General features: G+C 41.5%; 4 protein-coding genes across 23 annotated transcripts in view; 2 read left to right on the forward strand and 2 right to left on the reverse strand.

Moving 5' to 3' along the window:
- Positions 1-1,763, reverse strand: part of LOC124232921 (ubiquitin carboxyl-terminal hydrolase isozyme L1) — an 11,320-nt gene extending 9,557 nt beyond the window's left edge. Inside the window, exons 1-3 of the mRNA XM_046649831.1 lie at positions 1,672-1,763; positions 1,544-1,555; positions 944-1,072 (exon numbers count right to left, since the gene is read on the reverse strand). Coding sequence (XP_046505787.1) covers positions 944-1,072; positions 1,544-1,555; positions 1,672-1,704 — 174 coding nt within the window. The 5' untranslated portion in view covers positions 1,705-1,763. The remainder of the gene's footprint in view (positions 1-943; positions 1,073-1,543; positions 1,556-1,671) is intronic.
- Positions 1,764-44,522: 42,759 nt separating this feature from the next.
- LOC124232924 (amyloid beta precursor protein binding family B member 2) lies at positions 44,523-408,699 on the forward strand. Of its 8 annotated transcripts, none has more exons than XM_046649842.1 (18): positions 44,523-44,695; positions 112,743-112,897; positions 146,193-146,298; positions 174,285-174,399; positions 208,543-208,611; positions 222,793-223,608; positions 286,775-286,983; positions 296,153-296,215; positions 296,612-296,697; positions 296,792-296,852; positions 331,318-331,464; positions 335,634-335,761; positions 388,005-388,119; positions 391,088-391,175; positions 391,853-391,936; positions 393,602-393,717; positions 395,393-395,572; positions 395,723-395,980. In XM_046649842.1, the coding sequence occupies exons 5-18, from the start codon at positions 208,593-208,595 to the stop codon at positions 395,732-395,734; spliced, it is 2,124 nt and encodes a 707-aa protein (XP_046505798.1). In that variant the 5' UTR covers positions 44,523-44,695; positions 112,743-112,897; positions 146,193-146,298; positions 174,285-174,399; positions 208,543-208,592; the 3' UTR covers positions 395,735-395,980. The 8 variants fall into 8 exon arrangements, with proteins under 8 accessions (XP_046505798.1, XP_046505795.1, XP_046505796.1 ...); XM_046649839.1 differs by lacking the exon at positions 395,723-395,980 and adding an exon at positions 404,808-408,699 and having other exon boundaries at positions 44,525-44,695; positions 286,778-286,983; XM_046649835.1 differs by lacking the exon at positions 395,723-395,980 and adding an exon at positions 404,808-408,699 and having other exon boundaries at positions 44,526-44,695.
- A 2,000-nt stretch (positions 408,700-410,699) lies between these two features.
- LOC124232926 (putative methyltransferase NSUN7) lies at positions 410,700-448,245 on the reverse strand. 9 transcript variants are annotated; one of them, XR_006886940.1, is made up of 13 exons: positions 448,105-448,245; positions 447,413-447,801; positions 440,058-440,116; positions 439,546-439,676; positions 431,141-431,293; positions 430,609-430,792; positions 429,260-429,470; positions 426,780-426,923; positions 423,216-423,317; positions 421,517-421,634; positions 420,486-420,497; positions 419,721-419,800; positions 412,805-412,928 (listed from the first exon to the last, which is right to left on the reverse strand). XR_006886940.1 is itself a non-coding variant. In XM_046649844.1 (13 exons), exons 2-12 carry the CDS (start codon positions 447,720-447,722, stop codon positions 419,748-419,750), a joined length of 1,509 nt encoding a protein of 502 aa, XP_046505800.1. In that variant the 5' UTR covers positions 447,723-447,801; positions 448,105-448,245; the 3' UTR covers positions 412,805-412,928; positions 419,721-419,747. The 9 variants fall into 9 exon arrangements, 7 of the variants coding, with proteins under 7 accessions (XP_046505806.1, XP_046505800.1, XP_046505801.1 ...); XM_046649844.1 differs by having other exon boundaries at positions 419,721-419,832; XM_046649845.1 differs by lacking the exon at positions 412,805-412,928 and adding an exon at positions 414,030-414,517 and having other exon boundaries at positions 419,721-419,832.
- Positions 448,246-529,595: 81,350 nt separating this feature from the next.
- The window catches only part of LOC124232966 (RNA-binding protein 47), a 147,514-nt gene continuing 100,393 nt past the window's right edge, over positions 529,596-576,716 (forward strand). For 2 of the 5 annotated variants that reach the window (XM_046649934.1, XM_046649941.1), the window contains exon 1: positions 530,644-531,145. The gene's annotated coding sequence lies outside the window, so the exon portion shown is untranslated. Of the gene's footprint in view, positions 529,723-529,768; positions 530,028-530,283; positions 530,532-530,643; positions 531,146-576,716 lie in introns of those variants that run through there. The other 3 variants (XM_046649936.1, XM_046649935.1, XM_046649938.1) reach the window with 3 other exon arrangements.

The raw sequence follows: 576,716 nt of genomic DNA on the forward strand, positions 1-576,716 counted from the left end.
AGCTCACTCTACATTCGGATTGATGCCCCAAATGTAAACATCCGAAGTTTTGCTAAAGCAAATTTCAAACACTCCCAATCAGGGGTCAAGTGACAGCAATAGGAGATAGACAATGCCATGCTAATTAGTGGGATTCCATACGTCGCAAGGCAACAATTATCGCAGCTACCTTTTTATATCTGATGCTCAGTCTTTGAGGTACGTATATCCATGCATACTTGTAGGAAGAAGACCATCTAAAGGGAAATGAAAAGGTGTTTCCAAGACTGCTCTATCTAATGCCCACCTATTTCATGTAGCTACAAGGTCAGAGAGGAAAGAGGGTAAGAGGTGGAAGGAGGTTCCCACACAAGAACCAAACACAGATGATTAAGCTTTTTAAAACGGCACACTGGAGAGGCTAAAACCAAGTGTGCTTGTTACAGGGAGTGGAAGGGTAGGAAGAATCCCGAGTCCACGGGAGACCCAAGCAGTGGAGGTGGAGAATTAAAGAACCTATTGTTTTCCTGTGGTTTAGGCGAGCCCGTCCCCCTCCGTTTTACAGCAAGGTGGGAGCCTGAGAACCAAACAATAAACAGACAGGTCACAACACTTAAAGGGAAACAACCAGCCATTCCTCGGGATAGAAGGCTCAGAAAAGCCTAGGTTCAAGCGAATTCATGAGTAGGATGAATTATTTCCCTGGACTTGGGATGACGGAACTGAGATGCCTCTTCTCTTTCAAATTTAAGGCAATGCTGGATGGATGAGCGAAGAGGCAATAAGCGCTATTACAAGAGGAGCCCCAGTGAGTAGGTACCACTAAGATGTGGGCTCCTCCCTCCATCCCCCAGACTTTTGCCAGATCTGGGCGCCAGGCCAGGAAGGAAGGGGAGCTGGGAGCCTACACTATCCTCAATGCCTCTCTCCGGTTTAGGGGCAGCGCGCACCCCGAGCCCCCTACCTGGGCCGTGAGGGGAAACAGCAGCAGCAAGGCGCAGGCAGGCGCTGGCACCGAGCCCAGAGTCTCCTCCTCCAGCCCCAGCACGTCCACGAAGCGCCACTGGCCGGCGACCCCCAGCCTGGTCAGCACCTGCGGAAGAGACAAGTAAGCCAGGCGCGCGGAGACAGGCAAGTCGGGGCACCTGCCGGGGGGCGGGGTCGGCTCGGCCCCCTCCGTGCCCTCACCCCAGCCCGGGAGGAGTCCCCGCCCCGCCCCCACCCCTGCCGGCGCAATGACACAGCACAAAGCGCGGCCCACACGTGGCTCCCGCGAAGCCCGGGCACCGGAGTCCGCGCGGCCCGCGCCACGCCCTCCGGAGCTCGGCCCTGCGCTCGCATCTGGGCGCGGCCTCCTCCACCCCACCCCCGACAGGTTTCGCAGAGTCACCCGCGGACCCCGAGGCAGGGGCAGAGGGAGGGCGCCGCGATCGCGCCCCGGCCGGGCGGCCTCTGGAGCGCGCAGGGCGCCGCGCGGTCCTTGCGAAGCAACCAGAGCCGGTGGGCGCCTCCGCCTCGGCGCTCCCGGGGGAGGGGGACAGAGGCAGCGCGAGACGCCACTCACTTTGTTCAGCATCTGAAAGGCAAATAAAAGAAAAAATGCAAAAATAAAACCAGTCAGCGACACGGCAACCTGGCGAGGGCTGTCCCTCAGCCCTGCGCTCCCCGGGCAACGGTGCACCTGACGCTCACCTCGGGGTTAATCTCCATCGGTTTGAGCTGCATCTTCGCGAAGAGCGAGAGGAAGGAGAAGCCAGGGAGTAGGAAAAACAGCAAGCGGAGCCGCCCAGGCTGCCGCTATAAAGCTCCGGCCTGACGCACTGTGGGTGCCTGCGCAGGGGGAGCAGGGGCACAACCAAGCGAGGGGGAAACGGTCAGTCGCAGGCAAATGGGCACGAATCCCCCCGTGCGCCGCGCGGAGTGGTACGGTCAGGCCCCCGAACCTTGCAGTCTCACTTGAGGGTGAGATAATCTCGTGGTTGTGGAGATGGGTTTTATTGGTGGGTGTTGCTTGAGTGTATGGAGCTGTCCTTTTTGATGGAGTCTAATTTTTTGCGAAGTTTCTGGAAACCCACCCTTTCTACCATCCCAGTTATCCGAAACCTCAGGGTTTCTGAAACGTTGAGAAAAAGCTTCCACTCAACAGGTATATATTTAATATGAATATAAATATGTCTCCCAAATCTCGCAGCAGTTTGCGTTTGACCTTAGACAATTCATCCTCCATGTTAAATCAAACCGGTACTGAGGTTCGTTTTGAACTGCCTAGAATAAAACGTAGTCTGGAATATAGCAGCTACTGCGTTAGGAATGCTGATGTAATGTGAGTCCCCGGAAAGAACTGGTTGGTCATGGGGAAGCTGTAGAAACCTGGGGGAGGTGACCGTAACACAACATACAGAGAAGGCAGGCGGTGGAGACTTTAGGACACAGATCCGGGGAAAAGACAGGCACCATTTCGAGATGAGAGGAAGTAAAAGGAAAAGGGTTTCTAAAAGAACGGGAGGTTTTGAAAAATAAAATTCTGTGTTCACAATAGAACACCAGTGAAGAAAGGAAGGGCAACTGAAGAAACCATTTCTAAAAAAATCATCTCTAATGATCTCAGGTGGGGTTTCTTTTTCCCACTGGCATATTCCAAAGATGGAGAGAAAAAGCATATGCCGAAGAATGAATAAAATGTCTAAGAATAGTGCCAGGGAAGCTAAATCTTACAATGAAGTGGGACTTGCAGAAATACAAGGGAAGCAAGAAAGCTGGGTATTTTAAAACCTACGTTCAGAACAAAATAATGATGGTGGTGAAAGACTAGACCTACTGTTTACGGAGTCCAAGGTTCGCAGGTGACAGAGAGACGGGAGGGAATCTACATTGTTTGAGCTATTACCTCTACAGTGGATCAGTGGAACAGATCCTTTGCATGTCCTCTCATTTAATCCTTAGAGTATGCAATGAAGAAACTCCTATCAGTGCAGTTGTACAGATCAGAATCCAAGGCTTAGAGAGGTTAACTCACTTATGATCACAATAGCAAAGTAAAACAGATGTAAACTCTGGCAAATTGGGCTCTAGAAGCCATTCTGTATCCAAGTTTTCACTCAATTCTACTTCTGTTTTCTTCCCACTTTTACCATCAGAAAAATCACCTTCACATAGAAAATGAGAGAGGAAAAACATTAATAAGAATAATTTAATGGATGAATTTTTTATGTAAATTATGTCTCAATAAAACATTATGCCTTTAAAAACAGATAACAACTTGAGAGTAAAGGCAGGTGGATAGCTAGGACAAAAACACCCGGCTGTGTTGAGTAAGTTCTTGCCTTTAGCCAGAGACAAAGTACATCCCAATTTACTTCATGTATTCAGCAAAGACTGATGAAGTACTGATGAAGTATGTGCTGGGTGCTGAGCTTGGAATCGAGGGGTACAAAGGTGAACACAATTAGTGTGGAAACTTCCCTCATGAAGCTGTATCAGTAATAAGAGTGGTGTGAAAGGGAGCAGAGCTCAGAAGCACCTGACCTAGCGTAGGGATCAGGAATGCTTCCGCAAGGAAGTGACATTTGAGATAAGGGCTGGTGGACAGGGAGAAGCTAGCACGTGACAGTTATTACCAAAATAAACAGTAAAAGTGGTCATGAAAACACTATGAGAAATCTTTGTTAAAGGTGTTCGTTCATGCACTCAACAGATATAGGTACTGAGGGCCTGCTGTGTGCCAGGAAGCATCAGACCAACGAATAAAACAACTCCCTGCTTACAAGGAGATGCCAGAGACTGGACATGAACAAACCTTATCCTGATCTTTAAAAAACAGGCAGGGGGTATGTATTGCTGAAACTGCAAGCGAGGAGATTTGATGTCAGTCATTAGCCAGATTCTAGGACTCCTAATTTGTGAATTCAGAAAAAATAGAATGGTTGCATTTAGAACAAGTTATGCCAGCCAGCACTTATCTTCTTTTCTTTTGGAGTTACCAGCTATCCAGTGGTATCCAGTGGTAACACTTCTCATTGCATTCTTCATGCTGCCTGGGTTGGCATCCATTGATATTATAGTTGAGGTGGTTTTATAGCTTAAGTTATTCCATCTTTTAAAAAAAGGGCTGCTGAATGGAGTAATCTCAACCTGCAGCCACCTGGCAATGGTTTTAACCCCATCTTGTGCAGTTTTCTTAGAGCAGATAGACAGACAGCACATGCATGCAAGCAAGAATAAGCCATCCAAATGGGCAGAATTATGAGACTTAGAAAAATGAGTTAAAAATAAAGTGATGACATTTAATAGAGATTTTGGTGATGACTGTACAATTCTGTGAATGTACCAAAAAACTTTAAATGGGTTAATGTATCTCAATAAAGCTGTTAAAAATTTAATAGGGATCTGTGGGAAGCTCTGCACATCAATTATCATAGTACAGTTGATCTTTATATTCACTTTACTCTTTTTTTTTTTTTGAGGAAGATTAGCCCTGAGCTAACTACTGCAAGTCCTCCCCTTTTTGCTGAGGAAGACTGGCACTGAGCTAACATCCATGCCCATCTTCCTCTACTTTATATGTGGGACGCCTACCACAGCATGGCTTTTGCCAAGCGGTGCCATGTCCACACCCGGGATCCGAACCGGTGAACCCTGGGCTGCTGAGAAGTGGAACATGTGAGCTTAACCGCTGTGCCACCAGGCTGGCCCCTCACTTTACTCTTGATTCTATGGTTACAAAAGTATGTAATAATATGCAAAAATATCAAGCAAAAAATGTCACAACATTTTGAGTATAACCATTTAAAAATGAATACACAAACAAAAATCAGAAGGAAAAGCATTTTTAAAAATCAATTAAACAGGCAAGATAAACATGGAATAGACTTGTTATAGGTGGAGAAACTAAATGAATGAATGAATAAGTTGTCTTTCATAAATAAAGATGCTATTTCCGATTCACCAGCAGTAGGCTTTTTTTCTTTTTTTATCATAAGTGTTATTTGTCTAGCAATAATGAAGATTTGGGATGGACCCTTTAAGAATTCCCTTCTTATGAGGTTGATAACTGATAAGACAGAGATTCAAATGTCTTTGGCAGATCCATTCTACCGTGTTATGGAATCAACCCTGAAGGCTCAGCCCCACGTTTAGTCCTCCAGCACTCCCAGTGGTTTTGTAAGAGCCTAATTCCCTGTACTAAATCCCTTTCTACTTAAAGTACCTTGAGTGGTTTGGGACTCCTGTGTTGGTACACTGCATGCATATCAATAGTGGTACATGTGATGATTTTAGGTGAATCACAAACATGTAATAGTTATTTGTTTTAATGTACATCATAAAAGCTGTAAGTTCTTGTACATGTATATAATTAGAACATCAAGACTGTGATTTCACAGATGTTAGATCTTTGGGCAAGTCTAACATATACTAAGTAAACAGTATTATTAGTCTATCAGGAGATTGCAAAAATTGTAGGCGTTATTCACAAATCTTGAAGATAAGAAAACTCTGCTGTAATGACAAAAGACTCTTACTAGTTGAAGGGGTATACAGTGTACTTATGAAGTGAGGGTACTGAAACACTGAAGCAATGCTCCCCAAATATTTTGAGCAGTGGGTATTTCTGCCTGAAGTCAGAAGATACCCAAGGGAGGAGATGAGGAAGAAAAGAACTCCAGCTTTTTTTTCCTCCTAGGTAATTTTATTGGGATTATAATGGTTTATAACATTATATAATTTCAGGTGTACATTATTGTTTATCAATTCCTGAATACACTTCATTGTGTTCACCCACAGTAGTCTAATTTTTATCTGTCACCATACATATGTGCCCCTTTGTCCCTTTTGCCCACCCCCTAGCCCCCTTCCCCTCTGGTAACCACTAATCTGCTCTCTTTATCCATGTACTTGTTATCTTCCACATATGAGTGAAATCACACAGTATTTGTCTTTCTCAGTCTGGCTTATTTCGCTTAACATCACACCCTCCAGGTCCATCCATGTTGTTGCAAATGGGACCATTTTGTCTTTTTTTATGGCTGAGTAGTGTTCCATTGTATATATATATATATATACCACATCTTTTTTATCCATTCATCTGTAGAAGAGCACTTGGGTTGTTTCCACATCCTGGCTATTGTGAATGGTGCTGCAATGAACATAGGGGTGCATAAATCTCTTTGGATTATTGATTTCAAGTTCTGTGGATAAATACCCAGTAGTGGGATGGCTGGGTCATATGGTATTTCTGTTTTTAGTTTTTTGAGAAATCTCCATACTGTTTTCCATAGTGGCTGCACCAGTTTGCACTCCCACCACTAGCTTTTTTGTTATACAAAGGACATTGTATCCATTGTCCCCATTGAATCCTCATACTAATCCTCTGATAGCTGTGTTTCTACCTCAGTTTTGCAGATAAGTAAACTGAGGCCTCAGAGAGGCTGTTTAACTTGCTAAAGGTCACACAGCTACAAAGTCCAAGTTTGGATTTCAACCCAACTTCATTTGATTTCAAAACTTGTGCATGTTCAACACTCCTGCCTGCTTCCATCTAAGGCCCAGCCCTGCAGCCTTAGTCATTACCACTAGAAATAAGTGTTAAGCTCAGCCACTGAGAGGAAAGAGCTTAAATGATTTCCACAATGTCCAGGGCCAGAGCAGGTTGCCCAACTCTCTGATAGGCATGGCTCATTTTGAAGTCTAAGAGTCTAGTCTGAATTTATAATTAGTGCATTAATTATTGACACAGTGCTTCCTCAACATTTTTGAACTTACTTGGCAATTCTTTTGTCAATAATGTTTCCTCAGAGATAATTCTGACACTCAGATATTTTAAAATTAAAAATAACACAATAATGGGGGCCGGCCCCGTGGCTGAGTGGTTGAGATCACATGCTCTGCTTCAGTGGCCTCGGGTTTTGCTGGTTTGGATCCTGGGCGCGGACATGGCACCGCTCATCAGGCCATGTTGAGGCAGCGTCCCACATACCACAACTAGAAGGACCGACAACTAAAATATACAACTATGTACTGGGGGGATTTGGGGAGAAAAAGCAATAAAAAAAACAGTTCATTAGCTGGTTAGTCAGAAGTATCTCTGAAGGAAGGAAGATAACTGTGAAGGAGGAGAATGCATGTTTTCACTGAATTATGCCTTACTTCATATAGTCATATGTTTACATCAAAGCAATTATTTTTTGAGTACCTACTATGTGCCAGACACTATACTAGGCTTACCTGGGTTTGGGATGGAGTTAGCAGATGACAGACTTAAGGCATAGACCATGTTTCCCAGCTTTTTAAATGTCATCAATTTTTAAGATAAATCATCAGTTTAAGAGCTACTTTTGCAGGGGTGGGGGGAAGTACGTCAAATGTATTGTCAAGTGTAAAGCAGTTCTCTTTTCACAAATGTTTAAGCATGAAAAACGTGCATCTTAGAAACAAGGGAACACTAGCTTTTTTTTGTCAAGCTCTTCACCATCAATTTGTGTTCAGGATCGCTAGCAGCATGCGCTGTCCACAGGGAACGATAAACGTTGGACGTTCCTAAGTTGGAGAGAAAGGGCTGAGCAAGTAGGCGAAACAGGACACACCTGGTAGTAGATCATGAGAGGGGCCCTCAGTGCAAGAGAAACAGAGACCCCACCCTGTGGTCCCTCAGTTACTAATCTGGTGGAGTTGTAAAACTGGAAATCAGAGGATAGCGTGGGGGCCTAGCTCAGCCACCAATGCTGTGAATCTAGGCGGATCATTAACCTCTTTGCATCCCAGCTTCCTCCACAAAATGAGGGTTACGTGAACCCTAAGATTTCTCTCAACACTAGCATACCAAGGACCTTGAGCAGCACAAAAGAAAAGACATATAGACCAAATCATATAAAAGTTTGGATTAAGTCTACTTTCATCTCTAATACCTTAATCTTAGCCATTAGGCCTTTTTAATGTCACTAGGATATAATAAACAAGATTTATCAGTTAAAATTGGTTTCTGAAATGTGCTTAAGAGCTATTTGTTACATATTTCCTTTTAACAAGAGATTAGCATATGGGAAATATAATAAGCAGAAAAAAATTTAAATCTATAAATATACCAGAAAGAAATGTTTTAGTGATGGGCTGGCCCCCTGGCTGAGTGGTTAAGTTCGTATGCTCTGTTTTGGCGACCCAGGGTTTCACCGGTTCAGATGCTGGGCGTGGACATGGCACCGCTCATCAAGCCACACTGAGGTGTCATCCCACATGCCACAACTAGAAGGACCCACAACTAAAAATACACAACTATGTACCCAGGGGGCTTTGGGGAGAAAAAGGAAAAAAAATAAAATCTTAAAAAAAAAAAAAAGATATGTTTTAGTTAGAACACTGCTGAATTCTAAGACCTAACTAAGCATTTTTTCAGAATCCTTAGAGTGAATAAATTAATATATGGCTCTCTAGTGTGTTGGTCTTACCTAGACATTTAGGTTCAATGGCCTAAGAATATGAAGCAATAATAATTTTTTAAAAAGAATGTTTGAACAAGTTAAATTGGGGGGGAGGGGGACAATCTCTCAACCTGTAAATCCACCACCCCAAGAAATTTACAACCTCATTTCCCTACATATTCCTTTCAGTACTTGGCCATTTGTATAGCAAACTCTCAAACCAAAATTTTGGTTCCCAATCAAAATTTGTTCCTTCCTTCCTAACCTGGCTGCCCACTGCTGTAGCAACAATTACATACTGCTTTCTCAGACTCCAGATCAAATCTGTTTTCATTTTTGTGGAGAAGGGTGGGAGAGGAGGAAGGGGGGTTGTCCTTGGAGATCTCCTTTGCCTCTTGTGAGACCAGCAGAATTTCAAATAGTGAGTCCTGTGCAGTGTATTAGCAGACCTTCAGTGAAAGAGCTCCTCAGAGCACTAGGTCAGCCATGATGCCAGAAGCAGATATTCTGTTTGTTTCCTTTTCCCAGTGACCAAACTTTCACCAGCAGCCCTTGCTCCTTGAAAACTGCCCATGTGAAAAGCGACCAGAACTGAGCCTCATGCCTATCTCAGTAAGGGGACTCTGACCACTTAAGGAGAGTAGGAAGCAAATTGTATCTCAAGAAGGAAAATAGAAAGAAATTCACATTGTATCTCAAAAAGGACAAATTAAAGAAACACACTGTATTGCTAAAAGGAAAAATAAAAAGAAGTCTGTGCTTAGATATAAGCAGTGAAACTGCAAAACACCAAGAACAAAGACAGATTTTAGAATCAGCCATAAAGAAAGCATGAAGGAGGGGCCGGCCCCATGGCCGAGTGCTTAGGTTCACGTGCTCTGATTTGGCAGCCCGGGGGTTTTGCCTGTTGGCATCCCGGGCGTGAACGCGGCACTGCTCATAAAGCCATGCTGAGGTGGCGTCCCACATAGCACAACCAGAAGGATCTATGACTAGAATATACCTAGAATATACAATTATGTATGGGGGGGGTGCAGGGTGCTTTGAGGAGAAGAAAAACAAAAAAGAGAGAAGATTGGCAACAGATGTTAGCTCAGGTGCCAGTCTTTAAAAAAAAAAAAAAAGAAAACACATAAATGAAAATGATGTCAGTCTTAATAGCAACCAAGGAAGTCAGAAGACAGTGGAATAATACCTCCAAAGTGTTGAGAGAAAATAACCATCATCCTTGAATTTCATATTCAGCAAAACTATCTTTTAAAAACAAAGGTGAAAAAAATTTACATATAAACAGAAGCTGAGTTTACTACCTGGAGACTTGTACAAAAGAAACTTCCAAAGGGTGTAACTAAAGAAGGAAGAAAATGATCCAGCAGATGGTCTGAGAAAAAGGATTAAAATAATATTCAGTGGAAGCGTGTATGTAAATCCAAATAAATAGTATTTGTGTATAATAATAATATCTAATTTATGGTGTTAATAAAAAAAGTAGTACTGAAATACTGTTCTGCATAATAATATGTATGATGAGAGGAAGTACAATGAGAGTGAAAATATTCAAAGATTCTTTTATTGTTCTGGCAGAGGTTAAGAAATTATTTAACTGTAGACTTTGTTAGCTTAAATAGTCATGCTAACATCTCAAAGGAAATTAATAAAGAAAAGTATATAAATCCAAACAAGTAGAGATAAATAAAACAAGGAAAAAAACATGATCAAGCCCCCAAAAAGACAAAATAAGAGAAAAAAAAAGCATAGAAAATCTAGGACAAATAGGAATAACAAGATAAGACAAAAAAAGTAGAAAAAAGTCCAAACAAAAAATCATACTAAATGTAAATGGACTAAACTTAGATGTTTTATCAAATTAGACTTTTAAAATCTAGGTATGTGCTATTTTTAAGAGACATGCCTAAAGCAGAAGGACATGGCCAGATGGAAAGTAAAAGGAAGGGAAAAGGCTTTCTAGGAAAAATATTAACCAACCTAGTATAACTATATTAATGTCAGCATGATAGATTGTCAAGCAAAAGCATTATTAGAGATAGAGGACATTGTTATGATTATTTAACTCAGCAGGCAGATACAACAATTCTAAAATTTTATGCTCCTAATTAAGTCACCTCAAATGCGTAAAATACAAATTGATAGGACCACAGGAAGATAGATAAATCCTCCATCACCATGAACCTACCTTTCTCAATTATTTATAAGTCAAACCGACAACATAGTGAGGAGTATGGCTCCTGGTTAAAAGCTTTGTGTGATTTTTCACACCTGACTACAGGCAATTACCTGGCAGGCCTCGTGGGGACAGGTGCCCCCCCACACCCGGCTTGGGACTCACCAAGGCATTGCAGCCTCTGGGGGGAGTTGCAGGCAAGGACTCAGGCCTCTCTGGCCAGTCATTCATTCTCTTTCACGTATTTGCATTCCTAGTCCCAGAGCCTTTATTTCCAGGTCTCTTTCTCTGATCCTTGGGCAGAGGTCTTCTTCAGGTCCTTCTGCTGGGGCCTCCTATGGGGAGCAGAGGGGAAAACCTTGAAGGCCATTTACCCAGGCTGACTCAGTACTTTTCCACTCTTAGCCCCTCCCCCCTGCCCTTACCCTGACAGCAGGGTCCATAAAACTGTTGGAGTCTTTTGTTCTGGGGCTCCCTCAGCAGTATGACGATCCTCTCTCTGCACTCATCCGTCTGACCTCAACCAGTGGGGTGTTCCATGGGGGGAACAGGAGTCTGCACTCAGCTTGGTACTGTAATCAGCCATTCTGACACCTGGCAGTTCAGTTCGCTGCCCCCACCCCCACCCCCGCAGCTCAGCTGGCTGAGCTCCCGACATTAAAAAAAAAATTGGACACCAAATTTAACAATCTTAATCTAGTGGACATATAAAAAACTCTGTACCCAACAATTTAAAAATGTGCATTCTTCTCAAGCATTCATGGGGCATTTACAAACATTACTAAGTGCCTAGTCATAAAGCATGACTCAGCAAATTTTGCAAAATCAGTATTGTGCAGTCCAGGTTTTCTAACTGCAATGCAACTAATCCAAATACCAACAATAAAATGACAAATGAGACATATAAAATTAACTTTGGAAATGAAAATGCGCACTATTTAGTAAATCATGGGTCAGAGTAGAAGTCATAATTGAAATTTGAAAATATTTAGAACTAAACAGTAATAAAAGTTTATCAAAGTTTATGAGATGCAATGACAGTAATATTTGAGGGAAATTCATAACAGTAAATGCTTATATTAGAAAAAAAAATGTGGAAAATTAGTGAGCTAAGCATGCAGCTTAAGAATTTAGAAATCGAACAGCAAATATACTCAAGGCAAGTCAAAGAAAGTAGATAATAATTAGCAGAAATAGATGATATAATAAAATACAATAGAGATGATCAACAAAAGAAAGTTGGTTTGTAAAAAAGATATAGACAATCATTCTGGTAGGATTTATGGGGAAAAAAGAGATTATACACAAATAAACAATATTAAGGATGTAAAATGGGAACATAACCACCTACACATTATAGATTTAAAAGACACTAAGAGAATACTATGAACAGTTGTATGTCAATAAATTTGAAAACTTAGAGAAAAATGTCAAATACCTGGAAAAAATAGAAAGCCTGCATGTGAAAGAAAACATAGCAAGTAATTAAAAACCTTTCCATAAAGAAATACCCAGACTTCGATGCTCTTTTATGGTGAAACATTCAAGGAACAGATCATTCTGGTCTCACATAAACAATTCCCAGGAAGATAAAAGAGGGAATGCTGGACATCAGGGGAAACGGCAGTGTAAGGACCTCCAAAAAACGGCAATGTAAGGACCTCCAAAAACGTACCCCTTTATTAAAGCATTTCTCCGCGTCCTCACCAGCACTTGTTGTTTTCCTTTTGGTTGTAGCCCTCCTCCTGGGTGTGAGGTGGTATCTCATTGTTATTTTGATTTGTCTTTCTCTGGTGGCTAATAATGTTTAGCGTCTTTTCATGTGCTTATTGGCCATTTGCGTGACTTCTTTGGACAAATTTCTTTTGAATCCGATCCAATAACAGTTTTGCTCACAGCATTCCACCAAAATCTTCCTAAATGTAGCCACTCCTTACTTCAAGAGTATTTTGTCCTCCTCTTCCTTGAATGATCAGCAGCATTTTCTCCTAACAACACTTTCTTCTCTTGGCTTCCAGGACAGCCAGGTCTCCTGGGATTTCCTCCCTCCTCACTGACATGCCTTTTCTGTCGTCTTTGCTGATTCTTCCTCAACTCCAGGATCTCTAGTCATGAGATGGCCCCCAGGACTCAGTGGTTAAACCTCTTCATTTCTCCATTTATGCTTATGCCCTTGAGGACCTCATCCAGCCGATGGCTTTAAATCCCATCTTTATGCGAGAGACTCCCAAATTTATCTCTCTAGCCAGATCTCCCCTCTGCTCTCATGTCCAGCTGCCTATTCCACATCTCCACTTCAATGTCTAATACCTCACTTGTCCAAACTTGAACTCCTCGTCGCCCCCTCCAAGTCTGCCCTTCCCACACTCTTCCCCATCTCAGAAAATCTTCACTTCATTGAACTGCCAACTGCTCAGGCCCAAAACCTCAGGGTGATCCGTGAGTCCTCTTTCTCCCATGCCCCAAATTCAGTCTGTCAGCAAATCCGGGCAGCTCTATCTTCAAAATATATCCAGATTTCTTACCACTGAGAAAATTACAGGGCAGTCATTAAAAATAACATGCAAGCATTTGAGGATAAAACATGGAATGCAAAAGTGATGTGCAAGTCCTATGTACAATGTGATCCCAACAATGTAAAATATGCTTCTAATGAAAGTTTGAAAGAAAGCCACAGAAATAATATTCTTAAAAAGCCACAGAGATATTTTCCTGTTGTCCCATATTTTTCTTAGAAAATGTTTATCAAGCTACAAAACTGCTGGGAAGATTTCGGTGTTTATAATACTGATGAATGTTTATGGAGCACAGTATCATTTTAAAAAGCCTTGAGGTAAGTAGGGAAGGGAACTCATATTTCTGGAGGTCTAATTGTACTGTACGCTGTGCTAATTGTTTTCACATACCATCTCGTTTAATTCTCTGACCCTTTTTTAAAAACAACTTTATTGAGATATAATTGACAAACAATAAATATTTAAAATATTTAATGTATAATTTGGTAAGTTTTTTTTTTAAAGATTTTAGTTTTCCTTTTTCTCCCCAAAGCCCCCTGGTACATAGTTGTGTATTTTTAGTTGTGGGTCCTTCTAGGTTTGGCATGTGGGACACCACCGCCCCAGCGTGGCTTGAAGAGCAGAGCCATGTCCGCGCCCAAGATTCAAACCAGTCAAACCCTGGGCTGCTGCAGCGGAGCGCATGAACCTAACCACTCAGCCACAGGGCTGGCCCCTAATTTGATAAGTTTTGACATACGTGTATACCTGTAAAATCATCACCAAGTCAAGATCATGGCCATATCCACCACCTCCAAAGTGTCCTTCTGCCCCTCTGTAATCCTCTCCTCCTGCCCCTCCCTGCTTCTTGGCTCCCCAAGCAACACTGATTTACTTTCTGTCACTAGAGATTACTTTGCATTTTCCAGAGTTTTATATAAATAGAATCATACATTATGTACCCTTTTTTGTCTGGCTTCTTCCAAGCAACGTTTTTGTGTCTTATTCACATCTTGTGGTTGAAGAAATGAATTCATAGAAGTTATATAACTTTCCTAAAATCATACAGCAATAAGAGATGCCCTGGAATTCCAACCCTGTTCTGCCTGTCACCTTAATGCGTTAAAAGCGAAGCTCCAAATGGTTAAAGGAATTGTCAAAAGTTATAATACCAGTGAATGGCCAAAGTAGGAGAAAAACCCACTATGCCACATGCCTCTTGGTTATTTATGTGGCTATTGGAAAGAACATTGTGACTCCTCTTAGATTTCACTAAGACCGCATTTTCAGAAGTCCCAGCCATTAACTCAACCTTGATAATGGCCTTGGACAGAAGATTCAGTGTGGTGTGTTTTGGCAAAAGCTTCCTGGAACACAGTTTCTTTCAACTTGTCAGAATAGAGAATCGACTTTTTTAGAAACCATCTTTGATGCTCCTCGGACTATTGTCCTCTTTAGAAAGATACCTGGACTGAGGTTGAAGGCAACCACTCCCAGTTTGGGTTCCTTCCCCCGCTCCTTTATCTGCTCCTTCCCCCGTCTCCTTCTCTCCCTTCCTTCCTTTCTTTTTTCCCCCTCCAATTTTCTATTTTAAAGTATTCACTTGCAGTGAATTCTCATTGTCACTTTTGTTACCACTGCTTTATACTCTGGGGGGTCTAGACTGGCGGAGTAAGGCACGGGATTGGAGCAAAAATGCTTGGTTTGTGATTTCTAAAACTGCCACATTGTTACAGCTTGATTTCCAATTAATATGTTTATTGGATGATGCTTGTATGATGCCTTTATATCTAAGAGATCATGCAAGTTTTACCTTGAACACCTTTTTAGTATCTGCAAAGTTTGATGAGTGGGTTAGGAGTTGTTTACATGTCAAAAACAATTTTAAAAAGATAGAAAACAGTTTGTATAATAAATAATAAGATGATACCCTGAAAAAGGTACTGAAATTATTGAATCCTTGTCAGAAAGGCAGGGAAAAGACTTTCACAATGTTTTAAATCATCTGTTTAAAAAATGATTTTAATTGTGTGCAACTATTGTACTCTATGCATGTAAAGTTAAATGTGAGAAGCCATATGTTTCGACAAATTTTCTGAGGATCTTGGCTAACTAACCTATGAAAAATATGTTCTATATCCACTGGGGCAAAGTATTTAAGGAGATGTAAGAAACTGTGACAGCAGCTCCCACATCACAAATGCAAGCTAGGATACTCTGGGGAAATATGTCAATATGAACATTAATTGATACATGAGACTGACTTATAAAACTGCAAGCCGGAAAGGAATAGAAATCGTCTTTGTAGTCTGGCTATATCTGCCTCATATTCTTGGATTTATGCCCAGCAACTCAGCAGAGGAGGAAGAAAGCACTAAACACTTTTTGAAACGATGATATTGATGAGGGAGAGACAAGTCAGCCTCTATTCTTTCTCTTGAAAAATTCCAGGTTATGGATTTGAGCTTGTATTTATGAGACCCTGAAACAGCACTTAAGTCTATTTTTTAGAGACAGATGAACTGTACACATGGAACCTGGCAAATTTCTAATAAGGAAATAAACAAAATGTAACCTTTACAAAGAGATTCTTTATGACTTCTATACCTATGAAACCTGCTTGTTCTTGTCTCTGGTATTTTCAAACATTTATTTTATGTAGCATACCAAGCCTAGAAGGTTATACACAGGGCAAAATTTATGTAGGTGATAAGAGAGAAATAAATTTAGCGTGGTGAAAAAAAGAAGTCAAAGTTTTCAGTTTAAAATATCCAACTGAAAAATATGAAATCAAGAGAACAAAAGTATAAAATGAACATTAGGGTGAAAGGTGGGAAATGAAATGTTCTAATTCAGGCTGGGTTTCAAATCTTCTGACCTCAGTGACATTTTATTCTAGAGGTACTAAGTTCCTGGATCTCTCTATTTTTATATGTCCTACATTCTATGAGCACAAAGAGTAGAGAAGACACAGAATGTGCAGAGAGATGAGGATACCCACATATCTGCCAATTACCTTGGCGAAGTTATTTTGCCTCTTTGAGCTTCACTTTTCCCATGTTTAAAATGAGGCTGTCACAGTGCCCACCTCACAGAGTGCTGCTGGGATTAAGTGAGTTCATGCATGTAAAGTGCTTAGCAGATAGGAAGCACTCAAACATGATAGTTATTACAAGGTGAAGGACTAAAAACATTGTAAGTTGGTGTTAAGGAACTCCAGCGTCTCTCCTTTTATTGCCTTGGTCTGCGGGATGGAGCCTGTTTCCCTCTCTTGTTCAAAGCAGCCATCACCAACTCTGTCTATCCATGCTCATCAGACTTTCCCACTTAAGTACCTCTTACAGGAGAAGACCCTTGAACTCTGAGGGCACTCGGTTGCCTGCCTCAGGAGAGATGTGCTATTTGAGATTATGTGTTTCATCCAAATTTTTTTGCCCATTTTGTGCTCTACTTCGTAATAGATGTGCATTTATTCTAACATGAAATATTCCCCCCAAATGTTCTAGCACATTTGTCACTCCAGGAGGATGTGGGCTGATCCTATGATTTCCAATAACTCCTGGAATGTGGTTCCATGTTCCCAGAGTATTAAAAACCCCACTTTGAGAAACAGAGACTGACTTCCAACCCTTGGATCTGGTTAGTCAGGAAGAACCAATGAAATCCTGCTTTGTTTCAAGCAGGATTTCGGCCTCTCTGTGGACCTCGGCCAGCATGGTTTTCACTTTTCAGGATGCTGCCTCTCTCTGGGGCATTTCCTTATTGTTGGTGGTCATAGGTCAGGTTCTAAAGAAACAGAGGCAAAGAGAGGAATTCAGTGCACCATGATTTATTAGTGGAAAAGTCTTTATCCAGGAAAAGCCTTTAAGGGACAGGAAAAGGCAAAATAAAGAAGGGGAAAGAGCCAGGCAAGGATGTGGTGTCGCATAAAGTCTGACCTCGGCCTGATCCACAGGGGAGAAGCTCTGGAGCATGAACCACCCTGCAGAACTGTCCTTCCTTTGAGACAAGGTTGCAGCCTCCGTACCCTAGAGTCAGTTGGTTGTTGGCTGTGCTGTCTTGGTGGGCTGTTTCAATGTTCCAGCAGGCTGGCAGCTTCCAGGCAGTATGGTTGGGAACACAATCAGTGGATCCTTCTGTCTTGAGTTCACTCCCACATCTCCTTTGCTGTAAAGTGGGTGTCCCAGCCTGCTGTGACGTTTGTGTGCTCCCATGCCAGGAGGAGTCAAACAATCCATAAGTCTTCAGATAGTGGTACTGGAAGAAGCCCTGCAGGCAGGAAAGGCAAACCCATGCCAGTAACACATGTCTCTTTCTATGAAGATGAACTGCTGGCACTCTTAGGATGGAAGGGGTCTGATGTAGTCAACATGCCACCATGTGACTGGTTGGTCTTCTTGCAGAATGGTGCCATATCAAGGGCTCACTAAGGCCTTCAATGTTCCAGCCACCTCACAGTCATCTGGCCTGTTCAATATAATATTGTCACTGTCATGGAGGAGTGTGATGTTCTGTGGGATATCCAGAAGGTCCAGATCACTTCACACAACATTATGATGGAAGGTGAGACAGGAGGCACAGCCCTGGAGCAAAATCATAAATGTATATTGTTGCCAATTGCATGTGAATGCAAACTGTTTCTGCCCTTCTTTTTGGGTTGGAATAGAAAAGTACACGTTAATCAAATCCATGACTATGTACCATGCAACTGAGGCCATCTTCATCTGCTCTCACAGAGATACCACATCTGACAGGTAGATATGGTAAAGCTACTACTGGTGGTCTACAGTCATCTTCCAGGATCCATCTAGTTTCTGCAGGGGCCGGACCAATGAATTGGAGATATGATGAAGACCACTGCTTCTGCATTCTTTGGATTCTTAAGGATGGTCCTAACCTCCACTATCCCCTGATCCCAGGATATGATATTGTTTCTCACTTACTATCTTGGTCAGGGAGTTACAGTTTCAGAGCTCTTAGCCCACAGGCCAATGAGCCAATGAGGGAGTTGCACCAACACCCAAATATGTAAAATTCCCATTTCATGTTTGAGGATCAGAGAAATGATTGTTGGGTAGGTCTACAAACCTCATGGACCCACTATAAGCCAGGCCTTGACCAGATCTCCTTTTATTACTCTAACGGGGGCTGTGATGTAGCAAATTCAATTCAGACCTTGTGTCCAATAGTCCTTGAAATGTCTGGGTATTACTTTTTCCTCAGTGTACATTTACTTAAGTAAATGTCCATAGATCCCTTTTGAGAGGAATTCAGGATATAATTACAGTGCATACTCGCCATGATGTTGCAGGATCCTTACTCCTGGGGACTCAGTCAATGGGTCTGAGTCTGAAAACTGAATCTGGTCCTGAAACCAGGCAAGGAATTATAACTTCTTATTGGAGTACCCTCTCTTAGCCTTGTGGTCTCCCATCTTTGATTTCTTCTACCAGTAAGTGGTATCCTTGTCAATTGCCCATTTATTTTGCCCCTAGGGATACCATGTTCTGCTATCTCCATAAATCTCTGCAAGTCAGGCTGCCTCTTGACTGCCAATCTGACCTTGCTGGTTATTATAATTGCACCCTCTGGCTACATACCTAGGAGTAGAATTGGTGAGTTAAATGGTAATTTTATGTTTAACTTTTTGATGAACTGCCAGACTGTTTTCTGAAGCGGCTGCACCATTTTACATTCCCACCAGCAGTGTATGAGGTTCCAATTTCTCCACATCCTTGTCAACACTTATTGTTTTCCTTTTGATTCTAGTCGTCCTAGTGGGTGTGAAGTGGTAGCTAATTGTGGTTTTGATTTACATTTCCCTGATGGCTAATGATTTTGAGCATCTTTTCATGTGTCATTTGGCCATTTGTAAACTTTCTGTTTACAAATGTAAACTGTAGGGGCTGGCCCAGAGGCACAGTGGTTAAGTGCACACATTCCACTTCAGTGGCCTGGGGTTTGCCTATTCGGATCCGAGTGCGGACGTGGCACCACTTGGCACACCATGCTGTAGTGGGCATCCCACATATAAAGTAGAGGAAGATGGGTGTGGATGTTAGCTCAGGGCCAGTCTTCCTCAGCAAAAAGAGGAGGATTGGCAGTAGTTAGCTCAGGGCTAATCTTCCTCAAAAAAAAAAAAAACCTTCTGTGAAGATATGTCTATTTGGATCCTGTGCCCATTTTTAAAAGTGGGTTTTTTGTCTGTTTATTATTGAGTTGTAAGAGTTCTTTACATATTCTAGATACAAATTCCTTATCAGATATACGGTGTTCAAATATTTTTCCCATTTTAGGGGGTATCTTTCCCCTAGGTCATCTAGCAAGGTCCTCACTTCAAAATCTATTACAGAGTACTTGAGAAATGACTGAGACCATACTAGAGGTTGGGAATTTTCAGATCAATAAGACATGTTCTCTGCCTGCAAGAAAGGTGGAGTAACACAGAATTGGGACACTTGGGTCAGCTCCTGAGTTTCCTCAGTCCTCTGGCCACTCCTCTTGTCACCAATCTTTCCAATTGCCCCAGAGTTCAGTCCTTGAACCCTTCTCTTTTCCAACTCCACTCATTCCCTTAATGATCTTACCCATCTGTAAACATGATTCCAAAATTTGTATCTCCATCCCAGATGTCTCCCCTGATGCCAGACTTGTTTCTACAAATGCTTACTTGACATATTTCCCCACATATTTAATAGACGTTGCAAAGTTAGACGACTGAATCTGAACTTTTTTTTTTTAGGAAGATTAGCCCTGAGCTAACATCTGCCACCTATCCTCCTCTTTTTTTTGCTGAGGAAGACTGACCCTGAGTTAAGATCTGTGCCCATCTTCCTCTACGTTACACGTGGGACACCTGCCACAGCATGGCTTGACAAGCTGTGTAGAGGTCCACATCTGGGATCCAAACCGGCGAACCCGGGCCACCAAAGTGGAACACGCGAACTTAACCGGGGTACCACTGGGCCAGCCGCTGAACTTCTGATATTACTCTCAAATTCTGTTCTACCCCTAGCTTTCTCTGTTTCATTAAATGGAAATCCCATTCTTCAAACCTCAAGACAAAAATCTTGGAGTCATCTTTGACTCCTCTTTTTTCTCTCACACCCAACATTCCATTCCACAGCAAATCCTAATATCTCTGTATTCAAAATATATCCGGATTCTAACAAATTTATATCCAGATTCTAACAACTTGTCGCCACCTCACGGTAACAGCTGGGTTAGTGTCAGCAACATTTCTTATCTGGATTGCTACATCAGCTTTTTAATTCATCTTCCTGCCTCTGCCCCCTGCAGTCAATTCTCAACATAGCAGCAAAAGTGAGCTCATTAAAATTAAGTCAGATAGTATTACTCTGCTGTAACCCTCCCATGGCTTCCCATCTCAAGCAGAGAAAAAGCCAAATCTCCTCCAGTTATCAACAAGGCCCTGCATGACTTTGCCTCTCTCCCTCCTTACCTCTCTGATCTCATCTCCTTCTGCTTTCCTCCTCACTAACTCCACGTAGCCACACTGGCTTCCTTGGTCATGTTTATGCCTCAGGGCCTTTGCCCTTACTGTTCCCTTTGCCTGGAATGTTCCTCCCAAGATAGCCTCATGACCACTCCCTTCTTTTAGTAAGGCCTTGGCTCAAATATCCTCATATCTGTAAGGATTCAGTCAGGGAAGCAGAGCCACTGTGAGGGTTGTGGGACAGGGATTTATCATAGGAATTAGGTCTTACACAGCTGTGGGACCCACTGAAGAAGTAAAAGCCTGGAATGGTGGATTTGGAGGATCGGATAGTCACTAACCAGTTCTCCTGAAACACTGGTGTGAGACAGAGCTTGCGGGGAAATCTGAGAAGCCAAGCTCATTCAGCCGCTGAAGTGGACCATGAAGGGGGAGTTTGTAGAGAGATCTACGGGGATCTGTTTCTTCTGTGTAATTACAGCCTCTGTGAGTTTGCAGCCAAGTGTCTAGTGGTGGGCCTGGGGCCACTCTTGACTGCTCTTTTAAGCATATTTAACGTTCAAATAAAGACAAGAGCAGAAACGTGCTTCCACTGAACATGATGCAGTTATTTCTCAAATAACTGAAAACACAAAATTCCACTTTATCCATATTAGAGTTATTTACATTCATTCTTCTTTTAGCTCACTTAAGCTCCTCTTTGATATTCTGTAAATTCAATCCTGAGATTTAAGGTTAACTAGTATTAACACATTATGGTAGTAGGGAAACAGGACAGGAAAAAAGAAAATATATACATAAAAATATGCCTATCAAAGTAAGTAAGAAATAACTATTATAGTTCCTGCAACTGGTCATGTGATCATCATTTGTATTTATGACTTCCTTCTTCTATTCCCACAAGCTATAAGCATGGATTGAGAGAGCAGAGGCATTCTAGCAAGAGTAGAAGCTGTGGGACTCTGAGTCACTTGCTCACACGACTTACTTGTGCCTTCGGGACCTGCTAGAGGCCAGTTGGGCATCCCACTTCAACTTGATGATGGAGTGCTGCTGTGCACATCCGACTCTATGGCTTGATGGATCAGCCAGTACCCAGAGCTGATGGGCACCTCAGTTTGAATAGTTCAGTCTTTGCTAGGGCCCAGTAGCAAACCAGAAGGTGTTTCTCAAAAGTGAGAATAGTTATCTGCATAACTTGGGCAGCATAGCTTTCACAGCACCCTGGGCCTCTGGAGAATCATCTGTTTCTCTGTATTCCACTCAAAATGGGAAAGCATTTTGGATTGCTGGATAAATAGGTCAAAGTAGCAATCCTAAATAGATATATTGCCTCCAAAACACTCTAACAACACTAGGCCTTCTTCTTTTTCTTATTGATAAGGGGGCCATATGCAGCAACTTTTTCTTGCCATTGGAAGGGATATCTTGACATTGTCCACACCTCTGGACTCCTTGATAGTTCACTGAGTAGTGGGCTCCCGAATTTTTGTGTTTCGTATGCTACCCTCTGGCCCCATGTGTCTTTCCAGGGCGTCTAGGATGGTTGCTGCGTCCCTGCTTGCCTGCAGGTGCAATCCGTGTGAAATCATTCTCACGCTCTCCCACTGTGGATTAGCAAAACCCAAGCTTCCTTGACCTTCTACACTCTCCTCCCTCAAACCCCGTGTTCCAGGACACCAAACTTTCTGCCAGTCTCCAAAGATGCAACGCCTGCGCAGGTCTCTGGATGTTGATTGATCTTTCTATACTAGGTGACTGTTCCCCGTCGCCTTCTAGTAAATTTCGACTCTTCCTTAAAGATAGAGATAAAATGGCTCCTCTGTGAAACTTGTCCTTCGTTTCTCTCCACTGTACTCCCCCAAAACCCTCTTTTATTCCTTGATTGTGCGTTTATCAGACTGTGCGAGAACTACCTGCTTACACGTGAGGTCTCAGTAGCAGAGTTGGCCTTACGTCTCTTCGTGTCCACTGATCTTGGCAGGCTTCAGTGCATTAGTTGCAGCTCAATATATATGCATGGAATTAATTAAGCTTTCTTCTTAGCCAGTTGTCTTCAAAATGGCTGTGATCAGACAGGGCAATGTGAGTGATCTTAACTAGACCTTATTTTAAATAATTAATATGCTCATTTTCTTCTTCTCATATGTTAATTTTCTAATTGCATTTATTACCTGTTTCATAGATGATACATGAGAATGAGATCCCCACCATCCCTATTTGCACAAAGATTTGGAAATAAAATTTTGCCTGATAATTAAACAAGAAAAAGCCACATATAGTGGATGTAATTCATCTTATGTTAAAAGAAGGCCAAGATATTGACTATCAATGTGTGCCTGAGGAATGGCTTTGCCCAAAGCTTCAGTTTAGGTGGCCAGCAGGTCAAATGAAGGAGACACGATTGGAATTTGATTATGATTAATGTGATCCTAATATTCTAATATAATGGATCTGAGAAACCATGGCCTGGCTTAGACAAGGAGGCCCCAAGAGCCAGAAGCTGGCAGGTCCCTCCCAGCCTGCCTGTGAGTATAGCCTGACCCTTAAAACGGAGTCCTCCAAGTGCCCTTGGGGCCCCCCCTCCTCTCTCCGGCGCCATCTGGTAGGTGCAGCAGGTTGTCTGGAACCCCAGGTAGTCATGCTCTTGCATCACACCATTCTCATCCCTTATTCTGAGTCCACTGGACCAGCAAATGTAAGCTGGCTTCTATCACATCATCCTGGATGTGACAGTTGCTGTTATTACTATAAATTAATAAGTAATCTGCAAGTGTGATGAATACGAAGTATTAACTATGAAGTATTCCTACCAAATCAAGTCTCTGAGACTGCAAGCTGAGACTGCCCCAGTTGTGGCAGCCAGCCGGCCTGGGTTACCCACTCCTGTACCTTTTCTCAAACCACCGCCTGTATGACCACCTCCTAAGCATTTGTATCTGCTTGTCTGAAGGCTCCCTTGGGACTCAAACATTCGCTGATTAGGTTACTTTATTTCTAAAGTATCCATCTTGTCTCTTCAAACAGGGATCTTCAAACATTTTTGGGTAGCGTGGACCATGAACAATGTATTCCACTCACACATTTTTAAATTGACATCTAAAACTTTTTATCATAAGTTTAAATCAATGCAAAGAATATACTTTCTGGTGTATTAGGCATATTGATAAAGTGTTACTCTTTTAGATGTATCCAAAGGAAATAAATACCATAGCAATTTGACACTCACTATCATGTATTTTTGAAATACTTAAGCCAGCTGTTCATTAACAGTCGAAAATTTTACATTGTTCCTTCTTTCTCTTTATCTCCTGTTTCCATTCCATTTCTCCAGAAAATTTTATCCTAATATAATGTATTTTTATGCCCCAAAGTCTTTTATTTATCATGCTAGCATAATTTTCTGCAATATAGAAATTAAACTTTATTTGTATTTCCTCTGACTTAAGTCTCTAAATATTTAAAAATGTCTTTTAGTTTTCGTTACTATTTTTAGGAGCATATTATTAATCAAAATGTCATAAATATGTTACAAATTTTATTGATAATTATTAAATATAAAAAATAATAATTTTTGGAAGTGCATCTCTTAATAAGATGAATGGGGCTGCATTTTTTTTCTTTGCTGAGGAAGATTGTCCCTGAGCTAACATCTGTGCAAATCTTCCTCTATTTTGTATGCGGGACACCACCACAGCATGGCTTGATGAGCGGTGTGCAGGTTCGTGCCTGGGATCCGAACCTGTGCACCCCGACCCACCAAAGCAGAGAATGAGAACTTAGCCACTATGCCACTTGGCTGCCCTGAGACAGCATTTTTAAACATTAGTGTATGTATTTGTGGATGAGTAAAGGTACTACTATTGCTAGAAGGTTTAATATTATAGTAAATCTTCTACTATTGAGATGAGACTTAAGATTGATTCCATTCCTGTTTTTCAGTGTTATAGATACAGCTCTGAGAAAAGAAACCTTGTTCAAATTAAAAAAAAAAAAGATGGGAATGGAAGGAATTTTATGGTAGCAATGTCACTATATTTTTTGCAGTCCAAGTTATATGCCAAAAATCATATAAAAATTGTGTTCAGTCATCTAGTTGCTGACAACTTCCTTCCTTCTGATGCGGGGTCGGTGAGCCAAGGAGTCGAAAGAAAGATTTCTTAGACTCTCAAGATCTGGCAGTAGTGCTCTTTTTATTTAGAGAATAGTGTGGAATAGCATAGGGACAGGACCCACGGGCAGGCAGAGCTCCTGCTGCTGCTGCATGGGGACAGGACCCATGGGCAGTCAGAGCTCCTGCTGCTGCCCTGAGTTGAGGGTTAGGGCTAATTTTCTAAGGCATGAGTACGTGACTTATTTTTACTGGAAAAAGAAAAGATGATGTAAAAAGTCATTAAATGATTTCAGTGCAGATGGGGTCTGGTTATTGTGCGGTCATATAACTTTTAGATACGAATCTGGTCATATAGATTGGCATGTAGGTGAGGATGCCCTGGGCTTCTCTCCCTGGGGCAGCCCTAATTCATACCCTAAAAATCCACCGGGTCATATAGTTCGGCGTGTAGGCCAGGTCACCTTGGGCTTCTCTACCTGGGGCAGCCTTAATCCACATCACTTCCACCTTCACTTTTGTTAATAGCAAAGAGCTGGAATCATTGGACTTGTAAAACAATCCGGTCTTTAGAGTCTTCAGCCACCTCAATACTGTTGGCGGTATGTTGAATTGTATCTTTGCTTAGTTTTACACCCGAGGCAATGCACCCAAGTTAGAATCAGGTTGGGACAGAGATGTGCCTTTCTTCTGTGAAGAGAATGAAGAGTGAATGTGAAAGGGAAGCTGGGGAAGGAGGAGCAGCCTGACACAAGCAAGTTCCCAGGCAGACGTTTAGGAAAGAGATTACCCTAATGAAGTGGTTGTGAGGACTGGGGAATGGAAGCTTCTGTGCTCATCAGAGTTCCTTAGTTACTTTGATGTATGGACCCTGGTTAAAAGAACTTACCCACTTTGATTTTTTTCTTTTTTTTACCTTTTGGGTTAATTTCTCCTAATTTCTTTCTGTGTTTTCTCCAGTCTAAGAGAATTGGACATATCTGTAGATAATTATAACCAGCTAGTGAGACGTTCAGTAGCTTGAGGGTATAGAGGCTGTTTTCTACATGTCTAACAAATGCCATTATCCTATATTACTTTTAGAATGACATTTGCTTGGTTCATGTAGTGGACATCTGTTGTTTTTACCTACTCAGCATTAATTCCCCTTTTATTGACAACACATCATTTTTTTGGGAGAGAGGCGGACACCTTCACCAGTTCCCAGCCATTTGCTGGACCCCTCTCACTCCCCTGAGGGTTCTGGCTTCGGGATGGGCAGGAGACTCATGCCAGGCTCTCAGTTCCGAGACTTTGGCCAGAGCTGATGGGATTACTGGCCAGGAGAATGCAGGTCTGGAGCTGCTGGGGGCCGCCATGGGGAGAAGCCCTACCGGAGGGCAATTCAGCCTAGATAGAAGCAGAGGAGCAGGATATAGAGCTGGAGAAAGACCCAGTTCTGATGATAGATAGCCTCCAAGTCCACTGGTCCCAGTCATCACCAACCTACACCCAGACCTGCTAGTTACGTGTGCCAACGCATTCTCCTTTTAGCTCCAGTCTCCTCTGGTCCTATAACTCAAAGTGCCCTGACTAATAATGGTGCGTCATCTTTAATAAGACTCTTTCTACTCTCCAACACCAATGAAAAAGTGAGAATTATTTTGTAAATATAGATGACTATATGAAGTATATAACTCTATTTTCAAATGCAGTGAAAAGCATCATTTATTTACTTATTTTCGGTTTGGTTTACGTTTTAAAATTTTTGTTTTTTTTAAATTGTGGTAAAATACACATAACATGAGAATTTGCCATCTTAACCATTTTTGTATATCATTCAGTGGCATTAAGTACATTCACATTGCTGTGAAACCATCACCACCATCCATCTCCAGGATTCATTTCATTTCGCAAAAATAAAACTCTGGAAAAATAACTCCCTCTTTCCCCCTCCCCTAAGCCTCTGGCAGCAGCATTAATTATATCGTAAATATAGAAGACTGTGTGAGGCCAATACCTGAGGGAAATTGTACTCCAAAACTTGAGATGTTTATTGTGCCTCTTGTTACTGCAAATCACATTTCAGGGATCCATTTGTCAGATTTGCTGTTCGTTCTACATCTTGTTACAAAATCGATACTGAAGGAAAATGGAAGTAAAGCAACTGAATCTAGGGAGTTTTTTTTTAGTGTGTCATCAATGTGTTATCACAGAAAAGGATGATAACATTTTGCAAGACGTGTTTAGGCTTTATTTTGTCTTTGATACCTTTGACAATCTCTAAAGTCTAGAAATATTAGTTTATATTAATAAAAAGTTTGCTGTACACTGTTCATCTGTGTATAAAGGTATTTATTTGGAGTGGATGGGTGTATTGGTTTCCTAGGGCTGTGGTAACTAAATGTCACAAACTGTGTGGCTCAAAACAACAGAAGTTTATTCCCTCACAGTTCTGAAGGCTAGGAGTCCAAAACCAGGGTGTCAGCAGCGTTGGTTCCTTCTGCGGGAGAATGTGTTCTATACCCCTCTCCTAGCTTCTCCTGACAGACAGCAATTCTTGGTGTTCTTGGCTTGGAGATGCATCTCTCTAATCTTTGCCTCCATCTTCACGTGGCATTCTCTCTGTGTCACTTGTTTTCACACGACTGTCTTCTTATAAAGACTTCAGCCATAACGATGTCTAAGTAGGTCCACCCTACTCCAGTATGACCTCCTCTTAACTAATTGCATCCATAATGACCCTATTTCCAAATAAGGTCACATTCTGAGGTACTGGATTAGGACTTCAGCTGATCTTTTTTGGGAGGACTCAATTCAACCCATAACAGTGGACAAAGATGACCCTGATAATGGCTTACGTCTTTTATAATACTCGGATAAACTTTTTTGGAATGGCCAGTCAAATAGCACAATGACCAACTCATTGTCTAGTACTTAGTAGATACTCACATATGTTTGTTAAATGAATGTTGCCACCACGGAGCTCAGGACTAAAAGACAAGAATCTTGACCATTGGCTCGGTGGATGAGTCAGATTGTGGCTGCTTGCCACATGGGAATTGGGCTTTAGGCTGTTCCTACGAGAGGGAAACCCCTCCTGCTCCCCCATCATTGAGACAAGTACGCCTTTTGGGAGATCCGGGATCATTTGGGCAATAACTATTTCCATTTTACAGCAAAATCTCAAAAAGAAAATGTTTTTCCTTAAAGTTTCATTTCAACTGAAATTATGTCTTACACTTTTGCATTGCCTTTAGCTTTTAGGAAATTGAGAGGAAAACAACTTTGTTTATATATATGTATAAAATCAGGTTTTACTATGTCCCAAAATCAATGAATTCCCATGAATAAATCATTTGCATTGCATCTTACTTCATATGTGTTTGCTTTTGAAAGAATACTTTTATTCTCTGAATCTCCTTCTGTTGAGGCTCTTTTTTTTTTCTTTATTGTTCCATATATTTCTCACTTTTCCTGTTCCTTTATTGCTTATTTCCTATACCACTTCTTCAACTTGCATGTATATTATAATTCAAACACGTGCAAAATGTGTAATATTCTTACCCACTCTCCTTTAAATCTCTGTAATGAATGCTAAACAAGCCATGGACAAAAGAATTGTCGCTTAGTAATGAAGCGATTAGTATTAAAGGTGATCCTTATGAACTTCTCTTTGTATCTCATTGCATATGCCTATGCCATCCATTCACTTTTTTCGTGTGTTGTTGTTTTCCATTTTGTTGGTTTTTTAATGGTGAAAACAGGAGCCACTGTGTTTGTTTTCTGATGGCCATATACCAACAGGAACCTTACCATTCTAACATATTTAATGGTTAGTGTTGGTTTTCTTTACTGTAAGATCTGCCAACTTTTGGCGTTTTATGTTTCAGATCAAATGACACAGTGAGACAGAGTCTTAAAAGCTAATGAGCTCTCCTTCAGGAGTTAGGATGGCTTCAGGTCCAGGGATGCTACAAGCCAATGAATAAACTGCTAAGTGCTAGCTGTAGATATCTTTGAAACTAGTAAAAGAGTTCAACAAAATGTTTTCTGGACTAAGGCTTCTAAGATCTCACCATTTTTCTTAAAAAGAAAAGGTTTTAAAATCGTGTATAGGCACCCCAGAGTAGATGGGTTATCCTGGGGTAACAAACAACCTCAAAATCTCAGTGGCTTCAAACAGCAATGGTTTACTAGCTGCTCACACTACATATCCAAAGAAGGTCAGGCGGAGACTCTGCTCACTGGGATCCCCCAAGGATCCAGGATGAAGGAGATATCACCTGGACATGAGCAAAAGGCATAATGGTTTTAAAGTTTCCACTGGGGACTGACACACATGATTTCCACTCACATTTCATTGGACAAAACAAGCCATATAACCATGCTTGAATTAAAGGGGTGTGGGAAATGCAGTTCTACCATGTTCCCAGAAAGAGGAGAACTGGAATATTTGTTGGTAGATCAAATGTCTACCATACCCTGAGTGGCAGATGGTTATCTAAAAGCAAAAGCAATTCTGGTTGTTGGAAATATTCCAACTTAGTACCATAGAAAAGGGACCCAGTGTCAGTCGGTCAGACTTTGGAGATGTGTAGTAGGTTCTCAAAGGATTTTCTTCTGCTTTATTATATTCTTGCCAGATTTTCTGCTTCCTGATATTTTATATTCACTTTTCCTGTAAGAGCTATATGGTGATTTGTACAGCCAGGTGCTCTAAAATTTCTTCTATTTCAATATTCTTTTTTTTTTTTTTGCAGGGAAAGATTCGCCCTAACCTAACATCTGCTGTCAATCTTCCTCTTTTTTTTTTTTCCTCCCCAAAGCCCTACTGCATGGTTGTCTAACCTAGTTGTAAGTCCTTCTAGTTCTTCTATGTGAGTCGCCACCACAGCATGGCAACTGACAGACGGGTGGTGTGGTTCTGTGACCAGGAAACAATCCCAGGCCACCCAAGCAGTGAGAGCGCCAAACTTTAACCACTAGGCCATCAGGGCTGACTCTCAATATTCTTTTAAAATTACTTCTGAAAAATTACAGTTGCTAATGGGCTCTCTATTCTAAATTCCACCTTCACTTTTGATCTCTCTCCATCCACATCGAGGACCTTTTTTTAAAGTCACCTCTGGCCAGAGAATTGCATAGAATTCAGTTCTGCTACTCAGTTGTGTACATTTAGGTAAATTACTTAACCTACATCTCCAAGGCTCAGTTGCCTTACCTATCAAGTCCAATAATAATTGTTCTTACCTCCTAGGGTATTTTGAGTAGTAAATGAGGTGATGTTTGTAAATACTGTCTAATGCAGATATTAGCTGAATCTTACCCGTACAGTGCTTATTAGATGCCAGCCCTGGTCTAAGTGATCCACTCGACATGACCCATTTAATTCTCACAACATATCCCCCATTTTATAGATGAGAAAACTGAAGCACAGAGAAGTTAAATAACTTGCCCAGAGGTACACAACCAATAAGTGGTGGAACAGAAAGGCAACACTAGGCAGCCTGAGCCAAAGACCATGCTCTTAACCTCTGTGTTCAGTGGGGTGCCTGGGACACAGTAAACGCTTAAAATGTTTTACTTATTTTTATTTTATTAATAGTATTATTACCACTTGTCTAAAATGAAGCCCTATAGTTTTCCCATGAAAAAAGTTAAAACCTCTTCTTTCATGCAAAATGTCATATTTGATAAAAATGCATGAATTATTTTAATATTATTTACAAAGAAATGAAAAATAAACCCTAAAAGGCATCATGGCTTCCGTCTTGGTCTCTCTTTCCCTCTCTCCTTTCTTTTTGATCACTTGCTCAAGGGGATCCAACTGCCATGTCATGAAGATACTCAGGCTGCTCATGTGGGGAAGAACTGAGGTCTCTGACCAACAGCCAGCCAGAAACTGAGGAATGCCAAAAATCACATGAGCAAGTGTGGAAGCAGATCCTCCTTGAGTCCAGCCTTCAGATGGCTGTGGTCCCAGCTAACCGCTTGACTGCACTCTCATGAGAGACCCTGAGAGGCCCAGCTACGATGCTCCCAGATTCCTGCCCCACAGAAATGGGGAAACAATAAGTATTTGTGGTTTTCAGCCACAAGGGGTAATTTGCTACACAGCGATACATAACCAAAACAGATCTTGGTATCTGGAAGTGGGGTGCTGCTATAACGAAAACCTAAAATGTGAAAGTGGCTTGTTTTGAGCCCTTCGCCTTTCTATGTAAATTTTAAAATTAGCCTGTCAATTTCCTTACACAAGTATGTGAGGAGCTTGGCTGGGATTGCATTGAATCTGTGGAATAACCACGGCCATCTCACCAATATTGATCCTTCCAATCTGCAAACATGGTATATCTCTTCATTTAATCAGGGGTTTTTTTCTTTAGCTTTTCTTGGCAATATTTTGTAGTTTTAGGCTTATGGGTCTTACACATCTTTCATTATTTTTATTCCTGATATTTTTATGCTACCATAAATGTTTTTAAAATTTTTTGGTGTTCATCACTGCTAAATAGAAATACAATTGGTTTTTTGATGCTATCATAATTTCTCTTTTTTAAATTTTCAGTTGTTCATTGCTTGTAAATAGAAATAGAAATTCAATGACGGGTTTTTGTTGTTGTTGTTAGCTTTGTATCCTGTGACCTTTTAAAATTTGCCTTTTTTTTTTTTTGGAGGAAGATTAGCTCTGAGCTAACTACTGCCAATCCTCCTCTTTTTGCTGAGGAAGACTGGCCCTGAGCTAACATGCATGCCCATCTTCCTCTACTCTATACGTGGGACACCTACCACAGCATGGATTTTTGTCAAGTAATGCCACGTCCACACCGGGATCCGAACCGGCGAACCCCGGGCCGCGGAGAAGAGGAACGTGAGAACTTAACTGCTGCGCCACTGGGCCGGCCCCTAAATCTGCCTTTTGGTTCTAGTAGCTTTATTATAGATTCCATTGGATTGTCTATACACACCATCAGGTCATTTGTAAATGAAGACAGTTTTACATGTTCTTTTCTAATCTGAATTCCTTTAATGTGTTTAATACACACACACACATGCACACACACACGCATATAGAAGAACAAGTGTATGTATAGTTGGATGCAATTTGCTAAAATTTTGTTAAGGGATTTTGCAACTACATTCTCTGTAGTTCTCTTTTTTGGTCTGTGTTTATCTGATTTGATGTCAGAGTGATTCTGGCCTCACAAAATGAGTTAAGTTTTTCTTCCTTTTCTATTTTATGAAAGAGTTTATGTAGAAGTATTGTTATCTCTTTCTTTAAAGTTTCATAAAATTCAACAGTGGTTTGAAGTTTTCAATTTCTTTAATATATATAGGACTTTTCAAGTTTTCTTTTTTCTCTTGGGTCAGTTTTGGCAATTTTTGTATCTTGAGGAATTTTTCCATTTCACCCAAGATATCAAATTTATTAGCATGAAGTTGTTAATGACGTTCTTTTTATTAATCTGATAATGATAATTTGTAAATTTTATCTTTCCTTGATCAGTCTAACTAGAGGCTTACCAGTTTTATTGATTTGTTTCAGGGAACCAATATTTATTTTCATTTATCTATTATCTTTTTCAATTTCTGTCTCATTAATACTCTTTTGTCTTTCTTTTCTTCTACTTACTTTGGGTTTAATTGCTCTTTTTTTTTTTAGCATAAAAGCTTAGATTACTAATTTGAGTCCTTTGCTTTTTATAAAAGTATTTAACGCTATAAGTATTCCTCTAAATACTTAGCTACATCCCACAAATTTTGATATTTTGTATTTTCATTTTTATTCCATCCAAACTATTTTCTAGCTTTCCCTGAGACTTCTCCTTCAACTCATGGATTATTTAGGAGTGCATTGTTTAATTTTCAAATATTTGGGGATCTTCCAGATATCATTCGATTATCAACTTCTAGTTTAATTCTGTTATGATCAGAGAAAAAAGTTAGGATGATTTCAGTTTTTCCATGTGTACTTGAAAAGATTGTGTATTCTGCTGTTGTTGGCCAGAATGTTCTGCAAATGTCAATGAGGTCAAGTTGGTTGATAGGGTATTCAGATCTTCTATAGCCTTCCTGATTTTTTGTCTACTTGTTCTATTCATTACTGAGTGAGGGGCGTTGAAATCTTTATGTATAATTGTGGCTTTCTCTGTTTCTCTTTTCACTTCTATCAGTTTTTGCTTTGTATATTTTTTGACCTCTAATTTTTAGGTGCATACACATTAAGATTGTTGTGTATTATTGATGAATCAACCCATTTCTCATTATATAATGTCTATCTGTAACCCTGGTAATGTTTCCTGTTCTGAAGTATACTTTATCTGATATAAATATAGCCAGATCAGCTTTCTTTTGTTGCTATGGACTGAACTGTGTTCCTACTTGCCAAATTTGTATGTCAAAGCCCTAATCCCCAGCACCTCAAATTGTGCCTGTATTTGGAGATAGGGCCTTTAAAGAGGTAATTAAGGTTAAATGCGGTCATGTGACTGGGACCTAATCTAATAAGATTGGTGTTCTTATAAGAAGAGGAAGAGACACCAGAGAGTACTCACACAGAGAAGAGGTCATGTGAGGACACAGAGAGAAGGAAGTGATCTGCAAGCCAGAGAGAGAGGCCTCAGGAGAAACCAACCCTGCTGGCACCTTGTCTTGGACTTCTAGTCTTCAGAACTGGGAGAAAATAAACTTCTATTTTTCAAGCCACCTAGTCTGTGGTATTTTGTTATGGCAGCCCTAGCAAAATAATAGCATTTGAACAGTGTTTTCATCACATTTATTTTTCCATCCTTTTATTTTAGTTTATCTGCATAAATATATTTAAACTGGCTTTCTTGTAGATAGAGTACAATTGGGTCTTCTATTTTTATAGCCAATCTGAGAAACTCTGTCTTTTAATTAGAGTGTTTAGAAAACTTACATTTAATGTAATTATTTAATATGGTTGGATTTAGGTCCACAATTTTATTATTTTTCTGTTTGTTTCCTATGATTTTGTTCTTCTCTTCTCCCTTTCCTATATTCTTTTGGATTAACAATACTTTCAGTAGTCTATTTTACTTTATGTATTGTATTTTAAGGTATTTTTCTATCCTTTTTAGTGGGTGGTCTAGGGATTATTAAATGTAAGTAGTCAGAGCACACCAGTTAAAAGAAAGAAATCTATTTATGTTTTCTTTGTGACGTCTCTTGCAAATCTGCGGAAATTAATTTAAGTGAGGCATTGTCATCTTAAACCTCATTGGAATTGAGGCTGATACTCCAAATCGCACTGGATTTATAGAAACACCAGTCACTTTGACAAAGGCAGTGTGCTCAACTGACTTCCATCATCTCACTGACTTTTTCTAAGATCAAATCCAGTAAAAATAAAGTGAGAACAATAGACTTCTGTCCAGAAGTTTTGTCTCAGCTAAAGTAGCAGCAGATTTTGGGCAATATAAAAAGTCAAGTCCTCTTACTAATACCACTCTCACACTTGAAAAGTTATATGGATTTTCATGGGCTTAGAGTTTAGTAGATATAGAGATCATTTGTTAAAATAAAGAAATCTTAAATAAATGGAAAAACATAATATATTTATGTATGAGATTATTCAGTAGAGTAAAAATGTCAGTTATCCTCAAATTAATTTATAAGTGTAATACCAAACAAAATTTTAAATATATTTCATCAAAAGTGATATATTTATTGTAAGTTTTATAATAAATAGATATTGTGAAATAGGAGCTAAAGCAGTCTTGATAAAGCAGGAGAAAGAAGAGAGACCTACCCTACCAGATATCAAGATACATTACAAAAGTAATGAAATTAAAATAGTGCAGTATTAGAACAGTAATAGAAATATCGATCAGTGAAAGGGAATAGAAAGCCTAGGAACAGATCAATGAGAACTTGGTATATGAATGAAGTGGCATTATAGACGTGAAGGACTGTTTGATACATTGCACTGGAACAGTTGGCTTTCTACTTGCAAAATTATATCTGTATCTCATACCATATTAGAAAACAAATCAAAGATTTGAATATAAAAACAAAATACATACACAAAACTTGAAGCCTATCAGAGTGTAATGGGAAAAACTATCTTCATGAAACCTATCAGAATATAATTTTCCCCTATAGGGGAAAATATCTTTCTGACCTAGAGATAAAAAAGTCTTTCTTAATGAAGAATATTTTTTTCCCATCGTATTTTCATTCGTGGAAAAACAATATTTATCAAAGTGTGTAGAACTGCTTTGAAAATCACAATATATGCAAAGAGAAACAGATATACCTCCTGTTTTACTTAGTGTTTCCTCTTCTTTTCCTAAGAAAAGTGTTCTCTAAAAAAACTCAAAGACAGGGCTGGCCCCGTGGCCGAGTGGTTAAGTTCGCGCACTCCACTGCAGGAGGCCCAGTGTTTCGTTGGTTTGAATCCTGGGTGCGGACATGGCACTGCTCATCGAACCACGATGAGGCAGCGTCCCACATGCCACAACTAGAAGGACCCACAATGAAGAATATACAACTATGTACTGGGGGGCTTTGAGGGGAAAAAAAAAAAACTCAAAGACACCAGGCAAAGTTTTTTCTAGTACATTTCTAATTTAGCTCTTTTCTTAGAATAAATAACATGTGTATGATGATATTGTTCCTTATCTCCTCAATACTGTTATCTGATTCAACAATACAAAATTCGACATAATTTCAATAGAACTAAATGTTTTTCTCTCAGTGATAACTTTCTAGACAGGATTTGAACCCAGAACAAAAAGGTAAAAACTGGTAGAATATTTGCCTGCTCCGCGTTTCCTGTTTTTGGACTGTCCTATTCCTTCAGTTCTCGAGAATTCTTTTTGCAAGACCACTGCTAGTGCATGGTGGAAGAAAATAATTTATCATGTTTACTAATGCTGTAACTTTGATTTTTAACTTTTATAATCTCAGTGACACAATTATTACTTGCAAATTCATTGGCTTGGAAACTATTTTCATGAGAAATCATATCTCATTTCATTAAAATAAAGACAGAAAATTCATTCTCAAAGAAAACTCGTTTGTCTTCTAAGAACAGCATTTCAGAGATTCAAAGAAATTAGAGGAGGAAAAATCGATTAGAACTAATCTACCAGCTTGTCAGAAAGGATTGCTTTCTACAAAATATATTCCAGTTCTTTGTCCAGGTTAATTTTAAATATCTCGAGGGATGGAGCACTTCTTATACCCTTTCAAAGTCTTTCCTTTTGTGTAATTCTTACCAAGAATCTTTTTTTCCTAATATCTAACCTCCATGTTTGGTATTAATTCTGCGCTATTACTTTTTTTTTTTCGGTGAGGGAGATTCGCCCTGAGCTAACATCTGTGCCAATCTTTCCTCTACTTCATGGCTGATGAGTGGAGTAGTCTGCACCTGAGATCCAAACCCACAGACCCGGGCTGCAGAAGCGGAGTGTGCAGAACTGTAACCACTAGGCCATAGGGCGGGCCCCATGTGTGCTATTATTTTGAATTACACTTCTTTTTTCTATACTAATGCCCCTTCCCCTCCCAAATTCAGTTTTTATACTCTCAGATATTTGGAAGAAGCTAGACTTCATTTAGCCTAATGACAGATGCTTACTTATAATAATCATCTCTTAAATTAAAGCTATCTTTAGGTCTTTTTTTCCATTTTCCCCTCTCTGTCTGTCTCTCTCTGCCTCTCTCTTCCTTTCCTGCCTGCCTTCGTTCCTTCCTTCCTTTCTTCCTTCCCGCCCTCCCTCCTTTTTTCCTTCCTTCCTTTCTTTTTGCAGACCTTGTAATGAGACATTTAAAAGCCAAAGATACTTGGCAGAAGCAAGTAGAGAAGGAGATTATAAATTCTTTGCTTGATCGAGGAGACTATCAATTCCTTTGCAAATTAGCAATATATTTCTTGCCTATCTCTGGGAGGAGTGAAGCATTTTTCTCTTGTAAATGATTTCCAGTTCTTTTATAACCTCTTCTGTCTTTCAGCATTCTTCGTTTCAGATTCCCCCTTTCTATTTAATTTTGTTTATATGAATTTAAAATTGAGTCTTTTTCAGGTTGGATGGTATTATTTATGTTGTACCCGTCGAACATGAAGGTGATAGTTTCTTCCATTCACAAGATTTAAATTCTTGCCCTTATCTGTGCAGACGATTAATTGTGAGACACCATGCACACTGGTACTCTGGACTCAAATTTCTACTGGCTGAAGATAAGCAAAACAAGGATTTGGGGAGGGGTGAGGGGATATTATATAGCCAGGGAAGGAGATTGCCCTTGGCCTAAGAACATAAATGCTGGTGCCAGAGCCAGTTCAATAAAATGCCAGTGTCTGCAGTAACAACACTTGCTAACCTGGGATGAGGGCAGAGACACAGAGCGTGATGAACTTTATTGTGTGCTTTTGTGCTCATAAATTGAGTTCCCCTGAATTCCTGTATAGAGCTCATCCATTATCATTGTTCAAGAACCATGGAATAAGTGTTCATAAAATTTACTAAATATATTTTTAATAGTAAAAATTTACAGAGAAATTTAATTAGCTTTCTCCTCTTACCAGGAAGCTGTCAGGGCTTAAAAAAAAAACTAACTTGTGGTGGAACTCCCCAGAAAAAGGACCATGTACTGCCTTTCACGGAGTCATTACATCTCATTAGATAAGAGATTAAGCTCTGGAATGAGACTGCCTTGCTCACATTCTGCCTCTGCTTTTAATAGCTGTGTGACCCTGGGTAAGTAACTTCACTTCTCTGTACCTCAGTTTCCTCTGTTATAAAATGGTGATGCACCCTATCTGAGGAAAAATTGAGTTATAAATTGAGTTAATATTGTAAAGTGCTCGGTACAGTACCTTAATGAAAGCTAATTTCCCTTTTTTCTTTCCGTCATTCATTAAGCAGATATTTATCAAGTGTCTTCTACGTGATAAAGCTGGAAATGGGAGTTCACAGTGTAGCAGCAAAGAAGGATACAACATCTAACTGTATGTATGAGGTGCTACTAAGACGTAAGACAAACCCTGGAACCAAGGAGCGAGCAATTAACCTGTGCAGTAAATTCAAGGAAGACTCTTGGCCTTTGAAGAATGAGTATGATTTTGGATAGGGGACAAGGTGAAGGAAGCAGGAGTGGGTCAATGTGTAAAGCAGGGAGTACATTCCAGGCAAAGGAGCAGCATAAGGAAAGGCAGGGAAAGCACGGAAGCACATGATGTTTGCCCACTAGTGATCAAGTATGGGTGAAGCTTCATAGGGTGGGGGAGGGGAGGAGGGGGTGAAACCCTCTTCCTATTTTTGGTGAGTCCCCTACTGTATGAGTCTGGGTTGTAGGAGGGCCCCACCTTCCAGGAGGAAATCTGAAGGGAAGAAATATTCCCTCTCTCTGGCTTCTGGCTGCTAAGGTATGGACACGTGACCTTGGATATTTCTTTTTGTTTTGTTTTGTTTTTTTGGTTTTTTTTTTTCGGAGGAAGATTAGCCCTCAGCTAACTACTGCCAGTCCTCCTCTTTTTGCTGAGGAAGCCTGGCTCTGAGCTAACATCCGTGCCCATCTTCCTCTAGTTTATACGTGGGACGCCTACCACAGCATGGCTGCCAAGCAGTGCCATGTCCGCACCCGGGATCCGAACCAGCGAACCCCGGGCCGCTGAGAAGCGGAACGTGCGAACTTAACCGCTGCGCCACCGGGCCGGCCCCGACCTTGGATATTTCTGCCCGTGACTTTGAATAGGAAGAAGGTGACCCTGAATGGCAAAGGTTCAGGAATAGTGGCCACAGGAAGTGGCCAGTGGGGTGGTGCCATGGGTGACATACTGTGTCGTCCTCTAGTCTGTGTCATTTGCCACCAGCCTTCCATAGATCCTGACCCTTTTCTGAACCAATTCTCCATCTTCGCGTTGATGCAGTGGGCTATCTGACAACCCTCCTGTAGTTTTTTTTCTGGATAAGTTAACTAGAGAGGGTTCCTTTTGCTTGCAACCAAGTGTCTCAAACAATAGAGAATTTAATCTTTCTAGTCTGTTATCACTGTTTCTTAAATTTTCCTCGATGAATATCAAGTACTTCTGTAACAAAACACTTTTTATTTAAGGTAAAATTAAACGTAAATGGGAAATACAAAAACTTTTTGAAAGTAAAAAATTTATTTAAAAATTAAAAAAAAAGACCCACAAAGAGAGAGAAGGATAAAATGGTTTATTAATCATAATAGTCATAACTTTCAGATAATATATATTGAATGCTTATCAATCAGCCAAGCACATTATGATGAACTTTATGTGCCTTCTTTCATTATATACTTTCGATAACGCTAAGTTGTACATTCTATGATTATCAATATTTTCAGATGAGGAAACTGAGGTTGGGAGAGGGTAAGTCACTTTCCCAAAACCACCAGTGGGATTGTGGCACAGCCAGGATTTAAACCTGGCTAGCCGGAATACAGCATCTACGTTCTTAAATCTGTAGCATCAGAGAGGAGCTGGTCACCACCTTTCCCTGGGGGAGTTGACTAAGCTTTTATAGAAGAGGTAATATCCGAACTGGGCCTTAAAGAATAAGTAGGATTTTCCCAGGTAAAAAAAGATGTGAAGGGGTCAGTTTGGCCTGAGAAGGGTGTGTGCAAGGGTAAAGACATGAAAAGCCATTACCTGTTCCAGCAATGCCTCATGGAGCATTGGTTGCTGGTGCCGGGGGTGTAGTCGGGGTGGGGAGGGGTGGCATAGGGAGAGTTCTGAGCTGGGGGAAGGGAGGCTGGTAGTAGAGGAGTCCAAATGCAGGTTTGAAATGGAATGGGGGGTTGCTCATTGAGTCCTTAGGTTTAGTGGTTTCTATCCTTAAGCAACTGAAGTCATCAGTGGTTTCAAAGGAGGGGAGTGACATCATCAGCATCTTTTTTAAGACAGATCACTCTGGCAGCAGCATGGAGGAAGGGCTTGGAGTGGGAGCAATGAGAATCACCAAGGTCAGTTAGCAGGAAGCTGAAATAGTGTATGAGAAGCCAATGAGGACAGTGGAAGTGGGGACAGAGAGGAAGGCCCCATTTTGAGAGGCATCCCTGAGGTGGGAGCAACAGCTTGATGACTAATTTAATGTGGGTGGTTGAGGAGGAAGGAAGACTTGAAGATGACTGAGATTTCTAGTTTGGAAACCTTAGTAATTAGTGATGTCATTACCTGAAATAGGAATGGAAGGAAGGAAATCTATGTGAGGCCTCCCAGAAGTTTTACATGTGTTATTTCATTTAATCCTAAACAAACTCATGATGAAAAGATTAAGATGCCCATTTTACAGATAAGAAAATTGAGGTTCAGCGAGGTTAAATAACTTTCCCAAGGTCACACAGTTGGTAAATAAAAGAACTGGGATGTGAAATAAGGTCTTCCTCCAAAGCCCGTGTCTTTCCACGATAGTATTCTACCCTCTGATAATAATTTTAGTTTGGAAAAAAGGACTGAAGCTGAGGGGAAAGGCAGAGCTAGAAACACGGCCCTCTCAGAGGAGGAGTGGCGCAGAGTAAAGAGATTAAAGCTTTACACTATGGGGATAAAGGACTGGAGCTGTGCTGTCCAGTAAGATTTTCTGCAGTGATGGCAATGTTTTATCCTTGCCCTGTTCTATACTGCAGCCATTAACCCATGTGGCTATTGAGCACTTTAAATGTGGCTAATATGACTGAAGAACTGAAATTTTAATTAATTAATTTAAAATTAAATAACCATATGTGGCTATAATGACTACCATACTAGATAGTTTAGGACTAGAGGAACCAGCCAGACACAGAGAGTGTCCATCAGAGGGAAGGCCTTGCTGGTAGCCCCCAAAATCTCTGGGTATTTGACCATCTGCCTCATATCTGTGGGTAAGATTGCTTGTCAGTTTGAGAACCACAATTCATTAGTTAGGAAGAGGTTCTTTCCTAGTGTGGACAACAAAGTTACTATACCAAGTTTTATCTTTGGAAGGAGAGTAAATGCAATACTCCACTTCTTTTCCTGGATGAGACATAAATCACAATCACTTTCTCTGTATTTCCATTTTTCTGTATTGAATACTTATATTCCTTATTACTATATTAATTTTACTTACTGCCAACAACCTCTCTCAGCTATTATAGAGTGTTATTTAAAGCTCAAGCTCCAGGCAAGGTGCCTGGGTTCAAATTCCTGTTCTGCCTCTGAATGTGTTGTACCTTGAGTTAGTTTCTTCACACTCTGAAACTTCTCTTTCACTACCTGTAAAATAGGCGTCACAACAGCACCTCACCCGTAGGGTAGTTGTGAGGATTAAGTAACCTATGTAAGATGCTTAGCCAGTATCTGGCACACACTAACCACTCAGGAAAGGTTAACTATTCTGTAACTAGTACCTTGTGATAAGTTTGTATTTTGCACCTCTGTGTTTTGACATTTACTCAGCTCGAGTTTTGCATAAGTAGAAGGTATTCTCCAGATCTCTAAATGTCAGAATATTTCAAAAAGAAATACACATTCATCGAGATAAAAGGTAGACACGGTTCCGAAAAATGATCTTATTTCAGGCATGAGTTTTGTAGTTATTTTTGTATTTTCACTTTGATTTCCATTTTGTTAAAGTAATTTAAGTCAGTACAGAGGAATTATAACCTTGATATTTTGTTGCGATCAGTAAAATTCCCCTGGTTTAACCTCAAACAGTTCATACACCATATGATCAAGCAAGAATACTAGAGACTCTAAACGTTGATGCTAAAGATTTCTTGATGTCTCTAACTTCTGAAGAATTTCATACCACTTTAACTGAAATATTTAATGGCTAATCTCTGGTTACCTTAGCAGTGGTTGGATAGGTTGCATGGTAGTTGGGTAGATCAAGGACTATTTAAAGACTAATGGACCTCAGAAGTAGGAACAAGTAATAGGATCCCTTTTGTTGCCACCGATTTTGTGCTTTGTAACCTTTGGATTGAAAAAACAGCATTCTAATCTATAGTATGGCATTCTGTATAATGTTTGTGCAAAACACAAAATTTTTTTTCATTAGATTGGGGTGTCAAGAAATCTGTGTTCAAGTGCTAGCGCTGCCATCGATTTATCTGTTAAGTAAGGAAAAGTCATTTACCTCCCGGCCACAAAGAAGTAAATGTCTTCTATACATAAGAGTTGATCCAGACTTGATTCTAGAACGATCTCCTAAGTATCCTTCTAACTAAAATTCCCTAAATCTGCCTTTTCTTTTTCCCTTTGGCCTTAAAGGATTTACAGGGTTCATTTTACGTCTATGCTTTTATAAATATGCTCTTGGAATATTTTCCTTCCTTGGGAAACAATTCATGGGTGAGTCAGCATGAAGAAAAAAACGCACTCACAATAGATATCAAAATTGCATGAGGTGGTGAAACGAGAAATGATTTTCCTTGTAAACGGAAATGATGAGGTATGGAGAAACCAATTACTTATTTATAAAACGAGCGTGCGGTGGCAGGCTTTATGTACCAGAGTAACGTGCTGTTACATATTTAGCGAGACGGACAGGGTATGAGAGAGTCCTCTCCATTCGCCCTTAAAACTGCAATTACTATAGACGTTCCTTTCAGGGAGGGAGGAAGAAACTGTGTGGCGAGGTGGACAAGGAAGGAAGGAAGCAAGCAAAGGACAGTTAAAAGTGTCTCGCCCACCCCCTCCACTCCCCCCAACCCGCTGCCGTCCTCTCTGGAAATACACAATTAAGGGAATTTCCTCCCGCAGCCACGGAACACTCGGAGGCCCCTTCCACGTCACTATTAGGGCAGCCAGGGATTTTGCTTTCCCAGGACTGACTTCCCGACTCCTCCTGCGGGTCCCTTGTGGGACGCCAAACGTAGCCGTCCGCCCCAGGCGAAGTCAGGCGGCGCGGCGGCCGGACCCGTTTCCGGAAGGCTGATTGCATCAGGTGTGGAGCAGGGCGCCTCCTCGGCCCAACCTGGCCGCCACTGCGCCTGCGCGCGTCGCCCCGCCCCGCCGCCGAGGACTCCACTGCGGGTTTTCCTCCCGGTCGGGAGGAGACCCAGCCGGGAGTGGCGGATGCCTTTTACCGACCCGGGACCCCCGAGAGAGAGGGCGGCAGGGAGGGACTCCAGAGGAGCAGCGGGGAGCTGTATTCCCTCTTTCCTAGGGACTAGAGTCCTGCGGAAAGAAGACGTGCTTGGAAGGCTGGAGGCCGGTCCCGCGTCTGCCACTGACGGGCGGGGTGGTCTTGGGTTAATTTCCTCGGCTCTCGGGGCCTGGGAGACGTGGACTAGAACTAGAAGGCCTTCCAGTTCAGGGTCTGCATTTTCCCAAAGTGGGTTAAACAGCCTCCGACCGTCCATCGTCCATGGGCTCGATAAGCGGATCTTGGGGGACAGAGACTCAGCCCCAAGGGTGAGCACTTTCATAGATTTATAGGGATTTCTCAGTGGCAGTATTGTTTATCTGTTGCAGGAAGGAGCGGCATGATTGTTGGCCTCCAGTTGGGTCTGAGGGAAATTGTTCATGGGAGAGGTTTTAGGGGTATAAACGCCAGAAGCCCCTCTTCCACGAGGCAGCTTCCCCCCACCACTCATTCCTTCCGATCCCACTCGGTGTCTGCGTCAGGGTCCCGTTATACGCTCTTTTATTCACACCTAGTAGATTTTCCTCCCAGCACTCTCCATGCTGGAAATGATATCGAGTGATTAATTTGATGGATGTCTGTCCACCTTGCTGTGCTGTCAGCTCTATGAAGGCCGGGGTCTTTTTATTCACTGCTGTCCCCAGGCCGACTGTGAGACCTTTTGTATCCTCAGTAAATTCATGTTTGAAGGAATAAAGTAACGGCCTCTCCAAACGCATGGAGTCCTCACATGAAGAATAAGGACTAGCCGGGCGTGAGTTTCTTATCTGAGGAAAGAGTGCATTCTGCAGGTTTGAGGAAGAGGATGAGTGAGGCGGAGCCAGTACTTGGTGGTTACTGTTAATTTACTTTTAGCATAATCAAGGTTGGTATGTGTAGAGTGGTGGATCTCAAAGTGTGGTCCTCAGACTAGCAGCACCAGCATCCCCTGGGAACTTGTTAGATAGACAGATGCCTGGCCCCCTCCACAGACCTACCCATTCAGAGACTCTGGGATTGGGACCCAGCAATCTGCGTTTCCGTAAATCCTCCAGGAGATTCTGATGCAGGTTCAAGTCTGACGACCACTGCGCTGGTGAAGAGCAACCCTGGGGATGTCATTCACAGTGTCTGGGGCAGAGCACTGATAACCACTTACTGAGTATCCATTCTTACCAGGACCTTGCTTGTCTGCTTACAATTTGAGTTACAGGTAATATTCTTGGGGGTGAAAAGGAAATTTCCCCTCCTGCAGGTATGTTTCTCCCCTGAAGTGATCTTGCTGTGATTGCACATCAAGGAGTGGCGTGTGTGTGTGTGTGTGTGTGTGTGCACACCATATGCTTGGGGTTCTGCATAAGGAGACAGAAGGAAAGAGAAGGACTCGCCTACGAGTTGCAGCTGGGTGGGTGTGGGCAGCTCTCATCTGGGGACATTTTCCCATGATAAGGGAATGCAGACACGTGGGAGAAAAGACCAGCCAGGGATAAGGTTACCCAACTGCCTTTTGGTGCAGAGAGACGCCAGGCCACACGGAGGGGATACCGGGCTGCACCGCGACTCTCGGCCGTTGGGTCTCGACACACTGGCCCCCATTGCCTCCCTGCCATCTTCCCAGACGATAGGGGGGCCCGTGCGTCCAAGAGGCCCCACAGCCTCTGCCTGCAGGTGTCGCACTAGGAGCGCTGCCCGCCCCCTCCTCGCCGGCCCCCGCCCCCGGCCCCGCCTTTCCCGCGTTCGGCCCCCGCCCGGCCGGGCCCCTCCAGCCTCTCCTTGCGCAGCCGCCGCCAAAGCCTGGAGAAGTGGAATCTCGCCGGCGCCGTTCCCTAGCGGGACTCGCGGAGCGGCACTGGGCATGCTCAGTCGCCGGATCCCGTCCTGAGCTCAAGTAGGAAGCTCGTGCGCTGCACCCGCAGCTGATCCGGGCGCTCCGGGGAGGGCGAGACTGGAGCAGAGCTGCCGGGCGCCGGAGCCGAGGCGAGCGCCGCGCGCACCGCCGGTGAGCCTCAATTTCTTCCTTGCTTTTACCCTGGACCGCGGGGCGGCCCGGGAGTGCTGGCGAGAGATCCGGGCAGCGGCAGGGGCAGCGGCGTGCGGCGGGTGGCTGCGCGTAGCCCCGGCGGCTGCCCTTCTCCTCCTGGCCCCGAGGGCTGCGCGGCCACTGCCGCCCGCCCAGCCGCAGCCACAGCTGCAGCAGCTGCCGCCGCATCTGCAGCAGGCGTCCGCTGCGGAGTCCCGTGCGCCCTGCGCCCGCGCCGCAGGGCCGGGTGGCACGGCGACTGCGGGCTCACTCCTTGACTTCCATCCCTCCTGCTTCCCGGCGCGCTCTTTCCCTCGGCAGCCCGGGCTTGGCAGGGCCTGGGGCGGGGGAGACAGGGTTGGAGGGGGTGCACCTGGGTAGGGGCTGCGGAGGGGAAAAGTGAGGGTGGGCGCCGGCGAGGAAGAGCGCACACCCCCTTTCCCTGGCACCGGCCTCGGCTGTGCGGCTGGGCTTTCCCTCCCCGGGCGGCGGCGCGCTCCTGCCGCGGAGTTGGAGACCCGGCTGGCTTCTCCGCGGTTCCGAGACTAGCCGCTTCGAGATCAAAGGGGGAAAAGTTCATTTTCCCCCTCGGAGGCAGAGAGAGCGTTTTAACTAGAAAATGGCTGTGCGAAGGGGACCTAATCACGGAAGCTGGCCACTGGGTTCTGAAAGCCCCTCTACTCCCCGCCGGGCAGAAGAGAGGGTTGAACGCTAGAAATGACATTTGTGCGATGAAAACATTGCTGGACCGAGGGAGGGTGCCGAGTCCCATAGAAACAATGAAAAGATGGTTTCGACGTTGGTGAAGAGATCTAGAACCCAGAGGTCAGAGGCCCAGGGCCCAGGGAACGTAGAACTTGAAGTAGAAAAAAAATAAATTGTCTGGAGAAATCAGATTTAGAGTTGTGGCCGTTTGGTAGTCAAGTTCTGCGCAGTTTAGAGCTACGACTGTCTCAAACGTTTTTGGGTGGATCGAGTGGTTGGGGAGGGTCAAAATTGAGAGGAGATAGGGTCAGTGTCGGAGGCTCCGACAGGACCGGGCTCTCAGAGGGCACAGTCTTATCTAAAAAGTGCCTCAGTCACTGACTTTCCGCGCATGATGACTTAGGTGAGATACCTAAAGGATTATCATAAAATGATGCCAGCAGTGGTGTTTGAATTTCAAGAACCGAGGAAACTTTGTGAGGTTGGCATTGGTTTGTCATTTAATATTCCACCAATTTAAAAAACAGTGGCATCCTGATCTGTCGCTTTGGATTTGTGTCTCTTAAATCTTTTGTTTTCTTGTCGTAGGTTGATATTCCAAATCTTGTCCTCCCAATGGCCATGATAATTAAAGAAAATCTGAATTTGTGTTGCTGGCCTTTCAGGAACAGACAGAATCCTTGAAGGGGGATTTCTTTATGAATTAGGTAGCAGCTTTGTTGTGTTTTCAGTTTTTAGCTTGAAGGCAATATTTGTTCAACAATTGTCTATTGGAACTTGCAGAGTCCTAGAAATGGCACTGTTTTGGAAGGAAGACATTTGTCAGGAGGATGAGGAGCCTCCAGGTTGGGGAAAATGCTGGGAGAACACAGGTGGCAGCAGAGTACAGTGGGCTGGTAGATCAGAGAGGGAAGAACAGATGCAAGATTTCTATTGCTGTCCTTTTGTCATCAGCTTACTAGATGACCTCGAAAAATCGCTCAGAGCCTTCATAAACTGGGGTTGGTCTAGATGTTTTTTCAGAGCCTTTGGGAAAAGACTCTAAAGTTGAGACCGTTTTCCAGGGAAGGTGTCTATGTCTTATACTTTGATTCTCTTTTAAAGATACTTTTAATTAAATAATTTACCTCCACGGAGCCAGCAGGATTCTGCTTTCTGAAACTTTTTTAAAGTGGTGGTGGAAAAACTTGACGATCCTAAGTGTAAAAGACTGGGAATTTACATTTAACTGGAGTACTATGAACACTGACTACAGAATTTTTTAGGAAAAGACTGAACATCGAAAGAATCCATGTGTACAAAGACAAAATATTTTAAAACTGTTACTCTTTTTATGTCATGTTTCAACTTTTTGATGATTGTTTTCTTTTCCTGCCACCAGAGAAACAACAACAAACACTGAATTTTCTTTCTGTTACAGCAGGAATTAATACCTAAAGCCTTGCCATAATATTAGAATAGTGTTATGTTGATTACCCTGATTTCTGGATATCTAAATTTATCTTTCAAGAAAAATGGAATGTTGTCTATCTATACCTTTTTCAGTTACGCGTTTAAAATAGGCAATACCTTGATGATGTAACACCTTGAGTTTTCCAGGGGTGGTGTTAGTGCCATGGAGTCATTTCCACCTCATAGCAAGCCTGTGTCCAGCAGAGCGGAACCCTGCCTGGTCTTCTTGCATTGTTTTCTCATCTTCTGGCACTATATCAGACAATGCTCCGCTATAATTCATAGGGTTTTCATGGCCAATTCTTTTTGGAAGTGGGTGGCCAGGTCCTTCTTCCTGGTCTGTCTTAGTCTGGAAGCTTCACTGAAACCTGTCCACCGTGGGTGACCCTGCTGGTATTTGAAATGCCAGTGGCGTAGCTTTCAGCATCACAGCAACAACATGCAGCCACCACAGTATGACAACCAACAGATGGGTGGTGTGGTTCCCTGACCAGGAAACAAACCCAGGCTGCGGCGGTACACGGAGTCTTACCACTAGACCATCAGGGCTGGCTTCCAGGGGTGTAGGACAGAATTTTAGGAAAGTATTGTAAGACGGTATTACTAGTTAAGTGGATGATACTTATTTTCCTACCCAGGTTAAGGAAACTAGCATTTCTTCGCTACTATGTGTCAAGCCTGGTATTAAGCTCCTTACATGTATTATCTTATATGTCAGCATCTTTGACATATAAATATCAGCTTCCTAAGAAAACCCCTCTGAGAAAGTGGACAATCCTTTGATTGCATAGCAATAGAACTTGAGAGTTTTATCTCATGAGAATATCTTCAACTGGTTTAATTATTATTCAATAAGCATTCTCTTGTAAAACATATTTGATTTGCTGTTTAGAATTAGATATGGTTGGAAGAGCACGAATGTTTTTAAGAAGCTTCCGTCCAGATTTAAAAACTGCTTTGTGTTTATTCATTTTCAACAATGTTGTACTACCAACAAATAAACTTAAAAAGAAAGATAAACTCAGATTACCATTTTAATTTTAATGTATTGTTAGTGAATATTCTGCATGTTGATATGTGTTGATAGCGATTCTCTCAGTTGAAATGAAAGACCACCAACGAGGGACTCCTAAGAATTGCCTTCTGGGCTGGGCTTGTCTGCTACGTTAATTTACTGTGTAACCTTGGGAAAGTCAGTTCACTTCTCTGGGCCTTAGTTTTCCCATCTGTAAAATGAGGGAGTTGCAGTAGAATGCATCCTTTGGGTGTCTCGATTGGGTCTTTCTTGTCCATTCCGGGGGTCTGTGATGCAGCCATTTGAGGAGGGGGACTTCTTTTAGAGCACTTAGATGAAGCTGATTTTGTGTTTCACTAAGTCTAGCCTGTCCTGCTTTGTCGAATTTTTTGGCGGATTCCTACCTCCCTTTAGTTTTTATTTGTCAAAGAATGGTTGTCATAAAATTAGCTCTTTGTGGCCCTGCCAAGTCTAGGTAGGAGATAAAATGATCAGGTTTGCGTAAAGCACATTAGACATTTGAAACCATCTGCTGATGTCACATAGCATCTTCTGAGGGGAGACGCTGCTCTTGAGCAGACAGGCAGTCTGAGAAAGGAGTCTCCACCAGGGCCGCAGAGGTGGTGTTCCGTGCCTTGGTTGCTGGTGGCCACCTGCGTGAGTTTTGGCAAGCCTTTCCCATGTCCCTGTCCTCTCTCTTCAGCCCTTGATCAGAAATGCAGCCTCTGGTCTCTGGAATAAAATTATCATTTCATGTTAACACCATCGCTGTACTGGGCAGGTGCCCTTGGTCAGCCGCTGTAGTAGCAGGAGTGACGGCCGTTGAAAGGTGCCTCCTCATCGTTGGCAAGATCATGACCTTTTTTTTTTTGGCAAGCTATGATGATGGGGCAGAGAGCAAAGGAAAGCGATCCCTTTTGGTGTTTTTAGTGCACTTTGCTTTCAAGATGCTCACAAAACTTGGCCTCATTAACCTTTAAGTGACACAGGTGAGGAGAAGCCTGAGTTGTTATCTGTATTTAAATAATTGATAACAAATGGACTGTGAGTCTGTGCTTGTGTTCATCACCAGGGCTCCAGGGCTGCTGGGCCTCTGCTAGGCATGGGCAGTAGCTCCAAAGCTGAGATGAGAGCTGTAAGAGAGGAAGGGAGGGCATAGAGGGGAGAAAGTCAAGTCATCACGACTTGACGAGAGGTAAGAAGCCTGCATGGGTTTAAAGGTATTAGAGGCCTTTGGGTGCAGACATACATGAGTGAAACACTCGCTTTCTACAGAATCTCATTCCCATAATATGTGAAGCTTACCTGTCTTCCAAGCATTGAACAAATGCTAGGACAGGCATTACTGTTATAATCAGGAAAAAAGTCCCAAGGTATAATCTGTTGGTATATAAAATATCCAGATTCATGTGGACAAAGATGAGAAGAGAACATGGAAAAAATGAATAGTATGGAATTATGGATTAATGTTTTTCTTTACTGTTTGTTAATGATTCGACGGTGGATATAAATAAAGTGAACCATTCTGTCCTTTGCCTCTTGTGGAAATCTTGTCTGCTAGGTGACAGCTGAGGTTTCTGAAGGGTGCCTCCACTGGAAATCATGCTTCATGGGTGCTTAGAGCCTGAGGAACAGTGTTTTGCTTTTTTCCTTTTACAGTTGACTAAAAAGATTGCCGTTTGGAACTGAGCTGGGAGACGTGTGTGCTTAGGGGGCCGAGGTCGGGGAGAGAGCTCCAGAGAGTGGAGGGAGAGGCCGTCGTGGAAGAAGGAAGATGTGACATTACAGGTGGTGTGGAATGTATCATTTACACACTCACTGCCCCATGAACCAGAGCGTTTCCACACAATTTCAAAGTAACCGAGTGTCTACTACTTAGATCCAAAGCACAGTGCTAGACCTGCAGGCCACTGTTTATTGGCGATATTTTTGCTGCCTTTATTCACTACATCATCATCATTATCACTTTGATATTTCCTAAGTGTGTTCAAGTTAGAAGATGTGTCCTCTTCTCTGAGATTATACCCCTCCAAGGTGGGATAAGATTTCTTTAATGAATTGATGAGAATATTTTTATTTGGCAGCTTAATAGTCCATGAAATTGATAAGTCTGGGAATCCAGGCATGGGATGTAGAGAGCCCTGCCCTCAGGATCCAGCTGAATGATGGCAGCCAGGCCACACTGGAGCTTGTGGGTGGGCTGATGGGGCCTCTGGGCCTGCCGGGAATGGAGAGTCACTGGTACAGACCCAAGGTCCTGGGAGCGGGGAAGAAGCTAATTTTGGAAGTGCTCTGGGAAACAGAAAGTATTTTTGAATTATAGCCTAAGAATGACAAGGAAAGTGCCAAGATGAAAGATGAGGGTCTGAGAGAGCAGAAAGGACAAGTGATCAAAATGTGAATTTTAGCTGGCAAGACCTCAAAATGACAGGTCTTAGTGTTTGTTTCTTTGTGTGCAGGCCTCTTTCTGCCCAGACAGCACGCTTTAGCAATTTGGGGTTGGTGATTTTAGGAAATGCTAATGGAGTCGAGGTCATAGAACCAAGAATTGTGTAATAGCCAGCTCGGTTTGGACGGCTGCAGTATCATGCCCTCTAGGGCGAGCCTTGATGAATCACTAGAGGAAACTTAAGAATAATTTGCTCGTGGAATTGATATTATTCACCTTTGGTTTTCATTGCTGTTGGGGGTTTGGAGGAGAGTAAAAAAAAAAACTAAATTGTTTCTGAGTTTTAAGTAGTAGGTTAAGAAAATAAATAATGTATTTTCAGATAATACTTTAAAAATCTGTGCTTAGTAATATTTGGATCTCACTGGTCGTAATAATAATGTATTATAATGTTATTGGAGTGGAGCTTTTCCTTTGTGCTGAGAGCTTCATAGCTGTTACCCTATTTCGTTCTTACCAAACACTGTGGTCCTGTCCCCATTTCAGAGAGAGGGAAACTGAGGTCCTTTTCACTGAAGGCTGCACAGTGAACAATGATGCTTGCCTTGGAACTGTAGTCAGTACGGAGGAGTCCATGGGTTGCTGAGGAGCTGACAGGATGAAGAAATGACATTTATTAATTGGGGGCCAACTCTGTTCCTGGTGCTATACAGGAAACATTTCATTGAGTCTTTTGGGGTACCTCCTTATTTCCCCTTTTGTAGATGAGGAAAGTAGGGCTCAGAAAAGTGTAAGGACTTGCCCAGGCCCTAAACAAAGCCCATGTTCTTCTTTGCATCACACCATGAAACCTTCCTAAATTCAGCATTTGGGGAAAAGGTGAAAATTTCACCTTTCATCCATTTTCCAAATGGATGTTAACCTAAATGTGTATTTTGTGGTGGAATGGTTTCCTCCCAATTATGGCCCCAATGTGCATTTCTTTGATCCAAACACAAATTGAGTTGTAGGAAAATCCAAATATAATTTCTAAATATGTTTGAAACTAGGGATTGCTGTGTTGACTCTCTCTGGGCAGATTCTAGTCTAGAATGTTTCTTTTGTAAGTAAAATACACGGCATTCTGATTTCTTGTCGCGTGCCGATCAGGAGGCAATGTTGGGATGACAGAGGCTTCTAACGACTGGGAAAAGGACAGGTGAGGATTTCAGGGCTTCTCCAGCAGCCCTGTGGCTGACTTGAGACTCCTGGCTGCTAGAGTGGTGGGTCTGGAGAGAGGTCCCCAGCACCCTGGATGATGGTGCCTCTCCCTGGGAGCATCCTGCATGCTCCTGGGTGCTGGCTCTGTAATTACTTTCAGATCTTCATTTAGTTTCCCAAGAAGACTTTTGTCTTGGTCAAGAGAGTCCGTGGACTCGCCACATGGAGTATCCTGATTTGCTGGTAGTACTGTTTCTCAGTGGAAGTGTATAAATTAGAATTTCCTGAGCATGAGTTAGGTTTCTCAAATCAATTCATTCGTGAGTGAACTAATACAACTGAAATGTCTGAACGTAACTGAGGCATGGTGGACTCACAGTGAACTCAGGGGTGTATAGATACTTCGGGAAGCACTGACTCAACCTCACATACTTCTAATGATCTGATCAGAACCTCTTAATAAGAACCAAGTTTTATTCATTTATACCTTTTCCGGATCCCTGATGAAAGCCGACATGCATTCATTTGGTGACACCCAGAAACCTCAGCTGCATTTGTTCTTGCCCTTGTTCAGCAAATGTTTATTGTGCATATACTTTGTGCCAAGCCCTGTGTGAAGTTCTGGAAGACAGAGAGCAATGTACCAGAGTGTCGGTTATAAGGGGCTGCCGTGGAGGCACGTGTGTGAGGTTCTGAGAGAGGGCTGCGAGGGAGGACTGTCCGCACTCTGCTGGAGTACAGAGGCTTCACAGGATAGGAGATGTGGCAGGGACTCCTTGTGTAAACCCCTGCTACAGAGAACCCCTCAGCCGTCTCTTTTTCCGTTTGTTCTTCACTCAAATAGAACTGTTGTAGCCTGTTTCTTCTACCCAACACCTAGGATTTGCCACCCCTTCCATAAGGGACCTACAGATATGGCCTTTCAACTCTCTGTCGCAGTGGTTCTCAAGAGGAGCAGTTTTGCCCTCCAGGGAACATTTGGCAATATCTGGAGACATTTTTGATTGTCTTGACCGTGGAAGGAATGCTCTTGGCATCTGGTGTGGAGGATGCTGATAAACATCTGACAGCGTAGGCATAGGACAGCCCTCTGGGTAGGTAGTAGGGATTTGGTGCTTAAGAACCAAACTCTTAGATTCCATACTGCTCTGCAATTTAACAGCCATATGACTGCAGACAACAGAGTTATGCTTGGACCGCAGAATTCACGGTGCTTCAGATTCCTCATCTGTAAATAGGCATACCAGTGGTACCTATATAATATGGTTGTTATGAGGATGTCAGGAGTTAATATATGATAGGTGAACAATACTTGGCATGGAGTAAGATCTTAACTGTTATCATTATTTCAAATTTTAAGCAAAAACTTTAACTTTTGACTCTAAAGACCTTGGCGTTTGGAGAATCCAGGGCAGCTGAGTTTGTGGGACCACCTCTCAGTATGCTTTGGTGGAAGAATTTGCCCTTGATTTTGTTTCTCTGGTTCCCTTTAGTCCATGGGTTTTATTTTCCAGTTTCTACCTCCTGATTCTAGGACTGTCCATAGCTTTGCCTTTCATCCTATTTTTCCCAGGGACCCATATTTATGCCCTTAATGAACCTTCCCCTAGAGGACTGAGAAATATATTTATGATTTTCCTTCGCTCTGGCTATTTTGGGAATGGTGAGAAAATGGGAAGCAGGTCAGGGGAGATGTTGCCTCACTTCCTGATTGTCACAGTTCCCTTCTCTCTCAAATTCTGTGCAGGATTGAGAGGCAGGTGGTAGTGCCTGCTTTGTAACTCTTCCCTCTACACCCACCAGTTCTACCCCCAAGTTAGGTGCCTGCTCTTTCCAAAATACCCTGCAATTGGGTCACATTATGTGCCTGCTTGAAATCATTTCTAAAAATCAAAGCAAAGACGTAGACTGTCAGAAGGATTTGAAATGTCTCTGTCCTCTACTTTGAGGCTTTGCAGAATTGTTCTGAAAACAAAAGAAAGCAAATTTATCTCAATTTCGTCGCAGTCTCTCTTCGCCTAGAACTGTGTCTTACTTTCACTTGCAAAAGTGCTCAAACCATGGTCCTTTCTGACTTTCCGCAGGAAGATGAACTCGCAGACTTCACTCAACAGATCAAGTTTACCGTTGAATGTTCGTAACGTAATTGACTTGACACTTTTCATTCAGTGTTTTGAATGATATCAACAGACTAGAGAAAAATTAAAAAAGTTTAGTTGTTAAAAGCTTTCTAATTCCTTCCCCCTGACATGGTCATCTCTCCCTTGAATGAGAGCAGTGGCCTCTCAGTGGCCTCCTGGCTTGTCCAGCTCCATTCATTCAGTTTGGCTTCCCAAGCATTGGGCGCTGTTCCAAATGCTGCACTTGGAAACTGACCAGGATAGAAACTGACCAGGGTGGCCACTGCCTCTGCCTGCTGGAAGCTCTCAGTCTTTAGGGAAAGACTAACAACTAAAGAACTAAGTATGATAAAGTGTGGTGTGTGCTAACCAGGAGGAGAAGGACTCAGTGCATCCCAGACCAGCACCTACCCTGGTTGGGTGTGTGAGGCAAGGCTTCCCAGGGAAGAGATGCTCAATCTGTCCCACAGTGTACCTGGCACTTCCATCTCTGAAGCTGTGAAAGGCGCCACTGACTCTCTAGCTCCCACTTGGAGCCTTGTCCGTTTCTGATAGTGTGCCTCTGCTTTCCTGCCCACCGCTATTGTCTCTCACCTAGGAGTCTGCAGCTGCCTTCTCTGTGGCCTCTCTCTGTTCTCTAGACTGCCTCCAAGGGGATCTTCTGAAATCTTCTGCAGGTCTGGGCATGTCCATCCCAAACCTTCAGGGGCTCCTCACTGCGATCAGGATGAAGTTCCAGCTCCTTGGTGCCACACCTGACACTCTTCATGATCTGCTGTGCTCTCTGTCTCATGCTCTGAGCTTCAGCCACACTGTTCTTACAACATACGGAGTTTTCTCTGGCCTTGGGGTTTTATCCTCTGTTCCTGTTGCCTGCAGCCATCCTTATTGTCTGTCTGTTCTTTACCTGCTTGACTTTTGTTCCTCCTTCAGGAAGTAGCTTAGTCATCATCCACCTCAGTGTACGTCAGAGCGACCTGAGGGCTTGTTAAAACACACGTGGCTGGCCCCACGCTCAGAGTTTCTGATTCCAGAGGTCTGTGGCTGGCCTGATGAAAGTTTGCACTTCTCACAATTTCCCAGGTGATGTTGATGCTGCTGGTCTGGGGACCATAGTTGGAAGACCCCTGGGGCCCATGATCACCCAGGACAGGGCAGCTGGTCCTCCTTGTTCCCACCCGAGCTCCGCACACCTGCTCACTCATGCCTTTGTTGTCACACTGCCTGGCCACTCTGTTTCCCTGGCTTCTCCTCTGGTCTGTAAGCCCTTGAAGGACAGTACTGTTGCTTCTTGGTCTCTGTGCTCCTAGTGCTTAGAAATTCCTGGGTGCTGTATAAACATTTGTCAAAGAATGAAGATATGAATGAAAAAGAATCTTATCATTGGAGGCTTTAGTAAATATGCCCCAGGGCATTTTCAGCAGCTAGTTTTTCTGAAAGTTTTTCTCTAGTTATGATAGTATAGGCTTATAGCATGATGAGGTCAATATGAGTTTGCTTAACATTGTCGTTTTGTGTCCAAATTCTGGAAAGGTCTAGGGGAGTGGCTCACTTTAAACCTATTATTGTTTCAAAAATATGTAGTTTTCTCATAGCGGCTCAGTATGAGAGTATGTGTCCAAAGGAAATGCAGCTCTCATTTAATTTAGCAACCATAGCATAATCATGGCCTCTTTATTTGAAATAATAAATCACATTGAACTATAATTAAATGTAACCAGATGTCTGAGTAATCATTGCTTCAAGCCAGAGGAAAGGATAGCTAGACTACTTTATTTACTTAGTCAGTCTGCAAATGTTTCTTGAGCACCTACTGTGTGCCGGTAGGCCCTAGGATGTGGCAATGGGTAAAACGCTCACTGCTGTCTCTGTGGGAGGTGCATTGAAGACAACAGAGATGTGTGACGTGATGCAGAGTGCCTCGTGGGCTCCTTTAGATCGAGTGGTCTGAGTAGGTGACTGTTAAGCTGTGTGCTGTGTGGCAGTGAGTGATGGCCGTGTCAAGATCATGACATGGAGAGGAGCAACCTCAGGCCAAGAGAATGGTGCAGAGGGCCTCACTTTAAGACGTCTCTTCAAGGAGCCTTAATCCCCCTGTAGTCCTGAAGACTGGACTGATGTCACCTTACTGTGCTGTCTGCTTCTCCAGGCCTCAGCTCTAACCTTGCTTCCACGGCCTCTAATGTGATGCTTCCCAAAGTGTGTTCACTAAAACCCAGGTGACTGGAAGTACATTGTGAATAAAGGTTTCTGCTGTCAAGTTCATCTTCTCTCCCCATTAACATATTCGAGAAGTCCTCCAGAAAAAAATCTTCATTTAATCCAGTGTTTGCCTGTGGGTCCATTTTGTACAGTCTCCTGTGAACTAGTGTTTTTTGGTGCACATCTTGACACCAGCTCTAAAGGTGCTGCTTTGTGTACCCCTAACGGCTGTTTGACGTGATACGGACTTCTCTCTACCCTCCACCTTCCGCTCACCCTTCAGTGGCTGGCTGGTCGTCATAGTGGACTTGCAGGATCTTTGTCGGAAATAGGATTTTTCAGGTTGGTTTTCCTCATGCTTTGTGCCCAGTTGATCAGTCTCACTGACTTGTGTCCAAAGAGAAACAACATTTAGAGTCCCAGAGATCATTGCTCGTCTGCTGCATTCAGGGAGGAGCTGGCTGTAATGTCACGTGGGACTCAAGCCGTTTCTGCACGTCTCAGTTAATTTAATGGAGAGTGGTTTTTGACTTGAATTGTTCAAACTATGACTTCATCCTATCTTCTTTTGGATATATAGACATTTCCTTGGATGTCCATTGCCTAAGTGGAAGTAGGGAAAGAGGAGTAAGACCTGTTGGAGTTACTAAGGGTGAGCATTGGGTATGGGAAAAATAAACTTGGGGTTGGACTTGGTTAACATTATACTGGGTTTTTGCTGACATTTTGGAATCTTAATCTCAACTTAAAAATACTGGCTTTTAGATTTCTCTTTTTTTTTTTTTTTGAGGCAGATTAGCCCTAAGCTAACATCTGCCAATCCTCCTCTTTTTGTTGAGGAAGACTGGCCCTGAGCTAACATCCGTGCCCATCTTCCTCTACTTTATACGTGGGACGCCTACCACAGCATGGCTTGCCAAGCGGTGCCCTGTCTGCACCCGGGATCCGAACCAGCGAACCCCAGGCTGCTGAAGTGGAACATGCGAACTTAACTGCTGTGCCACCTGGCTGACCCCTAGATTTCCTTTTGGTTGAGGTATGTTTAGTTTTGGTCCTTCCTGAAGTAAGAGCGGATGGACTGGGTCTGTCTTTTTGAAGTTTTGTTCTCTGATAATCTTTATGGTTCTGATTTGGCACAGCAACTGGGGAAAGGGACACGGTGGGGCAAGCTTACTGAAAATTTTCATTTGAGGGAGAGCCCAGGATGAGTCTTTTTGAAAAGAATATTTGTGTAGAGAGAATAATTCAGAGTAAAAGAGCATTTGGCTCACTTGTCTGGGATGGGAGGCAGCCCCTGTCCTGTGCTGCTGATTTTTTATGCTTGGGGCAATTTCCAGAAAGATGCACTGGGGCTTAACTGAAAAGAGGATTAGAAGAAGCTGCAGATATAGATGGAACAGCCCCAGAAACAGTCCACCCAGGCAGAGAACCAGGCCTGGAGCACTAAAGAGAAATAGGGCTTGGCATTCCTGGGGGTTCCTTCTAGAAGGTTCCGGGAACTGAGACTTTGAATTTGGAATGATTGGTCCTTTTGGGTCCTCCTTGTTGGGGTACTTTTTTCTTGGCATTTGTCCTCTCCCTACATGAGACAGGAAATTTAGTATGAACAGTGGGTATATTGGATGCCATTACTGTGAACAGGATCTCTGTGTCTTTGATCCTCTAGTGTCCCAAAATTCAGGAGGAAAAACTCCCACATTCAAATTAAATGTTTTCCAATGATTTGAGCAGAAAATATATGAGCAGTGGTGCTATGAAAGTAACACTCGCTGCTCTTATTTATGAGACTTAGCAATTGGGTCAGTGTTGTTTTCTAAAACTGTCTTTTTTCCAGGACTTGAAGTTATTTCTACTAAAATAAATAAAGGAAGTCTTGCATTCCATCAACTTGTGTGTAATTGTCTCCCGATCAAAGTCATCTCCTGCTGACTTCAGTTTTATTTCATCTTAAATCATTTTCCTTTACTGGTATTAGATCTTGCTGTTATGTGTGTATTTTACAAGCTGCAAGTGGAAATAAGAAACAAAAATAAGGTGTGGAGTTTTGTTGAATTTTATCTTTTTCCTCCCTTAGTTCTGAGAACATGCGGATTTCAAGAAAAGCCAATAAAAAAAACTGGGGAAAACGTTGATTTGTGGCATTATTGTCCTTATTTCCTGTAAAGAAAACAGGATTTTCATTAGATGCTGTTGTGCTGTTTTCCATTGAGAAAGATAATAGTGGGATGGATGGCTGCATTCGGAGTTTATATGCATTTATGCTTAACATTTAAATGATTTTTGTATGAACATTTGTGAAAGTGTCTTCTTTCTGCAGCACCTACTATTAAACAATGTGATACTGTCTTGCCAAGAACAATTGCCTTGTATCAGAGTGAAACTTCAGGCAAATTTAACTTATTTCTACCATAGGAGAGCTCAGTGGATACAAGTTTTCATGAAAGCACGTTTATTTTTCCTTAGTGCTGACTTTGAAAGTGGATTTTTGAAATCCTTGGAGGTATATAATTTTGATAGATGGTTAAGTGAAAGGAATATATTCAATGTGATGTAATTATGAAGATTTCATTCGCATAAAGCAAAAGATTATGAGAGAATGAGTAGAAATGAAAATGATGTGGTTCTGTGGTGGGATTGTGGATGATTTTGTTGGCTTTCTCTCTCTTCTTCCTCCCTAAGCATGCTTAGCATATTTATATCCTTTTAGCGATGAGTAAAAGGGGAAAATAATTCTCACGTGTTCTTTTTAAATTCTTCTAAATGATGTGCATTTCAGGGGTATCTCTTCAAGGCGACTGACTGGGAACAAAAGAGAACTGGCATTATGCTTCGTAAAATAAGCCAGTCATGGAAGGACAAATGTTGTATGAATGTACTTATATGCGGTACTTAGAGAAGTCAGATTTGTGGAGACAGAAAGTAGAAAGGTGGTTGCCAGGGGGTAGGGGAAGTGGGGAGTTATTGTTTAATGGGTCCAGAGTGTCAGGGAAGAAGAAAAAGTTCTGGAGATGGATGGTGGTGATGGTTGCATGACAGAATAAGTGTACTTAATGTCACAGAACTGTACACCTAAACATGGTTAAAATGGTAAATGTTGTTATGTATATTTTACCACAATAAAAAAAAATATTTAACCTAAAAAGAAAAGGAAAAGAGAGAGAACTGGTCCTGTGTCCTCACCAGCCCAGGTTCTGTGACCCAAGGAGTCTTGTTATTGTCAATTTGGAACCTGAAGGAGGAATTAATTTGTGTTAGACTGAAGCTCTTCCCATTGTGTTCTAACCTCTGTGCAATCTGCCACTGGGGCTGAAGCTTTGAGGGGTGAGGAGTACGCAGACCCCAAGAGTTGGGGAGGCTATAGGTGCCGCTCACCTGAACCTAATACTGAGCTCCTGTCTTTTCCAAAGCTTGCTTTTGTGTGAAATTAACACTTATCTGGACAAGTTTGAAGTTGTGAATTGGGTATGCTCTGTGTGGGGCGTGTGTTTGGTTGTGTCTATTACTGACTTCTACCTTGGAGATGAATTGATTAAGTAAAATTAAATCCTCATTGAGCTGACCTCCAAAACTGTGGCACCCTTTGCATTTATTCTGTTGAGTGTACCCTTGAAGCCAGGCAACTAGGTGGCCTAACCTTTTCCTCTGCCTGGTCCATGTCATTCTAAAGAGAGCGTAGACTATACATCTAAGCAGAGCCAAGTTTAAATTCAGGCCTTGCCCTGGGATGGGTGGATGTAGGTGGGTGCCCTGTCTGAGCCACATTTTCTCTATCTGTAAAATACTAGAACGATACCTACCTGGCTGGGAGGGTCTACTGTGATAACATGTGAAAATGTGTGATATAAAGTGATCAAGATATTTACTTTCTTGATCTCCTGTTGTCAAAATGGTCAGTAGATTGACCAGGCATTCAAGATTAACTCTACGTTGGGTGTTGTGCTATAGAGGATAGTCCTTGATCAAAAACTTAAATAGTGTTTAGGATTAAAATATTTAAAAGACAGTTCTTTTAAAAAAGGCTGATGGGGGGACATTTGTAATTGGTAGTAGGTTTTTAATGCTTTATTTTCAACTCATGGTCTTGGATTTTATTGTTACCTCCCCCCTCCCCTTTTATCGTCTTCAGAGAATGTGGATGACAGTCCCTCAGTGTGTTTGATGCCCCATATCGTTGGATAGGCTTGTAAGACCTATGGATTGGGATTCTATCCTGGGTCAGTCTCTGTCAGTGCGGGGACCCTAACAAGTTACCTCCTTTTCCTCACCTGTAGGAGGATCCTATAGAAATTATAAGGGTTAATGTTTATTGAGCTGGTACTCTGAGACAACAGTCACTGTGACAAACGTCTTATGGGGAGGCTATCATGTGGCCCCATACCTCTATGAAGTAGCTGCTGTGATTATCCTCAAATACAGGTGGGGAAGCTGAGGCTCACCAAGGTTGTCCCAGGGCACAGAGCTAGAGCAGGTCATGATAGGCTGAATATAGATTGTGAGGACAGACCTTGGTGTAGGGGACGCATTCAGTAAGTGTGAATGCAGGAGCATGTGCACACACACACACACACACACACATACATACACATTCTCTCTCTCTCTCTTTCTTAAATTAGTATTTCCCTAAGACACAAGAGCTACTAGATTGCAGAATGGGGACTTCCTCAGGAGGGTTGAGTGTCTAAGGACCAACCAGTGTGAGAAAGCTCAGTCAGAAGCACAAACTGTATTTGGTTGTAATTTTAGCTGCTTTGCATTTTTTTCTAATTGCTTTTTTAAACAGAAAATTTCTACACTCTCTGTAGGGTGATATATGCTCTTAAAGGATGTAAACTAGGGCTGTGATGTTTTTCTTTGGGAAGAAGTCAGTTATTTCTCTCATCATTGAGCATTCTGTTCTGAGAATGCCCTCAGTATAATTACAGAGGATAAGCCCCAGCCGCCAGGGGTGAACAACTGGCGGTCTCAAAATACTCTGTAAATATATTAGTCTGAAAATTGCATTTTAATGTGGTGTACTAGTAAAGTAGAATTTTACTTGCTAAATTAGTCCATGTTAATAATGGTCTTTTTCTAGAGGAAGGCTGTTACTTTTTTTTTTTGTATAGGTGGTTCATTTCTTCCAAAATAATTGAACTATCCTTTGGATTAACCTGTTAGTACTTCCACTTCTATTAAGAAAGCAGATTGAATTTCAGGTCAAGAATTTGATTTTAGGAAATATTTTCCCTACAATGTTTGCTTTGCCTAGCTTTGGCCCAGAGTGCTAACTTAAATGCTATATTTTGATATTTAAAATGAGTTAAGGCAATTTTGGGGGCCCTTTTCCCTGTCTAGGAGATGCTAGCAAAATATATTAATTTAATTAGTTATCAGTGATGTCATCCAGGAAAACCATTTCAAAGAATAATTCCTGAGCTGTGGATTGGTTCACAATATTCATGCCACAGAATTTTCCCAAGTCTGTTTAAAGGCCCGAATTCTGAATTAGCCTATTTTGGAAATTTCTGGTTGCTTGCCTAGTGTACAGAGAAAATTAGGCTGCCGCTGTGTGGTGAATGTATTTCACATGATTAACAAGAACAAAACAAAGTTGATGTAGAGTGAATGTACAAGTTTGACGTTAGTCTCTGGAAGAATAGGGTCAATGGGAGGAATTTGAAACACGCTCATTTACTCGAATATTCGTGTACTTTGTTTACATTTTTCCTTGAAGGCTAATTTTTGTTAATCAAAATGTGAAGGTTGCATGTAATCTTAAACTGTTAGCTATAGAGCCCAAAGAATCATTAGCTTTCAAAAGAAATGGACACTTCTATTCAGAGTTTAAAAAGAAAATATCAAATGATTATAGGTGACTATTATAGAATATTAATTATTGTTCATTGGTCAAAATTCAAAGGTGTAGCCTTAATGGGAGAAATGGAGGTGTCAATGAATTAACAGAGTGGGAAGGTGAGCAGATTACAAAGTATTTTACTGGGAATTTTTCTGGTATATTAACTGGCTTCCATTCTGGAAATATTTGCTGTTTTATGATAAAGTTTCTCATTTACTTAAAGTCTGTTTACATTTTGGTTGTGTTATGTTTATCTTGTATGTAAAGAAACTCTTAAATCTCAAACCTTTAACCACGCCCATATTCAGACGGGTGATTTGAGAACTGGCACATCTTGCTTCAATCAAGAGGGTAATTGCTTAGAGAAATGGAATCATTTCCCTGGATCTCTGGAGTCAGTTCTAGACAAGGTATCTGTTGTAGCTTGAATTGTGTCCTCCCAAAAAGATACCTTGAAGTCCTAACCACCGGTACCTGTGAATGTGACCTTATTTGGAAAAGGGTCTGTGAACATGTTATCAAGTTTTGATGAGGTCATGCATGAGCAGGGTGGGTCTTTAGTCCATTATGACTGGTGTCCTCCTAAGAAGAGAAACTTGGGCACAGACAAACAGGGAGAACGATACGTGAAGACAGAGATACACAGATACAGAAGGAAGACGGCCATGTGGAGACGGAGGCAGAGATTGAAGTTATGCTGGTAGGAACCAAGGAATGCCTGGGGCTACCAGAAGCTGGAAGAGGCAGGGAAGGATCGTTTTCTAGAAGCTTCTGCGGGAGCATGACTTTGCCTGCACTTGATAGCACACTTCTAACCTCTGAAACTGAGGGAATAAATTTCTGTCGTTTTAAGCGTCCCAGTTGGTGGTTGCTCCAGCAGCCACAGGGAACTGCAAGACCGTAGAGTCAGACTGCCTGAGTTTGAATCCTGGCTTCACATTCTCATGCTGTGATCTTGGGCAAGTTATTGGACCTCACGGTGCCTCAGTTTTCTCATCTGTAAAATAGGGCTAGAAAGAATTCCTTCCTCATAGAGTTGTTTTGAAGATAACATAATATATGTATAATACCTTGATTGTGCCTGGTGCTATTATGTGTAAAAAAAATCCAATAGTTTCCAAGCTATATAGAAATTACTTTTAATCATTCAATAAATATCTGTTGAGCTTCCTTTGAATGACAGGCCCTGTGCCAGACAATGAGTGTTCAGGGTGAACCTCGAGGACAGCATCTCCTTCCTCATAGGTCCTGCGGGTTGAGCATTTCCTCCATGAATGTGAAGAAGAAAGTGGATTCCATGTGGTGTCTTTATGATAAGAACTGGGTGTAAACCTTTCCTCTGGACCTTGGAAAGTCTGGTACAGAACTTGTGTACTGGGGAGGCCGTGAGTGTGGAGCCAAACGGCTGGGATCCAGTTCTGGTTTTTACTGGCAGCTCTGACCTTGACCGGTAGTAGAAATTTTAACCTTCTCTGCCTCCACATCTGCAAAATGGGGACAATAATAGTCCCTTCCTCAATTGGGTTATGGTAGAGATGAAATGAGTTAAAATACAGGAAGTACCCAGCATAGTAAGCACTTATTAAAAGTTCTTATATTATTAAATGAACCCTGAAAGATCTCAGATTTATAAATTAACTCCTTCTTTTGATATTTATTAAGTGTGGAGAATTCAGGTGTGAATCAGATGCAGCTCCTTTCCACACAGAACTCATAGTCAAATTGGGGGAGATTTATTTATTTACATGTTAGTGAAATAGCATATGAACAAAGAGAATGGGGGTAGAAAGTAGAAAGGGCGTGAGTAATTCTCCTGGGAGTATCAGGGAAGGTTTCCCAAAGATGAGTTTTGGAGGTTGAATAGGAGTTTGTCAGGCAGCAAAGGAGGGGAATGATATGAGGGGAAATGGGAGTAGTATATCCAAGGGCGTGAGGTCTTAACAACATGGCAGGTACAGGAGACAACTGGTGGTCGCTCACAGTGGTGTGAGAATGTGGGTCCTGGAGCCAGGATCCAAATTCTGCCGCTTACTGCAGTGTAACCTCAAGCTACTTTCTTGACCTCTCTTTGCTTCTGTATTTTCCTCTTTTAAATAGTGATAACAGGTTTTGGAAGGATTAGATGGGTATATTAGTTTGAAGTGCTTGGGTCAGTGCTTGGCCACAGTAAGTGTTCAGAAAGTATTGGCTCTAATTAATGTTGTTACTCTTGTATTTGCTATTAAAAGACAAGGGCTAAAAGGCTCACTTAATATTCTCAATCCAGTTCAGTGATTCCCGTGAGCTTGTATAAATGCTGCACCCTCGGGTCCATATACTCTCTTGAAAACAACTTTCACCATTTGACCATTGGGATTAGGAGGTGAAAAAATACACTGCACACTGTTTAGATAGAGGAAAAAATTGTTAAAATAGTCCAGACATTGGCACAAAGCTATGTGCATATTGCTGATTAGGCAAAATAAAAAAAATAAACCAGCATGTTGAGCCAGCATGGTTTTGTTTTTAAATCTGGTAAACCACCTGTATCTTTAAGCTATCAATTTAAAGATGGTTTTGGTTTGTTGTTCATTGTCTCCAAATTACCCAGTGACATCAGTCTATGTTCTGAACCAATGTAAGTTTCTTTTTCTTTCTTTGTTTTGGGTGAGGAAGATTGGCCCTGAGCTAACATCTGTTGCCAATCTTCCTCTTTTTTTTTCCTCCCCAGAGCCCCAGTGCATAGTTGTATATCCTAGTTGTAAGTCCTTCTAGTTCTTCTGTGTGGGACGCTGCCGCAGCATGGCCTGATGAGTGGCGCTAGATCCACACCTGGGATCTGAACCAGCGAACCCTGGGCCACCAAAGCGGAGCATGTGAACCTAACCGTTCAGCCACGTGCCCAGCTCTCTGAACCAATGTAAGTTTAAAAAAACCCACCACAGGAATGCAGCCCGCTGGTGGTGCGGCCTCAGTTGGCATGTGTTCAGAGGTCAGAGAATGCTTGTGGCCTCAGGATTTCTTTGGCTACACTTTTCAGAGCTGTGATGGCAAACGTGTGATTTCAGCTGTGGTCCCTCTTGCTTTTATTTTTGTTATTGAAGGGGCAGTAATTTCCATTTGCGGTTTTCTTTGATTATGAAAGTAAAATGTGCTCATTATGACAAGACGTGGTCAAGAAGTAAACATCACTAGAAATGTCAACATTTGGAGATAATAATTGTTAACACCTGAGGTAGAGCTTTCTAAGCCTCCTCTCGCAGAAAAAATTAGGCCTTTCTCAGCTGCAGGGACAGCTAAGACCAGCACTGGACACCGGCAGGCTGATGAGGGAGGATTTTGGGGAGATGCTTAATTAGAAATCATTCTAGAAAATTCAGGACAGAAATAATAGTGATAGTGAAATTGTTTTACATTAAATTGGTTTCCAATGTTGGTGATGATAAGTGGCTGGGCAAAGTTTATATCTATTTATTCATCCATCACATATTGATTGAGTGCCAGCTAGATGCTAAGGATACAGCAGTGAACACAGCAGACAAATCTGAGCTTTTGTGGGACTTACACCCATTGTCAGGATTTTAGGCATAACTAAATAAAAGAAATAATCGACATTATAAGGTTAAGTGCTTGTAGAAGAAAAATGAACCAGACTAGGTGGATGGAGAAAAGGGGGGTACTAGAAGGAGGGGATGCAATTTTAAATAGCAGAGGGAGTCAGAGAAGACTTTACAGAGAAGGTGGTGTTTGACTCAAGACTTGAGAGAGGCCCGTGCTGTGCATGTTTGGGGAAGGAGGTTCCAGGCAGTGGTGCAGGAGGATATCAGCATGGTTGGAATGTGGTGAATGAGGGGAGGAGTGGATGGGATCAGATAAAGAGGTGGGGGTGAAGGTGACGAAACATCCTGCAGGGCTGGTCAGGCCATTGAAAGGGCCTCGATTTTACATCAATTAAGATGTAAAGCTGCTGGAGTGTTCCTAGCGAGAGTTAACTATCTGACTGACATTTTACAGGGCTCATCTGGTGGCTGTGGTGAGAATACAGTTTAGGGGGGCTGGGTGGACTCAGGGAGATGAGTCAAAACACTGTTGTGGTAATCTGGTTTGAGAGATGATGGAGAGTTGGACAAGGGTGAGAAGTGACTGGATTCTGAATATATTTTCAAAGTGGAGCCAAGAGGATTTGTTGATGGGTTGAATGTGGGGAGTGATAGAAAAGGAGGAGTCAAGGATGATACTGAGGATATTAGTCTGAGCAGCTTGAACTGTGAGGCTGCTTGAAATTGAAACGGAGAAGACTGATCCAGTGGAGCAGGTTTTGGTGGGAGAGTGTCATGGACTGAATATTTGTGTCCTCCCCATATTCATATCTTGAACTTCTACCCCTTTTGATGGTATTAGGAAGTGGGGCCTTTGGGAGCGAGGTAGGATTAGATGAGGTCATGAGGGTGGAGCCCTCATGAATGGGATTAGTGCCCTTGTAAGAGTCACAAGAGAGCTTGCTAACCCTCTCTGGAATCTACCAGTGAAGATGCAACTAGAAGCTGGCAATCTGCAACCTGGAAGAAGGTTCTCACCAGACACCAAATCTGCTGGTGCCTTGATCTTGGATTTCCCAGTCTCCAGGACTGTGAGAAATAAATTTCGGTTGCTTTGAAGCCACCAGTCTATGGTGTTTCATATAGTGGCCTTGAATGGACAAAGGATGGATCAAGAGTTCAGCTTCAAATATGATAATTTGAGTTGTTTAATAGATACCCTGTGGGAGATAGTGACCTGGCAGTTGGATCTAGGAGTCTGGAGCTTAGAGGAGATGTCTGAGCTGGAGCTGTAGGTTTGGGAATGTAAAGATCATGCAGGGAGGGAGTGAAGATAGAGAAGACTTGCAGGAACTTGGCCTCTCCCTGACAACTTAGGGTTGGAGAGACAGGAAAGGACAGCAAAGGAGACCGAGAAGGTTCTAGTGACCACTGAGGTGGGAGTGTGATGTCTTAGAAGCCAAATGAAGATATATTTCAAGGGAGAAGAGTGATCAGCTGGGTGAAATCTAAAAATAAATCAGATCTCTCTGTAAAACTAGTGATTATTAGAAACTGGTCGGTGTTCTTTAGGTTTTATCTTATTTATTTCTCTATACAGTATAATGCCCCATTCTCTCTTCCTACTCCCTGGAGGTAGCGTTGTTAATAGTCTGGGGAACCTTCCAGATGTGTGTGGATGAGAGAGTATTTACATACCTATATTGATATCTGTGTGTCTGTATCTGTGTATAAGATTTTGTGTGAACAGAATATTTCAAATATACAAATATCTCCATGAGTAGAGACCAATGAATTAAATCCTGATGCGCCTACTACCCATGTTAGAAGAATGTGGCCACTGTTCTGGCTGTCTTAAAATTTATCTTTATTTCCTTATTATTGCAGTTCTACTATTTTTATTTGTGTTCGACTCTTTTTATTTTTATACATACACCTACGTCTTCTCGCTTGTGTGCATGCATGCATGTGTTCTTTCTCTCTCTCTCTCCCTGCCCTCCTCCCTCTCTCCCTCCCTGCTCAGGCTCCTCCATCCTGCCCAAGGCTGTGCTGTATTTTTCAGACAGCTGCATCAGTGGTCCCGTACCCAGCTGGGTCCTGGGAGAGCTGCAGAAGTAATGATGCAGAAAACACAGCTTCCACAAGGAACGCGTTAAGCTTGCTAATGAAAGTAGCCTCGGGGAGTCCCAGGGTTCCACTTGGAGAGCTCAGGATTGACAGTGGGAGGATCACCGTCTAGGGCAAGGTCTGAGGCTTATGTCCTTCAGTCCTTGATTCAAATCCTAGCTCTGTCACTAACTGTGATCATGGAAAAATCGTGCCTCAGTTTTCATCATCCACAGACTGGAGACCTAATTCCCACCCTCAAAGGTTGCAAGGATTGACTTTAGGAGGTAACATATGGAAGAAGTGCCCAGGGGGCTTATCACCTGGTAGGTACCAATTACAGTCATTCTTTTCCCCTGGTCTTTCTCATCTTTTTTCTGTCTTACTGTTAAGGTAATTGGTGGATGAAAGAGGTTTGGAGGTGTAGTATTTAAGTAAATATATTCTGGTTATCTAGAAAGGAATATTAAGATTAAAGAGTCTTAGTGCATAAAGTAGCTGACCTGAGACTAGAGCTCTACCAGTTTTTTGTTTTTGATTTTAAATCCAGTTTCTTAACCAGTAAGAATTAAAGTTTCATTGGAACAGGTTCATTGTCAAGCTCACTATCAGAGGTTTGGAGGTCTTCTGGAAAAGAGTAGCTAATCATCTGGCCTTCCTTGTTACTACTGTGCCCTACCTATGCTATTCTCCTGCCTTGGAGAGAATAACAGTTTAGAAGACCTGTCTGAGCATCAGACGGTGTGGTCTCCATTGTCCAAAATATCATTTGGCTAGATGCCATCGTCTATCGTTTGTGAAAATAGGTCTGTAATTGAGGTGATGAAATCAAGGGGTTGAAAATGAACAACTGGGAAAACAACTCCATATATGTGTCATTGCTGACACATAATGAGTCCTGCAAGTGTCTAGTATTGGCCAGTTATTCACTATGACGCCTTGGCCATTTCATTGGGGATTATGACTGAATCAGAACCACCTGGAACACCAGAGGCACAGTCAAATGGCTCTCCCATCTGTGGTTCCGGACTAGCCACCCCACTTAGTGAGTGACTTGCAATGTTAAGAACTATCTTCTGGGGACGAGTCCTGTGGCCGAGTGGTTAAGTTCACACGCTCTGCTTCATTGGCCCAGGGTTTCGCCAGTTCGGATCCTGGGTGTGGACATGGCACTGCTTGTCAAGCCATGCTGAGGCAGCATCCCACATGCCACAACTAGAAGGATGCACAACTAAAAATACACAACTATGTACTGGTGGGCTTTGGGAGAAAAAGGAAAAATAAAATCTTTAAAGAACTATCTTCTTTTACACTTGGGTTTTCTAAGGACAGTTGGGGGGAAAAATAAAAATAAGTGAATTCATAGAAATAAACTTTAATAAGAACTTAATAGCTGTTGACATTGTCAGTGGATCCTAAGTTAGGCAGAGCAATTAAATAGGCTGTTACTGATTGTTCATAACCATAGTTTGATCATGTTAAGCACACAGCCATTAATAAGGGGGAGAGGAGGCTGTTTATTTGCTAAAGTGGACAAAAGAGGAAAATATATGTGGTGCAAGTTTTCCATCCTCCACTCCCCAGGCCCACGAGTGGCATATTTTTACAGTCTGAGTATTATTCTTTCTGGGATGGGTAAGGATGCTGTCAGGGCGATGTTTGTGATCTCTTGGACTTGACCTGACTCCATTGGCCCCCTGTTGAGCTCCTCCCTAGAGAGAGTTAAATAGATCCAGTTGGGTCTCAAAGCATCATCAACATGGGAAGTAGTGGGTCAACCACAGCAATTTCATAGCTGGCCTCGATTCCTCTTCTCCCAGCCTTTTGCTGCCCTTGTCCGTCAGAAAGAGACTACCAGTTCCTTTCTGTTCCATTTCTCCGAAGCTCCTTAATCAGAAGTGGGAGATCAGCTTTCACTGGCCTTTTCTTCTCAGATCTTCTTAGAGAAGAGTCACACTTTTTATTGGCTCAACTACTCTATCTTACTTAGGAGGTAAAGTTTAGCCAACTCCAGGAGTCGAACCATATTTTTATGGCCAAGTATACGAGACTAGTACGAAGTTGTTTCTGATGCGTAATCTGTATAACAAAACACTGGAAACCAAAACACACTCACTAGCCAAACCTGATTGTATCCCTTTTATCATGACTGATACTTGCTCTTCTCGTTTCATTTCTTCTGAGGAGGTGATCACAGACAGAACTTTAGGAAATAGCCTATGTATGTAGTTGTTTTTGGTATGTGTTTGGTATGGTAAGTTTTAGGAAGCAAATATACTGTAATGAAATCAGACTAAGCAGTATGTGAAGCTGTGGAACATTTTTATCTCTTCAAGGATGATAATATTGGGGGATTAAGTCAACTTTTTAGTGAGAAAACTATAGCATGCGTAGGTCTGGATCTACTTGGATAATTATAAAAGCAGATGTGACACTCGGTCTTTAACCATGACATTTCAAGGGAATTTTGATGAAGCCGTGTTGAATTGTTCAAACAAAATCCAGTAAACATTGATTGAGCATCAGCCCTGAGCTAGGACAATGTATGAGGCTTAGGAGACAAAAGTGAATGAGGCCTGGGCCTGTCTCCTAGGAGCTCACAAGTGAGTGTTAGCATATAGAAACCTGTTCCACTAACGCAGAAGAGGGATCAATAAATTTTGTCTGGGTGTTTTAGAGAAAGTAGAAGAGACAGGATGACACGTTATGTCAGGGCCACGGTTCTCCATCGGAAGAATCTGAGCCGTGTCCAGAACATTTAGTTACTGACTTCCTCAGGAAAGCTAAGTATATTTACTTGTACTGAGGACTTCAGTTTGCTGAGATGCTTTTATTGCTTGATTTTTGAAGTAAGGCTGTTCCGTTATCAGCGAGCTGTTTTTGGGAGGAGATTTGCTATCATTGTAATGCAGCAGGGCTAGGAGAATTTTATTTACTCATTAAAATTTTAAATTAAGGTATAGCTTATATAGAGTGACGTGCACAAATCTTAAGCGAACAGCTTGATGAGCTGTTCCATGTGTATGCACCTGTATGGCCATTATCTAGATCAAGAGAGAGAACATTTCCATCTCTCCTGCAACTTTCCTGCTATCCCCTTCCAGACAGTACCTCTGTCACTGTAGATGAGTTTTCCCTGTTTTGAGCGTCACATAAATGGAGTCATGCAATATGTGCTCTTTCCTGTTGGCCGTCTTCTGCTCAACCATCCATATTGTGAGCAGCAGCAGTTCATTCTTCTCCATTGTGTACAGTGTTGCATTATGTGACTGTACTTCAACTTATCCACATGACTGTTGACAAACATTTGTTTTCCCAGTTTTTGGCTATTGAGAATAATGGTGCTGTGAACATTCTTGTATAGGCCTTTTGGTGGACACTTACCGTACATTTCTGTTCGGTGTGTTATTCTTAGGCCTGGGATTGTGGGGTTGTAAGGCGTACATATATTGTTTAGCTTTAATAAAGTCTTTCAGAGCAGTTGTTCAGGTTTACATCCTCACCAGCTATGTATGATGCTATCACTTTTTCACCCTTTTGGGATGTCCTGTGTTCCCCGCTGTAGTTAACAGCACCACCCTCCCCACAGACACCAAAGCTGGAAACTTTCCTGCCTCTTTTAGATTTTTTTCTTTTGCCTCATCCAAGTAGGTCATCAACAGGAATGGCCAGTCTTCAAAATGTCCCTGGAATCCATCTTCTCTTTTTAGTCCCCAGATGTCTTCATTTTTCCCTTAACCTTGATCATGGTAAAGGCTGCTGATTCGTTTTTCTGTCTCTAGATTTTCTTTTCTACAAGTCAACATCCAGATGTTCCCCTAGAATATAAAGATACATAAGTAAAAGCACCCATCACAATTCATAGGCACTTTAATGTAAATTGAATGGGAATCTATTTTAAAATTGGCCGTAATGTAAAGTCGAAACTCCTTTGCATAAATATATATTGGAAAGAGTTAAAGAGTAATGATTTTTCAGTCTACTGGGGATATAATTTGGGAAACACACCCTTCCCCCGAGACGTGCAGAGGTAGAGAGAGATGCTTTTGCTCTTTGCCTCTGCGGGAAGACTTGGCTTATAAAAGAAGCTAAAATAGAAACGCATATATTCATGTCACAGAAATGAATGACGGTACTATCTATTTAAGGATCTTTCAGTTTAGATTAAAAACATCTTGATTGTTAATAGTAAATAACTTGAATGACAATTTACAGTTCATTAAGGTGTATATGTGTACCTAAATGCGTGTGTTTCATTTAATTCTTACACTGACCATGTTAAATAGGTGGTATTACAATATCTTCCTTTTTTTTTTTTAAGATTTTATTTTTTCCTTTTTCTCCCCAGAGCCCCCCGGTACATAGTTGTGTATATTTACACAACTTCTGTAGATAACATCTGAACTTAAGAATCAGTAGTTTTATGTACATTTTACATAAAATATTAGCACGCTGGCACAAATGTGTTATTATCATTTTTTTCCAATTGAAATACCCCTATTTTCTCGTGTTATAAAACTGGTAAAGGTTTTAGTAGAAAATACAACAATGTATAACAAAGTATAAAAAAGAAATTTTAAAAACTCACCCGAAATCCCACAATTTATACAGGTTTTACTTTTTAACATTATGGAAAGTGGACTGTTGCCCTCTATATGTCTAAGATGTGACCCTGTTTTATAGCATCATGTCTTCACATTATTAGGAAACCAAATTCTAGCTGAGGCTCATCTCTGATCTGACTTCATTTCTGTGCTGTGATTGTTAGGATGCTAATACTTGAAGTAATCTTAAATGAGAAGGCATAACACAAAACAGCATTCTCACATTGATGATTCCTGTGCATGTGCAGAAGCCATGAATTTTAGTGCTAAAATTTGATTCTTTGTTTCTATGCACCTTAAATATTTGTTTACATTTGCAGTAATTTCAAAGGAATGTACAGTGCGGTCAGGTGCGTGGGATTCGGAGTCCAAAAGGCCAGGCTTCCACTGCTGGCTTCTTTGCTTCCTAGTTGTATGGCCTTGAGTAAATTTCTCTATTACTTTGAGCCTCAGTTTTCTCATCTGAATAATTGGAATAATACCTACCCGATAAGGCTGCAGTGAAGACCCAGTGAGATCATGTCATTGCTAAGGCAGTTGTGGTTCTTATTAATAGTAGTATGATGGTCTTTTATGGCCAGCAGTAATTTGTTTCCAAATGAAGTGGATTGCTGAACTTAAGCAACAGTAATAATGAGCGTCTCGTTAAGATTGCGTAGCATCTTCATTTTTTGCATGGTACAATTATTGGCATAGTGGTAAGAAGTGGCGCAATGTACTTTGAAACTTCTTGGATTGTGCTTAATGGCAAACAGGTAGCAGACAACTGACGCTTGCAGTTGCAACGTGAGCATGCACACACAACCCTGCAAACTTAGGTGCATACCAGACAAATGAATAACATACTAATTATTATCCTATCTTGGAGAAAGTCTGGTAGAATTGTAGCTTGAGGCACCATGTAAGACCTAGCTTTTTAAGCTGGCAAAACAGTGATTACTATTTTTAGTTCTGTTTCTACTCTTTAACGAAATGTAGTCTCCTTGCTACTCCTGGATGGTTTTATGTATTTTAATTAATGTTATCTTATTGCATTTGTGCCCCAAGGCTGCTTTAGTGAAAAGATGTAATTTCAAAGACTGATGAAATTAGATAGGTCTGACTGGGAAGACTCTCTTATTCATATTTATGGTTATAAAGTATTTCAGGTACATCTGTGTATGACATTCCTGTGCTGTAAACACACAGTGTTCTGAATCAGTTTTTTTTTAAATTTTTTTTTAAAGATTTTATTTTTTTCCTTTTTCTCCCCAAAGCCCCCCAGTACATAGTTGTATATTCTTTGTTGTGGGTCCTTCTAATTGTGGCATGTGGGACGCTGCCTCAGCATGGTTTGATGAGCAGTGCCATGTCCGCGCCCAGGATTCGAACCAATGAAACACTGGACCGCCTGCAGCGGAGCGCGCAAACTTAACCACTCGGCCACGGGGCCAGCCCCCTGAATCAGTTTTTCTTAGAGTGGTTCAGACCAGTAAAGTCATAGTAGCTCCAGTGTGGGGGTGATTTTGTTGTTTTTAGTGTCAAACATGTCTTTACATTTTTCCCTTAGAATCTCATCTTGCAGTGCTATGTAAAGAAACGCAAGTGATTCTGTAAACGAAACGCACACACATCCCTGAGCTTTATTACTTTATAGTCAGACCTCACATATTCTTGATTGAATTGGTATGACTATATGACCAGGTAGAAATCAGCTTTATTTGGGTCTGAACAAGTAGCCAACTATAGAGCGTGGGGAAAAAAAAATTTTTTTCTTGAGGAAGATTAGCCCTGAATTAACATCCTCCCCCAATCCTCCTCTTTTTGCTGAGGAAGAATGGCCCTGAGCTAACATCCGTGCCCATCTTCCTCTAGTTTATATGTGGGACGCCTGCCACAGCATGGCTTTACAAGTGGTCCGCACCTGGGATTCAAACTGGCGAACCCTGGGCTGCCCAAGCAGAGCACGCAAACCTAACTGCTGTGCCACTGGGCCGGCCCCTGGAAAAGATATTTTAAATCATTTGCCAGAGATGAATGCTATTAAAGTCTTGCAATAAAGTAAAAGATAATTCTCTGAGACAGAAAAAGTAATATTTTGAGTGAGACTTGTGAGAAGACAGTCAATAAAGAGAAAAGCTATAATTATTTATTATGATAAAATGCAGAGCAGAGTTTTTCTTTAGTGGAAGTTAAGATTTAGCATATAAGAGGTCACAAAGCTATTGAACAGTAATTACACGATGTCTTCCCTACGTTAAAGAGTAGGGTCCTGAAACCCTCTTGGTGGTGGAACTTGAGGTTGCAAAATTTAAAATCTTAGGAGGTGGGGAAGGTTCAGCGTATCAAGAAAATAAGCAAATCTTAGGAACTTTGTGCACATTTAAGTTCCTTTAAAATCAAGCAGCAAAGAGCACTTGAGAAGCCTCACACGACGTTTTATGGTAATAGGGTGCATTCCTTTTGCTTTGTGACAGATAATGGCCATATTGAGAGGCTTCTGTTTTATCCAGGGTTGGTCTTCTATCCAAATAGTCAGTGTCTGCTCTTCCAGTATTTCCATTCAGTCATTTCTTGTTGTGTACCAGATACTATTTTAGTCTTTGAGGATGCAGTGAAACAAAGTTTTTGTCCTCAGTAAGATTACATTCTAGTTGGGAGAAGTAGATAAGTGTCTCAGGGTTGAGTTCTCCAGAAGCAGATACTGAGATGGAGTTTGGGGCACAAGATGTTCATTTGGGCTCAATACCATGAACAGAAGGAGTCAGAAGCAGGATTGGGCAGAAAAAGTTGGACTGTGCTGCAGATTTGACAAAGCCTCTACCCAGCACGACAGAGAACTCTGGAGTGACTATTGCCTGTCAGAGTGTCCCGCACTGAGTCGTAACCTCTGTCCTTCACCAAGTGTGTTACCAGGTGTGGGATGCCCCGGAAGGGTATGACCCCAGGCAGACGAGGCAGCTCTCTGCAGCTGAGGCTGACCTGAGGAACTGGCTGGGCCCTGGCATCGTCTACCTGCAGCTGCTCAGTGAGTCTTAGCAGTGCATCTCCCCATCTACCACTGTAAGTATTTAAAGTATCTGGTGGGGGAACATGATGGAGAAAAATAAAGCTAGATGAGGGAGATACAGAGTGTTGGAGGCAGCAGAAGGCCTTATGGAGGTATTTGAACAGAGATCTGAAGAAATTGAGGGCAATGGGGCTGAGCAGACCAGGCCGAAGGAAGAGCCAGAGCAAAGGCCCTACAGAGAAATGTGCCTGGCGTGTCTGGGGAACAAGGAAGCCAGTGTATGAGCCAGGGTAAGAGCCAGGGTACAAGCACATGGGGCCTTTTGGCCATTGCAAGGAGTTCACCTTTTATTCTGTGTAAGGTAGTGTATTAGTTTGCTGGGGCTGCTGTAATAGAGTACCACAACTGGGTGGCTAAGCAACAGAAATGTACTGTTTCCCAGATGTGGATGTTAGAAGTTCATGATCAAAGTGTTGGTAGAGTTGGTTTCTTCCAGTGGCTGTGAGACAGAATCTGTTCCATCCCTCTCTCCTAGCTTTTGGTGGTTTGCTGGCAGTATTTGGTGTTCCTTGGCTTGTAAATCTCAGCCTTCATCTTCACATGGTATTCTCCCTATTTGCATGTCTTTGTGTCCACACTTGAGGAAGTGTTTCTTATAAAAACACCAGTCATATTGAATTAGGGCCCAACCTCATGACCTCATCTTAACTAATTACATCTGCAACAACCCTATTTCCAAATAAGGTCACATTCTGAGGTGTACTGGGAGTTAGAACTTCAACATATGAATTCATGAGGGAGACAATTCAATCTGTAACAGGTGGGAAGCCATTTAGATAGAGGGTTTTGAACAGATTAATAGTGTAATTTGACTTATGTTTTTAAAAGGATCACCATGGAGCCAGCCCTGATGGCCTAGTGGTTAAAGTTCGGCATGCTTCACTTCAACAGCCTGGATTCGGTTTCTAGGTGCAGAACCACACCACTTGTCCATCAGTAGCCATGCTGTGGTGGTGGCTCACATAGAAGAACTAGAAGGACCTGCAACCAGATTATACATACAACTATGTACTGGGGCTTTGGGAAGGAAAAAAATAAAGAGGAAGATTGGCAACAGATGTTAGCTCAGGGTGAATCTTTCCCAGCCAAAAAAGTAAAGCAGGAGGCCTAACCATTAAAAGGATCACTCTGTTTTGTGGAGACTAAAATGAAGGTTGGCAGAGCCATTACAAAAATCTAGGCAAGAGATGATGGTAGCCAGGCCAGTGTGCTAGAGATGGTGTTAACGAATGCGAACACAGAGGCAAGGATGGCTCCCGAGCAACGGGAAGAACGCAGTTGCCATTTACTGAAATGGGCAAGGTTTGGGGAGGAGGCAGTTTAGGGGTAACATTAGGAATTTGATTGAGGATTTAAGTTTGTGATGCCTGTTAAACACTCATGTAGAGATGTTGAGTAGACAGTTGAATACATGAGAGATTCTGGAATCTCGAGTTCACAGATGAGAAGGGACCAGCAAAGAAGACCTGGAAAGCGGGAGTCAGTGAGGTAGGAAGTGAACCCAAAGAAAGGGGGGTGGTCTTAGAAGGCATATAATAAATATGTTTCAAGACAGAGTAATCATCCAGTAGGATAGGGTTTGGATTGACTGTTGGCTTTGGCAACATGGAGGTCATTGGTGACCTTGACAAAGCAGTTTTGGTAGAACGATAGGGATGAAAGCCTGATTGGAGTGAACTCAATAGAGGAGAGAAAGTAGAGACTGTAAATACAGACAGCTCTTGGTTTTATGACTAGCTCTTTGACGAGCTTGCCGAGGGTGGGGACCCATGTTCACCGCACAGATGCAGAGTAACAAGGATGTTAGAGATGGAAAAACCTGTGGGAAACCTTTATATAACTGTCTTAGAATGGAGGTCAGGTACTTCTCAGACTCCCTCCCCTTTCCTTTTACAGGGTTATTTAACTTTAACTCGGCCCAGTAATAACTTCTTTCCAAAGTATGTAACGTTAGCCCCTCTCAGGCACATTTTAGCTCCTTTCCTCTTAACGGGATAGTAAAATCATACTGAGTTCTTGAGGGGTGAGTAAGGGAGTGTTAGGGCTATATAGGATTAGTCATGAAGTCATAAGGGAAGAAATATTTGACCTAGAAGGAAGTTTATCTGGGATTCACTTGCTTGAATGGAGAAAATGAAGAAATTATACCTAATTAGCTCTCAGGATAATTTACATCCAAAAACAATTTTAGCCACATTTCAGTTTCTTCCTTCACATATCTTAAAATCAAGAGTTATGAGCAAAGTATAATTAACAGACTTGAGTTTTATCTTCTCTCATTTTCTCAGCACAAGGTAAGGGAGCAGAAGACCCAAAAGGGCAACTGAAAGAGTGGAGTGAAGCAAAAGGACCTTGAGTTGTATCCGCCCCCGAATGACTCCGTGAAACCATTTAGAGAAAGCTCTGTACGCCCGCTGGAGTCGAATGTGGGTGAAGGTGTGAACTTAAACTTTCAGGGAGACTGGGACAATTTCAGAATAAAAGGAGATATTAAATGCTTTGTTTCTACAAGGCCATATTAGGTCTGAAATTTTTAAACATAAATGATAGAATTAAATTTGATCATTGATGTCCTTCCTCCTTGGAAGAGGGCACCCATTTAAGAGTGCACCTCTTCTATTAACTCCCAGAATTCCTCTGAGCATATGCGATTATTTCTGTGAGATGAAAGGGACTTTTTCTTTCAGAGGTTTATTTCCTTCCACTGAGTTCACAGAGAAAAAAACGGAAGTGGAATGAAACTGCACAACGAGAAGAGCTTTAGATTTAATAAAAAGGAAGCTTTTCCTAATGAGGCTCCTTGAGGCTGGTCAGAGCTGCTCTTCAGGGTTTATAAATCAATCCCTCGTATATGATCAAGGTGTGGGAAAGGCAGAGTGATCAGCAAACCTTAATGGTGGGGAGAGGGTCCATTTGATCCAGTGGAGGATCCAAAAAAAAAATCTAGGCAAGTCTAAAGATCCTCAAGCAAGCAAACTAGCACAGCCCCACCATCCTGCAGGTTCACTCAGGCTTATTCGGGATCCACGGGACCAGTGTTAGAAAGCAGGTGTGTCCGTGTAGGAGATGGTGCGGTAGAAGACAGACATGCTGCCTTATACTGATGGAAGTTCTTCATGGACCGAAATCTTCACCCAAGGAGACACATGAGTTCTCAGGTTTCTCTCCATTCTGAGTGTTATTTTGTTCGTGCAACTTCCCTCTTTGTCTGATCTGAGATTGACCCCTGAAATTCAGCATTGAACTTTAGGTATGAAAGAAAGAGGAGAATTAGTTGGGTATTGTTTCTGTTAAATCCTATAATGAGTTAACATATTATCAAATACTGTTTTGTATCCTTTCCCCCGAGGCTTTAAAATATTGTCATTTCCTAGATAAGAAAGATTCCGAGGCCACCGGCTTCCTTTCTTCTGAATTCATGTATAAACTTAGCATTATTAACCCTTTGTAGCTCTTTTTCATGCCAATATATGTCTGCTATGGGAAATTTTAAATAAAGCCGACTGTGTTAAATATTCATAGAATCGATTTTCACTTGTTTAAAGTTTTTGGTGATTTATCTTCAGGAGTGTTAATATGGCAGTAATTCTGCATTACATTACTTGCACCAACATTTAATTGATACTATATTTCATGAAGATTATCGCAGGTTTATTGCTGTTGTATTTAGAGTTGTGGTTCTGTGCTAGTAATTCAAAGGAATGGGATCCTTGACTCTCTTGTTTCCATTTTAATTGTATGTGCTTTTGAGCTGACATGTTTGAGAAGGGCTGTTAACTGTTTAACCGACCTGGTAGATAAAAACCATTTTTGGTGAAATAGACCTGGGGATACTTTGTTTGAGGATGTCATTATATGAATCTTTTTTTTTTTATGACGGTAGATAAATTTAATCTATAGTCCTTTTTTTTTTTTGAGGAAGATTAGCCCTGAGCTAACATCTGCCACCAATCCTCCTCTTTTTGCTGAGGAAGACTGGCCCTGAGCTAACATCTGTGCCCATCTTCCTCTACATTTTTTTTTATATGTGGGACGCCTACCACAGTATGGCTTGCCAAGTGGTGCTATGTCCGCACCTGGGATCCGAACCGGTGAACTCCAGGCCACTGAAGCGGAACATGCGCACTTAACCACTGCGCCACCGGGCTGGCCCCTCTATATTCCCTTTTTAATTGACACATTAATTGGCATAATTTATACTTATTTTGATGAGTATTAGTGTTGGCTTTGCTTCTCAGTTAAGGTACCTGGGGCGTCTCAGGCTGTGTGAATGGCAGTGATTGTACTGCTTTTTAAAGCAGGTTGATTTACACTGTTGTTCTCTTCCAGAAACTTCAGTAGGGTTTCAGACCACTAGGACACCAGTATCCTAACTGTCCAGTTCTCATCGGAACCTCATACAGTATGACACTTAGGAGGTGCTCACTGTTGTGTTGAAAGAACAGATAAATGTCTGTACAATGAAAAACTTTGTTGAGTGAATAAACGGATGTCCTTGCGATAGAAGTGGCACATATATGACACAGTGGTGGGCCCTGAAGGAAGGAGTAGGGTTTGCCCATCAATCACAGTCCTTAATAAATGTTTGTTTAATGAATGAAAAGCATAAAAAAGAGGCAGGAGGCAGTTCTAGGTGGGTGGAAAGGAAGAGTAAAAACTGCAGAGACTGCAAAGTACAAGGCAAGGCGAAGGCCTGAGTATTTTGTGATGGATTTAACTCAGGCAGGAAAATGTTCCAGAAGAAACTCCAGACCAGGAGTTAACACACTTCGGTTCTTTGCCACTTACTCAGAATGTGACCTTGGGTGACTCTGAACTCTTGGGCCTTGGTTTTCTCATCTGCCCTGCTTTCCCCCAAGGCTGATTGTGAGGCTCAGACGAGAAAATTTATATAGGGGTGTTTTGCAAACTGTGAAGGGTCATTTGTATTAGGTGTTGTTGTGAGCCCTGATGGACGATGAGGTTCATTCATCCATCAAATATTTACCGAGCACCTGCAGCAGGCCAGGCACTGTGATAGACAGTGGTGGGTAAGACACAGGCCTTACCTCCTGGGCTTTCACTCTAGTGGGTGGGAAAGGTATTAACCAAGCAATCACTCAAATATATAATTATGACCCGTTGTAAGTACTGTGAAGTACAGGATGCTAGAGGCTCATTCTAGGCTGGGTGGGGTAGAGCTTTGTTTGGGGTTTGAGGTTTACCCTGAGCTGTGTGGAGTCTTTAAAGATTCTTATAGGGAGAGACGTAAACCCAGCTTTGCTTTAGAAAGTTTAATCTAGTGGCTAAAGATTGAGGAAGGATTGGAGTCTGAGAGAAGAGTTAAATGAAGCTACTGTCATATATATCCTAGATATGTCATATGACATATGTCATGTATATTCTTGGAATTGTTTTAATGTTGATATTTTTATGTGAAATTTCCTAGGGTCTTGATGTTTATGTGGTTTTCATTTGCTGTATTAGCAAACATCTATTTTTAGTTAAATATGAAGTTCATATAAAATATTAGCAAACACTAACATAGCTTCTTCTGTGTGCCAGAGACACTGTGCTTAGTGCTGCGTATGTATCAACTCCTATTAACTTGCAACAACCACAGGAGGTGTTGAGACCATATTATCCTCATTTTACAGAGGAAGAAACTGAAACTCGCCCAAGGCGATACAGCTGGTAAGTGGGACTTGGACCCAGGCCATCAAGTTCCAAGTGTGTGTTCTTGATCACTTCATTATCACCTTTTCACTTAAAAAGAAAGAATTAATTTAACCTTCTGTAAAAGAAGATGAAGATGCCAGTAAAGCAGTCTTTAAATAACAACTGTGAATCCTTTCGTCTCAATATATTTCCTTCTCGTTTTTTTAAAAATAAGTTTTTGTTAATTATGAAATTAGGAAGAAAACCTATTTTTAAGGCAGAATGTTTTTAAAAGTTATCTTGCGGTTTTAATGCATGTTGCCATGAAGAATTATAAAAGTTGGTAGTCCTTGATGTTGCTTTCTGGGCTGCATCTGTCCCCACATTTTCCTTTGTTTCATAACCAGAATAATTTATCAGCCAAGTCAGTGAGTGTTCACATTTGCTCACTGTGGCAGATCTTAGGTTTGCCTCCCGTCTTTCATTGCCTTCAATTCAGGGTCAGTTGTGTATTTAGTTCTAGGGCAGTAGAATATTAGCATGGATAACACCTGTGGTGTGTTGATAAGCTGACTCCCTGAGTTCACAGATGGGGACGCCAAAATTAAGGTGAGCCACTTCTAAAGGGCCATGGTGCTAATTATGGGCAGAGCTAGAACCAGAGAGCAGGACCCATAACATCAGCCTGGTTTTCCTCCCTGGCCTGTGTAGGCTTTGCATGTGAAGGGTAGCAGAATATGCCTACCCCAAATATGACTGTAGGAGGTCAGGACATGTCACTTCAAAGTATGCCGCTTTGATATATTGATTATTTTGAGCCGTAGGCACTTGAAAAACAACAAATGCAGGGAGACGCTTTCTCTGAACTCCCTTTATCTGCCCAGAGACCGATCCTCCAAAAGGAACTCGGTTGTCACAGATTCCCTCCCCTAGAGTTTCATTAATTAGGGAGGGTTGACTCTTATCACTGGAGAGGAGGCTAGAAGTCAGCACTGCATCCAGGCAAACCTAGTCACAAACTATCATACCTCCCATCTGTTCTTATAAGGGCCCATTCGTGTTTCCTAAAAATCATTTACTCTCCTCTAAGAGGCCTACATGTCCCCTCCCCTTTCCCTATTAAGATGCTATTTAAGCCTGAATTCTAAGCCACCTCAGGGAGTTACTCATTTTCCCCTGGGTATCTCCCATGTATATCTGAGTATTCATATTAATAAACTTCTGTTTGTTTTTTTCTTGTTAATCTTTTATTACAGAGCTGTCGGCTAAGAACTCGGAAGGATAGAGAGAAAATTATTTTTCCTTCCCTACACGTTTCCAACCCCTTTTTGGGGTTTTTGTATATTATTTCCATTCTATTTCATTTTTGTAATATAATTGGTGAAATTTTGTGTTAATTCAGCTGAGTCCTGTGAAGTGGGGTAGGACACACTCTGGTTGTTAGTTCAAAATGAGTTTGTGTCAAATTATTTCAATTTAAATATTAATAAAATCTTTAAAATTTTTTTCCTATAATTTGAGTTTTTGTCAACCCAGAATGCTTTATGAAATGCGCCTTCCTATGTTAATTTCCTTCATCACGCTATTATACTTTTCATTTGTTTGCTTATTTTTCCTAACGCTAAATTAATACTTTAATCCTGAGCTGTGGGCCATTGTGGATAAGCCACAAAAAGTCTGATTTCAGAATTGAACTAAACCCATGGCTTTGGATTAGTTTAGTTTATGGCTCAGAATCATTGACATTTTTTGCATTGGTAGTAAGAGAAAAATGTTTTGCAGTATTGCATAAAGGACTTTTTATACATTACTTTTTGATTCTGCATTTGTTTCTTGTCCTTTGGGCTCTTCCGGGGAAAAAATGATGCTTTCTGTCTGGTGTAACCTAGTTTGTCTCCTGAGGGCTCTGCTTTAATTTGGGTAATGCTGTGAACTGCTAAAAAGCACATTCTCTGCAGGAATTGGGTGTGGATATGATGTTACTAAGAAAGAGACATATGCATTGCAGTTTCACAAATTGCTTCATTTTCTTTATTTGGTTAGAATGTCTTTTTGGACTCCTTATGCTTTTTCGATTGGTGTGAATCTTTCCATACATTGTATTTTGTCCCTGTTTTTATCACCTACCAGTTATGTCTCAGTAAAAGAGCCAGGAGGCTCGAATCTCTTGAATATTCTGTACAGAATTTGGTGTTTACAATCAAAGCTCTCCTATCTGGGATTATCATGAGCAGCAGCTGGTCAGTTAAAATGGAAAAATGTAAAAAATGTTGCATTCCCATCTTAAACATTCTATTTTAGACTCAAACATATAAATGTGCATCTGTTTGCTAATTTCCGATGTAGGTCCCGAGAAGCGGTTTCTATGTAGGTTTTTGCACATAGACCATCCCTGTGTTGCGTGGTCTGCCTGGTTTTCAGTTTGGGTTGCTGTAAAGAGTTACAAGAACTTTAAGCTACTTGTGAACTATCTGAGTGAGAAGCCTTCCAGATTTTTGTGGTTTGCTTCTCAGTCCTTTGCCGTCTCTTCCACACACCTAATATGATGGCAGTTATTTTAGTATTTCACTTTTATTATTTCACATTATTCAAATGCTCAACTTCATTTTTATAGAAATGTTGCTTTTTCTGAACTCATGTTTTGTGTGTTTATATGCAATTTACTATGTTTATTTTATTTTATTTTTTTGGGGGGGAAAATTAGCCCTGAGCTAACATCTGCTGCCAATCCTCCTCTTTTTGCTGAGAAAGACTGGCTCTGAGCTAACATCCGTGCCCATCTTCCTCTGCTTTCTATGTGGGACGCCTCCCATAGCATGGCTTGCCAAGTGGTGCCATGTCTGCACCTGGGATCCGAACCGGCGAAACCTGGGCCACCGAAGTGGAATGTGCGCACTTAACTGCTGTGCCACTGGGCCAGCCTGCATTTTATTTTTTTTAAAACTTTTTCTTTTAAGATTTTATTTATTTATTTATTTATCCTTCTCCTCAAAGCCCCGCAGTACATAGTTGTATATTTTAGTTGTGGGTCCTTCTAGTTGTGGCCTGTGAGACATCACCTCAGCATGGCTTGATGAGCGGTGTTAGGTCAGCTCCCAGGATCTGAACCAGTGAAACCCTGGGCTGCCAGAGTGGAGTGTGCCAACTAAACCACTTGGCCACAGGGTCAGCCCCTACTATGTGTTTATGTATAATTAAATTGAATTATAAGAACAATTGTCATCAATAGGTTAGGAATAAACACATCAGACCCTAGTGAACGATACAGTGTGGTTAGTGGGAGCAGATCACTGCTTCTCAACCTGTGCATGGTGAAGGGCTAGTCTTTTTTATTTTCAATCTGTCGTGGGCCTGATTTGTGTAAGTGATAGAAAAAGAAGAAATAAAAGAGACATACAAAATACAAGCCGTAATTTTTAAGTTAGTTTTAGAAACCACAAATGAAATTATGTTTTTATTTAATTTAATCAGTAAAGATAATCAGAACAAACTTATTATAGGGAAAAAAAACAATTACAAAATCTGTGTTCTTCTAAAGTGTGCATATAGGCAATTCACATAAAGAATCACTTTTACTCTTGTTAATTTGTTATTCCAGTTATAATTAAACAAAAGTTATGAGTGAAATGGTGATTTCCCCATATTAAATACCTCTATGTATACTTTTAACAAAAACCATATTTATAACAATATTTAAGGGTTTTGATGTCACAGGTGAACTTCTTTCTTATTAATCTGTCTGCTCTAGATTGGATTGGTGACAGCTTATCTTACAGCTAATGTATAATGTATATCTAAACTGTTTAGGGGTTTTTTGATTCTTTTTTTGGTGAGGAAGATTAGCCCTGAGCTAACATCTGTTGCCAGTCTTCCTCTTTTTTTTTCTCCCCAAAGCTCCAGTACATAGTTGCATATCCTAGTTGTAAGTTGTCCTAGTTCTTCCACGTGGGATGCCACCACAGCATAGCTTGGTGAGTGGTGTGTAGGTCTGTGCCCAGGATCCAAACCGGCGAACCCTGTGCCACTGAAATGGAGTGCACAAACTTAACCACTCAGCCCTGTGGCTGACCCCTATAGTTTTGTTTTAATAACACCCATTGGAGAGGAACTGGTCTTACAGAAGGATGTTGATGAGAATGAAAAAAGATTTTAAAACAGTTTCAGCAAGCTCATTTTTCTCTTTTCTCCAAAATGAAGCAGATGATGCTGCTGTGTCAAAATTCACTTTCAATCCTTCCTCAGTTGCCAATTCCAGGAATTTATCCTTTAAATTTGTGGTCAAATTTAAATGATCTTTTGGTGAAAGAAATGGATTCTGTATTTTAATACTCTTATGTTACAGTTGACAAAGTAACCGTAAACTACACTTGTGGTCACATGGTTCTACGACGCTTGATTAGGAGGCAGCTGGTGCCACGCACAACTCACCTTGTAAGATCAACAGCACCAGAACTGGTCAGTGAGACGGGTCTGCTATTCCTGCACTTAGACGTTGCCACCATGTCTAATGGCTACACACGTCTCTGAATGGCCACTCTCCATTTCCCGGGCACCTGGTACCAGACAGTTTGCAGACTGGCATCTGTTTCTGAACCACACTCTGAGAAGCCCTGTGCTCAGGTAGCATCTCCTGCTAGTTGTGAGCTGCTGATGTGCTCAAGCATCTGTCATTATTGCTCTGCTGAGGGAGTGGGATGTGCTGGTTAATTTGGCAAAGAGATCAGTTAAGAGAGCCCCTCTGTATAAACACTTTTTTTCCTGGGGAGAATGTTCTTAGCTTTCATGAGATTCAAAGTATCAGATGTATGTGTGTGCCTATTTGTATGTATTATGTATCTGTTTGTTCCATGATTGTGAAGATAGAGAGAATGCTTTTATCTGAAAGAGTTCAGGGCGTGCCACCCCAAAATATGTTGTGTTGGTATATTGGTTATTTTAAACAGAAGGCACTTGACAAACAGAAATACCACTAGAGCCCTTCTCTGAACTCCCCTTATCTACCTAAAAAGAGATCCTCCAAAAGGAATTCGGTTGACATAAAGACCCTCCCCGTGAATTTCACCAACCAGAGAAGATTGACTCTTCACACACACCACACCCAGACAGACTTTATAACAAATTAGCATACCCCCCATCTATTCTTCTAAGATTCCATTCATCTTTCCTAAAAATCTTGTACTCTCCCCTGAGAGCCCAACTTCCCTCCCCCCCCCCCCCCCCCCGCCCCCCGTTAAGATGGTATATAAGCTCTCCAATCTCACCCCTTTTTTGGGTATTCACTTTGTGTGTGTGATGTCCCTGTGCATGTAATATTAAAAATTAATAAATTTGTATACCTTTTCTCCTGTTAATCTGCCTGTTGTCGGTTTATTTCACAGACCCAGCTATCAAACCTAGGAGGGTAGAAGGAAAGTCTGTCCTCCCCTACATGCCCTTCTTTGAATTACCCCCTGGGCTTTGCATGTAGCTGGCAGGTATTGCCGCATATAATACATATGTCTGGAATGCAGCCATTTCAGTGGAGACATTTATGGAGCCATGTTCTCTAAAGTGTGTTTTTTTCTAAGGAAACATCACACTCTTGAATTCTCATTTCTCCTTTGGTCAATAGGAATCTGTCTGGTTATCCCCTAAGAAATCTCAGTGTTTGGTCCCTGTTTTCCTTTGCCTGAATATATTGCCTGGGCCCAAAAGAATGTAGCTGCTGTTACAGTGAAACATATCCTGAAAAAATGATCAATTTGGGCATTTCAATCCTCTATTTTTTTCTTTATTGAGGTAACATTGGTTTATAATACTTTATAAATTTCAGGTGTTCATCATTATATTTCGACTTCTGTATAGACCACATCGTGTTTACCACCAAAAGTCTAGTTTCTATGCGTGGTCACTGTACAAATGTCCCCTTTACCCTTTGCCTTCCTTCAATCCTGCATTTTTATCTTTTAACTAAATTAGAATTTTATTTTTTTTAATTTTTTTTCCTTTTTCTCCCAAAGCCCCCCGGTACATAGTTGTGTATTTTTAGTTGCGGGTGCTTCTGGTTGTGGCGTGTGGGATGATGATGAGCGGTGCCATGTCCGCGCCCGGGATTCGAACTGGTGAAACCCTGGGCTGCCCAAGCAGAGCGCGTGAACTTCACTACTCGGCCACGGGGCCAGCCCCTAAATTACAATTTTAAATGATTTTAAATCCTCCTGTGAACAAGGACAACTTGGACAGCTGTGATTTATCCTGCTTTTATTTGTTCATTATTGAAATAGAAGCAAGTTTATGTTTTTAAAGCAAATGAAATTTTAGCCATTGTTGAAACTCATTTTCATGAAAGTTATTAGTCGTCTTTGGTGTTTGAAAAGGACGCAATCGTCCTTGTGGTAATCACCAGGATTTTGAAAGGGAAGGCGCCAATGAAGGCTGCAGAGGGAAGTGAAAATGGACTGATGATGTGTATAGATTTATCTCTGAGTAAAAAAAGTGCAGTGTTAATTTTAGAAGCATTTCCTTTCTTGATGTTATACCTTGCAATTTGAAGTTTTTCAGTATCCTAAAAGTGCTGACTTGATAGTCAAAAAGTATCATTGGAAAATGACAACTTGGCATCTTTTGCCAGGCTTTTCGCCCCTCCATCAGGGGAAAGAAAAAGCAGTGGTAAATTTCAAGCATATTTAGAATCAAGTCATTTTGACGTAATTGAATAGCTATTATGCATTGAGTGCTTACCATATCCATATACTTGATGTACATATGTTATTTCATTTAATCCTTGAGATAAGCTGAGGATTTGGCCAGGATTATCCAGCCCCACATCTGGAATGCAAAGCACTGTGCTAGGCATTGGGATGTGGTGGTTTGCAAACCAGACTTAGTCCCTGCCCTCTGGATGCGCTTAATCTGGTGGCAGAGACCAAGAGCCTTACAAATATGTCATTAGAAATGGTGGTGGGTTCTATGAAGAGAAATTATAGGGTGCTGTGAGAACATAAAGGGTGCTCATCCAGTCCACAAGGTTGGTCAGGGAGGGCTTTCCTGATTAAGTGCTCTTTAAGCTGAAACCTGAATAAATATTGGTGAGTGGAAGTCAGCTAGGCTGAAGCATGGGTGTGTGGGGTGGCGTGGGAAGACTTCTAGACAAAGAGCACAATTTGCATTGTCTTTGAAGTGATGATCCAAGTTGACTGAGGGGCTGTAGTGTGCATGGGAGAGGTGGAACAGCGTGCAGGGGCCAGGACACCGGGCCAGGACCAGGATTTTGGTCTTTATTTGAAATGCAGTGGGAGGCTATTTAAGAGTTTTAGGTTGGGGAAAGACATGGATAGATTTATGTTTTATGGGAATCATTCTGGATCACTTTGGATACAGGTCCTCATGAAGTCTTATAAAAAGGTTACTCAAGGGGCCTGCCCAGTGGCGGAGTGGTTAAGTTCATGCACTCTGCTTTGGCAGCCTGGGGTTCACAGGTTTGGATCCTGGGTGTGGACCTATACACCGCTCATCAAGCCGTGCTGTGGCAGTGTCCCACATACAATAGAGAGGAAGACTGCCACAGATGTTAGCTCAGGGCCAATCTGGCTCACACAGACACCCAAAAGGTCACTCAACTCAAACAATCTGCTAAACCTTTGCTAAATTGGGTATGAGTTTGGCTTTTGGCCCTTGGGTATTTTGACCTCCATAATCCTGTTTATTCACCGAGGTTCAAAGTTTGCTGCTGATGCCTCCCCCTGCTTGACAAGGTACCTAGAGTGCATTCTTTCTGTTGGAGCTGTCTGTTATCTTTGCAAGAAGCTGTGGAACAATAACAATCTATGGGTGTTACAGGCTTGCAGAATGGTTGTTGGTTGGGCAGGGCCCACTGGGCAAGTAGCCCTTTATCACCATAGTCTGGGGTCTGGCTCTCAGCTTTGATAACCTGGAAAATCAGTTCTTTTCTCAGTCTACCTGTAAAGTGGTTGGACTATGGTGGTCAGGTTCTTGTTAACCCACCACAAGAGATTCATGTAAACTAAAATACCAGATGGTTAATGTCAGAGTGAAGACTAGAGCCTTAAAGGGGTCTGGACATGAGTTCTGAAGGGGAGCCTACACAGGAAGCCAAATGAGACTCTGACGTCCTGCGTTGCTTAGATCTCCATAAGGGTCATCTCTACAGAGGGGACTGGATGCTTTAGTCAACTGGACATTAATAGACATTGAACAGATTCTTGCTCTTTGGGTTTCCTTTTTGTTGATCTGTAGCCTTCTTTGTCTATTTTAAAATTTTTATTGTTTTTAACTTTTTATTTTGAAATAATTTCAGGCTTTCAAAAAGGTAGTGAAAATAACACAAAGAATTCCCTTACATTCTTTACCCAGATTTTCTAAACATTAATATCTTACATAATCACTGTGTAATGACCAGAATCAGGAAGTAAACATTGAGTTAATGCTGTACTCCGGAGACCTTATTCAAATTTTGCCTGTTAATATCCCATTATTGTTCTTTTTCTGGTCTTGGATCCAATCCAGGATTACATGTTGCATTCACTTGTCACAGTGCCTTAGTCTTCTTGGCATGGAACAATGCCTCACCCTTTTTTTGTCTTCCGTAACTTTGACACTCCTGAAGAGTACGGGCCAGTTATTTTGTACAATGCCCCTCGGTTTGGGTTTGTTGACTATTTCCTCGTGACTGAATAAAGGTTATGCGTTTTGTTAAGAATATTGTGGAAGTGATGTTGTGTGCTTCTCAGGGCATCATGCCCCTCTTCTCTGTTTTTAACCATAATGTAATTTCCTTGTTCTTCCTTCCACATGGATATGATAGAGTTAACTAGGCTCCAGCTTCTCAAACTTGAGATAGTATTGACCTCTGAGACCCTGTCTGGGGCACCACAGCTTAAGAAACACTGGAGTGAAATGCTGTCATTTTAAGTGATCTTGGTGCCAACGTGCTTATAATGCGAATGTAGGAATTGAGATTATAGGACTGTAAAAAGATTGGCATCTGGATGACCTTGGATATGCTTATATTATTAGATATTAACTTAAAAAATCCTTATAAAAATAGAAAAAGAAATAGAAGGTTTCTAAATCTCAGACTCCTGGGGAAAATGTCCCTGGACCCCATAGTTAGGGAAGCTTTGGCAAAGGCTCTGGCCTCCCCCGAAATTGCCTCACTCACGAGAGAGGGTACCATCAATTAAGGGATTTGGGAGATATCCCTGGTCTTGAACTGGTTATCTAGGGTGGCTGTTTCCCCCCGGTGCCTATTCACCTCATCTGTTACACGTGGACTTTTAACTTAGAATAACCTCATTATGTTTTAGGATTGTTTTAGATTAATAAAACAGAAATAAAACGAATCAACATTTTTCTTAAATTTCATTCTTCATTCTTTCCTAATTCCTTCCATTTATAGTTTTTATCTTTACTTTTTAAAAAAACCTACAGTAATATTTTCTTTTCTTTTTTTTTTTCTCTTCATTTTTGGCTTTTCTCCCTGGCAAAATACTATAAAAATAAATCAGCTAATTTTTAGCATAACTACAGTGAAAGCCAGCGGTTGAAGTGATTGCAGTTTGGAAAATGTTAGATGAAGGCACTTTAGAAGAAAGATTTCACCATATCAAAGGCTGTTGCTTTGAAATAACTCATGTTTCTTTCCCACCTCTAAATTGTTGTTTTTCCATTTCTCCTTTTTGGAAGCTTGAGTATGCAAAGCTTTGACAACAATTTAGGAAAATGAAATCACTGCCCACTGTGTGTGTGACATTTGCTTGAAGAGAATTCATTTGGCCAAAAATTGGCAGTTGTCGAAATGGGTGAAACAATGAAATGTTTGCAGGGGTTCATTGTTTAAAGGAAGGAAATCCATCAAGGTGGCCATTTAATTACAGGACTGTGAAAAGCCTGTATCTGATTATATGCCTTTGAATGGATGTTTTCTTCTTCACTTTTATGTAGAGTTTTATGTAGTGATTGGAATTCTTGGTACCTTTGCCTGTGCTATATCTTTTCTCCTTCTCTCACCTTACGTTGGGCTGGTAGGACTTAGTTTCCTGTATTAGGTAGAATAGTTTCTCTTGTAAATGGCAGAAAATTAAACTCAAACAGATTTTTTTTTTTTAAGATTCGCACCTGAGCTAATAACTGTTGCCAATCTTCCTTTTTTTTTTTCCTACTTCTTCTCTCCAAAGCTCCCCCAGTACATAGTTGTGTATTGTAGTTGTGAGTGCCTCTGGTTGTGGCATGTGGGACGCCGCCTCAGTATGGCCTGATGAGCAGTGCCATGTCTGTGCCCAGGATCCGAACCGGCGAAACCCTGGGCCGCCGAAGCAGAGCATGCGAACTTAACCACTCGTCCACAGGGCCGGCCCCTCAAACAGGTTTAAACAACAGAGGGTATCTCTTGGTTCACCTAACTAAAAAGTAAAGCTTAGAGTCAGGCTTTCAGATGGTTTGATCGGGGCTGTGCTTCCACTTTAGGCCAGTGCTTCTCAACCATCTGAGGAAAGGAACTTTTTAAAGTTTCTAAATCCGGGCTGACCAATACTTTTATAAAATACAATACAAATGAATTGCTGGAAAAATGAAATTTAAAAAGACAAATATGAACCCTGGATTTTTAATTATTCAGTTCTATGGATGTAAAATTATTCTGTCAGATTGCTATAAATGTTTCTAAACATGCTTATTCTCAATTTCTGTCCTGACCTTTTCTAGACCCTTACAGGCCAGTGGGAAGCCCTGCTTTGGTGCTGGCCTCTTCTGGCCAGCTTCTTTTGTAGTGTGGTTCTCCTCAAGGTGGCAAAGTGGATGTCAGTAGCTTCCAGAATGATGTGTATCTTTGAGTTTTCCCAAATGTTGTTCAGAAATCTTGAGCCTCATCCTGGTTGAACCAGCTCAAAGCCCTTCCCACTGATCATGTGAATGCCACTGGCTCCCTCTTCCTATTCTTTGTCCATTCTTTCTTTCCGTTTTTTTTTAAATATATACAAAACTTTTTTTAATTATTTTTATTTTTATTTATTTATTTATTTTTGGGGAAGATTAGCCCTGATCTAAAATCTGCTGTCAATCCTCCTCTTTTTGCTGAGGAAACCTGGCCCTGAGCTAACATCCGTGCCCATCTTCCTCCACTTTATATGTGGGACGCCTACCACAGCATGGCTTGCCAAGTAGTGCCATGTCAGCACCCAGGATCTGAACCAGCGAACCCCGGGCTGCAGAGAAGCAGAACGTGCACACTTAACCACTGCGCCACCAGGCCGGCCCCTGTCCATTCTTGAACTACTAACTATTAGAAGGAATACGGGAACCTAGGGATGGGGAGGCAGTCTCAAACCACGTGCCTGCCATACAGTGCTGGGGAGGCCCCAGTGATAAAAAGACTAATAGCCACACTTGTATGGTGCTTTACATTTTACATTTGATCTAGGGTATAATGAAAAACAGATATTAGGTCTTTGTTCCAGGTTTCTGGAGCACAGAGCTCCTAAAACCCTTGGAGTCTCCTATGTGTTAAGAGTGTCTTTTGTATGCTAATGAGATGAGTCCTGGCCTGAGAGCACTGCTGGGTGACTTCAGGATGAGGGCTGCTCTCCGGAAAGACCAAGCCATGATTAGAGAGTTGGAACTTTCAGCCCCACCCTGGACTCCAGGGGAGAGGAGAGGGTCTGGAGATTGAGTTCATCAGCAATGACCAATGACTTAGTCGTCATGTTTAGATAATGACGCCTCACTAAAGACCCCTAAATGACTGGGATTGGAGAGCTCCCACGTTGGTGAACATATCAAGGTGCTGGGAAGCTGGAGTGCTGTGAGAGGGCGTGGAAGCCCTGCACCTCTGCCCCCTGTGCCTTGCCATGTACAGCTCTTTCATTTGGCTGTTCTGGAGTTGTATCCTTTATGATAAACTGTTAAATGTAAACAAAGTGTTTTCCTGAGTTCTGTGAGCTATTATAGTGAATCTGAGGGGCGGGGGTTGTGGGAACCCCTGAATTTGTAGCCAAGACAGATAGGATACAGGTAACCTGGGGACCTGATGCTTGTGACGGGCATCTGAAGTGAGAGCAGTCTTGTAGGACTGAGCCCTTCAACCTGTGGAGTCTGATGCTCCCTCTGGGCAGTTAATGTTAGAATTGAACTGAATTGTAGAACATCCAGTTGGAGTGAGAGGATCAGAGAGTCACAGATAGTCTTTACAGCATCCCGGAGAGATGGGTACTAATATGGCCCTGGTGTACACTGAGGAAACAGAGAAGTGATTGCCTAACGTTACGCAGCTAAAAATTGCACACCTGGGGTTCTTTGGATTCTAAAGCTCAAATTGTCTTCCTTTACAGGAGTGTGTTGCAGACATCTCAGATGGTCAAATAAAATATAAAATAATGGATAATTTTGTAAGGGAAGTGTTAGGGATTTAACGGTTTAGAGAAATGGTTTATTCTGATAGTGAAACTTTCCGCAAATGGGGCTGAAGGGAAAATATATCCACTTAAAATCTTGCGTAAAGTAAGACTTAAAAAGGAAAAAGAAAATCCAGAATTAGTCCCAGAAGGTGGGCATTATGTTAAGCTTGATATGTACTTGAACACCCGGATTTAGTCTAGTCCTCTAAAAATAGCCATGTTTTAGGGGACCATTTAGGAATATTCCTAAGTGAAAAGAATCAACTTCTGAGTTACAACCTTCTGCTGATTCTAAAACATCTGGAATTTACTTTTTGTGCTTATGTTAAAGCTGGTGTGATACAGGATTTGAAATTCAGAGGATGAAATAGCTGTTTTGGTTATTTAAAGGTTAACGTTTAAGGAGAAGTGGTATTATTTCACTTTTTCAGACAATCTACAAGCTATAGAATTTTTTTGTTTCGTTTTTTTTAAAGGGATTTATCATCACAGAAAGTAGCTATTGAGTACTTAATTGGGTTTGTACTGTCTGGTACAAAGAGAAACTGTTGTGTTCTCTTAACTGGATAAAGGAGAATTATGTACCTTGAGGTCTTCTCTAAGTCAGAGGAGCCTTCCATTGCCCTGTGTCAGTGTCTTGGAAATTTGCAATCCCAAACTACTGATTATGATTTGTGTGTACATTCGAAATCAATTGTGTATTCAGAGACTGAGATTGTAATGTAAACACTTGCTTACCTTTTATCCTTAGAGAAGTGTATAGAGCCTTTTAGAACTTTTCTTCATAATTCATTTCCTTCCTCCTATGTCCCCTGTCTTTGAAACATTAGAGAATGTTTATATTTGATATGGATTTTAATACAAAGTTATGGAAGTATGTAACTTGCGGTACTATAGAATTAATGCCTCTTTTCCTCAAGAAAATCGCCTCCGTTCTCTCAAAGCTGCAAATCAGCTTTTCCTATCTACTCTTCCTGCCTTCTGGCCCCAGGTATTCAGTTGACAAATCATGTCACTGCCTTTTCTCTTTGGTCATTCTCATTGGGCTAGTTCAGGACGCCATGAGCTGGATTATTGAAATCCAAACTGGATTCCCCACCTCTAATACACTCTCAATGCTACTGCTACGTCTCCATAGTACAGATCTAGTGTCACTCCCTTATTCAGATATGCCTGATGCTTCTCAAATCCCCAGCAGATATTCAGAATCTTTCATTACCAAACTCTTTTCCTACAAAATCTTTTACCGTCTGCACTGCTGTCAATTTAAAATATGTTAGAAACATTCCCACCTGGCTAAAATTACCCAAGCTGTCATCTATGTTATATTGCCCTTTGCTTCGTATGGGCCCAAACCATCTTTTTCAAAGTCTAGCTTAGGTGCCACTTCATCCTTGAATTTCTTTGGGAGCCTTCTCAGATAGTTCTCATTTGTCCTACTTGAATTAACATTATGGCATTTATCACTCTCATTGGATTGTGTGTCTTCCCAGAGATAGGAATCATGTCTTATTTACCTTGAAATTGCATCAGGCTTGCCCTTATGGACATTTTGTAGACAGTTGTCAAATTGAATCAACAATTAAATGGAATTCATTCTTTTAAAACAGAAGGAGGGAGAGAGGGAGGGAAAGAGGGGGAGAGAGATTGCACATGGTTGAGCCTTTATGCAAGGTACAGTGCCGAGCATTGTGGGGAGATAAAAAGAAAACTCAGCAAAACCACACGATGGGAAACCCTATAGGACAACCCACCTCATTTCTTCAGTGAGTAAATTGTTAGGAAAAAAAAAAAAAGATGGAGATGAATAGGGGACCTAGAGATTGAGAGAGATTTAAGAAATATATCAACCAGTTGCAGTGTATAGACTTTATATGGCTTCTGATTCAAACTGCAAAAAACATAAGACATTTGGGGAAATTTGAGCACTGATCAGATAACTGATTTTAAGAAATTATGATTATGAATTAATTCGGAAATTATACTTCCACATCCCTTTGCTTTTTCTGTAGCTTCTGAGGCACTTTATGGCTCATGGAAATTTCCTAATAACAGGGAAAGTAATATCTCTATAAAACTTGACGGATTGCATAGCAATTTTAGTGTGATAATGCTAGTGTGTTTATGCTTTTAAAGTATTCTTATTTTTAAGAGATACGTTCTGAAATATTTGCGAATGAAAGGATGTGATGTCCGGCATTTAACTCCAAACAACCTGGTGTTGGCAGATGGTGGTGGAGGGGGTAGAGAATTAGGGTGGGTATGGAGATAAAAAAGATTGGCTATGAGTTGGTAATCCTTGAAGCTGGATGATGGCTATATGGGGATTCGTTCATTCTTTCTACTTTTTTTGTGTTTGAAAGTATGATAAAAGATACAGAATGAAATGAAGGATAAGACATGGGTCTTGTTTTTAAAAAATTGAAAGAACATGAAACTGGAATCTGGGAGGCTTAGATTCTAGCCCTGGCTTTTAAGTACCTGAATGACTTGGAGTCACTCCTTCAACATTTCTGGGCCTCACATACACTCTCCTGAGTAAGTGAGTTCACTGGGTTGAGTCTTCATTGTCAGTGATGGCCTGGAATGTCGTCCTTTTGAAAGAGACTTCGGGCTTTCAATCAGGGAGAAAGATTCTAGAATCAAGGAGCAATGTCTGTGAAGGGCATGGTTTCACTCAAGCTGTGTATTTGCCAGATCCTAGTTCCAAACTTGTTGCCTCCTTTTCCCCAGGGGAACTGGCAGCGTTCTGTGTAATACACGTTGTCAGTTCAAGTTGATAGAATTTCAGCCAAAGAACAAAGCAGCATCATGTAATTAGCTGGGTAGTCTTATCCTTGAAGTTAATGCGGCATGTGTAGTGGTTAAAGAGCCAGGCTCAAATCCCACCTTCACCACAAGCTGTGTCGCCTGCACAAGTTACTTAACCCACCTTCCTTGGAGGGTTGTTGTGAGGATTAAGTGAGCTAATATATGCAACATACTTTGAACAGCGTCTGGCACATGGTAACGGCTCAGTAAATGGTAGATATAATTTTCATCGGCTCCATTAGTTTTGTTTATATTTTGGATTTCCCATTCTTATAGGCTGGTTGAGGCTTAAAGATGTTTGTCATCCTCAGTTTCTTCCTTCCCTCCTCCCTCCCTCCCTCTCTTCGAGTTAGAAGCCCATTGGAGAGGTCCCCACTGTCCGTGGGAGGTGAGAGGGAGACCAAGGTAATCAGGAAGGGAGTTAGTGACCAGAACTTGCCCCTAAGAGGTCATCCTCTCTGCCCTTCACTTGCATGCAGATGGTTCGAGTTGCTGAGGGATGCCTGAAGTGCCATAGCCAGGACCGCTGTGGAGCCCCCTCTGGAATCCAGTCTCCTGACTGCTGGGTGTTTTTGTGGGCAGGTTCAGCCTCCTGATGTCTCCTTTGGCTTCTTAGTTGCTGACTGGGGTGCAGTGTGGAGAGAAAAATTTTCTCGGTCTGTCTGGTCTATCTGGTATTAAAAAAATCATCCCCTCCGTTGAGAAGGAATGTCTGGTACTGCTCGAGCATTTGCAGGGAGGGGAAGTGGGAGGAAGTGTGGTGTTCCTCAGCACTGACTAATCGCTCGAGCAGCCGGGCTTCTGTCATTTCCTCTGTAGGGCCTGGTGATCTCAGGCCCTTGGCCTCTTGGTCCAGGCAGCAGCACCTGTGAGGTCCCCACCCCTAGCCAGCTTCCTTACAGCCAGCTTGACTTGGGCCCTGGATCATTGTCTTACAGTCGCTTGATCACCTCCTCGTAGTTGTTTTTCATACTGACATTTCCCAATGAATAGCATTGTTTCTCCAGCATCCACAAAGCAGCATCCTGTGATTTCTTTTTGTTTTTTTTTCCACCCTTAAGCCTCGTGCTTTCCTCCTTAATGTTATTTCTTGATTTCGTTCATTTTCTTTGGATGCTTCTATTTGTTTTCTATTCATTAAGCTGAAAATAGGTTTACAAGCTTCTCTTATTTATTCCAGGGATGAAATTCCAGTTTATAGATTATCCACATCCCTTTGCTTTTTCTGCAGCTTCTGCGGCACTTTATGGCTCATGGAAATTTCCTAATGACAGGGAAAGTAATAGCTCTATAAGACTTGACAGATTACATAGCAATTTTATAGACAAAATGGCATACTAGACTTAAGAGTTGGAAAGGTAGATTTTATCCTGGGTTTGAGTTTCCATTCACAAATTGGGAGTCTTTGGACAAGATACTTTTACCTTTTCTTTTACTTCAGTTTTCTTCATCTGGAAAATGAGAATGAAAATACCCATCTCTAAGGGTTGTTGAGAGACGATGTGTTCTTGGCACTAAGTTCAATAACTCTTAGCTAATATTGCTGTGGATAGTGTGACCTTATTTGAGCTTCATAGTAAAGTAGCTTTTTTGTGGTAGATTGAGTCATTTTCTTCATTTTTATCTGCCTCTTTCCATTAATTAATCTGGTCCTTTCCTTTTCTTCCTTTCTTTTGCCTATTAAGAAATAACAGAGAGATTGAAGCCTAACACATTTTTGCTGTACAGATGGAGCATTGGGGCTTGGTGAATTTGAGATTTGCCCTGAAACCCTCTCCAGGAGGAGGAGGTGAAGGGTGAGCGGAGGACTCCTTCCTGCATCTTTAAACTTCGACTTCTTCCTGGTTCAGCACAACCTGAGAAGACCTGAGGATGGGGTGGGGTGTGTGTGTGAAGCTCCTCCTTCAGACCAGTTTTTCATCGCCCTTGAACTATGTCCAGGGTTCCTGAGCTCAGGTGATGGGCCAGGAGGCAAGATGGTGCAGTGGGCAGACCCCTGGGGTGGAATCTCGGCTCTGCTCTGGAACTCTCTACTCCTCAGTTTCTTCCTTTGTATGGTAACTGTGCTATGGGGCGATCTTGAGGAACAGGACGTATATATAAAGGGCTTGGTACATTGTAAGTGCTCAGCCAATGTTAGTTCCTTTTCTAGTTTAAAGTGTAGTTCTGGGGGCTGGCCTGGTGGCACAGAGGTTAAGCTCGCATAGTTCCACTTCTTGGCGGCCCGGGGTTTGCTGGTTCCGATTCCGGATGTGGACATGGCACTGCTTGGCAAAAGCCATGCTGTGGTAGGCGTCCCACATATAAAGTAGAGGAAGATGGGCACAGGTGTTAGCTCAGGGCCAGTCTTCCTCAGCAAAAAGAGGAGGATTGGCAGTAGTTAGCTCAGGCCTACCTAATCTTCCTCAAAAAAAAAATGTAGTTCTGATTTGTGTGATGGAAAGCTCCTCCTAAAGGAATTTCAGGTGGCAGCAAACAGGTTGCAGAGGCATTTTTGTGGGCAGTGATACCCTCGAAACACCCATGAACTCTCCCCACCCTGACAAGAGAGTGATCTTGCAGATTTGAGACTTGCTTTCAGCCAATGCTTCTTACCTCCAGGTGGGCATTAGGGTGACATTGCTTTGTCAAAGTACACACCTGGGCTCCAAACCAGACCTGCCGCCCAGAGACATGTACCTTTTGCTCCTGGTGTCACCCTGGCTTAGAACCACTGCTTTAGATAAACCAGAATGACTTTCTGGTGTCTCTAGAATGCAATTTAATTTAAAGAACTTTAGTTGGAGTGTAGCCTCTTAGGGATACAGCAGTCTTTTTCTGGGAAGAGAGTGTGCTCTTGTACACTCAGCCTCATTAATGAGAATTGGGGGTAATGCTTTCGTAGTAATAATAATAGCTAGCTTAAGCACTATTACATATATTAACCCATTCAATTCTCACAGCAGCCCTACGAGTCAGGTGCTGTCTGTCGGGGAAGTGGGAGACTTCCTCGCCCCTTTTCCTTAAGGTTCTTATGGCTGGTCAAATTGATGAGGATTTTTAGGCTGGTTAATTTTAAAACGGTTTATGATGAGGATTTTTAGGCTGGTTACTTTTAAAACTACAGATGAGAAGCAGGCTCCAAGGAGTGGAATTTGCTTGTCCGTTTGTTGGGAAATATTTACATTTCTAAGGGAAACCTCTATCTGTGAAGATGCCTCCCTCTCTGTGCCAGGAAGAAGGGGCATGGGCTTATCTCTAGAAACTCTTAATCAATGCCAGAGGCAAGGACTTAAGTTGTTTACTGTCTGGCAACCTCATGTAACTGACCGCCCTCCCCCCCCCCCAAATCCTCCTTTGTTTTTAGCTGAGGATAATATTCAAGCGGTGACTTCTGCCATTTACTCAATCCGGTTTGATTCTTATCTAAAAGTTGTGGGACCGCCAAATGGACGGACCCTACAGGCACTGATACCATTTTAACTTTTTTACATATTCTTTGTCTTGTAAAGAGATAACTCACATACCTATGCCTTAAATTTAGCCTTACTCTTCACCCATGTTGGCAGCAGAAGCAGCAGCAGCAACATACCGGCAGCAGCTCTGCCTGCCTATGGGTCCTGTCCCCATGCCAGCGGCGGCAGCAGCAGCTCCCCGTGCTAGCAGCGGCTCCTCCTGCCCGTGGGCCCTGTCCCCATGCGGCAGCAGAAGCTCTGACTGCCCATGGGTCCTGTCCCCATGCTATTCTATTCTCTAAATAAAAGAGCACTACTGCCAGATCTTAAGCGTCTAAGAAATCTTTCTTTCGACTCCTCATCTCACCGACCCCGCATCAAAATCATTAAAAAGGCAGGTTAGCAGGAGAAAATCAAAGAAAGTTTAATAGCATGTATACATGGGGACAAACTCAGGGGAAACTGAGTAACTCAGCCAACTGGCTGAGGCTGCCTGTTTAAGTATTGTCAGCTACAGACAAGGAGGATGTTGGGGGTAGTGGTTTGGGTCTTCAAAGGAAAGGAAGGCAACGCACATTGAAATGGAAAAGCAAATGTTTGGTAAGTAGAACTTTGGTAAAAGTGGGCTTAGCAAGGATCCTCCCAGTCTACCCAGAGTTATCTATGGTGATGACCTTTTCCTGGGGACAGGCCTTTATTTTAAATTTCTTTTAGGCAGTTAGGGGGGAAAGGTCGAATGTTCTTGCTGAGTCTGAGCCTTTGCTGTCTTCAGCTCAAAATAATCCACATAACAGAGTGGCGCATCTAGGGGCAGCCTGCCCTGAACCCCATCAAAGTCATTGTGCTCCTTCTGCATGCCATGGCCAAGGTCACGCAGCTAGGATGGGAGGGAGTCGGGGTTGGAACCAGGCAGCCTGGGTCTGGAGTCAGTGCCCTTGTCCCTCGGTTTACCATCTCTCAAGTACAGATAGGATTGCCTTGGGAATGGGCTTTGGAGAGTGTAGCTCTTGCCCAAGGGCTGTGGAAATTTCGTAAGAACCAGTAGCTGCTTTCTCCACTGACCCTGTATTGTTTCTTGGCATTTCCTGGCCTGGTCCAGATTTTAAGAGGATTCATGCGTCAGAGCAGTTGTGTGTGCTGGCAGGTGGGGCTGGGGGTGGTAGAGCAAAGCTGCCTCCACATAGCCTCCTTCCTCTCTTCCACTTATTATCCAAGTGTTTGGGATTAGATTGCTCCAGGGGTGAAAATTTGGGGTCATTTCCTTGGCTTCTTTCTCTGTAGCTAAAATGATACACTAGGCGCCCTTTGAGCGTGGGTGGTCCTTTGAGAAGGCCTGAGGAGAATGGCTTTCATTTCATCTGTACTGGGGGAGAACAGAACCCTGCTCTGGATGGCCTGTGGGCTTGCAGCTTTAACAAGTCTGGTGTTAGATGGCGGTTTGAGGGGGCTTTCATGCAGGAATGCTTTGCAGCCAGAAACAGAGTGCCTGCTAGTCTGGGGAATACTTGCTTTAGACTGACCTGCCCAGACAGAAGATAAGCCTTGAGGCAAAGGCAGCAGGTGTGAAATAACAATAAAAGCAGCCACTTGCTGTGCTGGGCACTTTGCTCGGTCTTTTAGGATACTTTGTCCCTAATCCCCACTTCATCCAGAAGGTAGCTGCTGTGGTTTCCATTTTATAGAGGAGGAAAACGACTCAGAAAGTTAGACGATGAGTCTTAAGGTCACACAGATAATAGGTGATGCAGACAGGATTTGAACTTTTTTCTCTCAAACTCCAAAGCCCATGAACTTTCTGTAACACTTAGCCCCCGCTTCTGTGAAAGAAAGCTGTGGACTCAGCTTCACAACAGATAATAATTTGCAAATAAAAGTTTTCTTTCCTCCTATCAGGATTTAATTTTGGCTAAAATGAATAAAATAAACACTGCTAAATGTTGTCCTGAAATGAAAGAAGTAGAAAGAAATGAATGAATGAAGCTGGCCTGGTGATGGAGATAGAGAGCAGAGGGAGACCCCTCACCCAGTGTCCTCAGGAGCTCTGATAATTTTCTTCTAAATAAATCTGTTGGGGACTTTTCCTCGTTTTGTTAAAAATGATACAGCGTTTGGACCATGAAGTAGTGGTTTGTATGTTTAGCTGCATTTAATTCTTGACTTCTTTACTCTTGGTTTTTCTCCTCAATTAATTGTATCTCCCATTCCTTCCTTTTCTTTTTTCCCCACCTGTCCTTTCTAGTAGGTTTTACTTGCCAGTATTACCTGGCTTAAGGTGGATAATAGATATAATTTAAAAAGTTAAAATTTCTTTGAAAAGATCTGAGAAGAATTAATAAAGTGATATCTATCAATTTATAAATGACGAAAATATAGGGTGAGCATTCTAACAAATGTTAGAATACTTATGGCTCCATTTCTAGTTCAGACATTATAGATGTCCTGAGGAAACAAACACAGGGGGAAAATAAGATGTAATCATATTAATTAGGATTTGTCTTTTGTGGTTCAGATTTCCAGCTGGAGATGGAATTGCTCCTTAATTAAACAAATATGTCTTGAGGGCCTGAAATCTGCCAAACCCTGTGCTAGTCTTTGATTTCACTTATTCTTTGGGTGATAGTGCCATTTCTGCTTTGAGTTGATTTTAAGAATTCTTAGCAGCAGCTCTCACATAATTTATTAGGCCAGAGTTTAGGAATGTTACTCCACGAACGCCACTTTTCCACATGCTTGAAGGGTAACACCATGTCTGTCTGTTTGTCTCATCTGTCTGTGTCTTTAGGATTCTCTCTCACTCTTCTTTCTTCCTTTCTCCTTCCTCCCTTTGTCTTACTTTCATGATTAGATAGAAATAGTACCAGAATTAGTTTGTTTTAAAAAATTGAATAGATCAGTGTTTCCCATCAAGCGGCCTTCAGACTATCAGCATTGTAATCACTTGTACTTGCTAAAAATGCATATTCTTGTGCCCTGTTCCAGATCTGAATTTGAGAACAGTTGCTGAATTAGAGTTACATGTGGTCACTATGTCATTTTAAAACTATCAGTAGAATATTCTTTCTTTCTTTGAATTAAAAAAGTAATCTCATTTTTTCCCCCAAGTTAACGTACTCTGATTAAAAAACAAAAAACAACAGGGGCTGGCCCCATGGCTGAGTGGTTAAGTTTACGCGCTCCGCTGCAGGCAGCCCAGTGTTTCGTTGGTTCCAATCCTGGGCGCGGACGTGGCAGGGCTCATCAAACCACGCTGAGGCAGCCACATGCCACAACTAGAAGGACCCACAACAAAGAATATACAACCATGTACGGGGGGGCTTTGGGGAGAAAAAGGAAAAAAAAAAATTAAAAAAAACAAAAAACAAGAAAAAACCCTTCCAAGTAAGAATCCGGAAATTAGGTTTCAGAATTTGAGGTACTTTCTTTAGTCTTTTATTGAAACATGAGTTGGTGTTTTATACACTGTGGATATCCTCAAATTATTATTAGCAAAATATCAAATTACTGGACTCAAAAAAGTTTTAATGATGACCAAAGTCGTTTATTTTAGGTCCTAGTTCAAACTACTTAGGATTTAAAATGAGTCAGATGAGTCAGAGAATTAGATTGGGTGCCAGACTGGGTAAAAGTGGGTTCTGGTCTCTGCCCATTAGCCATGTGACCCTGGGTAAGCCTTTTCAAAGTTCGGGGCCCCAGGGTGCTCCTATCTCCAGTAAGGGATTGCGTGGATATGCTGTGACTTCCCTGCTGATTCTGGTTGAGTTGGACCCTGTGGGAAGAGAAATAAAAGATGTTGACACGTGGGCCAGTATGTTGGAGAGAGAAAGTTTTATCATGATAGGGGAACTTTTAAAATGAAATATCTGGAGGTTGAAGGAACTACAGTCCATCATTCCATAAAGAATAAGAATATAGAAATTAAGAAGAAATGGTTGGGAGTTACTTGTACTCATTCAGAAAGCAATGCTGTACTCACCAAATTCCCGGTTATTGAAACCCAACCAGGAAATGGACTTCCTTAAGGCAAGGGCTATCTTTTGTGTGACACATTTCATTTGCTATACTGTTGCCAGTAAATCTGTGCCATTTTATACATTCTGGTAGAAGTGGGTGATGGTTGGTGCTGGGCAGAGCAATGTTTCTTGTTGTCTTATGTATTAGAAACCACCACTATTGGAAGAAAGAAACAAAGCATGATGCTTTAAAAGATTCATCAGTGTTGAGCTACTTCAAGCAGCTGGAGAACTGGGGAGAAATTGGAGTTTAGTAAGTGATTTCTTGCATGTGCTGTTGTATTCCATTTCTCTCTCTTTGTTTATGGAGAGAATGATGAATGTACCAAAGGTGGCGAAGTATATAAAGACCAGTGTTACTTAAATTTCAGTAATTTATGGACCTCTTTATTTAAAGGAAAAAACTTCTCACAAATCCCCAGTACTGACATAAATATTTTTATTAGCTTAAATATGCCCTTACATAAAACTAGGTATAAACTCCTTATGGTTCCAGCTCTTATATAACCATAAAACAATGACAAATTTATAGAGTAAAATCAAGTAAAACTACAAGACCAATAAAATTCAAATTAATGTTAATGTATCATGACGGATAATGTTGTTTGACTAAAATTAAACCTGTCCTTGGAAGAACGATTATGGTCTGGCAGCCCAAGTTCCGGTTCTTTTGAGATTCATGTGAAACTGAGGTCTCCCTCCACTTCCCTGTGTGTGAACCTTCCTTCATATAAAGCACCTTCGTTTGGCAGGAATGTGTGATTTGGGTTTAATTCTGCCTCATTTATTTTTCTTACTTGTCCTTGATCATTAAAATTATACTACTAAGTGCCACGTTGATCAGAAACATAAATGCAAACCCACTTTTGATCAAGCAAGAAATTGGGACTTGGTGCCTAGTTGCACCTGGGGTAGTGGAGGAAAGAAAGAGGTCACTGGTACCTGCAATACTGGGTTTCAGATCTGGGTGAGAGTGAATGGTGCCCTTCAACAAAATGTGGAACAAGGGAGGAAAAGTCGGTTTTGAGGGAAGATGATTAGTTCAAGATTTAGGTTTCTAGCAGTATGGTGGGCTGGATACCTTAACACGCTTCCCCACTGAAGCACTGTAGATTAAAGCATTTGTGGTTTTTTCTTTCTTTCTTTTTTTTTTTTTTGCTGAGGAAGATCTGCCCTGAGCTAACCTCTGTTCCAATCTTCCTCTTTTTGCTGAGGAAGATTTACCCTGAGCTGACATCCACTACCAATCTTTCCCTTTTTGTATGTGAGCTGCCTCCACAGCATGGCCCCTGATGAGTGGTGTAGGTTCTGTGCCCAGGAACTGAACCTGGGCTGCTGAAGCGGAATGCACCAAACTTAACCACCGGGCCACCGGGGCTGGCCCTGCATAAGCATTTTTTAATGTACTTCTGCGATTATGAACTAAGACATCTCTGAAGTCTCCTACCCCAATTAGATCAACCAACTGTCAAAACTGGGAGCCTTGTGTGTAACAAACACAAAAGACAGGTTGCCTCAAGGGCAAGTGATATCAGTCATCACTGATTGGGGACTGTGCTTTGGGTCAGTGGCAAGGTAGAAGAACCTGCATTCTACTAGAACCTGTACAAGAAGCTAAAGTGGCCCAGGAGGAAAGTGCCCCTAGGCTTTCGGCAGAAGCAATTGCAAATCTTTTCTGGAGTTAGGCATCCCTGCATTAGGCCTTAGCATTCTCCTGACTAAGATTGACCCAGTCTGAGTTCAGAATCAAACATCTTCAATCCTACTAGAAAACAAGCCACCAGGAGTGAGAGTCACCAGAAACAAATTAAAAACAGTAGATTTAGAACCCAGAGGACTTGAGATATTAAAATGATCTGATACAGAATATAAGATAACTGTGTTTGGAATGTTTTAAGAAATAAAATATGTAATAACAAATAAGTGCAAAGAGCATAAGATAAAAATTGACCAGGCATATTATTCAGTTCTAAAAAAGAAGGAAATCCTGCCCTTTATGACAACATGGATGGCACTTACGGGCGTTATGCTAAGTGGAATAAGTTAGAGAAAGACAAATGCTGTATGATCACGCTTATATGTGGAACCTAAAAAAACTCAAACTCAACGAAATAGAGAACAGATTGGCGGTTGCCAGAAGCAGAGGAGTTGGGGGGGGGAAATGGGTAAAGGCGGTTAGAATACAAACTGTCGGTTATAAGATAAATAAATTCTGGGGCTGTAATGTGCAGCATGGTGACCATAGTTAAAAATACTGTGTTGTATATTTGAAAGTTGCTAAGAGAGTAGATCTTAAAAGTTCTCATCACAAAAAAAATTTGGTGACTATGTGAGGTGACTGATGTTAATTAAACTTATTGTGGTAATCATTTTGTAATATATACATATATCAAATTATTATGTGTACAGCTGAAACTAATACATTCTATGTCAGTTATATCTCAATAAAATGGGAGCGGGGGAAAGAGTGTGTACAGGACAACATAAATTTAGGTGTTTTGTTGTTGTTGGAAAAAAAAAATTGACCAGGAAGATTTGGGAAAAAACAATCAAAAACATAACCTAAGGAAAAAGACCAAAGGGTGAGGAGGTGAGATTTACAAAGACTCTGTCAAGAGGAGCATCATTCTGCTGTATGTGATAGGAGAAGCATTGAAAATCACAAAGGCCTCAGCAGTTATTTCTGCCAGGGCGTCTAAGAAGGTACCCTGAAGGAGGTCATATTTAGGCTGGGCTTTGAAGGGTCAGTAATTGGCAGATCCTAGTAGAGAGGGGCAGTCTAGGCAGATGGAGTAACAAAACTAACAAAAGTGTGAAATTGTGAAAAGGTGTGAAACCCTTGACAATCATTCCTAGTGATCTGGACCTCACTGTGTCCACCTCCTTCCAGGGAAAAGTCCAGTGTTGACGCAGGAGCATGTATTCCCTTAGAGCAGAAGCGGACCTTTTACTGATCTTAAGTTGGAATGGAAGGTGATTAAAATAATTCTACAGACCTGACCAAACACCTCCCCACTGCTCTAAATAGACCACACTTTATATATGATTTTCACAACATCCTCTTAAATCACAGAATTTTTTACTGAATTTTAGAATTGAAGTTCTGTATTAAAAACTTTAATGATACATTGTTAGGATGAGTAGTCGTGTGACATCCTTAGACTAGAGAGCAGAAAAGAGACTTAGCTTGCCAAAGTTCACCAGATCAGAGTGCTAAGAAAATATGGGGAAGATAAGACTTGGGTAAAAATCCGAGGTCCTTGATTTAAACGCCATGTAACATTGGTCAAGTTATTTGACCTCTTCATGCCTCAAATTTCCCCCATTTAAAAATAGTCATAATAATAGTTCATACTTCAGGATGGATGAAGATTGATGGAAAGCACTTAGCAGGACACTTCCCCGTTATTATAATAAAAATATTTCAATGCTTTTTTTCAATGAGGAAATACAGTAAATCAGTGGTTCCCAACCATGGCTGGGCATCAGCATCATTTGGGGACAGTTAAAAAAAATAAAGACTCGTGGACACTACCCCAAATCTAGTCAGAGTACATGGCCTTTGAGCTTGGTATTTCTTTTAGGAATCTCAGGTTTGGGAACTCTTGCTCTGGAGTTGGATATCATTTTGGTCAGTTTTACTTGGATATTTACTTTCTTCCTTGCTATACAATATTTTTAACATTGGCTCTTAGCATTTGTTGAGTATGTGAGCTTTCGGGTTATTAATCCTACAGATCAACGCATGGATCTTCCCTCCTGTGCCTTCCTTTCTCTTCCCCCCCCAACCCCATCCCCTTTCCCTCCATTGGCGTTGAACTTTTAGATAATCGAGTTGCCTGTGTCCTGGACAGCCTAGTTCTCAGGCCCTTCTTTTTTTTTTTTTTTTTTAAATCAGATTTTAAAAAGAAACTTTGCTAAGGCAGACATTTGGCATGTTAAAATTGAACTTCAGTTTCGTTTTCTAAAATAAATAATTCAACTTTTTTTATCCTTTAAAAAAATGACTACAGGAAATGCTTCTAAAATAACTGATATTCCCCTTGTTAAAACTGGGGTTGTTCTTGGAAGACGTCCAACGTGTGTTCTTTTTCTTGAGGGGAAAAAGAAGTCGGGGGAGCGGTCTGCTCCATGCCAACACACACACACACATTGTAATCCCTTAAAGCCAAGAGTGCCTTTCATATGATGGCAGCTATTTGGTATATTGTAAAATGTGGCCTGGAGACTAAAATAAGAAATAAAATGTTTTCTGCATTTAGATCAATTAGGATATTCCTTTTAACTTTTGTGTGTGGATATTTTGGTTAAAAAAAAAAATAGTTGTCTTGCAGCAGAAGCAGCCTGGCTGCGTAAATCTATTCAGTTCATGTATTTTGCATTTCACATGGATGAGGAGTGACTGAAGTGTCATCTCTGTGTCTGTGCTAGAGCAGGAATTTTGTTCAGTGCTAAATCGCCAGCACCTGGAAAAGTGCCTAGCGCATGGGGAGTGTTCAATAAAAAAGTACTAAACGAATGAGACAAACCTAAAAACCACATCTACTACTTTTCACTGAGAAAATTCCTCAAGGACTTGTAAAGGTAACAATACCTGATATTTGTCTGGCATTCAGATTAGAGGCTGCCTCCATGTTCCCATAGCCCCCTGTGCCTCTCACAAATCACACGGTGTCCCTTAACCTAGGTCATTGCAGGAAGGGACTGGGTCTCTTGTTCATGGCTGTATCCACAGTGCCGTATCTAGCAGCATTGTAGTTTCTTAGTAAATATTTTTTGAACGAATACATAGTGCTTTATAAATTTCTATAATGCTTTCAAATTTGGTTTCATCCCTTGAAAATCCCATGAAATTGGCTGATAGTAGCATCCCACTTTTGCAAATGATGGAACAAAGTTTAGAGAGAAAAAATTAGTTATCCTAGAAAGCCTCGGATCATAAGCCGTAGAGCTGGGACCACAATCTCAAAATCTGCTAATTTCTTCATCCATTTTTCTTTCCAGAACAACCTTTAAAACATTAGTAAGCATATATTCCCCCTGTTCACCCTCCAGTTGAACCCCTCTTGAGAGCATCACCGGGGAAGTTATTGTGTTAAACCTTTTCCAAATTGCCATAATGTCTTTATCATCAGCCACAAAATTTATTGGGTACCAGTTTGGGTTGTTCATAATAGATTCTTTTTTTTTTTTTTTTTTTGAGGAAGTTTAGCCCTGAGCTAACATCTGCTGCCAATCCTCCTCTTTTTGCCAAGGAAGACTGGCCCTGAGCTAACATCCGTGACCATCTTCCTCTGCTTTATATGTGGGACGCCTACCACAGCATGGCTTGCCAAGAGGTGCCATGTCTGCACCTGGGATCCGAACCGGTGAACCCCGGGCTGCCGAAGCAGAATGTGTGTACTTAACCGCTGCGCCACCGGGTGGCCTCTCATAATAGATTCTTTTTGGTTACGTGTGATGAGTACCTATCATAGATTATTTAAAAAAAAACAAACATTTGAAACAATTTATACTCTCCTTTCCCAAACATTTTAAGATGTAAATCTATCAACATTGTGAATCTAAGCTTTTAAAATAAAATTCCAAAGCAATGAGAGGAATGTTCTCCAACATGTTTTTGCTTGGTCCTCTTGGTTGTTTTAAGATAGACATTTCCAAAGTGTTGAATTGGCTTGGCTGATATTTCTGGAATCAGGCTCAAGAAGGAGAAACTTTCCTATGACGTTAGAATAGAAAAAATAAAATGCTGGCCAAACATTTAGGATTCTTAAATGGTGGCAGTATCTATGTGCACATTTTGCCAAAGGCATTCACTGAGTGCCTAAAAACGAAACAGCACACAGCCAACGTTCCAAGTAAGAAAGGATTTTAAACTCTATGAATCAGATCTAATTCTAATTTCTGTTTAGTCTCTTTTGAGAAAAATAATTTGGTGACTTCAGCAAGATTGTACCCAATGTGATTAGTAGGTCAGAGTTCATTCCACCAGACTGCTAAATTCAAACTTACTATCATTACCTTACAAATGACTTTAGAGAGTTGCTTGAACCATACTCACCCGCAGAACTTTGGTTTCATTGTGAAACGGCGACAAGAGTCTAATTCCTTTTGCCAGCTGTGGACTTGAACCTTTAGTATTAGAACTGAGGCAGAGGAGGGAGTAAATAAACTGCCCATATTGTCTTTCCTCCAGGATCCAGCCATGAAAATATATGGTGGAGACTTTAGGAGCAGTTTTGGGTGGAAAAAAACGCATTTTCTTTTTTTGTTGGGTGCCTGACTTCTCAGATGAGGCGAGACAGAGCCATCGTGTTTGTTCTGCTCTTAACAAAGCGAGATCACATCATCGCTCGATGCGGCTTTTTTTATTAGCAGCTTCACAGTTCATGCCTTTGTTGTCCTGCTGCACAGTAGGCAAAGGGCCACGAGAAGTGAGCTCAATAAAGGCTTTTCAGGGAGCGTTTGAGTTTGTCATTGCCATCTGTCCTCTTCTCTCCCCTTGCTTTTCAGGCTTTTCACATTTTGTGAGAACCTTAGGTTTCTGATTGGTGTGGCGTGGACACTGTAGGTAAATGCTAACAAAGAAGTGGAGGTGAGCAACAGTTCAAATAAATCATTTAGAGGAAGAGAAAAATCCTGTTCACTCTCTAAGGTCGTATCCAACATAAGAGGTGAAGCAGGAGGATTATTTTATTTTATTTTATTTTAGTTCTTCGTGCCTGTTATTTTCTTAATTTTTGAATCCACTAGTGTTTCTTCTCTAAGTCTTGGGTCATTTTGGAAGGAAGAGGCCAGAACTTGATGCCATAAATCACTTATTTCCAACACTGGAGTGAGCACACATCCTTTCTGTCTCTTACAGGTGGCGTGGTGCAAGTATGGATTTATCTTGGTGCAAACCTTTTGTCCTGCTTTGAGCTGTGGGGCTGTGCTGTTATCAGCAGGGCAAGTACTAGGACCAGAAAGCCTTCGGTGTGATAGGCAGTTTCTGTTCGGGACACCTGCTGCCCGAGCACACTGCAACCATTGTTTCTCTGATTGAATGTGTTCTGGGCAGAGCCACGTCTTTTTTAGCCTGCGGTTGAGTCTTCGCTTTTTTTTTCCTGCATGCATTTCATTTTTGATGGAACAAATTTCTTTCTTGTTCTTCTAGTTTTGCTGGTATGAATTTAACATGTGTGTGTGGTTCGTACCCACTTATTTCAACGAACGTGTGCTGAGATGTTGTAGTAGTGGGAAGAGCGCTTGGTCAAAGCGCAGGCAGGCCATCTAGATTGTCATCCCTGCTCTGCCAGCTGTGTGGCCTTGGAAAAGACATTTGACCTCTCTGGGCATCAGTGTCTTCATTTGTAAACTGAGGGGGTTAGGCTTCTTGAAGTGACGGATTGTCAAGTAACCCAGCATTAAGATTCTGCCGTTGTGTTTGGTGTTTTCTGCGCTGCTAAGAGTATCAGAAATGGAGTGTGGCAGGGTTCACTTAAGGGCCTTGCTCCTGTGACATTGTAAGTAACATCAGGAGGCACTCTTTTTAATTAAGCCACAATTGTATGGCGTGGCCAGTGATAGAGAAGTTTGGATGCATTAGTTAAGGGAGGCAAATAGCTATGGTCGTTTTGTCTCTTTGTGGCAAGTCTGTAGAATAACAAATAAAAATTTCTTATCTCTAGGAAAGTACTGTTGTTCAGCCCTGGAAGTGTTATTGGACACTTGGGTTTTGAATTTCTAAATTAGGAATTACTGAGTCAGATAAAGGAAGACTTCTAAATTTATTATCTCTTACTGTTCAGATAAGAGAAAACCCAGAGATCAGGCTAATATAGTGTAGACATCCCATTTCTGATTTGTATTCCCATACTATTTAAGAAAAACCTTATTTACAAATATTCTTTTTTTTTGTTTTTAAAGACTGGCACCTGAGCTAACATCTGTTGCCAATCTTCGTCTTTTTTTTTTCTTCTTCTTCTTCTTCTCACTAAAACCCCTCCTGGTATCTAGTTGTATATTCTAGTTGTAGGTCCTTCTCGTTGTGCTATGTGGGATGCCGCCTCAGCATGGCCTGATGAGTGGTGCTAGGTCTGCCCCCAGGATCTGAACCAATGAAACCCTAGGCCACCAAAGTGGAGTGCGTGAACCCAACCACTTGGCCACTGGGCCGGCCCCGTAAAAATATTCAAATTCTACAAGCCATAGATATTAATTGTAGAAACTTTGGAAAACACCAAGAAGGAAATACAAATATCTTCTAATTCCGTGACCCAGAAATAGATATTGTTTATACTTTGGTGTCTTTAGATTATACACACTTGGTTTGTAGAACAAAACTGGAATTATACCATACATGTATAACGTGACATCTTGCTTTTTTCCTGCTGTGTTCCTTTTGAGATGATTTTTGGGACTGAGGTTTCAAATAAAGGTAGAGATTAATGTAATATTATGCTTGGCACACTTGTGACAGGGTCTGTTTTGAGTTACAGAAATAGAATCATGGACCCAGTATCTGAAAATAACATTTGTCCTGTTCCTTCTTGAATAGGCTTTCAATATTTAGGCTATATAGATGTTGTCGTAACTATAACTATAACTAACAAATGAAGACTTCTTAGACCATTAGTTCTTAATTGTTCATGAATTGCTTTTATAAGATTCCCTCATTTGAGTTTTCTGTGCCAGAATTGCTAATTGCACTATCAGTGAGAACAAGTTATTTTAACACTCTTTTTCTGGATGCCTTGATTATTCAAGCTGAGGCAGGGTAGCTAGTGTGGGCCAGGCCACAGGTTTGGCATGAATTAGAGTAGTTAAGAGATTCCTTTTGCCCAACTATATTATATATTTGATAATATTTATGATTCACTTGTTGAATATGGGTTTCGTATATCATTTTCCTCTATTAGGAGATGAAATATGATTAGTTTCCCCTTGGGATTATTCAGCCTATAAAATTTTCTGTTACACATTCCCTTTGCATTGAAAATATGTTCTAAATCCCGAACCACATTGGAATTTTTTATGACCTTCTCCTTATGTGTCTTTTGGTGGTGCCCTTTGAAGTCCTGAAATGTTTTTGTATTTGATTGAGATTAAATCTGGGTTTCATTTTACTTTTTTAAAATGTATTGAGCAAGTTCATTTTCTGTTCAAGTTCCTAAGGGGAAGGATTCCAGCCCTCTGTGTCCCAAGAATTCAGACGGAGCCTTGCCAGAACATTCCTGTGGTTTTCCACAGAGCAGATCAGTGTGTTCATGAAATTTTAGTTGTAGCTTGTGTTTTCTGTGGTTAATGAAAACATCTGGCTTTTAAATTTTCCACAAACAAAGCCTAATCGTTGGGCCAAACCTTTTCAATAATGATTAAATACTTCAGTCTTCTCCTCGGAATAGCTCAAAGTTGTCTTTAGGACACCTTATAAGCTGTTGTCTCTGTTCCTTAATTATTTTAAACATTTGGTATATGATTGGGGTTATCCTGCCAAACACATACTCTTGAGAGAGAGAATTTGTGAATATGAATCCCTGTAACGGCTTCTGGCCTCTGCCCCTCCAGGTTGGAGCTGCTGTGGGTGAGCCGCTGCGTCCGTAGCCAAGCATGCTGTGCTCAGATCTGCCCAGCCGTGGAACAGAAACATTTGCTGGATGGAAAATCCATAAAAGAAAGCTGCTGTGAAAGCCTGAGACAGACGACACCTTAAGCAAAATCAGGTTGGTATAAGATAAGAGAGGCTGGGTAAAGTGGATTGGGTCAGACAGGGAAAAGTTGTTTTCTACAACTTTGAGACAACCCCAATTAATCATTCCCAGTTATCTGAGAGATTCCCAGCAGCGTATGAAGGCCAGATATATCCTGACAAACTTCTGTGTTCAGGGTGTTGTTGTTTTCCTTTCTTTCTCTTCCTTCTTCCTCTCCTCTGTTCCATCCTCTTTCTCATCATCTTCTCTCTCAGAGAAGAGAGGAAGATCTTAAGTGCAGATTTCTAAGATGCCACAACCAGAGGGCACCCCTGACAAACCTCAGTACTCTTGGCTTTATTTTGGAGAGAAAGCGGTGTCCTGCAGAAAGCACAGACTTGTACTGCAGGTTAGCAGTTAGTTAGAATTAGGTGTCCACTACCTATGGCTAAAAACATCCTGATTGGTAATGCTTTTAAGATTTGAGGTCTTAGTATGAAATGACTGTGGCACGGTTCTGTCCTCAGGGGTTCACAGGGTAGGGGACAGGCCAGATCAGTATTCGACCAGCTGATGCACAGTGTAAAGTTCAGAGGCTTGCCCTCATTTGTATTTTCATGCTATGAAGGGAGGATTATGGAGACCTGCCATTTTTTGCGGCTGGTGGGGGGGCGGTGGTGCACGTCTGTCTGTGCTCCTTTGCTTTGCTTGGCAAGTTTTTACTTACTCTTATCTCCCCCAAAACCAAAGCTAGCAGCACATTTATTTTCAGCAGGGTGTGCATTTGATATTAAGATACTCATATAGGGCAAAGGAGAAGAAATGCCCTGAAAATAATAGGAATATAAATAAATGCAAAATAGCGCCACTGTGGCCCGGGAGAATGAAACTGCATACACAGCCTCAGATGTGGCCGTGGGTGGGAAATAATTCATTTTGAGAAAGTATACTGTACAGGGACAGGCACTGCAGATCCTTTCTATTGGATCTTCAGTGGGTAAGTCAGCATTCTACATACTAAACAGTTAATAAATACTAGAAGGGAGCACGTCAGCAGTCTTGAGAACCTGTGAAGCAGTGAATGTCTGTTGACTTTGCCCACCCGGCATCATTTTCCTCCTCCTTTTAATAAACTGCTCAGATTTTCCCCTGGCAGTCAGTCACCCTTGCTTTGTTTTCAGCTTGTGTTGTTGGAGGAGGTGACCTCACTGCCTCTGTATTGGGCATGTGACATCAGCTTGGCTAGTCAGGGTCACAAGGATCAGTTGATGGAGGAGCCCCAGCATTTTCACTGAAACCGTTGCAAAGACGCCTTTCTCTTTGGTGGGATTGTGAAGCTGGAGCTCCCAGTGACCCTCTTTGCCACCATTTAGGGAAAGCCTTTCTGAGAAGGAAGTCCACACAGGAAATCAGAGCAGGGAGATGGAGGAAAAGAGATGGAGAGTGAGGGGGACACATGCCCACACCCCCAACTTATGGCCCCGGATTCAGCAGCCCCTAAAGCCAGTACCTCCAGTTTCTCTTTCCTGGCAGGTTAGCCAGTTAGTGTGAATTAGGCATCCATCACTTACATCCAGAAACATCTTGATGGTGATACCTTTTGAGTGTGAGTCTTAGCATGAGATGACTGTGGCCCAGTCCTGTCCTCAGGGGCTCAAAGGGCAGGGACTGGGCCATATCAGTAACCAGCCAGCTGATGCACGGGGTGAAAAATGTGTCACCAGAAGTAAGAACTAAGTACTGTGGGAGTAGAAGAGATGGAATTATGAATTCTGCTGGTTGGTAGAGAGACTAGCAGAGAGAGCTGTTATTTAACAGAGAAAAAATAGAATGTAGTCTTCAGGAACATTTACAAAAATATTTAATTCAATTACTTGCTTTTTGAGTCTGAAAGAAAGGGAGGCTTTCCAGAGCCTATAGTTAATTGTGGATAAGGAAGATAATTTCAGGGCTTTCACCAGTAGTAGAATCTTGGTATTTACTATAAACACAATTGTTTTGGGAGCAGCCAAATGAGAGGTTATCAGAAAGCTGTCCAGAGTTTATTTTAACACCACAGGGTAACAGCTGCTCTTCTCACCAAAACCTCAGTCGGCTTTCTGTGGTGAGCAGAATTCTGAGTGCCTTGTGAATTTTAAAGATTTGTTTCCTTTTCTTAACGATAGACTTTTTTTTTTTTTTAACAATTGATATTGTTTGCTTTTTAAAAAATTAATAGACTTTATTTTGGGGAAGCGGTTTGAGGTTGTAGAAAAATGGAGTAGAAAGCACAGTGTTCCCATGTACCCCTCCCTCACCTAGAGTTTTGCGTGTATTAACGTCTTGCGTTAGTGTGGTACGTTTGTTACAATTGCTTAGCCAATATGGATACATGATTATCAACTAAAGTCCATGGTCTATGTTGGGGATCACTTTTTGTGCTGGACATTGTATGGGCTTTGACAAATGTATAATGATATGTATCTATCGTGACAGTACCCCTAGAATAGTTTCACGGCTCTAAAAATCTCCTGTGTTATAACTTTTCGTCCCTCCCTCCCTCCCTCTGAATTCCTGGCAACCACTGACCTTTTTACAGTCTCTATAGTTTCACCTTTTCCAGAATTGCATGTAGTTGGAATCATACAGTTTGTCGCCTTTTCAGATTGGCTTCTTTCACTTTACAATATGCATTTAAGGTTCCTCCATGTTTTTTTGTGTCTTGATAGCTCTTTTCTTTTTAATGATAAATAATATTTTATTGTATGAATGTACCACAGTTTGTTTATTTACCTACAGAAGGACATCTTGGTTGCTTCTGAGTTGTGGCAATTATAAATAAAGCTGCTGTAAACATTTGTGTACAGGTTTTTGTGTGGGCATAAGTTTTCAGTTCCTTTGGGTAAATACCAAGGAGCATGATTGCTGGATTGTGTGGTAAGAGTATGTTTAGTTTTGTAAGAAACTTCCAAAGTGTCTGTACCATTTTGCATTCCCACCAACAATGGATGAGAGTTCCTGTTTCTCCACATCCTTCTGAGCGTTTGGCATTGTCATTGTTTTGGATTTTAGTCATTCTGGTACATGGGTAGTGGTATGCCATTGTTCTTTTTATTTGCAGTTCCCTAATGATGTGTGATGTTGAGCATCTTTTTTGCGTAGTTTGCCATCTGTATATCTTCCTTGGTGAGGTGTCTGTTCAGATGTTTGCCAATTTTTTAATTGAATTGTGCATTTTCTTATTGTTGAGTTTTATCTTTGTATATTTTAGATACCAGTCCTATATCAAGTAAGTCTTTTGAAAATATTTTCTCTGAGTTCTGTGGCTTGTCTTTTCATTCTCTTGACAAAGTCTTTCTCATAGCAGAAGTTTTAAATTTTAATGAAGTCCAGCATATCAATTATTTTTTTCATGTATCATTGGTGTTGTTTTAAAAAGCCATTGCCAACCGAAGGTCATCCAAGTTTTCTCCTATGTTACCTTCCGGAAGTTTTATGGTTTTACATTTCACTTTTAGGTCTATGTTTTTTTTTTGTGTTTTTTTTTTTGTTTTTTTTTTTTTTGCTGAGGAAGATTCACCCTGAGCTAACATCTGTGCTGGTCTTCCTCTACTTTGCATCTGGGTCACCACCACAGCATGGCCGCTGACCAGTGATGTAGGTCTGTGCCTGGGAACCAAACCCAGGCCGCTGAAACGGAGCATGCTGAACTTAACTACTAGACCACGGCACCAGCTCCTGTGGTCTATTTTGAGAATTTTTGTGAAAGGTGTAAGATCTTTGTCTAGATTCTTTTTTTGTGTGTGACGTCCAGTTATTCTAGCACCATTTGTTGAAATCACTATTCTTTCTTCATTGAATAGCCTTTGCTCTTTTGTCAAAGATCAATTGGCTGTCTTTATGTGGTTCTATTTCTGGGTTCTCTGTTCTGTTCCATTGATCTATTTGTCTATTCTTTCACCAGTACCACATTGTCTTGATTACCATAGCTTATAGTAAATCTTCAAGTAAGGTAGTGTTGGTCCTCCAACCTTATTCTCCTTCCATATTATATTGGCTATTCTGGGCTATTTGCCTTTCCATGTAAACTTTCGAATCAGTTTATCAATGTCCACAAAATAACTTGCTGGGATTTTGATTGAGATTGTGTTGAATCTATAGGTCAAGTTGGGAAGAACCAACATCTTGACAATATTGAGTCTTACTATCCATGTATGTGGAATAACTCTATTTATTTAGATCTTTGATTTCTTTCATTAGGGTTTTGTAGTTTTCCTTACATAGATGTTGTACATATTTTGTTAGATTTATGTCTAAGTATTCCATTTATTTTGGTGCCAATATAAATATTCCTGTGTTTTTATTTTCAAATACCAGTTGTTTATTACTGGTGTATAAGATAGCAAGTGGCTTTTGTATGTTAACTCTGTATCCTATAAACTTTCTATAATTGCTTATTAGTTCCAGGAGTTTTTTTTGTTGATTCTTTGGGATTTTCTACATAGATAACCATGTCATCTACAAACAAAGACAGTTTTATTTCTTCCTTCAATTTGTATGCCTTTTATTTTCTTATCTCACTAGCTAGGTCATCCTCCCAGTACCGTGTTGAACAGGAATGGTGAGAGGTGACATCCTTGCCTTGTTCTTGATGTTAGTGGGAAAGCATCTAGTTTCTCACCATTAAGCATAAAGTTAGCTGTAGGTTTTTTGTAGATTTTTTAAAAATCAAATTGAGGAAGTTCCCCTATAATCTTAATTTGTTGAGAGTTTTTATCCCAAACGGGTATTGGATTTTTATCAGATGCTTTTCTCCATCTATTGATATGATTTTTCTTTTCAGCTTAATGATGTGGTGGATTATATTAATTGATTTTTGAATGTTGAACCAGCCTTTTGATAGGAATTGTGTTGAATCTCTAGATCAATTTGAGGAGTATTGCCATCTTACTAATATTAGGAGTTCTGATCCGTGAACATGGGCATGTTTCCATTGATTTAACTCTTCTTTAATTTCTTTCAACAGTATATTGTTGTTTTGGGGGGAAAAAACTTATACTTCTTTATTAAATTTATTTGTAAGTATTTTCTTCTTTTTCATGCCTTTATAAATGAAATCATTTTTTAAATTTAATTTCAGAGTTAGTGAAATTTTCCATTTCATTGTTAGTGTCTAGAAGTACAGTTGATTTTTGTATATTGCTCTTGTTTCCTTCTTCCTTGTTGAACTTGTTAATCTGTACTGGTAGTTTTTTATTGTGTATGTAACTTCCTTAGGATTTTCTATATATCAAATTATGTCATCTGTGAATGGAGGTAGTTTTATTTCTTGTCCGATCTGTATGTTGTTATCATTATTTTTTACAATGATTTGAAAACTTTACTGTGATGTGAGAAATACAAAGTAATGTGCTTTAGAGTTTCTAATGAAATCATCCTATTATGTAGCTTTTTGAAAAGGACAAAAAATGGTAACTGTGAAGTTTATGTCCTTGTGACTGAGCTAATTATTCAATAAGTGAGCTTCTTAGCCAGTCCTAGGGGAAATGCCTGTTCAAATTCTTGGCTGATGTATATATGTATATATATTTTTTTGGTGAGGAAGATTGGCCCTGAGCTAATAGCTGTTGCCAATCTTCCTCTTTTTTTTCTTTGTCTTTAAAAAATTTTTATTTATTTTTATTTATTTTTTTTGAGGAAGATTAGCCCTGAGCTAACATCTGCTGCCAATCCTTCTCTTTTTGCTGAGAAAGACTGGCCCTGAGCTAACATCCATGCCCGTCCTCCTCTACTTTATATGTGGGATGCCTACCACAGCATGGCTTGCCAAATGGTGCCATGTCCGTACCTGGGATCTGAACTGTCGAACCCTGGGCCACCAAAGCAGAATGTGTGCCCTTAACTGCTGCACCACTGAGTCGGCCCCCAATCTTCCTCTTTTTTGCTTGAGGAAGATTGGCCCTGACCTAACATCTGCGCCAGTCTTCCTCTGTTTTGTATGAGGGATGCCACCACAGCATGGCTTGATGCGCAATGTGTAGGTCCACACCTGGGATCCAAACCCGTGAACCCTGGTCTGCCAAAGCAGAGTGTGTGAACCCAACCACTGTGCCACTGGGCTGGCCCCCTTTGTATATTTTTATATTGGATTGTTTGTCTATAAGTCCCTTGTTAGGTGTATGATTTGCACATATTTTCTCCCGGTCTTTGGTTTGTCTTTTTGCTTTCTAGTAGTGTCTTTTGAAGCTCAAAAGTTTTAACTGTAATGAAGTTCAGTTTATCAGTTTTATCTTCCGTAGTTCATGATTTTTGTGTTTCTAAATACTCTTTGACTAACCAAAGGTCACTAAGATTTTTCTCCTATGTAATATATATTACCATAAGTCAAAAAATACTTAGTTTTTCATAAAGTAGTAAACATTTTTATGGCCATTATCAATATGAATAAAATAGATTAAATTTAAAGTTTTTATTACCTCTGTCTTAATCATTACCCATGACTACTGACTGAAGGATTTATAAGTTTTGTGTATTATTTCAAGAATGTTAAGAATTTTCATTAATGGTTATATGAATTGGGTCTTTTATACAGAAAAAGATCAATTTCACAAAACTATTATTTTACTAAATGGAAGATCTATGAATTAAAATGGCTTGTGTTTTTGGAATATAGTATGGTTTTGTATTTTATGAAAACTGAACATTTTTCATAATATGATTAAAATGTTAGCTGCATTTTTATGCTTACCTGCGCTATTTTTGTCTTGCATTAGTATGGTTCTTAATAAACTGCTATGCAGACATTAAAGTAGTTATATTGGAAATGTGAAGACTGTAAATTTATATCTCTTCTTTAGTTGCAACTCTGTAAAAATTGTGAAGGCAAAGAGATTGAAAAGGAAAAAAGTTAGTGCTTTATTTTGATGTTTGGATTCTAGTTGGCCATTTTCCTTTATTTTGTTTTCTAGTAAAGTTATAATTTTGTTTGAGGAGTGACTTTTATTTTTAATGTGAAAAAATGTGTAAATTTGGTCTTGGTGAAATTCAGAGACATTTCCCTTCTCTGGCATATAGCTAGAAGCTGATTTCTGCCACTGAGCTTTAATCGGATATGAAAATCACACTATTAGGTTTAGAACATGTTTTCTGCAGTTCCATTAGTAGGTCAAGCCATGCCTCCCGGTTCCCGGAGGGCTCATTTCTCCAGGATGGCTTATCTGCTTCCTGCTCGTTCTCTGTAATCTTCTCATTTCAACCCGGGTAGAGCAGCTTGATGGGAACTGACATGTTCGTTACCTGGTCCGTTTGCTTTCCTTGGCAGTGCTTTGCCTGATAATGTCACTTCATAAAAATGCATCCAGTAGATCAACATGGAATTATTCTTTTTATTGTTCATTTAAAAGAAAAAGCCATAGATAAGCTTTCATTTTTATCTCTCGGACCCTGTAAGTGGGTATCACAAATCTTTTAAGCCAGTCACTCCTTTAAATCTTTTCTTTCTCTTTGGTGCCCTTTCAAAAATCTTTGTGACCTATTCGAGGAATGATGAATGACCCTAGGGGAGTGCAGTATAATGTTCTGGGAGGTTTTGGTCTTGTTGGTCTTGTTTTTCTTAGGGAGCTGAAACGAAATATGGCCAGGTGACGGTAACTTCTTGACTGCTCTTTACTTTGAATAGGGCCTTGTGTTGACGGAAGTCAGAGGGTCAGAAAGATAGAGTCACTGAAGTTTGAGTTGTGGTACAATTACATTTGTGAAGTCTCCAGCTTATTTATAATCGTTTGGTGGCAGATGAAGCCAAATCAGATCAACTTGGTCATACTCAGTGAGCCAGTATAAGAATGGAGTGTCCTCAACTTGCTCTCACCAGGAGAAGCCACAATTTTGAGTCAATGTATAATGAGGATGTTTATGATACATATATTAGTAGAGTTTGGAATATTACATCTTTTGATTTTTTTCTTATCTTTATTTTTTTTGTGCTAAATAACCTGTGAAGTATTAGGTTTTCTTTAAAACCCTTCAAAGATACTGTACTTGAGTGACATGTAGTCAATTGTTATTTATTTTAATGTGATTACTGATAAAAGAATAAACAGTAGTTTCTCAGTCCCATAGTGGCCTGTAATGAATAAAACATTTAATTTGATTACTGTCCAAATAAGATCTGTGTTCAGAGGCCGGCCCGGGGGCACAGCGGTTTAAGTTCTCACGTTCTACTTCTCAGTGGCCCGGGGTTCACCAGTTCGGATCCCGGGTACAGACATGGCACCGCTTGGCGAGCCATGCTGTGGCAAGCGTCCCACATATAAAGTGGAGGAAGATGGGCACGGGTATTAGCTCAGGGCCAGCCTTCCTCAGCGAAAAGAGGAGGATTGGCAGCAGTTAGCTCAGGGCTAATCTTCCTCAAAAAAAAAAAAAAGATCTATGTTCATGGCATGGTAACTGTTCAGAACTTCTGAAATTTCCAAATTGATTATTATGTGCTCAAATAAGAATTGATCCTCTGCTTTATTCATAAACAAAAAGAGTCTATTGGATGTTTTTATGTAGACAGTATCCCAGCCCAGTAATTTATTTACAAAATGAACATCAACGTCAGTCTAACTTGCCTTAGGAAATTGCTCTGTGCAATTTGTTAGCGCACCCTTCTTAAGAATGGAAGAAAACAGCTTTCCCTGCAATCATTATGCAGCTGAGGCCCTTTGAAGATGGATTTTAGAATCTTGGTAACTATTCCACGCTTGGTTTCATAAGGGTGATTTTCTTGAAGACTAAAGGTTGCAGATAGTTCGTGAGTGCGGTGGCTCCTTTCTGGTTAAAGTGTGACAGTGCCTAGGAAAGTAAGAGGGTAATTAGTGACTTTACCAAAGACCTACCTCAGAAATAAAAAGTCTGGAGTTCCAACCACGACTTTAGGCCCTTGATGGTTCAAAAATTGGATTAAAAATGACCACTGATCTTGAACAGGCATTAATTTATGATTGATAAGGGGTGCTGAATTAATTTTACTTAGTTTGGTGCCATTCAGTTAAATTCCAAGTGAACTTATTAATGGTATCCTGTCTGGAAGGCTACTTTGGTCATTGCTGGAGGGAATAGAATAAAATATCCTGGTGGAGGGACAGCCAGAATACAGGCCCTTCTGGGGGAGCTAACATTTTATGGAGCCTGTGCAGAATGCTTAAGTACTTAAGCACTTTCTGAGCTTTTGATGGGATGGGGGGTGGAGAACTTCATTTGATCCTTACAACAATCCTATAAGAGAGACAGTTTTCCCCTATTTTGTAGATGAAGAAGCTGAGGTTTGGCATGATCAAATGGTTTTATCCGAGTCTCACATCTACTAATTTAAGTTTGATTCTAAACTTTTTTCTCAAACTCGAGTTTCTACTTGTACAAATAAAAGCACTGACTATAAGGTGGTTGATCTATAGAAGACTCTCTCTCTATCTCTTTTTATATATCTTTCATATTCTTAGAACTAATGAGATAATAAAGCCCCAAAGTAATATATGAGTAGGATGCTTTGGGATTTTCAAGAAGAGAGTGGTTAATATGGATGTGGATTAATCTGGAGAAGTGGGATTTTGTTATTTTTGATAAATAATTAAGAGGTGGGAGGTTGTCAATGGATGCTGGTTTTCAACCCCTTTTTCCTGAGGAAATACCTAATCAGACTCTCACAGGTGGAAATAAAAATGCAGGGCATGTCTGGGAAGTATGTCTTAGGTGTCACAGCCAAGGTATGTGGCCCAGCCATGCACTCCATCAGCTTGATGCGAGTTACCCAGAGGTGTCTGGTTACTGGGAGAAGCACACACTCCCAAGCAGCTACTTAAAGAAAGAAGGAAGAAGGTAAGCCTAGGACATTCCTGACTGTCCTCATCCGTACTGTGCACTCCTTGTTTGGGGACTTGGAGCTCTTCTGCAGTGACTGCCACGGGAGCTCGCTAGAATTTGACAATGAGGAGGGACCAAGGTGTTCATCTCTATGATGGTTTGAGACTCTGGTCTATCTACTGCTTTCCTCATATTTCAACTGGTAGTATTCTTAGTTAAGTACTGCTTAAGTTTAACTTAGTTTAAATGAATGTGTCTCCCCAAAATTCATGTGTTGAAATCCTAACTCCTACAGATGATAGTATGAGGAGGTGGTGACTTTGGGAGGTGCTTAAGTCATGAGAGTAGAGCCCTCATGAATGGGATTAGGGCCTTTTAAAAGAGGTTCAGAGAGATCCCTAGCTCCTTCCACCATGTGAAGACACCGCGAGAGGGCCAGCAGTGAACCAGGAAGAGGGCCCTTACCACAGGGTGACCATGCTGGCATCTTGATCTTGGACTTCCCAGCCTCCAGAGCTGTGGAAAATAAGTTTCTGTTGTTTATAAGGTACCTAGTCCCTGGTATTTGGTTGTAGTAGCCTGAAAGGACTAAGGCAAGTATCCAGCAGATGATAATCCCCCTCCCCCTTGTTTTTCTGCAGTTGTGTCTTAGACAAAGAATGTAGGAAAAAATAAGAGGTCAGCCACACAGAAGCCTTTACAAAGCTGTGATCACCAGCCTCCAGTTTTGCTGTAAGGTGTTTCTGGTTTGGTTCATAGTCTGTGTTGTCTGAAGAGCTCAACTTGGCCTGCTATGGGTTGGTTGTCTGGCAGTTCTGGGATGCAGCTTGAGACAAAGCAGGCGAGTTGTAATACTTATAACACATGCAGAAAAACGACTACTGTTTGAGATTAAAGACTCTTCTAAAATAGACACCAGTGGAGAACAATTTGACAATATATTTCAAAACTTAAAATCACCAGCAGTTTCATAAATAGGTTCACTTAAAACTATGCTAGGTTATATCTACAAGTTATATTATAGCATATTTGTAAAGAATGAAGTAGCTCTGTGTGGGTGCTGATTTGGAATTATTTATTTATATATATAAGCACGTATATACATATACATATATGTATTCGCATTTATCTGTATGACATGAAAAAATGTTTTGAAGAATCATGTGAATACCATTCTCTTTTGTATAAGTTTTTTTTAAAAAGATATATATGCTGGTATATACATTTTTTCCCTAAAAAGATATGAACTGTCAATACACTGGAAAACTTTTTCTCTTTTTCTGTATTATTTGAATTTTCTAATCATGTTCATTTACTCATTTTCCTTCCTTTTAAAAAAGAATCAGGAGCTAGCTGGTATGATCATGGACCATTTTGCTTCGTTATGTTTTAATGTGGTTTATAAAACTTTACTAAATGTTTAAAAAAAAAACTTTTTTTCTGATATTCATTTGTCAGTCTTTTTTGTACTCTTTGCATGCAGAGGAAGTAGGTAATTTTTGTGGCAAGAGATGTAAAATATATAATAAGCCAGCAGATGTTCCCTTGAAAGCTTATTAGTTAAAGCATTGAGTTGAGAAAGAGAAGGAAAAAGACAGATATTTACCAAATTTGATTTCAGGGACAAAGAATTCTGTCTTGCTGAAGTGTGTCTGAAAGTGTTCCTTTACGCTCAGTTTATTTGCTTTAAATATGAGCTTTGCACTGAACTGTATTTGCTTTTCAGCCCACAAGGCTGGAGGTGGCCCTGGAAGTCTCCAAAATCTGATTGCTAATCAGGAAAGCTGTTTGCTAAGAAAGGCCTGCCTGTTTGGACTAGAAGTAATGACTGATGCAGAGATAAAGCCAGCGTGCCTTTTAAACGTCTTTTGACTTCTGTGTCCAGATTTTGCTTTTCTCTTAATTAAAACCCCTAGACATGGGTCGTAGGTCAAAGGAGATGACTCCCCTAAATTCTTTCAGTAGCAATAGGTGCTTAACTCTTCAACTCTTGATAGGCTTGTCTGGAAACTGTTGTGTTCATTTCTCTGTGGTGGGTGATTTACCTCCTTTGGTCTTGGTTTGAATGCTGATGTTTAATAATAGATAGGAAGATGACAGTTTTTCTTTAGAGTGTAGGCAGTGGTGGTCTGGAGAAGAAACCCATTGTGACATCCATTATCTATACATATTTCAATCTGTAATAATTGATGTTTCATTTTTAAAAATCAACATGCCATATTTGTTTTAGTTTCAAAAGCATTTTAGTAACTTTTTTCTAATATGGTTTGATAGCTCGTCAGAATTAGTAGTATTTATTTTTGCTTTGCCTTCCTTTTTTTTTTTTAGCTTATGGACTGATATCTCATCCTATTTTGCTTAGACCAGGCACAAATTGTAGCCCCCATTTTTCAAGGTGTTTGAACCATAGTGTAGGAATTGTAATCTATTAGGGAGATTAAGGGGACAGTTTCAAAATACATGTATGTGTATATATTTGTATATGTGTGTGCGTTTGTATGAATGTAATTGATTATTTATAACATAGAAACATCTGAAACAATACCGTTGTCCCTGGATGTCATGAATGAGCAAAACTGATATTATCTTCAATAGGTGATCAGTTCCCAAAAGAACCTCATAATTTAAAAATTCAAAGTAACCAATGTCTGATAGGGATTGCAAACTGAAATGCCTTCAAGGACCTGACAGAAAAGTAAACAAGTGAACTGAAGTATAAGGGGGAAAAAGGGGCACAGTTACTACTCAGCTCCGAATAAGGGTCAAGTGTTGCCTGATCTTCCAGGATTTCAAAAGAAGGCAGAAATTTGGATTTTTATGTGACTGCTTCCAACTTTTAAGTGTTGACAACACATTTAAAATAATTAAAACATTGTACTCTTGCATTCTTTGCTATGATGTTCTTTGTCAGTATGTATTATAATTGCTTCCTATACTGTAGGTGGCTTGGGGCCTGAAAAGTATATGGCATGGCTCTTGCTTTCTAGGGACACACAGTCTACTTGGGCCAGTACGAGTTGGGTCATTAATTTCCAAGAAATGAGAATTGAGTTATACGTTTTTTGACTCTAGTCTCTGGCACTGGTAAGAATAAATGGAAATAGAGCCTTGCCATGCAGTGGTTCCAGCAGGGTAAAGGGCTGGACTGTCATCCTCATCCTCCTGCCTCCTCCCACCCCCCAAATTTGTATGTTGAAGTCCTAACCCTCAGTAACTTAGAATATGACTGTGTATCTGGAGATAGGGTCTTTAAAGAGGTGATTAAGTTAAAATGAGGACATTAAAGGTGAGCCCTAATCCAATATAACTAGTGTCCTTATAAGAACAAGAAATTCAGAGACAGAGATACGTAGTGGGAAGACCGTGTGAGGACACAGTGAGAAGGCAGCATCTACAAGCCAAGCAGAGAGGCCTCAGAAGAAACCAAATCTGCCAGCACCTTGATATTGACAACTTGCTCTTGGACTTCTAAATCTCTGTTATGTAAGCCGCCTAGTCTGGGGTAGATTTTTACGGCAGCACTAGCAGACTAATGCAAGCAGAAACCTAGGTTGGGCAGGGAAGCTTCCTCCTAGAGACTTTCTCCATCTAGTTTCAGCGTCAGTCTCCCTGGATGCCTGAAGAGGGTGATTCAGTAGTGCCCTGGGCATTCCCCAAAAGAATGTGTCTATTTGAGTGCTCACAGGATTGCCAGGCAAACGCAGTGGTGATTCCTTGTTTTATTCATTCATTTCTGATCATTTTTGTTTGAAGCTGCGTGCCTTGTCAGCGTTTTCATTTCCCTCAGAAACTCCATTAAGGGTGTGAGATGAAGCAGAGGCGAGTATCTGACAATTTTCCATGATTTGATGTCTCAACTTTTATTTATGTGGATAGTCCTAAGCTCAGCAGAATGGAGGAGATGCCTGCGGACACAGGACAGCTTTGTGGACGGCTGTCTTTGGTGTGAACTGGACCATGTATGTGAGATGCCAGGGTTTCAGGCCAACCCTGCTTTCTCAGGAGACTGTCCCTGGCAACTTGGAATTTAAGGGAAGCTTAATTTAATCCCTGGTCTTCACAGTAAGTCTGTAAGCTGTGTTGCTTACAGTAGGAGTTGGAAAACTATTGGCTTCCTTTGGTCTGTTTATGTGAATTTCATTTACTTGGAAATTCTTCAAAAAGCAGAGTACTAGAGGTCTTTCAAAAAACTTGGACATTCCAATAGATCTGCTTTCAAAATGGGTAGGGCAAGTGGAGTCTGTAATTAATTAGGTTATAGTAAGTTTTGGTTTTGTTCCGTGTCTCCTAGGCTTGGAGAAAATGTTGAGAACTTTCCTCTTGAATTCTTTCTTGATCGGGTTTCTGGACACCCAACGTCGAGATATTTAAAACATCTGGAGACCTAAAGCGAAGTTCCTGTTCTCTACTGTGTGTCTAGGGTCAAATGCAGTAGTCTTCCCTTATCCACAATTTTGCTTTCCATGGTTAAGTTACTCGCAGTCAACTGCAGTCCGAAAATATTACATGGAAAATTCCAGAAATAAACAATTCATAAGTTTTAAATGGTGCGTCGTTCTGAGTAGTGTGATGAAATCTTGCACTAACCCACTCTGTGCTGCCCAGGATGTGAATCATCCTTTTGTCCAGCATATCCACACTGTATATGCTACCCACTTGTGAGTCATTTAGTAGCCGTCTCTATTGTTATTGTTTTTAATCTCTTACTGTGCCTGATTTATAAATTAAACTTTATCCTAGGTATGTATATAAAGGAAACAACATAGTATATATAGGGTTCAGTACTATGCGGGGTTTCAGGCATCCACTGGGGGTCTTGGAACGTGTCCCCCGAGGAGCACAGTAGACGTCTTTGATGTTAATTACTCCTCTTGCCTGTGTTTGGTTGACTCTTCTGAATAATACCATGAAGAGTGCTTCTTCAAATTCCTTATTTTCATATATTGCTATCATGTAAGAGAGATGAGATTATTATTATAATTGAATGAACTTTAAAATCATCTGCTTCAAGTTATAAAATAGCATGTTTTGTCTGCATCATCTCCCAGCCTGGCCTTTTCAGTAAATTTCATGGCTTGTGGGGACAGATGACCCTGAATGCTAACAGCACCTGCAATCAAAATAGTTCTCATTCCAGGGCCCACACAACAGGGTGTGTTTGAAAGTGCTTGAAAGCAAAGTGTAAGCAACGCACTGTGCACTTAATCATAAAACGTTCTACTGGAAGCTGCCTTCCCAGGGCCTGGGAAGCCATGCTCTTCTCCCTGTGCTCCCCCTTTTGATAAGGGAAGAAGGAGCAGGACTAAAGTTTTTCACTAGGTTGAAAGATGAAGAAACTTAGATAAGGAAAAAGATGCTAACAGAACTTATGTGAGGAGATGACCAAAATCTGGGTAAGACAGTCCTAGAAGAGTGAATTAGTGTTCATTCACCCAAATAAACTGTTTATCCATTTCTGATTCTTCAACAAATACAGTTATTCCCTGCTTAATTAGTTGTAGAATATCCAATGGATTCATAGACCAGAAAGTATTTTATCTATAGAAAAAAAAGCCACCCTTAGAAATGGTTTGAATCAGGGTCAGCAAACTATAGTTCAGAGGCCCACTTCGGCCTGCCATCTGTTTTTATACGGCCTTTGAGCCTAGAATGATTTTTACATTTTTAAATGGTTGGAAAAAAATCAAAAGAAGAATAATACTTTGTGACACTTGGAAATTATATGAAATTCATATTTCAGCGTCCATAAATCAAGTGTTAGTGGAACACAGCTGTGCTCGTTTGGTTATGTATTGTGTAATCCCACACAGCAGAGTTGACCAGTTGCAACAGAGATTCTGTGGCCTGCAAAGTGTAAGTTATTTACTGTCTGGCCCTTTACAGAAAATCTCTGTGGCCTTAGTTTAAACAATCGTTTATGTTTATTCATATTTTTGATTGTTTACTCTGCTGGTTTTGATATGCATTGTGCAAAATCCTCATGTAGGATGGCAGGTTATTCCATAAACTCACCTTTTAATTTATCCAGAATCCCCTCTATAGCATTTCTGAAAGGTGGCCACTGAGTACCTTCTTGGTCACTGGAAATTTAGCTGCAGTTATTAAGAATGCAGACCAAGAGTCCTTTTTATTTTTCCCTAGCCAAATCATTCATTCACTTAACAAATATTTGGTAAGTGCTGACCATATGCCACCCCTCTTCAACGCATTGGAGTTGAGTGGTGATCCTAACAGACAAGGTACCCCTGCTCTCTGGAGGAGGTGGACGATAAACAAACAAATAAATATATAACGTATCTGGGTAATAAGCACAATGAAGAAAAATCAAGGGGAGAGAGAGAGATGGAGGGAAGAGAAGGCTGTTTAAGAGATGGTGATGGGCAAAGGCCTTCCAGAGCAGGTACAGGTGAAATCAGTGATGTGAAGACCCAGGAGGTGGCATTCTAGGCGGAGGGAACTGCAAGGGCAAAGGCCCTCAGGTGGGAGTGAACTTGACATGTTTGAGAAACAGCAAAGCTGCCCTTGAGGCTAGAGCAGAGTGATGCGGAGGTGAAGCAAAAAAAAAATATGGGGATGGAGTGAGGGACAGGTTACAAAGCGTACTGCAGGGCAGAATAAGGACTTAAAATACTCAATTCTGAGAGAGGTGACAGCATTTTGGGCAGCGAGCTGACTTGATTTGACTTATGTTTTTGAAAGGATCATTTAAACAAGTGGGATGGGCTGGCCCTGTGGCCGAGTGGTTAAGTTTCCACGCTCTGCTTTGCTGGCCCAGGTTTTCGCTGGTTTGGACCCTGGGGGTGGATCTGTGCACCACTCATCAAGCCATGCTGAGGTGGTGTCCCACACAGCACAGCCAAAAGGACCTACAACTAGAATATACAACTATGTATTGGGGAGCTTTGAAGAGAAGAAGAAAACAAAAAAGAAAAAGAAGATTGGCAACAGATGTTAGCTCAGGTGCCAATCTTTAAAAACAAAAACAAAAGCAAAAAACAAGTGGGACTATATCAAACTAAAAAGCTTCTGCACAGCAAAGGAAACCATCAACAAAATGAAAAGGCAAGGTATGGAATGGGAGAAGATATTTACAAACCATGTATCTGATGGGGGTTAACATCTGAAATATATAACAAACTCATACAACTCAATAACAAAAAAACAAACTATCTAATTAAAAAATGAGAGAGGAACTGTTGAGTAGACATTTTTTCAAAGATATACAAATGGCCAGTAGGTACATGAAAAGATGCTCAACATTGCTAATCATCAGGGAAATGCAAATCAAAGCCACAGTGAGATATCACCTCACACCTGTTAGAATGGCTATTATCAAAAAGACAAGAAATAAGTGTTGGTGAGGATGTGGAGAAAAGGCAACCCTGTGCACTCTTGGTGGCAATGTCAATTGGTACAGCCACGATAGAAAACAGTATGAAGATTCCTGAAAAAAAAATTAGAAATAGAACTACCATGTGATCTAACACTCCCACTTCTGGGTATATATCCAAAGGAAATGAAAACAGGATCTCAAAGAGATATCTGCACTCTCATGTGGATTGCAGCATTTTTCACAGTAGCCAAGACATGGAAACAACCTAAGTGTCCGTCAGTGGATGAATGGATACAGAAGATGTGGTATGAATACATTCTATGGAATATTATTCAGCCATGAGAAAGAAGGAAATCCTGTCATTTGCGACAACATGGATGGACCCTGATTGCATCATGCTAATGAAATAAGCCAGACAGAGAAAGACAAATACTGCATGGTATCACTTTTATGTGGAATCTAAAAAAAAAAACCCCTTCAAACTCAGAAACAGAGAGTAGAGAAGTGGTTGCCAGCCGCTAAGGGGTGGGAGAAATAGAGAAATAGAAATTGGTAAAAGGGTACAAACTTTCAGCTATAAGATGAATAAGACCTGAAGATCTAATGTATAACATAGTGATGATAATTGATAATGCTATATTGTCTAATTGAAATTTGCTAAGAGAATAAAACTTAAATGTTCTCACCAAAAAAAAAAAAAAAAAGATAAATATGTGAGGTGATGGATGTGTTAGTTAATTAGATGGAAGGAATCCTTTCACAATGTATACGTATTATCAAATCACCATGATGTACACTTTAAATATCTTACAATTTTATGTGTCAATTATACTTCAATAAGAATCACTTAAACTACAAGTATATTTCCTCTACTGTGTGGTTTTATTGTAGATGATGGCATTTTGTGGGTGTAAAAAGACAAACAAAAAACATGTCAGTATACCAGCCCAAATAGTTAGCTTTAAAAAAGATCCTGAAATATTATAGGGTGACTCTTTGACATAATTCAAGTAAGTCTGCCATAAAAGTGGCATCAAAACAGTAGTAATTGCAGGGGAGTATTTTGTTAGGTGAGTATTCAAAAGTTTTTAGGTCTCCGTATCAGTCCAGGTCCCATCTGGAGATGGGTGGCACATTCAAATCATGAACTTGGGCTGGTTGTAGGGGAACGCCCTGGGATGGTGCAGTGCCCTGGGACTAGTAGCAGCCAAGCTCCCACTCTGGGCCTCAGGGGTGAGGGAGGGAGCTATTCCAGGGAGACAGAGAGCTCTGTGTGGTAGGCCACCTGGTGGGACCCGTGACCTGAAGGGACCCTGCAGGGAGGGAATCATTCTCCTCCTTCCTTCTGCTCTCCTGTGGGAACCTCTCCATTGGGAAAATCCAACCAGGAGCCAGAGGGAAGGGAGCCTGTTGTTAAATGGGTCAGCGTCCTGAAGCAAAGAGCAGAGTGGAAAAGTGAAGGGGTGAGTAGAATCTTAGATCTTAGGAGATGCCTAAGACAGTTTTTTTTTTTTTTTTCCGCAAAGCCCCCCAGTACATAGTTGTGTATTCTTCGTTGTGGATCCTTCTAGTTGTGGCATGTGGGACGCTGCCTCAGCGTGGTCTGATGAGCAGTGCCATGTCCGCGCCCAGGATTCGAACCAACGAAACACTGGGCCGCCTGCAGCGGAGCGCGCGAACTTAACCACTCGGCCACGGGGCCAGCCCCAAGACAGTTTTTTTTTATTAGTTCTAACTCTCTGTTTCTTGCCCTTCCCCATCCTAACTCTGCCCTCAGACACACCACAGATCAGCGTATATAAGCGTGCGCACACCCCCAACCCCCAATACACACTCACACCCTAGGTCCCTCTGGTGTTCTGTGATCACTTTTCTGATGAGGGCAGAGAAGCGATTCATTAACTGAGATTTGAGGACGTCTCGTTATTTCTGTGGTGGTTGACTCTACAGTTTACGCCGTTGGATGTACAGGAAGGGTTAAGATAGCTCTACACAGCCCATCCTTCATTCCTAAGAAAAAATTCAAAACACGTGTTCCTGATGGTAGAATTAAACATTTTATGTTTTTAAAGTCTCTTATATAGTTGGACACAGAAGGAAAAATGCAGTGAGGCAGAAATTTAAAACCTTGGTGGACTGTATTCAGTTTTGGTTATTCTGGTTAAGAACAAACAAAGCAACCATTGAATTTTAGCCTCTTTGATCCACATGGTTTTAGTTTTCTGCCCTTGGACATGTTAAAACTTTGAAGACACAGAAGTACCATTCAGTAAACTGCTTCTTTCAGCAACTTCTGTGATGTCCTGGTGCCCTGGAAGCCTTCGGTTTCCTTTCAGGCGGGAGCAGTGAACTCTGAGTTAGTCACTCTCTCTGCGAAGTCAGGAGCTTTATATTTTGTACCAGGGGGCAGAGAAGAATTTTTTTTAACAATTTGATCTTTTAAAAATATTTGACGTTACATTTGATGTAAAAGGTTCTGATGACAAAGTGGTCAACTTGGCCAACGAGTCTATAGCAAGAGGAATAGGCACAAACCAATTTTAGGTGTTATTTTGTCGACGGTGGTTCCTGTAACAGAACTCAAGCTGTGTGGCTGGTAAAACTCATTTTCCTCTCCCCTTCTCTGGAATCTGGATGAAAACCTAGACCTGTGGCACATTCCCTTAATGTCTTGGCACCAAATTGGAGGCCTAGCTGAGGACTCATGCGGAAAACAAAACTCTCTTTTCTATTTATGGTTATCAGCCATGTTGTAAAACGTAAACTTTATTTTGCTTTAAGGTCAAGGAAAAAAAGTTGTCTTGAACTTCCCATTAGTTTTCAAGAACCAGACGGCATATGTTTTTGTTTCAGGGCTTTTGCCCGTAGCTAAACTTTGCAGCACAAACTCATTCATGTTTGGGGAGCACCCACTGTGCAAGGCGTTGTGTTTAACATTCAGGGGCTGTGAGCGTGAGTGAGGGGGTGCCCTCATCCTCAGTTGGGTTATATAATTCTGTTTAGGAGATTGGATGCATGATCAGATACATGGTCTGCAGAGAAAAAGAGAGCGCCTCCAGAGAAGAAGCGTGTACTGTGGAAAATTACAAGGGAGGAGAGCTCCTTTCTGGCTGGAGAGAGCAAAAACACAGCTGGCGTTGAGGCAGTCCTTAAAGGATCCTGAGTAGAACAAGTCAGCAGTGGTGGATTGGAATGAGTTCTGACTTCAATAATAAGCCTCAATTTTCCTCATCTGTAAAGTGGTGATGATATCTTTATCACCCATGTCACAGTACTTTTATGAGACTAAATTTTAAAAGCAGCACAAACGATAAAACACTCTTAATGCTGTTCCTTATTATTGTGGTTAATATTTACGTATCTCTCATGTGCTGTGTCCTTTCTGGCTCATCTGTAGTTTTCCAGGAGTTTGATCTACAGAAGAATTACTGTTCCTCTTAGAGATTTATTAGGCTAGCTCCACATAGGATGGTTTTCAATTTGGAAGTCTGGCAGATCTCACAAATGCAGTCAAGAGAAGGCCCTGGACAAGGAAAGGCTGAGTTCCCTTCTGTAGGGAAGAATCACGCATAGTATGGTTGAGTAGGTTAATGTGCAGAGGCGTCAAGTTCTGGGTTTGAGATGGCTGTAGAACTTGGGAATTGGGACTCTGTGATTTTTAAGAAAAAAAAACACCAACACTTAAAAAATTGAACTGAAATTCATAGTCTTTTTGAGACTGACTTTAAGTACTTAAGTTGACTTAGGGAAGTAGGAGATGTGGTAAATTCCTTCCTGGGAATATTGATTAAAACATAATGAATTAAGCTGGAGAACTTGGAGCCTGAAACAGGTTAGTGTTGTATGAGGGGAGGGATGTAAATATATGAGATTAGTTTTAAAAAGCGTCTGCCACATATTTAGTTGGAGATCCTAATTCGAATTCATTCCCCAAGTGGGCCCCATGCGTGTGTTTCAGCGCCACCTCCTCTGCTAAAGATGACTGGACTGCTCTTTAGAATTGTGTAAGAGGTAGTTTGTGAGCCAATCAGGAAAACTGACCTCATAGTCACACTCTTTTTTCCTTTTTTAAAATAGGCTTTATTTTTTTAGAACAGTCTTAGATTTTACAGAAAAATTGAGAAAGTGCAGAGTTCTCATATTCCCTCTCACTCATTTCGTCTATTATTAACATCTCCCATTATTATAGTACATTTGTTACATTTAATGAACCAATGTGGATATAATATTATTAACTAAAATCCATAGTTTATCCAGATTTCCTTAATTTTCATCTGGGTCAAAAAATGTCCTTTTTCACTCACCACTTTATCCCGTCACTAGAGAAGTTGTTTCCTCACAGCGGTGGTTTTTCAACAGATATTTGTTAAGTAAATAAATAAAGAAGATGCTCTGGCTGCCCTTAAGCTGTTAAAATGTCATAGGGAAGGATTAGGCCGCCTTGCAGATGACATGCGTGTAGTGCTTGAGAGTTTGGAAGCAGATGGGGCTGAGTTTGCATGAAGCCTGGCACCGCCATTTACTAACCCTGTGACTTCGGTAAGTCACCCAGCCTCTCAGAGCCCCTTTCCTCACCTGTGAAAAGAGGATAATAACAGTTCTGCCTCACTGGGTGGGAATAGAATGAGTCACTGAGAGAATGCATTGAGAGTATGTAGACCAGGGCCTCACACTTGGGAAGCTCTCGGGGAACGTCAGCCTCAGTTTTTACCTGCAAGCTAGAATGTGATGAGTGTGATGACAGGTACAAAGTGTCGTGGCGAGTCAGAAAGGGGGAGATGCATACAGTTGGGTGGGAGGCCTAGGAAAGTTTTCCTAGAGGAGGCAGCATTTGAGATTGACCTAAAAGAAGTCAGCTGTCACCAGAGGCACAATGACCAGAGAGAGAAAATGCCCGGCCGAGAGAACATCATCCACAAAGGTACAGGGGTGGGAAGGTGTGAGAGAATGTCTTCTGGAGGAAAGAAAATGATCTGCTATGGATGGACTGTAGTCTAATATGACAAGAAAGTAGGACAAGGGAGATAAAACTGTAGGATCATAAATGTTTTTGACTGATCTATATTTGAAAACTTTTAGAATGAAAGGTTTAAATTTATAAGTAAAAAGAATACTACAATGAACACTCATAGAACGCCCATCTAATTTCAATAGTTGTTAACATTCTTCCCTATTAACTTCATCTATATAAATTTACATAATTAACCATTTAAAAATAAATTATAGATATCATGACACTTTATCCCTAAATACTTTAGCATGCATCTCCAAGAAATAAGGCAGCTGCCTTATGTAAACGTGATACAATTATGGCACTCAACAAAATTAGCAATAGTCCTGAAATATCATTTAATATCAGTCCATGGTCAAATTTTCCTAATTTGTCTCCCAAGTCTTTAGTGTTTTTTAAAAGAAATTCTAAGCTAGAATACAAGCAAAAGACCAAGTATTGCATTTTATTTGATTGTCATACCTCTTAAGTCTCTTTAAATCTGAAATTCTAACTAAGATATAAAGACCTTTAGGCTTTGGAACACTGAGAAGATTATGGTACATTTCCCCTCCCCCACCCCTGTTTATCATCGGTTTAGTTCCGAAAAAACACGATACTGAATTTCAGTAAAATAAATGTAAGGAACTCCAAATAGATTCAGATTTTTTCTCCCGTCAAGGTAAAGACTTTGATGCTAGTTTTGGAATCTCAAGTGATCACACTTTTTAAGAACTCAGCATCTGCTTCCTTGCCTTAGTAGTCCAGCTCTAGATTCACAGAATCTAACAGAGATACAGTGACACATTGTTTTCAGTTGAGAGGAATGTCTGGTGTGACTAAACTTCGCAGATGTGAAACCACATCCTTAATAGTACTGTGTAGACAGACAGAAGTGATTTTTGGTTCCCTTGTATATATGAGCCTTCCCGACAGAAACTTCTTATCCTTGTGGGTAATTTCACAATGAGTTTCACAATATTTCTTTAAGGCAAAATAATCAGGACTGTGAGTGCAATTGAACAGTATGAATACCTGATGCCTGTGACGGGAAGCTCTCTCCCGGAAGCTAGAAGAGGGTTGGAAAGCAGAGGATGCAGAACCTTGTTAGTTCTACTTAAACCGGAACGCCCTGCGTATGCCGCGGGGCAGTTCGGCTCCTTCTTTCTTTGGGGCTCTCCCCAAGTCGCAGACAGATGTGGCTGGGCAAATGTCTGGAATTGCTGCAGGTATCAGAGTGGACGCGAAATGCCCACCTGCCAGGGCTGCAACTTCTACAACTCACGGAATATACCCAGTCATCCATCGGAACTCCACTGAAGAGGAGTCCCGTATTTGGGGAATGTCTTCTTGCAAATGTGTACCCTCTGATTGCCTTTTCTTAATGATCGCTCCTTGTTATGCTTTGGAAGGGCTCCTCTGAGGATCATTTCTTTCCACCTCACTTGCAGGTGCACCAGCGAGTGCTGCTTTAATTTATTCCATTTAGCCTTGTTGTGGAACCCAGCCCATGCCCGCTCTGCTGGGGGAAATGTGTTTCTACCTCCGTTTCAACCTTCGCGTGATTCTGTTGACACACTTGGAAGAGGTTTAGTGTAGTGCCTGCTTGTTTTCTCTTCTTTTTTTTAAATTTGGTTTGCCTTTTTTTCATATTTCATCTGAATGGGTTCTTTCTCTTTAAAGGGAAAGAAGCGGGGAAAAACGATGTTTGTCATGGTGACTGCTTGTTAAGGGTAATTGCTGTTTTATGTTAATCTTCATGTTAAAATAAGCAGATAGGGAATTGCTAAATTCACCAACCTGTTATCTCCCAGGTCTAGTCCTTTTAGATATATTTTCCTGCTTAAATAATGATGTAGCTATGCGGAGTGGAAATGTCCAAATGTATAGTTTTTTTTTTTTTTTTTAAGATTTTATTTTTTTCCTTTTTCTCCCCAAAGCCCCCCGGTACATAGTTGTGTATTCTTCGTTGTGGGTCCTTCTAGTTGTGGCATGTGGGACGCTGCCTCAGCGTGGCTTGATGAGCAGTGCCATGTCCGGGCCCAGGATTCGAACCAACGAAACACTGGGCCGCCTGCAGCAGAGCGCGCGAACTTAACCACTCGGCCACGGGGCCAGCCCCTAAATGTATAGTTTTTTAATGCGTGTATATATATATAGCATTAAAAATTTTTCTTTCCATCAGCAAGAGCCATTGTAGAATACTTGCAAATTATAGAAAAGCTGAAAGAAGAAACCCAGAGATAACTAGCATTAACACACTGAATTTATGTCTAGTCATTTTAGTCTACATGTTATATCTCTTTAAATGGGCATAATTTCACTATAACTGTCTAGAAGTTTTTGCTACTCAAAAGTGTGGTCCAGGGGTGGGCCGGTGGCACAGCGGTTAAGTTCACATGCTTTGCTTTGGTGGCCTGGGGTTCACTGGTTCGGATCCTGGGTGCAGACCTATGCACCACTTATCAAGCCATGCTGTGGCAGGCGTCCCACATACAAAGTAGAGGAAGATGGGCATGGATGTTAGCTCAGGGCTAATCTTCTTCAACAACAACAACAAAAAAAGTGTGGTCCATAGATCAGCAGCATCAACATCTCTTGGGAGCTTGTTAGAAATGCAGAATCTCGAGCTCTACCCTAGATATACTGAATCATGATTTGTATGGAATGATATTACATATACATTAAAGTTTGGAAGCACTGCTCCAGAACACAGTATACCCAGGGCCACAGATGAAGTGGGTAGGACCCACAGGCCAAGACCTGTACTCTCTCTTCTTCTCCATCTCCACTCTGGCGCTCTTTCCTAAAATAATTTCCCTTGGCATGAGATAAAGATAAAAATGAGGTCAAATTTTTTTTTTAGCAAAGCATAGCAACCCTGTTGAGAAACTCCACTGTCTCACGCATAAATCTTTCATTCCTTGAACATTCATTAAGTGCCTGCTGTGTTCCAGCACACGTGAGGCAGTCATGGACCCTGCAGTTAAGGCTTGCATATGCTGCAGTAGATGCATACAGAGGGCAAGGAAGTGGGAGTGGTTGGTTCTGCAGGGATGGGGCCTGGAAGTCAGAAAGAAAAATGGTCTCTGAGTTGAGTCTTTAAATATAAATCAATGAACATGAGTTATGGGTATTGCTAGGCTCTGGAGAGAGCACAGAGTTGGATAAAATGGATCCCTTCCTTAAGGATCGTAGGCTTCATTTAAGGGCAGGGAACATAACTAACAATATGAAGCCCCTTGGTATTGGGATAGAATCAGAAGACCAGAGTCTGAATATCAGCTTTACAACTCGGTGACTTTGGACATATTATTTCACTCGAGTGTCCATTTCTTCTGTAAAGCAGGGTTAAAATAATATAAACTACTTCACGGAATGACAGTGATTTTTAAATGAGATAACATAGCAAAGCACTTGCTACGGCAAGTGTGGAATCAATGCTCTGTGGCAAAGATAAGAAAGTGCCAAGTGACAGAGGACATGAACAGACATTTCTCAAAAGAAGATATAAATATGGCCAATAGACACATGAAAAGATGTTCATCATTGCTAATCATCAGGGAAATGCAAATCAAAACTACACTAAGATATCACCTTACACCCGTTAGATTGGCAAAAACATCCAAAACCAAGAGCAACAAATGTTGGAGAGGTTGTGGAGAAAAAGGAACCCTCATACACTGTTGGTGGGAATGCAAACTGGTACAGCCACTATGGAAAACAGTATGGAGATTTCTCAAAAAGTTAAAAATAGAAATACCCTATGACCCAGCCATCCCATTACTGGGTATCTATCCTAAGAACATGAAATCAGAAATCCCAAGAGTCCCTTGCACCCCTATGTTCATCGCAGCATTATTTACAATAGCCAAGACGTGGAACCAACCTACATGCCCAGAAACTGATGATTGGATAAAGAAGATATGGTATATATACACAATGGAATACTACTCAGCCATAAAAAAAGACAAAATTGGCCCATTCGCAGCAACGTGGATGGACCTCGAGGGTATTATGTTAAGCGAAATAAGCCAGTCAGAGAAAGACGAACTCTATATGACTCCACTCATAGGTGGAAGATAACATATTGACAAGGAGATCTGATCAGTGGTTACCAGGGAAAAGGGGGGGTGGAGGGAGGGCACAAAGAGGGAAGAGGTGTACCCACAACATGACTAACAATAATGTACAACTGAAATCTCACAAGGTTGTAATCTATCATAACATTAAAAAAAAAAAAAAGACAAAAAAAAAAGTGCCAAGTGAATGCTTTAACAGAAATACTGAGGAAGAACGGAGAAGAGAGGCTGTTTCTGCCTGGGAAGTGAGGGACTTTGTGGCCAATGTGGCCTAGAGGGTGTGAACGAGGAAGAGAAGGTGTGAAGAATGGGCCATTGGAAACTGAAATGAAAGGTGAAGCTGCAATTTTGAGATTGGATAGGCTAAGAGGTAGTAGAAACAAGGGATCAAGGTTGGTGGGGAGAATTCGGTTTCAGACACATTAAGTTTAAGGGCAACTGCTGAAAGCTGTGGGTCTGGGATGCATGTTTGCTTACATGGATTGTTACTCTGATGCCTGCCTTGTTCTAGGCTTGACCAAGGGTGGGCATGAAATGAAGTGCTCAGCCTTCCCTGGCCAGGGTGTTTGGTCAGTAGAAATCTTGCAAAGATTTTATACTTTCTGGCTCATTGGAAATGTCCACACCTACGCAGGGTTTCTCACCAGGATGGGAAACAAGGCAACACTTTTAACTTTAGACCTATCTCTTCAAAATAAGAGGAAGACAGCTGAACTTTTTTCTCTTGCTAATTTTTACCCGTTGTCATCCTCTTCCTTGGGTTTCTTTTTTTCCCTCAATTGTCTTCCTCCCAATTATCGACCATTAATTGCTACAGAAGAGAAATGAATTGGAAAAATTTTTTTGAAAAATGGACCAGGTGCTCTAACACCAGTGAACTTTATTCCTATTCGTGTCGGTTTCCTTTCAATCATAAGCTCCTTTATGATCTCTCTTTATAAAGGGTGGATATAGCCTACAGGTAACCATAGTTACTGGTTTTTATAGGTTACAGCTAGCCTGTCATATAAAATGCTAACATTTTGCCAAATTTGCTTTCTCTCTCTCTCTCTCTCTTTCTCTGTGTCTGTCTCTCTCCCTCCATGTACACACACACACTTTAAAAAATTTTTGCTGAACCAGTTGATTTAGTTATAGATCCTGACCTTTTAGCCCTAAATATTTTAACACGTATCTCCCAAGCACAAGAATATTCTTCCACATAACCCATAATACCATTGTCACTAAGAAATATTATCTAAAATATAGATAATAGATATATATAGATATATATATAGATAATATAGATAAGAGATAATGTAGACAATAGATAATATTTGAATACTTGTTGAAATTTCTCCGATTATTCTAATGATATCTTTTATAACCCTTCTCCTTATCCAAGATTCATCTACCATCATTCATTGCATTTCATCTTTAGTTTCCTTTAATCTAGAATAGTGACTCTGTTTCTGTTTTGTTTTTGTCATTCATGGCACTAATATCTTGGAAGATTCCAATTGTAGATTGTGGGAAGTACCACAATCTGGATTTGTTTGGTGTTACTTTATGATTAGATACAGATTAAGCATGTTGACAGACTAGTCACTGTGGAGACACATGACATTCAATTGGCCTATCATTGATTATGCCAACCATCACTTGGGTAAGGTGGGCTGCCAGAGCTCTCCATTATAGATACCTTTTCCCCTAGGTAAGTGATAAGTAATCTGCGGGGTGATGCTTTGAGACTATGTGAGTATCCTGTTCCACAGCAACCCTTTCCCCGATGGTTTTAGTGTCCATTAATGATCCTTGACCATATCAATTATTGCCTTCGTGGTTACAAAGTGGGATTTTTCTGTTCTGCTATTCCTTTGGTGTTTCTTAGCTGGCATTCTTTGTAAAGAAGATCTTCTCACTATCCCGCTTTTCATGAATATCAGGATTTATGGTTCCTTTTTTTATTCAGTGAGTTCTAATTCATCCATATCATTCTTTTTGTTGTTCCAACTGTCCCGCATTTGGCCAGTGGAAGCCCCTTCAAGGCCGTTCCTATGTGCTTTTGTGGTGTCTGCATTAATATTTGAGCACTTCCTTGCTTTCTGGCATAGTAAAGTGTTCTAGGCTTATCTTGTGCTTTTCTTACCCCAGGCCTGGACCCAACTGTTTCTCCAATGTGCTAAGGTATTTAGACACCAAGATCTGAGTACTCAAGCTTTCCTTAAAAATGCATATAATCCAGAGCAGGTTAAAAGTCATTAATTGTTTGTTTAAGCTCCCCCATCCCCCAGCTTCTGCTAAAACATTCCCATGGAGGCATTGGGAGTATAGAAGTTGGAAGGAAAGAACTGGTAAGAGGAAGAGGCCATCAAAAGTGAAGGTCTTTGGGCTTTGGACCAGAGGAGGCACAGTGATGCAAAAAGGGAAGTGAGATGGTGCCAAAGATCAATTTAGATGATGTTGGAATTCTGCCTGGGGAGTGACTAGAGAGCCTGAGAAAATAACTTCTGCTTGTTTTCCAGGTAGACTGAAAATTGCTTGCGCTTTTTTTATGTCGGGTAATGCTAAGAGAGTGTATTCTCCTGAGCTATACATATGCTAATTCTTAGGACAATTTAAGAAATATAGTTTCCATAGTGAGAGTTCCTCAGTGCTCTGTATTTTCAGAATCAGGGTGAGGTATGTATAGATGGATGTATATTTCAGCATGTCTTCTTTTAAAAGTCAAAACTCATAGTTTTTATTTTGAAGACTCATAATTGAATATAGTATCTGAATTTACTTGCTAGTTATAATATTTTGTTGCAAATTACTAAAGGTGCATATGTGTAGCATTTTAGGCAGCAACTTGTGAGATACAGAAGCCACGAATTTCATAGTTATTTTCCAAAGTAATCAGTATGCATTTGATAAAATGATAGTCTCTGATCTTGAACTTGAACTGACTGATTTTTCTGGAACTGAGCATCTCCTTTGTGATCTCTTTTTATAAATAATAGAATAATTAAATGTTCATTTGCCTTTTTTTTTTTTTTTTGAGGAAGATTAGCCCTGAGCTAACTACTGCCAGTCCTCCTCTTTTTTGCTGAGGAAGCCTGGCCCTGAGCTAACATCCGTGCCCGTCTTCCTCTACTTTATATGTGGGATGCCTACCACAGCGTGGTGTGCCAAGGGGTGCCATGTCCGCACCTGGGATCCGAACTGGCGAACCCCGGGCCGCCAAGAAGTGGAATGTGCGAACTCAACCGCTGTGCCACTGGGCCAGCCCCTGCCTTTTCTATTCTTTAAGACAAAACAACATGAAGCCAGTAGCTTTTGTTTCCATTTAAAAATGCTTAAAAATACAAAAGCAAATTTGAAACAGAAGGGTTTTATTTTTGTTTGTTTTTCATCAAAGTCAGCATTTTGAGAAGTAAAAAAACAAAACAGAAAAACAAAGACACTACATCTATGCTTTGTACAGCAAGAATATGGTGGTTATTCAAATGTATACACTGAATGTTACAGATGCTTTGTAATTTTATGAAACAAAACCACACACACACAAAACCACTGACTTTTAATCCTGAGTACATTCTTGAGAATGGAGGGTCATATTAAAGCAATTGCTCTACACTAAATACTTACTGGGTGTTCGGGAAGCCGGTTGGGTTACGCTGAAAATGAAGGGGCACGTGTTTATATGTGCTGCTAGCCAGCATAGGTGAGTGAACTCGGGCGTGTGGTGGCCACATTATCCCCAGTTGGCCCTTGACTCCTGAATACCTTCGCCGTTCAGTTCTTATGTACTGTCAGTGATGGGATTAAACTAAGCGTCCTTATGACTAAGGAGTCACCATTTTTGGCAAATGGATTATTTTCAAGGTCAAGTTTCGTTGTTGCTGGAAAAATTTTAATATAACCAAGTTCTTTGGGAGGTCATGAAGATCAGTCTCTCTCTTCTTACTTTCTATTTAAAACTCCCCAAGTGAGGCGCTCATCCCTACACCCAAATCCATCGCCCCTTGTGTTTCTTTAATCTTGATCTTGTTGGAAAGGAGCTTTATCCAGAACACAATTTTTTCATTCAGAACGAAATTGCTTTCAGACATTCAGACAGCTTGTATACAATTATATAATTTAAAAAAAAATCCTCTTTCATCTGGATTTTATTAAATCCACGACTCTTTTAGCCAGTAAAAGCAAACTATATTTTGGCCTCTGTAATGGATTTGTATACTTTGAACATCCCTGTTGGGACTGTGTTTGCTCTTGAATTGTGAGATAGAAAATACTTTCAAGGGTTCGGTCATGTGACTGGATTTATTAATACTTGTGGCGGAAGCTTCTGGTGTCCTTGTTTCTGGGCTGGCCTTCATTCTATTGACTGGATTCATATGTGAAGTTAAAGTGAGGATAAAAGTGAATTTTCCCATCAAATGCCTTTGTTCTGTTTTTGTACAGCATACTGTTATTTTTAATTGTAAAAGTAGATGTGATTATTGTGGAAAATTTGGATACCACAGGAAAATGCAAAGAAAGTAAGGATTATTCTACTCTGATTTCCCTGATCTCTAATTAGCAGCTAACTATTCAAAATGCTGACATTTTTTTCTTTCTAGTTTTTTTCTAGTTATAGATACTTTTAAACAAAATTGGGACCATACTGAACATCTTGCATTATAGTCTGCATTCCCAATGAACACTGCTTGAAAACATTTTCCCATTTTATTAAATATTTTATAGATTTTAAACTGTTTATCCATTGTTGGATATTTATATTTTTTAAAATTGCTTAAAATGATACGACTTATAATGAAAAGCTTCTTTGTACATATCTTTATGCATATCTTGGACTTTTGAAGGATGTGTTCAGAGTCTTTTTTCAATTTATTGGTTTCAAGAAATGAAAAGTAATTCAATTCAGTGTGTCCTTTGTAGCAATTACGATTAAGCCCTCTTGTCTGAAAGAATCTGTCTTTATAACACCATCATCTTTGTCTGGAATGGTGTAGTAACACCTCATTTGTCTAACACCATTAGGGAACTTCTCAGAAATAAATTTTTTACATAAGTGAAACTGACCCTGAAGGGTCTGTGCTTGCTGATTGAACTCATTGTGAATGAGAACCTTTCTAAAATTGTGTTACATATGTTGCTATCCTTTTTAACATAGTGAAAAGATATGAAAATCTCAATTTAACCCTTTCTGGTTTAAATCCATCCTCATAAACTAGTTATTGTACAGTTAGTCCTGCTAAAGTGTGATATATGCGTTTCTGAAAATCAGCGTGCTATGTAAAATCATGCAGTAAAACCCACAGCACTTATGGGAAAAATAGGGTCAGGGACACGACACTCAAAAACCTTTATCAGTGACACATTAAAAAAACAAAGTAGGAACTGAATAAAAATTGTAGCACAATTTTACATGTATTAGATGGTTAAGAAAGAAATAACTAGTACAATAAATCTGGCACTTTCCCTTGACAAAGTGCTGATGTTTTCTTGTGGACTGAGGCCTTGGGAGGGTTGCAGCTTTGGGTTATTGTGAAGTGCTGGGATCGGAAGGAAAGTTCAGGCACCCTGTGGACGGATCTGGCTCATAGCACACTGGTAGAGGCTGGGCATGCCAGTAGGTGTTTGAGGCAAGGACTTTGTTCAGTCTTTGTATTCTTTTGCAGCTGGGTTCCACATGGGTGCAATCTTCTGCTATTATTTGGTGTTTCTCACAGTGAAATCTGCATAAACAAATGTGAAATTAGAGTTATGCCCACATTGTTCTGTAATATGTCAATCTTGGAACAAACACAAGTGTTATAGCAGAACTGAGTGTAATGTGTGGTAATACGGTGATGTCGAGGGGAGAGTCTGCTTGTCTCTACCCTAAACAGAGTTAATATATGTAAAACACTTGGAGAAGAATCTGGTCTAAGAGTCAGCACTGTGTAAGTGTTGGCAGTAACAATGGCAGTAATAGTAAGTAATGCCTATTGATGTTGGTGGGATTCTGTCTGCTTTTCAGTTATGATTGCCTACTGTAGCAGTGCTTCCTGCCGCCTTCTAATTAACCTATTTCTCAATCTCTTGTGGTTTTTAAATGAGTTTATCATGCTTCTTAGAATTATGTCTAACTTCAGGCCCAGATTCGGTGAGCCTGAGGGGTGCACATTCTGTAGGTTATGGTTTACCTGTGGCATCTGTTTTACCTACACAGACTTTTCTATCTTATGAATGAGTTATCACCTGTGTATTCCTTTGCAAGATTGTTGGGGAAATAACTTACTGTTTTTTTTTTTGAGGAAGGTTAGCCATGAGCTAACATCCGCCACCAATCTTCCTCTATTTTTTGCTGAGGAAGATTGGCCCAGAGTGAACATCCGTGCCCATCTTCCTCTACTTTATATGTGGGATGCCTGCCATAGCATGGCTTGATAAGAAGTGCGTATGTCCTTGCCCGGGATCTGAACTGGTGAACCCTGGGCTGCCAAAGCAGACTGTGCAAACTTAACCACTGCACCACTGGGCCGGCTCCATAACTTGTGTTTTAAGTGACATTATGATCATGCAGAATTTTCAGATTTTCTGTTAGAAAAAAGTTAACATGACTTTCTCTTCTCATTCCCACCTGCAAAAGTGAAGTGTGCTTAAATGAATACATCTGAAGGGCATTTAAAAGTTGTCGATGATTGTCTTTAAGTTGTTATTGTTCACTTCTATTGACAAGCACCTCTGTGTTTGTGAGATGAGCTCAGCTTTGGAAGGTGGGCAGGCAAGTGTGATTTCCAATGACTTTCCCTCCCACGTCACAGTATAATTAGAAGTCCATACCCTCCCTCAGTTGCCTTTTATGACTCCCTGAGAAGGACGTTTTTTACTGTGAGTGGTTGCCAAGAAGCCTCGCTCGTTCCTGCTTTAGGAACTTTAATAAGATAGCAGATCAAAATACAAGGTAGATTTAGCAAGCCTTGTTAGTATTGTTCTGAAAGAAAAATAGCTAACAGAGCTCCTCATTTAGATATTCCAATGAAATCCATATTTTAATTATGCAGAGTGACTCTGAATAGCAATGGGGTCTTTTGGTTTTTAATTTCTAATCTGACTTTGAATTTTAACTTTTTGTCTCTATACAACTTCTAGATATATTTGGGCTGCCTGACCTCATTGAGTGATTGCTATTAATTAACAAACTCTGTGGAAAAAAGGGAGCTTGCCTTCTGAGCTTTGTACCAAAGACCTGGGAAAAGTAAGTAATTTTCTATCTTGCTTTTTAAAAATTCTGCTGTACTTCTCTCCGAAAATTAACACTGGGTCCGTGTTTTCTGCTTTCTTTCTTTCCTGGCTTAGTAAATTTTATATGCTCTTATGGATTTGAAACATGGAAAAGGGACTCAGGAGACCTTTTTAAAAAGAACTTCCACGTGGTCAGGATGACTTTCAGCCTTGTGCCGTTTCTTTTGTGTTTCATTAACTGAGTCCTGAAGGTTGTGATAAAACCTTTGATTAGGTGTGCGGTAGATGGATTAAAGTTTAAAGGTAAGGCAGTGTAATGTGATGGCACAGAAAAGAGAGTCCAGTTTTCCAAGCTTTAAGTGTTGTAGACTTTTAGATATTTTGGAAAGGCCTTTGGTTCTCAATTTTTAGAATAAGAATGAAATCCATTTCGTTCTTTTCTTGTCTGGAAAGGAAAATGAAATGTGGAATCACTTATTCACTAAGTCCCTCAAGTAGCTTGGTCTTGGAAGAATTGATGCACCTGTCAGTTTTATTGTTTTATAACTTTTTCGAGGTACTCTATTTGAGACAGCTGTATGAATGGTTTTAGTATCTTTTAGAAAAAACTGCTTGGGGCCATAAATTTTAATTTTATTTAATTTTATCTGTTTAAATTATTTGAGGTATTCTAATTGAGACACCTGTATGAATAGTTTTAGTATCTTTCGGAAAAAATTGCTTGGGGCCATACATTTTAATTTTATTTCCTGATCTTTTTGACAAGGTAAAATGGGCCTTAAAGATAATAAAGTCAATCTACTTTTTTGTAGATACTACTTGGAAGTATGAATGGCCCGTAAGAATGTAACAAAACAACACATATACACACACATCTCTTTTCTGGCATGTTCCAAAAACAGTATCACTGACAACAAGAACTGTTTGTCCGTGAAATTACTAGATAGTTTTCTAAACTTTGTATGTCCTGTGTCTTACAGCTCCTCTACGTTCTGACAGTACAAATGAGCTAGTTGAAACATGTCTAAAACAAATTAAGACAGATAAGAATTTTGCACTGTAAGTTTCATAGAAGCATTACATAGTAAGATCAGATTTTATTGTTATATTGTATGTACTAAAATTTGCTTATAATTAAATTGTGTATTCTTTTGTAATAATTATAATAAGGTAAAGGTCTTTAATTATGAAACCTATTTGCAGTTAAATAAGACATTTGTACTGAAAAATATTCACAGACATACACACAGTATAGACATACCACAAATATAGTTTCTGAGGGACATCAAGTCTTTGCTAAAACATAAATGCATTGAAAGCAAGGACTTTGAAAATTTTCTCCAAAAACAATTTTTTTGTTATAGCAAAATACTTGCAGTAGTGAAATACTATTGTCAATGGAACTTAAAAAATGATAGCAATTTATTTAGGTGAATCTTGTAGTCTTGTATTCACATATTAACCTTAACATAAAGGAAATCCTATGTGGTGTAATTGTTATTCCATCTTGGAAGGATATTTCGAAGAGGATTGTGTTGGTAGTCGTCAATCTGTCCACAGAAGTGGAATGAAAAGGACAAAAGATTAATTCTCTGGACTTCAGGATCCAGATATTTGCAGTGGTGTTTAAATCGGAAATATAACTTAGCCTTAGAAAGTAAGCTGCTTGAACTGCCTTTCAAATAATTTAGCATCTCTTTAAAATTTAATAGTCTCTGGTGAAATATTTCCCTTCCATTATACCAAAATATTCCCTTTGTGACATTGTTGTAAAAGTTATTTTCCATTTTGTGGAGGCAAGGCATCTGTTAGACTTTTGAACACAATGATAAGCTAAAGACAGCCCCTGCATTACCAGAGAGACCATGGCAAAAAGGTCCCTGCTTGCTGAAACTGATGTCATGGGTGCATATTTATATGCACAGAAGGATGTCCACAATTCATCTTTGAGTTAAAAAAAAAAAGAAGTTTATAATGGATAAGTATGTTCCACATAAATCTAGTCCTGAAGAACTAGTTATGTGGAAGTAAATATTAAGGGAGAAGGGTGTGTGGGGAGAGAAGGAGGGAAGTCCTTTCTGAAATTTACAAAAGTCAAGAGAGAATATTTCTGACAGTATGGTTGACCCTCCTTTTCTGCAGGTTTGGTGACGTCGAAACTCGTGGATAAGGAGGGCCGATGTTAACCACAGTATTATGCCATTTTATGTAAGGGACTTGAGTGTCCCCGGTTGGGGTATCCGCCCAGAGTTCCTGGAACCAACCCTCTTGGCTACTGAGGGACGACTGTACTTTGAAAAGTATAAGGGGTACTTAAATGTATTGGTGATTTCTTTTTAGGCTGGCAAATACAGTTTTAGGGAACATTCAGAACCCTAAGCAACCTCCACATTCCTTTTTAACTTCCTTTTGTCCTCCACGTTTATTTTTTTTCTTAATCACAAATGTGTTTTCAAAGTCTTCCTTGTTTCAAGCATTTTATTTAATTATTTGAGGTAGATTTCTGGAAACCTGTGTCTGTAATGTTGACAAAATGTAGATGCGCCTTTGAAAGATTAGCCATGGGTTGTTTTAAAAGGAGTAAAAAATAGCTTCTATTATCTTATCCTATTTAATGCATATATGTATTTATTTTCTGTTAATACTAAAAGAGTAGTATATGCTGCAAGTTGTTTGGCATCCTGTCTTTTCCACTTAATAAATAATGACTATCCAAGCTAATAGACAATTACCTATAGTATCATTTTTAGTGAACGAGAAACAATGGAATCTTAGCTTTTTGTTTAATTTGAGGCTATCCTGGCCTTCAGTGAGAAAGGAGTATAAATATGTGAAATATGTGGTGTAGGTTTTTCAGTTGCGAACAGAGAATAAAATAGAATTCGCCTTCTATAATCTCTACGGTGTTTACCATAACCAGACATGTTCTCAACAGGAGACGTGTGGGACTGAGTGTGTCTTCAAATTTGTGAGTATCGCTGTCTGACAGGTGTTATGTATAAAACGTTGTGTCTTTTTTGGTCCCTTTGTTATATTATAAGAGTGCAGGTGACATCTTCCTCATGCTTAGCTGTCTTCATCAATATTTCTGTGCCTAAAGGATTCTACTTAAATATTTCTCCCTCTCAAGAAACTGAATATGTCAGATGACGTGATGAATCCAGAAGGAACATTTCATAGACTTTGGAATAGGATTTACTGGAGCAAGTTGAAATCCAGATTAATTGGAGATGCAGAATGTTTTATGGACCTTTGCGTGCTGTGTCAATTGGAAGTTCATTTATTAAGCCAGCATTTGTTGTGCAACTGCTATGTGCCAGGTGCTATGATAAGAGCTCATTATTCAGAGATGGATGAGATGTGCCCTAGCTTTCAAGGAACTTAATTTGAGTTTCAAATTCATTTTCAGATAACATTTATTCAACATGTACTATGTGACAAGCGGTGGGCTGGATGTTCTTCAAAAAGGTGTTTGACCACTAAAATTCAGTAGTGATTTTTACTGACCCATCACTTCCAAAATAAGTTATGAATAGAATTTTCTAATCTTTAAGTTTTTTTCTTGGTATTTTCCTAAACTTTTGGTACCTGCTACTACTTGTTAAGATCAATTAGCAATGGGAAAAAAAAGTCAAGAAACAACAAGCACTTAATTGATAAACTTAGAACAAGGATTTTAAAAACGTGTATATTTATACACACACACACACATATATTTTATATTAGGGAACCTGCATACCTATGATAAAGTCATAATTTCTCCTAGTAGAATAGTTCTTAGTTCACATGATACAATTGAATATACTAAGATGTCCTGGGATTCTGCCCTCAGACTGGTTCCAAGTCTTAACAAGCGTGGAAGCCTTAGCGTCAAGTCACTAGATTTTCACAGTGATTCTTGGAGGAGGGATCATTGGAACTCGAGGAGGAAAGTAACCTGCCCACATTCGCACAGCTAGAAAATGTTTGGAGTTAGGATTCTAATTCTGATCCATCTAATTTGAAAGCCCTTGGAGTGTCCTCCTGACTTCGGGGAGCTGGTGGGGAGGGTAGACTCACAAATGCCGTGGGCCTGCCGAGGAAGGGGCAGTCACTTCCTGAGGAATCGGGGAAGGTGCTCGCTGCATCGGAGAGCTGGCATTGAAATAAGTCTTGAGGGCTGAGTTAGAGGACAGAGAGAAGAGGGGACAGTGGATGGGGCTGTTGGTAAAGCGTGTGTCAAGGTGCAGAGGAATGGAAGCTCGTGGCGTGTTTAGAGAGTGGCGAGAAGTCCACCTTGGCTGCGGTGTGGGGCACGTTAGAGAGAGGAGTAGGATCTGAGATTGCAAAGCCTTGGTGCCAGAGTGAGGAGGGCCACGTGTGTGCCACGCTAGAGACTTGGCATCTAAGCAATATATAGCCATGAAAGTTTTAAGGTAGAAGAAATTTCGTGATTAGATGGGAACCTTACAAAAATCACTTGGGCAACAGCATGGAATAGAGACTGAAGAAGAGAAAACTGGAGGCTAGAGACCCAGGGCCGCCGCGTGAGGTTGTGCGGATTGTTCACTGCACAAGCGTATGTGTGAGTGGTGGGTAGTGGGGACCGATAACCATTCAGCATATTGCTCACCAAGCTGTGCACTCTTGGGGCTGGGCCTGCCTAGAGAGGGCATCTTTTAAAATTTACACAATAGGATGCTTTACTTGCCTTTTAATTGCTTATAAAATAATAGGAGAGATTAGACAAGGAAATAACCATGTGCCCGAAGGCCTAAGAATCTAGAGGTGGACATGGTGGTCTGTCACTACCTATGAAATTGGACATGTTCCCCATCCTCTCAAAGTCTATTTCCTCATCTTTAAAGGAGAATTGATAATGGGATCTAGTAGGGCCCTGGACAGAGCAGTTAAGGGGTATTGGTAAGAGAAGGAGGTAGACATACGAGATGGTAAAATAATATGTCTGGGACTGGAAGCCGCTGCTAACAGTTAACCCTGTGAATGTCATGGGAAGTGTGGTAAGAGGTTTACGTGTTTCATCTTATTTAATTCTCTGTCAGTTGTAAGAAGTAGATGTTATTGCCCTGTTTTAAAGATTTTGACACTGAGGCTCAGGGAAGTTAAATAACTTCTTTAGTGTCACACGCATAGGGAGTGGCATAGTCCAGACCTGAACCCAGGTCTGTGTGACTCTCATGTCTATGCTCTTGACCACTGTGCTGCGCCTAGAATTAATCTGTTCTGTATGTTGAACTGCCTTAATACCTTACTTGAATTGCTCTGATAACATATTCTGATTTTATCTTTTATTATTTTTAACTTGAATTGGGTCATAGTTATTTGCAAAATCTTTAATTTAATGGACTGTAAGATCCTGAAGAACTGGGATCCAGTTTTATTCCTTTTTTTTGGTCTTTTATAACCCTTTGCTCAATAAAATATGTGTTGATAAGATGACTAATCTCTAAGATTTTTTCAGTCTCCTAAAATTCAGTAATTTTTTCTTATATGTGTAAAGCTTCAGTTGTGGTTATAGTCAAGTAGAACTTATAAAGAGGGTCTTGGATTTTACTTTGATATCTAGATCGATCACTGAAGTTTTAGGAAATTCCTAATTGTCGTTTCATCTGAAAAATAATTTGTGAGTTGCTGTCCAAGGCTAAAGCTGAGATTACAGTGCACTTCTTGCAAGCACGTGTGCTTGCTGCTGCATTGCTGTGGCATGTATAAAACTCACTTGTCTTAAATGATATTTTTGGGTCCGTAAAAAAAATGTTAACACTGTCATTCATGCAGGAAAGGACATCAGTTTGTAAAAATATGTGGATCCTTGGTGCTGAAGGTCACTTTTTTATGGTTCCTACTGGACTCAGATTTAAAGAACAGATAGATGTGCTTTTCCAGTCCAGGGCATGTTATCAGAGGCCCTGGAGTCAGACTGCGTAGGTTTGCATCCTAATTTCTCTGCTTATAAACTCTGTGACCTTTGGCAAGAAAGCATCTGTAAAATGAGGATGGGTGAGAAAACAGGTTGTGATGATAGGTTAGTGTGCCTGGTTCGTTGGGAATTTGTTGTTGTTGTTAGTGCCATTGAGTAGGTTCTGACGCCTAGCGACCCTGTGTACAGCAGAGCAGAACCCTGTGCGGTCTTTTTGCATCATCCTCCCACTTTCTGGTGCTGTATCAGACAGTGCTTCACTGCTATTCATAGGATTTTCTTGGCCATTTTTTCTGGACGTAGGTGGCCAGGTCCTTCTCATTGGGAATTTAGGGGAAAAGAAATCCTCATCCAGATGGGAGCCACTTTTGCTAAGATACTCATTAAAGGAGGCCAAAATTGTGAGCTTGTAGGACAGAATTTGACACTTCAATATTGTAGCCCATGTTTATCCCAGGATGACCCTTTGTTGTTTTTAAACTAGAGTTCAGGTTCTCTTGTAACTATTGCATCTACTTCGTGAACTCTAAGGAGGCAGTTTAAGCTTTGTTTTCTGCTCTCTGTGCTTGAAGAGGGTATGAAATGATGGCTTTTAAGAAAATGGAAGATGTTATTCGAGATCAGCGTTGCCTCTGGGCTTTGAAAAATTCTGGGGTTTCTTTCATCTTCCAGGAGAGGAGCACAGTGAGCTGTGAGAAGGGAAGGCAGGCCCTGGGGATGTTTCCTAGCTCGTCTCTGCCGCTGTTAGTGGAAAAAAGGAAGGTAAGAGCCCGTAAAGAGCTCTGATAGCCTCAGTAGACAGTGAGTTCAGATGTGTGTGCTGGAAATGGGGCACGAGGAGCTTCTGACACCCGTGGGCCCCTGCTTGGCCCGAAGGGAAGGTGAAACAGCAGCAGAATTGGTCTCAGAACATTGCTCTGCAGCCAAAATAAACTTACGCCTGTCTGTCAGAGTTTCTTTTCTTTCATAAATTTAAAGTTGCACAAAGATTCATGATGTTATTCCCTTTTGAGGTTTTATATCTCAGATTGCTGGAAGAGCAAGTTAGTTGGATAAAAATACTCTTCAGACCCGATCTTATTCTTATAGTTTTTGACTGTTTAGTTTTGCACTTTAGAGTAAGTGCAAACTTGGCCTGTCCATTCTTGATGGGGAAAAGCAGGAGCTATCAATAAATGCTGAATTTCAAAACCATTTCCGGGGTCATCTTCTCCCACCATGCGACCCCTGCAAAAAAGTTTCGGTCTCCTGTGAGCTGATAATTCCTGAATGCGTGGGGACTTTGGTGGGGAAAATAAAATCAAATTGCATACCTTTCCCTTTTATTTGTGAGCTAATTGTTGTCTTCCTGTATTTCAAAGCAGATGTTAAATTCTTCCTTTGATGTTCAACAGCAGACAGACTCCAGTTGTGTGTTACACGTCTTGGTACAAATACATTGTTTGACTGAAGATCGACTCTGCCAAATTAAATTTTGGTGGTTACGTTTTGATCTGGAGCCACAGAATAGAATGGCAATTTATTCTTTCATTCCACACACATTTATTGGGCTCCTGCCTGGCCATTTTCATAAATTGTTTTCAAATCTCATACATACCACAAAAACCTCACAAACTAGATAGTGCTGTCTCTGTTTTGTAGATGAGAAAAATAAGGCATACAGAGTGATTAGGACTATTTTATGGATATGAAAAATAAGGCAAAGAAAGTGCTTAGAAAACTTGCTCCCGGTCACATTGCTGTTAAGTGGCTGAGGATTTAACAGGAGATTTTTTGGCTGACCCCAAAGCTGTTACTATAGTGGAGCTGCCTTTTAAGAAAAGATAATCGATGGAGGAAAGATCTTGAGGAGTTGCAATAAAAAAAAGGGTTAAGCATGAGCCCCTCAGTCCTGCATTTACTCAGCAGATATTGACTGAGTGCCTATTTTGTGCTAGGTACTCTGCAAGGTGCTGGAAATTCATTGGTGGGCAAGACGTGATCAATCCCTCACCAGCTTCAAGGAGGAAACAGGATTTCAAGAAAGAGTGTTTGCTCCCCCAAAAAGCCGCAGTGTCTTGGTTGGGAGAGGTAGACATTTTGACACCTTAACAAAAGTTGTTTAGTTTATTATTCTTTTACATCAGTGTGCATATTCAATCATCTACAAAGAAACAGAGGGATGGCTTTGCTAGAATACTTGGCAATTGTGCTCCTTGCGTGGGCTGCTTAGCACATGCAGAAATGGAGGTTGGAGTGAAACTGTATTGAGTTTTAAACAAACTGTTGCAAACAAAAATTTGAACAGTTACCTGGCAAGAACTGTATCTATTTCAGCTTGGAATTCCCCATTTTATATAGGAGGTACTTAGCACAGTGCCTGGTATGTAGCAGGTACCCATTAACTCTGGTGGATTGGCTTAAGTGATGGGAAATAAAATAGGGAAGAGAGGGGAAAGGAGACTCATAAAGAAGGGGATAAGTTAAGGTAATATCAAGGAAGAGTGTGAGGGTGGCAATAAACTCAACCAATAAATAAGCAAGAAGAGAACATGACATGACGGACTTAATTCCCCTGTACAAACTGTTTTAATATCCAAGGCGAGGAGGAGCTGTGTTTAGGGAATCTGGAAATGCCATTGGGTTTGGGTGCTTGAGAGAGACAGCAGCCTTCTTTTAATCTTCTTATTTGACTCCTCTGACTTTGTGTTCACATATGAACCCTCTATGTGTGCTTTCCCACCATGGACTTTATTTCACTTTTTGAGACTTTTGGCTTTAAGCACAGTATTTGGTTCTTTAATAAATAAGTTTGCTAGGACAATCCTGACTATGCCTGTTTTCTGTTGTTATTTTTGATAATGTCTCCTTTCCATATCAAGTGTCCTGGTTTGGATGATAAATTAAAAGGCCACCCCACTAACAAGGGAATTTGGTGGCATTTTCTATCTTTAAAAAAAAAATTTCATAGCATTTAGACTGCTTTGATGAATTAACTTAATGTGGATATAGTACCAGTAAAATTACATATGCAACTAGTGTCTGATCTCTTATAATAAGTAGAAAGAAGAGAAAATAGGTGGTAGCTGAAAAGAATCAGCTGTAGAGAGAAAGAAGTTGATTTTGACAAAAAGAACTTTAGTTACAAGTAACGGCTGGGATAGCCATATGAGAAAGGGCATTTAAAGGTTACTGTGGTGATGGGTAATGCTTCAGGGAATCTGGCATCCTTTGAGAAAATCTTGTCATCATCAGTAGTTTTGTTCAGTGTTTCCACAGCAGCGGTAATTCAATTCAGGTGCATTTTCATTTGTCTCTAAGTAAAAAGTAAAAGAAATAATTTCTTAGAACAGAGATTTTGTCAGAGGTTTAAAGAAATGGCTTGAGGGAAAAATTGTTAAATTCATATTTTTTCTCTTAAATCTTCTTAAATTATGTCTTTTGTTGAAACTACTGGTAATTTAATCAAATGAGACATTCACATAGGGCCTCCAAGGGCCTTAAAAAAATGTATGTTGGGGTTTTTCGGTTAAATTGGTTTTATAGTTCATATACATGGATTTAAAGAAACAAACTAGTATTTTGTCGTACAAATATATGTAAAGGCTTTAGATATTCAGGTAATGCTTGACAATAATTGCAGAATGAGAGTTGGGTGTAGAATTAAAACCATGCTTTTAACCAGTGTTTTCCGTATCAATATTTTAGAGATAGTGATGCATTTACCTTCAAGTCCCGTAGTTTCTTGTTCTCTGCAGTGTTACCTTTCATTGGAGCATAGATTTCCAGAGTAGGGGGACTGTTTTTACACAGTCCCCAAATTCTGTTTGTTTTGGAATTAAATTCTGGGTCTGCTACTGGCTATCCGTGGATGAGTTCTTCCTCTGAGCCTCAATTTTCTAGCCTATAAAATGGGAATAATGATATCTGATGCTTAGAGTTTCTTAATAGGATGTTTATTCATTCCTGAATCTGGGATAAACACTAAGCGTATAACACAAAGGTTAGGGTTCTCCCAGGCTTAGGAATTAATAGCAGATATTAAGGATGGAGAGACGTGTTATTGTTGGAAGGGTGAAACTCAAAATAGTCAACAACAGAGGTCGGCCGGTGGTGTAGTGGTTAAGTTCATGAACTCTGCTTTGGTGGCCTGGGGTTTGAAGGTTCAAATCCTGGGTACAGACCTAGCACCACTTGTCAGCCCACATTGTGGTGTCATCCCATGTAAAATAGAGGAAAAATGGCACAGATGTTAGATCAGCGACAATCTTCCTCAAGCAAGAAGAGGAAGATTGGCAGCAGATGTTAGCTCAGGGCCAATCTTCCTCACACACACACACACAAGTCAATAGCCAGTTTCTGGCAGTCTGAATGGATGCTGACTGTGAACATTCTGGACAGTCATCACAGTGCTCACCAGCTGAATATCAGCCTCTATTGTCAGTATTGAGAAATGTGTTTAACCTGTGATGATTTGTAAGGAAACCCATTGTGCCTCCTAGTTATAAATTAATGCCTCCTCCTTTGAGATGATAAGTAAAGGACACCATCTTCATATGATGAGATGAGCCCAGCCTTCGTACCTGGATTCCTGTCCCAAAGGTTCACCTTTTCTTTAGGGACCTTCTTAATCATTGCTGCCAGCACTGTGCTAGCTCTTTGGGGACTCTGCTTTCCCATTTTCCACTCCATCCCTAGCCTGAGAACATGTTCTTAATTCCCTGTAGTAGATCAAAGCTGAGTTTATGACTTTTAACAAAACCCTGAGAGTCTCATAAAATTGGCTACTAGATACAGCAGGCCTAGACCCATCCTCACTGAGCCCTCTAGAAGGCTGCCTCTCTGGCCTAGACCACCAACCTCCACCCCGGGAACTGACTTTACATCTGGATGTAGAGTCCAGACATCAAAGAGATTGAGGCCCTGGAAAGGGAGGATTTCCCTCTTCCTTCTGCCAGGTCTTTCCTTGCTAGTTCCTGTTTATCTCAGGCTCTGCCTCTTCCCAAGATAATTGACCCTGGGAAGTCCACCTCTCATGGGGCAGACCCTCACCCCTTTCCACAGGGATGGGATAGCCACAGCTATGAGAAAGTCCAGTATCAGTACAAAAGCTTCCATATAATTCTAGGAGTTTCCTTTCCTAGGACAGGGTTGAATTGGTTTAACCATATTGGGCATATACTGATGTGGTTAAGAGTCTTGAAGAAATTGTTTTGTGATCACTTCACACCTGTTATATTGGCTGTCATCAAAAAGACAAGAGATAAAATGTGTTGGTGAGGATGTAGAGAAAAGGGATCCTTGTGCACTGTTGGTGGGAATGTAAATTTGATGCAGCCACTATGGAAAACAGTATGGAAGTTCCTCAAAAAATGAAAAATACAGGGCTAGCCCCGTGGCCGAGTGGTTAAGTTCGCGCGCTCTGCTGCAGGCGGCCCAGTGTTTTGTTGGTTCGAATCCTGGGCGCGGACATGACACTGCTCATCAAACCACGCTGAGGCAGCGTCCCACATACCACAACTAGAAGGACCCACAACGAAGAATATACAACTATGTACCGGGGGGGCTTTGGGGAGAAAAAGGCAAAAATAAAATCTTTAAAAAAAAATGAAAAATACAACTACCATATGATCCAGCAATTCCACTTGTGGGTATATATTCGAAGGAAATGAAATCATTATCTAGAAGAGATATAGGCACCCTCATGTTCATTGCAGTGTTATTTACAATAAGCCAAGATATGGAAACAGCCTAAGTGTCCAGCAACAACTGAATGGATAAAGAAACTGTGAGACACACACACACACACACACACACAAACACAGTGGATGGAATATTACTCAGCCATAAAAAAGAAGGAAATCTTGCTATTTGTGACAGCATGGATGGACTTTGAGGGCATTATGCTAAGTGAAATAAGTCAGAGAAAGGCAAATACTGTATGATCGTACTTATATGTAGAATCTAAAGAAATCGAACTTAGAGAAACAGACAACAGATTGATGGTTGCTTGAGGTGTGGGGTGAGGAATAGGGGAAAGGGGAGCAGTTGGTCAAAAGGTACAACCTTCCAGTTATAAGATAAATGAATTCTGGGAATGTAATGTACAGCGTGGTGACTATAGTTAACAATACCGTGTATATATATGAAAGTTACTAAGAAAGTAGGTCTTAAAAGTTATCACCAAAAGAAAAAAAATTTGTAACTATGTATGGTATTGGATGTTAACTAAACTTATAGTGATGATCATTTTGTAATATATACATGTATGAAATCATTATGTTGTACACCTTAAGCTAATACAGTGTTACATATCAATTATATCTAAAGAAAACTGGGAAAAAAAAGAGATGATTTTGTGTGGAGACTTTTTCTACCAACATACTAAGGTGGTACTGCTGACCTTAAGCTCAACAGTTTTATTAGAGAAGATGGAGGAACACAGGAAACCTGGGATCTGGTCCTGGTTTTGCCACCTGCTAGTTATGTGACATTGAGGCACATAGGTACCTTTTCCTGGGGTCCTCGTTTTCTTTTCCATAAAATGATTTTCACCTGTAATATGATTTCTTAAGGTCCTTGTCAATCAGAAATTCTATGAATCTATAACTCCTAAAAGTACACACTACAGTTTTTGAACAGATTGAACCTATCTTTATCTGATGATGGTGGTTTCCATAGTTAACACTGCCCTGGTTTGTGACTGTAGCTGTTTTTTTTTTCTTGTAGAAAACTGGCTTTGGTCTCTGTAATGCTGGCTTTATGGAATGAGTTTGGAAGTGTTCTTTCCTCTTCAATTTTTTTAGAAGTTTGAGAAGGATTGATATTAATTCTTAAAATGTTTGGTAGAATTCACTAGTGAAACTATCTGGTCCTGGCCTTTTCTTTGTTGGGAGGTTTTTAATTACTGATCAGTCTCATTACGAATTAGAAGTCTGATTTTCTTTCTTCATAATTCCATCTTGGTAAGTTGTGTGTTTTTAGAAATGTATTCATTTTACCTAGGTTATCAAATTTGTTGGCATACAATTGTTCCTAATACTCTCTTATAATCCTTTTTATTTCTGTAATGTGATTGTGTTCTCTCTTATTTCTGAATTTAATTGTCTTCTCTTTGCTTTTCTTATTCAGCCTAGCTAAAGGTTTGTCAATTTTGTTGATCTTTTTGAGGAACCTACTCTTGGTTTTGTTGATTTTTCTCCCAGTTTGGCTTTTATGACTTTTATTTATGAGTCATTCTTACGCTAAGCAAATTGATCTTATGTATTAATTTATATTAGACCCCTGAATTTTGTTTTTGTAGTTCAGCACTGAATCAGACTCCTTTGCTTTACATAGGTAGATGTATGAAGTCATTGATTTTAAAATAATTAAGCTGACTGTTTCTGCCATTTTTCTTTTCTTGGGTGATGTTTTTGTCTCCCTGCTCATTGTAGTTTGTTTTCTATAATTTGTTGCATTGTTGTGGTTACTTTTTCAGAGACAGTTAAGATAGTGTCCCTTGATTTTGTTGTGAATTGGAAAGTTCCTTTTATTTTCTTTATGCTAAATTGCTAAAAGTTCTGGTGAGATTAATTAGCTTTTATTATTTTAATAAAAAGCCAGTATTATTCATAAAAATGGGTAAACTTAGGGGAGAAAGCTTAGAGGACTAGTAGATGGAAAATTCCAAATTTTAATTCTGTTTTTGTGAACCATAATGTTTCATTCACAGATGTGGGCTTATTACCTCTCCCCATCCCACCCCCCCCCATGCAAAAATTTTGATGTTACCAAAATTCAATGAATAGCCCTCTCTATGAACCGATAGGCAGTTTCAGCATTACTTTTAAGAAAGTACCACTCAAAACAATTCATTTCATAGCTTCTTTTAGAGAGGAGTTAAAAATCTTGTTTAGCCCTCTTGGTTGACCTTAATTTCTTTTTGATAATCCATTTGCTGAATCCATTTGGTCCAGATACACTTCATCTCAGGGACATGATGAAGACTTGCCTTCTGTTGTGTGATGTCCTTGTTCCTCTCATTGTCTCAATCCTTATATTTGTGAATAAAATAATTTATTTGATTAAGAGATTTCTATCTATTTCCCCACCGATTTGTAAGTTTCTTATTATCTAATCATTACTAATGATCACTTTTATTTTACCAGTAATTTCCTATATAGTTACTTATGATATATCCTATTTATTGACTCTAAGACACACATCTTTCATATTTTAACTTTCTTGAAATTTGGTGTATCTTGCAATTGCTGACATTTCACAGCTATTATTCTCAGCACTTTGTTTTTATTCTTAGTACATAAAATGGTGGGGCGTCTTCCAATAGCACTTGGATTTATCGAAATAAGTTACTATTAATAATTGTAACAATTACTGTTAAGCATGTAATATTAAAAATAATACTTTTACAAATAGGATCTATAAATGACAATATAAACATCAAATTTTACAAAAAATTTAGAGTGGAAAAGACTCACCTATAAGCTCCAACTCTGTATATTTAAACCAGTGTTTTTTTGTATGTATTCCATTCTAATCTTTTTTCACGTATGTACATATTTTTATTTGGTGGTAGTTATGGTTACACATCTTATTGTTTTTTTTTTTTACTATTATAGATAATTTTCCTCTTCCGCATGCCTTCATATATGTCATTTTTACTAGCTCCATAATCTATCCTGTGCTTGACTATAATTAAACAGCACATTGCCCACTTGTTGAAAATTCAGAATGTTGCCATTTTCCTGTTATGAATAGTGCTTCACTGAACATCTTTTTTGCATATTTTTTATTATTAATTTTGGCCATTTTCTTAATGAAATGTAACTTTGTAGAAACTTCCTGTACTTTGTTTTGTTGTTAAGAATCAATCTTTGTATTCAGGTAAATCACCAAATAAATAGCTACTGTTGTAGCACCATTCATTCATTTATTTATTCATCATCAACAATATGTTGGATTATTATATCTTCAATAGGTGCCAAGAGCTAAGTACTAAAAGTGCATTAGGACGCCCCTCTGACTTCTAATATCTCATATTCTATTGGGAGACTTAAGACTGGTTGAAAATAAATATTACAGTATGATGACTAACGTTGGAAAGATACGGTAAAGTTTCTTAGATGCATGAAATTGCCTTTTACAGCATTGTTTATTGGTATCCTTAATGATATGAGAGGTGTGGACATATTTATGTCACATAAAATAAAAAAAAATGATGTGTATAATAGGCTTACCAATCTGACAGAAAATGGCCGTGTTGGACCTGTCCAACCTCTTTTCCTTCAAGTCTAAACCCTTCTAGGAGGCCTGTGATCATGTGTTTGTCCAGAGTTCCATGTGTTATGTTTCTCCGATATGCTAAGATCCTTGTTGACAGTCACTGTGTCGCATGCCTCATTGCTGTTCCACATCTACTGTAGACTGCTATGTTTGTAGTAAGTGTTGAAGGATTGGTGGTTCATTTGACTTGCTTTCAGTTACTTCATTTTCAAATGAGTGACAATATTTCACCATTTTGTACTTTCCTTAGAACTTCATTGACTATCAGTTTACATTCTGGGATATTGGTGAAATCAATGCCATTTTAATTACATCTTATCATAATTGTGAAAAAAAAAACAGATGAAGAAAATGTTTGAGAGATTATATAATCCAAAAGAGATTTTTTATAGTAAAAGTTGAAAAATCTGCTGCTTTTGATGGTTGGAAGCAGAATCTATACAGGACAAAATAAAATCCCTCTGTGTAAATTTCTGGGTGATCTCTTAAGCCATTGTAGAGGGGAAAAAACCAAATATTTCTATACAACTAAGTATTAATTCAGGCTTTGGATACAATGAGCCTGTTTTGGAAATAGCTCTTTAGAGTTCTACCATTTTGAAGTTCATGAGCTAGCTATGAATTTGCCCTCCTTCAAACTTATGCATAAGAAACTGACCCTTATTTTTAAATTTCTCAAAAAGGTAGTCTTGGAAACAGCTTTTGAGATTGATTTCTTGGGATTCCCTCCCCCCCACTCCCGCACTTTTCTCTTTTCATTTCAGAAACCTAAGTAGCGGAATTGTGCCTTGTTCTTTTCAGAGCAGTGGTGATTAGATTGCATATTTACTTTGATACACACACATATTGCTGTGCAGATTCCACTGTCCATTGTGACCCCCAAATGAAATGAGGAGGGGGCTATCTGGGGTTGGCTGAGATAAATTTATCTCAGCTTTCAAAACAGTGAGTGAGCATAGTATAATTCACTTGGACAACTGTGGAATGGAACTCTTGTTTGAGCGGTCGTTAGATATTTCATGGGAACTGACTGCACAGAAGAAGAACATATATGGTAAAGATGGTTTGGCAGTTGATAGAATTTGAAGTAGCATTTACATCACCAACTGAAATAAAATTAACTTTTTCCCAAGGTGATTCGTAGCCTGACTTCTATGACTGAGGGGTTGATCTCTTGGCAAGTCTTTTTGAAATAACACCACAGGCAGGGAAATTATATGCTTATATCAGGCTTTGCATTTGCTTTTAAGCCTTCTTTACAGGGTGTGTATAATCTTGTTCTGTACAACTAACAAAAACCATAGTTGTACTTTGTCATGAATTTAACTGTAGCTGTACTTGGTCATGAAAGACTTGCCCAGTTTCCAGAAACAATGGGCACCACAGAGAGAGGCTTTGCATCCACGTTTCTATTAATGTTGTTACTGCATTTGATTCTTTTATGAAGCCCTTTTGGTCACATCAACAGTTTGTTCTAAGCTATCTGTCTTAACTTCTGGCTTCGTCTGCAAAATCTATGTGGTTAGCATGAGACATATGCAGATAAATTGCCTAGGGTTGAGCTCTCTCAGACTTGGAACTAAATATGCTACAGTATGCTGATCTGATGGATGCAGCTTTTCAGCAATATTGATGTTTCTACAGTTGAATATAAATCTTTGGATGCCTTGGTTTGCATTTTCATATTCATGTTCAGTTCTTGACCACTAGTTTTCAAACAGCTTCATCTCTCAGAAAGCTCAGTTTGAAGTAGAAAGACAAAGAAAATTGTTCTTTCTCACCCACTGTTCTTCTGCCCACTCACAGCAAGAAGAATCATGAGTGTGAGTCTTTTGCCAGACGTAAATAGTGTCAACTCCCAATTCACAAACTGATTATGTTCCCATGGCTTATTGTAAAGTCACTTAGTGGTTTTGCAGTTGGAATCTGTTTTCTAGGAAGGGTAGATGAGCCTACTGAAACTTCTTTAACTCATAGCATTCCAGCTGCATAGTTTTATTTGTGCCTTCAAACCTAGGCTTCCCCCATGTTTCCCTGTGGAAAAATGTCCTTGGTTCTGCTTTGGTATCTAGTGGAACATAAACATTTCATTGTTAACTTCAGCAGACAGCCACCCTATCTTTACGTGTGTATCCTGGCTAGTGTATCAGGCAGTGTTCTGAGATAGAAGCAATGGAGACTGGCTACATCTTTTAAGCAGAGAAATAATTTATTGAGAAGATATTGGGTAGTTTCTGGAATTCCTGGAAGTCAGAAAAAGGGCAGGAGCAAATAGAGACTATGCAGCCAGATTCATAGCCAAGGTCATTTGATATGATTAGTTCTATGCAGGATGGACTTTGTCACTGAACATTGGATCATGCTGTTCCCACTGCCCATACCACTGGGACCAGACACTGCTATCAACTCTTCAATTCAGCCTTTGCTGCCTCTGGGCACTGGATATTGTTGCCTTCACCCATGATAATCTCCACCTGCACCTGCTTCTTTGTTCAGCTCTAGATTCAGGGTTGGCCAAGGCTAAGTCATGTCCCCATGCCTTAGCTGCAAGGGAGCCTGGGAAGGTGAGTGTCCAGCCATTTTTGCATCTATATTGATAAGCATGGCTCTCATCAATACTCACATGATGAGGAATTCCCCAAATAGAGGAAGGAAGTTCAGGTGCTGGGTATTCTCCATCCTTCTCCTCTTTATAAGGGCAAATTTCACGATAAGCAGTCAGAGTGGGCTCTTGTGGAAGGGAAGTAGTCAACATGTTTATCCATCTGAAGCTACAGGTAATGACCTCTGTGATAACAAAGATGACTGATACTTCCTTTTGCCCTGGTGTCCAGGGAACCTTTCACCATATGTTAACTAAAGCTAGAGGTGTGACTTGACAATTTAGGCATATTTGATGTCTCACAGTGTGTTCTTTATTACCTTAAAATAAAATGCATTAAATTGAATTTTAAGAATTTGATTGGGGAGGGCAGATTAAGACTTATCTACTTCCTTACTTATAGTATAAGATGAAATTTCACAATATCAGTTTGTCTTATATGGTTGGACGTTTTTTATATTTTGTTGATCAGTTCCTGCCTTTTTAAAAATTTATCTTTTATTTGCAATAATACACATATATAGCTTACAAATTCCTGCCTGCTTATTTACATTGTCATTTTCTACTTCTCAGAGGCAACTACTTTGAATTCAGTTAGCTCATCTGATGCTTACTTCCATATAGCTAATTAACATGTTTGTATTGATATTTCTTAATTTTTAAAAGAATTTTAGGCATTAAACATTGAATTCCTATTAAGGAAGATAAGGGGTTAGCTCTCTTTTATTCTCCCTCTCTTAAATACTTCCCTTCACTCTCCAAGATAGTTATATCTCAATTTGTTTTCACTGCAAATATTTTTCTCAGCTGAGCTGTGCAGTGTACTGTGATTTTATTTTCTTTTTTGTGCAGCATATTAAAAAATAGGGGTTTTTTTGGCTTCATATTCTATTTTATTTTAATTCTTCATTCTCAAATAAGATCAAACAGAACGGCTTGTCTCTCAGTTCTTTTATACGTGTGACGTTTTTCCTGGAGTCTTCTGCTTGCCTGCTCCGTTCTGGACTGTGTACTCTTGGGGCCTTATGCATAGTTGTTGACCTGGAATTTTCCTTTGTATCATGTTGGGAATTCTTGATTGATCTGTTTACTGGATGGCATCTCTCCTGGTTTCATCTCTCTTTTTGGGAGGCACATTTCCCAGTTGCTTCTTGAGAAAGAGTGTGTATGATGTAATTTTTTTGAGATCTGGCATGTGTGAAAATACCATTTAGTTGCTCCTCACATAATGATTAATATAGAATTTAAAGTTGGAAATTATTTCCTCTGAGAGTTTTGGAGGCCTTGTTCCATTTTCTTCTGCTTCCAGTTTTGTTTATTGAATTGTTGGATGCTTTTCTGATTCTGGTTACTTTATATGTGACTTTTTTTTGGAGCGGGGGGAGCTTTTAGAGCCTTTTTAAAAATCCTATAAATGTTCTGAGATTTCGTCGTAATGTGTCTTGGTGTGTAACTTTTTTCATTCATTGTGAAGATTTTTGCAGGGGGTGATGTAGGATAATTTTCTTCCCACTGTTTTCTGTCTGATCGTTTGCTGTCCATTTTTATTTATGTGGAGGCACTGGACACTGGTTTGAAGCTGTCTGTGCATGAGCAAGTTGACAAGCTCTGTCTCTTGGCAACTGGTGGTCTTACCGTAGGCTGACTTCCTCTCTTTAGAAGTCCCCTTTCTCCCTGGTTTTGGTAATTGTAGATTTCTTTTCTTAGACTGGATAGTTTCTCCAGAAAAGTCTTCCAATATCCTACTTGGCCAGAGCTCTAGGAGCCCAGCAAGGGAAGGGGCTGTGGGTCTCTCCATTCAGAGTGTGCACTTTCATTCCATCCTTTCTTTCCGTATGGTGCCTCCTCCTGGTCACTATGCCTAGCGTCCCGGAGTCCAGCCATTCTAAGGTTTAACCTTTGCGAAGAGCAAACCTGAAGTGGAAAGAGAGACTGTTGACGAGCTTTGTGGATGACGAAGGATCTGGAGGTTTACTTGCAACATCTTGCAAGCAGTCCTCCAGTTTTCAATGCCACCTCCACACTGCCCTCTCCATCCAGCTCCTGCTTTAGATGTATCTGTGGCTGAACTTGCACTTTCCTCAGGTGCTGTGCCCCATATTGGCTTCCTTCTTCCTGATAGTTCTGTCTGTAGGCATTTTAAGTTTTGTCTGTCCCTGCTTTGAAAATTCACTCATCATTGGCCCATCTACTTTCCATTTTCCAAAATTTTTTCCATGAAGTTTTTCTTCTTGCACTCGCTTTCTTCTTGTGAGTTTCTTTCTGCCTCTTGCTTACTGTTACTTAGTGGAGTTTTGGAGGGAATGGAGTTAAGCACAAGATTTTAATCTACCACACACAACTGAAAATCTCAATTAACTTTTGAGATTTGGTTTTTCAGTTTAGATACATGGTTGTCTAGTCCATTAAAGAAGAATTAATTTGGTATTCTAGGATGGATTCCATTTACTGTACTTCTCAGTTTCATTCAGAAATTGTTACTCTCACTGTCAAGATGAACTAGGTGTTACCCTTTCTTGATTTGAGTACATAATAGGAAAAAGGGTCCATTATCTCTAAGGTATAAATTCCAAGTCTGACATCAAACCCAGTCACAAGAATAACATACGATTTCCAACATTACAAAGAAATGACTTCCATCCCTGGGGTTTTCCACGGCTGTGATTCCAGTTGGGTCAGTATTTCTTAGATTTCCTGGTAGTTTGACTTGAGTTGTGTCCAAGCTGGAAAAACATTCTTTTCTAAGAACCGTTCTATCCAGTGGTCCCAGTTGTATTCTGCGGGATACTGAGTTTCCATGAGGCATCTCTATAGATTCTGTAGAAGAATGTCGGGCCATGACATTCTTCTCCATTCCTAGGATAAAATCACTCAGAGTATCTCTTGCAAAATGTAGAAGGTTTTCTAATGTGCCAAAAACTTACATTATTGAACATGTAAATACCACAGCTGAATCAGGACCAAAAATGATCTCTCTTTCAACTTTTCCTTAAATTTTATTAGTACTCCAATTTTAACAGTAACAACTGGTTTTCTAAATAATGTGTAATATATTCCTAAGGTATATCAAAGATTACTGTACATTTGCAGTGGGTCGTATTCAACCATTATAAAGCAAAGGAGAAGTCACTTCAGATTTTCGAAGTTTTGTGTCCTGCAGGGTTTGAACGAATGTGGGGGAATCTGATCAGAATCCCAGTCTAGATTTTACACAATCTTTTTTTAAAAAAACGATGTTTACCTTCACATGGTAGAATTAAGATTTTTCTGCTTTCAGAGGCCTCATGTTTTTTGTTGATAAATCAAAATTGAGAGTATGGAGAGGTTCTGAGAGGAAACGTTTCTATTTGAGGGTTCCTGTTTTCATCGTGATAGGAGAAGAGCGCTGGGATCTGTTTTGTGCTAAAGCTTACTAGAAGTGTCGCTGCCTCTGAGCAACAAGCAGGAAGTACTTCTGTCCTTAAAACCAAAAATAGATGCTCTTTCTCATTATCGTAACTCAAAAGGTAATCTTTTTTAATGAGGTGGGCGCATCCCTTGTGGTTTTCACAGATTTAATGATCAGCTTATTTAATGCAGAGCTAGGAGAAAAATAGCTCTGGTAATAAAGATAATGGAAATTTTACTGAAAGCTAAAATAACAGTAACTTTTTCTTTCTGCAAATCTTTTCACCTCTTCTTTTGTTATTTTTGGTGCTCCTTAAAGGGATTCACCTGTGTTATTTTAACGTGTTGGTACATTTCCACATTTCTCACTGTATTTTCACTTCAACAGATCATCACGAGGGGAGAAAAAATTATTTGTAAGATTTAGATGTGTTAGGATTTAGGTATACCATGTATAGTCTAATTTGCTTTAGACAACTCTGCAAAGTGTTGTGTGTTAATGTGTTGGCAGTTGGAAGAAGAAAAATTGCTTCTTTGCTGATTTTGGAAAGTTCTACCTGTGTTTTGGAAAGTGGAGCAAGGGAAAATAAAGAGGAGAAAGTAGAAGTAATTTAAGGGGAATAAGGTCAAGTACATGAAAGTGCCTTGTAAACTGTTAAGTAACAAAGATGTTTACTATTTTTACAAGAGTTTCACTTAAAGTGAGAAAAAGAACCCACAAAGATTCAATAAAGAAAAATAGGAAAAAGAGAAAAGGAAGAACTTGGATAGGAAAAAGTTACGGAAGGAACAAAGTGGAAATATCATAAAGGGGGCGTTTTACCTGCGAGTTTCTTTCTCTGAAAATGCAGTAGTACCGCTTGTGTTTCCTATTTAAGCAGTTAAATTAAAAACATTTGATTTATTAACCAAAGGGAAAGTTCTGTTGAAAATAATTTGGGAAAAGAATCTTATATGAGGTGATGAGGGTTGGATGGAAACCGTTAGGGCGGACGACTTTCTCAGCTCTGAATAAAGATCTCTGTGTCATAGGAGGTTATGTACCATGCTTCCAGTTAATTCAGGTTTAATTGACATTTGTTGATGTCGTCTGAGCCTTTCATTTTGTTCTCATTCATACCTTTGCAAGGTGAGTATCCTTAACTCATTTTACGGGTCAGGCATAGAAGGCTAATTGACTTGCCCACAGCCACTTACTTAGCCAGTGGCAGAGCCCTGCCTTCTCCACGTTTTTGCGTTTATTCCCACATTTCCACAGATACTTCACATCAGAGCAATTGATTCTGTGTTTCTGGATATTTAGCCTGTTGGATTTCTCTAAAAGAAGTCCTTGTGAAGTAACAGTGGTCCTTTACAGCTGACACCCCCAGGGCATGATTTAGGCTTGGTTGTATTTGAACTGAATGACTTCAAATGAATCCTACTTAAGGAATACTATGTGACTTCTCTAAGAACCAAGGAATAAACAAAAAAGACTTCTCACTTGCTTAAGTATGGATTCAGAGTCCGTGTACTGGGCCCTTCAGACCTTATCGGGAGCTTGGTATTTTAAGTTCAGTTCTCTTGCACTTTTTAATTTTATTTGGTTTCCAAAATCATAGCTGACTTGAAGAAGGGAAAGGTTGGTGCTCTGACAGCGAGACTCAACTCTTGAGGGTAAGGGAGAGGAGATAACCAAACTATGAAAGACAGACAAAATATTTCCCAAAGCGTAGCGATCAGTGGCCTTTTTGTGGAGGAGCAAAGAGCACTCTGTGCCTTGGAAGGTTGTCTTGCCGCTGGCTTTTATAGGTGGGTTTAGTCCGGTTACCAGCAGCACACACATAAAGCCAATCTTGTACTCTCCCTCTATTCCATCGATTTATCTTCTACTCAGATCTTGATTCTTCTTGGCTCTATACTTGGATCTGTAACTCCGGATTTCACCTTTGGCTCTCCAAAGTCCATGTGTATCTGTGCTTCCCTTGGTGTTTGAACTTCAGCAATCTTTTCCTTTTGATTCTCAGTGTTCTGTTTCTTTGGTAGGAACTCCGCACCTAGCTCTTGTCATGGTGGTATAAACTCAGCTTCAGCCTAGCATCTACTGGGCCAGCTCCTTTTTCTCAGAGTAAGTGTTTTCATGTTCCAACAGAGCAAGGTAATTGATAGTCATATTGATGATCCTGTGTCATGAAACAAAGATTAATCATATTCTGGATTGGAAGGCTACTTTTTAGAAAAAAAAAAATTAATCCAGTATGGTTGAAATTAAACCCATTTTACTACTTAGATGGGTAGTCCTTCAACTATTAGGAAAATCTTGATCATTCTCAATATCTTACTCCTTAAGTTTTCTAAAAAGCAAAAATTATACAGTATTTAACTGCAGAGTGATGCAGAGAATTATAATTTAATGAGTTATAGAATATATTATTTTTGAAGAGCATAACCCACTTTTTTAGTAGCTTTCACCAGCTTTCATATCCAAAAAAATGTTGCATTAAACAAAGCCTTTTTTTCTTTTTAACGTTTTGTTTACACATTTGTATTTTAGGTCAATAGCAGCAAATACTTAAGTAGAGATATTGTGATATCATAAAATAGTTGGAAAGGGATATAGTAGAACAAGTAGTTGTTGACATGAAATGTTTGTTTTGGAGAGAATTCTTGGCATTTTGGCCCTACATCAGCATGATAAGAATTTGTAGGAGAGGAGGGAAGCGTTAATGTATTTGTTGAGGCTTAATGTCCTTGTAGAACATTTATGTTAGTGAATATATTATGGTAGTACCATAAATATGGTAATTAAAAAGTTGCACACTAAATGCTTTGTGGACTGGCATAAATATTCCTTTCCTCCCCTTGATGGCTTGCATTCAAGTGAATAGTGTATTGTTCATCTTGGTCTCTGAGCATTCTTAATCGAGACTGGAAAGAAGGATGGCATTCTCAAAGATTTGTTTCCTTCTTGAGATATTGCTAATCAGATGGGCAGAAATAGATTTGATGTATTCAGGACTGAGTTATTTTTTAACAGTTCAGAAAAATGTCACATAGTACATACTGCTACTACTACTACAAACAACCACCACCACCCACTATTCCTCGCTTTTGGAAACTTTATCATTAAAGTCGTTTCCAGACAATACCAGTGTGCTGCTGTGTAACGTGTAAAATGTGTTCAATATGATCAGTGATACCTCAGAACTTATGTGTTATAAAAGAAGTGAAATGATGAGTAATATAAATGTATATTAGGACAAAAACATAAACCTATAACTGAGTGAATTTTCAGACTTTCAAGGAAGTGAGACTTGATTATCTCATTACTATCTACTGCACCAATGGGGTGAACCTGAGCAGGTTACTGTGTGAATGAGCATCTGGGAGGAGAGGCGCCATGCTGTTAGAGTAATGATGTCCTGTCCTTCACACAGAAGGATAACAAAGAAGGCAGACAGCTGTAAAGTGGGCAATTTCTATTTCTTTGTATGCTCAAAATGTTCGCACCTACCTATTTTCCCATTTAAGAGACATCCTGATTTTCATACTTTCATTAGTTCTGAATCCTCTTACTTAACACGCAATATTTATTTATGAGTTCATAAAGATTTTCTTCTGGGAAGAGGAAAGTAAATGAAGTTGAATGTGCATTGCAGCTTGGCTTTGAGTCAATTAGGGTGGGAAAGGAAGGAATAGAAAGACTATTTCTGTTCTCACTGTTTAATTGGCCTCCTTACCTCTTAGTTGTGAGAACTCTTCACGTATGTTTCTGTTTATTGATTTCTCCCATATTTATTGACTGCTTGCTGTATGTCCTATACCCTGGGGATACAAAGATGAATGGCCCATTTAGTAGGTGTCAGATGACTTTGGAACCATCTCAATCCTGGCTGACTTCAATGATGATAACATGTTTATTTAGAATTCTAAAATTCTGTCATCTTCCAAAGATGGCCTCGAGATGTTCACATTAACAGAATAGGTAAACTGTGGAGCAGCCTCAGAGTTTTCGAAATCACATAGGCTGCCTGGAGAACATAAAATCTACTTTTTCAAGGTATTTTCCATTGCATTAAATTTTTTCTAATAAACTTTGCTACTTTTGGCATTATTGGAGTGCTTTTCCAAGAACAAGGTCACTCCACCCACTTCCAAATTTGCCAAAACCTGAGGTGGAAGAGTGGGCAGGAGGTTGAAGTGAGGTGACATCGCTGCTGTCTTAAAAGGCATTACACTAAGAAATCTCAGGAGCAGGTGCCCCTGCCAACTCCGCTCTCCCCTTCTTCTTGCCTTTACTTTCAAATGTGTGACTCAATTTTCATTAAGTTAGTCGTGCTAGGAGGGATCTTTGAATTGAAGCATCTTAAGAAGGCTTGTAAGATGGTGCGTAGTGGGTTCACTTGATGAAACTGTATGTAAGCCTTTGGAAAGGTTGGCATCCAAAACCTAAGATCATTTGAAGAAGAACGTTCTGAATCTTTTGCTTATATAGTATTTTTTGATATTATTAAGTTCTACTATAGGTGTGCTTCCCTCACAGATGCCCCTTTCCACCTTGATACGTACTGGCATATATGTTTATTTACCTTAAAACAGGGTTGGGCTACGTCAGTTTTGGAGAACTGCATGCCATAAGCCAAGATTTTCAAGGTCTATATCCTCAAACCGTTTACACGTTACCTCGTTCTCAGCAAAGAGCCTTGCCAACTGTTTTATCTACAATATTGATGTCATTTTGCCTCCAAGATCCCAATGCTATTAGGTGCAGACTTACTATAACCAGATTTGTCTTTATTCCTGTAATTCTAATATTATTCTAAAACCAGAGGGTTGTAGATTCCCCTTCCTTTTCAAGGTCAGCCCCTTCATCTGTACTCCTGACCCTTTTCCCCCACTCCTTTGGAATCTTATCCCATCCCTACCTCTTCCTTCTCGTACTCTCAAGCTTTCTCTGCGGATTCCTTCACTTTATTGCTGATTCCTTCAACTGTCCATTCTCCTTCCTCTTCTCTTCCACTTCCTCTGTTATCTCTGCCTCCCCCACTTCACTGAAACCACCCTCCATCGGGGTGGCCAGTGACTGCTTGAGTGTCAAATCTAAAGGTATATTTTTCATTTCTTATCCTTATTCATCTCATTGTATCCCATGGTACCTCTCTGCCTTTCTTCCTTGGTCTTTTTCAAAAGATCTTTTTCCTCTGCCGATTCTATCGTTGTTCATGTTCTCTGGGGTTCTGCTTTTAGTACTAATCCTCTAGTCTTCTCTCTCTGCCCGTGTTCCTTCAGTGATGTCACCCACTAACCTAGTTTCTGCAGCTCGCTATGTCATAATCACTTGTGGGTCTTTATGCTTTGCTCAGGTTTCTTCCCCAAGCTTCACACTCAAGTCTATCTGGGTATCCCTACCCAAATCTTCTGTACCTCACTTTCCAGTGCCTCAAAGTAAACCCCTTGTCTTCCTTTTAAACTTATTCATTCTCCTGTATTCTCCACATCAGTTGTCACTCCCGTCCACCCACATGTTGTTAATCACCAAGTTGTTCTCTTAGTGTCTGGATGTTTCCCAAGTACTAATTCTTCTCTCCTTTCCCCTTCCCCACCTACTTCCACTGCCCTAATCCCCACCCTTCCTCTCCTACCTAACACAGACTGGCCTAACTGATCTCCCTGCCTCCACTCTGCCCTGTTTGAATCTATCCAGAGAGAGTAATGCATCTCAAACCCAGCTCTGACCCAGGACAAGTCAGAGTTCTTGAATATGTGCACACGGTTACGATCCGGCTCCAGGCTTCTTTCCTGGCCTCACCCTAGATGAATTACAACATACAGTTTTTTACCTCTGCCTTTTCCATTGTCTTTTCCCCCATTCCCAACTTGGCTAACTCCTATCCAGCCTGAGGACATGCCAGGCATCCCTTTTACTTGGCTGCCTTCCCTGACCTCTCCATTTCTGGGCTGGGTGCCCCTGCTGGACACAAATCTCAGTATTTGCACTCATTTCACTGCCCTTGGGGTCTGTTGTGTGTGTGTCTCCGGCCCCACTAGACTTCACTCTCCTTAAAGGCGGAAACAGTGTCTTATTCATCTTTGCAGTTCTAGTGCCTAGCACAGTGCTTAGCATATAGGAGGTGTTCAATGTGTGTTTTTTAAATGAAAAATTTAATAACGACAAATCAGTTTGATGTCTACAAAACTGGGCAAAAGTGACCTGTGCACAGTAGTTCCCTTTAGGAAGAGATGTGAAGGGGGGCTTCTGAGGTGCAGATAACGTTCTGGGTTTTGATCTGATGTGTTCAGTTTAGGAAAATTTATTGAACTGTCTACTTGTGGTATGTGTACTTTTCTATATTTATGTTGTACCTCAGTGAAAAGTTTTTTAAAAAAAATTGATTTGTCATCTTATCTACCCACAGAAAATTTCTTTTTTTTTTTCAAGCTTTTAGAGTTTTTACAGGATATTAGTTCAGATGTCACAACAAAGATCCAGGCTGACGCTATTCCTTGATGTTAAGGAAGAGGGAGATGAAAAAGCATCCGCGAAGAATGGGTGGGATTGTCCAGACTTCTAAAGAGGGCCAGTGAGGCCAGCCCTGATGGATAGACTTGCAGTGACCTGTGCTCTTGTCACACTTATTACAGGGGCCACATGCTAATCGTCAGCGAGCTCTGTGCCTGCTCGCAGTGTCAGGGAGATCTCATCTTGGATGGGACTATGAATAATTCATAAATGTAGTTACCTGGAAATTTGTAGTCATCATTAGCATTTTAATGAAAAAAATGCAGTCATTATCCTAAATCTCTGTTTTGTTTCTGCTTTTTCTTTGGTCTCCCCCAACCCACGCAGCTAACCATCTCAGTCTTTCCTGAGTTCTTGGAGACTGCGAGGCCCCTGCTAATGTGCTGGCTGGTCACTATGGGCAGATGGTACCCAGAGGTTCAGTGTCATCCAGGCAGCTCATGTACGTATGGAATTGGTCTCTCCCATTTTTTCCTTTGATTTTCATTGTAGAATATTGCAGGGTACCCAACTGGTGAGAGTTTATAAGATTTAAATGAGAGTGTTTGGAAATGCAGGAGAATGGATCGCCCTAGGGCAAGTTTTTAATATTGAATGATGAGAAATGTTATCTAAATTAGGATTTTTATAATCCATTGGCCCTATAAGACCGGAAGTATGTTCAGCCATCTCCCTTTTCTATTTTATGCATCCATTCATTTGTAGGTTTTTTAAGCTTTCCTTTTTCATCAGAATATATAACATTTGAAGCAATAGCAATGCCATAAATTAGAAACGTTTCTCACTGATTGTCTTAATTCTTTGAATAAAAAAATTCACGGACCCAGAAGGAAAGGTCCTTTGGGTATGTCATTACTGAAAATGTGTTAGGGAGAGAGTCCCTGATTCTTTTTCCAATCATGGTCTTTTGGGAATGGCTATCATTGCAGCCTTTTCCCATGTCTCTACCCCTGATCAATTTAGGAGAAAAATGATTGTTGCCCGTTTAATGATCTCTCTCATTTCTGTAAAGGAGAGTTTGTCTCAAACTTATTTTTTGCTCCCTTTAGTCTTTCAGCCTCAGGCCAGCTGTTTAGATATTTATTTGTTTCATTACTTCCCTTTGGACCTCTGGAATTTTGGCTTCAAATCAGGGGTGTGTTTGGGGTAATTCCCCAGAGTGCCTTTGCTCCCATATACTTTCCATAGTGATGTTTATTCATATTCACCTTTAAGGCCCATTTCTTTCTACGTTCCAGTTTGTTCTTCATAGAAAAGTTAAAACCACTCTCAAGCCCTCATCTAGACAATTGCTTCTAAAATAAGCCAGATCATTGGAAGCAGCAGTGGAAAGGAGAGCTGACAACAGTGGGGATTCAGACCAACTGCCAGCGTTAAAGCCGACAGGGGAGGGATCAACAGCTTTTACACATACACTTTAGTATCCTCCAAGGCCGCTGCTACATTATTCTAAAATCAGCAATTTTCGTAGTGAACATCTTCAGAAGAATTTTCCCCTTGTATTATCGTAAAACAGAGGTTGGCAAACTATGGTCTCTGGGCCAAATCCAGCCCATGCCTCTTTTGTAGGAGCTAACAATGGTTTTTCATATTTTTAAATGGTTATAGAAATACCCACATAATCTCTATTTTACCTCTTGGCCCTCAGAGCCTTGAGAATCTACCATGTGGCCTGTTAAGAAAAAAATTGCTTATCTCTGCTGTAGGAGAAAGTTGGAGGGCGTGTACTATGATTGAACCGTATGAAATGGTTAATATTTAACCATTTTTGACTTGCAAAAATGCTAATTTTGTATGGTTGAATCTAATATATTTTGAGGAAATTCTTATGTCAAAATGGTTAAAATTTTAGTTTGGGTTGTTGGAGTGGAAGAAGTAGATTTACTTGGAAAATTCACAAATGTGGACCTGTTCATTTTTCACCCTCTTGGTGAATGATTCATCGTACCTGTCCTCTCCAGAGCTTCCTACAGGGCTCTGAGCTGCTAAGTCCTGCGGTGTCAGATAGTCGAAAGGAAGCGCGTCTTTTTCACTTGGCTTGTTTCTTACCAGGGCTCTCGAGGAGAAAACTGTCTTCTTGTCTTCACTTTCCTGGGTGCCAGGAACGTGCTAGCCATCCCCAGAGGCCTCTGCTGAGCCTGTCACTTGTGCTTTTTTTCTGGTAGGAAGGAGGGTGAGTGGCTGTCTTTTCCAGTGGTCACACTTGATGGTCCCTTGACCTGCAGCATGTCTGCATAACACGTTCTTTGACCCGTCCTTTCCTGGAACTAGAATGTGGTTCTCACCTTTTTGTGCTCTCCATCTCTCTTTTTCAGTATCGTTGATCCCTTGGTCCAACTCATTAAAACTATCATTTATTTTATGTGGTTTGTTTTCCATTGTCCCCGCTCCCCTTTGTCCCTCCCTTCTCCTGATTATTAAATAGATTTGTTTGTTGAAACCTCCAGCTCACATTCTTTAGTGGTAGGAAGTATTAACCTCAACTGCTCTGTCTCCTGTCACCTGAGGCAAGAAATCTAAGATGACTTGGAGCCTCCGGCCTGACCCAGGTCTGAACGGGCCGTGCTGTTCCCTGGAGAAGGGGAACTATTTCAGGGGAAAAGAATTCTCTGGAGTTTATAATTTTGTCATTAAGTGTGGTCAGAACGATTAGTGAAGGGTTGGTAATACATACTGCACTGTTCTGAATTGTTTTTGAGGTTCACATGGCAAATTGGCATTTTAGATTTCCTTTCTTTCTGTTTTGGGATTACTGTTTTTGCCTTTCAAGGCTATCTGCTTTTAGGACGTGATGCTGTTTGGTGGTATGTGCAATGGCATCCATCGAGCACCAAAATAAGAAGTTAATAGCTAGAGCTGACCTCTCTTGACTTTTCCTACAAATATTTGTGCTTGTGTTAGGACTGGAGTTTTAAAATTATCCTAGGAGTTGCTCGTAAGATTGCATCCTTATTTATTCGTGTTTTCACCCCTCCGTTCCTTTGCATGACTGTAGCCACTGCTCTACCTCCAGCCATCAGGATCCGGACTGATGCAGTAGTCTCCTGACCTCTGGCCTGCAGTCTGTCTCCCTGCAGATCTGGCTTGTGCATAGCGGCCAAGTTAATCTAACAGAGGAAGCATAGCTCCAGTCACGTCACTTCCCTGTGGAGAATGCTTAGTGCCTCCCCACCAGTCTAGAAGGTCACCCTGACCTTTGAGTCGTCTGTATTTTCTTTCATTCCTCCTTATTTTAATACCCATTACTCATGGTAAATAATTGTTACTGTCGTCGTTAGCAGTATTATTACTCCTCAGTAGATACCTCATGCTAGCCTAAGTGGGCTGCTCCTGCGAAGATCCACCCCTTGCCTTTGGTCCCTGTGCCTTGTTCCTGCCCTTCCGTCTCTGGAATGTGGATCCACCTTTTGACAATCTGCTAAGACCCTGCCCTCTGCCCCAGGAAGCTTCCCTTCCCTGCTGTCCCAGCTGGAAGCACATGCTCCTGTAGCTCTGACATCTCCCTCCTGAAGCTTGTGTCCCAAATCACTCTCTATATTTTGGCATGTGTGTATACTTGGTCTGAACTTCCACACTAAACTCTCCTCCTCTCCTCTGTCTGAGGACAGAGCTTTATGTATAGTAGATGCTCAAATATTTGCGGGATCATCTTGGCTTAGGGATGGGACTGGATGATAACTGTCCTCAGGAAGCCCCTGTAAAGCGTTTGCAGAAGCACTTGGCGGAGCCTGTGCAGACCAAGGCCACGGGGGCGTAATCAGGGCCTCCAGGGCAGCCGGTGTTCGGCTCCCCCGCCCCTGGTTCCCCTCCCGCCTTTCCTTCCTTCTCACTCCGGGGTGGGCGCTGTTTCCTTCCTTTCTGCACTTGAGAAATTGCCATTTAAAAAGTTTAAACATATGATTATTTCTTTTGGCCTTCCCTCCCTGACTTCCCTGCTTTCGCTGATGGGAGGCCTTGGTTTTGTTTGTGGTTCTACTCCATGCCACAGACTGTGTCTTGAATTTACCAGAGGTTTTTCACTTCAAACTGGATAAAGTTTGAAAGGTTCAACTTTATTATCCCCATTTCACAGAGGAGAAAACAGAGGCTTGAAACAACAGAGTAACTTGTCGGAGCAGAGTTGCAGTTTGAGCCCTGGTTTGTCTGCCCCCCACGCATGTGTTCTTTTCTCCCACCAGGCTGTCCACTGATCTGGTGAGCACTCACTAGGTGATGTTCACTCGCCTCCTCTCCCCACCAGGGCTCTTGGTAATATGGGTCTTAAAGGCCTAAAAGATTAGCATCAAAGGATGCTACCATCTGTCTCCATCTCTTCTCTTATCCAACTAAACCCGGTCACCACCAATAACGTGAAGGCCCCAGGAGAACACTTCATGTAGAAAGAGAAATAATAATAAATGCAGTAATAGTAATAATACTTTAAAAGTCATACAAGTAATACATGTTTAATATAGAAAATTTTAAAAGTAAAGAGAAAATAAGTTCTCACAATCCTACACACCAAGAGATAATCGCTTTTAACATTTTGTTGAATACTTTTCTATACTTTAAATATTCTCTTAATATGTTTATTTATTTTGTTTATTCACAAAAATAGGGTGATGTTGTACATGGTGTTTGCTCTACATAGTGTCATAAATATCTTTCTAGACCAATGCATTTACTTTCAGAGTAACTCAAAGCGGCTGTGGCTTGTGGCAGACTTATTTATGTGATGTTGCAGAGGAGGCAGTAAAAGCAACTGAATGCAGAGAGGTGGATTCACCTTGATAAAAGGAGGAACTTTTATCGTGGTTAAAAAAAGTGCTAGTCAGGGGCTGGCCAGGTGGCATAGCGGTTAAGTATGTATGCTCCACTTCAGTGGCCTGGGGTTTGCAGGTTCGGATCCAGGGCGTGCACCTACACACCACTCATCAAGCCATGCTGTGGCAGCATCCCACATACAAAATAGAGGAAGATTGGCACAGATGTTAGCTCAGGGCCAGTCTTCCTCACCAAAAAAAAAAGAAAAGAAAAGAAAAGAAAAGAAAGAGAAATAAGCTAGTCAGGATTCATTAAATTGATTTTCACCATCTGTTAATGGGTCTCGACTCTCAGTTTGGAAAGCAGTGGCCCAGAGATCACACAATACTGGTGGACATGCTTAGGCTGAATCAGAGGTTTCCAATTAGGCAGGAGTTTGAATTCAGCCACGGTTTGAGGAAACATTTGGAATTTTAGTTAAAACCAGGAGCATGAGTGCTCAAGATCATTAACAGCCAAGTGGGTCTCACTGCCCAGAACGGCCTGGATGTGACGTGGTATCCCAAGAGAGGGGCTTTCTGCTCTGGTTTTAATTGGTTTTCCTGCTGTGGAAGGAAGTCCTGCAGGATTGTCCAGATGTGGGTGATCACATCAGAGGAGCCCCTCACAGTTTTATTAATAAGACTTCCTGAATGCAGGGTGGATGTGAACTTGAGAAAGGTTAAAGGCAACAGTATTTTAAAAATAACGTTGATTAGATGATTCTTCTGTCCAATTAAAAAAAAATCCATTTATTTTAGAAAATGTGTAAATTCCAAAAAGCACAAAGAAAAAAAACCCCATCCTTAACGTTTTTCATGTCCTTATAGTCTTTGTATCTGTGTACCTGTATGCATCTGTCCCTTTATATTAAGCACTATTGTGATCATACTGTACATCTTATTTTATGACCTGATTTTTGTCACTTAATTCATTGTGGACATTTCTTGTATTTATTAAATCATCTTCTAGTATGTGATTTTTAACGATCTTGTACTTTATTACATTGCATGGATTTATCATAATTAACAGTCACCCATTGTTGAACATTTAGGGTAATTCCAGTCTTTTGCTGTCCTTCTAGATTAATCATTGCTTATAATTCTTTTTGTTCTTCTTAAAAAATGTCGAGAAGTGAAATTGCTAAATTAAAGGGTTGCTTGCACATTTTAAAGACATTGCTATGCACGTCCCAATTGCCCTCTGGAGAAGTTTTATCCATTTCCATTCCATCATCCTTGTGTAAGGACTGCCTATCCCATTTCCTGCTACTGTGGAGATGGAGGGAGAGAAAAAACCACTTTCCAGCATGATAGGGGAAATATGCTACCTTCGTTGTTGTAGTTTGTATTTCCTTACTTTTTCCTAGTATTGAGGCTTAACAACTTTTTTTTTTTTAAAGATTTTGTTTTTTCCTTTTTCTCCCCAAAGCCCCCTGGTACGTAGTTGTATATTCTTCGTTGTGGGTCCTTCTAGTTGTGGCATGTGGGACGCTGCAGCGTGGTTTGATGAGCAGTGCCATGTCCACGCCCAGGATTCGAACCAACGAAACACTGGGCCGCCTGCAGCGGAGCGCACGAACTTAACCACTCGGCCACGGGGCCAGCCCCATTAACAACTTTTTTTATCTGTTCAGTGGCCAAAAATCAGGCATGTAAAATATGTGTGATGAAAATGTGAAAAAAGTCATCTGACTTGTGTTGATAATGTGTTTTTATTGTATGTACTTTGTATTGATCTTTAAGCTAAAAGTCTGATTCTTTAAAGAGGCAAGCTGCCAGGTTTTTCATGTGACAATAGCTTGAGGAGTTTAATTAAAGTATGAGACAGAGCCCTTGGGCCTAGAACTCTGGGTTGAAAATTGGGCAGCCTGTGATTGTGGGAGTGTCCCTGGACCGGGAGACAGGAGGCCTGGGTTCCAGCTCTGGCCCTGCCAACCTGGGCTGAGGGCCTTGGACAAGTCATGAGAACCAACCAAGTCTTACTTCTGATATCTGTAAATTGAGAGTTGAACGGGATGATATTTAGGCAAGCTCTAGTTTAAAAATTCTACTATATTTGCTTTCTGGAGCAAGAACTCCAAGTGAGGCTTGGCTCCAGGGAGAACCAAGCCAAAGGCATAGCAAGTATATCCAAGACGTAGAACTCAGAAAATTAGTAGATGGTAAAGTAGTGTTTAACCTTAGATTTTAACTGCTTAAAATATCTGCAAATAGGCCACGACAAAGAGCATTTAAAGGGGAGTCAGCATAGCCGAGTAAATAAAGGCAATTCACTTTAGTACATAACTGGAGCGACCAAAATACAAGTGCGTTTACATGATAGGGTTTTGGTTTCTCTAGTTAGCTTAGACAGGTGTGTTAGCACCCATTTCCTGGTGTAATTGTGTAAGTGCTTCTGATAGGAAAAGTTCTGAGTAACCATTATGAATGTAATTAAGTACAGGGCCTAACACATTGTAAGTGCTCAATAAATATGTATTGAATAAATGAACAAATAAGTACTTACCTGAAAACTTAATGCCACTTTGATAGAGAGGGGTAATTCTTTGAGCATTACTTAGGAATAAATGTAACAAAGAAGAGCAAGAGGCCCTAAAATTCCAAGATATGGTTTTATTAACAAATCTCCAACTCCTATTGGAGCAAACCCTGCTTGTTAGCTCAGTCATTACGATCTCCACCCAAACTATGTTTCAATTCATGAATTCGCTCTTTGACTGTTTCTAATCTATTATTGAACTTGCCCATTGAGGATGTTTTTTCCTACCCTGAATGAGATATAATTCACATACTATAAAATTCACCTCTTAAAGTGTAAAATTCAATGGTGTTTAGTATATTCACAAAGTTGTATAAGCATCACCACTATCTAATTCCAGAACATTTTCATCACCTCGAAAAGAAACCCTGTACGATCATTAGCTTTCACTCCATGTTCTCTCCCTAGGAAACCCCAAATTTACCTTCTGTCTCTATGGATTTGCCTATTCTGGACATTTCTTGTAAATGGAGTCCTGTAATACTTGACCTTTTGTCATACAAGGTTTTCAAGGTTCATCCATGTTGTAGTATGTATCAGTACTTCATTCTTTTTTATTGCTGAATAATATTCTGTTGTATAAATACACCACATTTGGTTTATCCATTTATTAATTTAGGTACATTTGAGTTGTTTCCACTTTTTACTGTTCTGAATAATGTTGCTATGAACATTCCTGTACAAGTTTTTGAGTGGACAAATGTTTTCATTTCTCTTGGCTATATATGTGGGAGTAGAATTTTGGGTCATATCTGTCTATCTGTAGCTTTTTGAGGAGCTGCCAAAGTGTTTTACAAAGTAGCTGGATTCTTACAATCCCACTAGTAATGTATGAGGGTTCCAATTTCTCTGCATCCTTGCCAATCTTTTTATTGTCTGTCTTTTTGGTTACAGCCATCCTAGTGGATGTGAAGTGGTGTCTCATTGTGGGATTGATTTGCATTTCCCTGATGGTTACTGATGTTGATCATCTTTTCATATGCTTATTGGCCATTTGTATATCTTTGGAGAAGTATCTATTCAAATCCTTTGTTCATTTTTAAATTGGGTTATTGTCTTTTTTATTGAATTATATGAATTCTTTATATATTCTGACTATTAGACCCTTACATGATTTATAAAATTTTTCTCCCATTCTGTGGATTTTATTTTTACTTTTTTTTTTTTCTGCTATATCTCCCCAAACCCCCCCCTCCCACACACACAGTTGTATATCTTAGATGCAAGTCCTTCTAGTTGTGGGATGTGGGATGCCGCGTCAGCGTGGCCTGACGAGGGGTGCCATGTCCGCGCCCAGGATCCGAACCCTGGGCCACCGCAGCAGAGTGCGCGAACTTAACCACTCGGCCACGGGGCTGGCCCCTATTTTTACTTTCTTGACAGTGTCCTTTGAAGCACAAAAGTTTTTATTTTGAAGAAGTCCAGTTTATCTGTTTTTTCTTTTGTTGCTTCTACTTTTGGTGTCATATGTAAGAAACCATGGCCTCACCCAAGATGTTGAAGACTTAATGCTTGTTCTTTTCCTGAGAATTTTATGGTAGCGCTTATATTTAGATGTCTGATTCATGTAAGTTAACTTGTCTATGGTCTGAAGGAGTGGTCCAACTTAATTCTCTTGCATGTGCCTGTCCAGTTGTCCCAGCACTGTTTGTTGAAAGACTGTTTTTTCCCTTTTTAGCATAAGCTTTTCAATTTCTAGATAGAAGCCAAATAGATTTAAGTTTTCCAAATCCATGTATATGGACATCTTTCTACTTATTTAACTCCATTTATTTATTAAAAATCTTTCCATTTTTCCATGAATTTCTTTCAGTATTCTGTAGTTTTCAGTGTACAAGTCTTATACTTTTTTGTTAAATTTATTCCTATGTATTTTATTCTTTTTGATGCTATTAAATGTGGGATTGTTTCCTTAGTTCCATTTTCAGATTGTTCTTTGCTGGTGTATGGAAATACAGTTGGGGTGTGTGTGTGTTGGGGGGGGGGTGTGTGTGTGTCTAGTATGTACATAGTTTTCTTTTCAACTTTCTTCACTTTTGGAATTTCTGATAGATTTATTTTTTTTCAGATTCACCTGCTATCTTTTAATACTATGCCATTTTTGCTTTTTCAGTTGTTTAAATATATTTTTAAATTCTCTTTCAGACTGTTCTATTTTTAGCTCTTGGAGGCAGATTTTGCCATTTGCCTTGGCTATCTCTTATGGTGGTTTTTTCCCTTGTTTATCTTAAACTTTGACTGTGAGGGCCTCTTCAGTGCAAGTTGTTTGCCATGGGAGTCCCATGTGACCAGGACTATGGAAACTCGAGGCAGTTTCTCATTTGTCTCAGTCATTACCCCATGGGTTTCATTGCTTCTGGACAGTTTTTTTTTCTTGGCCTGGAGACCTGATGCCATGTGGATGTTTTGTATTTGGATACCATACCTCTGTGTAGGATCACTCTTGGAATTTTTATTTCGTATTGGTGAAGTTTTTAAAAATTTATTTTTATTTTTTTATCCAATCCCCAAATAAAAGCTTCCTTGGAAAGCTTGGGGGATGGGAGGGGTGAATATAGTCTACACCTTGTTTTACGGAGAGGGCAGCCCTTTGTGACTGCCGGCATGAAGCGAATAGCTCAGCTCTAGCTGGCCAGTTTCATGGTCTATACCCCTGTTTCTTCTCCTTGGGTCATCATAAGCTCTTAGCCACTAGACATTAAGGCTGTATCCTGTTCTAAGAGCCTTCTAAGTCTTCAAAGCTTCAACTTTCTCCGCTGACCTGGAGTTCCAGCTTTAGTTCTGGCTCAGGGATTTCTTTCTAATGATTTTGACTTTCTCTTTGTATTTTTTTTTTTCTGAGGAAGATTAGCCCTGAGCTAACTGCTGCCAATCCTCCTCTTTTTGCTGAGGAAGACTGGCCCTGAGCTAACATCCATGCCCATCTTCCTCTACTTTATATGTGGGACGCCTATCACAGCATGGCGTGCCAAGCAGTGCCCTGTCCATACCTGGGATCCAAACCGGCGAACCCCAGGCTGCCAGAAGCGGAATGTGTGCACTTAACCGCTGTGCCACAGGGCCGGCCCTTCTCTTTGTATTTAAAACATTGTTACTTATATCTTATTCAGTTTTTCCATGTGTTTGAAACAGGCAGTCCTTCTTTGTCACCTTGGCTCACCATATTGACTGGAAACTTTTATCACCACAGTCTGATTACTATGAATTTAAGACTTTTGAATCACTAGATTGCAATCTCTGATTTCCACAGAACTTTAAACATAAATGTGTGAAGGAAATATTAATTCAGTGGATGGGTGCTCTGCAAATCTTTCTGCCGAGCCGCCTTATACCTGAGTAGCCACAGTTTTATAGTGTAGTGAAGTGCTGGCTCATCGATGGTCACCTCATTGCCAAGAGGACATCATTTTCTGTGCATGCTTCACAATCAGTAACTTAGGTTCTAGACTTTTACATGGCATGTGAACCCAAGCTGTGAAATTGGTTATCTGAGGCCTGTCTACTGCCAGTATTTTTAGATACTCATAAATATAGAGCTTGTTTTCACATCTAGTAAATAAGGTTATATTTTGATATTAGCAGTAATAAAGAAAGGTTACTCCTGTGTGTTTATCTTTTTCTGGAGAAAGAAATTAGAGTTTGGCAGTTCAAATTAAAATACTGTCTTTGTAAATTTTTGCTTTTTAAAAAAAATTTTATTTTATTTTTTAAAGATTGGTCCTGAGCTAGCATCTGTTGCAAATCTTTTTTTTTTCTTCTTCTTCTCCCCAAAGCCCCTCAGTACATAGTTGTGTATTCTAGTTGTAGGTCCTTCTAGTTGTGCCATGTGGGACACTGCCTCAGCATGGCTTGATGAGCAGTGCCACATCTGTGCCCAGGATCCAAACCGGCAAAACCCTGGGCTGCCGAAGTGGAGCATGTGAACTTAACCACTCTGCCATGGGGCCGGCCACTTGGTTGTTTTTTTTTTTTAAACCCCTCTGTAATCTGCTTCTTCTGAGGAGGAGATTTGAAATTTTATTTTGTGGTGATGAAAAAGTTTCGTCTTCACATGGATGCTCTGGATCTAGCACTTTCCCCTGCAGTAATAAAAAGAGAGAGCAGAACTGAAAAGCCCTATGTGAAGTCTTCAGTAGTAGGAATCAATACCCTGGAAAGAAGCCTGCCTGGGATCTGCCGTTGTTTGTGGAATGAGGCTAGAAAATGGGAGAGAATTGTCCTTGGAGGGAACTAAGCATGATTCATTTTTCTCTTTCCATAGACAAGCTTTCTGTTCCAAGGGAACCTGTTTGTACGGTGTGGTAGTACCTGCAGACCTCATGCCCAGCACTTTTGGCTAACAGCTCTAGGGGTCCTGAGCAGCCTTTTCCCTACATTCTATATGAAGAGAATTTGGATGGTGGGGATGGATTAGAAATGGTCCCTTCTGGGGGCCGGCCCCGTGGTACAGCGGTTAAGTTTGCACGTTCCACTTCTTGGCGGCCTAGGGTTTGCCAGTTCGGATCCCAGGTGCGGACATGGCACCGCTTGGCAGGCCATGCTGTGGTAGGCGTCTCATGCATAAAGTAGAGGAAAATGGGTACGGATGTTAGCTCAGGGCCAGTCTTCCTCAGCAAAAAGAGGAGGATTGGCAGCAGTTAGCTCAGGGCTAATCTTCCTCACAAAAAAAAAAAAACAAGAAAGAAAAAGAATGTGTTGTCCTCAGGGAGGTAGCCACAGCAGCTCCTGCTTAAAGCACTAGCTGGAAGGAAATGTCCCAGCCAAACTTTGGGAGCATAAGACTCATCTTTTAGGAGCCACCTCTGGAAAGGAAAGAAGAGACATAAGGAACTTCATGGGCAATTTTGAAATCAAAGCGAATAGAGTTATTTTTCCAGATTTCCTGGACACTTGCTCATTTATGCAAACCTGAAATTGTTCCTGGGGGAAGTGACCTCTCGTGAGCTGAATGAAGGCCACAAAAATCTTTGCAAAATGAAACCCATAGAATTCTGAAAGGAATGACTTGGCCTATTTCAGAGTCGTGAGATAGGTCAGTTTGTTGTTAGCCTCTGTGTCTTCTAGATCATTCTTTAATGAGTATGTGTGTGTATATATAGATAGTATATATATAGAAATAGAAAATAGCATGCATGCATTATGGAATATTCTGCAGAGAATGCTTTGTTAAAGGCATATCTAGACTTAGTTTCTCTCTTTTGATTTTATGAAAGTACTTAAATCCACAGAGTTACATTAGATTTCTCCTTTGAACTCTTTCTTAAGAGTGTCCGATTATGAGAAAAGTTGGTCCCCATCTCCCAGGGTACAGGAAAATTCCCTAAGGAGCTTAAGTGACATATGGCTTATTTGGAACTTGATACCAATTAATCCAACATGGCTTGGCTAAATCCTGCATACCTGCCACCATCCTATCCTTGTGACAGGGGCTTGGTTAGGGGTAAAGAGGGTTTCTTGTTGTTTTTGAATATCAGGAGATAGAAGCCTTTTGTTTTTGAAATCACCGTTCCTCACAGTGAAGAGTCCGGTTTAGACAAGGCTTAAAAAGGCCTCCCCTTTTTCTGTTGGAGGGACAGGATGGCATTAGGGCTGGAGAGGTGATCGGAGCCAGTCAACAGATGGATTGATAGTGCCCCTGCTGTACTCATAATGCTGTGCTGGCTTCTCTAGAGGATTGAGAAGAATCTCGTGTTGCCCTCAGAGGGTGTATGTTTTCATCTGTAGACGTGACCAAAGGCAGTAACTGTATCAGAATCAAATTATGTGGTGTCGCAGTTTAGAGGAGAGGAAGGCCATAAAGATACGTATAATCAGTGAAGTTCAGGGAGAAAAACCAACTTTTTCTTTGGAGCGTCTTCCTCCAGCAGGACCCAAAGGTCTGGGAACAGGTGTGCTTCAGATCGTGTAGTTGGCAGAACAGCTGTGGGATTGCAGGTGCCATGGGTGGTATTTGAAGGGCACATGAAATGGGTTGTCATGGAGGGACCTGCTGAACTGGGGTCACATGAGAAGAATCCAGGGGAAGGCATATCCTGATGAGAACAAAGAGCATGTTCATAATAATAAGCTATTTTTATTGTTATTAATCACTTAGGCAGACCCTGTTCTCAGCACTGTGTATTCTATCAATCCTGACAGCTCTCTGTGACATAGGTGCTGCTATTATTGCTCAATTACAGATGAGGACACTGAGGCACAGAGGAAACAAGGAACTTATTTAAGGCTACATGCATAGTTGGGATTTGAACCAAGGCTGTCTGGCTCTGGGATCTGTGCTCTTAGCCACTGTATTGCCTGCTTCAGTAGATGTGAGGGGAGTAGGAAGGGGTTACAAGCAAGGGAAGTTGTTGGGGAGAGAGGAAATTCCAAGGTCAGGATTGCAGGGGGGCGGGTCCTGGGGATGTTGTGTCCATTTGGTGCCTGCACCGAGGGGGTAGTTTATACAGAGGGGAGTTAGAGGTCAGCTGCATCAGGCCCCTCCTGGAAACAGGATGACAAAACTAATGATCTGGAGCCCTTTCTGTGTGCTGGGCTCTGGGGATAGAGCAGTGAATAAGGGGATAAGGTCACTGCTCCCATGGAACTTCCATTCATTCTAGTGAGGAGACAGACAACAGGAAGGCCACCCAGTAAAGGAGATAATTATGGATTGTGGGACGTGCGTGTGACGGAGAGTTACTTGGCAAGCACCCTCATGACATAGGGTGACATAAGGAAGATCCTCCTGAAGAAGTGATGTTTGATCTGATCTCTGACCTCTCAGCATTCCTGGCAGCTAGTGTGGCCATGTGACTAATTCTGGCTGGTGAGACCTGAGAATAAGTCCCCTGGGATGGAGGTGGGGTTTCTGGGAAAACATTTGTTGTCTTGATAAAACCTGACAAGTGAGCCCATAGGTGCCTTTCATTGCTTTCCCCTACTTTCTGTCTTGAATGCTGATAAAAGGTCTGAATGTACAGCAGCCCTCTTCTCACTGTAAGGTGACAAGCATGAAGGAAAAGCCAAGAGCATCATGGAGATACTTGCTCTGACATTGTTCCGGAGCACCCTTGAGCCTTCCAACTACTTCTTACGGCTTGAATCCACAGCTAGTTAGATTTTCTGATACTTAAAGCTGAATGCATTGCTAACCAAAGCAAATATGAAGATAGAGATGTTATAAGCTTTTCCCTGTATGCTGTGATTGCCTCATAAACGTTCTTTGATACTCAGTATGACCTTTAGCCTGTGTGAAAACTCTCTCCCAAAAGGAAGTTCTGACTTGTGTTAAAAGTTGTTCACAGTTGAAAGTGATGAGTTGTAGACTTAGAAATGTAATTTTCGAAATAAATGAACTTGTCTGCGTGAACCTGCTGTAGCAAGGACCATGGAACCGTACTTCATGGCCAGTGTCTTCCTTATGGCCTTTTTTATGATAGTGTTAGTCAGTGTTCTGGTGAGCTCCATTGTGTGTATTTATGGCTTTATGGGGAGCGATAGCAGTACTCGGGGTAATAGCATAAATAGTCTGATTTCTTAAAAGTGTGAGGCTCCAATAGGCTTTATGGGAATTCAGGGTAATGGTGTTATTAAATTTTCTGCTTCTTTTCAAACTTTTTATAGCTAAGTTCCACCCTGGTGATTTCAAGAAATTTGGGGGCTGGTTCTCCACTTTTATGGAAAACAATTTATCCTGGAATTGTCAATTGCTGAAAAAAGGGGTAGGGGGAATTAATTTGGACTTTCTTTTTTACTATCTTGGACTTGGTGCAACCACTCAGTGCGTTGTTTTCCACATAGAAGGTAGAGATGGCTCTGTGGTCTGTATCATGGAGATAATATAAAGTATGAAATGAAAAATGTCTTCTAGGCTGGTAGAAAAATAGGGACTATAAGTCACAGGGTCATCCAATTGTAAAGAGAAAGGGATTTTAGACATCATCTGGTAAAATCCCACTTTTTTCATAACCTCGGAACTTGAGACCTAAAACAATTTCATTCATTCATTTAAAAAATAAAAATACATGTGGTTACCCTATACAACTTCTTCTTTCGTGAAAGATTCTTCCAAAGGAACAAGGAAACATTATTTGTGTAACCCCAGGGACCTTCAGAAGGCCTTATTAGCCATGCATTCTGCCTGCCTCATTTTGCAGACGGGAATCTGAAGCCCAGCGAGGAGGTTATTTCTTTGAGGAGGACCAGAAAGTGGCTCTTGGGCAGGTAGGGACAGACCACAAAACCTTCTAAATGTAACGTCTTCAGTGCTGTCTGCTCTAATTCTTGATGGCAGGGCCTTCGGTGGGACGGTGTTTGAGCTCCTCCTTGAGAGCTGGTGGGGGTTTGACAGGCACTGATGGGAGGCAGGGCATCCCAGGCAGAGCGAATAGTGGCAGCGTGCAAGTGGGGAATTTTCAGTGGGTTCAGGAAAGAATGCAGAGCCCAGTCTGGTGCCCCTTTGGGGTCAGGTGGTAGAGGGAGGGCTTATGTCTGTAGAGATTAGTGGCAAGTTGGAGCTAGTTTGGGCCAGTGCGTGGACGATCTGGAAAGCGTATCAATGGAGTGGGGACTTTATTTGGTAGCCAGTGGGGAGCTCTTAAAATAATAGTGATGACGAGGACTATGATGATAGCTAACACTTACCTAGCACTTGCTGTGTACCACCACCATTCTGAGTGCTTTGCATGGACACACTTGTGTAAATTGCCACAACAAGGCTTTGACATAGGTACTCTCTTTATCTCCATTTTACAGGTGAGGAAACTGAGGCACAGAAAGGTTAGATGACTCTCCCAAAGAGACGCTCATAGGAAGTGATGGAGACAGAATTCAAACCTAGGTGTTCTGGCCCTAGAGTTCTACTTTTAATGGTCTAGAGCGTGGGTGTGGTGGTGATAAAGGTGGTGGATTCTCTGAAGATGAATCTAGAGGAATTGCAGGAGGATCGGAGTGAGGGCAGAAGGGCAATCAGGAGGTGGATTACAGTCCTCCAGGAGAGTTAATAAAAAGCTTGTCCTAGGTGATGACCCTGGAAATGAAGGGAGGAGAATACAGATACTGGTAGCCTCTGAGCATGGATCGATGGTACCAGGTGTCCGGGTGGAGATGGGTGCTGGAGAGGAACAGAATCAGAGATGGCTTGGATGTTGCTTGGCTATCTGCTTAACTGGATTAGGGAAGTTGAGAAGGAGGTTTGGTGGGAAGGTGATGATTTATTTTTATGGAGCCCTCTTTTCTCACTATGGTCAACTAATGCAGTGGGTCTTAACCTGGGGAAACTACTTGTAAAGAAGATCCGTATAAGTGTGTCCTAACAAATTTCTGAGTGTATAGACTCTCCCAAGGTCATCTGTCTAGCATGGTACTGGGCCCATTGTAGGTCTGAAAAGTATTTTTAGACAGTTTGTGACTGAGGCATTTACAATCCTAAGATGGCTTGTCCTCTTCCCAATTTAAGAATATTGGGTTTGAAAGCCGGAGGGGTGATGGGTGGTTCTGCATTTGGGGGCCAACTTTGTTTCAGCTTCTCTGGCAGTGATTCTTGCCTTCCGCTTTCCTGTCTGCTCTTACATTTGACGAAGAGAGCTGATCTGGCTAGAGATAGGGGAGGACATTGGTGTTTCTTTGTGAATGGGCATCCTGTGTTAGAGGAACGCCCTGTTCCTGGTTCTGGCCTCAGCCCGTGGGTCAGGGCTGAGTGCATTTTTCTTCCCTCTGCTGCCTTTCTGAGGAATCTGATGCTGATCAGCCTGTCCTCTCTGAGGCCTCTAACTGCAAACCCCAGCTGAAGGGCAGAGAAGGGACAGTAGGTTGTTCCAAGATCAGAAATGATACCTTTGTGGAAAAAAATTCCTGAAGTGGATGAGGAAGACAGAGATTACAGTCTGGTTTATATTTCATTACCATTTCTGCAGCCTGGGATGTTTTCTTCTTCTCCTCTCTTCTTTCTCTCCTGTCTCCTCTCTCCCTCCTTCCCACCTTTTGTTCTTCCCTCTCTCCTTCCATCATTCCTCCTCCCTCCCTCCTTTTTTTTTTTTCCTTATCAGAGGAGTTCCTAATTGTACAGGGTCAGTAAATGTGACTGTACCTATTTTTGTCTTGGATTAAGATTTTCCATCTTTTTTTTTCAGTTATTTTATTGAGATCATAATCGTTTATAGCATTATATAATTTCAAGTCTACATTATTATTTATCAATTTCTGTATAGATAGCATCGTGCTCACCACCAATAGTCTAATTTTTATCTGTCAACATACATATGTGCCCCTTTACCCCTTTTGCCCACCCCCAGCCCCCTTCCCCTCTGGTAACCACTAATCTGTTTTCTTTATCCATGTGTTTGTTTATCTTCCACATATAAGTGAAATCATGCAGTATTTGCCTTTTTCCGTCTGACTTATTTCGCTTAACATCATACCCTCCAGGTCCATCCATGTTGTTCAAATGGGATGACTTTGTCTTTTTTTTATGGCTGAGTAGTGTTCATTGTGTATATATACTATATCATCTTTATCCATTCATCCATAGAAGGGCACTTGGGTTGCTTCCACGTCTTGGCTATTGCGATAATGCTGCAGTGAACATAGGGGTGTGTAAATCTCTTTGGATTGTTGATTTCAAGTTCTTTAGATAAATACCCAGTAGTGGGATAGCTGGGTCATATGGTATTTCTATTTTGAATTTTTTGAGAAATCTCCTTACTGTTTTCCACAGTGGTTGCACTAGTTTGCATTCCCACCAGCAGTGTATGAGGGTTCCCTTTTCTTCACGTCCTCTCCAACATTTGTTATTTTTCATCTTGGTTATTATAGCCATTCTGATGGGTGTAAGGTGATATCTCATTGTAATTTTGATTTGCATTTCCCCTAATAATTAGTGATGATGAAAATCTTTTTGTGTGCCTGTTGGCCATCTGTATATCTTCTTTGGGAAAATGTCTCTTCATATCCTCTGCCCATGTTTTGATCGGGTTGTTTGTTTTTGTTTGTTGAGTTATATGAGTTCTTTATATACTTTAGAAACTAAACCCTTTGTTGGATATATGATTTGCAAATATTTTCTCCCAGTTGGTGGGTTGTCTTTTCATTTTGTTCATGGTTTCCTTTGCCTTGCAGAAGTTTTTAGTGTGATGTGGTCACATTTGTTTATTTTTTCTTTTGTTTTCCTTGCCTGAGTAGACATGGTATTCAAAAAGATGTGCTAAGACTGATGTCAAAAAGTGTTTTACCTATATTTTCTTGTAGGAGTTTCATGGTTTCAGGTCTTACATTCAAGTCTTTAATCTATTTTGAGTTAATTTTTGTGTATAGTGTAAGGTAATGGTCTACTTTGATTCTTTTGCATGTGGCTGTCCAGTTTTCCCAACACCATTTATTGAAGAGACTTTCCTTTCTCCATTGTATGTTCTTGGCTCCTTTGTTGAAGATTAGCTGTTCGTAGATGTGTAGGTTTATTTCTGGGCTTTCAATTGTGTTTCATTGATCTGTGTGTCTGTTTTTGTACCAGTACCATACTGTTTTGATTACTATAGCTTTGTAGTATATTTTGAAGTCAGGGATTGTGATACCTCTAGCTTGTTCCTTTTTCTCAGGATTGCTTTGGCTATTTGGGGTCTTTTGTTGTTCCATATAAGTTTTGGGATTCTTTGTTCTCTTTCCGTAAAGAATATCATTGGAATTCTGATTGGGATTGCATCAAATCTGTAGATTGCTTTAGGTAATATGGTTTTCCATCTGGATTTCTCAGGGAAAGGTAACACTTGCAAGTCCCGTCAGCTTTGTTGCATGTGGAATTTGTACAGCCGGTGCTGTTCTGGATTTGACTACACTGGAGGGAAGATGGAGGGAACTAGAAGACTTGGCTGACTCTGTCCTCAAACCCCTTAAAAAACACTGGAAAGACAGTATATACAAATGTGGATTCGGATTCTGGTTCAGTCACCAGCAGAATGTCTGTTCATGAGTTCTCTAATCTCCCGTCTGTAAAATGGGGATGGTAATATTTACTTCAAAGGAGTGTGGCGCACAGAGGAGGCAAGACATCTGAAGGAATACTGAGCACTTCTCTTATCTCCCTGTTCTCATCTAATTAAAAATTTCTGCATTGTACCTTAGAATGACCCCAGCAATACTAGAGGGAGAAGGAGGAATCTTAGTCTTGTGTTCAACTGCTTTAGGTATGTTTATTCCATTTCTGCCTAGTAACCGTGTGAAGTAAATACTATGTTCAAAATGAGAGAAGTGAAGTTCAGAGAGATTGAAAACAAAATAGCTTCACCACCTGTTAGATGCGTCACCTTGGGCAATTATTTAGTATCTTGCCGCCTGTTACCTCATCTGTAAAAAATGGGGATACTAATAGTTCCCTCCTCACAGAGTGGTTATAAGGCTTGAAATGGTTAATACGTGTAAAGTCTTAAGACAGTGCCTGGTAAATAGTCAATGTGATATAAGTACTAGAAATTATTATCATTAAGAAAATTGCCAATGTCTTCTAAGCCACTATGTGGTGAAATCAGGATTGATTCATATGCAAAATGTGTTGAAATGGGATTTAACTGTAATTTTTGAAATGGAGAGTGAATTTGGTTTTCACGGAGAGGGATTGAGGAAGTGACGTTGGAAGCATCAGGAAAAGTCCAAAAGAGAGAAGAGAAGGGATTTCGAGAATGTGGGGAGAGTAAGAGTGATCCAGAGAAAATTCGGAGGCAGGTCAGAAGGAAAGCTCTGAGGCTGAAGAGAAGCCACTGCCTAATTGCTTGGTTGTGACACTCACCTTCTCCTCGAACCAGTAGATGAGGGATCTCTTTGCAAATAAGATTTTTGGAATATATGTTTCACCAACTCCGTCCCTCTTTCCACTTCCTGGAAGAGGCCGTAGACTATTAAACTGAGGGTTCTGGAATCAGTAGACCAGGTTTGGAACCTGGGCCCTGCTGCTTATTAGCTGCCTGAAGTGTTGCACGTTTCTTAACCTCCCTATAGCTCTGTGTCCTTCTCTGTAAAATAAGGAGAATCATGGTGCCTATCTGCCTGCCTCCTAGGGCTTGTGAGGACTGAGAGATTGTGCTCACGGTTATGGTTAGGGAGAAGAAGCCCTCAAAAACTGTTAGTTACTTAATGTTACTCAGGTCTTAATATTATCCCCTGGGCTTTGGTTAGAAACTCAGGCTCAGTAGGCAAGCCAAATGTGGTGACATTTTGGGGCAGTGCCCTCTCTGGATGAATCCCAGCCAAGACCATAGAAGACCCCTGGCTCCTATCACTGTCTCAGTCAAGGATCTGGCACAGAATCTTGAGTTGCCCTTGAGGTACACTTTTATCTGCCTTTCGCTTCCCTCAAAAAGTGTCCTGGAGCTTCGAGGAGAATGTGGGCAGTTTCTTCTTCTGTTGGGCTCGAAACACCTGGACCGTCATCTCCCTTCCCCCTATTTTTAATTTACAACACTACTGCACAGTGGGACTTTTATATCTAGCAATGAAGCTATTTAAACCAAATTCCATTATAGACCAACAATTTTGCACTTAGGTTGTTTCTTATACAGAAATTTTTCTCATTATCTCATTTGTTCTCGCTACCAAGCTAGGATAGGGGAATGAATAGTGGGTTTCTCTAAGAAAAATGGGCAGATGACAAAGTGAACTAGGTTCCTCAGACCACAATGGAGAAGTCAAATCCCATAGGTCCTGACTCCCCACTCCAGTGCTCCTTCTACAAGGCCATGTTAGCCCTCAGCCTGCCTTCTTCCTCTGATAACAGCCTGCCAGGATGTTCCGTGCTGTCTAGGAGGCAGTTGCCTTTGCAATGGCTTTCCTTTCTGATGTAGGCATTACCAAATGACCTGTGTCAGCTCTATGGGGAAACTTGAAATCCTTTCTTCAAAAACTCATACATTCTGCTTCAGATGGAATCATTTTCCTTGGCCAATTTAACAAGATCCTGCTCTTTCGTTTCCTTTAATTATCTTGTTAAAAAAAAAAAAAGAAAACCTGAAGCGGAGAAGACCATCTGCTTTATGAGGCAGTTCATCTCGTATGTTTTCTCTAATAGGTATATGAGGGCCCAGTTAAGCAAATTAAGGCTTCGTCTCATCTTGTTGGGATTGTTCTGTTTGGTGCTTTTGCCTCACGACCATCGGCATTTCTCAGATGTATATTCGAGATGTCTTGAAGTGTAGATTTTAGGAAAAGATGTTATCTTTGTTCCATGAATTGCAGGCACTGTGAGCCATTTTCCATTTAATGCCAAACTATCACAACAGGGTTCTTTGCTTTTTATAATCCTTCCTCTTATCCCGAGAAGTCCTATTAGCATGTTTTCTGAGCTACAGAATGAAATCTGTCAAATGTAGCATGGAAAGCAGATGGGTGGTCGCTGTCGTCCTTTTCACAAACTCTAAACCTAGTCTCCCTTAGTAAAACTTGGCCTTATCACCTTTTACCCTGAGCCTTCATTTGTGAATAGAGGACATATGCAATTGGGGCGTGGCGGGGGGGAGGGGTGGAGTGCTATTTCCTTCTTTCTTTATTTTTAAAGATACATGGTATGTAGCTTCATGTATAAGCTTTATTTCTTTCAGACTGAAAATAACTCTTTTGCTCTATGAAAATGCTTTATACTCATTATTAAAAAAATTTACACAAATCAGCAATATACAAAACATTGGAAGACATTTTTCTAAATCCTGCCATCCAGAGATTACTGCTGTTAACATTCTGATGAACTTCCATTCATTTCTTTAGGGACTATTTATTGAACATCTGCCATGTGCCAGGCACTAGGAATATATTGATGAATGAAGCAGACATAGCCCTTGCCCTCTTGAGGCTTTCCAGATAGGCCAGAGAAAGACATTAAATAGATTATATAAATTATATCTATATTTTCTAATTTAGATGTATGCTGTTCTTTCATGTCTTGTATAATTTTTTAAAATAATCTCTTTTACCTTCTTTTGAAATAGTATATTATAGCTAAAAAAATTTGTTAACATGTCTTTTTGGCATGTTTTCATTGTTTGTGGGGATATCACTCAGTTCCTTATAATTTTTTTAATAGTAAGTTTATATGGGATTTAATCTTGTTAGTGTTCTTTGTAAAATTTCATGTAAATACAGAACACTAGCAAGATTAAATCCCATACAAACTATTAAAAAAATGTAACAGAGTGGTATCCTTACAGACAATGAAAACATGCCAAAAATATGTTTAAAAAAAATTAAGGCTATAATATACTACTTTAAAAAGGTAGAAGAGGGTATTAAAAAGTTATACAGACATGAAAGAATAGCTTAGATCTGAATTAGAAAAATCTCAGACAAAATGACAGGACTCAGAAAAGAATTAGAAATTTAAAAAAATCATTTTAGGAATAAGTTCTAAGTTAGATGGAACACAAAATCAAATAAACACCACAAATATTGCCCTAAGAGAAATAGAGGATGAAAAGGAGGGAAAGGTTAAAAATCAAAAGGAAATGAAGAAAGAGATAAAATTTGGGAAAAGAAAGAAAATTTGGGAAATACTGAAGATAGGCAAAGAAGATCCAACATAGTATAATAGGAAAAGAAAACCAAAGCAAGGGATCAATGCAAATCCTGTATTTCAGGAAAATTTTCCTGAAAAAAAGATTTGAAACTACATTTAAAAAATTTTTTTATTTTTAAATTTTTTATTGATGTTATGATAGTTTACAACCTTGTGAAATTTGAGTTGTACGTTATTATTTGTCGGTCATCTTATAGGTGCACCCCTTCACCCTTTGTGCCCACCCCCTACCCCGCTTCCCACTGGTAACCACTAATCTATTCTCTTTGTCCATGTGTTTATCTTCCACATATGAGTGGAATCATACAGAGTTGAAACTATGTTTTTAAAGGGCAAATCATATATTTTGGAATATCAACCTAGAACACCCAATGGCAAGATAGTCTAGTAAAATTACTGAATTGAAAAAAATAGAAGAAAGCAAGTTCTTTGGGCACCTAAATAAGAGGAGAAAAACAGTAACAAGAGAATTAGCTTGTTCTTAGACGTTTTGATAAACACTCCTTATGCTAGAAGAAAATGGAATAACATGTTTAAGATACTCAAAGAAAAGAAAATGTGAGGCTCTACTTGTTATATCTGGTAAAATTGACCTTCAAATATAAAGAATACCAACTATTATTAGCATGCAAGAAATCAGGGGAGGACATACTGTTGCTGTGCGCTCTTCCTGAGGAATCTCCTGTAGAGTGAGCTTTAGACAACAAAAATAACTGGAGAGTTATAAGATGAGCCTGGAGCATCTCAAGATAATAGATAGCAAGGAAGCTAACAAAGATTATTAGGACCATGTCAAAAGGACTCAGGAGCCAACTTGAAGAGGCTCCTATTGGCCAAAAATGGGACAATTTGAGCTTCAAAAATAAGAATTGCAAACATGTTTAAAGTCATGAGGTCTGATGATATGAAAAAGAATTATTGGTTACCATCTGAGGTTAATGGAATGCCAATTCATTATCTTTCTTTCTTTTTAACAACAAAGGTTTATTTATTTATTTATTGGAAGATTGGCCCTGAGCTAACATCTGTTGCCAATCTTCCTATTTTTTCTTTTTCTCCCCAAAGCCCCAGTACATAGTTGTTTATCTAAGTTGTAAGTCATTCTAGTTCCTCTATGTGGGATGCCACCACGGCATGGCTTAATGAGCGGTGGGTATGTCTGCGGCCAGGATCTGAACCAGTGAACCCCAGGCTGTGGAAGCAGAGCATGTGAAGTTAACTGCTCAGCCACGGGGCTGGCCCCCTGATTCATTATCTTGAAAGTAGTCAGGAAAGAATCAAGTCTTTATCCTGCCTTTCTTATGTGAACTGACTACTGGATAACCAAGTAGTGATGAGGGGGGAAGCATCTCCTAAAATTTTTCCACCCAGTAAATGAAAACGAAATGAGAGAATTAGAATATCACCATTTTGCAACCCCTGTTGACTTAATGGATCCAGGCATTGAGTGACAGTGGCTGCTAACATTAGAAACCAGTGTAAATTGGATATCATGTGCTTCCTGATGAAAGATCATACGACCAAATGGATTGAATCTTAATTTTTCCAAGCCTCTGAATCTAGCTGCCAATTTGCAGGAAATTCAGAGGATGGAGGAATGTGTTCACCTGTATCATGAATATGCAGTCAGCAAAATCTGTACCGTGGAAACTCTGTAGCTCAAAAGGCCCAGATTCTTTAAAGAATAAATTATAAGGTAAAGACAAGGATGAAGGGGGACATAGATTAAATGTAACTTAAAAGACATGTCAAAATTCTTTCAATGGATAAGAATTAACTATATTGACCAGGGTTGTACACTTGGGTAATGAAATCATAAAGAATGCAAGGAAATGATTACTGTAAGTTCAAGATAGTTTATTTGCTTAAAGATTAGCATCTGGGCTAACATCTATTGCCAATCTTCTTTTTCTTTTTTTCTTTCTTCTTCTCCCCAAAGCCCCCCAGTACATGGTCGTATATACTAGTTGTAGGTCCTTCTGGTTGTGCTATGTGGGATGCCGCCTCAGCATGACCTGATGAGTGGTGGTGCTATGTCTGTGCCCAGGATCCAAACTGGTGAACCTGGGCCACTGAAGTGGAGCGTGCTAACCTAACCACTTGGTCATAGGGCCAGCCCCCATACTGTTTTATAAATAGTTTTTTCATTCAATAATATTTGGTAGAGATCTTTCTATGTAACTAAATAAAGAAACATCCTCACTTTTAAATAATACATAGTATTCCATTGTGTAGCTGTGATACTTTGTTTAATCAGTTTCCTGTTGCTGGACACTCAACTCGTTCCTGATTTTGTTCCTAATAGAAATAATGCTGCTTATATGTCCTTGTGACAAATTCCTAAAATTTGCTGTCACAGAGTATTGTAATGTGCAAAGCATAAATGGTTATGTGTTGTGAGTGAACAAGAGTAAGACCAAAGATGCAGCCTATATTGATCAAGACAGCCCTGTGCAACCTACGGAGGGCGTAAATCTCCGAGGAAGAACCTGATTCCCCACAGCAGGATCCTCACATAGCATCTTACCTCCCCTGGATCAATTCGGGTTTAATCCCAACGGCTCTTCTATTATCTCATTTTGGTTTTTGTGGGTATAATCAGTGTATCATTTATGTATTGCCACATAATGCTGATAATGATCCACCCCAAAATTCAGTGGCTTTTAAACAGTAGCCATTAGTATCTACAGACTGGCTGAGTGGTTCTTGGAGTCTGCTGGGTTCACGCAGGTGCCTGCAGTCAGCTGCGTGTATCGGGTGCAGATCTGCGCAGCACCCTCCTGCGTGTTTGACGGTCAGCTGGTTTAGGCTGGTCTGAAATGGCCTTGGCCAAGAGGACTCAGCTCTCCTACCCAGGTCCCCAATATCCTTCCAACAGGCCAGTCTGAGTGTGTTCTTGTGGCAGTAGCACAGAGTGTCTCTTTTTCAGGGGACTGAAAATGGACCCATGCTTTTTGAGCTTCTCTGTCATCTCATTTGCTAACCTTCTATTGACCAAAGCAAGTCACATAGCAGAGTCAATGGGAAGGGACTGCCCAGTGACAAAGCAGAGGGTAAAGATACAGAGAGGTGGTTGATTGAGGCCATTAATGCAATCCGTCCTCCACAGCCATCCAGCCACATATCTTAAATTGGCAGTTTTTAAAAGTGTTAAACATTGCTGTTATTTCTGAACTGCAGATGTTATGCCTTTGAAATATGATAAATGGGGCTCAAATATATTTGTGGGGGAGCACAAAGCTTTTGCTTCATTTAAAAAATTTCTTGTCGAATATACCTCAATAAAACAAATTCCTTGTCAAGAGTTATAAAGATAACTCTTCAGTGGAAAATCTACATTTATTGTTCTGTCTTGAAAATATTTCTTTTCCAGTTGGTGTTTTCCCCTGGGAAACATTTCAGGAAACAGGGTTTTCCCTGTCTGTGCATATTTTTCTTTGTTTGATAGTGTTCTTGGAATTGGTTTTGACATCTGGCCTTGAGAACATGGAATAAAGAACTAGAATCACAAATCAACCTCCTTAAGTATTTTTGCTTAAGATACAGATATTAGAGAGAGGATCAGTCCCTGAACATTTATTGCTGCAACTTTTTGTTTAAGTTGTACAAGGGTTAAATTTAGGCTCTCCCAGAACCGTGATTCTGAACAGCAGATGTGCAGCATCCAGGTATATGGATGGCAAGAAATCATTACTAGTAATGGTTAATATCTCAAGAACATTTTTAAAAATCAAGTTTATTCCTGTAGAATGCAGTGTTATATGCCATGCCTCTCCTCTCTTCTCTGTGGAAATGAAAACTACCGAAGTAAAAGTTTGCATACACATGTACTTACTAAGTATTCTTTGTTTTGGGTGCATCATAAAATCATACACGCTTTAGTCGTTTAACGGAAGCTGTGTGTATTGTTCTAAATGGGCAATTTGAAGGATTTTTTAAAGTAAGTTTGCTGTTGAGTTTTGCTTTATTTTCTGACTTTAGAACCCAACCCTAGAGTGAGTTACAATTTCATGCACTTGTTCAATTATGCTCTATTTTGTTCTCTTGAGCTATAAGGAATAAGACTCAGGTTTTGTTTGCCAGGAGTTGAGAGCCTTTGTGTTTAGTTGACCTATCAGGATGTTGGGCATAAGTTTCAGAACAATAATAGTGCTAATTGGTAATGTGGCAAGAATTGTCTTGCAGAGTTAAGTAATTCAGGTGATTTGAGTCAACTTTAAGAGAAAGAATCCTGAGAAATATGACGTAGTGCTCATGAGTCTAGTCTTTGGAGGCGGACAGATCTGGGTCCTGATACCAGCTCAGTCTCTCACCTCCCACAGGACCTTGGGCTATAAAGTACCCACTTAGCATGATGCCTGGGACATAATAAGTGCTTAATAAATGTTATGTAGTGTTGGTAGTGGGAGGAACTGTCGTCGTCTGATGCAACTGCTCCATTTTATAGATTTGGAAGCATAGATTAAGTTCTTCAGGGGAAAATGTTTAAAATCTTAAACTAAGATTGAATCTGCCTGTATTTGGAGCTAGGGGTAATCCTGAAATGCAACATCTACTTTAAAAGTCTTTATCAACCAACATAACGCTGTAGATTTTCAAGAACAAGTGTAAACTGACAGTTTTTTGACAGCCCTTCCTGTGCTGGGCAGGTTACAATAATGATTTCAGTAATGGCAGAAAGAAAATTTCCATTCTAATTGCAGTTCTTAGCTCCATTCTTGGACTCAGCCTGTTATTTGTGAACATTTTCAGAAGTGGGCATGATGTCAAGGAGAGATGATAGAAGGATGTGGACCACCAAAGTTTGTTAAATACTTATGGTGGATGTACAAAGATCTCCAAAACACTTTGCGTTTCTTCAGAAAGCTTATAACCTATTTGAGAAAACAGGTGATATGTGTAAAAAAAAAAAAAAAAAAAGCAGTTAGTAGTAGGTAATAGTAATAGCAGTTAGCATTTACTGAATGTTTAATATCTTCCAGGCACTAAGCAAAGCAAGCAAGCAACCTATCATATCTCATTCGATCCTCATGGTAACTGTCAGATTGATGGTAGCCACAATGTGCAGTTGAGTAAGACACGTTTACAGACATTAAATATTGGCTCAAGATCATATAGGACTTAAGTGTGAAATGAGTTAAGAGGAGGAGGAGGGGCTGGCCCCATGGCAACTGAGTGGTTAAGTTGGTGTTCTCCACTTTGGCGGCCCTGGGTTCACAGGTTTGGATCCTGGGCATGGACCTACACACCACTCATCAAGCCATGCTGTGGCGGCATCCCACGCAGAAGAACTAGAATGACTTACAACTAGGATATACAACTATGTACTGGGGCTTTGGGGAGGAAAAAAAAAGGAGGAAGATTGGCAACAGATGTTAGCTCAGGGCCAATCTTCCTCACCAAAGAGCATACTTAAAAAAAAAGAAGAAGGAGAGGAGGAGATAAGTCTGGACTGAGAGCATAATTTTCAAAGTTTGCGGGCCTGTACGTGGCCAGAGCACCCCTTAAGGGTGTAGAATGGGGCCGACTATTTGCGTTTTGGGTATGGAGACCAGGGATGATAAATGTCTTGCAGCACCCAGAACATTCCTGTATAACAACGTCTTACTCTGCAAAGCTTGCAAATACTCTGTGAAATATTCATGTCAGGGAATGACATGTTTATAATGATCTGAGCCTAGAAGTTCTAAACATAAGATATTTTTTATGGCTTTAAAATACACTATACATTCCAGAAGTGGGAACTTCTTAAAATTGAAAGCTAAGTGTATTTAATATTTTTCGGAAGTTTCTTAGAGTTATTCAGCATTTTGAAATTGATGTTATTGACCGCAGTGCAAATCATAATATCTAGGTTGGCAGCACAACACACGCCTCTGTCAGTTTGCATTTATAACTCTGGTTACTCACAGTGATTCCACCCCTAGATGCAAGCATCTGATGGCTCTTCATTGTGACTGCTAGTGTCTTCAGGCCCAAGAATTTGCTTATTGAACTATGTCCCTCCTATTATTTCTCCTTGTCTGGAATTTATGTGTAGATACGTTATATTATCTATGAATTTCATTTCAAGAACATAAAGGAAATGTTATAAAATATTTGTTATAGCAAGGAGTATTGTGTCTGATAGGATTGCATAGGTTAGAGTTTCCGGGAAGGTAGCTACTTGAGAGTAATGAAAGATTTGAGTAAATGAGAGGTTCTAGCATCAGTTGGGTATTAGATTGTCCATGGCTGAAAGGACTTAGTTCTGGACGTTTTTGGATGGGGCGTAATTGTGAACGGAGCATGTTTGTCTGGCGTTGTGGTGCTGGGATAGATGTGCGAGGAGGTGATGGGAGGGATTAGACTGGAGGCCGAGACAGGGGCTGTGGACCTGTGTAAAGTATTTAAGGTCTAAAGAGGGAGTGGACGGGACCAGGAGCAGAGTAAATTGAGAAGAAGAATTTGTCAGACTTTGTTGGCTGTATTTGGGGAAGACAGGTAAAGTGAAATTTTTTGTCTGGTTTTTGTTTGTATCTTTCATCTCTCTTTGGCATCATTTAAAAGTACATAGTGTCTTATACTGAACTAAAACACAAAGTGGGCATTTTGTTTGTTTATTCACTTCTTTATTTGTGTAATAGTGCTTTCGTGCTTTCTGCTTGCATCCTCTCCTCTGTGGTCCTCTCGGACATTTATTGAGCTCCAATAGCATTATCACAAGGCACGTCAGCATTATGGGTTTTCGTTAATGGGACGGGTGAAAATGCTGCTGGAAGGGAAACGGTTGTTGCCAGATTGTCTTGCTTAGGTCACTTTATGCTTTGTTTTAAAATCACGACTGTATTCTTAACGTGGCGCTTGTTGTGGCCTACTCTGAGTCTCGGGCGTCTTTGAACTCAGTATGTGATTTTTATGGAAACAAAGACACTTCTCTGAATTCTGCCAACCCTTTTCTAGCTTTGCAGTTGAGGTAGCATTTCTGCTTCTCTTTGCTTTTATAGGAAAGGTAGATAGTATTTTGATTGGGGTAAAGTTTTAGAATCTGTCTGCATTCCCTAGATCAGTGCTTCTCCAATAGAAATATAATCCAAGCCATATATGTGATTGGAAATTTTCTAGGACCCACATTCAAAAAATAAAAAGAAACGGGTGAAATTAATTTTAACAATACGTTTTATTTAACTCAATATATTTAAAATATCATTTCAACATGTATTCAATATTTAAAAATTTTTAAGGAGATGTTTTACTTTTTTTCATGCTAAGTCTCCAAAGTCAGTGTGTTTTGTACTTACAGCACTCAACTCAGATACAGAATTTCATTGGAAATGCTTGATCTGTATTTAGATTTCATAAGATTTATAGTTGAGGTGCCGGCCCGGTGGCGCAGCAGTTAAGTGTGTACGTTCCGCTTCAGCGGCCTGGGGTTCACAGGTTCAGATCCCGGGTGCGGACATGGCACCGCTTGGCAAAAGCCATGCTGTGTTAGGCGTCCCACGTATAAAGTAGAGGAAGATGGGCACGATGTTAGCTCAGGGCCAGTCTTCCTCAGCAAAAAGAGACGGATTGCCAGCAGTTAGCTCAGGGCTAATCTTCCTCAAAAAAAAAAAAAATATATAGTTGAAAAAGTAGATTCATTTACCCCAAAAGTTCCAAACTTACTTATATATTTCCCAAAAAGAGTCAAGTATCAGTTTATAAAGTTTTATTTAAATTAATTGTAATTAAATAGAATTAAAAATTCAGTTCCTCAGTTGCACTAGTCATCTCTCAAGTCTTCAGTAGCTTCGTGTTGCTCCTGCTGGCTGCCATGTTGGACAGTCCAGCTATCAGTTATTCTTAAAACTGTACATAAATGCTTTTGCATTTTTCAGGTTATTGTTGAATTGTAGAATTAATCCATGCCATGAAGTTCTCAGAAATTGTTCTACTAGATTAGATTTATTCATCAAGGATAGAAGTGCCTAGGGAAAAATAGCACTGCATATTTACTCCTCATCCCAGGGCTGGGGAGTGGCTTGCACATAGTAGGTGTTTAATAAGTGTTTACCTACTAAATCCTATTTAGTCCTCAAACTGCAACTTAAACTTTACTTTCTCGGGGAAGTGTTTCCTGACTCGCCACTCTGGCATATGTTCCTTCATTACATGTCTCATGGAACTGAGTTCTCTCCCTCCAGAACACATATAGTTATGTACTGACTTGGGTGATTTTGTGATTAATAGCCACCTCCCTGACTAGGCTGTAAGTCCCATGAGAGGAGGAATGTGTTTTTGTTCATGACAGTATCCACTGCTTCTAGCATAATGCGTGGCATGTGACAGGTATGGGATAAATATTGGTCAGATGATAATAGCACAGAACCATTTAAAATATAAAGTGATTAGCAGAATGTCCAATTCTTAACTTTATGGAAATTGGAGCTTGTTTCATGTTGGGGAAACAGGAATATTTTTTTTTAAGGATTATGCACACTAAAAAGTATGCAGGTTTTTAGTTTTCGTTCAAGCCTTTTCAAAATGCTCTTGTAAATATGCCTTTTTTTTAGCTTTCTTGCTGCTTTATTGGTGTTTATTTTCTTGAAATATCTATTACCTCACCTCTGTCTTTCCTGTAACTTATGGTGCACTGGAGACAAAAACTGAAAAAAGGGAAACTGAATTGCAAAATACTTTTAAGGAGCTGAGAAGGGTATAGGGCAAAAGCAAAGGTGCATAGATGAAGCAGACCTTGCTGTTTCAGGACAGTTTAAAATAAACCCACCCTTTTAATTATACCAGGGTAATGAGCCTTACCCACAATAGGTGAAAATATAATTAACAATGTATTGTGGGCCAGTAGAGCAGGTTGTCAGGTCATTAACTGAATCATAAGGTGGGGAGTAATGCCTATTAAAGGTTACACATTTGGAAAGGTTAGATTAAAATTTTGTCTTTGCAAATACAAAGTTTCTCAATTTGAATAAGGCTTTACAAAATCTCTTAGCACTTGACTTTTTCTCATAACATTTTCTTGAAGTTTAATAAGCATAGAGAAATGTGCACGTAAGGGGGCAGCGTGATGGATTTTCACATCCAGATCGAGAAACAGTACGTTACCATCACAACACCCCAGAGGTTTCCCTCTTCCTTTTTCCCCACTTCCTGCCCTCCAGGGTGAACCACTATCCTGACATGGATAAGTTTTTCCTGTTTTTGTACTTTGTATAAATGGAATCATGCAGTATCTGCATTTGAATTAATGTAATAGATTATCGTTCTAAGTGACATTCCCGATAGTAGCTCATTAGAAACAAGGTCTGTTTTCAGTTTTCCTTATTATGTATCTAATTTGGTAAATTGGCAGTTTACCACTGTATCCAGTTCTTTATTATTCCTTTAAGAAATTTTCTATGTAAATGCAAATATGTGTGTGTATGAATACGTAAATGCATGTATATTTGTATATGTTTTTTAAAAGTTTGCTCAAATTTGATCATGCTGTGCTATGCATATTACTCACCTTTTAGTGATACATCTTTTCTTTTTTAAAAGATTTTATTTTTTTTTATTTTTCTTTTTCTCCCCAAAGCCCCCCGGTACATAGTTGTATATTCTTCGTTGTGGATCCTTCTAGTTGTGGCATGTGGGACGCTGCCTCAGCGTGGTTTGATGAGCAGTGCCATGTCCACGCCCAGGATTCGAACCAACGAAACACTGGGCCGCCTGCAGCAGAGCGCGAGAACCTTAACCACTCAGCCATGGGGCCAGACCCTCTTTTCTTTTTTTAAAGATTTTTTTTTGTTTTGCTTTTCTGCCCAAGTCCTCCCAGTACATAGTTGTATATTTTATTTTATTTTATTTTATTATTTTTTTAAAGATTCCATTCTTTCCTTTTTCTCCCCAAAGCCCCCCGGCACATAGTTGTGTACTCTTCGTTGTGGGTTCTTCTAGTTGTGGCATGTGGGACGCTGCCTCAGCGTGGTCTGATGAGCAGTGCCATGTCCGCGCCCAGGATTTGAACCAACGAAACACTGGGCCGCCTGCAGCGGAGCGCGCGAACTTAACCACTCGGCCACGGGGCCAGCCCCCATAGTTGTATATTTTAGTTGTGAGTCCTTCTAGTTAGGGCGTGTGGGATGCTGCTTCAACATGGCCTGATGAGTGGTGCCATGTCCGTGCCCAGGATCTGAACAGACGAAACCCTGGGCCGCCAAAGTGGAGCACGTGAACTTAACCACTTGGGCACAGGTCTGGCCCCCTTTAGTGATATATCTTAAAGGCCCTTTTTTTTTTTTTTTTTTTAAAGATTTTATTTTTTCCTTTTTCTCCCCAAAGCCCCCCCGGCACATAGCTGTATATTCTTCGTTGTGGGTCCTTCTAGTTGTGGTATGTGGGACGCCGCCTCAGCGTGGTTTGATGAGCAGTGCCATGTCCACGCCCAGGATTCGAACCAACGAAACACTGGGCCGCCTGCAGCGGAGCGCGCGAACTTAACCACTCGGCCACGGGGCCAGCCCCTCTTAAAGCCCTTTTCATATCAGCTCATGTAGGTCCACTTCATTTTTTCAAATGGTGACATGGTACTCTGCTCTATGTATGTATGTATCATAATTTAATGAACCAGCTGTCCATTGAAGGACAGTTAGGTTGTTAGTAATCTTTTGCTTTTAGAACAATAGAGTCCAGGTAAGATTATCTGTAAAGTAAACTCTTAGAGATGGAATTGCTGAGCAATGAGGTCCATGCATTTTAAATTTGCTCAGATTCTTTTTTTAAGATTTAAAAAAATTTTTCCTTTTTCTCCCCAAAGCCCCCTGGTACCTAGTTGTATATTTTTAGTTGTGGGTCCTTCTAGTTGTGGCATGTAGGATGCTGCCTCAGCATGGCTTGATGAGCGGTGCCACGTCCGCGCCCAGGATCCGAACCAGCGAAACTCTGGGCTGCTGAAGCGGTGCGTGCGAATTTAAGCACTCAGCTTCGGGGCCGGCCCCACCTCAGATATTTCTTAATGGCCCTTCAAAGAGTTTTGCCATTTTTACTCCCACCGGCAAGGGTTGAGAATTTCTATTTCCATTGTTCTTGCTTTAGATTATGTATTGTGAAGCCTGTTCATTTTTGCAGTCTGATATAGACAAATCTGCAAGTCGTTGTTACTCGAGTTTGCATTTTCTTTAGTTTTGAGTGAGGTTACTTATTTATATGTTTATTGGACATTTGTATTTCTCTTGGGACTTGTTCTTGTCCTTTGCTCATTTTCCTACAGGCTTGTTCATATTTTTCTTAATAATTTCAAGGAGCTCTTACTATATATAGGAAATTAGTCCTTTTATGTCATCTGTGGTGTTAATTTTTGTTTGTTTGTTTTTTGTCTTTACTTTGTTCTTAGCCTTTCTTTTCCTAAACAGAAGGTTTAAATTTTTATGTGGTGAAATGTACCAGATTTTTCCTTATTGCTTTCTGAATTACGTGTTTTTAATGAGAAAAAGCATTGGAAACTTGAGACACGAAAACAGATAAATAGATAATTGGATAACGTAAGTCTGGCATGGAAAAAAATCTCAAGAAATGTTTGTGGGAAATGTGGTTAAGCAGGAATTCAAATTTCAGTCAAGAGTGGCATGGCCAACTATAAATAAACAAAAACTTGCACATTATCTGCCAAAATTTAACATTTTTAACAGCTTTTGAGAAAATGTTCAATGCTATGCTTTTTTCTTTTTATACTTCATTATTTGGGGTTTTAATTTCTCAAATGATCCCTCTTTTCAGATTTCAAGTTATAACCTATTTCCTGCACCTTTGCTGACGTCCAGTGATCCATGTCAGAAGTACTTCCAGGTCAGATACACTTTCGCATGTTTCAATGCAGAAAAACAGTTGAATATTAAAACTTTAAAAGATATATATGATAGATAATTGTTTTGATGTTAACCTTATTTGCTAAAAAAACATGATTTTGGTTTTCCTTGTGCTTCACTAATGTAATAGAAAAATGAATCTTTAAAATAAAGTAGAAGAATCAATTGGACTTAAGTGTATTCATGTAATAATTACATGACTCTACTAATATAAAGGGAAAATATTTTGGGTGACTATAGTGGGAAATTAAAACTGTCAAATTTTGCCATCTAGCACTGCACAGTGTAGCCTGTGAACTGTTAAATATGAGCAAACAAGGTGGTGGTGGTGAATCTGTAAACAGCAAGTTAGCCATTGTGGGGTTTGTCTAGAATAGAGCTCCCTAATTCAGTATTCTCTCTAAGCTAATGCTGATTAATTTCAGGCCTTAAGAAAACCACCTTAATTTTATTGTATGTCCCTTTCTTTGTGTCGTGATGGATGCTAGTCTACACACAACATGGTCTGGGATTTACTTCTTAGCCTCACAGCAATATAATAAAGAAAAAGCAATTGTCATAACATCTTGTCTTTTTTTTTAAAGATTTAATTTTTTTCAGTTTCCTCCCCAAAGCCCCCTGGTACATAGTTGTATATTCTTCGTTGTGAGTCCTTCTAGTTGTGGCATGTGGGATGCCGCCTCAGCGTGGTTTGATGAGCAGTACCATGTCCGCGCCCAGGACTCGAACCAACGAAACACTGGGCCACTCGAAGTGGAGCACGAGAACTTAACCACTCGGCCACGGGGCCAGCCCCATAGCATTTTGAATTAAATGTAGTCTAGGACTCCAAGTAGCAGATAGATCTGGGTAGATTCCAGGTTTGTTAGGACACATACCATTCCGTGAATTCTGAGTTTTGAAATAAGAAGATTTAAACCATAGACAGTTATTAATGTCTTAAATTCTAAAATTAAACTCATTAAGTATTTCCAAGCCCTTTTCTCCTTTAGGTAGCACTGCATGTTACATTTCAACAGAGAACTAAAATAAAACATAATAAAATAAACACTAAGCTCACTAGAGGTATATGAGTGGCAGGAAATACCCGTTTTTATAAAAATCAGCCAAAAACAATATGATAAACCTAAGTTCACATCGGAAAATTAGGAACTAGAGGTGGTTCTTAGAGGCCATCTAATCATAACTGTGACAATTTGGGGACAGGGAGTAGATTTCCTTTGTAAATACATACTTGAATAGGTGTATTAATTTTGGAAAATCAAGGAAAATACGTATGTCCTTTTAAAAAATACATTTTAAATGCTGAGAATGATTCCTTTTAGGAATTCTTTAGCCTTTAGAATCTTTTAATACATTGCAAGATAGACTCAGTATGGAAACATTATAAGGACAAGACTGGCAAATATGTAAAATGATGAGTTTTCCTCTAGTAATTGGAGGTGAACCACTCAAATAATTTCTAGAAATTTCTTATTGTCACCGTATTTTATTATGCTATTGTATTCATTCTTCCTGTTGGTACTCAAATTGCTTTATTTGTTCGTACTTATTTAAGAGATAATGAAACTGTTATCCAGCATGTTTTTTTAATAACAGCTACTTCCGTCATGCATTGGTGTAGGATGTAACACATTTTACAAGGAAAGCAGTGTTCTTATTTCAGTGGAGTATCTGATTCCAGCCGTTTTTTGCTTGAGAATTCAAGTGGCGGCTAGTGAGGGAGAATCTGAACCAATAAATCAGATAAGGCACACCTTCAATCCTGTTTTCCAACTCTCAGGAGCTGTGACTATCCAGAGCCTTTTTAAACAAACAAACAAACATGCTAGAATGTACACCATTATCTGCCTGGAAAATTCCTGTTGAACCTTCAAGATTCAAATCAGGAGTTCCTTCTGAGTAAGTCTTAGCTGTGACATAGTCAAGTAATTACCCTGTTTCAAGGGTTCTGCCATTGTTTAATATTTTTTCCCTTTTGGAATTGACTTGAGGTCCAGCTTATCAGTTATTCTAGAAAATCTGTGTCATTACTTTATAGCCAACCTATTTTTTTCGCCTAAATCAGTATTCTGAAGCTTGATCATTGACCATATTCATCAGACTTGGCCATAAAAGTCTAGAGCTATATTTAAAAAATAGATTCATCTGCAGAGGACACTGAGGCTCTTCTAAATGGTGAAAACAGTTTAGAAATTGAACAGAGACAATATCCTTGGGATAAGGATATACTACCCCAAGGTGGCATCTCGAAGGTCTTCGTTCTCGTTTGAATACACAATATCTGATTTGTGTTTCATAAATAACCAGTCATCACATCTGCCAGGAGTGATGTTGGAATGTAGGTGTTCCCCATCTGGAGTGCCTTTCTCATCCTTGTCCACTGGTGGACCTACCCTTGAAGAGCCAGCTCAGCTGAAACCTACCCTGAACCTCTTTCCTCATCCCTGATACCTTCTTCTCATAAGACCCTCTGCCTACTTTAACCATTTTGAGTTTGTTTAATGACTTTGTCTTCTCACTGCCCAATGTGACTGAGTTTCTTTTTTCTTTTCTTTTTTAAAAAATTTTTATTGAGTTTATGATAGTTTACAACCTTGTGAAATTTCAGTTGTACATTCTTGTTTGTCAGTTGTGTTGTAGGTGCACCACTTCACCCTCTGTGCCCACCCCCTCCCCCCCCATTTCCCCTGGTAGCTACTAATCTGTTCTCTTTGTCCGCATGTTTAACTTCTACGTATGAGTGGAGTCATACAGAGTTCATCTTTCTCTATCTGGCTTATTTCACTTAAAATAATACCCTCAAGGTCCATCCATGTTGTTGTGAATGGGACTATTTTATTCTTTTTTATGGCTGAGTAGTATTCCATTGTATATATATACACCATGTCTTCTTTATTCATTCATCAGTTGATGGGCACTTAGGTTGCTTCCATGTCTTGGCTATAGTAAATAATGCTGCAATGAACATAGGGGTGCATGGGACTTTTGGAATTGCTGATTTCAAGTTCTTTGGGTAGATACCCAGTAGTGGGATGGCTGGGTCATATGGTATTTCTATTTTTAATTTTTTGAGAAATCTCCATACTGTTTTCCATAGTGGCTACACCAGTTTGCACTCCCACCAGCAGTGTATGAGGGTTCCTTTTTCTCCACAACCTCTCCAACATTTGTCACTTTTTGTTTTGGTTATTTTTGCCATTCTAATGGGTGTAAGGTGATATCTTAGCATAGTTTTGATTTCATTTCCCTGATGATCAGTGATGATGAACATCTTTTCATGTGCCTATTGGCCATCCATATATCTTCTTTGGAGAAATGTTTGTTCATGTATGAGTTTCTTAAAGAAAAGTCTTTGGTACATTTCTCTTCTCTCCTCAGCTCCATTTGGGATGTTGAACAGAATGAGCCCCCAGGCAATTAAGTTGAGTCGGGCATGGGAAACCCTTAGGTGGGTAAGACTTAGCTGTTGAAATCACCCCTTTATCTTGGAACCTGGGTAAGTTGCCCTGTGAATCAGCTGTGTGAAGTTGCTCTCCTGGCTTCAGAAACTTCCAAGGTTCTAATCCTGTGATCTTTCTGACCCAGTGACCCATGCTGCCTCCTAATAATTTTTGCGTCTTTTGTTCTTACAGAAGTTCTTATCAGGGGCCAGCCCCATGGCCGAGTGGTTAAGTTCACCCGCTGTGCTTTGGCGGCCCAGGCTTTTGCCGGTTCAGATCCTGGCCGTGAACATGGCACCGCTCATCAGGCCATGCTGAGGTGGCGTCGCACACAGCACACCTAGAGGCACTCACAACTAGAATAGACAACTTTGTACTGGGGGGCTTCAGGGAGGAGAAAAAAAGAAGATTAGCAACAGTTGTTAGCTCAGGTGCCAATCTTAAAAAAAAAAAAAATCCTGGCTAGTTCCTTCGTCTTCAGAAGGACTGACTGGATTAAAAAAAAAAAAAAAGTTCTTATCATTTTTGTCACATGGAGAGTTTACTTTCATGAGTAATTTCAGGAAACCAGCTTTATTTTTCCTCTCCTTCCTAAAAGAAAAAAAAAATCCGAGTTTATTTTATTTCCTTAATACTTTGAGATTTAGTTCAAAAGGCACCATTCCTCATGGTAGAAGTTTTGCTGTTAACTCCTCAGTGGAAATAAAATTGTGTAGCAGAAAAAGAAAAATGAAGAACATGGGTATTCTATTCAAGAGTGGGACAAACGTTGGATTCCCCTGGGCCCATTCGTCAACCCTGGGCCCATTTGTCAGTTTCCAAGTTTATAAGTGTGTCATGGGAGCAGAGGGAGTGCAGCAGATTATTGACGAGAGGAGTTTCCTGTCATTACTGACCAACTTTGCCTTTGACAGAAGGCTAGAGGTCTCAGAAAACGAAGGGGTGGGCAGGTTTAACTACTGGCTCCAGCACAGGTTTGTATTAAGATATCATGTGAGTTATGGGGTTACATCTCAGTGCTGGGATCTTTGAGACCCTGGGTTTGAGGAAAGCTATGTCACTCATGAAATTAAAGGGACCCTGGCTTACCTAATGTTGTTTAGGCTTCATAAAAAATACTCTGTGTGTTAACTAAGGCTCTTTTAGTTGCTAAAAGGAGAAAATCCAATTTAGAGAGGTTTAAGCAAAAGAACAAAGAAAAATCTATTGGCTTCAGTACCCTAGAAGTTCAGGGGTACCATGTTTGAGGCCTGGCTTGTTTCAGGATTCCAGCAATGTCATTAGAGCTTGCCCCTTTTATTTTGTCTTGGAGCTTCGCCTGCTCATTTGTTAGGTTCATGCTTTCGCAGGTTGTCTCTTCATGGTGACCCCTTGAAGCTCTAGGCTTATATCTTCTAGTTCAAGAAAAAGAGACAAAAGAGCACTTCTCTTCTCGTTATTCTGGCAAAAGTCTTAGGATTAGTTCCGTGTGACTCCTTGAACCAGTCACTATAGCCTTGGGGATTTGTCCTCCAAGTGGCTGGGCCTGGGCCATGTGCCCCATGAAGTAAGGGGTAGATTCGTGTCTGCCTGAAGCACGTAGGCTAAACCCTAGAATATAAGCTCCATGAAAGTAGGTATTTTTATTTTGTCAATTTTGTTCACTGCTGTATCCTCAGCAGTTAGAACTATATTTGTTGCACGGTAGTGCACAGAAAATATCTGTCAAATGAATGAATGAGTGTGTAGAAAGGCTCATTCCCCAAGAAAAACAGTGGAGCTGTTACTGGAAAAGGAGGCCATACATCCCAGGATGTAACAGATGTTTCTCCGTCGTGCATGCAGGGGAGTAGCAGCAGGAATACTATTAGCTCTTGTCACACTCTTAGCTCTGAACTTACACCTAGCTCTGCATTAGGAATTGATTCTCTAGAATTGATGTTGGAGATTCATAAGCCAGGCTCAAAACAGCATGATGAATAGATGTGGAGATGATGGCAAAATCCTTGTGTCCCATCTACCCACAGAAATCCAGGAGCAGAACCACCTCTGTACTGAAGACCAACCCTCAGGGTTACTGGCATTTGCTTACTCATTCCTCACTCGTTTTGCTTCTTTTGTGCATTGTCGTGTTCTTGGCCTTGAGAAGAGCAACTGGTACATCAGTAGATGCTCGATAAATACTTAGTTAATGAATGAGTGAACGGATTAATGACTCCATTGGGTACTCTTATATGCCAGGCCTTGTAAAAGGAACTAGAAATTCTGGGAATATAAAAATAGAAGGGAAATGCAAATCAAAATCACAATGAGATTGCCACTTCACATCCGCTCAGATGGCGATGATAAAAAAGAAACCGTAATAAGTGTTGACAAGGATGTGGAGAAATTGTAACATTCATACACTGTTGCTGGGAATGTAAAATGGTACAACTGCTTTGTAAAACAATCTGAAAGTTCCTCAAAAGGTTTTATCTCTCTCTCTTTCTCTCTCTCTCAAAAGAGTTATAGTCACCAATTTCACCACTGTGTATACACCCAAGAGAATTGAAAACATCTGTCCATACAAAGACTTGTACACAAATATTCATAGCATCATTATTTATAACAGCTAAAAAGTGGAAACAACCCAAATGTCCGTTAACTGATGAACAGATCAACAAAATGTGGTCTATCCATACAATGGAGTATGATCTGGCCATGAAAAAGAATGAAGGACTGATAGATGCTAATGTGCATGAACCTTGAAGATACACTAACTGAAGGAAGCCAGTCACAAAAGACTACATGTTGTATGATTCTATTTATATGATACGTCCGGAATGGGCAAGTCCATAAAGACAGAAAGTAGATTAATGGTTGCTAGGAGCTTAGGGGAGGGAGCAATAGAGAGTGACTGCTAATGATTATGGGATTTCTTTTTGGCGTGATAAAAATGCTCTGTAATTAGATCATAGTGATGGATATACAACTCTGTACATATTGCTAAATACCACTGAATTGTGCCTTAAAAAGTGAACTTTATGATATGTGAATTATATCTCAAAAAACTGTCACGAAGAGTGAATGAAAGTCACTACCCTCAAGGATCTTGCAGTCTAGAAAGGGAGATAAACATCTCAATTGATATTGATACTATAGGACAGAAGTGCTGCTATGAACAGCATGTTACATACCTAGCACAGAGGAGGGGTCAACCATCATTGTATACAGGAATCAGAGAAGACCTAAAGGAGCTGGATTTTGAAGGATTTATAGGAGTTTTCAGGCAGGAAATAGGGTGGGCATAGGGGAGATGAAAGAGAAGGACATTCCTGGGCAGAGCAAACAAACTCTATGTGCAGAGGCCAAGAGTGGTGAAGGGGCTTGCATCCTCAGGGAGGTTCATTGTGGCTGTAGTGTAGAGGACATGGCAGGGGGAGGTGCCGTGACAGGAGATGTGACTGGAAGGGTAGATTGGGGCCAGCAGAGGAGAATTTGAAGTGCCTTGTATTCTGAGCTGAATTTGCACAACAGGGAGCCAGTAGATGTTTGTCAGCAGGAGAGCTGCATGATCAGTTTGTTTTTAGAATGACATAGGGCAGAATGTGTCTGGGCAGCCTGGAGTTTGGGAGAGCCATTGTGCTTGGGAGATGTCGAAGAAAACTGATAAGTGAGGAGGGCCTGAAAGCAGGCATGGAGGAGTGGGAAAGGAAACATTGGAGAAACATTTTCAAGTAAAATTGACAGAATTTGTTAGGATAAGAAACTCATGAAGGGCTATTCCAAGTTTCTAGCCTGGGAAACTGGCAGGATGACAATGCCATAAATTCTCATTCAGAGTCAAGCCCATGTGTCTGTGGATTTAACTTCCCCCACCCCCCAAGTTTATAGGGAGTATTAGACCAAATGGTCTTTGATTTAGAATCTATAGTAAAATCATGTGAGGCTAAGATAAATGGAACCAGCTTAAATGCGCCAACTTTCGAGTCTCAATGTAGCTTTAGTAGTGCCGAAAGCAGACTACGATGTCCTACATGTAGATTAGAGAAATTACAATGTGGGGTTGGGGGGGAGGAGTGGTCCTAGGGTAGAAGAGGAAGATAGTTTTCCTTTCATTTTTATATCCATAGAACATTAATTTTTCTCCATCATTTTTTATATTATTGTGTTGCTATTTTCCATTCTACTTAATTCTCTTCTATTCATTGTTACTGATGATGCAGATGGTAAATATGAGGAAATGAGCAAGAGAGAAAGGCCCAGAATTGGGTGGAGGGGTCCTATGAGTGACAGGAGCACGTGTGTGGTGTGCGCCAGCACCTTTGCTGGGCCTCCAGTGCTGTTCAGACCACAGCATGGAAAATCCTGATAGGATTACAGGTGATGAGAAATCCTATTTGGCAGTGAAGTACTACACCATTCTGCTCTGGGTGGCAAAATGTATGTCTTTGACTTTTATATAGTCTTCTTTAGGGCATTATGGCAGAATTGAGCAAGAATTTTCTTGAGCTGAGACTGAGGAGCAAAATAAATTGGTCTAGACAGTATATTAAGGGATTTTATTTTAAACTGTTCAGATGCTACATGGGATAAAAGCTGAGATAACTGACCACTGATTACCCTTTCCCTTTCTGATCTCATTAGCATTTTCAAAGAAAGGAAAGTGAATTTCCTGTTGACTTAACTATTTAGGCAGTAAAGGTGATCTCCTTTCAGTCTTTAATAAGAAACTCAATAATTCTACCTAGACTTTTATGTAAACATTTCTTGAGATGTTAATGAAATGCTTGTGTTTTTCATTTTATTAAGTGATTTATTCCACAAACGTTTATTGAGTACCTACGGTGTGCTAGGCTGCTGTGCTGGTTGCTGGAGGCCACAATCTAGTGGAAAAGCCCAGCAGGTTAAAAGCAAAGCAAAGTGAATGATGCTATAATAGGGATGTGTTTATGAAGGTTTGGGAGTGTAGAAGGAGCTCTGGAGTCTGCCTGGAAGGGCAAGAGAAGGCTTCACAAATAGGTGACCTCTACCTTGAATCTTGAAGGAGAAGTAGAAATTTGCCAGACAGGAGGAAAGGATTGCTGAGAATATGTACAAGGACAAGGAACATGGAATGCTTGATCAGAGTATTCCAAGTGCCTCTGAAACAGTTAACTCAGATACCTATCATCTTCTTCTTCCAAACCTCTCACTTCCTTATTCCACTGGTTTCCAGTCTCAGGCACATGTTGAAATCACCTAGAGAACATTTTACGACCCTGCCTGGGCCCGGTCCCAGAATAATTGATTTCAGAAGCTTTGGGGGTATCTTGAGGGGTGGGGCCTAGGCTTCTGCTTTTTAAAACTCCCCAAGCGATGCGTGCAGCTGCGTTGAGAACATTTCCTTGTTCCTGTCACACCTGTTCCCTGACCTGGCAGAGACCTCCGATCCCTTGGCTTGTTCCTTTTCTTCCAGCTCTTCACCCTCCTCCGGACCCCATTCCCTGCCCTCCCCAGGCCAGATCCCAGAGTGCATTCCTCATCTGTTCACGTCCCCTCCCCTGACACCTTAATCACATCCCAAACTGGGACTATTTCTTTTCTCCCATTTGGTAGGTTGCCTTTTCATTTTGTTGTTGGTCTCCTTTGCTATGTAAAAGCTTTTTGGTTTGATGTAATCCCACTTGTTTGTTTTTGCTTTTATTGCCTTTGCTTTTGGTGTCAAATCCAAAAAACCATTGTTAAGACCTGTGGCAAGGAGCTCACGCCCTATGTTTTCTTCTAGGAGTTTTATGGTTTCAGGTCTTAAGTCAAGTGTTTAATCCATTTTGAGTTAATTTTTTGTGTGTGGTGTGAGGTAGTGGTCCAGTTTCATCGTTTTGTGTGTGGCTGTCCCGTTTTCCCCAGAACCATTTATTGAAGAGACTGTCCTTTCCCCATTATGTATTCTTGGCTCCTTTGTCGTAAATTAATTGAGTTTATGTTTGTGGGTTTATTTCTGGGCTCTCTATTCTGTTCCATTGATGTGCGAGTCTATTTTTTATTCCATGAAACTTCAAATTAAAAAAAAGTCACTAACTCTGTGTTTCTCCCCTGTGACTCTTTCTAAACTTTGTCCGTCTCCTCGTGTTCCCCTAAGTGCTTCCCTTAAGGGGAAGACTGTATTTTCATAGAGAACACTGAGACTCTCAGTTTTGCTTTTCCTCGGTTTTGTGTCACTGCAGTGACAGAGGCGCCTGCCCCATCCTTAGTCCCTCTCCTTGCTTCTCTCGTGAAGAAGTTTCTTTAGTCTTGGGCAAGGCTGGCTCTTCCATATCTGCTGTGGTCCCTCCCGCCCTCTCAGCACCTGGATTTGGCCTTATTGGTCTTTCCCTCTTAAATGTTTCTGCTTTCCCCCTCTCTCCTGGCTTCTGCTTTTCCAGCATATATCCAGTAGAACATGGCTAAGACTCTCATCTTTAAAAAGCAAAAATTCCTTCCCGTTATCCTTCCCAGCTCCTCCTCCAGCTCCTCTTCTCTCTCTCCTGGCTTTGTTCATAGTGAAGCTCCTCAAAGGTCACTCTGCCTACCTTTGCCATTCTCCTGAAGCTGACATGACAGAAGTCACCAATATTCTCCCAATCACATGCTTCACCAGGCTCTTTTCAGTCCGCACCTCTAAATCCAGGTGGCTGAGGGAGACCTCATCTTCATGCCCTGGTTAAGAGATGAATGACCAGAGCTGGAACTATGGCAGTGAGAGAGAAAGACTTTCCCTCCATACCTAAGTTTCCATGCCTACCTTTCCTTGCCCTGCTGTCTTGACTGGACTATTGCAGTAGCCTCTCAGCTGGTCTCCATGCTTGGGTTTTGCTTCCCTTTGGTGAATGGTAGAGTCAGGCTCTAACACCAGACAGACAGGGGGAGCATGAAGTTGGGCCAGCCAGCCTCTTCGGTTACAGAGACACCATCTATCCACCTCATTCCACTCTTTGCCTGACAACCCCTGATGTTTTAACTGCCTAAGTTAGATTGCTTCTTTAATGTCTTTTCATCATAGTCATCTCCTTCTTGGAGAATATGCTGGAGGAAAGATGCTCTCTTCCCCCAACACATGAATGAATACAACACCCACTCACACCCACACTTCAGCCTCTGATTCATTCTTCATGCTGCTGTTGAAGTACTTGACCTTCTTCTCTGTCTCAGGGTCAAGTCCAAACTCTTGGAGCATGTCTTGTGGGGCTCTCTGCCCCATCCCTCCCTCTGTAACACCTCTCCCTTCATGTCTTGATTTGCTCAGACTCCCCAGATGGTAATCTTACCTTCAGACCATCTCCATCCTGAGGTGGGGAGACCACTTGCTCCTTTGCCCCACTCCCACCATGGTTGATTTCTATCACCTTATTATTATGTGTTTGTCTTCCACAAGGCTGAAAGCACTTAGCAGATGGGACCCTGTGTGTCTTGATTTCCCTGTTCCCAGCACAGGGCTTGACAAGAAGAAAGTGCTTAATAAACAGTGGCCTGAGAGATGGTGGTCAGAGACAAAAGCGTGTGGGGAAGGAGGGAGCCGTGAGATAATAATAATCCCTAACACGTGTTGAGCTCTTCCTGTATGCCAGCCGTTAGGTTAAATGCTTGGCAGTCATCTCTTGTAGGCCTCAACAAAGCTCAGTGAGGAGTTGATACTATTATTATCCCCATTTACAGCAAAGAAATGGGGAGTTTAAGTAAGTTGTCTGTTTTGTCAAGGAGTTTGGACTTATTCTTTGGCTTTTTGACTCCAAAGAAAACAGCTAAATATTAGAAAGTTTAAAGAGATGTGATAAGATTTTCTTTTCTTTGAAAAAGAAACATAAACCTCCTTCCCCTTAAACTTGAGGAATGTGGGGGGTTTTTCCTCATAATTAAACTCTTCTAGACCCAACTTCTTTATCCCTTCTTGTTAGTCTGTTTACTCTCTGTGTGTCTCTGCAAAGACCATTTCTGTCACGCAGGCCAAATAGGCTGGTTAATCTGGGGCCCTGGGGGGCAGCTCTCTGCTCTGTCACTTGGATAAAAAGGAGTGAGGGTTGCGCACATTGAGTGTTGTGGACTATGCTAAACTCTCTGCGGCCGCTTTTCATTTTAATCCTCACAACAACCAGGAACTATTATTGTCCCCATTTTTCAGACAAGGAAGCGGAAGTTCTGGTGTCCTAGATCCCTTAGCAATAAGTAGCATGGAGGGGCTTGAGCCTTCTCCGTGATTCTGAGGTGTGTGCTCTCCTCCTCATGGGCACTGCCTCCCATTTTGTGGGCCTCCTTCCTGCAGCCTTGGTCTTTCTAGGAATTTGCTAACTGCTACCTACTTCATTTTGAGCCCAAGTGACTGCCTAACCGATGTATTAGCTCCTAGAGACAACTACATACTTCATAGGATTAACCTGGCTGCCTTCATTCTAGGTCTGAACCTTTCATTTTGCTTCCAGATGATACCATCATTTAATATCTAAGACGCACTCAAACTGTGTTCAGGCTTTGATCTATAAAATCAGTGTATAAAGAGCTGTTTTGGTTAGGATGGTCCTATCGTTCTAACTTAACTCTCCCACACCTCCTGTGACGATTTCTAGCCAGCAGGAGAGTTACAGAGGGCATCGGGAGGGCAATGGGATCCAAAAGGCTGATGAAAACATGGCTAAAAGTTTTCATCCGTCACATCCAGGATATAAAAGCTACTTAAATATTACATCACCTAGAAATTTTGATGGTATTCTTTCTGAAAATGTTATGGTTATAAACAAAGAAAATAAAAATTTCTCCCTAATAATGTTGTTAGAATATAGTACCTAGCGTCATAAAATAGCCTAATAGAAATTTTTTGCCATGCTTTTTAAAAAGCCAGCAGAGGGGCTGGCCCTGTGGTTGAGCAGTTAAGCTCTCGCGCTCTGCTTCAGTGTCCCAGGGTTTCGCTGGTTCGAATCCTGGGCGCAGACATGGCACCACTCATCAGGCCATGCTGAGGCGGTGTCCCACATGCCACAGCTAGAAGGACCCACAACTAAAAATGCACAACTATGTACCAGGGGACTTTGGGGGGAAAAAGGAGAAATAAAATCTTTAAAAAGCCAGCAGATTTCCACCTTTCTCATAATAATGTCACTCGAAATACTCAAGAGTCTAAATATCATTTTCTCTTGTGTGTCTGTGTTATGGCGGTGTGTCTCAGGGAACACTTCAGGTGGGTTCGAGGTGGGCACTTCTCATATCAAATGCTACTCTTGAGTGAGGTTATAAATTGAAACTTATGTTTGCCATAGAAAGATAGTAATGGCCAGAACAGTGGAAACATTTTTAAAAAATTTAGTCATCAGAGTATTGTTTAAAAGGGAGAAAGGCACTGGATTCTCTATTCCTATAAAATGAATTCCAAGTGTTGAGGTGGGGTGCTGGGTAAGCAGGAATCCTTATAAATAATCATTCTAAGGAATGGGGCCCCAGGTCTAAGCGCTTGGGTTACGGCACTTAACTGTCTCTCTGGGCCATGTGGTCATTCTGTGATAAATATGGACACTGCCTAGAGTGTACAGATGTTGCTTAGCTTCCCGGAAGCACCCAGACTCTAGGATGAGTGGGTGACTCTTTTCTAAAATAGCCCATCCTGAGTATTTGATTCTAGAAAGAGATACCTCTAAGCTCCCAGAGGGAAAGGCTTGCCCTCCTCTGCTGTGGAGGGCCCTGTTTTGCCTGGGGGAGGAAGAGGGAGTTGTCACAATACAATTTTAGGAATGTTAGGAGCTGTGCTTTGGTTCAACTCCTGCTGGTGTAGCACTCACAGAGCTCTGTGGAGGGCAAAGGATCAGATAAGAAAGAAGTCATTCCTCATAGACTGACAAATGTGAAACCTTAGGAATTCTTGCTGATGAGTTTTATTCCCTTCTAGTCTGAGAAGCCTTTTTTTCTTCCTAGCAAGACACATGGAATAAATCACTGAAGGTGCGGACAATATTTGAGATAAATGTTACTGTCAGATAGTTTCCCAGGAGCTCTGCGAGAGCACGTGGTGACTGCAGACAGCTGAGTCTGTGTTTTAATTCAGTGGAATATGCTCAGATCCCTTTGGGGGCTCTAACACGTCTGTCACCAAAGGCTCAACGCTACAGTACTAGTAATGGTTTTGTGTGTGTGTGTATGTTCTCGAGCAGTTGAGCCATCTCTCCAAAATTTCTGTTTGCCATGAACACTGAGCCCAGGTCAAAAATGTTCACGAAGATGTTAGCAAACTCTAACGGAGGTTTGATTTTTCCAGGCATTCAGAACACAATTTCTAAACATAGTTGAAAAAAATTACCCTGGACCTATGGGGCATCACTGAACAGTGACCTTTTAGGTTAATTAAGAAGGCTGGAGCCCCAGAGGATTTTTGAGCACCTTTTTTGTTGCCTGAGGAAACTACAGAGTAGAAATGTGGTGTAAATGTTTAGAAAGGGGATGATTTTCAAGGGTGTGATAAATGAAGACCAGCTACCAGAAGAAAATGCTTTTATATGTATGCAAAGGAGAGATATTTTTATTCTAAGTAAAATTTGGACTGTCAGACCACTTAGCTTTTCTGTAAATTGGCTTTTGTGTCTCCGCATTAAGTCTTTTATTTGCTCCTATTTAATACGTGAGCAAACAGTGAAAATAAAGAGGAAGAGGAGTCAATTCTGCAAGAACATGTGCAACAGAAACAATACTGCTTTCCATTTTCTGTATGCTAAGTAGTTTCATCATGGCAGGCATCTAACGACCAGTTTTGTTTTTTTTTCCAGCTGACTCAGGTGTAGACACTTTGCCAGTGTTTATGGCCAGCAGCGGACCCACAGACGTCGCGAATCGGAACAGCCCGGCCACACCACCAAATACCCTTAATCTCCGTTCCTCCCACAATGAACTGTTGAATGCCGAAATAAAACACACAGAAACCAAGAACAGCACGCCCCCCAAATGCAGGAAAAAATATGCACTAACTAATATCCAGGCAGCAATGGGCCTGTCGGATCCAGCGGCCCAGCCCCTGCTGGGAAATGGCTCTGCCAACATCAAGCTGGTGAAAAATGGGGAGAACCAGCTCCGGAAGGCTGCAGAACAAGGGCAGCAGGACCCCAACAAAAATGTCAGTCCCACTGCAGTCATCAACATAACTTCTGAGAAGTTAGAGGGTAAAGAGCCCCACCCGCAGGACTCCTCGGGCTGTGAAATTTTACCCTCCCCACCCAGGAGAACCAAGAGCTTCCTAGATTACTATGCAGACCTGGAAACCTCAACCAGAGAACTAGAGCAGAACTTAGGCAACCAGCATAGGGTTGTGGAAGAGAAGTCCCAGCCAGGCCAGGGCCAGGCCTCCACCATCATTGGGAATGGCGATTTGCTGCTGCAGAAACCAAGCAAACCCCAGTTCAGTCCTGAAGATGGCCATATAGCCACAGTGTCATCCAGCCCGGAGACCAAGAAGGATCATCCTAAAACAGGGGCCAAAACTGATTGCGCGCTACACCGGATCCAGAACCTGGCACCAAGCGATGAGGAGTCCAGCTGGACGACACTGTCCCAAGACAGCGCCTCACCCAGCTCCCCAGACGAAACAGGTACCCCTGCGAAAAGTGTAGCTGAAGGTGGCACTTTCTTTGGTGTTTTTAATTATTGATGGACTAAATCTCTAGACTGGCCAAAAAAATCCATTTTCAGCCAGAGAAGAACGTGAGCCTCTTGAGGTAAAATTGGGCAATTTGCGTAGAAAATATTGTTAGTTCCTCTCCGATATTTTAGGTTAGTTTCATTTTGGTTCATACATCAGTTGTTTGTTCTGGTAAGCGTTCTTGTAAAAGAAATAGTTCCCTGGTGTTAAGTACAGTAAAAGATTATCTATTTAGAAATTATACTGCCAGTGAACTATTTCTAGATACTATCTAGAAATATTTAGTTTTGTTAAGTAAAGTAATAGAAGAAATACAGTTTCGGTGGGGCAGGATATAACCCGATTAAGAGAACCAACTATTTTAAAGTTCTCAGAAGAATTTATTTATGCTCAAGCTAATGAAAAGTTAAAAGTTCAAAAAGTTCAAAGTCTATTCATTAAAGACATTTCCTTTTTGACCTTTACTGCAGAAGATGTTATTAGCGTGGTTTAAGTGATATTTGAAAGTGAGAAAGTGGTGTTTCTGTTAAAATATATTCAGAAGTTTAGGATTTTAACTAGTCTAATTGAGACCACTCTTTCTTGACTTTTGTCTGTATTCATAACGTCTTTGGATTCGTCAGAGGAGTCAAAATTGTGACAGAAATGAACAGGATCCTAAAAATCAGCTGCTTTTAACCTCATCTTCTCATAGTCCCTATTATACTGACCATAAGATTAAATGATGTGGAGAACTTGTGGATGTGGATTCAATGTAACCTCATACTCACAAAGGCTTATTTCTTTAGCGTAACCCTGCAGCTACCCTAGTGGGTCCCAGGGCTCTGTTAACGGGATACGGATATAACAAAACAGATAGAACCACCAGCGAGGGAAATAGCATTTTTCTAACCTATAAGGGAGAGAAATTATAAGGCCTACACATAAGGAAATGAGAGGGAGAAAGTTCAGATATTAACTTGTCTATAAAAAAAGAAAAACAAGAAGTGTTTTTGAAGTGCCCTTTAAAATTGCAGTTTTTTAAGTGATAGATTTCATCAGCCTGCTGTGGCTGGATATGGCAGTAGGAAGGCTGAGATGAGTCCATTTCATCTTATAAATGTCTGGACCCACACATTATTAAAATCATCATTATGTTTAGCAATGTCACTGCGTTCACAACTCTACATTACTTTTTACCCGTTTACAGAATTCATATCCTGTAGCTGATGGACACTGTCGTCTGCTAGTGTTTGAATCTACATAAAGGACTCCTTGAGTACCTCTCATCCAGGCTTTGCCTCCTGTTTTCAGTGCCCTCACCTAGGGCCTTGCTGTCTTCCCCTGGTCGTGGCCGCCTTTCTGCTGCTCTTCCAGGCACGATGCTTTCTGTGTAGTTATATTTTAAATTTTACTGAAAGGTATTAAATGAACAGTAAAATCTCCCTTGTTCCTTGCTCTAGCCTCTTTTCCCAATGAGGGCCACTGCGTTTGGTTTTTTTTCCAAATTATTTCCTTGCATGAAAAATTTTAGGCATACACCCACATTTGTAATAAATTTTAAATTTTATGATAATGATATATATTTTTTAATTATTTTTTTATTTTTTAAAATATTTTATTTTTCCTTTTTCTCCCCAAAGGCCCCTGGTGTATAGTTGTGTATTTTTAGTTGTGTGTCCTTCTAGTTGTGGCATGTGGGATGCCACCTCAGCACGGCCTGATGAGCGGTGCCATGTCCGTGCCCAGGATTCGGACTGGTGAAACCTTGGGCCACCGAAGTGGAGCACACAGACTTAACCACTTGGCCACAGGGCTGGCCCCAGATAATGATATAGTTTAAGAATTCTTGGGGCCGGCCGGGTGGCGCAGCAGTTAAGTTCGCACGTTCCACTTCAGTGTCCTGGGGTTCACCGGTTCGGATCTCGGGTGCAAACATGGCACTGCTTGTCAAGCCATTGCTGTGGCAGGCATCGCACATATAAAGTAGAGGAAGATGGGCATGGACATTAGCTCAGGGCCAGTCTTCCTCAGCAAAAAGAGGAGGATTGGCAGCAGATGTTAGCTCAGGGCTAATCTTCCTCAAAAAAAAGAAAAAAAAGAATTCTTTTTAGAGATGTATACTAATATTCCAATATATATAATAGTATAATATAGATAACATAACATAATAAAACTAATATAAATAATACTGTGTTGGGGATTTTCTCCAAAATAACTGGGGAGGGGATAAAAAACAGAAACAAAATTGCCCATAAGTTGGTCATTATTAAAGGTGAGTATATGAGGGTTCATTATTCTGTTCTCTCTAATTTTGTATGTTTAAAATTTTCCCCAGTAAAAAGTTAAAATAGGGAAAAATTACTCACATTATGTTTTTTTATGAATGCTTTGCTTTTTCCACTTAAGTATATATTTTATAGAGCAGTCCATATCAGGATGTACCATTTTTCGGCCTCGGGCTTTTTAAGTGTTAGGCAGGCTGCTCCACAGATTCAAGCTCCATGATTTATTTAGCCATTCCCTCGCTGCTGAGTATTTAGGTTATCTCTGTCCATAGCCTCTTTGCTTATTGTGTGCTTGTGTCAGTAAGGGCCTGTGGAGAGCGTGAAGTTCAAGGTGAAAATGTGCACTCCACTCCATCCACTGCGACCCTCTCCAGGAATCCTTTCCAGGTCCTCTCTGTTCACCACTCATTTGCTGGCATCACTTTCTTTTGGATTTTTCTACAGAACCCATTACAGGGCTTGGCACGTGATGGGAACTGGATTAGTTGCCTGACATGTTGAGGGGATATGTTGCTTTTTCTCTCTTAAAGTTGATTTTTCTTTTTTAAAGATTTTATTTTTCCTTTTTCTCCCCAAAGCCCCCCGGTACATAGTTGTATATTTTTAGTTGTGGATTCTTCTAGTTGTTGCATGTGGGATGCCACCTCAGCATGGCCTGATGAGCAGCACCATGTCCATGCCCAGGATCCAAACTGGTGAAACGTTGGGCCACTGCAGCAGAGCATGCGAACTTGGCCATGGGGCTGGCCCCTTAATGTTGATTGTGAAGACCTCTGAATTTTAAAGTAAGGATGACAATATGGTGACGGCCCTTAATGGGTCTCTAAGAATAGATGTTTTGATCAAATATGCTTGAAAGAGTGTGTTAGCTATGACCCTAAAGCAGTGAGGTTGAGTTTTTCAAAAACATACTGGAAGCCAAACCTTTGCTATCTTCACATGGTCACTTTGGGATCTCTGTACCTGTTTCAGCATGCTGCAGTGTCTCAAAATATTAATATTAATAATATTTGGGAATTCTTTTAGAGTTTCCTCACAGCCAGTTGTGAACTCCTATTGAAAAGAAGCCACTTTACTTCATGATGATACATCAGGTAGTTTCAAGTAGTGACCACTGCATAAATTAGTAAAATAAAATAAGCGATTATTCAGTATTGATATTTCTTTTGATTTCATCTTTCTGATGAAACATACTGAGAGTTTTTACAGTGATCACAATCAGTTTAAATGGAATATTGTATGTTTCACTTCTAGTGGTAAGATCAGTGTTTATTATGTATGTGTTATATAGTGTACACATGTTTGTATCATAAACATGAATCCTATTGAAAGAAAAGAAAAAATAAGAGCAAATATTTTGTAAGATACTAGTCTGCAGTGCCATAGTACATATATAAAAAGTGTATATATTTGCTTATTTACTGTGTTAAGTAAATACTCATCACAGTGGTGGGTGTTTTATGACTAAATCATGATACAATTATCTTTGCGTTGTAGACTGTGCTTTGGGGAGCCTAGAAAAATAGGACAGACTCATTTCTACCTTAGGGGCATCCTTTCCAAGTTAGAATGCTATTTATAAGATAAAATGCATTGCCTAACCCGGAGATTGACTACTTCCTATTTCCATTTCTTTCTGAATGGCCCCCTCCAGCGTGTTAGTAACTTTTTTTGCACAATCAATCATGTATACGATATGTTCCTCCTGTGGAGTCTGTCCTTTGAGAACACAAAAGCCTATCAGAAAAAAGAAGAGCATCTGTGAAATTACTAAGTTTCTCAGGAGTTTAGAAAAGTTAAAATGAGTGTCTTGACCCCAATTCAAAAAGAAAGAGTTGCATCATTTTGGCACTTGGAAGTGAACTTTTAATCTAGTTAGGGTTTTCCCAGAGATACAGTTCCCTCAGTGGCCCCAGGGACGCAGAATGGCTCAGATGAATACAAGTTGATCAGATTGTGTGTGGTCTCTCTGTTAATCTCTCCGTGTTTTAGGTCTGCTTCATGGAAACTTTAGAAGGACATGACATTTTGATGCCATCTGGGTACAGCTTTCAGTACCTTGTTGGCACCAACGTGTAGCTTACGTTTAATGTGGAGTTTACTAAAAATGAAGATACAGAGTATGAAACGAGTGGATCTTGTGGAATAGCTATTTCAAAATTAGGTTCATTACTAACGTGTACAAAGGCAGGATATGCACAGAGAAAACCAAATCCAGATGATGTGGCAATGGGCCTGATGCTTCATTAACTTATCATTGAGAGTGAGTCCACTTCCTGAGTTCAAATCCCAGCTCTGTTACATGGAGGCAGTTTACATAGCCTCTCCTCTGTAAAATGGGAGTGATAGTAGGGTTTTGGCATACACCTATTGTGAGGATTAAGTCAGAGCATCTTTGAAGAGCTCTTGGAACAGTGTCTGGCATATAGCAAGAGCTTAATATTATTATTTATTGATTATTATTAGTAGTAATCATCATATCACTTATTATTGCTTATTGCTTATTCTTATTAGTGATCATCATTATCAGTACAGCAGTACCATATAAAAGTTGACTTTTCTCTTAATTATGAATTACCTGTATTTTGAACTCTGATTTTAGTAAGGACTTTCTATACCCTAAGGGCAGGGATTGATTTGTCTTCATCTCTGTGTTGTCACTGCCTGAAATATAGCAAGTAAACTTAGTAAATAGTAATGATTAATTGAATAAAAATGGAGGCCATTTGTATATCCCAGAATGGCCCTGATGTATTGAGTAGATCATTTGATGTTATATCTTTATCAATGTCTGCTTTTGATATTGGGTTTATTTTATAACTTAATTGATGATGTTGCCTCGTAAAAGGTGAGGCTGAATAACCAGTTATTGGAGAAGGCGCAGTGAAATTCTGTGTGCCTACCGTGTGTCAGGTCTTGTTTATGATACTTTCTGCCACTCAGGTGGCCATACTGGAACTTGAACCGAGGTCTTTGGACACAGCGTCCAGTGGTTTCCTACCTTACCATAGTCTTGGGTTATGGGAATGTGGCCCCAGAGGCTGCACTTCAACTGGGTGTGTGTGGTAGTTACCTTGAGAACCTGGAAAATGGAAAATTAGATTTCAGAGGACCTTTCCATTCCTATTGAGCAATTGAGATTTAGTTCAAACATCATCTCCTCTGTGAAACCTTTTGAGACCCTCTGAGCTGTTGAAAGTCTTTTCTCTTTCCCCCCAAAGAAATGTTTCCAGGTCCCTGTCTTCATGTTCCTCTCAGTGGTTTGTAACCTTCTCAGCAGTTTCCATTTAGACTTAGGGCTCCATGAAGGCAGGAGCCAAGTCTTCATTATGTGTGGGTGTGACCCTCTCCACACAGTACGTTAATGGTATCTGTTTGCTGGTTGGATAGATGGAGCTGGACCACAAACTTGTGCTCTCTGAGGTTTGCTACATCAGTTCACCGATAGAAATAGAAAAAGTAGGCGTAACTTGTGTAAAATAATTGTTTAGAGCACCTGGATAGGATGATTCTTATTTATATCCTAGGCTACCACAAACATTCTTTGTATTGACTCTATAGGTCTCTAAGTCCAGAAAGGCAATGCCAAGGAAAAGGGCTGTTTTGGTTTCAGTTGCCTTCACACTTTGCCTTACATTGCGGGCTGATCCCTGTTGCTCTAGAGTTTGAATCCTTTCTTGTCTTAAATTGATTGGTTTCCAGTCATCAGGCAAGCAAAGTGGAATTCTTTTTCAAGCTGGCTAGTTGGTGAGGGTGAAAGCCAAGTCACAAACCTAATTATGTCAACACAATTGGCAGCACTTCTCATTTCTGATCTTCGCTAGCTTAGAAGTATTAGAGCTTTGGACAAGTTTGTATTATTAACACTTTTTAAAACTTCTAAATGTTTATTTTATGTCAAATGGTTTTTGGTAATTTTAACCATAAATGATTTTTAAGTTGCTTTTAAAAAGCTCCCATCCCTTAAAAACAAAAATGCTAGGGGCCCGCCTGGTGGCATAGTGGTTAAGTTTGGTGCGTTCCGCTTCAAGGAAGATTGGCATAGTTGTTAGCTCAGGGTTCATCTTCCTCAAGCAAAAAGAGGAAGATTGGCAACAGATGTTAGCTGAGGGCCAATCTTCTTCACACACATGCAAAAAAATTCTAGCATATAGGCAAGGCTCGGTTTTCAGTTAGTTTGCCTGCTGAATTAATTTTAATCTTTTAAGCACCCTTTAGTGATTCACTATCCTTCCTGTCTTGTCCTCTCAGCTGAGAGTTCCCTGATGTGACAGGAGGAATTCAAGAAGACAGATGTGAGATGTTTCCAAAATAGCTCGGACACACTGTGTTCTAGGGTGGACGGTGTGATTTCTAAATTAGCTTTTAGCACCTGGGGGGGTAAGATGTATAAAAATATTTCTCATCTCACCCCATGAACTTAAGGAAGAAAATGATTTTGCTTAATTCAGTATTTTTAGAAAGTTCTAGACAAAAAAAATATATCCAGTTGAATTTTCAAGATGGTTTTCTTTGCCTCCCGTTATAAAGTATTATATTAAGTAGTTCAGGGAACAAGAGGGTGAATCCAATGAAATGACTGGCTGCCAAAGTCTGACAGTCTGGTAATGAGCGCAAGACAGTAGATGTTCAACATGGAAGCAGGAAGGAGCTGTGAGAGGCTGGAGTACTGGGGGGTAGAGGGTGCTCAGAGGAAGAAGAAATTTCACTTGGTTGAGGTGGGGAAGTTCAGGCACTTGAAGTTATCTGTGCTGGAGACTGAATAGACTTTCAATGGATGGAGATCTGGGGAGATCATTGCCCCTGAAAGCTGTTGAAAAGTAAGGAATCTCTTTCTTTTCTTTTTTATTAATCCCTGAAGAAGTTTAATCAATGATTTCTTCCCTACTCTTCTCTCTGGTTTACTGGCATATTGAAAGCAAAAATTTTAGTTCCCAGTTTGGCGAGATGTTTAGCTTCAGAGAAGAGGGTGGTGTGGAAGAGAGTGGCTGCCTAGGAAGCGACTGGAGGGAGTCCTTTAGTAGCCTTGCATCAAGTCTTTCAGAAGTGCTGGTGATCCCTTGTGCCCTTGGAGGAGGGCATGTAGCCACTGAGATTGTGACTCAGTGGGATCATAGAGACAAAAATATAACCGGCCACTTGTGGAAATTTTCTGGCCAAATTTCATCATGAACTATCTGCCCGGATTCATTATCCTCATAAAAGAGCCTTAAGTTAATAAATACATAGAGAGATTTATGGTTTTAAAAGTCAAGAGGCTACAGAAACATCCACATAGTCAGCAAGCTTGAACTTATCTACATCTAGGGGGATTTGAAATGGATCTGGAACTTTACCATGATTGCGCTGAGCAGTATTATCCATGTGAGTTAACAGCAGTCCAAGAGTGTGTGAATTTATTCATCATGCTGTTGTTCATTAGTTCATCCATTCATCCTTTAATTTGTTAATTCACATATACATAGACATGCCAATCCTTTTTTTAACAGTCTATTCTGTGTACTGTGCTGGGTGCCTGAGACATAAATAAATTAGAACCAGTCTGTGACCTCAGAGAGCTCACATTCAGTTTCCTATCTTCATGGATAAAGCCCCACTGTATGCAGAGTGCTTTCTCAAATGTGTCCCTGTGTTCTTTGTCCCTTTCTGCACATGCCATGCCTGAGTAAGTTTGAAAAGATAAAGCCCACCCCAGATAATGGGCAGCCTAAGTTTCCAAGCAAAGAAGTGGGTAAGATGTCTAGATGTTTTATTATTTTCTCAGGGCTACTGCAACAAGTTACCACACACTTGGTGACTTAAAACAACAAATTTATTCTCTCAGTTCTAGAGGCTAGAAGTCCAGAATCAGGGTGTCACCAGTGTCATGCTCCCTCTGAAGGCTCCTTCCTTGGCTCTTCCAAGCTTCCAGTGGTTATTGGCGATGCCTAGCATTCCTTGGCTTGTAGCTGCATCACTGCAGTCTGTGTCTGCAATCTGTGGCCTTCTTATAAGGACAGCAGTCATGGGACTTAGAACCTGCCCCACCTAATCCAGTATGACCTCACTTTAACTGTTTGTATCTGCAAAGACCCTATTTCCAAATAAGGTCACATTCTAGGGTTCTGAATGTACACGAATTGGGGAGAATAGTATTCAACCCAGTAAAGATGTCTTCAATAGATAAGTCCTTAATATATGCAACACAGAGGAGATGTAAGAGGATATTTGCAAGAATATTATATTCAATTTTTTCAAGAAGGAAAACTAACACTTGCAGGTATTTGAGAATTGGTAAGTGAATCGAATATGCTGCAAGGGACCTCAAGATACTTTGGGGTTGCTGTTGTCCAAATTCTTTATTGTAGAGGTGTGGACCTGATACTGGGGAATCTGAAACCATAAACCCAACTGAGATTGGGAATAAGTGTGGAAAAGGCAGAAAACCATGATAAAGATAGAGTAAATCTTCACATTTAGTGGGATGGTTCCGCCCTGCAGAGTGGGATAGTTCAGGGCACTTGGCATATGGAGATGGAGACCAAAGCTGAAGAACAGACAGACAGGGTTATCAGTAATAGCAATGGTTTTTTTTACCTCTCTTTGAGAGACATTCCTTGCCAAACATACAGGATTTTCTCATGAGCTATGCTAAATATAAAAGAAAAAGATATGACTCTAACCTGAGGGCAATGCAAAGGCAATATGATGCCAAGAAAGCATCAGAGATCACAAATGGATGGTTCTGGGGAGTGTACAGACAACCCACAGGCAGGTTTTGTACAGTAGACAATGTTTTAGAAAACTTTGAATTTGATACCAATGCTTAGAAATTGGGAGCTTTTACATAAAAATATGAGTCATTTCTCTTGTAAATCCAGAAATCTCACAACACTGGGCTCAAATGCCAAAGAGGCAACAGTCAGTGGAAGCCCTTTAGGTGGGTCCTGTCCTCTGCTGCTCAAGGCATTGGGCTTATGGACCCCTGCTCACAAGTGTCAATGGAGCCAGCTGTCGTATACACATGGAACTATTATGGTGGAAAGAGCTAGGCTAATGTTGGTCTTGCCTGTTACAGCTGCACACAAGTGTAATGCCGTAGTAGCAACATCCTTGGATCTGCAAACTTCTTTTAATCATAGTCCTCCTAGTCTCAGTCCCATGCCTTCTGGTAGAATTATAGAGTGTGACATGAACTGTTAAGCAAAGCATGCTTGAAATTTCCAAAGACATCTTTAGATGACTTCTCAGAGTTCTCCATCTGTTAATCTGGTTAGAAGAGGGAAAACATTAGCTTTTCAAAAGCTAGGATGTGGGTGGTTCATAAATTTTTTGCCTTGAGTCTGACTCAGTTAATATACCCCATTTGCTTTCATAAATGTGAGGGGTAGTTACCAATTACCTTTATAATTTATATATTGATTTTCTCTGTTAGACCCCTTGGATGCAAAATAGTGAAATAAAAGCTTCATATTTGAACAGATTTGACTGGAAAAATGGAATTATTTGACTATTAGAAAATCGTATGTAGTCAGCATTCCATGTGGAATGGTCGGAAAGTGAGAGAACGGGATGACCTCAACTCCAGAACTTTCGTGTTGCTACCTAAAAGGGGAGATGATATTTATTGTATGTGAGCTTTTAGTTTTTTCTTTTTGTTTTGTTTTCTATAGATTTACCCTTGAATATGATTGAATTTAATCCTCACAAGTATTCTTCCTTAGTATCATTAGCGATATTGTTAGTTGATTATTTTTCTCCCTCAGTGTTATTTGAAGAAGTCTTCCTGTAGAACTGAATTAGCACATCTGGGATATTATTAAGGTAGACCTGCATCCTTTAAATGGCTTGTTTGGGAAGCTGGTCTTGGTCTGTTGTTTGTTTGTTACCAGGACACTTTTTCTTATATAAATGGTAGTATATATGAAGGTTATACAAGGTATACAAGATGGCTGGCCCATGAAAGCCTGTTTAATCCCTAATAGACATATAGAGCAATATTAATAGAACCATAGAACCTTTCCTCAGAATGTTCTAGAAGAAAATGTAGTCACAGTTCCACGTGGAGTTGTCAGAAAGTGAGAGAACAGAGATGACCCTACTCCAAACCGTTGGGAAGGGGCTGATGGGAGGTGTAGCAAGAGAAGTCCAAGGGTTGGAGGTGGCGAGATACCTGGTGATGGAAGCTTCTAGGGACATTTCTCAGTAATGGTCTAACTGTTCAGTTTCTACTTTGCTTTTCTGTGTCTGCTCCAGGGATATGTCCTGTGGGGGACCTTTAACCAATGTTTCCTTTCATCCCTTCCTCACCATCGACACGGGAGACTTTCCATGACCTCTTGCTCTTAATTTCTTTCTCCAGAATAAGCATCAGCTTCTTTCAGGATTTCCAAGTGTCGTTCACCTTTTAGTTGATATCTTGTCCCTGTGTCTCCTGATTATTTTTTCTCTATGGGACTATGGAACAAGAGCCCCAAGTCAGAGAATGGACTCCATATGTAATATATCAGAGAGAAACACTTTCACCCCAGGTCCATTGTATCGTTAGTGGAGTTAAGGGTTATTGGATTGGTAAAATCTAGACTGTTTGTTTTTAGGATACTTTTAGCAAGGATGATAGGTTAACCGTAATCCACTCACATACTTTCAATCGATGAATGTCTGCTGAGTTCCTAATATGTTCAAGGAACTGAGCTAGTGCTCTGGGTGATTCCTAGGTTGAAGCATAATCTTTCCTTCAAGGAACTCACAGGGGGCTGGCCCGATGGCTCAGTGGTTAAGTTCGCATGCTCTGGTTCGGTGGCCCAGGGTCTGCCCGTGTGGATCTACAGCCTGCTTATCAAGCCATGCTGTGGCAGGGCTCCCACATATAAAATAGAGGAAGGTGGGCATAGATGTTAGCTCATGGCTAATCTTCCTCAAAAAAAAAGAAAAAGGAACTCACAGGCTCCTTCCTCAAGATTCTGTTAAGCCTCTTCAACCCCCTTATGGCATTTACCACATGCTGACTCATCCCAGCTCCACCAGTTTCCTAACCTCTGAGCCCCAAGTTTCTTATCTCTAAAGTGGGAACAATAATGGTACCCACCTTATAAGATTGTTACATAAAGCCCTTGACTGGATGACTGGTCCACAGAAAGCGTTCTTTGAAATCTTGGCTGTCATTATAATCATTGTCTTATCTTTGCTGTGAAATGGAAAGCTTCTTCGGGATGTAGGCTTTTCTGCATTTGTGTTGTTTTTTTAATTCCCAGAAATGAGTCCATACAGTGTACTCATGTTTGAATGGATGATTAGCATAACAAGTAAATTGTATTATTTATACTAGCAGTACAACAAATTAAAGGTAATAGTTTACCTCCAAGAAGTTCACAGTGATTAGGGAGATGCATAAATCCTCTGCTTCTCAAATGATAATGTGCAGGAGAATCTCCTGGGGATCTATCTTGTGGAGATGCAGATTCTGATTCAGTAGGTCTCGGCTGAGATTCTGCATTAAAAAATTTAAAAAAAAAAAAGTTAATTGTGGAGATTCAATATTTTTAACAAGCTCCCTTAGGTGATGTTGATATTTCTGGTGCGCAACCACAGTTTGAATAGTGACACTGGACTGCAAGCTGTAGGAGAAAGGGGTCTAGTCAGTTTTGTTCACTGCTAGATCCTCAGCACATAGAATAAGCAGTGGCTAGGACATGCTCGTGTTAAAAAAATAATGCGAGGGGCCGGCACGGTGGCACAGCAGTTAAGTGCGCATGTTCCGCTTCAGCAGCCTGGGGTTCACTGGTTCGGATCCCAGATGCAGACATGGCAGCGCTTGGCAAGCCATGCTGTGCCAGGCATCCCACATATAAAGTAGAGGAAGATGGGCATGGACATTAGCTCAGGGCCAGTCTTCCTCAGCAAAAAGAGGAGGATTGGCAGCAGATGTTAGCTCAGGGCTAATCTTCCTCAAAAAAATAAAAAAATAAAATAATGTGGAATGAATACATTTATCTCCAAACAATAGGTAGTGATTGCAGGTAGATTTTTTTCCAAGTGTGTAGAACGGATGTTCCAGATAAGTAAGGCATTTCATGCGATTCAAGAAGAGGATAGAATTGAAAGATGGCGTTTAGAGATGTAAAGTAGTGGGTACACAGAAAGAAGCTGGAAGAAAGGAAAAGAAGAGATTGCTCTAAGGCAGTATTCGCAAATGTTTTGGTCTTGGGGACCCCCTTACGCTGTCAAAAAAAGTTATTCATTTAAAAAAGAATAAGAACTCTAATGTTAGCAAAGAATATATTTTATGAAAACCAGTTTTTTCAAAGCTAGCAATTTACTGAGAGAAGTCATATTATTTTGTATGTTACATCTCTATTGTATGGTTTCATTGAAGGCAGCCAGATTCTTTTATCTGCTTCTACCTTTAGTGTGTCTCTCTACTTTGTTTTTAAAGATTTTATTTTTCCTTTTTCTCCCCAAAGCCCCCTGGTACGTAGTTTTGTATTTTTAGTTGTGGGTCCTTCTAGTTGTGGCACGTGGGACGCTGTCTCAGCATGGCTTGATGAGCGGTGCCACTTCTGCGCCCAGGACTCGAACTGGTGAAACCCCGGGCCGCAGAAGTGGAGCACGCAAACTTAACCACTCAGCCAGGGGGCTGGCCCCTCATTACTTTGTTTTGATTGAAGTAGATGAAGAAAATCTGGCCAGTCTCATACAGATATGTAGATGGAACAAAGAGGAATATTTTAATAGCCTTTTCGGGTAATTGTGGATATTCTTTTTTGATGTTACACCAAAACTTGATGGTTTCTTAAAGGTTAGTTACAATGTGGAATCTGAAACCACAATAGTAAACTTTTTTGTACTCTGTTATATTAAAATCCATTGGTCTGTCAGGCATTTTAAATGGATGTTTTACCCATACGTAATTTTGTAACATCATGCATTGGTGAATTGCAAAATATTGGTTCAGTGAGTTATGGAGATCTTCCAAATGTTGACACATTTCCTTATACAATATGAAAACATTACGTTCATTAATCTCACCACCCATCTCTTCAGAAAAGTCATGAATTATTGGGAAGCTGTCAAGCCCACAGTGGTGGATACAGGTTTTCTGAAATTCTAATTTTTGCTCAGAAGCTCTCATTTTATCCTTGGCGACAAATGCTGTCAGTTGTTTTCCTTGAAATGACAGGCTCACCTCATTCATTTTTGAGAAAGTATCTGCCTAGTACCTAAATTTGAATAATGGTAGTTTGTCTGTCAGTCATTATTTCAAGTAAAAAGAGTGTTTGTTGCATGTGGTTTTCCTTGAAACAATGCTCCTCCCTCCATAGGCAGCAGAAGTGCCTTATGCCTACTTACATTAAAAGTGTATGCTTAAAGGTTGAGATTTAATAAAATTAATCATTTTAACTTCTTCAACAAGGCTATTCTTGAGTGAAACTGGCATTGTTTTTAGGAGGATTATGTAGCGTTGGGGAATACAGTAATTGCAGTATAATTTATGCCATTGTCTTGCTTCATGCTGAGATGCCAGCAATTTTATCCATTATTTTTTGCGCCTCATCAGTTAAATGTCAACACAGTAAAAAGACTGTAAATAACATCTTAATATTATGAAAATAATTTTGACCTCAGTGTCCTCCTGAAATCCCCTTTGGGAACTCTTGCTCTAGGTGTGAGGACAATTTGATTGGAGAGGAGAGTCCATGAAGGCTAATTTGGGATGTCAGATAGGCAGGTGGAGGCCAGATTGGAGAATGCTAATGTGTAATTGTGAACTTGCTTTTGTTAGTGAAAAATGACTGATGGTGATGGGAAAAGGAGTGCCATTTGTAAGGTGGAGTTTGAGGAAGGTACGTCTGACCTTGGTGGCTGGAATATGTTGGAGGGACAAAGGAGACAGGCAGTGGTGAGGGTCCCACAGTAACCTGTTTGAGATGATGAGGACTAGAGGAGACTAGTAGCTTTTAAAGTAGAACTGAAATGGAAGAAAGGAAGAATGTCTAGGATTTAGTGATTGATTGGATATGGATGGTGAGGGAGAGAGTAGAATCAAAGATGTCAGATTTTCAGTTCAAAGACTAAGAAAATGCCAGTTTTCAGAAATAGTGAAGTTGGGAGGAAGAGCTAGTTTTTGGAGAAAGATGATGTTTTTGATTTTAGTTGTGTAAGTTTGAGACAATTGGGAACAGCCAGGGGGTAATGTCATAGGTTAGAGCTGTGGCTCTTTGAGAGAAGTCAGGGAGATTCAGATCTTTGTTACTTAGACACCAAATTCTTCTACTGTGTTTGGGACTTTCATATGCTCTCTCTCTCTCTTTTTTGTTTGGTGAGGAAGATTGGCCCTTAGCTAACATCTGTTGCCAATCTTCCTCTTTTTACTTGAGGAAGATTGTCTCTGAGCTAACATCTGTGCCAGTCTTCCTCTATTTTGTATATGGGACACCATCACAGCATGGTTTGATGAGCGGTGTGTAGGTCTGCACCTGGGATCCGACCCTGTGAACCCCAGGCCGCTGAAACAGAGTGCGTAGACTTAACCGCTACACCACCAGGCCAGCCCCTCATATGTTCTTTTGGTGTTGTTTTAAGCATACTTAGATTTAGAAAAGTGACAGGATAAGGATGGGGTGGGAATATGGGTGACTTAACCAGGTTGAGTAGTATTAGGGCACTGCCCAAAAAACCAATGAAATAGTATAATGGTTTGAACCAGTCTGTTCTTTTTCCCCATTTGATTTAGCCATATTTCTAGAATAATGGCTAGATATGTCAATCACCAATTATTGAGCTATTAAATACAAGGATGACATGTTCTATTTCTCTTATTTTTTCTCCTCTATAATAAAATGAAGGGGCTGCATGTAGAAAGATAACCATATTTTTCCACTCACAAGTTGACATTGAGGGTCTCTGCCAGATAAGACACCCGACACACTTTACCAAGTGGCATTTGTGACCGTGGCCTGTGGTCTAGCTGACAGGCTCCAAAACTAGGCTTTAAAAGCAGATCCATCTCTTCGGGATGGACTTATTAATCAAGTTCTTGAGACTGAAATATTACAGCCAAAATAGCTTATTAATTTATGATAAGAACGATCACTCTCCCAGGTATTGGATTTCTTGATGTTACAGAGTCAGTGCATACTCTTAGTGCTTGTCTATTATTTCCCAAATCATTATCACATGGCCTCATTTGCCCTAAATTGCATGACTAGGCATTCTCTCCCTCTAGACAACCACACGGGAAACCCAGACATAAGCGAAAGGTTGTTTGGGGAACATGGTTTTAGCCAAAGGGGGGTCAGAGGAATCAAATGTTTAACTAGCATCAGCTGGGAAGCCTGATGCATTCTGTACTGCTTCCCCTTGGGGTGATGCTACCAGGGACCTAGAATCCTTGAAGTGCATTGGCTAAGATTCCCTCTTCTCTGCAATTTGAATCTATGATCTGCTTTTTCTAAGCCACCTAAGCTGACACAGTCTTTCCTAAGATATAGTAGTATTTTCTACTGAGTTAAAGATAAGTTATTCTTACCACTATGATCTGTATTTTACCTACACAGAACACTTCTGACACCAAATGTGTGGATTTACCACACCAACCAATTCTCTGCAGACACTAACAGGGCATCCTACAATTTAATTCACTTCTGACATTAGCTACCCAGCGTGAGTGCACACCCCATGGGTTCAGGGCTCAGTCCCATAAGACTGCCCCGTACTTCAGATGCCAGTCACAAGGAGTGGGTCCCCCAGGTTACCCACAGTTCTGTCCAACTTGGCTACAAATCAGGAGTTCCCAGGACCCTCTCGTGAGAATGATAACTTGCTATAATGACTCACGGAATCAGGGGAAACACTTTACGTACATTTGCCAGTTTATTATAAAGGAGAATATGAAGGATACAAATGAACAGCCAGGTGAAGAGGTGTATAGGGCAAGGTCTGAAACATTCCTGAGTACAATAGTTTCTGTCTCTGTGGAGTTGGGGTGTGCCACCCTCTTGGCTCGTGGATTTGTTCACCAACCAGGAAACTCCAAACTCCTTCGTTTAGGGTTTTTATGGAGGTCCCATTACATAGACAGACGTGATTGATTAAATCATTGTCCATTGGTGATTGACTCAATCTATTGACTCAGTTTACTCAATGTCATCTCTGGAGGATGAGACTGAAAATTCCAACCCTCTGATTTCCTTCTCCTCTGCCAACCAGCCCACATCCAGAAGCTATCTAGGGTCCCATCTGGAGTCATCTGATTAATGGAAAGTCAGGTGTGGTTTGTGGATCTTATTATGAATAACAAAGGATGCTCTCTAACCCATATCACTCAGGAAATCACAAGAGTTTTAGGAGCTCTCCAAGAACCAAACGAAGACCAAATACAGTCATGCACTGCATAGTGATGTTTCGATCAACCCCGGACTGCATATACAATGGTGGTCCCATAAGATTAGTACCATGTAACCTAGATGTGTAGTAGGCTGTACCATCTGGGTTTGTGTAAGTACACTCTATGACGTTCACACAAAGACCAAATAGCCTAGTGACGCATTTCTCAGAGCGTATCCCATCATTAAGTGATGCATGACTGTATATATTTATTACCTCACAATATCACTCACACTATGTTTGGGAGCCATCTTGTCTCATTCCATTTCTTGGCTTTGATCCATTGGCTGATTCAACTGTTATAGACAACTCCAAAAACAATCCTATTTCCTTCATTGTCAAGTCTTGGAGGAAGTCTCATTGCAGCCCTTAAGTCACTGTTTCCTCCAGGTTTGGCCTGTGGTCTACCTGCATCAGAATCTCCTAGGCATGCCTTACAGTGTAGGTGCCTGGGCCCCACCTGTGCCTTACAGAATCAGACTTAGGAGGTGGGTCTCAGGAACCTGCATTTTAGCTAGCGTTTCAGAGGATCCTTTAAACACCAAGCTTGAGAAGCACAGCTCCAGTGCTGACACAGGATCTGCTTTAGTGCTTTCAGTTTAAAGTTCTGTGTTCCTGTTAGAGTTGACACTGACCTGGCCAAAATTTAACAAGAATTGCAATCCTAATGAAAAACATGCATAAGACGTTCATTTCCTTTAGGGCAAGAACAGTTCTTAATTGCTGTATGCTCCAGAAATTAAACCACTAGAGATCTTTTCTCTGGTTCTTAACCCTAAAATGGAACCTGTTACATAAGCTTTGATGCAGCATGAAGATTGAATATTTAAAATCCCAGCTCTGACATTGCTACATGGATGACTGTGGCCAAGTCACTTAACATCATGCATTTCCCTCTCTGTAAAATGGGGTTAATAGTAGCAGCTGCCTCACCAGGTGGTGGTGAGGATTAAATGATGTAAGGCGTGTGGAGGACTTAGCACTGTGCTGGGAATACAGTGAGGGCTCAGTGAAAATTTGGTTTTACAAATATTCCCATATGGAAAAATTAACTCTTCAACTAAAGGAAAGGCACAGAAAGAGACAAAAGAGGGACCATGATTGTGTACACAAACAGAAAATACTTTCAGATAAGCAGCAGAAGAGACTAGAATGTGCAGACAAGGCGACAGTTCTTAATAGAGTGGAGACCTTGCGAATGGAAGACTGGCCTGCTTTCCATCAAGCCATGTAGAGTTTGGTTTGTAGGTCGTTGCCCGTGAGGATCAGTCTTAATTGAAAGGGTGGGGAAGAGGGGTGTCCTGTGGGTGGTGCAGTCCCCTGGGTCTGGATGAGGTCTGGCTTCTGCTCTTGACACTCCTACTCACTAGGTGACTTGCCTCATGCCAGAGTGACTTGCAGAAGGTCCCAGCATTTCTATCCAGCCACCCCACGCTCCCCATTGAACAATTTTGCAAGTGTCAGTTTGCCGCCTTCCTCACTATTTATTTATGAGGCATCCAAGAACAGTGCCCAGGAGATATCTAAAATGTTATTTAATTATACCAGAAGGTGAGTCTATAGCTGGTAACGTGAACTCAGAAGCTGCATTGATAACCGGTCAGGTGAGGGGTCATTGTTTTCATTCTCAAACAGTTATTCTGAGCATTAACTGCAGAGAGTGTTAGCAAAGATGCTTTTCTCTCTAGTCTTTGCCTTAATTGACAATTTTCACTCCATTACTCTCAGTATGAGTTTGTGGTCTGTGTCTGTGGGAGAGAGACAGAGAGAGAGAGAGGTAGACAGAGAGAAATGGGATAAGAATGAATTTCTACTGACGGTAGAGCACTGTCCCTGGTAGCATTTCTATAACTTTCTAGTTTCATACCATTTTGACCATTCTCATAGAGGCTTCTTATGAGAAACTGCAGCCTGCCTTCTGAAAAGGGTAAGATGAATAACATCCTTGGGTAAAATAACTTCTGGTGCTCTACAGATTCTAAAAGAAACCTGGGAAACTGAGGGATAAGCTGGAATTAGGGAAGGAGAATTTTCAAAGCTGTAAATTTAAAAGTGTGTCTATTTTGAGACATCTGCTTATTTGCTAAAAACAAACAAAATCACCTCCCTTCAAACTCAGGACCAAGAAGCAGGAGGAAATTTCTATAGTTAGAACTCCATGTGTATTATTTTCGGCATTCTTTGCTTATGTTTTTAAAAAATAAACAGAATCACTTGGTATATATCACTCTGACCCCCTATAATTTCATCTAAAGTGTTGTGAATGTTCCATTCTTAACCTTAAGGATAAAACAGGTTAATGTCAATATGAGTGTGTAAGTTTCAAAATACATGACATTCTCCAGGAGACTTTTTATCAATACTAGGAAGCAAAGTAAGCAATTTAAAAATCAAAACCCAATCCAGAATAACCAGAAGTCTGTGTAGGCAGCAGACTAACTCCTCCACCCTCCCCTCACTATTCAGGGTTCTCTCTGCTTCTCTTTTCTTCCATTTGCCTCTCTAGAGCTTATAAATCCAATTTAAACCTTCATGAACTGAATCCCAGACTTTTTGCTGTTCTTGGCAGAAGTGGAAGAGAAGATGCCATGTACAGTTTGGAGTAGCATGGTGAAACATAGTTTTCAAATGATGGATGTAGTTTGGGCTGAAATAAATCACTGCTGACTCTGCATTACTTTGCCCATATGGGTGCACTTGGACCCACCACACGTTTCCTGCCTGATGGCATATTTGGTCTGGATTCCATCGATGTGAAGTTTCCCCCAGGAGCTTGCCATAGTTCTGTCAAGGGCCTTCTGGAAGTCTGAAAGGTTTGGAATGGTAAGCTAATGAAATGCTGAGTTCTTTGTGTGTGTGTAAGACGGTATGATATGAGTGCTTTTCATGAGAAATGATTGGCTTTGGATGCACCTCACCACTTGTTTTTGGCACTTTTGTAAAAGAATACGTTTTCTCAGGTTAGACACCTGATCCACCTGGAAGGTTTCCATGATGCTGGGCAACAGACTAGGCATAGTCTGTCAGTTTTAGGTTAAAACAGTTTTTACAGTTGGATAAATACATGGGTATTTACTGGATCATGATGAGAAAATGTATTTCTTACGCTCACTGCATTTCAGTGGTGTAGTGGACAAAGAGTGGTATTTAGAGTCAGATATAACCAGCTTTCGAATCCCAGATTTGCTTCATTGCTCTGTGTCCTTGGGCAAGTTACTAAGTATCTCTGAGCCTCAGTTTCTTCATTTTTAAAAAGGGCTCATATCAACTTCCTCAAAAGATTCCTGTGATGACTGAATGAGCTAATAATATCTGCAAAGTATATGTGGAAAGTGTGTGTTTGTGTACATGAATGTATGAGTATATCTGTACTTATGTAAAGGATATTCCTGGCACATGGCAGGAATCAATAAATAGTCTTTCCTTCCCTACTTTCATTTTATCTAGTTTCCCAAAAGATTTAGTGATGCTTGTTGGTGATTCCTTTGATTTGGTGGTAACATGGGTCTGAGTTATTGTTTTGGAGCCAGGAGAATGGAACCTGCATTAAAGTAGATTTTATGGATCTGGACCCCAGAGCCCGCTCTGCCCATTGAATGTCTTTATTGGGCCAGTTACTTGTGTGCTGTAGGCTCCTCCCCTCCCTGCACACCCTCCCCTGCATCCCAGTCTGTAAATTTTGCTCTGTTTAATGATATAGTTTCAGGCCCACCTTCTAAGGTAGGCTTAGGATCCACATTTCTTTTTAGGAAATCTGGTCTTTTGCAAACTTTTTTCATTGTCCATTCTGATATTTGAGTATACATCCTGACCATTTGTATATTTGTTCATAACTCATACACATTTGCAACATGCTAATATATTATGTTCACAAGTACAACATACAAAAATAGAAATAAATGGATGAGATAACAACTAAGTATAAATAGAAGATATACTTTTTTAACAATCCCAGTAGACTGTCTTGCCACACTCCCATTTTTTATTTTATTTTTATTTATTTGTTTATTTTTGAGGAAGATTAGCCCTGAGCTAACATCTGCCACCAATCCTCTTTTTGCTGAGGAAGACTTGCCCTGAGCTAACATCTGTGCCCATCTTCCTCCACTTTATACATGGAATGCCTACCACAGCATGGCCTGACAAGCAGGGCCATGTCCGTACTCGGGATCCGAACCCACGAACCCCAGGCTGCTGAGGCAGAACATGTGAACTTAACCGCTGCGACACTGGGCCAGCCCCCCATTTTTAAAAAAAAATCTGGTAAAATACACTTAACAGAATTTACCATCTTGACCGTTTTTAAGTGTATAGTTCAGTGATATAAATACATTCATATCGTTATGCAACCGTCACCATCACCTATCTCTAGAACTCTTTGCATCTTGGAAAACGGAATCTCTATGCCTGTGAAACAACACTCCCTAATCTCCCCTCCCCCTAGCCCCTGGCAGCCATCATTGTGCTTTCTGTCTCTGTGATTCTGACTGTTCTAGGTACCTCATATAAGTGGAATCATAAAGTGTTTGTCTTTGTGTGACTAGCTTGTTTCACTTAGCACAGTGTCCTCAAGGTTCATCCATGTTTTAGCATGTATCAGAATTTTCTCCCTTTTTAAGGTTGAATAATATTCCATTGTATGTATATTCCACATTTTGCTTATCCATTCATCTGTTGATGGACACTTGGGTTCCTTCCATGTTACACCACTCCCACTTTTGAGACTGCTGGTATAGCAGGTGGGCCAAAGACCTGGGGTAGCCAAATAGATGATGGGTCATAAGAGAAAATGCATCAGTGTCCTTGGCTAAGGATTCAGTGCAGTGGTTCTCATTCTGTACATGATAAACTCCTGGAGAGCTTTAAAAAATTATCTGTGCTGGAGAATTCCCACCATGGACTCTGATTTGACTGGTCTGTGATGGGAACAGTATTTATTTAAAAGTTCCCGTATCACTATTTTTTAAAGCTCTCTTAATCTTTCCACTATGTGGCAAAGGTTGGGAATCATTGATTGACCTTTCAGAAATTCACTTTCTTCATTTGTAAAACACCATTGACAATACTTACTTTATAGGAATGATAATTGCCACATCTATTGAATGTCTACTGTGTTAGCCCCTATCCCAGCATGATGGAACTTAATTCTCACCACAGTTCTACAGGGTAGATGCCACCTTTTTTCTTTTCTTTTCTTTTTCGTTTTGAGGAACGGTAGCCCTGAGCTAGCATCTGCTGCCAGTCCTCCTCTTTTTGCTGAGGAAGGCTGACCCTGAGCTAACATCCGTGTCCATCTTCCTCTGCTTTATATGTGGGATGCCTGCCATAGCATGGCTTGATAAGCGGTGGGAAGGTCCGCATCTGGGATCCGAACCGGTGAACCCCGGGCCACTGAAGCGGAACATGCGAACTTAACCGCTGCATCACCAGGCTGGCCCCTGTTTTTTTTTTTTTTTAAGAGATATGTTTACTGAGGCTCAGAAACCTGTAAGAATCATGGGTAAAGTTACATAGCTAAGTAACCAGAATGATCAGGATTCACACCAAGGTCTGTCTCATTTCAGAGTCCATGTTCTTTTTATTTATTTATTTTTTTAATTCCTGAAAATGTGAATGAAAGTCATATGTGTGAGGACGGAACGATAAGGGGAAAGGCGTCTGTTTCTGGAGCACTAAATGAGATTCTCAAGTCCATCTTTTAGACACCTTCTTTGATGGCGTAGTTTTAACATTTTGTACGTGTTCTTTCATTTTCTTCTTTTCTTTCCCACTTGAACAGACACACCACTGTAGATCTCTTTGAGGCCAGGATTTGCTCTTCCTGAATACCCAATGATTATCATCTTTGTTGCCATTGGATTAGAAAGACTGGTTGCCTGATATTTAATCTGTGAATGGTGGCGTCTGTGGCACCATCCCCTAGAGCAAACACATTCCCCTTCAAATGAAGCTTTCGTGACACAGTGATCACGAAAGCTCAGTATGACAGAGACCAGGATTCAGTAGGAGATTTTATAATAGTCCGTGTGATGCATGCACTTCTGTAAGTCACTATAAATTGTTTGTTAGAGTAATTAGAGAACAAATAAACAAGCAAATTCATAAAGTAACTATGTAACTAGTCTGAAAAACTGACATATTTGGAAGGCTTTGGGAAAAAATGTGCTTTCTAGTCTACTCAAGGGAAATTAAAAACTCTTGTGTTTTATTGATTTCCACTAAGCTCATCTGCACATTGTTTTTATAAAGGCTAAGTGATGAAAGAAAGGCCATAAGTTTTGGAAGCACAGATTTTAAATGCAGAGATTTTGGTTTTGCTTCCAGGAAATGAACCCTTTGCAGAGAAACGTCCACCTCTGGAAGGCATTTCTCATGTCCGTTCTGGTGTTCATCAGTGAACAGTCAAGGAGAGAAAGCGTCTTGTCTGAACTAAACTGGCTTTCCTTCTGCCTCAGACCCCTGAAAAGTATGGAAAGAGGCAGGACATCATGGGATAGCTGCCTCCTTTGAGGTGTTATAATAATGGTTGCCTGACTGTTAATACTTTGCATCAGTAAATGAGTGGAATTTAGTATTCACTATGGTAATATTAATTTTATGTGTACCATGTGCTAGCCCCCGGCATTTTAAAACAAAAGGTTGCGTTGTTGGGAAGAATTAAGCTTTAATCATCTGCATTTGAGTTTAGTGTGTATCGAAATAAGGACTTTGAGCCACAAGTGCAATGAGAATAATGCATCTTGGGTCGAGTCTGGCTCCGCAGCTGTTGGGATTGTGTATGTGGCCATAACATAGCTTTGAAATTCGTGTGTCAGAATTGGCTTTGAATCATCCTTGGGGCACAGTGTCTTAGTCATGGTGACCATTTGTTTCTTGCCCACTATATGAACAGTCTGTTCACATCCATTATTTCATTCAATTGACAAAATAATCCTGGATATAATTATTCTCATTTTTCAGACATGGAAACTGAAATTTAGAGAGATTGATTTTGTCTGATAAATGCTAATGTTTGAATGTAAAATTTCATTTTAATGCAGTGGAAGACCACAGAATCTTGAAATTTGGAAGGACTTTAGATTTTATCTACTCCAATTCCCTTCTGGTCCGTCCTAGAGAGAGAGTCATCCAGCACGTGCTTAGGATGAATCCATTAGGTTCTCGGAGAGATGCTTGATGGCTCACAGAATCATTCACAGTTAAAGAGTTCTAGAAACGGGCAGTCTTAAACACGGCGGTACATAGCTACTTGCTCAAGTTCTTCAACATTTTCCACTTTGTGATCACCAACTGGAAGCATCATGAGAATTCTATGCCCCAGTTAGAAGTTATACACACAGAGACTATGTTCAGTCCTTCATTTTGAAAAAAGATGACTATCTAATTTTAAATACATTTCAAAGAATTAGTCATTGGATGGAAATATCAAATCTAAAAATAAAAAAAGTCCTATGAAATATTAACTAGACCTTCTTATTTCTTGGGATATGTACAAATCATTACCTAAAGAGAAAAAGGCACATTCAAATAAGGAACTGGTTCAGTATAATCTGTCATCAGACCATCAAAGCTTCCTACTGATTGTTGAGTAACTTTAGGTTAAGAGATTTGCTGAACTGAGGAAGAAAGCAACCTTTTACAGTTATACGCCAAGTTCTGAAGTATGTCTTGTGCCTGTCAAGTTCCAAATCGATCTTTTAAACTTTGACAGCAAATCAAATATCCAAGTAATAAAAAGGATACATTTATTATTATTTTGATGCATATACTTGGTATCATATTGTTTAATATGAGCTTTTCTTTTCTAGTGAGTGTACTGGCAGGCTATGGAAAAGAGTTAAAGTTTTTACCTAATAATTGTCTTAAGAGTAACAATTTCTTAACAGACACCAATGTAATTTTACTCCTCTACTGTGCCAAAAAAGAAGAGTTTTTTGAACATTTTGGCTGACGTGATTTTTGGCTTTGCTTTAAATTATTGATTGTGGTTAAAAAGGGGAGGGACTTTCTGATGAGAACAGCACTCTCTCTAATGGCTTTTCACAAAATCAATTTCTGCCATTCCTGCTCTGCTCCTGTGGAGGATTAAAGGTTAAGAACCTTGGGAAGAATTCTGTGTCCTAAATTTGTCTTTATAATTTCTCATTATTTGCCCTTTTCTCACCCCGTGTTTATCCAAACAATTTGCAGTACTTCTTTTTGGATTGTTTGTTTTGTGCTTGAAAGGGGGGTGTGTATGCGTGAGGGATTTTGCCGTTTAGGTGGCTACTTAGTATCAATCATGGGTGACAGATTAATACACAAGATTCATGGTCCAAATGCCCTGATTCTAGATCTCATCTGTTGAATGGAGTGAGTCAGATCATGCATCAGTACCTTTCAAACTGGAAGCAGTTCAGTGGTGAACGCACCTTTCCTGGCTGCCTTGTTCTTAGCTCATGTGGACAAGGAGACAGTGATGCTGTTTACATGTGGAGCTTCAGGAATGTGATATCTTGGCAAACGTGTATGGGAGAGGTGGTTTCATTCTCCCACACAAAATCTGATTCTACTGGCGCTGATTAACTAAATCTTTGTTTACACGTGAAGCTATCTGCCTTGCTTCGAATGGGGAGCTGATTTGGAGGCATGTGAAGGAAGATAAAATACAACTGAGAAATGTAGCTCAAAGCCTAAAGGATGCTGGTCGCAGATCAGCTGAGAGTGGATTGCTCTGTCACAGCAAGATATTGTAAGTCATTTCTTACTGTGTATAGTATTTCACTGGTGATAGCTTGCTTCTGGATTGCTGCAGAACTTGATTTTTTACCTTATTATTTTGTTAGGCTGGCAGAGGGAATCATAAAAAGAGGAAATGAGCGATTTTGAATTAATGGAATAGGTTGAAAAGAGTTGTCTCAAATTAAAGTTCATGGCTTTCCTGTGGTCCAAGTGGTAAAGTTTGGAAATCGTGATCTGTGGAGCTTGAAGGTTTTCAAAGAGAATTAGAATCTGTTGCAAAACTTTGTCTTCTTTGTGTGTCACTAATTTCTTCTCTGCGACAACCTATTAAGTTATTCAAGTATAAAAAGTCTGCACTCAAGATTATATGAATCAGCAAGTTCATTCCAGCCAAATGCTTTAGTGCAAGGCAAAATAACTTTTTACTATAGTGAAATATACACTGGATCTGAAGTCTTGTCATTATTACTGGTGATGCTTTTCTCACGCAGTTTGACTTATATTTAGAAATGTTACTTTGCTTAACTTTCCAGAAATCACTGATGTTCATGTTTTTATCCAGCTTCACTGTAACTCAAGTTAATTAATCTGGGAGCATTATCTTTTTATTGTTTTAATACTTTAAGATTTAATGTGGTTGAACTGCAACAGAATAAAAAAATATTACTTTAATTTCAGAGTATCTGGTAAGAAATCTGCCTTATATTTATAGTGACTAAAATTGCATGATTTTTATCTTCTCCTTTATTACAGTTTTTGGATTAGTCAATGTATTGAACATGAAATTCAGTTTAGCTAAAGTGGATTTTACAAGATAATGAAATTGATACTAACCTGAAAAGACCTGTCCTAATTGTAGTTACCTCACAATTGACACTGTGCTCACTGCCAGGTGTCTGCCTAGGTTCTGTGATGCTTTATGTAGCCTCCTGAAAAGTTCTGCTTGTCTCCTAAGATGAATCTTGTTGAAATGAACCTTAGTTAACTCAATTAAACATAGCTTACCCCTTGTGGGTTGTTCAATTATTATTATTTTTTTCTGTGTGAGGAAGAGTGGCCCTGAGCTAACATATGTTGCCAATCTTCCTCTTTTTGCTTGAGGAAGATTGTCCCTGAGCTAACATCCGTGCCAGTCTTCCTCTGCTTTGTATACGGGATGCCACCACAGCACAGCTTGAGGAGCAGTGTGTAGGTCCGTGCCCAGGATCCAAACCTGCGAACCCCAGGCCACTGAAGTGGAGCATGTGAACTTTACCATTATGCCACTGGGCTGGCCCCATTGTTTAATTATTTTTTAAAATAATTAACTTAAGCAGATAGTTGGTTTTTTTATTAATTTATTGTCTGCATAAATCAAGGCATGTTCATTGAAGACAAGGTTAGGCAACATAGATAGACATAAATATACCATTTAAAATCTTCTATAACTCTACTGCCCAGAGTTAAGAACTATTAGGTATTTTATGAATATCTTCTCAGACTAAGTTCTTTGGCACTGTCTGTATCTCTTCATATATTTATATATCTATTTTTTTCTCCTTAATACATGTGAATTTGCTGAGCGTTTACTTGGTCACTCGCCCTTTTCACTTATTATTACATTATATATTAGGTATATTGATAAATTTGAATGTCAGCAAATATGCTATTTTTATATGATTTTTAATGGCTGTCCAGTTACTTGGGTGTGCAATACCATAATTTATTTAATTATTTCCATCATTGGGCATTTTAGGTTGGTTTTTTCCTTCAACTCATTCATTTGATAAATGTTAACTCATTTCCTAGCATGGGCCAGTGGTAGAATGGAACCAAAGCACTTATATTCCTGCCTCATGGAGTTGATAGATTCACAGAGGAGAGTTGATTACCAACTGCGAAAAGTGCTATTAGAGAAAGTTCTGGTAGCTCGGAGATAGTAGAGCCAAGGGAAAGGATGGCTCTGGGTCCTGGGAGGGCCTTCCTGAGAAGGTGATATTTACAGGTAGGTCTGAAGATTGGAAAAGGGTTAGCGTGTCAACAGGTGGAGGTAGGGGTGAGTGGGCAGAGAAGAGCGTGAGCAAAGACCCTGGGGTGAATGAAGGATGACATGCTTGAGGTGCTGAAAGCTTCCAGTGTAGCTAACAACCTAGGGAACAAGGGGTTGAGTGGTGCCAGGTGAGGCCAGAGAGGTGGACAGGCGCCAGGTCATTGGTCTTTATTAGCAAGACAGTGGGAAACCATGAGGGGGACATCAGATTTGTGGTTTGAGAAAATAACTGTGACTGTGGTATGAAAAATCAGTAAGCAGGAGTTCTTCACTTTTATTTGTGTCATTGACCTCCTTGGCTGTCTGATGGAGCTTAGGGATACCTTCTAAGAATAATGTTTTTAAATCTATAAAATAAAACACATAGGATTACACAAGAGATCAATTGTATTGAAATACAGTTGCCAAAATATTAAACATACTTACGTGACATAGTGGTATATGTGCTTTTTTATTAACACATTAAATAATAAGAATTTGTTGGACATCTAATAGCTACTGTAATTCAAAGTAGTGATGATAGTAAACAATACATCTAACAACTGTCATGTGATATGAAAATATCTGATTTCTGTTGGTGGCAAAATCACAATAATATTTGGAGTATTAGTATTCTTCTATACTAGTATGGTTTATTGCTAACATCCATAATTGAGTGAAATGCTAAATTTCAGTTTGAGATTAATGAAAATAAACATGTAATATTTTCCCCATCCAAGGTCTTGGGACACCTGAATTCTATCCACAGACTGCCTGGGAGTCTGTGGACTCTGGGTTAAGAACCTCTGAGAGGAAGAGAAGAGTAAAAGCCAGTTAGGAGGCAATTGAGTGTCCCCGGAGAGAGACCTTTCTAGCCTGAAGAAGGTAGCAGTAGAGATGGAAGGAGGGAAGGAGAAAGATGCAAGAGAGATACAGTAACTAACTTTTCTAGGATTAGGTTTAGGGGTGTGAGGAAGAGGGATTTGTCAGGAGCAGCCTTAAGTATGTGGCTTCTGTAACTAGATGGATGAGATATAGGGAATGATGGAAGCTGGAGGACCAGGCCTTCACGGGTACATTTAAAGTATCCAGATGGCAATGCCAAGGGGACACTGCTGTTGTTGGGAGCTCAGAGGAAGGGTCTGGAGTGGGGGTATAAGTGTGAGAGGAATGTTCCTGGAGATGGTAACTGGAGCCTGGGCACTGATGAGGCTGCCTAGAAGTTGAATCAAGTGAGCACAGAAAGGGACCACGAATCAGCCTTCAGCACTGAAGGCCCAGGGGGAGGGCCTGAGATAGTCCAGGAGACTGAGGAGTGTGAGAAGGGTGGCAGAACAGCCAGGACAGTGCGATTTTCTGGAAGCCATTTTTAAGAGAGTTGTCGATAGTGTTGAAAGACATAAAGAGGTGAAGTAAAATGAGAATTGGAAAATATAGTTTTAATTTACCATCAAGAGGTTATTAATGACTAGAGGAGAGTACTTTTGGAGATGTGGTATGAGTGGAATGCAGTTTGATGTAGCGTTAGGAGTGAGTAGGAGGTAAGAACTTGGAGAAAGCCAGAGTAGGTGATTCAGGTTCTAAAGATTCAGACAGTTTGAAGGATAAGCTTCTATGTCAAAATTCCCTCTCATACCCACCCCTAATTTCACCTTCTCTTTGCCCCAGAGAGAAACCGTGTGTGTGTGTGTGCTATGAGAGAGAGAGAAAGAGAGAGAGAGACGTGGTTGTGGCTGGTTGGTTTTGTTTTATACAAATGGGATAATCTATATGTATTTTTCTTCTCCCCTCAAGTACACACACTCACACACATCCATACACACATATGCACACACATACACACGAGACAGGTATTGGAGATAATACTCCTAATAGCTAACACTTCGGTGGCCCTTACTCCATGTCAGACAGTGTTCTAAGCAGTTTACTTATAAACCTCACATGAGCCCTATAAGAAGACTACTATTATTATCTGCATTTTACAGGATCAGGAAATTGACTCCCAGAGAGGTTACAGAGTCTTCCCTAAGGTCATATAGCCAGACCTTTCAACAGGGAAACAGCAATCCATGAACCACCGTTTGTCACAGCCTTGTTTGTAGTAGGAAACCTTGGAAGAGGCATCTGTCGAGTGCGTGGTAGAGCTGGGATTAGAATGCAGGAAGTCTAGTTCAAGATTCCAAGTTCAATACAAACACCTTCTCATTCTGCTGCATGAAAACCTAGGATTGGGGCCAGCCTTGGGATGCAGTGGTTAAGTTCAGCACATTCTGCTTCGGTGCCCTGGAGTTTGCGGGTTCTGATGCCAGGCACTGACATACACCACTCATCAAGCCATGCTGTGGCGGCATCCCACATACAAAATAGAGGAAGATGGGCACAAAATGTTAGCCCGGGGCCACTCTTCCTCAAGCCAAAAGAGGAAGACTGGCAATAGGTGTTAGCTCAGGGCCAGTCTTCCTCACACACACACACACACACACAAATCTAGAATATAGGTATATTACATTTATTTAATTGTTCCTTATTGCTGGGCCCTTAGGTTGTTTCTTGTTTTCCTCATAACAAACTAGACTTCTGTGAACATTCTTATACATGTCATGAATTTGTGCAAGTATTTTTCTAGAGTACTTACCCAGATAAAGAATTTTTGACACATAACCTGTGCCAAGAAAGTTTATTGTTATAAACAAAGCGTGACAAACAGTGAGTTCATGAGTCTGTTTCCTTGTATAAAGCTCTCAAAGGGGGTATTAATACAGTATGCATCAAAATGGTATAGTTTTTAAAAAATCTAGTAAAATGTGCTTTATTATTAATTTCGTATACTCTCCATAACGTGAATACTGCAATGTGTCAGCATCTTTACTGAAAACTGTTCTTCGCCCCCAAAATGAATAAGCAACACAGTGAATTCCCAGCTTCCTCTGGGCAGATTTTCTCTGCCCTTTGCTGCTTGTTATCTGTCATTCCACCTCTTGGGGTCCCAGGGGCCGGGATGGCACTAGAAGAACACCACTTGTCACTCTGTGGTGAGCCGAATGACCATTTCTTGCCTGGCCTGCTTTTACAGAGCAAGGTACTCTTTGGTGGGGGTGTCAGGGAACTCTGCCTCCCTCTCTCCCCCTGTTGCTCAGCCTTCGGCTGCCTTGGTGGAAGAGTTCATTCTGCCAGCGCCCACATACCCTCTTTCAAAATCCCCGAATCCATGTTTATTTTACCTAATTAACTTTGTCCTCCATTTTCTCAGAAATTGAGTCCTTTAAGATCCCTGAAAGGAAGAAAGACAGTTCTGAATTCACTCCAAGATAACTGGTTTTATAAGACAACACAAATTCTGGGTGTTGAGACTGGTCAACTTCCCAGGAGGCTGGTCCCCTTTGGGTTTCATGCATGACTACTGTCCTAGTACTACAGAAAAAGGCTTCCCGTGTCTGTGATTTATGTAGACTGACGAGCCATCCTTTTTTCCACCTCACCCAGCAATCCCTTGCACTGGTGGTTGTGTACCGCTGCCTTCTTTTGCCTCTAGGGATCAAGACCAAGTTACCCATCTGTGGAATAGTCCACCCCCAGGATTAACCAGATGGTTGCTGATTCAGGGTTTTTCTTTGGATCATTTCATTAACCAGTGAGTCACCAGCAGCACTGCAAGTAAGAATGTATTTTTTTCTTCCCCCACAAGAGACCCTCTGATTCAAGGATCAAAAAATCATAGTAAATGGGACTCTAGATTTAGGGATCTGGACTTGCTGTGAGATTCTGCTAAGTCAGCTTTAGCTGCTCTGTCCATTACTCAGAGAAATAATAACTACCTACCTCCTAGAATGGAAGGGAAGAGGATGTCTGTGAAATGTTTGCTAGTTCCCAATATTTTACATTTAAATTAGAGAAAGGTGTATTTCATTCTTTTTTCTAAGAACAGTACTCTTCAGCACATGAGTGGGAGGGTGGATTACTGAAAGAATGCTTTCAGATCATCTTTGCTTTAGTATCAACTCTTAGGGGAGAGCAGATAGTGTAAGGGTTAGGAGTATGGGCCGTGGAGCAAGACTGCCTGGGTTTGAATCCCAGTGCCACCATTTTAGCCATGTGACCTCAGGCAAGCCAAGCCACTTAACCTCCTGTTCCTCATTTTCCTGATCTGTGAAATGGGAAGTTTTGAGAATTAAATGAGTAATATACAAAAAGTGCTTAGTACAGTGTCTGGCTCATGGTACGTGCTCCATAAATGTCAGCCACTGTTATTATTTTTGCAACCCCCAACATAGCTTGTTGCTCTCTAAAAGTAGTCCAGTCAAGAAATGGTCATTTGGCTCACCATAGAGTGACAAGTGTTCTTCTAGTGCCATCCTGGCCCCTGGGACCCCAAGAGGTGGAATGACAGATAACAAGCAGCAAAGGGCAGAGAAAATCTGTCCAGAGGAAGCTGGGAATTCACTGTGTTGCTTATTCTTTTTGGGGGGCAACACGTGTCTCCCTTGTCCGCTTCCATCCTTGTCCTGCCCCAGCCTCTACAGTGGGTCAGGCTAGAAAGGCTTGACAAAGGGCATTTCCAGTTTCCTAGAGAGGACAAAGTGACTGGATAAAGCCCAGGTACATGTCAGGGATCTGTCCCCTGTTGGTTCCGAAAGGAGAACAGTTTGCTACTTTTATACTTGCTGCATTGGAACAAGTGGAGGGACTTTTGGAGCTTTGATATTTCATCTCTAGGGAAGAGGAAGAGACAGCCCTGATGCTCTGTGTCCTGGTGGGAGGCCAGGGTTTGTGTTTGTTTACAAGGGTTATTGAAGTTCGTTCTGGGGGAGGAGGAGAGTGGTTGTGCTTTTTCCTCCATTGAATTGATCTTCTGTATATATTTAGGTTTAATTGTTAAAAATAAAGATGTATTTTTAAGTGATAAGCAGAAGTGATCAATATCCATTTTGTTTGTTGACTCTTTATTACTTACTTCGTGACCAAAGAAATACCCCCATTTGAATACTTGCAGGGAAAATATGTTTTTTTGTTAAAATTCATTGAATAAATGAATATTTTCTAATCTTGGAAAAAAAGAGGTTGCTATAATCATAAAACCGATCAGCCTTGTCTGCAGAGAAGGATGGCTAGAATGCAATCTCAGACATGTAATTTGTTGACTCTGCTTATCATGCAAGGGATTTTATATTTAGTGACAGTTGTTACTGTAGATAGGTGTATTCATTTGCTAAGGCTGCCATAACAAAATATCACAGACTGGGTGCTTTAAACAACAGAAATTAATTTTCTTGGAGTTCTGGAGGCTGGAAGTCCAAGAGGTAGTGCCAGCAGGGTTGGTTTCTTTTGACGCCTCTCTTCTTGGCTTGTAGATGGCCACCGTCTTGCTTCCTCCTCACCCAGTCTTTCCACTGTGTGCAGGCATCCCTGGTGTCTCTTCCTCTTCTTATACGGTCACCAGTCCTATTGGATTAGGACTCACCCTAATGGCCTCCTTTAACCTCATTACCTCTTTAAAGGCCCTATATCCAAATATAGTCACATTCTAAGATACTGGAAGTTAGAATTTCATATGAATTTTGAAGGGATACATTTCAGTCTACAACAATAGGTGTTTGTTGGAAATCAAGTGAAATTGAGTGGTATCTTAAGGCAGATTCTACTTGACTGTATGCTCTGCACATGAGAGAAGCATAGTCCCAAACAAGAGTGTGGCTGTGGTGGAAGCATTGCAGAGGCTAGAGTTGGAGTGAAGAGGGAAGTCTACGTGCCTCATCATGGTAGTTTCATTGTCTACAGGGAGCAGAGATCACGAGTGTAGCCAGAATGGACGCTCATTGTTTGGAGCTGGTAGGTGTTTGGGAGGGGACGTTCAATGAAGGCTTCCTCACAAGCCATCCCAGTGATAATTTAGTGTACTGTCAATTTTGCACAGACCATAAAATGGTAACTAATCACAGACCTTGGTGAAATGGAATTTTTTTTCCTAATGTGTTTACATATTTCTGTCACTACAAAAGCATTTCATCTTCAACGCTTAATTATCTATACTAATGGAGGAGAATATTAGTGTGGAAAATGCAGAGACACTGATTCGTTTCTAGCCTCCTGATCTATGTTAGTAGGTTTTACATTCTGGATTCTAATTCTAGCTCTCTTCCTTGCTTGTTTAGCAAGGAAGTTGCTTAGCCTTGCATTCCTCATCTTTAAAAGGATGGGATTGGTCAAGTTAGATTATTGGTTTGCAATATTAGTGTGCAAAAGACTCCATGTGTTAAAAAGTGCACATTCCCTGTGCCCTGCCTCATAGAGATTCCACTTTAGTAGGGTCTTAGATGGGGCCCAGGAATCTGAGTGGATCTGACACAGTGGTTCTCCCATCCCACCTTGAGAAACCGATCTAAGATTTCTCCTAATCATGAAAAGAGATTAGATGTTGGAACAGAATTGAGAAAAAGCCTGAGTTTGAGAAATAGTAAATTTTGGATTCCTCTTACTGCCTTTTTCAATCTTTGTCCCTGAAGCTACACAATTTAAATTTTATTTTGTGCTATATGCAGCTATCAAGCTATGAAACCATAAACACAGTCTACCAAATTGCACAAAATGGAGAAAGAATCTAACTTTAGGGCTATAATTTCTCCTGTTTTTGATACTGTCCCAAACTTTCCTCTTTTCAGTATTACATATCTTTGAGCTGAATGGTCATACTTTAATTGGACACTCATTGGCTCTGCTGTGTCCCCTCATGGATCATATGAGAACATTCTTTCTTTTATCTCCTGTCCACAGTGGAATGGCTACTGCTGTTTCAAGCCAAGGTTGTAGAAGAGTGAATGAATCCAAAATGGATGCAAAAGAAAAAAAATAATGAGGGAGAGAGTGCTTTCCAGGAGATTGTAGACTGGAGAAGACTGAGAAAGGTCCAGCTGGTGGTGAAATGACAAAACAGCCCATGATTTTGTTCCAAAAAGTCTAAGTATCCTATATTAGTTTTCTATTGCTGAGTAATGAATTACCATAAACGTTGCAGTTTAAAAGAACATCCACAATTTCTGTGGGTCTGGATTCTGGGTACGGGGTTAGCTGGGTCCTCTGCCGAGAGCCTCACAGGCTGAGGTTGAGGTGTCAGCCAGGGCTGCAGTCTCATCTGAGGCTCAGGGTCCTCTTCCAAGCTCGCTGATTGTTGGCAGAGTTCATTTCCTTGCAGCTGTATGACTGACGTACTGTTTTCTTGATAACTCTTGGCCAGGACCACTCTCAAACCTGGAAGATTCCCTTGGGTCTTTGCTGTGTGGTCCCCTCCTTTTACTCATGGCAGCTTTTTTCAAGGCTAGCATCTGCTGCTGCTTCTCTCCTTTAAGGGCTTGCCTGATAAGGTAAGGCCCATCCAGAATAATCTCTGTTTCAATTAACCCAAAGTCAACTGATTAAGGGCCTTAATTAAATCTGTAATATTTCTTCACCTTACGGTATAGCATAATCATAGGAGTGATTGACCACGATATTCCTAGGTCTTGCCCATACTCAGAGGTGGGCAACTGTTCAGAGCATGTACATCAGGAGGCAGGACTATTGGGACCATCTTAGAAATCTTTCTACTACATGTCCAAAGATTATTGGGCACCAAATCTTGACTGTTAATTGGTTAGAAACTCTATAAAAAACATTAATATTAATTTCTAGGGATCTCTAACTGCATGGATTCTAATCTGCAACTTTTGAGAAATGTTATTAAGCAGAATAAAGTAGTCAGCCTTTCCTTCCAGAATTTGAAATGACAGAGTTCTGGAAAAGCCCCAGAGCTTGTCCACTTACCTGTACTCCTTGTGCAAATGAGGACAGTCTCAGTAGGAGAGACTTCCGAAGGTCACTGAGCAGAGGAAGGGTGGGAGTCTGCTGGCTTCTAGGCCAGGGCCCTTTCTATCATTTGTTTTCCTATGTGTCTCAGGTTTTTTTGAAGATGAGCTACAAGTATGCTTATTAATCTGTAGCTCATTGACTTTAATGAACAGTTTTCTTTGTTTCCCATTATTGTCTTTCAATTAGAACATTTTTCTTCTAATGTGTTTATGAATTAGTTACTAAGTGAAAAAGAATCTTGGATAAAATGAACTTTTGTTATTTATTTGTATAATCTCCATGATTTTCATGATGACTCATACAGTCAAAGAATTGTAGAGCTGAGGGTGGGGATGGGAAGCAGAGAAAGCTTTTATGATTTAACTGTCTCACAAAAACACCCTTTTTTGTGATTGACAATTGGACTGATATCCATTAAGTAATTTTCCGTGCTTTTGTCCCATATTCAGTGATACTTGGTAGATTTTTTAAAAATACCAATTTAAGTGTAAATATGACTGAATATTTTCCATTTCTTTTTTTTTTTTTTTTTTTAAAGGCAAGGTGTTTAAAGATTTTATTTTTTTCTTCCTTCTTCTCCCCAAAGCCCCCCGGTACATAGTTGTATATTCTTCGTTGTGGGTCCTTCTAGTTGTGGCACGTGGGATGCTGCCTCAGCGTGGTCTGATGAGCAGTGCCATGTCCGCGCCCAGGATTCGAACCAACGAAACACTGGGCCGCCTGCAGCAGAACTCGCGAACTTAACCACTCGGCCACGGGGCCAGCCCCTATTTTCCATGTCTTTCCTCGAGTAGGACTTACCATTGACAACACGGTGTCTTTCTATAGTCATTTTTATTCAAGCTTCCTCTCCAGACTGCCCAGGGCTAAATCACCTCACAGGTGCATAAATTTACCCTTAGTCTGAAAAGTGACTGTTACCAAGTATGAATCTAGTTATTGTCCCAGCAGGGGGACCGTGGATGTGTCAAGTAGGAGTAGAATGCCCTTAGCCAGCTTGTATGACTAGAATAACGTGTAACTTAGCCCAGCCTCAGAGCTGCCTGATTTGGGGTGAAGCAACCAACTGCTTGCTGACTTGGGTCTGGGCACATGTCTTTGGCCATTGTTAAGACATGTTTGTGGGCTGAATCCCCAAGACTGATAAAACAATGCAGCCATAGGCTGTTTCTGGCAACCTTCTCTTCCATCTTGTATCTCAGCGCTTGGTTACAGGTACAAATAAAGACATCTCTTATATTTATGTGAGAATGGCTGAACCATTTTGCTACTTCCTCTGCCATTCAAGAAGCCTCTTCATTATTTGCCACCTCACTGCATCACACCCTCCTGGGCCTTGGAGCATAGGGTTTGTGTTTTACATTCTACCTTGTAAGAAACTCACTTGTACGTTTGTTAAACCTCCATTAGGACAAAGGTTCCTTGAGGTCAGGGACAGTGTCTCCAGTTCCTTTCTGGCCATCATCTTTATATCCATCACATACTATCTGTGGGCCTTAGACCTCTGGGAATAAAGGAGGTATTTCAGAGTCTACGTATCCGTATGTGTTTTGTATGTGCATGACTCTTTTTCAAATGTATTTAGATGCCCATGAGACAAATAAAACACAACTTTCTTTAAAAATACAGTGACTTCATTATAATTTAGATCTCTTCTCCATCTGTGCTTACTAAGAATACAATAAAAGACACTCTCAGGCTTGCATGTAGAGAACCACTGCCCTTCAGCATCTAGCAAGATGCTTTGTATTTTGTGATTTTTGCAGTATTTCCCTATCTCAAGCCTTGTGGCCCTGTGTTTCTTCCGTGAGGTAGGCAAAGAAAGCTAACAGTGCTTCTCCTTTGCAGCACTAATAACCATTTCAGTTTCTTAACTGTTTGAATGAATATCTGATTAATGTACTTCCACCCCTAGACTGGGAGCTCTTGATCCCCAGGACTGTCTGTCTGTGTATGACCCACTGCCTAACAGAATGACTCTCACATAGTAGGCTCAGTACATATGGTAGTGGTCAAAAGTTCTGTGATCACAGCTGGTAAGTGTTTTTAGGAACCACTCCTTAATATCTAGACACTTTTTGTTTTTTAGAAGTTGCGGATTCCTGTACAAAGTAATATGATCCCCAAAGGTCTCCAGTTTCTGGACCAAAGGATTTAGAGGAATACCTTAGCTAATTTTAATGTTAAAGCAAAATGTCTGCCACCTGGTGTCAGATTAAGAATTAGCATCTTGGCTAATTCTCATACTGAGTGAGTCCATTAATTTTACTGTTTAGTTGTTACAGTAAACTATACATTTCACATAAAATTAAAATAAGCACCATTCTGAAATTGCTCCTGACTTGCAGCTATGAAACTGGGATTTTGGATTTATAGTCACCATTGTTGGGTTTTTCCAGATCTAAAAAATAATTTGGAATTAAAGTCTAATTTTAGTAAATTTTCTATATACTGATAACTCTGTAGCACTGAATTTTATAGAGGAGAGAAATAATAACTGTTTTATGTGAAACAGAAATAGCCTTAAACATTATTAATATTTTAGGAGTTTATATAAACCTTATGACTGCTCACAGTTTTCCTAATAAATTTGGCCAGAGGGAAGGATAAAAATTCATCTTTAAAAAACCTTTGAGTAACTTAAGTTTGCTAGTTTGGATTAAATGAGAATGCAGGTATTCATGAGATTGCCTAGAATTAGAATCAATCCAAGTCCTGGGTTAAGAAATCAGAAATAAGTAAAGAATGTGCTTCTCTGTTTTGTAAAGAATGAAGTTTATGTAGGGGAAAGTAGAGTTTCTTTCTTTTCTTACTGCATTCAAATCCCTTACTTAGCTGAAAGCTGTTTATATGCACTGTACAGGAGACCTGATGGCATAATGTCCTCCTTTCTAGGCCAACCGTAAGATTATTTGAGATAAAGCATATGGTGCCTGGAGTAATAGGCAGTCCGAAATGTTAGCAGATGAAGATATTTGTTAACAGCATGTAGCATTTGCCAGATATCCTACAAGGTGCTAAAGATCCATCCGTGCGTTATATCCATCCCCTCCATTTATAGCCAGAAGGAGCTGAAGTTCTGTTGCAGGAGTCAGACAATAATTAAACATATAGTTTGACATGATTACTGCTCACCATAGAAGACTACCCTGGTGTAGGGGGTAGGAGCAGAACCAGATCAGTGACAAGAAGCTGAAACAAGGGCAGAAGCCTTTTGAGAAGCCAAAAATAGATGCCTCGTTGTCCCTGTACTGACACACTTTCACCTGGGTGATTGAAGAGCATCCAGGCCCTTACTCACAGCCTGCTTACTTAATTTAGACAAGTTTCTAGCGTGGCTTCGTAATAGACAAGGGATTAGATTTAGTGGGTTAGAAGAGAGCTGGGTGGTGGAAGGAAGAATCAGGAGAAAAAAGAAGCTGATAGAGCCAAGCCTTCCAATAATAGAAAGGTGATAGGTTAGCTTTGGGCAGGATGGGAGGGCAGGGGACCCAGACCAAATCTTCAGTGGTCAAAGAACACTGCCAATTAGCAGTGGTAGGTAAGAGTTTGTGGCTTTCATTCTAGCAGTTGATATTAGGAGGAGTGGCCTTGAGTCACCAAAAAGAAGTAAAATTATGCTTTGGACGCTTTAAGAAAGCAGAGAAATGAGCAATGAGCACATGGCCCTCAGCATTTGTATATAAGGTTGTTTTCGTCCCTCTGTAATGTGAGTTCCTTGAAGGCAGTGACCATTGCTCATTCATATCTCTATCCTCAGAGTTTTTCTCAGAGTCCAGCCCGAAAGAGTGATTTGTTCAGTTGATGTTCTCTGATTATGTTAAAGAGGATTACTTCTCTAGACAGATCTTCATGGAGATATTAGAATTAGACATGCCCCAAACTAAACGTACAGGCAAACTCTAAGTTCTGCGTCCCTCCTTACAATTCTGTAACAGAGAGGAACTGGTTAGGCAGCTTCTGTTCTTTTAGACTCTATTACCATAATCTTTTTAACTGTAATAAAACCACAAATCTTTTTTTTAATAACTGTATATACCATTCATTTACTGATTTGCTGATTTGTTGGGTCTGTTTGCGCACCCACTTACTGCATGTTCTCTGTGCTGGCAGATTGATGAGGATTTCTCCCTGCCCTCAGACACTTCTGGATGTAGGAGGCATCTCTAAATCATTAACTCTCGTTATGGGTTGAATTGTGTCCTCCAGAAAGATACATTGACGTCTTAACCCTTGGTCCCTGTGAGTGTGACCTTATTTGGGAATAGGGTCATTGCAGATGTGGTCAAGTTAAAATGAGATCATTAGGGTGGGCCCTAATCCGATATGACTGTTGTCCTTATAAGAAGAGGGAAATTTGGACACAGACACACGCAGAGAGGAGAATGCCATGCAAAGGCAGAGAGAATACAGACACAGAAGGAAGCCGGCCATGTGAAGGTGGAGGCAGAGATTGGAGTCATGCTACAACAGACCAAGGACTGCTTGGGATTCTTAGAAGCTGGATGAGGCAGGGAAGGATCCTCTAGTAGAGGCTTGGGAGCATGACTCCACCAGCACCTTGATTTTGGATTTCTAGGCTCCAATATTGGGAGACAATAAGTTTCTGTTGTCATAAGCCACTGGTTTGTGGTTCTTCGTTACGGCAGCCCTAGGAGCAGAATACAATTCTAATTCGTTTCTGTATGAATCAGGTTTCTGGTGGGAAATAGATGATCACTCCAGTGGGTCCCTGAGGAGAGTTTAAGAAGGCGTTGTTTACAGAGGTTTGGGCAAGATTGAGAAGAGCCACCAAGGGATGGGGAAGCCTTCTGGGGTCAGCAGCAGCAGATTCCCCTGAGCACATCCAGGGCCGACGGGCCAAGTGGAAGGAAGGCTCCTAGAACCCAGGCAGAAGTAGATTTGCAGCTGTGAGTGTAGGAGAGGGGTGGCCTGACTGTAGCCCCGGCCAACCTGTGCTCTTGCAGAGAGGGAGCTGCGGAATTCATACTCTGACCTCATTCTCCTCCCACGCTCCTATCGAATGCTGAGCCCCTCATTAGTCAAACCTGCCAAGGGTTTAGCCTCTCAGTGTCTAGACAGGGTGGAAGGGGTGGAGAGTAGATCTAAAGAGGAACTGGAAAATACCCCACATATTTGGGATAAGCCGTGTATGTCATTCAAAGGTATCTGTTCTCTATGAGAAGGAAAGACTCTAATGTTTAAGATAGTATTGTACATCCCACTGGTTCTCAGCAAATACTGTGATTGCTAATACAGGCTACCTAGAATTGTTTATGTTGGAGTCCAAGATTCAAGGCAGTGGAACTCATTCAACAAATTCTTATTAAGGGCCTACTGTAGTGCCAGACACTAGTCAGCCCTGGGGATAAGCACTGAGCAAAACAGATTCTGTCCTTACCCTCATAGAACTTACAGTCTAGTGGGCGCCACCTGTATTAACAAGGGTTAAAACTCCCACAGGACTCTACTGTCCTCATAATACTCAGTGTAATTTGAAATTACTAACTAGATGCCAGTCTTCCCCCGTGGACTGCCAGCTTCATGATGCCAGTGATGGGGTCTCTCATGTTTACTGCCAAGTCTCATCACCCAGCCCAACGCCTGGCTCCTGGCAGATGTTCACTGAATGAATTGATGAGTGAATGAATGAATGACATAGTGCCTTGTTTTCATCAGAGACAAAAAACTTTTCCTCTGCCCTCTTATGTTCTCTATTTGGGGCTTGCAAATTAAACTGACATAAGACAGATTAGCAAGAGAAAAAAACACGTTTAATTGTGTACTTCTGCATGAGTGTTCATGGAGAAATGTGACTCTAGGAGGCTGTTAGACTTTGGGGTTTATATCCCATCTTAGTAGAGGATGGGGAGGGACAGAAGACCAAAGACCTTTTAGAAGGCGGGGAGAAAGGGCACTTAGGGAAAAACAAATGATATTTTAGAAAGATAAATAGGCTTTTAGGAGAATAGGTAGGAGATATGATAGTTTCATGACAGTGTGTTTGGGTGTGGACTTCCCATCTCCCGGAAGAGATCAGAGTTGCTCCTGGGGAAGGGTTTGTGACAGTTGACTCCCTCACTCCCTCTTTGGGGAGGCTCTGCTTTTAGGCTGGCTCATAAGGGATTTCAGGAACTCAGATACCTTCAACTCAAAATAATTTATGTGCCATAGTGACTTATTCTAGATCCTTTCGTTTTGCTATTTAAGAGTTTCTGAAAATTAGTGGGTGACTTAAAATATATAAAATTGGACAAATTAAATATATTAGAGAATTTTCCTATTGGAAAGGATTATTTGAATGAATCCTTTACAAAGCAAGCATGCTAAAACAAAATAGTCTGCAGTTTATCTATTTTGTAACACTAGATTTAGTTGTTGGGAGTTTTGTTTTTGTTGAGAATACTTTTGTTCAATTTGAGAGATTAAGACTGAATATTATCTTTTTGTTTTCTTTGGTCATGCTTCTCATAAACTGATTGGTCCAGGGGAATCTGCACTGAAGTTAAATTAAACTTGGAATGTGAATGTGACAGGATTTGTTATTGCACTGTAGCCTTTTCACATCTAAGTCAATTGTTTAAATTTAGACCAAGAATTTGAGGGTGTACCTTTACTATTTTTTTTTTTCTTTGATGAGGAAGCTTGGCCCTGAGCTAACATCTTTTGCTAATCTTCTTCTTTTTGCTTGAGGAAGATTGTTGCTGAGCTAATATCTGTGCCAGTCTTCCTCTATTTTTTTGTATTTGGGACACTGCCACAGCCTGGCTGGATGAGTGGTGTGTAGGTCCGTGCCGGGATCTGAACCCGTGTGTCCCGGGCCTCCGAAACAGAACGTGTGAATTTAACCACTGCGCCACCAGGCCAGCCCCACCTCTACTAGTTTTAATGTTAATGCAAAATATCTGCTACCTGGTGTCAGGCTAAGAATCAAAAGGTGTCGGAAGAAGCGATCATGTGATAGACTTTCTTTTCCTTCTCTTAAAACATTCTCTAGTGTTAAATTAGGGGTGTTAACTCCTTTGGGCCTCCAAAGTACCATTACTAAACAGCACTCCTTTGATGACCATATAAGGAAAATATTTCTAGGAAAAATACTGCAGCATCCTTGAACAGCTATGTTGTCTAATAGCCTCAGGATGGGGAAATTTAAAGAGAATGAAAAGCAGCTGACTTTACCATTTTCCCACAGAAAGTTTATAGTATTTTTGCATAAAGATGTATAATGGGATCCTTAGAGATTCTCACTCCAATTATTGTGCTCTTTATTTAAATGAGTTAAGTAGAGAAGCTAGTTTTTATACTTGTCAGTAGTATAAAATGCCTTCTCAGCTAAAGAGTAATTGAGGAAATTACTTGTAAAAAAAAATTAATGAAGGAAACCAAAGATAAGAGAAGGCAGGTTCGAAAAGTCACTGGTCTGTTTCTCAATATGCGGTTGGAGTTTTAGGATTAAAGTTTTTCCTTCCTCCTAGAAAGAGCTTTGCTAATAGTCCCCCATCGTTAGATTTTGGTGGAGTTTCCCGGTTGACAAGTATGCCAAGTGATCGGAACACGTTTCATAGCCTTGACGTAGGAATGATTCTCACAGAGGCAGGCGTGAGGGTTCACGTGTGCTAGGAACTGCTAAGGTTACAAGTATGTGTGAGAAAAATTGCTTTCTCTCTGAGATATAAACTGTAAATAAATGGCACAGTAAGAACGGGCTGATGAGTTATGGAACCACAGAGAATTCTTAGAAGACAGAGGGGCGTGTGCATAGTTACTGTTCACAAGAAAGGAAGCCCTCCAATATTTGGCAGGGACAGTCTTTTGTTTGTGCTGGACTTAAGGTGCTGGTTTGCCTGGGTCTGAGAGGTTTCCCAGGATGCAGGGCGTTCAGTGCTGAAACCAGGAGAGTCCCAGGAAAACCAGGACAATTGGTTACCTCTGCTCATTGCAGAACATTTAGCATCCCTGGCCCCGACCCGCCAGTGGTGCCTCCTGGTCATTGGGAGAACCCTGAACACTTCCATACATTTCCCAATGCTCCCTAGGGGTGGGAACTGTCTCTGGTGAGTCTCGCCCATGGTCTTAGGGTACCTTGGTCCCATTGGCAAGACTGTTACTGAAGTAAGGTGGATGCAGGAGGCTCTCTTCAGTCTTAAAACACACAAACCCACAAACCAAAACCCAAATGCACTTAGTTTAAATGAATGACTTTGGCACAAAAAATGAGGAGTGAGGAGAGGTGGCAATGTTAATAAAAAATCCATGCATATGGGGCCTGCCTGGTGGCGCAGTGGTTAAATTCGCACGCTCTGCTTCAGTGGCCTGGGGTTCATCGGTTCAGATCCCGGGTGTGGACCTATGCACTGCTTATCAAGCCATGCTGTGGTAGGTGTCCCGCATATAAAATAGAGGAAGATGGGCATGGATGTTAGCTCAGGGCCAATCTTCCTCAGCGAAATAGAGGAGGATTGGCAGCAGATGTTAGCTCAGGACCAATCTTCCTCAGAAAAAGATTTAAAAAAATCCATGCACAGAAAAAAATGAGCAAATTGATTCCATTTATAAACTTTTAGTCAAGTTCTCATCCATTTGTGGTTCTTATAAACAAAAAATTACTGATTCTTACAGAATTTTCAAAATAATTTCTACAGTCATGCCAAAATGTCTGACGTTAGGTAATTTGGAAGGTTAGGAGAGAGAACGGATGCCCTCAGGATGATGGACCTCTAAGCCCTTCCCCCATCTCATCTCCTTGGAATCAGAGAGTCAGCTCCTAATGAGCATGCATTCTTCAGAAGGGATGAGACAGAAAAAAGATGGGCGGCCTCTGACTTAGGAAGATTTAGGATAATATCAGTAAGTATAAGAGCAGAATGTGTTTTGAAAAACCCTTGACTAATTACAGGGCTGCTGTATAGAACTTAAGTGCGTGTTATTATTATATGTAAAGAATATAGATGTTAAGTACAATTTTATTGATTAAAAAAGCCCAGCCTGGTTCTATTACTCAAGAGGATTTAAAGAGATTATATTGGAGAACATTGGGTTGAAACACGGTTCCTTTACATTCCAAAATTGGTAGATTTATTTAATCTGGTTGATCCTCATCCTCTCCCTCTAAACATAAGCTTGTTCATGAAGATACAGCTGGAAGTCATGTTGTCATGACAACAGTTACATGCTGGGAGGAAGGACTCTTTCAAATGGCCAGTGACTGGGTTTTTAATTACTGATTTAAATTGATAGCAAAATTAAATAGGGATGTAGAATTTGTAATTATACATTATTATGGCTTTGCATTTCACGTCTATTACTGACGTGTAATTTTTGAACATGTGTCATGACACATAATGTTTACATTAATACACACAATTTCATCTCATCTGTTTTCTATTTTGTCAATAGTAATATTCTCAAAACGTTTAGATTCCCCTGTTAAAAACTTTTGATAGTGTTTTGTTGCCTGTATAATGAATTCTGAATCATGAATGTGGTTATGTTGGGGGCCCTGTGAAACTTCCACCTCCAACTCAATTTTTTCTCTCAATGGCATCCATCACAGATCCCACACATATGCGATCCTTGATTCCAGTCTTTTGATGCTAAGGGGGATGGGTGTCTGACACTGAAAACTATAATCGTGAGTAGAAAATTGCCCTGAATAATTTGTATCTAAAGCAAAATGGTCCCACAGAGAGGAACAGGTTAGTTAAAAACATGAGTAATTAGGGGCTGGCCCCGTGGCCGAGTGGTTAAGTTCGCGTGCTCCGCTGCAGGCGGCCCAGTGTTTCGTCGGTTCGAATCCTGGGCGCGGACATGGCACTGCTCATCAAACCACGCTGAGGCAGCGTCCCACATGCCACAACTAGAAGAACCCACAACGAAGAATACACAACTATGTACCGGGGGGCTTTGGGGAGAAAAAGGAAAAAATAAAATCTTTAAAAAAAAAAAAAAAATGAGTAACTAGGAAAAGTTTCATGGAGGAAGCAACCATTTAAGAATGACCAGGTTTTAGTTTGGGGGCAGGTAGAGAAGAAGATTGCAGTCTAGGGGAACAGCATACGCTAAGGCACAGAGATGCAGAAATGTATGGCATGTTGTGAGATTGGCGAGCAGTTGGCCTGGAATGGAAGGAGTCTAAGGGAGTGAGATGGCCCAGGGCGGAAACCATTGAAGAGGGCATTGAATGCACTGCCATGCTAAGGGAAGTCTGTTTATCTTGTACAGGAAGAGGGGCAGAGAAGTGGTTGGAGTGGGTGTTCTCTGGGAAGTCACTAGCTGCAGTATGATTACAGGGAGCCGTGTAGTCACAGTAACTGATTATGAACCGTTTTCAAATCCAAGTGAGGCTCTTGAGAGCTTAGACTGATGCAGTGCTATTCAGGTTGGAAAGCAGGGCCTGAATATATGAGCACTCTATTGTTCTAGATTCAATTCCTGAAATAGTTTTGTACATTGACTAACACGTACTTAGGAGCATGAGTTCTGCTGTGGGACTGCCTGCCCAGCTCTACCATTACTGGCTCCGCGACCGTGAGTCAGTTGCTTACCCTCTCTATGCACCGTCTATAAAATGGGAATAACGTAACACCAACCTTAAAGGATTCTCATAAGGAGCAAATGAATCCATACGTGTAGAGTGCTTAGAACAACTGTGCCTGGCACATCGTAAGCACCTCAGTAAACATTAATGTGGATGCTGATGTTGATGAAATGTGGAAACATTGCTGAGTACTTGGCACTTTTTCATAATTTTCTTAAGCAATCTCAAGGAAGTAAGTTATCTGACTCTATTCCTCCCCAAACATCTCAGTCTGCCCCTCTAGAAATACTTCCAGTTAATTTGATGGGTAGTTATTGACCATCTGTTATATGCAAAGGTTGTGCTCAGTGCTGGGGATACAAAGATAAAAATACAAGGATCTGGTCACAAAGGCACGTAGAGGCCTTTAATGGGTGGTGATTGGTCCATACAAAAGAGCATAGGAAAAACAGTCCACATGTGACAAAGGACCACGTGTGAGAGAAAGAGGAATTACTGAATATATAATCTCTAATTTATGTCAAGGGCACTTTGATTTTAAAAGCACCTCCCAATAGTGGATGCTTAAATCATATGTTTGTGCATCTATAGGGATAAATTATGTTCGATTTTTCGAATTATATCTTATTATTTTAAATCATTACTTCAGAATGAGTTGTCAGAGTTTTCTTTTCCTTTTAGTTTCCTTGGACTTGAATTTCTGAGGATCAGCATTTTAAAATAAGAGCAATGGAAGGTTGTGAGTGCTTTAAAACCGTTGACAATTTCTGACCTAGAATTTTAATATTTTACCTGAACCTCTTTTATATCTTTCTAGTCAGGGGGTCACATTATGTTTTTCAGAATCTCCCAATTTGAGGATCCAAAGAAATTTTTGCAAAAAGGATTCCTCTTGATCCCCTGGCTCACTGGAAGCTTCTAGACCAGCACTGTCCATTAGACATACAGTGTGAGCCACTGTATGTGAGCCATATTCTAATAGCCACTCTAAAATAACTAAAATGAAATGGATGAAGTTGATTTTAACTATGTATTTTATTTAACCCAATATATTTAAAGTATTATCATTTTGATATACCATCTATATAAAATTATTAACATAAATATAAAAATTATTAATCAAATGTTTTGTATTCTTTGTATTGTACTAAGTTTTCCAAATCCAATGTGTGTTTTACCTGGCAGCCCGTCTCCATTCAGACTAGCCATGTTTCATGTGCTCAGTAGCTCCATGTGGCTAACGGTTCCCATATTGGACAGCACAGCTCTAGAATCTAGGGCTTTTCAGAGCCGTGGGCCATTTCAGTAGCTACTTAAACAGTGTCTGTATGTTGATGATTTTCATTAGTATTTTTATTGTTAAGGAAAATATATAAATGTAAAAAAAATGAGTTGTTTTGGACCTCAGTGGCAGACACTTGAGTTAATCATATGTTATAATTCATGATATATTTTCACTACTGGTCCATATAAAACATCTCTCTTGGGGCTGGCCTGGTGGTGCAGCTGTTAAGTTCGCACGTTCCACTTTGGCGGCCTCAGGTTCGCCAGTTCAGATCCTGGGTGCTGACATGGCACCACTCATCAAGCCATGCTGTGGTAGACGTCCCACATATAAAGTAGAGGAAAATGGTCACGGATGTTAGCTCAGAGCCAGTCTTCCTCAGCAAAAAAAAAAAAAAAAAAAAAAGAGGAGGATTGGCAGATGTTAGCTCAGGGCTGAGCTTCTTCTTCAAAAAAAACTCTCTTGTTTTATATTTTTACTCCCTGTTATTCTCTTACCTCACTCCCATTCTCTCCACCCATAAGCAGCCATTCTAGTGTGTTTAATGTGTAACTTTTTGTTCGAAAGCATACTTGTGGCGTGAATTGTTTTGTATGTGTTCTTAATTTATATAAAAGGTATTTTTTTTCCATGTGCTGTGTTTTAAAAATGTATCCATGAGGATGTGTGTACATTCTGACTGCTTCATGGCGCTCCGTGGTGTGAATCCGACACATGGAACCTTTCCCCTGGTAGCATGATGGGCTCCCAGAGTGCCTCCATTTCCCCAACACCACAAATAATCCTGCAGGGAATACCCCACACGCATCCCCTAATGGAACTGAATGAGAAGGGATGAAGGATATACACTTAGTGTTGCTGGGTCATAGGGTATATATTATTTACTTTTTTAGGGGACAAAAAAAGATTTCTTTATTTTTATTGATGGATATACTATAGTTTTGTTCTGTGAAAAATACAGCATTGCTATTACTTGTTAAATCGGGATCCTTTTGACCTGTAGGGTGAATCACGTTACAGCTTATTTTTTTTTAGGAGTAGCTTACCAATTCAATTCTCATGGATATGTTTCTCAAACAGACCCAGTGGCCATGAAAGAGGTCAAGCTTCCCCAGGGTCAAGTGCAAGTGTAGCATTTACTTACAATAAGAAAATTTGCACTTCTTGCTCTATCAGGAGAGCGTAATGTATTTTTTAAATGAATTAGTCGTCAAAGCAGAAAGTGAAAGAAAAAAGTTATTATCTTTAAAGAAAAAACCCCATGGAAAATTTATACTGAAAATGCACTCTTGCTTTTAAAAGTGATTTATACTGTTTGTTTCTCCAAAGGGAATTAAGGGAAAAAACACAGTATTTTCTTTCACTTGACTCCTTTCTGCTCCTGGCTCCACGGTTAGGTACTTCCCAGTGTAATATTTTCTAAAGGGAGGGATAAATGTTCTCAGTTCATTCGTCAAAGCACATCTGTGACACAGGAAGACACACAAAGTTTGTTTCTACAAAGAGGGAAGCACGAACAACTGTCCAGGACGAAGTTCTCCACACAGTCGCACGCTTGTCCCCACTAGTGTCTGCCTATTTTGCCTACAACAAGGAAGACTTTGATGCAGCACCTGATTCATTTGCTTCCAAAGAATGTTCTTCTGTACCCACTTCTGAGATCTAAGGATCATTTTTCTGTGATGAGCAGAGTCTTCTCTCCAAGGTCTTAGAGTTACAGGAATTTCTTTCAGAGTGCAAGTAATGGGGAGAGTTGAGGAGGAGGATGCTCGGAACATACCAGAATTCAAGAACAGGTAGACACTAACTACCACTAGATCTAGAAAGAAGGAAATGGAGCTAACCCAGAGCAAAAACTTGGTATGAATCAGAGTTTTCACAAGTGAGAGGCTTAGATTTTGAGATGAGAGGAAAAAAACCCTATTTTTGTCTCATAGTAAATTTGGAATCCTTCCCAGAAACCCAGCAGATAAGAAACCTCTAACTCTTCAAGAGCATTTTCCTAGTAGGAAAATAATTTTAGCATATTGGCTGGAATTCGAGGCTTAGTGGGTTAACCAGTACATTTGTAGGTGAATAAAAATTAGCAAACAGTGATTCTAGTTCCTTCTTGGGTGTTATAGCAAAGTAGAAGTCGACTCAGACTCAGCAGGTAGGCTGCTCGTGGCACATGCCACCCCCATTTTGCCTTCTTTTCCTTCCTTCCTTCCTTCTTGTCTCCCTTCCTCCTTTCCTCTCTCCCTCCCTCCCTTCCGTTTGTCTGTCCCTCCATCCCTCCCTCCCTCCATCCATCTATCCATCTTCTTTTCCTTCCTTTGTCCTCCTCTTTCCTGTAGCTCTCATTTGTACAGATATTATCTAGGTGACATCAGAGAATGAGACGTGAGCAAAGAGAGCCACTCCTAACTACATTCATTTACATTCAGAACCTTACATTGCACACCTACTGTGTGTGAGACATGTTTGTGGTACCTTGATTGGTTAAAATAAAAAGAGGAACAAGGCTGATCCTAAGGGACTTAGATGTGTTTAATTTGTGATTAATAGCATCTCTGACACTTTTTCTGAACTTTTTGCTATGGGAGACCTGCAACTTGAACACCAATTTGTTCCATATCCTAATCTTTCCGGAAAGGAAATCCTTCTAAACTTTGAGCACTAATTTATTGTTGGAGATTTTTGAGAATCATTATTCCATTTACTTGTCCTTTCTTGGAGTTTTGGCTCAATAACCTGATATTGTCTTATGCTAAATTCTCCTTTGGGAAGTGTAAAAAAATGACACTCTCTACACATGCACCCCTGGCCGATGGGATCCACAAATACCCCTGCCTCTTTTCTGCTAGTAGCCCCAGAATCTTTGAAAAACTCAGCGCTTGGCATATCACTGTTTCGTTGCTGGAAAAGAAAAATGAAGCTGTTGTACAGGTATGTAGCAGCTAATTGCTTTTGCAGTTTTATTTTCCCCTTGAGAATCTTTGCTTTTTTTCTCCTGACCTAGAATTGGAGGGGTGAGGAGGAGGATATAGTAGATCAAAGAACTAAAACCTTGGATCAAATGAATGGCTGGATGTTGCTTCTGGTTGGTTGAATCCTGGCAGACACTGCTTGAGGTTTGTGAAAAATTAGGCCCAACGCAGTGTCTGCATTTGGTATTTTTGACAACAGTTGGAGATGAGGTTAAAATACTTAGATTGGTGGGTGGTGGAAAATGAATGTGATAACCAATTAAGTTATGTTTCAACAATATGCTGTTTTAGAAAGAGTGTGGGGGAAGTTGAGAGTCAGGATCCTGAGTTTCTTAACTCAGCTCTAGGATTTAGATCCCCGTCGGTTTGGGACTGAGTGTGGGGTTGCAAAGCGAATCCTTTAGAAGCTGTTTCTTTCCTAGGCAGTAGGTCTGGAATTCAGTTTCCTGCCATTGGGTGAATGACTTAGGATCCACTTCAACTGTTAGCAGTACAAGACTCTAAGATAACAGTGGCTTATTACAATAAAAATTTATTTGCCTTTTGCATAGAAACCTGGCAGTAGCAGTCCACTGATAGGGTGGCTGTGTTCCACAAAGTCTCAGAAACCCAAATTCCTTGGCTTGACTGCTCCACAACCCCGAGGGTATAGCCTTTGTCCTCATTGTCCAAGGCAGTGAGTCTGTTCCAGACAGCAAGAAAAAAATATGCCTGCCAGCTGTTTTATAAGGAAGGTTCTTGGAGGCTGCCATACAGTCTTTGTACTTATTCCCCAACGGTTAGACATTACCTGCATGGCCACACCTGGCTGCAAGGGAGGCCGGGAAGTGTATTCTGCATTCTGGGTTGCCGTGTGTCCAGTCAAAAGTTTTTATTGCTGTGGAAGAAGAGATTGAATATTGACGAACACCTTGAAGTGTCTGCTACAGGTAGCTTATTCATGAAACTCAAACACCAGGCTTCTCAGAGACAAACGGAAAAGTACAGAACGGTTTGCCCAGTTAACTTTATTATTTTAAAATTGTTTCCCCTTAATTACTTGTTGTACAACATGATTACAGTTTAGAACGAGAGTTACAAAATAAAACCACCCAGATTCAAGGTAAATTCATTATCACTTGCTGCCTTTGTACCTTCAGTGCTGTTTCTCACATGCTAAGTTCCTCTTAGATTTGATGCTTAAGAAAAAGTTTCTTTTGGGGCTGGCCTCATGGCCGAGCGGTTGAGTTCTCGCCCTCCGCTTCGGTGGCCCAGGGTTTTCCCAGTTCAGATCCTGGGCGTGGACATGGCACCGCTCATCAGGCCATGCTGAGGCGGCGTCCCACATGCCACAACTGGAGGGACCCACAACTAAGAATGTACAACTGTGTATGGCGGGGCTTTGGGGAGAAAAAGGAAAAATAAAATCTTAAAAAAAGAAAAGTTTCTTTTTTAATAAACTTATTTTATTAGATAACACTTTGTAAATTTTTGGAGCAAGAAATTAAATTTTTCCTCCACTCCATAACTCTATTCTCTCATGTTATTTTATTGATTGAAATATATTGATATCTTTTATATGAGCTGCTTCAAATTCTTTTTTTTTTTTTTTTTTTTGGTGAGGAAGATTCACCCTGAGGTAACGTCTGTGCCAGTCTTCCTCTATTTTGTATGTGGGATGCCTCCACAGCATGTGATGAGTGGAGTAGGTCTGTGCCTGGGATCGAAACCCATGAACCTGGGCCACCAAAGCAGAGCATGCAAAACTTTAACCACTCAGCTATGGGGCCGGCCCCTCAAATTCTTCTTTAATTTAGGTGGAGTAATAAAAAATAGCTTTTACCCTCATCTCTTTAAATATGTTTTTAAAAGTTAATCTCAGGAAAACATTTTTCTCTGAACTCTTCTGCCCCATCCATAGTCTAAAATCCTATTTTACATTAAATATTAAAGCTTTTCCACTAACCACTGGCAGACCGAACCATTTACTTCAGTTCTGCTGATTTTCTAAGGGCACTTAACCTTTGAAAATACACTTAACGGGGGCCGGCCTGGTGGCATAGTGGGTAAGTTTGCACACTCTGCTTCAGTGGCCCGGGATTTGTGGGCTTGGATCCCAGGTGCAGACCTACACACCGCTCATCAAGCCATGCCGTGGTGGTGTCCTACATACAAAATAGAGGAAGATTGGCACGGATGTTAGCTCAGGGCCAATCTTCCTCAAAAACAAACAAACAAACAAACAAACAAATCTTTTTCCCAAACAGAAATACACTGAGGTTTCTCCACACTGAATGACAACCAGTTTCCTATCCTTGATCAAGTTATTTAGCATTGCTGAAATCTGTTTCTTTACCTGTAAAATGAGAATGATATCTCCTCTACCTGTGTCCCGAGATTTTGTGGAATCAAATCAGATAGGATTAGTTATAGCTTTTTGAAAGTCCCATAGTGCTGTAGAAGTGCCTGCCCCTGTTCTTGTGTCAGAAACAAAATATACACAGTTTAATCTGTGGGAGTCTCGTTCTGTGTGCTCCCACACACAGTTTGATTTTAGAAAAGATGGCATCCACTTCAGCTCGCTCTTTTAATGTGCTGATAAAAGGGTGAATTATAGTTTGTCATGGAATACTGTGTCTGTTTCCCAGATTCTCAATAATCATCTTTTGTTCTAATATTTATCATGGATGGGAAGTCAAGTCCTAACCTGCCATCATTTAGAGTAATGATGACCTTGACATCGGTCAAGGCAACCCCTGGAATTGCTTCCTCCTCCTTGTCATCATTGCTGTTGTGTACCTGCCTGAGGAGGACCACAGCTCTAAGAGAAAAGTGTGTTGTATTGAAGACCTTGCCAAAATGATGGAGAGGAGGATTGGCTCTATTTAGTATACCTTTAAACCTGTCTACCTTGAAAGAGTGTCGTGCCAGTAGTAATTCTCTCTGTCTAATTGTATGGAAGCCAAAGAAAGATTCATGCCCATGGTGGTATTTTGTCTTCTCCAACTGCTTGGTGTATCATAATAATCAAATGAGAAAGTTGTGTGGTTGGGTTGACTGAGGATAGGCAGCTGGACACATTCTCTGATTCATGTTGTGCAGTAACTCTCTGCTCGATTTCGTATAAGCACAGATCTTCCTAGAAAACTGTGTTTAGGACTAAATACCCTAACTTAAAAGCAAAGAATAACATTAGGACTAATTTGTTGATCTTCCTGCCAAACCTGAATAATCCTATCTGGTATTAGACAAGACGTATTGCTGCCGTTCAATAGGTGAGTGATATAATCAGACAACCGGAGGAAAAAGTAATAAGCCTGCCTAGCGACTTTATGTAAATATGTTGTGACCTTTGCTTTTTAAAATTATCAAATTGGGGCCGGCCCAGTGGTGCAGCGGTTAAGTGCGCACATTGCACTTCGGCGGCCCTGGGTTCGCTGGTTTGGATCCTGGGTGCGGACATGGCACCACTCATCAAGCCATGCTGTGGTAGGCGTCCCACATATAAAGTAGAGGAAGATGGGCATGGATTTTAGTTCAACGCCAGTCTTCCTCAGCAAAAAGAGGAGGATTGGCAGCAGGTGTTAGCTCAGGGCTAATCTTTCTCAAAAAAAAAAAAAAATTATCAAATAATTGCTGGTTTCAAGAACATGCTCTCTTGCACCCATTCTCCATTCATTGTGATGAGTAGACTTGGATTTTGGAGATTTGTTGGTTTTAACACAGGTTTTTCCCAGCACTTCTTGGAAAAACGAAATTGAGGTTACTGAAATGCATGCTCTGTAGCTTTCTTAAAGTAAAATGTGAATCTTCGCTCAAGTTTTAAGTTTTTATTTTTAAGTTTTTTTGAGGGAGAAGATTCTTAAGCCTGTGGCTTCTCAGTAGTGGTTGTAAATTATGCTGCTTTTTACTTTGTGAACACTCTAAAAGGAAATAGTGTTCTCAGGCTATATTTCATACCATCCTAGGATTTTAATATCTCCTTTCATAACTTGTAAGAAAATTTATGTTTTATTGTGCGTTTAGGTGTTTAGAATGATGATGATATTTAATCTTTCTGATGATATTTAAATATTCTGTAGCCAGGTCATATGATTAACCTCAATTGTATGTATGTATAGATACGTATGGGTGGATGGATATTTACAAATACCAATTTTCTCTCCGGATAATTTTTAGCTGCTTACATCTCATGCCTTTTAGTTTCTAACTTCATCTTTGCGGAGTCCTCTTGCCTCCTGTATTATGTTTTCATTTTGGCTAACAGTCCGTGAACAGAGAGGCATAATTTCCCTTTATCTTCCACCAACATCAGATCAGTTTCCATTTACATACTTTCACGAGGGCATGAGGTAGAGCAGAAGCATCTCAAAACAAGGATGTCTTGAATAATAAAGCACACTTAAACTTTGCTCTGACTTCATTTCTGCTTCTTTAATGGTTCCACTACATGACATAAAACAGCCACATGCTGATTAAAGAAGTGCCACATACTCTACCCCATATGTTCTCTTGTGATGCATTGTTTCTAAGTTGACATGGGAGTGGCCAGTGCTTATCATCAAGTTTTCTTGATCTGAATAAAAACTGCAATAAAAACACATTTGATGGTTGCAAACTCTCAGAAATCTGTTTTCTTAAATGAAATGCACTGTGGTTGATGCCATTTCAAGAATGTTTTGTATTCCTGAATATTTTTCCCCCAAAGTTACATTTGAATGAAGCAATTAATAGCTAATAGTAGCAAACCTTGACTGAGTGGTTGCTTCGTGCCGACTTTGTGCTGGGTGCTTTGTTCCACATCAACCCTATGAGATGGGAGCTGTCATCAGCTCTGTCATACAGTGAGCAGACAGGCTATTAGAAATTAAGCCATTTGTCTGAGATCACACAGCTAGCCAGCGCTGCAGCTAAGGTTTAAGACTGCTGGCTGACTCCAGCGCTCCTGTCTATGATAGTAACGTGGCCCTGAAACAAGTCTGGCGGAGTAAGCCCAGCACCAGACTGTGTCTCCAGTGAGTTTAAATTAAGAAATTTTGTATTGATCTTATGCCAAAATACTTGATAAAAATATACAAGGTTTGTAGTGTTACAGGCCCAAATTTAAGGACCATTTAAATAGCGAATTCTTGGAATATTTACTCAAGAATCTTTAACAGAAAAATCCTCAGCTACAAATAGCTCCCTATTTCAAGGACACTCAAAAATCTTAATATTAATTTTCCAAAGAAACATATAGGAAAAAGTGTTAGGAAATTAACACTCTCAAAACTGTTAAGAATTTTATTACAGCTCTTAAAACAATGCTACCACAGGAAAGCTGAATTGAGTGCAACGTGTAATTTTTCTAAGGCTCTGGTAGACGTTTCAGGGTCTCAATTATGGCGTGCAAATAAGTATCGGGAAATAGAAGAGGGCTTGAAACTATTTCTGGCGCTCTTTCCTCCCTTCTGTCTGGCAGGCTGGCGGGTCAGAATTCTGAGAGCTCACAGATTTTGGACACCTTGGGGCTCGTTCCCACGTTTCCATAGTCATGGATTTTGCCAGTTCCTTTGGCTGAGGACAGTTTCACACCAAATTCTAAGCAGCCTCTGTCTGCTGCTTGGAACCCTTAGCAAATCTGTAATAAATGATGGAGACCTGGAGACCTGGCGCCGTGCTGTTGTCTTCAGAAGTTGGTGTTGAAGTTGGAGGAAATGAAGAGCCTTGTTTGCTGTCTTCTGACAGTGAAGTCCTTGGTCCAGGAAAAAATAAAGGGACTAAGTCGTGAGAGAGAGAGGCAAAGGACGCAGACTACTGGGTCATCAGAAAAAGAGTTTTAAAGCTAAATTCAAATAGTTTTGATTAAAGCATCTGGCTCCGTCAGGAGTAACATTGCTAAAAGTGTAGCCAGCAGCAGCTGCAATGAAGACTTCAGAAGAGAGTTTTTTCTTCTCTAAGAATGCGAGCATTGTGCACATTACTCTTCTGATTTTGAAAACAGATCACACAAGACTTTTGAGAGTTTTCCTTTGTGTAGAGGGTGAATCCTTAGCCCTTGTGGCCTTAAACCTTATCCTAGACCACTCATCTCTCTCACTCGAGTGGCTTTTCCCTTGTAATAACATAACAGGCTCTTTCCTGCCCCGTGGCCTTTGCACTGGCTCTTCCCACTGCTGGATTGGCGTTCTCTTATCTCTTCCCAAGCCTGGCCCTTGTAGTTTAGGGAGACATTGCTCCTCAGAGACCTTCTCAGACCATCCTGTCCGAATAGCCCATCCAGTCCCCAGGCACAATTGATCACATTACCTAACTTGCCTCTTTTGTTCGTCACTGTATTCCCAGCTTCTAGAATAGTGCTTGGCATTTATAGGAGGCCCTCAATACAAAAGAATGGATGAGTAAGTGGATGAATGAAGGAGTGAATATACATCCACATTTTTTCTTCTGCAGAGCCAGTAGTTAGACAGAGTTTGATGGAAAAGAGTAATTACCTTTTCTGTTTTCGTAGGCCAGTAGTTCTTAAAAGTGTGGTCCCCAAACCAGCCACATGAAATCACCACCACCTGGGAACTGTTAGAAATGCAAATTCTCGGGCCACCCCAGACCTACTGAGTCAGAAACTCTGGGGTGGCTCCCACCAATCTATATTCTAGCAGGTTCTTTAGGTGATTCTGACTCTTGAAAACCAGTGCCCCAGGTCCCTGATTCAGGGCCTGGGTCCATCTCATGGCCCCTGCTTCCCCAGCCCTGGCACAGAGTAGACAGGAGATGTTTGTTGAATGAATTAATCCATCTCCTCTTTCCCCCCTACCCCCTCACTCCGTGCCTTGCACACTGAAGGCACTGGGTACACAGAATGTTGAGGAAGGGAGTGAGTGCCATTCTGAGGACCCGAGGGAAACCTTTGGTGCTCTGCACTGCAGACCTTGCCAAATTCAGAATCCCAGCTCACCCATTCCTCCTTCTTCTGGCCTCCAGAGCTGAAGAGGAAATTTCCAGCTGCTGCTAGATGCTAATTTGTTTTCATTTGACCCTTGGGTTCCTGCAGGTGAGCCCAAGGGAGAGGATGATTAGAGTCCTCACACACAGGCCCCGCTGGGGAGGGGAGCAGGGTGGGGAATGGGCCCCTGCAAAGACTCAGGGTGGAGCCAGGCCAGTAATACAGGCGCCGGAGGTGACGGGAAGGGGTGGGTCTTTGCTGCTCACGGATAGGCAGGCTCCTTGTTCCCACGCCAAGTATTGCTCTTGGCTCAAGTGGCTCCCAGCACAGAGGGACTTTCTGGGGCTCTCAGCCTTGCTATTTTTACACTCTGACTTCCAGGCCCTGCTTCCAGAACAAAACCACAAACAACGAAAGGCCCACAGAGCCACTTTGAAAGGACACCCATGGCTTTCAGCTCCTACCGCCCTGTTAGCCCCTGGCAGTGCCTTCAGCGAGATGCAGTGATGACAGGAGACCCTCAGGCATCTTAGGTGCAAGATCCTGTAGGTAGGGGAGGAGGGAGAAATAGGTAGACTCTTAGTCTCTGCGGTGGTTCCTGAGCGTGGAGTTTGATCCTAAGGCTTCTAATGGGAGGGGCTACAGATACCTGGGCCAGCAGGAGTAGCTGCCTGGATTTACTGAAAGCAGAATTAGGGAGGGAGGCACAGAAAGGAGGACCCTATGGAATGCCTACATTGGAAGTGTCCTCACGTTGATGTAGCCAGGGGGGGTGGTTGAGGGCTCAGAGCTCAGAGCCGGTCCTGGGCCAAATCTTGGTGCCCTCACTTACTAGCTGTTTGACCTTAGTCAGGTCAGCAGGCTGGTCGGTCTCATAGCCTCAGATTTGCAGCCATTGTGACTTTTTTCTTTTGTTTCCATCCCTATTTATTTACCTTCTTCATACCCCCAAATTCGTACTGATTTTTCTCAGGTCTCTGAAAAAGTAAAATCCATTTCGACATAGGGTTGTAGTTTACCCCCTTGGCTTTTAACCAAGCTGCTGTCCTCTCTGAGCCTTAGAAACAGGGATGACAGTAGTATGTCATTCGTAGGACAGCTGTGGACACTCCGTGAGCTCTTAGAATAAAGAAGCAATAAAGGAGCTGGGTGATTCAGCACACACTCATGTCGGTGTCCTTGTTACTTTTACTGTTACTAACAGTATTTTTGTTACTAGCTCTTAGAACCTTGTGGCAGCGTTAACGGCACTTGGGTTTAAGCCTTGAAAGGCCTAGATTCTTGTCCTGGCTTGCTAATATTCCCACCCTTGCCTTCTAGCTGGAGTTGATGTGATCATTAGATGTGGAAATGTGTATGAAGATGTGCTTTACTTTATGGGTGGAGAACATTTTTTTTCCTAACGAAGGCTCCAGACCTGCAGCGGGGTGGGGAAAAACTCAAGAATCCTACAGAAATAAGGCAACTTTATTCATTTGGGGATGGTTTGTGTTTGAGAGAAACCTAGGAAAAAGTTTAGCAAATCTGCTTTAAATTAGACAACAGGAGACATAAATATTTATTTTTAAAATTATGGGGGCTGGCCCCGTGGCCAAGTGGTTAAGTTCGCGCGCTCCGCTGCAGGCGGCCCAGTGTTTCGTTGGTTCGAATCCTGGGCGCGGACATGGCACTGCTCATCAAATCACGCTGAGGCAGCGTCCCACATGCCACAACTAGAAGGACCCACAATGAAGAATATACAACTTTGTACCGGGGGGCTTTGAGGAGAAAAAGGAAAAAAATAAAATCTTAAAAGAAAATAAATAAATAAAATAAAATTATGAAAAAATTTTTTAACTTCCACTTTAATTGAGAGACTGATGGACAGACATCTGGAGAAAGAGAAGGTGAAGCAGAGGCACAGCTGGCCAAGGGCATTGAGCATGATGGGAAGAAGCCTGGCAAGGCAGGGGCTAACCTCCTGACCTCTGACCTCCCCGGGTCCTCAAAGTTCAGCCCTGCTCAGGGAGGCTGGTTGGACTACTTCTCCAGGGAAAGAGTCACCATAAGATTATCTTCTTTTATCCTTATTCTTTGAACCACGATGATCATTTAACCCTGTAAATTCTGTAGTGAGTATTTTCCTTGGACATAAGAAAACATTTTCTTTATGGTATCTTAATATTAGTGAACTTAATTATTATTGAATTACTTAATTATTTAATTACTTTATTTGTTATTTTTATTTATTTGTTTATTTATTTTATTTATTTTATTATTTGGTAATAAATTTATTAAATAAACTTATTATTTAATTACTTTAATTGCTTAATTCTTATTGAATTACTGAAAAATTAGTGAACTTAATATATGACTATACTGTTGGCTTGGAGACCTATAACATATAATAATAATGATAGTAGCAATAGCAGTGAACATTTATGTAGTGAACATGCATATTATATGGCCAACCTTTTTTCTGCGTGTTTTACACACTACGCAGTGAGGTCAGTGCTATTTTGATCCCCATTTCACAGATAAGCATCTGAAACCTAAAGAGGTTGAGTAACTTGTCCGAGGTCATTCAAATAGTGAGTGGCTGAGCCAAGAGATGAAGTCCCCGTAGAGAGTTCACACTCCTGGTTTCCAATGCAGGCTGCATAATGTGGTGTAGAGTCTGACCCTCCTCATTTCTGGTTTCACCGGAGTATTTACAAATCCTCTGCAGGCTTTCTATAGATCTCTCCATTTTAACTCTCCTATAGATCTTCCCATAAGTAACCCCTGCAGTCGTTCTGAGTTCCACTCCTGAAGTTGGGTAATTCCGAGATGGATCCTGTGGTTTGCTCTGTGCTACCCAATGCTGAATCGAACTTCCGAAGGTGACTGTTGCACAGTGACCCACCTAAAAGGAAAAAAAGTTCTCCAGTGTGGAGATCTTTTAGGATATTCTCACTGAAAGCTGAGAATGCCGTGTTGTGATTCCAGAACTCTAAGCAGCGCTGTCAAGGAGGGGTGCGTGACGGACACTCAGTTTGAGGAAACTGCTGAGAATCACAAGGGCAATGAAACTATCAACCACAGCTTCCTCTCCGTAGTGTCGGCTCCTTGGCTTCAGCAAAGCTTCATTTCGTAATTTTCTGAGAATCAAAGGGGTTGGAACTTTCTCCTCTAATCATCTGTTGTTTACAGATTTTCTCATATTGATTTAGTCTGCATGCCCTCCTTCATGCCGTGTCCACTGTGGTACCCATTCGCGGGCAACCATTTTAAGCTGCTTTGCAATATTTGGAACAATCTTGTGACAGAACCAGCTTCTTGGTATTTAGATATATTGGCCTTGCTGTACTCTTGCCTTCGGTGTGGTTTCAAACTTTATTTTAAGCAAAAATTTTTGAAAAAATGCCTAATCCCTATTTTCAACGAAAGTCATACGCACGAGACCAGTGTTTCAAACAGTTAAAAATGATGCTGCTGTGGTTGAAAGGCTCCCGAAGGGCCTGGAATTCCAGCTAGCTGCACCACTGTCTTCCTCCCCAATTTAATGACAATTGAAGACCACTGACCTGTTGAATAAGTTCCAAGGTACTTATTTAAATGTGTACGTAGTTTTATATAGGAAAACAAAGCAAATTGGGGCTATGAGGATTAAACAAAATGAAGTGTAATGTGGTTGAGGTGCCTTAGAAGGCTGTATTTCTTACCATTCCTTGTGGAACCAACCTATCAGTAAAAAAAAACAAAATCTCAACTCAAAGACTCTTGGCCTCCAGCCCAGGACTCTTTCCCATTTATCATATTATGTTTCTTTTTATCCATAAGAACATTCACATTTACCATCAAGGGAAGTAGACATTGCTCTTAACTAGAAGCTAGGATTCTTGGGGGTTGTGAAGTTGCTTTGTTTTGTGAAATTGCACAAAAATGATTTCTTCAGAATTCCTCTTTTGCTAAGTGCCCCCATTCTAATTCCCATCATTCAGGGACCTAATTCATTCATTCATTTCTCCCTCCTTGTTTATTCATTCTTCCTTCCTATCTTCCTTCCATCTGTCCATCCAGTCATCCATCCATCTATCCATCCAACGCATTGTTATTGAACACCTGCCGTGCTAAGTTTTGGGAATATGATGGTGAACGAGACAGATACGATGTCTGCTCGCCTTCACAGGGCTTACAAACAGTGCTGGATGATGTGAAAGGGCTTCTATAAATGACCCTAGAACTGTTAATAATATTGTAGATGTGCCCACCTCACTTCCCCCCTCATCATCATCAACTTTTAGCAATGGAATAAACCCCCTTTTTATTTTTATTCCAACAAAATTTCAGCAGAAACTTAGAATATAAACCAAATATAAGTGAGTGGGTCTGATTGAAGACAGAACAGCCCAATTCCTGCCATGCAGCCCAAAGCCTGTCTCATGCTGCCCTCAAGGTACCACCTCAGACAGCCAAACCCAAAGGCCCCCGACCTTGGTCTCTGTCCTTGGGCAGACACGATTTCATATTCTGATAGTAGTATGTAGCTGTTCTTCATGTGTACTAATGTCCCAGCTGTAGAGATAATTAGGACAAATGTGTAAATTCAGGCCTGCAAACCTCAAAAACCACTGAAATGGTAACTAGTAGCCTCTTTCTGTCCTCTCAGTGTCTGGCCCCAGAGCTTATCATCTGTGAGCCGCCAGAATGGGACAAAGGAACAGCCATGGCAGGGTTTTCTCCAACTTAATCCCGAGACCCATGTATTTTACCTTTCCTGTCCCAGTTGAGATACTGAAGACAAATTAATAGCAGAAACAACCCTTCCACCCTCTAAAAAGTCAGGACAAAGGAGTGTATACACGTGTTTATTTCAAGTTGTTTCTGCAGAATTTGGGTAACTTGAAATTATTTAGTATGCTTAATTTCCTGTAGGGGGAAGGGAAATTTCCAAATTTGAGACAAGTGGCGGTTTTGCCTCTGGCAGATTTAAATGAGAAAAGTGACTGCTGGGATCCCAAACATCCTCATGAATGCACATCTGTGCCCATAGTCTTAACCAACCTCTTTGTTCTGGCTGCAGCTGTAACAGCCTCAGTGACGCCTGCCCACATGATGCAGTGACATTTACAGAGCAAGGCTCACATGCTTTCTCATTTGAATTGCTGTAAAGCACTCCAGCCTCTTGTGAATGGCCACATAGAAAAGGGCTTCATCCTTAGAAGAAAGTGATCCCCGGGTTTAGAGCTCAAGTTTCTTACTTTTTCTGCCTACCTACTTTGGTTCAGCTGCCTGTGATTCCTGTATTTAGCCTCTATCTCTATGGGTTTCTTATTCTACTCCCTCTTCTCTCTCCTCTCTTCTCCAGCACTTTAATCCACTTCATATTCAATTCAAAGAAGGCCAAGAATGAGATTTTAAAAAGCAAATAGTAATTCAGTAAACTGATAAAATATTGATATGGGCCAGGGATGGCTGAAATTGCTCAGTAGATGTATTTTATTTGGCCCCCTACAGTATTTGAAAAATTAGTTTCTGTATTTGAATGCCTTTGGACTTTGCACATGCTTGCCGGTTTGCCACAGTCCCCACTACTCTCTACTGTACTTCACACCCACTCTACTTTGCACATGTACATTGCTGGCCTATTTTGAGAGTCAGTCTGCTCCCTTCTTGAATTCCAAGGCTTTCTAGTCCATCTTCCTTGGGAATCTTCTGTGTGCAATTTGGAATTCTAAATTATTATGAAAGCCATTGCCGCTTTACAGATGTTTACAATCAAATAGGAGGAGTTGTTAAAGCAAATGAAAGATATAAATATAGTACTCATTTGTAGAAAGCAGTTAATAAGAGTCGTGCTCAGCCCATTGCCGAGAATGCTGTGTGATGCCAACCAGTAAATCTCACTAATTTACAAAGGGATTTGGTAGATTTTGTGTATAACCTTGCAAATTTTGCTTGGGTAGTTGATTCTGGCTAATGGAGCTTTAGCTTGTTCATAAAATTGTTGGAGCCGTGAGATGACTGGATAATGGGTCCTTTATGTCCGTATTCCCAAGTGTCAACCTGCCGTTTCAGTCGTTGCCTTGTTCCTTTCCGCATTGCCCCCTTTACCATACCTTGCGTCTGTAAGATGCTTTAGTTCTTCTCATTTGAGCTGTGGACACATCTGCCTACTGAATTCTCCTGACTATTGGTACTGAACGTGGAAGACTGTAATTTGTTTCCTCTTTTAATAAAACCCTCTTTTTTCCCACTTCCCAGCAGATATATGGAGTGATCAGTCATTTCAGACCGATCCAGATTTGCCACCTGGCTGGAAAAGAATCAATGACATCGCTGGGACCTATTACTGGCACATACCAACGGGAACGACTCAGTGGGAACGCCCTGTGTCCATCCCAGCAGATCTTCAGGGTTCTAGGAAAGGGTCACTTAGTTCTGTAACGCCGTCTCCCACCCCAGAGAATGAGGTAAAATGGAGTGTCTTTTTAACGGCTTGGTAGGGTGGCTGTAACTTGTGATTTCTCTTTAGACTCGTTGCTTCTGCCCCCACAGGTCATCAAGGTAAGCTTTTTGATTATCATGCATGTTGCACTTGGAACCTCAGTAATGTTTCCTCTTAGTGAAGAGTGTTAATACCATCTTTCAGGAATGTTTTCATTTTTTAATGGCGTTGGTCTCTTGAAGCACCATTCCAGGTACACAAAGTACGAGGGGCTGATTAATGAGAAGTGGTTAAGATTCCCTGGGGCTCTCTGAGGCAGTACTTTACTCTATAGGTGCCATTGCATGGTGCTGGCTCCATAAAATATTTACACACAGAAGAACATCTCTTGGCTAGACGCGTTATAATTACTGCATATCTTATTAGCCATGGGTTCATTTGATTGCATAGAGAGGATGTCTGCAAGAATAACCCTTGAGAGCCCTTACATGCTTAATTCCTATTAAAAAAAAAATCTGTTTATTTAGCAGAAGTGACATTATTTTAGAAATAATTAGCAGCATAAGTTTCTGCTATCCCTGAGGAGGAAATCTGGATGTTTAAACAAAGAATTGCGAGGCATTTAAAAATTCGATTGTGGTATTTATTAATATAAAGACTCCTGCAGTGAACCTTTGTGAATTCTGATAACAAAATATTCAAGAGAATTGCAGTTGGAAAAGGTCACAATTAAGTAATGGCTTTTTTTGAGAAAAGTAGTTTGATCCCTCAGCCCCAGGCATTTCTGCCTTTTTCTGATCACAGTCTTCCATTCTTTAAACAACCCATTTTCTTTTACTTTCGGGACATGGAGCGCATTTGAACTCCGTCTCTTACCTGCAAAGCTTCTCTATATATTTGCAACTATCATCACCCTTCCTGTCTTTAAAAGTAGACATGTTGTTTCCATCACCTTTGATTATTTACTTCCTCTTCTCTGGGAGGCAGTGAGACCTGCATTCCAACCACGTTCCTGCTGTCACTGGGCTTTGGCATCTCACTTACCCTGCCTGGGCCTCAGCTTCAAGGGATGGGTTGGGGCAAGCTATGCCCTCATTGGTAGACAAGGGCCTTGGGTGTTACTACTTGACTCTGATCATCAGGCACATGCTTCACTTCCACTGAATCACATAGGATTTTGTTGCTTATCACTGGGCCATTTTGATAACTTCTTATTGAAGCATAATATTCCTACTCCCTGAGCAAAATTTCATTCAGTCATTTGTTCCTCTTGTGTTGGGGGATAAAGATGCACCAACACAGCCCTCCTCAAGGAGCTTAGCAAGAAGTAGAGTCCTCTTCCTGTCCCAGTCCATTTGCATCTTGGCATTTCTCCCTGGACCACAGGCCTCCCAGAAGCCAAGCCAGCTGGATGCAGCCTCTGCTCTCACTAAGGCTCAGCTATCTTCCCTCTTCCTTACTTGTACATCTTTTCTCTTGACATCTCTGTTAGAATCTCTTTCTCCCTTCCAGACTTTATTCCTCTATTGCAGCCCTTTAAGTGTCTTCACCAACAGGGGGTACCCTACAATTAGAGAATGCCAGGATGGGAAGGGACCGTCTGAAACCAGTATCCATACATTATAGACAGGGAAACTGAGGCACAGAGAGGTCAGTGACCACTGGGTCTAGAACTCAGAGTTTCTGAATCCTCCTGAATCCTAGACCAGAATTCTTCTCACTCAACTTCCCTGGCTTTGGAATTTCAGCCTACTGGTCTTTCTTATTGTGCCAGAGGTGAGGAGATTACAATAACCTTGAGATACCACTTCTGTTCCATGAAGCTCTTGTCCTCTGAATGTGGAAGAAATGAAGTCCTTTTTAAAGCCTGCCTTCTGAGGCCAAGGTGTGGGTGTGGTGGAGTCCAAGGAGGGCATCCTGAGGTTTATGTGGCTGGGAAAGATTTGCCCTGAGCTAACATCTGTTGCTAATCTTCTTCTCCCTTTTTTTATTTTCCTTAAAGCCCCAGTACATAGTTGTATATTCTAGTTGTAAGTCCTTCTAGTTCTTCTGTGTGAGCCACCACCACAGCATGGCTACTGACAGACAAGAGGACAAAAAGTGTTGTGTCCACAGGAAGGGAACCTGGGCCACTGAAGCAGAGCGTGTAGAACTTTAACCACTAGGCTATCATGGCTGGCTCTGTGTGGCTTGGATTTTCATCTCTTTGATTAACATAGTAAGCTTTCATTTCCATGTTTTCTGGAAAAAGTCTTGGGAAGAATGCAGCACAGGTGGGCAGCTGGCCCAAGGGAAAATTGACAGGTAGCTTAGTTCACCTCTAATTCCTGAGCCTCCTTCTGAGGCCCACTTATGCCTGTCTTTCCCCCTCTCTGTGCCTGCTTCCCACTCCCATCCCATCCACTGCTCAGGGTCCCTTCCCAGGCTTAGATTGTGCCCGGCAGGCCTCCCTTCCCGCTTCTTCTCCTAGAGTTCATTGTTTCCCTCAGGCATCCCCAGCGCTCAGCCTGCCAGCTGCTATTCATGACTTATCATGGTTTTCAGTGTATTTTCATTATGTCATTTCATTTGGTCCCTTCAAGATTCTCATGTGGCAGAGAAGACAGCTGTTATATTCCCCATTTAAGAAAAGAGCTAACTGAGGCTCATTGGGTTGAATCACCATGCAACTGGTGTTAGGCTGGGCATACATCCAGTTCTCCTTCTCTAGATGCTGCGCTCTGCCCGGTACTATGTGAATTTCCACCTTGCTGTTGGTTCCATTGCTTCCTTCTGCTTCTAATCATGCCGTTGTGTTGACAAAGTCTTATCCCTCCAAGGAACTTTGTTAATGGATGCGTACTTTTTGGAGTTTCAGAGAAAGAGAGTGGCTCATGTCCAGCACTTTAATAGACCAATGGGATAGACGTTTTTCAGATTGATCTTTCAGTTGTTTACCTGATACACATTTTTCCCTCTGTCCAGAAGGCCATTTCTTGAGTCAAAAAACTGAGCACATTTAAAAGGTAATAAATTAAAATCATAGAGGCAAAGGGATGAGCAGGTAGAGAGAAGAGGAGGGAGAGAGTTGGGGAAAAGACTCAATATGTCACATACCTAGGACATGCAAATGCTGACGTAGATATTAAACAAGAAGCACTAGGGGTAATTGAGTGTATACAGTGCCGGACTCATGCCTTATCCTCATAAAACTGTTTACGTCTGATACTATAGTTGTCATTCTCCTTTTACATTTGACAACATTGAGACACAGAGAGGTGAAGGAGCTTCCCCAAGATCACACACCTGATACATGGTGGAGTCAAGCTTGAATGAAGGTCTGCTCACCCCCATCCCAACCCCATGCTTCACTAGACTGTGTGTCATGGGGCTCGGGGAGCCTTGAATCTCTTCATCTCACCACACGGGAGGGCTGTGTCATATGCAGATCTTTCTAGAAAATACCTTCTCTTGATAACATGGTCTCAGGTGCTAATAACAGTTGAAGAGAAATTATTTCTCTGATACCATTTCTTTGATCCCTAAGTAGAATCTATTTTAACTAATTTAGAAACATGAGAGAAGGCAAAATGTGAAGGCGGAGAACAAACTTGTAATATATCATGTTAGAAATGCATATTTTATTCAGGTTTTTCCTGAGCTGGATTTAAAACAAAAAAAATCAAATAAATAAGTGCCAAATCTGTTGACTAAGCTTGATTAAAGTTTAGGACTGAAAGCATCCTTACAGCTTGAACATTTTACATTTCACATTCCAAAGTTCACTGGGGAAGTGTTAAGCGCAGTGGATAATGTTTCTTCTGCACATGCCAGCAGTATTTTTGAAAGTTTATAAACTGGCCGGGAAGCATTTGCTGCTGAAATTTGGCCCATGATGATTTCCCTCCAATCCATTGATTTGTTCCAAATTACTTGGATGTTGAATTTTAGAGAGAAGAGGGAGCCACACAAAATATTTTTAGGAATAACCATTGGCCCGTAGGCAAGTCTTACTTAAAATCCTTCTAACTGAAGGTGTTTCCCAGTTCCTTAGGAAGATGGTATGGAGGAGAAAGTGGGTCTGAAGCAAGGGAAGGTCAAATTGTTTCTCAGGACTCTGATTCCTTCTTGATCATAATTCACTCTTCTTGCTGCATTGCTCATGTGGGAGGCTGAGCCGCTAACTCCTTAGGAGGGGCAAAATCCACGTATGGCATTGGAACCTACGATTTTCATAAACAATTAGAAATAAGGTAACATAAAGGGGCCAGCCTATCATCATTTTACTGAACTTCTTGACCTGATCAAGTAATCATGACATTTAGGGCTGGCCATGTGGCAAAATGGTTAAAGTTCCATGTGCTCCACTTTGGTGGCCTGCGTTCATGGGTTTAGATTCCAGGTGCGGACCTACTCCACTCATCAGCCATGCTGTGGAGGAATCCCACATATAAAGGAGAGGAAGATTGATGCAGATGTTAGCGCAGGGCTAATCTTCCTGAAGCAAAAAAAAAAAAAAAAAAAAAGAGGAGGATTGGCAATGGATGTTAGCTCAGGGTGAATCTTCCTCGCACACACACAAAAAAGTAATCATGACGTTTTAGAGCTGTCAGGAACCTTCAAGAAAGGCCTAGTGAATGCTATGGCAGTATTTCTCAGCCTGGGAGCCAAAGACTGTGGCCAGGATCATCTCTGGGACTTGTAGAACATGCTGGCTCCTTGGTCCTACTCCAGGCAGCTGAGCTAGACTCTCCAGGGGTGGGACCTGAGAGTCTGTCTTTACCATAAGCTTTCTGGGTGATTCTATGCTGAGGAAGTATAAGAGCTGGTCCTCTAGTGAATCTAGTCTCCCTGTTTTTATCTATGTGACTTCCTCTTAAATTCTTTGGCCTCATCTTAGCATCTCCTGGGACTTATTGCTCTCACCCCTCTGCCCTGAAAGCCCTTGTTCCACAGTGTCTCTTTGTAGTAGTATTACTTGTGGCATGTCAGTCTCCCTCCTGTGGGGTCAGGACCTGTGCCCCTCATCTTGTGTCCCCAGCACCTGGCACAGTGCCTGGTACATGGTGAAGTTCATTAAATATTTGCTGAATGAAGGAATACCTTCTTCGTAGCTGAGGGAACTCTTAGTTGACTTGCTGCAGTGATAAAGCCAGCACCAGAGCCCTGGGCCCCCGATGACCCTTCCCTAGCTTACTGTTTCTGCATTGCACTGCTGCTCACGGAGACTCATGTCATCACACAAGTGTTTGTCAGTCTGTTTACTGGTTTGAAATATATATATTTTTTTACTTCTCTGGATTGTGTTTGCATGATAAACTATAACTCTATTCTTCTGATAATGTTGCATCCAACAAAACACAGCATTTTAAAAAGAAGGGAAAAATAGACACACATATGTGGATACAGTGCTCATGAACACTGCCTGGCCCATTCCTTGGAATTCCAGAATTCCAGGTGCTCTGCCATTTATCAAGGCTGCACAAACGAAGGCTGAAGTCTTGACAAAAGAGGATTAAGAAGCATAATTCATCACACTTTGTAGTCCATAGTCCCCCAAACTTTTTATTCTTACAAATGGCCTTATTTCTTTTGTTCATGGAAAGACTAGAGGGTAAGGAAACTGCCTGGGCAGGCAATACCCAGGCGCGAGTGCCCAGGATGAGGGATGACGTTCTTGATCTCACTTTGTCCACGCTCTAATGGGAGGTCGTCTTAGCCCTGTTTGATAGATGAGGGACTGAGCTCATGAGCAGGTGCAAGCAGAGGCAATATTTGAACCTGGGCTTTCAAGCAGGCTGCATTAACTTCAGAACTTCTGAAGTGCACGCACAGATGATGTGATTACAGCTTCGCCAAAGCCCATGTCAAACATTCGAACGCTTTCCTCCCTACCCAGTTCTCAGCAGGTTCCACCCTCCAGCCTGGCTCTCCAGTTTGCATTTGATACCACTGTATAGAGACTTTCTCATCCTCTCAGACCCGATCCTCAAGAACACCCCGTTGACACTGTCAAAGGGTCAACTCTACTACTAGCTTTTTTCCTGAAGAAGGAGAAGGCATCATTTTTGTTTGATTTGTGGAATTGCTTTCCAAGATCCTAGAAGAGAAGTATGGAAGAGAAAAGCGCTTAGCAGTCAAGGTTATACAGTTGGTTTCCCGTAGTGGGTCCACCCTGGCACAGCTTCTGCTATGTGGTCATGAGGGTGCCATGCTGAAAGACCATGAAGGGTCATGATGGGCACCATGCTCAAGGCTCTGGGTCAATCCCCACTGTCGCTGAGGGGCTGGGCTCCAGGGCTCTCCCAGAGCTGACTGTGATCACTGTCATCGGGGTCATGATGAGCACCAGGAGAGTACATGCTTGGCTGTAACTCTGGCACCAGAACCTCTCAGCTGTGCCAGGCTTTAGCTGCGCTGCCTGAAAGACTATCAATTGGGAGGTCATTGCTCATGGAAGATAGTCTCTGTTCTTCTGTAGCTACCCTTGTTCCCTTTCTCCGTGTCTGTGTCTTTCCTGAGGATGTTGCTCCACCTGCCTTTTCCTCTCTTCTTGTCTCTTCTCTTCTTTCTCCTCTCACTCCCACCACCCAGACTACAGGCTGGGTTGTTTCTTAAAAAATTCTTTAGCTAAACTATTATATTCTCTCTTCTTCATTAAAAAATATTAGACGAATAGAATATGGAGTTCCTAAAATTTAAGACAAATTGTTTTTGTCTTTCATTGCCCTGAATTTTAAAAAAGAAAAATTGTGGTCACTTATATGGGGGAGAAAATTTCTAAAAATGAATATTTTTAAATATAGGAGGGAAAAATGGTCTTTTGGCCTAGTTATAACATAGAATGTTAGTCCCTTTTTTCCTTACCTGAGTTTTGTCCTAAAGGGTTTCTTTAGGAGTACCCAAGTTATTTTAAGCTTTTGCAAAATCACCATAGAGGGCCTTTGTTTATTTAAATCTGTCAAAGGTGATTGTTATAAGTTTGCAAGATGACTGGTGTCTCCGTGGCATGAGAGTAGAGTCATATAGTCTTAGAACTGTAATCAGCTTTTACTGTGTAGGGACCCCTATGTACAAAGAGTAAATACATGAAAAGTTTTAAACACACACACACTCAGAACTATTTTAATTAAATGCTAAAGGTTTTCTGAATACATGTTTTAAAAAGTACTCTTTCTTTCTGGTTCCAACACAGTATCTTTTGAGGATAATTTCTGACTTCAGATTCCTTTTGTCAGACACCTCCTCTTTTTTTTTAATTTCTGCGACAAGAACATGGTTACCCTGAGTCTTCGTAATCACCATCTGATAGCCTTTTTCAATGTTCAAATTAAATGAAAAACAAATACTGCACACATTCAAACAGTGATAACAAATTGGGGTCAAATAGGCTTGTTTTGCCTTTTAAAAGGAAATTTTAGGGGCTGGCCCGGTGGCCGAGAGGTTAAGTTCATGTGCTCTGCTTCGGCAGCCCAGGGTTTCTCCCGCTCGGATCCTGGGTGCGGACATGGCACCACTTGTCAGGCCATGCTGAGGTGGCGTCCCACATAGCACAACCAGAGGCACTCACAACTAGAATATACAACTATGTAGTGGGTGCTTTGGGGAGAAGAAGAAGGAAGAAAAGAAGATTGGCAACAGGTGTTAGCTCAGGTGCCAATCTTTATGAAATTAAAAAAAATTTTAGCTTAAAATTTTTGATATTTCACGTTCTTATCATGAGTACTTAAATGATGGTGATCCTAAACCTTTCTTGGTCACTGGCCCCTCTGAAGATATGAGAAAAGTTGGGGATCTTCTCCCCAGGAAAGCACACATGTACAAACCCTCCACCCATTTTAGGGGCTTCACACGTCCCCCCAGCTGGCTGAGCATTGCTTTTGGAGATGGAATGAGGAGAGATAAGGCAGCATTCCTGCTCTTTTCCTCAATAAAAGAGATTATTTAAAAAAAAATAAATGCAGTGGTCTAAGTTCTATTTTATTTGGAAAAACTGCAGTTCAGGTTCCTAGTCCAAAAAAGAAAGCAACAATGATACCAACTGTGCAGTAGTGACAATGGATCTAAATTTGCAATGACTTTGCCCACCTACAGTCCACAGGGTCAAAGAAATGTATCTTTCAACACATGGAACCTTTGACCTTAGCTCCTTCTGCTTGGTTTTAGAAAAAATTCTCTTAACATTATGAGCGAAAGTTATGGGTCGATATTCCCTACTCATTTTCAAAGAACTTTAGTTGAAAAGTTGCTTAGTTAAAAAGTTTCCATTGTTGATTTATTATACAAGAAAAGAGATTTGCCTGACAAATCAGTGGAACAAATTCAGAAGGATGGCCATGGGTGTTTTATTAGTATTATTTATTTCCCAAAATCTTGGATGAAAAATATTTGAATATTTACTCAATAGAGTAGAAAGAAAGAAACATTTCCTTGTTGCCCAAGGTGAATGGAAGGAGTTGTTTAGATTCAAAAGTCAAGTGCAAGAATTCTGCCAATAGGGCAAGGCTTCATGCTTGCTTCTATAATTGTGTTTAGAAAGTCATCTCGTGATCAAATATTAATTTGTGAAGGGGCTTGTCTGGCAGGGAAGTAGAGCTTTTTATGAGTTAGAGGAATTTACATTAGATTGTTGGGGCTGTTTTTTGTTGGGTTAAATCTCAGCAAGATGTTGAGGCTGTGTTCCTTACCCTCTTTCTCCTTCATTGTCTTTTTTAGAGGAAAATAATTTTGACCTCCAGCTTTTATGCCCTTAGCCACAGACATTCCTCAGTTTCCAAACCAGCACACTCACAAGTATCATCCCTCATTCCACTCCACCTCCGGAAAGCAGTTCTGTGTGTTTAATGGAAGGGGAAAAGTTTCTTATGGAGTTAGGGATGCTAGGCATTTAACACGTGGAAGCATATTGTGTGCTTTTAAGGCCACATTTAGAGAATGGTTTCACTGTCTGCTACTAATGTTCAGTCCTTTGTTTTGGAAAGTGGTTAAAGCTCCATCTCCTTCCTCCTGCCCTGGTCTTCAGGTGGTAATCTAGATCTAGACAGAGTGAGCTAACAAGTTGCTGTTAGAGTGAATTTGTTCCCTAACCCATCCTGTGAATATCAATGCTAACAACAGTGTCTTGTGTTTTTTTTTTTCTTTCCTTTCCTTTCTTTCTTTCTTTCTTTTTTTTTAAATCAATGTGCTTTTTCCTGTGTGAATAATTGTATGTCTAGAAACAGCCATGGAGTGATTTTGCTGTTCTGAATGGGGGAAAGATTAATAGTGACATTTGGAAGGCAAGTATATTGTCAGATCTCAGATCATTTGCTATTGTGTCCTTTTTGCATGGCCGTGGCTGTATATTTTTCTTCTTCATGACTATCATGCATTCCACAGGAACGCAGTGATGGGGCTTCTTGCTAGGGCCGTCCAGCTCACACACGTGTGGCCTTTTTTTGATGTCTCCCGTTGTGAATCACTTCAAGCTGATTGCCCCAGGTTCCCCGTTGTCTTGTAAGAACGACGCTTGCACCGAGTCAGCATCCGGCAGTCCTTGCATGCATGCCTTTCTCTGCCTAAGCTCACGTACGCTCTCTGCCTCATGCCAGGAGGACTCTCCTCCCCTTTGATACCGGAGGCCATGTAATGGGCCCTCCCCCTTTCTCCATTAACAGGGATCTATTTTCCTCTAGGATTTGCATGCAGCCACAGTTAACCCGGACCCCAGCTTAAAAGAGTTTGAAGGAGCAACACTACGTTATGCATCTTTGAAACTCAGGTAGGGCATTGGAAGGACCTGCCATAATGTGTGGCTTTGTGCAGCTGGAGTTGGCAATAGAATTCTAAGTCCAATTTTCTGTTTTTCTTCCTAGAAGTGCCCCACATGCTGATGATGACGATTCTTGTAGTATCAACAGTGACCCAGAAGCCAAGGTTTGTAAGAAACGTGCTTTCAGCCACCAGCTTATATTCTTGCATCAGTCGTGACTTTGGATAATGGCCCAGTTTTGATAAACCGTCAACCCAGGGGCACTTAATAAGTAGTTCTCCCTCCATCCTCTCTCTTTCCTAATCTCCTGACACTTAAAGTAAATCCCTAGGCCAAGTTAGGTTTGGGAGGATTTCTGTGTTCATCAAGACCCTGCCTGTATCCACTACGTCAATTCTTTGCACGATGTGATAAGTTAAAATTATTGTTTGAATGGCTGAGCTTCAGAAGCCTTTGGAGATAAAGCAGGCTCTGCTTTGCAATGCAGTGGGAGGGGTGGTTGAACAGGTGGTGTGGGACCTTCCCGCCTACCTCCTCCCGTGTAGCCTCACCCCTGTGCAAGGTGCCATCCCTGTCATAAACACAGGCGTGTTTTATGATGGAAAGTGAGAGGGAACTTTTGCTTCTGGACTTTTGTTGGAGTACCAGCAGGGCCAGCGTTAAGGGCAGGTGGCCAGTGCAGTTAGACAGCGTCTTATGCTGAGAATCAGGGCCCCTTTCAAGGGGTTTTAATGCTGTACGATTGCCGTCTTGAAATTCGTAATGATTTTATCTTTGAGTTTGTGTTTTATAAGAGAAGTCCATTGAGGCAATGGAGCGTGCACTCCGGGGTTGGAGCCTTGGCTCTTACACAGTCCAGTTACCTCCCTACCTCTCTGGGTGGTTCTTGACTGCCTGTTCCCCTGCTCCTTGGCACCCCGGGTCCTGCCAGACCTCCCCATCCCTGCCCCCACCCAGCAATTACTACTGCCTTCCTCCTCAGTAGGGGCCTAGGTGTGAGCATCAGGAGAGTTGGCATGGAGCACACAATCTCCATGGCATCTCCAGAAGGGGCTAAGCAGTGGCCTACCCAGCCTAGGCTGTGACAGTGCCTGGTATATTCAGTGGTGACGTAGTAAGGGTGGGGCCCTGCCTACTCCCAATCTAGGTACCTAATGTGTTCTGGCATAGATGTTGCAATGCACTTGAGAGTCACCCGTCTGCTCTGGATTGGGGTAGTGGGTCCCTGGGGAAGAAGGATTCCTGGCTCAATTTCCCCAGCCCCGGTCAGGGTGTGGTACATTGGTCCGGCAGCTGGTGGGAGGGGGAGCCCAGAAGCTGATGGTCTGTGGGGGTGGGCAGAGCCCCTGGGCGCCTGTGATGGTCGGCACTCACCCTGCTAGTATCCTCGTGTCCGAGGGAGCATGACATTAAATAGCAACTGAAAAACAGCGTAACTGGTCAAGAGACAGAATGCAGAAGAAGGAAAAAGCTTCGTGTCTTAGTACTTTTTAAATTTTTTCCTACTTTTTGAACAAGGGGCCCTGCATTTTTATTTTGCACATTTCATTTTCATTTGCAAATTATGTAGCTGGTCCTAGATACTTTTTCTGAATCCCAAAGTAGATCTGTGTCTATGAATAAAACAGCAAATAGGTTCCTTAAAGTGGGGGAACAACATGCGGGTTCAAAACCTTGACTGCTTTGCCAGAAACTGCCATATTGGCATTGGTTCTGTAAGAATTTCAGGGCTCACACTGGAAATCTCCGCTGCTCCTAGACTACTGAGTTTCATGCTAAGCACAGCGCGTGATCGGATGAAGGCCACTCTAGAGCCAGCAGTGTTCTGAACAGGTCCTTGGGCTCCTGGTAACATGCTGGGCTTTAAAGATAAATTTTATGGTGAGGAAAGGATGCAGGAAAACAGGAAGGTGGGCTGTGAATAATTTGCTCTGCCATCAGGTGTTTTACAAGGGCTCTCAGCAAAGGCTGGAGGAGGAGGGGCGAGCAGCAGCAGCATCTCTGGCCACCGTCAGGGCTGGGGCAGTGATGTCAGTAAAGCCACCTGGTGAAGTTGACAGGAGTGGGCAGGGAAGGTGACGCGTGGAATAGAGATTGAATTGGTAATAGGAATAGAAGGCCTGGTGGAAATATTACCTGAGTCAGTGCTTTCTTTTTTTCCCCATCCCAGTTGTATTGCTTACTGAATTCTTTGTCTGCCCCCTTTCTATTGCCAGCGTGTCTGTTCCAACACCTATTATGAATTTGTTCGTGTTAATAAGGATGCTCAGCTTTGTCGTAAGTTACCGAAGTTGTACTGAGTTCTAAACAAAAAAGTACTTGTGTTGTATTATTTTAAATCCTACTTTGTTCCACAAAAGATCTGAGAAGACATATAAGAACGGACGCTTTCTTAAAAAGGCTCAGAAAATATAAGGGAATAGGCAGGTGCATCTGTCTGTATTGGGACAGTAGACGGAGTTAGGACAGATCAGACTGGGGAGAAGGGAAAAACATGGCTGTGGAAAGCATAGGTCTCTGCATAGTTAGGAAAATTGACCTTTAGGTTCATTTTTGTGCTTCCTGGTGATTCTTTACATGGAGGATTCTTAGGGTGAATGGCATGAATCTCTAAGGGCAACTCAGAATCTTGAAAGGATTTTTGCAAACTTCATGCTTCCAGCTGCCCCTGCCCCACCTGAGATTCTGAAGGTCCCCTGTGCTGTGGAAAGTCATCGTCACTCTTGAGGACCCCAAGCATGTTGGTAGGGGAAAAGGGTTTCAGAACTCTGCTTTGTGTGAATCACACTATGCATAAGGCAAAAGCATTCCAGTTCCTTATGCTGTGTGATGGTTTTTCTAGTGCTTCATTATAAAATAATTGTAATAGTGAGTATTTATTGAATGCTAACTTTTTGCCAGGCATGGTCCTAAAGACTTTATTTCTGGTGACTCTCTTCCTCGCAAAAATTCAATGGGCTAAGTGTCATTATCTCCATATTGCAAATGTGGAAACTGAGACATCAAAAGGTTAACAGCCAGTAAATAGTAGAGTCAGGATTTGATTCCAGGCTATTTGGCTCCAGAGCCCATGCTCACTAGAATGTCTAAAGAAAAGTCTGACTTGGAGCTTCATTTAGGAGCTACCATGGAATAATGTGATCAGAGTCCTCAACAGTATTCCAAATATATAATATATAGAAATTTGGATTTTGACAGTTGGTATTGCATAGCATTACTCATTGGAAGCGAAAGACAAACACCCCAGCAAAATTCATTTCAAGTAAATTGGTAGAGGATCATGACAGTGTGGACCAGCTTTCTGGTCCAACTTGAGGCAGAGATGAACTCTAGACTCTAGAAGTGGAATCGATGGGCTGCAGGTTTTTTCAGACCACCTCTTGGAGTTTCAACTAGGCTTATGATGAAAGTTGGGCCTAGGAGGGAACAGGGGGCTGGATTGGAGCTAAGCTGCGTTGCTGGGGATTGGCAGAGCTGTGCACTTTAGATACACCAGGCAGATGGCGGGTTGATGTCCCACTGAGGAAATCGAGGGGTCTCGTTGTCCTTCTCTGGATGCAGGGTCCTTCCACCCACTAATGGAAGTGGACCCAGGAAACCCTGTGGGGAAGGCCAAGACAATCTTTCAGAATTTCAACTGTTTCAAAATCCAACAGCCCTAAATGAATTATTTTTTACAAATTTTGAAGATGTCAGTGAGTTGAGAAGTGACTTTAATGAAGCCCCTTTGGGGAAGCTCTCCATCACCACCGCCTTCTGTCCTCTCCTATCCGCCCTCTTAGTCACTCCTCACCCTTCACTGCTGCCTCAGGCGCCTAAGAATGGAGAAGTGGCAAGATCTGGGTTTCCCAGATGTTCAGGCTCCTTGGTAGAAGTAAGTTACCTCCTTAGATAACCTTTTCCATTCTTTCAGTCTGCCAAGGACAGGAAACCTAGCACCTCCAAAACAGACAGAAAGTATCCTTTCTTTAGAAAAAAATATTTAATTTCATGTATGATAGAATTTTAAATATAGTCCCTGAGGAATGATTGCTAAAAAGATTATCGAAAATGTCTTTCTTATGCCCTAAGTGAAATTTACATGCTGAAAAAATAAAGATCATTTTTAGACTATTAGGATTTGGATATTTTGAAACCCTCTCCAGCCGCTGAGTGTGGGCATCTTGATAATCAGTTGCTCAGTGAAACCTCTAAATAGCAATGGCAGTGTAAGATGACCACACACACACATCCACTCTCTCTCCCGCGCCAAAAAAAGCAAAAGTATTTTTATAACTATGAAAATGTTTTTTGAGCCTACCTAATTTTTTATACAAAAAATATTTTTTGTCATTGATAGCAATATGTGCATGAGTGTGTGTATAATTCTGAGCTCCTTAACTTTATATTTTAAAATAATTGTAAATTTATAGAAGAGCCATAAAGATTGAATTCTCATATACCCTTCACCTAGCTTTCCCTAATAAAAATGTCTTCATAATCATGGTACAATGATCAAAACTAAGAAATTAATGTTGAAACCTTATTATTAACTAAACTAGAGGGTTTATTCACATTTTCCCATTTTTTCCACTAATGTTCTTTTTCTGTTCCAGGATCCAATTTGGATATACATCACATGTACTGAGCTCTTTAAAAATTATTTCACAGGGGCCAGCCCAGTGGCATAGTGGTTAAGTTCGCACACTCCACTTTGGTGGCCTGGGGTTTCACAGGTTTGGATCCTGGGCGCAGACCTAGCATCGCTCATCAAGCCAGGCTGTGGCAGCATCCCACATACAAGATGGAGGAAGACTACCACAGATGTTGGCTCAGTGACAGACTTCCTCAGCAAAAAGAGGAGGATTGGCAACAGATGTTAGCTCAGGGCCAGTCTTCCTCACACATACAAAAAACTATTTCACAGATTCCTTTCCATAATTCTCAGGTTTGTCATTCTTAATTCCATTATAATATTCCGTTGAATTAATAGCATCATAGACTGTCTAGGCACCCAGTAGTCACAAGAGCAATTTCCAGTACTACAGAGCAGGTAGCTACAACTGCGTATAAATAGCTTACTTTTTTTTCTTTTAAATTACTTCTTTGGTATAGGCTACTAAAACTGGTATTACCAGGTCAAAGGCTATCAGTTTATGGCTTCTGTCACTTATTGCAAAATTGCTTTTCAGAGAGGCGACAGCGGCGAGTAATTCCATCAGTAATATCCTGGGAGATGCCTCTTTTTCCACTGCTCACTGTTCTCTAGGCTTTGTCATTTTATTTATTCATCTTTGTTTTATTCCATGTTAGCTATTACCTCCTACTATAACATTTCTCCTTCTTATATTATCATCAAGACAGGGCGTTTCTTATAAAACTCTGGGTTTCTGTCCATTCTTGTCCATTTTTTCCTCTTATTTTCTGTGCATTTTTTTAATTAAAAATTTTATTTTGAGGTAATTTTAGATTTACTGAAAAGTCACAAAGATAGCACAGAAAAGTTCCCTTATAGCCTTCACCTGGCTTCCCCTGATCTTACCTAAACCTGGTACATGTGTCAAAACTAAGAAATTAACAGTGGTACAAAACTATTAACTAACACTTTATTCTGATTTTATCAGTTTTTCTTCTAGTGTCGTTTTTTTTGCTCCAGGATCTAATTCAAGATATCACGTTGTATTTAGTCCCTATGCATTTTTAAATTCAAAACTTTATTTGTTATTGTACTCTTAAATATTTTTCTCTCCTCATTTATTTCTCTATTTTGTGTCACTTTTCCATGTGAAAATGTTTTAAAATTTTCTGTCTTCAAACTTTTTGTAGATAATTGCCTCTCCTGCTTCATTTCTCAAGAAGGCGCTCCTTGCCATATTCTGGGGGTCAAGTAGCTTCCGCTGCTAAATTCCTGTTATTTTGCAGCTGCCCCCTGTGCTCATCCTACGTACATACCTTAAAATCCTAACTTAGCCCTATAAAATTTTCCTTTCCTCATGGCACGTGGCATATTGCTGGCCAAATGCTTGATGAGAATGGTCAAAACTAAAATAAAAATCAATTATAATTGAATTGCAGAAAATTTAGTGGTTTGAAAAATGTGTACTAGTTCCTTAGAGTTCTTTCCTATCCTTTGTGTTGTTCTGCTCCGGCTTCTGTAAAGGAGGCGTTCTGCCTCCTAGTGGACAATATTGAAAATTACATCTTTAAAGAAATCGGCATTTCATTTGGAATCATTGAATTCCTTATGGCTGGAAGTGACATTCAAAATGATCTAATGGGCCTCCTTTACAGGTGAAAAAAGTGAATCCCAGGAAATTTGAGTAAATAACTTTCCTAGGGTCACACAATTGGTTAGTGGTGGAGATGGCATTCACAAGTGGGTGTCCAGGACCTCTGACCACCCTATCCTACTGTCTTCCCTCAGTGTATAACAAATCATTTTCAGGATATTTGTGAGGAGATGTTCTTATCACTGTGTTTAAAACATTTTTCTTTAAAATCCATAATAAAGGAACTGGGTGAGGAAGATTTTGTTGTCCAAGCGTTAAATTCTCTGGGTTTCAGCTTCTTCATCTGTACAATGAATGTGTCATCATCTCAGAAGTCACTTCTGGTCCTGAGAAATTTTGAGGTTCCAAATGAAATGGAGCAGTCCTTATGTATGGCATCTGGAGATGAAATAGTTCGGTCTGATCTCTCTCCGTGTCTGGGGAAGGAAAGAAAGTGCTGTGAGCCGGGGCTGGAGGCGGGAGCTGGCTCCCTGTTCTCAGCACACGCTCCACCTGGGCTCTGCACCGTGCTAGGCACTTACATGCAATTTTCTTGCAAACACAAGGCATCATGGTGATTTTCCTCAGATGACAGATAAGAAACTGGTGCTTTGAGCAGGTTACATAATGGTGTTTTACACCAGTCAAGAACTGGTGGAACTGGGACTCCAACTCAGATGCAGTCAACTCCAAAACCCAAGAAAGTGTCATGCCCACGCGCTCCCAGTTACTGCTTCCCTGACCTTTGAGGTCACTTTGGCCGCCTGGGTGTTTTGGGTGGAGTTGGCAGAGATGTTGGAGGTAAGCATGGTGTGGGAGCTGGAGGGTCATTGCTTGAGGACAGACCCCCCCCCCCCTTGCTTTTCACTGTCCCCCCAGACTCACAAGGTCCAATCTAAGGCTTTCAAACTTCCTGCACATGTTGGCAAATCCCATTGTTCTGGGGCGGGACCAAGGATGGCAGTTCTGTCAAGCTCTCAGGTGATGCTGATGCTGCTGGTCTGCACAAAACACTTTGAGTAGCAAGAGTAAAAAGTTTGCAACCTGATAAATAAGGTATCCTTTTGTGCATCTTCTGCAGGGAGGTCGACATAGTCTTTCTACCTTCCAGTTCTGTATGGCCCTTTGCAACCAGCTCTCAGCTGCTCGGGGATTTTTTCTCCAGGCCCTGGTTTTTGTGAAAGCTTTGTTTGTCTTCTTATCCTTTTGTTACAACCTGCCCCAGATGGGGAGAAAAGGAAGGAGATGATACAAATCAGTTGGTTAGTCGGTTTGGTGGAGGAACTTCCTGAAATGAATGGTGAGTGAACCTGAGGCTCTAAGATTCATCTGTACGCTTTATTTATCTGTGCCTTCCCTTGGTTCCTATTAGCATAGATTTTCATGAAGTAATTATATTAGCGGCTACTGACTCTATTAGCACTAATAGATAAACAGGAAGGGGTAGGGAGTATCTTTTCTCATTCAGATTTATTTCTGGTCTGTGTAGCAAATTCATTATCATTACTTAGCATTTATATGGGATTTTATGTCTGCGTGTCGTTCATATAATTGACTTTTGTCTGTGTGGCACGGGTTTTTTCTTTCAGAAATTCTGATCTGTGTGAGAAGTTTGGATTTGATTTCTGCTGTTGATTCAGTAATTGAGTCAAAAACATGTATTGAATGCTTAATGCTCAAGGAGAGGCTGTAAGTTGTGGTTAAGAGCATGGACTCTGGACTCAGGCTGCCTGGGTTCAAAGCCAGGTTTTGCTGCTTACTAGCTGGGTGACCTTGGGCAAATTACTTAGCCTGTCTGTACCTCAGTTTCCTCATCTGTAGAGTGAGAATAATAATAGCACCTGACTCTCAAGGCTCTATGGTCAACGTTAAGTGAGTTGATATGTTATAGACCTAAGGTATGTGTCAAGTGCTTGGAAGCATCCCTGGCACATCATAAGCCTTCTTTGGGCACCAGCCATGATTACTGTTCCTCTTACATAGAGGAATAGACAATGCCTTCAAGGGGCAGACAGCAAACAGGCCAATTCAATGTGATTTCCCAGAAGGAGATGCTGCCTAACCTAGAGTGTCCTTGCATCGCAACAGGATTTAGTGATTCTCCCCCAAAATGTAAATGTAAGTACAGGAGATTTTAAAATAATTTTGTGTGTAAATTTGTGTTCATTTTCAGCAAAAGCTTTTGGGAACAGATCTATTAAGGTGAGGTTTTTCCCTGTTTGTCCAATACTGCAGATAACATTGTTTCTGTTATCTATGCCTGTGATCTATGTAACAAACTACGCCAAAACTTGGTAGCTTAAAACCACCGTTTGTTTTGCTCATTATTTTGTGGGTTCAGGAATTTGGGAAGGGTTCGGGGTGCAGTTGCTTTCTGATCCACATGGGGGCAGCTGGCACAGGCGGGACTGGATGATCCACTTCCAAGATGGCTTCTTCCCTCACGTGCCAGGTGGCTCAGTGCTCTTGGGCATTCTCTCTCTTCACGTGGCATCTCGTCCATCAAGGCCTCTCCATGTGGCTTGAGCTTCTCACAGTGGTGGTCTCTGGGTAGGCCAGTATATTTCTTATGTGGTGTCTGGCTTCCAAGAAGCAGGAAGCTGAAGCTACCAGGTGAGGTAAGAACGTTCCTGGAAATGGCAGCCTGTCATTTCCATCACATTCCATTGATCAGAGCAGTCACAGCCCGGATCCAAGGGTGGAGAAATGGACTCCACCTCTTGAGCAAGAGTGGCAAGGTCACACTGCAGAGAGCAGGTAGGATGGGAAGCTTTTTTGCTTCTATCTTTGGGACATACATCTGCGACAAATGTGATTCCCACATTTCAGTCATTCATTGAAAATTCCCCTAGTGAAGGGCATGATTGTCAACACAATTGATAATCAAGAAATCAAGGCACAGAGCCAATGACAAACATACCAAGTCCTACCAGAACAAGATTCATTGTCTCATGCGTGGCTTTTAGGTGAACATTAACAGAGAGAAGATAAGGACCATCTCATTCAAGCCTTAGGAGAAGTGGAAGGAGCAGAGAGAAGCAAAGTGATCTCCCCAAGAATGCATCATTTGTCCTCACGGAAGAGCAGAACTCAAAGCTGGGCTTCCCCACCATAGTCCAGTGTGGTTTTCCACTGAGCAGAGCTGACACTCACTGCCTCTTGGACACTAAAGCCATTGGCTTTGGATGATGCTCATTTTGTCTCCTAGCCCAGAGGACAGCTTTTGTGTTTCTAAAACGGTTTTCTTCCCTTTGTTTGCCAACACGGCCAAGCATAATGCTGTGTTTCTGGCAGAACCACGGCTTCCATTCCCTTATTAACTTCTGGTCACTACACTTGCCTGAATGAGCAGTGAAGGAATTGGCAGCCATGTGAACCCCCGGGTTTTGAAGGGCCCTGTTGAAATGAGATGCATTGTTATCCAACTGTCGGCAGCTGCACCCTGTGGTGGGCAGATGCCTGGAAAAGCTAATTAAGGAAAGGCAGACTTCCCTCTTCCCCTGAAGGAATGTAGCAGGAAACGGGTGAGGCGATGGGCAGCGGCCAGGAGCAGTGGTGGAGATGGGCATCCTGAGAGTGCTGGAGCAGCAGGTGCATGAACCTTGCTCCGTGGGATCCTGGCAGAGAATTCTGGGCCATGGATTGTCAAAGATCTGAAGAGCCTCAGGCAGAAACAGCAGTGGTACATTCATCTAGCAGGGGAGTCCTCCAGGAAGGGCCAGCTGGTCAAGACCTGGGGGTCCTGAAGCTGGCATTCCAAGTCTACCTAGAAAATTGCCAAAAGATACCAGGCCTTGTTGTCTCAGGGCTGTTGCCTGAGAAATTAATGCCAGTATCAGCATTGAGGTAGTAATGCAGACACATCGTATTTTTTTGCAGTTAATAAAATTGGTACAGAAATGATGGTTCTTCCTATAGGACTGTTAGAATAATTCAGACACTAAGCCGTTTTAGCTAAGCCACACCATCCTCTCACTCCTACAACTCCTATTTAAAGTCTTATCAAAGTGTGAAGTCACAAAGATCAGAGCCTGAGTTCTTCCTCTGCTCCTGGGTCTGGTGCTTCTAAGGAAATCATTTTAGGAGGCAGGCTTTCATATTTGCAGTCTCTGAACTTACACCAAGAGTTACAGCTTTCAACAAGTGTCTGCAACCAATTCATCCATTCATTTGGTGTGTATTTACTCAACAGCTATTACAAGCAGAGTGGTATGAGATCCTTCAGACTGGGGAGGGGAACAAGAGAAAATAATACAGCAGGAAAATGGTAATGTCAGTTAAGAACGAGAATTACAATGTTACTGGAATTAAAGAAGGAAGAGAGAGCTTGCAGCTGGAATTTCAGCCGCTTCATATTGAAGGCAAAGTTTGAGACTGGTTCACTAAGCAATAACGCGTGAATAATTTTAATTGACAACCTAAGATGCCAGCCAATAGATGAATGGATAAAGAAGATGTGGTGTGTGTATATGTATATATACACACACACAATGGAATATTATTCAGCCACAAGGAAGAAGGAAGTCTTGTCATTTGTGACAGCATGGCTGGACCTTGAGGGCGTTATGCTAAATGAGAGAAGTCATTCAGAGAAAGACAAATACTGTATGATATCACTTATACATGGAATCTGAAAAAGCCGAGCTCATAGAAACAGAGCATAGAGTGATAGTTACCAGAGGCTGGGGGGGTTGGGAGAATAGGGGAAATGTTTAAGGGCACAAACTTGTAACCAGTAGATAAATCAGTCCTGGAGATCTGATGCACAGCATGGTGATTATAGTCAACAGTACTGTAAACTTCAAAGTTGCTAAGAGACTAGATCCTTATTGTTCCCACAAGAAAAAAGAAATGATAACTAAGTGACACGATAGAGGTGTTAGCTATCGCTCAGGTGGTATTCATATTGCAATATGTAAATTTATCAAACCAACACATTGTACACCTTAAAACTTACATGATGTTATATATCAATTGTATCTCAATTTTTTTTAATTAATTGATTAATTTAAAAATAATTTCAGTTGACTTTAAGAGACCCTCAGACTAAAAATTGCTTGATTAAGACTATGTTTTGCTATTGAACCAACACATTCCTAACCCGGATCTCTAGCCAGACAGTGCTTTAGTTCACCTTCTCAGGGCACAGAGCAGAAATGTGTCCCTTTGGATTCCATTACAATCTCTCATCCACTCAGCAGACTTGCTGCTCAGGAAGGGGGTAGACAGGTCCCCACCTGGGGCCCACTTTTCTGCTTCAGCCACGTTACCAATGGTCAGTTTGACCAGCAAGCGACCCCTGTCTCTAGCAAATCTGGAAAGTTGGCTCATGTAAATCACACATGGAACCTAGAACCAAGAATTTATGATTTCTCAAAAGGCCCTTCTCCTGAGGGCTTGACTTTTTTTTCAGAGCTGTGAGTTCAGATGAGAGCTATAGCAACCTAAGGCTTATTTTTATAGAAAGCCTACAATTTTTTCCCTCTTCACTAATGGTATAGATCAGTGTCACTTAGTAAAGAAAATAAAATCCTATATGAAGCTCATCTCTCCTGCTTCAGATATTCTTATACATCTCTGCCACGTTTTGGTTGAGATCTAGAAACGATGAAATGGATGGACACCCAATGTGGACCTGCATCATTCGGCAATGGTAGAGAGTGAGCAGAGAAGGAAACTAGCCTTTCTCTGATTCCAGCCATGTGCTGGGCTCCCTACTGGGTGCTCTCCGTGCAGCAGGTCATCTGATTCTCAGAACAAACCTGCAACAGAGGTGATGTGTTTTTTCCCGTTTTACAGATGAGGAAACTGAGATTCAAGGAACCTAAGTCACTTTCATAAAATTACAGATCTATTGTGTGGATAAACTAAAATTTGACTGTGGCTGAGGCAGACTCTAAAGCCCGTGCTCTTTCTGATTAAATAATGATGATGATAGCTGATGTTCATTGAGTATGTAGTATGGACGGGACACAGACATCCCAAGGTGGTCTGGGGCCATTATCCACAAGCTCAGTTTCCTGTCTTTAGACCCAGCCAGCACCTCTGTAAATGGCTGCAGCAAACACCCATGTGGTGTTACCACTGTTCTCTTCTCCCACAAGCCCCGGGAGGTCCATTCTCACATTTCTCCTGTTTTCAGTTGGAGCTGGGGCACAGCATGTTAGGTGACCTGCCCACAGTTCTGTGGCTGGTAAATGGTGGACCTGAGATTTGAACCCAAGCAGTCTGGCTTCCCAGCCCAAGCCTTTAATCTCTGAGCTGTCCTGTCTTGCATGGAGGTGGGCCTTCCTATGGCCTTGTAAACAGGCATTTGGTTTGGTTCTCCAATTCCCGGTGCGATGGTTGTGGTGGGAGTTCTGTACCATAAGCTCAAGTTTGCCCGAAGACGTGCAACTGTTTTAAAGATTGAGAGGGAAAATAAAATGTTTTTGTGTGTGTGTGTGTTTTGTTTTTTGGTTTTGTTTGTATGTGTGGGTTTTTTGGTTTGTTTTTTGTGTTTTTTTTTTTTACTGGAGTACCCAAGCAGTTGACTCCCAGTAAATGACAAAAGAGCAAAAACCAGCCAGAGTCTTTGTCCCTCATGCAGGGTCATGCTCCAAGGGGAACGAGTGTAAAGTAGGAGCTAGAATACCTCAGTTCTGTCAGATGAGCTGTGTGACTTTGAATAAGTTGTTTAACCTGTCTGAACATCGCTTTTCTCATCTGTAAAATGAGACGGTGTTAATGCTAGTCTGGGAAACTCATAGTGTTATTGTGAGGACCAAATAAGATGTTAGAAAAGTTTGATAACTCTACGGTCCTAGCTAAATATAGTGTATGATTTTGGTCTTCCAAGAGTTTCTTTAAAAAATTCTGATGTAATGGTTCCCAACAGTCCCATTGGTCATGGTGAGTTACTGGTTTTGCTGCTGTGTGGATAAAGTCACCTGGAGGTGGTGGTGGTGGTGGGGGGCGGTTTGAGCCCAGTCCCAGGTATGCCATCTCTAAGGCCACGTCCCTCTCTCTCTAATCCCTGAGTTTGGGAATCATTTTAGCAGTTGGACTATTATGATGCCTCAGAGCTTAAGTTAAGCAGCATAAGTTTCTTTTTCTCAGACCTCAGAAAAAATTAAAATGGGGAATATCTGGTAACACACTGGTTGTTAATGAAAATGCGGATAGTCCCAGCTTGTGGAAACTGTGTGAGAAGTTTTAATCTAATTTCTGTAAAGGAAACAGTGACGACATGTACAACGAATTTCCTCTATGCCAATGGGATTGAGTGTTTGTTGACTCATCTTATAGACAAAACAAGCCTTGAATCAGTTTTTTGGCTGGTTGCATTTCGTGTTTGTGTGATTTTTCGCTTTACAGAGAACAGATTGCTCTCCCCTTTTCCTTTGTGTTAGGGCACGTTTTTCTAAAGCGTTCATCAATTCACAGTTCCTCTGTGGTTCAGCTGGAACGGAGCGCCTGGGTCCAGTGCCCCAAGTCCTCGTTCCTTTCCTGGTGCCCCCGGTGAAGCCCATTCTGGGCTCAGCCTCCAGAGTCTTGGTTGAAAAGATTTGGGCTTTAGTCACCAGGGGCTTTATCCTAGGTTAAAGTAAGGGCAAAAAAAACCTTACTCCAAAGTTCTATGTAAATAGTAATCAACCCCCAAGTTGTCCTCGTTTTGCAGGAAACTGTTGATTGTTTGCTCGCTGCTTGTGTGGTCTGCCACTTCTCCCCAGCCTGTACTGTGATTTTCAGAGTCACAAGGACGGCCAAAGAATGGAAGACTGCAGCAGAATCTGGCCTTTAAGAGGATTAAAGCTCTCTTACTGTCAGAGAGATAAGACAGTTGATAAATAGTGTAGCATCTATAAAACATTTCCCCTGAAATCTTTTTTTTAAACTTATTAAAAAGTTAACACGGGGGAAAAGTTGACACAGGGAGCTAAGAATTTCGCAGGGGCACACAAGCATAGTTGGGCGTCGCATTAAATGCAGAGCAGCTTCCCATTCTGCTCGAGTTCATTGTGGACCTCTCTCCGTGAAAGGTACACAGGCTGCAGAGATGAGCATGCGCCTGTGCTGAGCAGCTGTGTTAGCGGGGTGACGCCGTGCCAGCTAGTCCCCTTCCCACCGGAGTCATCGGTGTAGAATTAAGAAAATCTGCACTGGCCAGCCCGGGGGCATGTCACATTGCTAATATGTGAAGATGTTCTGAAGACGTAAAAGTAGTATTTTGTGTCCTCGTCTGTGTGCTCAGGTGTGAACTGCCCTCCTCTCCTTCAAGATGTAAAAGACTCTTCCCAAAGCAATTTGGAAAATGGGATGGTTGAGGCTCTAATGTGTTGTTGTGGAATGAGTTTCACAGAGATTGCATTTTCCCAACAGGATCATAACCTAGATACAGAATAAACCTGGTGACTCTGGTGTAGTCATCTCTGTTGAAACAGGAAGGTCCCTGGGGACAATTAACTCATCACCCTGTTTTTAAAGCTTCGCCCCAGGAATAAAGAGCCCACAGCCCCCTCGGTAGAGGGTTCCTGGTTTTAATCTCTCTTCCCTAAGAAGTTCACTAGTACTGCTCTCCAAATTCTCCTTGGAATTCCAAAGCCCGTATCTCTTCTAGAAGGACAACTTTTGGTTGGCATTTTCCCCAAACTCATTCAATACTTCAAGATGACCCTTCTCATTCTTCTCTGAGAAAATTAATCTGGACTCCTGCCACCTTTCTTTATAATTTGTAGGACTCATATTGCTTTGATTAGTTTGGGTGATTTTTCTCTGGATACACTGCCTCTTCTCATTAGAAGAAAAATTAATCAGCTATTAAGTGGTGATGATGCCCTTGGCACTTACCTAGGCATTGTGGGATATGAAAAAAAATACACGGGGCGTCTCACCTCAAACGGCTCCTGGGAGAGGCTGCAGGGGGTGGTGGAAGGGCTACTGTGTTGAGAATCAGGAGACCCCACTGCTCATCCATACCTACCACTCATGGCTGGGAGACCTTGTGCAGGTCACTTCCCCTTGATGGGCCTCATTGATCAAGCAAAGAGGACAAAAAAAGCTTTGAGTTCAGTTCAGAAAGCAAGACTCAGAGGCTAATTGGGGAGCTGGAATTACTCTCAAGAATAGCAGAGCATTAAGAGATGTGCAACTTAGTATCTGTCATAGGAGTTCAGGAAAAGGAGAAGTGAGTTTGGGAATGAGGCTTCTTGAATTTGAGACAGCAATCTCTGGCCCAAATCACTGCATTCTGGGGACAGAGTCCCAGTTGTCCCACAGGTGGCAGTAATGAGCCCCAGGCAACAGCAGGAGCTGCTCTGGCTTCATCCCAGTCTGGGAGTCCGACCTGTTGAGGGAGCCTGCAAAAGTCTGCAGTGTGGCCAAGCCCCAAGGCCATGGTGCCAAGGCCAGCCGGCTGTGTACGCTGGATAATACTAAGTTCTTCTCCCTTTCCTCTGACCCATCCCAGCACATTCTCCTCATCCAGGGCTTCTCCTCTCTGTGCCTGTCTCTGACAAGGCTTGCCTCCGCTAACTCCTTACTTCCTTATGCCTCATTACCATCTCAAGGCTTTGTGACAGGATCCAAGAGGAGCAGAGTCACTTCTCCTCTTGGACTTTAGGGAATCCGTTGCCTTGCAACACTCTCTGGGCCCTCCTCTCCTTGGTCATTTTGTGTAGTCACCAGGGGTGGTCAGTCATGCTTGCTCTTAGAATGCTTCTCTGTTTCTGGAGCTACTGGGCTTCCCTAAGCCTCCTTCTAGTCCTCGTTCCTTGTGTCCAGACACACACAAGTTAAAACCTGATTAAACTTAAGGCACAGGTGTATTACCTACTGGGAGCAGAAACCGACTGTGTAAGTTGACACGGGCCAAAGCTGTTTCGTTTGAATAGAAACATCATCTTGCATTTTGAAAAGCTAATACAGGATAAGAGCTGCCAATCTCCACGTGAAGAACAAAGTGGGAATTTGCTTCCTTAGGAACACGACGTGTATTTCTACAACAGGCTGACCAGTGGCAGCACTTGCTTTGCTCCTGCTTGTGAGGAGAAGCCACCAGGGGTCTCTTCGGTCTGTCTTCAGATGAAGTCTGGGATATATCTGTTCCTCAGATACTTTGTCATCTCAGGGAGTAGAGGTTTAGCCTTTATTCTAGTCTGTTGCTGAAAATATCCTTCTTTGTAGTGTCTCAGCTCTGTGTACATACATTCTTACCCTAAGAATCCAATATACCTAATTTAAAGCAAGTTCTTTAAAACAACTACTAAAAATGTTTATTTCTTCTTGAATTGCCATAAAATCTTGGAAGAGCGTCTCTTCATATTCAATTCATCTTTGCATTCCACAGTCAGTTCCAGCTGGTCAGGGACCATTTCAGTCAGTGGTGGTTCCTAAGGGGACCCTTTAGAGACAGCCATCCGCACCCGCCCCGGTCCACGCAAGACAGACACTCATTCTTGTGAGCTCTGGGGAATGCTCTCGGGACTTGGGTTTACTCATTTGTGAAATGAAATACTTGGGTTCTGGGGTCCCCAGAGCCTCATGTTCCGGGTTTCTGTGCTGTAGTTAAATGCTCTTCCCATGTGAGTACCATGTGGACTTCTGGGAGTCAGCTTCCAGGACTGGACCCTCATAAATAGGGCTGGTAACAGCAGTGCTTTTAGTTGTGGTCTTTGTAGGTCTTCGTACTTTATGAGCTCACCGAGTTCGTCTCAGATACTTTGCAAAAAGTTGCAGATTTTTCATTTCTAGGTGTGTAGTGCAATGAAACCTTTCTTATAAACCAACAATAAAAAATACAGTCCATCACAATGATGATAGTAATTATGGCTGACTTTTACCAGGCTCCAGGTACTGCTCAAAGCCTGCTTTACACGCGGGAACTCATTTAACCCTTTCAGCACTCAGCGTCTGTGATTTGGGGCAGGGATGCTGCAGAACAAGTCCCTGCCTTCGTGTAATTTACATTCCAGTGCGGGGGGGGGGGGGGGGGGGGGGGGGGGGGGGGGGGGAGAGGCGGCAAATCACAGGAATGCAGTTTTATAAGTACATTGGATGAAAGTCCTTGCTGTGGAGAAAAATAAAGTAGGGAAGAGAGCTAGATAGTGCTGGGAGGGGCTGCAGTTTTTAATAGTCAGGGAAGGCCTCCTGAGCAGGTGACACTGAGGAAGATGTGAGGGAGGGAACCAGACTGGGAAGCCCAGGGTGAGTGCGTGCCTGGAGGAAGAAAGATGTGGCTGGAGCAGCGTGAGTGATCACTGGGGACAGGATAGGATCAAATGTGCTGGAGGCATTTCACAGTTGGAGATGTCCTGAGAGATCTTTTAGCCCTAACACTTCTCCTTTTTCAACCCCCCTCTTCTTCTCTCTCATTTATTACATGAGGACAGTGAGGCCCAGACAAATCAGGTGACATCCTGAAGGTCACCGGTAGCAGACCAGGACAAGATCCCAGGGTTTCAGGGTTCCTAGTTCCACCTACACCCTCCCACACCTAGCTCCTGAGAGCTTACAGGGAATTAAGCCCGCCTCCACTATGCCGTGCTCCTCCATCCTTGCTCTGGGATGAAGGGTAGATTCAGTCGATTCTCGTTGTTTGCGGTGGCTCGATAACGTTCCATAAGGTGCTGCCAACACTGAATTAGCAAATACTGAAGCACTGCTCCTAAGGGAAATACAGGGTCAGGTTTCTGGAAGCCTCTGGCCACAACATTTTCATCAAGCTATCAATACATCACCTTATTTTATGTGTGTTGCTGTTTAAAGACACCGTATTTAATATATGTTGTTGATTCATTAACGTTGAGCTCACAGCCAACGGCACGGTAACTCATGCCTGAACGAAGCTTCTCTAACACGTTTTCTCCATAAGGCTGTGAGGCAGCCTTCTTGCCCTTAGGAACACCGGGCAGCAATTCAGCACTTCACTTGGGGGCCATTTTTAATACCAAAATCCCCAACAAAAAGCACCAAAGTGCAAAAAATGAGGTGCTAAGTAGATCCCGAAAAGGACACTTGTTTACAGTATGAGAACTGAAATAAGAAGGCAGAGAGTTGCCTCGTTCAACCTCAGCTGGGAACGTTCACATCAAGCATCTCAGATTTTTGCCACTGTTGACCTGTCGAAGAGTGATCAGAAAAGTGCTCGAGTGTTGGTTTGGGGGTTATAGATAAATTTTAGCAAGTAGCTGAATTTGCAGATATGGAATCCACCAATAATGAGGATTGACTGTATTGGTGCTTGAGCTGTTCAGAGGAAGGACTTTCTTCAAGACCCAAGTGGCGTCATTCTTAGTGGAATCATCTGCTGGGCACGTTTTAGAGTGGAGGGTCAAATTAGTTCTGAACTGCCTCAGATACTGCCTCCTGACTCTGCTTTTGCCTAACTGTTGTTAAGAATACTATTCTGTTTATTCGAGTATTGCATTTTCCAGATTGCAAGTAGACTTGTTAGTAGTTGAGACTGGATATGTAACTTCCCCCTCTCGCCAGTGTCCCAGCTTTGACTGTTCTCTGCTTCCCCAGGTCCCCAGCCCCCAGCCCGATGGGTACAGGCTGTGTCCTAACTTCAGACTCTCTCTGCTCCTTTCTTTGGACCAGCATCTCCTCTCGAGCTCACATGGCCCTCTTGCTTTCCCGAGCAAAATAAAATGGCCTAATTTATGTGCAGAACTTGGGTATTCATTACAGTTTTACTCTAGGCTTACTCTGCAAATAACATTTCTCAACTTTACAGCAGCAGAAATACAATCTATAGTGTAAATCAGCCATGCGGACCATACAACTTGCCATGCAGTCTTTTCCAAGGCTCCCGTAGGGGAAACTAAAATACCATCACACTTCCAGAGAGTAGGAATGGTTCCCCAGGAGTGAAGACATCTGCTGCGTGTGTGCAGGAACAGAAGCGGATCCCGCCATCCCAGCTTCTTGGCCTGGACTTGCACAGCTCTTACTCAGGCTCTGAGAGTGTGGGCTGTGAATGTGATGTTTGCTGCCACAGATTCAGCTTTTGTTGGCGTTCGAGTGTCTCCAGCAGCAGAAGTTCCCTTTTCTGTAACACGTTCACTGTGCTACCAGGAGAAGTTTCTGTGGTTACTGTGAGATCATGATTCTTGGAGATGCTTCGTGGTAACTCTGAGCTGTCCTGGGCCTTGGGCTGCAGTGAGTTGGGGCCATTGGGGGGTGGGGGTGCGGGGCATTCATGATTGGGAGTTTGGTTAGGGGAGTTTGACAGGTGTCCTAGTTGGACATGCCAGGTGTCAGGCTTTAGAAGTCCCTGTTGTGTTTCCACCCTCCCCCACTTCATAAGAGAGCCACCATTTCACATCATAGAAGAAATAGTCTTTTGCGGAAGCTTTTGAATTTTTGAACAGTTAAACAAAGTATTGAGTTGTTTACTTGTTTCTTAGTGCTTGGATAAGTGCAGGAACGGTCCAGATCATACTCTCCAAAGGCTCAGTGGGCCTGTGCCGTGTCTGGAGGATCCCAACTAATGAGTGGGTCCTTGTAGCATGAACATCTTTGTGGTCTGAAGCTCAGAGTCAGGGTCGGGACAGTGGGACATCATGACAATGAGTTGTCTAGATCCCTCTGGCACCTAGAGAGGACATCAGCACAAACGTCCGCTTGGTGGCTCAGCTCCAGGACAGGACTGGGTTCCGCTTAGTGCCCAGGGTGTCGATCAGGAACCAACTAGAAGCTGAGATAGAAGGACTGCAAACACAGCACGCACTCAGGTCATTCCTTGGTCCAGGTGTCCCAGGATCCTTGAAGGCTCCAATCTGCAGGCCTCTGTCAAGGCCCCAGCAGCTAGTGAAGATGGAGCTCTGGATAAGCCTCATCAAGATTGGATTGGGCACTGGGCAGGGATTAGCCCTCTGGAAGGACTGGCCCTCCCGTCTTACAGCGGAGATATTTGGAGGCACATGATAGCCCCTGACCCTAGCACTCATTACCGTCTAAATGGATATTTTTATATAACTTTTCTATCACTAGGCATGGCCTTGATCAGGATTTGTTGATAATTTAGAGCTAATCATAATAGCAGCTAACACACTGAATGCTTATCATGTACCATTTCTGAGCACATTAGATGTACGATACCATTTATTGCTCCCAGTGTTCCTTAGGATATAAGTACTACCATTGTCTCCATTTTACAGATTAGAAAGCTGAGGCACAGGGCAGATCAGTAACTTGCCCTGCGTCACTCAGGAATTAAGGGGGCAGCAGGGATTCACACCTGGTACTCTGGCTTCAAAGTCTAGGCTACATATATTTTTCTGTAGTAAAAATGGCTATACCAGGCTCTCTGCAAGGGCGGGGTTCTCCCTGCAAGGATGCAGGGACTGAGGATGATTAACCTGCCGTGGGCACAGCCAGAGAGCAGTGGTCCAGGATTCCCACCCCGATCTGGTCCACTCTTGCCATAGCACCTCAGTCAGTCTTCTTTTGACAAATATTGAGCATGTAGCATGTGCCGGGCCCTCTTTTGGGTGGTGGGCGTTTAGAGGTCCACAGCACAGGCCTGATCTCAAGGACTTCTTGGGATTGAGTATTCCTGGTTATAGAACAACTAACGTAGAATAAAGAATAGTTGGATCAAGACTAGGCCTAGGATCCATCTGGTCCTCAGCTGTGTCACTTTGCTGACCTTCACCGAGCTGGTTTCCTCTTCTGTAAAATCAAGATAATAATCCACCTTAAGGATTAAACCTCAGGTCAAATTCTAGCTGCTGCTTATTTACTGTGTGATCTTGGGCAATTCCGCTAAGTTCTCTCCAAACCTCAGTTTCTCATGTATAAAATAAGAAACCCTGCTTGTAGGGTTGTGAGAACGTGGGCTACATGTTGTAAAGCATGTGTAGCGTTAGATTCAGCACAGAGTAAAGACTCGAAAAATGGTCACTGCTAGAAAGGTGACCATGATTACATGTGAAGATGTCTAATGCGATATACCTGCAAGTTTATGTTTAAATGTGCACAGACACATAATTTGTTCTGTGACCTTCTGGATACATGGGGCCAAGGCTCTTGGTTGAACCCTCCTCCACTCAACTTTTCCATTGATAAAAATAGGCCTCATAATGCCAGCCTGGTTCCTGGGCAGGAAATGACTAATGCAATTATCTGTTTATGTACTAAATCACAACCCGGAGGTCTGTCTCTGGCACCAGCGATGAATCTCCCAGGGTCCTGGCCATTAAGATGTTGAAGCGGGCTCCTCTGCTTGCCTCTTTGCTCATCAGCCTGCAGTGGGCTGGGCTGGTTATTAAAAACTGGAGTGGATTTCCTCCAGAGAATGAATCCTCTTGTTAGCGAACCTGAGCATCCGGTCAGACTTACATTTCTCTCTGTAAGTTAATAAGTTGACATTCAGGTTTTTACTTTTAAATATATATAAATTGTTCATGGTGTGGTGAGGATTTACCCTACTCAGCAGATTAATGGGAGTCGCTGTGGAGCAGGCATCGTAAATGATTTGTCATTGCCATGAACCACTGGACTTTCCCTAAGGGCAGAAAGCCTTTCGTTTAAGAGACGGAGCAGGACTCTGGCTGAGGAAGCCCAGAGGCCTCAGCCCCACTCTGAGCTGCCCCTGGGCCCATCCCACGGGTTGTCCCTGAACTTAAGAACCCTCAGCCTTCCCAGAACACAGTGGGAACCGCAGTGCTATGGCCTGTAGGGATAAGAGCACAGGAAACAGGCATTTGATTGCAGGTGTATTTCCTTCACCTCCATGGGGACATCTACCTCCAGTGATCTGTTACCAAGAGTTGGGGGTTGAGGAGGGTGGCATGGAGAGAGCCAAGGAAGGATGGAAGGAAGGAAAGACAGGTGATGGCGCCCCCTGGTGGACAGTGTGTGAGGGCACCCAGGCCGCCTCAGGGCTAGTTAGTGCCTGGGGTGGAGGCTCTGATATACCTCTGAGAAGTCTCAGGGCCAGCCTGGAGCAAGAAATCTAGACCTAGGGGACTTCGAGGTACTCATTCCATATCCAGGCAGTATTTTCTTCTCCTCAGGGTGCTTCTGGCCTTGAATTCTCTGGGCCTCTTTAGAATGGGACCAGGTCTCCCTGACCTCTGGTGTCAGCCTGGCCTAGCTGTGAAGTACCTAAGATGAGGGGAGGGGTTGTGCATGCATGTCACACGAGTGATTGTAGGTCCTCTCTGAGGTCCCCAGGGGTAGCATGAGGTATGCCTGCCCTCTCTCTCTCTCCTTTATGAATACCAGCATCGTTGCCACTCCGAGGAGGCAGTGTGGCTTGGTGACAGGAGTTTATCAGCACATAAACTTGGTTTGAATGCCAGCTCCACCATATGCTAGCTGGTCCCCTTAAGTTTATACACCACTGTATTAGTCTGCTCAGGCTGCCGTAACAAAATAGCACAGATTGGGTGGCTTAAATGACAGAATTTTTTTTCTCACAGTTCTGGAGGCTGGAAGTGCAACATCAAGGTGTTGATAGGTTTGGTTTCTTCCATGGCCTCTGTCCTTGGCTTGCAGATGGCCATCTTCTTGCTGTGTCCTCACTTGGTCTTTTCTCTGTGTTCACGCATCCCTGATGTCTCTTTCTCTTCTTATAAGAACTCTAGGCCTATTGGATTAGGCCCCGATCCTTATGACCTCATTTAACCTTACTTTAAAGGCCCTGTCTCCAGATAACAGCCATGCTGGGGGTTAGGACATCAACATATGAATTCTGAAGGGACACAGTTCAGTCCGTAAAAACCACCCTGTGCCTCAGTTTCCTCATCTGTAAAATAAGAATAGTAATAACATCTATCTCTTATGTTGCCATATGGATTAAGTAAGTTGATTAAATATGTAAAAGAAAGTATCTGGCGTATACATACCTGTCCCCTGTTCCTGGCATAGGAGTCCTAAAACCCTTATAGTTTCCTAATTGATAGGAGCATCTTTTGTTCTAATATTTGGTCTTTGACCTCGTTTCCCAACACAGGGTTCCTAAATCCCTTGGAATTTCCTGGGTGGTAGCAGTGTCTTTTGTTCTAATGATTGATCCTTGGTGGGCTCCTGGATGGAAACTGGTCACCAGAATGACCAAGCCGTGATTAGAAGCTTGGAATTTTCAGCCCCATTCTCTAGAGAGGAGAGAGGGGCTAGAAATGGAGTTAATGACCCATCATGCCTGTGTGATAAAGCCTGCATAAAAATCCCAAAAAGTACGTGGTTCGGAGAGCTTCTGAGCTGGTGGACATGGGGAGGTGCTGGGAGAGCAATGTGTCCAGAAGCTGCATCCTCCTCCCCACATAGCTTGCCCTCTTCCGTCTGGGTGTTCCTGAATTACAGCCTTTTATAATAAACCAGTGATCTAGTAAATAAAATGTTTGCCCCGGTTCTGTGAGGCACTCTAGAAAATTAATTGAACCCAAAGAGGAGGTCGTGGGAACCTCTGATCTATATAGCCCATTGTCAGAAGCACAGGTGACAGCCTGGCCTTGTGATTGGCGTCTGAAGTGGGAGGACAGTCTTGTGGACTGAGCCCTTAACCTGTGGGATCTGATGCTATCTCCAGATAGTGTCAGAATTGAGTTGAATTGTAGGGACACCAGCAGGTGTTGTAGAGAATTGCTTGGTGTGGGGAAAAGCCTCCCCACATTTGGTGACCAGAATGTTCTGTGTGAGGAGTAACAGAGACACACAAGACAAGTGAGCTTATCCTACTCAGCGTGTAATGTGTACAGACACTCCTAATGAATGCGTGTGTGTGACACTCTTGTCTGCCACCTCAGTCTTCCCCCACTCCCACCCCCTCCTTGCCGCCACATTGACAAATGTTAGGACTAAGTATGACTGCCACAGAACCCCAAGCCAGGTTTTTCAGAATGTTTTATGAAACCTTTAACTTGCCAGGCTTCCTTTAGGAGTCTGTTTTCTCTTCTCAAAAATAAGGGGAATACCTCTTTGACTTGGTTGTGAGAATTAAACTGAATTAATCAGATAACTAATAAAGCACCTCTAACATAGGAGCTCCATAAATGGAAATTCCCTCCCTCCTCATTCTAATTCTGAAATCCCCTCTCCTAAGAGCTAGTGAGAATACATATTGACGTCATGAGTTCATTGCCACACAAAAGTGCATATCTTGTGTCTTGAATGAAAAGCCAAACACATTGATGTCATGATTTCAGTGCTGCGCAAACTGGATCTTAAATTAAAGCCTAAATCTTGGGCAGTGGCACTGTCCCACTCCCCACTGTGGCCTCCGACCATCAGCCTTTGTGCACCTCCTCCCCCCCCTCCCTCCTGCCGCTTGAGGGGACAGGAAGGAGCCCAGGCTACTGCCCACCCAGTTGGACTGTCTCATCCTTCCCAGAGAGACCTCTCAGGGAGAAAGGATGGGGAGTGTTTGTTTCCCCTGAATTAGAGTGTTCGGGAAGCAAAGACTCACCAGCGACAGTTAAATATTTAAAGTACGTGCAGAACCACGTCTCGGTCCACTCCAGTGTGACCACCCTCGCGCATTCTCTCCAGCACATCGATGGTTCAAACCTCGGTTCCTGTAAATCTCAGAGTGATTGCTTTTCTCAGTGTGTGGTGGCGAGTCAGCGAGCGCCTTCTATACAGCAGAGGGAGCAGTTGAGGAACAGCCATTGCAGGCAGGGGCTGACTCGGGAAAGACACCGAGAGGGAGAAATAAAGACGCGTCTGCTTTGAAAGAATCCTTCCATTTTCATTTAAGGATTTAAAATCACTGAAGCCTTTAACCTCGGAAACCTGCATGGCTCCACGTGGCGTGTGAGGGAAGATTGAAAGCACTGCTTCTTAACTGTGAAACATCTTCCCCCTTCTTGTGCTAAATAACTTAGCTTTGAGTCCCTATAATTGTGCATGCTCTGAGGCATTTCCCAAATATAGGAAACACGGTGGGAATTCCTGCCCCCTGACCTTGCAAGTTTCCAGAGCATTTGCTAGGGATGGAGCCTATTATTTACTAGAGACAGAGGTGACCCAGCTGGGAACCAGCCTCCGTGAACCGACCAGCCGGTAGTGGGGCGAGTAGATAGGCGAGGAGATGGATGTCATAGACAGTGCTTCAATTATAGATCAGTCCTTAGTGCCTGGCACCTTGTGAGCATGCCGTGGATGTGAGCTGTAATTATGACTGTCCTCTGTGTGGAAGAGCCCGTCAGCATAGAATGTTAGCATAGGGTGTACTTTTCCAGTAGGGTTGTCTTGTTCTAAAAAATAGGAAGGGAAGAGAATTAAGTAAATGGCACTAGTGGGCCCAGGGCCCCAAGGGGCCAAGCATCTTGTTTTCTGCCCAAATGCTCACTGTGTTGCCCACAGTTGAAGAGAAACAGCAGGAACAGCAGAAGCCGTCATTGAGGTCAGTTTAGAAATGCTCCTGGGTCCCCCTGGCTGCCGAGGTCGTTGCCACGCTGAAAAATTAATCAGCCTGATTCCTTGCTTCAGCCGCATGGAGAACTGGGTCACGCTCCACTCCAGAGTCCCCAGACACCTCTCCGGCAGAGCCCACTGAGATGCTGGATTTGGAAAGCATTGCACTGTTTCAAAGAAAAGCAATAGCAAATAAAGTCTAATTTTATTTCAAATTGCGTCAATCACAACAATGACGTATGTTCCTACACGTAATGACCACAAATACCGATTTACTGAAGACTTCCCTGTTATGGAGACAACGTCCAAGGGGAAGATTTTGAACCTTGAAAAGCCTATGCATTTTTAGAACAGACTCTGGGAAAGTCGTTTGAGGTCACAGCCCTTTGCGTCCTGGCTGCTTTATTTCTCAGTGAAATCTGGACGGGTCAGAAGACTGGCCTCTGGGAAGAAATCAGTCCGTGCTGTCTGGTACTGGCAGTCACTGGGAAGTGACAGGGAGAGAGCTGTTCTTAACTCTCAGGGAAATGTCCCAGAATGCCGGATCTCAAAGGCAACGAACGTACCCTAAGTGGCTCTGTTATTCTGGCCACCAATATGAAATAAAAAAGGATGCTATCACTGATCACGTGTGGGCTATATGATTATTAAAAGGTCCTTCTTCCTAGTCACATGTAGCAAGAATACATGCTTTGTTTCCACCTGACCCCAAGAACACGGGTATAAAAGGTCCCCACAGAGCACTTCTGCGTGACTCAGACAGCAGGCAGATCACCACTCCTTAGGATCCAGGTGAGACAGGCTCGAATCCCAGCCCCAAATCCTCTGGAAGTCCGTGCGTCCTCCCCACAGCTCTGCCCATTCCCTGGGGCTTATGTTTGTCTTGGAATGACTTCCTATCTCCACTCTGAGGCTTTTGCCTGTTACTTCTTCTCTGCCCAGCACTTCCCAAGGGGCGGGTACACCCCTCTCTTTAACTCCCCTGAAACGTCCACCATCTCTTTGTCATAGGCTTTTGCTGGAGCATCAAGGGCAATATCGAGGGGGCTTACGTTGAATGAAAAACAGTCACTGGTTTTATAAACTGGGTATAGGACTTCCCTCGTCCTTAGAAGTCATTCAGACACACCTGCCTTCAGAGGTTGTGCTCCCCCAGAGGTTGTGCTGCCCTCAGAGGTTGTGTTCCCAGAGGTTGTGCAGCCTCTTCGTGTTCCCCCTTTTACCCTCTCATACCCATTTCTTCTGTTCTCCCCTAAATTCTGGATCATTTAACTATTTTCCTGATTCTCTTCTCAAAAAAGAACTCTGATGCCAAATAGAAAGCTTTTTCTACCCTCAATGCATGTACCATAATTGACGTCTCGGTGAGTGAGTACTCTGGTAGCCAACCTCCTTGGAATTCTTTTAAAGTACTTCATATTCTCAGAGCCTTTGGAAAGCTCGTGAAAGCTTTGGACCTTCTTTCCATAATATGTGAACCTGCACACAATTGGCATATATTTTCAGTAGGTTTAGAATTTCCTGAAGCCCATTCATGGATCTCCCAGGTCCTCGGCTGGCCCTGTGTCTCGCCCTGCCCCCAGCCACCCAAGGTGCATCCTTAGGGACGTGGGATCACTAGTTGGAGAAACAAAACAGGATTGACTGGCTGGCTGTTGGCAGCCTTCCCTAATCCTGGTGCATTTGGCAGGGATCAGATACCTTGGGAAAACAGTGGCCAGCTTTTCTCAACCATCTCCTTTGGGCCAGGCCCTATAAAGGTACTTGGCATAAACCCTCGTATTTAATCATGCCAGTACCTGGGAGGTCTGTACCATTATCCTCACTGTAGCAGGTGAGGAGACTGAGGCTCACCAAGATTAAGTAACTTGGCCTGGATCACATGGCTAATAAGTGGCCAACCTGGAATTTGATCCCAGGTCAGTGACTTGAAGACCTGGGTCCTAAGACACTATGCTCACTTCCTCTCCCCAGCACACCGTTGTACTTTATGCATCTTGGTTCCTGTCAATGGAGCTGTGTGACCTTTGGTGTCACAGCCAAATGAATATGCCTTTCCAGTTTTTTGAAATACTACTCAGAGCAGAGCGTTTGGTCTGTTTGGTTCATTGACGTATCTCCAGTGCCTGGCATATAGTAGGATTCAGTAGATATTTGTTAAATGTATGAACCCATCCATCCTACAAGGCTCAGCTCGGCAGCACATCCTTCAGGAAGCTGTCCATACTCTCTCTGAGTTAAATACTCCTCCTTCCATGAGCAACCGCCATGCACGGTGCCTCTGTGTCCTGTTATTTCATGTTGCCGTGCTGCAGATTCCCACTTCACATCTGCTCCGTTACAAGTTCTCAAGAGTGGAGCTGTGTCTGACCCATTTCTCGATGTCTCCAGGAACTCATAGGCACCTAATAAATGTTTATTGACTTGAATGCACAGTTGTTATTGTGCTGCAGGGTAATTAGGCTGAAATGGTAAGTAATTCCTATAAATGAGTGTTAATTAGGATTACATTTGTAACACTAGACCAAATTGTAACTTATCTCTATGAACTTTTTGTTGTTGTTTTTGTTAAACTTTATTTTGACACTATTTTTGAACTATTATTTTAAACATTGGACTTTTTTCTTTTCTTTTCTTTTTGCTGAGGAAGATTATCCCTGAGCTAACATCTGTGCCAGTCTTCCTCTACTTTATATATGGGACGCCACTACAGAATGGCTGATGACTGGTATAAGTCCACACCCAGAATCCAAGCCTGCAAACCCGGGCTGCTGGAGCAGAGTGTGCCAAACTTAACCACTGTACCACAGGGCCGGTCCCTTTTTTAGTTTTTTAATATCTTTAATTTAGTGTTGCTGTGGATTCAAGGATCGTTTACCTTTTTGTCATTATCCCTCAGTGGTTATAGAGCACCCACTGTGTTCTGGGCATTGAAGGTGCAGCTTCGTGGACAGTAACTCATTTAAGCCCCATCTTTGCTGCTGTGCACCGAGGCGGGCCCATCTCTGGATGGGGGCGAGGCTTATGCCCCGCTCTCTAGTAACTCCACTTCCCTCATCTGATCTCCCCGTGTCCCATCCTTGTCCTACCTTATGGTGCGGGGACGAGGACCCCCAGTTTTCTGCCAGCATGCTCTCATCTTTCTCGCCCTCCTGAAAGCTCAGGGGGAGGAAAAGTGGAGGGCCTGTGGGAAAACAAAGAATGAAAAGAGAGTCTCCTGGAGCCAGAGAGAAGAGAAGAAAGTGAACATTTGCCGAGGGCCTACGACGTGCCCGCTGCTTTCCCTTCCTCCTTTCCTCTGGATCTCCTGGAAGCTCTGGGAGCCTAGTAGTTGTATCATTTTTTAACTGAGTAAACTTAGATTCGTGGTGGCTGAGCACCACTGATGTGAGTATCAGAATTTGAACCCAGCACCATCTGGCCACAGAACCCGAGGCTTTGCCCTGTTCCGTCCCTCTACGCATGATTGGGACGTCTGTCTCTGTTAATACAGGACTCACAGAAAGAGAGGTTGGAGCAGGATGTGTGTTTCCAACCTAGATATGACAACTTGATTCCAGTGTGGGGGGAAGAGAGAACAGGTGGGAGAGAAGGAGGCCTCAGGCCGAGAGCTGTGTCCCTTCTAAGGCAGCTGTGACCCCATCCCCTTCAGTGCCCGTGATAACCAACAACAGCAACAGGAGCAGCAAACTCTATCCAGTTGATCCTCCCAACATGTGGCAGGCTGTTGTGAGACAGCTGTTTTTAGTATCCACATTTTACAGATGAGGAAGCTGAGGCTCTGAGAGGTGAACTAACTTGCCCAAATAGTAAGTGGCAGTCCTGGTATTTCAACCCAGAGTTCACTTTCAGGACCAGTCTGAGGAAAGCATGACTGTGGGGCCATCTGTCTACAGCAGTGGTTCTCAAAGTGTGGTCCCCAGACCAGCAACGGCAGCATCCCCTGGGAGCTTGTCGGAAATGCAGATTCATGTGTCCTACCCAGACGGACTGAATGAGAGACTCTGGGGATGGGGTCTAGTTTTCTGTGTTTTAACAAAGCCTTCCAGGTGGTGCATTCACATGTAGTATGATCCACACATCTCCTTCACATGTTAGCTTTGGCTGAAATCTGTTAGACCAGAGAAATCTTTGAGATCCACACATAGAAAAGAGTTAAAATTTATCAGTCATCTAGTAAACACTTATTGGGTTTTTACTATACGCCAGGCGCTATGCTAAGCACTTTGCCTGCATCCTCTCATTTAGTCCTCACAGCTATAAAGCTTAGGTAGTTATTATTCCCATTTTACAGATGAAGAAACTGAGACTCTTAGAGACCTGAAGTGACTTCCCCAAAGTCACCAGCTGTTAAGTAGCAAAGTTGCAACTTGAATCCAGATCCATCTGGTGACAGTTCATACTCTGAATCCTTACTCATTTTTGCCCTCTTGCTAAAAAGCTGTTAAAGTATGAACATCAGTTAAAGTGCAAGTTGGGTTTTCTTTTTCCAAAAATTGAGAAAGTACTTTAAAAGTCAGATTGATTAATTTTTTATTAAAGTTTTTTTTGAGGAGGATTAGCCCTGAGCTAACTACTGCCAATCCTGTTTTTTGCTGAGGAAGACTGGTCCTGATCTAACATCCATGCCCATCTTCCTCTACTTTACACGTGGGACGCCTACCACAGCATGGCTTTTGCCAAGCAGTGCCATGTCCACACCTGGGATCCGAACCGGTGAACCCCAAGCCACCAAGAAGCGGAACGTGTGCACTTAACCGCTGCACCACCGGGCCAGCCCCTATTAAATATTTTGATTGAATATTGTGAGCTCTCCCCATACTCTGAAACAAATGTTTATTCCCAGAGCTGACTACATTAAGCATCGTTTTTTCCTGAGATTAAGGAAAAGTGGTGGTGGTTATAAGCCTTCCTGGCCACACGGGGGCAGCACCAAACAGTGCAGGTTGCTCTTTGCCTCTTGGTTCTTTGGGAGGAGGCCGAAGTCGCCGCCTGATAGAGCTGGGTTATTCCCCATACACTCAGTTATTCCCCGTGCACCTGTTACCTCTCACTTTGGCCACGTAGACTGGTGGTGAAGGTTTTCAGATCAGAAACTAAATTACAACAACAGCAGGACTGCACAAGAAAAATTGCTTACGTTCATTGTAATAATGTAGTCAGAGGTCCTGCTTTCTTTTTATCAGCAGGACAAAACAGTATACAGTGGGCCCTCTGTATCCACAGACTCTGCATCTCTGGATTCAATCAGCCTTGAATCCAAAGGACTATGATGGTCACATCTGTACTGAACGTCTACAGGCTTTTTTTCTTGTCATTGTTCCCTAAATAACACAGTATAACAACTATTTACCTATAATTTACATTGCATTAGGTATTACAAGTAGAGATGATTTAAAGTATACAGGAGGATGTGCGTAGGTTATATGCATATACTACCCATTTTATAAAGGGGACTTGAGCATCATGGATTTTGGTATCTGCGGGGGTCCTGGAACCAATCCCCGTTTGACAGGAGGGACGACTATACTTTAATGTACTGTTGTGGGGTTGAGAGATTCCCATTTCTCAGTCAAAAAAGATGCCCTTGATTTTTAGTGAGCTTGTTGAGTTTGAAATCCATGCATTCTTGGAATCAAGGGACAAAAAGCAGCCAGTATTCTTTTTTACCTTCCTTGTTGTTAATAAATTCTTTTGAGTATTCACAGATTATAGGATTTGGCAGTAGGCAACTAGAGGAAGTGGGAAAATGTGTTCATGGCTTCTAGTTTCAAGGGCATATGACCATGCATCCCATACTAATACTGTTGTCTTAGGTTCACACCCACCAGCCTCACCAAGATGCTCTACCATTAGCAGCTTCTGTTGATCTTGAACCCCATTTCCACTTGGACGTATCTCACTATCCTTGATCCAAGCTTCAATTTCCATGCTAGAGGCTGAATACACTGGAATTTTGACTACAGCGACTATGATAATTTATTATCCAAACCAGAACACTTTTGAGAGTAAAAAGAGTTGCTCTTAATAATTTTGCCAGAACAACGAACAAACCAGAGCTATCCTGGGGACAATTGGAACATGTGCTCACACTAATTACAAATCTTCTGCTCCTTTCATTTTCCCCCTTTGATGATTCCACTTAATATTTATGTGGCACTGTGTTCATTTTCTCTTTCATTCAACAAATGCTCATTGATTGTTTTCTATGTGCTGGGCTCTTTACCTGTATTATATTGTTTTCTCCTCTGAGGTAACTATTGTTGTTATTCCCATTTTCACAAATGAAAAAACAAAGTTGAGACTTTGTAAATTGCTTGCCCAAGATCACAGTGCTGGTAAGTCAGAGCTCAGATTCGAATCCAGGCCATACGTACTCTTGAGCCATATATACTCAAAGTTATTGACGTCGCCTACTGTGTTCTTGAGCCTTCTTTATGCCTGGCCCCATCTGACACTGTCCTGCCAGTAAAACCTCAGTCATATAGCAGTGTTTAAGAGTGGGAGCCCAGAAGTCAGACTGTCTGGGTTTGAATCCTGAGTGCTTACTAGCCTTGTGCTTCGCTCACTTTCCTCATCTGTAAAATGGGTACAGTAACTTTGTTTCAACCTCAAAGGCTTGAGGTAGGGAGTGAATGAGTTAATACCTTTGACATTCGAACAATGCCTCGTTTGCTATATTGAATGATACAACCATGCTGTGCTTATTTCCTGCTATTTAGGTAGGTTGGGGTTGTATAAACGTTCTCCAAATCAAGAGAGTTTCTGTTTCTTTTCGAGGCAGGAGGGGGCTGCTGGAGATGGTAGATAACAGCATCAAAATGGCAGGCCAGCGGTGGGTGGTGGCATTGTCATTCTACTGACTAAGGACCATGATGGGAAGCGATGAGGGAGGGAGGTGAGTGAGCTACTCCTTGGAGGAAGTGGAAAAGGGGTGCTCATGAGGGCAGAGACCCGGGAAGTTGCGGGTCTTATTAAAACGGGGAACATGTGCTGTGGTGTGCACCTGTGACATACCTGACGTGTCCACCTCGACAATCTCGGTCTGCTCTGGGGCTGAGGAAGCAGAGCTGCAGAAGGGCTAGGCAGACCAGCTAAGAAACGTCCCAGCTGCTGCCTAGAGGCCGGCCCTCAGGTGCTCACAAGCCGGCCCCTGTGCCCGTGGGCATCCTCTTCTCCTTGGAGCAGTTTCACTGCAGCAGATGCACACTGAGGGCATCTCCCAGAACCTCTCCCCAGGACGCAGGGTCCTGAGTAACTCTGCGCTTGTCTCAGGGATGACCTTCTTTTTTTGGTTTGTCTGTAAAAGGCACCGTCTGCACCGTCACACACGGCAGCTGTCCCGCTCCAGGTGGTCACAGTACTTCCCTCTAGGACGTGAGCATCTGCATCCTTTCACCTAAATAGATTGTCTTTGGTATTTTGGTGGTTTTTCCCCTGAGAAAGTATAATTAGCCACTCAGGAAGGAGGCATCCAGTCTGGGCCTGGGGGCTGAGGAGGGGAAAGTTGAACTAGCTGAATGTGCTCACTGTGGGATAGTTGGCTGCATTTTTTCATTTTATTGGGAAGTTTACCTTTGGAAACTTTGTAAGACACTCTTTGGGCGCCAGCCTGTTGGCTCCCGTGGAAGTGTGACCCCTTGTCTTCCCCTCCTGTCCTGGGAAAGTGGTCTCAACCTGCTGTGCAGGTTGAGGGGGACCCCGGGCCACAGAGAGGGGTGATGGACCCGGGCTGCAGGGTGGGCTGAGGGACCTCAGTTGCGGCCGTCTGCGACCCTGGCGATGACCAGCAAGGTGGATGCTGTAGCCGAATTGCCCTCACGTGTCCCATGAATTTCTTTCTTTGTACATCTTTGGATTTTTTACTTGTTACAATACACATATAGTACTCATTATATTTTTTAAAAAATTGAATATCTGAACTTTTTTTTTTTAAAGATTTTATTTTTTCCTTTTTCTCACCAAAGCCCCCCAGTACATAGTTGTATATTCTTCATTGTGGGTCCTTCTAGTTGTGGCATGTGGGACGCCACTTCAGCGTGGTTTGACAAGCAGTGCCATGTCCACGCCCAGGATTCGAACCAACGAAACACTGGGCCGCCTGCAGCGGAGCGCGTGAACTTAACCACTCGGCCACGGGGCCAGCCCCTTGAATATCTGAACTTTGAAAAGGAAGACAAGGAGCATGATCTCAAAATATCTCTAAATGATAAAAGCAGAAATGGAATTTGTGCTTTAAGTTATCTCACAAGGCCATGGTTCTGCAGGCTTTTTGAGGTAGATGCTATCGGACCTGAGACCTATTGTTGTGAAAGCATGAAAGCACACTTTATCCCATTTTCCTTCATTTCTGGGTATTAGAGAATACATTTTGCTTTATTGTTATTAGAAACAAGTACCTAACATGTATTTAATTCATTCTGTTTCCTATTGTCTTTTTCTAGGTGCTCAATGAGTAACAGACCTTATGGGGGTTGTGTTTCTTACTATAAAAAAAAATCTGCCTTATAATAAATAAAGGAGCTTAGGAATTTTTATACCCAACAGCCCCATAATTCTACTTCTAGTAATCTATTCTAAGAAAAAGATCTGAACACACACACAAAGTTAGGCAAGAAGATATTTATCACTATGTTCTTTTTTCTTTCTTCTTCTTCTCTCCAAAGCCCCCTGGTACATAGTTGTATATTCTAGTTGCAGATCCTTCTAGTTGTGCTATGTGGGACGCTGCCTCAGCGTGGCCTGACGAGCAGTGCCGTGTCCACGCCCGGGATCCGAACTGGTGAAACCCTGGGCTACTGAAGTGGAGCATGCTAACTTAACCACTCGGCCACAGAGCCAGCCCCTTATCACTACTTTTTTTTAATAGCAAAATGTAGTTACAATTTAACTTCCAACAATGGTGGGTTAGATGATTGAACATTATGTAGCAATTAAAGATACATTAAGCATACCTTGCAGAGGATTTTAGGGTAATCTGATAGAGATTGACCTGTGACCAGTGAGTAATTTCCTGCTCTCTGCCTCTGTCTTCTAGTGTTTTGCTGTGCGCTCTCTGGGCTGGGTGGAGATGGCAGAGGAGGACCTCGCCCCTGGTAAAAGTAGTGTTGCGGTCAACAACTGCATCCGGCAGCTTTCCTACTGCAAAAATGACATCCGAGATACGGTCGGCATTTGGGGAGAGGTAAGTAACAGGTGGAAATAAGTAACGGCAGGCTTATTTAGGTTTTGCTTTGGTTCCTGAAATCCCAGACCTCCGGGAGACGCGATGGGGAAGGCATGGAAGGTATTTAGCAGTTGCTTCTTCCCGTGAAGCCAGGTAGTGTAGGCACGGTGATGTGTCTCTGAGCACTGCCAGGTCCCAGTGAGGACCGAGGCCCTGGGAGAGACCATCTCTCAATGTCTAAGTGACAAGGTCTAACCTGGTATCCTCCAGGGATTCATGGATGGACTTTAGGGCCCAGAAACCCCCTAAAATTGGATGTGCCCATATCTAAGAGCAGTTTCCCAGGAAGAAGACCCACGCTTCTCTCAAAGTATCTTCTCAAAGGGGAATGTGTGACCCCCACATACACAGAAAAATTTTGATGCCCCTGCTCTAAAAGTTGACACATTATCCTTTTTAACACATTCTTCACTTATAATCTGAAAATTGACATTATACGTGAGTTTTGGAATCGTTACGTATACTTTCTCACTCTGATGGAAGTAAATTTGTTTTGAATTTAGTTGAGATGATTTCAGAAGGGAAAGTAATAAGTAAAACTGCCAAATTTGTATAACAGTCCTATGAAACAAGAAAAGCCGTATTCCTGCCGTGCTCTGAGACCGTAGAACAAGCCTGGGGAGCGTCCTGGAACGGCGGTGGCTGCGTGAGTCTGCCCCCACGCTCCACCCCCAGTTAACAGAGCATTGGTAGCGGAAGTCTGCTTTTGGGTTGGGCCGTTTGGAGCTCCAGTCACATTTTAGCCTAGCAGCACTGCCATCATGGGAGGAAGCATTCCTTGGTGGAGTCTGTCTGTGGAATGGGGCTGAGTTGCATTGCCAAGCAGACTTTTAGATCCTGGACGCGGGGGAAGAGGCGAAAGAAGGTTCTCCTGTCCAAGAAAAGGATGCTTTTGTGGTATTTGCCTTTACCATCCTTTCACTGCAATACCTCCCACTTCCCACCCAAATACCCAAGCCTCTCTTTCCCACCAAATTATCCACCTGCCTTCAGTCAAAATGCTATTCTGTCAAAGGAACAAATCTCAGCTAGGATTTAGAAGGAAGGTTGGCATAATTTATACTAACATGTGACAGACTGATGAATCCCACCAGATATTTGCCATTTTATAGGAGCTTAGTAAGATTCTAAAGGAATCTCCAATTGGCAGGATTCCAGCAGGAGAGAGCACTCTGGATAGGGATGTGGGAGGCAGCCATGCCTGAAAATCTGCCGTGCCTTCCCCCCCAACCCACCTAGGCCGTTCTTATTTTTCTCAGTTCTTTCCTCTCCTTCTGAAACAATAAATTCATCAGGCAGTGTTTCTAGTTCGTTGTGTATAAAGTACAGCTCAGCGCTTAGGGTTATGAGCTGTGACTTTTTGCCATGCCTCGCCACACACAGCACAACTCCTTAAATGTTTGTTGAATGGCTGACTGGAAATAAAATCATGACTTTCAGATGAGTGTTTCATCTTTAGATGACATCTGCATAAGCACTGGCTGTTTTGGTAACAAAAACCAATTAGCAGGACTTTACACTGGTCAACCAGAAGCTGCTGTGTGCTGATGAGAAAACTGAAGGGGTCTATGTGGGAAGACGTGAGTGTGCCAGATGAACTCAAGAGAAGCCACGAGGTGTTTTCATTCGGGGACACTCCACACTCACCTAGCCCTTCTCATTTTAGATTACTGGCTGGAAGTTGTCACTGGTTCTGTCGAATATGCAAGGATTGTCAGCAGAGTTAGTTGATGAACTTGGCCTCTTTTGCATTGAGGGGACCAGTTGTGGTTTCTAAACTGAATCAACCCAAAGGAAATGCAACGCCCAGCTCGAGGAGCGCAGACTTGAGGAGCGCAGACTTGACCTCGCTATGGGTCACATCCTACAAAGCCTGTTTAACATATCAGGTGATGATGTCGGCGAAAACAAAGCCTTTCAGAGTCTGTTAGTACCTGCAAGGTGTTTGCCATGAAGCAGCCACACAGAAGAGAGTGGGAGTTACCAGGTGGCAGTTGTACTGGGGGCCACTCACCAGTGGGTCTGGCTGAAGATCTCTTTTAGGCTGCAGTCAATGCTCAATTCCTGCTAGGAAGGGATAGAGAGAGGAGGAGAAGAAGGCACCAGAACCCCCAGACAGCTCTCAGTTATCCCAGAGCAAACCACCTGGAAGGCCCCTGGGGGACCTGGGACCTGCTCCACCCTCTGGTTTGCAGCTTTCCGGGGCTCTCTGATCATGTGGCTCCTGAGCACCACTGCGTGACAGCCCTCAGCTAAAGGCTGGAGGGAAGGAGCCCCGCCTCTAGTGAAAGGGTTGGGTGGGGGACTGCGGCCCACCTCTGTAGCTTGGCTCCTCTCCCCGGCTCTGCCAACTGTTGCTTAGTTACTGGCCAGTTACCCCCCTCTGTGAGGTGCTGGGAAACTGAATCTTTCCAGGACCTGCACCTCAGTCATGATTAATCTACAAACTGGGTAATTAAGAGTTGGCTTTTTGCCCAGGGTCTGGATACAGCTGTGACCTTGGAGTGTCCGCGCACTGGCCCTGCCCTACATCGAGCAGCATGAGCTGCAATTCCCCGACAAAGACGATGGGGGCGCCGTGGGTCCGAGGCGGCCTGCAGCCTGTTGCTCCAGGCTCTGCGGAGTCTGCGCAGCTGCAGGTCTGCCCAAGTTGAGCTTTCTGCCAGTGCTCTCATCTGGAAATGGCTTTCCTGCCCTTTGGGAAGGTTTCAGGTCCTCCTGGATCTCAACTGTAGACTCTCATCTGAAACAGTGGCTGGCAGAGGCCCGAGATACCCGTTTCTGCCCCTAAACAGCAGAGCGTGTGTTCACTCTGAGAACCTTGGATGGGAAACTAAAACATTGTTCTCAAGTTCACATGCTCCGCTTTGGCGGCCCGGGGTTTCAGCGGTTCAGATCCTGGGCGCGGACATGGTACCGCTCATCAGACCATGCTGAGGTGGCGTCCCACATAACACAAGCAGAGGCACTCACAACTAGGATATACAACTATGTGCTGGGGGGCTTTGGGGAGAAGAAGAAGAAAGAAAAAAACTGGGGGGGGGGGCGTCATTCTCAAAACGAGACCAAAGAATGCTTCATCTGTCCGGCTTTGAGATTTGAAGATGCATCGACACACCTCATCGTTCTGCCCAGCTGGAACTCTGTGGCTTCAATGCCACAGCGTCTGGGCTGACTGGCACCTTCAGGAGACACGGTCTGTCAGTTGTACAACAAATGTTCGCTAATTTCATAAAACGATGCCTGAAGGTTTGCAAGGGGAATGAAGTTGAGCTTAGCATTCCTACCATCAAAGAGCCAATACAGATGGAGGACAGGAGACCAAAACTTGAAACCCTGAAGAGCGATGCCACGGACATGGAGGGGTGGCCTCCCCGTGTTGGTATTAGGATAGCGCCCTTGTAGCCGAAGGCATCACAGCTTCCCTGTCAGACCTTGAGCGAGTTACTTACCCTTTAAGCCTCGGTTTCCCCTGCTGCTAATTGGAGATGGTAACAAACCAAGTTCTCAGGCCAAGTTAGAGAGTTCCTGAGCCAGTGTACCTTAAGCACGTGGCGTAATATGTGAGATGTGATAAAGTCATATAAATGTTAGTGATTGTCATACCGAGAAACGTCACAAAGCTGTACCTGCTTTCTGCAGCCAAATCACACAGATGGGAAATGGCGTAAAAACTGAGAAGAGACGGACACCATTGTGGGCCCATGAAGGCCGTTACGGGGATGCCTGGCCGGGTCTGACTCGAGAGGAAGGAATGGGGAGAGAGGGCTTCTGAGAGGACGACGGGCGTGGAGTTGGTACGAGACCAGATTCTCCAGGGAACCCACCATTAGCCTTTTTTCTTAAAGATTCAGAAGTGTAAATAATTAAAAATAAGAGCCAGCTAAAAAGCAGACTGAGGGACACATTTCAGAGGACTTGGAAAGAGAAATTGGGTGTATGAGGGGACTATGAAAGATTTATGAATATTTTAGTCAGAAGAGGATGTTTCTCTCATAGGAAAACAAGTTATAGACCCAAGGGGTGGCTTCTTTTGCTCATTGAAATGACATCCCTAGATAGCCACAAACATCATGAGGATGTATAACTTCATGAGGAAGGTGATATGTTTTCTCATTGACTCCCAGGGGAAGGATATGTACCTGATCCTGGAGAACGACATGCTCAGCCTGGTGGACCCCATGGACCGCACCGTTCTCCACTCGCAGCCCATCGTGAGCATCCGCGTGTGGGGTGTGGGCCGCGACAACGGCCGGTGAGTGCCCTGTGGTGGTGCGGTCATTCGTCACCGCAACAGGTGCCCCACTTTTAGCTTAACACCAGAGTGTGGGCCCGCTGTTATTACACTTCACTGCATGTGAAAGTTGACAGTAGACTCTCTTTAGAAATGTAAAAAATTAAAGCACATCTCTGTTTTCCTGCCTCATAAACCCTCCAGCCTACTCCCCTTCCTGGTTTCTGGACCTCAGACCGTTGTCAACTCTGGATCCTGCCTGGAGTTCTGCGTCTTTCTCCCCCTGCTCATCCTCATTCACCTTAGTTCCCGCCTCACCCAGGCTTCTGAACCCCCTGCCTTTTTTCTCTCTCTCTTCTCTGCAGCCTGGTTTAATCCTTTATTCCATTCAATTGAGTGTCAGCCATTGCAGACACCCTCCTGTTGGTATTTTCTTCTCGAATGCTTGCTTGAAGGGAGAGGTTGTGCAAGCTTTAATCACAAGCTTCAGATCATTAAATCATGACGATCAGGCACTTCTGGGGTTTGGGGTTGGTTTAACTTTTTTAATACTTGAAACGTCTGGCCATATCAAAATTCCATTCAATGTGTATTTTTCTGAAATTCTACTGAAAATTTGTTATTTACAGCAAGTGCTTCTTACTTAGATGTGTTGCGAATTTTCTGTTCTCCAGGATGACTGGAAACAAGGAGTTTCTGATTTTCAAGTACATATTCTAACTAATAAGGTGACAGTTACCACAGACATCATCCTTGGATACCATTGTTTAGTAATAGGGCTACATTAAGTGCACTTAACTCTTAAATTATACTTAGTCCTTGGCAAGTCTCGAGGTACCTGAGGATCTCGTAGCATTTAGGGAAGAACTATAGGATGATTAGTTATTGCTTTGTTGAAAATGGACAAGAGCATTGCAGCAGCGGCTGAAAATCCCAGATGACAGAGATGGCTCTCCTGGGCTCGTGGTTCCAATACTGGGCGTTCTGGTTTGTTGGGGCGTGTAGTCCTCTCTCGGGAGCTCTGCTTTGGCTTATCCCAGCCTTTGTCTACGAAGGCCGGGCGTTAGTGGATTTGATCATCTTTTGATTCAGTTCCAAGTCCTAAGTCAGAAAGGAAAATGGTTAAGCATTCATCAGGCAAAGAACAAGCATTTTTGCTGGAACCAGATGTGAGAAATGGTCTGCAAAGGAGAGAACTGAAGTGTCCTCCAGCTGCTGATTGGATAAACCTTCCTGGGAGCACAGTTGTGTCTTTAAGCGCTTGTAACAGTATGAACAGTGACAGCTGGGCCAGGTGCTTTGGGGGGAATGAGTGGATAGATTATGCATACACACCTGTCATTCACTTGCTTGGCAGAGCTGTAGCGCTGGAGTTGATGCGTTGACATGAATTAATTAATTTTACAAGGAAAATACCTGCTGATGTTTGTTCATCATTAAAAACACTTAGCCTTGATGGAAGGGTGTAAGATGCTTGATCCTGCCCTGGTTTCTGTCCTCTAAGTTTGTCTTTAAGGCAGGAGCCAAGGTGAAGATCACTATATACATGTACAACTAGAAGGGATCGCAGTTTCTTAAGGTTAAGTTGTGAGGGGATTTTATTGTTAGGTTTTCAGTTCACCCCAGCTCTTCAAAGTGAGGCCAAATGCTACACGTTCAGGGAGAAAAAAATGAGTCAAACTCCAGTTGACAAAATCGTCCAAGCTCTGAGACTCAGTTTCTTTCATCTGTGAAATGGGGATCATCATAATGACCACAAAGCAAGTGTGGATGTGCCTGAGTGTGTGTATAGTAATTGGCCCAGTGATGGGCACATGGCAAATGCTTAATGAATGTTAGCTCTTGACTTGTTAAAGCAACATACACTAGCAGATACAGCTAATTACATGGCTTCCTTTTATAGACGGGTGTGGAGTATGGTGGGGTCAAACCTCAGGGAGGTTTCAAGGACAGTTTATCATTTGATACATAGGTTGAGATGTTGTACCAGACACTATGAGTTCAGTTGTCCTGCAAAGCACGTAGAGGCCCCACACCCCCTACCCCCTAATGATATCAGTGTAAATTAGGTTGCATTGCCTTGGTTATGTTTTTGAAACGTGGGCTGTGTTACTCATGTTTTTTAAACCACTTCTTACTCTTACTCAATGTTAGCAGAGAGGTATAATTTAGAAATCCACTCAGGGTTCCACATCAGCTGTCAGGACCTCAGCGAGCTCATGTAGTGGTTGGGGGCCCTTGAGCCGGATTGCTTTTGGAAGGAGTAAATTAAAAAGTAAGTTTGCCAATGAAAGGTTCTGTTTCTTCCCATTGGTCCCCTGAGTTTTCATTCCCTAGAAGAAGGGGCCTTTGTATTCCTACTTTTTTTTTTTTAACTTACTTTTGCTTTTGATTCTTTTTTTTTTTAACAGCAATTTACAAGAGCAAATTCAATTTGTAATGCTGCAGAGGAAAGGGGTTTTCACTTTGCATGAATAAAACATAAAAGTGTTTCATTTTGCTTGAGAAAACGAGCCCATTTCGCATTCTCTTTTGTAGCTTTCCTTGCTGAGAAAATGGAATCTCTTAGGGGATTTCTTGATGTGGTTAAAGTGAAGAGGAAAAGTATGTGTACCAGAGGCTGGAAGGGTGCAGAATCTTTCTTGAAATTCAAAATGTCTCACTGAGCCATGTAATTTCAAAATTTATAAAGTTATTTTGGATTTAGCATTTTCTTAAGGTTTTCAAGTGGATTTGGTTTGCTCTAAGGAAATTTCTCATGGGGTAGGTTTACTTTGGGTGAGGAGGTGATCAGCCGTGAGGCCCTGCACTGATCCCCAGGGTTGATTTGGAGACGCGTCTTATTACGAATGGCTGAGGAGTTGCAGCCACATCAGGGGACAGTCCTCTGTGGGGTGTTGGTGGTTGTGGGACTGAGCTGAAGTTTCTGTCTTGTTCTCCAGAGGTATTTGCGTTTGCATTATTGCCTGACAGAGGGGGAGCCCCCTCCTCTCTCTCGGCTATTCTGTACTTTGGGTCCTTTTCATCATAGTGAGATAAATGTCAAGGCTCCCGGACACAGAAATGAAAGGGGTGAAAGGGGTTCCTGAGCCTTGTATTTCCAATCAAGGCAGCCCTGGGGAGCACCCAGCTTGATCTGCTTGGCTCCTGCCCACTGTGGGGGGCCATCGTCATGTGTGTGAATGGCTCTGGTCTCAGAGCTGGCATTTTGCCCCCAGTGGCCAGGGCAGACAACTGCAGCGCCACTTCTCATCTTGTCTCTGTGGGCCTGCCAGGCCACCATTCCAAGGATGGATGGGAGGGATTTCATGACCCTGTTTCAGGGGTCCGTGCTGATTCCCGACCACAGCTCTCTTCTTACTCATTCAGCCCCTGGGAAGCAGCTTTCTCCTTATTCTTTTATAGAGGTATCAAAAGCAAGCAAACATAGTTTCCGAACATAGGGGAGTTTAAACAGGGACTTTCCTCACCTCTTGTGACAGATATGGGTCTGTCTTCTGGGAAGGGCCAAACAGATCCTTGGGTGTGTTGCCAACAGGCAATAGGGTCTGCTAATCCCATCTGTTTCCCATGAGAAAGGCAAATGGGTGAATGGTATAGTTGAAGGGTTTCAGACCCCATAAGTGGTGGGTGACTTCCAGGTGGGTTTCCCAGGTGACTTCCATCAGTACCATAGAGCACTGATCAGGTAAGATGTTCATAGACTTTCCTTGAGGAAAAAAAAAGATCCTAGGGTCATTTGGGAAACTGGGTTAAACATAGTGCGACAGGCCCCTTTACCCTGGCCCTTCACGGAGGTTTTCCTATGCTCATGTGCGCTGGAACCCTTTTCTTCATGGAAAGGCAGTCACGTGGAATACACTTTGGGAAATGCTGCTCTGGTCAGTAAACTCATTGATTTAAATTAGTGGCAACAGTAGATGGCTGCTTTTGTTTTTAAGAAAAACTGGAATTCCTTTTAATAAATAACTGTTATAAGTGGAGACTGGTGGGCCTGCTCCAACAAAGGTAAAATTCCTTCGTATTTAGTAGCAGCTATTACAGCCACGTGCACATGTGCTTTTTAAAAAGTGCTTTCTTATGCAGGTTACATGTTGACCCCGTGATATTGTTTACGCTTATAGTTTGCTTAGCAAAGCCTCTCTTCCTAGAAGGAGTTTTATACATCCCTTTCCTGTTTTTGGTAAACAATTTTTAACAAAATTTTACCATGTGGTAGATTATTCATAAATTTCCAAGTGACTTTATCTTTGACTTAATTGCTTTATCTGATTAAGATCTCCGGGAACTTTTATCTAAAGAATACAGTAAGCCTCAAGTGTACTGAGTATTTCTTTCATATTCTCTTTCCTAGAATATTCCCACCTGGTTTTATCCACCAAGACCCTGGTGTACGCTGTTTTAGAAGGCAGTTGCCACACGTAGTTCATACTCTTCTTTTCCTGCCAGTGTTGTCTTGTTTTGATTTCTGTTGAAAAACACTGCTTAATTTTAGGGCGGGGGGAGAAGGGGAATGTGGAGAGTCCTGAGTATTACTGGAGTTATTAAAATATGCAAAACTTTAACTCAGAGGGTTTTAAATTTAAAAGATGGTTTAGTAACCATTGTCTTTCAACCTCTTTATTTTAGAGACTAGGACTGTAGGCCAGGAGGGTGTGGTTTACCTTAGATGACCCGCCTAGTGGTGGCAGGGCGAAGAACAGAGTCCTGGTATTTTCCTCTGTCCAAGCAGGACACTCCTCTGTTGATCCTGACAGGAGATGATAGATGGTCTAAAATAACCTGGAGTCGGTGGGGAGACCAGACTCTACAGCCTGCTCCCTGTCCTTAAGGATCTGCCTTCTTAATTGATGAGAGAAAACTGCAAGTGTGGATTGAAAACAGGGGTGGAGGAGCCGGCCCGGTGGTGCAGCGGTTAAGTGCACACGTTCTGCTTCCGTAGCCCGGGGTTCGCCAGTTCAGATCCCGGGTGCAGACATGGCACCGCTTGGCAAGCCATGCTGTGGTGGCCGTCCCACATATAAAGTAGAGGAAGATGGGCATGGATGTTAGCTCTAGGGCCAGTCTTCCTCAGCAAAAAGAGGAGGATTGGCAGCAGATGTTAGCTCAGGGCTGATCTTCCTCAAAAAAAAAAAAAAAAAGCAGAGTTTGACCAACTATGCCCCAAGCTAAGATTGGTTTTTGCACCTTTACTGGATTGTTTACAAAAAGGAAAAAAGAATACACCCATGGGAGACCCAGGACAGCCCAACTCTTTACAGAAAGAGCATTAGAGTAATAATGCATTCAGAATACAATTAGCGACCTTTGTGGCTGGTGTAGGAAGTCACTGTAGAAAAGGCAAAGTCCTTTCCACCAGCTCTCTCCTTTCCCACTGGCATCTCAGTTCTGCCAGCTTTTCCTGGGGTCCCTGTAAGCATTGCTCAGCCTCACTGCTGCTCCTAGAGCTAAGCCTTTGTGTACTGAATAGGGGCCAGGCTATGGCACCAAGTGCTCTGAAGTCCACTGGCTGAATACAAGAGATTGGTTCTCCTGTAGCAGTCTGCAGCGGGTGGTACCATTGGAGGGAGGTAGCCCTGTGGCCCCTGGGCCCCGGCTTCTTCTAGATTGTTGCTCTGCTGTCCCTCCAGTGTTGTCCTAGTCTGACCAGGCTGAGGGACCTGGAACTTGCATACCTCATATTGTGCTCACATTCTGTTCATATCTCATTAGGACTCTGGGAATGGAGTTTCTAGCTGGGTCGAGAATTGCCAAGTTAAAACTATTATCAAAAAAGAAGAGGTGAAATTACTAGCATTCTGACGCAGTCTGAAAATAAATCACTGCAGCTTTCCTAGCCTGTTGCTTCCTCTGCCAGGTACTAAGCTGCTGTCTCTCAGCTTCGAACCCACCCTTCTCTGCTCTGCTTTGTGAGGCTGGGGCTGGGACTCTGCAAAACACATTTCTGCATCTCTGGTTTGCCATCTGTTAGACTCTAACTGGAAGGAAGCTGCAAGGCTGGGGGGAAAGAAGGGACTTGGTCCCTCCTTTGCTTCCTGTTTCTGTGAGCATCATCCCAGAGAAGCTTCTCCATCCCACTGTATCAGTTCTGACTCCACTTCGCAGTTTTCCCGACACTCACGGAAATGCAGAACCAGCTTCCTCACACCCCTTCTTCAGAGCCACCAGCAAACTAGCTGGCATGCCCTCTGGAAAGATCTGGGTCCATGGGACTTGGGGCCCCTCCTTTGAGCCTAGAGACACTGGCACCAGCCAAGCAAGGCCTCCTCCTCAGTGTCAGAGGGTTTTGCTTCATGGGGCTCCTCCCCCAAGCTTCTAGGTTTTATTAATTCCAACCTCTGTCCTTTGTTCCCTCAACCCTGCAGGTCACAGCCCCCTCTGGCCGTTGCTGCCTCCATGACAACTTCTTCGTGTTCCCTTTTTGCCTTTTTAGTTACCTAGTTACAGTTCCTTATATAACCTCTCTGTTCAGATAACGGGTATGGTTTCTGTCTCCTGCCTATGCTCTCCCTGGCTGACCCTTGAATTGAATTGGCGATGACTAAGGGAGGCAGCCGCTTACCCCAGCACAGAGGGCGTGTCTGCCACAGGCAGGGTGTTTGAGAGAGCTGCTTATTGAGCAAGCGAATGAGTGTGGCTGTTCTGACTGTTCAGCTATACCACCCTGCAGCTGACACAACCACGCTTGTGCCAATGAAACTTCTTTTCTCAATTGGTAGAAGTTGGCAGTGATAAAGACCAGTTGTGTTTTAGATGACAGGGATCTAGAAATGGTGGGCCTCTTGGTTTTCGAGCTAATCTGAAAATTATCTCTATTCTCCCTTTGCCATTGTTTCTTTTCCTAGGAATAGTTGGTGGAGGGCTGGGGGTAGGGGGGCGGTGCTCTCCCTATGGAGGATGGAGAGCTTCCTAATGGCATCTAGTCAGAGGGTTCTCTGAGCCAGACAGTAATGAAAGATTGATGGAATTCCAAGATCTGCTGATAAAAGTTTAATCTAGGGTTTGTGCTGTCTTGCCTCAGGGAGAAAAGTCTTCAGGGAGAGCGCCATAATTCTCTCCCTATGCTACAGTATTATCTTGACCTCTAGAACTAATTTCTTTTTAATACAGCCCCATGATAAGCAGAGGCATCACGATCTACTTGGCCATTTTGCTGACTTACACTGTAGTTATATTTTATCTCTTTAGAAGTGGCTTCCTTGCCGTCTATTAATCATTCTGGGATGCTTGCTAATACTTTCGGCTTAGAATAACCTTTAAGGAAAGACATTGTAAGTGATCGTCCAAGAAAAGTTTCCCTCAGAGGAATGTGTAAAGGTGTTTGCAAGCAGATCTTGCATGGTGGCGCTGTCCCTGTTGGTGAATATATGAAGACAACCTTTTCTTGTGAGGAAGGCGTCATCCATTTTGATAACTGGTTCGGTGCATAATCCAGCATTTCTCATAAGCCTGTTTCAGCGCCAGCCAGTGAAGTGTGGGGGCTTGAAGTTATCACGTCAAGAGAGAGCAGGAAATTCTTTTGATGATCCCTGAACAACTTGCATCTCGCCCTTCCCCTGAGTCCCAAGCCAGATGAAGAACGGGCCTTTCTGGATGCAACGTGAGGGCGATCCGTCATGTTTGGCTGCCGTGATTCTCGGTGTCGGTCCTCAGAGTACCATGATCTTCTTGGAATACTTGGAGCTTCCAATTTCAGAAGGAAGAGTAGTGTTAGTGGAGAAATACCTAATATAAACATGGATCAGGGTCTTAGAGAGCAGAAAAAGTTGTAACTATTCTAACCCAGAGCCTCGCTTGGTTGATAGCATGTTGTTTATGCTCAGTAAACGATGGGCGTTTGTGAATTGCTAAAAGCTCGTGTTGTTGCAGATGAACAGCCGTCACTGCTTTTCATACTGCTTTTTCTACACAAGTCATCACCTCGAACCCTTTTACTCAAACATAATTATCCAAGGTTTTTGGCTTCATGGTGAGTCCAATGATTGTGAACATAATGTAGCTCCTATGATCTGTTTCTACTCGCAGAACACTGACATCAAATGTGTGAGGTTTCCGCACCAGGCACTTCTCCAGTTCTCTGTGGATGCCAATGGGCGTCCTACAATTTAATTCAATTCTGTCACTACCTGGAGTTAGTGCAGACCCCACAGGTCAAGGGCTCAGTCCCACAAGACAGCTCCCCACTTTAAATGCCAGTCACAAGCCGGGGCCACCCATACGTCTGACCAACGGGCTATAAATCAGAAGTTCCTTCAACCCCTCCTGAGGTTGGATAATTTGCTAGAACGGCTCATAGAACTCATGGAAAATTTTATTTACTATTACCAGTTTGTTATAAAGGATATAAATGAACAGCCGGAGAAGAGGTACGTAGGGTGAGGTTCAGAAGGGTTGTGAACACAGGACTCCTGAGCTTCTGTCCCTGTGGAGTTTAGAGTATGTCGCCCTCCTGGCACCTGGATGTCTTCACCAACCCTGAAGCTCGCCCAACCCTGTTGTTTAGGGCTTTTAATGGAGATCCCATTACGCAGGCATAATTTATTAAATCGTTGGCCATTGGTGAATGGTTCAACCTCCAGCCCGTCTTCCATCCCTGGAGGTGGAAGTGAGGTGAAAGTTCCAGCCCTTTAATCATGCCTTGGTCTTTGTGGCCACCAGCCCTCATCCTGAAGCTATCTAGGGGCCCCCAGCCATCTCACTGGTATGCAAAAAGATACTTTTATTACTATGGAGATTACAAGGGTTTTAAAATCTCTTGTGTCAGAAACCGGGCTGTAAGACCAAATATAACAAAAGATGCTCCTATCGCTCGGGAAATTATAAAGGTTTTAGGAGCTTTATGCCAGGAACTGGGAGGAAGACCGTATTTATATTTCTTCTTATACTACAATATCACAGTAGCACAGTCACTCACTGAGAAGAAAAATTTGAGAACATCAGGCGGAACTCGAGGAGTCTCGCTCATACAATTTTGTCACGTTTTTGAGAGCTAGAGTTGGTCAAGAGAAGCAGTACTGAAGTAGGAATCCCACTGTTTGCAATTTAATCGTGACTCTCCCCTTGCACTGATGTTGAGGGACGCTTAGTGTCCCAGGCTCTGCGTCTGCAGTGGGGCTCGTTGCTGGGATGGCAGAGATGTGGAGGTGCTTTCACAGAAGTATCATGCATTGTCCCTGGTGGCACTATTTTTAGTAAGATAATATTTCCTTGAAATATTGCCCTGGGTCAACCGTAACATTACAGTCATGCGTTGCTTAACGATGGGGATATGTTCTGAGAAACACATCTTTAGGCAATTTTGTCGTTGTGTGAACATCGTAGAGTGTACTTACGCAAACCTAGATGGTACAGCCTACTACACACTTAGGCTATGTGGTACCAATCTTATGGGACCACCATCATATATGTGGTCCGTTGTTGACCAAAACGTTGTTATGCAGTGCATGACTGTATAAAAAATGGGGAGAAATTGAAACACATGGGAGGTTAGTATTATTCTGTCTTTGACTTTAAATATCTAAAGATCTTCCATTATTGGTTCCCTGTGGGTCTTGACTGATGAGTTTGATGCTTCTTCAAAGGCTAACATTGATGTTTAAAGCTCCCTAATGGTTTTGTATTTTTCTAAGCCTGTTATTAAGCCGGGCTTGTGTTTAAGTATCACAGCTGTGCCTTAAAACCTTGGAATGAATTGTGTTTAGTGGAGTTATTTTTTAATAGAGAAAACTGAGAATTTATGGAAATTATCGTGTAATGAATTTTCAGTCCAGTCACTTGGGTTCCAAGACTTCCCAGTGCTGTCACACGTGTCAGCATGAGCTGCACCAGCTTTCCCACTGGGCCCCATTTCTATTCTCCTGTTCGCTGGCCTCTCTCCTTAGGTAGGAAGACAGTTGAGTGATGTTCCCTGTTCTCCCTCTCAGCAGCAAGCAACCTCTGGGTCCCATGTTTCTTTGTTATAACTTCCACTGGGAATTCTTTTCTTCTAGACAATTCCCCAAAGGGTACCCTGGGGAAACGCTCTTTAGAGAAGGGAAGAAGAGAAAGAGATTCAAAAGCAGGAGTTAAGATACTCAAGTCGGGCCAGCCGGTGGAGTTGCGGTTGAGTTCACACGTTCGCTTTGGTGGCCCGGGGTTTGCCGGTTCGGATCCTGGGTGGGGACATGGCACCGCTTGTCAAGCCATGCTGTGGTAGGCGTCCCACATATAAAGTAGAGGAAGATGGGCACCGATATTAGCTCAGGGCCTGTCTTCCTCAGCACGAAAAGAGGAGGATTGGCAGCAGATGTTAGCTCAGGGCTAATCTTCCTCGAAAAAAAAAAAAGATACTTGAGTCAAAGTCCTCAAGCAAGCACCTATTTTCTGAGAGTGAAAAGGGCTGGGAGCAGAATCACACAGCCATGGCTGTGGTGGCCAGCGGACAGAAATACCATTCAGACTTTGGACCAAATGAAAATAAGTGAGACACGCAGTTAATTTTAAACAGAAAGAGTAAATCTCTCTGAGCCCAGGAAGAATCATTTAGACTATAAATAAAAGAACACAGAGTGGGTGACAGACTGGATCTAGCACCATTCGCGTATCTAGAGAAGTTGGGTCGGGGGTGGAGGGAGAGAGAGTCAGAGAAATAAAACCTACAAAATTCAGTCATTCAGTCAGATATTTTACACCAGCAACATACTGAAGGGGAAGAGATGTTTGAAAGTGCTGGGGTGGGATAGGTTAGGGAGGGTTCCCCATTATAGACTCTAAAGGAGACTGGGGGGGTACTGACAGGGCTTGCTGACATGGCGAACAGACTGATTGAGTAATTGGGAGGGAGGGTAGCCCTGAGAAAGCCAACTAGACGTGGGCTGCCCTTCTCTCTGCAGGCAACGTCGTGTGTTTCTAATTGCATCTCTAGGCCTAGGCACCCACCCTGTCTTGCCGAGCCTCCCCCATTAGATGTGGCTCCAGTGCATTCTCAAGAGCTTGTTTCTTCCTGCACAGAGCTCCCTGGCCCGTTGGAGATTTGCGTTCAGGCAGGGCTCGTGCACCGTACCCTGAGCTGCCCAGCTCAGGATGTGGCAGGCCATAGTAGACTTGAGAGTCCCTTTGTTACTGGAAAAGTGTTCATGGCTCCTGCCTCTTGATCCCTAAATCCTTTCCTGCCACTCCCCTGTAGGAGAACTCCTAAGAGCAAATTTGTTGGAAACAAAGCCAGAAAAACCTAAGTCTCAATCTTTAACTCAGTAGAACCAAAGGTCTCTGTTTGGGCACTGAAATCAGATCTGTCCCAGGAAGCAAGCTAAATAGGGAATGACAGCCTGCGAGATAAGGGTTGCAGGAATTTTACATACAGCACCTGTAGAGGCAACAGTATCCTTTTTCTTTTAAGAGTTAACCCTTCTTTGATTACCAAATCGGTGCAATAGATAGTTCATATTGGAAGTATCCAAGCTAGTATTCTAGATTCATGCATCCATTCACTCAACACATGCTGAGTCTGCTGTGGTTAATGGCTCTGCCATCTCATCAGCTGCACAACTTAGGGGTACTTTCCCCTTCCCACATGCAGGGAGTGGTCAAGCCCTAATGATTCTACCTCCTTAGCATTTAGGTCTAAGTCTAATTTTCAAAAAGTTAAAAAACAGGCTCTCATAGATGCAGTGACTAATAAGCAAAGCTGGGAATAATCCAAATATCCATCAGCAGGGGAACAGATAAACAAATTGTGGTGTATTCATACAACGGATATTTACCCAGCAGTAAAAATAAATCAACCACTGATAAACACAGCAACATTGCTGAATCTCAGAAGAATTGTGCTGAAAGAAACCAGACCAAAAAAAAAAAAGAGTACATACTATATGATTTTATTTCTATGAAATTCTAGAAAATGTGAGGTCAACTAATCTATAGTGATGGAAAGCAAATCAGTGGTTAGGTGGGGAGGGACAGAAGGTGGGGATTATAAAGAGGCAAGAGGAACCTTCGGGGGTTACAGATAGATTCACCACCTTGGTTGTGGTGATAGTTTCTCAGGTGTATACACATGTCAAACTCATCAATTTGTATATTTTAAGTATATGCAGCTTATTGTATGTCAATTATATCTCAATAAGGCTGTTTAAAATATAATTTTAGGGGGCTGGCCCAATGGTGTAGTGGTTAGGTTTGTGCACTCCACTTTGGTGGCCCGACGTTCGCCGTTTCAGAGCCAGGGCACAGACCTACACACTGCTCATCAAGCCATGCCGTGGCAGCATCCCACATCCAAAAACTGGAAGAAGATTGGCACAGATGTTCGCTTAGGGCCAATCTTCCCCACCAGAAAAAAAAAAATTTTTAAATATATAATTTAAAAAATATACAGTGAGTAACGTGTCAAAGATTTATTTAACTCGTGATTGAGGGAAACCAGCAGGACACCAAAGCCAGTTCAAAGATATATAGGAAAGGCTGAAAATCTTCCAGAACTGCTAATCAGGAAACACATGTGCTTTCAAGAATCCCAAAGAACCTCAAGAAGGATGAATTACACCCCCCCACAAACACACCCCCCACCTAGGCACATTCTAATAAGATGATTGAAACCAAAGGCATAAAGAAAATCCAAACAACAGGCAGAGGAAAAGAGAAAATGTTAAAATAAATGACTAAGTTAGATACAAAACTGGTTAATGTTCTACTGACAATAAAATCTTCACCTTTGGGGTGATCTTTTTTGGGTTTTTTTTGACAGAAACTTGCAGAAATTACTTACAACTTATTAATCTTCTACAAATTTACAAATAACTTCACAGAGTCTGAACCCTAATCACTAGTAAAAAGTAAATCAGACAAAGACGCATTTTCCTAGAGCTGGGCTGTCCGGCACAGTAGCGGCCAGTCGCGGGTGGCTCTTGAGTACTAGTCTGAATTGAGATGTGCTGTAAAGTGTAAAATACACACCAGAATTCAAAGACTGTGCAAAATAAAGGATGTAAAGTAGCTCATAACATTTTATACTGGTTATATGTTGAATGATAATATTATGGAATGTTAGATTAAATGTATTATTAAAATTAATTTCACTTACTTCTTTTTCATTTTTTTTAAGGTGACTATTAGAACATTTAAAATTACCTATGTGGCTTGCATTATATTTCCGTTGGACAGCATGGCACTGGAGAATTAAGTAATCCTCTGGAGGTCCTGTTAAATATTGCTCCACTGTGACGTTGAAAAGGGACACAGTCCTCCTTTTGCTTTGTTTCCAAATTGGGGCTAATTTTCCTTACCACTTCTTATACCTGCCTCTCCACTTCCCTCTCTATCCTCCATCCTTCTCTCGACATCCCCTGTTGCTGAGCTCCAAATAACCTGCCAACTGCAACCCAAGTAATCTTTCTGACAGGTAAAGACTCGTTGTTCCCTGCTGCTTAAAGGATGGCATCCAGACCCCACGGTCGGACACATGGGGTCCCACCCCTGCCTGCTGCTGCAGCTGCCTCCCCCGGGCTCCCCGACTTCCCTTCCAGCATGGCGGCACAGTGCACGCACCCAGCTGCACTGGGTTGTGCCTTCGCCCTGCTGTTCCCTTGCCCTGGGCTGCCCTTTCCTGCCTGCTCATTTTCTAAGCCTCCTCATGAAACCTATATGTTTCCTTTGATTGAATCAGCCTTCCCTTCCTCTGAGTACAGCCAGAGCCTGTGGAAACTTACCCCCCAGCACCTCTGAAAGAAGTTTTATTTAACTTGCTGATTATGTATGTGTTTACCCACATGAAAATAAATTTTGCAAGGACAGTTATTAGATTAAAAAAAATTGTTGTGTGAACCCCCACATTCTTTATAGTCCTCTGTTTTTCTCTCATTGGCTTTCAAGCTATTTTGTCATAACCCATAGGAAATATAATTTATGACATGACCTGATGCTCGTCCCCCTCCTGCCATCTCTCTTTCCCTCTCTCCCTCTGTCTCCTTTACTTACTCACATATAACTAATAGAAGATATTACACAGTAGTGCTATCTTTACTATGTGCCCTGCCTTTTGGGGTTTTATTTTTGTTTTTTTTTTTAAGATTTTATTTTTCCTTTTTCTCCCCAAAGCCCCCTGGTACATAGTTGTGTATTTTTAGTTGTGGGTCCTTCTAGTTGTAGCATGTGGGACGCCGCCTCAGCATGGCCTGATGAGCAGTGCCATGTCCGCGCCCAGGATCTGAACCAGCAAAACCCTGGGCTGCCGAAGTGGAGCGTGAACTTAACTTTAACACTCAGCCATGGGGCTGGCCCTTGCCCTTTGGGTTGTTTTTTTTTTCTTTGCTACTTTATTCTATTTATTTAACTTTTTAAATGCTGTTTGTTACCACTAATTGGTCATAGTTTGAATAACACTGATCTTGGTTAACTTTTCTAAAAGGTTTTTGAGCCACACATTCTACCAGCTTAGTAGGTGATGTGTAAATTTTGAAAGATTCCATGGCCAGATAATTTGGGGAGTCACTATATGCAGCCTCCTGCTCTCAGAGAGAGCCCCGAACCCACAGCTCAGATGTTGGAGGCTCTGAGCTCCTGCACTCTACACTGTGTGAGCATAAAACACATTATGTGCTTCCTCCCAGTGACCTTCCAGAGGATCTGCGTTTCTGGGGTCTGCCAGGTTAGAAAACTCCGAAGAACACTGATCTAGGGGTTCTGAATGATGTCTCCATCAAGTTCTGTTATAACAAAAGCTAAATTTTTAGACGTTGATTTGCGTAGCACTCCACCCACTGTGCCTTCACTGAAAAGTGTTGAATTCTTAGGAGCATAGCTTTCGTGCAGCCTGTGAATATTGTCTCTTAAAGGATTTGGGTGATGGTGAAAATTGCATAGTTTGTCATGTTTCCCTTTTTGCCAGGAAGTTTCAAGTTAAATTAAATCCTCAGTTGCAGTAATAATATTAAACTGAACCATATGACTCCTATTTTTGTGGATCAGAGATGGTTGAATGTGGTTTAAATTAATATTTAGCCGAACTGATTTACAGAGTTACTTCTTCGTTCTATTTGGTTTGAAATTTTACTTTTCTAATTTAGGAGCCTGATAGAATGTGTGCCTTTTGCTGTGAACCGCGTAATTCTTTTGGGAAGGCAATGGTGTTAATAAACAAACAAACAGAGTCCAGTTGTGACGCCCCATTAACCAATGGAACGTTTAAAATACAGATTTGTTTTCTGATTACTATTCAATAGTTAGGAAGTGCTATGTATTCTGCAACAGGAGTATTTTGAGGAGGATTTTCCCCCTGTAAAATCCCTGAGTGGCTGAAAGAATAGCAAAGTTAAAAATATATCTCCACAGTCAGTTAATATTTATTGACCGATCCAAAAGTTATTTGTGGCATTCTACATGAATTAAAAAATAATAGTGTCACAGAAACCACTGCAGCCCCAAAGATTTGGTTGCCAAAGTGCCTCCACCACCAGGGATCCCATTACAAGAGAAGCAGCGATTACTAAAAGCGTTACACCTAATGGGCGGTGTGGGATTTCTTAATATATTTCCCCCACCAATTTGGTGGCCTAAAGTAATTGTCTGTGCCCCTTTCTTGCCTAAAGGAAATGTTTTGATTTATTTCTGTATAGCTTCTAGCTAAAGAGTTTCTTTGTCTTTTTTATTGACATAAGAGAAGCTGTAGAAGATATTTATTAAGAAAGATAAAACCTAATCCTATTGATTAAATTCACTAAGTCAAGGGTTGAAAACAAAAGGGAGGGAAAAAATTCTTCTAGATAACAGATAAGGTTTTAATATGTGTGTACTGTGTAAGTTAGAGTGCTTCGCTGAAAAGGAGAGAGAGAAGATAGTATATATTTTAAGTCTTTAAATCTTGGGTCACTTTTAATCGTAATGTTGTTAATCATTCTCTTAAGACTTGGGACCGTGCTGTTAGAACAGATTATACCAAGAAGTATGTTAATCAGGACAGGAGGAGAATAGAAATGGCAGTCATCATGCAGAAGGGGCGCCATCTTTCTTTTTTTTTTTTAAGCTTCATAATTATAATTTAACCATGATTGTAACTGTATATTTTTAAGTTATCTGTCAAGTTGGCTTTCTTCAAGCCCAAGGCCTCATTGTCCTCACTCCTACCTTGAAGTGTCAGCCTGTGGAATTTCTTTTCTCTCTCCTTCTTGCTCTATTGTATGGTCCCATCTACCTCTCTGGGAATTCATTAGACACCCATGTGTTAATTCCCCACTATGTGTCAGCCACTGTGCTTGGCACTAAGGATGTATCTATGAGCAAGAACTGCATGGTCCCTGCCCTCATGGGAGGTACTAAGTGGAATAGTAAGTAGTTACATAAGTCCTTGAGTCCCATGAAGCACTTTGTATTATAACTATCAAGCCCTGTACAAGTGTTATATGGCATTGCTGTCCTTATGGCTTAGTTCAGGTGCTTAGTTCAGGTGCTTAACTCACTCTGAGCCTCAGTGTCCTCCCGTGTAGACATGGAGGCTTTAGAACCTTCCTGCAGCTCGTGTGAGATAATAAATAAGACAAGGCCTGGCGTGGGCACCTGGCAGAGAACCCCGCCCCTCCGGCTGCGCTGTCGCTTCCTCAGGCTCTCCCTCCTCTGCACCCCCAGGGATGGGCAGAGTGGGCTGGAGGCAGAGGATGCTGCCCGTGGAGATTCCTAGAGCACCTCCTCCCATTTATTTTTCTACCTCTTCTGTTAGCCTTTCTATTGCCATTTGTATCAGTCAGCACTGGCTAGGTTATGCTGCCATAACAACCAAAAGACTCAGTAGCTTAAAACAACTCTCATTCTGCTAAATGCCCCTGGCAGGTTGGCTGGAGGTACTGCTCCTTGTAGTAGTTGTCCTCATTCTGTGCCCAAGGCTGGTGACACAGTCGCTCTTTACACCAGAGTATTGTCAGCCATGGTGGCAGAAGGGAAAGATGCACGGACTCTTAAAACTTCTGCCTGGAAACAACACTTAGCACTTGTGCTCACATTTCATTGGCCAAAGCAAGTTACATGACCAAGCCTGGCTTCAGGGGATGGGGAAGTATACCTGAACGGGACTGGATAGTCACACCCCTGCAATGTCTTATGATCTCTTTTATCTCTATAGTCATGTAGATCTTGCTGGCACTTAATGTTTTCAACCTTTTATTGTTCTTAACATTGTAGATGTGTATGTCTCCCCAGTTAGATTGTAAGTTCCTTGATAGCCAGCATCATGCCTTATGTTTCCTTGTATGTGACTCAGCATGATGCTATTCTTATATTAGGTGCTTAAAAATGCTTTTGATTGTATGAAGGAGAGAATGAAGGGAGAATAATCAGAACTCTTTCCGTGTTGTTTTTTTTTTTGAGGAAGATTAGCCCTGAGCTAACATCCACCACCAATCCTCTTCTTTTGCTGAGGAAGATTGGCCCTGAGCTAACATCTATGCCCATCTTCCTCCACTTTATATGTCGGACACCTGCCACAGCATGGCTTGATAAGTGGTGTGTAAGTCTGCACCCATGATCTGAACCAGCAAACCCCAAGCCACTGAAACCAAGCGCACTTAACTGCTGTGCCACTGGGCTGGCCCTCTCTCCATGTTTTAATATAGTGCTTTATAGTTTGCTAAGGATCTGTGAACACTGTCTCCTTTAATCTTTTCAAGGATTAAAGGACATATTATGCTTTTGCAGATGAGGAAGCTAAGACCTAGAACTTTTCATGACTTTCTCAGTGTTGCACAAAAAAAAGTGACTTAGTGTGTCTGAAACCGTGAATTCTAAATCCTGGACCAGTGCTTTTTCTGCCCTTGTAGTTGTTAACTTGAACACCCCAATTTTTAACTTGTGCTGAAGATCACACAGGCGAAAGGAAAAGGAAGCTTTAGAAAAAGAGTTGAAAGCCCCTGACCAGGATCGGGTATATCTCCTGGTATTTGGGTCCCAGCAAAGCTGAGGGGCGCACAGAAGCAACTCCCAGCTTGTTTTCAGCAGTCAGTGTGTTAGTTTCTTGTGGCTGCTGTAACATATTACCACAGACTTGCTGGCTTAAAACAACAGAAAGGTATTCTCTCACAATCTGGAGGACAGAAGTTCAACGTTAGTTTCACTGAGCCAAAATCAAGATGTGGGCAGGGCCCCACTCCCTCCACAGGCCCTAGGGAAGAATCTGCTCATTGCCTCTTGCGGCTTCTGGATGCTGCCAGCGTTCTTTGCCTGTGGCCGTCACTCCAGTCTCTGCGTCCTCTTCACATAGCCTTCTCTTCTGGGTGTGTGTGACCTCTCTCTGCTTCTCCCTTATAGGCACATTGTGAGTGGATTTAGAGCCCACTCAGGTAATCCAGATAATATCCACACATCAAGATCATCAACTTATTCATATCTGCAGACCTTTTTTCCTTCTAAGGTAACATTTTCAGCTTCCAGGGATGAGGGCCTGATACCTTTGGGACCATTAGTCAACCTACCACAGTCAGGGTGGTGGGCAGCCCCTCCGCTACCCCAGCTCTTTTCTCCCCTGCTCTCTTGCCTCCCTTGTCCTCCCCCGACTCGCTCTCCCCTCTGGGTGCTACAGATGATATGGTATCATGGAAGGACCTTCAGAGTTCAGCACGCCCCCAGTGGATCCCCGGATCTGCCTCTTCTTACTAGTGTGACTCTGGGCAAGTTACTCCCTCTGAGCCTCAGTGTCCTCCCGTGTAGACATGGAGGCTTTAGAACCTTCCTGCAGCTCGTGTGAGATAATAAATAAGACAAGGCCTGGCGTGGGCACCTGGCAGAGAACCCCGCCCCTCCAGCTGCGCTGTCGCTCCCTTGGGCTCTCTCTCCTCTGCACCCCCAGGGATGGGCAGAGTGGGCTGGAGGCAGAGGATGCTGCCCGTGGAGATTCCTAGAGCACCTCCTCCCATTTATTTTTCTCAGTGAAGTTAAAAACACACAATGTTTATTAAATAATTAATCATCCTTTCCTAGAAGGGTTATTTCATTTCATGGGTGAGCAGTTTATTGCCAGAGAACTATGTCTTCCTCCAAAATGATGTATGACATGATTTGGTATCTACATTTTTAGACACTTGAATGTTTTTTTCTCTCTGCCATTTAAACTTGAAGGGAGTGTAGTGCATATTCATTTGCACTCTGTTCCTTTCAAGAGATACACATGTACATCATGAGGTGACCTCTTATTTTTCCATTTCTAAAGTCGTATGTAGAATCTGATAGGTTAGTGCGTATAAATTCTGGTCAATTTTAGTATTTACTGAGTACTAAGTATTTAGTAATAAATACCATAGGTAATAAGCCTTCACAGCATTAAGCCTATGAAGAAAGATAAACAGCTACATAATTGGCAAGGAAACTAATACAAAGGTATAAACAAGAAATATGAAAGCTATTTTTTTCTCAGAAGTTTTTGAAGTTTCACATACATTCATTGTCTGCCTTCAGAATCTAAAATTCTAGCCTGATTTGTTTATAAAGCAGTCCTTTTAGACATTTGCATTATTTGTAGGGAATGTTAGGATAGTAAAGTAGGGGTTATTTGCCATCGCTGAGCTAATGACGTTAGGGGCCTGAAGTGCCAGGTTGAGAAGAGCCATGAGACCAAAACCAGGCTGTGATCTGTTAGTCATGTCTGCCCTGGACATGGAGCAGAAGGGCATAGGCGTGATGCAGTATGACTGTTGAACAAGTGATTATTGGAATGTACTTCATCTAGGCCCTTATATGATCAGATTGCCCCCAGAGTCATCAGTTAATAACTTTTATACAGGAAAGGTAAAAACTGGAAGAAAAAAAGGGTCAAATATTAAATACTCTCATTACCTACCATCATATCTGAAATTTAGTAGTTTGTTGATAAATATCTATTGAAGGAAGAAAGGAGAGAATTGTTTTCCTAGAAAATTATGACCATACTTGCAAAGGGAAAACTCATTTTTAGGACCTGACTGTGGCTCAGGAGGGCTCTGAGTTTGTAGCGGCTCCAAGCACAGACTGGTTCACGGTGCTCAGAATAACCAAGAACACCCGCTATGTGCGTTTGTGGGTAAACAGCATAAATGCAGGCTTGGAACATTAAATATTTAAAACATTTGCATTGTCTAACAATGGGCACACAGCACTTGCAACAGTGTGGCCTTTTGTTTTTGTTTGTCACACCACTGGAAGGAATAAAACGGATTTTTAATATTTGAATCCCAGCCCCGCCCCTTAAAATTTATGTGTTCGTGGGCAAGTTACTTAAGTAACCTTGCTTACCTCCCAGTAGTAGGTGGCTACTCTTTTTTTTTTTCTAAGATTTTATATTTTTCCTTTTTCTCCTCAAAGCCCCCCAGTACATAGTTGTATATTCTTCGTTGTGGGTCCTTCTAGTTGTGGCATGTGGGACGCTGCCTCAGCGTGGTTTGATGAGCAGTGCCATGTCTGCGCCCAGGATTCGAACCAACGAAACACTGGGCCACCTGCAGCGGAGCGTGTGAACTTAACCACTCGGCCACGGGGCCAGCCCCAGGGTACTCTTGCTAAGAGTTGAGCACAGTGTCTGGCACAGACATAGTAAGTACACTAGTCCCTCTGCCCTCAGTTCCACGCCCAGTCCTCCCCCACTGGCCTCTGACCCCTGCAGGCTGTGTTTCCAGGCTCTGCCTGGGTATGGCCTCTGGGAGGCGCTGAAGGCTGGAGGAGGGAGAAGCCAGGGTTCCTCTCCCCTCTGTCTGCCTCGTGGTTGTGTCTCCTCCCGGCTCCAGCCACCTCCGCACAGGCTCACGTGTCGTGGCTCCTCTGGGTAGCCCTGGCCCCTGGGCCCTGGTTCTGCCGCCTCCTCCCTTGGCCCTTCAACCTAGCAGTGGTAGGTTGCTTCCTGCCGTTGCTAGTCTCTGAGTGCCTCCCTGTCTCCTATTTGCTTTTCAACTCTTCCATCACCTACGTCACCACTTTCATCAAATTCCCTCTGTTTCAAATATTCAGAGCGGTTTCTGGTTTCCTGGTTGTGCCCCGACTAATAAAGACTTGATAAGCGTTTATCATCACATGATTATGGTTGTTGCTGTCGTCATCATTGTCTCATATACTTCAGAGGAAACTGAGACTCAGGAGGTGAAGTGAATTGAGCAGGACCCACAGCTGGTGGGTGACAGACCTCAGTGTAAAACCCTTTTCATGAAATCTCTCCTTCTGCCATCCTTTGTATGGGCTGGTGTCTTCAACTCTGATTAGTCTGAATTTATACAGTGTATTGCATAAGGACCCCTTCCTTTTTGGATTCCCACACACTGGAAGATATGTCTGCTTGGCCGCGTGCTGAGGAGACAGCTGTCCTAACTGCCAGTGATTGCTGTTGGAGTCATTGTGTTGGGACTGAGCTCAGACCTCATTGGTCGGGGGCAGAGGGGTTCGTTGAGGATCATTGATTATGAGGTACAGAAAACAATTTGAATAATCTTAACCAAAAGACAATTTGGTTGTCTTCTGGAACTCCAAGGCAGGGGGGTGGCCAAGACTTGAGGAAAGAACAGGGTGTGAAGTACTGTCAGGGTGCACTTCTGTTTTTCACCTCTCTTCTTGGCTTCACTCTTTTCTCTGCTTCTTAGTTTTATGGTAGAAAACGACCATGTGCGTTTCTTTTCCAGCCAGTCTAAGAGGTGCAGTCTCTCAATTTCAGATTCCTGAGGGCAGAGACTTGCACCCAGCATAGACCGGGTACCCACCCTGGTCTAAATTAACTGGCCATACAAGATGTCACCCAGGGGCCTGCTGTTGCCACATAGGTTGGGATGGTGTGGTATTTCCCAGAAATGGGAACCAGGACAGACAGGCCAACAAGTGTCCACTATAGAGCTCATTTCAAGATTTCACACAGCCTAATTTATAATCATAGGAATAGCAACTGCCATATTTGGGCGCCTACCATTTGCCAGGCACAGTGCTAATTACATTATATCTAGTTTTGTTTGTTTGATTGGTTTTTTAATTTTAATCCTTACATCAGCCTTAGGAGGCAGGTTTTATTATTTGTATTTTGTAGATGAGGAAAGGCCAAAGGGAAAATTATGTATTTGTGCAATATAAAGCTGCACAGGCCAAATAAATGTTAAGGGTCTTTGCTCGTGGTAACAATTAAAATATATCAACTCAGAGAGGCAACACTGGGGAGCTAATGCTGATGAGGAGTTACGATTAGTGGCTAAGTATACCTTTGATTAACAGACAAAAGTGGTGTGGGGAGAAATCACCGTAATTTGTTATTTGTACAAGAAATATATTTTAAAGTAAGAGGTCCCTTGGTGGCTAAAATAGTAAAATGGCTCTTTGTTGTTTAAAATGATCGATTTGGTCCAACCTCCACTCTTTGAAAATAAGAAATTTTGCTTGAGGTAAGTAATTTGGCTCCTTTGTGGAAAGTCCCTTCAACTTCTAAGATGATTCAGGGTTTGGAATTACTGATTCAGTCTTCCGACTATATCAGGAGTGTTTAAATATACATTTTCTACTCAATAAGTCATGAATTCGTTTAATTTATCATCAGTGCACTCAGAAGTCATCAAAGTAGACTTTGAGCTGTGTGAGCATTTGCTTCTCTCCTTCTGCTTAATTCTGATACATCTATTCTAAAAATGGGATTGCTTACTGTCCAAATTGGTCATTGGGTTGTTGTGTTCCCAAAGAGAAATTATGATACGTGATTAAATGAAATACGAAATTAAATGATTTAGTTTCCCCTCTTTTCCTCAAAAATTTTCTACATGAGTGGAGAAAGTGGCATCCGTGGTCCTGTAGACCAGTGGTGCTCAGACTGGAGCACCCATCTGAGTCAGCTGGAGATCTTTATAAAGCAGATGCCTGAGTCCCATCCTCAGAGTTTCTCATTTAGTAGGTCTGAGGTGGGGCCTGAGAACTTGCATTTCTAACCAGTTCCCAGGTGAGGCTAACTTTATCTATATACCACATTTGAAAACCCCTGCTCTAGGCTGAAGAGAGGATTTGCTGAGAAGAGGCACAAATGCCATCAGTCTTGTAGCTTTAAGAGAAAGCAGTGGGGGTGGCAGATTTAAATAATTAGTTTGTTCACCAGAAGGCTCTGCTCTTGGCTAGGAACTCAATTTGGAATATATGAGTTCCCTTTCTTTAAGGGGTGAAGATAATACACAGAGGAGGACTTGCCATTATGGTAATGAGGTTTAAAATTTAAGACACCCTCTCAAGGCCCTGGGGAGGGGCCCTAGCAGTGAGTTCACGTGGGTTTTGTAAAATTTGAAAAAGGAAGATATTTTTGTATTCTTTTTCTTAAAGAGGGCACCAGAAATTATCTAAGCTTTAGCTCTCGTAAAACCTGAAACAACTCTCTGATAATTAATTAGTATAATTAGCTAATGTATATGAAAGGAATACAGTTTGTAACAAAGAGAAATTTTTTTGTAGGTTAAGCAGTCTCTAAGTGCCAGAAATAAGGGAACGTGGGGACATCATCTCAGAGGACATGACCCTCCTGTGTGAACCTTGTGTGGAATGTACTTTAACTGAATGAGCTCAGTGGAGCATTTAGGCAGATGAAAATCCAAGTTGGTCTTAGCTCGCCCACTAAATAATCAGCCTGCTCTGTGTGCTATATTTCATTATCTATTTATTTGTTTTATTTTATTTATTTGTGACAAGAGCAGAAGATTTGGAGAATCAGACAGGTTCAAGTTTGGCTTCACCGCTTATAAATAAATTCACTCATTCTCTCTGAGCCTATTTTGTCTGTAAAAAAGTGATAGTAATAACAATAATTGCCACCTTAATAGGGCTAGTGGGGTAATGAAATGATGATAGGGGCATACATTTGTTCATATCTGAAAATATAAAATGCTACACAAATGTTAGTAATTAGTAACAGTGTTACACAGGTAGTACACTAATAGTTCACATTAATTGATAGCTAAAGGGCTTTACTGCTAGATCAAGAGTCAGCAACGTTCTCCTGTAAAAGGCCAGAGTATACATATTTTAGGTTTTTGGGGTCATTCTGTGTGCCTTAACTACTCAATTCTGCCACCGTTAGGCAAAAGCAACCATAGACAAGATACAAGTGAATGAGCATGACAGTGTTCCAATAAAACTTTATTTATAAAAACAAGGGCAGTTGTGCTAGGTAATGTACCAAAATGCCACTGTCCTTCATAATTAAGAACTTGCAATTGAGCATGAAGATAAAACGAATATTTGCAATTGTAAATGATGTTTTAATTTAAACTCAATATTGAAGGATCAAAATGCTGGCAAATTTTGTCTGCTTTACTTTCCATAGTCCCCTGATGTAGCTGATATCTCTTTAGGGGATGAGGGCATGTAAGTGGAATAGGGCAGGCAAAGTAGGGAGAAGGGGGAAGTCAAGGTCATGAACAGTTAACGGTCAAAACAGCAGCTTGTTTCTTGTTATGCTTCCTGACTCTGGAAGTGGCAATAACAGGGTGAGCTCCTGCTTAAACTGTCTCTAGGATTCAGCCTCAACAGCAAGCTCCTAAGAATGGTGTTTTGTGACCACCAAGAAATTAAGTGGTTCTATTTTATAATCTCCTAATTATTTTTTTAAAAATCACTGCTATGCCCAGGTCCATGAATGTTGAAAAACCAAAATAAACCAAAGGAGTTTTAGGGAACCCATTAAAAGGCAGTTGCCCATACACCTGAAAAAGGAAGTTAATCATGAACCATGAATAAAGTTGCCATAAACATTCACATACAGATTTTCGTGTGAACATAAGTTTTCACTTCTTTTGGGTAAATTCCTAGGAGTGGGATTGCTGGGTCATTTGGTACCAGTATGCTTAATTTTATAAGAAACTGTCAAGCCACTTTTTGAAGTAGGTGTGCCATTTTGCATTCCCACCAGCAGTGTAAGAGAGTTCCAGTTGCTCAGCATTCCCACTGCCACCTGATATTGCCAAGTTTTGTTTGTTTGTGGAGTTTTGTTGCTGTTATTTTAGCATTCTAGAATGTTTGAAGTGGTAACTCCTTGTTGTTTTAATCTGCATTCTCCTAAGGAATAATGATGTTGAGCATCTTTTATGTGCTTGTGAAAACCATGTATCTCCTTTCGTGAAGTGTCTGTTTAAATTTTTTGCTCATTTAAAAAATTGGGTGGTTTGTTTTCTTATTATTGGCTTTATTTATAATTGCCCACACTGGAAACAACACAAATGGCCATCAACTGGTAGATGGATAAACAAACTGTGGTACATCCATACAGTGAAATTCTCAGCAATAAAAAGGAATGAGCTACTGATGCATGCAGCAGGTATGCTAAGCAAAAGAAGCAAGATTCAAAAGCTATATATGATACAATTCCACTTGTATGACATTTGGGAAAAGGCGAAACTGTAGAGATAGAAACCAGATCAGTCATGGTCTAGAGGGGAGGGAAAATACAATTTTTTCAAGAATTTCTTTTGGCTTCACTCTACCAGCCTCTACCCTCTTACCCCTGCCCCCACCTTCCCAACTATGGATTTAGTATCAATTTAAGCTTGAATTTCTAAGACAGAAACACAAACATGATTTTTCTCTAACTTTAATCATGGAAATTGCTAGACAGCAGGCAGTTCCCTTGGCCCTCCATTTTCATTCCTGAGTGAGCGTGAAGACAGCCTGGCTGTGTCTTCATCCTCATGCTTTCAGTGCCCTGCTCCTCCCTGCAGTTCTTTCCAGAGAGAGCAAAGCAAGGAAGTTGAGTAAGGAGACGGTTGAGCAGATGCGTTGGAAGAATTGAGCGTTTTGCTGGTTCTATTAGGATTCTGAATCATAGAGGGTAACCATTTATGCTCACTTCCCACCACCTAGCAGTTGGGAACATGAGGACTGTTGATTGAGGTAGGGAGAGGAAAAATAAGTCAAATCTCTTTATAGTACAGTGAATGCCGGGGAATTGCCCAGGGTCCTTGTTCTAGTGGGAGGTTCTGTCTGCTGAATATTGCATAAAGAAAATGAGCTATGCTCCCTGCCTAGGGCTTGGAAATGTCTTCCACTTACAAAGATTTTTGTTGTACACATTTATTATGAATAGCCTTTGCGTTTTATAGGGCAGAACGGAAGACTCCAGACCATTGGGCAGGAAAGTTTTTTGTTTTTTGGTTTTTTTTCTAATTTTTTGTTAGAGCTGAGTTAAAGAGATACCATAGTAAAACCAGGAGGTCTTTAGAATAAAGTTGCATCCTTATGTGAGTGCAAATAAAGCTTCTGCTGTATCTGATGAGCTTTGTGGGGTGGTGGGGGTTCTTTTGCAAGTGCATGTTAGGGATTCCTCCAAGAGCAACATCAGGTGCAAAGTGCTTTAAACTAAGTCAAGAAATACTACTCTTGGTCCACAAGTCCCTGGCTTTTGTTGCCTGGATTCATTGTAGATCTGAGCTTGAATTCTTTTTTGCTGTTTATTTGTCCTTGTGACTGTCATTTGGCTAATTTGCATCTGGGTTCTTGCCACTCAAAGTGGAGTCTCTGGACTAGAGCATCAGCATCACCTGTGAGCTTTTTAGAAACACAAGCTCCTCCCCAGACCTACCAAATCAGAATCGGCATTTTAACAAATCCCCACAGGATGCATTTGTACATTGAAGTTTGAAAGGCACTGATCTAGGTCAAGGTCCTGCCTAAACATTCCACCTGCTCTGTTGATAACCTTGTTAGGTTCATGTGTGACCCTCAGAAGGGCACACTGGTGGATTCTCCTGATGTCCATGTGGGTGTGAGTGTGGGTGTATGTTACCTTCCTACAAATGAACTTAATTTATTAAATGCTCAGTGCTGAGCTGGGCGCCAGATACAAAACCAAAGAAAGCATGGTTGAGCTTCAAGCAGCTCAGAGTCTAGTGGGGGATGCAGAAAGAGCTACAGCATGGCATTGTCCAGGGTCTTTATCTTATCATTTGACTTCCTTCACCCATGCAGAGTACGAGTCTCCTCTGGAAACAGTTTTCTCAGTGTACAGTCCACAGGTCACCTGCTTCAATTGTTTGGGTCAGAAGTGGGGTGCTTATGTGAAAAGAGCAGGGGGTAGTTCCAGACCAACTGAACTGTACTCTTGGGGCAAGACCCTGGCTCTTCATTTTAACGATTATTATGCACATTATAATTTGAGAACCACTGTAAGGATCTTTGAGGATGTATTTAAGGATTGTTCAAATTCATATTTATATATTTTCCAGTAGCATGTTTTCTAGGAGAAAATTAAAATGCTTTGTTCTATAATGAGTTAACAGCATGAATATTGTTATGACAGTCCCGTGACTTTCTTGTTTAATGTTTACACTCATCTAATCAAACAAATTGAAATTGGATTATGGCTGTTGCACATTATAGCAGTTATTATCCAGTTTAAATGCAGGTCTGAAGGAAATAAAATTGATTTTTCTATGCTACTTGGGGACATCATAGGTTATTGGTATGCTGGTTGAATTTTCAATTAGATTTGTATGGAGGAGAGAAAGATTAGTGGTTGGTTTTTTTTAAATTCTCTTAATGTATTATGTAAATAAACTGTAATATTTCATTCTAATTAGGGAGTCAGATGACTTTTAAAGTTTGGTAATCTGCTTCCATATTTTTATTTAAAGCATGTCAGGTTTTTAAAGTGGATAATAATTTTGAGGAACATTTTTATTTTTAGAAAGAATATAATAGAGTAGAACAGCATTATAACACTCAGTTACTGCAGGACCAGCTATCTTATTTTTCATGGAATGAGCTGCTATATGTACCAGAATTGCACAGATAACTGAACCTATCTTTCTATAAACCAAACCCTTTTTTAAAAATTGCCTTCCTTCTGCAAACACCTTTTGTGCACCTGCTCTGTGTAAGCACCATGCCCCATGCTAGGGATTCAGAGTTGATCTGCAGAGGTCCGTCACAATACCTTCAGTACTACCGGCCACTGCCAAAGCAGAGCGATGGGCCAGAGAACACAAAGGCAAGAATGACATCTTAGGGAGTAGGGAAAGGCTTCATGGAAGAGGTGACATTGGATTTGGAAATGGAAATTTATTCTTTAAATTGTAAAGGCATTACACACTCATTTTTAAAGTACCCATGGAAAAAATATTTATTCAGTTTTATCATTATTACATGTATTAAGCACTTCCTGTGTGTCAGGAAATGTGCTTGCTGCTCAAATTACAATGGGGAACAGTCATAAGACCACCCTTAGGTTCAATAACTTGCTGGAAGGACTCTCAGAACTCACTGCAAGCTGGTAAACTCACAGTTAGGGTTTGTTAGAGCTAAAGGATACAGACTAAATCAGCCAAGAGAAGAGGTACATAGGGCAGAGTCCAGGAAATTTTCAAACATGGGGCTTCAGTTGTCTTCTCCCCTTGGAGTCATGGGCAGCATCACTTTCCCAGCATTGATGTGTGACACCGTGCACAGAGTACCACCAACCAGGGAAGTTTATTCAAGCCTTGGTGTTAGACTATCTAGTGTGACCCCAGACTCCCAGGTAAACAAAACCTCTCATGTCAGGGATGACATTCCACGGTCTTAGAGATCACCTTCCAGGAGGGGAGGGCAAAAGCCAGCCCTCTCTTTGGCCAAGGTTGAATTCTTTACAGGAACAAAACCAGACACTACTCTCAGTTTATAAAACTCACCATGAAGTGAAGGAGCTGAGGACTATGAAGGAAAAGTCTGGGATGCTTGGGGTTGTGGGGCTGGCAGGACTTGTCAAGCATGACTTTCCAGACCCTCAGCTGTCACACTGTGCTGTCACCTGTGGGCATCTGGCAGCCCCATCTAATTTGTTGCTTCCAGTCAGCTGTAGGCAGATAATCAGATAACCAAACTGACTAGAATTATGTGTAAGGAAGGAAGGGCTGCCCCTGAAGGGGTGACAGGTGCAATCCTGTGAAATTGGTTCATGTTTCTGGACTTGGTGATATCTGTTCTGGCTGCTGAACTCCAAGCCTCAGACCCACCCCCACCCCCACTTCCAGTTTGGGCTGTGTTCCAAACAATTATGGTTGCCAGAGTGTTTCATTGTAAACAACTCTTGTAAATAACTGAGCTGTTACTGGTCATAGATTCAGATACACTGTGAATTAAATCATGCCCCCCTTGAAAGACAACCATTAACCAGAAAAGCCTAATATAAAATTGTCAGCACAGAGCCTGGCACTTAGGAAGAGCTTAATAAATGTCCAATAAATGAGATGTTAATCCTTTTTAAAAATATGAACATTAAAACGAGTTTCACCTGTGGTGTGTTTTTACTAAACCCAGATAAGACCTCCTAGTCACATACTCCCTTGATTTTCCCTGCATGTTTCCTATTTTCTGTTCCTTTCCCTATAAAAGGAGTGTATGGTATTTTTGAATAGTAGCAAAAAACATGGCCGATGTCTCCTGCCTGTTTCACTTTGCAATTGCTCAATCAAATGACTTATTCTTGCCCAGAAACAATTAGAAAGAGGAAGCACTTTCAGGACACACAGAATAGTCAGTAACATACCTGGGATTTTCCTTTCAAACTATTTTGGCCACTGGCTGGCCAGCACTCTTATTTAAAATGCTATCACTTAGCCAACTGAAAACTTTTCTGCTTCCATATATATGGGGAGGGGGGTTTGTCTCAGCTAGAGATGACAATTTTGGGGTGCCAATGTCATCTTGGCTTCAAATCAGCCATAAACAAAAGGTGCCTTGAGAGGCAGGGATCAGAAAGGTGTGTAGGGGTGACGTTAGGTGCTTCGTGTAAACTGGCAGGGAATTTTGAAAAAGACCTTTCAGCTCAGTTCAAAACGTGCTGCCCAGTTAATCAAACCCCAGTTTGCTCCCCCTTTGTCGTGGCATTGCAGAGGCTTTCCGCCTGTGGGTTTCTATATATCACTCCCCCGCCTCCCCCCCACCCTCCGCCCCCTCTCCGTCGCACGGATCAGGCAGGGTGGTATTAGGAACCAGAAACCCAGGCCCCAGACGTCCACTTCCTAAAGAGGTTCAGTGGGATGAGAGTGAACTTTCCAAGTCCTGGGAGTCCAAAAAGGGAAGTGTTCATCCTGGCATGGGGGTATGTCGGGGTGGGGGTATTCCACCGCTCTCTCTTCTCCGGGAGCCCAGCCTCTGGCGCCTGGGACCACCTGGCGTGGGCACCTGGCGGGGGCGAGGGGTGGCCCACGCGCATCCCCAGCAGCCAATGGGCGGCAGCGGCGAGGAGCGCGGGCGGGCCGGGCGCGGGGAGGTGCGGACGCCGCTCACTTGAACTTGAGACTGTGGGACAGCGCGGGGCAGGCTGCAGCCAGCGCCTCGTCCCAGTGCCGTCCCAGCGCCGGGGGAGGGGGGGAGGCAGCATCCCCGCCCGGCCCCGGGGCCAGCGGAGACCAAGGTGAGGAACACCAAGGTGAGGAACGTGGGGAGGGGTGGTGCGCCTTTGTCTGCAGGTGCGTGCGGGGTAACAGACCGGACCGGGTCGGAGCCTGAGCTCACTAGCGGGGACAGCGAGGCGGCCCGGGAGACCCGCCGGACAAAGCCTGTGCCCACCCTTTCCCCGAGTCCGTGCTTCGCGAGGTGCCTGGTCGGGGCAGCGGGGAGGGCTGAGGAGGAGTCTTGCTGCCTCCCTGGTGGGAAGGGTGAGGATTGTGCGAAATGCGGGGGTAGGGGGTCTTTTGATCCCAGTTTACTAGCGTGCAGGAAGCTGTCCGTTGGTGGGCTCTTCAGATGGTCCGGCTGGGCATTTCTGTTGTGGCCAGTGTTACATGACTGAGTAAATGAGTGCATTCATCTCACATTCCCTCTGGTGAATCCAAATTTATGTCTTCTTGTCTATAGTACGAGTGAAAAATATTGCAGCATCTTGGTAATCCAATTTTTGGATTAAAAGCAATATCCTTTGGTATAGAAAGACTGTGCATTTCCAAGTATTTTTAGTTGTATGATTTAGAATATTGGTGTGACTTCCATGTGAGAAAATGTCTCAAATTCCCAAAACGTAGAAAAGCAGCCAACTTATCACGTGCTTGCTTTTGGCATTGGAAAAGGAGTAATTTTTTGGAAAAGAAAAACATGACTTAAATACTGCATATAACACTCGATTGGGTTATTAGGGAATATGTGCCTTTTGTATCTATTATCTGTTTCCCTGGACCAATATTGTATCCAGGCACGTCTATTGATTCCTTAATTAATGTGTTGGCTGTGAATCTTCATTACTGCCTTGGGTGGGAGAAGGCAAGGAGGAGGCAATCCCATTAGTCTTTTTCTTTCTTTTTATAACTGCAGCCGCAGCCTGGCTTTGACTTCTGTCACGAGTGGTGGGTTCTGCCTGCTTTCCTTACGCTGTTCTCTTTTGGTTTTCTTAGACCATTGGGCAGTCAGGCCCTCCTCCAGCCTTGCTCTGTACAAAGGCAGTTTCATGAGGTTTTTTTCCCTAAAGTTCAGATCTTTGCTACTGCCTTTTAGTTGTTACTTGCTTTGTGAAAGGAATTATTAGGTGTCCTGAGGCCTTTCCCAAGAAGTTAGAGGCATAACTATTGTAAGGAAAACAGCTCTAAGTCTGTATTTGTAAATTTTTCTATAATTTTGGAAAGGTTATCAGTGGCTGTGTTGTCCAAAATGAAACGCGAATAAAAAGCTTAATGGGGAAAAGACTTTCCACAAAGCATCAGCCATTGTCATAGAAGAAGGGGCTGTCATTCTTGACTCAGTGAGTGAAGGCATGGGATGGGCTGTGTGCTGGTGTCGTCAGGAACCCCACCTTTCTGACAGCTGATGTGTTTATGAGTTTTTCTGTCATTCTAGCAAGCCCTGGCTTTTGAGCAATGGAGATAATTTATTTAACAAATATTTATTGAACACCTGCTGTGTGCTGGGCATTGGTACAATGATTAAAAGGTAAATGCAACAGGTACCTTCTTGCTTTCGTGGAGCTCACACCGTGCAGGCATAGGGCCCATTTCAGGTCGTCTGACCTGACGCATACCTGGAAAGCAGTGTGAGCGACAGTGAAGTGAGTGAAGAAGATGTTGCTGCTGGCTGCTGCCCCAGAGGTCAGCTGAGCCCAGGGCTGTAGGTGCAAACAGGTGGGCCGAGGTCACCTCCACTCCAAGGCGAGAGGTCTTAATCACACCAGTGGATCACTGTGCACTGGAGTCATCCTCTTGAACCTGCTTACCTTGATCATGGATACCTCTCAAAGGAGTCTGGGGCTGCCAGGAGGACCAGAAGCTGGGTTCTGAGAGTTTGAATAGTGCCATTGTTTATTAGGATGTGGTAATCCAGTCTGTTTGGAAAACTATCAGTCATGCTGTCTCCTGGTCTCACCTTAACAGCTTTCATCTTGAACAACCCCTCAGGGAAATGAATTTCATTCTGTACCACTGACTGAGCAAAGCTTGACATCTGTCCATAGTCTGCCATGTGTGGAGAGGTGACTCCTAGGTTTAGAGACCTGGAACACAGCTGGAAAACCCCTGTTTACTCTCTCTTTACTTTCCCTGTGTTTTGAAGAGGGTGCTGATGACACATAATTTCTTAGTAGTCTTGGTTTTCAGACTGCCACAAATCCCTAGGGTCACAGAAAACATAGTAAACAGTAGTGTAACTTGTTCTTTTCTAAGTACCTATTTTAAACACAGAACGTAACATGACTGAGAAATTCTTACACCTTTGGTTTTCCCTGGCCCTAACATGCTCCCTGGTATAGGATGTTCTCCATAAATAATGGGGTTGTTGAATGGGGAGGTGAATAAATGTAGATGAAAATATTTCATTTTCTATTTTTAAGGTTTAACAATGGCCATAACATGTACTTGGTATTTATAATCTGTATATTTGCTGTTCAGTAGTTATGGAACATCTGTTTGTCAGGCATCTTGTGAACTACATGAGAGAATGAGACAGACAAAGTTCAAAGGGGTAGGAGATAAGCTGAAAAAATAATTCAGAAGCAAGATGATATAGATTATGGTAAATTCCCTGAAGACAGTCAACAGCACAATGCAACAGAGGGTAGCTCAGTGGGTAAAGGGGCCACCAAGAGGCAGCCCGTCCTAGGAGGTGACATTTGAGCTGAGCTTGGAGGCTGAGAAGAAGCCAGGCATGTGGGGTACAAGAAGGAAGCTCTGAGGAAGAGGAGTGCTCAGCATGTTCAGGAATGCGAGAAGAGGCCAGGGTGGCTCAAGCCAGGAGGTGGGGGGACAAGGTCATATGGGGCTTTTTGGCTATAGTTGAAGGTTTGGGTTTTCTTCTTTCCTTTTTTCTTTTTTTGTGAGGAAGATTGGCCCTGAGCTAACATCCGTGCCAATCTTCCTCTATTTTCTATGTGGGACGCTGCCACAGCATGGCTTGATGAGCGGTATGTGGGTCCGTGCCTGGGATCTGAACCCATGAACCCTGGGCCACTGCAGCAGAGTGTGTGAACTACACCATGAGGCCAGCTGCTGGGTTTTCTTTTTAATGCCATGAGAAGCCTTTGAACAATGGTAACCAGGGGGGGTGCCATGATCTGATTCATTTCATTAAAAAGATTTCAGTGAATGCTGTTACGGGGAATGAATATCAGGATCAGAAGTGGAAGCTGGGGGACCAGTTAGCAATTATTGATCTAGGAAGGATCAAGCTGGTGGCAGAGGGGATGCAGAGAAGCGGGTAGGTTGGAGAAATGTGGAGACTGAACTGGCAGGATTGACTATAGAAGACGCAGGAAGAGGAGTGATCCAGGACCACAACTGGATTTTTACATTCATTGTTTATTTCTGTCCAAAATACATACCAATAGAAATAATGACTGTCTAAGGACCAAGTTATTAAGCAGTGGAGCAGCTTACTTTCAATTCATGTTGTATCAAGGCCTTGACTTAATTTTCTTTTGTTCTCCAGTGTGGATGGACAGACATATCCAGTGGAGTGCTATGCATTTGGACATTTTCCAAGACGTTTTCACTCTTCAGTGCCCTTCTCAACTGGTTCTCAGACCTTTGAGCATTTTCTTTGTTCTCTCATAAAAATCAAGGATCAAAATAAGAAAGAAGACAAGTTTAAGCTTTAATCCATGTGGAATTACTCTACCTTTGCTCCCAGTTTTATAAAAAACCATTGATAATTACATTGAAATTATTTATTTCACATGCAGTATCCTCCATAGTTCCAACAATTGATATTCTGTAACAAGTGAAACTTGTTCCATGTGTATTTCAAATCAGAAAGAGTAAAATTCCTTAGCAACTTTGCGGGAAATTCACGGAGCATTTTGTGAGCGGGAAAGGCCATTTCCTTGTATCTGTTGAGGCAGAGAAATGAAATGTTTGGTTTCTGATGGGATTTTTCATTCCCTCCTCCTAAGCTTCAGATTTGTGAAATTGAAAGCTTACAGTGTCTTTGTCAGTTAACTTTGGTTTTGAAACCAACTTTGGTTTGGGTTGGGAAAAAATATTGATGCAGAAAATACTCCTCCTGCAGTCCGAGTTTTAGGCAGATGAGAAGGGGCACAAGTGACTAGGGCTGCCATCTCGTCTGATCTGGAAGGCCAGAGTGGTTACCCTAGAACATGTCAGCTTGTCTGGGGATGAATAAATTATGACAGTTGAAATAATTATGATAGAGGAAAAGCAGCTGCAGAGACCACAGTTGACAATTGGGGCTGATTTGGCCTGATTCTGTCATGTCAAAGCATGCATCTCTTTGCCAGGTTACACGAAAATGCTGTTTTCAAGGAGTCTAGTGTGTTTCGTTTTTTATTTTTCTACTCCCTCCAAAGAAAAAAAAATTCTAGGAAGAGCGATAGCCTGCTCTTGAAATAAAATGGCTGGAACAGAGATCATATTGATTCTGGTTCTCCTGTTGGATGTCCATGTAAGATTTCAGTTGAGCAAAAGATTTTTTTGGTTCTAAAGAAACTGCAAATTGGAAGAGTTCTTACTCCTGCCTCTGGGTGGAATAATTTCTGGCTGACCCTGGAGTTTGTCAACTGTAACAAGGATTATTCCACCCTCTCAGCCAGTCTCACAGGTGTAATGCACGCTTGGTTTAATGCTCTGCTGTTACCATCTTGAAAAATCGTAACAATTTTCTCACACTGGGCCATGCATTTTCGTTTGGCACCGGGCCCACAAATTATTTAGCTAGTCCCAGCTAATAATCCAATCTCAGTGTTTGTCCACATTGTATGTTGCACCCCTGAATCAGGCTGTCATTGAGAGCAGGGTCAGCAAACTTTATCGATAGAAGGCCAGATACTAAATGTTTTAGGTTTTGTGGGCCATATGGTCTCTGTTGCAGCTACTCAGCTCTGTCATTGTAACACAAAAGCAGCCTTAGACAATAGTAAATGAATGGGTGTGGCTGTAGTCCAGTGACACTTTATTTATAAAAACAGGCAGGAGGCGGATGGTCTGTGATCCTGGGGCCATAGTTTGCAATCCCTGATTTAAAGGACCTGAGTGGAACCCACAGTGTTAACTGAAATAGAGACCTTGTCCTTTGGAAGTCAGAAGGCTCATCCCCTTTGGCCAGCTTTGGGGTGTTCTGAAAACCAGCCTCCAAAGAGAATTCCTGGAGAAGGTCTGGCTGTTTGGGGTACTTCCGTGGCAAACCATTACTCGAACATCCCAAGCCCACATTTGAGCTCCTTCAAGATGGTGTGTTTATTCTGTTTGTCAAATATGAACAAATGTGCACAATAAAAGAAAGGTAAACTCAGACTGTAAAAACAGTCTGCTACCGTGATGGGATTGTGGTTTCTGTTTTTTAAAGATTTCTTATATTTGATGGAAAAGAAGAAAGATGCTAGAACAAGGAGACTAGCTGCATGTAAAAAGTAACCTTACTGAATCGGAAAGATGCGTATTCTTTCACACTGTAGCAAGAAGTCAACTCCTGCTGAGACAGCGCCCCACCTCTGGGTGCTGGGAGATGCTCTGTGATGCCTGTGGCTGTAGCCCTGCTGCCTCTGCCTCAGTGCCTATGGAAATGCGTGATCTGGAGCCTTTTCCCTAAATGATAAGCAACCGTTTGTTTCTCTTAGAGTACAAATATAAAGAAAATAATCTGGGGAGTCAGTAAATCTTGATAGAAACCAATGTATAAAGGAAGTTTATATATTGATTTCTTGAGGAGCAGAGGAGCCGTTTTTCATTTAGACAAATGTTCTGAAGAAGGAATCGACTTGGAAGACGTTGTTCTTGTTTCTGCTGGAGATGATCGGAGTATAGAGTTGCTCTGCTTTCAAACAGAGTCACGAGAGATTAATAATCTTCTCAGAACTCGCCTGCTGCCCATTCAGATGAAATATATGTTTTATAGCATTGTTTCAGATAATATGAAAACGGACTGTGAACTAAAGTCATTTTTAAAGTACTGTCTGTGATAAACAATAGCAGGAGAAAAAGAATCCAGGCGATTCCCTGTTATCCATGGCATCATTCCCTTAGGTTCTTACCAATGTGATCAGGAATAAGGAGGGAAGTCCTTTGTTTACCCTATTTATTTATTCATTCATTCAATAATACTTATTGATTACCTACTATGTGCCAGGCAGTGGTGAGTAAATAAGGCAGAAATGTTCCTGCAGACACAGATTTGACTTTTTTGTTGGGGAGAAGAAAGGACAAACAATAAACAAATAAGCAGGATAGTTTTCGATGGCTGCGGATGGATGTTGGCGGTGACTGAGTGGTCCAGGGGGGTTTTTTGGAGGTAATGATGATAAGGAGGAGTCTTCTGTGGATTATCCTGGGGGATAAGCAATCCAGGCATCAGGAACCATGAGAGCAAAGGCTCCAGGGCAGAGACGGGTGTGCGGGTTTAAGAGCAGAAGGATTCAAGTGTGGCTCGACTCCAGTGGGGGTGGGCAAGGCAGGAAGTGACGTGAGAGAGAGAGATGGGGAGTTTGGAGGGGTCATAAGAGGGGAACAGCAGGATAAGCAGCTATCGTGTAAAGGATGAAATCTTCAGCCTTTGCCTGGGAAAGTTGCTTAGACCAAACACAGCGCTTAATTTTTAGTCACCAGGTCCAGCACTGGTGGAACTGAAATTCTATTACGGACAGAGAAAGGAGCAGAGAGCTGAGGCCACCTCTCTTCATGGAGAGGTGCGGTGCTGACGAGAGCCCATTAACTGGGAAGGAGGCAGGCTCAGGGGCCAGGTGCCCCAAAAACACAGACCGAAGAAGAGACCGGCCAGGCAGGTCTATATTCCATGAGGATCCGGCACTTTCTAGCTGTGGCGATTTTGAGCAAGTTAACTTAAATTCCCTGAACCTTAGGTTCCTTGTTTATAAAATGAGAGTTGTGACGCTCCCCACAGGGTTGTTGTGTGGCTTGGCCATGATGTGTGCCAAGAACAGAGCCTGGCTGGGTAGCAGATGCAATCAAATGGGAGCCGCTATTGCTATTTTGTTATTAGCAATCATTCTTCTTAGTGTCGGGGTATTTGTGAAGTATTTTAGAGAGTATCAGGAATACTTGTATCTAGGTATAAATTTCCAAAATTCAAATGAAGGCTGGGTGTCTTGGTTTTTTGTGTTATCTGTGTTAGTACTCCTTCCATCTGCACAAATAAAGGGGGATTGGCTGTATAGTGATAGCCCTAAATCCTCTTGAAAATTTAGAAACAGAAGAATGTGCCTTACCAACAAGAGGCCCTCCCTGTGGCTGGGTGCATGGACTTGAAGAGAATTCACCCACAGGCTCACCATGGTTTTCATGAGGAGTCTTGTGTGTCCCTTGCCAGTGGTGTGTGCCCTCGCGGCACTTCTTGCATGGAAACCGTTTTCCCAGTACAGAGAGCTGTCATCCTCCCTCTGGATCAAAGTCTTTAAACGTTCGCATGTTCGTTATACCTTGTCAGATAGGACCCTTCTGGGTATCAAGTATTTTTTGTTCGTAGTTTACTGTCCCTTCTTTCAGAAAAGAAGCCAGCCCATGGTTTCACAGTTCAGGCATAATTTACATAATTTTATCCTTTTATTATGCCCTAAACTTTGTACCCTGAAACCGTAACACGGGCATGAGTCCTCTCTCACTTGAGAACTAAATATAAGTTGTGCGCGTGTTCTCTTTTTGCTGGTGTATTCAGAGAAGCAAGTTTTTTTTTTTTAAACTGTAATACAGCACAGATGAAAGCCGATACTCGTTAATTCTTGCTCTTTTCAAAGATGGACTTTTAAAAAAATGCTCATTTCCTGGTCGCTTTCAAATATCCTTTTTTCCCTCATTAGTAAGCTGACTAGTAACTATTGTGTCTTCTCTCCAGTGGCATGAGAAAGTCTTTTGTTTAGAAAAATGTGCCTTGAATTTCAATAAACCACTTTAGATCGGTCAGCTTCACACTTTCTCCTGTTGGAACTCTCACTCCTTTATCTCATGAGTGAACAGGTTGCAGGTTGGTTGGTGCTGGGGAGTGGGAGCAGGGAGGTAGGAAGGGAACCAGCTTAGCAAAGTATGGGACACTTATCTGAGAGAGCTGTTTCTGTCGCCGTTTGGTCCTGGGAAGGACAGACCCTTTCCCTGAGCTGAATTTTCTGAAACTCAGCAGACACCAGATGGTAAATTTGCATAAAATCAGAATTCAGTGCGGTTCAGAGGTCTTTCTTTCTTTTTTAAATATTGGCACCTGAGCTAACAGCTGTTGCTAATCTTCTTTTTTTTTTTTCCCCTTCTTCTCCCCAAAGCCCCCCAGTACGTAGTTGTATATTCTAGTTGTAGGTCCTTCTGATTGTGCTATGTGGGACACCGCCTCTGCATGGCTTGATGAGCGGTGCCACGCCCGCACCCAGGATCTGAACTGGTGAAAGAAACCCTGGGCCGCTGACGGGGAGCGCGTGAACTTAACCACTTGGCCACAGGCCCGGCCCTGGTTCAGAAGACTTTCACCCGCAGGGTGTGGATTCTGAAGGGGTCTGTGAAGGAGTTTCAGGGACTATTGAACATTCTCCCCTACCCTCCTGAGATTGTGTATAAAATTGTGGGTCTGTGCACATATTTTTCTGGAGTGTTTTTATCAGATTCCAAAAGGTTCCATGATCCAAAACAGGTTAGGAACCTTCCTCTTGGTAGACCTCCCCCTTACCCTCCGTGGTTACTGCACTGCCTAGCACGTGCCTCAAGTGCACACCGTGATGTCGTACTGCGAGCGTCTGACGTGGATTAACGCGTATAATCCTCACAGCGCTCTTAGGAGGTGGCTACCACTCGTATTCCCAATTTACAGTTGAGGAAGCTGAAGACCAGGAGGCGAAGAGCCTTGACCAAGGGCAACACCTAAAAGGTGTCAGGGACAAAACAAAAAAACTTGAAGCTGGGGGAAAAATAAACTGTCAGGTTCAGGAGTGTGTGAGAATTTTCGTGCCATAAAGTTTTATGGTTTTTACTTCATTGTTATGTGGATAATGCTGGGCTGGGCTGGTGCTCAAAAGGCTCAAAAGACCACGAAGAAAGATAAGCATTAAAAAGTAGCACCACGCAGAGAGTTCTGCAAAGATCGAGCGAGTCGCACGCTGGCAAGTCTTGGCTCTACGTGCTCGGTTTGTGAAAAGTGGAAGCTCGTGCGTGGCATGAGAAGTAGGTGGCTGTGCCGGCGAGTCGGAGATGTGTTCTCTTCCCAAAAGCTGGAATAAACACTGTCATTCTGGTGTGCTATTTATTTTGAGGAATTTCCTATTCATTTGGGTGCCCGGTAACACATGCCAAGTAGTTCTGTTATTTCAGGCTTATTTTAATGAAAACATTGCCAATTACTCCCACGTTCCCTTTCCCAAGCAGCAGCCGCCGAGAGCATGCTCATTGAGCAAGCTTGGGTGTGCAGCTGGTGCAGAATTAATCCTGTGGTTTAATTCTTCCACTGGCATCTTGTGCAGCGAGAAGGGAGTCAGCTTGTGCCTGACTCTCAATTTAGCCTCTCCGCTCTCAGACTGCTGTGTCTCGTGCGGAAGCCCAGCTTTGGGCTGATGTTTTTTTCCCCGGCAAATTTATAAGGTGTCACGTTGGTGGAGGAGCAGCCCCTGTGAGTCTGCTGCAGTTTTTGAATGACATTTCAAAGATCACTCTTTATGTCTGGTTTTCACTTTGACATCTAAATCAAGCAGCATCTATTAACCCCCAAAGAATGAACCTTGTTAAAAGCTTGCAGTGTCATTCCTCCGAGTTCTGCCTTCAGGGAAGACACAGCAGCTACATATTGACGTTATTTCCTTAAGTGAATCACTAGTAATGGGTCTGATTTAAAATATCCAAGGCTCCAATGAGAATTATACACAAAAGAAACAGATTGTATCCTCAGGTCTCTAGATCTAAGGTTATTGGGCAAAGTTTTTGCCACACAGTAGGCATATGCTTTTTATTAAGAATAAAAAATGTAAAGCATTTGGTATAAATCAAAAGTTAGTCAAGGAAATGCTACCTGCTTATTCTTGTTTGTAGTAAGAGTGACAGCACTTAACAAATCCTTTTCTGATAAAAAACTGAGCACCTGGCGATTCCTAGAGCATCTAATCTGGGATAAGAGACCCGAGACTCAGAGAGGTTACGTGACTTGCCTAATGTTTACTCAGACTCGGACTAGAACCCAGGTCTTTGGAGCCTTTGCTGATGGTCTGAATTGCCTCCAAATACTGACTTGGAGGGTAGGGCCAAGGCAGTGCAGAGGGGCGTTAGTGGGAGGTGACTTGTCCTCCTCTTGGGGTTATTGGTGCCCAGCACATCTCAGGAGAGTGCCACAAACACTTCTTCAGGTGAGCTCCCTTCCATGGGAGACATTTCTCTTCTTTTGTTTTGGAGGAAGATTAGCCTTGAGCTAATGTCTGCTGCCAATCCTCCTCTTTTTTTTTTTTTTTTTTGGTCTTGTGCTGAGGAAGATTGGTCCTGAGCTAACATCCTTGCCCGTCTTCCTCCACTTTATATTTGGGATGCCTGCCACAGCATGGCTTGCCAGGCAGTGCTAGGTCCACAACCGGCATCCAAACTTGTCAACCCTGGGCCGCCAAAGCCCAGCGAACCCTTGGCTGCCAATGTGCGAACTTAACTGCTGTGCCCCTGGGCCGGCCCCAAGACATTTCATCTCAAATGCTGCCCAGCAGGACCCCACTGAGATGTGAAACTGTCAGATGATTCAGTGATTATAACTACAGTGATGTGGTTTATTGCACCTTGTTGCATGCCAGGTGCACTTTACATACACCATCCCATTTAAGGTAATTCTCATGATCACCCTGAGCCAGGTGTCCTCATCCCGTTTTCACTGGCGAGGAAGCAGGTTCCAAGGGCTCATGTCTAACATGGTGTGCCCGGCACATAGAGGGACCTGGGAAAAAGAGAAGGTAAGTAATGGACCCAAAGGAACATGGCTTCCAGCAGGATTTGAACACACTTGTCTACTTACTCAGCCTAAAGGGCCTCTCTTGGGAATTTTCAGCTGCCTTCTGCCCCTACAAAAGTTCACAGGCCAAGGAAAGGGAGGGAGGTCCCCTTCTTCATCTAAAACCCCAGGTTCTTTGCCGATCCCTTGCCCCTATCATGAACACCTGTGCATAGCAACGTCTGGGTCATTTGGGAGACAACCCATAAGATGGTTCTGCAGAACCGTAAGAAGTGTGGGGTACCCGTCATAGGTGCATTCTAAGAAGACTCGAATTAGAGAGTCCTGCAGACCTGTGATCAAACCCTGACTTCATCATGTCCTGGCTGTGTGACCTTCGTCAAGTTCCTTAACCTTTCTGAACTTGTTTCCTTTTGTATCAGTGAGAATAGTAATATTTCTCATGTCAGGTTGCTGTTAGGGCAACACAGAGCCAGAGCTCAGTAAAGGGAAGTTGTTGGGAGTATGGCTGTAGTGGTGATATAGATTACACGGCTGTTCCTGGGGCCCTGGGCATGCTTCTCACAATGCTTTGCTTCAAAGATTGAGGTAGATAGTTACATATTTTATTACAAAAGTCGCATGTGCTTATTGTATAATATTCAAGCAAATATGTTAAATAAAATCCTCCATAACCCCCCCTCCAGAAAACACTTGACAATTTGGATGTTATGTTGTTCCCGATTTTTCGCTACGCGTATATTAAAATACGCACGCAGGCTTTGCTGCTTTTTGTATGAGAGCATGTGTCTTGCGATGTGGATGGTTTGCTTGTTTGCTTTCCCCACCTGATGATGCGTACCAGTCATTGTTCCAGATCAGGATGCTCAGCTTTGCCTTTCCACCTAATGACCGTGCTGCACTGTCTGGCGTGCTTGCTGTTTCACACCATGATTTTAGCTCTCATCTCTGCAGGGTCCTGTCGGCCATCCATGACCCTGGCCTAGGGCGCCTGGAAGAGCAGTTTTCTGTGAAAGTTGCATTTCTTCCTTTCCTCCTCGTTATCCGGTGCTCCCACCTCTTCAGTCCACTTGCTTTATGTATAATACATGCATGAGACCGACTGGGGGGCTCTGTCCTCCGGCCCTTGCAAATTGGCTCTGACAAGACCAGGAAGGAATGGTGAGCACTCTGGGTCAGGAGGTTAAGTGACATCATTAGGGTCACGCTGGTGGCTCAAGGCAGCTCTGGGGATGGAACTCAGCATTCAGCCAAAAACCCCAGCTTGCTCTCAGCTGCCCTCTACCTTCCACCCCTCTCTTCCCTGGCACATCTCTGTTTCCTCCCCCGGGAGCTTTCAATTACTGCCCCCCACACACACACACCCGTCACACCTCTGCCCTTGACCTTCTGCTCCGTCTCCGCTCCCTTCTGCTCTTTGCCCTCTCGTGATGTATTTCAGCGAAAGCACCGAGACTATAATGTTGTAGCTCTGTTAAGAGACCGTCAAAGGTGTTAGTAAAGCAGGTAAGGCTGTTTCCATGTCATTGTTTTCGTTTATATTTTACTGGGAGCAGGTGGAGCTGGAAAATGAAGATAAGTGCCCTGCCAGTGTTTACTGCAAACAGTGTCCTGTATCTGACTGTGATATTTTAAGCTTGATTACCTACCCTGGTTGATATGTTGCCTCTAAACTCACTGGCATCTCTTGGCTTCATCATAACATGGCTCAAAATACACACTTCTGTGTGAGAGGGTTCAGCTAAAATAAGCACCGAGAGGCTATTGATAGCAGCAAAGGTGGGAAATAAGATGGGACGTCAGTGCTCAGAGCTGCCGCTAACGGGACTGTTTAATCTACTGGATGCCATGTGAATGCTAACGTCTTGTTTCTGCTCTGTTCCCTCATGCCTTCCCGGATTCAGAGAGAGGTAACCAAGCGATTTTCACTTCTCCCTCTTTGTGATGTCTCAAGTGTCTGGCAGAGCTCACTTGCTTTCTTCATGCCATATTGCCATCGTCACAGCCATCATTGTCTTTGAAAGGCAGAACTTTTTTGTTTTGTGTAACCTTTTATCATCATCGTTCTTATGTGTCCTACATTTCAAACAGAGGATGGAACTGCAACAGGGTCCCTCATCCTCTGTTGCATGTGACCCTGTTTGGGACGAAGGTGATGGGCAGAGTGATGAAGTGTAACGGGAAATTGGTCACTCGCGCTGATGGCTGAGAGAAGTCTTATCAGTGTGCTAGGGAGCACACGTGATGGAAATATTCAGGTTATGTGCCATGATGTGTAAGGAGGCTTGTCGTGCTTCTTGAAGAATTAATTGTAGGACTGGCTTACCTTACGTATTCTCGGGAGTTTCATTGGTAAGGTTTGGCCCTCGGCTAATAGCCAGAGGACTGACTCAATTTCAGTCTCGATTACTAGCCAAAATATATGCAATTCTTCTCCTCCCTTCCCACATCGAGAGGAACGGAACTATGGAAAGGACATCACTCCGGCATGAGAGGTATTGATACCTCGGGTGTGTGTTTCCGCGCTCTGAATGTCAGCATGCCCATTTGGCTGATTGGGGGCTTTGAGCTCCACTATTCCATAGCTCTGTCACTTAATAAAAGCTTCATTTTGGATGGAAGAAGAAAGTTTTGAAATTTTTCTCCTTTAAAGAATGGTCGTGGTTACTGCTTGGCAAAGTGAAGAGAAACACAGGCAGTCGCCTCTTTGTGTTAGAGTCGATCTCAGGTGAACTCCTGCCTGGTGAGGTCCCAGCTGTCTCCAGCTGAGCACCGTTTTCCTCCGTTAGGATGAGCTGCTGTCATTGCTCAGTGGGGAGGAGGGGAAGGGGCACAGCATGGGGGTAAGGCTTCTAGGATCGGTCTTCCAGAGGGTATGATTAGGAGACTTTGCTAACGTGACTGACTTTTTTACTTATCTTTGAGGAGGCCCTGGCCTCTGGAGGTGGTGGAAGGTTCTGGAGGATGAGGGCTACGCGTTTGGATGTGAGCTCCCCCATCTAAAGCAAAGACAAGTCCTATCTGTGCCGACGATGAGGATATTTTCAGATATTTGCTGGTTCCTACCCTTTGTGTTTATTCAGGTCTCCTCACCAGGAAACAGTTGCTCTGAATATTAACAGCTGGATTCTATTCTAGAGAGGGCTACAAATTCTGGTCCGCCCAAGCCACCTGGATTATTTGTAGGTGGTGGAATTTCAAATCTGCTTTCTACACAGTCTGTGCGTTTGGTGAAGGATTCCTTGTGGAGATGTGTGTTTGCCCAGACGATGACTTATTGGGATGCCATCTGCAGGGGGCATCGCAGTAATTTAGCATCTTCAAACTTAGCATCTTCTTAAGCTTGCAAAGGAGGAGAAAGAAAGTTGAGTTTACCGACCTAGAGCCTGAGCTTTGTGAAGTTGGTGACACTCACATATGGTACATGTGCTCCTGGGTAAAATTAAAACAGCAAAGTCATGTGTGTACCTTTCTGGATTGGCCATCTAAGAAGTCGACATTTCTCATCCCCTTTCTCCATCTTGCCTCCTCCCACCCCCAAAACAAGATTTTCAAAGTACAATCAGAAAATAAGAGCAGGTAGGCAAAGAAGAGCCGGCAGTCTTGAAAACAGAACTCCTTCTCCCTCCAGACCCTGTGCAGGTGAAGCAAAGAGGAGAGACAGCCCCTTGGCATAAAGGGCTGGAGACGGAATGTCTGGATCAAATCTCTATGCTGCCCCCTTGTCCTTATTTGGAGAGGGGACCTGCCCTCTGCAGTAGTGACAACTCTGGTGGCTTGTAGCTTCTACAGAAAGATAAGCTGGGAGGAAAGTGTCTTTAGGTTCATTTTAGCAAGTCTTAATATAATTCATATGAGTGCAAATAGTTATTAAGACATCCCTCATGGATAAGGAGAGTATTTCAAAGTGGGCTTTTTCTTTGACTTCTTTTTCCTCATTTATAATAGTAACTACTGTTAATCGAATGCCTATCATGTGCCAGCCTTGACAAATGCCCAGCATCAAACATAACGTGTCCTTGACCTGAACAAACACAAATTATGTGAAAGACATTATCAAACTGTGGAGACTTGCTAAGGAATGCTAACCAAGGCGAGTTGTTGAGAAACTGAATGGAAGGGAGTCTAATAGAAAAGAGGGAGAGAGTTATTGCCGGATGAGTCCGGGCTATCATGTAGTTGACAAGGTCAACTCGTTCTGGGCTGCTCCAGAAACCAAAGCTTGATCCCACAAACAAAAGTTGCACAGAGGCAAGCTTCTGTTCATTATTTAGCAAAAAATATATTTTGGTTCACCTGGAGCATTCCAGTAGCGGAATGGGCTGATTCATTAAGTAAATGAGATTTCATACACTGAAATATTCTAGGAACCACCTCTCCGGGCTGTAGACGGGACTTTGAAATGTTAGCCTCGGTAACCACGGAGAGGTCTGTAGATGCCTCTTAAAATCCTTTTGAGGAGGGGTAAACACAGGAGCAAATTCCACTTACATGAGAGAGTTGCAGGGGAGAGACTGAGGAAAAGGGTGAGCCGTTCTGTCTTGGCTGTTTTTTAATAGAACCTATTTGCATAAAGAAGTGTTCATTCATTCCATAAAGATGGATTAAGCCCTTACAGGGTGATTAAAATGCTGTTCAACTGAGAACAAGAAAAGCAATCTTTTGTCCTTTTTCTTTGCCATTAAGAAATTTGAGGCTGTCGTGTAAGATGTCTTAGCACTGACATTTTTCCCTGGCAGAGCGCAAATCTGGTCCTCTAGGGGAGTAATTACTGGGGAGAACAGCAAAAGGAGGGGAACAAAACGAGTTGGAAACACAGGGGCTCAGTAAACGCGTGGTGAAAGGGAGTTGATTTCTGGAACTCAATTCTGTTGCAGTTTAAGGAGGCAATACTAGAGGTTTCAGCCATAGACCTTCCATTTCCTGGTTTATAAAAGAAACCGTGATTCCCATGACTGCGAAAAATAAATGGGGTGAAACTCTGTGTGTGGGAGCAGGGGACCGGACTGGCACTTCTTTTAGCCAATGGCTCCTGATCCAGGATTGTACATGGAGTGAGCAGGAGCAGAGGACAAAAATGGTTCTTGCTACTGAGAATGCCTCAGACAGACAGGCATCTAGAATAATTTGTTGGAAAAGAGCTGTATTCTGACTGGACCATGGAGATGATTTGGGCCAGTCCTGTGGTTTCATGGAAGACTAACACTGAGGCCCTGGAGGTGCATGGCCACTGGGGGGCCTGGTGAATGGGGGGTAGAGGAGAAGCCCATCTGAGCTCACCTCAGCTCTCTGAGATGGGACACTCAGGGCTGTGAAAGCCAGGTAGCTGCAGCCCAAGCGCCACTGGTGGCTCTGAGGAGAGAACTGGGGTGTCAGGAGAGCCACTGAGGGCCCCGCAGGTGAAGGCTCCTAAGATGCCCCTGCAGCGGGCTGACCCGCACCCTCAGGCAGTGTCAGAGCTGCTGCGGGCCCCGCCTGGCTGTGTGACACCCGAAGGCACCCCATGCTCTTTCCTCCCAAATTCACATGAGTGGCGCTAGGCTGACCGGAACAGTTTGTTTGCACAGTCTGTCAGGAACGCTCTAGCTGTGGAGGTTTCTTTATCATAAAGCAATTTCTTTTCCCTCTCAGAATACAGGAAAACCTCTAGAAAATATTAAATTGCTCTTACCTGTGAGCATAAGGTCTTTTAGGATCATAACACTGGTTGGAAAAGAATGTCTATCTGAAAGTCTTGGTCACTGTTGAAGCTGGATGATGGGATATGGGAGTTCATTGACTATCCTCTCTACTTTTGTGTATGTTTGAAAAATTCTAGAATGAGAAGTTTAAGAAAAAAGAAAAAGGCATACTCTTTTCTTTTAACTCCTCAGTCTCCTGAAGCTGCACCCGAAACTCCGTTCTCTAGGGAAAGAGCCCAGGAGGCCAAAGTCATCACAGAACCTCCCTGTCACTAAGACCTAATGGCCGGTCTTCTGCTGCTCAGCCTCTGCGGCTCTGGAGACGTCTCCTGAAACACCCGTTCTTTGATGTCTTTGGAACCAGCCTGTCCTGGGATCCCCCCTTCCCCAACATTTTCTCCACCCTTTCATTGGGTCCTCAGCCACCACTAGGCCTTTAAGTGCCTTTCTTCCTCAGAGTCCAGGCCGTGTTTTGTCTTTTCCCATTCTCCACATTCTGCTGCCCTGACCTCAGCTGTCTCTAGCCCAGACACAGGCCTGAGTTCACAGACTGCGTGTCCACCTGCTGGGTGTGCCCAGCCACTTGGTGCCCCTCCAGTACCTGACCTTATCCAGCCTTATGTCCAACCTGACGCTCATCGGCTTCCTTCACCAAATCCCTCCCCTCTCCTTGCCCCAGTAGTGAGCGTACTTAGTTGTCCTAGCAGGGACCCCAGGGTTATTCTTGATTCTCTCCCTCATCTGCCACACCTGTCAGTTCTGCCACATACCTTCCAGTACCTCTTTTCCATCTGTCGCCTCCAGCCTGCTCTCCTTAGCCTGCACCTTGTTCATCCTCTCCCACCTGCACCATAGCAGCAGCCCCCAGTGGTCTGCTCTCATGACCCACTTTGTTCCACCAGAAGGAACTTTTTAAAAAAACATATTAGGTGGGGTCACATGCCATATGGCAAGGCTTGGCTGGCTCAGGGTAAGGGCTGACTCCTGGGAGGGCACAAAGTGCTCTGCAAGCTGACTCCGGACTGCTAACAAGCTCCCTGCAGCTGTGCCCTGACCCCTCACCACAGAACCAAGGGCATACGCACAGGACTGGTCCTTCCAAACACTCTGTGGGCTTTCTTACTTCCGTGCCTTTGCTCATGCTCATTCGAAGGTTCTTTGAACCATCCACTGCCCTTGTTACCCTGGTGAGACGCAGCTCAAATCTCACTGAACATCTGTATCATTTAGACATTGGGCTTCCTAGGCTAGAACCTTGTCTGTGTGTTCATCTCTGATGCCTGGTACATAATAGTGGCTCAGAAGGTATTTGTGGAAGTGGATTGAACATTTTTTTTTAATATAAGTTCTTAATATCATAGCGTAATTTAGTTAGACTATAAAACCAGCTGGCAGCTGTACTGGTTTCCTGTGGCTGGTGTAACAAATTATCACAAGCGTAGTGGCTTTATTCTCTTACAGTTCTGGAGGTCAGAATCTAGAATGGGTCTTACAAGGCTAAAAGCATGGTGTCAGCAGGGCTGTGTTCCTTCTCAGGACTCTAGGAGAAAATTGCTCCCTTGCCTTTCCAGCCTTTAGAGGCTGCCTGCCTTCCTGGGCTCATGGCCCCTACTCCTGTTCCTTCAGTCACGGGGAAAGTGCCTTCTTTCTCTCGTAATTGTGTTGGGCTCACCCACGTGATCCAGGATAATGGCCCCATCTCAAGATCCTTACGGTAATCACATCGACAAAGTCTCTTTGCCACGTAAAGCAACATAGTCACAGGTTCTGGGAGACACCACTGCAGCCTTTTGCAGAAGGCAGGTGCTGAAAATCAAGCTTTTAAAACAACCAGTTAAAAGATGTTTGGATTTCATTCTGAATAATAATGAGATTCGATCAGCCATGGATCACATTGCACACAAAGGAAGTTGCTCGACTTGTCTGTGCGCCAGGTCTGAAAGAGGCCTCACTGCCTCTTGCACACCCCCGCGTTTGGGGCTTTCAGCTATTTTAGGGTGACTCGGGATATGTTTCATGGGAATAAAATAGGAGAGTCGTGCAAATCTCTTGACCTCCACAGTGAAGAGAAGAAACTTGTTTTTTCCCGGGAAGGAGAGGGAACCCCCAGAGGGTGAGTCACCAGACTCATTCACTGTCAGGGACTGACAGAGTCCTGCCTCTCTGATCTATTAGCCTGGTACGTGGGAGAGAGAAGGAAAAGATGAGGCCATAAAAAAAATCGTCAGAATCTCCCAAACAAAGCCTGCAGCTGCTGAGCTTCTCCTTTGCGAAGATGTGGGTTCCAGATGGTTGCCTGAAGCATTAATCACTCTCTCCTGAGCCAGAAGAAAATGAAGATTAATAACAGTAACTTTTAAAAAATGACTCCTAAGGGGTTACGTATGAAAGAACAGAGGAGGGCACAGAGCTGAATCGGATCGGAATGATCCATTGCTTATTGATCAGGGCCTGTTTCATCCCTACTGATGGTGACCTTGGAATTGCTACACCTGTAGGCCAGCCAGTTGTCATGACGAGTGTGATGAAGCTTACATCATAGCTTACATCTGGAAGCTTAGATCACAGAATATCAGAGCCAGAAAGGGACCTTGAAAATCATATTTTTCAACCCCTTCACTTAGAGGTGAGGTTAGACTCTGTGCCCAAGTTTGTCAAGCTCAGTGGAATCAGGAATGGGGCTAGAGTTTGGGCTGCCCCCATTCCGATTCCTCGCCCTTACTATCTCTGAGAGAGGACCGACACAGCTGAGACCTGTGCAGTAATTACAGAAGAGAGGATAACAAGCTCTTATCCTTTGTGATACAGAATTTAAATACTCTTAAGCATTTAGACACAAGCAAGGTCCTGGGGGCCGGAGGGCCAGGCAGGATTTTGAGCCAGACCATACAGAGTCGATGGGGTAGTGCACTCCAAACGGGGCAGGGAGGCCAGAGGTCACCAAGCGAGGGGAGATACCACGAGTGGACATGGAGACCCACCTTTCTGGAGCAGAGGGGAGAGCTCCTTAGTTGGTGTAAGGAGGCTGGAAGAGTTGGTGGGACAAATTTTGGAGCTCCTAAGATCCAGACAAAAGTTTTTGGACTTTCTATGGGTGACGATAGAGCTTTGAAGAGATTCGGCCTCAGAAAAATGGTGACTGAACGTGGAATTTTGAAAGAAAAGAGTGTGTGGGTGAGACTGTGCATGTTATTTTAGGATCCATCTAGGGAAGAAGAGTAGCCAGAGCGAGAGGGGCAAGTACAGGGCTTCCCTGGAGCCTGGTCTCCAAAAGTGATGCCTTCTCTTTGTTTCTTTTTTAAGTAACATGTTGCCTTGATGGTGGTTGACATTAGGATGGAAAGGCCTCAGGTACACTGCATGGAAGAAGACAGTGCTCACTTCTCAAAGTCTGGCCCAGCTCCTGACCCAGACCCACCTCTCAAACCACTGTCATGGGACCTGTTCACGCCTCTGAACAGGGGCCAACTTTCCCCACAGGAAATCGGGACGTGTGTGCCGCAGGCCCTGTGCTTAAGGGAGGAAGGAACACTCTACCTATTATGGCCAGGCCTGGGCTGAGTATTGGGGATGAATAAGGCACAAATCATCTTCACTAAGTTTTAAGGAGTTGTGGGGAAGGCAGACTCGTAAACAGACACAGGACTCAGTGGTAAGTGTGGTGTACTTACCAGAATACAAGGAGCCACAGCAGCACCAGGAAGGGTGCTTACCCAGCTTCAGCTGAGTCCCACGCTCATGGCAAGGGCGTGGAGAGAACATGAGCAGAGGCAGGGAGGTGGGGACCTGCTTAGGATGCCTGAGGGTTGGTAGGGCTGGCGAGGAAGGGGGGAGTAGGTTCAGGACATTTTCAGGAGGTAAAATGGGCTGACCGTGGGGGTTGGGTATGCAGGGTGAGGGGGTGTCATGGAGGCCTCCTGGTTCTAGCGTGGAGGACACCAGAGACAGAACATGAGGAAGAAGGAAAAGGTTGGGGAGAGCAGATGTTGAGGTCAGATGCAGGCAGGCTGAGGTGAAAGTGCCTATGGGACAGCCGGGTAAAGATGCCCATCACTGGGAGCCCTGCTGCAGGCTGCCTGGGGCGTGGCAAGGCGAGGGGGGCCAGGCTTTTCCGGCTGGGCCTTCATGATGGCCAGTTGCCTCCAATGTGTAGATCCTTCTGCCTTCCCAAGGAAGCCAAGGATATCTTGGAGAAAGTATCTACCACAGTCTGTGAAAAGACTGCCAGTTCTTACATTAGGAGAAATAAATAAAAATAAACTCATCTGTGGTTATGTCTACAGAGAGTATCCTGGCTTAGCAACATATGCAGAGAAATCATTGTGATCCATTACCTGATGGGTAAATCTGGGTACTTATTTTTCATACGCATTTTGATCTTTCAACCACTGTCCTCCAATAACAACAGTGAGAAATTTAGTTGTATAGCATGGTTCTTTTGAAGCCAGGTAATGTCACAGTCAATAGCCTTTTCATCAGTGAAACAGATGGTAAACCCAGCACCAGCTGCATGCTCATCGTGGTGGCTGAGCTGACAATATATGGTGTGATGGTGCTGCCGTCTCCCTGAGCTCGGAGTATGAGAGCCGTTTAACAGAATCAAATGCCTTTGACGGGAGTTCAGCCTGTGGTGTCTCTTTGTGTTCCGGCCTGCCCTGTGATTGCCCGTCATCTTTGTCAAGCAGCTGTGGGTCTGATCCATCCTCTGTGCTCATGTTTACACATTAGAGCTTCTGCAACACCACTGTGTTTGTCTCAGTATCACTCATACAAATTCCTGTTCTTTCAAGCCTTTCTGTTTTATAATCGTAATATTTATAATCATAATATTTGTTGTTACTCTAGATAGCAAGTTCCTATAAAATTCGTTTTTCATGAAGGGTTGTTAGAGATTCCAAGAGTTCAACACACCAGGTTTGGGGAACGCTAGTCATTTTACTCAGAAATGAATTCCTAGTATCCATAAAGTTGTTCCTCTGGTTTAGGTAGCTGTTGAAATGTAAATTCTTTTGTGTGTGAGGAAGATTGGCCCTGAGCTAACATCTGTTGCCAATCTTCCTTTTTGCTTGAGGAAGATTGTCGCTGAGCTAACATCTGTGCCAATCTTCCTCTATTTTATGTGGGATGCTGCCACGGCATGGCTTGATGAGCGGCGCTAGGTCCGTGTCTGGGATCCAAACCTATGAACCCCAGGCTGCCAAAGTGGAGCGCTCAAACTTAATCACTATGCCACCAGGCCGGCCCCTAAGTTTTTTTTAACCATTGCCTACTCTCAGTTAACATTCATCACTAGAATGTGTGTTGGTAAAGGTTCCTTACTGATATACTGATGAATTTTGTTTGCACAGAGATTTTGCTTATGTAGCAAGAGACAAAGATACAAGAATTTTGAAATGTCATGTATTTCGATGTGACACACCAGCAAAAGCCATCGCCACAAGTCTCCACGAAATCTGCTCCAAGGTAAGGGGGAGTCAGAGCACAGTGGTCCATCCCTCTCTTTTCTCACTGCTTGAGCAGGGAGGGGGTTTGAAAGGTCAGGAGAGGGGCCACGTGGACCTGCAAATTGAGCTTGGGGAGAAGCGGGTTGACTCTTTGTTCCATCCACCTCATTATAGTGCTCTCGCTGCCTGTCAGGCATTGCTCTAAATGGCACTCTGTCTACCAAATGACTGCAGCCTTAGTCCCTCCCACAGCCCGGGGGGTATAATAGGTAGACACAACAGTGGCAGGTGCAGGGCAGAGCTGTGTAAACCAAGCCCAGCCAGGAAACAGGGGAAAGGAGTTAGGGCGGATTTCCCAGGGACAGGGCCACCTGATCTGAGAGTGAACACAGAAGCGAGGGTGCTAACAAACCAGCTGGGTGTCTGTGGAAATGCAGGCAGCTGGGGGTTGCCATGAACGCATGCTGACTTCATGAGGACACACGGCAGCTCGTGGAAACCCTGACCAGCCGTGAGGCAGGGCTGTGGTCACTGTCTCACACTGGTGAGGGTCCCGCTTCCTTAACCAGAGTCCGGGCATCGCCAGCCCAGCCTCCCACCTTCCCTCCAGCATATTCCTAACACAAATGTCCCCGCCCTCTGCCCAGCGCTTCCACTCACATCCATTGGTGGGGTCTTGTACCTTTCAGGAAAGCCTTCTATTATTGAGTGGTTCTGGCTGTTATAGAGTTCTTTCTTGTGTTAACCTGAACTTTTCCTCTCTGGAACCTCTGTGTATTTACTTGAGATCCGTGACCTGTAGCAACAGAGAAAGATTCCTTCAGTTTGTCTCTTTGCTGGGCAGCTCTTTGTTAGTTGAAGCTGTGCCCTGTGCCTGGCACAATTAGAGATGCTGGACAAGTATCCATCGTTGAGTCTTCCTGCTCCTGACTTCCTCTCTTCTCCAGAATCCCCACCCCCATCTCTTCAGCCACTTTTGGGTCATGTGGTTACCAAGCTCCTAACCAGCCTCTTCTGGGCATACTCTGGTTGGTTGCCCCTGAATGAACACAGTGTTCCAGAAATGAGCTGGCAGAGAACAGACCATGGACCACCCTGTCCTTTGACCTCAAGAATACAGTACTAGGGCCAGCCTGGTGGCGCAGTGGTTAAGTTCGCACATTCCACTTCGGTGGCCTGGGGTTCGCCAGTTTGGATCCTGGGTGTGGACCTATGCACCATTTGTCAAGCCATGCTGTGGCAGGCATCCCACATATAAAGTAGAGGAAGATGGGCACAGATGTTAGTTCAGGGCCAGTCTTCCTCAGCAAAAAAACAAAACAAAAAAAAAGGATTGGCATCAGATGTTAGCTCAGGGCTAATCTTCCTAAAGAAGAAAAAAAAGAAGAAGAATATAGTACTAGGATGATTGGTCTTCTTAGCAATCATATCACCCACTGGCTTATATTCAAATAGTGGTTGGCCACACCCTCAGGACGCTGTCACTGACTTCCTTCAGCCAGGCCTTTCCACTCCCCAAACCTACTTATTGAATCTAAATACAACACTTCACCATCACCTCTGTTGAACATCACCTTTCTGATTTTGAGCCGACAGCATGACCCAGCCACATTCTCACAATTCCTCCTGGGCTGGCAAGCCCCAGGCTGTGGCCACAGCCACCGCCGTGGCACAGCCTGATATCTGAGCCACAGGAACGAAGCAGATGCAAGCCACAGTTCCTGTGGGAACTGTCTCCAGTCCCAAAAGAAACAGCCCGCCAGTCTGCAACTCTGACCCATGTGACAAGGACATGCAGGATGGGTCTGGGGACCACCACGTTTATCCCAGCCAATAGTCACGCTTTGCATGGACAGGACCAGGCACAGCTGGACCTTTTGCAGCGTTGCAGCACACTCCCCAGGCTTCCTTTTTTCAGTCATTCATGCCACCAATATAATCGAGCACCATTTATGTGCCAGGCACTGTTCTGAGGAGACAGCAGAGACCAAAACAGAAAAAAGGCCTTGTCCTTGTGGAATTTGTATTCGAGTGTAAAGCCCTTGGAACCTGGCCTGGAACAGAACAAGTGCTCAAGAAATACTCCACTTTATGATTGTCAGCAGCCCTCCTGCCCACCGCCCCAGGCACAGGTCTGGAAATGGACGGAGCGGAGCTCTGGAGAGGAAATGACTTTTGTTCCAGTTGGAATGGAAAGCTTGGGCTGGAAATGAAGATCTGAGTTGCTTTTGGGATCTTTGAAGGGTGGGCTTCATTCAGCCCTTGAACCCACAGCACTGTGTAAACAAGAGGGAAAGGGAAGACTCTTAGATAGAGGAGACATTAATGTCCCTAACGGAAGAGAGACAGTTTGGAAGACAGCTGACAGATTTAAACAGCTTGAGAAAAACAATCACAAGGATAGCAGCTAATATTTCTGAGCGTTTACATGTGATCCTCAGAACCAACATAACATTATTGTTATTAGGGACATAAATGTTATCAGTATCCCCATGGACAGTGGAGAAAATGAGACACGAGAGGTCAGGTGACTTGGTCACACAGCCAGTACATGGTGGAGGTGGGATTTGAACCCATGTACTGTGTCCCCAGATTACCTTAAAAGAGAACCTAAAAGTCAGCATCCGGAAGCAGTGGGGGGAGTCCACTGCTCTGTGTTCCACTGACCACAGTGGGCCAACAGGCCCACCCTTGACTAGGGATATTTGTTTGGGTTGTTTTAGTAGAGTTGGGAGCCTGGTGAATGGAAGAATGAACTCCAAACAATTAGGAGACTTACTCTGAGGGATAGTCATTCACCTGTTATCCCTAGAGGACTGAGCACAATTCTCAATATACGTAGCTCAGAGACACGAGGGTGAGAAGGGAGGCAACAGACTAAAGCTGGGTTAACCTGGAAGTGAAATCAGCTTGGGCACGTACTGGCTGGGATGGCTGAAGACAGGGGGTCTCAACCACAAACCAAAGCTGTGCTTTCTCTTCTTCAGATTATGGCCGAACGGAAGAATGCCAAAGCCCTGGCCTGTGGTTCCTTACAGGAAAGAAACAATGTGAATCTCGACGTTCCCTTGCAAGGTAAGTCGGTGGCAACTGCTCCCTTCTTGGTGGTGCTGTCCATCCTAGTCAAGAACCAAAGGGTCTCAGATGGTTCCGTGGTGTTTCTAATCTCCTTAAAAACAATGCTCGACTCAACAAACACGCACTGAGCATGCACCCGGTGTCCTCCCCATGGCGTAGAGTTGATTTTGTGTCAGTAGGATTAGTCAGGAAGGGCCCAGGTGAGTTTTGTTGTTGGACAAGATTAAAGAACAGTATCTTTGGTGGGTTTATAGCTCACGTACAGTCTAGAGTAAAGACCAGCTGGTTTAAAAATATGTGGGTTGATATTGGGTGGGGCTCTGTTATTTTCCCAAACTGTGCCCTTTGTGATTAAATTTTCTCTGAGCATAAACCACATCTAACAAATAGGACATCAAAAGCTCTTACTTAGCACACATCAAAGGGACAGTAGCAGCTTTAACACAGATTCCAGTTCCTGCTTTTACATGTTTTCCTGCCTAGAAATGAAAGTTGGATGGGATTTGGATGGACAGAGCCCAGTGTCTCCATTCTTATAGAACAATTGCGCATTTGCCTTTAGAAACACAGGACAATATGGCACCGGGGGTGCGTTCCAGGTGACATAGTGATGGCTGCGTTTTATGTGTATGTTGGAACCACTGAGAAAAACGTGTTGCTTTTGTTCCCTGTAGTAGATTTTCCAACACCAAAGACTGAGCTGGTCCAGAAGTTCCACGTGCAGTACCTGGGCATGTTACCTGTAGACAAGCCGGTCGGTATGTGAAACACGTCTTTCCACTTTGCAGGTGTTGGGAATACCTCATAGGAGGTATTCAGCCTCCCAAAAGGGTGGGGTCTACTGTGTCACTGCCTTTCCATGTGTGGACTCTGGCCCTTGCACTGTCACCAGCCAGAGCACAGGAATAGTCCTGATCAAAAGAGCATGAGATGATAGGAGAGGACAGGTTAAGCTGCTCTGACCTGTGATCCCCACATTATAGGGACCTTAACAAAGCAGACACGTTTCTCATTTACCGAAGAGTCCAGAGATGCGCAATCCACGGCTGTAGCAGGACTCTGCCATTCTCAGATAGGGCCTCCTCCTCTGGGGCCAGGCACCTGCTTCAGTCCTCGTCAGCTGGCGGGCAGGGAGAAAGCGCTGGGGGAGCCCTCATGCCTTTCTTTCAAGGTGTGAGTCAGCAGCAGCACACACAGCAGTCAGCTCACATCCCAGGGGCAGAACTTAGTCACTTAGCCATCCCAAGCTGAGAGGAGCCTGGGAGATGTGGCCTTTCCCAGGTAGAAAAGGCTGTGGAGAAATCAGAGCCTTCATGTGCTGCTGAGGGGAATGTAAAATGGCTCAGCTGCTTTGGAACAGCCTGGCAGCTCCTCAAAAAGTTAAACGTAGAGTTACCATTGGATCCAGCCATTCTGCTCCTATGCACATGCCCAGATGAAATGAAAACATCTGTCCACATGAAAATATATCCACAAATGTTCACAGCAGCGTTATTTGTAACAGTCAAAAAGTGGAAACCTAAATGTCCATCAACTGATGAACAGATAAATAAAATGTGATAATGCCATACAATGGAATGCTATCTGGCAATAAAAAGGAACGAAATACTGAAACATAGTACAACATGGATAAACCTTGAAAACATGCTAAATGAAAGAAGCCAGTCACAAAGGGCCACATACCGCATGATTCCATTTATATGAAATGTCCACAATAGGCAAATCTCTAGAGATGGAAATTAAATAAGTGATGGCCAGGGGCTGGGAGGAGATGAAGGGTAACTCCCAAAACGTACAGGGTTTCTTTTTGGAGTGATGAAAATGTCCTAAAATTGATTGTGGTGATGATCGCACGACTCTGTGACTATACTAAAAATCATTGAATTATACACTTTAAATGAGTGACTTGTATGTTATGTGAATTATATCTTGATAAAGTTGTCCTGCCTCACCTCCAACAAAACAGCTGTGGGAACACCCAGCAAAAGTGCCCCATTGACTAGCACATAGAGCTCATGTAAAGGTGCCACCCAAACTTGGCCTTAAGTAACCAAGTCAGATGAAGGAAGGTGGGGGTGTACTGGCAGACGCTGGCTTCCATTGGGTCCCCTTTCCCAAAGCCCCTTGCTTAGAAAATGTTGCATTTGCTTGAGTACTGTTGATGCACTCGGAGCTGGGGAATCTTTGGAGAGAGCAGGAGAAAGGAGTACGATGGTCCGATAGTCAGGACATCACACTACATCTCTGGATGTTCCTGTGGAAGGAGCTGGCATTTCTTTTAAGCAAACATGAGAAATTAAACGTCTTGTTTTCTGGGGTTTTAAAGATCAGTCTGGTCACAGCCCTTACGGGGTGATTTGGGCCCACATTTGAGAGTGATAAATAGCTTGAGGACTTTTCTCAGTTGTCCCTTCCATCCACAGGAATGGATACCCTGAACAATGCCATAGAAAGTCTCATGACCTCATCTGACAAGGAGGACTGGCCGTCAGTGAACATGAACGTGGCCGATGCTACTGTGACCGTCATCAGTGAAAAGGTACAGAGGCTTGTAGGTGCCATTGGCCTATGTGGGCGGCAGTGAGGTTTGGGACACAATAACTTTCCGTGAAACTTAGACACAGAGCCACGTCTCGACCTCTGGGGAGTTGTGCTTGCTTGTGATTAGAATAGCCTACATTTGAAAAAAAAAAAAAGATTTTTCCCCTTGTGTCTGGATCTTTGCACACCTTTGCTTTCCTGGACTCAGAAGCTCCTATTCTGGTGCTCCTGATTCTTTCTTCCTCATATGCCCAAGAGATTTAAATCGTTCACTGGAAGTGACTGTATGACGCTAGCAGTAACTCACTAATGGGGTTTGGTTTTCTGGCCAGTCACTCTCCAGGCTCCAGAATTGACTAGGCAGTTTTCTGGGGTTGGAGCACAGGAGACGCTTCTGTCGTGGAAGGTCCTGTGGTTTGTTCTGTCAGTAGTAGCAGGGGCCATTGGTCATCTTGAGAGAGGCCAGCATTAGCCTCAACTCAAACTATCCCAATTTTGTGGTTGAGGAAACTAAAGCACAGAGAGATTAAGTAACTCCCCAAGGTCACACAGTCAGAAGTAGTAAGGTCAGGATTCGAATCCAGGCAAACTGGCTCCCAACTCTTTACCACTTGTCTGCCTCTGTGAAGCAGCTGTCATGAAAAGGCCACAGTCTTTGGCCTGCTCTTGCTTCTGTCCACTAGCAGATCACCTTCAAGCCAGTTCACCTTCTAAAGAGGAGTGAGGTGCTCACTGACCCCAGCCGCCTCTCCAGCCTGCCATGCTGGGTTGTCTTCAAGTCTTCAGTCGTCATGCCCTTTCCCACCTCCGCATCTTTGCAAGAGCTGCTCCTTCTGTGCTCCACCCCTTTGCCTACCCAGCCCCTACCCAGAGCTCAACTCAGATGTCATTTCTCCTAAGAAAACTTCCCGGCCTCTCAGACTAGTTTAGTTTTCTTGTTAAACAATCCCACATAACCTGAGTGAATATTTAATAATTCAAGATCTTAATGATCCAAAAGTCAACATTCTGGATGTGTTTACTAACTCAAAAATTGCATATGGTTGCTGCAAAGGATGTGGCGTTCATAAGAATGAATTCTGAACATTTCTTTGCACTGCATCATATGGATACCATATGGATATCAGTTTGTGAAAAAGAAAAAGAAAATGACTTGGCAACTTTTTGTTTTACACAGAAATATGGTTCAACGTCCTGTTTAGCTTGGGAAGAAGAACTGGATGGAAAAGGATCCCATGGCTCTTTTTCTCTTGGTGCCCTGGGGTTTCCAGTGGGTTCCCCTGGGCAAATGGGTTTTGAGCCACTGGGTGCCCTGTATGAGCAAGATGTGAGAAATAGACATGACATTGTTCCTACCTTCGGTGGACTCACAGGCTTGCAACACAGTGGATAGGGAACAGAGCACACAAACCACGGTTGCAGTGTAGTTCGGAGCAAAATTAAATACCGGAATGAGACACTATAGCAGTGATGGCCTCTCCAGACGCATTTAGAAACTTGCCTCTTTAGAAAAATACAAGTCCTTTCTAAGTTCAGTGTGGCTATATATTTCCTAGTACCAGCTCCTGTATGCGGCCACTCTAAGCTTGATTCCATGATTTAAGAGCTGAACCTGTTTGTGACTATTGCCTGGCTTCCCAGAGAGCGAGGGCTGTGAACTATGTCTCTTGCAGAATGAAGAGGAAATCCTAGTGGAGTGTCGTGTGCGATTCTTGTCCTTCATGGGCGTCGGGAAGGATGTCCACACATTTGCCTTCATCATGGACACTGGGAACCAGCGCTTTGAGTGCCACGTTTTCTGGTGCGAGCCGAATGCCGGTAACGTGTCCGAGGCGGTGCAGGCCGCCTGCATGGTGAGTAATCCCACCACAGGGGTTCAACCCTCATGCCCCTGCCTTTGTTTTATATGCCATAAATTAGAGCAGAGTTACTAATTTAAAAGAAGACAAGTCTAATCTCTAAAGTACTGTTTTACCGTATAACACCCTCATTCCTGTGGACAGAGTCAGTTATGATGAGCAGTTTGCCATCTCAGGAGGCGAGGACACCTGAGAGCAGCAGCGCCGGGTGGAGCCAGATTCTGTGGGACTCCAGTAACATCAAAAAGGGTGATCTTCAAAACCACAAATTGAGGATTCTCAACTCTTGGTCCCTAATTAATTGGAGTATGTGGTCAGGAAATGTTGGTCGTGCATGAGTGAGTTGGTGCTGTTTGGGACCAACTCAGTACTTTAAAAATAAAATGCAATGTATTGAGTGAGTTTTATTTTAGATAAGTTTGTTTAAGTGACTTGTTCTTACATATTTTGTTTTCTTTCTATCTGTGAACTCAGTCCTTACAACAATCCTGTTAGGTAGTTGTTAGTTCTGTTTTATTTATGAGAAAACAGAGGGTCGGAGGAGAGAACGGGCCCCAGGGCACAGAGTTGGTAAGTGACAGAGCCTGCATTCAGTGCCAGGTCTTCCAGGTACCAAAGCTAGTGCTCTTTGCATCACATATATGATTTCAAACAAAGGTACTTCATCATTTATTCCGCAAATATCCTTTGAGCACCTATTATGCCAAGCACTGAAAAAGTTCTAGTAAAAATGAGGGGACTGTATGAATGTAGGCATCCAAACCTGGGGTGCTGGTATATTCTAGCAACAGCAGATTGGATTGGTGGAACCAAGTGGGAGGAGGCAAGGTCCACCTCATGAAAGGCCTGTGATGTCATACTAAGGTGTTTATCTTCGGCAAAGATCATTAAGTGGGAGTGAATTGATCATGCTAGGTTTTAAAAGTGTACTCCAGAACAAAGGAAAAGAATGTGGAAGACGAGGCTGAGGTGGGGAGATCAGCCAGGAGGCCAGTTTACTGGTCCGGGTGAGAGCTTTGGAGCATCTAAATGGGAGAGTGGCCATGGGAATAAACAGGAGCAGATGATTGGAGAGACGTTGTAGAGAATCGCTTGGCCTTGGCAGGAGGAATGCTGAATTTGAGGCACCTGTGCTTCATTTAATCACTCCATCATTTATGGGCTGGACTCTAGGAGGTTCATGTAGGACTGAGATATGATCCTTGCATGGTGGAGTTTAGGTATATGGGGGAGAAGGGTTAACCAAAATTCTGCTGTAGTGTAGAGAGTGCTATAACTAAAAGTATGAGACTGCTCTGGATTGAGAAGTGACTGGGAGAGAAAGGAGTGGGGACCCTGACAGTAGATAACTCATGAAGTCAGACAGTGAAGGGGTAGCTTGAAGCACAACACTGAGGGGTTTGCTCATTTGTTTTAGGATTGGGGAGATTCATGCATTTTTAGGCTGAGAGAAGTGAGCCAGTGAAGCTGGATTGAAATGGGGGTCATATAACATATAACATATAACATATAACAAGACCTTGAGGCAAGGTCTTGGTGGCAGATTAAGAGCCTGGGGTTGGGGCTTAGCCTCCCAGTTGGGTTAGAGCGACTTTGAGACTGGCCAGATGCTAAGAATCAAGACTAGGTGGAATTTAGAGTTGTGGGAGTTCTGGTTTTGTATATGCAGTACCTCGCTAGGTTAAGAATGAAGAAAAAGGAAGAGGACGACGGCAGTTGGCAAAGGTGGGGAATGAGAAAAGAGAGCCAATCGACTGTGATCTTAAAAGCCACCTGTGAAATGGAGAGGACAGGTGGGAGAAGGGATGGGAAGACCTGAACCTGTGCACTCAGTATCTGACTCCATTCTCACCACAGTCCTCTGTGAGAGGACAGTTTCCCCTTGTACCGTGGAGCCGAATTCTAACTCACAAAAGCCTGCATGGAAAGGAGCAGGGCCAGGCGGAGGGGAGTGTCAAGATGCGCCTCCTGACCAGCCGCAGGGAACTGAGATGGGATAGCCAATGAGGAAGTTCAGTTGAGCACAAATGGAGGGTGACTATTTAGGCAATTCATGAAATTGAAAAGGATCATAACAGATGGTTTTAGTCACAAAATGAATGGCTTTCAGCCTTAATTATACACTTTAAGTGCTGATGACAATTAAATAATTAGCTTTTATCAGAAGTTACAGTTTGTTTTCCAAATCCCAGTCTCATTTTCTTAGAAACAATTTTTACTCATTTGTTTACTGTTCTAATTGCATTAGGGCAACCAGCTGAAGGGGCTCAGCCAATCCAGTGTAAGACATACTGATAAAATCAAACCTTTCTTTACAGTGCAAATCCAGAATTTGTAACTCAGTGGCCTACCTCTTGATTCATATCTGCACGATTCTCTGTCTGAAATATCTGTGCATGAATTTATACCAACTGAAAAATCTACAGCATTAACACATTCTTTTGAATCTACTTAATTAGTAGGCATATTTTGCAGCTGTGTGGTGTAGGCCCAGCTGAAGATATTTTGGTGAAATTTAGAATAAGAGCGATCGTTAATGAAATTGCTCAGGTGCAATTTTTTTAATTGAGTTCATAATAGTTTACATCATTGTGAAATTTCAGTTGTACATTATTTCTTGTCTGTCATCACATGGATGCTCCCCTTCAGCCCCTGTGCCCACCCCACACCCCCCTTCCCCTGGTAACCACAGATGTGTTTTCTTTGTCCATGTGTTTGTTTATATTCCACATATGAGTGAAATCATCAGGTGTTTGTCTTTCTCAGTCTGGCTTATTTCACTTAGTATAATTCCCTCCAGCTCCATCCATGTTGTTGCAAATGGGATGATTTTGTATTTTTTTCTGGCTGAGTAGTATTCCATTGTATATATTTACCACATCTTCCTTATCTAATCATCAGTCAGTGGGCACTTGGATTGTTTGCATGACTTGGCTATTGTGATTAGTGCTGCAGTGACCATAGGGGTACATATGTTACTTTGGATTGTTGATCAAGTTGTTTGGGTAGATACCCAGTAGTGGGCTAGCTGGGCCGTATGGTAGTTCTATTTTCAGTTTTTTGAGGAATCTCCATACTGTTTTCCGTAGCGGCTGCACCAGTTTGTATTCCCACCAGCAGTGTATGAGGGTTCCCTTTTCTCCACACCCTCTCCAACATTTGTTATTTTTAGTCTTAGTGATTATAGCCATTTTAACAGGTGTAAAGTGATATCTTAGTGTAGTTTTGATTTGCATTTCCCTGATGATTAGTGATGTTGAACATCTTTTCATGTGTTTATTAGCCATCTGTATATCTTCTTTGGAAAAATGTCTGTTCATATCCTCTGCCCATTTTTTGATCGGGCTGTTTGCTTTTTTGTTGTTCACTTGTGTGAGTTCTTTATATATTATATAGATTAACCCCTTATTGGATATATGATTTGCAAAAATTTTCTCCCAATTGGTGGGTTGTCTTTTGATCCCAGTTTCTTTTGCCTTGCAGAAGCTCTTTAGTCTGATGAACTCTCACTTGTTTATTTTTTCTTTTGTTTCCCTTGTCTGAGAAGACATGGTATTCGAAAAGATCCTTTTAAGTTCGACGTCAAAGAGTGTACTACCTATATTATCTTCCAGGAGTTTTATGGTTTCAGGACTTATCTTCAAGTCTTTGATCCAATTTGAGTTTATTTTTGTGTATGGCGTGAGATAATGGTCTACTTTCATTCTTTTGCATGTGGTTGTCCAGTTTTCCCAATACCATTTATTGAAGAGACTGTCTTTTCTACATTGTATGTTCTTGGTACCTTTGTTGAAGATTAGCTGTCTGTATATGTGTGGTTTTATTTCTGGGCTTTCAGTTCTGCTCCATTGATCTATGTGCCTGTTTTTGTACCAGTACCATGCTGTTTTAATCACTATGGCTTTGTAGTACATTTTGAAGTCAGGGATTGTGATGCCTCCAGCTTTGTTCTTTTTTCTCACTATTGCTTTAGCAAGCCGAGGTCTTTGGTTGCCCCATGTGAATTTTAGGATTCTTAGCTCTATTTCTGTGAAGAGTGTCATTGGGATTCTGATTGGGATTGCATTGAATCTGTACATTGCTTTGGGTAGTATGGACATTTTTAACTATGTTTATTTTTCCAATCCATGTGCATGGAATCTCTTTCCATCTCTTTATGTCATTATCTATTTCTTTCAATAATCTCTTAGAGTTTTCATTGTATAAGTCCTTCACCTCCTTAGTTAAATTTATTCCTAGGTACTTTATTATTCTTGTTGCGATTTAAATGGAATTGTATTCTTGAGTTCTCTTTCTGTAAGTTCATTATTAGAGTCAGAAATGCAACTGATTTTTGTAAGTTGATTTTGGACCCAGCAACTTTACTGTAGTTGTTAATTATTCCTAATAGTTTTCCAATAGATTCTTTAGGGTTTGCTATAGATAAGATCATGTCGTCTGCAAACAGTGAGAGTTTCACTTCTTCACTTCCTATTTGGATTCCTTTTATTCCTTTCTCTTGCCTAATTGCTCTGGCCAAAACCTCCAGTACTATGTTGAATAAGAGTGGTGATAGTGGGCATCCTTATCTTGTTCCTGTTCTCAGGGGGATGACACTCAGTTTTTGCCCATTGAGTATGATGTTGGCTGTGGGTTTGTCATATATGGCCTTTATTATGTTGAGGCAGTTCCCTTCTATGCCCATTTTGTTCAGAGTTTTTATCATAAATGGCTGTTGGATCTTGTCAAATGCTTTCTCTGCATCTATTGAGATGATCATGTGGTTTTTATTCCTCATTTTGTTAATGTGGTGTATCACATTGATTGATTTGCGGATGGTGAACCATCCCTGTGTCCCTGGTACAAATCCCACTTGATCATGATGGATGATCTTTTTGATGTGTTGCTGTATTCAGGTTGCCAATATTTTGTTGAGGATTTTGCATCTATGTTCATCAGCAATATTGGCCCTATAGTTTTGCTTTTTTGTGTTGTCTTTGTCAGGCTTTGGTGTCAAGAGTTATGTTGGCCTTGTAGAATCTGTTAGGAAGTGTTCCATCTTCCCTAATCTTTTGGAATAGCTTGAGATGGATAGGTATTATATCCTCTCTGAAAGTTTGGTAGAATTCCTCAGGGAAGCCGCCTGGTCCTGGGCTTTTATTCTTTAGGATGCTTTTGATTACTCTTTGAATCTCTTTACTTGTGATTGTTCTATTCAGATTCTCTATTTCTTCTTGATTCAGCTTTGGGAGGTTGTAAGAGTCTAAGAATTTATCCATTTCCTCTAGATTGTCCATTCTGTTGGCAAATAGCTTTTCACAGTATTCTCTTATAATCCATTGTATTTCTGTGGTATCTGTTGTTATTTCTCCTCTTTCATTTCTAATTTTATTTATCTGAGCTTTCTCTCTTTTTTTCTTTGTAAGTCTGGCTAGGGGTTTCTCAATTTTATTTATATTCTCAAAGAACCAGCTCTTTACCCTCATACACTGCTGGTGGGAATGCAAACTGGTGCAGCCACTATGGAAAACAGTATGGAGATTCCTCAAAAAACTAAAAGTAGAACTACCATACGATCCAGCCATCCCACTACTGGGTATTTATCCAAAGAGCTTGAAGTCAGCAATCCCAAAAGTCCTGTGCACCCCAATGTTTATTGCAGCACTGTTTACAATAGCCAAGACGTGGAAGCAACCTAAGTGCCCATCAACAGACGAATGGATAAAGAAGATGTGGTACATATATACAATGGAATACTACTCAGCTGCAAAACAGAACAAAATCATTCCATTTGCAATAACATGGATGGACCTTGAGAGAATTATGTTAAGTGAAATAAGCCAGCGAGAGAAAGATAATCTGTGTTTGACTCCACTCATATGAGGAATTTAAAATTATGGACCAAGAACAGTTTAGTGGATACCAGGGGAAAGGTGAGGTGGGGGGGTGGGCACAAAGGGTGAAGTGGTGCACCTACAACACGACTGACAAACATTAATGTACAATTGAAATTTCACAAGATTGTAACCTATCAATAACTCAATTAAAAAAAAATTGAAAAAAATAAAAATAAAAAAAATAAAAAGAACCAGCTCTTTGTTTCATTGATCCTTTCTTTCTATTGCCTTTTTTGTTTCAATAGCATTTATTTCTGCTCTGATTTTTATTATTTCTGTCCTTCTGCTGACTTTGGGCTTTGTTTGTTCTTCTTTTTCTAATTCAAATAGGTGTAGTTTGAGATTGCTTATTTGGGCTTTTTCTTGTTTGTTAAGGTGAGCTGGTATTGTGACGAATTTCCCTCTTAATACAGCTTTTGCTGCATTCCATATGAATTAGTATGGTATGTTTTCATTTTCATTTGTCTCCAGATATTTTTTGATTTCTCCTTTAATTTCTTCAGTGATCCACTGCTTGTTCAATAACATGTTGTTTGGTCTCCACCTCTTTGCCCTTTTCTCAGCTTTTTTCTTGTAATTAATTTCTGGCTTTATAGCATTGTGACCAGAAAACATGCTTGTTACTATTTCAATCTTCTTAAATTTATTGAGGCTTGCCTTGTTTCCCAACATATGGTCTATTCTTGAGAGTGTTCCATGCACACTTGAGAAGAATGTGTATTCTCCTGTTTATGGATGGACTGTTCTGTATATAAGTCCAACTGTTCTTGCTTTTCATTTAATTCCACTGTTTCCTTGTTGATTTTCTGTCTAGATGACCTATCCATTGATGTGAGTGGAGTGTTGAGGTCCTCTACTATTAATGTCTTCATTTAGGTTTGTTAATAGTTGCTTTATGAACTTTAGTGCTCCTGTGTTGGGTGCATAGATATTTATAAGTGTTATTTCTTCTTGATGTAGTGTCCCTTTGATCATTATATATTGCCCCTCTTTGTCTCTCTTTACCTGTCTTATCTTGAAGTCTACTTTGTCTGATATAAGTATTGCGACACCTGCTTTCTTTTGTTTGCCATTAGCTTGGAGTATCGTCTCCCACTCCTTCACTCTGAGCCTGTGTTTGCTGTTGGAGCTGAGATGTGTTTCCTGGAGGCAGCATATTGTTGGGTCTTGTTCTTTAATCCATCTCACCCTTCTGTTGTCTTTTTATTGGAGAATTCAATCCATTTATGTTTAGGGTGATTATCAATATATGAGGGCTGAATGCTGCCATTTTATCACTCGTTTTCCAATTCTCCTGCATTTCCTTTGTTTCTTGTCCTGTGTATTTTGGTCTACCAATTGAGTTATATAGTTTTTTATGTTATGTTTCTTTGTTTTCTCCTTATTTATTATTTGTGTCTCTGTTCTGCTTTTTTGTTTAGTGATTACCCTGAGGTTTGTATTCAAAATCTCGTGGATAAGATAGTCCCTTTTCTGATGGCCTCTAATTTCCTTAGACTAAACAGATTCAGTCCCTTTCCTCTCCCCCTCCTAAGGCCTCAGGTGCACTTTTGATTCACACTGGATGAACCTAACTAACATTAGAAATTCCCAGTCCAGTGTCCCATGTTGCCACACCTGCCCATTTATAAATCCATGCTTTGTAAGAGTGTGGTTTTGGTTGTGAGGCAGACCTAGCAAGATACCTTACATAGAGGAGACATGATAAATCATTTTTCATGTGATTAGGTTGAAAGGGACTAGTTTTGTGGCCTTTGGGCAATGACAAAACCTTGTGACACAGAGTCTTGCTGTAAACAGGTTATGCCTCTCAGGGGAAACATCAACTTTTTTCACAACTATACTAAAGAACCTATTAATATTTAAGTAGATTTCTAAAACTCAGCCATGGAATTAATTAAAATGCTCAGATTAGGAAAAAACATTTGATAAATTTTTTTCTTTTTTAGATTTTATTTTTCCTTTTTCTCCCAAAGCCCCCCAGTACATAGTTGTGTATTTTTAGTTGTGGGTCCTTCCAGTTGTGGCATGTGGGACGCCACCTCAGCATGGCTTAATGAGCAGTGCCATATTGGCACCCAGGATTCGAACCAGCGAAACCCTGGGCTGCTGAAGCAGAGTGTGTGAACTTAACCACTCAGCCACGGGGCCGGCCCCACATTTGATAAATTTTAACCTTCTTATCTAATTTTGAAGAATTATTTATCTTTGCATTAATACAAAAGTGGGGGGATTATGTTATATGTCTGAAGGATAGAAACTGTCCGTGATACCAGTGCTAATGGATTTTTAAAAATTAATCCATTAGGGGGCTGGCCCTATGGCTGAGTGGTTAAGTTGGTGCGCTCTGCTTCAGCAGCCCAGGGATTCACAGGTTCGGATCCTGGGTGTGGACATGGCACCACTCATCAGGCCATGCTGAGGCAGTGTCCCACATAGCACAACCAGAAGGACCTACAACTAGAATATACAACTAGGTACTGAGGGGCTTTGGGGAGAAGAAGAAACAAACAAAACAATTAATCCATTAGGATTTAGACTTGTATATAAAATGTATCCTTAAATCTTAATACATCATTCTTTGTATTAAAGCAGGAAATAGAGGAAAGAACAAACATTTATGAACGCCTTCTGCATTGCTAGGCCTATTTTAGGCATTTTTACAAGTATTCCTTAATTATAACACCCTCTGTAAAGGTCCCCATTCTTCAGCCATTTTACATTGAATCAAGAGGAAGGCCACTGAGTTAGAGATGCTGGATTCAGGGTGTAAAGAAAAGTTTGATTTTATCAGTGTGCCTTACACTGGATTGGCTGAGCCCCTTCAGCTGTTGCCCTAATGCAATTAAAACAGTAAGAAATGAATAAAAATTGAGGCTCAGACAGATTTGATAATTAGCCTGGGCTCATACGGTCCACAGGTGATGGAGCCTAGCTTCAAACTCTGCCCTTTCTACTGTGCTCTCCCTCAACGTGAGCACTTACCTCATGGACACAGATGCACATGTCTCTGAGGAAGGATTTAACCGTCTCTCCCAATCCTTTTTCTTTTCATTAGCTCTTTGACTATGAGCTGTATTAATTGCAGCCTGTCAATATAGAGAACAAATAGACAGTAGAGGATGGAAGAAAAGGGTGGCAAAAGCCACAACACCTTTGCTGAGCCTAATGATCTTTTAAGAGAATTTAAAACACCCACATTAAGAAAAAAATTAACTTACCCTTGGATTTATGTTTAGGAGCTAGGTTGTTAACTTTTGAGACGTGATAACCTAACTAATGTGATGAGTTAAAATCACGTTCAACAAGAGATGATATGTTATTAACGCCCACAAAACATTTTTTCATTCCAGTTACGATACCAGAAGTGCTTGGTAGCCAGGCCGCCTTCACAGAAAGTTCGACCACCTCCTCCGCCAGCAGACTCAGTGACCAGGAGAGTCACAACCAATGTAAAACGAGGGGTCTTATCCCTCATTGACACTTTGAAACAGAAACGCCCTGTCACAGAAACGCCATAGCTGCATATGTTAAAGGATTCTCTACTATTTACCTGAAGACTGAACAGCTACACTAAAGAAGATGAACTGATGTCTGGCCTTCCGTTCAGTTGCTGATGCTTTGTCTTCAGAGAATTTATTCCTAACCAGTGTTAGACAAGCATGATCTCTCGTCTCGCCACCATCATGTGATATGAAAAGAAGCATGACTAATTTTTTTTTGCTGTCAGTAAGTTACATCATGAGCAGTGGAAGGTCTTTTTCTTATTGTAAATATCGTGAACATTGTTTCACACACACAGAGAAGGATGTGGCCACACCCCTCCTAGTGAACTAATCCTGAGTCCTTGGAGTGAATGACGTCTGAGGTAGTGTCACCATCGTCTTGACTGGATCTGTCACAAGCAACCTTTAAGTCCTACGGCACTTCACCCTGTTTTCAACGTTGGAGTAGATGCTGTGTACCAGACACATTTGAATTGCTGTAAGGATAGGATGACCAGGTTTTGTTTTCATTTTTCATAAAATTGAACCTCTAGGTTGACAAAATTGGCTGTTGGCATCAGTACGGAAACAAACTGGCAGCTTTCCTTGGCGAGCTGTTTGACACATGGACACCATTTCATGTCTACAGCTGTTTGTGGGATGTTGGGGGAAAAAAGTGAAACTTCAAAATCGAAAAACAGACTAAATTTCAGAAATCAAAATCAAACAAAAATAGCCTTTCTTTTCAGATGGTTTTCAAAGTGATTATTAAGAAAAAGAGATTAACAAAATCATAACGCATTTCGGGTGGGACATTTTTCAAACTTCTGCCTTATACTGTACAATGCAGCTAGAGAATTATAGTTCACTATGGCCATTCTCTACTTAAACAATATTAAAATGAAATGCTCCTCGTCAGCCTTTCATCCTTAGGAGTTTGATAATTAGCCAATATGCAATTTGGAGTTGAGGACGTACCATTTCTATTTTAGATCTCCACCACCACATTATTTTGTTAGTCCACCGCCTAGGTAAGCATCTGCTAGGATCCTGCATCTAGCTCAATCTTACCCTGATGCTTTTTGCCCAGAAAGCTGTCTCTCCATCATGTATAGTCCATGGCAACAAATTACATTAAATCGAACCTTTCTTGAATTTTATGTATTTAATATTAGAATTTGTTGCAACTCTACTAGATATATTTTTAAATTTGTATTTTTTTCCATTTTATTTCCAAGATTTAAAAATTTATCAGAGCAAAATATACATAGGAACAATGGACTGTTTAACAAGGTTCCCAAAAATAGCACTTTCCTGCTTCTCTCTCTATAGATAAAGGAACTTAGCTGTAGAGATTACATAGGTTTAGACTCTTGTTGACATTGTTGTTTTAAAAGGAAGTTGCTAAGGAGATCAATCTAAACACTGGTCTTGTTTCCTTTTTAATGTCAAAATTAGCATTTTATAACATTCAGTTATAACAGTAATGCTCTATGTTAATCCACTTTTATGTACTTGTCAAAATGGTTTCCACATTCTTATCACATTTGAGCCTTATAAGATAGAGAAGATACTAAACACATTTGAGAAATGAAAATATGAAGTACCAAGAGGCTCAGTCATTTAGCCTAAGATCTCATGAAAGTTAGTGAGAAAACCAGGACTAGGGCTCACACTTCCCAACTCTAAGTTATGCTGCTTCCACACCAGCCAGCAAGAGTCTTTCTGGAATTACTCCGGGCATATCCAGCTGTTGTCAGGAAATCTTAGGATTCCCTGTATAAGTAGGGCAATGTGTCCAAATTACTCACGCAGTGCTGTCAATTACAAGACGCTTGCCCTCTCAGTCCAGCACTGTTTTCCTGCTGTGTGCCTCAAACCAGTTGTGGAGGACAGGATTCTACATGCAGTACAGCTGGTTCAACCCACAAGATTTTCCGGGGATGTCACATATGGTAGACATAATCCTAACTCGTGATACTTCGCCACCAGGGAACGTGATGGAATGACTAGGTGGCTTCCTCCCTCCGTCCCCTCTCAGAATTCTGGAATTATTTGCTAGCACCCTAGTGTTGTGACAAAAAAGATGACACTCTAGAAATGAATTATACTTCTCACCAGCCTATATACTGTTCTCTCTGAAGTAACCAATACCATCGTAAGAAATTATTGCATTAGGAAAATCCTTACTGTGCCCTTTGAAAGCTGTTCACAATTCAATCCTGATGATCATTCATCTTGATCTCCACAGTGAAATGTTTGAGTGTGATAAACCTCAAAATCCTGAACAAGTCATCCACTCTTGTATTGGAACTCTCTACTGTTCGTTTTTCAAGGCATACATTTATTTGTTTTCAGGATCAAGAGTACTGAGCTAGCTTTAAGTAGCAAACTGATTTATATATGCAATTATAGGATGCATTAAGATGAATGATAGCCTTTACATATTGAAAACTTTACTGCAGATATTTTCATTTGAAAATAGCTTTGCATACTAAATGCAATTAATTTTGTAAAATTAATTATGTTAAACAGTATGTTCAGACACTTCCTGCCATGGCCAAAAAGTACGTATGAGAGTCCGTGTGTCTTCTTCTGTGAAAGGGTGCCAGTGTGTGACCTGATGACGTAGTGAGACTTCAGTTATCTATGCATTCTTTATATCTGTGATTCGGTAAACAGGCAGCCATGTTCACTATGCCTTGGATGTCTTATCATTTTTTTAATTAATCTGTTAAATACAGCTTAAAATATTTTTATTTTATTTATTCTATTTTTACTGAAATATACTGCATTATTGTGTTAATGTATTATCTTTACTGGATATTATCTCACAATGTATCCAGGCCTAAATAATCTCAGTGAACTGTATACATTGCCTAAAAGGTGGTTTTGTAATGATTTATAGTCACATTTTTATTGGAATATGTAGAAGACAAAATGCTTACAGTTCCTTTTATTTTTTAAAAGCAGCTAGATAGACGCAGACTTGCCACCTCATGTCTGTGCTCCTTGGCAGCATCAAGGGGAATAGCCAACATGCCTATGGCTAGAAACTTTACTTTGCAAACTCAAGCACTGCCTGGTGCTTCGTTTTTATATCCTTCACGACACGTGTGATCTCATCTGAAAGACACATGTCCACATGCCCTCTGTTTCCCCCTGGATATAAGATTACCCATATCTAACTAGGACCATTGTTTTTTGTTTGTCTCTGTCTTATTGCATGAAGGGACATTAGACCCATTTCCATTAAAATAAGTTCTTGGTGATAAACTGTTGGCACTGCTACTTTTTAAAAAGTCCACTTTCTGATTTTATGATAGACATTTGTAAGGCGATCCTACACGAGATTGGTTGCTAGAAGCCCTAAATCTTTCCTCCTTTGCTTGTATGACACACTCATTTCATAAGTGTTGCAACACAAATTCAAGATTTTGTAAACCATAAGAAAAACATTTCCCTAACTGATATTAGCACAATTTAACTAGTAAAATCATTAGCACTCTAGTTTGCCAGGCTGACTTAACATAATACAGAGCTAACGTGTGTTATACAGCCAGTAAAATGAAGTGAGTTTATTTCAGCTTCAGGGAAAAGGTCCTGCTCACACTTCATCAGTGAGAACACTCCCCTGCCGTCAAAGCAGCTTGTTTATCCCAAGAGAACATTTGGTTTTGCTTTCTGCCCCTTTTGCTGTTGACCACTTTTACACATTTTAAATGTAATATGTTGTGAGAATAAACTTAGCTGCATAAAATGTTTGGCTCATTTATCTGACACCTCAGTCATATATCTCCAGGAATACAAATACCAGTTTAGTGTCTCCACCCTAGTCATTTTATTTTCAAATTTTTCTTACCTCCAAGTTAAAATCATTTTAGTAATGTCAAATTCTGCTTTGATTGCATATTTCCACCTGGTAAGAACTAGAAAGTAACTTTAAATTTTGAGTAGTTCGAGCCCACCCCCTGGTGGCCTAGTGGCTATGTTTGGCCCACTCCACTTTGGCAGCCTTACTTTGGCCCACACCACTCATCTGTCCGTGGCCGTGCTGTGGTAGTGACTCACATACAAAAAGAGGAAGACTGGCAGTGGATATTAGCTCAGGGAGAATCTTCCTCAGCAAAAAAAAAAAAAAGTTCATCACACTGTCCTCATTTGGTGATCAGGAAGGACAGCTGGCCTTCTGGACACAGAGGCCTGTTTCGTCACCATCTTGAGGCTTGTGTGAACAGTTTTTCTAGTATTAAGATAGTCTGTCTTTCATTTCCTTTAACAACTTGACATCAAAGAATGAAGGACAGAGTTGTACAGGCACTAAATCCAGAATGAAAGGTAACTGGAAGACTCAGTTGAATCTGGTTTAGTTTAAGTATGAGACATGGAGGAAGAGAAACAATCTAAAGGATGTACCCATTTTCTGTTCATCTTGCATTTCCCCCAGTAGTTTCTCTCTTTTACTCTGTCAAAGGCAGTTACTCTCAAGGAACAAAATTTCATTTGGTTTCAGATATTATAGAGTGGTAATAATTTCAGATAAAAACCTGAATTTTCTATTGGAGTATCTAAATACTAGTAATTTCATTGTTTTAGATTTTTGCAGCACTTTACTAAGTTCAAGAAAGAAAAATGTTGGTGTAATCAATATTCTTCTTCATTAGAATTCTCGCATATTGTTTTTATCCAAAGTATTTTTCCCTTTTTACTCTACCAAAGTATTTAAATAATTGCTCATGTCCTTCTTAGAAGATTCTTAAAGAAGAAAACTGCAAGCTTAATTAATGAATGGTTTAATTCAAAATCCCCATACGCTTCTAAAGAGAAAAATAATTTAGCAACAAGATGCATGTTATGAGATACTGAAAATCAGTGGCTGAAGTTGTGACATGACACGAATCACATGCTGCTATAGAGATCAGAAAAACATGCTTGAACTATTTCTAACAATGAGAGTTTTCTTTTTATAACTTACACAGAAAATAAAAATCTCAGACCTGCTACTGTTGGACAATGGAATACTTTTCAGCCTCAGGCAGGAGGAAGAGGACAGGAAAGGGAGAAACGATTCCTGGGATAAAATACCAGCTCTTCACCAAACACAGTTCAGTTCAGCTGCTCTGGCCCCCTAGGGGCATGGACTACTCTGAGCCAGCTAGAGAGTGGGAGTAAGAGGAAATTATAATTTTTAGAGCAAAGAGATATATAGTTTTTGATTTTTGAAATGAGTAAAATAAGGTGAGCATTTAAAACATTTTTGTACTTTTTAAGAGTTGTAATTAACATGAGAATTCTTTTGGGATTTAAAATATAATAAGCCTGGTTCAAGTATAAAAAGTCTTGTTTCCTTCACTGACACATTTTACTGATAAATGTAAAATCTGAAGCTTAAAAAAAATTTTTACTACTAAAATTCATTTTTAAATTTTCACTTCAGGTGAGGAAATAAAGAATAAAATACTAGAGCTAAAACAGACCTAAATATTCATTTTGAAGAGGATAATATTTTACTATAATCATGCTACCTGAATTGAACGTGAGAAATTTACATAATGTGTTCAACACAACTGGATTCTGAAAACGGAACTTTAAATTCAAACTGTATGAATGTGTCTGTGGACATTTTTAAAAAACAATAGGATTTATAGTTGTAACTTATTTGATTTAATGTCAAACAATTTCTGCTGCCATGATGAAAAAAAAATCAATAGACCCAGAAATGATCATCATACCAGTTCTTGGTAGGCAACTGATAATACATTCAAGATGAAGTGACTTTTAATATAATTAACATAGTGTTACAATATATTTTAATTGTGCATCAGAAATCATTTGCCAAAGTTAGATTACTGTGTGCCATTTGAAATGACTTGTAGATTTTACTGTTTCACCTGATCTTTGACTAGAATTGGAAATTTTTATAGGTTTCTTCAACAATAGGAATCATTTGTGTTCAACACTTTTGCCTGTTCCTCAGAGTTATTACTGTTTAGATGGAAATTTGCTTACAGTCACTTTTTACATCAGTCTTTGTCATAGATAGAAGAGAGCTGGCTATTTTCAGTCTGCTCAGGATCCTTCCTGGACGCTCTTCCAATGAGAAACAGTTTTCACTCTGTAAACAGACGTCTGAACTACCCCACCTGGAACTCCGCAACTTCCTGTTCTTCCTACTCACGCTCAGTCACATTACAAAAACTCCTATCTGTTTAAAGGTATTTCGATATTTAAGGGAAAAAAACCAACCTCGATGGTGATTGAAAATATTAAACCACAACTGACTAGACGCTGAAGAGCAATCTAAAGTCGGTGAGAGAAGGCCAGCATCATCTTTTCCTTATCTATCTATGCTTTCTGATATATTGCCTCGCACATTAAGTTTGAAAAGAGGTCTAAGGCAGATAGTGTTTCCCTTCCAGAAAAACTGTTGCAGCTTTCATTTAAAACTGGTGTCCTAAGTCCAGACTGAAAGCTAACAGCTGATACTGAGTCCACAACTGGACAGTCTAGAACAATCAGCACTGAGCTGTTGAAATCTCTGAATTCTGCTTTGCTTAATCGCCTACATTATTCTCATCTGTCTTAATTCTCTTGAAGGTAATATCACATTTAGAAGATACTAAGTGACCGAAAGGATGAGTATCTTGTGCAGGGATGTCTAACTTTCAGAGAAATAGCAGACTTTGAACAAAATCAACTGCTCTTGACCGCTGTAAAAAACACAAGACAGTCAAAGCCATGGTCGAGAACGCCTGGGCAGGGAGGAAGATAAGTTTTCTTTAGGCTTTTCCCCTCTCCTGGATAATGATGGTGTAGGAAGGTAGCCGGACACAAGAGTCTTGGGTGCACCCCAACGACAGTAAAAATGTTGAGTTGGCATCTGAGCTCTGGTCCCTTGAGGACTTGGAAATGGCAACATTACTGGAGGCAAAACAATCTCTACAGGTTTCAGAGCAACCATTTTGTCTTCTGGTCGAGGTCTTAGGAAGTTTGTCGGCCGTTCATACGGTCTGGAGGAAGATGTGTTCTTCATAAGTGTAGGCACTAAAGGATTAGTGGCAGGCTTGTTGGATTTTCTGACCTGTGTGGAAGAACCCACTTGAGTTACATTTTTCTGTTGAAGAGATGTTTTGGCTAATGTCTCTGACTGATTAGCATTTGCATTAGTTTCTCGATTCAGGAACTCAGCAATTTTCATTTGGATGCCATTACTGTCAGTGGTGGAAGTTTTGGGGAATGATATTTTTGATTTTTTCTTCTTTTTCTCCCGTTTTGAAGATTTAGCCAACTCAATCCCATCCAGTAGACCCTTTGCTGCAGCGCGGGCCAAAACATCTTTCACAGACACTGTCTCAGATGGGTCCCGCTACAATTAAAGAAGCAGTTACTAAATGTGGGAGTTAGCTATTACTGTTTATATTACAAATATTTATCAATGTTTCAGTAAAAATAAGAGTATCCTTATTATACTAAAAGAAATCGTTTTTAGATCTTTGTTTCTAAGGTATCCCTTAAGCCTCAGCAAATGACTTTTTTTGTGCTTAAATTCCCCATTTGTGAACCTGATAGAAAAAAATTACAGAGCTTATTTCTTGCATATAAAGCAAGGTGAACTAGATGTTGACAAAGTGCATGGAGAGGTGGGAGTGGACAGCAAGCAAGGGAGGAACACTCAGGAGAAAGTATAAAGATAAAAATAGGGATTTTTTTTTGCCACACGGTAATAATTCTTTTTCCTCCCTTTGTCGATTATGAAAATAAGCACACCATTACAAAATGTTCACAAATTCCTAGGTTCCTTTTATGAGGCTTTGTTGTTTCTTAATTCCAAAGTATGCCATGGATTGAAATTTTTTTTTCCTTACCTCCCTTGTTAGAACAGAAAGAAAACAACCATTGGTAATTTCAGATGGTTCCATTCTAAAAAATTTATCAGTAGACAGATGTATTTCCTTTAAGGAGCACAGTGGCAGGACGGGAGGACTAAGTCTGCAGGAGATATGAGCAAACAATTCACAGTTAGGATGGCTTATTTGCCAATCGAGGGGAACAGTAAATTGCAACCAATTTTCTTCTGTTAGGTTTTTCACCAATCATGTAAACAAAAATTCCAAATAAGGATAAAGTGCTGAAGAAGTATAATACTGTTCTAAATTTAAAAGTCCCATATTTCATATTAACTCATAATTTATTCTTCCTAAGTTCTCCATCTTTAAACAACTAGGCCAAGAATACCAACCTTCCAACAAATTAAAATCTCTTCCCTGAGTCATTAATATAACAAAAAAGGCTTCCATTATCAAAGCAGGTAAATATGTATAGTAATCACAAAGGTATAATCCAAAATATCCTTTACTTCCACATGTTGTCAAAATACAAAAAGTATAACTTCCTTCTTTTGGCTACTTTTCCACAACTACAATATAGACATGAGTCGCTTAATGACGGGGCTGTATTCTGAGAAATGCATCATTAGGTGATTTCATCGTTGTGCGAACATCATAGAGTGTATTTACACAAACCTAGATGGTATAACCTACTGCACTCCTAGGCTCTATGGTACCAATCTTATGGGATCACCATCATCGGTGCGATTTATCATTGACTGAAACACATAACTGTGTAAAAATATGACCTATCATTTTCACTACATTATTCTTACCAATCACTTTTTGAGTATTAATGGATGAGTTATGTAGTGTTAAAGAAAGCAAGTACGTAACAACAACAGAAAGACTTTGTGTCAGAAATATAAAAATCTCTAATCACTAATATGTTTAAAATAAAATTCTGGGGGCTGGCCCCGTGGCCGAGTGGTTAAGTTCGCACGCTCCGCTGCAGGCAGCCCAGTGTTTCGTTGGTTCGAATCCTGGGCGCGGACATGGCACTGCTCATCAAACCATGCTGAGGCAGCATCCCACATGCCACAACTAGAAGGACCCACAATGAAGAATACACAACTATGTACCGGGGGGCTTTGGGAAGAAAAAGGAAAAAATAAAATCTTAAAAAAAAAAAATTTCAGTTTTTAAAAAATAAATAAAATAAAATTCTGGTTTTTATATTTAATTTCTCCTTCAATAGTAAGTGGTTCATTTTTAAATAATTCTTATATTCCCATACTTTTACAACTAAAATATATTTAATCAAAGCAATAAACACTTTTCCACATAAATTAAAATACCAGGAACTCTTATTAATAATTTTGTTTATTCTAAAATTTAAAACCATTGTAAGTTTATATTTATTAATTCATTATTTGCTTACTATGTGCAAAGCACATAAATAAAATATTAATTCTCTTAAATAGTTTACAATTTAGTTGGAGAACCTAATTGGTTTGCAATAATATAAAGAAGACCAGCCATATAAAAATTGCATAAGAAATCCATTAAAACAATGAAGACCAAATAAGAATGTTGAGGGCAAGTAGAGACAAAATTATGTAGGAGTACAGAACAAGGTGCAACCAACCCTAGCCAGGGGAGAGAGCAAATGTGGGGACTTCACAGAGGAAGCGGCAGCAGTACTACATCTTGAAGAATGAGTAGGTTTCCAATAAGGTAAAGAAGGCGATTCTAGACAGAAAGAACAGGAACAAAAGCACATGTGTCATGAAAATGTATGTTCAGGGTACAGCAAGTATTTCCATGCGGCTGGGGTATAAGGTGAGTAAGGGGATGTAGAGGTCACTTAGGATGCAGGCAGACACACATGCCAAAGAGTCTGGCAAATGGTGGTACTTCATAAATGCTTATGCTGAACTAAGCTGAAATGTAATAGCTGTGGGGCCAGCCTGGTAGCGTAGTGGTTAAGTTCGTGTGCTCCACTTTGGCAGCCCAGGGTTCACTAGTTTAGATCCTGGGCACGGACCTACATACAGCTCATCAAGCCATGCTGCAGTGACGTCACACAAAACACAGGAAGACTGACACAGATGTTAGCTCAGCAAGAGTCTTCCTCAAGCAAAAAGATGAAGATTGGCAACAGGTGTTAGCTCAAGGCCAATCTTCCTCACCAAAAGAAGGTGAAGAAAAAATATATATATATATAATAGCTGTGTACATTCTAAAGGCAAGAGAGCTAGTTGCTCCTATCACCAACCTTGTAACCAACAAACTGAATTTCTGAAGCCTATTCATATATGTTCCCCACACAAATAGAAATTATCAAAGAAAAATTATTTACTTATATATTAGGTAGAGAATACTCTCTGATAATTCTGAACAATTTAGAAAATATTTAGCTCCAGAAAGTAAATATGAAGGTTGGGATTTTTTTTTCAGTTTTAATTCACTGATACATTCCTAGAACCTAAAAGAGTGCTGAGTACATAGTAAGTATTCAATAAATATTTATTTAATAGACTATGATATATTTTAGCTACATATATGCTGTCTTTTATAATGCTAGAAATAATCCATAATTAAGATTGGTCAAGTTACTTTGCAGAAATTGCCCCTACATAACAAAATGATTTCCACCCCAGCTTACAGCTCACATCTTTTAAGAATAAAATAAGTTTGTACCCAGAGTCTCACTCATACTTCACTTAGATATGACATATGGGATTTTTTGAATTGATGATATTTAGATGAGATTTTGGATTTGGAATTAATCCTGTAATGGATGAAGGCTTTTGAGGATGTTGAGGTGGATTGAGTGTACTTTGCACATGAGACAGACATCAATTTGGGGGGGCCAAAGTGCGGACTGTGGGTTGAACAGTGTCCCCCAAAATTCATGTCCACCCAAAACCCCAGAATGTGACCTGATTTGGAAATAGAATCTTTGCAGATATAATTAGTTAAGATGAGGTGATACTGGAGTAGGGTAGACCCTAAATCCAATATTGGTGTCTGTATCAGAGAGGATACACAGAGACACACAGAGGAAGAAGGCCCTGTGAAGATGGAGGCAAACATTGGAGTGATGAAGCTACAAGCCGGGGAATGCCAAGGATTGCTAGCAAACACCAGAAGCTAGAAGAGAGGTACAGAACAGATTCTCTCTGAGAGGCTCCAGAAAGAACCAACCCTGCCAACACCTTGATTTCAGACGTCTGGTCTCCAGGACTGTGAGAGAATCAAGTTCTGTTGTTATAAGTCACCAAGTTTGGGATAATGCATTGTGGCAGCCCAGGAAAATAATATACATGGCAAAAGGAATTTTGCAGATGTAATTAAGGTCTCAAATTAGTTAACCTTAAGCTATTGGTATTATCTGGGTGGACCCGACCTAATCACATGAGCCGTTTAAATACAGGTCTACAGGTCAGAGATGGAAGGAATCGGAGAGTCAAAGCACGAGAAGAGTATGAGGCACTATTGCTGGCTGGAAGATGGAGGAGCAACATAGCAAGGAATGAACATGGCCTCTAGAAGCTGAGCACAATCTTGGATTGATAACCAGCAAAGAAATGAGGACCTCAGTTCTACAACCTCAAGAATGGGGTTGGAAGTGAATTTTTCCCCAGAGTTGCCAGCAAAGAATCCATCAGGCTGACTTCCTGAGCAGAGAATCTAGCCATGCCATGCCAGACATCTGACCTACAGAACTCTGAGCTAATTATGGGTGTTGTCTTTAGCTGCTATATTTGTGGTAATTCCTTAAGCAGAAATAGAAAACTAATACATACGGGCTCATATTAAGTGAGAAGAAATGGCAGACTGCCATGGCAGACGGGGGAGAAGGATGAGAAGCCTCAGAGGAGGGAGCTTGCTCCAGTGGATATCCTATTAAGGCTGAAGAACACACTAGTGGACTGTGTTGAGAGGAGGCCTGGAAGATACACCCCTTATCAGAGCAACAAGGAATGTGCTGGTAAGAGTGGCACCAGCAGCTCTCAGAAGTTCAGGGGCGGCTTTCCTCCATAGGCCAGCACTGACAACAGGAGAGGCCATTACAGACCTGGGCTCATTGACAGCAATGAGGATAAAAGGATCCAGAGACAATAGAGACCAGGTGAGCAACTTGCCTGTCAGAAGCCAGGTTTATGTGGTTAATGATGATCATAATGAGTGCAAAGGCTGGAATAGCCATCCAATTCTTCTCATGTACCACTTACCTTCCCCACCCTCCACCTTTGCTAGGTATCAGAAAATCAAAACGTAAGATACGATCTATCAGTACCTACCCCTCAAACTCAAAGACTGTTCACTATTAGAAAATACTTAGCGCTAATTCACCACCATGTTAGAATGTCAGATGAGAAAAACATTTAATATCATAAAATGCTGCAAAATTTTCGATAAAACTAGGCATCCATTTTAAAAACCTCTTATTGTGGTACTGGCATAAGTATAAACATATAGATCAATGAAATAGAACTGAGAGTTCAGAAATAAGTCCATACATCCATGATAAATTGATTTTCAACATGGGTGCCAAGACCATTTAATGTGGACCATTCAACAAATGGTGCTGGGATAACTGGATATCCACATGCAAAACAATAAAGTTGGACCCCTACCTCATATCGTATACAAAAATTAAACAAAATGAATCATAGACCTAAATGTGAGAGCTAAGACCACAAGACACTTGGAAGAAAACATAGGCATAATTCTTTGTGATCTTGGATTAAGCAACAGTGTCTTAAATATGATACCTAAAGGACAAGCAACAAAATAAACAGATAAATTGTACTTCAAAATTACAAACTTTTGTGCATTAAAGGACTATAACTAAAGTAAAAAGACAGTCCAAAGAATGGGAGATCATATTTGCAAAGTATATACGTGAGATGGGTCTGATATACATATAAAGGACTCTTACAATTCAACAATAAAAATACAATGCAATTTCAAAATGGGCAAAGAATCTGAATAGACATTTGTCCAAGGAAGATATACAAATGGCTAAAAAGCACATGAAAAGAAGCCCAACATCATTAGTCACCAGCAAAATACAAATCAAAACCACAGTGAGATACCACTTCACACCCACTAGGCTGGCTAGAATTAAAAAGTCAGATAATTACAAGTATTGGTGAGGATGTGGAGAAATCGGAACCCTCCTACACCACTGATGGGAATGTAAAATGATGCAACCACTTTAGAAAACAGTCTGGCAGTTCCTCAAACATAGAGTTAACCATACAACTCAGCAATTCTACTCCTTGGTATATACCCAAGAGAAATGAAAACTTATGTCCCCGTAAAAACTTGTACACAAATATTTATAACAGCATCATTCTTAATATCCAGAAGGTGGAAATAACCCAAATGCCCATCAGTTGATGAGTGCATAAACAAAATGTGGCATATTCATACAACGGAATATTATTTGGCTTTCAAAGGAAGGAAGTTCTGATACTTTGTATTACATGGATGAACCTTGAAAACATCATGCTAAGTGAAAGAAGCCAGACACAAAAGGCCACATCTTGTATGACTTCATTTAAATGAAATGTCTAGAATTGGCAAGTCCATAGAGAAAGAAAGTAGATTAGCAGTTGACAGGAGCTAGGAGAGCAGGGGAATGGGAAGTGACGGCTGAGTGGGTATGAAATTTCTTTTTGGGGTGATTGAAAATGCTATAGAATTAGTAGTGATGGTTGCACAACTTTCTCAATATACTAAAAAAGCATTAAATTGTACACATTAAAATGATGAATTGTATGGTTTGTGAGTTATAGTTCAATAAAAAAAACTTATTAAAATAGGGACAGTTCCATACATTTAATGTATACATTATCTGTAACAATACACACACACACACACTCATATGGCTGCTATGTGACTGGGACACACTGGGATGGTCACGCCAGTGGTAAAAATATCAGTACTTGTGGGCTTAGTCTAGGTGCTCCCGCTCTCCCAGTGCCCCTCCAGACCTCCACATAATAAAAAGGAATGAAGGATTACACCTGGCTTGTCAAGGCACTTTCAGGACCCTGCTCCAGCTACTGCACACTTTGGGATTTGGAGGCAGAGGGATATAGCGAGGAAATTATTAACCTTCTCCTTATGTACATTTGGATTGTTTCATTTGATACACAAATGTGGGTAGGGGTTTTTGCAATTAAACAATTAATAAAATTTGAGAAAACTATTTAAAATTATAGTAATTAAAGCATTGTCGTGTTAGTATAGAAATAGCCAAGCACCAATAGAATAGAATTACAGATCCACACAGAAGTATATATGGGATTACAGCATATACAAAAGGTGGCATTTTAAATCAGTGGGGGGAGGGGCAGGGGACGGATTTTCTGGGGAAAGAATAAAGTTTGATCATAAACAGATAAATCAATTATTTAAATACAAAAAGATGAAATTATAAAAATACTAAATGAAAACTGATAAAAGCATTTATAAGCTGAGGATCAATATAACACAAAATGTAGAAGCCATAAGGAAAAGATTGATACAATTGTCTACACAGAAATTTAAGATTTCTATAAAGCAAATTTTTATTAATATTTTAATTAAAAATATTTAAAACAAAAAATCTATGAAATATTTGTAATTAATATGAAAACAGCTAATATCCCTACTATACAATGACAAGACATATAAAAAGAAGAAAAAGATGAATAATACAGTTGAAAAAGTGCTAAAGAACATGAACAGGCAATTTACAAACTCATAATAACAACTGTAACAATTAACATTTATGGAACATTTATTATGTGCCAGGCACTGCTCATGTTTTAATATACTCATTCCCCACAAAGATCCAGTGAGGTGGGTAATGTCATAATCCATATGTGACAGCCACCCTTCCTTCTCCTCCTTTCACAGCACACTCTCCCACTTAACAGAAAAGTGCACTTACCTTATTATTGCACGTTGTCCTGGGATGTTAAAATCTCTGGGGTGCTAAACAAAGGGACGACTCAAGAATGTGGCTCTCTTCTACCGTAGCACAGCAGAGGTAGGGAAGAAATCTTTAAGAGGACGCCAAACTCTCAGCAAAGCTCTGTTCTTGAACAAACTTCCCTCCTCTCTCTCTCCCTCTTTTCCTTCTTTCCTTCCCTCCCTTCCTTCCTTCTGCCCTCCCTCTTCTGCCCTCTCCTCCTCCATCTCCTTCCCTTCCTTAGTGCTATCTATCTATCTATCTATCTTAGAATTAAAATTAGAAGTAAATCATGGGGGCATATTAACATGCTTATTTGAACTAAAAAAGTCAGGCTTTTTCTGACAAGGTAAATCTGGGTTTTTTTTTTTTTTAAGATTTTATTTTTTTCCTTTTTCTCCCCAAAGCCCCCCGGTACATAGGTGTATCTTCTTAGTTGTGGGTCCTTGTAGTAGTGGCATGTGGGGTGCCGCCTCAGCATGGCCTGATGAGTGGTGCCATGTCCACACCCAGGATCCGAACTGGCGAAACCCTGGGCTACAGAAGTGGAGCGTGCGAACTTAACCACTCGGCCACTGAGCCAGCCCCCTCAACAGCATTTCTAACAAGTAGTTACAAACCTCTTCAATATACATGCTCCAATTTAAGCCTAAAGCCCAGATTATTCTGTCTTTATAATATGACTTTAAATATTACTTATGTGTTTTATACTATATTATAGATTAATTACTAATCATGGCTTACCTGAAATAAAATCTAGAAGATAAAATACAGTTGTTACTCCATTTTTTCCAGATTACATTCTTAGAAACCTTATCCCTGACACATAAATTCAGAGTCATCCACACAAATGAAATTTGGTTATATACCCGCAATAATTCTCTTTGCCACTAGATGGTGATTTAGCTAATGCTGTGCTGAGAAGCTCTCAGAATGTGAGGCTGGCTGTCAGCCCCCAACAGGAGCTACTAACTAAGGAGGTAGAGCTAAGTAAGGAGAGAAAAGCAGGTGTGTTTAACACGGCCATTTGTGAAACGGCAAAGGGGAAACACGAAATTAAATGGAGGGAGCAAACCATATGCATATTAAGAACCTACTATAAGAATTAAAGAAAAAGTGCACATGAGAAATAAGTAAAAAAATAGAAGAGACGTTTCAAAATACCTTATTAATTGTCACAGACTTGAAGAACCAACTGGTGTCATGTATTCTTAGCTCTACTCATTACTTTGATGTCCACAGTTCAGATGAATATCACTGTTTTTCTTCTTTTCCTCTAGTTTATTGCAGCATTTTACCCAGAAGCTACTATAGTTATTTAGGCAATGTTTACCTCATTCCTGGTGGGTATCAAAGGCTAAAAGTGTCTATGAAATGTATGTTTTCAGATAACATCCAATTTTCTCTCTACTTTCTAAGGTTATTTTACATACTTATTTTTCTTGTACTGAGGCATAGATGTATCTAAAGCTTGGGATATAAAATTTGGATCCAATTTATCCAGAACCAGACAAGTCAAAGCCAAAATGCCTTAGCTTTACCAACAATAACAACAACAAAAAGAATCTTTTGGCATGCAAAAGAACACTCATGCCAAGCCATCGTAAAGGCTCAGCAGAAGCTACATAAAGTTGTAAAAAAAATTAGGCTATTTGGTCATATTAAAGTCTAACAAAAAGGAAGTGGAATGTCTTTAATACAACTTAGAAAATCATAATCATTCACTTTCAAAAATATTTGATCAAGTTGTTCAGAAGAACCCTTTTCTTTTTTACCTGTAAGGTTGTACTTTAATCCCATGGTCTTGAAATTCCAGTGCTTTCTTAACAACAGCTTCATTTTCTTCTGGATAAACTGAACATGTGCAGTAAACAACTGCTTGAGCTTTAGTAACTATATTTAAAGAAGATGTAATTAATATAATGATCCCATTAACAATCCTAAACAAATTTGCTATGTTTCCAAACACCTATTTATGCTAGTACTGCATGGTTTTGATGGGAATGATTTCCACAGATGTTTGCATGGCTCTCCTTTAAAGCAAGTATTAGTAATGTTTCTGTGGCCAATAAATAAAGTAAATCTAACTGGAGTTTTATGGAAATTGAAAATTCAATCAATGTGACCAACCTAGTTAGAAACAAACAAAAAATAAATACTGCAGATTACCATGAGCTCGATATTTCACCCCTTCTTCTACTGGCCATATCGCATAACTAGTTAAAAGGATTCTAGAAACAGACTTAGATGTGAATCCCCATTCTGTTACTCACTGCTGTATGAACCTGGGAAAATTACTTAAACTCTCAGATTTCTTATCTGTAATATGCAGTAATACTGCAACCTGCCACCCACTCATTTATTCACACTCATTAAGCACCTACTACATGCTAGGCACTGTTCTAGCCATTTGAGATACACAGACAAATATCCCTGCCCCTGGGGAGCTTATTTCCTGTTTTATTGACATGAATAAATAGGAAAATTATATAGTATTGTTAGGAGGTGATAAGTGCTATAGAAAAAAACAAAGAAGGTATGGAAGAGGGTTAGTTTCAGAAGATGAGCCTGTAATTTTAAATAGAGTAGTCAGAGAAAGCATTAGAAAAATTATTTATCAACTTCCTAAACTTCCAACCAACACATTTCATAGATCATATACATACTATCATGTTCAAATTAATATTTATTAGCAGCATCAACTAAAAGGGCAGATCTCCTCTGTGCTTTCCATTTCGCCTTATTTCTCCCTCACGTATGCTATATCTTTATGTCTTGAATTATCTATACCCACATATTTATCTTGGAGCCTTTGGAGGTCAGGATTTACTCACACTCATATCCCTAACACCGAACGTAATGCCTAGCCCAGAGTAGACAGTTGATAAACACTGACTGAATTCATAAAAATTTATGTAATTTCTCAGAGACTTCTAAATTTCCATATCCATGTGTGGAAGGGCAGTGGTACTCAAAATCTAAACGGTACTCAAAGATAAATGCAGTGATTGAAGCAATAATATAAATACTTAAAGAGCTTTGTTACTCAGGCTTCAAATCCAGAGATCTAGGCTTTATCTATAATTGCATCTCTCTATTCTCTATTTAGCATTAAGGGAAATAAGAGTTTGATTACTATTTGGATTGTAGAAGAGTTGTTAGGGTCAGGAACAAGGACAACAGAAAAATTACATCAAGTAAGAAGCCAAAGAAAAGAAATAGAGAAGATGAAACTACAATAATAGATATACAGTACATAATTATTTTCACATCAGCAACAAGAAACTCTTAACTATGCTTGCTAAACTATATTTTTAAAAGACAGATTAAACTGGTAAAAATATTTTGTTATTTGAAGGTGCTGAGTTCTGGAAAATTCACTTATGATTCATACCTCATTGACTGATTATAATAAATAAATGATTTTTCTAGGATTTACAATATATTTTAGGGTTGCACAGATAACAAACTTACATTTCATTGCATGTGTTAGCTGTTCATACTGCTGTTGAGCAAGAACATGAAGTTTATCTTCTGATGTGCCTCCTTGAGAGAAATCTTTAAGTAAACCTGTATCTAAAAGCAAATCAATGCTTTTAAATATATAAGTATTAGATGTTTTCCATATATTCCTATTATCAAATTGCTATTTAATTTTTCAATCATTTTCCCTATTAATGAGAGTTTTCATGGAAAATATTTATTAAAACTAGATAGTATTGTAAAAATGTTGACTTAAAATTAAAAAACTAAATTGATAAAGGTAATTTTGTTTAGTTTTAATATTGTTTTCTTTTTTCTCCAAGTTCTCCTGGGATAGTCATCCAAGCAGCCAAATAAGTCCTTTAGGTAGAGAAGAGAGGATGCAGTTAGTCTGGAGGCTAATAGAGGAGCAGAGAAGATTGATTTTGCACAGTAGAACTGATGGGCTATAATCAGATCTGAGTAGGAAAGAACACAAATGGATACAGTAGAAAACATTAACTCACCAAAAGAAATTCTGGAAGATAAAAATTCAGGGAAGCAACTCATGTCTTCATAACAGATCAAGAAACTCTTGCAGTAATCTTTTTTAATTTCTAAAACTAATTTTAACATATTTCTTGATAATATTAACTAAGACATATTGAATGATACTCTATATCGATTATCTTATTCAACAACCCTTGGAGCATTATTTTCTCTTTTAATATTGAGAAAAATGTTTAATACACATTAAACATATCTAAGGTCACATAGCTATTAGTACAGAGCCAGGATTCTAGTTCAGAAATCTAACCAGGGAGCCCACATTTCTAGCCTCTGTATTATTCCGCCTCTCAGTAACTCCCTGGAGTACCAGAGCCAATTATTTAGACCATCTATTTGGCTGCTCCTCATTCCAGTAGTATCACTGAAGATTAATAAAACTTCATTTCTTCCCAATTTAGTTTTATACTTCACATTTTTCTATCTCTATTCTAAAACTATCAGTCACTTTTTAAAGGACTATTTACATATTATACTCTAAAACCACATCAATTACCTCTTTCATCCCACTTTAAAATAATTCCAAGTTGTTAGCAATGACCAATTTGATATATTCCTCAATGGTTCTAATATTTTTCAATATTAAAATATTTTTCAAAACTATTTCATGATTGCTCCCTTCCACTTATTATCTAAATGTGATAAAATAATGTTTTAGATTCATCCCCACTAGGTTTCTGGCTACTATTTCTACCACACTCGCTAGGTCAGCAGTTATTTTCTCCAGCTATTACCTCATCAGAGCACAGTTTCCTTCAAAAGCCCTCCTTTTTTTCCCCAGGGTTGTCAAAGACCACTTCTTGGCTTATCCTGTCACCTCTTCATCAAGGCTTTCAAAACACTGCCAATACCTAGGAAACTTTTTACTTCTCTCTTTTCGTCATTTGTAATTCCCTTTGGGCTTTTCCCCCCAGCCTCTAGTTTATTTTTCCCTATGGCTTCCTTTTTTCTGCATTCTCACTTCAAGATGGCCCAGGATAAGACCAGAGTCTCAGACTTCTAAGCTCTTGGTTCTCTTGACTGCAATGCTTTCCTATAGCTGCTGCTGTTTCCTCCTCTCTTATTTCAGTGTCTACTAACTCTTCTTCTCTGATCATTTCCCAAAATTAGTGTAGGAATTTTCTCAGCCTACCATTCTCCCATCTGAGTTGGTTTTTCTTCTGTTTAACTCTTACTGGAAAGAAATTTTCTATAGCAAGTCAAAATTCCACATGGTACAGTGTAAGCCCAGTTGAAGATGGTGTGGTACAGTGGAATTCTTTTTATAGCATAGTATAGTGGAATGTGCTAACTGAACTGAATTTGAATCCCAGCTTCCCTACTTACTAGCTACATGACCTCAGGCAACCTGAAAAATTTCTCTGAGTCTTGGTTTTTTCCCCCTTATAAAATAGAGATAATAAAATGACACAGCCTCAAAAAGTTATTGTAAATATTAAGTGACAGTGCATGCACACTACCTAGAATACTGACTATGTGCTCAATAAATATTAGTTCCTTTCCCTCCATTTCTTTTTCTCCATTTAAAATTCTGTCCTTACTAGAAACAGAAAACAATTACCATACTCTGAATGTTGATAGAATGTCTTCTTTCTCTAATATTCTAGTTAACCTTACCTATGCCTTTCAATGTAAACAAGGGATTAAAGTAAGAATCAGTTTCAGTTAACACTAGGATTAAGAGAGTGATTCAAAGTGCCAGCCTCCGGGTCAGAGCGGTTGTATTTGAATCCAGCCTCTGTCACTTACTAGTCAAATGACTCTGGGAGGCTCCAAAATCTGAGCCTCAGAGTCCACATTTGTAAAATGGAGATAATAAGAGTACTACTTTACTGAGTTCTTGTGAGGATTTGATGAAATAATCCAAGCAAAGTGCTTAACTCAGTGCCTTACATACAAGTGCTCAATAAATGTTAATGTTAAATAATATTTTAAAGTTTATTAAAGAAGAAAATAAAATATTTCTAGAATTAATATTTAATCTGGGGTATTCATATCATAAAACACACATACTGGAGGCTAAAGAAGTCTTGAGTTTGAAATAGTCCGATTATGATTTAATTAGGATTGTATATAGAGCATAAGCTCCAGAGTAAGGCAGATCTAAATTTGAATCCTGGCTGTTACTAACTAGCTGTGTGACCTTATACAAATGAATTACAGTAGACGCGCCTTATCTGCAGTTTCACTTTCTGAAGTTTCAGTTACTGGTGGTCAACTGCAGACATCACCTGCTCCTGACACCCAGCCATTGACATCGTGACGGCTCAACGATCCTCCTTCTGACTATAGTGAGGTCTGTGGTAGCCTAATGCCACTTCACAATGTCTGTGTCAGTCACCTCACTTCATCTCATCAGTAGCCGTTGTATCATCTCACATCATCACAAGAAGGGTGAGTACAGTACAAGAAGATATTTTGAGAGAGAGAGACCACATTCACATAACATTTATTACAGCATATTGTTATAATTATGCTATCTTATTATTTAGTTAGTGTTGTTAATCTCTTACTCTGCCCAATTTATAAAATAAACTTTATCATATGTATAGGAAAAAACATAGTCTATATAGGGTTCGGTACTATCCGAGGCTTCAAGCATCCATTGGAGGTCTTGGAACATACCACCATGGATAAGGGAGACTATAGTAATCTTTCTGAGTCTCAGTTTTTTCATCTATAAAATGCTGAGAAATTTTCATGCCTATATTTTGAGCTCTGGTAAATACGAGAATACCATACTGGCCAGCATCTGTTCTAATTACCTACATCATTCCAATTATGAAATATTTTTAATATCCCCCTTGCCCATATCTCACAGGATTGGTATAAGAATTAAGTGAAGTAATGGGTGTAAGTACTTTATACTTAGTAAGTACTTTATACATGGTAGCTATTCATTAATCAGATATATCTGATATGTCATTTTAATGATTTTAAATAATTTTATTTTTTAAATTATTAACCACAAATTTCAATAATTTAGAAATTAAAAATTAAAACAAGTACCTTCATGCTCATTTAAAATAAATTCTACTGGATTACTAACACCCAGTCCTGAACAACGAGGGAGCAGCAGGATCACTTTAACTTTCTGTAATCTATGGTCCTTTGAGTCAATGTTAATAAATGTCTCAGGAAGTATTTCAACATCTGGGAGGAAAAAAAACCAGAAAAATTAATGTAAAAATATTAATTAAAAATCTTAATGCAGTATGTAATTATATCTATCATTGTTCATTTTTAAATCCTCAACCCCAACAAAAGTCATTTTAATGCAGCCAGAAAAGAGGGCTATTCTTCTCTGATAACTTTTCAAATACATGAATTTTCTTAATGGAGTGCTTTCTCTTTCACTTGAGAGAATAACTTTGAAGTTTAAATATCTTCTACATAAAATGTAATGTAAATTTTCCATTCTGAACGTCAGATTCCAAGCAGTATGATGTAGGAGAGGCAAATGGGCTTTGGAGGCAGAAATACCCAAGTCTTCTCCCAACTTCACCATTTACTAGCTGCATGACAATCTCTCTAAGCTCCTTTCCTTATGCATAAAATGGGATAATAATGCCTACCTCATCTATTGTGGTGACGATTGAGGTAAAGTAGTTAAGCTTTACATGGTGCCTAGTATACAGTAAGTGTTCAGTATTGGTTATTTCTCTTTCCTATTTTTTTTTCTTTTTATTTTTTTGAGGAAGATTAGCCCTGAGCTAACATCTGCTGCTATTCCTCCTCTTTTTGCTGAGGAAGACTGGCCCTGAGCTCACATTTGTGCCCATCTTCCTCTATGTTATATGTGGGATGCCTACCACAGCATGGCTTGCCAAGTGGTGCCATGTCTGCACCTGGGATCCAAACCTGGCGAACCCTGGGCCAACGAAGTGGAACGTGTGAACCTAACCACTGCGCCACAGGGCCAGTCCCTCTCTTTCCCATTTTTAAGCCCTGTTTATATTTTATCTTCCCTAGAAAAAATGAGTATCAGTAGCGATTATGAGGCACTGTAATTTAGTTTAAGAGAGTCCACCCTCCCTCAGTTACAACTCTCTGTGCCCCTAACTTAAGGCCACCCCCTCACTTCTGCAATGGCTCCCACTTCCCTCAACTGCTGAGGAGTCACTCCTGAAACTGCCCTACTCACCTCCTTTCTCTTGCCTGGTCAATTTTTCCCCTCTTTTTATTCTGTCTCTTTTGAATTTTTTTAAAAAAATCAAGTAGGCCTTTTCCTTTTTTCCTCTATTTTTAACTTTTTATTGGAAAAGTTAAAATATAGACAAAATAGATATAATATATAATAAATTCTCAAGTACCCATCATGGAGCTTCAACAGTGAACCATTCATGCCCAATCTTGTTTCACCTATATCTGCACCCACTTCCACCACCCCCATATTATTTTGAATCTATAAATATTTCACCATATAGCTCTAAAAGATAAAAATCCCTTTAAAATACAACCACACAAAGTTCTTTTAAAAATTCCTGATTATCATCAAATAATAATGGCATCTAATCATGGCTCTAATTTCCCCATAGTCTCACACACGTCAAAAATTGTTTACAGTTTCTTTGAATCAGGATCTAAATAAGGAACATACATTACAATTGGTTGATGTCTTAATTTTCTTTTTATCTATAGGTTCCCTTTCCATTTTTCTTACCATTTATTTCTTAATGAAACTTGGTTATTTGTCCTACTAGAGTTTCCCAGTCTGGCTTTTGCTAATTGCTTCCCTAGAGTGTAGTTTCACATGTTCCTGTCTTCTGTGCTTCCTATAAATTAGTAGTTGGATATTTAGAAGCATAATTAGATTCAGATTCTTTTTTGTTCTTTTTTTTGGTGGGGAGGAGAACAAAACTACTTCATTATTGGTGTCATATTCATCCATTAAGCTGCCTTTGTGGTATCAGGAAAGGGGTTGCAAAATAGTCATATTCTAATTCTGTCATCCTTTTTTCATTTATTACCTAGAATACTTCTAAAAGGAGAAACTTCCTTTCCTCTACTGCTTGGTTACCCAGTAGTTCCTATCATCTCTGTTAACTAGGCAAAAGGTGGTCAACAACTTGAGAACTCTAACGTGTACAGAGGTAATAACTGCAGAGAGTAGCCACTACCAACCATGGCTGAGAGAAAAGTGAACAAGGAACTTAGAAAGTCAGAAGAGCATGGCCCCTGCAAGGCTGAGATTCAGATCTCTGCAAAGAAGGCAAGGCTAACACTGCCAAGACTCCTGCACAGCCACCACAGGGATAAACAAACACTGGAAGAAAAACAAAAGTCCTTTCTCCTTCCTCTTCCAGTCTTGCAGTGTCTCTCCAGCACCTTCTAATGGCAGAGCCTAATATTTCTGAGCCAGCTGGCAACAGAAACAGAATATTGGGAGTACAGTTTTACCTTATTAAAAAATAACAAATTCAAACATTTTTAACATTTCTAAATCTTGTAGAACAGTAAGCACCAAAAAAATAAATATTTGTACATACTTTTACATCCCATTTTTGTGAAAAGGTTCATCAGTTTAGGATCCTTAGCTTGTGATTGTACTCCACACACAAATATTTTTGAGGTATTATTATTTGTTAGGACTGACATATGGGCAACTGTGTACCACGAACCTGTATTGACCATTAAGATATCATCATCCATGTTTAATAAAGCTTTTATAGAATGGACAGCCAGACTTCGAGATTTGTCCTACAAGACAAGGGTATGATTAGAACTTCAAAGAGTTAGACTAGAAGCATGAACTGACTTCATTTTGCCTTAGGTAAAACAAAGTACTTGGTAGGAATTTGAAGAGATACCTAATCCGTTTTCGTTTAAAACATCTTAATATATGTTAAAATACAAAATTAAAAAAGATAACTGATATAAACTGATTTAAAACAAAGACCCTAACTTTGTTTAGCCTAAATTACGACTGTTATCATTTAACTTTTATATAGTGATAAGGCAATGCCAAAATACCAAAAACATGATTAACAGATTAATGATGTCCTGCCTTAGCTCCCATTCTTACCCCTTCAGGAAAACCCACTCCTCTGCTACTGCCATTCTTTCATTACATTGTCATCTAAATGCTGCTAGTTCACAGATATTAAAATTAAGGATGGTCGACAAGCTTATAAAAAGCGGGCTAGGTAGACTGGATTTCTGCAGTTGATCTCAGTGCTCACTAGGATGTTACCGTAAAATAAGGGCAAGAGATTCTGCCCAAGAATGTGAGTACAGTGAAGGCATAAACCATAGAAGACTAGGGTGAATCTGAGGCAGGAATTGGAATCTAAGGACATAAAAATTAACAACAATTTTTCAGACCTTTTATTTTTCATTCTATTGAAACCACATTATACCTCACATTCTCTTCCTGCATTAATAGCCATTATACACTTCTTACAAACCAAAGCTGTAAGCCTATGTCAAAGAGATAAGGGGAAAGTATTACACATTGCATTTTCAAATGCAGGATGGCACTAGCATCTTGCCCAGAAAGGCAAGGAAGAAAAGGTGTTATTCTACCTTCTTTTGAATCATCCCTTGGGAGAGAAAAATACAGCCTTTGAGCTGCCAGCAACACAAGTATCCCCATCCATGCAGTCCAGGGAGGAGAATATGTCCTCTACAACCGCACGTGGGACAAAGATGCCAAAGTATAATAGGAACACTGATTGTAGAGGTATTAATTTTATTTAAGGTGAAAATTAGGCCTTTTGAACTTCCCTGATAATCTGTAAAATATATAATCAGTTTGTCAGGTTTTATTTTTAAGTGGAGGGATTCTTTGTGTAAGTAGGATTATTGAGAACCACAATGAATGTAAATGTTTATTTACCTGAAATATAAGTTTATACTCTTTGAAAAGATCTATATTTAGAAGGTCATTTTTAAGATGAGATGGAAAAATTAAGACATCATAGCAATGCTGGTCCACAGCAAAGACTTTATCACCAATATGTGGTACAGATTTGACTTTATGATAGCCTTTTTTCTTCAAACTATGATAAACTTCTTCAGGGCTGTAAATATACAACATTAGGTTGTAATTACAAATATAATACATTAAAAATGTATTAACATTAGCATCTTTTTCCTACAATAAGTAAAAATACCACTGCATGTATTGCATCTAATGGAACTTAAATTGTAGCCAACAATAAGTTAAAAGATCATTAGAGACAGAAAAGTTAACATATTTATGTAATTACCTTTGGTAATTTGGTGATAAGATCCTGAACCAAACTATGATTCCCCAATCACTCTCCCAGATGTGCCCCCCTCCATTAAAAAGGTAATATTTCTTACCATATTATTTTGAAAGGCTAGTGACTTGAAATATGAATAAAGAATTTGATTAAAACTCTTACCTGATTTTACAAGTATTTATCCAAGCATAAAGTGGCAAAGTGGAGGCCCTTAGTTCCTGGTTCCTAACTGTTTCTGGAAGAATGTGGTAAATTGAAAGGGCATCATGTTTGATTCGATACCTTGCCAATGCTGCAGCCAATTTTGTCTTAAAACTAGAGAGAGAAAATCCATTCTTAGTGACTACTGCATTAAAGACAAGACTATCAATTTTCCACTGGAAACATTAACAAAGCAACTTTAAAATTTTAACAAGTCTTCTATAATTCTATTTCAAATTTTCTAAGTCTAAAATAACAATTTGCCATATGTGAAAACAGAAATCCAATAATCCTGCTTCCTTTTTCCAGTTTTTGCTGCCCCTGTATAGTTGTGCATCTCCTCAGGTATTTACATTAATCGCTGATTGAGAGACAATTTTATGTAGTGGAAGAGGTGTATGATTTAGAGCCGAAATTTGAAATTCAATCCAGGTTCTGTCAGTAACCAGCTATGTGACCTCAGGTATGTTACTGAATCTCTTTTCTCAGCCTCTGTTTTCTCCTCTGTAAAATGTGGCTGACTTTCCTTGCTATTAATGTGATGATTACCAATTGTGTGTGAAATACTTAGCACAGTGCCTGGCACATGGCAGGCACTCATTACAGGCTAGTTATCATTACTTAATAAGATTAAGGAACTTTCATGAATCTGTATCCAGTCCTTCCCAGTTCTGATTATCCCATGCCTCAAAGTTCCAAATAACAGAAAAGAAAATCAAGAACTGGTTAGCGTCACCATGAGGACCCAAGGATTTTCCTTGATCTCATGGCCAACGTTTTTAATGAATGAGAATACAGGACTTACTCTTGACCCATGTTCATAACGTTTCCACAGGAGGAATCTAACTGAATAATAAATCTCAAGGATAACCTTGAATGAGAAATGGGGAAGAGATGCCACAAAAAAGGGCAAGCACAACCTGAGTGGTGTGTGTGGCTGCAGAAAGTTTAAGAAGATTAAGCTTCTTATCCACTCAGTAGAATGAGAAACTTTCACCCAAGAATGTGTTTATGTATGGATGTGTATACATGCACGAGGGGGAGAGAGAAATAGACAGAGAGAGAGAGAACACAGGGGCATGGGAGAGGAGAGGGAAGGGTTATCAAACATTAAACCTTCTAGGGCTATGATAAAATCAGATATGTGTAGTGCTATGTTCTAATGTCACAGAACTACAGGAAGGAACACTAAGAACAATTACATAATATATTAATGCACATCAAAGAATAAATTAATATAAAGGGGGTGAGTTACTGTTCTATATTATACACTGTGAGCTGTTTCTGAATACAGACTATTTTGTTTAAAAAGTCCTTCCAAATATCTATGTAGTTCAAATTTACCATAATAAATGTTATTGAATGAATCATTCAATCATTAAATATAGAGATTAGAGCTGGGAAGCCTAGAAAAATAAACGTGTTGTGTACATAGAAAGAGCACAGCGAGAAATAATTTTCCAAATTTCTAGATAGCAAACATTTCAGACTGTGAATTTTAATACAATTTAATCAACCACAAAGTAATTTAAAGTATATATACAGTTATAAAGATTTTTATATAAATATGCAATATCAGACTGAAGACAAAAACCAAATCCAAATGCTATTAAGATAACCAGACATATTACTTCTGTAAATGAAATATCCCGTGGTTACTAAAAAAACTTCTTCCGTAGCTGTAAGGCAAGCTGCAATGATGAAAACGGAAGCAGAAGTAGCCTTATCCCAACATTCTTGATTCAGAAGTCCATCTCCTGCTACAATTTGAATGTTATCACAGTTACCCAATTATCTCTTTTACCAGCATCCCTGTTGTACGTACAACCAGAACTTTCTTTCTATATGTTAAATTGTAGTTATGTAATTCATAAGCTTAAGTTTTAAATGAGCCCATTACCTACAGGACAGACTCTAAATTCCTTATCATAATACACTAGGATATTAAAAATTTAACCTGAACCAACTCTCCCTTCCTCAATTCCCACCACTCCCATCCACAACACTATCGCTGGTTACATACTGAACGATTTGCCACTCCTATAACATGCCACATGCCCTCGCCCTCTCCCTCTCGCCCCTTCTGCAGTATGGTTTGGACTCTGCAAACAGATTACCTAGGTTCAAATTCTGGTTCCACCAACTACCAGCAATACGACTTCAGACAAGTTATTTAGTTTCTCTAAGCTCTAGGAATTAAGAATAAGTACCTTACTTACAGAGTTGTTGAAAAGAAAAGATACTTTTGAATTAAATACTTTTGTATTTAAAGTCAGGCTATTCAAGAAATGATAATAATATGTTTATTCCTTTACTACTATTAACCAAGTACTGTGATCAGAACTGGACTATAAAGATTAATATGATGAATGGTATAAGATACACAGATAAAGGAGAAAGCAAATGTACTGGGAGAAGAACAAGAGTTAGCCCAAAGGAAATTCTACGAGGAGGAGAAACCGGAGCTAACTACTAAAGGAGGAGCAAGAATTTCCCAGACCACAAGAGGAGAGAAGACACACAGATAGCCTGAGTTTTCCAAACCAAAAAGGGAGAAAAGACACACAGACAGAGGGCAGAGCACCATAAAGATATGGAGGTGTTAAACAACAAAGATTTACAGAGCATGGGGTAGTGAGAGATCCAGGGCTCAAATCACAAAAAATCTTACACACCATGCATAGGAAGTAGGAATTTTTTTCTGCAGGAAATGGAAAGGCATTTAAGGATAGAGAAATAAAGTTAATTCATGAACAAACATTTGCATTCTTACGATATTCCAGGCACTGTTTAAGGTTCCAGAAACAAAGGAGTGAGCAAGGAAGATGCCATTCCTGACATCACCAAGTATAGAGTCTGGTAGGGAGAGACAAAGCAATTATTTTAAAAGGTCCCAAGTACTAATGCCAAGGGAAGGCAGGCTGCTATGGTGGCACAAAGGAGAGGCACTGCTACGGGAGTCAAGGGAAGTTTCCCAGGAACTAGGTTTAAGCTAAGCCATCGGGGAGAAGTAGGAGTTAGCCAGGAGTAAGGGAGGGGTGTGAGAAGAGCTGACCAGTGTTCCAAGTAGAGGGAGCATCACATATGAGTTATCTGCCAATTCTGAAATATGTGTCTGAGAAATTGAGTGATATGCAGAGCTTCAATGACTCATGGGGCAGGGAACAAAAATGGAAATGCGGGCATGCCAAGTTTATGGAAGAGGGGCTCTGATAAAGTCCCAGGCTTTAGAATGGGTCACCAAATGACAAGCCCAGGAAAACGTAAAAAGGAACAACTGGTCTTCACAGGGACTGAAACCCTGTGAACTTCTAATCATTGCAATCTCTGATTAGAATTGGTCACCTGGGCTTGTTAGTGTCCCAAGTCTGGCTGCCAGTAGCAAAGTATATGCTCTCTCTAAAGGAAGATAACATCGTAGGGCTCAAACGAGATAAACTAATATTACATGTAAAATCAAATTATACCTAATATAGTGTGTCCCAAGAAACTTTATGTCCATAAATCATAGCAAAAAAAAAGCTATCCTAATGTTTCCATTTATAGTAGAAACCTACTGGTTTGTATTGTTAAGCACCCCTTCCCTTCTGGGAATAGAACCTCTCCGCTTCTGAAAATGTTCCTTCCCGCCCTCCATTCACATAACGTTCTTGGGAAGTATCTCTGACTGACTCTATCTCCTTGGCCACAGCTGATTGGTAGGGGGTGGGCACTTGACTCAAACCAAGGTGAAGCAATTTTTCGGGTGTAGCAACAAAGAGGAAAGCCAGACTCTCTAGTGCTTGGTGCTATAAAACGTAAAGCTCCTGAGTTGTCAGCCGCCAAGTTTTCCATTCTGGGAACAAAGAAAGATGAAAGAATGAAGCCAAAGCACACAGAGAAGCAGACACTAGAGTTGAAGAGCGTCCTGATGATATTTTAGTCAAAAGACTTAGTTACTAGAAGCGCAGCCACAGCACTGCCCTTCCTGCAGTCTCAGTGTTCAATTCTGCCACAAGAGGCCTGGTCAGAAATGCTCCCTGTTCACCTCTCCAGTTTGAGGTGGGGTCCTGCCAGCTGCCAAAAAGAATCCTAACTGATATACCATTTTCTTTTCATTAATTTCTTAAAGAAATGGGTTTTACTCCTTTTTGGCTTCAAAATTTTCAGAAATTTTATTTAACAATGAACAAAATAACTCACGTTTCTGAATGCCATTACTAATGCCTAACACATCAGAAATGTGATTCTCTTTAAATATAAATTGAATATTTTCTTAATGACAAAAGATAATCTTCAGTGAACTGCTTGAATGTCTCATAAAAATATAAAGTCAGACATTGTCCTGACAGCTGTTTCAGACTATTCACTAAGTAAGTGAAATAGGCTAATAAGCATTTCCAAAGAAGGGGTGGAGAAAGTATGAGAGAGAAAATCTCATGAACAAGTATTTAGGGAGCATTTTGGCAAATGAGAAACTCTGAAGCATTATGGGGAATGAGAAATTTGGAGAAGATGAGAAAAAGGATATATCAGAGCAAATGTTATTTACCACAGAAATACATGGTTGGCTTAACGTTTATAAACCATTCAATGTAAATTACCTTACCATATTAATAGAATAAAGAAGAAAAAACAAATGATCATTTCAGCCTCCCAAAACTCTGATCTCTGTTTTCTTAACTTAGCAAGACAACTGTTTTCCTCTTGGCATTCCCCTTCCTGCACTGCAGCTGGAAAGTACCTCTAGGCATGAAGCCAGGACTACTCTAGGGCTCACCTCACTTGTTTTTATTCTCTCAGGGATCAAGTTTCTGTGCTGCTTCTTGTCTAATGTCCAAAACCTTTGCCTCATATATTTTGTCCAGTTTTCTCATTTACAATAGGAAGACAAGTCTGATCCAAGATACTCTCTCATGACTATATAATTACATTTTTAAAATATCACACTACCTACCATGTGGAATGGATTGTGGGAAAGTAAGAATTATAGGAAAGGAAACCAATGAGGAGGCTATTGCCTCCCATTGACAAGTGACAAGTCCAAGTGACAATTATGGTGGCTTGGATTTGGATGGTAGTAATGGATGGAAAGAAGTAGATTTAGCATGTTTTCCAACTGGAGTTACAGGACTCGATGCATTAGGTGTGGTATGGGTGCAGGGGAGGGGAAGAAAAAAGGATCAAGGATGCTATCAGGGTAGACAGTGGGGCCTCAGCCGTAATGTGGAGACTTCAGGACGAATACCTTGGGGTGGGGTAGGAGTATGGACTACAAAGTCCTTCCCCTCCTGCTGCCTTTCTAGTCTTTCTGTGCCCATTCTCCAATTCTGCCTCACAAAAGTCCAACAAATTATTTGGCAGAAACATTCTTGGGTTAGTGTGAGGTCATGAGGAGTAAGAAAGGAAGAGGCTGTGGCCTTTTTTTTTTAACCTAGTCACATAGTATTAAAAAGTTGCATTTTATACAAGGAATGAGTTCTTTTTTTTTTTTTGAGCAAGATTAGCCCTGAGCTAACATCCGTGCCCATCTTCCTCTGCTTTATATGTGGGATACCTGCCACAGCATGGGTTGATAAGCAGTGCATAGGTCCGTGCCTGGGAACCGAACTGGTGAACCCCAGGCCCCAGAAGTGGAGTGCACAAACTTAACCACTGCGCCACCAGGCCAGCCCCAAGGAATGAGTTCTTAAAAACCTTGCATATGTCAAAAATGGTAAGAGGTGTCATCTAGGACTATATCTCTAAAGCCATGAATAAATGAAGAAAAAGATACAAATTGGTACATAAAGTGATAAAACACCAGGATCCCTGGTACAGGCAACAGCAACAAAGGTCAAACACAATTTTCCTAAGGAGAAAATCATTCTCATTCAATTTCTTGCTAAATAATTACTTCTTCCTCTATCACCTCTTAAAATTAGTCTTTATGCCCTCAGTAGAAACATACTATGGTATACTTCAAGTTTACAATGATTTTACTTCCCTGGGAACAACAGCGCCCAGCTCCAAGCCCCAGAAGATCTACAGAGGTTGGCCTCCAGCATCCTGTTTGAGTTCACAATCCCACTCCATTGGCTATGGGAAGTGGCCAGAGGGAATGCATCTGATCCACATGGAACCAATCAAATTTCCAGGGATTTAGAATTCAGAATTGGGTTGTAGAGATAAGAAGTTAGTCTAAGTGAAGAAACTAACATACAACTGTAACATGTAAGCTCAGAAACTGGGGTGCAATGGTAGGGCCTTTCCTACGTAGACTAGAGAAGCAGAGAAGGCAGATCTTCAGAGAAAAAGAGAATGAAGCAGATACTAAGAGAGAAGCAGAGATAAAGTCCTGACATCTTTCCAGTTCCTGATTTCATATTCTTCCTGAGTCCTCGAGTTGCATGAGATATCCCAGTATCTTTGTAAGAATATTTTTCAATTTTGCTCAAGTTAACTGATGATGGCTTCTACTACTTGAAAACTCTTGATTAAAACTCTCGATTAAAACTCTCTGGCATTAGCTTTATACATATATTTTCTCAGCACGGCTCTACTATTCTCTGCAGTTCAGTCACTAAATACAAGCATTTCTCCTCTAGCATATTATGAATTGAGTATAGTATGAACTGGGTATAATAAAACTGATTTAGGAATAAGATTTACATTATATGAAGATCTATCGGTTTGTAACCAGATATGTGTCAAGGCAGAAGGTAGCATGGTACGTAATATGGGGAAAGGGGAAAATCTGGGGAATCAGGAATCCTTTGACAGTAATATTTCCTGGTTCCTCTGGCCTCCTGAGCCACAGCCTTTGCTTGTCCTATTCCCACCTGCCTTGCTGGCATTCTCAGCTAAAATCTGCTGCTGCTGAAACCACAGTCTGGTCTTTCTGACTTGGTTAGAGCCCTGTGGCTTTCCTGGCTGACTCAGTCTAACCTCAGCTCTCATTAGCCTCATGAGACTAAGCTGAGACTTCCATGGAAGTCTCCTGACTAAGTCAAACAGAAACTGAGAGAAGCTCAGAAAAGCTGAAACTCAGAGCCTGTCCCACAGCATACTGCCCCACCGATTTTTCTCTGATGTATCTGCACCCATCCTGGGAGGCAGGTCATCCGATGTAGGTATGCACAGTGAGGTGGTTGCTCAGAAACCCACACAGTAAACAGAGGCGAGATCTTTACTTTTCTAACAGAGATAGGACACAGGTCTGATTGCTCTTGCTCTTCTCCATCCCACAATTTCTCATGGCTGTGACTGACATGAGATATGACTATGTCATATTTTTAATCTTCCGGAGTACTTCAACCAACCCTTGCTATCCTAGGCGGGAGGAGCGGTGGCATATACATGGTTAAAGCCTGGGCTCTGGAGTCAGACTTCCTGAGTTTGAAATCTAGCTACTCCCCTTTCTAGCTCTTTGGCATTCTCCCTTTACCTTGTCTGTGCCTCAGTTTTCCCATGTGTGAAAATACAGGTTGGCAACAGTAGCCACCTCACAGGGTTGTTGTAGCTTCTTATGACAATGACTGATGCACATTAACTGCTCAGTAAATGTAAGATATTATTATTACTCCATTACCTGAGCCCTCTGGTCTCAGCCTTCAATAATTTAAACGAAACTCATTGAATTTGCAATAAAAAATAAAAATATTTCATAAAAATATAAAATCAGATGTATTGACAACTGTTTCAGACTGTTCATTAGGCGAAAATCTTCCTACAAGATTGTTGTTGTCGTTGTTATATTGTACTTTCTATTAAAGTTCAACAACATAATAACAAAAGCCCTAACAACAGTAGCACTTAACATTTATTGACCATTTACTATGTGTCCGGCTCTAAACTAAGCATTTTATATGCATTAGTTTAATCAGTTCTCCAAAACACCCTTCGAGGTAGGTACTACTATTATTCCTGTAGTAGGTTTCTGCTGATATTTAGGGCAAAAAGAAAACAAACTGGGAACATGTTTGTTCTCAACTATGGAGAAGTTTTTTCTAATTTGGCAAAGAAGTGAGTTCTTGTCTATTGTTGGAATTTTCTCATTTAATACATGTCAAATTTTTTTAAGAGCTGTAAACAAAGCTAAGTAAATAAATAATAGCTGTTTCAAATGAAATTTAATTTATGTATGTGCTGAAAATTATTAAGAACTTTTCATGATTTTCTACATGCTTACAAGTTGGATCTTACAACTCAAGTTTTCAAAAACAACTTGATTTTAAATAGTATGTTTAACCTGTTCAAGATTGCAAAGGAACTCAAGAAACTTATGAACTTTTATATTTTTTCTCTGTAAATTAACACTTATTTACACATTATATTGTATACAATTTAACCAATGAAAATACGAACAATGATTTTATATAAAACATCCTTTTTGCTTTTACAATTACCTGATAAGAAGGTTCTCTACTTCTTGAACTTCCGCTATGGACTCTTCATTATCAGAAAGGAGACGAGCTTGAAATTTTCTGTCTTGGAAATCATACAGCATCACAATAATAAGGCTGCTCAAATGATCTGGCTACCAAGGGGAAACACACGAAGAAAAGTATACTAACAACATCTAATAGCACTATTTTCCATTCCATCATTTTTCATAAGAGAGCAGGAATATGAACATTTTTACATACTCTGGTTGGATTCAGAGATAGAAAAGGTCTTCAAAATAGAAAAAAATCCTTTCAAAATAAACCTTTCAAAAGACAATTTTCGATATGTTCCTCAAAACGAAAGGACAAGGGTCAGTATTAGAAGCATTAGAAGTAAGAAAGAGTTAAGGATGTATTTCGAAGATGTCTCAGCACTAAGCAAACTAGTTGTGTGCAGCAAACTAGTGTGAAGGCTTTTTAATACTTTCTAAATAATTATGAGACAGCTAATTATATAAAAGTTGCCTACTTACTATTGTGGTACTTGGAAAAATATAGCTATCTATTAATATAGTTTCCAAAATATCTTGATCTGCAAGACAAGGAAAAGGTCTGTTATTAAAAATATCAAAGCTGAAAATAAAAACTTTGGAATAAAATACACTCTAGACAATGCCATAAAATACTTTTAATTTCATATCTAAAATATACCTCAATTCTTGATAAAGATTTCAATTACAATGACATGATAAAATATTTGTAATCTTCATGAATTCTAGACCCTTATGACCCAGGCTCGACATGGATCATAATCAAAGGAGAAATATCTGAATAGTCAAAGTAATAATAAACAAATTCCAACCTTTAAGTTATGTCCTTTGAAAAACATTAAAGAGGATCTAATTTACAATGTCTTATCCTTTTTATGTATTGCTGGATTTGATTTTCCAATATTTTATTTAGGATTTTTGTTCTATGCTTATGTTCATGAGGGATGTTGGTCTGTAATTTTCTTCTCTTGTAATGTCCTTGTCCATGTTGGTATCAGGGTTATGCTGGCCTTATAAAATGAGTGGGAAGTGTTCCCTCTTTCTCTATTATCTCGAAGAGTTTGTGTTAGATTGGTATTATTTCTTACTTAAATATTTGGTAGAACTCACTAGTGAAGACATTAGTAAGATGACATTTAATCTAAGACCCAAATGACAAGGAATTAACCATGTAAAGATTTGGGAGGAAAGAGCATTCCAGGCAGAGGGATAAGAAAAAGTACTAAGTGGAGGGGCTGGCCTGGTGGCGTAGTGGTTAAGTTTGGTGACTCTGCTTCAGCAGCCCAGGTCTGTGGGTTTGGATCCTGGGCGTGGACCTACACCACTCATCAAGCTACGCTGTGGCAGTGTCCCACATACAAAATAGAGGAAGATGGGCCAATCTTCCTCAGCAAAAAGAGGAACATTGGTAACAGGTGTTAGCTCAGGGCCAATCTTCCTTTCCAAAAAAGAAAAAAAAGTACTAAGTGGAAACAAGTAGATGTATTTTAAAACCTCCACAGAACGCGAGTATTCCTTTTGTTATCACTACTTAAACTATATGTACATCATATAACAAATGCTTTAATCAGTAGAAAAGAAAATTGGTCTAGCTTCAATTCATTCAACATTTATGAAAAACCTACTATATGAATAGCACACATGGAATTTCAGTTTTTATCTGTGGGATGGGCAAAGTAAAAATAAGTGACTAACTTGGGAAGCACAGACTCCAATTTTCACAGGAAATCCTTTGGGAATCTTTCCATATTTTGGCCACCAATCACAGCTGTATGGTACAAGGCAATATCCCCACTTCACTTACAAAGAAAATGAAGTTTAGGGTTTCACACCCATAGCACCTGCAAACCAATTCCTATCTACTTCATAGTAGAGCATGAGTCCCTATATACTTCATACTTCTCAGCATGAGTCCCAGTTTTTGTCACGGAAAATATAGTCCTCATAAGAATGAAGAACTTCTAGGGCTGGCCCGGTGGCTGAGTGGTTAAGTTCGCGCACTCCACTTCAGGGGCCCAGGGTTTTGCTGGTTCGAATCCTGGGCGTGGTCATGGCACCACTCATCAGGCCATGCTGAGGCGGCGTCCCACATGCCACAACTAGAAGGACCCACAGCTAAAAAAATATACAACTATGTACAGGGGGCTTTGGGGAGAAAAAGGAAAAATAAAATCTTTAAAAAAAAAAAAAGAATGAAGGACTTTTAAGACAGCAGACCTGCATAGGCTATAGAACTTTGAGCAATGGAAGTGCTGGACTCCTAAGAAACAGGAGAGGCAGAATGAAGGGAAAGAAGACGGAATATGATTTTGCCAACATTGCATTTTTTTCTAGGGCTCTTTTCAAAACTGCTATCATCTCTGGGCTGCCTTTGATACTGTGCAGAATGCACTGCCTTTGTATTTCTACAATTCACCTAACATTCTCACACAGTAATATCAACACTAATAATGTATACAGTCATGTGTCACTTAACGACAGGGATATGTTCTGAGAAATGGGTTGTTAGCCAATTTCCTCATTGTGTGAACATCATAGAGTGTACTTACACAAACCGAGGTGGTATAGCCTACTACACACCTAGGCTATATGGTACTAATCTTATGGGACCACCATCACACATGTAGTCCATTGTTGACCGAAATGTCATTATGCAGCACATGACTATACTTTAGACAGTGCTTTCCATGAGCTAGACATTGTTCTAAGTGCTTTCCATATATTAATTCACTTAACCCTCATGACAACCCTATGAATTAGGTACCATCATTATCCCCATTTTATAGATTAGGAAATGAGGCACAGAATGGTTAAACAATATGTTCATAGCCACACTGCAAGTAGTAGATGAGGGATTCAAACCCTGGCAGTCTGAAGCCCTAGTGCCTGCTCTTCATCACAACATTATGCTGCCTTTCCTCAGCTTACTCTTACAACAAACCAGAGTGGCTAAATAACACACACTGTTAATGCCCAATTTGGGTTACTGCAAACCTTGCCTATCCTAGTTGAGGATAATAGCCCCAATTATCTCTAGTCCCCCACTAATTAAAGCCTCTTCCCTTTAGTCTGTGAAGGGAATTCTTACTCTCCATTCCTCACGTTTCCAGTGGGGAGGGCCTTCCCTAGAGAAACATTCCTGGACTTTCCCTACCCCTTAATCACCACTCCCCAAGAAAGGAAAATTGAGTTTGATTGGTGAAGCTGGAAGAAGGAACTGGGGCCTATCTCCCTTCCTCCCCCGGCCCTCTCTCCCTCTCTCTCTGCCAGCATTTCTGCAGGAGGCATGCATGTATTCCAGGAGGTCTTTCACCATGTGCCTCGTGTGAGCTGGGGTGGAGGGGTCTGCAACTCTTCAGCTGTGCCACGGGTTAGATGGGAAGTTCTAATTCAGGAGCAAAGTGTTTGCAAGCCTATTTGACTGGAGATCTAAAGCCATGTCTCCAAGCATTTTTTTTCTCGCTCTCAACTGGTCCCAAACTCAAGTGTAAAGGAGGAGTGCTATATATTGGACTCCTAAAACTTACACAGTCCATCTGGTCATCCCTCCCATTCTGGAAGAAAGACGGAAGATGTTTCTTCTTTTGACTGTCCCCTGTGTTCTCCCCCTCTATTTTTATTATGAATTCATAGAGTTTCCTTCATATGAGTCACTTCTAGAAACTTCACATCAAGAATGTCAAGGCCCTCCTATAATTATAAATATAGGTATATAGGGCTTTTTAATGTGTGGAAGGAGGGAAAGTTGACAAAATTATTAAAGCCTCTTTGGCAAAACTAGTAAGAATAGCCACATTTTTGAAAGGATATTTGAGAGAAGTAGATACCGGGGGAAAAAAGCTGGCATCATGAAATACAAAGTCATTGTTAAAATGAAACAATGTGAAATGATAAAAAACTAGAATTAGGGATGAGGGTTACTATTCTACCACCCTTTCAACTAGATGAAACCCTTCTTTTTATCCTTCTTCCTGCTTGGTTCCCTAGGTATATCATTTAACCTCTTCTTGAGTTTCTCTCAACTTTTTCATCTGCAAATGAGAATCTTCCATTTCAAAAAACTGGTATATCAAAATATATAATTAGGGCCAGACCTGTGGCCAAGTGGTTAAGTTTGCGCACTCCGCTGCGGTGGCCCAGGGTTTCGCTAGTTCGGATCCTGGGCGTGGACATGGCACTGCTCATCAAGCCACGTTGAGGCAGCATCCCACATAGCACAACTAGAAGGACCTACAACTAGAATATACAACTAGGTACTGGGAGGCTTTGGGAGAAAAAGGAAAAATAAAATCTTTAAGGAAAAAAATACATATATAATTATTTTGTGAATTACAAAGAGCTATGTAGATATAAGGTATTATTATTGTCATTCAAGAGAACTGCTTTAACCTCTTAGGTGACAACCAGAGCTTGAGAGGTTGTTGCTCTAGATCATTTTCCTAATGACTCACTGTGCAATCCAGAATTAACTCAGCAGGCCTGGGTGGCCAAGCCCTGCACATTCCAAAGAAAGGTTCAACCCTTGAAGAGCTCCTGGACAATAACCTCTAAGCCCTCAGAGCACCTTGTTGATCGAACTGTCTTTATCTACCTGGGGCCTTGGGCCACGTGGTATAAGCTTGATCTCTGGAAAAGCTAGAGATTGAGGAAGGTCAGTCATGAGGTCACTCCTTGTCTACATGACTGACCCTGCAACAAAAATCCCAGATAACAAGGCTTGGGTGAGGTTCCCTGGTTGGCAATACTTCATTTGTGTTGTCATACAGCATTGCTGGGAGAATCAAGCACTGTCCATAAGACTTCACTAAGAAAGGACAATAGGAAGCTCATACCTGGTCCCTCCTGGACTCTGTCCTACGTACCTTTTTCTGGTGCAGATTTTAATCTCCATCCTTTCACTGTGATAAACTGCAACTATGAGGATAACAGCTTTGTTGAGTTCTATGAGTCCTTCCAGTGAATCAGTGAACCTGAGGGTGGCCTTGGGAACCCCTGATGACAGTTACTAATTCCCAAAGCCATAACTAAACCATACATTAAGCACTTACATGGTTTTTTACTGACAGTTACATGATTATGAAAGGATCAGGTTAATGCCACAGCCAGTTCCTGGTTCTGAAAATACACCGATTACTATACACCTAGAGAGGCAGGAGAAAGAACTAAGCCAGGAATAAGAGCAACAGTTTCGGGAACATCTCTTTTCTCTGGTTTTTTTTTTTTCCTTTATTTATTGTTCATTAATTTATTTTTTAAGAAATCACTTTTCCAGTCTTTTCTTCTGTTTTAATATTTAGAATGCCTTGAAATATCCAGAGATTCCCTGAAAAAATAAACTAGCTGCTAGCACACTACTTCTGTGACAGAAGCCAAACTTAATTAGACTGCTCTTCATTACCTTCATTAGCAGAAAATCGACCTCGGGGTTATTTAGTAAAGCAGGACTAGCGGTTGTCTTGATTTAAAAAAACATTATACTGAGTCCTTTAAATCTTTAAAAGGTTAATCAGACAAACAGGACACTCGGCTTTGAAAGAGCTCATACACAAAGGACATCAACAAAGGAGCCAACAATAAAATTGAACAACGGAAGACACAACCAAAAGAATATACTTAACATTTGTATAATTAAGAGATTTTCCTTGTCATTTTTTTCCTTGTACTTCCTTTAAAAAAATATGGTAATATGATCCGATTACCTAATTCACAAGTTTACCCATAAAACGGACCATTACCCAAGCTTTCTTTAGTTTGTACACTAACCTTTTCAGCTTTACTGCTCCTATAAAACTTCAGGGAAGAAATTCTGAGTTTTCTTTTCTGAACCTATACTGTTAAACCAGACATGAGTTTATAAAATATTACATGTGGAGATATTGATAGAACACTAATAGAAGATAAAAATGAAATGCACGAGAGCCTCCAATATTTTAAAGCAAAATATTAATAGATATTATCATAAGAAGAAAATAATACTTGTGCCAAGTAAACAACCAAAGCCATCTTAGTTTAGAATTTGAACTTATAAAATGAACATTTTAAGGAAAAGCAGGTTTCTAAAGGCCTATGACAATAATTTATCTGAATGGGGTTTTCTGGGTCATTAAAAACATCAAAGACCGTTTCATAAAACAGAAATAAGGATTGAGAGAAAGAACAAGATAATACACCAGACATATCACTAGAGCATGGCCATCTAGTTAGCGCATTAATTTTACAAAAAATAATTTCAGGCTTTTATTATTGATTTCTAAACATAAGAGTCAATATTCTACTAGGAAAAAAATCATCTATGATAGAGTTTTGACATTAACATTAAATACCAACTAATCAGCATAGATGCCCGGGCTGCATTTCATTGTTGCATGGAGAAAATGTTAAAATGTCATCCGACTCATTATTTAAAGTGCAATATTTTGGTTCGTCTTTAAAAGTACATTTTAATAAGGGGGTGAAGAGAAGGGATGAAACAGAATCTGAAAGATTAAATGGGAGGAGGAAAAATCGTTAAGACACATTTAAAAAGAAACAAAAAATCACAAACAGAAAAGAAACACGAAAACTAAAGAGAAGCTGCTTCTTAACATCAGATTTTTTTCTGTGACGAAAAACACCTGGCTTCAAAGTTGAACCGTCATCTCTACAGTCAACCAAAAATATATATTCCTGTCTAGATAATTAATAAGACACTTTAATTCAATTGAGCAATTTTTAACTGCCTATGAGCAAGGATGTGCAAGGCCCAGTAAGAACTAATACTAAGGAAATACACGCAAATGAGTGCTGCCCTTTCAAGGGGTCTCTTTAGGAAGCCATATGCTCACATGTCAGCAATACTGCCAATACTCAAACATTTCTGGAACAATATTCAGTTTACAAACCAATATAAACTTTATAGTTGATATTATATGATAACATACTGTATTATCCTATAGTTTATAGCTAATGCAAAAATAAACATCTTCAGGCCCTTTGACTGCTCTCATAGCAACAATGTTTGGTTCTGTGCTACAGTCAACTCCACACTCCGAAGCTGATAATTCACCACTACTGAGGGAATGTGAAACATTGCATCTCAATCCCTGAAGGCAAATTAGAAAGAGGAATTCTACAAAAGTTTGGAGAAATAAATTTACGAGCTTTCCCAATCAAATTAATTTTGGTATTCATTTCTAATATATTGCGCTTTTTCTTCTTATTCCATCTGTTCCTCTCCCCCGCTCCTTATTGGTTTTTCTACTTGTGAAAGTTCATACACTAAAATACAAGCTGTAAACGCAGAGAACAGAAAAAAGAAATACCCAAGGAGCAGAAACTATAATGGGATACTTCAATGGATTCTTGTTCTTCCCACTAATGGGATTCTTTCCTTGTTCAATTTATTTATTTACTTATTTGGTGAGGAAGATTGTCGCTGAGCTAACACCTATGCCAATCTTCCTCTATTTTGTATATGGGACCCCGCCACAGCATGTCTTTACCAGCGATGTACAGGTTTGCGCTGGATCTGAACCCAGGAACCAAGAGCAGAGCAGGAACTTAACCACTATGCCAGGGGGCTGGCGCCCTTCCTTGTTCAAGCTAATGACTGTGCATTACATCTAAGGACAAGGCACGAAGCTGGGCACCAGGAAATCTGCAGTCACAGTTCTGGCCTGAAAGAGCCTGTTTTCCCGGAACTCTCCTAGTTCCTTGACACTTGCAACTCACCGAAGAGATGCATATGCATAAAAAGAAAAGCTGGTGAGTATGAGGGGGCGGGGAGGGGCTCGGCAGTCTACAAATTCTCTCGTTATCATTTTTTTTTAGTGCTGATTTTCCACACTGGGACTACTCACACTTCAGGGCACTGAAAGCCAGCTCATAGGACGAACGCTGAACGGATTCATCCTCACACTCGGACAAGGACTGCAGGGGTTCACTCCCATATTTTATTAAGACTTTTTCTGGTGACTTTTCGATTCGAATACCCTGAAAAATGTTCGCTGCCATGACGTAAACGGAGTCCGGATAGCCAGTTTTTTCGGGTAAACCAGTGGAGTTGTTTTCGCCGGATGCTGCGTCGTGTGACAGTGCCAGGGAAGCGAGTTGGGAGATCTCGGTATTGTTTTCCTTCGAAAACTCCAGTTCACCTGTGGAGTTCAGCATGTCTGCCTCTTAACTGTCGTCGGTAACTCAAGCTTGAATTACAAGTCAGATGTTTTTCCTTGGACCTTAAGCATCGTCTCTGTGAAAAGAAAAGGGCATCTCGGTAAATCACTCTTCCTGCAGGACCACACCTGGCGGCCCATTTCGTGGTGGCCTGAAAGACTCAGAGGTGGCATTTACCGGCCGATGCGAGCATCCCATACTTGGAGCCGAACAAGCCCCACGAAACCTCCCTACGCTCAGAAAGCGAGGGCGGTGGAGACGGCTAGGAATCGCCTCCGAAGCGACCAGAGATTTCCCCGATGGGGGGCAGCGCTCTCCCACGAGCCGCGTGTGCGGCCCACGGGCGCCCCTTTCACCGGCTCCCGCCAACCTCCCTTACCCCAGAGGGCCGATGTTGCCCGGGGCTTGGGGACCGAGACGCGGCAGCCGCTGCACTTCGGGCACCGCAGGCAGGTGTCGGAACCAGTGCCCCCAGGAGCCCCGGGACGGCGGGACGGCGGCCTGCGAAGGCCGTTTGGTTCAAAGGCAGCCTCTCCCACCAGCCGGATTCGGGGCAGGGGTCGCGACTTCCGGTGCTTGGTTCGCTCCGGCTCCCGGAAGGCGGGCGCGCCTCAGGACCTCGCCTGGCTACGCACAGTGGCCCTTCGCGGACGCGACTACGGAGCCGGGTAGAGTGCGAAATGGTGGACCCGCGGGCTCACATCGCGGAAGGGTAGGCCTTCCCCGCCTTTCGCAGGCCTCGGGCCGCGGACCCTGGTTTCCATGGCAGCCGCGGGGGGGCGGGGAGGGCGGGGGGGGGGGCGGGGGGCGCGAACTCCGTCCGAGAGACGTTCCCGCGGGATTTGGCGGGTGCCGGCCTCTCGCTCGGCGAGTTGCTCCTCCTCCTGCATCCCGGGACACCCGTGCCAGCCCCTCCTCCAGGTCGAAGGCTGGTGGCGCAGCTGGACCGCGCGGTCCTCAGGGTCCTCGACTTCTCCAGAATCACGTGTCTCCTCTTTCCCGCGTACCCTTGAAAGCAAGGATACTGCCAACACCCAGCTTAGCGAGTTTAGCAGGGGCGCAGGAAATGTTGAAACAGGTAAGTGTAGAACTACTGCAGAAAAGGAAAAAAGACCATCCGTGCCTTTTAGAACAATAGACATCATCTTAGACGGACTATTCCAGGGCAAGTTGTGTAAAGATCTTTGTCCAGTTAAGAGCGCATCCCTCTTTCCAGGAGTTGCCTGCAAAGAAAGATGTTGCTGAAATGAACCTGCAAAGGATCAAATTGGCCCCGCCTTCCAAATTATAGAATGGAACTGGGAACCCCAAAGGGCTTTAATATGGCTACTTTCGTTTTTGAGAGCCCTAGAATGAAATCTGCATCATAATGCATCGAAGAAAAATCTGTGCCGATTTTTAAATGTGGTAGAAAAATACTTTATTAATTTTTAGAATAGGGGCCAGCCCGGTGGCCAAGTGGTTAAGTTCGTGCCCTCTGCTTCTGTGGCCCAGGGTTTCACCAGTCTGATCTTAGGCACTGACATGGCTCCAGTAATCAGGCCATGCTGAGGCGGGTTCCCATATAGCACAAACAGAAGCACCTAGAACTAGAATATACAACTGTGTACTGGGGGGGCTTTGGGGAGAAGGAGAAGAAAAAGAAAAAAGATTGGGGGGCCGACCTGTTGGTGCAGTGATTAAGTGCGCAGGTTCTGCTTCTGTGGCCCTGGGTTCGCTGGTTGGGATCCTGTGCGGACATGGCACCACTTGCAAGCCATGCTGTGGTGGGTGTCCCACATATAAAGTAGTGGAAGATGGGTATGGGTGTTAGCTCAGGGCCAGACTTTCTCAGCAAAAAGAGAAGGATTGGCAGCAGATGTTAGTTCAGGGCTAATCTTCCTCAAAAAAAATAAAAAATAAAAATTAAGACAAAGAAGGTTGGCAACAGATGTTAGCTCAGGTGCCAATCTTTAAAAAAAAAGATGGAATTGGTTGGAAGTAAAAATAAAAATCTGTTAGATACTTGGTCTCCGTTTTCTCCCTAAGGCAAAAGAAATCAAAGCCTGCAAATTGAGTGAAATTCTTAATTCTGGCAAAGTCATGTGAAAAGCTTGCAGGTCTAAGCCCTAGACTCAACAAAAAGCATGCTAAATATGCTGAAGGGTGAAATAACCCTAGAGACCCTGCTGGCTACTGGTTGGGAATGTGAGAAATTTGTCCAACTTCTCTGTAGAAGTGGTCCAATCTGGAAAACAAGCATATACGTATATACTAGCATCAGTTATGGTCACTCAGAGATTCTAAGTTGTGTTCTCTAGTCCTTCCCTTGGTGTGTTAAACAGGAAGAGATAGACCTTGGCATGTGATAAACTTACATCTCTGTAACCTTAGGCAAGTCCATAACATCTCTTGGCTCACTTTGTGCATCTGTAAAGCGGAGACTAATGCCTCCCTTAGGAAATATTTGTGAGGATTTAATGAGATGGTGTGTGTCAAGAAGAGTGTCTGGAAAGTTGTAGGTGCTCCATAGTTGTTAGTTCCTCCATTCCCCTTCTAGAAGTTTTATTTATAAAGCACCCTTTCAATATTTAAATCCTAGGAAGTGTGAGATTACAGAGAAAGCTAGTCTGCTGAACTGGCATCTGAAAGACTTTTACTAGAGTCCATGTTCTTGGCTTCGTTTATCAACACTTAGAGATACTTTTGAGATAGACTGGTAGAGTTGAGTGTTTTTCAACTTTGAAGCACCGGGAGTCTTTGTTAAAAATGCAAATTCTACAACAAGGAACAATCACATAGAGACAGAGATTGGATTGGTGGTTACCAGAGGGGAAGTGGGGAGGGAGGAGGGCAAAAGGGGTGATGGGTTGTAATTAGTCTTGGGTAGTGAACAGGATGTAATCTACACAGGAATCGAAATATAATGATGTACTCCTGAAATATGAAATAATGTTATAAACCAATGTTACTGCAATTTAAAAAAAAAAAAGAGCAAATTCCTAGAACCCATCCCCAGATTCTGAGGACGTCTAGAATAGAACACAGGAATTTGCAGTTTTAGCAGGTGACCCAGGTGATTTTGATGCAGTCAGGCAAGGACCACTGTTTGAAAAACTCAGGTATAACTCAAAGACTACTGGTTCTAATTCCACCTCTGTCTCTGACTTGGAAAAGTCCTTCCGTCTCTCTGGATTTCTCTTCCCTCTCCTACAATACAGATTGATTACCCTGGCTTATTTTGCAGGTGAGTTGTGAGGTTTTAATCTTCTTTTAACTCTCCAGCACGCCCACCATGTGGTATCTTCTTGTCTACCGGGGGAAAATCCAAACATTCAGCAAGGCAGACAGGGTCCTCTCTGATCTGGTTGGTCCTTGCTGCCTTTTCACCTTCATTGCTGGGCATCCTAAAGCCATTCCCCAAACTTCTATATCTTTACGCATCCTGTTCTCTCAGTCTTGAAAGCCCTTCTCTTTTTGCCTCCCTAGTGAAGATCTACTCGAATGTTAAAGCTCAGTGCAAGCATCACCTCTAAAAATCCTCCCTGACACTTGTATTAGTTGGAATGTAAATTTAGCCGCCGTGATGGAGACCCAAGATAACCACTGGCTTCAGCCAAACATAAGTTTATTTCTCACTTGAAGTCATGTTGGCATACTGGCTGTCCTCCACAGAGTCGTCTGGAACCCAGACTCCTGTTTTAGGCTGCACCTGAGGGCTTTGCCCTTGTCAGCGTAGTTCCAAATAGCTTACCACCATGTCCATTTCCAGCCAGTGGTTAGGCGAATACAGAGGAGAGGGAGAGCATGCACTTTCCTTTCAAGGACGTGCCTAAAAGGTGCACACATCACTTTTGCTGACCTTCTGTTGGCTGGAGCTTAGTCACATGGCGTGCCTAGCAGCAAAGGGGGTTGGTAAAGGTGTCCAGCTAGAAATCAAGGGAACTATTGCTATAGAAGAAGGAGAGAATGGATATTGGGGAACGATTAGCAGTCTCTGCTACGAATCTCTACCCCCTGACCTCTTCACCTGCCAGTCCACTCACTTCTGCTATTTTCAATAAGTCTATGTTCCCGTAACATTTTGTGCATGCATATGTGCATTCATTCATTCATTTAACAAGTATATATTAAATTCTTACTGTGCACCTGGCACTATGCTCAGCCCTGGAAGTAAAAAATGAATGTACAGAAATGGTCAGGGACTTTACCCTCAAGAAATTAATAGATGGAGATACTCATGTTTTGGCACCCTTCAATTTTTACTATAAATATCTGTGCACATATCTGTATTCCCCCTCCTTCTGCCATCCTCCTACTCTCACAAACCAAACAACACACACACCCTAAAACAGTTTTATTATATCTTTTTATTTTTGTAATATATCTTTTTATGCCCAGATACTAGCAAAATATCGCTCTTTCACATATGCACACATGCATAGAAGATCATAACTATGAAAGTGTCTTGCGGGTTATGGTACATTTTATTATGCATCACATAGTACACAGTACAATCTGCTGAAAATGTGAGGTAAATGCTGGCTATAAACTTTAAAATACTGTTGCCTTTCAAGATATAATTTGAGGAGCTTCTTGTTTTTTGTGATAGATCAATGTAAGTGACAATTCATTGTATTTAAAGGAAGATTTAATGAAAGTCTCTATCCCCAAAGAAAAGCTCAGGTAAATAGTTGTGGGTTAGTGAATTCATGGTTACTATTTACTCTAATCATGTGTATAATCGTGCCTCCTTACCTCTCACTCCTGGTTTATGGCCTTATTGTGGACTTAAATTATCAGAAGAGAGGGCGAGAGGGAACATATCAAATCTCAGGGAACACTGTACAAAAGTAACCATAGAGATAGGTGTGTGGATTCAACTGTAGTGAAAGCTGAATAGTAAAAAATGTAGTCTTTGTTTAAGTTGCACTCTGTAATATGATCAGAACATTAAATCAGAGATGGGGTAGAAAATTAAAAGTCAGTTACCTGGAGCTTTCTGTCAAAGGGACTTAAAGGAGTGATTTTCTTTCCCCAGGGGGTAGAGTATTTGAACTATTTGTAAATTAGCATTCCTTGCATGTGACTCAGAGCAGCTCCTGTATGTTAGCCAAGTAGGTGTTCAAAATACATTTGCTCACTTGCTTCAATTTGGGCTGGGCATATAAAATCCAGTTTTATATGCTCAGTTCTACTGAAGCTTCTTATAGAAATGTAGAAAGCACATGAAACATAAAGAATTTTAACTGGTGTTCTTAAACTTCAAGACTCAATTTGTAATGATTGCTACTTAGAATTAGTACAGTAGATTTTCTTTGCAACGATTCCTTTCCTTATTCTTTTTTATTTTATAAAATTATCTAGTGTTCCATTGTGGGCCTAAGCTATACCCAACTCAGAACTTTGGGGACTAGGGCAGGCATCAGGAACTCTCTCTGTCTGAGGATCCTCAGGACCTCAAGGGTAGGGTGCATTTGGGGATTGATGGTCAGATACTGAAATATCCCATCCCCAGAGGAGAGGAGGGGGATAGATGCCCAAGAAGGCAGGAAATTCACCCTAAGCTAGGTGAACATTATCCTCTGATGCTGCGGGAGAATTGATGTGAAGGAATGCTTTGTGTATCATACTCAAGTGTCCTCTTGCCCAGTCCTTGTGGAAACTTGCCTCAAACAACTTGAAAAGGAAATGGTAAGCTGACAATGCAAAGATCCCTTTGGGAAAATCAAAATATGATTGTGGGTTCTTTAACACAGGACCATCCAAGATTAGCCAAAGGAGCCGTAACCACTTGCAGAGGGGAAAACAAGTATCTCCTTTAATTCAGAAGCAGCTGAAAACTGGGATGGAGCAGAGTCCTGAGGGTGGGGCAAGTGGAGAGCAACAAGACTCTCAACATGGCAGTTCAGAGACAGCGCCATTAGAAACAACTCTCTGACATCTAGAAGCCAAAAATGACAACAGCAACTAAGGAAGAGTTGAGTTACGTGGGATCAAAGGGAAATGAGGATTCAGCAGACTTATCATCTGGCCCTTGATTGTCCTTTGTGGCCCAGGAGAAAGAAGGATTACAGTAGACAACCATTGTAGTAGATGGCACCAACACAGTGGTTTCCCAGAGTTGGTCATTCAAGCTCTAGCTTCAAGGGTTTTTTTCCATATTCATATACTTCCACTTTATATTATTTGCTTAATGTTTTACTTTAAATCAAAATTACATTTTTACTTAAATAGAAAACTATAAATGGAAAATCAACATAATTTGCCATTAATGAAAATAACCATAACAAAAGCAAAACAATGCAATTAAATTCTAGCTAGAAAAGGTTATACCAAGTCTTCAGGCTTGAGGTTGACTTTCTTGGTTACAAAGAGAGATGGGTATAGATCTTAAAAGTCCTCATCACAAGAAAAAGAAATTTTATAACTATGTATGGTGACAGATGTTAACTAGACTTACTATGGTGATCATTGTTCGATGTATACAAATATAAATTTATTATGTTCTACACCTGAAACTAATATAATGGTATATGTCAATTATGCTTCAATAAAAAAATTAATTAAAGAAAAGGAGACGGGCAATGTTAGAGGGGTATTAGCACCACTCTAAGAATGAGACCTTCTCCTTGTCAGAAGGATCAAAACAATGTTGGATGAAGCAGCTTCCTCGCTGTGCCTCACTGTGTGGTTAATTGTTGTTCAATACTAAGTCTGCTAACCACTTCAGGTCGTCTCCTGTACCTTCAATGGTGCCGGCCCCACACTGGATAAAACTGCATTAGAAGATTTGACCTAAAGAGTTAGTTAGAGGAACAGTGCTTCCTCTGAAACAAGATGGAGAAATTACAAAAAATACGGAACTGACAAGAAAGAAATTAGAAGGATCCCCTGTCAGAGATGAATGCAGTCTACTTATGTGGCACCGTAGTAGTGGGAACTTTGAAACTAGATAGAGTCAGAAGACCTGGTTTTTAGTCTTAATATTGTCATGAATTAGTTGCATAACCCTGGGCAAGTCTCTGCACTCTACATCTGTTTCTTGATATATTAAGTCTATGATTTATTTACTAAGAAAAAAAAATAGTGGAAAAGGATTTGAAGAGGCTGAGAAAGATTAGCAGTCAATAAGGCAAAGATATTTAATATTTATTTTAATATTTATCAATATCTATTTAAAAGTTTATTTTAGCAAAATAAAGCAGAAATGGAGGAATGAAAAAACAAAGACATAAGACATACAGAAAACAAATAGAAAAATGATAGATGTAAATCCTACCTAATCTGTAATTACAGTAAATGTAAATGGATTAAATACTTCAATTAAAAAGCAGATATTAATAGAATGGACTTTAAAAATCCAACTACATGCTGGCTACAAGAGACATATTTTAGATTAAAAAACACGAATAGGTTAAAAGTTGAAGGATGGAATACCATACCCATGCAAACTGGAACCAAAAGAGAGCTTGAGTGGCTATGCAATTATCAGACAAAATAGACTTTAAGACAACAATTGTTTCTAGACATACTTTTGTTAGAAAATAAATCATAGACTTGAAATATCAAGGCATTCTGGCTTTGGCAAAAGGTTAGAAAAATTGTGGCACGTCTAAAAATTCTGTTGAATCAGTGCTTTCATTGGAAGCACTGGGTGTCTTTTGGGGTCAAAACAAAGATCATGTGGAAATGCTAGAATATCCTAGCAAATCAGACTGTGTGAAAGAGGTGGAGTTATGGTTTTTATGGAGATCGTTGCCCTTATGCTCAGCATGCATAATCTAATAGGCATGGAATTCCTTGTGAAATGTCAGAGTTACTTTACACTGAAATTATGCATATTGCCTTAACATTTAAATGCTTGAGCAAATATAAAAGAAAAAATATAAAGAAATTAAATTATGATTTTCTTTTAATTTTAATTCTAAAGGTAAAGATCATAAAAAGTCATATAAAATGATGGGAGGGATATTTTATGTTTTTATTTAACTAAATAAAAAATTCCTGCGCCCCTCCAAAGACTGACCCAACCACACCAGACCAAACAAACACTTGAAACAGCCAAAATTCTAAACCAATAATGACTGCTCACTGGACTCGAGTATACCATTTTATTCTAAACTGGATTTGGGGAGCCCTCTGCTGGTAAATTGATGAGTTGTCTATGTTGGTTTTTTTTTTAATGAATATGCAGTTAGGATTGCCAGATAATTTACAGGATGCTCAGTTAAATTTGAATTTCAGATAAACAACAAATAATTTTTTAGCATAAGTCAGTCAGTACAGTACTTGCACCATATGCCAATGCTACCTTGTTTTAAATTTATAATTATACCTTTTCAAATGACTCAGGAATGGTTTTCTTGAAATCCAGGTAGTATGATTATTTAGGAGTATATTAATTGCCATATTCACATGCTTCAGCATGAAGTGTTTGTCTTCCCCCCATTCTATCTTATAACTGGCTTCTTGTCCTTTCTTAATTGAGATGTTCTTCCTACTTTGTGTATTTCTTTTCTGCTGCTATAGTCTCATATTTAAGGAATCTGGGTCAATTACAACTGATGAATGAAAAACCAAAAGAGAATTCTTTTTATTCTTTGTAGTATCTAGTTGCAGATTCTACTTGTCTTTTAAAAAGTAAAAGGGAGACCAGCCCAGTGGTGCAGTGGTTAAGTTTGCATGTTCCGCTTTGTTGGCCTGGGGTTCACCAGTTTGGATCCCGGGTGTGGACCTATGCACCACTTATCAAGCCATGCTGTGGCAGGCGTCCCACATATAAAGTAGAGGAAGATAGGCACGGATGTTAGCTCAGGGCCAATCTTCCTCAGCAAAAAGAGCAGGATTGGTGGCAGATGTTAGGTCATGGCTAATCTTCCTCAAAAAAGGAAAAGAAAAAAGTAAAAGGGATATATATGTATATTTTATTTTTCATCTTTAAAAGTTTTAATTTGTAGGAGGAGCCCTGTGGTATAGTGGTTAAGTCCAGCACACTCCACTTTGGCGGCTCAGGTTAACAGGTTTGGATCTTGGGTGCGGACTTACACCACTCATCAAGCCATGCTGTGGCAGCAACCCCCATAGAAAATACAGGAAGATTGGCACAGATGTTAGGTTAGGGCTAACCTTCCTCAAGAAAAAAAGAGGAAGACTGGCAACAGATGTTAGCTCAGAATGAATCTTCCTCACCCAAAAAAAAATAAAAATTTTAATTTGTATTTTGAATTGGTAATATATTCACATGGTTTTAAAATGTTAAAAAGTACAAGAGAATATTCAGTAAAAATTCTCCCACCCCTATCCTTCAGACACCTGGATTTCCTTGACACAGAGGCAACCAATAAACTTTATGTGATCTTCAGTCATCTTAAGGAACAACATTATTTTCAAGTGAGAGGATGCAATATCATCTCTTGGAGAAAAAAAAAAGTTACCACAGATAACAATACAATACATTTCTTTCCTCATAGCTATGGTTTTTAATTAAATGCCGTAATTTTATTTTTTTCGTGGAGCAAATAACAAGAAAATGTATTCTCTTAAATCTTGGTTGCATATGAATGATTGCCTATAGTTGCAAAATCCAATTAGTTAAAAACTGGAATTATAAAATATCACAAGATGGAGATGTTGCTCCATGAAAGTGGTGGTTAAAGGGGGTAAGGAAAAAATCTTTGTCTCTTTTTGGGTTTTTCCTCTCTGTCTTGTTCCCTGTCTTCAGTCATTCAAGGTGGTGGGAAGCATTCAAGGGGCTGTGTTCAAATCCCAGCTTTGTCTCTTTTTGCCTATAATTTTGAATTAAATTAGCCTCTTGGAGTCTTAAGATCATCTATAAATACAGGTTTATGCTCTTGTTATGAAGTTTACATTAAATAATATATTTGAAATGGCAATGCCCTCCAGCCAAAGCCACCAAGAACACACCTGCAGTTGAACAAGTCTGGTTTATTACTCGTTGCCGTGAGGGAGAATGCACACCATGGGGAACAGGGGCGCCTCAGCAAGAGGGTGTTAGAAAGGACCTATTGTAGGATTTGGGCTGTGGTTGGATGATTTGTGGGAGGGTCCAAGGAAGCAGGGTTCTCTCTGGATTGAGTGCTGTCAGAAGGCAGGGACATTCACTGGGTATCTCCATATTTATTTCTCGGAAGGGCAGACGAGCAGGCTTAAATGCTAAAGGAAAGAAGCAGTAGTGACTCCTGGTTGCTGGGAAAGGGAGCTATTTGGTATTTTGTGGGCTGCACAGAGACTTCGCTTTTGTCCATGCTGCTTTCCCCCTCCTTCTCTTTCCCTTCCTCTTCCTTCTTGTTCCTCTTCTCTTTTATTCAATAGTGATTTACTGAGCTCTATACCAGACAGTATTCTCGACACTGGGGCTATAGCAGTAACAAGACAGCCGTCACAAAGCTTACCTTGGTACCCCAGTTTGAAAAGCACAGCCATAGCGTGTTCCCAGGTCACCAACAAATGTGTGTCTCAAAAAAGGGTTTCAAAGAATCGAAGAAAAGACACACTCGCCAACTTTCATGATGCAAGAAAACCCAGAATGGTCATCCTGAGTAAGGCAGCCTTGCTTCCAGGGCCTTGTCAACTTGCTGTCAACCTTCTGATAACAACAAATTTGTAATACTCAACTAGAAAGAGAGTGAGAGAAGTGGGGCACCACTGTCCTCGAACAGCAACCGTGACGCCACATGTGGTTTTGTATATGTGCCAAATCAAAATGTTTTCACCTCTGGTTGCTGAAAGATTTTCTTTTGAGGGTGAAAGGTACAATTACTGAAGGGGCATTTGACAGCATGAAGTAAATTATACTTCAGGAGCCACCAGTGCCCCACAGCCAATCTTTCCAATTTTATTGAAAACTAAAAATAGCTTCTACTTTAATCTCCATGCAAAACCTCTCTACTCTCATTTCTGTTCATTAATTTTTTAAAACAAAGTCTTCTTTAGGAGAATGTACTCTTTCATCACTGTCAACAATTTTCTCAGAAACTTGAATTTAAGAGAATTAATATAAATCATGATACTGGAGAATAAGCAGTGCAATTATGGAGGATCCTGTAACTGAGATACACTTAACCCAATAATTTAATGGTGTCTTCATCTCTAAAATGAAATTTGTGCTTCAGACTTTAAACCCTAGTTTACAGAAAACTTCTAAAATGGAAGTGCTACAAAGCTCTCCCATTGTTTCAAACACAGGACCTACTGTTTGGCAAACCTGCTTGATCTTTGTTTCTTTGTTCTCTTCTTGAATCCTGCTGCTGCCCGTTTCATTTCTCTGGGCATGCAGTTTATACTGCTGTTAAAATGCTTTCAAATTGAAATGTCTGTTCAAGAAAAGTGTTCAGTCAGTCTGATGGATAGATACCTTGACATTACTCTGCTTCACATAAGCTTTCCAATATCAACCATCAAATAAGGAAATAGCTCTAATCTTGCTCATTACTCCTTTCTACTTCATTTGAGCAGAACAACTTAAAATTGGCTATGTTTCTGAAAATATAAGGTATTGGATAATAAGGTATTGGTTAATCAAAATTCCTCTTACCTGCTAAAAATATTACATAAGGAATATCTGCAGATAAAGATTAAGCAAATGCTATGAAAAAGCTACCACGTTAATATATTATACAAAAAAATTTTATGTTATTATATTTTCACTTATCCTCAAGACAGGAAAATTTCTGATTAATTTCTTTGTTAAGATTAACTAACTGTACTTACTGTGAGTTCTTGCTCACTAAGCTTGATTACTTGACAACTGTCATTTTTCACTGCTTAGATCTATAATCTTTTGTACTATTTCTGTATAAATGATGATAGATAACATACATGATTACACATGGAAAATTTTAAATGTTAGTGTATGCACCATATACAAAAATTAACCCAAAATGGATCAAAGATTTAGAAGAACTAAAACTCTTAGAAGAAAACACAGGAGTAAATATTTGTGACCTTGTATTAGATAATGGTTTCTTAGGTATGACATCAAAAGCACAAGCAACAAGAGAAAAAATAGGTAAATTAGACTTCATCAAAAGTTTAAGTATTCATCAAGAGTAAAAACTTTAGTGATATAAAAGGACACTACCAAGAAAATAAAAGACAACTTACAAAATGGGAGAAAATATTTTCAAATAACTTATCTGAGAAGGGGCTTGTATCCAAAATTTATAAAGAACCCTTACAACTCAATAATAAAAAAGACAAAAACTCAATTAAAAAATAGTCAAAAGATCTGAATAGACATTTTTCTAAAGAAAATATACAATGGCCAATAAGCACATGAAAAGATGCTTAACGTCATTAGTCATTAGGGAAATACAAATCAAAACCACAATGAGATTCCCACTTCACACTCACTAGGATGATTATAATAATAATTTTTTTAAAGAACAGAAAATAATGGGACTGGCCCGGTGGCGTAGTGGTTAAGTTTTGCACTTCACTTTAGCAGCCCAGGGTTCACGCGTTCGGATCCAGGTGCGGAGAGAGGAATCAAGGATTATTCCAAGGTTTCTGGCATGGGCTATTAAAGGCCATTCACTGAGCTGAGAGCACGGAATGGGAGGAGATTTGGGGAGATTTCCATTTTAGAAATGTTAGGCTTGAGGTGCCTCTGAAGATATCCAAGTGAATATGCCTAGTGGGCAGTGGGTGGCACGTGTCTAAAGCTCGGGAGAAGACTGGTCTGGAGCGATAGACCAGTAAGTCATCATCAACCCACAGATGGGAATTGAAACCGTGGAGGAGGTGAGATCCTGGGAAAGTAGAATGAGAAGAGAAGGGATCTCAGGATAGAATCGTGAGGAACACCAACAAGTAAGAAAAGGACAGAAAGGAGGAGCTTGCAAAGGAGACAGAAGCCAGGAGGAAGGAGGAAGATCAGAGGATCATTGTGTCACAGAAACCAAGGAAAGGAAGAAGTGGTCAAGTGTGTCAAATGCTGAAGAGAAGTCAGTAGGAGAAGAACTGAGAATTCTCTATTGAATTTAATAACAAGGAAGTTGTTGGTAAGTGGGATTTCAGTGGAAACCCAGATTTCAGTGAGTAAATGAGTGATCTGAAGATAAGGCAATGGAAAGAATTCTTTAAGAAATGGGTCTGTGACATAGTTGGAGAGAAATGTAGAGTCAAACAAACAAAAAGGATGGGAGAGAGTTAGCTAAATTTAAATGATAAAGAAGGAATTAACCAATAAAGAGGGGGAAGTTGAATACACAGGAGAGAGGGATTTTTTTTTTTTTGAGGAAGGTCAGCCCTGAGCTAACATCTCCCAATCCTCCTCTTTTTGCTGAGAAAGACTGGCCCTGAGCTAACATCCGGGCCCATCTTCCTCTACCTTTTTTATATGTGGGACGCCTGCCACAGCATGGCTTGATGAGTGGTGCCATGTCTGCACCCGGGATCCGAACTGGCAGACCCCAGACCACCAAAGCGGAAGGTGTGAACTTAACCGCTGTACCACCGGGCCGGCCTGAGAGAGGGATTTTTATAGATAGAACAAGATATTACAGAAGGCAGGAGCCATTTACTTTAGATAGGAAGAGAATAGGAGAGCCATCTCTTCCATTGTAACAGAGTGGGGAGGAGAGGATGTTTTGGATGTTTTTAAGTTTTTGGTACCTCGCTTGTGTACTGGAGCCAGTGCCTACTAGCTCACAGGAACCAAGTGTTAAATTTTCAGGAATTTTGAAAGCTGGTTAACTTACGTTAACAGCTTGAATTCAGCCACAGTGGGAACGTTTACACCATGGAAATGGGCAAACACTACAAATCAGAACTCTCCCACACCACAACCCCTGGAGAGTTGTTATCAGGCATTTACCAGCACACCACTGGAGGGTTGGAAAGTGGAGTTCCTATCTGAATAGCACCATCTTCTCTGTGGGGTAAGAAGGCAGATTGTGTGCTGGTGTCAGAGATTTGAGGAAAGTGAAGAGAGGTCAAATTCTGTGAAGCATCGCAGACAGAGAAAGCCACCTAGGAAAATGCTAAATGACTACCAGGCTGTATTGAGGGATCAATCAAGGGTTGAGGGTTGGTGGGCTGGCCCGGTGGCACAGCGGTTAAGTTCACACGTTCTGCGTCTCATTGGCCCAGGTTTCGCTGGGTGCGGACATGGCACCGCTTGGCAAAAGCCATGCTGTGGTAGGCGTCCCATGTATAAAGTAGAGGAAGATGGGCATAGATGTTAGCTCAGGGCCAGTCTTCCTCAGCAAAAAGAGGAGGATTGGCAGTGGTTAGCTCAGGGCTAATCTTCCTCAAAGAAAAACAAAAAAGAGTTGAGAGTTGGAGACCGTTAGTCTGTGGTGGAATTAATGTATGCAGTTGTATAATTTTTCTTGCAAGCTCAACAGCCTGGGGATCTCAGCAGAGAAATAGTAGACGGTTTAACCCAGAGCTAGTCCTTTGCCTGGCAGTTGTGATGGAAGAACTAAATGGAGAAACGGTGATGAAGCTGTTTGCGGAAAGTAGCTGTAGTAATGGGCCATGGAACCTAAACTGTAAAGGGAAAGAGGTGAAGATAGGAAAATGTAATAGGTAAGGAGAAAGTGGAGGAGTCACATGTTCCTGGTATCACATACTTTGAGTCCCCTTACTATCCTGGTCCCATTTTTGCTATGTGGCCCTCCCATTTGGCAACACCACTTTTAGAATGTGGCATCCATATGCAAGCTCCTCAGTCTTATATGATGCTCCAGCTTGGTCTGACCATCAAAGACTACATTGTTGTCCTTATTTTAGACATCGTACTTTAAAGATTGCAATGCCCAATGTCATCAGAAGAACTTAGCATCACTATTAACCATACAGATAAAATAACCGAAGCAGGGATAGGCAGATTTTTAACGCTTTACTGGGAATGATGTGATAATTGAAATCTTTTGCTTAGCATTAGCAGCTGATCAACATCACCAATGAATAACCATTGATATCTTGTAATAGATATAATCACTCTGTATCGTCACTAGCAAATAAAATTACCATGAGGGGATCGTTTTGCAAATTATTAGAAGAACGTGAAAGTGCTAAGTAACACAGGGGGAACAACAGAGAGTTAATGTAAAATCTCAAAATAACCTTCAAATAAACTTATTTTCTCAGAGTAGTTTAACCACTTGGAGGAAAATCCTGTCTTAATTATACAGAATTTGTTTATTAGGTATGATCAGGTGCTGACCCATCAAGGGGACTGTTAATGATAACAGAACTGCAAGAAAGAACAAGTCCGCTATTACAAGATGAGACCCCATGGCCTAGGAACTGTTACTTTAATTTCAAATGACAATGAGTTTTTATAGCCGATACCTGCTTATATCTACCAAAGATTCTAAAGACTATAGCTATCAGAAATCTATGGATTTGGTGGACCTCGTTCCGCATGTCACCTTTCCCTAAGATTAAGTTGAGTGTAATGTCACTGTTGAATTTCTCAATACGTATATGTTATAAGAATTTTCTTTCTGAATTAAAAATGTCATTTCAGTGAGATAACTGAATTGATGACACTCTTGTGTTTGCAATTCATCACGATTAGCGCCAAATTCAACAAGTGTAATTCATTTTCACCCACTACCCTGAGATTAGCTGGATGTCATAGTTTTGAGATGCCTCGACTCCCTGGAGCTATGGGTATAAATCTTGTCTGCGTAACTTATGTTCTTTCTTATGAAGTAAGGCAAAGTGAATGGCGTGTGATTTTCATCCCGGGAGAGCTCATTCATTCTTCTTCATCAAAGTAATTACCTCATTGCATTTCCCGCTTGAATTGCTGACCCTGCAAAAACACAGCAAATAAAGCAATCGATTTTAGTCGCCTCACACTAGATTTTTTTTCTCACTATTTTTTTTACTAACAGTTGTGTTTTTTCTAACCTTGAGGTATTTGGATATGCAGTAAGAGGAAGAGGTTTCAGGGAGAGCAGAGGCGTTCAGATAATTTTTTTTTCTTGTGTCACTCTTCCCATTGGCCACCAAGGGGAGTTGTAGGAACGATGTCAGTTGTTGGAGCAGAGACATTTGTGAGTCTATGTCTCACCCTTGATTATTAGACACCATGTCACCCGTGGACTTTCTGTGTAACCCAGCTAGTATTTTATTGTTGTGTATCAATCTAGTTTTCCTTTCATCTGATAGTTTGCTGCCCAAAAATTAATTGTGAACTTCAAAGTAAAAAATCTACTGGAATGGTGGGACCCTAGAAATGAAGTGAGCTTTCTATGCCCAGGTGAAATAAAAACCTAATTGTAGCAGGGAGCAGCCCAAGACCCCTTAATGTGGCTAAGACAGCGTTCAACTGGCTTCAATCAAAAGGGACTTAAGTGAAAGGGCGGCGGCCTTGAGGAGAGCCGTCACGACGACCAGGACTGAGAGGCCATTGTTCTGAGTTCTCCTGCTGCTTTCCAGAGCCCAACGTCCAGGTCAGTCCTGAGAACCCCCAGGGCTGGGACAGTCCCCCAGCCTCTGGCTCCCAGCCTTCGGATGCTGAGAGTCAAAGATGTGGAGAGAAGGTGTGGGGAGAGCCCTCGGGAGGGATCTGGAGAGACTGTTTCCATTCTTTGAGCAACCCAGGACAGCTCTCTCCCCTTTAAATCGTATTTCATGCTTCTTAGCTCCAACCAAGGCTTTGGGTGGTCTTCTGTGGAGTTCCTTTACTATGACTGTGCCACAGTAACGTTCAGTGGCTGACCACTTTCACAGATAATGGTTCACTTCATTTGCTCAGTTTGGGATGAGGATCAATGACTGTGTACCCTACTTAGTGCCTTGACCCTGCTTTCCCAATCCCCATCCTGGCTGCTGAATACAATACTTTGCTGTTAATGGCAAAAAATAGACTAAAAATCCGTAATCACTGGTTTTCTCTAGGTGAAGGTCAAATTTTAATTTTAATGATTTAAAAAATAGGTTGAATTAATAATGTGTCCCACACTTTGCTTATGGACAAACTGTGTTATAGAAAGGAGAGAGTCTGACCTTGAGAGTAGGGGATGTAGATTTTTGTTCTGGCTCCGCCTCTTTCTAGGTGTATGATCTTAGACAAATCATATAATTTTGGAGGGTTTAAGTATTCTCACTACAGAAATGGGGAGGGTGGACTAACTGACTGGACAAGATTCCTGACTTGAGAGTCGGGTAGACCAGGATTTTAATCCTGGCTATTTCATATATTAGCTGGATGGCTTTAAGCAAGTGACTATTAGTGTTATTTTAAGGCTTTAACGAGATAATGAACATGAAACCCTTAGCATCATTCTTAGAACACAAGAAGCACTCAACAAAGGAGAGTTATTATACTAGTCATGATATAATCATAATTATTAAAGTTCTAGTAGGACTTTTTTAAAAAAACTCTAAAAGGCAGCGACTTCACTCCAAAATGTTGTGACCAATTGCTGTGAATGCGACTGCTCATCTGATCCTGTGCTTCTTAAGGGAATTTGTTAAGAAATAAAGTGAAATTATAGAGAACTTTGCAAAGTGTTTAGATTTTATTATATGGTACCACAGTAACACATTCAGCAATGTAATTATACGCGTTGTACTAAATACAGTCATGGGCTGATTTCCTTTTTCTTTTCATAGGGTAACGCCTACTAGGAAATCTTTAAAGGTTAAAATTGGTAGTAGTATTATGAGTGTGAAACAAGAGGGATTGGCTCCTTTCGATTTTAAAACCGATTTAGAACTTTGTTTTAATTTGCAAGTTTTGAAAATGTTCTTTATAATATTTAGGCTTAATTTAAAACTTACTCTCAGACAATCATAATTACTAAAAGTGAGCTGTGTTCACTAGCTCTACAACTAGGATGGCAACCGGACAGAATTCGTTGACTGAGTATAGAGTGAATGCCCATTCCTTTCCAGGCACCACTCTAGGTGTTGGGATACAGCCATGAATCAAACAGACCGAAGCCCCACCCTCATGAAACTGACCTACTAGGTTTTACCTTCTGTCGGTGTGCCAGGTCTGATAGAGAGCCTGTCTGTCAGGCTCTGGTGAAAAAGATTGGGAGACCAAATCAGGACTCTTTAAGAAAAGATGCTGTGGGTGACTGGTGATCTCCACCAGAGGTGACATGGGGGGAGTTTGAGACTATGCTCTGTTTACATCCTCACTGCAAAGTGTGCTGTCCAGTCAGGCGGCCACTGGCCTCGTGTGGCAACTGGGTACTTAAACTGTGGCTTGTCCAAATTGAGATACTCTGTAAGTGTAAAATACCCACTCGGTTTTGAAGACTTAGTAAGAAAACAAGAATGTAAATATCTCATTAATACTTTTATACTGATGGCATGTTGAAATAGTATTGTAGATATATTAGGTTAAATGAAATACATTATTAAAATTAATTTCATATTTCTTTTTACTTTTTAAAAGTGTGGCTACTAGAACATCTTACTATTATACATGTGGCTCTCATTATATTTCTGTTGGACAGCAATGGTTGAGTGTCTGTCCTAAAGTCCATGTAGCACCAGGGACTTCTCAACCAGCACAGGCAGGAGGCAACAGTATGAATAAGCCAAAGTGTGCTGGCTGCTTCTTTTACCTTCTCCTCTTTCAGGTGTTGCTTGCTCCCTCAGTCTTCTGTCTGGAACTCCTCCTTTCGGACACCTTCCTTGGAGCTACTTCCAGGCAGTTCTCCATGTCTCAAAACTGTCCCATCCTATCAGAACTTTCTAGCTCATCATGCCCTTTTTGCGGGATATTTAGCTTTCTAAGATGTTAATAGATTCTGATAGCTTTGGATATCGTCCTTTAAAATGCGCCCACTAAATGCATGTACTCTGTAATACAATACTTTAGCCGAGAGAGATCTTTGTCAAGCGGTGGTGTTTTTGTGCCGAACAATAAAGGTGGAGCATTTTTTCTTCATGGCGCAGAAGCATAGAGACTCTAATCCCACCTTGTCCACAACTGTCCATTGAGATCAAGACGGGCCATGTCGTCCCTACACTCCTTTCTCCCTAACGTTTGTACGCCATTTCACAGCTCACAAAGTGCTTTCACAGAAGGTGTCTCACTTTTGCCTCCAACCATTCCATGCAATAGGTAAGATTGGACTTACTAGTTACATTATATAGAAGATTTTTAGGGGCCAGCCCGGTGGCCGAGTGGTTAAGTTCATGCGCTCCACTTCAGCAGCCCAGGGTTTCACCAGTTAGGATCCTGGGTGCGGACATGGCACCCCTCGTCAGGCCGTGTTGAGGCAGCGTCCCACATGCCACAACTAGAAGGACCCACAACTAAAATGTACAATTATGTACTGGAGGGCTTTGGGGAGAAGAAGGAAAAATAAAAAATAAATAAAATCTTTTAAAAAAACTAAAAAAAAAGATTTTAAAATAGGAGGCAATAGGTCTTCTGGCTATTAAAGTCTGTGGAGGAGGGGTCTCAGATGATCCATGGGGGGAGGAAAGGGGAAAATAAAAGTGAGTAGAAATGTCCTAAAGGTCTTATCTGTGGGGTGGAGGGGAATTAGCAGACAGTAGGGCTAGATTAGAACCTTATGGTGGGAAATATACTGCATCTCAGGGTGTGACTTACTTACAAATAATGCTAAAGACATATATTCTGATACAGAGGACAGGGAAAGGGAAGTAACCATTAATGGAAGGGAAAAAATTGCAGGAGATACTCCAAATTAACAAAGGGGGAAGTAGAAATATGTTAATTTTGTTGAAATGAGCAAAAATAGAAAAAAAGGAAAAGAGAAAAACAAAATCTAAGTTAAACTGGTCGATATAGAGTAAGATAAAAACATTAGATAGGATGAACTGAATCTAACCATTAAAACGCAGAAACTGCCAGATTTGATTAAAAAGCAAAATTCAGAGGCCGGCCCGGTGGCGCTGTGGTTAAGTTCGCACATTCCGCTTCAGCGGTCCAGGGTTTGCCGGTTCGGATCCCGGGTGCTGACATGGCACCACTTGGCAAGCCATGCTGTGGCAGGCGTCCCACATAGAAAGTAGAGGAAGATGGGCACGGATGTTAGCTCAGGGCCAGTCTTCCTCAGCAAAAAGAGGAGGATTAGAGGCAGATGTTAGCTCAGGGCTAATCTTCCTCAAAAATAAATAAATAAATAAACAATAAAAAAAGCAAATATTTATATGAAGTATCTAGTCAAATTTCACAGAAACAGAAAGCAGAATGGTGGTTTCCAGGGACTGGGGAGAAGGGGAAATAGGGAGCAGTTGTTTAATGGGTATAGAGGTTCAGTGTTGCAAGTTGAGAAACTTCTGGAGATTGGTTGCACAACAATGTGGATATACTTAACACTACTAAACTGTACATTTAAAAATGGTTAAGATGGTAAACTTTATGTTATGTGTATTTTACCACAATTACCCCAAAAAATCCTGCCCTACAAATTTTCTACACTCATAATTTTAACTGCTATAAGCTTATGCAAACGACCCCAGATCTATAAGTACAGTACAAACTTCTCCCCTGATGTAATAATGATTTATATCTCTGATTGCTTGTAATATAAGTCATTATTACATCAGGGGAGAAGTTATATTTCACTGGCTTTTCAAACTAAGCACGTCCCAAACTGATTTTATCCACAAACCTGCTTCTCCTCCTGTTTCTTATTCTGTGCCTATGAATGAATGAATGCACCTTAGATCTTTTTCATAAGAACCTAGTAATGTGTCTGATACCAACACAATGGGCATTTGAGTCGTGTTATATTTTTTTGTAACAGTTTTACTGACATATAATTCACCTACCATACAATTCACCCATTTAAAGTATACAATTCATGGCCTTTATTATATTCACAGAGTTGTGCGACCTTTACCATAATGAATTTTAGACTATTTTCATCATTTCCCTCCAAAAACCTGTACTTTTTAGCTATCGCTCCCACAACCTCCTCATCTGCTCCAGCTCTAAGCAACCACTAATCTACTTTCTATCTCTGTAGATTTGCCTGTTTTGGACATTTCACATAAATGGAATCATATAATATAGGATCTTTTATGACTGTCTTCTTTCACTTAGCATAATGTTTTCAAGTTTCATCCGTGCTGTAGCCTGTATCAGTATTTCAACCCTTTTTCTGGACAAATAGTATTGCATTGTTTGAATAAATCACATTTTGTTTGTGCGTTTATTAGTTAATGGACATTTAGGTTGTTTCTACTTTTAGGTTATTATGAATAATGCTTTTGTGAACATTCACGTGTAAGTTTTTGTGTGGACATATGTTTTCAATTCTCTGGGCTATATACCTACAAGTAAGTGAATTGATGGGTTAAATGGTAACTCTACGTTTAACTTTGGAGGAACTGCCAGATTGTTTTTCACAGTGGCTGTACCATTTCGCATTCCCACCAGCAGTGTATGTGGGTTCTGATTTCTCTACATCCTCATCAACACTTGTTATTTTCTGTTTTTTGTTTGTTTTGTTTCGTTTTTATTTTAGCCGTCCTGGTGGGTGTGAAGTGGTATCTCATTGTGGTTTCTATTTGCGTTTCCATGATGACTAATGATGTTGAGCATCTTCTCATGTGCTTATTGGCCATTTGTATATCTTCTTTGGAGAAATGTCCATTTGGGGAATATCCAGATCCTTTGTCCATTTTTAAATTGGAGTTTTTGTCTTATTATTAAGTTCGTTATGTATTCTGGATACAAGTCCCTTATCATGTGTATGATTTGAAAATATTTTCTCTCATTCTGTGGGTTGTCTTTTCATTTTCTTGATAGTATTCTTTGCATCATTAAAGTTTTTGCTTTTTTTTTTTTTTGGTGAGGAAGATTCACTCTGAGCTAACATCTGTGCCAGTCTTCCTCTATTTTGTATGTGGGTGGCCACCACAGCATGGCTTGATGTGTGATATAGGTCTGCGCCCACGATCTGAACCCACGAACCCAGGCTGCCGAAGTAGAGCATGTGGGACTCAGCCAGTATGCCATGGGGCCAGCCCCTAAAGTTTTTACTTTTGATCATGTGTATTTAAACTTTTGATGAAGTCTAATTTGTCTATTTTTTCTTTTGTTGCTTGTGCTTTTGGTGTCATATCTAAGAAATTTATCTAATCTAATGTCACACATATTTACTTCTGTATTTTCTTCCGAATTGTATAGTTTTAGCTCTTACTTTATGGGCTTTGATCCATTTTGTGTTAATTATTATGTATTATTTGAGGTAGGGGTCCACGTTCATTCTTTTGCATGTGGATTCCCAGTTATCCCAGCACTATTTGTTAAAAAAAAAGACCGTCCTTTCCCATTGAATGGTCTTGAAACTCTTGTCAAAAACCCACTGACCAAAATATCTGAGTTTATTTCTGGACTCTCAATTCTATTCCATTGATTTACATGTGTATCTTATGCCAGTACCACACCGTCATGAATACTGTTGCTTAGTAGTAAGTTTTGAAATCGAGAAATGTGAGTCTTCCAACCTTGTCCGTCTTTTTTCAAGATTGTTTTAGCCATTCTAGGTCCTCTGAGTTCATATATAAATTTTAGGATAAATGTCCATTTCTACAAATAAACCAGATGGGATTTTTTTTTTTTTTTAAAGATTTTATTTTTTCCTTTTTCTTCCCAAAGCCCCCTGGTACATAGTTGTATATTCTTTGTTGTGGGTCCTGCTAGTTGTGGCATGTGGGATGCTGCCTCAGCATGGTTTGATGAGCAGTGTCATGTCCGCGCCCAGGATTCGCACTAACGAAACACTGGGCCGCCTGCAGCGGAGCGCGCGAACTTAACCACTCAGCCACGGGGCCAGCCCCAAACCAGATGGGATTTTTATAAAGATTGTGTTGAGTCGGAAAATCAATTTAGAGAGTACTGCCATCTTAACAATATCATCTTGCAATCCTGAACATGGGATTTCCTTCCATTATTTAGATCTCCTTTAATTTCTTTCCACAATGTTTTGTAGTTTTCAGAGTATAAGTTTTACGCTTCTTTTTTAAAAATATTCACAAGTATTTTATTCTTTTTGATGCTGTTATAAGTAGAATAATTTCTTATTTTCATAGTAGCTTGTATATCACAAAAATATGATTGATTTTTGTATATTGATCTTGGATCCTGCAACCTCGCTGTACTTATTCATCACATTATATTTTTGTTTACTTATGCTTGAACCAGAAAATTATAAACCAAAACAGCTTACAATTATTGCAAAATGTTACTATTTTGGAATGCTTGAAGTAGAGGGCACAGAGGAGTCAATTTCTAATTAATATAACATTTTATTTATGAGTGTGACTTTCACATTAAATCTTATTTCTGCTACTTTTTTCAGAGAAGTTCATTGGTTTTTCAGTTAATTGAAAGCAAGAGAATGTAGCGAGTAATACTAAAAGACAAAATAAACTTTGTCAATTTTATAATTTTACAAATTGTATTTTGTCACAGTTTTAAATGAAATCAACAGTTTTGCACTTAACTAACACATTTCCTTATGAAACAAGCAATTTCCAGATGGTTTGGGTTATCAGGAAGCTTGTAGATAGCTGGCAACTTGTTTGCTTATGATTCTCGACAGCTGTAGCTAGAATTCAGATCGCCCCAGTCTAAATGTCAAGGTTTATATCAAACACAACTTTCTATAGTTTCTTTAACTTTTCAAGTTAAGCAAGATGTTATTTTCAAAGAATGAGGCCCCAGTTTACATCAGTACCTTAAAAAGTGAAGCTTTATTTACATGAGTGATAATTATTGTGAAAGCATTTTTTGATTTGAGCTAACTGTCTGGATTTGCACTTGCCTTTAGAATAAAGCACAGTGCTCTCTTTGTCTACCTAAGCAGTTGTGTCCTTGAAAACTGTTAAAATCATTTACTCATTCTTTGCTGCGTTGTACACACACAGCCATATACAAAGGTCACTCTGGTAGCAACACTAACTGTATCGATCATTTATAAAAGCAGTTACACATTATACTTTCATACTGCTATTTCTTTTGACTGATTTATTGCAGCATTTCTTTTTCAATCAGCAATATAAATGAAATTATGTTTCCTCATCCATTAATTGAGGTTTTTGAACTTACTTTGACAAAAAAACAATCACTGCCTACGTTTAAGACTTAAAAGTCCCTCTTGCTAAGCTTTATGGTAATATTTTCACTGTATGAGGGTAGTGACTTAATTGATATTGTCGTTGTTAGTGCTGCTATAATTTCTGGCAATAATAACAGTTGTCTTTACCATTCTCTATTTCATTTCAGCTAATAAGAGAAATTTTGAAAATCTAGTAGTGAAGATGACTCCAAGATTGTAATCCTCAGTACTTTTACTTTGGCCCAATCTTAATCACCCCAAAGATAAGCTTTTCTAGAACATCATCTGTTGGCCTCTAATTGTAGGTTCATGAAAGGAGTATTTGGTGGGAGTACAAGGAGTTTTAACTGAGGCATTTTTCCACAATTAAAGGACCTGAAAGCAGAATCATTGATGGTATAAATCAGTAAGACAAGTGTCCTACTTTTCCCAAAATTTCAGGGAGATTTTACAGTAAATTATCTGAATAATTGTCTTTGTGTGGCATGTCTCTTTTAGAAAGAGCGCTTCTGTGGGGGTGCTTTCTTACACTCAGAAACACCAGCGCACACTTGGAACCCACAGGAACAGATCACTGGGACACAACGTGGGCAGCAGTAATCTTTTACTGGGTAACTAGGACTGAGATTTGCAAATCAAATGGTTGGAAAAGAAGGGACATCCCTAGCCTGGAAATTTTCTTCATAGTCGGTAGCTGGGTCTTTCACTCTGTTAGCTGGGTTTTAACTTGTTTTCAAACCTGGCATGGATTGTTTGCTTGGGGTGCATTGATAGAATTCAGGGTGATCTTGGATGAAAAAATTAGGTTTTGCTGTCACTAACCTGTAAATAAAAGTTAGCATGTCCTTTAGTAATGATGTAGGCAATACACCACCCTAGGGTTAGCAGTACCTGACTTTTCACTAAAAGAAATCACAGACATTTGTACGTCTCATTACAGTTGTTGCAGATGTCTTAGAACTATCATTTAAGCTACTTCAGATTTATATAGTTATTAGAACCCCGATCTTGTTATTTAATGTGTTAATAGGGAAGCACATACATTACTACATGTAAAAAAATTGATGACATTGGGGCCAGCCGGGTGGTGCAGCAGTTAAGTGCGCATGTTCCATTTCAGCGGCCCAGGGCTTGCCAGTTCGGATCCCGGGTGTGGACGTGGCACCGCTTGGTGTGCCATGCTGTGGTAGGCATCCCACATATAAAGTAGAGGAAGATGGGTATGGATGTTAGGTCAGGGCCAGTCTTCCTCAGCAAAAAGAGGAGGATTGACAGCAGATGTTAGTTCAGGGCTAATCTTCCCCCCAAAACAAAAAATTGATGACAGTATTTCAATAGGATTTATTTTTAAATTATATATATTTTATTCTTTTAAAAACTTAAGTCTTAGAATGAGTAAAGAGATCTGTAGGTCAAAAGAGATTACAAATCCAGCAAGTGTAGGCTTGGGTGCAGCGGGACTTAAAATGTGTTTTCGGGAGAGGACTGCTTATGTGTGGTCACTGAACAGGCCCCATCCCTTTGCTCACTGTGTTTGAAGGGTACTATGTCAGTTTCAGTATCTACCAGATCACCAGGTCCTGGTTAGCTCCAGTCCAGAAGCTGATTTTGACAAAAAAATTCCTTGTGCTGACCTGTAACCAACTTGAAAACTTACATGAAAACACAATTTCTCAGGATCTGCCAAGCTAGGTTCGGATGATGATGGCGGCCCTTCACCAGCCGTGGATCATCGTGATTTCAGGTTTTCACCCTTGAAGCAAACCTTGGGGTTTTGGGATGAGCCAGGACATGCTGAACGGGTCATGTGTGCTCTTACCCCCACCTTGAGCTCCCCCGCGGCATTTGTCCCTTAATTTGCCACTAAGTGCTTTGGCAAAAATATCAAAACAGTGGCTACTCCAAACTATAAATCAAAAGTAGAAAAAGGATGCTAACAAAGGCATGAGTTTTACGAGCAATGTCATTTCAGTGGTTGAGCCAGGAGATGGGGACCGAAGCAATAGAAAGACAAAAATGAGAATTTATTCAAGGAGAAGTCAACCGTCTAACCCAGTAGCTTAGCTAAGTCGTCACATTCCCATTATAGCTGTTTATTGTGCAAATAAAGTGATCTTGCATGTAAAAAGTTCAACTTGCTGTGTATTAACTACCTCCAGGTCCATCTGGTATTTCTAGTTTTTTATGTTTGTAGAATGAAAGCGAAAAGGGAAAAAAAGTTTCCTGTTTTTGCTCGCTTTAAACAGAAATATTGTGTGTGACAGAGCTCACTGTACATCTGGAGCTGCTTTTCTGATTAATGGTTTACTTAAATTTTTATTTCAGGAGATAACGTGTAAAGGATTCTTAAAAATAGAAGCTCTGGGTTCTGACCCTGATACTTCCCCTGCTTAAACTGGTTATGTACTTTGTCGTGGTCAGGTTTCCTCAACCTGTTAACATAGAGACTGTGGGAAGAAATGAAACAGGTGGAAGAGAGGGAAAATCGGAATGAAGTTCTTGGAGTTTATTGGAAAGTTGAGCAGACATATTATTGCAAAATATTTTTAAAATTCTACTGCTTATAGTTTGCCTTGCAAATAGTGACTGCTTATTGATTTGAATTGATGTTAATATTGTTCCTTAAGTTTCAAAGCACTTTATAATAAAGAATGAACTAATCAGGTAACTCTTATTATGACATTTTGTTGATTGTCATATAAAGAGCATGATGATAATGGACTGTAGCTAAAGTTGGTGAACGTGGAGAACTTTATACTGTACACGCCTCTGTACAATACACTCAGAGCCTAAAATAGCGTCTGGTACATGGTAAACCCTCAGTCAATATTGAATGAGGTAAGAGAGGAGCCCAATTAGCAAATCGTCAAAGTAATGGTATGTTAATTATATAGAAAATATCCATAAATTATCCATTATGGAGAAGACTAAAGCAAATCTTTCTCTTAAATCCATTAATTCAGGGCCAGCCCCGTGGCCGAGTGGTTAAGTTCAAGCACTCCGCTTCAGGAGCCCAGGGTTTCGCTGGTTCAAATCCTGGGCGCGGACATGGCACCGCTCATCAAGCCACGCTGAGGTGGCGTCCCACATGCCACAACTAGAAGGACCCACAACTAAAAATACACAACTATGTACTAGGGAGCTTTGGGAGAAAAAGGAAAAATAAAATCTTAAATAAATAAATAAATAAATAAATCCACTAATTCCAGGTTGGGACAACAAATACTGTAATTTAAAAGTTTGAACTACTGCTCACCTCTCCCTGTTCCCCTTAGATTAATATTTGCAGAGTTTGCAGTTAACAGTAGAACACGATTTTGTGGTGTTGGGAAGGAAACATTGCAAATAGGAAGAGTGTATTGTGTTTTTGCTATTGTCTTGTAGATAAGACATGTGGAGTAATAATGGCAGACATTCTGACGTTGCTTTTATTAAGAATGTTTCGTAGTGGCCCTGTCTCATGGTCTTAAAATGCCCCTTCTTTACATATAATTAAATGATACTGTGGCTTTCATTATTTTCATTTCTTTATGATAAGATACAACCCATTAAGCTGAGTTAGCAGAAAAAAGTAGAGCATAGTCCTGGGTCTTGCATTTTCTTAGACAAGTTTCTTCATTTTTTCAGATTTTAATTTTATGCTCTTGACTAGGTGCTGGCAACCCATGGACCACAAGACAAATCCAGCCTACCACATGTTTTTATATAGTCCATGAGCTATGATTAGTTTTTATATTTACAAATGGTTGGGAAAAAATCAAAAGAAGAATAATATTTCATGGCATACAAAATTATATAAAATTAAAATTTCAAAGTCCATGAATAAGGTGGACGTAGCCAGGCTAATTTGTTTATGTATTTCCTAAAGCTGCTTTCATGCTACAATGGCAGAAGTGAGCAGGTGTGACAAATACCAAGTGGCCCTCAAAGTCTAAAACGTGTACTAACTGGTCCTTTCTAGAAAAAGTCTGCTTACCTATTGGCGAAAATAAATTGCTTTAAGTTGTTTAATGGATGAAGAACCTTATTAAACTCTATGACTGAAAATATACGTAGGTTTTTAAATAAGTAAAAACAATTCTTAGATTGAAACATAGTCTGTAAACTAATCTTCTCTTGCATCAAAAATGTCCTGGCTGCTTCCTTCAAGTATAACTTTAGTTTTTTAAGTTGATGTTCTTTTCTTTGGGTTTCATTCAGAATTTAACCGCAAAAATCAAAGAAAGATGAGTCAGTCAATGCTGCCTGATAAGGAATCAGAATGGACTTCCTGAGTTGATGAGACCCAGGTTTCAGTTTTGATTCCACCACTTATTAACCAGGAAATACAGTACTTAGCTTCTTTGAGCCTCAGTTTTCCCATCTGTAAAATGGCAGTCAACGTATTTAGCACTAGAGCCAAGCCAAGACATGAGGACTCCACAGGTTTTGATTTGGTGGCTTTGCTTCAAACCAATATCTTTTAAATATTTATTTACTACTTGTTAGTGGGAGTGAAGAAAAACTGACTTTCTGTTGACAAAAATAAATCGTTCATCATTTTCTGATGCTCAAATAAGGGATTTTTGGGGGCCAGCCTGGTGGTGTAGTGGGTAAGTTCATGCTCTCCGCTTTGGAGGCCCAGGGTTCGCCAGTTCAGTTTCTGGGTGCAGACCTGCACACCGCTCGTCAGGCCATGCTGAGGCAGTGTCCCACACAGAAGAACTAGAAGGATGTACAACTAGAATATACAACTATGTACTGAGGTTTTGGTGAGAAAAATAAATAAATAAAGGTTTTGTTACATGAAGTTATTTGGAATTGCCTTTCACTCTGCAGCTTTCTCCATCACTTACAACTATGTTGGTTATTCTCAGCCACCAACGACTAGGCTAACTTATGTGGATATATTTATTAAGTATCATTTAAAATATATTTTGAAGGTTTTTTTTTTTTTCTGCTTTCTATGCTTGCAAAACATCTCCCATCTTGTTCTTGTCTCCATTTGTGTGTCTGCATGCTCATACATACGTGTCTGAGTATATAATTTTCTAAAGCAGACCATTTCTTGGAGGACATATTAAACATTTTATGACTCAGATGGTAAAGGATAAATTGATCTTCTTCAGTAAAGAACGCTATGCCCATGCATTGCTTGGTTCCAGTTTTGAATGTCTCCTGACTGTCTAGGCCTCAGAGTTCATGCCTTGTGGTACTTGAACTCGTAAGCCCTCCAGATACTGAAACGACGTAGATCCACACTGGCAAGAATTGTCTTTTATGTGCACTAGAGGTCTCTGTAATCTAATGGGTTTGGGACTAGTTTACATTTTGTCTGTTGATTAAGGAGTTGAATATGGAAACCTAAATTATTGGGCGTCACATTTCTGATTTATTACAGTGCTAGTTATAGAATAGCCTCCCTGAGCTGGCTCATAGTTTAATCCTATGAGGAATGAATAAGATAACATGTATAAATATATAGTGCTTTCTTACCACACTGCTTGGACAGAAAGGCAATTGACAGGGTTATTGCCACCCTGTTGCAGAAATCTCCTTAGAAATAGAAGATAAGTCAAAACACTAGGGAGATGTGAAAAGTAGACTCTAGAACAATGCTGTCCAACAGAACCTTCTGTAATGATAGAAATGTTCAATATCTGGACTATCCAGTGTGGTAGCCACTAGCCACATGTGAACTGAGGAATAGCTTTTTAAAATTTAATTTTAATTAACTTAAAATTTAAGGCCACGTGTGTGGCTGGGGTACCGTATTAAACAGCATGACTCCAGAATTTTAAAAGAGATCAACAAAGAATTAGACAACATAATAAAGCGCTAGTAACAGAGGGAGAATGAGTTTCTCAGATTGCTAATAAGATATCAAAATGGGGAAATCCATAGTAGATAAAGAGCCACACTAAAATTTGTGACAGACAAGTCTTTATTTAACAAGATTTTTCATGTAATTTATCATGCTACAATGATATGGGAAGGTGAATTAGAATTATAACATCTAGGAAAGGTATTCCAAAACATAATCATATAATTTATTAAAATCACATATTACTCCAAAATGAATTCACGTAATCTAAAATAATACTGAATAGAATTTCAGTAATAGTAATCTGAGCTTTCTTCCAAAACAGAAATAACTCTGCACAGTGGGCTCAGAGTTGACCTCATTTTCTGTACCATATTTGATTGATGAATTAACTAATCAACAAATTTCTGAAGCCCTTAGACACGGAATATACAAGGATGAATCATGCAGACATGGGAAGAGCACTGGAAGAAGAAATTGTCTTGGAGGAAGGCCTTGCACTTGAAAGAACTGAAAAAAGACAAATGTGTAGTAAGAGGAAGATAGAGGGGAGTCCAAAAGGAGAGAGGTGGGCAGGGGCTAAGTCTTACAGGACCTTCTAGGCCAGAAGACAGAGTTTGAACTTTCTCCTAAGAGCAAGTGAAAGCCATTTGAAAATTTTTAAGTTGGGGGTTGAAAAGGGATGATGACAAGATCAAAGTATTTTAAAGAATCTAATGATTGGAAATAAAACAAATGGATGAAAACCTGTCTGGGGAGAAGCATGGAAACCAATTTGGAAAATATGAGGACGACTGAGTAATAAATAAGATCTTTCAAGAATGAAGTAGATTTTCATCATGTTCCAGGGCATAGCCCCAGATGTTTTCCAACACAGCAGCCAGAAAGATACTTTAAAAAGTCAAATCCTATCATTTCCCTGCTCAGAACCCTCCAGTGGGCCCCCATCCTACTCAAGCCGAACCCTGGCCTATAGGGCCCTCTGTGATCTGGGCCCCACCGTTTCTCTGACCTCAGCTCCTACAATTTTCCCCCTAATGCCTCTTTAACCCCACTGGCCTCCTTGTTGTTCCTTAAACATGCCAAGCATTCTCTGTGCCAATGCTTTTGACCTGCTGTCCCTCTGCTGGAATTCTCTTCTCATCAGATATCCCCACAGGTTTTCCCTCATTTTCTTCAAGTCTCTGTGCAAATGTCATTATCAGTGGGCTGCACCTTATCAGTCCCTAACAGACATATATTAGATAGTACCTCCTGTCCGCCCAAGAGTCCCTTTTCCTCTTACCTCGCTTTCCTGTTCTCCACAGCACTTATTACCAGCTATGTTATTGGCTTGCTTTTTCTCTCCCCACTAGAATGTAAACTCTATGAGGGCAAGGACTTAGATTTGTTCCCTGTTATATCCTCAGCACTGTAGGTGTTCAATAATTATTTGTTGAATGAATAGATGAATGAATGAATGAGGGATGGACTTGATGACCTCTCAAACTTCTTCCCCAGCTCACTGACTATGGTTTGGGGAACCAGGACCAGCACTTCATGTTCTGTTACTTTGTGCAAAAGCTTCCTGCACCCTCCCTTGGGGGAAGTTCCAAGAATTGTGGCCAATCTCTCCCATCTACTTCTTTACCAAACTCAAGTGTCCACAACGAGCTGTGCCAACCCTTCACCCAGTACCAACTCTTTCCAGCGCCAGCTACCTCCTCCCCATTCTTATGCTTTACCAGAGGGTGAGGGAGCAGACCAGGACAGCTAGGACCACGGAGGGTGGATTGGGGGGAACATTTGGTGTCTGTGGCCCAACTGCAGAGCTTTGGAGCTCCTCCAAGGATGCACACAGGGCAGCTGCTGCCAGACCATAAAACTGTCCCCCCATACACTGCAGAGACTTCATCCCGGCCCCACAACGCGGGGACTGCCAGTCCTGTGGTGAGTGCTCCCACATTGCCTGTTAACACAGAGGTGCCACATACGTGAAACTCACCTGGTAAGCTGTTTATTGTTTTTAGATTTTATAGGAGCAGATATGATTTTTAGTCTGTCTCAAAAGCACCAGTATCTTTCTTTCTTTTTTTTTTCTTTTTTTGAAGTACAAAGTAGAGCAAGAGGGTGGATTAGGAATCAGAAGGTCTAGGTCTGAATCCCAGTTCATGATGTGGTGTGTGTCATAGCCTCCGACAAGTAATTAAACCTCTTCTGGCTTCGATTTCCCGTCTGCCAATGGGAATAACAATTCCTGCTCTGCCCAACCTCTCAGGGATGCTATGGGGATCATTAGACAATAATAGGTCTGTGTTTTGCGAACTCTACAATACTATTCCTACATAGAGATTGTTATGAACAGGAACATAATGGTGGCATCTCTCAAATGCCTGACAAAATGAACAGGTGATCTTTCTTCACCCAGTAATGGAAAGAAAGTCCAACAGAGGCAAGAAAAGGAAGCTCAATGCACTTTTGGACTTTGTATTTCTATGGAGACCATCAGCACGCTACCTGTTGTCTGTAGAGAGATTTTCAGTTATTGGTGTGTTTTTATGGCATGGACAAATTAACTACCTTTAATCATTTAAGTTATCTTAATCAAAAAAAGATGGCTTCACACAGTCATGGTAACTAGTTGAAATTATGGCTCTCAAAAGGACTTTACTTTTAAAAAATGGTTCCTTTGTGTATATATCTGTGTGTTATATGTATATAAGCATATATATGTTTATTTTAAATAAGTGTGCATCCAGAAATGATTGAAAAATATACTCCACATAATTTTAACCTAAGCAAATAGTTTAAGTAAGATTGACATGCAAAGTACAATGTTTTGAAAGAAAATGTCATCACCATCATCTCTGTTGAGTATGAGAGAGACTTTAACCTAGTGTTCATTTGTCATTTGCAAGCATGAGATTATCGTGCAGATCTAGAGAAGTGGTGAGATTGGTCTCCTGTTTCTAGGAAAAAGAATAGATGGGCACAGGTGAAATCCCAAATAAAAACACTATGGCAAGTAGAATTAAATGATCTATATGCCCCTTCCCACACATTAAAAAGAATTGAGACTTATCAAAGAAAAAACCTAAAATTGTCTTGGGCGGTTGGTTCTGAGATGAGTCAGGCCAATCTGCTGTGCTGCGTGAGGCTGTAAGGGAGTCTGCCTACGGCACTGCAGTGGTCAATTTCCAAAGGGTTAGCCTCCAGGTTGGGACTGCGCCATGACCTTGGCTTCTTTATTCACGCACTTCATGATTCCTTTGCAGGATGGGGATGGGGAAGAGGCAGAGATCTTGCCTACAGTGTTGGCCTTGGTTACAGCTGTGCCTTCGTAAAACTAAATTGCTGACATAAGGGCTTTCGTTTATCTGTGAATTTCAAGTGTCTGTGCTATTCCTATCTGCATAGCGTAGAACTCTATCATGGCACATCCTGCTTAAATTGGCACATTTGCAAGGATTTCTGAGCAACTAGATGGAGTTATAGGTTTCTCCCATTTTGCTGGTTAATGTTTGCTCTCGTTGGGAGGGGATCAGTGTGTATCTTGTGGTTCTGCCTGTGTCACCTGAGGTCATCATTTTGTCTCTCGGGAGCTGAAAACACCACTCTTCAAACATGCACCTTGATTCCTGGTTGTTCATATATTTGGCAGCTTATAGATCCCATTGTCTTCCTTGCATATTTTAATCTTGCAACACATGAAGCATGGGAAATGTAATATCCACATTATATAAATCACAATAATCAGCTCTTGACGAATTTCTGCAAAATATTTGTCAATAGCTTCCTTCAGTGTCCTGAGACATTTTACAAAGAATCATTGTCAATGTCTGGGAGAGAAAGGAAAATGAGATAGTTATCTATCCTATTTCTCCATTCTAGTATTGCATGTGCTTGGGAGCCAACCAAATTTCTAACAGGGTTTAAAATGTCAGCCAGAATGTACTGAATATATAGTAGAGGCTTAGATTAAATTTCCTTTGGTTCACTGAGATAAGCAGGGCTTGGGGTTCATTTGGGGGGAGGGAAGGAGTCACTGATCTAATAATATAATTCATTGCCCTCTAATAAATTTTTTTGTTACTTTTCCTTCAATTGTGCCCTTCTGTGTTTTTTTAGCATATCCAGAGAGTTAGACTCTATTCAAGTCCATTAAATGGCATCTTGTTTGAATATGGTCTAAAAAAAGTTTCCACGAAAAAAATTAGTCATCAAATCACATACATTTCCCTATACCATGAGAAAATATAAATGAAGCAATTCAAACAATTCCTTTTTACTCTCCCTAAATTGAACAAAGATGTGGATTCCCCCAATGAAAATGAATTTGCTTATATCAGTTTCCGAACAGCATTACTTTGTTTGAAATTCAAATAGACAAGGATGTTTTCTGTTTGATGAAAAACTATTTCTACTCTTAAGTTGCAAACAAAGCTGCTAAGTTCCCATGTTACTCACAGACCCATTTGCGTACACCTGGAAATGCCCCAGATTCAGCCCAGCATGTCAACAAGCACAGGCTTCTGGGATTTCTTGGGCCACGTCTAAGGCTGGAAGAGTTCTCTGCACCTGTCTCCCTGCTGATATTGGCAGGAGCAGAGCTGTGATTGCTGAGGCTTTACAACTTTTTTCCCCCTTAGATGAAAATGGCAATGTCAGCCTCCTTCTCTTCTGCCGTCGAGCCTTTCTTAATGTCTAGGAGCTGCCAGTGGTCACTGGCCCAGCTCCCCTCCCTCTGCATAGGCTCCAGGATTGCCATAAAGGAGTTCATGTTTCCTCAGCTTAGGGTAAAGAATCACCATGATCATGTGCTTTTAATTCGCAAGGAATTCCATCTACCTTCTTATGTACATGTCTTAATTATAGGGACAAAATTTTATATGTGATTGAGATGCCGTGACTTTGCTGTCATACCTTGAACATAAATGAGTACAGTTTATTGTTTAATTCATGAGAGTAAAGTGATGTAAGTTTCATGATTATAGATATATGAACCTCGGTGGAGTTTGATGGAGAGTAGAGACTGGAACCTCGGTTTCTCTATATCTAACCCAGTGCTTTCAGCATTGTGTCACCATGTCTCTGTGTCACAAAATCATCTTGGGCACACGGGCAAAATTTTATATGCAACATTTCAGTCATTCCATCTTGGCCTCTGAAGTATTGTCCTTGTGCTAAAATAAAATCTGTCTTTTTTCTACTGTTTGCACAAGGCCAGTGCATGTGGACAGGCTGTGCTTCCCCAGAGATTGCAGAATACTTCTGCATTTTGCGGAAAGCTATGGCCAGGAGAGAAGTGGGGTAGGGCAGTGGTTTTCAAATGCTTTCACCACAGTAAGAAGTGCATTTCCTATTGTGACCCAAATCCCAAATAACATGACTATGAAGATGCAAGAATGTGTATACATATATAACTGAAATAAATTCCATAGAAAAACACTCACTTTTACTATTTCAATGAATTCTGCTGTATATTATTTGAAAAAATATATAGTTTCTGACCCACTGAATTGATTTTATGTCACTTTTATGAATGAGATGTGATTCTGTGGCCTTACTCAATGAGGATGTACCTGGCTTACCTCCTCATGCTACTGATGCCCAAAATACAGCCAAGCATATTTGTTTCTTAATGTGGGACCCAGCCATACCATATAAAACATTTCATTGGGAGCCATCTTGGTTGGTACTCAGCATGATTAAAGGACTTTACTGTGGGCATATCCATGGGTGTGCCCTAGGAGAGCAGATGTTCTTTGAGGACCTGGCTTGTGTCTCCTCTTTCTTTTATTTTTTATTTTTTATTTTTTTGAGGAAGATCAGCCCTGAGCTAGCATCTGCCAATCCTCCTCTTTTTGCTGAGGAGGACTGGCCCTGAGCTAACATCCATCCCCATCTTCCTGTACTTTATATGTGGGACACCTACCACAGCATGGCTTGCCAAGGGGTGCCATGTCCACAGCTGGGATCTGAACCAGTGGACCCCAGGCCACCGAAGCGGAATGTGCCAACTTAACCGCTGCACCACTGGGCCGGCCCCTGTGTCTCCTCTTTCAAGCTGCTGAGTTGTCTTTGGGTCCCTTCTCCATCTCCCTTCCCAAATAGGAGTTATCAATAAATGATTGCAGACCAGTCTGTTCTACTCTATGCTATGACTTTGAGCAAGTCTCTTAAACCCTTTGATCCTCAGTCCCCTGATCTGTGAAATGAAGAAACTAATTCTACCTCACCAGGCTATTGTGAAAGGCAAATGGTATATTAAATGAGAAACTGGTCTCTCAACTGTAAAGTAAATGTTAGGTATAATTATAATTTTACCTATAACACTGTCGGCCATGACACATTAGAATTAAATGTACAAACGACAAAGCAAACCAAAGCTCTGGGAGGCTTGCTGATGCTTCTACAACTCTCTGGTATTTAATAAACTAAACGAACATTAATATGTTCTAAAAGAAGATTATTAAACCTATCAGTGTCTATATAAAGTTATATATTGGTACCTAACAGACCACCTTAAAACTTATTGACTTAAATTCACAGAGACAAAAAGTAGAACAGTGGTTACCAGGGGCCTGGGAAGAGAGAGGAATGGGGGGATATTGTTGAGATGATGAAAAAGTTCTGGAGATGGATGGTAATGATGGTTGTACACTGTGAATGTACTTAATGCCACAGAGTTGTACACTTAAAAATAGCTAAAATGGTAAATTTCATGTTATATATATTTCACCACAATGAAAAAGAAACATTTAGTGACTTAAAACTACAACCCTTTCAGAGTCCAGATTTGGGACAGGACTCCGCAGGTTCAGCTCATCTTTGTCCTATGGGGTGTCTCCTGGGACGGTTCAGATGGCTCTATTTACCACTTTGGTCCTGGCGCTTAGCTGAAGTGCTTCTGTTCTCCCCATGGCCTCTCAACCTCCAAGGCTTCTCTCTACATGTGGCCTCTCTCAACAGCTGGACAGCCTTGTCTTCTTTACAGGGCAGCTGGGTTCTGAGAGAGAAAGCAGAAGCTGCAGACCTCTTAAGCCTTGGGCTTGAAGTTCCAGAAAATTGCTTCCATCATATTTTATTATCAAGTGAGTTATTATGGTGGCACAGATTCACTGTGGAAGAGGACTACACAGGGGCATGAATTCAGGGAGGCATGGTTCATTTAGGGCCATTTTGTAACAATCTACTACAGCCTCCCTGCCAATTTGGTAGCATCTCTCCATGCTTTGCCTTATCTTGAATTCTGTTCTAGTGCAATATAGGGTAGTAGTTAAAAGGATGGACTTCGGCACGAGGCTTCAAACGTTGGCTCTGCCACTTGTTGGTTGTGTGACCTTTAGCAAGTTATTCACACACTTTGTGTCTCAGTTTCCTTATCTGTAAAATGGGGATGGTAATAGTATTTATCTCATCGTGTTGTGAGTAGTGAATGAGTAAATAGGAGTAGAAAACTTAATAACAGTGTCTGGCACAAAGTAAGAACTATATAAGCATTTGCTGTTATTGTTGTTTTTGTATTTTTTGTTTTAATAAACAAAAAGAGGTAGTACGATGGCAAAGGGGATATTTAGGGCTAAATAAGACAAAAAGGCTGGAAACTCTTGCTTGTGTACACAGGACCTCCCTGCCTCACAGAGTTCTCACTTACATTTAAATCCCTTGCTGACATTTAAGCCTCTTTCCTTTTGTTCTGCCCACAGGAGACATGGAGAACAGCCGATCAACATCTCTCCGCAGTAATCCCCTGCGCACCTGAAGACAGCTGTGAATGCTTGAAGATTTGCTGAGACTAAGCTGGACATAGATATTGAGTTGAGCTCCAAATGTGTGTAAATCTGTGCCTGGGTGCAATTGCTGAGTTATGAAGAGGCACCCCACACATCTCTTCACCCCCTTGGGAAGCTGGAGCCGTAGGTCTTGTCTTTCCCGACTACAGTTAGGGAGTGAGTCTCCTCTTTCTGACACAAGTCTGGAGCAGGAGTGGGAGGAGGAGGGCAATGTAAGCAGGGGCTGGGAGGGGCCGTGCTTATGGCACTCTGCTGGCGCAAAAGAGCTGAGCCTAGGCACTGATAATGTTGAGCAGTTCATTAGCACCTACTGTTGACTGCAGCGAGTTCTTGCTGAGTTCACAGTGGCCGTAGTGCCTAATCCAGTAGGCGCTTTTCAATCCTCAGCTTCCTGGACGGCCCTGCAACATTTGTCATCCTTTCCTATTTTGGAGTGACGTAGATTATTGTGCAGTTTTTGAGTACTGGAGCCAGAATGCCTGGATTCGAGTCCTGGCTCTGCCATTTGCCAGCTGCATGACCTTGAGCTAGTTGATTAACTGGTCAGTTTCTTCATCTTCATCTATAAAATAAAATTGATAATAGTACTATCTTAGTAAGTTGTTTGAAAATTAAAAAAAAAAAATTGTGTAAATCTCTTAGCACAGGAGAGAGCCAGAGTAAGAATTCAAAATATCTTTTAAAAACTCTTCTCCATTGATTTCTAGGACAGTGGCTCTTCTCCCACCTGTTAGACCACTCCTTCTGTGCCTCTTTTGCCAACCCTCTTGTTTCACACATCCATGAAAAATTGGCAGTTCCCTTAAGATTCCATCTATGATCCTCTGCTTTTCTCATTTCATATAACCTCCTAGGTATAACCTTGGTCTCAATTACTATGTACACACTGATCCCTTGCAAACCTTTATCTCTAGGCTAACTTCTCATTGTAGATATCTCTATCTGGATAGTCCAAGGCTCCTTAAATTCAAAAGATTTAAAGCCAGGACTTCCACCCCTGGCTATGACAGAGTAGAAATTGGTACCAGACTACCCATCCACCATTTAAAAAAAATCACTAAACTGGGCAAAATATATGAGTCGACTATTTCAGGCAGCACAAGTGTGTGGCCCCTAAGAGAAGAGAAGCTCAAGAGGTGAGCCCCAGAATCACTCTGGCTCTTTATCTGAGGGCAATTTCCTGACCAGGAAGCAGTGAGCTGGAGGACCAACTGAGCTAATAAGCAAGCAGAGACTGGAGTTTGGGGCAGCTGAGCAGCTGGAATCTGCAAGGTAGGGCACTGGAGAGGAAGGAGCTTTGTAGAGGGACAGCTCCAACCTGGTAGGAGTCTCCTGTGGGTATTTGGCTGAGAGCTGGGTTGCACATGTGTAAGGTAAGACTATCCAAAGATTACCTGATACCAGTTTCTGTGTTGAAAGCCACTCAGTAATATTAGAATTCAAGCAGTGGCGGGGCTCATTGGGAGTTTTGGCTCAGCCTGAGTGGAAAACCACATTAACACTTTGTTAATAAAATCTCAGGCATCCAACTGGGGCACCAGAAAGATCACATTTTAAAAGTAAGGACTGTTCTAGAAAAATATTTTTCAAATAGCTTTCTTTAGACCAGCAGCGTCAGTATCACCTGGAAATTTGTTAGACATACTGTTGAAAATGCAAATTCTAGGGTCCCTCACCAGACCTACTGGATCAGAAACTCAGGGGAAGAAGCCCAGAAATTTGTGTTCTAACAAGCTCTCCACATGATTCTGATACATACTAAAGTTTGAGAAGCACTTCACTGGAGGAGGAACCACACTGGACCAGCCCATCAAAGCCTAAAGCCGAGCCATGACGTGATCCACAGGGAAACAGAATTTAAAAGTTGAGCACACCAACTTAGAGGGGCTTGGGAAGGTATCTTGGACTTTCCAAATAGCTGCCCTAACAAAGCAAAAGAATAACCCTATACAAGTTCAAAGTGGCCAGACAATAATTGAACTATTAGAACAAAAATCAGAACTCTCCAGAGGAAGATAACAAAATCTAGAACCCAGAATTTCTGCAATGTATCACCCGTAGCCTCTAGTATTACAATAAAAAATCACTAGACATGCAAAAAAAAAAAAAAAGGCAAACAAATGCAGAAAGTACAAGTTGACCCTAAGGTTACTCGCATATTGAGTTTAGTAGACAAAGACATTAAGGAAGCTGTTATAAAGACAGCCAAAGAATTGAAGGCAAACATGTTCAAAATAAAGGAAAATATCTTAATGAGTAAATAGGTAGGGAATAGATAGACAATCTCAGCATAGAGATGGAAAGTATAGGGGCCGGCCCAGTGGCACAGCAGTTAAGTTCACACATTCCTCTTCAGTGGCCTGGGGTTCACCAGTTCAGATCCTGGGTGTGGACCTATGCACTGCTTGTCAAGCCATGCTGTGACAGGCGTCCAACATATAAAGTAGAGGAAGATGGGCACAGATGTTAGCTCAGGGCCAGTCTTCCTCAGCAAAAAAAGTGGAGGATTGGCAGCCGATGTTAGCTCAGGGCTAATCTTCCACAAAAAAAAAAAAAAAAGAAAGAAAGAAATGGAAACTATAAAAAAGAAGCAACGCAAATTCTAGAACTGAAAAGCAAAGCAATAACAACAAAATTCACCAGAGCCTTAACAGCAGATGGAAGATGGCAGAAGTAAGAGTCAGTGAACCTGAAGAACAAGCAATAGAAATGATCCAATTTGAAGAAGAGGAAAAAAAGATTGATGAAAAATCAATAGATCCTCAGAGACATGTGGGGCAATATTAGACATATATGTAACTGGCGTCCTACAGGGAGAAGACAGTGAGAATGGGACAGAAAAATAATTGAAGAAATAATGACCAAAAATTTACCAAAGTTGATGAAAAATGTCAACAAATCCAAGAAGTTCAGTGAACCCCAGGCAATATAAGTACAAAGAAAGTCATACCTAGGCCTATCAGTGTCAGATTGCCAAAAAGTAAAAGCAAAGGGAAAATTTTGGAAGCAGCCAGAGAACAATAACACATTACACACAGGACAACAATTATATGAAGGTGGTCAACTTCTGGTCAGAAACCAGAAGACAATGGAATGACAATTTCAAAGTGCTGAAAGAAAGCATCTAACACCAAATTCATTACCTTCACACTCCCCAATTTGCTCATCATTATCTCTTCTCCATTTGAATTACTGGTCACCATCCATTTGATTTTCAAATGGTGGCAAGTTAGAAAACTAGGATCATCCTAGATTCTTATTTCTTCTTTATCCTCACATAATCATCCAACAGATCTTTTTGATTCTATGTTTAAAATGTCGCTAAACTAGTAGTCCCACCTATTCATCCCCACTTTTGATGCTTTATGTCAGGCTCTTACTAGCTATAGTTTGAAGCTCAGCTTCAGGAGGCAGATTGCCTGGGTTTGAATTTTGGCGTTACCATTTACTAGGTGCAACTTTGGGCACATTCTTTGACTTTTCTGAGTGTCGTTTTCCTGATCTGGAAAATGGGAACAATAATAATAAAAAACCTATCTGTGGAGATTTTTAAGATTGCGCAGAGATATTCTGTGTCTCTCTAGGACAGTCCCAGGTGAACTGGGTTATGTTTGAAGGTTATGTTTGATGTTTGAAGGTTACAAACATCCTTCAAATCTCAGCGACTTACACCTGCAACTTACACTGCATGCACCCTGGACATCAATGGGGCTCTGCTTTCTACTGTTCTCACTCTGGAACCCAGGCTAAAGGAGCAGGCACCATCTGGAATACGGCCAGTTGCCATGGCACAGGGAAAGCAAGAGCCTGACAAATTATGCTCTAGTTCTTAGTTCTTAAAGACTGCTAGGGGCCTGCCCCGTGGCACAGCGGTTAAGTTCGCCCGTTCCGCTTCGGTGGGCCGGGGTTCGTGCGTTCAGATCACGGGTGCGGACATGGCACCGCTTGGCACGCCATGCTGTGGTAGGCGTCTCACATATAAAGTAGAAGAAGCTGGGCACGGATGTTAGCTCAGGGCCAGTCTTATTTGGCAAAAGGTGGAGGATTGGTGGCACATATTAGCTCGGCTAATCTTCCAAAAAAAAGACTCCTAGTTCTTAAAGATTCTGCCATTTCATTGGCTGGATTAGGTCACATGGCCACATCCAACTTTAAAAGCAGGTCAGAAATGTGCACTTTTACTCTATGCTCAAAACTAGGATGTGATAGTAATTAGCGTTGTCTAAATATTTCTTGTTCTCCTTTTGGACACATGGTAGGATTGCACTCCCCTGCCCCCTTGGAGTTGGTTGTAGCTGTGTGACAACTACGCGGAAGCTTTCAGGGCCCATACACAGAGAACCACCTTCCCTGCCCACTGCTGTGATGATCCCTTCTCACTGCTGTGGGGTGTTTGTTGAGATGAAGCCTCCATGATCCTGGGTTTCCATGTGACCACGAGGAGCAGAGCTCCCCGGCCAACCTGCTGGGACATGTGGCATGAGAAAAGAATTATTTTGGTTGTCTGAAGCCACCGAGATTTTGTAATTGTTTCTTGTCACAGCATAACATAACCTTGATTTGATTAATATACTACCTTATAGGATCAAGGTGAGGATTAAATGAGATGACATATGTCAAGTCTTGACACATGGTTAGCACTTAATATGTGTGTGATTAACATTCCTGCTCAAGCCCATGTAGTAACTTCCTGACCACTGGTGTCTGACCCTGTCCCATTTACTCCCTCCACTCCACGGCCCCCCGAGTGATCTTCCTAAAATGCTCATTTGATCATTCCACTTCCTTATCTAAAATCCTCAGTTTCTCTTGGCTTTGATGAAGCCTAAGCTGCTTAGCAGGGGTCAAGACCTTCCATGGCCTGGACCCTGCCTGCCTCTCCAGCCTCCTCTCCTGCTAATCCCCCAAAGGTCCCCTGGAATCCAGCCACATTAGGCAACCATTGTTGCCTGTTCCTATTGTGTTCTTTCTTACATTTCATTACATTCTTTCTTACGTCATCATTGCAAATGCTGTTCCTTCTGCCCAGAGTGCCCGCCAGGCAAACTGCTTGTTATCCTTCAAAACAGCTCAAAGATCACCTCCTCTATGAATCTACTTTCACATACTCAGTAAGAGCTAGCTAGAGCCCTCTTCTGTGCGCTGATTATTTGTTTGCGTGTCTATTTTGATTAGACTGTGGCCCTCAATGGCAAAGACTGTGCCCACTTCGTCTTTGTAGCCCCAGTGCCCAGCACTGTGCCTGGCAAGAGCCAAATATGTGTTTAATGCCTGTTTATCAAAAGACTAAATAAACGAGTATTTATCAAAATTTTGTTTCTACTACAATTCATTAATTAGGACACACTGAGTTGGGCAGAGTTTCTAGTTTTTCTTCTTAGGCACAACAGAACTTAAAAATAGAAAAGATTTTCAAAATAAAAGCAGTGCAAACTAAGGTACTTTGAGATTCAATATTTTTTATTCTAAAGATTCCAGTACTGATACCCAAATTCAGTAACATGGTTCTCACATACGTGGTAGCATAATGTAATTAGCAGAGGTAATAACTCTTACATAAAATTCTTATTTTTTGACATTTTGTCTACCTGAGACACTTTATACAATAACATTTTTGATGTAACCAAAAAACAAACCATCGATAGATAAAACACTTCAGGAATACATGTCTAATTAGTGTTCTCTGGCTGCGCTTTCTTTCACAAATTGTAGTTTTAATAGTCTTAAACATCTGCAGTCACTTTTCTGGAAGGATTTCTACGGCAGATTTGTACTATTGCTTTAATCTGCAGCTTTCTTAAGAGCTTTTTATTTTCTCTCTCGCTAAGAATGGTAGCTTTTTTCTGTTGAGTTTTCAGAACCTTTTACCTCCACTCCTACCATAAAATCCTTAACCATCACAAAGGGTACTGACTGAGGTTTTTCTAACAAAACTTTCCTTTCATGAGTCCGTGATTTGATTTCTGTGGGCCATAATAAATTCTAGAACCCTTATATTGCCCACTGCTATCAAACTAACATGCTTCTACAAGGCTGAGGTAATCCAATAGCAAAATTTCTAAATAAGAGAACTCTAAAATCCTAAGAAATATATTCTCAAAGGTTTTTAAGAATCAGATCAGACATAAGTGGAGGTGAGGAGGGTATGCAATATTAATAAGTCAAGGAATCTTGAAACCTAAGTATAAATAGACCTGCATACACCCATGTGCAGTAGGGTACAGGGGCCCGGAGTGACTTGAAGAAGGTATTCATCTAGGAAACTGTGCAGGTTAAGTCTCCAGAGAAAAGAAAACATGGCTATCGAAGAGATAAATGTAGCTCCCAGTTGAAAAGGCATGACTCAGAACTTTAAAACTTCTGAGAAAAAAACTGTGGCGCCACCCATGTGGGCTAGTCCTTATATCTAGGGTTGGAGGTGACTGCACTTAGCAGAGGGGAGGAAAGAGAGGGGCAGAAATTCAGTTCTTAGAAGGCAACAGGACATCTCCCGAAATACCCTTCTCTTCCCATACATCAAGGACAGAGGGTGTTTTGCTCCCCAAAGACAAGAATGGCTTTCACCCTAATCAGTGATTTCAAAAAGGAAATTTAAATTTCCACAAAAGAGTTTAAGGAATTGCACAGCCATGTCAACATGGGTTGGAAAAACATGTTATGTGATGTGGTAATTGCGCCAGCATTTCAGGTTTAATAGTCTGTGGAATTATCAAGTGGACCAATCTAGTGTTTAGCATACTGTGTCTGGGAGAAAACATGCTCCCAGTTGAAAATGAGGTTGGAGTACAGGCTGTTTCTCAATTGTGGCAGCTTGTATCCAAGAAGCCACTTATTTCAAGTGTCTAATACCTTCAGCAGAATCTGGCTAGCCACACAGTGGAGAGGGAGTGGCAAATGAAACATGTAATGCTCACCAAAAAGAAATGTCCACTTTTATTTTTATAAAGAAACTCACTGAATAGATGTAAGGGAACAACAAAAAGAATGTAGTTTCTGAGATCAGTTATTTCTTAGACGGGGTCTGAAGCACTCTGAACACGTGGGTTATTTATTGGCAATGATGAATTTGTACTTTAAAGAGAGGGCACATCAGATCACATAACAAAATTAAATCTTATCAGCAAAGCGTTCCCAACGTTGATCAATCCAGATTGATAGTGTAGTTGTTGGTCTTCCGTTTTCTAAACCTGTTTCAAGTAATAGACTTCTGATCACCCTTTGTTATTTCAGATGAAAGAGAATGAACAAAAATAGAAATGATGGGCTCTGTGGAATCATTTGCTGGTATTAAGTTTGGATTTCAGAGGTTGGGAGCGGTCCTTTCCCCACATCAGGTACTGATCCACCTATTGGCTCTGTGGTAGCTTGAAAAGCAAGTCAAACATTACTCTGGTCAAGACGTACATTTCCCCAACTGCATGTCTTTGCAATTTCAAGTTAAAATCTAAATAAGTTCTTCGAATTTTAGAAAGAGAGGAAAGGCTATCTTCATTTTGAGTAATATTACCTGAAAACTGCAGTTAGTAATGGTTAGTAATGCTCCTGCACTCAGAGAGTATAGTTTCCCTGACTCATGTGGGTCAAGCAGAGGACAGTGTATTGGAAGAAGAGTGTAGGGGGAGGTAGCTGTTAATATCATACCCTAAAACTATTATTGACTTTGTATACTTTTAACGATAATGCATAATTTATCTTAAAATTTCAAGTAATCTTAAAGCAGGATGTGAGATTTTTATATTTACTAAACAGATGCGTCAGTTAAAATGTACCACATGTTGGTACATATATACAATGGAATACTACTCAGCTGCAAAACAGAACAAAATCATTCCATTTGCAATAACATGGATGGACCTTGAGAGAATTATGTTAAGTGAAATAAGCCAGCGAGAGAAAGATAATCTGTGTTTGACTCCACTCATATGAGGAATTTAAAATTATGGACCAAGAACAGTTTAGTGGATACCAGGGGAAAGGTGGGGTAGGGGGTGGGCACAAAGGGTGAAGTGGTGCACCTATGACATGACTGAAAAACATTAATGTACAACTGAAATTTCACAAGATTGTAACCTATCAATAACTCAATAAAAAAAAAAAATGTACCATATGTTGCATGAGGACCTTTGGGGTCCCTCATTTAGACTGCTTTTTGCAAAGAGTGCAGGGTAGGCCTTTAAAATAGAATGATCACGGTTTGCAATACGTGTAGTCATTTAAAACTATATTATCAAGAGAAATGATAAAAATTGAAATCTTCCTATCCAACCACTAGTGACTCTCAATTTTTACTCTATAAGGATTTCTACTTTTTCTTCAAAGCATCCACCTTCGTTAGTAGCAAAAGGGACAGAGTCAACAACCTGGCGGTCCGTCTCTATAGGAAGGTAAAGTCTGTCTGCTTTCAAAGTACAGGCTACTTCTACCACCGCTTACTATAACTGTGTTCAAAAGGAAGAGGGTGGTCAGAGCAAGCTTGCAGAATACATCAACCCTCATAAGAAGTGCTCAGCTGGAGCACAGACCCTTTCAAGTACATTGCACAGCCACACGATGGCTTATTTGAATCATTCACTCAAAGCTTACTCTGCATGGTGGGGTTAGATTGAGACTGTAAAATTGTTACAATGGTACCTGCAAGCATGTCTACCCGAAACTTCCACTGAGCCATGCAGTTGGTCTAGTTAGATCCTCAGACTTTGAGCAGGGACCATGACTTCCTGCCTTAAATGCATGCCCAACAACCTTTTAGGTTTCAACTGCCATTACCTCACAAAGAGGCTCATTATATTGCCAGAAAGTTCTAGATGAATGTTTCCCAAACTACTTCTTTATTGGAATATCCTTGTTAATATCAACACATTTTTACTTTATTTGGGCTTTTAGTATTTATTGAGTGAGAAAACTACATAATGGCAAAAAAGTTATTACCAACCTAAATTGAGAACTAACTAGTAAGATAATAGTTATATATGAAACATAGTCAATCTTCAGGCAAGGCTTGAAGATTTGGATTACTTAAGGCTCTTTTGGTTGCAAATAATAGAAACAAACTCTGACAAAAACAGATTAAAAGTCACCAAGGAAGTATTGTACACCAAGCCTTGGGAAAAGCAGGGTCATGGTCAGTGGCAGTTCATGGTTCCACTCTAGGACATGGACATCACCATGACTCCTAGATTCTCAGTTCAACAGTCCAGATTCCCTGGACTAAGAAACTTATTGACCCAGCTTGTGTCAGTTATCCACTCCAGACCAGCTATGGCCAGAGAAGCAGGACATAGGGGACAGACATATTTGCTGGGAGTCACCCCTGGGTATCCATTGGGATCAACAGTTGACGTTTCAAGTTTTAGAATTTTTCTTCCTTCTTGAGCAAGTCCCATTGAGAGTCTCCGGGTAGAGACTCAGAGCTGTCCTTTTCTGGGGGCTCCTGAAATTGGTATTCCCAAAGTTTGGGACTCCCTATCTTCTCTGTCATAATACTTGTCTCTCATGGTCCCATTCTGCCTTGGCGGTCAAAAGGAAGGGCAGAACAGTATTCCCCTTTATTGTTTTCTTCTCCTTCTGAGAGATGAAGATGCCGGGGGGACAGGGTAATTTATCAGATGCTTTCCCTTGAACAAAATTAGATTTCAGGCACACATCAGAAAAGCGAATGTATTCATCTGGCCCACGTTAATCCAGAATTTCTATAGAGGAGGGACTTAGTGGGGATAATTTGATTTAAAGGAGAAGGTAAGAGATTCATCTTTATTTATTTCATTTTTGTAGTAAGTCCAAATTTCCCCCCAATATTTTATGTGTAGTAGATACGGTAGGTGCTCTGCCCAGATTTCCTTTACCTGCTGGTGCACCCATCCTCCGTCTGCTGAGTGTTGGCTGCTCACGACTCATAGCTGCTCCCTTCTCTTGAAACTGTTCTCAATTGAACAGGAGTCAACTCACTCAGAAAGTTACATCCTAGGGACCGGCCCCATGGCGCAGCGGTTAAGTGTGGACGTTTTGCTTCGGCTGTCCGGGGTCTGCTGGTTTGGATCCCGGGTGCAGACATGGCACTGCTTGGCAAGCCATGCTGTGGTAGGCGTCCCACATATAAAGTAGAGGAAGATGGGCATGGCTGTTAGCTCAGGGCCAGTCTTCCTCAGCACAAAGAGGAGAATTGGCAGCAGATATTAGCTCAGGGCTAATCTTCCTCAAAAAAAAAAAAGCTTACATCCTCCCATATGGGGAAGATATTCATCCTCAAAAACTCACTCAGATTCTGTAGTTTTTCTTAAGATCATACTGTGTTAGTTGGCTAGGGCTCCCATTACGAAATACCATAGTCTGGATTGCTTAAACAACAGACATTTTTTTCTCGCCGTTCTGGAACCTGGAGGCCCAAGATCAAAGTGCAAGCAGGGTTGATTTCTCCTCAGGCCTCTCTCCTTGGCTTGCAGATGGCCGCCTACTCACCATGTCCTCATGTGGCCTTTCTCTGTGTGCACCCATCCCTATCTCTTCCCCTTCTTCTAAGAACACCAGTCGTATTGGATCAGGGCCCACCCTTACGAACTCATTTAATGTTAATTACTTCTTTAAAGGTCTTAAGTAGAACATTGGAGTCCCAGGTCTCCAAACATAGTAACATTTGGGGCTTGGGGCTTCAACATATGAATTTTGAGGGGCCACAATTCAGTCCATAACAGACAGTACCTGTTTTCCTCTGTAGACTTACAAACTGCCATTGGCCAGAAGAACGAGAACCTCTCCAGGCTGGGCACCTTGTAAGGTAGGTAGGATTATAGAATTTTGATAACTCGGAGTTGACACTTAGCTTGCATACCAAATAAACGCTGACTCAGGAATGTCACACTTCCCAGGAACGTTTCCTGGCAGATTGAAGTATTGCTGGTTTGCCTAGCTGCTTCCTTTGAAATTCCAGTCATCAAAGAGCTCCATGATTAGCATATCAAGGCTGCTGTATGAAGTTTTTCTATATCTAGGAAACCATCCTTATAGAGTATATTCAAGACCAAATGGAGATAGTTCATTCACCTGGGGTTTTTTGGTATCCAAATTAGGACAAAGCAAGCAGACACTGCCTGCATGGCTGGCTTCAACCAAATTCCTCCTGCAAGTGACATAATGTTAATCTTCACAGGTTAGATGCCATTGTCATGGGAAAAAAAGGAGGGAAGAGGTAGGGAGAGTTACATGTTATTTAATGAAGATTAGAATTTGAATACAATCTGATCTAGAAAAGAAAAGAAAAGACAGAAAAAACATTCGGACTTTTGAGTTTTATCAACCTTCCAAACAACTTGGATTAAGATTCAAAACAAATATAAGAATTCTCAGCCCAAAGACAAATTTTCCAAAAATTGATAAGCCCTTATCAGACAAGGCTGAGGTACAAAAATATCTAAACTACACCTATATATAATTCCAATATGTAGGGGCTGGCCTGGTGGCGCAGCGGTTAAGTTCACATGTTCTGCTTCGGCAGCCCAGGATTCACCAGTTCGTATCCTGCGTGCAGACATGGCACTGCTTGGCAAGCCATGCTGTGGCAGGCGTCCTACATATAAAGTAGAGGAAGATGGGCACGGATGTTAGCTCAGGGCCAGTCTTCCTCAGCAAAAAGAGGAGGATTGGCAGTACATGTTAGCTCAGGGCTAATCTTCCTCCAAAAAAAAAAATTCCCATATGTAAGATTTACAAATCAAACCTTATTACTTAAAAAAGTGGATTTTCATCTGGGCTTGCCGTTCCCCTCCCCTCTAAGTATGTGCCAAAATAGACAGAATTGTTCCTATTCTGGTAGATAAAACCTCTTTTGTAGTATTACATGCTGTTAATTATCACATGAATAATATCATAAAGTACCGTATTACCAGGAAGGAGTACTTTTAAGTATTAGTTCAAGGAAGAAAACCTCTTTCACTAGATAAATGCACTGGCAGCTACTGGCCCCCCCTGGGCACAGCATATGTTGCTTCTCAGCAAGGAACAGTCAGTCCCAGAGGAGCCATATTGTTGAATGCAGATAGATGTTCACCGACTCCAGCATTTTCCTGGTTGACTGTGCACACTGTTGACTGGCATACTCAGGCAGCTTGGTATTTTTGCTGCTCTGGTTTCTGAACACAAAGAGCTCTGTTGTACCTGTTGAAAGCCATCTTCATAATAAGAGGACCCAAAGTCCATGTTCAAAAACAGCAAGTGCTCTGCCATTTACATGTCCCAAGACCATGTGAACCTGAGGAAATCTACATTAAGCAACCAGAGCAGAAGGTATATTGTTTGCAAGTGGAAGATCCTTTTGGTCTTAGCTGAATCCCTGTCCTTGTAAAGTCTTTGCAATCTTGCATTGACAGCCAGCCTGTTACCACAGAGAATGGGACAGAAATTTAGTTAGCCTTTGCCTTAAAGAATCCTGGTTCCCAGAGGTCCATTTGTCTACCCTCTCATGTCAATGAATAAGAACGTCCCTTGGTGTCCTTATAAGAAGTGGAGATGAAGACCCAGACACCCATAGAGGGAAGACCACATGAGAACACAGCAAGAAGGTAGCCATCTGCAAGACAAGGAGAGAGCCCTCGGAAGAAACTAACCCTGAGGACACCTTGATCTTGGACTCCCAGCCTCTAGAACTGTGAGAAAGCAAATTTCTGTTGTTTAAGCCTTCCAGTCTGTGATAATTTGTTGTGGTAGCCTGAACAAATTAATATATGATCTTTACTAGAATGAATCAGGTTATTTCAAAAACTCTGGTGGCGCTTTCCTCCTTGACAGCCAATTCAATTCAGCAAGGGGTGTAAAGAGTTTAATACATAGAATTTGTTTTCTACAACAATGTACTGATGTGGTGGCAGTAATAATAGTAATTATGCAGTGGTGGTGATAATAATTGAGTACCAAACATAATAAGCACAGCTGTATTAATTATCTATTGCCACTAAACAAATTACCCTAAAATTTAGTGGCTTAAAACAACAATAAATATTTCTTATTTTCCACACACAAAAAAGAGAGCATCCTTAAATTATTTTGGCTAGTAAATGTGAATGACCATATTGACCCCAGAAGATCAAAGTCAGGCTTAAAGTCTATGGCAAAGATAAACACTTTGGAATAACACTATTTTGGTGAAGGGGTGAGAAAACAGGCACTTATATACTGTTGGAAGGAATGTAAACTAGTACAACCTCCATGGAAGACAACTCAGCAATAGGTGTCAACATTGCACATACTTTTTGGCTGAGCAATGCCACTTCTAGAAATTTATCCTGCAGATACATTCATAGATGTGCAAAGTGACGTGTACAAGGGTATTAATCACAGTGTTGTTTATAATAGAAAAGTTTGAAAACTAAATATCTATCAGCAGGGGACTGGTTAAATAAATATGATAGACCCATCTGGTGGAATACTCTACAGCCATCAAAAATGTGAGGCAGCTCTCTATGTGCTAATGTGGAAGGATCTCCAAGAGACATTGTTAAGTGAGGAAAAGCAAGGTGCAGAATGGAAGACAGTGTTATCACGTGTGTTAAAAACATGTCTGTGAAAAAAAAACATATCTAGGAGAATGGTCTCTATGATATATTCTCATGTAGGTGTTCATACTATAGTTTATATATAGGTTATCTTAGGAAGGTGTGGAAGAGATTAGTTAGTATCAATGACTGCTTCTGGGAGCTCAGTGTCTGGTGCCTTGGGTGGGAGAAAAACTTTTTGTTGCTTATCTTTTAGTATCCTTTTAAATTTTGTAGGATTTGCAAGTTTTGCTAATTCAAAAAAAAATAGGGGCTGGCCCCATGGCTGAGTGGTTAAGTTCGGGCACTCCGCTTTGGCAGCCCAGGGTTTCGCCGGTTCAGATCCTGGGCAAGGACCTAGCACCACTCATCAGGCCATGCTGAGGTGGCCTGCCACAGAGCACAACCAGAAGGACCCACAACTAGAATATACAACTATGTACTGGGGGGCTTTGGGGAGAAAAAGGAGAAGGAAAACAAAAAACAGACTGACAACAGATGTTAGCTCAGGTGCCAATCTTAAAAAAAAAAAAAAAACAAAGAAACATAATTTGAAAAATCCATGCCACTGTCTTAGAGAGTAGGTTAGCTCAGGGAAGAAGAAAGAAGCCTTAAATGACTCATTTTTGCAACTTCTTAGCAGTTCTGATGAAAGTGGTAAGGGGGAGAATTTACTTGCTTAACACACTCTTATGTAGCACTTATCTGCACTAGGCCCTGTTGTGAGCACTTTATAAATATTTAATTCAATCCTCACAACAACCCTATGAAGTAGATGCTCAGCAGATGAGCAAACTAAGCACAGAGAGATTGAGTAACTTGCCCAAGGACACACAGAAAGAAGACAGGCAGAGTGGCTGAGGCAAGAGTGGCAGAGACAGGATTTGAACCCTAGCAATGTGGCTCTAAAATTTATGCTCTTTACGGATGCTGTGTTGTGCATCACGACATCATGATGTGAAAACTATGGCCATCATCTTTAATATAGTCAACCAAAATAGTCATATTCTGAAATTAATTCAGAACCCCACCCAACTCCCCTTTTATTTTTTCTAGGCCTTCAATAATATGCAGAGGCCATTCTTTTACCATTTTAAGATGACAGAACTTGAGTCAATTTCCAGGATTAAGCTGGTACCTATACTGTAAGAGGAAGGAAGGGGGGCTGGCCTGGTGGCACAGTGGTTAAGTGCACACATTCCACTTCAGCGGCCCAGGGTTCACCGTTTCGGATCCTGGGTGCGAACGTGGCACCGCTTGGCAAGTGGTGATAGGCGTCCACAAAAAAGTAGAGGAAGATGGGCACTGATGTTAGCTCAGGGCCAGTCTTCCTTAGCAAAAAGAGGAGGATTGGCAGCAGATGTTAGCTCAGGGCTAATCTTCCTCCAAAAAAGAAAAAAGGAGGGAAGAGGAAAAGGCAGCTTTGCCAAAATGATTTGGTAAAGGAGAGAGAAGTAACGTACTCAGAAAAAAAAGGAGGAACTCAATCTTTGTCTTGTTAAATTAGGTCAAGGAGAACTTCCAAATCTAGTAATCAAATCAATGCTCCAATTAAAACAGAGATCACTTATTATGTGTGAAATATTATTTTAACATCCATGAATATGAGACAGATAACGATAGGTATTTACCATAGACCATTCAGAGTCTTGTCTTATACTTGATTCACTGAGTAGTTCAGATACTTATCTGTTCCCTACACCAAAGGCAGCTAAGTCGATTGTCTTCTATTTCACATACGCGTCGTCTCTAATTTTCAAGGAAGTTCTCTGAGATAGGCATTTGTTGCAGGCAAAATTTTGAAGATGGCCCCCACAGATGTTTCATCCCAATCCTAGAACCTTGAATATGATGAGATTTCACTCTGCTGATTATATTGTGTTACATGGCACAGTTGACCTTAGGAAAGGGAGGTTATCCAAGTGGGCCTGATCTAAATATAGGAGTCCTGAAAAGCTGAGTCCTTAAATGGCTGACAGCAGAAGTCAGAGACACTCCAAGTGTGAGAAGGACTTGACGTGTCGTTGCTAGTTCAAAGATGGAGGGGTCAGCCTCAGGAAACAGAATGTGGGCAGCCTTAAAGAGCTGAGAGAGGCCCCCACTGACAGCCAAGGAGACAGGGACGTCAGTCCTATAACCACAAGGAACTGAATTCTGCCAATAACAGGAATGTGCTTAGGAGAGGACCCTTAGCTCCAGCAGAGAACGCAGCCGACCCACACCTTGATTCCAGCCTGTGAGACTGTGAGCAGAAAACACCCACTGGGACTGCTAACCAACAGCACTGTGAGATAAGAAATGGGTGTTCCAATCCTCTAGATGGGTGTTAATTTGTTACACTGCAATAGAAAACTAACTTCCTTCTACAGAGGAGGAAACTGAGGCTCAAAGTAGTTAAATTGGTTAAAAGTATCTTGTGAATGTGGTGAGGGCAGGGTTTGACTCAGGCCTGACATCAGAGCCAGTTCACCCTTCTCCCTCACTGCCCATAACAGGGGAGCTGCCCGTCCTGCCCACGCGGCTGCTAAGTAATGTGTTAGCCAACCAGGAGCCATGGGGTGAAAAAGAATAAAGCTCCCTCTGACTGAGGAAAGGATGACTCAGATTCTTACTTATTTTTAGAAACCAGCATGAAACTATGGGCTGAACAATAGCTTGGGTTTCTGCTGTGATCTGGATCGGTGGGAGTGGCCCCCACTATCTGCTCTGAGATGTATTAGCTGGTCTCCTTTTTAGCCACAAGGACTAGGTGACTGATCTCCAAACAAGTGAAGCTGAATGGATTTAGACAGATTAACATTCTAACAGCAAGAAGCAGTTTGGGGAAGAAAAAGCAAATCCTGTGGCCCTTGTTAGCATAGTGAAACACACACACAAACACATTCAATAAAACCCCTCTCTCTGAGGCCTGGCTTTGTAAATATTAGCTTTATAAAGGTATATCAGGTTAAAAAGGAGTTGCTTTGAAGAGCAGTTACCATCAGGATCTGGCCTCAGCTCCTTATGTGACCTTTCCTTCCTCTTTCCATCTTACTCCACCCTAGCCACAGGGCTGTCGGGCATTCCCTTGGTATGCCAAGCCTTGTGGTGCCTCAGGGCCATTACACTGCTGTTCCCCATGGCCTGGAGCATCCTGCCTCTAGTTCCTGCCTTAATTCACTCGGATCGCTGCTTGAGTGGCATCTTCTGGAGTGTCTTTCCCTGACCATCTTATTTAAAGCAGTTGTGCTGCCTGCCTGTCACTCTCTCATTACTCTGCTTCTTTTTTAACCATAACACTTCGACCACCTCATGGGCCTTACACATGAGAATATATTTATTTGTTTGTTTGTTTGTTATCATCTGTCTCCCGCACTAGCATGTAAGCTCTCGGAGGGCAGAGAGGCTGTGTTTCCTTTATTCTTTGCTGTATCTCCTGTGTCGAAAACAATTCATGGCACACAGCAGGGACTCAAATATTCATTGAATGAATGAATGCATCAGAAACAAAAGCATTGTGTCTGTTTAAACACTTGTCACTCTTGAGATATCCCTGCATCCAATTTTTTTCTCTTTTTTTATAGCATTTGCTAACCTGTTCAATATGGAAAAGACACTTGATTGCATGGTTGTGCAAAGTCTGGGATAAAAAGGATTAAACACTAGAGAGTATGGTATAAGGATGAAGTTCTTCTTCGCCTTTCCAGAGTTGTGTGACCTTTGAAAAGTCATTTATTTCTCTTGGCCCCAGGTGTGTTATCTTTTCAATGAGGATAATGAGGGAGTCTTATTTGAAGGGTGTAAACCAAACTGGATCTGGAGGTTTCTTCCTACGCTAAGATCCTTTGAAATTAGAACTCAGTTGGTGGGAAATCAGGAAATATCAGTTTTAGCCCCGCCTATGTTAAATGTAAACTGAGTGTGTAATTTAGGGCAAGTCCTTTAACCTTTCTAGGCCTCCAGAAAAAACAAAATTTCTTTGAGGTCCCTTTGAGGTCAGGTCTCAGTCACTGGTACGGATGGGGGTTGGGGAGAGTGAGGTCGACCAGATGTTCTGGTGTTTGCCAGACCTTGATCTCTGTCCCTGCAAGTCCTGGGTCCACCTGTTGCTTGGTGGCAGTGAAGCTCAAGACCAAAAAGTTGGTTCAGTAAATATTTTCTGAGCACTTGCCATGTGCTATGTACCACAGTGAACACTACAGACAAAGTTCCTGCCCGCTTACATTCTAATGGTAGGAAACAGATGACACATAGGTAAATGGAAAACGTATCAAGACTAATGATAAGTGCTAGGAAGGAAGCAGAAGAAAACTATAATAATAGAGAATAACAGATAGGACCTATTGAGTTAACTCAGATCAGGGAAAGTCATTCTGGGACATTTAACCTGAGCCTTAAAGGATGAGAAAAATCCAGCCACGGGAAGAGCATTCCAGGCCAAGGGAAAGGCAAGCACCATCTTCAAGGCTGTGAGAATGGAAAGGGATCAGGACATTCTAGGACCCGGCAAAGGCCAGTATGCAAAGGGCGTAATGTCTTGGGGGACAGTGGCAAGAGATGAGCCATGAGGCAGGTTGGAGTCCTTCATATGAGTGAGGCCTTACAGGCCATGGTTAGGGTGACCAGTCATCCCTGTTTGCCCAGGACCGAGGAGTTTCCTGGGACGCGGGACTTTCAATGCTTAAATCAGGAAAGTCCTGAGCAAGACAGGATCAGCTAGTCACCCTCGTCATGGTAGGGAGTTAGTTATACTCTACCCTGTCTGCAATAGGCAGTCACTGAAGGGTTTTAAGTAGGGAAATGTACCTCTTGATTTCTGGTTTCAGAGGTCACATTTGGCTTTTGTGTGGCAAATGCGTTGGAAAGGAGCAAAATGGAAACAGAGGAAGCTAATTAGCCAACTATTGCAATCCTCCATGCAAGAGAGGAGGCTGGGTTGAAACAGACTGATAGCGTTCAAGATAGAAGGATGTGGATGGATAAAGATACATTTTAGAAATAGAATGAACAGGACTTGGGAATGTATGTAGTGAAGGAAAAGGAGTTGAAGATGACTCCTTGCCTTCTGGTTTTAATATCTAGGTAATTAGTTTTGCCAACAGAGGGAAATCTGAGAAGGACCGGATGTGGATGTTGGGGGAAAACAGGGATGGGGGTGTCTAGAGTTCCACTGGGAGGAAAACGTGATACTCAAGAGTGAAGACACTCTTATTGTTAATGTTCAAAGTATTTTGTAAGCAGTAGCTAATTAGTTCTCATAACAGTTGTTCTGCGTTGTTAATTACCTGAACCCCATTTTACAGGCTCTGGAGAAGAGCAAGTGTCAGTAATTTGCCTAAGGCTAGAGGAAATTATAGAACTAACAGCAGCACCAATTAGTTCCTGGTAGTCCTATTCTCTGCCAATCTTTTAAAAGAGTAACCCTTTTGGTTAGGATGAGTAAGTCGAGTGGCATTTCGGGAGAGCAAGGCATGGATTTTGAGGTCAATAAACCTGGAGTCATGTTTTGGCTTTGCCCCTTTTTACTTATGTGACATGGACACACACACAATAATAATATCCTGAACATTCAGTTTCCTATAAAATAATATGCATAGAGTCAAATACCAAGCATGTTCTTATTCTCTGCTGTATCCTCTGCCTAGAAACACTTTTGCCCAGAAAACCAACTGTCATGATATTAGAGAGAACTTCTCTGATCACTCTACAATAAATTAGCAGCACCCGCACCCAAAGGCACTCTTCGGCCTGCTTTAGCCTAGTGTGATTTCTCTTTACAGCACTTATTACCATCTGACCAATTATGCATCTATTTCCATAAGATCCAGGATTTGTGTGTTTTGTTCCCTTCTGTATCCCCAGAGAACGATGCCTGGCCCAAGTGAATGCTCAATAATATTTGTTGAATGAGTGAATAAATTAAATGAAATTATACATATGATAAAATCCTTTGCACAATATCTGCCTTGGTAGGAACTCAATAAATGTTGTTGTTGACAGTGCCATAGAATACATTCCGACTCCTAGTGACCCTGGGTACAGCAGAGTGGAGCCCTGCCTCGTCTCTTTGCGCCATCCTCTCCTCTTCTGGCCCTGTATCAGACAGTGCTCTGCTGCTGTTCACAGGGTTCTCGTGTCCAGTTTTTCTGGAAGTGGATGTCCAGGTCCTTCTTCCTAGTGTGTCTTAGTTTGGAAGCTCCGCTGAAACTTGTCCACCATGGGTGATCCTGCTGGTATTTGAAATACCAGTGGCATAGCTTTTAGTGTCCCAGCAACACACAGCCACCACAGTATGACAACTGACAGACGGGTGGTGTGGTTCCCTGACCGGGAAATGAACCCTGGGCTGCAGTGGTGAGAGAGCCAAATCTTAACCACAAGACCACCACAATAATTGTTAACTGTTACTATATCAGAATAGGAATTGGGAAACATATTCAATTTTATATAATCCTTGTCTAAGAAACTATTTTAGCAGTATTTCTTTGTGTATTTAGATTAAGAAGAAATCTTTAGGTCATTCTTGAGAAGGTATTTACCAGTTTTGCACTTCATTTGATTCATGTACAGGAAGACAGTCTTTACCATTCTGTGGCGATTCTCATGATGACTTTGTGGATTACAGTTATGTGGTCATGAGAACAAACCCCCTAATGCACAAACTTGCAAACAGTATGTGCATGAGCAAACAAAACCCACAGAACGTTCAAAAGGATGCTACCACCGCTTAGGGAGGGAAACTTTATTTTAAACAATTGAGATGAAAATTGAGTTATAGATGCTTTGCCATCTCTCAGACCTCCCAGGGAAGAATGGAAAAGCTGCAAGTAACTTTTCCTTTATAAAAGTACTCAACCTCTCAGTAGTAATTTTATTATAAAACATTCATTCTTCATTCCTATAATCTAGTAATATGGATCTTACCAATCTTATTTTTATCTTTCTTTTAAGCTCATCTCCTTTACATATTTGCTCAAATGCCAAGCTATAGGCGAGGCCTATTCTGACCTATTCTCCAGCCCCCAGCACCCCTGGTCTCCTCACCCTGCTCTATTTTTTTAAACCACAGTGCTTGCCACCTTAAAGCTATTATATAATTTACTTATTTATCATGTTTATTGTCTGTATCCCCCTGATTAAAATGTAAGCTTCACAAGGGCAGGAATTTTTATCTGTTTTGTTCACCTGTATTTCCCCAGGGCCTAGAACATAGCCTGTCACCTCATAGATGAATGAATGAAACCTAAACTCCAAGACTAAAGAAAATATAAAGTTGTTGGACGTCAGGGAGATGAGCTGAAAACTGCAGTCTCTGGTCTCAGGTCACATGAGACAGATGTAGTAGTGTGACTCCTGCATGATGCCACTGTGACTTTCAACCATGACGTCAGCCAAGGCTGTCACTGTCCTGGTCTCCTCCAATGTATCTTTTCTGTTTCTTCCTACACTCCCCAGCACCAGTGTCTACTTGGTCACCAGCCCTCAGCTCCATTGTTTTCCTGGCCACTTCCATTTATTAATATCTCTTTCCCCATCTTCCTGATTTCCCATCTTCCCTCCCACACTAAGAATAGAAGAATAAACAAATAAATGAAGCAATTAATCTATTAATCAGTCAACAAACATGTCTGCTGTATATTTAGCACCAGCAGGCGTATAGTATATCCTGGTTGAGCCAGCAGCTTTGGGATTGGACAGACTTTGCTGGAATCCTGGCTTTGCCTCTTACTAGCTGGTTGACTAGGGACAGTCCTTAACTCCACTTTCCTCTTCTGTGAAATGGGGATAATAATAGTGTGTGCCTCAGAGGCTGTTCTAAGGAATGAGTGAGATAGTGAGTATGAAAGACTTAAAATATTGCCAGACACAAATTAAGGCGTCCATAAATATTAGCTCTTAAGACTCTGTCCTAGGGCTCTGTGGGGAATAAGCTATATGTCTAAGACTTGATTCTTATCTCCATAGAACTCCCCAACCCAGAAGTCAATGAGAAAACAATCCAGGGGGGCTGGCCTGGTGATGTAGCAAAGTTCTCACGTTCTGCTTCGGTGGCCTGGGGTCCACTGGTTAGGATCCTGGGTGCAGACATGGCACCGCTTGGCACACCATGCTGTGGCAGGCATCCCACAAAAAAAGTAGAGGAAGATGGGCATGGATGTTAGTTCAGGGCCAGTCTTCCTCAGCAAAAGAGAGGAGGATTGGTGACAGATGTTAGCTCAGGGCTAATTTTCCTAAAAAAAAAAAGAAAGAAAGAAAAGAATCCAGGGCTGGATAAGTGACCTAGTGCTGATTTGTGTGGTTTAGACTGTATAGAGGTAGTAGTGTTGAAAGGAATAAAAAGGAAAAAAAAGCAAATTCCAGAAATACTGACTTGTAGTATATTTGAGGCAGAAAATATATATTATTAGATTTGTGATATATTAAAAAGACATATATAGTATATTTAAAAATATATATATCAGATTCATGGTGTATGTAAGAGGAAGAAAAGTATATGAACCACGAGAGTTATTAGCCTCTTGAGGAGCAGTGCATTGTATGGGTGAAGAACTCAGCATCCTGAAGCCACACTGCCTGGCTAAAACCCCCGCTCTATACTTATTAGCTCTGTAACATTGGTCGAATCATTTCATCTCTCTGTGGCTGTTTTCTCATCTGTAAAATGGAGGTGATAATAATAGTAAGTATATCATAGGACTGTTATAAAAATTACATTAATTAACATATGCAAAGTACTGAGAACAGTGCCTAGCATAATGGCAAGTACCCAAGCGTTAGCTACTGCTATCCTATATTTATTCTTCCTTTCTCTCTTTAAGTCTTTTCTAGAGAAGAATAGTTTAAAATGCCATAATTAGATTCTCCCATTATTTACTCCTAATATAAAGTATGTGTTTCTTTAACTTGAGTTACCTACAATATGTTGGCAGTAAACAAAGCAAAGAAAACACAGCCCTCCTTAGAGTAATCTTAGTGCACTGATGCCGGTCAGCATCCTGCGGTCTGCTGGGAGGATCCGTTCTTGAATTCTGAAAGTGATTATACCCCGTGTGTGCAGATGGAATGGACTTGATTACGTATGAATGGGAGAGCTATTACGTTGACTCATATTCCCAAAATATTGAGCTCAGAAATTTTGCATTTATTAGCATTACTCTTCTTCCATGTGACTTTTCAGGTTCTTTCCTTGGCTTTTTTTTTCTGCCCAAAGAATTGCCATTTAATAACTTTATGTGGCACATATCTTAATACATGGGCCTCACTGTTATTTTTTTCCTGTCTCATATGTTCATTACAGTATAAATTTTCCTTTATACATAGTATTTTATTTACTTATTTATTTATTTTTTGAGGAAGATCAGCCCTGAGCTAACATCTGCTGCCACTCCTCCTCTTTTTGCTGAGGAAGACTGGCCCTGAACCAACATCCATGCCCATCTTCCTCTATTTTATACATGCCAGGCCTGCCACAGCATGGCTTGGTAAGCGGTGCGTAGGTCCGTGCCTGGATCCGAACCGGTAAACTCCTGGCCCAAGGGGAGCACGCGAACTTGAACCGCTACGCCACCGGGCTGGCCCCTATACATGTTATTTTAAATTTACCATCTTGTTCTGTAGGTCTATCACTCCATGATAAAGCTTTTAGGCCCTATTCAAATGGGCATTGCATAGAAGTAACCAAAACAATTTTTCATATGAGTTGCTACTCAAATTGTATTTTAAAGTAGTTCTGCTCTCTTATTTCAAATAATAATGTACATCAAGATGCTGGGTAATGCGCATAAAGTCTTTCATTTCAGGATGCAATGTAAAGGATTGTAGGGGGATGCACATGTAAAGCATTATTACAGAAGCTCTGGCATGCCAAAAGAAATCTTCCTGTATTCTGAGGTTACTAATAATGTCTTTTATTACGGAAAATAGGTGTATAACTTTACAGTGGAGAATCCTTAAGCAAATAATCAAGGTTAATACCACCACTCAGAAGAGATATCAATATCCTGTTCACCCTCAAATGAGGCACCAAGGACGCATCACTTCTGTGGTACTCCTGCCAAGAAGGCAAACTTCAGTCTAATCATGAGTAAACATCAGACAAAGCCAAACTGAGAGACGTTCGAAAAATGATTAGCTGGTACTGATCAATAGTGTCAAGGCCAGGAAAGGAATGCAAAGACTGAGCAACTGTTGCAGGTTGGCGGAAACTAAGAAGACACAGCAACTAAATGCAATGTAAGAGCCTGTGTTGGATCCTGGACTTCAGTGAAAAGCTGGTGAAATTCAAATAAAGTTCATAGTTTAATTAATGTACTTGTATCTATGTTAACTTTCTGGCTTTAATAATTGCACTTTAGTTATGAAAGATGTTAACACCAGGGTAAGCTGGGTAAAGGGTAGTTGTGAACTCTCTGTGCTATTCTGCTACTTTTCTGTAAGTCTACAGTTATTCAAAAATGAAAAGTTAGGGCCAGCCCTGGTGATCTAATGGTTAGGTTTGGCGTGTTTTGCTTCAGCGGCTTGGGTTCAGGTCCTGGGCGTGGACCTACACCACTTGTCCCTCAGTGGCCATGCTGTGGTGGCAGCTCACATACAAAAAGAGGAAGATTGGCAGCAGATGTTAGCTCAGGGCGAATCTTCCACAGCAAAAAAAAAAAAAAAAAAAAAAGGGAAAGAAAAAAAAAGTTAAATGAACAAACAAAAAAAAGAACACCCTGTATCTGACTTTAAAACCCTGACTCTTAACTAGCAGAATGCACTTTGAATTCTAGGTCCAAGTTGCATGGGAACTGTTTGATGATTGGTTTCTGGAACTGCCTTGCAAGACACTTGCCTGGTGTCTCAGAACTAGACCACGTATTTAGGGTACAAGGAAACAAACAAATAGGAAAAAGAATAAGTAATAGTCCTGCTTCAATTAATCTATGCACAAATTTTCAATCCCAAAACAATTAGAAAGCATGTCAGCATTCAAATAGTAGGTAACATTTATATGACACTTACCATGTGCCAGGCAGTTCTCTAAGCAAATTACGAATTTTAACATATTTAATCCTCGTGCCAAACCTATGAGGGTAGATAGTATTAATTACCCCTTTTTCACAAATAATGAAACTAAGACACAGATTTTAAGTCACTTGCCTAAAGGGCACAAAACTGATAAAGGGGAAAGCCAGGATTCAAACCCAAGCAGTCCGGTTCTAGAGTCCACGCGCATATCCAAGATGCTACACTGCCCTCCACATAGGTTTTGTGTTATTGGAAATTCTATTTTGAATTACCTATGATGTGGGGAGCACCAGCGTCTGTCAGTGTTTGGGGTCTTGAGGCCCTCAACTGTGTCCAATCTCGGCCTGGCAGGCAGCTCAAACTCCCCCGCAGTGTCCTGGATCTGCAGGGGGGGCACAGAAACCTTGGCCAGGTTGGCTGACTGGTCTAGCTTTGCCCCAAACACCTGGAGGGAAAACCCATCCCAAACCCAGGGCTCCGTTCTCTATCTCAGGAGTGGCTTTCATTTTCTCTACACAAAAACAGAATCAAATTTACGCTATATAATCAGTGAGTTTGCAAAGCAAGAATTCCATCTCTCTCTGGTATTATCAGAACCGAACATGCAAACCAACAGGCTCCTAAAACGATGGGTGAGTCAATCCAACTAGAAAAACAGAAAATATGCTAACTGGCGTGAGCAGGCCGGAGTGGGCGGGGGAAAGTTAAACTTTTATTCATAAAGTCTGATTCATTTAGAGACAGTCACGTGCCGCCAGATGGGGATTTGTGTGGACTAAGGAGAAGTACAGAGCCTCCGTACTCTCAGGGGGTCTAAGCCTCTACTTCACTCTGAGCACAAAGAACTGTTGCTCTGCACACCCCTCACTGCAATTAGCTCTTGCAAACGGGATGCAGAATCGAACACGAGAGGTCCTTGGCTGTGGGCCATGCACTCAGAATTAGTTATTTTCTTTTGGTTAAGGGAAGAGAGGATAAGCGAGCCATGTCTAACAGCCTGTTTCTTCGCGGGCCCCCGATTTACATGCGATGGGATGATAATTAAGCACTCTTCTTTAAGAGCAATAGGAGGGTCCTTCCAAGAGACCCAGATTGCACATGCTGGTTTGAACCAGTGGTGTGCTGGTAAATGTTTAACAACCTGCTTTGGGGGAGGCTGAAGGCTGATTTGTAGCATTCGCCAATTTCTGTAGTGTAAATACTCTTACGTTGGCTGATTTCAAGCTACCAATCTGACATCATTGAACGAAGAGTTTGGGAGAGACGTGCCATAGCACACTAGTCTATGCTCTTTCCACTACTCAAATGCAATTCATGTAAATAAACTTCAAAGCATAGATAATAGTAAAATATAAAAAATATAATGAAATAATTAGAAATGATAAGTTTTGAGTATTTGTTACTCCATTTTAAATGTAATTTATTTAATTGTAAATTTATATTATCTAATTTTCATAGTGGCCACGTTTAACAAATGGCTCACCAAGTGTGTGAAAATTTAACCGTCGGCTCTCACGACGAGCCTGTGAGAGTCAGAACAAGGCATCTCCAGCAGGGCTGATGTGAGCCCCGCGGCAGAGCCCACTATGTGGTGTGGGGCACAGAAGAGCTCAAACGGACCTGTCACTTCAAAATGGAGCTCATCCATTCCCATCAAACCTTCTGTTTTCTCATTCTGTGAGAACAGTCATTCTAGCATGACTTGCCTCCCGCATCGACAAAACAGAGAGAAGACCACTCCCCTTCCTGGTTATAGGATCTGTAAGTCATCTAACCCAAACCTCTGATTTTACAAAAGAGGAAAGTAAGCCTCAGAAGAGTCATATAATGATGATGATGATGATAAGGATAGCTGACATTGATTAAACTCCTACCATATGCCAGCTACTGTGCTGGATGCATTTCACCGAGTATCTCATCTGAAGCTCACAAAAATCTTTGAAAAAAATGCCCCTTTGGCACCTTAGACATCATCGTTCACCAAAAAGCAGCTCTTCCTCTCGACTTTTTGTTTTCATCACCCAAGCTGCCTCCCATTTATTCTTTGAGAGCAAAGACTATGGCTTTATCATTTTTATATACCCTGCAATGCCTTGCACAGAGCCTTATATACAGTAGGTGCACAATAAATGCTCACTGAATTATATGGAGATAGTTAGGCTCCAGACCTAAATATGCTGCTTGAAGTCTTGGAAAACATTGCTCCAGTATTCTCTGTCATTGCCAAAAGGGCTTTTAGAACTTTATTTTTGGTAGTAAAATATACATAAAACAAAATTTACCATTTTAACCATTTTTAAATGTGCAATTCAGCAGCATTAGGTACGTCCACCATGTTGTACAACCATCACCACTAACCATTTTAGAACTACTTTTAAAAGACACCCACAATAGTTATTTTTTCATTTTGTTTATTGAATAAGTAACATATGCATAAGGCAAAAATGTAAACAGTGTGAGAGTTTACAGGAAAAAGACAGTCTTTGCATTCCAGACCCCATAGCCCCCCATTTGTCCTCTCCAGAGGCAACCAGTAATCAATTCTATACATCTTTCTATGAGATGAGAACATGAACACTAGAGCTAACTGGCCTGGGTTTAAATCCTGGCTCTACCGCTGACTAGCTGTGTGACCTCAGGCAAAACACTTAACCTCTCTGTGTCTCTATAATATAGGGATAATAATAGTATCTACCTCCTGTGGTTGTTGTAAGGATTCATGAGTTCACATGTATAAAGTGCTTAGAGTTGTGCACATAGAAAGTACTATCTACTTGCTATGAATAATACTCTGGGATCATAATCCTCCAAAGATCTTAGTGCATCTATGAGTGATATGCAGGTACATATGTGTCAAAATAAAAATCAGTGTGGAAGCACTGAGGGGCGACGGACGGGATGAGGCAGCAGCATAGCTAGGAGACGCTGTATGGAAAGCAGGAGATTCATGTTCCGCCTGCGCCTCTGATGAGCTTTGGGGTCTTCAGGTTTTACCACTCTGGGCCTTTGTTTTCTCACCTATGAAGTGAGAATGTTTGCCCACATGAGTTCTCAGGTCCGTTTCTTGTCTTACCTTCTGTATCTGTCTCCAACAGGTGTGAAGAGTGCCTGGGTTTTTTAAGGGAGCTGAAGGAATTGAAGTAATTAGCAGGTTGGGAGGAGGGTTCCTCAGACAGTCACTGATACCTCAGTGTGGGTCTGGGAGTCGTAGGTCAACTGTGCCACCTGCCTGAGTCATCTGGTTTCCCACATCCTCTTTTAAAGGAGCTGCGCGCCGGCCCTCTGCACCAGGTTTCAATTTCAGGTTAAGATAGTCTGATTCTAAAAGGCCAGAGCGCTTCTTGGTGGGCCTTGGCGGCTCCTGGGGACAGTTGCCACCTCTCTTATTCTGACTAAATCCAGAATTACTACACTGATCAATTATTGAGACTTCGGCTTTTTTTAAAAGGTTAAATTTGCCAGCTGGCAATCTCTGGTTATTTTCTAGTATGTTTGGCCAGATGGCACTTTCGGTGATAAAACGGTACAGCACAAAGAGGTTTCACTGTGTTCTGTATGTTCTCTGCACTGTTTCTCAGATATCGACATTTCTGCTCATGTGAACTCTGTTTCTGAGCCCGGAAACTTCGACATTCAACAACGAAAACTGATGAGGGCTCCCAGGGTTGATGAGCCTCACGTCATCATCCAGTCCCTGTTTCATCAGACATTCAAATAGGATTATCCATATTTCTATTTGGATGCTTACTTTGATTACAACATTGAAAAATTCACCATTATTGTTGTTTCTACTGCCTTAATACCGTTATTGTTGTATTAATAATGAATATTGTATGGAACACTTGTATATTGCCACTCACAAAGTATCTTTTAAAAGAGTACCTTATTTGATCTGTATTACTGTCCTTTGGGGAAGTATAGGAGGGTAGATAAAAGAATAAGATTCAGAGTTTTACCAAGTTGGCTTTCTTTTTGAAAGATTGGTTCTGAGCTAACATCTTTTCCCAATCTTTTTTTTTCCTTCTCTCCAAAGCCCCCCAGTACATAGTTGTATATTCTAGTTGTAGGTCCCTCTGGTTGTACTATGTGGGACGCCGCCTCAGCATGGCCTGATGAGTGGTGCTATGTCCGCACCCAGGATCCAAACCTGCGAAACCCTGGGCAGCCGAATTGGAGCGTAGGAACTTAACCACTCGGCCACCAGGCCGGCCCCTCAAGTTGGCTTTGAATCCCAGCTCTATTCTTAAATTTGGTTAGTCTCGATGTCCTTAAGGGTAAAATGGAGATAGTACAACCTAACTCACACAGTTGTGGGTGGATTTGGAGAAATGATACACAGAGCCTAGCTCAGTGACTGGGACATAAAGAACCCCATAAATGGTAGCTATTACTTCTGTTGTTATAATTATTCTCCTTTTCTACACAAGGAAATTGAAGCTCAAAGAGATGAAGAGATTTACTGGGGATTGTTTATGCCATTAGTAATAAAGCTGTGGTTCAACTATAAGTCTTCTGGAGTCAAAACCTGTCTGTGTTCTTTCCACAGTATGACATTGCCACCCAAAAGAACTCTTTTAGTACACTAAAAGTGCCTAGTTTTGTTATTTAACTTGTTTAAAAGATATTGGTTGTTTTTAAAATAAATTTTATTTGATGTTTTCCTTTTTTTCTGTTTACCCCTTGATAATTTTTCTCTCCCTCTCTCTCTTTCTCTTTCATTTAGTAGAACCCAAATTAGGGAATTTGAAATGAAGAGCAATCAGAATAGTCCTTGGATTGGTTTCTGACTCATCTTATAGCCAAACAGCTCCAAATTACGTTCAAGTACCTGACTCTTTGACAGCTCCGAATATTCCCTTGGATCTTAGGAGCTGGAAGTTCTCTTCCATGTCATCCAGCACGGCTCCTTCATGAAAGCAGAGGAAAGTCACTGCTGTAAGTCCAAACTAGTGAAGGAGCCAGAACACGAACCCGCATGTCCAGGATTCCAGTTCAGGTTTCTTTCTTCTTCTCTTTGCTCTTCAACGAGAGTTCTCTCTCCTCTACCCTTTTACTAAAACTACTGTACATTATCTTCATAATCCTGTGTTATGGAACTGAGGATCATTTTAAACATCAGTGGGTTACACAATTGTGACATCGGAGACATCACAGTCACAAGATTAGCAAGGCTTCTTTGGAAATCACGCAGTCAAGAGATGGGAGTCTCCTCCCAGTGTTTTTGTTCTGGTCTTAGGGCGGTAACAGGAGGCATTCTCGTGACATACCTAAGCCTTCCTGCTTTGGGCTGAATTGAAAGTAGGGCAGTACTTGCCAATCTCGTGGTATTTCAGTGTTTCCCTATGGTCATAACCACTATTAGGAAGTGTGAAAATTTAAATCCTAGGCTTGCAACCTTCCTCCCTCCCTTCCTTCTTTCTTTCTTCCTTTCTCTCTTTTTTTAAGCCAAGCACCACTGCTAAACCCAAATTTGGAGGTTTTCCAAAAGTTAGGTCTCTTTAAACTTGATCCTCTAAAAGATCCTTTCCCCTTCTTTCTCCCACAGTCGTAATGGCCGCCTCACAACGCACCAAAAGACAGTGAATTTGCAAATGCAGAGAGGAGAAAAAAATATATGCACAGAGTTTTGAGTTATGATGTGATTCCTGACTATTTTGGGCTCGTGACCTAAATCAAATAGCAATGGGCATCTTGTTTTTTGACCTGGGAATGAATTATTTTCAAACTCTTCGTGTCATTTAGCCTCAGTTTCATTCCTTACCAGCAAGGACACCTTGGGCAAGTCATTTGACCTCTCTGGGCTTCTATTTTTCCATCTATAGAATGGCTATAAGAATAGCTTGGGGCTGGCCCCGTGGCCGAGTGGTTAGGTTCGCGCGCTCCGCTGCAGGCGGCCCAGTGTTTCGTTGGTTTGAATCCTGGGCGCGGACATGGCACTGCTCATCAAACCACGCTGAGGCAGCGTCCCACATGCCACAACTAGAAGGACCCACAACGAAGAATATACAGCTATGTACCGGGGGGCTTTGGGGAGAAAAAGGAAAAAATAAAATCTTTAAAAAAAAAAGAATAGCTTAAAGGACTGATAGGAGAAATAAATAAGTGCTGCCTGCCTGGCACATGGTAGCCCTTAAGAAATGCTAATGTCCCTTCCTTCCGTGCCTACTTAGTGCTTCTACTGTCGGTTTTCAAATCCTCCTTGGTTCTTTCCCGATTTCCACTAACAACATGGTGGAACATGGGTTCATTTTCCCGTGCCAACCCCTGCTTCTTACACTGCAGGCTGTTTAGTTCATTTCCATCTCTGTTCCGCAGGGAGGACCAACTTTCCTTCTCGTGGCTCTGGAATCTGTGTTTCTGTTTGTTTGTTTGAAGTCTAACATTGCAGGGCATTGGCCTGCGCCTTCGCTCCCATCCCTGTTTGTCCCGGTTCTCCAGTGGGGATCAGGTCTTCCTTGGCAGTGAGATTTTAAAATAATGCCACAGGCAAAGCACAGAAAGGCAGCTGAAACCAGCCTTCCCCAAAAACCAGCTGCCTGCTCAACCAACAGCTTTGGATTCCTCTCCAGGATTACGTCTCCTTTGGGGCTATTTGTTCTGCCCTCAGCTTACTGCAGAGCTGGTTTTTGCCCTGTGATAAAAACTATAAAGATAGCAGCTTTCTCAAGGACTGATGGCATCTGTGAGCTGCCTCAGGCTTATCTGCAGCAATTTTCATGTGGCCATTCCACCAGCCCTTGGGCCTCAGTCACTGCTTTTTCACACCCTTGGAATTTAGTCCATGGATTCATAATGGCCTGGGCAAGTCTGTTTGGAGACTTGCCCTGCATTGAAAGGGAGCCCCTTCTTTGCAATAAGATCACAATCAGAGTCAGTCCTGTGGGAAGGGCAGGGAGAGGTTTCCTAACCTCCTCTCAAGGCATGGTAAGAATTCCCTTTGGCTCAGAAGTGTGGGGTCAGGAACATAGCTTCCAACTTCTTGCTGTGTCCACAAGGATTATAGCCAGGAATCCATGGCAGAAGGGTCATATATTCATTCATCATATATTTATTGATCATCTACTCTGGATAAGGCATTCTGCTGAGGCCTGAGTTGATAGGGATGAGTAAATCAGAGTTCCTAGCAGGCAAAGTCAAAAACACCCACACATAATGACAATGCCACGTGATGCACACCATAAGAGAGGTCTGTGTAAAGGGCCTGGGATCTCAGGGGAAGGAGGCCCTCACACTGTGGATGGTGGAGTGTTATTGCGGGAAATAGCATTGCAGACAAGGTGAGTGTCCAGCAGAGCTTCAAGAATGAGCAGCTCAACCGACTGAGGACGAGTGGCATAAGGGCCGAGGTGGGGGAGAGAGAGGAGGCTGTTTGGTTTGGATCCCTCCAGAAGTAGGTCCAGCGACAAGGATTTGAATGCAATATTCAACCTGGGAGAGGATCCCAGGAAACAGTGGTAGGGGATTGGGGAAGGCAACAAGAATGGAAGGTTGTGTTATCAAGACAGTTGCCATTGTGGCAATTGAAGCTGAATCCCTTTGGGCAGCTCTGGGAGTTGGTGTAGTTAAAGCATGTCCCAGAGTTATCCTAACAGAAGGACGAAGAAGCTGGGGTGAGGGCAGTTGCTTCCAGGGACACCTCCAGCTTGCTCTGTCCAGGATGCTCTCACAGTGAAAGAAAAGTCACAGAAAGAAAGATGCAGATGTTTGCAGCAATCTTTAGTGTGGACGAGTAAATGTGGCCCGAAGTGACCAAGGCCCCATAGCATCTGCCACAGGGGACCAAAAGCACTGAGATATGCAAAAAGCATCATGAAATATGGACTGTTAATGAAGTGGTAGGAGACAAAACTGAAAAAGAAAGTAGAAGTCAAATTGTATGCCTTGCCAAGGGGTTGGACCTTTATCTGATAGGGTTCTGGGAGTCACTGAGGGATCGGGGCAGCAGAGTGCCAGGGTCAAATGAACAAGTGACACATAAGCAGGACAGGTTGTGAGATGGGAAGGCAAAGAGACTCACAGACAATTGCCCTTCCAGCACACCCAGTGGACTAATCGGCAGCACTTACAGGGGCGTGAATCCACTGTTCCCTCTTGCACTCCCCGGCAAAGCAGGGCGCTAATGCGTTTATAATAATCAGTTGTGCACAGACCATCCATTTACAGGCTGTGATTCCATGCACCCTCCTGAGCCCCACACCTAGTGCAGGGTCGGCACATGGCAGGGACTCAGAAAGTGTTTGACTGATGGATGACCAGGTTGGTTTATACTCACGGACCTACCCAGTGCTATTCCCTTTGCATATAGCAGGATTGTCCTTGATCTCAAAGGGCACTAGAGTATCTCGTGTATGCATCTTGGAAGCAGATCAGAAAGGCAGTGTTGGTGGGATGCTCTGAAGTAGTTTGGAACTCCCTCCCTATAAGGCCAGAGCTGGTCATAGAAGGTGCTTCCCTCTCTGCGTGCTGCTCCAGTGAGGCCTCAGTGGAACTTTGCCTAACTGTCACTTCCGTGGAAGACATTTTGCCACCGTCTCCATGTCATCACAGGAGGTTGGACTTTCCCTCTGGCCTTGGCCAACTAAGTGGACTGGCCTCTCTCTCTGCCTAGATTGGACAGTAGTCACTTCTGGTTGCCAACCAGAGAAAGAGGCTATCGTTATCATTCAACAGGAGGATAAGTTTCTGAAGTGGCTGTGTGACCTTTTCAGAAAATCCCCGTGGAAAGGGGAAATATCCTGGTGGTAAACAATAGGGAAATAGAAACAACTCAGTAGCCAAAATTGTTTCTGGAAGGAGGCTCCACACCCAGTGATCCTGATCTCAAGGGAGAGGAGAATTAACAGGATCCCATGATCACAAGAGTCCAAAAAGAACCTCTGGGGTCATTAATCCATCCCTCGGCCATAGGCACAACCAAACTGAATTCACTAAATAGCTATACTTCAAACATTTTAGGAAAGAAGACTCTTCATCTTCTTCCATTAGAGGTCAAAAAACTTTTACAGGTAAGAAGCCCTTCGAAGAAGTAATAGAACTTATGACCTGGAAACTAATTTCAAAGCTGAGGAAACTGAAGCAGAGCGAGTAGTAAAGCACTGTCCCTTGACCCTCAGTTTAGAAACTTCTTTCAAGCGCTCATCAACCAGTCCACAGTGGAGGCCTACCATGTGGGGCTCTACTTGGAGCTGGGAAAATGCAGCTCAACGAGACAGCTTCTGCATCCCCAGGAGGGGGCTCATAATCTCATTGAGCCGAAACATTTGTATTTCATTAACTATAACCAAATGTCACCGATGCTAAAATAAAGGCATATTCAAATGCATCTCGAAGTCTTACCAAGGGTCCTTTTTTGTTTAAAAAAAATGAGTGCTAATATTTATAACAGATTGCAAACGCTTCTACTTCTGCCTCCTGCTGCCAATCTTCATGTCCATTAAGAAAGGTATTCACTTAGGCACACATTTAGTGACAATCCCTATGTAAATCCCTGAATTTTATTGAAAAAACAGAAAATGCACATTCCCATCTCAGGTTTGCAGAGTCAGGCTGTTATCTGTCCAGAGAGCTAAAGGATCTGAACTGAGGCCCATTTACCCTTCCACTGCCTGCAGCCTTAGAGACACGGTGACTGTGCTGACAATAAACACAATCAGCTGCTAAAAAAATACGGAAGAATAAAGAAAAAGAAAATCTTACTACTTGTCCAAGTTTTTGGAAAATCCACAATGAAACACTTAACTTTTTTTTTTAAATATTGGCCCTGAGCTAACATCTGTTACCAGTCCTCCTTTCTTCTTCTTCTTCTTCTTCTTCTCTCCAAAGCCCCCCAGTGCATAGTTGTATATTCTAGTTGTAGGTCCTTCTTGTGCTATGTGGGATGCCACCTCAGCATGGCCTGCTGAGCAGTGCTAGGTCTGTGCCCAGGATCTGAACTGGTGAAACCCTGGGCCGCTGAAGCGGAGCGTGTGAACTTAACCACTTGGCCATGGGGCCGTCCCCACTTAACATTTTTGAGTGAAGGAGTCATATGGGTCACTAGCCAGCCCACGGACTGGCTGTCATTGTCAAGGTAATAGGTTGAGGTTGTGATTTTATTTAAGCAATACTATTTCACTTAGGCCCCGAAAGAAAGATGCTGGTACTTACCATTCTAAAAAGAAAAAATGCACTAGTCTTACTGAAGCTAGGAAAGGAGACACTGCCAGGAAGACAGCTTTCTGAATAGCAAGACATGAGGGGGAAAATGCCACTAAGGACAGACAAGAGTGTTTGAGTTTCACTAACTCTGCCATTGCTATTTAATATAACTCTTCATTCAAGAATTGAACTTGAAGGTGCGGGTCAGTGATGCCTTGTAGTAAAAATGCCAGTTAGGTTCTGGAACTGAATCTCCTGCTCCCCTGTAAGTCAGTAATTGATTACCTAGTTTCAACTGGCTGCCCCATAGGTGGATGCTGTGGAGAACCTATTCCAGTCAACTCGGGAGATGCCCCACTCTACTACCTGCAAATCTCCAACACTCTCTACAAATCCCTATTTTGACTGATGGCCACAGGAAGCTGGAAACCTTGGAAGTAGTTGCCTCCTCTCTTTTTCTCACTGCCACTCACTCCCTTCTTCCTTACCACATTCAGTTGGTCATCAGATTTTCTCAGTTCTATTTATTTGACATGTCAGAAAGGGATCAATTGAGATAAATAGAAATCACTCTAGTTGTTTTAAGCAGAAAGGGATTTATATGTGCAATTAGGTGCATACACAGTTGTTGGCAGAGTAGGCGCTGGGCTGGACTTTGTGGTATGACTTCCATAATAACACTGCAGAACTCGCCTGTCAGCCACAGTCAGGGAGGTGGGGAATCAGAAAACCACCACTGGAACTGTTGAGTTCAAGGACACACCACTTTCTTTGCAATCTGAGGTCAGAAACCTACCAGTCCCTTGTTTGCAACAGAGGCATGATATGTTTGCTAGATACACACCAGCAAAAAATGGGTGCCCTGTGCCTTGTGCTCGGTGCTCTACCCACAAAGCTAGAGCAGCCCCCTAGGATACTGCCACAGGAACACTCCATGTGTTGATGACTTTACTTGCTGGAAGAAACAGCAGAAGCAGCCAGAAACCTGGTCTCTTCCTCACTTTTACCTTCCAAATCTTACACAAGTGGATTGGTTTGTCAGAACTCATATTACATTTGGAACTTTAACTGCAAGGGAGTCTGGAAAATGTAGTTTTTAAGCTTTCCAGCCTCAGTACAGGAAGGCACACTGGAAGGAGAGTGGAATGAGATAACCCCTGCCCTATGGACCTTCTCATCTCTTACCTGAACCACTGCAATTTCCTCATAACTGTCTCTCTGCTCTCAGTTCTCCTCTCCTCAATCCCTGCCCTGCGTTGCACTTAAAACACACCTATGATCACATCAATTTCCTGCTCAAAATCTCGTCACTCATAAGAATAAAGACCACCTTTTTTCAAGTCCCTTAACCATCTGGCCCAATGCACCTTACCAGCTGCAAATCCTGCCACTCCACCACACCCCAGGCTTCAGTCTTACCAGATGCTAAAGTTTTCACCGCCCCTCCTCCCGTCTTGTTGTTGTTCATGAATTCCCCTGATGAGAATGCTCTGCTACCCTTCATTTTCTCACTTTTCAAATGTTACCATCTCTAGGAAGTCTCTCTCACTTTGCCCCTCTCCCACACAGGCAGAATTAATGGGTTCTTTCTGACATTTTGCATCCATCTCTATTGCCCTCCTCACTTTGTATTATATGCAGTTATGTGTGTCTGTCTTTCCAACATGAGAATGGATCTTGTTTCTACTCCCCTGTGTATCTCCAGTGGGTGACTCTTGGTAGATACTCAATAAGTATTTGTTGAACAAGTGAATAATTGAATAATGAATTGTTCTCCGTGTCTAGGACACCCAGTCCCATCTGACTATCTTTTCTCTTCAGCTTATAGATATCTCAAGGTCTTTCTGGTCTCAAAAAGCAAGATTTCCTTTGATCCTCTGGTTATTATCCCATCACTGTTCTTCATTTCAAGCCCGGATATTTGAGAGGGTTGTCTACACCTGCTATCTTCACTCCTTCACCACCTGTTCACTGCTTAGCTTTACTACTCCACACCCTTGTCAAGGTCACCAGTTATTTCCTAGCTGTTAAAATGGTAGTTTTTACCTTATCTTACTTAACCCTTTGCCTCACTTGACTTTGCGAACATGCCTGCCTTGTTGAATCTCCTTCTTTCCTAGACTAACACTTTCTTCTCAGCCTTCTTCATGGGCTCTTCTCCCTTTGTCAGGACAGAGTCTCTGTCTCCATTCCTCTTCTCTTCTTGCTCTCCCAATGCTCTCAGTGATCTTATGGCTTCAAGCACCACCAACTTGTTGCCAAGACACTGAAACTATGTCTAGGGACATTCTCCTGCCTGCCAGGACCACCTGATGAACTTCTCACTAGGCCTGTCTGCCTACGTGTCCCACAGGCACCTCAGATTCAAGGAGATCAACAGCCAAAGGCTTCACAATGGCCCACAAGGCTGCACGCAGTCTGGCTTCATTATCTTTCTAACTCATTTCCTATCGCTCTCTCCTAACATCCCTCCTCCAGCTATACCAACCTTCTAGCTGTTCTTGAATATGCCGAGAACACTCTTACTCTGCCTGGAGTACACTTCCTCTGAGTGTTTGAATTGCTCTGTCTCTCATCATCTTCAGTCCCTCTCGATGTCACCTTCTTAGATCTTCCCTGACCACCCTTGAAATATTGCAACCTGCCCCAGCTTTATTTTTTCTTCCCTGCTTAACTTTTCTTCTTAGTACTTACCATCACCAAATCTGCTGTATATTTTACTTATTTATTTTGTTTTTTTGTCTGTCTCCCACAATGTGAGCTCCATGAAGACAGGATTTGTGTCTGTTTTGTTCACTGCTGTTTTCTCAAGGTCTAGAACAGTGCTTGGCACATAGTGGGTGTTCAATAAACATTTATGAAATGAATGACCATCTCTACTCCAAATCTTCTCGTGTCTCCTATCTCACTCCCAATATCTGATCAATCACTAAGCCCCATGACTCTTACCTCCTAAATATATCCTGAGTCTTCTCTTCTTCATCTCCTTTGCTCCTACTCTAGACTCTAACAGATACGCCAATCTGATCTCAGCACTCCCTATTTGAAACCCTTCTGAACTTATTAGCATAAAACATAATTCTCCTCATGAACTGACCCCTGTCTATCTCTCAATTTCATCTTACACCATTGCTGTCCAACCCTCCAGCTATAGAAAACTTGCCTCACACCCCTAAATCCGCCATCTCTGTTTCTTGGTGATTTTTACTCTCCTGAAATATACTTCTTATCTTCTTTACCCAGCTAACTCCTAAGCAACCTTCAGGTCCCTCAGTTCTCACACCATCTCCCCCAGACCGACTTCCTGAGCATAAGTTGGGCTGCCACTAACTTCCTGGGCTTACACACTACAAGGCCACTGGCTAGTTGCTTACCTGTTGCCATAGATTATGAGTTCCTCAAAGAGAGGGACCATACCTCATTTATTTTTCTATATTTGGCATGATGCACAGAACCTGACACACAGTAGATGCTTGATAAATATTCGTTGAATGAAACAATGGATGGATGATTGGATGATTAATTATAACAGAAGATACTTACATTGGGCTTATAAGGGTCTGGCGCTGTTCCCAGCACACCACTCACAGTAACACATGGAATTTTCCTGACACTCCTAATGATGCGGGTACTGATGAGGAGTCTAAGGGCCTAGATGGTCAAGCTATTTCCCCACAGTCACACAATTAGTAAGCGGCAGAGACAGGATTCAGACTCAAGTATCCAGCTCCAGACTGTGCTCTTAACTACAGTGTTTATACTGGTGATGGATGGATAAATGGTGTATACAAGGATATTCCAAGCAGAGAGACAATAGAAGCAAAAGTGAGAATATTTACCTTTCTTTTTTGAGGAAGATTAGCCCTGAGCTAACTGCTACCAATCCTCCTCTTTTTCTGCTGAGGAAGACTGGCCCTGAGCTCACATCCTTGCCCATCCTCCTCTACTTTATATGTGGGATGCTTACCACAGCATGGCTTGCTGAGCGGTGCCTTGTCCTTACCCAGGATCCAAACTGGCAGACCCCGGGCCACCAAAGTGGAACATGTGCACTTAACTGCTGCGCCACTGAGCCGGCCCAAATTTACCTTATCTTTATGTGCGTTTTATGGTTAGTAAATCTGGCCACACTTGGGGCCAGCCTGGTGATGCAGCGGTTAAGTTCACATGTTCTACTTCGGTGGCCTGGGGTTTGCCAGTTTGGATCCCAGGTGCGGACCTAAGCACTGCTTGTCAAGCCATGCTGTGGCAGGCGTCTCACAAACAAAGTAGAGGAAGACAGGCACGGGTGTTATTTCAGGGCCAGCCTTCCTCAGCAAAAAGAGTAGGATTGGTGGCAGATGTTAGCTCAGGGCTAATCTTCCTCAAAAAAAAAAGAAAAAAATCTGGCCACACTTGCAATGAATTCTATCCTCTAAAATGCTCATATATTCATACCCTACAGTGTATGTCAAACTAAAACATTATCTGTACTTTTGAAAACACACATATTCATTCTCTAATGTGACCTTAAACCTCAGATCCCAGATGAGCTAAACCTTACCTCCTTTGACACACACTTCTACAGACTGGTATCACAACATTTAAATATATATCTACATTCACTCATTCATTCATCAAACACTTACTGAGTGCCTACTATGTGCCAGGCACTGTCTTTAGACTGGCACTACCGCTACTGAAATACTCACACTCATATCTGAGATAATCATAGACGTATATAGAACCTTCCGTAAGGCTGTAGAGTGTAGTGGTTGGATCATAGGCTCTGGAGCTGGCCTGCCTGGGCTAAACCCCAACCCTGCCACTTTCTAGTGGGACCTCAGCAGTGTCACCTGCTCTGTGCATTTGTCTCTTCACCTCTAAAATGGCTATAAGAACAGTCTATGTCATGGGGTTGTTGTGAGGATTAAATAGTTAACACATGTAAAGTGCTTAAGACAGCATCTAGCAAATACTCCAGTAAGCACTTAATAAATGTTAGTAATTTTATGTTGACAAGCTTTTCTGATAAGTTATGGCTGAGTGATTGAGCTTCTTATGTGAGGCTGTTTTCTATTATAAAATGAAAAGAAATCTGGAGATCTTCTCTGGTGGGGAATAAGTCTTAAAGGGATATAAAGGAATTAACAGCACTTGTTGCCATAACAAAACCATTTCTTGGTCTCGAGTGGGCCTTTTAGGGCCTATAATTTACAGGAGTGCTCCTTCCATCTCAGCGGGCGGGTGGAGGTGGGGAAAGCCTTGGGTCTAAGCAGGCGGGCCTTGGCAAAGCTATTTGTGCAGGAAGAACGAAGGTCAAGGGGCTCCTTGTGTTGAAGGCCTTTCTCAAAATGAAGGATTTGGCTGCCGAGATTAATGTTCAGAGGGAACCCCTGCTATACTTAATTCCCTTTTCTGTGAACTCAGTACATTTTTAAAATTCAGTTAGGGGCCCTCCTACGGTGTGGCATGGAAACCACAGACCAGACGCTCTTCTAACAGAGTTCTGAATGGCCCTCCCGCATCCTTCGACCTATGGGCTGATGACTGCGTCCTAGGGTTAGTTGCTGGGCTAAAGATTTTGGATAAAGAGTGCCTAGAAATAACATGTCTTAAATTTGCACACATTAGAGCCAGTGGGGATTTAATATAAAAATTAAAAAATGAAAGATTTCTTTAGAAAAGGCTTCTGTGGGTAGCTACATGAGGAAAGGAGGGGCTGTGGAAACTGTGGGGACGAGAGGTCTCTCTCTGGGTCGAGTTGCTTGTTCCAGATTAAAATAGGGTTTATTTTCTGAATAATTTCTGTTGGGAAAAATATCACCTGCCTCAATAGAAAGCTTGGGTTCAGGCTGCTGGTTTTATTCTATCCTGCAATAATTTTTCTGTTCCTGGTAAAATTAGGGGAAATAGGTAGAAAGTAAAACCACTGGGAAGATATTATCCTTTATCCACTATAAGGTGCTACCTAAAAGGTCGGCTGTCATAAGAAATAAATAACAGGGGTCGGGTTGGTGGTGTAGTGGTTAAGTTCGCACACTCTGCTTTGGTGGCCTGGGGTTCACGGGTTCGGATCCCAGGCATGGACCTATACACTGCTCATCAAGCCATGCTGTGGCAGCATCCCACATACAAAACAGAGGAAGATTGCCACAGATATTACCTCAGAGACAGTCTTTCTCACAAAAAAAAAAAAAAAAGAAGAATAAACAGAAGTTCCCCTCCCCCGCAAAAGTCAGTTGCTTATCATGACCTCACCACTGTCACCAAAATTGTTATAGAGGGAAATAATAAAACAGTAATATCACAAACAAACAGCAATTATTACGTGCCAGGCATTGTTCTAAGCTCTTTGCATTTATTTATTATATGCCTCATTTAAGTCTCACATTAGTACGTGGTCTCTGGTCTTTAAGAAGAATAACTAACATGTAGTGAAAGCTTAGAGTATGTTGAGCACTGTGCTTTTATATGTATCATCTCATTTAATCCTCATGAAGACCCTATAGTTAGTTTTGCCATCAGCACCAAGCTGAGGTTTGGAGAGTTCCCAAACTCTGCCCAACACCCCACGACTGCCAGGATGCAAACTTGGACCCTGCTGACTTCGAGCCCGAAGCTCTTTACCTTGCTACCCCTCTGCTTGTCATAGAATTTGCAGTGTACACCGTAAGGTCAGCACATCTCACTCTTATAGGGCACAGATCTTTGATAGGGTTCTTTGTGGGTTTCCATGTCTTCAAAATGAGAAGTGTCCAGAAACTATGGCCGGAATCTCCTGGCCCTCTCCCCACAACTAAGAGCTAAAACAATCTTCTAGAACTCTTTGATTCTGCTCCCTAACTGGGTATATGAATAGAGTAATCACAGTTCTAGTAGTAGTGAAAAGCAGTACAAAACCTGGCTTTGCTACTTATCAGTAGCTTAGAATAACTCTTTTTTTTTTTTTTCCTGAGGAAGACTAGCCCTGAGCTAACATCGGCCACCAACCTCCTCTTTTTGCTGAGGAAGACTGGCCCCGAGCTAACATCCGTGCCCATCTTCCTCTACTTTATATGTGGGATGCCTGCCACAGCATGGCTTGCCAAGCAGGGTGTAAGTCCACACTTGGGATCCGAACCAGCGAACCCCTGGCCGCTGAAGTGGAATGTGCAAACTTAACTGCTGTGCCACCAGGCCAGCCCTGGAATAACTCTGTGAGAGCCTCAATTTCCTAATCAGAGCAATGGGGCAATACAAATGATTTGTGCTTTGCCCATACTTGCCTCACATGGTTGTGATGATCAATGATAATGTATCATTGGGAATGCTATGTAGATAGTGGTTATTATTAGACTTTGGTTCTTTACCAAAGTCTGAGGCTTGCCTATGTTAATGAGGGTATCTTGGAATAGTGTTATTTGATCTAAGATTTAAATATGGAAAAGACAATTCTTTGTGAGCTGTGGAGTGAGTTTTTCCAGGTACAAAAGGAAATACCATTTCTTGATTATCTTCTACGTACCAGGAATCCTGATGAGATTTCACCTCTCATTTAATTCTAGAAATCCAGAGAGGCAGGTGTTATTATTTTGTAAGTGAAGAAACTGAAGCTCAGAGCAGTTAAGCGATTTGTCCAGCGTCACATAGCTAAGAAGTAAAATTGAGATTCAAACTCAAATCTGTAGGAAATCAATCCCCGTGCTGTTTGCATTCACTCCATCACATTGCCTCTTAGGCAGAAGGGAAAGAAGGAAGCAGAAGGCAAAAAGCAGGGCTCTGCAAAACAAAAATGCCCCAGGATAATGGGGTTTGCCTGAGAATAAAATAATAATAATAATAATAATGATAATGATAAACCGGCATCAAGGTTAACCACAAAGAAGAAATAATGAAAGTTCACATTTCTTTTGCCATAGCCTGCCACTTTAAAAATGTTTTAGTTTTGCCATATTCTGGGGGGTGGCGGGGGTAGTGTGAAGTAGTTAGGAACAAAAATTATGCCTGTTTAATTAGGTGGTGGTGGGCAAAACTGAGAAAGAAGCAGCAGAAGTGTCAGGCAACATTCGAGAGGAAGGAATTGACTCAGAGTTGCCATAAAGACTCACTTCCAGGGACCTATGCCTCCTCAAGGGCCATCTTCCCTGACTCCAGCTCCAGTTTACGTGGAATCACTGACCTCTACACTTTCAAACTCATTTTATTATTCCTGGTCATTATTCCCCAGGCTTTGGCCCAGGGCTTCCTATGGAAAAACCTGTTCTGAGGTGGAAAAATCTGTGAGCCTGAGAATGGCCCCTCTTGAATTCTCTAACTCAGAGGGTCCCTGACAGTAAGAGGCTCTTGAGGCCACAATCCAGATGCTTGTGGAAAAGAAAAGAAAAATTAAGGCGAATGTGGAACTGGAGTTTTGAAGTTGTCTTAAGGTTGCGGAGCCCCCATTCATGGCTGGCAGTGTCTACCCTCAGACAGAATGAGAGAACCAGATCCAAGGAGTACTACCACTGCCTGCTGTTTATAGTTCACCCTGACTTGTACTGACCACGAATGAATCTGAAACTCGGAAAATGTTTAATTGATCTTGGTTAAATCTTGCCCCATAGGGAAGATAAAAAAAACCAAAGGCATCTAAAATGTTTTAGAATTCTTTGCTGGTTTTAAGGAGTCATTTTTCCTAAAGGTGGCAAATGCTGCTTTTAGATTTAACTAGAATTGGGAACTAGTACTGGCCTCAGCACTCAGCGAAACCAGGAACTAATTGACCTCACTGTCTTCATCTGCAAAAGGGGGATAAAGGAGAATTGATTTGTCAGGTTCAGATAAGAGGAGGTGCGTGAAAGTGCTTGGTAAAGTTCAAAGGGCCCCATTAATATAAAGGGATTATGATTTCTTTAACAGGGAAGTTATGTGGAGGAAAAAAGGTGTCGACACTGATCACATTTTAGCCTCCAGTAATCATTTTCTAACGTTTATGAGAAGTTAGAAAATTATTTCCCCCTATTTCACACTGTTTTTCAAATGACAATGACTGCTATTTCTCCAGCATCAACTTCTACTGAATAGGTTAAGTAACTCTCCCAGGGTCAGTGCCTAGTCCAAATCAGAACGAAGCACGCACCCATGGCTGATGGCTGGGTCCTGGGTTTCCTTTCTATTAGTGAACTGCATGGAATGTGCAGGCCAATTTATCTCCATGTATCTTGTCAATCTTGCAACTTTTAAGTGAGATGGAAATCAGTTGTACATTCCTTTACGGGAACTTTATTTTCCATTATATTCAAGACTGTCCACCATGAATGTAAACTGTTTGCAAAAATCTCATCAGAATCTTCCAGAAACTGAGGCTGAGAAAGGTTTAAAAAATTTGCTCATGGGCTTACAGCTAGTGAGCGGCAGTGCAGGGTCTAGAGCCCCCTTCTAACTCTGATCACGCCCTCTGCACTTCAGAAAAAAGCCATAGCACAAATACAAGTAATAATAACAATGGCCGCTGATGCTGTGTGCCAGGCACGGTTCTAAGCTCTTCGTATTAACTCATTTAACCAGCCAAAAGTATTTCTGGACAAGTTCTTCGCTAAAGTAGCCCAATGAGAAACAGCACATTTTTTTCTCAGTTGAATGACACTGCAACCCGAAATCACAACTCCGTTTTAGGTTCCTGGTAGTGCCTGCTTCCTCTTCTAGTTTGTTTAGACACAGAATTCGATTTCTGCTGGCCGATTACGCGCCTGCAAACGGGCTTAGCGCTCTATTGAAATGCGTGAGGCTCCTTAACTCTTGTGTAAACAGGTAATGCGAAGGGGAGGGGCTCGGATTGCCGGTTTCTTGGGGATGGGATGGGGTGGGGGGTTAGAGCCGACTCCCCAGAGAGCAGGCAAGGTTAAGGGAGGGCTCGGCAGCTGTTTTTAAACGCAGTGTTTTTTGTTCCCTTTCTAGAAACCAGCTGTAACTCTAGGTCAGAGCGCATTAAAATGAGCCACTTCTGAAAGAGCAGCGCCCAGGCCCCAGGCCCTGCTGCGAAGGTCCCGGCAAAGGTCAGGGCTTCGTCCGCGTGACTGTTCCTTCTTGCGCTCGCCTGAGCCGTCATCTCTCAGGTAAGGACACTTTGGGAGGTCCCCCTTTCCATCAGGCCCGGCGCGGTGCTCGCTCTGATCCTACCTGGTTAAACGACTTCTTTAGTAGGGAGAAGACCGGGGGTGGGGTGGGACTGCTCGGCTCGTGATTCAGCGGCAGGTTCCTTATTCCTCAAACATGCTTCTGCTTGGTTTCTCTGAACGGCCCAAAGGGGGCCAGACGTCTGATGCGGACAGATGTCTTCAGGTGAAGCAGGTGCCACTTCTGGGGCCCTTTCTGGGTGTCTGAAATAGACGTGACTTTTTGAGCGGGGAGAGAAGTCTGACTGGTGAAGTCCCCAAGTCTCTGCCATCAAGGCAGTTTTTTTTTTTTTTTTTTTTTTAACCTTCAGCAAAGGTATCTGCGCTCCTAAAACAACAGGAATGTTGCGCTGGCCTTTAGCCAGCGGAGGCTCAGCGGGCTGGATAAAATTTCAGTGCAGATTTACGGGAAGTTGCCGGTGTTGGGAGTAAAAATCTGGTTTGGTGAGTTTAAGGGAAGGGAGTAGACGAGAGACAACCTTGCTACTGTGAGGCGAATGGCCTCGGCTGGGGGAGGGCAGCGGGCAGAGGGAGGAGGGCCCGGGGAAGAGCTCGGAGAGACTCAGAGCGCTCCCCGTGCGCAGTGCCGGACGCAGCTGGGCTCCCGGGGCCGCCAGTCTCCCCCGCGTGCGGGACGGGCGCCGCGCCGCCCGCGGACTCGCCGCGCTTTCAGCTTCTCGCTCCCGCCAAGGAATTTAGCCCCAGAGAGCTGCCTTCTGGTTATCGCTCCTGCTTCCCACTTTGGAATGCGCAGTTCGGGACAGTGAGAAGCCGGGGGCTCGGGGAGTTGTCCTCGCTGAGAGTTTCTCTCTGCAGGTTTCCAAGGTTAAGAAATTCTGACAAACTGGAATTCCCAGAGCCTGAGAGCTAAGTCTCAAACGATCTGTTGCTTTAAGCGGCGCGGTGGGGGAGTAGCTGGACACTCCTTATTTTGGTTTTACATTAAAAAGAGGGAGGCCGAGAAGATGTTGTAGGGTTCCTTCCTAGCTGTGTAAATTGCTACCGGGCTGTGAATGGTGTTAATTTCTGAAGTGGGCGACTCCAAATACATAACAAAGGTAAGGTGGCTTTTGGAAATCCTTCTCACTACTGTGCCTTAATCTTACGTTTAGGTCCCAATTTTGGAATTTTTTTCCTTTTTCTTCTTTCTTTAGCCCTTAGCTCCCACATTCTACCACCCTCCTTCCGACTCTGGTATATTTCGTGGGAAAGAAAGGGTTTATAAAAGGATTTTAAAAGCGTCAGCTTCTGGAAAAGCAGAAAATCATGTACAGTCAGCCCCCTCATGTTTCCTTTTCCATACCCGAAACAGATTTTTTTTTCACCCTTGAAAACACGTCATTGGGCCGTCCAGAGGCACAGGTGACTTTTTAGTCAGATTATTGAAGTGAGATTGGGAACATTCATGACAGGCATCTTATTAAGTGTTAAGGTGGGAGGGATGTATCTTTCTGTAGTAATTTACCTCCAAAGGTAACCCTGAGCGGAGGTTTAGTTGCTTAAAGTTAAAAATCCAATCTGCATAAAAGTATAGGACTGATGAGGAATTATGACAGTTGACGAATCACCAGTCACCCGATATTTAAGAAATCAGTTAAAATAAAGTGGAATTTTTCAAGTAAATGATTTATTTTTTAATTAGGTAGAAGTTCATTTACTCTTGGGTTGTGTCCCAAGGCGTGTGGGGATGTGGCTCCTTTCTTGAGGCTTAGAAGGATAGTGTCCTCAAGGTGTTTACTTCTAGGCCATTACTGATTTGAATGAAAAATCAAGCAATTTTTTCCTAGTGGCATTTTAATGGCTCACTCAGTTTAGCAGGAATGTAGATTAGAAATGTGTTCTTAAAAAAATTTTTTTTTAAAAAAACTGTTCTTTTAAAAACTTTTAATGCTGGAGTCACATGAATCTTTTAGGAGAGAGAAAGCGAAGAGTTGACAACACAACCGTGAAGACGTCGCCGCAGTTTTAAGCACTATTACAATTAGATCAGGAGCGTTTGAGAATTGCAGGTGCCAAATCTAAAAGGTCAAAGGTTGTCAGCGGCATAAAACACAGAACCCCTAGACAAACTGGAATACCCAATCAAGGCCATGAGATAGCATTTGTGGGAGTTGGTGTTGCTGTTAATTGAAACAATCATCTTTGTCCCGTTGATGATGTGACATCTTGGAGGGAAACAAAGCCAACCCAGGCCAAAAGGGAAACAGGAGGAGGAAAAGAAAGAAGTTTGGGTTTTTGTATCCTTTTTTATCTACCTTCCCCTTCTCCCTGTTCTGGTCCTCGTATCTTTGGCCTCTTTGACTCAATTACTGCATACTGGGAGATTGAGGGATCAGAAATTTCACAAGAGCCCAGCTTCATGATTAACTTTCAATATTTGTTAAGTGAAGAAATGAGCTGACAAAAACAAAGCAGCTAGCCTAACTCTGCCAAGCTTCTTTACTTGACGAGGCTACACCTAAATTCATCTGAAAAGAGACTTTTTTTACATATGCTGAAAATGAAGCAAATTTTGAAGATTTGCTGTCTTCCTCTTGGTTTTGAGCTTTCAGAAGCTTGTAGGTTTGAAAATTCGACATCATCACTTTATTCCAATCGCCATAGTTTTAATAGTCAACGTGTTTATTTTTGATTCCCCCACTGTGCTGCTCCAGACTATATTTTGAAAGGATTCTGCCTCAAACAGTTGGTGACACTGAGGATGAAGTAGACTCAGAAGGGAAGGAAACTATGTGTTTCTGGACACGTGTCCTGTATACTTGCTCTCACTAGTGTTTAAGACGACTCAGATTATTTTTTCCTCATGTGATAAGAACCTTCCGATTAGACTGTTCTCTTTGGTTTACTAGTAATGGAACCCGTTCTAGGTAATTTAAACAAAGATTACAAGGTTAAAATAGATGAAATTAGTTTCTTAGAAAATGAACTTATTTTTAAAATTCTACTCTTGATCTGAAGATTGAAAGTAAATCATGTCCTAAATGATTGAGCTTTGACTGCTGTAGGAAAATATTTGCCAATTTCAGACAGGTTTCCACCTCCGCTTTTCAAGACCCTTCTGATTTTTAAAGGATGGGCAGGGGAATGGATGTGGGGGTGCTGGTGTGTGGAGGGAGATCCCCTCAAAATTGGACTGAGTTTCCAGTGAAACTGTGATTAGGGTTTCTTAGAGGATGCATAATCCTAGAAAAAACTTACTCTGAAGAGGGTTTAAGTTTGGGATTCATAAGATTTAGAAAAAGGATATATTTTGCATGAATCTAGAGTTTGTGTGCCAAATGTTTATGAAGTTACAGTGAAGACGTAAATGCAGTTTAAAAAGTGGTTGTCAGAATGATTCCCAGTTAAAGGTTTTGTTGCAACATTTCAACTACTGGCCCGATTAAGAGATATGTTTTTCCTCTTGGGAGCAGTTTCAGTGTCTTATGATGACGTTGATTTTCTGGTTTAATCTGGTAAGATGTGTGTGTTAGTCAAAACCACCTGCTTAGAGTAATTGCTTCAAAGAACAACTGGAAAAAGATTTTCAATCACAGCAATGCAGAGATCACTTGGGTTCTGAGATAGGAGGCCTTTGAAACCTCCAGTGAAGAACTGTTGTAGAAATGATAGTAAGTAATTGTTCGTCATCCCAAGTTGTTGGAAACATGTAATGCTGGAGGGATTTAGGGGGAAATGGCACCCTGCCACCTTTTGTGTGTGGTCCTGAATCATCTTGTCAGTAAAACAATCCTGAGATGGTGTGAGCTTGATTTCTGATTGTTTCTGCTTCTCTTGTCGTGGTTGCTTCCCCTTCCATTCTGTCAGCATCTGTCTGGGGGAGAGGAGTCAAAGACCCCTTGAAGTCAATGCACCCTCTCTGTTCGGAACCTCTTATATTTTACCCTGAAAAAGACATGAGGGAGGAGTTGTCCAGTGAAAGTAGAAGGGAAGAGAGTGTCTGGAGGAATAAATGGAATAAGTGGCCAAGAAACAGGTGCGTTCCAGACACCATTAGTAGTATGGAGTTTACCAGAAAGCTCACACGGGAGATTGTCAGTGCCATCAAACTGTGGCAGGTGAACTGGCAACTGTAAGAATTTGAAGCTTGTCGCCCCTTTTGTAATTACAGTGCTCCCAGGGCTCTGCAATAGATGGCTAATTTGAATGAATTTAAGCTATTTCTTAGTACAAGCAAAAGTAATCTGATTACAAGAGGCACAAACCCTTCAACTACACTCCCACTGCGCCTTGCCTTGCCTTTCTGCCGTGGTTTAGGACACCTGAAACAAAATCACAGCTCCGCTTATGTAACTTGCATATATAACATGAGCATTCTTTTGTTGTCAATATTCAATTTTTGTCATCAGAGGAACTTAGTTTATGCAAAAATGATTTGTGGGTATGTTTAGATGTATATAGTTCATATGTTTATAAGATACACAACGTAAGTAAACTGATACTATAATAGAAATGATTGAGTGTAGTTTATAGTTGCTTTTTTGGTAAATCTTATCTGGTTTTAATAGTGGGGTCATTTTAGAAATCAGAAGTACAATCTCTACCTTTCTGAAGGCCATTTAAGAGAGATGACATCAGAAGACAGAGTGCTGGTGTAACCCGGAAAGCCCTTTGTGATTCTGGGAAAATATTAATCCTTTGGCCTCAGCAGATTCCTGCTTCTGCAGAAGTGTATACTTTATTTGTAAATTACAGCCAGTCACATTAATCAAGAAAACAATATCTGGTCTCCTCTGATCTTTGGGGATACTGTAGGTTTGCGGCTCTTGGGAACATGGCGGCCCAGTGCCAAGACCGTGGTCAGTGCCGGTGGGTGGGTGTTGAATGCAAGCGGAGTTGCTGAAAGCTTTAGCCTCCTGATTCTGCTTTGCTTTGGCTAATAGTCAATTTTGCTCATGTTCTTTGAGTTTCCACCAACTGGGGAGAAAGAGAACCTGATCCCAGAAGCTATGGATAATCCACATATGGGTGAGCAAGAGTTAAATATACAGTACGTACCAGTGGGCAGTGGATGGGTGTACAGTGAATGCAGGGCATTATGTAACTGAAACAGGAACAGGACGCCTCCACCTGATCAAGGAAACGCCAACTTGTGAAAATTATAATAGAAAGTGTTTACCTTTGAGAGCCCTGAGACCCGGCTCAATCATTTTTGTAAAACCTTTTACATGTCAAAAGAAAAAAATAAGTACTTAATCAAATGAAGAGGATTTTCTCAGGTGGATATTGTCTAGATCAGTTTGATTGCCATTCTGAAAATGTATATTTGGGCCTTTTGAGCTCAGGTAAAATAGTCAAGATTCTAAAAGTAGGAATGCTCGTCCACGATGATAATAACACTGTGACTTTTGAAAAGATGGCTTAAATAATATTTCTTTTTGTTTGTTGTCATTTATTTAAAAAAATAATAACATGGTTCTCGGTACACCAAGCCCTTGCCAAGATTAGGCCCATCTCCTCAGTAGCTTTCTCAAGACAAAGTTGCCTTTGTGTTCCCACAACTGGGAGGGTTTGGTGACACAGGAAACTCAATGGGGCACTGCAGCTTATTATGAACAGAAAATTCAATGGCCTGATGTTTTTGTTGTGGTTTTGTTTTTTTTTTTTTTAATTTTCCCAGCTAATTTCTGTGATATAGTTCTCCACGCAGAAGAAGGTGGTGGTTGTGGATTACCTTGGACTTTAATGAGATCATAAAAGGCAAAAGCTGCCGCCTGCTGACGCAGAGGGGAGCGCAGCTCTGTGGGCTAGTTTGTTCTCAGGGTAATCGGCAAAATGTGGTCACGTGTGAAGAGAAAGAAAACGGGGTTAGCCAGAGTGAAAATGACAATTTGGGGGAAAGGGATGACTTCCTGCAAACTCCATGGCAGAGTGGCTAAGAGCATAGACTGCCTTGGTTCAGATCCTGGCTCTGCCACTTATGAGCTGTGGGACTTCAGGCAGGTTACCTAATCTCTCTGTGTCTCAGTTTCCTCAACTGTAAAATGCCTACTTTACAGGGTTGTTATAAGGATTAAATAAATTAATCTATTGTAAGGAGGAGTTTAAAACAGTGCTTGGCATGTAGTCAGTAAGGTATGATCCATAGTCCTCATGAAATGTGGACTGTGTGTTTGGAGGCGTTTCTGTGTTTGAATTCTTGTCCCCTTACCCTTGTCCATCTGAGAGTTTTCTTTGGTGACCTCTTCTGCTGGTTGGAATCCAGGCTTCTCTTCCTAACATCACTCCTTGGCTTTGACCAGATGGCCATTGCCATTGTAGGTGGGCAATGTTTTGCTAAGTTTCTTTTGGTTTTAGTATCTTAGTTGTATAGGGAAATGATTACTTAGAATCACCAAGGTATTGGTGCTGGCCCAGTGGCGCAGCAGTTAAGTTCGCACGTTCCGATTTGGCGGCCCAGAGTTCGCAGGTTCAGATCACGAGTGTGGACATGGCACTGCTTGGCAAGCCATGCTGTGGTGGGCGTCCCACACAGAAAGTGGAGGAAGGTGGGCATGGATGTTAGCTCAGGGCCAGTCTTCCTCAGCAAACAGAGGAGGATTGGCAGCAGATGTTAGCTCAGGGCTAATCTTCCTCAAAAAAAGAGAAAAAGAATCACCAAGGTACATTTTTTCTTTTCCTCTCACTAAGCTATAAGGGGTTGATTACAGACACAAGGAATGATGCTGTTAGATCTGTCCAGTGAGAGACTGCCAAGTGTCCTGCCGAAAATGGAGTGTAGATTCTGGAAATGGATAATGCAAAGTAGAAATTTTCTGTGTAAAAGAACTTAATATGTGAGACTTAAGTAGTTCCTGTTATGACTTTTACTGGTTAGTACTAACCAGTGTGATTATAATATATGATATGGGACTTTCTCAGAACTGCCACAGTGCCTTATCTGTGCACTTCTGGAATTTTGTATCACTCCTTGCTTTTATGCATGCACTATTCTCCATATCAAACAAAAATTAAGTTTCTTGGAGACAGGATTTGTGTCTGAAGAATATTTTGCATCCTTCAATCTTCCTAGTTTATAGTGAGTGCTCACTAAATTAAGAATTTCTTTGGCCAAATACTTTACCATTATACACACATAATGGCATTTTTGCATTCCCTTCTTCATATACTTTCTATACACCATATTTATTTGGATGACTTCTATGTCTTCCACAAGTATTTTACAAAAAAATTGTTGGGTAGAGGAAATACAGTGGAGCTGTAGTGAACTCAGGCAGGAATGAACCAGAACGGAAGCCCCCTCCACAGCCAGGCCTCTGAAAGCGTGGCCAGATGGGGAGGCCAGGAGGAGGGAGGGGGCAAATTGTGACAGTGCTTAGGTGCCCATCACATTGTTTAAAAGTTTATACCTCTTTTTCTGCTCTTTAACGTTCTTGAAAGGGCACAGACTTATTAATAGGTAGCTGTGAGAAGGAGGAAAAATGCATTTTCTCAAAATTAGAAGGAATTTATTAGACAGTTGTTAGGAAAACGTGCATTTTCTCAAAATTAGGGAGAGTGAACGAAGACATCCAAGAAAGGAAGGGCAGTCTCAGGTGAATATGCAGATCTGTGAGGCACAATGGATTTTTTTTTTTTTTTTACGGGCTAACGGTGTACTCTCGGCCAAGCAAGAGAAATGAGGTAGGGGGGCAGGTGGCTGGAGAAGCATTGGGAGAATTGCGTCCAGTGAAACCCTTTTTGCAGAGTGAAGGGACTCTGCTAAGGAGTTAGCTCTTCCCAGTTGGTGCAAACAGTAGTTTGGCCCGGGGACCTCCTTTGCTCTCTGCTCCACTTTGTGAGTTCCAGGATCCACCACAAGGTATATGTGGATTTGCCAGTGAGCAAACAGAAACTTCCCGTGAGCCCTGGAATTTGTGCCTTTCATCTGCAGTTGCTCCATATTCGTAGATGATCACTCCTAGCAGCTGGAACGGAACCTGGGAAGGCAGAGTCTTGGAATAGTCTCCCAGCAGCCTTCCCAGAGCGGCACCCAGGAGTCATTCTCCCTGTGGGAACTGTAGGAGGAACACAGACCCTGAAATGAAATGGTAACACCCATGTTCTCGCACATCCTGGTAATGTTTGAAGGGTCTTGCCCTTTCCCCATAGGCTAGAGCTAGTCAATGAACTAGTCAGTGAAACTGCAGAATCTGCCTTATCTGTTCTCCCTGCTTCCACCTTTGCCCTTGCTTCATATACTTTCTTCTTGACACAATATCCAGAGCAACTCTTTTTTTTTTTCTTTTGGTGAGGAAGATTGGCCCTGAGCTAGCATCTGTGCCAGTCTTCCTCTATTTTGTATGTGGGATGCCACCATCGCGCATGGCCTGATGAGAGGTGTTTAGGTCTGCACCTGGGATCCGAACCCACAAACCCTGGGCCACCAAAATGGAGCAAGTGAACTTAACCACTATGCCACCTGGCCAGCCCCAAGAGCAACTCTTTTAAAACAGAAGTCAGATCCTGTCAGTCCCCTGCTGAAAACTTTCCAGCACCTCTCCATCTCACCCAAAAGCCAACGAGGCACTAAATTTCTATTCCCACTATCTCTTTAATCTCACCTCCTATCACTCACTCCATTTTACTTTCTTTGCTTTAGCCACAGTTTCATACCTCAGGCCTTTGCACTGGCTGCTCCCACTCCATGAACCATCTTCTCCAAATATCTGTATGGCTCACTTTTTCACCTCCTTCAAGTCTTTGCTCTTCCTCCCGTTTTCTAAACAGCAATTTCGCCTTCCTGCTGGCACTCTCTATCTCCCTCCATTGCTCTGTTTTTTATATAGTACTTATCACTTTTTAGCATGTTATATAACTGTGTGGCTCACTGTGTATCTCCTCCCCACTAGAATGTCTGCTTCCTCTATTGATGTATCCCAAGCACCCTACAGCAGAGCAGAGTCTGCCAGAGAATAGGTACTCAAAAAAATATTTGTTGAGTGAATGAATAAGTCACACTGGCTTTTATACACCCCAAGTATGACTGAAAGTGTAGTACAACTTGTGTGTTCTACTCAAAATACAGTCATGAACGTATCTGTCTGAGTGAGGGTGGGTTTTTCTCCTGGGCCTCTCCTCTTACGCCGCCATGTTTCCTCTGGCTTCTTTATTTTCTCTGCGCTCCGTGGAGGCGGATGACTAAGTAACGAGCAAGGCAGGGCTTTGTGGTATGGCGCAATCATTGCAGCCCTTCTGTTTCCAAATCAAAGCCTCTTCTTTGGCAATCTTTTTGTGATTTCCATCTAGTCCTTGCAGCCCTCTGCTTTGAACCAGTCTTGTGAATTGCATGCCCTACAGATAATTATACTTGGCTAACTCATGTTGCTATATTGTTTATCACTTTTTCTATTGTCATTTAATTATAATTAATGATTCTTCTCAAAGTAACTGTCAGGACAGGTTTTCGTTTTTTTTTTTTTAACTATCTCTGTTGACCTTTGAGATTTTGCCAAATGCCATCTGCTGCTGCTCCAGGATTCCGTCTAGATTTTTCTCGATGGCAGAGCCCCATTAGGTATTTTGCCTTGACCTGGCATGAAATGAGTGCTAGTGTCATTGTCTGAGTGTTTCATATTTCCTCGGAACCTTTGGGCAAAACCTTGGTCTTTTACCGAGAGCCACAACAGCTCTCTGGTTGTCATACCCATTTGCTAGCCTTGGCCTCATTCTCTACCTTTGCACGATTACCTTGGTTTGGCAAAATGGCTTTCCTTGGTCCTTGGAGGTACAGCTCCCTCTATGAATCCTCCTGTTTCTTTTAGATCCATCACTGGACACTGGAAAGGGCTTCCCCACTGGTTGGTAGAATCCTGAGGCTGCTAGGCTTGGGAACCCTAGAAGTGGTCTTGAAAGTGAGTATACACTCCAGGAAGGTGCTTGGAAGTAAAAACAAAAACAAAAACCAACAATAGTGTATAAATTCTGCTGAAGGTACATGGAAATCCTGGATTTAGTCATTTTTGACTCTTGTTCGTCATGGTTTGTGGCTAATTTAGAATTGTTTGGGTTTTTCTCACTTCTAAGTTGATTTGGAAGCTATTATCATAATTGATAGTAAATTGATTTAGAAGCTCTCACCCCAGTTGATAGCAACTGGACAATGTGTTGAGGAATTAGAAAAAACCAAAATAGACCTAATAAACAGCTAATATTTGTAGTTCTTTCTGCAAATCATTTTATTACTTACCATATGTACTGAATGGGACATTAAAAGTGAATAGCGTATAAATGTTAAATTAGGTCTGTCTTTAACAATATACTGTGTGAAGGAGCTGGTGGTAATTATTTATGAGTTAGAAAAATTTATCAAAATACAGACCTAGTAAATAGGTACACTTGAAAAAAAAAGAGATGAATATGAATTGAACTGGTTTAAACCAGACATTGGAAAAACCTATTTTTCTTATGTAGACACAGACTCAACTGTTATTTATTTAGCAGCTGCTATGTGCCAGACACTGGGTACTAGGTATTTAGTGGAGAAAGTTCTTTGCCCTCGTGGGACTTCCTTTGGGGGTGGAGATGGGGTTCAGTACTCTGAAGGAACTAATGGGTACGAGACAATAGGAGGTGGACTCTTAGCTACAGTGGTCTGAGAAGGCTCTTCCAGTGAGGTGATGCTGAAGGCGTCTGATGGACAGGAAGATCTTTGCTAGATGGAGTAGCATTTGTGAGGGTCCGAAGGCTGGAAAAAGCTTGGCTTGTTGAGGGGCATAAAGAAGGCTGATGCTGTTGCAGCATTGGGAGCTAGGAGCAGAGGGGCACGAGGGAGGGTTGTGGGGGTTACTGAGACCTCAGTATGTAGGCCCTTCAAGACCGTGGAAAAGAGTTTGCATTTTGTGACTGCTGAGCCCAATGGAAAGCCGCTAAAGAGGATTGACTTGTTAAAAGATGACTAACGACTGGTCAAAGATTGGATTGGAGGGCACTGTCACAGCACCAAAGTGAGAAGATTATAGTTCCTTTTTAAGGCTTGCTGTGGAGGTGGAGGGAAGCTGGTCACCTACGTGGGATTTCTTCTGTGCTTCCTCCTGCCTTTTTTACAGTCTCAGTTCAACCCTGGCGGGTGTCACCAATGGCTGGTGATGGCCTGGATGTAGGGGTGAGGGGAGGAATGAGGATTCTAGCTTGAGTTACTGGGTGCAGTGAGGGAGACTGAAGGAGAAGAGGTATGAGGAGGGGGGCAGTGGGAATCAAAAGTTGAGTTTGGGGGCTGGCCCCGTGGCATAGCGGTTAAGGTTAAGTTTGGTGTGCTCCGCTTTGGTGGCCCAGATTCACAGGTTCGGATCCTGGGCACAGACCTACGCCACTGTCAGCCATGCTGTGGTGGTGACCCACGTCCAAAACAGAGGAAGATTGGCATGGATGTTAGCTCAGGGTTAGTCTTCCTCAAGCTAAAAAGGAGGAAGATTGGCAACAGATGTTAGCTCAGGGCGAGTCTTCCTCAGCAAAAAAAAAACCTGTTGAGTCTGGGTCATGTTCACTGAGATGCCTGTTAAACATCCCAAGGAGATGTTGAAACCTCCAGCAAGAGTGGGAACCACCTCTTCTAGGCAACTATCTTGCATTTCAGTATTTCTTTCTTTCTCACTATGTCCAGATTTGCAAATATAGATAAGGTTTGGGGACTTTTTTGTATCGCAAATGTAAAAATAGTATTCTAACACTAACTGAGCATCTACTGTGTATAGGAAACTGAAGGGGGGTGGGTTAGGGTGCATTAACATTAAAAAAATGTTTTTTTTTTTTTTAGATTGGCACCTGAGCTAACAACTGTTGCCAATCTTTTTTTTCCCCCTTCTTCTCCCCAAAGCCCTCCAGCACATAGTTGTGTATTCCAATTGTGAGTGCCTCTGATTGTGCTATGTGGGACGCCACCTCAGCGTGGCCTGATGAGTGATGCCATGTCCGCGCCCAGGATCCGAATGGGTGAAACCCTGGGCTGCCAAAGTGGAGCATGCGAACTCAACCACTCAGCCACAGGGCCGGCCCCTACAAATTCCTAAGTATAGTTTCAGCCATCAAGAATCTTCTAATTCAAATTAATCTTATATATTTAATATTTCAATATTAAATGCTTGATATTTGCATTATGTGTTAACATTTATATGCTATTATAAGTATTATAGTATATGCTAAGATAATTAAATATATTTAATATAGAATATATATTTAATGTATATTAAATAACATATGTTTAATATTGAAAACTAAGTATAAATCATGCACGAACAAAAATTCACCCCACATTACAAAAGATAAAAAAATATTGCATTGAGTGATGAAGCATAGTAGATTTCCTTGTGATTTACGACTGTGTAGGGCATGCAAATTCATGCTGTAAATAGTGACACATAAAAATGGATTCACTTAGAATGTATATTTCTCGTGTCTTCCTTACCTAACTTCACGCGGGCTTGCTGCACGTCTGCGTGTTATGTGTGTGGAAACTGGAAGCCAATACAAACACACTTTAAACTCCATTGCGAAAGGCTGAGTTGTATCTCTAGCAGACCCATTTTTTGAGCAACTAGAGTAAGCACTGGCGTGTGATGGTAGATGAGGCACAAGGCTCTTGGAGCTTAGAGGAGTGAAAGCTTTGTCTGTTCATTTTTGGTACCGCCACTGCAAGCCTGCCTCCTCCACCACTGGTTATTCTAAAAAAAAAAATGATTGAGCATATATTTCCAGTTTCTTAGGAATAAAATGTTATATTTTGGTCTGAAGCAATGGGAAACTTCAGTCCAAAAAAGTAATGGTTTAAAAATCAGAAACCATTAGGAGTGGGTGGAGGTAGAAGAGGTTACTATGGATAATGTTTTGTAATCATGCCTATGGAAACTGTCAACGGCTGCAGCTTTTCATTCTGGTATGTCAACACCAGAGGAGCCCTCGAGGTGTAATCACGTTTATTATTGCTTAATTGGACCAAATGGTGTGGTTTTTGGTTTTGCATAAGATGGGTCAGTTTTCAAAAGGATATGTAGTGCTTGAAGATTTCACATTTATTTAAATTCTGTTTGGTTTTTTGTATGTGAGGAAGATTGGCCCTGAGCTAACATCTGTGCCAGTCGGCCTCTGTTTTGTATGTAGGATGCAGCCACAGCATGGCTTGATGAGCAGTGTGTAGGTCTGCGCCTGAGACCTGAACCTGTGAGCCCTGGGCTGCCAAAGTGGAATGTGTGAACTTAACCACTACGCCACTGGGCCAGCCCCTAAATTCTGTTTTTAAGAGGACAGATACTTTGGTGAGGAGCTGCTATAATGCGTACCAGAGATCACACAGAGAAAGGAGGAGGTTTGTGTCTGAGGAATCGCTGAACAGCTATCTGTAACTAAATATTTGAAGTTGAAAGTTAAAAATAGAAAATAATAATGGCTAACAAGGAGCTGACATTGAATGAGCACCTACTGTATGCTAGGCATGACCTTATTTAATCAACAAAACCGCCCCTAAGAAGTCAGTCCTACTATTTATTACTCTTGATTGTAGACGTGAAATGAGGCACTGACAGGTCAAGCAGCTTGCCCAGGGTAAACAGTAGTCAGGATTTGGACTCTCATAAGGCTTCCCAAATGAGGTCAGGTTTGGGAAAATCCCTGGACTGGGAACTAGTCTTCTTACCAGGATCTGCCACCGGTTTATAAGGCCTCAGACAAGTGACCTCGGACATGGCCTTTCACCTTACTGGCTTTTAATTTCCTTACCTTTAAAGTTGGGTAGGGGGCCGGCTCCGTGGCCAAGTGGTTAAGTTCGCACGCTCCGCTGGGGCGGCCCAGGGTTCGGATCCTGGGCGCGGACATGGCACCGCTCATCAGGCCACGTTGAGGTGGCGTCCCACATCCCACAACTAGAAGAACCTGCAACTAAGATATACAACTATGTACAGGGGGTGGTTTGGGGAGATAAAGCAGAAAAAAAAAAAAAAAGATTGACAACAGTTGTTAGCCCAGGTGTCAATCTTAAGGAAAAAAAAAATAAAATAAATAAAATTGGGTAGAAGGGAGGGGACTTTTCTGACAGGAGTTATGTTTCGCAGTGCTGTAAATTTCTCCGAGTCTTTCTGCTTTCATGGTTCAAATCTGTAAAAGGTTGCTTTTCATAGGCTGTCTACAGGGAAGATCAGGGTGGTGGGAGTAAACCGGGTGACGGGGAGGGAGTGGATGAGAAGGACAGTCATCCTGGCATTAAGTCACAGGAAGGAAACTGCTATGTTAGATGGCTTGTCCAGATCTTACAAAGTTCTTACAGACTTGATTCCTGATTCCTGAATCCCGTTTGAGATAGTGACTACTGCTGGCATATAGGGTGGTTCTAGACCAGTGCTCTAGACCAGTGGTTCTCCACTGATTGAGATTGTCCTCCAGGGGACATTTGTCAATGTCTGGAGACATTATTGGTTGTCACAGTCTGGGAGACGTGAGCTGCTACTGGCATCTGTGGACAGAGGCCAGGGATGCTACCAAACCTCCTGCAATGCACAGGATAGCCCCACACAGCAAAGAATTATCTGGCTCCACATGTGAAATAGTGCCAAGATTGGGAAACCCCATTCTAGAAGAGTCTTTGCTCTCCATATCCACTACAGTCCTGTACAACTTGAACAAATAGTGTTGCTTACTTTAGTTTTTTTTTTTAATAAAAATGCACATTTATTTTAGCTTTCTTTTTCTGCATTATTGTAAGGAATCATGAACTAATTTTTTTGTGTGTGAGGAAGATTGGCCCTGAGCTAACATCTGTTGCCAATCTTCCTCTTTTTGCTGAAGGAAGATCATCCCTGAGCTAACATCTGTGCCAGTCTTCCTCTATTTTGTATGTGGGACACTGCCACAGCATGGCTTGATGAGCAGTGCGTAGGTCCACACCCGGGATCTGAACCTGAGAACTCTGAGCCACTGAAGCGGAGTGTGCAAACTTAATGACTATGCCACCAGGCCAGCCCCTCCTTTAGTTGTTAACACTCATCTCTTTTCTGAAGATTCAGGGTCCAAGAAGGAATTTGGGGGAGAAGGCCAGTGACAGAGTTGAACCATTCTTAGGATGTAAGTGTTTACCAACAGTCTGCTAGAAAAGTCCTCAGTTAAGAGTTTCTTTTTCCCTTTGCTGCAGATTCAATATTGCTTAACCTCAGTCACTTCACTCCTTCCTTCTCAGGTTCTGAGAATTTTTCCTTGGGTGTTACTGATGTCACTAAAGTACTCCCAGAATTTTGTTAGACTCTTTGTTTTTTCTTTGAGAGGTTTCTTGGTATTTATAAATTTCTTGGTAGAGCTAGGCTTTGAGAAAGTTTCTTAGTAGAATATTTTCAGACCTAACGATGCCTTCAGTTTGAAGCTTTAGGTTAAGTAGAATGAAGGTGTCCTAAGCTTCATTAAGTCTGTATTTTGAATTCATTTAAAATGAAGAATCCTTGTACAATGCTTTAAACTGCATGGAGAGAGATCTCTATTAAGTAAATGCGTGCTGGTATACAGATACATTGTCAACAGCTTTGGAAAAACAACAAACATTAGAGGATGAGGATGGCTAGAAATGAACTCCATGTACCCGGCTGACATTTTCCTTTGAAGAAACATTGTGGTCAATATTTGATGTCCTGTAGATTTGGGGGAAAAAGATAAATGCATTTAGGTGTGCAATTCCTGGCTGAGGGAAGCTTAGTTTACCCAGTTTCCAGAAGAAATGAATTACAATCAAAGAAAATGTTTTGTGTTACGCCAGGTCAGATCATTTAAGGTCACAAAAGCTCTACAGATGCCTGGTTAGATCAGGGCATTTGTTGCTGTCTCCAGCAAGCTTCGTGGGATATGTTTTGGACATCGTAATTCGTGGAATTTCTGGTGACACTCTTTGAATGTCAGTTAAATACGGATCCTAGATGCTATTCTCTCTCCACACTCACACATATGGATCCATGATCAGTGAATTCATTCAAATTCCAGGGAACTTATCTCCGTTTTCCTCCCTTCTACCTTTAGGAGCAACTGGTTCTACAGTTTACTACCTGTTGTTAAAGAAATGCTTACTTTTTGTCCCTCTCAAGCTATCAGGCTTCTGAAAGTAGCTAACTTAACTGCATCCTGACTTTCTTGACCCTTCACGTTTTTGATGTTTGAGTCCTATTCCATCTCAGTCTTCATCCTTCTGCTTTGAAGAAGCATAAGTCTTGTATTGAAAGCCAACACTTAATGCACGATTATTTTAGTTGCTCCCCTCATGATATTGGATATAGATAGATATATCTCATCCATGATATCTTTGATGTGATGGACAAATTGTACCAATCAATGTAAGATGCCCTATGGTTTTGCCCATGTCTTGAATAATGCTTTCAAGTTTGCTTCCAAAACTCTTCTTGAAGATTCTGTGTGTCTTGTTGGCCTTCTTGGTAGTAGTAACTCTAGCCATTTGTTCGTTGAGTGGATACAGTTGTTTTATCAGGCATTAGAGATACACAATGGATAAGAAATATTATGAGTTCTTAAGGAGTTCAGAGACGAGGTAAGACATGTAAGCAAAAAAAATGCTTTTATTTATTTATTCATCCATTGAGTCACTGAAAATCCTTAATTTTCTGCCTACATTTGTTTTCTAGAAATAAGAAAAGGTCTGTTCTAAAGGAACTTATGGTCTAGTCCAGACAGACTGACACATTAGAAATGAGTGCTATGGAATATTCTAGATGCTATTAGGAATCAGTAGCATGTTTAACCAGATGAAGCTTAGCAGGGGAAGGGGGGATGTTTAGGGAGCTCCTCATAAAGATAAGACCTTTAATGTACTTAACGTTTACATAGCACCAGTTAAGTGCCCCGTCCTGTTCTAAGCACTTTACAACGATTAACTCATTTAACCCCCATAAAAACACTATGAGGTGCATATAATATTATCCCCATTTTACAGAGGAGAAGACTGAGGTACCGAGAGGTTAAGTAACTTGCCTAGGGCTACATAGCTAGTAAGGGCAGAGCCGGAGTTTGAACCCAGGCAGTTTGGCTCCACAGTTAGAGGTGATTCTTGAATGAGTCTCGAAAAAGACTTGCATATGTGAGAAACAGGTAGATGCCAGTTAGGGAGCAATCCCTGAGTTCAGAGAGATGAGGCTGAAGAGGCAGGAAGAAACCAGATCTTGAGGACCTTATCTCGTGGGCAAAGCATGTACTTTATAGAGGTAAAGAAAAATGGAAACAAAAAGGGCAAAAATCACCCAGGTTCCTCCTCCTTAAAGAACCGCATTAGCTTTTTTATACCCTTCCCTTAAGCTCTTTGTAATGTGCTTGTATTTGCATAGCGATCCTTGAGCCATACTGCAATTCTGTAAACAACTGGCCCTCACTTTAGCTTACTTAATCCTCGCACCATCCCTGAGATATTTGTAGTCCCCATTTGACAGAGGGGGACGCTGAGGCTCTGGGGGGAAATGTGCTGAATTCACACGGAACCCCAAATTTAACCCTGATGTTCTAAATTGAAGTTCTGGTCTCTTTCTATGTTACACCTGCCTCCCTAGCAAAGGTGGATACAAGAGGAGGTACGGAAATGTGTCCACACATTGCAGAGAGCTCACATGTTTCACGTCACCTTGGTTTTCCAGATCAGCGATGACAATGGGATTAGCTGGCTGACTCTAAGGAATGCACATAGGAGGCACTCCACTTCATTCGATGGCGCCGTGTTTGTGGGATTTCTGCTACTTAGATTTGCTTCGTAGCATGTGCTCACCCAGAGTGTGGCTTCCATGCCAGGATCTTAGGCTCCTACTTGCCTTGCTAACAACAGCTTTGATAGGACAGTGATTCTGAGAGCAGAGAGTGCTCCAACAATCTCTACATTCAGGATTTGCATGTTTGCCCGGCACAAACAAGCCTAGTTGACAGGAGAGAGAAAGAAATCCAAGTCTAAGCTTGTTGCAATCTCAATGGCAAAAGAAAGGGCTTTTTATGCTGTTTTGTACATAGTCTTAATACTCAACAGGGGTTGGGCCCCCGTGCAGGAGCGTGAGATCTTTTGCTACTGGGTTGGTACTTTAGAGCCTGCGCACTTGAGGGAATCAATTACTCTCCAGGCCTGCTCTTCCCTCAGTGGTAATGTTCTGCTTATTATATGGACAGGCATTTACTGGCACAACTACTGGGTACTGGTCACTGCTAAGTTGTGGAGAGTTTTATGAGCGGGACACTCTTCCCGCCCTCAAGCTGCTCACACCTCAGTGGGGACCACTGACCTGTGCTCAACTTACTGTCATAGAACAGTATAGTGTGTGGTCTGAACAGGGCACCCAGAGGAGGGGGCGGTCAGGGAAGATATGGGTTCTTTTGGCTGGACGTTTTGTCTATTTGTTTTTTTGGAGGTATAATTCACATATCATAAATTTCACCCCTTTAAAGTATAAAATTCAGGGGCTTGCCCCGTGGCCGAGTGGTTAAGTTCGCGCGCTGCACTGCAGGCGGCCCAGTGTTTCGTTGGTTCAAATCCTGGGCGCGTTCATGGCACTGCTCATCAAACCACGCTGAGGCAGCGTCCCACATGCCACAACTAAAAGGACCCACAACAAAGAATATACAACTATGCACTGGGGGGCTTTGGGGAGAAAAAGGAAAAAAAATAAAATCTTTAAAGTATAAAATTCATTGGTTTTAGTGCATTCACAAGGTTGTGCAACCATGACCACTATCTAATTCCAGAAAATTTTCATTACCCGAAAAAGAACCCCTGTGCCTGTTGAGCACTCACTCTTCATTTCCCTTCCCCTCACCCCCTGGCAACCACTAGCCTACTTTCTGTCTCTGTGGGTTTGCCAGTTTCATACGGACAGAATGATATATTATATTTGTGGCCTTTTGTGTCTAGCTTGTTTCACTCAGCATGATGTTTTCGAGGTTCACCCATGCTGTGGCAAGTATCAGAACCTCATTCCTTTTTATGGCTGAATAATATTTCATTGTATGGATATACTACATTTTGTTTATCCATTCATCAGTTGATGGACATTTGGTTTCAGCTGGATTTTGAATAAATAGATTTGCAAGGCATAGAAGGGAGGGTGTGTTTTAGGGCCGATAAAACTCATTACTTTAATTAATACATATATGGAACACAGTACCTACTGAGTGCCAGGCACATTTCAAGCTCTTTACAAATATTAACTTTCTGCATCTTCATTGCAACCTTATGAGGTGACATATAAGGCACAGAGAGGTAAAGCAATTTTCCCAGGTTGCCAGCCAGTGAGTGGAGAGCTGGGGTCCAAATCCAGTCATTCTGGCTCCAGATTCATCTCTCAGCCACCCAGCTATGCTGCAAAGGTAGGGCCCTGGGGCAAGGCATGCCAGTCTGGAACTGTCTAGGTGGATGAAAGGGCCAGGGCGGTGCAGGAGAGAGTGATAGATGAGGCCAGAGACCGGGTGTGCTCCACTCTCAGCAGTTGTCCTCATAAAAGACGCCTCTGACCGCGCCATCCTCCTATTTAAAAACTGCCCCCAGTTCTCCATCTTTCCATGTTTCCCAATACCAGTCATTTTACTACCTTTACAGTTTTCCCCATACCTACATTTCACCTATATCATTGTTTATAATTAATATATTTTAAAAATTAACTCACTTTTGTTTTGCTTAAGCATGTTTATTTAAATTTATCTTAAATGGAAAACCAGTATTTTTCTAATGCACATTTAAATAAACCAGACCTTTAGAATGAACCACCCTCACTAACTACTGCTTCAGAGCAGCTTGCACACCAGCAGTCTGTCTTACCTACTGAGAAATTGGGGCTTCCAGGGTAAGGTTTGAACACTGAGCTGGGCCCTTCACAAGCCAGCTCCAGTGTACGCCCCAGGCCCGTGTCTCGCTCCTACACATCGGTACCCCATGTGGCTGTCACATCACACATGCTTCCCACCTCCCTGGACTCATCATGCTTTTTCATTACAACATATCTTTCCTTTAACTGTCTTCCTGCCTCTTCCTCTATCCTTTCTTAGGACTAACTCCAATAACTCCAATAATTCTTCCTCTCTTTGTCTTCTCAGATCCTCTGGGTTCCTCCAGAATTTGGCTCAGGGATGTCTTGTCTTATATTCCTATTACTTGTTTAGTGTGTCCCTATTAGATTGTGAGGTGCGTCAAGGCTGGGGACATTATTTGTTGAATGAATAAATGATTGGTTAGGGCCAAAGCGTAGAGACCTTGAATGTGACAGCATTCCCAAATCATAGAATGCTTTGAAGCAAACAACATGATCTGTGCTGTTGTTACCAAAGCTAAGTGTTGGTTGTGTGGAGGTCAAGTGGAGAGGTGACATCCTGGAGACAGGAAGACAGAAATAAAATAAGCACTGATTAAAAAGCCTGGTGCCCAAGACAGGATCTGCCAAGTCTGAAAATATTCATACCTCATGAGCCAGCAATTCCACTCTCAGGAATGTACCCAACCGAAATCTGCATGTGGTCACCAAAAGGTAAGTTTAGCAATGCCCTTAGCAGCATCTTTAAAAATATTCCCAAACTGGAAGCAACCCAGATATCCATCAATAGAAGAATGAATGTAAACTGTAGTATATTCATTCAATGGGATACTATATGTAATGAAAATAAACAACTATTACTACAGGTAAAAACGTGCTAAAGCTCACAGACGTAATGTTTAGCGAAAGAAGCCAGACCCAATAGGATATATATTGCAAGATTCCCATTTACATAAAACTCAAAACAGACAAATGAATCTATGGTGTTAAAAGTCAGGATGGCACTCAACCTTGGGCAGATGGTTGCTAGAAGGGGACATAAGGGGAACTTCTGGGGTCCTGCTGAGACACGTGTTCAGTTTGTGAACATTCATTGAGAGATATTCTCTTAATCTGTGTGTTTTCTGTGCACGTTATACTTCAATGAAAAGTTTATGTTTTAGGGCTGGCCCTGTGGCTGAGTGGTTAAGTTTGCGCCCTCTGCTTCAGCGGCCCAGGGTGTTGCTGGTTTGGATCCTGGGCGCGGCCATGGTACCACTCATCAAGCCACGCTGAGGTGGCGTCCCACATAGCAGAGCCAGAAGGACTTACAATTAGAATACACAACTATGTACTGGGGGGCTTTGGAGAGAAGAAGAAGAAAAAGAAAGATTGGCAACAGATGTTAGGTCAGGGCCAATCTTTTAAAAAAAAATGTTTATATTTTAAAAAGTGAGAAGAAAATAAAGGCAATTAACGAAAAATGTTTGTGGTTAAAAAGCCTTGTTCCAGAAAGAAATAAACAGCAGACTTAATGAAAATAAGCAGAGAAACTAATGATGAATCTCAGATCCCGAGCTGCTTTTCTCAGTTTTCATTTGGCTCTGTTGTCTTGGGATTTCTTATCTGCCGTGTTTTAGCTATAAAAGTAATAACTACTACAATTGCATTTTGTTTTACAGCATTCATACCATATACAGTCATTCTGTGTCATCTTTATAACACATCTGTGAGGATTTGTTATTGTTCCTGTTCACCAGATGAGGAAACTGAGGCCCAGAGAGATTTCTTTCTTTTTTTTTTTTTAAAGTTTAACTTTATTTATTTTTTTTTTTGAGGAAGATTAACCCTGAGCTAACTGCTGCCAATCCTCCTCTTTTTGCTGAGGAAGACTGGCCCTGAGCTAACATCCATGCCCATCTTCCTCTACTTTATATGTGGGACGCCTACCATTAGCATGGCTTGACAAGCGGTGCCATGTCTGCACCCGGGATCCGAACCGGTGATCCCCGGGCCCCTGAGAAGTGGAACATGCGAACTTAACCACTGCGCCACTGGGCAGGCCCTTCCCAGAGAGATTTCTTAATTTGCCCTAACTCACAGCACTAGTAAGTGTCTGAACTGAAACCATTTCCTCTAAGTCCTGTCCACGACTCAGGGCCACCTGGGGTTGGCATTTGTACTTGAACTTTGAGTGTCCAGGAGCAGAGAGGAGCAGAAGGAGGCTGGCTCTAAGTGTGGGAAGAGTGGTGAAGCATCTCCATAGTAAATCCACAATGGAAGCTTTGCAACTAAATATGTCAAGCCAATAAACAAGCGAGCAAAGCTTTTTTTGGCCTGTGAGTTAAATCCATTGTCCTTTTGCTGCTTTTCTGCTTCAATAATTAGGGGTCTTAAGCATAAATTAAACGACCTCAAGTTAACAAAAAGAGAATGCCATTGACTTGATTGAATTGTAATTGGAAATCTTTTTGGCTGCTTTCAGTGAGCTTTCGGCAAACGCGAACTTTCCCTGAGTGGCATGGAGTCATCTAGCATGTTTTCAGTTGGACGCGACCACAGGGGCTTTCTGGTTCGACATTCCATCCGATGCAGAAATGCTTCTGTAGCATTAGTGATAATGATGATCTGATAAATCTGTGTACCGAGAGCTTCCCATGGGCTAGGCGCTCATTCCAGCTCTCTGATGTCGCTGTTATTAGTATCCCTATTTTACAGATGAGCAAGTAGACTTAGAGAGGTTGAGCAAGCTGCCCTAGAACACACAGGTAATTAAAGCAAAACAAATGCAGACACAGGTCCTTCTGACTCCAGACTTGGAGAGTTTCCTTGCTGTCCTGCTTCGCGGCTTCCTTCTTGGCCTTGAATGCCTACGGTGATGGGTGCATCATCATTTCCACGAGACACTCCAGAGTGGGAATGGAAAACCCTCCTTGGAAGCTGGCTCTTACATTTAGCTGGAATCTTCTTTCTCTTAACTTTTATCCATGGGGCCTAGTTTTGCTCTCAAGAATAATGCTAATTAAGATTGCTCCTGGGGCTGGCCCCATGGCCGAGTTGTTAAGTTCACATGCTCTGCTTTGGCGGCCTGGGGTTCGCCAGTTCAGATCCTGGGTGTGGACCTACACACTGCTCATTAAGCCATGCTATGGTGGCATCCCACATAGAAGAACTAGAATGACTTACAGCTAGGATATACCACTATGTACTGGGGCTTTGGGGAGGAAAGAAAAAAAGGAAGATTGGCAATAGATGTTAGCTCAGGGCCAATCTTCCTCACCAGAAAAAAAAAAAAAAGATTGCTCCTTTGGGTTAAAAGCCACCTCTCCAGAAACTTAATGTGAGGGGTTACGTTAGTCTGTAGTTTCCAGAAGGATGCAAAGGCTTCAATTATGTCTTGGTATACACCAAACCTCCCTATATCTTAGTAGGTCAAACAGCCACCGATGAATACCTATCATCTCTCATGATTTGGGCAGGCTTCAGCTGGGAGATTCTTCCACTGTACATGTATCAACAGGACTCTGTTGGTGGCATTCAACTTGTGCCTAGTCTGGCCTGAGGATCCAAGATGGCTTCACTCGCATGCCTCTCACTTTGGCAGAACAGTCCCAAGCCTCTCCATAAAGTCTCTCCTGCGGGATGGTTGGACTTCTTACATGTCAGCTAAGCACTCCAGGGGCGAGTGTCCCAAGAGATAGGATGTTGAAGCTGCTGCTGCTGATTTCTTCAGACCTGGTCTTGGAAGCTGGAACAGTGGCACTTTGAGTTCAGAGCAAGCACAGACCCCACCCAGGTTCACATGGAGGAGCGTGGACTCCACCTCTCAATGGGAGAAGTGTGTCAAAGACTTTGCAGCTGCCACATTAAGGATCAGCCTAATCTAATCCCCATTTTCCTGGTGGGAGATAGTAATGCTGATATATATTTGACTTTGGAAGTGTTCCTGCTGAATTTATTAATGTCTCTCTTTTGGACATTTGAACTTTAGGGACTTCTTTTTCTAAAAATTATTTTAGCCATCTAGCACAATCTCTACCCGTACTCATTATTTGCTAACGTTGAGGATGTTGAGTGCATTAGTATTATAGTCCCATATGGACAAATCCTCTTTCAGAGAGATAGACAAAGGACTTTCTGATTGGCAGCTTAAACATGTATGAGTAGAGGATAGAAGGATGCTGGAGACTGGGTAGGAAAAATGTGGAAACCCTAAATCAAAGGATTTTTATAAATAGCTTAATGTATACTTTTATCCTGTTATATCGCGTTTCAGTTTTTCGTTCCTGCAGAGCATTTGTGATGTTTTGGTTCTTTAAAACAGCATTTTTAAGTTCTGTAATTTTAGTCAATGATATGCTTACTTTATTTTCCTTTGGAAATTGAGGCCAAACTCAATGGTTGTTCCTCTACCTATATTAGCAGAAGGGGTTAAATGAAATTATTTCTAATCTTTTGATCCTTGTCACACTACTCTGCTATGCGGTAATACAGCAAAGAATTTTCAGAAAGAGCTGCTGGGGACCCAGTGTAGCTCCCTGCCTTACAAATATGCCATTTTGTGGAGTTACGCGGCTGGCAAGCTCAGTTGACCAAAAGGTGCTGTTTTAGAAAACAGAAAATACTTTATGTGGAAGTGAAAATCAAGATGCTTTGGATAAGAGATGTGAATTCGTTGTCGCCAGGTGCCTTTTTTTAATTGCTGGAGATCCTGGGGAAAATCTTGTATGGGGCTTCAAAAGCTGACATAATAGGTTTTTCCATGGATGAATGTTGTTGTTTGTTTATTTACTTAATTTATCTTTCAGTCATTAATGCAAAAATAGAAATGAACTTGAGCACATTTGTTTTATGTGCCTTTAGTTTGTTTTATTGAAGTATTTTAGATTTACTGAAAAGTATACCAAACACGCCTGTATTCATGATCGAACAAAAGGAACAAAACGTAGATGGAGAAAATGGAAGCTTCTTGTGAACTCTGCCCCGATCCTTTTCCTCTGTTCCCGAGAGTGGCCATATTACATATGGTATATACCCATAAACAACGTGTAGGCTTTTACATTCTTAATGGTTCTGGGGAAGAAAATCAAAAGAAGAATAATCTTTTGTGACACTTGAAAATGATATGAAATTCAAGTTTCAGTGTCCATAATAAAGTTTTATTGACACAGTGTAAAGACATCGTCTATGGTTGCTTTTACGCAGCGTGACAGATTTGAGTAGTAGGGGCTGAACTGGACAGCCTGCAATGCCTAAAATATGTACTGTTTGACCCTTTACAAAAGATGTTTGCTGAGCCCTCTTCTAGCACCTGCACACACACGTGCGCAGAGTAAATACTCTGGCCAGGGACAGCTTGGCATGTGGTAGATGTGCCTTGGCCAGGAGGAGGCTGAAATGGACAAAAGGATTTTTTTTTATATAACCCAGAAATTCTCCTTTCCTTTTCTCTCAGGAGATGAGCAATAATTGACGCTTCCCCTCCCAACCCCAAGCCCCTGCATGATTATATCTTACTCCTCTGCTCTAAGCTTCTTTTCCTCTCACTGTCACTTTTCCCACCCTCATGCTTACAAAACCAGCAAATTCCATTTGTCCTGTGACAGAAAGAAGAGCTCCAAGATTGTGACCTTTCCCCTTCTGGAAGTTCTCATCTTAGCAGTGTGCTGTGCCTGTGTCTCTGAGATGGCACCTTGCGTTCCCTTGCCTTCTGTCTCTTAATTCTGGGCTATTGCACACCAAGAGATCACGTCCACACTGGTCACAGATGGACGGGCAAAGGTCAGCAAAGAGTAATTGAGCAAATGATCTTTTAGACATAAACTGTATAAAGGGTTGATGAGGATATATCAATTTCTTTTGCCAAACAAAAAAAAATTGATCCTTCTCCCTTATTTGTTTAACGGTGCATCTTCTTTCCCAAGCAGAATTATGCAGATAATTGTCCCAACGGATTCTTTCCTTTTCCCATAATAGCTGAAGCACGCACAGTGCTGAGTACCCAAGGGGTGCTCCACAGCACAGTGACGAGCTTCGTGGGCTTTGACGCCATGCCGTCCATCTGTTAGCTGCAAGACCTTGGTGTTCTCTTAGCAAAGAGGGAAATGGCATCTGAGGTGTCTGCCAAAAAAGATAGACTACCAAGAGCAATACTCAGTCTTCAACCTCAAGATGGTTTTAAGTGAGTAAGTGAAATAAAACAATAATCAATAGAAAATGATAAATATTACAGGGTAAAAAAATCAAGGCAGAGTGTGACAAAGGCTACAAGAGAGGTACAGAAAAAGTATTGGAATGGAAAGGAGAGAGAGAGGATTTCCTTCTGAGGACAATCTGAAGGGCTTCTTGAAGGAGGTGGCAGGGTAGAACAACAAGGATTTGGACTGATGGAATTTAGAACAAGAATAGTCTAGGCCATGGGGACAGCATGAGCCAAGGCACCGAGATAGAGAGACCAGGTTGTAAATAGAGAACAGAGATGGTTCAGTTTGACCATATATGAAGGGAAATAGAGGGAAAGATGAGACGAGAGGTCAGAATTAAGGTTTGGTTAGGCAAGGCCTTGAATGCCAAGCAGAGGCGTTTGGTAGCTATGACAGTGTATATACTCCTACCAGTAACATGTGTACCCATGTAATGAGAGCTTTTGAGTCGGAGCTCTGTCCTCAGTTCTGGAAGACTGCTGTACCACAAGCCTTGACTTTTCCTATCTTGGTCCAATGTCACTCCGTGCGATTTCCTATCTCAGTACAAAAGATGTGAAAGACACTGGAACATGCTGTTTTAGAAAACATCTCCAAAAGAACCAATCCGAGAAGCATTGCGCAATGCCCCCCATCTCTCCGTTATCACTTTCAAATCAAGAGAGAAATATCCCTGACTATAGTGGAATGTGCTGTCTCGTGTGTGCCCTACTCTTCCACAGTTCTGGCTGAGAAAAGAGGCCAGAGTGGAAATTTTCAGTGGGTGGAGGAGGGGAGGAGAGAAAAAATAGTTTTCTAGACTATTCCCTTGGATCAGTAGGGCTATAAATCAGGGTTTCAGGTACATCTGAAGTGAAGTTCTTTTGGGTATATACCTAGGAGTGGACTTGCTGGCTCATACAGTAATTCTGTGTTTAATTTTTTGAGGAACCACCATTCTACAGTGACTGTACAACTTTAGGTTTCCACCAACAGTGCACAAGGGTTCTAATTTCTCTGTATCCTAACCAACTTTGTTATGTTCTGTTAATTTTTTTAATAATAGCCATCCTAATGGGTGTGAAGGGATATCTCACAGTGGTCTTGGTTGAGGTAATTTTTTTTTGTTTTTGAGGAAGATTAGCCCTGAGCTAACTACTGTCAATCCTCCTCTTTTTTTGCTGAGGAAGACTGGCCTTGAGCTAACATCCATGCCCATCTTCCTCTACTTTATATGGGGGATGCCGGCCACAGCATGGCTTTTGCCAAGCGGTGCCATGTCCGCAGCTGGGATCTGAACCGGCAAACCCCGGGCTGCCGAGAAGCAGAATGTGCGAACTTAACTGCTGTGCCACCCGGCTGGCCCCAAGGTGATTCTTTTGTATACCAAGTTTAGTCAGAGAATGCTAATTCACAAAGGTTGTAAAAATTGCTTCATAATTGCCAAAGAACAGTCAGAAAGACTCCTTAAAGTGACACAGTCCAGCTGTGCATTATCAACTAGTTACTTAAAAGTAAGTGTGACACAGGGTGGTGTAAATAAGAGGAAAATAAGTTAATGCTTATGAAATGATGCTTCCCCTGTATTCCACATTCATGCTGGTTTGTGCAGAGTTCCTATCTATAACTGAGATCTACTCAATCCAGGGAAAAGTCAAGAAAAAGAAAAAATGATTAAATATTTGGGGAAAAATTGGACTTTTTAAGCAAAGGTCAAAGATTCTGCGATTGAAATCTGAATGGGAAATGGGGGCGTCTGGAAATGAGGAGACATATTGCGGAGTGCAGCACGTCTTTGTTTATGAACAGGCACTTTTCCTGAGTTGTCAAGCATATTTTTGGAAGGGACTCACCCTGAGATTACCGTGGTGAATCTCTCCCAGGCCTCCAAAATGTATATAAACTTTGAGAGATTCAGTTTCCACACACATTTACCTCACACCAAATTCTTGCCAGTTCCTGAACATTATATGCTCTTCTGTTGTGTCTTCACATGTGATGTGTCCTCTGCCCTCTCTCCTACCTGGAGAACTCTCTCCACTGTCTACCCTCTGGGGAGCCCTCTGGTGTCCCAGGTAGAACCCATTACCTGCCAAGATTATTGTGAAATTGCCCCCACACATCTGCCACTCGTTGATGGTCTTATCCCTCGATGCTGTTGCTTTTTTAAAAATTGAGGTAAAATTTACATGACATAAAATTAACTGTTTTAAACTATCATTCGGTGATGTTTTGTACATTGTGCTATGCAGCCATCACTTCTAGCCAGCTCCAAAACATTTTCCTCACCCCCAAAGGAGACCCTACATCCATTTAAGAGATCACTCCCCACCCCGCCTTCCCCAGTCTCTGGCAGCTACTATTCTGTTTCTATGAAGTTACCTATTCTGGATACTTCATATAAATGGAATCATACACTATATGGACTTTTGCGTCTGACTTTTTTCGCTTAGCATCATGTATGTGAGGCCCATTCATGTTATAAAATGTATCATACTTCATTCCTTTTAAAGACTGGCTAATATTCCCCTGTTGGCTATACCATGTTTTGTTTATCCACTCATCAGTTGATGGATATTTGGGTTGTTTCCACCCTTTGGGCTGGTGCTTTTTAAGATAACCACAGCTAAGCGAAGTGCTGATCACCAAGTGAGGCAGGGCGTCTTCAAGCTTGGGCACCAGGGACCCTGCCCAGGGAAGCAGGACCTCTACCAGGACTGCTCAGTGACCTAGATAAGAGGTTGCAAACGGGCAGTTCACGGACAAAATGAGCCCCCGAGATATGTTGTGTTTGCTCTTCCATGCACTGCTGTCCTGCCCGGTCTTTAAAATGGGACTCGGTTGCCCACATTTAAAATTTAAGAGATCTTGGGGGCCGCCCAGTGGTGCAGCGGTTAAATGCACACGTTCTGCTTCAGCAACCCGGGGTTCGCCGGTTTGGATCCCGGGGGTGGAAATGGCACTGCTTGGCAAGCCATGCTGTGGTAGGCGTCCCACATATAAAGTAGAGGAAAATGGGCACGGATGTTAGCTCAGGGCCAGTCTTCCTCAGCAAAAAGAGGAGGATTGGCAGCAGATGTTAGCTCAGGGCTAATCTTCCTCAAAAAAATAAAAATAAAAATAAAACAAGAGCTCTCTCTCCCTCTCTCTCTCTCTCACACACACGCACACATCTGGATTTCTGTCTTGTTACTGGTTGTTCTGTCTTGTAGCTGGGGAAGGCCCTCTCCGCTTCACCATAGCTCCCACTCCTTAGTGAGACCAAAGGTCAGGCCATTTGAGTTGCTGTTTCTTCTAACAAAGGAGTTAGAGGAAAGTGAAAGATGGGCTCCTGTCTCTATCAAAAGTAGAAAAAAAGAAATGAAAGTGGCTGCTTTCGGCCTGGCCTTCCTTGCGCCTGCAGGCACTTAGGATCAATGTCCTCCTTCTTACCAAGTGTTCGCCACCTTCCTAAATACCAGGACTTTTAAAAAATCATTTTATTGAGTTGTGATTCATATTCCACACAATTCAGCAACTTAAAGTGTATAATTTAGTGGATTTTAGTATATTTACAGATACGTGCAGCCATCACCACAGTCAATTTTATAACATTTAAACAGTCATCTTACCTCAGTCAGTTTAGAACACTTTCATCACCTCAAAAAAGAAACATTTTGGTTATTACCTCCTTATTCCCCGTCTCCTCAGACCTAAGCAGCCACTAATCAAATATCAGAATTTTTGATGCCATGCCAGTAGGCCTTGAAAGAACACAACACTGAATGTGTCAGCCCAGATTTCAAGGCAGCCGCTGTTGAAGTGTGACGGATCTGCCATTGCCAAGGAGAGAGGTCTCTAACACTCCATTACTGCTTCTCCGTGGCGCCCCCTGCTTAACTGCCTGGCCTGCTCTCTCTCATAAACTCATTTTGCAATCTCCTCCTTTGGGTCAGTGAAGACAGGGTCTTTCTTTGGGGTCTTTCTTCCAGCTAAGAAATTTATGGTTGTAAGCAGCTCGTCACCAAACCCCAGGAGCAACCCAGGCAGCTGTCTCTGATGGGGACCCGAGAGAATGGAGATAGCTGGAGCCAAAATAAATTTGTCTCTTTGATCAAAGTCTAGCTACTGCCACACCTGGGAAGCTCCCAGGCTCTCATCCCAGCCAGTGAATTACTTTTTGAATTTCAGAAACAAAACCATTTATGCTCTCTCTGCTTCGTTGTTTTTTAAAAGCGTGACAGTTTCCTTTCCTACCCTAACTTTTCTGGACAGGGTTTGTCATCCTTTGAGGAAAGGTTCAGTTTGAGTTAGACTTATGTAAGGACCTTCCAGGTATTGTGATTGTTCTCATTGAGTATTCGGTTGTGACACTTTGAATCCTGAAAGGGAGACTGCCCCAGAAATAATTACCCTGGTGGAGAAGCATTGAATTTTAAACGAGGACGCCTCAGAGAAGCTGGAATTTCCTCCACAAAGCCTGGGGTCTCACCTTGCAGGCAGTCTTCAGTTTCCTGTTGGCCTCAGGTTGCCGTATTTAGCGAATGAAAATTATTGGTGGTTTATCTGAAATTTGAATTTAACTGGGCATTCTGTATTTTATCTGGCAGACCTCTTTGGCTACACCCCAGTACATCTTAGGACTTTGTGTTTGCTATGTGCCACTGGTCCTTTGAGTTGCAAGGTTCTGGAGAGCTTTGCACACCTCTCAAAGAAGTGGGAACTCATTGGGGGCAGGCAGTGGGCTGGGGTCCCCTTCCCAGTTGACACAGCCGGGCCCCACGAACTGTTGAGGGAAAAGAGGGGTTCTTGCACGTTGTGGACGAATAGAGAAAACGTAGACATCAATGCCACTCCTGGTGCTGTTTGGCAAGGCCCAATTTTAGGGCTGGCTTTGTCACCCTGACCCTGGGCAAGTCAATGTAATTCCTTGGAACTGTAATTTCATCCTCTTTACTTCCCTGAAGTGAAAACAGTGAACATACCAGTAACCAGCATTTGTTTAGGGCACGACCATTTACTTGTCTAACTTAATTAGCAACCCCAATTAGGGAGCATCCTTCCTCACTCCCTGACTTGGGCATTTCATTTAATTTTCACAATTACCTTTGAAGGATGTCACTGTGCCCATTTTATAAAGAAACCAAGACTCTAAGGGGTCAAGAAAAGCACTACACCCCACCCCCTCCAGTATTTTATTTAGTGAAATGAAGTTAGAATAAACTCCAGAACATGCCTGGAGGGGGAAAGAATTCACAGAAGTGAAAGGAAAGAGTAGTTCCACTTATTTTGACTTCATATTTACAGTGTCTGTGTTCCTCCCGCCCCCCAGCATCTGGTGCCTGGCGCTCGGTCTTAATACATGTTTATTGAGTGGGTAAATGTTTGCAACCACAAGGAAGGTGAGGGGAGTCGGGGCCTCTGGTCTCTTCCTTAGTGTTGCTCCCCACCCCACCGACCCACAGCTCCTCCTCCAGCGTTTCCTGTGGTCTCTGCTTCTCACCCCAGCCCCTTAGGACCCCCCTCCCCCTCAGCAGTGAGGATTTCCCCAGACATGCCACATGTATTCCCAAATCTAAGGTTCTGAGTTTTTGTGTGAACTGTTCTCCCCTCTGCCCCTTTCCGTCTGCTTGTCTCTCTAGATGCCTGCATCGTCCTCATCGTCAGCCCCATTCCAGGTCCTGCCTCCTCCACAAAGCCCTTTCCAGCCACCCCAGCACAGTAGAATTCTCCATTCTCAACTCTTCAAGTACTTAGTGTGTATCACACATTTTAGCTCTTGTCAGAGCAGGAAATTCCCTTTGGTAATATTCAGTCTAAACCCCTCGTTTTATGGATAAAGACAGTGAGGACCAAGGAAGTCATGCGATATGCCCAAGGTCACACTGATATGACCAAGGTCACACTGTTATCTAAAATATTTGTGCATTGCCTGTGCACAGCTGTTCTGAGCTGCCCCCATCCCCCATCCCATCATGCTGACATCTTGTATTTACCTGCTGTGGGTGTAAGGAAACCCAGAAAACACTCTTAAAAGGGAACTCAGCTCTTGCAGGTTGGCCATGGAGAAAGCCACTAGTGGAAAGGGGTGCCTGGACCTCCTAGCTGTGACTCTTCATTTCAGGGACCACCTTCTCCTTGGACAGCTGTCACCAGTTACCATTACCCCCGCCTGGCTGTTCTCAGGAGCATTGCTCCCACTTTAAAACTTGAGTGCAAGCTGGATGCAGGACGCTCGAGGGGGTGGAATAAGCCCAGAAAGTTATATGCAGCTGGATACTCTGGTTAACAAGATAAGGCTTTTCCATCTTCACTTGTGCTTGGTCCTCTGCTCTCAGTCTCCCTCCCTTGCACTTCCATGAAACAGAGGTTGCCATTAACCCCGTGTTACCCAGGAGCACCCTCCAAAAGCCTGACTCCACATCCAAGAGAAAACTCCAAATTGCAGGAGTTTCTTTTCCTGGTGGTCAAAGACTCATCCTTCAGATTCTCTTTCTGATGTGAAGACCGTCTTCTTTTCAGGGTGTTTAACATTAGGAACAATCATATTGTTTTTTTGGGTTTTTTTGTTTTTTTTTGCTAAGGAAGATTCGCCCTGAGCTAACATCTGTTCCAATCTTCTTCTATGTTGTATTTAGGTTGCCACCACAGCATGGCTGCTGACGAGTGGTGTAGGTCTGTGCCTGGGAACTGAACCAGGCTGCTGAAGTGGAGTGCACTGAACTTAACGACTAGGCCATGGGGCTGGCCCTGGAAAGGATTATATTCTTTAGGGAAGACGCCCACCACTGCCACTAGTCAACAGAGCTCTTTACTCCAAATCTCCACAAGATGAACCTATCAGAGCACAGCAGTTATCCCCACATTCAACTCGCTCTGCAGAGGAGTGGGAGGTGGGGGCAGGTTTTCTGAAATCCCCTGTATACTCTAAGAGGTGTATCCTGTCTTCTGTTTCTTGTGGATCCTGTCCCATGGCATTTAGCACAGTGCTGGGCATGTAGTGAACACTCGTTGAACTAGTGGATTTGAACACATCAAGTGTACTTTAGGGAAGGAACTCGGGGTGGCAGGAAGAGGCCAAAGGACAGGGATGTGGCTGGTGTGGGAAGGGATAAAAGATGCCATCCTGCTTACCATCTTCCAGACTGCCAAAAAATGCCTGCTCCACTTTGTTCCCCAGAATGTATTCCTTCATTCACTCATTCAACACATATTTCTAGACCTCCTGCTATTTGCCAGGCATTCTGTTTGGTGTTGGGCATCCACAATGAGTAAAAACAGACTCTGTGTCTGCCCAGAAGATCGATGTTCTCTGCATAGTGCTTGATGGATGACCTGTCAGGATCTCATTAGGAACAGTAGGAGCGTGGTTAATAAACCCGCTTGGTAATGTGCTGAAACACCTCTGTCTTCTGGAGAGGCCTGGATTTGCTTTGATTTTGTTGTGAAGTATGGATGCTAAGACAGGTTTTGCCCTGAGAAGTCCCTCCAATATGATTACTCTGGTTAACCAAGACCACCGGTATGACGCAAGAAAATGATAGACAGTTGTGTAATGTGTGCATTTTTTTTTTACATAAGACTGTTTTTGCGTGTGTGTGAGGAAGATTGCCCCTGAACTAACATCTGTTGCCAATCTTCCTCTTTTTGCTTGAGGAAGATGGTCCTTGAGCTAACATCTGTGCCAGTCTTCCTCTACTTTGTATATGGGATGCTGCCACAGCATGGCTTGCTGACTGGTGTGTAGGTCAGCTTCTGGGATCCAAACCTGAGAACCCCTGGCTGCCAAAGTGGAGTGTGAGAACTTAACCACTATGCCACTGGGCCGGCCCCTACATAAGACTTATAAAGATTAGTTTTGTAGAGTTTAATGTAACAATTAGGTATATATATGGGGTAATTTATTGCTTTCTTACTTCTACAATAAAAGTCATAGTTCTTTTTTTTTTTTTTTTTTCTTTTTTTAAAGATTGGCATCTGGGCTAACAACTGTTGCCAATCTTTTTTTTTTTTTTCTGCTTTATCTCCCCAAACCCCCCCGTACATAGTTGTATATCTTAGTTGCAGGTCCTTCTAGTTGTGGGATGTGGGACGCCGCCTCAACGTGGCCTGACGAGCGGTGCCATGTCCGCGCCTAGGATCTGAACCCTGGGCCGCCGCAGCGGAGAGTGCGAACTTAACCACTCCGCCATGGAGCCAGCCCCAAAGTCATAGTTCTTGATGACTGCAAACTTGTTCTAGTGCTCTGAAATGAAAAGGATACCTAAGAATTAGGCTCGAAGGAACTTGATCTTATTTTCCCCTTTTTGTTTTCATTTGGCGCATGAATTCCATTTCATACCATTCCCCATCCCTCCTGCCCCTGCCCCCAGCCCCTGGGCACAGCAAAGTTTTAAAATAAACAGCAGCAACTCTTATTTTCCTAGTTTAACTAAGATGGAAACACCTAATCCGCTTAGTTTTCTTGATTTTGCAAACAAGGATTTGTTGGGATAAAATCTTTAACGAGCCCAGTCACATGGACATTCGTTTAACCACCACAAATACAACTTGTTAGAGAAACAAAGTAACGAATTAATAATGTTCCTCAGAGTCATTTTCTCTGCCTTATTTTTCAACCACGGTTGTGCAACTTTAATGGAAGAAGTGAATACAAAGTCAGTTCACCCCTGTATGCAGGGAACACTCACTTCACATTCTTAACTAGCGCTCCATTCAGCTTCCGGACCTTTCCAATTTGAGCGTGTGGAAAAAAACTCCATGATCTACAGCTCTGCTCTCCAATAATGACAGCCACTAGCCACTTGTGGCTACTGAAATGTGGCTAGTGTAACTGAGCTAAATTTTTAATTTTAAATACTTTACACTGCTTCAGTTTTTAAATTTAAATTATTTTTTTTGTTGTTAAACACAACTTTATTGGGAAGCTCGTAAGCATATTTGGAGCAATTTGAGTGAGTTTACTTTTTCAATTGTCAATTTTGGGTAATACCGACCATTTCTGATGAAAATTTAGGATGCAAATTGGGATGTGCTGAAGAGTAAAATACACACCAGACTTTGAAGACTTAGTAAAGGGAACATGAACTATCTCATTAGGAAAGAAGAATTTTTTGTGTTGATGATACGTTGAAATGATGATGTTTTGCACATGTTGGGTTAAAGAAAATACGTTAAAATTCATGTCACCTTTTTTTTGTACTTTTTAAATGTGGCTACCGTAAAATTAAGTGTCTCGGATGACATTATAATGGACAGCACTGGTCTGTTGGACTGGAACAGAAGGTTTCATTTCATGGTCCAAAGGGTTCTCACCGACTTACCTGTGAGAACGTCACAAGGAGCTCAGTTAAAAACATGAACAACGAATTCTGTGTCCTGCCCTCAGGGTGCTTACTAACTAGTCGAAGGAGAGAGTCTATCAGTGTGGACAATAAAATGTCACAGGTGCCCTGACAGAAGTTGGAAGAGAGTGCAGTGTGGGCAGGGGCAGTAATGAAACAATAGATTCTACCATTGTCTACCAGGTCGGTACCAAGACTTCATAGAGGAAGTGATGTTTGAATTGTTTTGATAATGAGTAGGTATTGAGAGTGGGGTCTAAGATTGGAGAAGAAACAGGTAGAGGACCTGGTGTAGATTCATGAAACAGCCTGGAGCCAGAATAACAGGTTTAGGAAACGTCAATAGTTTGTAACAAAGAGTTGGGGCATGGTCTGGAAAGATGGAGTTGGGACAAGACGTCAGGCTGGAGAGGGGGCCGGGGAACAGATCCAGGGGACTTGGTATGCTTCACTGCTTAGCTGGTAGTGAGGAACACAGTCAGATCCCAGTTTTGGAAAGATCACTTTGGCAGCAGGGACTTGAGTGAGGGCTGGAACCCTGTAAGGAAGCCATTGTGAGAGTGCACGTGAAGAGCCTGAACCGAGATGTTGACTGTGGGGACAGGAGGAAGGGCGACGAGACATGGGGATTCAAGATGGGTTCCGGGAGTGGACTCAGTAAGTCCTGGTGATTGGGTGAAGGCAGTGAGGGAGGTGGAGGAGTCAGAGATGCCATCCAGGATTCTGGCATGGAGACTTGGGCGGTGGTGATCTACCTGCCAAGATGGGCAGAGGGGAGGGGAAGCAGGTTTGGGGGAAAGAGAATGAGGTCAGTGTTGGATATGGTGAGTTTGAGGCCCTGGGAGGAGGGGGTCCTGCAGGCAGTTGCTGTCGGGGCTGGAGTTCAGCAGAGAGCTGGGCCACGAGCTCTGCAACTGTAGCAGCTGCTGTTGCTTCCTCTTGATTGTTCTTTTCCCTCTTGCAGGATGGATGTCACACACAACACCAAGAACCCCCTCCACGCGCGCGCACACACACAGACACACTCTGAATGCTCTCAGGGTTAACTCTGAATGCACTTTCTGTTGGTGGTTTATGAGCTCTTTTCTGAAGAATGGGTAATTTAATCTCACTGCCCGCCAGCCCGCATCCTCTCACAAGCAGACCGTACCAACCTAGAGGAAGTCTTCTTCCGAGAAACCAAACCTGCGATGTTTTCTGTTTCTTCATCTCCCCAAATGTCCCTCTGCAAAGCCTAATACTCTCCAGTGGCATCTTGTATTTAGAATAAAACCCAAACTCCTCATCATGGCTCCTGAGCCCTTCACCACGGGTCCCCTGGCCACCTCCCCCAGCCTTGGCTTTTTCACCTCTGCCTCCATCACCAGATTCCAGCTACAGATTCTTGTTCCTGGAATTAAAAACAGAACAAGCAAAGAAACAAACTTGTTCCTGCCATGGGGCATTTGCACCTGTTCGTGCCTAGATTGCTCTCCCCTGAGATGTCTGCTAGGCTCCCTCTGTTTCTTTATTCAATTCTCAGCACAAATAGCTCAGAGGAGCCTCCTCTGGGCCATGCCTGTCGCTCTCCAGCCTGTTGCCCTGCATTATGTCCCTCACAGCACCGACCACTGTCTGAGATGATCCCGCTTGTTTACTTGTGTGCAGTGCGTCCTTCCCTGTCAGCTCTAAGCTCTTGGTTCCCGCATATCCCCAGCACCCTGCACAGTGCTGACACATGGTGGGCACTCGTTAGATGTTTGTTCTAAGACCTTGAAATCTTGGTGAAACATCCCTCAATTGAGGTGTTTTCCCCCGAATCACTTCAACTAAGTTGTTTTGAAATGGACTCTAGTTTCTGGAGTGACTTTATCTTTTGGGAGGAAAGAGGAGGGTGCGACATCAGTCAGATTCCCAATAGGAAACAGATGTACACTCAACAGGATAATTGAGGAGAGATTAATAAAGGGATTATCGGGGTTTAGGGAAACCAACAAGGGATTGTGAAGTACTGCCAAGAACCCAGAGAAAAATAATTATGGAGGAGGCCCTGGCAGGAGCCTTTGGTGAAGGACTGCAGCCACCCTGCTGTCACCCAGAAGGGAGGGAACCTGGGGGAATGGTACCCTGACCTTTCTCTGCTCCCTGCCTCTCATCTTCTGCCTGTGCCTCCGCTGGCTTAACTCAGTGGGATGCCAGAGGGCAAGGGAGACTAGTCCACATGGCTCCGCCTCCAGGAACACAAAGTAACGGTGGCCAAGAGTTCAGAGGACATCTGGGGGAGCAGGCAGTGAAAACCTATAATGTCTGTGCCATTTATTTTGTCCCTTAATCAAACACTGTTTTGTATTGTTACTTAATTATTTTATATGCTTATGTGATGCCAGTGAGAGAAAGGTATTTGAGAAGAGGGAACATTCTTACAATTCCTTTTAAGAACGTAGAATGATGTGATAGTGGATCATTCCTCATTGTGTGTGAGCTTTTAGCCTAGTTGAGTGATATGTGAAAACTTGCTAAGTGAACCCGTTCTGAAACCGCAATATTTTAGGTAAATCTTAGGACTGACAGACAAGAGTTTAACCCTCCATAGCAGCCTTTCCATAGCACCCCAGTGCCTCATTCTCAAGAACGATATAGGATCATTTTTGTGGGTTGGTTTGCTTGTTTTAGTGCATCATTTATGGCCATAATCCTAAAATGCTAACTTCTTCCCAGCTCAGACAGTTGTTGAATCTCCAGGACACTTTCTCCATCTCAGCTTACTCTGCTCCCAGGCTGATTATTACTAAAGGGTTAGTGATGCGTTGTCCTGTCAAGTAGTATATTTTAGGAGCAAAAAAAAAATTTGATTTAATTTGATGTTAAGTTCTAACATAATCTATTCCTTATCATTTGTCAGGAGCTCATGATGTAGACCATGAGTCCAAAAATGTAGCATAAAATAATAGGTACTTCTTTTGAGTTCCTACTGTATACCAGGGACTGAACTACTTGACATGACATCCAGTGACCTCATGTAGTTGGTATTATCATCCCAGTTTTATAGTTGAGATGGACTTAAAGTCATCAGCAAGAAAGAGGTGGATTCAGGATTCAGAATCACATCTGTTTGAAGCCAAGGGCAGGTTCTTGCTGCATGCATAGACACCCTCAGACGAAGATTCTTGGGATCGAAGACTGCTGGGATCCTCATTTGAAGCCTGCAGCGGGGTGAAGATGGGACTGTGGAGCTGGTCAACTGGTAGGACAGGACTGAGGATGGTCCTGGATCACTCTCTTGCTTTGCCATGCCCTGGGAAGTAAGCCACTGCGGAGAAGGATGAGAGGTGTGGAAAGGGCCAAGAGGAAGGCAGCTGACACCACCAGTGAATGCTAGTGAACACAGCTGCCAGTGGGTTGACTTGTGGGGGGACGCTGGCAGCCACAATTTCAAGCGTCTTCTTCTTCCAATTTATAGATCAACTATCTCTGTGCTTATGGTCGTAGGGCCTCTTCCATGTGTCTGACGTTCCTCATTTGGTTTCCAAAGGGTTATCCTGTAGTGTTCTGAGGAATTCTTGGAACCCTGAGACCAGGAAGAGGATAGAGAGTTTAGGTTCCAAATGAGGAACCTAAACTCATTTGTTGTGCCTTTTGATTATCGTTCACAACTAAGAGAAAGTATTAGAAACTTGGAGGAGGAAAATGAGGGAGAGGAAAGGATTCAAGCGTACAGGTAAGTCGCCTGGATTCTAAGATTGTTTTTAAAAAGTGAGTGTACACTAACTTAGAAAATATCCATGAGGATTTGACGTTGCTAACTATGGAGAAAGATTTCCTAGTGGAGGGAGGCCCTGTTATTTGGCATGTTGGAATTTAGACAGAATTAGAATTTAGGAGTACGCCAAAAGCATTTCTGGGTTCCAAAAAATTATTAGGTTTTGTGTAAGCTTTTCTGTATCATAACGGTGAGTGTGGGAGAAAATACTTTGTATTTCTGCTGGTCGATAATTCCCCTAAAGTCCACTTTCCCAGTAACTCCACGATCACTGGAGAAGATGGGCAGCAAGGGCAGGTCGGTGGGGAAAAATGCAGCAGAGATCTCCCCAGGGCTTCTTGTTCGTGTGAACTCCATGCGTGTGGCAAAGTGCTCTGATTTGAACAACCTCCGCAACACGGGCCCAGTGAATTATCTAGTTCTCCCTGAAGTCAAATCTTATTTTTCATAGTTACTTTTAAAAGTTATAAATAGAATTTTACCTACATTGACAATCCGAACTAGTGGATTCTGTTTAATTTAGGGTTTTTGTTCATTGATTGTAGGTGTTATGTTTTGAGCACCTATGATGCACCAGGCACTGTGCCAAGCATTCTATAAGCATTGTCTGTCAACCCTCACCGCATGTACTGTTCTAGCACCATTTACAGGTGGAGGAACTGAGGCAGAGAGAAGTTATGTCTCTTGTCCTCTTGATACCCTAAGTAATATGGGAACTCTAGAAGTTTAGGTGAAAGAGAAAATCATAGAAAAGGCCAAGAAAGATAAGCTTTCAGATGTAAGAACAATGAAATTTAAGTAGGCTCTGACACTAGATAAAGATAATAGAACAAAAAAGCTAAGAAAACTGAAAATGAGTGAAAATAGGAAATGGAGTCAGAGGAAGACCATTTAAATCATAAGTGTGTGTTTGTTGGTTTCTTTACCAGGGAATAACGCAATGGTACCACGGCTATCTAATCGTAAGATTTATGCCGAAGTAGGAGAAAACCCGAGTTTGAAAGTGTCTGTGATTAAGACAGAGATTTGGGGCTTTTGGTTTCGTGTTTGGCTGCATTCCTGTCTGTTTGTAACTATAAAATTATTCCAGACCTTTTTTTAAAGGGAGGATCAGGGAAGGGAACACAGGATTTTTAAAAAATTGGGACACAAGAGGAGAGAATAAATGGCAGAGAGGAACATCTTTATTTTTTCATAGAATCTGACCAAGTGCCTGATGTACTATCTGAGTTTGTTTGGACTGTCGCCTGAGCTGTTTCCAGAACTGTCTTCATGTAACTATTAAGTCTCTGATCTTTCTGAGGCAGCCTGCAAGGTGTTTAGTCTGCAAACAGGCTGTTGGTCAAGGACCCTCCTGAGCAGGCATTTCCCAGTTTGAGGAAGTCCCTGTGGCTGGTGTTAGGCTGGGGCGCTAGCATGCGAGAGCTAGCGTGTGGACGCAGGGACCACATGGGCTGGATAGAATTGAGCCTCTCTCCCAGAACTGAAACTGGTCCCAATCCGTTCCTTGGCTCAGCACTTGAGAAAGGCTGTTTCAGGAAGCAAACCCAGAAGGAACTAAGAGCACAGTCACGTGTTCGCGAGTGACTCACTCAGGGTTTCTCCTCTAACCCTGTGACCCTTAGGCCACCAAACGCACAGGGTGGGCTGAAAGTTAATGATTCATTACAGTGGGCGCCACTTTATCTGAATGACTCCCTTCTTTCTCCTGAAATGGCTTGAGTGACAGTAGCATCTGGTGTCAACTTTGGAGCCATGCTGCCTGAATCTGATTTCCCAGTGCCACCAACTCTGTGACTCTGGGAAAGTTATTTAATATCATTCTACCTCAGTTTCTTCATCTGTAAAATGAGCATCATCATAATACTTCATAGGATTTTTGTGAATATTATATGAGATAGCACGTATATTATGCTTATAACAGTTCCTGCCACGTGGTAATTATGAACGTTTAGCAAGAATGGGAAACAACCGTTGATTGCTAACATCAAATATGAATGATTTCTCCTTTTGATGTTAGTATGTTACATTTATTTTGTATTTTACAGTTTGTGGAATGCTTTCATATATATTATGTCCATTGATCAGAGGACAGACAGTACTTAGAACATTTCACATTTATGAGAAATAGGCTGATGAGAGAGTATAATCTAGGAAGATAAGGGTAAAGGCATCTGCTCCCAAGGAATGTATTCCATTGCCTGGGGAGCCGCCCCAGGAGGAGTTGAGGAGAGGTGGCCCCACCAATGCTGATTGCATACCCTGCCTCTTAGCAAGCTATGTGGGCCTCCAGGGCGGGAGTGTTTCCCCAGGGCCCTTATCCCAAGGAGAACCTGGACCACTGACCTGGGTGGGGTAGAATGAGATGAACTATTGACAAGCCAGAGGCCCCGAGAGGCTACACCCTTACCACTGGGGCTGTTTGCCAAGAGGCAGCCACCAGGCACAGAGCGCCTGTGGGAGATCAAACCCTTTCTTTCCCTCTTGGTTCCAGGCCTTGGATGTGTGTGAGAAAAGGCACGGAGAAAACCGTGAAGGAACCTGATTTTTCTCTTCAGAAGAGAAATGACCAAATGGCGCTGTGCTCTTGTGGCTTCGCTTGGCCTCTCAGTGCAGTCTCAGGCAAGCCTGCAGGAGAGGCTGGTCACTCTGGCACACAGTAGGCCCTGATCAAAGTGGTCCAAGGGAGATTAAGGACAAAGCCATTAAATACTCAAGTTTCAAGGCCAGATAACTTAGTGAGTTTTTTTTTGCTTGATTCCAGTGAACCTTGGGGGACACCCTAACAAATGAAGAAGTTAAGAAAGAATTTCCACGGATTCTAAAAAAACTCAATGAAATGACTCCTTCTGGATTGTTAGACAAACTTGTGTTCCATGGGTATATTTTAGAATCTCGTAAGTAATCACAGGATCATAGATGATAGGAGGAGAGAAGAAAAGAGCAAGGCGGCTATCAAAATATTGGGAGAGGTAAAAAAGAGACCAGATAACTTGGTCTTTGTAGATAGCTACTTGGTGATATTTCCTTATAGGTAACCATGGTAATCATAATCCTTTTATGAATTATAGTGTTTGTTGAGTGTTTCTTTGGGGGTCAATATATCCCCCCTCTCCCCAGCCTCCCGAGGTCAGGGTTTCTCAACTCTGGGACCGTTGATATTTTGGATTGTTGTGGGATGTTGTCCCATGCATTGTAGGATGTTTAGTAGCATCCCTGGCCTCTACCCATGGGATGCCAATAGCACCCATTACCAGAAATGTCTTTAGGCATTGCCACATAACTTCTGGGGTAGGGGGCACAAAATGGCCCCAGTTGAGAACCATTGCTCTGAGGTCCATAACAGCTCCCACATTTTAGGAAAATGACCACCTGATCATCTTTGTAACCTATCTGACTTGGTCTTAATTTTTTGTTCTTTCCCTCCAATTTTGCCTCTCCCAATATTTTGATAGCCACCTTGCTCTTTTCTTCTCTCCTCCTATCATCTATGATCCTGTGATTACTTATGAGATTCTAAAACATACCCATGGAACACAAGTTTGTCTAACAGTCCAGAAGGAGTCATTTCATTGAGTTTTTTAGAATCTGGAAGTTCTTCCTTAACTTCCTCATTTGTTAGAGTTTCCCCTGTGGTTCACTGGAGTCAAGCAAATGAAAGTCTTCAAGTTTTCTTAGAAAAACCATAGTTAAATTTGATCTTCTTACTAGAAAGCCTGTTTCTCTCATGGTACTAGGTTTGCCCAGGCTATTTCTGAAATAATGAAATTATATTCTATGTGAGCACTTTAGAAGCAGATTCTTACATTCTTGGAGAAGATTTTAAATTTCAAAGGTCTAATAACCCACAACACCTGCAGAGAGGCTGCAGAACTGAAAACCATTTGTACATTCTAGATTCTTCCACCTGTTCACTCAACCCTATTCTTTTGTTTTTTCCTTCTTCTTCTCCTCCTCAAAGTCCCCCAGTACATAGCTGTATATTCTAGTTGTGGGTCCTTCTGGTTGTGCTATGTGGGTTGCTGCCTCAGCATGGCCTGATGAACGGTGTCATGTCCGCGCCCAGGGGCCGGGCCCAGTCAGCCCTATTCTGATTATTTAAGTGAAAAAATATTCTAAACATTGCTTTTCAGTTGCGATGACGGCTCTGTGGCAAAAGATCATCTGATCCACCTTTTAGCCTTTAACAAATGAGTTAAACCGAAGATGTTTAATACTATTTTTATAAAGTTTTGCAAAAATGGAAATTCCGATCTTTCTTAGTAAACTGTTCCAGTTTTTGATTACACTCAAAGTCAAAATTTCTTCCTTTTCTTAACCACTGAAGACAATTTCCTCTTTATAGTATTTATTTTATTAGAGCAAATTTTAATCTAATTGTAAAAATAACACAGGCCACTAGAGAAACAGAGAAGAGCACAAAGGAGAAAATAAGAATCATCACAACCCGGAGATAACGCAGATAATGTTTTTGAAATTGTATGCCTTTTAAATTTTAAAAATGCTTATACTATGTGCTTATCAGATTAACTTTTCTCCTGTTTAGTTCCCACTAAGGATAGAAAACACTTCCACAGATTTGTGGTGAATATTAATATATTCTACTTTTAAATGAATAAACAAGGAGTTTCATAGGAGAATTAAATTGACAAAGAATGCATAATGATGAAGACACAGCACTTTTTGATTATTAAGTTAGTGTTTTATTCAAATAAACTAAGTATGGTTATCGACTGTTCTCAGTTTCTCATCTGTCCTTTGGGAATTTCCTTATGCTGTGCAAATATGATTATAGCGTCTACTTGCCTCTCCCCTTTTCTGTAAAAGGTAGATTATTGGGTGAATTGTTTTGCAACTTGTTTTTCTTCACTTAGCAATACATCTTGGAGATCTCTCAATCTCAGTACATTAAAAGCTTCCATGCTGACTTGTTAAAAATAGTGACATAGTACTCCATTGTATGGATTTACCCTAATTTATTTAACTAGTCCCCTGTTGATGGACATTTGGTTTGTTTCCAGTCTTTTGCTCTTAAAAACAATGACAAGATAAATTATCCTGTACACGTCATTGTGCAAGCATAAAATATATCTGTAGGATAAATCCCTAAAGTAGAATTGCTAGATTAAGGAGTATATGCTATAGTAATTATGATAGATATAATGGAATGGATATATAATAGGTATAATAGATATATAATGTGTTCTCCATGGGGTTGTACCAATAGATACTCCCATCAGAAATGTATGAGAGTATCAGTTTCTCCATAGCCTTGCCAACACAGTATGCTAATATGTTACTATCAAACTTTTGGGTTTTTGCCAACCTGATGGATGAGAAATGATATTTCAGTGTATTTTCAATTTGCGTATTTTCAGAAAGTTAAAGGTCTTTTTCTTTTTAAGATTTTATTTTTTCCTTTTTCTTCCCAAAGCACCCCGGGTACATAGTTGTATATTTTAGTTGTGGGTCCTTCTAGTTGTGGCATGTGGGATGCTGCCTCAGCATGGCCTGATGAGCGGTACCATGTCCATACCCAGGATCTGAACCAGCGAAACCCTGGGCCACCGAAATGGAGCTCGTGAACTTAACCACTCAACCACTCGGCCAGCCCCAAGTTAAAGGTCTTTTGTACTTTCTTTGTCAACTATCTGTTCATATCCTTTGCCTGTTCTTCTCTTGGTTTGTTGATCATTTATTCATTGATTTATATAAACATTTTATATATTACAGAAACAAGCTCTTTGTGATGTGAATTGTGGACATTTTCTGCTTATCATTTATCTTTTTATTTTGTTTGTGGTTTTAAAAAACTTTGCAGGGCCCAGCCCAGTGGCTCAGCAGTTAAGTTCGCACGTTCAGCTTCGCGGCCCAGGGTTTGCAGGCTCGGATCCCGGGTGCGGACATGGCACTGCTCATCAAGCCATGCTGTGGTAGGCGTCCCACATATAAAGTAGAGGAAGATGGGCATGGATGTTAGCTCAGGGCCAGTCTTCCTCAGCAAAAAGAGGAGGATTGGCAGCAGATGTTAGCTCAGGGCTGATCTTCCTCAAAAAATAAATAAAATAAATAAATAAATAAAAAATTTTGTATGTAGTTGAATTTATCAGTCTTTTGTTCTGGTGTTTAGTTTACCAGTCATAGTGGAAAGGTCTTTCTCATTTCAAGGTTATAAAAGAATCTTCATGTTTTCTTGTAGAACTTCTGTGGTTTAATTTTTTCACATTTAAATATTTGATCTATTCTGGATTATCTTGGTGTGAGGTATGAGGTGCAGATCCAACTTTGTTTTTGCTAAGTGATTATCTAGATGTACCAACACTGAGCCTCTGTCTCTACGCTATGAGATGCGTCTTTCACAGTCTTTTAAATTTCCATATGTACTTGGATATATTTCTGGATGTTGCATTCCAGTCCATTGCTCAGACTACTCACGTGCTAGTATTTTTTTTTTTTGTATGTAGGTGTCTGTGTTTTATTATTCCATTTTTCCCTCTATTATTTTAGAATTCTTTTTAAAAAATATTTTTAGCATTTACATAGACTACTTTTAAGTTCATGTACCCACTTTCTGATTCATGTACTACTCTTGTCATGTATTTTAATTCTCTTTATATAATATTTTCAATTTTTTAAATATTTATATTAAAGCCCCTTAAGACGTTATTGTCATTGTTTAATAGTCAGTGTTTATTTAAATTTACCATTTTTATTGCTCTTCATTTTATCTTGTATTCTCTGATTTTCCACCTTGGACGATTTTTCTTTTGCTTAAAGAGCATCATTTAGTAGTAGTCCAGCTGTGACAAACTCTCACTATTTATTTGACTAAATATGTCATTATTGTAGCTTCATTTTTGAAAGTTTTCTTTTTTTTTTATTTCTTTTTTTCCCCCAAAACCCCCCCCCCCCCAGTACATAGTTGTATATTCTAGTTGTGGGTCCTTCTAGTTGTGGCATGTGGGATGCTGCCTCAATATGGCCTGATGAGTGGTGCCATGTCCGCGCCCGGTATCCAAACCGGGGAAACTCTGGGACGCCGAAGCGGTGTGTGCGAGCTTAACCACTCGGCCATGGGGCTGGCCCCCAAAAGTCATTTTCAATGAGAGTAAAATTCTAAGTTCATTGTTTTGGTTTGTTTCCCAGCACATTGAAGATCATTCTACTGTTTTCTGGCTTCCATTGTTGGTGCTAAAAAGGCAGTTGTCAGTCTGTCTGTTAGTCCTTTAAAGATAACTGCATTTTGTATAAAAAACATTGTTGTTTTTAATCTGTCTGATAATTTCAACATCTGGCGTCCCCGTGAGTTTAATTTTGTTTCCTATATTCCTGCTGGTTCTCACTCATGTTCTCTTGATGCACCTGGATTTAGGTGTTTTCTTTTTGACTGGATGCTGGATCCTGTATTTGAAAATGTTTTTGTAGAGAGAATTTGAGGTGTAGCATTAAGTTACGTTACTGCTAGGTCACGCTATTTATTGAGACTTTATATGTTATGTTTCAGTATTTGATAATGATCATCACTCTTCAGTCAGAATTTTCCTGGTTATGAACTTGGCGATCAACTTGTCTAGTTCCAAAACTCCCCTCCTTAAAAAAAGTACTTCACTGTTATTTTTTTGGAGGTGAACATGTTAAATTTATACATTAATTCAGAAAAAAAAATGGCACCTTATGAT

Source organism: Equus quagga, unplaced genomic scaffold (assembly GCF_021613505.1).
Source record: "Equus quagga isolate Etosha38 unplaced genomic scaffold, UCLA_HA_Equagga_1.0 146_RagTag, whole genome shotgun sequence".
Lineage (NCBI taxonomy): Eukaryota > Metazoa > Chordata > Mammalia > Perissodactyla > Equidae > Equus > Equus quagga.

Coding starts and splice junctions, on each gene's coding strand:
- LOC124232924 (XM_046649835.1), top strand. Junction 296,853..331,317: donor ACAGTGACCCAGAAGCCAAG/GTTTGTAAGAAA, acceptor TCTGTCTTCTAG/TGTTTTGCTGTGCGCTCTCT. Junction 391,937..393,601: donor ACCTGTAGACAAGCCGGTCG/GTATGTGAAACA, acceptor TTCCATCCACAG/GAATGGATACCCTGAACAAT.
- LOC124232926 (XM_046649850.1), bottom strand. CDS start 447,722: ATGCTGAACTCCACAGGTGAACTGGAGTTTTCGAAGGAAAACAATACC. Junction 430,793..431,140: donor ATAAATACTTGTAAAATCAG/GTAAGAGTTTTA, acceptor GTATATTTACAG/CCCTGAAGAAGTTTATCATA. Junction 429,471..430,608: donor AGTATAAACTTATATTTCAG/GTAAATAAACAT, acceptor CTTGTCTTGTAG/GACAAATCTCGAAGTCTGGC.